Raw genomic sequence first — 549,980 nt, forward strand, 5'->3', positions numbered from 1 at the left:
CAGTGTTCTGCAAGGTGCCCGGACAGTGTTGTTTACCACGCTGAACCTGACCTCTTGGGATTTCCTGAGTGCAGAAGGGCTATGTTTGTTCTAGGCTCGGGGAATCGGAGTCAGGATGAGCAAACAAACATTTTCGATCCAGAGCAATACTGTGCTTTGTCTATTTGCATTCCTACCTCCTAGGATCTCAGAATTTCTGGGGTGGTAACCTCTGTGTGGTTTTCTGAGAGCTGCCTTGGGTTGGGCAGAGATGTCAGGTGAAGTGAGGTGGGGAGAGGCAGTATTTGTCTAGTGACAGGTCCAGGTTGCAGTCATTTTCCTTTATGTAAGGTGTCTCTCTAGATTCCCGTTGGGCTCTAAGAGAAAGGAAGGGAGCTGTTGTTTATAAAGCAGTACTGTAGTGCCAAGAACCCGGCTACATCTTTTTGTGGCTCTTTAAAAGACGGTTTTGGAAGATCCTCTGCCCGATGGTCCCCAAATCCTGGTGCCACTACCTATCAGTTTTATGACCATGGACAAGTTAATTCATCATTCTGTTTTCCGCTTTTTAAAAAAGATGTAAAGTGAAAAGAACGGTAAATATCTACCTCATGGGGTAGTTTTATGGATTAAATGTAACAATGCCTGCACTGTAGAGTATTCACTAAGCTTTCATTATTATTTTTGGCACAAATTATATTTAGTGCTCACAATGCCCCTTTGAAGGAACATATTTTACACACATAGGGCATTTTTGGCTGGCTGCTGGTAATGTAGGCAAGTCTCCATCTCTACCCCATATCCATGTCTCTCCATTCACAGAAGAGTTTTTGTTTTGCACTGTATTTGGGAGAGAGAAAATTACGTTTTTATCTAGTCAAGGGAGAGGCTGAGGTGTGTTAAGAAGAATGAAAGGGGATGGAATGGTGTCTGTTTTACATTGATTCCCTTAGATGATTTTGAGTTAGAATTTCCAGATGCTTTCCTCAAACATACCAGGGGATGAGGTGGGGTTAAAAAAATTTTTTTAATAGTTTTTAATGTCTCCATGGATAATGTATGCCTAATCTTTGTGCAGCTTTTGTTAGTTATTTATTTTTTAGAAACCTTTCTTTTTAACCTCATAACAATTCTATACAATGTTGAAAAAAATCAGGTTTATTTTGTTCCAATTCCATACACATTTCTGTTTTCCCCCGGCACATTTCTCTGGAAATTATTTCTGTGTCTGCTTTTGAAACATGAATTGATGGACCATTCTAAAAAAAAAATTCAACAAATGTCAACTCAAACATCAACATTAATATACCTAGTGAGAAGTGTGCCTTGCTCGGTTATTTCCACTCCTGTCCTCCCCCAGGCTTACAAGGAAACAACTTAGCCTTTACAAACAGCGTTCTCACATTTAGAGAGTCTTTTTTTCAATGAAAATAATTTTTAATTTTTTTTTTTTTTGTGACAGGGTCTCTCTCTGTTGCCCAGGCAGGAGTGCAGTGGTGCAATCACAGCTCACTGCAGCGTCAACCTCCTGGGCTCAAGCAGTCCTCTCAAGTAGCCTCCCAAGTAGCTGGGACCACAGGCATGAGCCACTAAGCCCCACTACTTGTTTTGGTATTTTTTGTAGAGATGGGGTCTCACTATGTTGCCCAGGCTGGTCTTGAACTCCTGGACTTAATTGATCCTCCCACCTCAGGATCCCAAAGTGCTGGGATTATAGGTGTAAGCCACAGGCCTAGCCTTTTTAATATCTTAAAAGGACATTGTTGTATCCAGGGTCTTTGATGAGGGGAGGGGGAGTCATGTCGTCATTATTGTTATTACTGTTTCTTCTTAATGTTACCTGACAGAAAGTTAAAATATAATACTGTGCAGTTCAGTATCTGACACTTTATAATTCTTCTTGAGCACTCTGTGGAGAGAGGGTCTTAGAGGCAGACAGATCAAACTTTTTTTCTTTTTAAGATGGAGTCTCACTCTTTTGCCTAGGCTGGAGTGCGTTGGCATGATCTTGGCTCACGTCAACCTCTGCCTCTCGGGTTCAAGCGATTCTCCTGCCTCAGCCTCCCAAGTAGCTAGGATTACAGGTGTGTGCCACCATGCCCAGCTAACTTTAGTATTTTTAGTAGAGATGGGGTTTTGCCATGTTGCCCAGGCTGGTCTCGAACTCCTAGACTCAAGTGATCCACATGCCTCGGCCTCCCAAAATTCTGGGATTACAGGTGTGAACCACCATACCTGGCCAGATTAAACTATTAAAAAGGGACTTCATAAATTTCTGGTGACAAGGTGTGGCAGACTCAATGAGGCAGATCTCTGTATCCCTCTGCAGAGAAATCCAAACCATCTGATTCCCCAGGAAGTAGTATCTTTGGGAGTGTCCACAAATAGCACCCTTGTTATATTAACCTATTGCTACATAGAAAATGACATCAAAATGTAGCAGCTTAAAACAATAAACTTTTATTATCTCACATAGTTTCTGTGAGCCAGGACTCTGGGGGTGACTTAGCTGAATGGTTCTGACTTAGGGTCTTTCAATAGATTTTGGTAAAGATGTTGGCTGTGCTATCATCACTTGAAGGCTTACCTACAAGCATAGAATTTGCTTCCAAGATGGTTCATTCACATGGCTGTTGGCAAAAGGCCTCACCACTTTCTATAGGGCTGCTGGAATGTCTTCAAGACAGGGCAGTTGAATTCTCACAAAGCAAGTGATCCAAGAGAGGGCAAGATGGAAGATGCAATGTCTTTTATGACCTAAGTTCAGAAGTGACACGCCATCATTTCCTACATAGCTTATTGGTTAGAGATTAGCTCTATTCAGTGTGGGCAGAAACTGCATAAGGGCTTGAATACCAAGAGATGGGAATCTTTGGGGCCATCTTGGAGGTTGGCTGTCACAGTCTGCCCTTTGGTCACCAATGATTCACGTATCTCCCAAATGCAAAATACACTCGCTTCTTCCCAAGGTCCCCAAAAGTCTCAACCCATTATATTATCAGCTCAAAGTCTGGAGTCCTGTCATCTGAATTGCGACCCAGTGTGGATGAAGCACTTAGGTGTAGTGTTTTAAGAGCAGCTCCTAGAGTATAGTTCATTTGAATGCCTATGTCTCCCACACCCCAGCATGCAATGGTGGGACAGGTTTAAGATAACTGGTACAGGCTGGGTGCAGTGGCTCATGCCTGTAATCCTAGCACTTTGGGAGGCCGAGGCAGGAGGATCATCTGAGATCAGGAGTTGGAGACCAGCCTGGCCAACATGGTGAAACCCCGTCTCTACTAAAAAAATACAAAAATTAGCCAGGCATGGTGGTGAATGCCTGTAATCCCAGCGACTCGGGAGGCTGAGGCAGGAGAATCGCTTGAACCCGGGAGGCAGAGGTTGCAGTGAGCTGAGATCACACCACTGCACTCCAGCCTGGGTGGCAGAGCAATACTCTGTCTAAAAAAAAATAAAAAAGATAAGTGGTACAGACAGTCCTGCTCAAAAAGGAGGAAAGACAGGAGGCCTGAGAAGTCACTGGCCCATAGAATCCTTAAATCCAGGTAGACACATGTTGGAAGCGGTTTGATTAGGGTTCAAACCTATTCCTTGTTCAGGAATGACTCCCCATGGCTTTTTATTTCACCCATTGAGCTCTTGATTCCACTCTCTGAGTCATCTTTCCTTTTCCATTAAAAGTAGTTCATGTTTGCAGCTGTGTAATTGTATCAATTTGCTTACTGCAAGTGGAATTTAGGAGGTCCAAAGGCTAATTTTCATTTTGTACTCTGTGTGTCCATGCTGGCAGTGCTTCTGCCAAATAATTGTTTTGAAATCTTTGTGAATCTTCTATAAATCGAATTGGGGCTCATACCGTTGGACAAAAATTATACCTACAGCTCTTTTCAAGATAAACCCTTCTTTACTCTGTAGAGTCCCTCAGTGAAGCTGCTGAAGCACAACACTATAAACTTCCTCCAAGCTCTATGGTTTGTTTGAATGATTCTGTGAATCACTGCTATAGATCCTTTTGAGGTCTGAACAAAGGATTTTACAGTCGCACTCTTACCTTCAACATTTGATGATGTTTTGCTGGGAATGTCCTGGAGTTTTTCTTTGCCTGGAAGCCATTTTTTCACAGTAGCATCATTTGCCATCTGGGGAAGCTGGGAATTTTCAAAACTTGCAAGTTCTGGATTTTTTTTTTAAGTTCTTCCTTTAGATGATCTCTTTCTTTTCACATTTTGCTATAATAAGCAAGAAAACATCAGTTAGCACCTTCAACAGTCTACCATGAAATATCCTTAGCTAGAACACTCAGCTGGTTAGGCACAATTTCTACTTTGCACATTACTGCAGGTGACAATGTTACTAAACTGCTGCCACTACATAACAAGGACCCTTTTCCTCCGGTTTCCAAAAACATGGTCCTTATTTCCCTTTAAGTTCTCACCTGCAAAGGCTCTGGTGTTTTGTTTTGTTTTTTTTTTTTTTTTTTTTGGAGACAGAGTCTCGCTCTTGTTGCCCAGGCTGGAGTGCAATGGCGTGATCTCGGCACACTGCAACCTCCGCCTCCAGGATTCTCGTGCCTCAGCCTCCCGAGTAGCTGGGATTACAGGCATGAGCCACCACACCCAGCTAATTTTGTATTTCTAGTAGGGATGGGGTCTCTCCATGTTGATCAGGCTGGTCTCGAACTCCCGACCTCAGGTGATGTGCCCACCTCGGCCTCCCAAAGTGCTGGGATTACAGGCATGAGCCACTGCATCTGGCAAAAAGTCTAGTCTTTCACTAACATTGCCCTCAAAGTCCTTCCAGCTTCTACCCTCTGCTCAGTTCTAAAACCATTCCAACATTTTAGGTTTTTGTTATGGAAAAACTATTCTTTTTAATAAAATTTGTGTTAGTTGTCTATTGCTACATAATGTAGGAAGGGAGGGGAAACTTCACCCTCAGAAGATTTGCTGAAAAATCACCTGAACAAAGGCAGATTAATAGAAGAAAAGACGTATAAATTTATTTAATATAAGTTTTACATTACACAAGAGTCTTCAGAATGAAGACCCAAAATTACAGGGGGAAACTGTCTATTTTTATACATAGGGTCAATGAAGTATGAACAGCCATGTAGAAATATGATTGAAGAAAAAAGGGTATGATCTAATGCTAATGTCAGGGGTGTTTGAACCAGGGCAACTCCATCTTGAATAGGCGCTAGGTAAAATGAGGCTGAGACCTACTGTGCTGCATTCCTAGATGGTTAGGCATTTTAAGTCATAGGGTGAGATAGAGGGTGAGCACAAGATACAGGTCATAAAGACCTTGCTGATAAAACAGATTGCAGTAAAGAAGCTGGCCAAAACCCACCAAAACAAGATGGCAATGAGAGTGACTTCTGGAGATCCTCACTGCTACACTCCCACCAGCACCATGACAGTTTGTAAATGCCATGGCGACGTCAGGAAGTTATCCTATGTGGTCTAAAAAGGGTAGGCGTGGATAATCCACCCAATGTTTAGCATATAATCAAGAAATAACCATAAAAGTGGGCAGCCGACAGCCCTCGGGGCTGCTGTCTATGGAGTAGCCATTCTTTTATTCCTTTACTTTCTTAATAAACTTGCTTTCACATTATGGACTCACCCTGAATTCCTTCTTGGGTGAGATCCAAGAACCCTCTCTTGGGGTCTAGATCGGGGCCCCTTTCTGATAACACTAACAGACTGAGTGGGGAGACAGCAGGGTCTGCCTGTCTAGATTCTTCTTGGCCTTTCTGTGCAACATTCCTTCCTTCTAGGTACAGGGCAGGACTTTCTCTGGAATGGGGGTCTTATGACCTACAATCAAGTAAAGTAAGTCAGATCGTTTCTTTATGGCCAGTTTTTACACAGAAATGTGGGGGAAAGTTAGAGTAATACTTTTAAGTTTTATGACTGGCTTTGGGGAAAAGAGGTTCTGGTGTCTACTACTCACCTTACAAAAGTAGCCGGGTGTGGTGGCACATGCCTGTAATCCCAGCTACTTGGGAGGCTGAGGCAGGAGAATGGCTTCAACCCGGGAGGCGGAGCTTGCGGTGAGCCGGAGATCGCGCCACAGCACTCCAGCCTGGGCAACAAGAACGAAGCTCCCTCTCAAAAAAAAAAAAAAAAAAAAGAGGAATTCTAATTTCTATGACTAGCCTCGGGGGAGAATGAGGGGCTAGAGACAGGAAAGTGGGAGAAGGTCAGAGAGAAACTTATGCTTCTGAAGCCTTCATTTTGGGGTATCATTTTCTGAGCCCAAACAATAACAAATTACCCCAAAACTTTGAGTCATCTTGGGGGCTGGTCATCACACTTGGCATTGCCGTTGTCTTCTCATCGTAGGTAGCAATGGCTCTAAGGCATCTCCAAGATGCTCAGCAGCTGGCAGATGCGGAGGACAGGGCGGTTTGCAGCTGCAGCTGTTTTCTGAGTGCATGTGAGACTTCCAGAAATAGTGTAGTCCTAAATAAACAGGTGTCAGCTGTTATGTGGCTGATAGCCCTTAAGTCTTTTAACATTTGAACTCTACACAAAATGAGGAAACCTAGGTTCAGAGAGGTGAAAAACTTAAGGTTTACACAGCCAGAAGCTAGCTGAGTTGGGATTCAAACTCAGATCTTTCAGATTGGATATTACCATATTCATCTGTGGTTTGAATGGTTAATATCCCCCCTAATTGCCTGATTCTAAATAACTTTACCTATCTTTTTTTCCAGGTGTGAAATCTATTTCTATCCCCTTCACCTGTGCCAAATATAAGAGCCGAGTTTAGTAAGAGGCATAACATAGTATATTTAATTTTAGAAAAACCTTTAGAGATTGAAAAGACAACAGGGTGGAATTTCAAAGTCCACTGCTTTAGGGAAGGTAATGCACCCCTTCAGCTGATCCCATTCTTACGTAATTAGACTGTCACTTCAGTGACTGATTTCATTTTCCCCAACAAGCCCCTGAGATCACCTGAATCTCATCTCATGCTGTTATCATATTAGCCAACATCTTATCCTATTAAAGTCAGTGCAGTGAAATATAGTATCTCCCAGCCCATCCCAGCCCTGCCAAAATATAAAGAATGAAGCCTTTATGGCTGAGTGGCTGAGCCTGACTTTTTTCCTCAGAAGCCTCCTAGAGAGGGATATACAAAATAATTCCGTGGCCCAATTCCATTCTGAATATTTTCATTTCATCCAGTGCTTAGAAGCAAATGCTTCATTTCTTGGTAACATTACAATGCTCTAAACACCCCAATCCCTTAAAAAATAAGCATGTGTAAAGATAATTTCAGAGAAGCCCTGATCAAGACATTTTCATTACACTCATGGAGTATCATACTTGCTAAATAGTTCCTGTAACTATAACAATAATAACATACCCATTTTTATATTCATCATTTTATTCACTGTAAGAATTCAAAAGATTTCATTGATTGTTGTTTCAGTTTTCTTCAGACACTTTCTATAGTCTCTGCTAGTGGAGTTTCCATTTTACCAGTGTGTAAACGAAAGGCCAAGAGAGTGATTTAAAAGAACATCCAGTCAATTGTGAGTTAATCTCTGACTTCCTGCCTGGTCCCCAAGCCAGCTCCCTAACCCCTGGGTGGTGCTCGTTCTTTTTGGCAAAATGATGTTTTCAAACTCCTCTTCTTGAAAATGCTTTCTTAGGGGTGGTCTTCGCTTTTACCCAAGTGGGCTTCGGGGAATGGAGGCAGACACTTAATCATCTGTGAGATCAGCCCTCTTTGGGAGTGAGAAAAATCCCTAAATTTGCCTTCTATTACTCCAGTGAGAAAAGCAGTCACCTCTGGACTGGAAGTAATTAAAGTCTTTGTATTTCAGCGGTTAGTGCACTGCCCTTGTAAATCAGGGATTATAAGGGAAAATCTCCCCAAGGCTTGTTCTCTCCATTTATTTATTTATTTTGGAACCCAGGTGCAGATAGGCCAGTTAATCATACAACTCAGATCATAACCTGTCTTTAGTTTATGCAAGTTATCTTATTTTATGTAATTTTAATTTAATTTAATTTTTCTTTTATCTACAGACTCCCACTCTCATTCCCTCAACTTCTTCCCACAGAAACTCACTCTAATGTGTTTGATAAATATCCTTGAGTATATATCTATCTTTAAAAAGTGTAATTATTTTGTTTATGCACGTTAGTCCTTACATAAACATGGCACTAAGGAATGCTTTCTGTTTCTGTCTTTTTTTTTTAATACAATGCTGAGATTGTTAAAATCTTGGATATCCACTCCTTGACAACATTTAGTATTATCTGACTTTATAATTTTTGTCAATGGGTATAAAGTGATAACATATTATTTTTGCATGTCTCAGATTACTTATAAAGATGAATGGCTCTTTATATTCTTGTTATATGAGCAGCGTGTTCATAGCTTTTGCTTATTTTTGATTGAGTTCTCTGACATTTCATTATTGTTTTCATAGAATTTTCTTGTTTCTTCTGGGTAATTAATCCTGGTCAGTTTTAGATATTGTAAATATCTTCTCCCAATCTATCACCTGTCCATTATCATTGTCTATAGTGGTGTCCTTTTTGAATAGAGATCTTATGTTCGACGTAGTCAAATCCATTCTGTTTTAAAAGTTTATCTCTACTCCAAGATTATACACATACACTCCAATATCTTCTTCCTTCATCTTTATGATTTTCCCTTTCACATGAAGTTCCATCTAGAAGTTACCTTAGTATAAGGTTTGAGATAGGGGTCTAACTTAACTTTTTTTTCCATAGAGTGAGGTATTTTTCTCAATATCTTGACTCAATTTATAATCTTATCTATGAATAAAGAAATTTGTATTGTGGGAGGTACCAGAATGATGTAGGTAAGAGTAGAGAGTGAGGAACAGGTAACAGGTGACTTATTTCCCCTAAGTATGCTCTCTAAAAATGGTACCTTTTCAAAAAAGTTTTAAGACAACATATAGCCATAGTAGTTATTTAGACAATGATGACAAGATATTAGAGAAGTGGAGTTGAGGATGGAAGAGGCCGCAGTTCAAGAAACACAGATAAACCAGAGGGCCCACAGACATAGTCAAAATAGGGAAGAGCCATCCTGAAAACGCTGAGGCAGCCTTTTCTGATGGGGAGGGATGAGGAGTGAGAATAGGTAGTTTCAGAGTGAGTCATTCCTTCAGTCATTTACTTATTCATTTAGTAAGTGTTGGTAGACCAGGCGCAGTGGCTCACGCCTGTAATCCCAGCACTTTGGGAGGCCAAGGCAGGTGGATCATGAGGTCAGGAGATTGAGACCATCCTGGCCAACATGGTGAAACCCCATCTCTACTAAAATACAAAAAAATTAGCCAGGCGTGGTGGCGCGCACCTGTAGTCCCAGCTACTGGGGAGGCTGAGGCAGGGGAATCACTTGAACCTGGGAGGTGGAGGTTTCAGTGAGCCGAGATCGTGCCCCTGCACTCCAGCCTGGTGACAGAGCAAGACTTTGTCTCAAAAACAAACAAACAAATAAATAAATAAATAAAATAAAAATAAGTGTTGGTTACTTTCCATGGGTCAGTCCCTCTCCTAGGCTCTGAAGATGCCCCTGCAAAACAGGGCCATGAGTGCTGCCAGTGCATTTATATTTCGAGCATATGTTAACATTCTTCTATTTCTGTTCACCATCCACACTATCATCAGAATCATTCTTTCGAAATGCAAATTTAATTAAGATATATTCATCTTCTGAATATCCATTAGATTTCTATTGCCTACTGCAAACTCAGCATGGTATGCAAGGTCCTCCTTGATTTGACCACCTGTTTACCTCTCCAACTTCATCTCTTGCTGCTCCCTCAACTCTACACCTTGGTTCCCCATAGACCAAGGGGGATGTTTCGTATGTGCGAAACATCTGGTGACCTCAAATTAGGCAATTCCCCCATTTTATTATGAAATGATCATATAAGAAAACTTGTATTGCCAACTTGAATGTATAAATGTTTGGGGATATAACTGAAAATTTCCAGTGTCTCCTTGTAATATTTCATGTATTAATTTAGTTAAATATATTTTAAATTAAATATTATATAAAATATTAATTTAGAAACGTTGATTCTTTTTGCGTCTCAAATTTCATGAGGAGTGAGAATAGGTAGTTTCAGAGTGAGTCATTCCTTCAGTCATTTATGAATAAGTTGATTCCAACTCTTCATAGGCAGTTCTGACAATGTCTTCTTCATCACTAGAGCTACATTTTGAGTCACAGAACTCAGTTTTTCAAGGCATACCATCTTCACAGCTTTCTACATTGTTTGTAACATAGGACTTTTTGAAATGAAATGATGCAGCCACTGGAATTTTTATCACAAATCATACATATACCTTTATATAACAGCAGGACATTTTTTAAAAGTCCCTTACAGGCCGGGCGAGTTGGCTTATGCCTGTAATCCCAGCACTTTGGGAGGCCAATGCGGGCGGATCACCTGAGTTCAGGGATTTAAGACCAGCTTGGCCGACATGGTGAAACCCCATCTCTACTAAAATACAAAAATTAGCCGGGCATGATGGCAGGTGCCTGTAATACCAGCTACTCGGGAGGCTGAGACGGAAGAATTGCTTGAATCCAGGAGACGGTGGTTGCAGTGAGTCAAGATTGCACCACTGCACTCCAGCCTGGGCGGGGCTGAGCGAGACTCCATCTCAAAACCAACCAACCAACCAAAAAAACAAACAACCAACCAACCAAACAAAGAAACCCATTCCTTATAGGTGAGAATATATATATTCTCCACAATGTAGCCATGTGCTATGTTGTTGCTTTTTAAAAGTGGTCTTTAAAAGGCTACTTTACAATGGCATGCACCACTAAGGATTTTGAGGACGTACCCCAGGCAAGGAATAATACTGAGTCTTTACGCCAATCTCTCTCTCTCTCTCTCTCTCTCCATCCTTAGGGCTCTGGGCTCAGTGTGCCTGCTTTCCTCTCTTTGCCTCTCTCCCTCTTAGCAAACTCTTCTCTCAGGCTGTGCAGGGCAGAGTGGTAAAGAGCACTGGATGGAGAGAGACTCTGTTGTGAGTGAGCTCCCTCTTTTAGTCCCAGCTATTCTGGGAAGCATTATTGGGAGCCCAGGAATGCGTGCACATGCACACGCATGCACATACACTCTCTCTCTTTCTCAACTAATTTCATCTTCTTGCCTAAATGGTAATTTATTTTATTTCAGATAAAGTAACCCAGAGATCACCTCATAAAATGAGAGACTTTGGAAGAAATCAAATATAAGATAGCCCTTTTCTGTAAAAGAATTTGGGGCCAGAATCTTTCATTGCATTTGGCATTAGGAATGATTCATTTCTATGGTTCCCTAAACCATGCCATGCTTCGCCATGCCTCCATGACTTTACACTTGCTATTCCCTCTCTTGTAATGGCCACCTCATCTCCTCTCCCAACCACTGCCTACCCCTGTGCCCAGCAGTGCCTCTGTTCTTCTGCTTCATAAATTGTAAAGCGGCCATGTATGTATCTTCACTACTGTGCAGTGAACTCCACAGGGGAATGGGCCATATCTGTTGACTGTGATGTCCTCAGCACTCATGATAGCATCTAGTGCTTTGTTTTATTTCTTGAAACTTGAAGTGGTGGGCTGAGAGTGAAACATGATTGAAAGGATCACTATATGACTTATTGTCCCAACTGGGATACCTTGAGAATGAAATGGAACACTACTGACAATCATGCCAGAACACTGGGTAGAGACCAGAACTGTCCTAGGTAAAGTGTGATGTACAGTCGTCTTACTAACCAAGGGATGCAGCCTTAGCCTTAGATTTCTAGTCTCCCAATGATCTTCTTAGACCAATAGTTTCACTTTCTTGGGTCCAACTTCTGGCTAGTCCCTTCCTTCTTTCCTGTTCCTCTTCCCTTCTTTTTTTTTCCTCTCTTCTTGCTCAGCAAGACTGTCCAATCTTGCCAAAGCACAACCTTACAATTCTCATCCTTACATCACAGGTAGTTTCAGGATAATAGGAGTCCATAAATCTCAATGCAGAGTGTACAGTGGGTAGGGTAGGGTGGGAAGTGTCTTGATTGTAGTTCTGAGGGATAAAAAATCGAGACCTTTTAATTTCCTTCCTTAGAAACAGTCCTAGTGACTCAGAGAAAATGCTCAGTAAAGAAAAACTATTAGAATAATCCAAACATGTTTACTGTGTCTTCATCCTGAAATCCATGTAGACCCTAAGACACATCTGAGACCTGACAAGATTCAGAGTTGAACTGAAAGGAATCACTACATCATGCAAGAAGAAAAAAAACTTGATCTGCAGTGAAAAATGCCCTTGTGAGTCAGTGGAAACTGCGTATCATGACAGCTAAAGAGTAAGGATTTCAGAACCTGACAAATCTGAATTTGAATCCTGGCTGCACCACCTACTTAGCTGGGTGACTCTGAGCACATTATTTAGCCTCTTTAACTTCAATTATCATACATGTAAAATGGGGAGGGGGTGGTCATATCAGACCCACTTCATAGGCTCATTGAGAGGATTAAATGAGATAATGCATTTAGCCCTGTGCCAAGCAATAATAAACATTCATTCAGTGCAAGCTATTACTTTATATGTACATTAGCAGAAGTTACAAGTACACCTGTTTTGTCTGGATGCAAATAGTTATACCAGGTTTTTTTTTTCTTTTTCTTTTTCTTTTTTTTTAGACAGGGTCTTCCTCTGTTACCCAGGCTAGACTTCAATGGTGCAAGCTCACTATAACCTCAAAATTCTGGACTCAAGTGATCTCCCTGCCTCAGCCTCCCTGAGTAGCTAGGACTATAGGCATGTGCCACCACACCTAGCTAACTTTAAAATTATTTTTATTATTTTGTAGAGACAGGGTCTCACTATGTTGCTGGGGCTGGTCTTGAACTCCTGGCCTCAAGCCATCCTCCCACCCTGACCTCCCAAAGCACTGGGATTATAGGTGTGAGCCACTGTGCCTGGCCATTATGCCAGGTTTAATGATCATAGCAGTGGGTTGAGAATGCAGAAATCTAAGTTCTTGCCATGCCTCTGCCACTAATGAGCTATGTGGCTCTGAAAAAGTCCTTTAACTTCACTGGCTCTTCAGTCTCCTCTGTGAAATGAGTGAGCTGAAGTAGATGATTCCTATTTCGGTTATCTATTGCTATGCCACACACCACTCCGAAACGTAGGTGCTGAAAACAATAATGATTCATTATTTCTCAGGATGGTATGGATTGTCTGGGCTCAGCTGGCTAGTTCTTCTGCTTTATATGGTATTGGCTGGGATCACTCGTGCAGCTGCTTTCAGGGGGTGCTCAGCTGGAGCTGCAACATCCAAGATGGTGTTGCCCACTTGTTTAGCAGCTATGTTTGTCAACCTCAATTCTACCCTAGGGAGAGGAACTCTTATCCTCTAGGGCTAGAATAATCCAAACATGTTTACGCTGTCTTCATCCTGAAATCCATATAGACCCTAAGGCACATTTGAGACCTGACAAGATTCAGAGTTGAACTGAAAGGAATCACTGCATCATGCAAGAAAGCAAAACTTGATCTGCAGTTCTCTCTCTACACAGTCCCTCCCGCTGGATAACCTGAACTTCCTTACGTGGTTCCAAGAGGATGAAAATGGAAGTTTGAAAGCTTCTTAAGGCCTAGCCCAGATGTCATTCAATATTACTTTCATTGTAGAATATTTATCAAAGCAAATCAGTGGTCAACTAAGATTCAAGAAGAAGGAGAAAGGCTCTACCTCCTGAAGATTTTCAGAGTTACATTATAAAAGAGCATGCAGGATGGGAAGGATGGTTCTGACCATTTTTCAAAGCAATTACCATAATCTGTGTGGTCCAGTCCATATTTAAACCTAAAGCTCTGAGACAATTCCCGTTCTTCTCAATTTGGTTTTTGAACTCTGTGAATTCCCCCACTGAGTGCCCAGTATGTTCCAGGTCTTGAACTCTCTTTGCTCTCAGTTTAGCTCTAATAGACATTCATTGTTTTTTCTACCTGGTGTCCCCTCAGTCTCCTTCTTGTACCCAAGCTCCCCAGTTTCCGTCAGGGAACTGATGCACACATAGCTGGTTAAAACCCAGCTTCCCTACTAACAGAACTCTCATCTGTCCAGATATTTAGATATTAACATTCTCACCCTTGGAGCATGAACTGTCATAGAGCTAAGACAATCATAAGAATCCCAACCTCTTTTGCCAGTAATAGGTTTTGAGGTATACATGTGACCAAGCCTTGGCTAATGAGGCATTAAGGGAAGTCTCATCGGGGCACTTCTGGAAAAGATTTCCTTTTCTAAACAGAAGAAAGAGACTTGCAAGAGGAAAGCCCTGTCCCTTCCTTCCTGCTTTAGGAACTTGTGAGGAACAAGCTATGGAAGCCATCTTATAATCATGAGAGTAAGAGACCACAGAGAAATACCTAGACCCCTGACATTGTTAAGCTTTGGATTTATCCAACTGCTATGTCACCCAGTGCTATGATTTGGATATGGTTTGTTTGGCCCTGCCATGTCTCATGTTGAAATTTGAAATTTGATTCCCAGTGTTGGAGGCTGGGCTTGGTAGGAGGTGATTGGATTACGGGGGTGGATCCTTCATGGAGGGCTTGGTGCCATTATCAAGGGAGTTAATTAATTCTCACTTTGTCTCCCCCTACCCCCTGCCCTGCCCCTCCGAGAACCGATTATGGAAAGGAGGCTGTCACCTCCTCCTCCTTCTCCTTTTCCTTCTCCTCCTTCTCCTTCTCTTTCTCTTTCTCCTTCTCCTTCTCCTTCTTTCTTTCTCTCTCTCTCTCCCCCCTCCCTCTTCCTGCTCTCGCTCTGTGACAGGCTCCCCTTCATCTTCCACCATAAGGGGAAGCAGCTTGAGGCTCTCACCAGATGCAGACGCTGGCACCATGCTTCTTGTACAGCCTGTGAACCATGAGCCAAATAAATCTTTTCTCTTTATAAATGATCCAGTCTCAGTTATTTCTTTATAACAGCATGATGAATTAAGACACCAACCCAGATCTGCTTACCTCTAGACTTCTTGTTATGTGAGATAATACACCCATATAAATAAGCAAGTCTGTTATCTGCTGTCAAAATTACCCCTCTTCTACTCCTCTGAATCTGTATGGTTCTAGAGACACTGACTCCATGAGTGATTCTAGGAAGAAACTTACAACCCAGAACTAAGCAATTAGCATCTGCATTTACCTGATCACAGTGGTTATTTCAAAGATGGGCCAGGACTCTGGCAGAACTCTGGCAGAGCCAGAGAGGAAATGTGATTTTTCTTGGGACTTCTGAGAAAGAGGATTTTTTTTCCTTTTTTTCCTGCTGGACCTAGAAGCAAAGAGGAATAGTGGCTGGAGCTCCTGGATTTCCCTACATCTTGCTGACTTGAAGAATCCACTCCAAGGAAGGTAGACACAAGAGAAAAAAAGAAAACCAATTCCCTTTTTCTAAAACAAAGTTTTCAAAAAAATTATAGATTCAAAAAACTGACTCATGATAGGATCACTGAGTCTTAAATCCAATTATGCCTGAAGCCCTAATTCTGCATTTTTCAGTTTACTTGACCCACCCTTCTTTTTGAATTGACTGTCCTGATAAGAATTTCTGTCACTTATAGAAAGTTAACAAGGATACCCAGGAATTGAACTCAGCTCTGTGCCAAGCAGACCTAATAGACATCTACAGAACTCTCCACCCCAAGTCAACAGAATATACATTTTTTTCAGCACCACACCACACCTATTCCAAAATTGACCACATAGTTGGAAGTAAAGCTCTTCTCAGCAAATGTAAAAGAACAGAAATTATAACAAACTGTCTCTCAGACCACAGTGCAATCAAACTAGAACTCAGGATTAGGAAACTCACTCAAAACCGCTCAACTACATGGAAACTGAACAACCTGCTCCTGAATGACTACTGGGTACATAAAGAAACGAAGGCAGAAATAAAGATGTTCTTTGAAACCAACGAGAACAAAGACACAACATACCAGAATCTCTGGGACACATTCAAAGCAGTGTGTAGAGGGAAATTTATAGCACTAAATGCCCACAAGACAAAGCAGGAAAGATCCAAAACTGACACCCTAACATCACAATTAAAAGAACTAGAAAAGCAAGAGCAAACACATTCGAAAGCTAGCAGAAGGCAAGAAATAACCAAAATCAGAGCAGAACTGAAGGAAATAGAGACACAAAAAACCCTTCAAAAAATTAATGAATCCAGGAGCTGGTTTTTTGAAACGATCAACAAAATGGATAGACTGCTAGCAAGACTAATAAAGAAGAAAAGAGAGAAGAATCAAATAGACGCAATAAAAAATGATAAAGGGGATATCACCACCGATCCCACAGAAATACAAACTACCATCTGAGAATACTACAAACACCTCTACGCAAATAAACTAGAAAATCTAGAAGAAATGGATAAATTCCTCAACACATACACCCCCCCAAGACTAAACCAGGAAGAAGTTGAATCTCTGAATTGACCAATAACAGGATCTGAAATTGTGGCAATAATCAATAGCTTACCCACCAAAAAGAGTCCAGGACCAGATGGATTCACAGCCGAATTCTACCAGAGGTACAAGGAGAAACTGGTACCATTCCTTCCGAAACTATTCCAACCAATAGAAAAAGAGGGAATCCTCCCTAACTCATTTCATGAGGCCAGAATCATCCTGATACCAAAGCCAGGCAGAGACACAACCAAAAAAGAGAATTTTAGACCAATATCCTTGATGAACATCGGTGCAAAAATCCTCAATAAAATACTGGCAAACCGAATCCAGCAGCACATCAAAAAGCTTATCCACCATGATCAAGTGGGCTTCATCCCTGGGATGCAAGGCTGCTTCAACACACGCAAATCAATAAATGTAATCCAGCATATAAACAGAACCAAAGACAAAAACCACATTATTATCTCAATGATGCAGAAAAGGCCTTTGACAAAATTCAACAACTCTTCATGCTAAAAACTCTCAATAAATTAGGTATTGATGGGATGTATCTCAAAATAGTAAGAGCTATCTATGACAAACCCACAGCCAATATCATACTGAATGGGCAAAACCTGGAAGCATTCCCTTTGAAAACTGGCACAAGACAGGGATGCCCTCTCTCACCACTCCTATTCAACATAGTGTTGGAAGTTCTGGCCAGGGCAATTAGGCAGGAGAAGGAAATAAAGGGTATTCAATTAGGAAAAGAGGAAGTCAAATTGTCCCTGTTTGCAGATGACATGATTGTATATCTAGAAAACCCCATTGTCTCAGCCCAAAATCTCCTTAAGCTGATAAGCAACTTCAGCAAAGTCCCAGGATACAAAATGAATGTACAAAAATCACAAGCATTCTTATACACCAATAACAGACAAACAGAGCCAAATCATGAGTAAACTCCCATTCACAATTGCTTCAAAGAGAATAAAATACCTAGGAATCCAACTTACAAGGGATGTGAAGGACCTCTTCAAGGAGAACTACAAACCACTGCTCAATGAAATAAAAGAGGACACAAACAAATAGAAGAACATTCCATGCTCATGAGTTGGAAGAATCAATATCGTGAAAATGGTCATACTGCCCAAGGTAATTTATAGATTCAATGCCATCCCCATCAACCTACCAATGACTTTCTTCACAGAATTGGAAAAAACTACTTTAAAGTTCATATGGAACCAAAAAGAGCCCGCATCGCCAAGTCAATCCTAAGCCAAAAGAACAAAGCTGGAGGCATCACGCTACCTGACTTCAAACTATACTACAAGGCTACAGTAACCAAAACAGCATGGTACTGGTATCAAAACAGAGATATAGATCAATGGAACAGAACAGAGCCCTCAGAAATAACACCACATATCTACAACTATCTGATCTTTGACAAACCTGACAAAAACAAGAAATGGGGAAAGGATTCCCTATTTAATAAATGGTGCTGAGAAAACTGGCTAGCCATAGGTAGAAAGCTAAAACTGGATCCCTTCCTTACACCTTATACAAAAATTAATTCAAGATGGATTAAAGACTTACATGTTAGACCTAAAACCATAAAAACCCTAGAAGAAAACCTAGGTATTACCATTCAGGACATAGGCATGGGCAAGGACTTCATGTCTAAAACACCAAAAGCAATGGCAACAAAAGCCAAAATTGACAAATGGGATCTAATTAAACTAAAGAGCTTCTGCACAGCAAAACAAACTACCATCAGAGTGAGCAGGCAACCTACAGAATGGGAGAAAATTTTTGCAACCTACTCATCTGACAAAGGGCTAATATCCAGAATCTACAATGAACTCAAACAAATTTACAAGAAAAAAAACCCCATCAAAAAGTGGGCAAAAGATATGAACAGACCCTTCTCAAAAGAAGACGTTTATGCAGCCAAAAGACACATGAAAATATGCTCATCATCACTGGCCATCAGCGAAATGCAAATCAAAACCACAACGAGATACCATCTCACACCAGTTAGACTGGCAATCATTAAAAAGTCAGGAAACAACAGGTGCTGGAGAGGATGTGGAGAAATAGGAACACTTTTACACTCTTGGTGGGACTGTAAACTAGTTCAACCATTGTGGAAGTCAGTGTGGCGATTCCCCGGGGATCTAGAACTAGAAATACCATTTGACCCAGCCATCCCATTACTGGGTATATACCCAAAGGACTATGAAACATGCTGCTATAAAGACACATGCACACGTATGTTTATTGTGGCACTATTCACAATAGCAAAGACTTGGAACCAACCCAAATGTCCAACAATGATAGACTGGATTAAGAAAATGTGGCACATATACACCATGGAATACTATGCAGCCATAAAAAAGGATGAGTTCATGTCCTTTGTAGGGACATGGATGAAATTGGAAATCATCATTCTCAGTAAAGTATTGCAAGGACAAAAAACCAAACACCGAATGTTCTCACTCATGGGTGGGAATTGAACAATGAGAACACGTGGACACAGGAAGGGGAACATTGCACTCCGGGTACTGTTGTGGAGTGGGGGCAGGGGGGAGGGACAGCATTAGGAGAGATACCTAATGCTAAATGATGAGTTAATGGGTGCAGCACACCAACATGGCACATGTATACATATGTAACAAACCTGCGCATTGTGCACATGTACCCTAAAACTTAAAGTATAATAAAATAAAATAAAATAAAATAAAATAAAAAGACTTTCTGTCACTTATAAAGAAAGAAATCCCAGCTAAGGAAGTGTGGATATTCATTATGAAACCATCCACCAAGCTGCCACTTTAATTTTATGATACTCTCTTGGACTTTTATTTGGAACCTCTGTTCCTCGTTCAAGTTCATCCATTCCTGTGGATATACTTGCCACCTGTAATTATATGGTCTAGCTATTAAGACTAAGGCCTTGTGACTAGGCCTGCTCCTGGGTTCAAATCCTGGCTTTGCACTGGTTGGATCTCTGTCCTTGCATAGGTCTTTTAAACCTCTGAGTTCTTTAGCTACGGCATGTTTAAAACTAGGCTATAATTGTTTCTGCCTCATAGGGTTATTGTGAAGATAAAATGACAGAATGTATACAAAGTGTTTCGCCAGCACAGTACCTGGCACATACTAGGCTCTCACAAATGTTTGCTATTATCAATAAAAACCTAACTTAGTATGGTAGGCACAGTAATGGACCCACAAAAATATCTATGTCCCAATCTTCAGAACCTGTGAATATGTCATGTTACATGGCAAAGGGCATTAATCGTTGCAGATGAAATTAAGGTTACTAATCAGCTGACCTTTTAATAGAAAGATTATCCTGGATTATCCACTGGGTCCAATGTTATCACAAGAGTTCTTAAAAATGGAAGAGAGAGACAGAGGAGGTAAGCAGAGTGATACAATATAAGAAGAACTCGATCTGCTATTTCTGGCTTTGAAAATGGAGGAAAGGGGACACACAGGTCAAGGAATGCAGGCAGCCTCTAGAAGATAGAAAAGGCAAGGAAGCAAATTCTCTCCTAGAGTCTTCAAAAAGGAATACAAGCTCTAAACCTTGACTTTGGCTTGGTGAGACCTGTTACTGAGCACCTTCCCATTTCACTCTGTGATTGCTACCATCAACTCTTCAGTGAATGAGATAGGCGTGACCCTACCCTCATGTAGCTTATGAGGTGTGTGTTCTGTAGCAACTAGGACTTTATGAATGCTTATGTGGTAATGAGGATAGATTTTACCAAGGAGAATTTGGACATGTAAATCATGACAGCTACACAGAAGAGATGTAAGACAGAAACCCATGAAGAGGGAAAGTATCAGTAGAATATGGGTTGCTAATTGGAGCAAGAGCTGAGACAGTAGATGCTTACAATTCCTCCTGCTGTGGACTGAATGTTTGTATCTCCCCAAAATTCATACATTAAAACCTTAACTCTCAATGTGATGATATTAGGAGGTGGAAACTTTGGGAGATAATTAGATCATGAAGGTGGAGTCTTCATGAAGAGGATTAGTGCCCTTATAAAAAGAGAGGCATGGTGGGGCGCAGTGGCTCACGCCTGTAATCCCAGCACTTTGGGCGGCCAAAGCGGGTGGATCACGAGGTCAGGAGATCGAGACCATCCTGGCTAACACGGTGAAACCCCGTCTGTACTAAAAATACAAAAAATTGGCCAGGCATGGTGGCACCCGCCTATAATCCCAGCTACTCGGGAGGCTGAGGCAGGAGAATCAGTTGAATGTGGGAGGTGGAGGTTGCAGTGAGCCGAGGTTGCACCACTGCACTCCAGCCTGGGCAACAGAGTGAGACTCCGTCTCAAAACAAAAACAAAAACAAAAACAATAAAAAGAGAGGCACAAGAGCTTGCTTTCTCTCTCTACTCTCTGCCATGTGTGGACACAGTGAGAAGACTGCCATCTGCAAACCACAAGAGTACCCTCAGCAGACATCAATCTGTTGGTGACTTGATTTTGGACTTCCCAGCCTCCAAAGTGGTGATAAATTAATTTCTGTTGTTTAAGCCACCCAGTTTATGGTAATTGTGCATAGCAGCCTGAACAGACTAAACCACCATCTACAATGAGAATCCTGAAATTGACTAACTTGTCATAGCAGGCTGAATAGACCAAACATCATCCTTAATTGAAATCTTAAAATAAGACTGGTCTGGCTCCTCCATATTGGGGGGCACTCAGGGAGGACAGAGACATCTGTTTTGGTAGTATGAAAGCCAAGCCTCCTGTGTGCCAAGCGAAGGGCCAATAGGGCTTTTCCTTTTGACATAGTGATGCCTTCAATCCTCACCACAACCTTTGAAGAGATGTTACTAGGCCCCTTTCATAGAGGAGGAAATGAACATATGTAGAAATTAAGTAACTTAAACATGTTTACACAATAAGTAAATGGTGAAATGGAATTTTTTAATTAAAGAATTAAATTTCTTTTTTAATTTTTTTTGCCCACAAAGAACTAAATCGTCCCTGTCTCCATGCAGTGTTGACTTAGTTGCTTCAATGTTCTTTTTACATTGTCTGCCTCACATTATAAATTCTTTAAGAGCCAAAATTGTTTGGGCTGATTTACTCAAAACAGTATGCCAGTAAGCTTAATGCTTAATGCCATATTTCATCAAAACTTAGATCCCATTCATTGGAATATGTACCATCAATCCATATAGCGCTAAGACGGAAAAAAAAGTTAGGGATTGTAAGATTTCGTGATTGGCAAATGTGGAAAAAATGCATCTTACAGTCCATAAAATAAAGTTAAAAAATTTTTTTGATGATGGTGTTGATGAAGTGTCAAATCCCAGTTTGCTGGTCTGTTTCCAGGCTTACCCGTGATTTAGATTTCTTATACTTCAGTCCAGACTTTTTTTTTTTTTCTTTTTAAGACAGAGTCTCATGCTGTCACCCAGGCTGGGAGTGCAGTGGCCCAATAATGTCTCACTGCAGCCTTCAGCTTATGAGCTTGAGTAATCTTCTCGCCTTAGAGATGGGTCACTATGTTGCCCAGGCTCACTATGAACTCCTGGCTTCAAGCAATCCTCCTGCTTTGGCTTCCCAAAGTGCTGGGATTTGAGGCATAAACCACCATGTCGGGCTCAGCCCAGACCATTTAAAAATGTCTTAATGCTTGGCACGGTGGCTCACAGATGTAATACCAGCACTTTGGGAGGCCAAGGCGGGTGGTCACCTGAGGTCAGGAGTTGAACAGCCTGGCCAACATGGCGAAACCCTGTCTCTACTAAAAATACAAAAATTTAGCTGGACGTGGTGGCGTGCGCCTGTAGTCTCAGCTACTTGGGAGGCTGAAGCAGAAGAATCGCTTGAACCCTGGGAGGTGGAAGTTGCAGTGAGCCGAGATTGCACCACTGCACTCCAGCCTGGGAAACACGAGACTCCGTCATGGCGGGGGAGAATGTTTTAATTAAGTTTTCTTTGAACAATTCCTTTGGAAGTTTTACATTGTTCAAAATGTCATACTATTCAGAAGTATCACCACAATACTGTTGATATTTTGAAATTGATTATGTGCTGGACACTGTGTTAACTGCATTAAATCTTCCTCTTGATTTCTCCTGACCATCTCATGAATAATTAGGTTTTTCTTATTGCCATTTACAGACAATACAATTGAGGCTCAGAAGTTTAGTTACTTCCAAGGCTACCCAGCCCAGCCAGCAAATGGTAGAGATAAATAAGACTTGAGTCTGCCTGGGACCTCAGTGCTTGTGGCCTTTGCTGTTTCAAGCAGAAGCAGGTAGATAAAAAGCTTCTGTTTTCCTTTAAAACAGTTTTCCTGACTCAGAGCAACTCTACCCTTTGAATATTGTAGTTAACATCTGTTTTTCTCAATCTTTCTGAGCTACTTACCCAGTTAAACTACAGTAAGTGTGTTTACCTCTCAGTACTTATTTGTCGTTATTCCCTTACAAATCAGTTTCCAGAATTTTAATCATTCTTGGCTCACCTCTCTGACAACCTAACCAGAGACCTGTGCTGGAATTGCATTCAGAAAAGTGCCCTGAAAACTTAAAATTAAAAAAAAACTTTTATAGTCCATCTGATCTACACAGGAAATTAGAAAACACCACATACTTAACTGGAAAAATAGTTGAAATAAAATGAAAAGTGAGATTTACTGTTGTTTAGATTTTGATTAAAAAATGTTTATCCCTTATCTAAGGCTTGGGGACACTGGAAATGAAAGGAGCTGAATGCTTGCTTTATAGAACTTTAATGATCTTCTCTTATTATGTTATATTACCGTTTTCTAAGCCTGTGGTCAAATACAATAGCTTTATTAAAGCTGTGATTCAGTTAGAAAGCGGAATGAATTTTTCTGCCACAGGAGCACTGGTGAGAGATGAGAGAAGAAGATAGTGCTGTTGAAGGGAGAAAACTCCTCGACAAAGAAAGGATGGACACCAGTGGCTCACCTTACTAGGGTGTGTTCTTCTTCACCCTTGGAGCTAAGCTTTCTTGAATTCATTCCCAAACAGCCAAGGGATATTTAGCTTCAAGTCTATTTGGAGAAAGAAAACAAAACAAAGCAAAAACCACGGCTGTGGCTGCAGTTTGGATGCAGGATAAAACTTGCTTACGTTCTGTCTCACGTGCTTACACAGTATCGATAATGACAAACGCTCACATTTGTCAAGCATTTACAATGGACCAGGTACTGCCGTAAGCACAGTCCATTTCTTATGTCATTGAACCCCCTGAACAATCTCATGCAAGAGATATTATTATCATCTGCATTTTACAGATGAGGAAACCGAGGCAGATAGTGTAACGTACAATAAATGGTGAAGCCAGGATTCGAATGGATAATTTGACTCCAAAGCCCACGCACTTGGCCATGCTACTATACTGCTAAACACCCACCTACTTTTGCCAGCAGGCCATGCACCCTGGCTGCCAGTTAGGGGTGGAGTTGGGGGTGGGGAAGCTTCTCAGAAAACCGCTAACTTCAATCCATCCTGAGAAAAGAGGGATTTGGAAGGAAATTGCTGTGGAGCCCCTTAACTGAAACAGTGTTGGCTCCGTTTGAAGGGAGAGAAATGAAGCAATTTCAAAGAGTCGGGGGAGGTTAGAGGTCAGGACTAAGCCGCCGTAGCTAAATGATGTAGAAATGCAAGCCTGTCATTGCTAAAGTGGCAAAATAGAATATCAGGACACATTCAAAACAACCTCACGTAATTATGGAAATTAACTGTTGCTATTTCTGAGACATTTTTTACCAGCCACGTGAAGGCCATATGACATCATGAACAATTACTGATGAAACAGAAGATGAGAAATTGAGACTTGGGGCAACCATATGACCTTGGCCAAGTTTCTTGACCTCTCTAAGCCTCAGTTCCTTCATTTGTAAAATGGAGATATTAATAATATTCTTGCGAGAATTAAATGATGATAATGTAGGCAAAGTGCTTGACACAATGTACAGTGTAAAGAACGTGCCCAATATATGTTAATTCTTCCTTTAGCTCAATTCCACCTGCTATAAAACTGGGTCCCATCTGTTCTGAGGGAAATACATTATTTACCCACGAAGAGGAGGCTTCGTATACCAATCATTCGACAAATACTCATTGTGCACTCTCCATGTCCCAGGAGGATGCTGGGTGCTAGAGATACAGTGGTGTGCTCTTTGGGCCTGGTTTCTGCCCACACAGTGTTTACAGGCTGGTAGGAGTTGGGCATTGAAAACAATAAGTAAGAAAGGAGCCACAGAGGATGCAATGGGAGTATGTGCTCTGGGGTATCGAAAATGACTTCCCGAGGAAGTGACTGGTTAGTTAACGCCTTCAGGATGTGTGCTAGATGACTGAGGGGAGAAGGAGGGTGTCAAATAAAAGCAAATGCTGACATGAAGCCTCCGAGTCAGTGTAGAATAAGGCAGGTCAAAGGACCCAAAACACAGATAGCCTGGTTTGGCTAGGGCTGAGAGAGAGAGAGAAAGGAATGATTGGTATTAGGTGAAGTCGGAGAAAAAGCCAGAGGTGGGATTATAGAGGTCTTACAGCTCTGGAAGCCAGCTCCTCAGATAAGGCCCAGGGCTTGGCAGCAGCCTCACAGCTCTGTTAAAAGTCTAGGCATTAGGCCCCAAAATGGTAGATCCTCTGTGTGTGTGCCTTTCTATTATTCTGCTTTGTCAGGCATTGGTCAGGAATACAAAGGCCACTCAATGTGTTCCGAGATTGAAGGCTTGTAACACAGGGAATTTGAGTTTAACAAAACTGGGTTTGCCGGGCATGCTCATGTCTGTAATTCCAGCACTTTAAGAGACCAAGATGGGAGGATCACTTGAGCCCAGGAGTTCGAGACCAGCCTGGGCAACATAGTAAGACCCTATCTCTACAAAAAAATTTAAGAATTAGCTGGGTGTGGTGGCACCCACCTATAGTCCTAGCTACATGGGAGGCTGAGGTGGAAGAATCACTTGAGCCCAGGAGGTCGAGGCTGCAATAAGCTGTGTTCACACCATTGTACTCCAGTCTGGGAGACAGAGTGAAACCCTGTCTCAAACAAACAAAACAAAACAAACAACAACAATTGGGGCTGAGGAAGGTAGCTAAAGGAGCAAAAGTCAAAAAAGCATCCCCTGACCATCTGGCCTGGCAGCCACAAAAAAGCAGATTCTCAACTTCCAGTTTAGGGCTATTAAGAATGGAACTTTTGCAAACGTGCAAAAGATACGGACACATTTGTGAAGATACGGACATATTTCTATTGGGTATAAACCTAGGAGTGGAATTGAATGTGCATCCGTTGCTGGTAGCTATTGCCTCATCTTAAGTGTTGTGTACAAAAGAAGCTTTCTTGCTTTCATCCCTCATAATATGACTTTTTTTTTTTTTTGAGACGGAGTCTTGCTCTGTTACCCAGGCTGGAGTGCAGTGGCGTGATCTGGGCTCACTGCAAGCTCTGCCTCCTGGGTTCAAGTGATTCTCCTGCCTCAGCCTCCTGAGTAGCTGGGATTACAGGCACGCTCCACCATGCCCAGCTAATTTTTGTATTTATTTATTTATTTTTTTTTGAGACGGAGTCTTGCTCTGTCGCCCAGGCTGGAGTGCAGTGGCGCAATCTCGGCTCACTGCAAGCTCCGCCTCCCGGGTTCACGCCATTCTCCTGCCTCAGCCTCTCCGAGTAGCTGGGACTACAGGCGCCCGCCACCACGCCCGGCTAATTTTTTGTATTTTTAGTAGAGACGGGGTTTCACCGTGGTCTCGATCTCCTGACCTCGTGATCCGCCCGCCTCGGCCTCCCAAAGTGCTGGGATTACAGGCGTGAGCCACCGCACCTGGCCAAGAAAATGACTTTTTTGACAGCAGATGAGGAAAGCCTAAAGCAGGCACATTTTCCGCAGACAGAAGAAAGAGTTCGTTGCTGGTAAATATTCTACTGCTTGTTTGCAACTGAGGAACTTTCCACTGGAAGTTCTTTCGGGAGGGTCAGTTCTCCCTTTGCTTTATTCAACACCGGGTTACCTGGGCAGATCCAAAGTTACTGGCTTCAGAAAACTCTATATGCACTGTCGGATCTTGCATCCATGGCAACGCATGCCTTACATACCATTTTATTTCAAACAATGGGACATTAAACATTTGATGTGAAGCAATGTCAGATTTCAAGTTGGAGGATGGGGAAGGGGGTAAGATTGTGTCTCTAAGCGGCAACTTGTCAGAGGCAATGCTTAATGCAATGCACCTAAGGAAAGTTGTTTATAGAAAGTCTCCTCATTCTGCGGTGTGCTTAAAAATGTTTCTCACTACCCTTTCCCTTGGCCTTCCCTGCTCTTGCACGTGGATTGCATATCAGCATGCAAACCATACACACATGTGCACTCACTCTCTGTCACACACACAAACAGCAATTCTAGGGATGAAGCGGGAGGGGGAAAGCCACCTGTCTTTAGAATGTAAGACCTTCTTTTTGGTGCCTTACTGGCAGGGGTAGGGTGGTAGGCACTCACTAAATATTTAGTTAATAAATAAATGAATGAATGCAGCCGCTAACTCCTTGATGGAGGAAGGGTGACATTGGGGATCGGGTTTCATTTTGAGCACCAGTTTCCTTATTATGACTCTTAATGACTTAATTCTATGATTATCTTTATGTCCTAATAAAAAGCTTTTAACAATTAGGGATTGTCTGTCTGAAGTTGTATTTTAAGTTAATTAGGTAGTGTATTTAACAGCTTCCACTGTCTGTTAATGGTACGATGACAGGTGCAGAGGGAGAGCCTGTTTACAGTGACAACTGCTGCCAGTCTCTTTGGTTTTGTTTGCTTTTTATTTTTTTATTTTTTAACTTTTTGTTTTCTTCCCCCCATCAACATCAATAAAGAAGGAATGACAGGTTGGTAGAACTGGCAGAACGAGAAATCAAGTTCAGCGCTGAAAAGCAAACAAATGGTTTTTTCCTTGTTTTTGTCTCCTTTCATGTTGAAGTCGCTGGTATTAGTTTCAGGTGTACAGCAGTTTTACTGGCTCAACAGACAGGAAGCCATGCTCTTCTCTCCATGGCGTTTTCTGAGGAGTAAAAGGTCTCCTATCCATTGCCGGGAATTTTACCTTTTGGGATAAGTTTTTGTTTTTCTAATAAACACACAGGCACCCACAAATGTGTGAATGCCTAATATTTAGAGAGTCAAGTCTGGCAGGTGGAAATGAGCCCTTCTGACACATCTCTATTTATTGCATTATTTCACCAACAAAGGCTCAAATGCTAACTGGCTTTGTGAATAATTTGTGGATGGAAATGTGATCATTTTTCTAAGTCAGCTGGTGGGCTCAGTTCATTGCACTCCCCACCTAAAAATAAATTCTCTGGCTGACTGTGAACATACTGATACTTGCTGCAAGTGAAGCAAACTTATGGGGACCATTAAAGTGCCAGGGCATTGGAAAATAACGGTGAAGCGAATGCTGATTTGCATTTATGTCATAAAATAACTTGTCACCTTCAATTTATCACAGTAATTGGTACCAGAGGAGAATGTGTGATGCTTATACTTGGTTCAAAGCTACCTTTTCTTACCTCCCAGTTCCTGTCTCTCCTTCTCCTCAAATAGTAGTGGGTGCACTTCTGAAAATAAGTGATCTTGGATCTTTTCCATATCATTAGAATTTGGGAAGTAAGGTGCATCGATGTGTTCAAAGAAATTAATAACAATGGCCAATATGTTTTGTATGTTTATTTTAAATCAGGCATCCTGGTGGGTAGTTTTATTAGAGCAGGTAAATTTCACAATAATCCAATGAAGTGTATGCTATTATTGTCCCCATATCACAGATGAAGAAACTGAATAACTGAAAAATGAAGTAACTTGCCCAAGGTCATACAACTAGTAGGTGGTAGAGCCAGGATTTGTGTTCAGGCAGTAAGACCCCAGAGCCCATGGTCTGAACCACTATGCTGAAGTAGTCCAAGCCTGGCTTAGACTATAATGCATATGCTAACATAAACATTAACAGTGGAACAAATACCTGGGAAAAGTACACAGCCCCAAGATCTTCAAACCTATGAGAAAAGCATAGTGAGAATAACACATCATTACCTTTTTCAAACTAAGACAGATCTGGCCAGGGATAAGTAAGTTATTCCAACTAGGTTTAGAAAAATATCCAGTGGTGTGTGGTTATTACCAATGGGGTGTGGTTATTACCAATGCCATGGAGGCATGGCTCTCTTGATTATAAATGGAATGCTTTGAATCTTCTGATTCTATTTCTTACAAAGCCAGCCAAAGCCACACATGATAGATGTTGGATCTTTAGTAAGGAAATTCTCCAGGTCTCTCTCTATTTAGCTATTATCAGAGCAGATATACACTTTAGTTCTATAAATTACAAGTTGACTTCTTCTACTTTGGCCAATTCTAAAGTATTCTGAGGGTAAGTCTCCCATGTTTCATAGAGCAGATGAATTTGTCTTCCTCTGACTCTCTGGCATGTGAACACCCTGAAAAGGGGGTACACTTTAAGACATTTTGCAGTATGTAAATTGCACTGTATTTGATGATAGGCAGATCAAGGTTTACATCTTCCCTCTATCACTGCCGTGGAACCTGGGCAACTTACTTTACTTCTCTGAACTTCAATTTCCTCTTTTGTCAAAAGAAGCTGATGATACCTCCCTGAAGAATAAGTAAGGTAAAGGCAAGTGTGCACATTTAGCTAACATTTGTAGGATACTTTATAGATTATGGCAATGAATACCCCAGCTCTCTTTCATTTGCCTTGTGATTTATAAGTACTCTGACTACATGCACTGTGCTAGGTATCTTTTTTTTTGAATTGTAGTAAAATATACATAATATAAAATTTACCATGTTAACCACTTTTAAGTGTACTGTTCAGTGGCATTAAGTACATTCACGTTATTGTACAACCTTCACCAACATCCATCTATAGAAATGTTTTATTATCGCAACTGAAACTCTACCCATTAAAAAATAACTCCCCACCCTTCTCTTCCCCAGTCCCCTCGCAACCACCATCTTCCTTTGTGTCTCTATGAATCTGACTACTCTATGTACCTCATATAAGTGGAATCTCACCATATTTGTCTTTTTGTGTCTGGCTTATTTCAGTTAGCACAAGGTCTTCAAGGTTGACCCACACTGTAGCATATGTCAGAAACTCATTTGTTTTTAAGACTGAATGATTTTAAGGTCGTATGTATTCACCACATTTGGTTTATCCATTCATCCATTGGTGGACAACTGGGTTATTTCCACCTTCTGGGTATTATGAATAATGCTGCTATGAGCACTAGTGTGCAAATATCTGTTTAATTCCCCGCTTTCAATTCTTTTGAGTGTATACCCAGAAATGGGATTGCTGGTCCTATGATAATTCTAGGTTTAATTTTTTGAGGCTGGATGTCCTTTGTGTATATTATTTGCAGTAGAAGGGGTGTTGAGAGGTACCCTTGGAGATTCTCAGGTGTTTCTGCAGGACTGTCCCACCATCAGTGCCCTAATGAGGTCAAGGACCTGCAAGGCAGCAGGTCTACAAGACTACACCACTTAATCATTTAGGCTTTCTGATGCCTGCCTTTCCTCCCCAGTTATAGGTGACAGATTGGCAGAGCAGGGAAAAGTAATCCCAGAGACATCAGTATGCAAGCCAGAACGGGGAGCGTTATGGTTTAAAACTGTTTCTCCACTGTTTTGCTATGGATACGTGTCTGAATGAGACACATCCCACTCCCAGCCCACCCCCTCCTCTCTCTGCTGGAAGAGCGAAGGCAGGCACATTGGGGTGTGTTAACCCTTCCAGAACCAGCACCAATGACTTCCTTAAAGTGTTCCATGTTTCAGCAGCCCTGCCTCAAGTTATCTGAGAAGATGCCGTTCATTGGATGACATCAATTGTTCCGTAACTGACAGACACTGAAGAGTCTCATTATCACCAATAACGGGAGCATCTCATTCATATCACACCTGTCAAGGCAGTCAGCTTGGGTCGTGTATGCATCCGGCAAAAGCCACTCAGGATCACACACAAGAAGAATCATGCACTCTGGTGCGGTATCTCCCCCATCCAGCCCAGTCTCCATAAGGAAGTCACAGGAGAAGAGCAGAAGTAACCGCTATTGGATAAATAAACCCATTCTTTTGATGTTGCTTTTAACTTGTTGGTGATCTTCGCAGAGAGGTGAGCTTTTCAGAGAGAAAAGTGTTTGACTTTGTGGATCATGAGCAAGTGGCAGGAGGTCCCGAGACAGCCCTCTGAGCTGTGGAATTGCAGTTGGCTCTTCAATGGTCACTTGGCAGAGTCATTTTCCTTAGTGTCCCAGACAGGGCTTTCTAGGAAAATCAATTCTGGCTGCATCATAAGGGGATCTGCTCAAAGGGTTAAGTCACTGGATATGGTGTGAATATCATGGGCTTCAGTAGCAGATAGACTGGGGTTTGGATCAGCACTAATTAACTACGTCACATGGGGCAAGTTACTTAACCACTCTGTGCCTGTTTCCCCATCAATGAAATAAAGAGGATTTTAAAAAATCTGTCTTCCTTTGGTCACTTATTAGCTATGTAGGCTGAGGTAGGTCAACTTTTAGTGAGCTTTAGTTTCCTTATCTGCAAAATGGGCAGGAACAATTCCTCTCTCTAAAGGTTGTTGTGAAGATGAGATAAAATGTAAATAGTACATGGTAGGTACTCAATAATTGTTAGATATTACTATTTCGAGGCTGGTGCGGTGGCTCATGCCTGTAATCCCAGCACTTTGGGAGGCCGAGGCTGGGGCAGATCACGAGGTCAGCAGTTTGAGACCAGCCTGGCCAATATAGTGAAACCCCGTCTATACTAAAAATACAAAAATTAGCTGGGCATAGTGGCATGCGCCTGTAGTCCCAGCTACTCGGGAGGGTGAGGCCGAAGAATTGCTTGAACCCAGGAGCCAGAGGTTGCAGTGACCTGAGATTGTGCCACTGCACTCCAGCCCAGGCGACACAGCAAGACGCCATCTCAAAAAAAAAAAAAAAAAGATATTACTATTTCGAGCTACCTTTTACCCTTTTGATGGTAGATGGGGTATAAATAATTAGAATATATGTACAGAAAATAAAGTTTAGACTTGAATAGGAAACGTCTGTGTTGAGTGTATCTGTGGACCTTTTCACTGTCATTTCTGCCAGGTTGTTTGAGCCTGAAACCACTTCTCACCTTGCCTTATAGAAGGCAGAAGTCTTTCGTGATCTGATTTGTTCTCTCAGCATAATGTTGTCGTTAAGCAAGATGCCCCTGGAAACAATGATCAGGGATGAAAATCATGGCACCTCAACTTCCAAGTCTTATGATTTTGAACACTTTCTAATTTTCTTTGTACTTCAGTTTTCTTTTTTTTGAGACAGAGTCTCGCTTTGTCATCCAGGCTGGAGTGCAGTGGTGCGATCTCGGCTCACTGCAAGCTCCGCCTCCCGGGTTCACGCCATTCTCCTGCCTCAGCCTCCTGAGTAGCTGGGACTACAGGTGCCCACTACCATGCCCAGCTAATTTTTTTGTATTTTTAGTAGAGACGGGGTTTCACCGTGTTAGCCAGGATGGTCTGGATCTCCCGACCTCGTGATCCACCCACCCCGGCCTCCCAAAGTGCTGGGATTCCAGGCGTGAGCCACCACGCCCAGCCTTCAGTTTTCTTATCCATAAAATGGAGACAAGAATTGCATCTGTCAAAGAGATTATGATTAAATTCATGCGATAGATAACATATGTAGTAAAGTGCCCAGAATGGTATGTGCACAAAGTAAAGTGTTAAATAAATCTTAGCCATTATTATTACCCAGAAGCTTTCCTGTGCAACTGCCACAGTCAGAGACAGAGAGGCAGCAGCATGCTGCAGCGGCTCATACTAGCTCAGGAGAGTTGATGTGTGCATTTGTTCCCAACTCTGCATTCAGTGACATCACATTTATAGCTTGAAACTGGCCACAGTGGGAATGTTTACACCATGGAAATTGGCAAACATTGCAGATCAACCCCTGTCCCCATTCCCTACACAAAGCCAATTGTTAAACATTCACCAAGATACTGCCAAGTGCAAGAGAACACACTGCACCACTGAGCCTGCTTTTCCACAGCTTCAGGGCTGGGTGAAAACAGGGATCCCAGTCAGGTCAAAGGCTACTACCCAGTTAAACAGATGGGAAGAGGCAGATACTCCTCTTCTCCTGACCATGCAGTCTTCACCCCTGTACAATGCATTAGGTGAAATATCTGTTGTCATGGGACAATCATTCCAGACATCATTTCCAACCCCCTACTACTTTTTGAATGCTTTCTTTAATCAGGAGTCTTTAACTGTAAGCAACAGAAACATACTCTGGCAAACATAAGCAAAATGGGAATTTAATGGCAAGAATGAAGGCATTTACAGATTTGAAAGGAAGTTTGAAGTACATAGCTTGGAATAGACAGGTCCCAGGCAGCTGCAGAACTTCTGATTGCAGGCACTCCCCAACTGTCTCTACAGCTGGAAAAAATAGTTAAGAAGCAGTCTTTTTTTTTTTTTTTTAAGACAAGAGTCTGACTCTGTCGCCCAGGCTGGAGTGCAGTGGCATGATCTTGGCTCACTGCAACCTCCGCCTCCTGGATTCAAGCGATTCTCTTGCCTTAGCCTCCCAAGTAGCTGGGACTACAGGCACGCACCACCACGCCTGGCTAATTTTTGTATTTTTTAGTAGAGATGGGGTTTCACCATATTGGCCAGGCTGGTCTCTAACTCCTAACTTTGTGATCCGCCTGCCTCAGCCTCCCAAAGTGCTGGGATTACAGGCGTGAGCCACTGTGCCTGGCCAAGAAGCAACTTCATAAAAGAGAGAAGCCAGGCCAGGCACGGTGGTTCACACCTGTAATCCTAGCACTTTGGGCAGATCACTTGAGCCCGGGAGTTCGAGACAAGTCTGAACAACATACAAAACCCTGTTTCTACTTAAAATAAAATACAAAAAATTAGCTGGGCATGGTGGCACCCATCTATATTCCTAGCTACTCACAAGGCTGAGGTAGGAGGATCACCTAAGCTTGGAAAGCTGAGGCTGCAGGGAACCAAGATCACGCCACTGCGCTCCAGCCTGGGTGATGGGAGTGAGACCCTGGCTTAAAAAAAAAAAGCAGTTGCCATATACCTGTAAGGATTTGCTACTGATTCTTTCCCAAATCAATTTCTTCACAAATTCCTCAAAAGCAAAGCCACAGAAACCTGCTGTTAAGGGAGATCATCCAGATAGTACCGAAAAAATAAAGCCATCATCTACAGAGTTGTTACAAACAACAATAAAAAGGAAGTACAAAAGAGGATAAAACCACCATTCTGAAATTTGTCACAATGCAGGACAGAAGGAAAAGGAAACCTAAACAAGAAAAGGCACACCAAGGCCCCACAGTGTTTCTGACAGGTTTACAAAAGACTCTCCTGGGTGCTCAGCTGGTACCCAAAGAAATGTACAGGGACCTGGGAGCAAACAAATCACCCTATGATGTCATCCCAAGAGTATAGATCCCTCGGGATTCTGTGGAGCTGTCTTCAAAGCCATCATCACATTAATCACCCTGGGCAGGAACGGGAGAAACTGGAGGTGAAAAGGGCAGATTAAGTTCTTAAGTCTTTCCCCAGAGAATGCCACGTGAAGATCACTCTGTGAAGTGTACGCCCATGAACTCAGTAAACCCTGGGATTATTCAAGCTAAAGGCAGGCAGCTCTTCCTTTGAGGTCATTGTTTTCTGCAGTCTGATGGGCTTTGGGTTGTTGTTCTTTGTTTGTTTTCACAGATCTATGCTGCCCTCACATTCTGTGAAACACCACGGACATGAGGGTTAGTTTCCACGATCATCTCCTTTGCAGAAATGGACCACGAAACGTTTCCCACTATGGGGACCAAGAAGGTAGAGTGAACATTTGTTGTGGTTAGGGTCACTCAGCATCTATTTCTTCAGGAACATCTGGTTTTCTTTGGAAAAGTACCCAGTTGTGGCTAATATCGTTGAGTCCTATATCTAGTTCTCCCATACATGGTTCTCTCATACATACTCATCAGGCCAAAGATGGGCATGTGATCTAAACTCAGGCCTTCCAAAGTGCTAGGATTACAGGTGTGAGCCACCATGCCCAGCAGGAAACTGCTTTTGATAGAATGGATCATGGGAGGGAGAGTCATTACATAATCTTCTCATGAACTATATAGCACAGACAACGTTGGTGCCTTTAAGTGGGATTATTAAGCACAGAATGTTTTTACTACCTGTATTAGTCCATTCTCACACTGCTGTAAAGAACTACCTGAGACGGGGCAATTTATAAAGAAAAGAGGTTTAACTGGCTCACAGTTCCACAGGCTGTACAGGAAGCATGGCTGAGAGGTCTTCAGAAACTAACAATCATGGCAGAAGGCGAAGGGGAAGCAGGCACATCTTACCATGGCAAAACAGGAGAGAGCGAAGGGTGAAGTGCTGCACACTTTTATTTTTATTTTTATTTTTATTTTGAGACAGTCTCGCTGTAGCCCAGGCTGGAGTGCAGTGGTGCGATCTCGGCTCACTGCAAGCTCCGCCCCCCGGGGTTCACGCCATTCTCCTGCCTCAGCCTCCCGAGTAGCTGGGACTACAGGGGCCCGCCACCTCGCCCGGCTAATTTTTTGTATTTTTGGTAGAGACGGGGTTTCACTGTGTTAGCCAGGATGGTCTCGATCTTCTGACCTCGTGATCCGCCGGCCTCGGCCTCCCAAAGTGCTGGGATTACAGGAGTGAGCCACCGCGCCCGGCCAGCTGCACACTTCTAAACAACCAGATCTTGTGAGAACTCTATCACTAGAGAGTACTAGGGGGATGGTGCTAAATCATTAGAAACCACCCCCATGACCCAATAATGTCCCACCAGGCCCTACCTCCAACACTGGGAATCACAACTCAACATGAATTTTGGGTGGGGACAAAAAATGCCAAACCACATCACCACATAACAACCTCTGAACTGGGTGGAAATGAGTAGAAAAGAAGCCGCTTAATCTGTGTTTCCACTTCTTTCTTGTGTCCTAGTGGTCAATGCCTAATAATTACTGAGTATTTACTATGTGTTGGGCATTGTTGTAAGTACTTTGCATGTGTTATTCATAAATAGGTAGGTCTTATTATTATTCCTATATTCAGATGAGGAAACTCAGGGTCAGAGACCTGCCTAAAGTCTCAGAGCCAGAAAATGGAGGAGCCAGGGTTTGAACCTAGAGAGTCCCCCTCTGTAATTCAGCCGTTACCACTATGAGATAGGGCCTCCCTAAGGGGTGAGGATTATGATATATCCATCTCTTGCCCTCTGTGCCTGGCACTTAATAGGTGCCTGCTTACCTCTGCAGCCTCCAACTATGCAATCCCCTTCTAGGGCCGTACTCTTCAATCACACCAGCCTTTCATTTCTGTACAGCAAGCTCCTTCTCTCAAGCTCTCAAACATGCAATTCCTTCTGATTGAAATGCTCTCCACTCCTTCTTTTCTCCTCTATGCTGGCTGACTTCTGCTCATTGCTCTGGTCTCTGTTTAAATGCCACATCCTTCAACCTCCAATGTGAGGTTGTCCCCTATTAACACTCTCATAGGGCCATGTATTTTCCTGTCATCCCATTTATTACAGTAATAATTTGCTTAATGTCTGCCTCCTCTACCAGACTCTACACTACAGAAGATCAGAAACCATATCACTCCAGTTAACTGACCTGTTCCTACCACCTAACACAGTGTCTGACCCACAGTTAGCAGCCAGGAAACATTAATGCAATGAGCAGATGCTCAGTGTCTATTTGCCAAGTAAATCGAGGCTTTAAAACAAGAGAACTGGCCGGGCGCGGTGGCTCACGCTTGTAATCCCAGCACTTTGGGAGGCCGAGGCGGGCGGATCACGAGGTCAGGAGATAGAGACCACGGTGAAACCCCGTCTCTACTAAAACATACAAAAAATTAGCCGGGCGTGGTGGTGGGCGCCTGTAGTCCCAGCTACTCGGAGAGGCTGAGGCAGGAGAATGGCGTGAACCCAGGAGGCGGAGCTTGCAGTGAGCCGAGATCGCGCCACTGCACTCCAACCTGGGTGACAGAGCGAGACTCCGTCTCAAAAAAAAAAAAAAAAAAAAAAAAAAGACAGGAAAACTAAAGATAGGGCTTAGGATGACACCTTTGTTGTTCCATGGCTTTGAACCTTTACATCTTATACCCAGGAAATACTATTCAAATTACATAAGGGGCAATCAGAACTTACTGTTGGTCTTAGTGCCGGGTTACTGGTTCAAGAACTCTCTGCTACTCCAGGTATTAACCTGTTAGTTGCAGGATCATGGATGGTAGTGGGGATTGTTCAGAAACATGGAAGAGTCACTCTGGGGCCGCAGAGTAGACATTTATCAACTGAGCTGGAAGTATTTCGATAGTCTAATAACCAACATAACTATACTCATACATGCAGCACATACCTGGGCCATGAGTAATCACTTGAAAACAGCCCAAGAGGGATTTCAAATGGAGCACCAACTTCTGAATTGCTAAGTCCAGAGTCATTACAATAATTTTCATGGCATAAGTCATGCATCCAGGATCATAGTATCAGAAAAGACAGACACTTTATGTGGAGTTGGGTCACAAATGTTATATTGCAGGGAGACTTTGGATGGGTCCCAATTACAAACAGGTGGAGGAGAAGGGAGCCACACAGCAATGTTTTCTGGGCATCTTTTATTAGCTCAATGCCTTGAGAAGTCAAAGATGCTTAACCTGTTTTTTCATTAGCATTTTTGATTTCGCTAATAGGTCACTAGAGATAGGCTCACTAAATAATGAAATTGAATGTGCTGCCTCTGGAAGTGCAAGGTTGAGATTCATGTGTGATGGCAAAGCCTTTCTTTTTTGAAAGTTTGGCAGAATGTGCTCTTCAGCGTCCAGGGGCCAAAGATTAAGTGGCGATGGCTGGACTTCGCATGGTTGGGAGCTGTAGCACAGGCAGGATGCTGACTGCAAATGAAAAGTAATTTTCCCTGGAGTAATTTGACCTTTCTTTAATCCTAAATGTAACCTGTAGGGGCACTAGCTCTTTCCCCTGCAATGTGGCATCATTTTGCTGGCTCTGATGCTGATTGAAGGTCAATGTGAGGGCTATCTATACCAGAGGCAAAGGCTGCTTCTTTGCCACTCTACCACATGTGATTCTTTTTAATGTTCCTTCCCCTTTTCCCTTATTCCCAATCTTTTCCTTTTGTCTTTCCTTTTAATCATTTTCCTGGCATATATCTCAAACTTCCTGGTGGCAAACAGAACAGAATTTGTTATTGACTCCCGGGTCACTTGTTTTATGGATTATTTCGGGTCAAATCCTATTAAAGTAAATGTCTCCATTGTGGGGAAATCTCTCTGAATAACCAAATAGGGCATCTAATCCTCAAGTAAGGGCCAGCTTATTGCAAGCAGGATTTGATACCAGGGTTTAGAAGGAGCTCAGGTGGACTTTGTTTCTAGCAATAAGGCAAACTACATGACCTAAAAACCTTCCCTCTGTAAAACACCTATAAATGTTTTATAAAATATAGCAAACATCTTTTAAAATGCATAGCTGAGCTCATAAAAATGTAAGGAAAATCCCCAGGGGTCTAAAACACAGAGAGAACCAAAAGCAGAGTGATAGGTGTGAACTGAAACTGGGGCTACCCTGGTTTTGTGTATGTGTGTGTCTGGTCTTTGTAATCAGATTGGGTTTAATGTGCCCCAGTGGGAGGGAAAGTTGGATCTTTCAAAGACCCTCCATAAAGCCAGGACTGTCAAAGGAAAACTTCGTCCTTCCAGCAAAGGAAGATGTGAGAGGAGATTGCTTGTCTTAGCTTGAACTGTGGCTGGGAAAAAAATGAAAGTCTCTGGGAGGATTCCTCTGGTTGTCATGTGTTTGTTATTTAAATTTACACTTTAAAATGATTAATATAAAAGTGAGCCAGTCTGGCTTTAACCCTGGGGTGTCTGATACAAGGAAATGAAAACATCTTGGGAAAGACATATGTTCAACCCAAACAAAATGAGAGTCTCACAGATAAAATCCTGCTTGAACATGAGTTTACAATCTCAAATTACAAAATAGAAAGCTTCTGTGTGTCAAGTCACCAGATTTAGGAAAACAAAACAAAAACAAAACATAACAGGACACCTAGTTAACTTTGAGTTTCAAATAAATAATAAATAATTTTTAATATAAGCATATTCCAAATATTACATGCATACTAAAATATGTACATACTAAAAAATTGTTCACTGGATATATGAAATTTAAAGTTGACTGGGTTTCGCATATTATGTGGCAGTCCTAAATGTGCAAAAGTCAGGAGATGCACAAAAGTCTGGGGTGTAGGATTAGAGCACCCCAGAACTTCAGATAGAGTACTCAGATTGTATACTTTTAAAAGATCAAATACAATAAAGAAAGTCTTGAATACATGAGAAAAGAAGAGAAAATATTTTTCAACTGTTTGGCAATTCTTGAAAAAGAACCAAATGGGACTTTTGAAAATATGAAAATAAAGTCATTGAATTTAAACAGACAAAACAAATTCTTAGGGATAGATTAAGCAGCAATTTAGACACTATCCGAGAGAAAGCTAATCGACTAAAAAACAGCTCTGAGTACCCAGAGAGCAACGTAGAAAGATGGAAAATATGTGAGAGAGGTTGGGCCTTGAAAGATAGCAAGATAGCTTAACATATGCCCAATACCAGTTTTCAAAGGAGAGAATAGAAAGAATAAGAAAGAGAAAATAATTTAAGAGATGATGACTGAGAATTTTTCTAGACTGGGAAATAAAAGGGAATTCTTAGATTTAAGAAAGAGCATGTTTCTATCAGAAAAAACAACAATAACAAAATCCCAGTGAAGTCCCAGCATGGTGTCTCATGCCTGTAATCCTAGCATTTTGGGAGGCTGAGGAGGGAGGATCGCTTGAGCCCAAGAGTTTGAGACCAGCTTGGGCAACAGAACAAGATGTTTTCTCCACAAAACAAACCACAAACAAATCCCCAACCATATATAAACACATGATAATGAAATTACAGGACACTAAAGACAAAGAAAAAAAACTTAAAAAAATTATTAAAGACTAATATTGGCTGGGCACGGTGGCTCACACCTGTAATCCCAGCACTTTGGGAGGCTGAGACGGGCAGATCACGAGGTCAGGAGATCGAGACCATCCTGGCCAACACGGTGAAACCCCATCTCTACTAAAAATACAAAAAAATTAGCCGGGGGTGGTGGTAGGTGCCTGTAGTCCCAGCTACTCGGGAGGCTGAGGCAGGAGAATGGCGTGAACCTGGGAGGTGGAGCTTGTAGTGAGCCGAGATTGCGCCACTGCACTCCAGCCTGGGCGACAGAGTGAGACTCCGTCTCAAAAAAAAAAAAAGACTAATATTAAAAAGAAGAGTAAAAAAGAAAAAGATGAGGAGGAAAAAGTACAGCTCACTCTTTGGCACTAGACAGACCTATCTTCAAGCCACAGCCCCATGTCTTCTGGACATGTGGGCAGTTTACTTAATCCCTTTGAACCTTAGTGTCCATATCTGTCACAGAAATATTTGGTGTATAACTACCATTGCTTATCCTAACAATCCTGCAAAATGCCTAACACAAAGCCTAGTTTGTTTGTATGTATTCAGCAAAAAGTAGGTATTGATGTTATTGACAGAACCAATTTCCCTGTGATATTAATTCCTACTGTACTCTCCCTATGCAGCCAATCTCAGGGTGATTACTGTTTAAATGGATGTCCTATTGCAGAAAGTACATAGTATTCCCGCTGGAAAAGTTTAAACCACTACCACAGGGCTCCCTCAACCCTCCAAGACAAGCTATAGAGATCATGCCTCACCACAGTCAGCAGAACATCTTTAGGTTGTTGAGAAAACCACTATAAAAATTCCTCTTTGTACCCTCCTTTTCTTCAAACCTTTCCTAAAATTCAGAGATAAACACAGGCCAACTCGTACGCCTTCCTTGACCTCCCTCCAGATGAGCATCTGAAGTCCTGTCAGATGGTTCCATAGCACTTTTCTCTATCATAGATTGCATTTTTTCACATTTAGCTCCTGCTAGATAATTTTCCACCTTTCGCTGTTAGACTTTAAGCTTCATGGAGGCAGGTTCTTACCTATCTTGCTTACCACTGAATCCACAGTGCCTAGTATATAGCCTGGGGCTTTTTAGGAGGAATCTAAAAAGCTTTTGAATCTACAGGTATGGAAAAGAAACTAGAAGTCAGGAATGGAATTCATTTGCGTAGTCGCTGTACATAAAAACATGGCATTTTTCTAGAGTTGAAAGGGACTCCAGAGACTATGTAGTCTTTCCATTGCTTTTCCAGTGAAGGAAATAAGGAGTTCATCAATTTGTCTTACGGTCCAGGGTTATTAAATATCAGGCTCAAATGCAGTTCCGCCAGTTCCCAAACAGTATTGCTTCACTTTTGTCATGTTGCCTCCCTGACCATGGCTGTGTAAGTGAAAGAAGCCAGGCACAAAAGGACAAATAGTGTATGATTCTACTTATATGAAATATAGAATAGGCCATGTTATAATATAGAGACAGAAAGTAGATTAGAGGTTATCGGAGGCTAGAGGAAGGGAGGAATGAGGAGTTATTGCTTAATGGTTACAGAGGTTTTTTGGCAGGGGGGTCAGGGGATTGATGAAAAAGTTTCAGAAATAGACAATGCTGTGGTTGCACAAAACTGTGAGTATACGTAATGACACTAAACAGTGCTCTTAAAAATGATCAAAATGGGGCTGGGAAGTGTGGCTTACTCCTGTAATCCCAGCACTTTGGGAGGCCGAGGTGGGCAGATCACTTGAGGCCAAGAGTTTGAGACCAGCCTGGCCAACATGGTGAAACCCAGTCTGTACAAAAAAACACAAAAATTAGCCAGGCATGGTGGTGCATGCCAGTAATCCTAGCTACTCAGGAGGCTGAGGCAGGAGAATCATTTGAACCTGGGAGGCAGAGGTTGCAGTGAGCCGAGATCGCGCCACTGTACTCCAGCCTTGGTGACAGAGTGAGACTCTATCTCAAAAAAAAAAAAAAAAAAAAAAAAAAAAAATGTTATGTATATTTTACCACAATGAAGAAAAAAAGAGGTCATGACTAATCATTCCCCAGTCACTTTGCCTTTCCAGGCCAGTTGTGAGGTGAGGACAAAGTCTTTACTGAACATTAAAAGGAATAAATCGCCATGAGGAAGGTGTAAAGAGGCAAAGACAAATGCATGGCATAGGGCTATCTAATTAAAAGTGATACCTCTCTATTTTTTAACCCACAATTTCTCAGCAAAGTAAAATCTGTGACTTGGTACTGGAAAAATGCCAGTTCTACATCATTTTTCTGCTTATGGTGTAAAATAACTGATAAAACCATAAAAGACACCATATGGCAGAGATGAAAGAGAAAAAAGGAGTTCTTTTTTGTTGTTGTTACTCAATTAGTTCTCTCTTATAAAAAAAAAAACAAAACTAAGGTGCCATTAGGAGAAAAATTTCCAAAGTGTCAAGAAGACAAATTCAAAATGGAAAGAAAGTTGGAAAGATAAATACAATGAGCATTCCTTTAGCTATATTTAGTGGAGTCCTGCAGAGAAAAAAATTCTAGTTAGGCAGCATGAAGACATAGTTTATTAATGCAGTTTCCCCCACAGCAGGACATAGAAAGAGAAACTGGTAAAACAGTCACATTAAAAAATTACGACTCCTACATCTGATCTTTATGAATACACAGAAGAGAAACTGTTCTCTTGAGTCGTCCTTGGGCCATATTGAGACAGAGATGCAAAAGATTATTATTATTACTTTTGCTTCAAAGCACTATTTGCTCATACATGGTTTGAACAGACTGAAAGTCACCTCCAATATTTAGGGAATTTTTCAAGTATTTATAGAGAGACGCTATGTAAGATTTTGAGCAGTTCTCCCAATGACATTTTGAAATAAAGCACTACAGTCTTTTGTTTTTAAAGAGTGTACAAAATTGAAGTCTGTTTGTATTGCCTTTGGGGAAATATTGTAGTAGTTAGTAATCTGGTTATAAATGGAATTTCCCTAGAATCTTAGAGCTGAAAGGGGGCTTACTGATGATCTAATCCAGTGTTTTGCATAGTGCAGCCTGTGCCCCACCAATGAGTTACGAAATCAATTTAGAGGGCCACAGTTAGCGTTAGGAAATAAAGGAGGAGGAAGAATAGAATAACATTGAATGAAAGAGAAAAAGTATGTTATACATACTGTTTTGTGAAATTTTTGTTTCAGTGGTATGAGCGTGTGTCTCTGTCTAACTGAGGTCACAATATAAAATATATGTGTCTTACTGTGAGTTCTGGTCCAAAATATTGGAAATTATCAGCCTAATCAAATATCTTCCCATTGCAGGCAAGATAACTGAAGCCAGAAGGGGAAATGACTTTCTCAAGTCAGACAGTGTATCAGAAGTAGCCCAGGTCTCCTGTCTCTCAGTATCCTTTCCATCAGACTCTACTGCCTAAAATATGCTTGAAGGCGGATGTCAACCCTTGTCCTTTGATTTCCATACTGCCTTGGCAGCTGACATTCTGTTCTCTTTTGGAGCATTTCCTATGCTCTGAATTCCCTTTTCTCCATCTCTAGCACTCCCACGGCCCTTCTACCACTTGGGATCAGCGATTTTGCGTGATGCAGGCTGGCGTGCGCAGGGGCAAAATATCAGCACTTAGGCTTGCATGATCCATGACTCATGGATAGCTCACGGTAGCCCAGAAGATTTGGAGTTGCACAGCTCACTTCTCCCTGGAGCTGATGGGCCACATGAGGAATAGAATTACAGCCTCCTTGTGAAAAAGAGGGAAGTACATATGACCACTCACTTAGAGGGCATGCTCAGAAACAAGACAGCTAGCTGACAGCTGTGGGCTCTGGGTAATTCCTGCCAGACTCAAGCACTCTAGCTGGTTTTACTGGGTCAAAACAGAAGCATGTAGATTGTGTTCTATAAGTGCAGAGATAGAACAGGATTATGAAAGAGGATCGTGTCTGGAACTTAAGGTGCTTCTGTTTTTGAGTTAGAGGAGAAATGTTCTACCTCACCAATAAACTCTTATATTGCATTTGCTGTGTGACAGGCACTATTCTGACAATATTATAAATATTTACTCATTTAATCCACATAATCAACCTCAAGGTCTTAGAGGACTCTCCTAGCTGCAATTGTAGGCAGAAGGTTGAGAAGCATTGAGCTGTGTTAAAATAATTTGTTTTTCTTTTTGATTCGAAGACAGGAGGGTGAGTACACTTAATAGAGTTTAGAACTATGTCACTGACAAAGCGAATTAATCAAAAGTCAAATCCAGGGAGGAAAGGTCAACTGCCTACTGTCTCTTGGCAGAAGGAATAGGGAAGAGGGTTGTTCTTGCAAAGATTGATCACTTCTTGAAGCTTTCCAGAAGTAGTGATGGATTTGCAATAAGCCATCTGCCTTTTTTTTTTAATTTTAATTTAAGCCACCCTCATATATTTGTAGTATAGCTGCCTTGGTGCCGAAGTCTGCTTGGGTCCTGAAATCACCCACTCAAACCCATGTGGGCCTGTGCCCTTGGCCTTATGAACCAGTGCCTTGCATAGTTCTAGAAGAGGGTCCTTAGTAAACAGTTTGTTGAATCAATTTACTATCACATGTTTAAAACTGATACTGACCTTGGAAACAGCCAGATTTGGCTTTGACGATGGAAATTACTGAACGTAAGAAGGGCAAAAGTTTTTTTTTTTTTTTTTTTTTTTTTAAAGAGGAATAAGAAGTGAGGTTTTTTGTTTTTGTTTTTGGAAGCACCTGTATGTGCTTGTATGCTTTATATGTTAACATTTAAATCCCACAATATTCTGATCGAATCTCCATTTCACAGATGAGGGAACTAAGTTAAATGACTTGCTGAAGGTAGGTAAGGAACAGAATTCAGAATATTGTCTGCCTGTAGAACCCATTACTCTTTCCAAATCATGCTGTGGTCTGAAAGTTTTTGTTGTTGTTGTTGTTGTTCATTTGAGAAATGATTTGTCCCTAGCAGCATTCACTGACCATGGCGAAACTTTAATTGATCTTTCCATGCCACAGCCTACCTATTATCTATCAGGAACAGCAACAGTTAAAACCCATTCTGTAATTAAGTCTTGGTTCCATTAACAACTCCACCATATAATTAAACTTATTTCTCGAACAAGCAGACACGGTTCACTAAAGAATCTGAGAAGAGCCATTTAAATTATGCTCAGTGTTTTGCTCTGGGTTAACCACGATCAAGTCTGGGCTTGGAACTGAAGTTTAGAAAGAATGTAGAGAATGCTGCTGGCCCAGAACTCACCAGTGCTGAATCTTCGTGGGATCCAGGATGTATTTCCTGTGCAATCTGTGAAACTTCTAACTTATTACTGCTCATTGTTTTCCTCCATGAATATATTGGGTAAAAGTGCAGGTTGCTGAATACTTGTCCTGTTCTTGGAACAGCCTCCATTAACTAAAGCAGCAAATTTAATAGTAAAATAATCACCAGAAATGGAAAATGTTTCTTTCCGAAAGCTGTAATTATGAGACATATCCCATTAACAATGTCTTGAAAAAAGATAAATTTCCCATTATCAGTACATTCTATGGCTGTACTGTGCAAACACTTGACTTACACCACAGATAGTTTATGGACTATTTTTTTTTAAGGCTGAGATAAGATTTGGCTTAGCAAAAGGCACTGAAAACATAAGGATGACATTAAATAGTTAAATTACACACTACGTTGTAATGCAGAGTAGAAGGGGAACCCCCAGGGATTTAATAGCTTCCTGAGTCTATAAAACCCTAGGTTTACAAACGCAAGTCAAATAAAAACTATTAAAGTTGCAACCAAAAGTTGATTTGAGTTAAAGGTCATTAAATAAAAAGAAGGTAACAGGCAAGAACACTTGGACCCAGATACCAAAGAAAATGTCAAAATAAAACACCAAGGGCTGTAAAATAAAAATCAACCTCTTCCTCTTGAGTTAAAAATCCAAAAATAATTTGTTTGAAGTCCTGGAAAGGGTCCAAATGTCATACACAAAGTACTGTACGCCTTCATGGTCTCACACTGGCTGCTCTGAGGGGACCATGCACTTAGCACCCAGAAAACAGTACAACCTCTTCAGAGAACTGGATGAGTCCAGATGTTGGAGATTATGATCTTCTGAATCCATTGGAATTTATGCCAGGAGATTTAAGAGAAGAATTAATTTATGACTTTCTCTACCCGCTCCCAATGTGGGCTCAGCTTATCATCTGTACACATTGCAATGCACTGTAATTACAAGGCTGAAAATAATTTGCAACATGTGATCACTGTAGTTAAGTTTAAAAAGAGGGTGTTTGTCATATTTTAGTCCCCACATCTGGTTCTATCATATTTGCCAAATGATTAATATAGGAATACATTACAGTGAAATCCTTTCATATCAAAGTTTTATTTGCCAGGAAATAGAACACCTTCCTCCCATCTCTCTCCCTATCTCCCCCCACATTCTAGGCTAAACTCAAATTTCCAGCACCAAGATTCACCTGAGTGAGGACAGGGAGTCTGCTCTTATCTTTGTTCAATTCTGTAAGTTCCGTAGTCACAACTGGAATGGATATGCATCCTTTGTTTTAAAAGCACATCCACAAGAAAGAAAGCCTAAATCTTATTCTGAAAGCAGATGGGGCATCAGAAACATCAAACAAGTTAAAACCACAGGAATTAAATTATAAATTTTAAACTCCCTTTTATTGAAATATAAGTTTGTTTAGTATATTTACACCACACTTTATGCACATATATACAGAGAAGGTAAATTCTGTAAAATAAAAAAGTTTTTCTTAATAAAAAATTAAAATCAAAATAAAGTGCATAAAACTGATTTTTTTTCCTTCTGGTGAACATCATCATTGTCAAAATTTTGGTCGGTTGCGAGAGGGAGGAAGAACTTCATTATTTGACTTAGTGCATACAGCTGACCCTGAATTTGTAGCCTTCAGGCCAAAATGACAAGAGGTCAGGAATGAGTCAGGCAAATTGTCAAGGTCTGCAGGGCTCCCCAGAGTCTGGAGGTCCTGCTCTCTGTCCTATCGGGAGCCGTCCCCCTGCTTGGAACAGTGATCTCACCATCGCGGCGCTGGAACAAAGGGAGAACACAGGAAGGGGGGCTCCACCAGCCAATGTCACAGCCCTGCTCCGGGGCCACCAGCGCTGTGTTTGGTAGAAAATTGCAGAATTAGCTCAACGGCTCAAACGCAAGTTTTCCTTTTTCGGAAAGGGAATGAGGGGGGCCCAAGAATGGGGTGCATCTCCCACAGGGACAGCCACTTGGGGGCCAAACCCCAGTAGCCAGTTTCTTCGGATCCAATCCCCGTGCTGGCACAGGAAAGAATCCTTTTATAAGCTGGGTGGAGAGAATGTTACACTTCTCGCCTCGGTGAGTTCGTCCTCCCAGAACTTTGAAAGGAAACAGCGTGGGACTGAAAGAAAGGGGCAGGTGGGTAAAGAGCTGAAGTTTTTAGACACCTTTGCGGGTGGGCGTTGGCCAGCTGGTCTCCGACAGTGGCAGAGGCGACGGCCCTTCCCTCCATCATCCATACCGCAGCCCCAGGTCTCTCTCTTTTCCTCCCGGTGACACTAAGTCCCAGATCGGCGGCCGTACTTGGCCTTACAGTGCAAAATGTGCTTGGCGAGGAAGTCGAGGCGGCGCTGTAGCAGCTGAGCGTGGGGGTCAGCGAGCGCGGCCAGCTCGGGGAAGCGAGGCTCGTGGCGCCGGTAGAGGCGCAGCAGCCGGGCCGCGGCGTCCTGTCCGCGGTGCAGCTCCAGGACGCGCCGCGCGGTCCGCTCGCGGAACACGCACACTGACTGCAACAGCGGCTCGTTATACTTGTCCCACATGCCTGCCACCCGGTAGCCGTGCACCAAGCCCGCCTCATTGTCCAGAAAGACCAGCGCCCCGCCCGGACCGCGGTGCAGGTTGCTGGTGGCACGCTGCATGACGCGCGGGTCCCACTGCAGGCTGAAGAGGTTGCTTACGAGCCGGTCGAAATTGGCCGTCAGGTAGTCGAAGAGGATTAAGTCGGTCCATTGTACTAGGTCCACCAGCTCCGCCTGGCTGAGGTTGGCCAACTCACCCCCGGCATCCCGGAGGGGGCGCAGACGACCGTCCTCCGAGCGCCAGGGCGCGGGCACCACCACGTCCGTGAGGTTGGGCAGCCAGCGTGTCAGGCTCACCACGCTGCCCTCGGTCCAGTGCGCAGCGCGCAGCTCCTCCTGCACCTGCGCCCACTGCGCGCCCCGAGCCTCCACCCGGGCCAGTGCCAGCGGCGGCACGTGGCGCTGAAGGCCCAGCAGGCGCGCCAGGTAGTAGGACAGGGCCTCGCCCTGAATCTGCTCCGGGTTGATGCCGTAGCGCACGCAGGCGCGGGTGCCGTCGGCAAAGCGGGCCAGTCGGTTGGAGCTGCGCCCGCAACCCCCGCGCTCCAGGGCCACCACCCGGGCGCCGCGAGCCGCCTCCAGCCACGCCGCCGCCTGGGCCTCCGAAAAGCCCCGGGGCACCTGCTCCTCCAGGCCGCGGCTCCAGAAGACGCCCCCGTGCACCGCGGCGCTCTCCTCCGGCCGGGGCTGCCTGGCTGGCACGTGCCACCTGCGCTCGCTCGGGGACTGCCGGGGCGGGCCGTCCGCGCCGGCCGCCAGGGTGAGTAGCGCCCGGAAAGTTTTCAGGGAGCTGCCGCGGGCGTCCCACGCCAGGGGCGGGGGCAGAGGGAAGCGAGGCGCGGGCGCGGGCGCGGGGCCGCCGCTCCAGGCCGGGCGCCGTGGGAGTCGGTCTTCGGGCGGCCGGGAGGCGGGCAGCTCGGTCCGCGGCGGCAGGAGCCCTCCCCACAGCGCCAGCAGCGAGCCCAGCGCCAGCAGCCAGAGCCCCGCGGTGGCGGCGGCGCCCCGCATCCTCCTGCCCATGCTCCCGCGGCGGTGCCGGTGCGCCGCCGCCGCTTCAAGCCGAGCCCAGGCACCCGGGTCCCGGCGGCGAGGCGGGCCCGGCAGTTTGTGGGCTCCGGGGCTTCGGGCGCTTCGGCCCCATCGCGGCCGCGGGGCGCTGCGGGGCTCTGTCCGGCGCTCCGCCTGGCGCTGGGAACTCGCGTCTCCGCCGCTTCCCAGCTGCTTTTGTATTTCGCTGTGAGACCCTCCGGTGGGCGCGATTCACAGGCGCCTGGACCACGTGGGAGCGAGGGGGACCCCCCCTCCCCCTCCTCCGCCTCCGCTCCCCGCCCCCTTCCTCTCCTCTTCCACTTAAAGCGGCGATGGCTCCTTCCGAGAGGGAGAGGCGGTCCCACACCCAGTCCGGGACTTAGGGGCCTGGAGGAAGCCGGACTGGCTGCGCCCGCGCCGGGGCGTAGGAGGGGGTGGCGCAGAGCGGGAGTCTGGGGCCTGGCGGGAGGGACGCGCCCTGGGCCCTCGCGGGGGTGTCGTGGTAGCGGGGTCCCTTCGCCTAGGCAGCGCGGGTCTCCTGCAAACTTCAGACAGATTTCCACCTCTCTCCGAGCTCCGCCAGGCTAGGATCAGGCAGGGTCCCTTCGCTTTCTCAGTTTCTGTCTGGGTGATTCACGCTGCTTTATGTAAATCCCTGGAAATGTCTCCGAGCCACAGAGGATGTGATTCTAGCGAAAAAGAGGAACCCTCTGTAGCCAACAACTTTGAACCGACACCCCCTTTTCCGAGCACGCACACCACCACCAATCAGTATTGGCCGCTCTGCCTTTCCCAAGGGACTCCCAGGGACCAAAGCCTCGCTGTACACGTGCCCCTCGAACACCTAGGCCATCTCCCATTCATTCGTGCATCCATTCAACACAGCGACTGCCCCTCGGTTCTGGTTCTGCTCACCAGAAGCAAAATCCACAGATCCGGGTCCCAGTGCTGCTGGAGTTTACATTCCAGTGGGACTCTCAGGTTGCTAAGAGAGATTATAGCCATCCAACCTCGTGTTGGGGAGAGGGGAGCCAGGGACGACTTTTCGAAAGAAATGATACCGCTTTGTCCATGAGGAAACTGAGGCACAGAGAAGGGATGGATGTTGCTCAGGATTGCACAATTAGCAGTGACGAAGCTAAAAGTCAAACTCAGGTCTCCTGGCCGCATGCACTTGATTTTCCCTCCATTAAGAAAGATCAGTATTTTTTTTTTAAATCAAGTCAGCATTCTCAAGTTTGAAATTCACTGTCATTTGACCACTTTGTTCCCCAAATGTGATTTTTCAGTTAAAAGGATTTTTCAAATGAAAAGGAAAAAAACCTCAATCCCATACTGCATTTGATTTACTGCTTTTATGATTTAAGGGAAAAAGAAATGGTGGTGGTGGCGGGGGAGGGAGGTGGTGAAGGAGCAAACAAAACAAAATGAACAACCTCTTCACCCCAACACATCTTCCAGCCACCTCTGGGTTACATTTACTAGGAAAACTCTTGGATGCCAGTCGGCCCTCCCTTACCTCTCTGTATTAGAATGAGTCCCAGATCCACACTGAGATTCCCAGGGTAGACACAAGATCAGGGGCATGGTGGAATCCACCTCTCAAAGGCCAGAGTTTGAAATCTGTTTCGTTACGTGGTGTGTATCTTTTGTCTCCTTTCATCTTCCCATCAGGTGCACATGGGGGTTTTCAACTGGACTACCTCATCAGCTGGCACTGATTATGTTTTATTCTCCAAAGAAAAAACGTTCTTTGGAGGGTGATATAGAGCGTTCTAGGGTGATAAAGCAGACACTCTTATGTTTATGGCTGAGCAGAGGCATCAAAAAACAACATTTGGAGTATTCCAGCACTGACCCAGGATAGTCAAGTGTTTTCACTGGTGTGGTTAAGTACATATTGGCTGAACTGTTGAATCTGTTCCCAACCACATGGTGGCTATATCATGCCATTTTATAACTCTTATCTGATAATGAGATTACTATGACTCCCATATGGTTACATCAAAATATATTAATCCATTCAAAGGTCTTATTTTTTTGCCCTATGTAAGCCCCTCCTCATCTTTCCCTAGCAGGCAGGGACTATATCTTATTAACTTTTTATTTCTTATACCACCTAACATAGTACATTACACTAAATAAGCACTCAATACATTTAATTTGTTTGTCTTTTGGTTTAACTTCTACTGGGATATATACGTATTGATTTGAAAGGCAGCCTCTTTCAGCGTGGGCAAACTATAAGCAAGATCGCCACCTAGTGGGCATAAGTAGAGTATCATCTAATTGGAGAAAAGTATACATTTTTAACTGGATGATTAATTATTGAAGTTAAACTCGGAAGACTATTAAATGTCTACTGTGTACCAAGCTATGTCCTAGAGGATATGGAGAAATCCAAAGTAGTTGGGGGTCTCTGTCTTTTTGGCTGCTAACAAAAGCTGTAAGTAACTACCATTGTAAACTTCCTGGGGAGTCTGTCTTGTCCATTGTTTTATGGCTGCCTGGGCACAATGCCTGGCACTTAGTGTGTGTTCAACAACAATTTGCTGAATACATCTTTAGAATGCTAATGAGATGAAGCTCTGCGAGTAGCATGTATTAAGTTTTTTTTATTAAACACCCTACTACTAAATAATGCAAAACAATTTTGTCCAATGGTTGTGAGTTATTGTTCAGCTGATTAAAGAATACAAAAGAACTTCCACTAATTTTAAAAAGAAAAAATATTGTTGAGGGTTTTGCATAATAGATGTGAGGGGAAGCACATGATTTTAATTCTGGGAGGGCTGGCTTCAAATCCAGAGACTAGAAATCCTGGAATCTCCTAACCATATTGCTGGTACTGATGAAAAAAACCCAGACTTAAATAAATTGACTAAGATCATACACCTCATAAGATGGACTAATTTTATCATTGAGCAGCCCTTTGCCTATAGCCATAGGACTGAATGCATCATGTACCAGAACAGGATGCATTAATTGAAACTTTAACAAATTAATTGAAGTGCAGAAATACAGAAAACCAAAGGAACAAACACTGCCTCTTCCTCAAAGTGGAATGCAGTTTTGGAATGGTATTTGATTATTTGAGACAGGGTTTAAAAACACGCCTCTGTTTAGCTGTTAGATGAAAATACTCCCATTCTCCTTTATTTTCTGGACTGAGGACACTCCCCTGCCACCTGTGGTCAAACCACTTTGGCTCTATGGGGTAGCATAGTCAATCACCATCTGTAACCTCAGTCACTTCTGCCCTCTGGCAGTTGCTTGGGGATGAGAAATCCATTTGCACCTTTATGACTTTCTTAATACTCCTTAGAATTTATCCCTGAGCCTGAACTTCCAATATCTTCAAACTTTTCCACAGTCCTGTTTGAAGAATGATCTGGTTCATGTAATGGTGCCTCCTGGGGGAAAGAGAGGAGGTGGATTTGAGGGTTGGAAGCAGGGGAGGAGGCTTGGAATTGGAATATTTTCCAAGTCTGGCATTAGCGCTTTCTGGCTTGTTCCTTGGGCTAGTTATTTACTTTCTATGAGTTTCAGTTTCAGAACCTGAGAAATAAGTCAATAAATCCTTCCTAACTCACAGGGTTGTCATGCAGCTCAAGTGAAATATTAATAATAAGCACGGCATCAGCGGCAGCAAACACTTATCGAGCTCTTATTATGGGCTTGGTGTGGAGCTAAACCCTGCGTGTGCTTTATCTCATGAAACCCTCCCAACAAGCATTATTATCCCCACTTTACAGATGGGGAAGTGGAAGCTTAGCCAGTCACTGGAATGAGGTCATGCAGCAAGGAAGTGGCAGGGCTGAGATTCCAAAATGATGGGGACCAAACCTTTTGTAAATGATAAACTGCTAGGGAAATGTCAGGTGCAGAAATTATTACATTAAATCAAAATAGATTCAACTCAGATGAAATTTTGGTTTCATATGGTCTCTGGGGTTTGTTCCCAAGTGAAATGGTTAAGAATGTGAACTGTCAAGCCAGATTGTCTCGTTAAAACCCAGTCCTGCCACTTACCAGGCATGTGACCTTGGGTAAGTTACCTAACCCCTTTGTGCTTCGGTGTATATATCCGTAAAATGCAGTAAGAACAGTATTACTAGTATTACTAACAAAAATGATAACAATATACAATATCTCATGATTACTAGTAATTAATAGGAACAAATCTTATAGATTATTGTGATGGTTAAATAAGTGCTTATATTTAAAGTGCTTAAAAGACCATCTAAGTGTTCACTGTAGAATAGCTGTTGTTGTTCTTTTTCCTATTTCCTTTCTATTTCACTGTGTCATTGCCCAGATGGGGATGTCTTCCTTCTCTTGTTGCTGTCCTCCACCAAGCCTCACTTGGTCTTGAGAGACCTAACACAGGTGGTGTTCCAGCTCAATGCACCTGCTTTATGCCTGAAATGGTATCTTTCCTGATAATTTTGCAACATTTCTTCCCCGTGGAGCTGGACCACCTGGCTTCTACCAAGGTTCCCAGTGTAACTCTTGTTAAAAGCCCAGAGCCTCCAGCCAGCCTCGGGCAGACAGCTTCTGACTTCCTCTCACTACTCTGCCTCGTTCAATCCTGACCCTTTTCTGGATCTCCTGAGTTATAAGCCCCTGGAAAAGACAGAAGCGTCCAAATGTACCCTTCTACGTGCTTCTGCAAAAAGGAAGAGAGGGGACACAAGATGTCAGAGATGAGTATAATATTCCATGAAAGTGGCATGACTCCTACATTGGCCACTACTGTTTGACCCTGGGGAGTTTTCTAACCCTCTGGGCTATAATTTTATTATGTATGTATCTCTGTTATGGACTGAATGTTTGTGTTCCTCCCCGCACCATAAATTCATATGTTGAGATCTTAACTCCCAATATGGTGGCATTAGGAGGTAGGGCCTTTGGGAGGTGATCAAATCGTGAGGGTAGAGCCCTCATAAATGAGATTAGTGTCCTTGTAAAAGAGACCCCAGTAAGCTCTCCAGCTCTGTTTTCATCATGTGAGGACCCAGAAAGAATACTGCTGCCTATGAGCCAGGAAGAGTAGCCTCACTAGACACCCAGTCTTCTGGCACCTTGATCCTGGACCTCCCAACATCTCTCTCTCTCTATATATATATATCTATATATCTCTATATATCTATATAGATCGCTCGATCTATCTATCTATCTATCTATCTATCTATCTATCTATCTATCTAAATTTTTTTTGAGGCAGAGTCTTGCTCTATCACCCAGGCTGGAGTACAGTGGCACAATCTCGGCTCACTACAACCTACACCGATTTTCTTGCCTCAGCCAATTTTCTTGCCTCAGCCTCTCGAGTAGCTGGGATTACAGGTGTGTGCCACCACCATTACGTCCAGCTATTTTTTTTTTTTTTTTTTGTATTTTTGGTAGAGATGGGGTTTCTCCATGTTGGCCAGGCTAGTCTCAAACTCCTGGCCTCAAGTGATCCACCCGCTTTGGCCTCTCAGAGTGCTGGGATTACAGGTGTGAGCCCCTGCACCCGGCCAAATGTTCGTTGTTTAAACTACCCCAGCCAATGGCTCTCTGTGATAGTAAGCCTGAACTAAGACATTCCCTCCTTCCCATCTTTTCTACCCCAGGGTACATTATATTTCTGCTTGAGGATCAGTTTCCTTTTCTTGGTATCTCTATTTGACTATGATCTGGGTCTTCCAAAAATTGCTTAACTGATCTCATTCTCACATTCTTGGCTGTCAAGGGTGGGTATATTGATGCCTGGTTCCAGATAAATCCTACTGGAGAGCTAGAAGGAGGTCAGGAAATAGAGTAGTCTTTGAATGCAATTAACCTATCTGCTTGAACAAGTCCCACTTTTAAGAACACATTGTGTTTCTGGAAAGAAAGTCATGGTTGACACGAACCTTGTAAATTGGGATGAGACACATTTTTACGATTCTCTTTATTCCACCTAGCTCTCTTTTGGACCCGCTTTGCAAAGGTTCCTGCAGACACTAGTGTTAAAGATTCGAATCTAAAGGTTGGAGCACTGGTGAATCAATTTAGTAAATTTTAGAGCAGTTGCCAACACATATTTCAGTACTGGTTACAGAGTATGATGGTAAGAATTCTGGACTGGGCATTTGGAGACATGAATTTCTCTACTATAATTTAGTTCAACAGACATTTATTGCCCAAATGGTAAAGGCCAAAGGACTGAGGAATAAGTGATTGGGCATCAGATCTTCCTTCACACCTGCATCAGGGAACGTTTGTTGTCTTCTTTTCATCCTCCACCTTCCCTTCCTCCTTTTTGGCAGGTCTGCACCTTCATCCTCTGTGCCTTTAACCTTTAAGGGATGCTGAATCCTGATTGGGCTAAACCAGTCATGGTGCTTTCAATTCCTTGCAGTGACTGGTTAAGGCTTAGGCATGTGAGACCATTCTGGCCAGTGAATGTTATGGGGGAAGCCCAGTGGAAGGTTTCTGGAAAAGATGTCTGTACCCTTACAGAGACACAAGAAAGATATGGCACCTTTTCTGCATGGTTCAGGCTGGATGGGAGGCCTGGAACTCAGGAAATCATGTTAATGCAAGGGGAACTACATTCACACAATCAGAAAGGCAGAGTAGAAAGATGGAAGGAACCTGGATCCTTGCTGATGTCACCAAGCCCCCAAGTTAATCAATTCGGAAATGTCCTTCCTCTAAACTTCCTGTGGTTTAAGCTACTCTGAGTTGGGGTTTCTGTTGTTTGCAGCCCAAAATCTCCTGAATGACACACCCTTTCACATCAGAGCTTACAAACTAAGGAAGGAGGCTGACTTATAAACAAACAGATCTCTTCCATCACAACTGGGCTACTGGGAAAGTAGTGTGATTTAATGTTTTGGAACATGTGCTCTGCAGCCAGGCTGAGTCTTGCACCTATGAGCTGTACCATCTTGGGAAAATCACTTAGCCTCTCTGGACCACTTAACTCATCTGTAGAATGGAGATGGTAACTGTACCTGCCTCATTATTGTATGGATGAGATGTACCTTAAGCACTTAGAAAGGACTCAATAAATATCAATCGCTGTAGCTATTATGGAAATAGAAAGCACACGCAGGAGCATAGGATAGGGAGTGACTGATTCTGCCAGGGAAGTCCAGGAAGGCTTCACCGAGGAGGTAGATGTTAAGATGAGTCTTGAAGGGGAAGTGGAGGATTACAGGTGGGGTGGCAGATTCAGCCAAGTAGAGGGAACAGTGTGTGAGCTCAACAGCCATGTGCCCACAGGCAGATTACCACATCTTTCAGGAGCTCAATTTCTTTGTCCTTGAAAGCCCTTGAGTGTGTTGAATTAGCTTAATCTTCTTTTGGCAAAAGAAGTAAATCTCAGGCCCCCTTCCTAGATTGAGAGGCACCTCATTAGAGACCCTCCATGGCCCCTTCATCAATAACCTATGACTGTTGGTCTCAACCCACCCTGAAAAAATTCACTCAACAAACACTCCCACTAAAATAGATGACTCTCGTTCTTCTTTGTTGATTTCTGTTCTTCGTTGCCGCCCAGAGATTTATCCAGTGCACAATTAGTGATTCTGTGCCTCCTCAGCTTTCCAAGGCCCCACATATCTCATCAGTCAGATAGATGCTGAAGCTTAATTAAGCTTGTAAAGCTTTCTGATTTCCTCAGATGAAAGGTAGTTCATAAGTACCAAGTTTTATTCTGGTGGCTCCTGCCAAGGGTTATTATAAATAGGACTTAGTGCGACGTGGCTAAGCTCTTAGGGTGATAATGTGTCAAGACCAATCGAGGCTGCCGAAAGCAGAGATATTATCATAATGGTTCCATCATAGGCGGTGGGTGTTAATGGAAGTAGCTGTGAAAAAAAGAAAGTACTTCAGCCAGCAAAGCCCAGATCGAGATGGCTGCAAGTGAAATATCGGCTGCTCATGGGATCTCCATCATAATCATTAACCATGTTAGCCTTGGAGCCATTCTTCTGCCATCCCTCCTAGACCAGGCTCACGCTCAAATAAAAAATGGATGCTTTAACTCCAAATGAAAATATATTCCTTTGCTGCTTTTTAAAATCCATTTACATTAAAATGATGGCCAGCAGGTAAGTAATTTATAACTGGGGGCTTACTGCAGTGCAGAAAAGTGGCTTCGGAATAGTGAGCCACCTAAGTGGGAGACCAAGAGACTTCCAGATCCAGGAAAAGCCATTGCTGCTGGACTGAAAAATGGCTGGCAAGAGTAGGAAAAGGCAAGGGATAACTTACAGACACTCACTGATGGGGAAGAGTGAGCGTAGAGGTAGTTTGATATTTCCACAATCAGGTGAGTGAAAAAACAGAAGTTCTTAGGTAATGCAGCCCTGGTTAAGAATGTGTTAGCTTCCAGGGCCCTAGCTTTGGTTGCCTAAAATCAGCTTTTTGCATTCCATAGGCAGACAATATCATTTGATGATGTTGGTGATGGCAGTGATGGTGATGATCATGATGATAATAATGATGTACCCTGTTGTCAGTTGAAGCCACCTGCTTTTTTGAGATTCAATTAGACTTAGCCTAAATTCTTATTTGTATTCCTGTTGTATGGTCTCGGTTGTAGGGAGGTTCAAAGACTTTCCCCTATTCCTGAGAGTCCCTGGAGCTTTATGCCTCAAACTTGTCTCTGTGTCCACTTCCTGCTTTCACAGTTGTGACTTTGGCTCCAACACACATCAGCATGGGTGTGAAGTTCAGTGCCTTAACCACCGCTCCGCCTGCATTTGGACCAAGATATCATGAGTTCATTGACTTTCCTGAAGATTTGGTGGGGCTCGCTGAGGAGAGGTTGCGGCACTGCGCAAGGTCTTCATCCATGCAGCTGTCTTCTCTTTCCTTTCTCTCTCCCTCCCGTGTGGGGAAACAGGTGAAACTTTTCCTCTTACATCATGTAAAACAGGGCTACTCCCATTCAGGATCCATTCAGGATCTCAGCTTCTAGTTCAGGTCAAGGTTTTTCTAGGGATCAAACTGGGGAGTCCCTGAAGGGATTTCTGGTAGACACAATTTAACGTTTTCAGCAAACTTTCTACACATCAGGCAGTGTGCTGAGAGTTTTCCATGCACTTAATCTTTAAGATCCCTCTACAGCACCCCAAGATCTCATTTTCCCATTTCATTCATGGGAAAAAGGAGCATCATTAGAGCAAGCCTCAGACCAGGAGACTTCTGCTATTGAGTAAAAGAGGAACCCCAACTCTTGTCTACCAAAAGACCAAGGTTATGTTAACTACAATGCCACTTGGCCTCCTGGGGCTGAGAAACACTGGTGAGTTAGCAAAGGGGACTCTTAAAGGGGAATTGTCTCTCTCCTTGGTACCTGCATGTCGTCTTTCTCAAGGTTGTTTGATATTGGTACTACCTGCATCCTCATCTCTGCTGAATGATTGAACCCAAGCCCATTTACTGGGAGGTACGTTGCAGTACAGAAAGCTCCACAGGGTTAATACCTTATTGAGTGGGATGTGATTGATCCAGAAAGAGGAGGGTTGGCCTGGCAATCCTGGAAATGGCACTGTCTCTGTCTGGGGAGCAGATCAGCCTGGACAAGAATGGCAATGCAAGAACACCTGCTGTCATTTCTCCTCCAGTTTTGCCCCTCCCATGAGCAAACTCTGAGATTGCCCCAGGGAAGATGCCTCTGTGGGGCTGGGTGTGTTTGTTACACACCACACATTGAGGCTTGATGCTGAATGTCTCATTCCCTTTCATTTCACCTGAAGAATAAAAGAAGAAAGAAACCTCAAAGGCCATTTCTTGCTGCTTGAGTTTAAAAAATGCCTACATTTTACAGTCTCGGCCTGAGGAATAGCAGGACAAAAGCTGAGGAGTAACAGTGGTTATTATCTAGCTCCTTGCAGTTTGGCTGAGCAGTTTCACATGCTGATCTCATTGGGTTTTCAAAACAACCTGCTAGGGAGAGGTAGTAAGGCAGGGGTTAGTTACTGTTCCTACTGACGAAGAAGAAAGCTGAGCTTCAGAGAGTTGCATGATGAGCCCTAGGTTCTCAGCTAGTTCCTGACACACCAAGAACATGAATGCACTTTACCTGAGTTTCACCTCAGAGGTTTTACAGGACACTCCCTCTTTGCCCAGTGCGACTCACATCTGCAGATCCTATTTCTATCTCATGTTTTCCACATAGTTACAGGTGCATGTTACCTGTATGTTACAATGGCTGCTAAAACTCCAGTAATGAGGACAGAAAAAAGAAACCAAGGATTGCTAAAATGCTAGAATATTTAGACACTCCTCTCCCATTCCACGGTGCTTTCTCTTTTTTGAGACAGAGTCTTGCTCTGTCACCCAGGCTGGAGTGCAGTGGTGTGATCTCAGCTTACTGCAACCTCCATTTCCTGGGTTTAAGTGATTGTCATGCCTCAGCTACCGAAGTAGCTGGGACTACAGGCATGCACCACCACACCCTGCTAATGTTTGTATTTTATTTTTGGTAGAAACAGGGTTTCACCATGTTGGCCAGGCTGGTCTTGAACTCCTGGCCTCAAGTGACCTGCCTGCGTTGGACTCTTCTCTCTCTGTTACTAGCACTTATGAAAGAAAGGAAGTGGGGAAGGAAAATGAGCAAGAATAGTTAAGGAAAAGAGAGAGAGATTATTTTTAAATACTTTTCTCTGCTTACCTGTTTCGATAAGCAGAAGAGCTAACCGAAGAAGTCAGAGAAAGAAAGTGCAGGTAATCACTGATTATTGACTTATTTGCTGAGTGAAATTTTTTGGGGGGAAAAAGATTATACAACAACTCTGAGATAGCTAACAGGAAATGGTAACAGGCAAAAAGCTTCCTCCTGTTTTTCTGCTCCTGTGCACAATACCCCCGCTCACTCAGGGCAAAATCAAGTCAGCAGATCAAAGCATGGTGTTAAACTTTGCTCTGTCTTCATCTCTCCCCATTCGGAGGGCCATTTAGTTAGGGGTGACAACAGGTCTGCATGGCTTTTTAGGATAAGTGAGAGTAGCTGGACTATAGAAGTCTTCCCACCTTGCTTTTCTCATTTGTAAAAATAGGATATTAATGCTTGCCTTGCAGAAGTATTACAAGAATTCAATGAGATTATAGGATTAGATAAAATAGAGAAAGTGAAAAGTTCTAAAGCAGTTTCTGGCATATAGTAGGTGCTCAATAAATATTAAAAATCACACATGAAGCTGCATAGAATGTCTGGGAGGACACACACTAACCTGTTAATGGCATTACTCCCCAAGAAGATGTTTGTGTGGGGGGGGCACTTTCACTTTTTTACTGCATATGTTTTTACTTTATACCTCATTGTGGGAATGATATGTAAGTATTAATGGGTGTGTGGATGCTCACGTTAAGAGTTATGATCAGATAGAGAGTACTAATGTGACATTTTTGTACATCTGTCTGTGTGATTGTAAAATCTGTTTTTTATGGCTTTCTTTTCAGACAGGATCTCGCTGTGTCACCCAGGCTGGAGTGCAGTGGAGCAATCATAGCTCACTGCAGCCTTGAACTCCTGGGCTCAAGGGATCCTCCAGCCTAACCCTCCCAAGTAGCTGCGACTACAGGCACATGCCACCATGCCCAGCTAAGTTTTTAATTTTTTTGTAGAGATGTGGTCTCAATTTGTTGCCTAGGCTGGTCTTGAACTCCTGGGCTCAAGCGATCTTCTCACCTTGGCCTCTCATGCCTGGGATTACAGGCATGAGCCACTGTGCCCAGGTTGATTGCAAAATTTATACCCACTACTAGTAACAGCATCAATGGAAGCATCAATGGCACCAGCGAACACCAGAATTGAGCAACCCTGGGTATGTAAACAGGAATGCCTTTGATCAAGGGTTGTGGGTATAAGATGTCTCAGCTACAGGCACCTTCCATTCAAGCTTTAATATTCCAGGAGGGAGGAATCTGATTAGTCTATTTTAGGACCAGGTTTCCAGCATCGGCTCATCCAGCCTTTAGTATGTAAGGGAACAGTTCTATGCTGGAATATGATTCTGCACATGTCCATCCCAACAATTTTGTGTTGTTTGATTTTTTAAAAAGTTATAATCTTGGATTTCTTTGAAAATAATAATGTGAAACCTCTAACAATGGATAAAGCAAGTAGAGCTATACTGTAAGACCTCGACAAAATGTGTTTTGTGCATCCTTTTACAAGGAACCAGCAGGATTCATCATTCATTCATTCATGTGCTTGGTGATACATCGCAGAGTGACACGTCTGCCCTAGGCCTGAATAAATGTTGATTATGATGGCAAACACACCCACACAACAATAACAACACTTGTTTTCTTGACTCCAATGGTCAGCAGATCCGGAATTTCCATAAATTAGTTTTAGTGCTGCCTCTGCAGTTAGGAAGGGAATTTGAGACCTTTATTAGGGTAAAGAAAAGTAATAGAGGGTCTTTTGATTTTTCTATCACTAGCTGTCATTTTACAGCTGTCATTTGGGAGGCAGAGAATATGAAGCATACAGAAGGCACACAAAGTATAATCTGCACGTGTGCATGTGTGTGTGCATGTGCGTGTGTGTGTGTGAAAGACAGAGAGAGAGACAAACATGTCATTGCCCTGGGGCAGACTGATTTAGGGCTCTTCTAAGGCGAGCTCAAATCCAGACTGCATTTTCTATGCGGACCATCCGTGTTTCCCAGCAAAGAGGCACCCAGCCAAGGCCCAAGAGGTTGAGGATAAAGTGAGAAGCAGAGAGCTTGGCCAGTTTAGCGGGGGAGGAGGATGTTCTGTGTTCTCTGTAATGCCTCCTGGCAACATGTGCGCCACAGAGGACTTGCTCAGCTAGCTCCCCTCCGGTCAGTCCGTAAGAGTCCTTTCTAGTGGCAATAAATCCTTCCCTCTGCCGCCCACCCATTCCTTGTGATTTGTGTTTTTTTTTCTTTGGAAGTGGAGTTGGGCAGTTGCTGGGGAAGAGATCAGAAATTACTTATTGGAAGGCAGAAGCCACATCTCTAACAACCAGGGATAGACTAATAACAGAAACCAGTTACCGAGTCTTGCTACCTGCCAGGCAGCTCACATAGCCTCACAAACCCTTTCAGGTGGGTTTTATAGCCCATTTACAGATGAGCAAACCAAGCTTCAGAGACTTGTAAATTGCTTAAGATGATACGACTCTTAAATGATAAGGCCAGATTCAAACCTGGGCCAGTGTGTCTTCAGGTCACCCGGTCCTGACCACCCATCTGTATTGGAAAGCTAGCTTGAAAGGACCCAAGACTGGCAGCTTTGGTACCCATCCCTGGCTGCTCTGGGACGGGTCACAGAACTTTAGTAGTCATAGTCTTGACTACAACAGATTGGAAATTATGATATAATATTTACTCCCAGAACCAGCACGGTATTAACATCATTTTAAGCCAAGCCTTTGAGTCAGCTCCTTTGTGTATGGTTTGGGAGAACAAGGCACCAGGAACTCTCAGGAGTTCACACCCAGCCATGGACCCTCTGAGGAGTACTCTTTCTAAGACACCATGGAAAGCTTTTTTTTCGCATTTGCAGCTTCAGATGCTGGTGTTCTACCCTCTAAAGTTGCTGAAACGGGACCATTAGGCGGGATAGTTTTATTGGAATTTAAAATATTGTGAATTTTCTGCTGCCTCTGGCTACAACTGGAGTAAAAGTGACATTGTGTCAGACAATAGCATGCACTCATTAAGTCAGTCGAGAATGTAACAACAGAAATATCACAGCAACGAAATTGGAGTTGTGTTCCAATTGTGTTCAGAGCCCTCCCCCAGCAGGGCAGTTGAGTTTAAACTTCCATTATTTTGAGTAAATGTGGCCCTAAGGAATCATGTAGGGATGGTTTTTTATGTGATCTCAGGGCAGCCCCTCTCTTGTAGTGTAGTAACTTTTATAAAGCTATACTGTGCTTTGTTGAACAAGAAAAGTAAAAAATATATTTATTCCTTGAAAAAAGTCTGGGAGGATACATATCTGACTGTTGACATACCTTACCTTAGGAAAAGGAAATTTGAAGAGAAAGGACTTTCTTCCTTTCCTTTTTCAAAAAATTTCTGATATTCCTGGACATCTAAATTCATTATACTCAGCATATATTTTTGAGCAGACTGAAATGATCAAGGGAATGCTCTCAAATGAATAATTCGTGCTTTATGGCATCAAATGATCAAAAGGCAGATAGGATGGGTGACTGTTAAGAAGTTGCCCCGATGGAGCTGGAATTAAGGTAGCAAGAGTGTGGGCTTGAGTGGCAGCAGTGGAGATGGAAAGGAAGGGAGGGGAGTTGAGTGCCATTAAAAACCAGGGGCCAGGGATATCACCTGCATTTGTTTAAGGCTTGCAAAGTGGCACTGTTTGCATGAGGATGGAGCCTAGATACTGGTGCCGAGCTATGGAGGGACCTGAAGGAGCTAGAATTCTAATTATCAGTGAATGGGTGGGTGGGTGGTGGATGGATGGACAAATGAATGAGTTCCTTCATTTAAGCGTCCTTTTTTTTTTTTTTTGAGACGGAGTCTCGCTCTGTCGCCCAGACTGGAGTGCAGTGGCGCCATCTCGGCTCACTGCAGGCTCCGCCTCCCGGGTTCACGTGATTCTTCTGCCTCAGCCTCCCCAGTAGCTGGGACTACAGGCGCCCGCCACCACGCCCGGCTAATTTTTTTGTATTTTTTAAGTAGAGACGGGGTTTCACTGTGTTAGCCAGGACGGTCTCGATCTCCTGACCTCGTGATCTGCCCGTCTCGGCCTCCCAAAGTTCTGGGATTACAGGCGTGAGCCACCACGCCTGGCCTTAAGCATCCTTTCTTTTAGGTTCAGGCTGAACTCCTTTAGAAGTCTAATTAGGTCCTCAGTTAGGGCAGTATTTCTCATGTTATTCCCTTGACCTGGGCTGTTCTTATCCCAGCCTGAGAGAATTAAGGCCTTTCTAAGTTCTAGGCCATTTCTGGATGCCTCATTGGGTCACCTAAGTCTTGTTTTTTTTTTTTTTTTTTTTTTTTTAACTATAAGAATCTCACTTCCAAATTGCTTAAACAATATAGGAGATAGATTTAAGGCACAAGTACCTAGAAGGTCTTCTGGGTTGGGTTGACTTAAGGGCTCACCAATGTCATCCAACGCTAGTTTCTTTCAAGCTTCCTGTTATGCTTTTCATACAGCAGCAGCCTGACTTCCTCATGGTGGCAAAATGGCTGCAGCAGTTCCAGCCTTTACTTCTACATTATCTAGAAGGAGATAGAGAAATATTTTTTGCCTCTAGAAGTTCCTTGAAAAAGCTCAGGTCCATTCTCACCCACTCAAATTGCATCTCATGCTCATACTTGACTGAGACCCTTTGACTGGAGAATGTTGATTGGCTTAGGTTATCTGGGCAAAGCATACTTATGGGGGCAGTGGTGGTGGGATCACCATATCTCACCCATATGGCAGATGCACAATGCGGGTGTGTGTGGAGGGGATATTAGGTAGCTGTCAGGCTCTAGTTTAGGACAATAAAGCAGACATGACTGGTGTTTGTAGGTGTATGGGGGAGTGGATAAAGTTGAAGTAGGAAAATATCCAAGAGGGGTGAAAGATTTCCCAAACTGAGAAGCAAGACAGTGAGTGGGCTCTAGGCTGGGGGCTGTAGAGGAGAATAATCATGAGAGTGCCTGAGAAAACTGGGCATGTAAAACCAAAGTCCTGGAGTGCTAGACAAGGGGCCTCCAGGATTTTATGTGGTTTTGTGGGAGTGAATCAGTGAAGGAGACACTTTGAAAGCCTTCCAGTCTTTCAAAGATCAGTCTTTCAAAGGCTGTCTTGGCATGACAAGGCAGGGAGCTGGGGAGTGGCACCCCATGGCAGCGTGGAGCAGCAGCAGCAGACACGTGGAGGGCCACAGATCCACAGGGGCTCTGGGGGCATTGAACAAGTTTGTTTATGTGTAGCACTTGGAGTGCATGACACAGAGGGCATTCTCAATCGTTGTTACAAGAAGTATTTTTAATTTTAGTTGCTAGGAAGTAGTGAGAAGCAGTAACAGCAAAAGAAACAGGAGGTCAAGTGATTCCGGAGGCATCGTGGTGTGAAAGTGGCGGTTTGACAAACCTCTTTTCTGGGCTCTATAAGCCCCAGAGAAGAGAAGTCTCAAGAGTGCAGTAACTGAACTTCCTTCCAATCTCGTGTATGGGAGTTTGAGCAGCTTCCATTTTATTAGAGAAATAAAGACCTATAGCTTTACTTGTGTTGCAAGAGCATGGAACAGCTCCTATCTATAGAAGTGTAAAGTTTCACACACACACGTATGTGACACACATCTCACTCTAGCCTTACAACACCCTACAAGTTAGTCATTAATACTGCCATTTGACAGAGAAGGCAGCTCAATACCTCCAGCTTGGAGGTATTAAGTCCGTGGCAAGGTCCAAAACTAGAATATGGTGGAGTTGGTCTTTGCATCCAACATCCATCTCCCACCTCCCTCTTGCTTTCTCACAGGCCCTAAATTTGACCAGTTATCCCACTCTCCCCCATGAAGCCATCTGCTTTAAGGAATATGTGCTCACCCTCACCTCCAAAGGAAAGGCTGCATTTTCTCCTGATCTAATTTTGACCATTAGAAATCTGCTGATGAGATTCTGAGAAAAGTGTTCTCACTTCTGAGGGAGTGCTATGGGAGGAGTTTCCTTCATCTTCCTCTGGTTTTTATTGCATCTGGATGGGACATTTGCAACTGCTGTACAGCCATTTGCCACCAAATCTGAGGGTGAGGCCAATACCCAAGATGGAAGTGCAGGGATGGAGAGAATCTGGGTCCTTTAGGATTGGACTGAGTCACTAAATAACCCATCCTAGAAGCCTACAGCAGCAGAAACTACGACTTGCTTTTCCAGTGGGCATTCTATTCTCCTTCAGTAACAGAAAATCTATATTGATAAGTGTAGTAATGTACCTAGATATAAAACCACATTTTCTAGATTTCCTTGTCAATGGAAGTTATGTGGCTTTTTGTCCTTTCTTTACTTTCCTGCTTCTTGGAATGTGGACATGATGGCTAGAATGATAGCAGCCATTATGTGACCATGAAGCTAACTTGAGGATACAAGTCGTATACTGAAGATGGATGGCAGTGCTGAGAGTGTGGGTCCTGCCATACCAGCTATTGAATGTTTTTCTCTGGGCTTCTTTTATGTGAGAGAAATATAGCATTTTCTCTATGTAAGCTAGCAATTTCTAACTTACATAAGCTACTGTTACTTAATGTTTTCTTTTATATGCAGCTTGGTTTAATCCCAACTGAGAAGCCTATATATTTCTGAATTTCCTGTGGGTGAGAACTAATTTTCTTAATGTATAAACTGTTTGGAATTGGAGTTGCTTTTATATGCAATCAATAACATCCTAATTGTTTTCTCATTGAAACCCATATTGTTCACATCTGTACTGTGTATTAACTACAACCAGGGATGTATTCTTTAGTTCTACATTATTCTTGATTGAAAGATCCTAATATTGGGATCCCTACCATTTTCTACATTTTTTTTTTGAGACAGGGTCTTGTTCTGTCATCCAGGCTGGACTGCAGTGACACGATCATGGCTCACTGCAGCCTCAACCTCCTAGGCTCAAGCAATTATCTTGCCTCAGCCTCCCAAGTAGCTGGGACTGCAGGTGCATGCCATTATGCCTGGCTAATTTTTAAATTTTTTTGCAGAGATGGTGTTTTGCCATGTTGCCCAGGCTGGTCTTGAAACCTTGGGCTCAAGTGATCTACCTGCTTCGGCCTCCCAAAGTCCTGGGACTACAGGTGCGAGTCACTGCACCCGACCCCATCTTCAGGCATTAAGAACATTCAGAAAGCCCAAACAAAAAACGAATGGTATGGCTTTGGTACAGCGTTGGTGGAAAATCCAGGTGGTTTCTTCGGCACTTACCCCAGACGATCCTAGTAATATCCTCCCACCTGCGCAGAGTCTGAATGTTGAATATCCTCCTGCATGCACCTTCAGTTTCCTACTGCCTACTCCAAAGATCCACACACCCCAACCATGTGGTCTGCCTCCCACACAAATCCTCAGGGAGGAGAGCTTTTAATATCTGGCAAAGCAACTATTGACTCAGGTTTTGTTTGTTTGCCATTAAGTTAGCATTTAATAAATGCAAGATTCTTGTCTTAATAGGCTGGTTACTATGTATTATCAAAATGGCAAATTAATTATTCAAAAGCTGTGTTTGAGATATACCAGAGATGTAACCGAGGAGGCCTCTTTGTTCCTAATTTGCAGTAAGTATTGCATTTCTGGCCAGTCAGTATTTATTTCAAGTATAATAATTATCTTGTTAAACCCAAATCTATTAAATTGAAATGAAAGTCAGGAATTAGTGCTGGAGGGTAGGGGAGGGTTTAGTCAGGCGATGTTGCGAGCATCCTAAACCACCAGCCTCATGACTCCCACCTCACTGTGAGGATGCCAAAGCCAGCCCCTAAAGCATAACTGCATTGATAATTGTTCATTATCCAGGGACAGAGCCACCTACTATCCTTGGCCCAAGTAACTCTCCCTTGGATATAAACTTTTAATGTAATGATGAGAAAGACAGCCACTGTTTATCAGTGCCTCTTATGGGACAATTGCTTTACATCCATTATTTCCAGTTCTCACAGCAATCTCAATTTACAGATGAAGAAATTGAGACTTGGAGGGGTTAAATAATCTGCTGAAGGTCACATATATATAGTCAGTCCCTTGGTGTTCACAGGGGATTGGTTCCAGGAATCCCCGTGGATACCAAAATCCACAGATGCTCAACTCTCTTATATAAAATGGTGTAGTATTTGTGTATAACCTACACACATCCTCCTGTATTCTTTAAATAATCTCTAGGTTGCTTATGTCTAGTGCAATGCAAATGCTATGAAAATAGTTGTTATACTGTATTTTAAAATTTATATTTTTAATTGCTGTCTTATTATTTTTTATCTTTCCTCCAATATTTCGGATCTGCATTTAGTTTTGAATCCATGGATACAGAACCCACAGATAGAGAGGGGTGACTGATATGTTAATTGCAGAGCTGAGAGTTTGACTCAGGTCATTTGGGTTCCAAAGCCATCCTCTCTGCAGCTGCAGAAACTCTGAGGTCTTGAACATGTATTTTTGTGTACTGCACAGGGGAGACTGTCCCTTGCCTTTCAGCTCAGAACCTGATTACCAGAGCAGTCTGTTTTGTTCTCTGCCCCTCCCCAATTAAGTTCCAGACTTGTTCCACTGTTACATGGGCATGTACACTTGCCTTCTTCCACTCTCGTGGCTCCACACTGCAGCCATCGGGCCATAATAACTTACCTTTGTGCATCCACTCTGTTTTCCATCCCCATGTGCAGGACTGCAGGGTTTGTCAACAAATTCTAATGAGAAGCAAAAAAATTCCCAAGGAGAAAAAAAAATTCCAATGTATCTGAATCAGTTTTCTGGATTCTTTGTTTGTGTCCAAGCCCCTTCAATGCAGGTCTTTGGCCTAGAGCTGAGAACCGGCAGCCAGAGGGTGGAGTAAACAAAAGACATGAACTGGGGACTGCCTGAAGACTTTATTGTAGCTCACAACTTAGGATATTGAGATGACTAGTTATACCCACAGAATGATATTGCAGAGTACCCAGGCCACATGGTTCAAACAAGCTGACACAGGGAGATTATGTTTGGGCTTCTACTTATGGGAGCCAGGTCATTCACTCATTCATTTCATCCATTCATTTATCCAACACATATTTGTCATTTGCCTGCTTTGTGTCAGGCACTGTTGTAAAGCATGAGGTCTCTGACTTTACATGAGATGTCCTGGAATCCCAAGGGTGGGGCAGAGGAAGAAGCACTGGCCAGAGTTAGAAGAACTGGATTTGAGTTAGCATGACCAACTTTTCTGGTTTGCCGGGGACTTTCCCAGTGTTAGCAGTGAATGTCGCGTATCCTGGAAAACCCCTCAGCAGCTGGGGAACAGTTGGTTGCCCAGGTTTGAGTGCCAGCTCTGCTATCTACTTGTCCATTAGTCAATCTATATTTTGTGAGTACCTATTAAGAGCCAGGCAGTGTGCCAGGCTGGGAAACAGCAGTAAGCAAAGAAGAGTCCCTGTGCCCAAGGGGTCCCCTTTCAGTAGGAGTAGACATCCCAAGCAGACACAGATAACTTAAGGTGTGTCTAAGAGCCATCAAGAAGATAAAATAGGTGCTGTGATGTAGAGTGACTGCATATGGGAGTGGCTGTTTTAGCTAGGCAGGTCAGAGAAGGCGGTAGCAGGGGGTGACAATAAACAGAGCCCTCAGTGAGAGAAAAAGGACAGCTATGTACAAATTTTGGGGGCAAGTTTTCCGAGCAGAAAGATCATCAAGGGCAAAAGCCCTGAGATGGAAACAAATCTGCCAGGTTTGAGGGTCAGAAGGAAGGTTAGTGTGAATAGAAAGAGAGGAGGAAAGAGATGGGGAGGGGAGGAGAAAGGGGTTGGAGAAGCAGGCAGGGGCAAGATGATGGAGGGCCTTGGGCTCTGCAGTAAGTGAGTAGGTGGGGCTGCTAGCTGGAGTATCTAGGTGGTAGCTTCTACACCAAGATATCTTAGGTTTCTTTCATGGTAGTGGCAGTATATTAAGAGGGCAAGCCCCAACATACAGGCACTTATCCACCTCTGTTGATGTCTTATTTGGTGATATTCCATTGGCAAAGCAGAGCTCATGGCCAAGCCCAGCATCAGTGGAAGGGAGCTAGCAAGGGTATGGGTACAGGAAGATGGGATTCATTGTGGACAATCAATGTAACAATCTGCTACAGGAGGCTATGAATGGGTATTTATTATTATCCTCAGTTATAGGTTTTGAGGCTGAGTAGTATTCCTGCACACACACACACACACACACACACACGCACACACATATATATCTCACAGTTTCTTTATCCAGTTGTTGATGGGCATTTGGGCTGGTTCCACATTTTTGCAATTGTGAATTGTGCTGCTATAAACATGCATGTCCAAGTATCTTTTTTGTATAATGACTTCTTTTCCTTTGGGTAGATACCCAGTCATGGGATTGCTGGATCAAAGAGTAGTTCTATTTTTAGTTCTTTAGGGAATCTCCACACTGTTTTCCACAGTGGTTGTACTAGTTTACATTCCCGTCGGCAGTGTTGCTGAAACCCTATCTCTACTAAAAATACAAAAATTAGCCCGGTGTGGTGGTGGGCACCTGTAGTCCCAGCTACTTGGGAGGCTGAGACGGGAGAATTGCTTAAACCGGAGAGGCGGAGGTTGCAGTGAGCCAGGACTGCACCATTGCCCTCCAGCCTGGGCAACAAGAGCAAAACTCCGTTTAAAAAAAAGAAATAAAAAAAAAAAGAAGTGTTCCCTTTTTGCTGCATCCACGCCAATATCTATTGTTGTTTAATTTTTTGATTATGGTCATTCTTGCAGGAGTAAGGTGGTATTGCATTGTGGTTTTGATTTGCATTTCCCTGATCATTAGTGATGCTGAGCACTTTTTCATATGTTTGTTGGCCATTTGCATATCTTCTTTTGAGAATTGTCCATTCATGTCCTTAGCCCAGTTTTTGATGGGATTGTTTTTTTTTCTTGCTAATTTGTTTGAGTTCCTCGTAGATTCCTCGTTAAATTCCTGTAGAGTCCTTTGTCAGATGTATAGATTGTGAAGATTTTCTCCCACTCTGTGGGTTGTCTGTTTACTCTGCTGACTGTTTCTTTTACTGTGCAAAAGCTCTTTAATTAAGCCCCACCTATTTATTTTTGTTTTTGTTGCATTTGCTTTTGGGTTCCTGGTCATGAAATCTTTGCCTAAGCCAATGTCTAAAAGGGTTTTTCTGGAATTTTTATGGTTTCGGATCTTAGATTTAAGACCTTGATCCATCTTGAATTGATTTTTGTGTAAGGTGAGATATGAAGATCCAGTTTCATTTTCCTACATGTGGCTTGCCAATTATCCCAGCACCACACTGAACAGACCAATAACAAGCAGTGAGGTTGAAATGGTGATAAAAAAATTACCAAAAACAGAGTCCAGGACCAGATGGATTCACAGCTGAATTTTACCAAACATTCAAAGAAGACTTGGTACCAATCCTATTGACACTATTCCACAAGATAAGGAGGGAATCCTCCCTAAATCATTCTATGAAGTCAGTATCACCCTAATACCCAAACCAGGAAAGGACATAACAGAAAAAGAAACTATAGACCAATATTCCTGATGAACATAGATGCAAAAATACTTAGCAAAATACCTGCTAACCGAATCCAACAGCATATCAAAAAGATAATCTATGATGATCAAATGGGTTTTATACCAGGGATGCAGGGATGGTTTAACATACACAAGTCAATGAATGCGATACACCACATAAACAGAATTAAAAACAAAAATCACATGATCATCTCAATAGATGCAGAAAAAGCACTTGACAAAATTCTGCATTCCTTTATGATTAAAACCCTCAGCAACATCGGCATACAAGGGACATACCTCAACCTAATAAAAGCCATCTGTGACAACCCCACAGCCACCATAATACTGAATGGGGAAAAGTTGAAAACATTCCCTCTGAAAAGTGGAACAAGACAGGGTGCCCGCTCTGACCACTTCTTTCCAACACAGTACTGAAAGTCCTAGCCAGAGCAATCAGACAAGAGAAAGAAATAAAGGGCATCCAAATCAGTAAAGAGGAAGTCAAACTGACACTGTTTGCTGATGGTATGATTGTATACTTAGAAAACCCTAAAGACTCCTCCAAAAAGCTCTTAGAACTGATAAATAAATTCACCAAAGCTTCAGGATACATACTTAATGTACACAAATCAGTTGCTCTGCTATACACCAACAGTGGCTAAGCTGAGAATCAAATAAAGAACTCAACCTCTTTTACAGTAGTTGCAAAAAAATAAATAAGTAAAATACTTAGGATTATACTTAACCAAGGAGGTGAAAGACCTCTACAAGGACAACTACAAAACACTGCTGAAAGAAATCATAGATGACACAAACAAATGGAAACATATTCCATGCTCATAGATGGGTAGAATCAATACTGTGAAAATGACCATACTGCTAAAAGCAATCTACAAATTCAATGCAATTTCTCTCAAAATACCACCATTATTCTTCACAGAACTAGAAAAAAAAAATCCTAAAATTCACATGGAAACAAAAAAGAGCCTGCATAGCCAAAGCAAGACTAAGTAAAAAGAACAAGTCTGGAGGCATCACGTTACCTGATTTCAAACCATGTTATAAGGCTATATCACCAAAACAGCATGGTACTGGTATAAAAATAGGCACATAGACCAATGGAACAGAATAGAGAACTCAGAAATAAACCCAAATACTTATAGCCAACTAATCTTCAACAAAGCAAACAAAAACATAGAGTAGGGAGAGGACACTCTCACTTTTTAAATGTATGGGGCCTAGAGTGAATGAATGCACATCACATTTGTAGGGATGACCCTTTTTGTCTTGTACCATTTAACAGATATGCATGCACCTTTGTGGGACAAATTGTTCTTTTTTTAAGTCATCTTTTTAGCATTCAATTACAAGAAGAAAATGGCCAAGCAGGCAGAAGAGTTCTGTATTATTTAATCCATCCATCTCCTTCTCTGGCTTCTGGCAAGGGAGGCTGCTGTACTACTTCTTTCCCACCAATCAGTAGACCGATGAAAATAGGAAGTTGAGTGCTCTCCCTGCCATTGCCATCAGAAATCTTGTAGCATCTGACAGACTGAGACACATTGCTTCTCTCTCAATGAAGCCTGCATTGTTGACAGTATCCAGGCAACATGATTGAGAGGGAAGCTGGACAGTCTGTCAACTTGGCCTTCACAGGGCTATTAGAGTGAAGCAAGAGATAAAATGTATTTTGTTTTCAACAAGGTTCCATGTCTGTCTTATATGATCAACTCCAAAACATACCATGAAATATGACTTCTTATTATCCCTACTTTTAGAGCACTTACAAACTGTTAGGCGAGGTGGAAGTAAAGAACTGGGTGTAACCAGCTGCAGCAGCTTATGCTTATAATCCCAGCACCTTGGGCGGCTGAGGCAAGAGAATTGCTTGCGTCCGGGAGTTCAAGACCAGCCTGGGCAACATAGTGAAATTCTGTCTCTGCAAAAAATAAAAAACTAGCTGGGCATGGTGGCTCATGCCTGGAGTGCCAGCTACTTGGGAAGCTGAGGTGGGAGGATCACATGAATCCTGGAGGTTGAGGTTGCAGTGAGCTGTGATCGCACCACTGCACTCAGCCTGGGTGACAGAACGAGACCCTGTCTAAAAAAAAAAAAAAAAAAAAAAAAAAAAGAACTGAGTGTTAATTTTTCCTGAGTATTATGATGCTACTCTTTCTGAGATCACTATTTGTGGTAGATAAGATAATGCCCTCACACCCCAGAGTTATGAATTCTGCTGCTATCGTGTACGCTTAATGCCTTCCATAGGCACTAGAAAGGCACTTTAACCATTGACCATTATTCAAGGATCCATTGAAAATTAGAGTGTATGTTTCCTATTGCTGATGCCCTGACCTAATCCCTGGAATCTGTGAATATGTTATGTTATATGGCAAAGTGAAGTGCAGGTTGCAGACGAAATTAAGGTTGTTAATCGGCTGACTTTAAAATAGAGAAAGCATCCTGGATTATCCAGATGGGATCAATGTAATCACAAGAGTCCTTAAATGTGGAAAAGGAAGGTAGAAAAGTCAGAGTGGCTGAGAAAGACTCAGCTGGCCATTGCTGGCTTTGGAGATGGAAGAGTGTCATAAGTCAAGGGATATGTGGAGCCTCTGGCAGCTGGAAATCAAAAGAAAAAGGATTTACCCCCAGAGCCTCCAGAAGGAATGCAGCCTTGCTGACACCTTGATGTTAGCCCAGTAAACCCATTTCAGACTTCTGACCTCTAGAAATATAACATAATCAATTTGTTTCATTTTAAGCCACCAAGTTTGTGGCAATCTGTTATGGCAGAAATAGGAAACATATACTCTACTTTTCAGTGGATCCTTGAATAATGGTCAATGGTTAAAGTGCCTTTCTAGTGCCTATGGAAGGCATTGGCGTACACGACAGCAGTAGAATTCGTAACTCTTGAGTGGGGATATTACCCCATGCTTCATGTTCTGTAGAAAACCATATTAAAGCTACATTGCTTGTCTAGCCTTATACCAGAGGGACTTATCTGATTGGTGAGGCTGAGTAACAATTACTGAGCATGCTCTGTTCATGCATTAATTTATTTACTCGAGATTTTGTGGCCTGGTGATTTGGGCAGGGTTCAGCTGAGATTGTTCATCTCCATTCTGTGTGGTGTTTGTTGGGTTCACTCACATATGTGTCGTCACTTGCCATGTTGATTGGTGTTGCCTGATCCTGGATGATGTAATTTACAGGCCTAGCAGTTGGCTGAAGTGTCAGCTGGGGCACTTTGGTTTTTATCCACAAGGCCATTCCACTGGTTTAGCTAGCTTGGGCTTCTTCACTTGGTAGGTGAATTTTGAGAAAGAGAATGCAGAGGTTGCTTGACTTAGACCTTGGCTCAGAAATTGCTTAACATCATTCTGCTTCTTTCCATTGGCCAAGGCAAGTGATGGGAACAGTAGCAACCCCACATTGCTGGGGGCATATATACAGGGATGGAAGGCATTTGTAGCTCTCTCTCTCTCTCAGTCTCTCTCTCTCTCTCTCTATATATATATATATATATATATTTTTTTTTTTTTTTTGCTGTTGTTATTGTTGTTGTTTTGAGATGGAGTCTTGCTCTGTCGCCCAGGAGGGAGCGCAGGGGTGCGATCTTGGCTTACTGCAACCTCTTCCCCCCGGGTTCAAGTGATTCTCCTGCCTCAGCCTCCTGAGTAGCTGGGACTACAGGCATGCACCACCATGCCTGGCTAATTTTTGTATTTTTAGTAGAGATGGGGTTTCATCATGTTGGTCAGGCTGGTCTCGAACTCCTGACCTCATGATGCACACCCCCCCACCCCGGGCTTCCCAAAGTGCTGGGATTACAGGCGTGAGCCACCGTGCCTGGCCAGCGATGGTTTTTTAAGTGTTATACTCTCTGTGGCTCCCTTTCTAGGTTAGATGGCCTGAAGCTGGTATATGTTCTGCCTTCTGTTCCTGCCCCTTTCATGTGGTGAGTCTGCCAAGGCAAGCTCTGCCCTCAGGAGGAAGGGCTTCCAGTTGTTTAGCTGCTGTGGCCGTGAAAAGGTGGCTAAGTATAACTCAGTATGGAATAGAAAACTCATTCAGGTCACAGGGACAGTTTCCATTCACCAGACCAGGTAGCCAGTATTACCACTATTATTAGGACCGCTGATTCCTTTGTATACTTCTCAATTGCTTCAGAACATGGAGGAGAGAAAGGCATGATTCAGTAACACCTCAAGAACTTAGCAATAACCATCTGAAGGATACAGAGAAATAACCAGTGACAAGAAGGGGAAAGTTCAGGAAGGACAAAACTGGGACGTTATTCTAAAAGTGAAGGTACACATTCTACCAATATAAATGATGAAAAAGGATGCACAAGGAAAATGGTCTTTGCCATCCTTATGGACTAATTGTAATATGTCCAATAATTAGGATGTTTAAAATATGTTGACAAAATTCTGGAAAGCATTGGCTGGTTTTGCACTTACATTCTGGTGAAGTTATTTTCTCCCTGTAATTGATATTTGGACAGTTGTCCTGAAACAGCAATTATATCACAGCATAACATAAACTGTGATATAATCATTTAGACATTTCAATTCTCTCTATGTCATCTTTTTGTAGACAACCCAAAGGAATATGTATTGCATGTACACATAAACAGACGTGTTTTCACTATTGTTGTGGATTCAATTGATAATGGAAACAAGAAATGAAGGGTCTCTGAAGATGAGTGAGATTTTTTCAGTTCAGTCCAGTTAGTGAAGTCCAGTTCAGTTCTGAACTTAATCCAGAAGTTATTTTTCCACAAAAATGACAGTGAAAAATCAGAGTTACATGGGAGCTCTCGTTTTGCAGCTACAGAAGCAACAGCAGCAGCATGGAGAGAAGGCATTGGTGTGTGGCCACACGCAGCTTTGGGGTTAGAGCAGGCAATAAGGAAGCAGTGCATTATAATGGGAGGAGCATGGGCTTTGGTTAAAGATAGACCCATGTTTTTGACTCCTGTCTTTGCAAATTACTCACTTTCTAACCTTTCCTGCTTTCATTTCTTCTGTAAAATGGGGCTGATTGCCCTCATCTCATGACTATTGTAAGGATTAAATAAGCTATATTTCAAATGTCTACTCCTGTGCCTTGCACATTGTATGCACACAAGAGTGATGACCATACAGAAATGAAATTTGCAGAATTGGTGAGGGGAATTGTGATTCAAGCCCTTGCATGGATCTGAGCAGTAGCTAGTAAGAACAGAAGTAGCTAGGGTGGTAGAGATAGATAGATAGATAGATAGATGATAGATAGATAGATAGATAGATGATAGATAGATAGATAGATAGATAGATAGATAGATAGATAGATAGATTGTTAGATTGTAGAAAGCTCCATGTTTTTAGGGATGCATTTTTAGCAAGTACATTGTAAGAGATAGTATTAGAACTAACTTTTCACTTTCAGATAATCCTCAAGAAATAATAGGTCTGGTTGGAAAAGCCACGGACTAGTGTGACAGGGCTAAGGGGATAAAAGAATAATGTAAGATGACAACAGAATAGGCAGAACTGGACCACACTTGGGCACAGAGAGCTCTCCAAGCTGATTTTGAGTTGTGTCATACCCATGGCAGAGGCAGTATTGGTCCCCATGGGCTACCCTCCAATCTTTCCTCTTGTCGACTTGGCAAGGCTGGGACCTCTTCTGAAAACCTCTGCTCTAACAGCTCCTAAAGTGTCTCAGTGTAACAGGTAAGGAAACTGACAAGAGCAGGGACAAGGGCACACTCTCCCTGTTGAGCCCCTCAGTTGGCCTAGCAACACCTGGGAGAGGCCGCTCCCTGGCTTAGCTCTTTCATTCATAAATTAGGATCCCTGGTGCCTCTCCCAGTTCTTCTTTCTGCAACCTGCTATACCATCAGGAGGAGGGAGGGACTCAAGCCATATTTCTACAACTCAATGCTCATATTTCTGGCTTGTTATCACAGTGATGTATCCTTAGGGAAAGTGAGTCACATCCTAGAAGTAGCTGGCATTCTTGGAGCCATCCCTGACTTTCTCTCTCCCAACAGGGTGGGAGAAGAGCACCTCTCCTTCCAAGGCATGGAGGCAAGAAAGGCTTCCCCTTCTCGATCCTCTGTTACGGCTACAGCTTTACACACTAGAGCTCAGGTGTGCAAAACCAGAAAGGAGCTTCTTTTATTTTAATAATGGATTGTCTTCTGCTCTGAAGCCCCCATAGGAGTAGAGGGAAAAACACAAATAAAAATAGACATGCCAATAAAAGAGAACCCAGTCTCTTCCAGTTCGAAATAGTTCCCTTTGGGCAAATATTCTGAAGCAGTTCCCTACCAAGTCTGTTTCTCTCTTTTCAAGAAGTTGCTTTCTACTCTTTTTCAAGATGGCACCTGAGGTGGAGGGAAGAAGAGCCTTAAATATCCTCACAGCAGAGAGGAGGGGTTCTGCACCTGTGTGTGGTCCTCTGGGCCACTGTTCTCTGGGCCCCAGCTTCTGGCCTTAATAGCCTTCCTTGCCTCAATGCGAAGCCTGGTGGACCTGGTGAATGTTCTCTCAGCCCATGGAATACAACCTCAGCCATCTCCAGCTGCTGACTCCAGCCACCTGAGATTTTGCTGGTGATATTGGTCCTTTGAGACATGGTCACAAGCTCCTTGAGGCCCCCAGACCTGGCCAGACCTCCCTGTGGCCTCTGCTACAGGGTTTCCCCATCTTGTGTCTCAGTGAGCACTTGCAGGCAGGCTTCTCAATTCTTAATGCTTCTTTACTTTTGCCATCCCTTTTATTGGTCCCTGAGAACTTTCCAGATCTTCTTTGTGCTCTGCTGAAGCCAAGAGAGAACTAGGGTGGGGTAGAATGAGGCTATCTCAGGCCCTGGTTATACAGGAACCCACTTCTTCCCATGCTGCCCCATAGTACCCAAACCCGATGTACACGGCACCCTTTGGAAATGCAGCCTTCTCCCACAGGCTGTGGCTCTCCCAGGCCGTACCTGGGGAAGCAGAGCACCAACCATGGCCTTGCTAGGTTTCTCCGAAGTTTCCTTAAGGTCCCAGCGCATGCGCACACCCAGCCCAGCCTGGGGTTTTGATTTAGTCGTGGGAGGGAATTCAGGACGCTGTGTCACACTTGCCCATCCTCTCTTCAGCCCTCTTCTCAGCTCCTCTCTCCACGGAATGCACCTTCTATCTTCCCCTTCTCTCCAGCAAGAACTGTCCTCATATCCTCCTTCTTCCTTGTTCTTTACCCTTTGCCTTCCCTTTCCCAGGTCCAAAATGACAAAAGGATTATAGGAGCAGAAACAAGATTTCCAACCAAGCAAAAATATGTAAAAGAAAGGGACAGGCACCTCAAGCTGTGTGTCCCAAGCCTTGGTGAAGGCCAACAGAACACGGAGTGGTTCACCTCCCATTGAGATGTTATGAAACTAGGAGGACCCTTAGGAATACTATAGGAGGAGGTTCAGAGAAGTTAAGTGGCTTGCTCAGGATTGGTGACTTGCTCAACTAATTACCCCTACTAATTAGTTGAATGGGGTCCAGTGTTCATTCCATTTCACCACACTCCCTCCATATTGTCAGTTAATATCAATGCGAAAACATCACAAATAAATACAAGGAGGGAACTGAGACAATAATAGCCAGAGGCACGCTGTTGTGGACGAGGAGGAATGTATTAGTCAGAGTTCTCCAGCTCTTCAGAAAAACAAAACCAACAGGATGGATGTGTGCTATATATGTAAACATATGGAGACAGAGAGAGGGGGAGAGATTTTAAGGAACTGGCTCACATGATTGTGGAAACTTGGTGAGTCCAAAATTAGATGGGAGACGTGAGGAGGCTGGCAGGTTGCAGACTCAGAGAAGAGATGCAGTTTGTGTTGAAAGACAGTCTGCTAGCAGAATTCCCTTTTGCTTTGGGGAGGAGAGGCCAGTTTTTGTTCTATTAAGGCCTTCCATTGTTTGGATGAGGCCCACCCACATTATGGAGGGTAATCTGCTTTACTCAAAATCTATCTCATCCAAAAAACATCTTTGCAGAAACATCCAGAATAATGTACCAAATATCTGGGCACTGTGGCCCAGACAAGTAGACACATAAAATTAGCCATCACAAGGGAATTGTGGGTCTCACTGTGAACTGGAAAGATGTTGCCGAAAAGGATCCACTGTCTCATCTCAGTGGGTGGAGTTTCCAGAGAGTTAGAGATTACATCTGGATTTTTGTTGCTGCTGTTGTTGTTTTTGAGACAGGGTCTTGCTCTGTCACCCATGCTAAAGTGCAATGGTGCAATCATGGCTCACTGCAGGCTTGACCTCCTGCGCTCAGGTGATCCTCCCATCTCAGTCTCCTGAGTAGCTGGGACTACAGTCGTGCACCACCACGCCTGACTAATTTCTGTATTTTTCATAGAGACAGGGGTTTCACCATGTTCACTAGGCTGGTCTCGAATTCCTGGGCTCAAGTGATCTGTCTGCCTTGGCCTGCCAAAGTGCTGGCATTACAGGTGTGAGCCAGCATGCCCCACCTAGATTTTGGTTTTAAGTGGGTGACCTGGTCCCTGGCCACCACATCAAGAAAGGAGGGAAGATAAATAATGTTGAGGAAGGGAACAGGGAAGAGATGTTTCCCCATCTGCTTTGCTTAGGTCATGTTTGTAAGTAACAAAAACCAGTTCAACATGGAGAAACCTTAAATACATATTACTAAGTGACAGAAGCCCATCTGTAAAGACTGCATACTATGTGATTCATGTTCTGGGAAAGGGGAAACTATGAAGACAGTGAAAAGATTAGTGGCTGCCAGGGGTCGAGGGGGAGGGAGGAGTGAAAAGGCAGAGTACAGAGGATTTTTAGGGCAGTGGAACGACTAGAGATGATACTATGTCATTATACCTATGTCCAAACCCATAGAACACATACCACCAAATGTAAATCCTAATGTAAACTATGAACTCTGGTGATAATGATGAGTTCATGTAGGCTTATCAATGGTAACAAATGGAAAACTCCGGTGGGGGATGTTGATAGTGCGGGAGGCTGTGCATTTGTGGAGGCAGAGGGAATTTCTATATCTTCTTCTCAATTTTGCTTTGAACCTTAAACTGCTCTAAAAAATTTAAGCCTTAATGAAAGAACAAACAAATCAGTTAAAGCTCACTTTTTCTCACAGGGGAGTTTATTATAAAGACACAGGAGTGTTTTTTTGGAAGCCAACAACAGGAACAAAATGGGGCTTGGAGAAGCACTAAGATCAGGGATCAGGGCACACAAAAGCCATACTCATTCTGGGTCTCTTGCCTCTGATCTCTGTTCCATTCTTCTTTTTTCCTGGAGCCTTGATTTCTCTGCTTCTCAATGTACATGGTGGCTGGAGCATGTCCATTGTACAGGTCTGGTTATCCCAAGTCATATTCTCTTTTTCTTGATTCCATTTCCAGTTCCTGGGAGCACTTTGTTCAATCTAACTTGAGTGAATTGGCCACATCTGGGCCAATCAATCATGGCAGAAGATTGAGACAATATTTTACAAAATAACTGCCAAAGGCTCACTGCTGTGATGAGGAGAGAGTTAAGAGTTTCTACCTGAACTGGGTGGGTATTGCCAAAAATGATCCACTCCTTTATCTCAGTGGGTGGGGATTCCATGGCATTGAAGTTCATATCCATGAGAACTGGCATGGGGCCGCCTACCTCTCTGGCCCTCTACCCATCCTCCCTTTGGTGGATGCCAGCCTCTGTAACATTTCTCAGTAGCTGCAAGTAGCAAAGAGAACCTGTGGGAAATGCTAGCCTTGTCTCCTGCCTTCCATTGAGGGCAGATTGGGGCTTGTAGCTGCTATCAGCTGCAAGGAACTGAGGGTCATGCCATTGCATTGCCTGAAACTGGAGATCATTCATAATTCAGTTCATGGTCCAAGAAACAAAAATAATATTTAATGAGCGAAATCTTCTTTGTCTAATTATGGTAAATGTCAAGGTTGAATCCAAGTGCTTTGCTTAAGGTCAAATTCTCAGTGCTATCAAAAAGCATTTAAACCAAAGCTGATGGGCTATTAAAGCCCAGGCTAGTTAAAATCAGGCACAGTTCTTTAGTGATTTATTTCCTCCTATTGGAAGCAGTAATGTTGAAGTTGGAACAGTCCACAGCAGCTTGTGCTTTGCTCTTCTCGGCTGCTCTCTATAGACAGGCGAGGGATTCCCTGATGAAATCAATGCTCCAAGTATCCTAAAGAGTTACTTCCAAGGACCAGGAATTTCATCTCCATTTGGTCAGTTATGTTAAGGTATTGACCTCTTTTTGATTTAATTGGTCTGAGGTGAGACCTGGGCATTGGTATTTTTTTGAAGGCTCCCAAGTGAAGTATTTCTAATATGTACTGGGATTGAGAACAACTGAGCTAAATGCTTGATTTAGTTAATTAAAATAACATGCTGAAAGCTGATGCCTTTGGGTCCTGAACTCTTCTCCAAATTGCTCCGCCCTTACTCATAGCTTTCATTCAAAGCAAATCTATATTCTTCCCTCCTGCCTCTTATTTTTGGAACCCAGAGCTGTCTCCTAGGAGGTGGCTTGCATTGTTATGCTCCAGAAAGGGCAAAGTAACAGTTCCATACTCCCTTTGCATTTGGTAGTGAAAAGGATGGAAACTATCCCCAAATATCTGCTAGCCCCGTATTAAATGGATTGGTGAAGACCAGTTTTAAAGGTTCAAGAAAGAGATGAGAATTCACACTATGGGACAGGTCACTTCAGAAAGTCTGAAAAGAATGGGACAGCAAAGCTTTCCTGAGCAATGAAGAAACCTTTCTCCCATTATTTATGCACACTGCTTCACTGTTCCTTCTTTCTTTCTTGTCATGCAATAGAAATAATGATCTTGGTACCAGACCCTGTGTTGCGCGAGGACAATTAATCACCCACCTAGTCATTTATTTCCTCATACTCTTGCCCACCAGGACCATTATCCTATAGGTAAACAGAGGTGCCAGTAAATCATGGACAGAACACAAGCCAGTGGGAGAATGGTTGATTAAGCGTCTCTATAACTTAATGTTATGTAGCACCTCTCATCCCAAAGGATCTCCAAGCACCAGATAGACTGATGTATGCACTGCTGTAGAGCCCCTCTATTTGTCACTTTCTACACCATTGCGTTAGGGGGCTGGAATGTTTATTGCCCTTTTAATGGAGTTACCCTAGAAACTGCAGTCATGGGTAAGACAAGAGGCAAAGAAAGGAACTTTTCACTTTCTGTCCTTTCAAGCAACAGAAATCAACTAGCATCAGAGAGTAACCTACCCATCCTCTTGGGCAAAATTCCTTTGGTTCATGAAATGCTGAAAATATTACACAATTCCATGTTTCTTCTTTTTCTAAAGATGGCAGCAACTGAGCAGGCATTGAGGTTGAGTGGTGAGTGTGGACAAGATCTAAAACGAGTATTTCCAGGGTAAAAATATTTAGGATCTGCTAGAATCATAGTCTTTGGAGAAATCACTGTTTAAAAATCTTCATGTTAACTCTGCCCCGTAAACTTTAGTAATAAATGGAGCTCTTTGAAAGAAAAAAGCAATTTCCACTTTTCCTCCCAGTGTTTACTTAAATTGTTTAATTATAATGCTATTTTCAAATTTATCCTTATGGCTCTGATATATATATAAAACCAAAAACAAGTTAAATTATATAATTCAGTACAAGTTAAATTCAAACAAAACTACAAAGCCAATTTAACAACATTAATTTAATTGGAAGGATGATGTTGTTTTGCTGAAACCAAATTACCTCTCAAATGAAAACATGATATTGACTGCTGCCTCATTAATTCTTTTAAATCTGGCATGTCTATGCTACAGGGTGCCATGTGATGACCCATTTTTCCACAATTTCTCTTTATTTGAACTACTGTGGCAACTGCCTTTGTAAAGTATACTATCAACTGATTTGTCCTTAATATGTGTTAACCCAACATTTCTTTGCAAAGCTTACATCTGTGCCACTGGAATAAACAAGGCCACTGGAATCCTGTGGTATGAGTTGATCACGAGTCATTAGAATGATGCAGAAGATAGTAAAACTCAATTTTAAGACTATGATCAAAACAAAAACCTCCAATTAAAAAGATCCTCTTAAAAAATTTTAAGACTCCCCTTGGGAGTGCCTGTGGGAGCCATGGACCTCACATTAAAACACACATACCCAAAGACATTAGGTTTAGGTCAGTAGTAGGTTTGAAGTTAGAATCAATGCAAAATTCTGGGCAAAAAAAAGAAGCCAAATAAAATTACATGATTACATGACAATGAAATTCATTACTCAACAGAATAATAGACTTGAGTACAGAATCTTGTTATAGGCATGTCTGAGACTGCTATATGTCCAACTGTGTCTGTTCTCTCCTTTTCTCTTTTAGTAAGAAAATTCTCCCCTACTCCATAGGTGCTTTCAGGCAACTTGGCTAATCAGCTAGAGGCCACATTTCCCAGTCTCCCTTGAAGCTTGTTGTGGCCATGTGATCAGCTTCTTGCGAATGGGAGCAGGAGTGTAAGTCTTTCACATCTACTCTCTTTTCCTCTTCTCTCTGCCTGGTACTTGGATGTGGCACTGCTGAACCAGCATCAGCCACGCAGCACCACCCTAGAAGGATCTAGAGGAAGAAAATAAAAGCAACCTGGGTCCCAGGATATCCTGACAGAGCAGAGCTGCCAACCTCCCCTCCTTACCGCTATTCTGTTGCGTAAGAGAGACATAAACCTTTTTGTTGGTTAAGCTACTATATTTTGAGGTCTCTTTGTTACAGCCTCTGAATCTCTACTTTAGCTGACAGGGGCAGTGGTAGTTTAAGATCCTGTTCCACTCATTCAACAAAATAGATTATGTGCTTATTATGTGGCAGGTGCCAGAGAAGAAGACATTTATTTGAGATTGCCCATTTAGTTAATGGTAGACTGGGGCAAAAATACAGGTCTTCTGACTTCCAGCCCAACACTCTTACAACTTCATGCTTCCTTCTCATCTAGCTGTGTGGCTAATGCTTCAACTATTGCAATTAATTAGGGGAGGACTGAGTGTTCCCAGAACTGAGTGTGACCTGGTAGGCTTTACTCTCACATGGCTTGTTAGACCCTTGTTTGTTTGGGGTTTTATTTCCTGAAAGGAAAAAATAATGATAGTCCAAGACAAATTAGAGGAGTTACTAATACAGAAGAAATGTTTATTCATCACTGCAGGACCAACCCTGTCCCCTGTGTATAGAGGGATGTACAGAGCAGCTTACAGTATTGGAGGGATGGGGCTTGCCAGCAATAACATTGGTAGGGAAAGGCAGAGGCTGGAGTGTATAGTCTAAGCCAATGTTTATGCCGGGGGAGAAAACAAACTGGAGTCAGGTTGGGTTGACCCGTCTCAATGTTCCAAAATAGAGTTTGTGGGACAAGAAAAGAAAGTAGCTGAAAACATGATTGGACATACAAGTAATAGATTTTCTTCCTCCACCCTCTAAAAGTAATTCTTTATTGGATCATCCTGTTTTATTTTCCTTAGGGTATTATAATGATCAGATATTTTCTTCTTTTTTTTTTTTTTGTTCACACTTTTATTGTCTATTTTACCTAAAACAAGATATTTCCATGGCTGTGTAACTTACCACTGATTCTCTAGTGACTAGAAGAATTAGACTCTTAAAAGTATTGTTAGGCCGGGAGTGGTTGCTCACGCCTGTAATCTCAGCACTTTGGGAGGCCGAGGCAGGCAGATCATGAGGTCAGGAGTTCCAGACCAGCCTGGCCAATATGGTGAAACCCCGTCTCTACTTAAAATACAAAAAATTAGCTGGATGTGGTGCCTGAAGTCTCAGCTACTGAAGAGGCTGAGGCAGGAGAATCGCTTGAACCCAGGAGGTGGAGGTTGCAGAGAGCCAAGATCACGCCACTGTACTCTGGTCTGGGTGACAGAGTGAGACTCTGTCTCAAAAAAAAAAAAAAAAAAAAAGTATTGTTGGGTGAATAAAAGAAGAAATGAACAAGCAAATGAATAGGAAATGTGACAACACAGAAAATGACCTACATAAATCAGGAAACGTAGCACAGTTCTGCTTCTTTGGTGACAATGTAAAGATCATATATTGTCAACATAGACAAAGAAATACTATGCTGTTACCTCTTAGAGGGGGAGCTATCACTCTACAATACTCCTTTGCCCCCTGACCCACTGCTGGCAGAATTTTCATTGTCTTATGCCTCTATGCTGGCCATAGCATGCTCCTTGCAAACCTTTACTACGGGGAGTGTACTTGACCAAGAGCCCCAGGCACTGCACTCTGAAGTCCATTACTGTGTCTGTGCTGAAGCCATGCTCCCAGTCAATGACCAGTACAGCAGGGCTACTGGGGCAGACCTTTTCTAGGCAACACAGGAATCCTCCCATGCCAGTTTTGGCTTGAAGTCTTCCTGAGAGTTTTACAGGACCCTCCTTGGACTGTGTGGCAATCTGGGATGCTTCCCTTCCTGCTCTTCCTACTCAGGGCCAGGATCCCATCTCAGTCTGATGGCTCTCCCAGCCTTTTCTGACTCCCTCCCATTTTCTCTCCTAGGTGTTTCCCTTATCAAATCCTTGCATATTTGATCTCATGTTGGAGTCTGACTCTCAGCCATCCCCAACCAACATGGGCTCTAAGAACTGTCCCTGTGGGGCCTGTGCTGGTTGGAAGGCTGGCTAATCCCAAGCACCATCCCATTTTGAATCCAGTGCCTGCCCTCACGCACACAGCCACTGTCTGGTTTGCCTTCCATACCTAGATTCAGTCCAAATTTAAAAACCCTAACAGAAAAGCAGAGATATAAAGCAAATGCTGTCTATTATCCTTTATTCTAGATAACTGGCACTGACAGGAGGAGAAAATAGCAGAAGGTTAGGAAGTTGAATAGGAAAAACAGACATAAAAATCTCTTTTGAGTTTAGAGCCTTCTCACCATGAGAGAAGATGTCGGCTCTGACACACAGCATGCAGCATGTTTCTTGAATTTTTGATAGCAAAAGAAGTGAGATTAGGGCATTTAAGGGGATGGTAGCAGCCCCTGGAATGGAGGCACTGAAACATACAGCTCTGTTGGCTTTGTGTAATTACAGAAGTGGGAGGTAATCGGACAGAGCATGTCAAAAACTAGATCTCACAGCATGCCTTGGAGAAAGACAATGCATGTAAACATTTGTTCCTGAGGAATGGGTTCCCACAGTCCAACCTGCTACATTCTCTCAACGTGGCACAGATATTTTTCTCCTCTTTTATTAAAGTAAGACAATTTTATCCATTTACAACATAACAACAGAGAATGTATTAGTTATGTATTACTTCATAACAAATGACCCCAAAATACAGTGCTTAAAACAGCAGCATAGTTTTCAAATCTCCCAGTTTCTGTGGATCAGGAATCTGGGGCAGCTTTACTGGCCCTCCGGTTCAAGGTCACTGATAGACTGTAATCAGGGTGTTATCTGGGCTGCTGTCATTTCACGACTTACTTGGGGAAGGTCCACATCCATGTGGTGGCTGGCAAGATCCATCTCCTTGAGGGCCGCTACACCGAGGGCCTCAAGTTTCTCGATGGCTTTGGCTAGAAGCTGCCCACAGTTGCTTGTAGGGTGAGTCTCTCCACAGGGCAGCTCTCAGTGGGTGGTGCTGGAGTTCATCAGAGTGGAAAACAGAGCGGGACAGGGGAGGATTTGAGCAAGGTAGAAGTCCATCTTTTGTAACCTGTCTTAGTCCGTTCAGGCTGCTGTAACAAATATCATAACTGCATGGCTTATAAACAACAGACATTTTTCCCTCGTGGTTCAGGAGTCTGGGAAGTCCAAGATCAAGAAACTGGAAGAGTTGATGTCTGGAGAGGTCCCATTTTCTAGATCATAGATAGCACTTCCATGCCATGTCCTCACATGGTAGAAAAGGGACAAGGAGTCTCGCTCTGACCTCTTTTATAAAGACAATATTCCCATTCATAAAGGTTTTTCCTTATAACCTAATTGCCTTCCAAGGGTCACACTTCCTAATGCCATCACATATAAATTTTGGGAGTGGGGATACCAACATTCAGACCAGAGAAGTCTAATCTTGGAATTCTTACCCCATCTCCTTCTCCATATTCTATTGGTTAGAAGCAAGTTACTAGGCACAGTCTGCACTCAAGGGGAGGAACTTACATGAGGGCATGAAAGACAAGAGAAAGGGATAATTGAGAGCCATTCCACAGGCTACATGTCACACAAAAATAAGCGCTACTCGAGGGCATAATGGAAGAATGACATGGAAGAATGAGAAGGTGAAAATGTATTTCGAAGAATATGATCCTTTAATAGGGCTGTCTTGGCTTTTGCAGAGAACACATGACTGGTTAACTCTTAAATTGTGCTAGACAAACCTCTCCACTGAAGTGCTAATCAACTTAAAATATCAAGGTACCCATGGAGCCAAAGCAGTTAGTTGCAAACAGAAAATTTCTTTAAGTTTTATGCTTTGTCTCAAACATTCACATGAATCGTGCATTCTAGGCCATAATATATGTGTTTGCTTAAATATAAAGGTATAAAAATTACTTCCCATGGAGAAAAATTAATTTTCTAAGGCAAGGCACCATGTGGATTTAGTTTGAACTGACTCAGATTTCATAGCACTAGTTTCCTATTGATGGGTCATCTCTGCTGAGTCATTCATGCCTATTTCCTCTGTGACATGGGGAAGCTAACTATTATCATCTGCTAACAGCGAAAAAAGGGAAGATCTTGCAACATCTATTTATTTTCCTTTTTAAAGGAATTTAGCCTCCCCACCTGCTAATCCTTGTGTGGTCCACACACCCGCCATGTTAAACAACCATTTGCTCTTCCCTGAGCAGAGCAGCTTTTTCTTGCCTTGGGTTATGTGAACATGTAATTCCCTGAGCCTGGGCTGCTCTGTCCTGCCACGTCTCCCTGTGTGATTCCTCTTTATCCTTTTGCCTGCAGCTTGGGGAGTCAGAGGAGGTCTCAGGGAAATAGCGATGCTTCAAGGGAGTTAAAGGCTATACCAGCCTCTTCCCAGAGCCACCTTTGCACACCTTCATTTGTGCACAAATAGATCTATTGTGACTATACAATGTTTCAACATCTCCTTTTCTAGATGTGAGCTCCTTAAGGAGAAAGACTGACTTTTCTTTTTTTTTTTTAATAAATTAAATGATTTATTTTAAGATTTATACAATACTAGTAGAATTCCAAATATTCTTTCTTAATTCCTTTTTTTTCCCCCAGAGATGAGGCCCTTAATCATAGAAGATGCAGGTTCTAAAATTTTTCTCATGCAGCCTGATTTCCCTTGTGTAATCTCTCTGCTTTAAGCAATATGTGTCTCTTCTAATTTGGAATCCATGTATTTATCACTTCAGACACTCATTATATATTTATTGGACACACTCACTATATGCAAGGAATTGTCCTATGTTCTGTGGATAACCCGAGAAAATATTCTCTGTTTTCAACATTGTGTATATAGTATTTTTTTAAAGTACTCCTTTAACTTCATTTCATCAAGACATTATTACCATCAACAAGTTATATTAAAATCTGGAAGTGTAATTATAGTAATATTTCTAAAGGTGAGCCAAATAATTCTTTCTCATACTTGTCTGAAAAATTTCATAATCTCTGAAAACTAAATTCAATAAGCTGTTTATGCATGATGTGATGACTGTCATACAAAATACAACATTTTTCTGCCATGTTGGTGTGCTGCACCCATTAACTCATCATTTATATTAGGTATATCTCCTGATGCTATCCCTCCCCTGTCCCCCGACACTATGACAGGCTCCGGTGTGTGATGTTCCCCACCCTGTGTCCAAGTGTTCTCATTGTTCAATTCCTACCTATGAGTGAGACCATGCGGTGTTTGGTTTTCTCTCCTTGCTATAGTTTGCTCAGAATGATGGTTTCCAGCTTCATCCATGTCCCTACAAAGGACATGAACTCATCATTTTTTATGGCTGCAGAGTATTCCATGGTGTATATGTGCCACATTTTCTTAATCCACCCTATCATTGATGGACATTTGGGTTGGATCCAAGTCTTTGCTATTGTGAATAGTGCCTTAGTAAACATACCTGTGCATGTGTCTTTATAGCAGCATGATTTATAATCCTTTGGGTATATACCCAGAAATGGGATGGCTGGGTCAAATGGTATTTCTAGTTCTGGATCCTTGAGGAATCACCACACTGACTTCGACTTCCACAATGGTTGAACTAGTTTACAGTCCCACCAACAGTGTAAAAGTGTTCCTATTTCTCCACATCCTCTCCAGCACCTGTTGTTTCCTGACTTTTTAATGATTGCCATTCTAACTGGTGTGAGATGGTATCTCACTGTGGTTTTAATTTGCATTTCTCTGATGACCAGTGATGATGAGCATTTTTTCATGTGTCTTTTGGCTGCATAAATGTCTTCTTTTGAGAAGTATCTGTTCATATCCTTCACCCACTTTTTGATGAGGTTGTTTGATTTTTTCCTGTAAATCTGTTTAAGTTATTTGTAGAATCTGGATATTAGCGCTTTGTCAGATGGGTAAACTGCAAAAATTTTCTCCCACTTTGTAGGTTGCCTGTTCACTCTGAGGGTAGTTTCTTTTGCTGCGCAGAAGCTCTTTAGTTTAATTAGATCCCATTTGTCAATTTTGGCTTTTGTTGCCATTGCTTTTGGTGTTTTAGTCATGAAGTCCTTGCCCATGCCTATGTCCTGAATGGTATTACCTAGGTTTTCTTCTAGGGTTTTTATGGCTTTAGGTCTAACATTTAAGTCTTTAATCCATCTTGAATTAATTTTTGTGTAAGATATAAGGAAGGGATCCAGTTTCAGCTTTCTACTTATGGCTAGCCAGTTTTCCCAGCACCATTTATTAATTGGGGAATTATTTCCCTATTGCTTGTTTTTGTCAGGTTTGTCAAAGATCAGATGGTTGTGGATGTGTGATATTATTTCTGAGGGTTCTGTTCTGTTGCATTGATCTATATCTCTGTTTTGGTACCAGTACCATGCTGTTTTGGTTACTGTAGCCTTGTAGTATAGTTTGAAGTCAGGTAGCATGATGCCTCCAGCTTTGTTCTTTTGGCTTAGGGCTGTCTTGGCAATGCAGATTCTTTTTTGGTTCCATATGAACTTTAAAGTAGTTTTTTCCAGTTCTGTGAAGAAAGTCATTGGTAGCTTGATGGGGATGGCATTGAATCTATAAATTACCTTGGGCAGTATGGCCATTTTCACCATACTGATTCTTCCTATCCATGAGCATGGAATGTTATTCCATTTGTTTGTATCCTCTTTTATTTCATTGAGCAGCGGTTTGTAGTTCTCCTTGAAGAGGTCCTTCACATCCCTTGTAAGTTGGACTCCTAGGTGTTTTATTCTCTTTGAAGCAATTGTGAATGGGAGTTCACTCATGATTTGGTTCTGTGTTTGTCTGTTATTGGTGTATAGGAATGCTTGTGATTTTTGCACATTCATTTTCTATCCTGAGACTTTGCTGAAGTTGCTTATCAGCTTAAGGAGATTTTGGGCTGAGATGATGGGGTTTTCTAAATATATAATCATGTCGTCTGCCAAAAGGAACAATTTGACTTCCTCTTTTCCTAATTGAATACCCTTTATTTCTTTCTCCTGCCTGATTGCCCTGGCCAGAACTTCCAACACTATGTTGAATAGGAGTGGTGAGAGAGGGAATCCCTGTCTTGTGCCAGTTTTCAAAGGGAATGCTTCCAGTTTTTGCCCATTCAGTATGATATTGGCTGTGGGTTTGTCACAAATAGCTCTTATTATTTTGAGATATGTCCCATCAATACCTAGTTTATTGAGAGTTTTTAGCATGAAGAGTTGTTGAATTTTGTCAAAGGACTTTTCTGCATCTATTGAGATAATCATGTGGTTTTTGTCTTTGGTTCTGTTTATATGATGGATTATGTTTATTGATTGGCATATGTTGAATCAGCCTTGCAACCCAGGGATGAAGCCCACTTGATCATAGTGGATAAGCTTTTTGATGTGCTCCTGGATTTGGTTTGCCAGTATTTTATTCAGGATTTTTGCATCGATGTTCATCAGGGATATTGGTCTAAAATTCTCTTTTTTTGTTGTGTCTCTGCCAGGCTTTGGTATCAGGATGATGCTGGCCTCATAAAATGAGTTAGGGAGGATTCCCTCTTTTTCTATTGATTGGAATAGTTTCAGAAGGAATGGTACCAGCTCCTCTTTGTACCACTGGTAGAATTCGGCTGTGAATCTGTCTGATCCTGGACTATTTTTGGTTGGTAGGCTATTAATTATTGCCTCAATTTCAGAGCCTGTTATTGATCTATTCAGGGATTCAACTTCTTCCTGGTTTAGTCTTGGGATGGTGTATGTGTCCAGGGATTTACCCATTTCTTGTAGATTTTCTAGTTTATTTGCGTAGAAGTGTTTAGAGCATTCTCTGATGGTAGTTTGTATTTCTGTGGGATCAGTGGTGCTATCCCCTTTATCATTTTTTATTGCGTCTATTTGATTCTTCTCTCTTTTCTTCTTTATTAGTCTTGCTAGTGGTCTATCAATTTTGTAGATCTTTTCAAAAAACCAGTTCCTGGATTCATTGATATTTTGAAGGGTTTTTTTGTGTCTCTGTCTCCTTCAGTTCTGCTCTGATCTTAGTTATTTCTTGCCTTCTGCTAGCTTTTGAATGTGTTTGCTCTTGCTTCTCTAGTTCTTTTAATTGTGATGTTAGGGTGTCAATTTTAGATCTTTCCTGTTTTCTCTTGTGGGCATTTAGTGATATAAATTTCCCGCTGCACACTGCTTTGAACGTGTCCCAGAGATTCTGGTATGTTGTGTCTTTGTTCTCATTGGTTTCAGATAACATCTTTATTTCTACCTTCATTTCATTATGTACGCAGTAGTCCTTCAGGAGCAGGTTGTTCAGTTTCCATGTAGTTGAGCAGTTTTGAGTGAACTTCTTAATCCTGAGTTCTAACTTGATTGCACTGTGGTCTGAGAGACAGTTTGTTATAATTTCTGTTCTTTTACATTCGCTGAGAAGTGCTTTACTTCCAACTATGTGGTCAATTTTGGAATAAGTGTGATGTGGTGCTGAGAAGAATGTATATTCTGTTGATTTGGGGTGGAGAGTTCTATAGACGTCTATTAGGTCTGCATGGTGCAGAGCTGAGTTCAATCCTGGATATCCTTGTTAACTTTCTGTCAACAAACCTGCACATTGTGCACATGTACCCTAGAACTGGTCCTTGGGTTTTTTCCCTGTAAAGTAAAAATGACATGAGTGCCGATCTCATGATGATCAACACAAGGCTGACTGTAGACGTACTCGGGATCTCTCGTCGACTTGTCCTCAATGACCATGCTGGAGCGTACCTTCACCCTCAGGAAAAGCGCCCACGTTGGGCACCAGATGAAGGGGTGGGTTGCCCCTCCACACCTGTGGGCGTTTCTCGTCAGGTGGAAGGAGAGACTTGGAAAAGAAAGAGACACAGAGACAAAGTATAGAGAAAGAAAAATGGGCCCAGGGGACCAGCGTTTAGCATACAGAGGACCCGCACCTGACTTTTCTTTTTTATACCACAACTGTGGTTATAAAGTTCCCACTATTTGGCATATAGTAGATGTTCAAAATATGACTGTCGATTAAATCAGTGGTTCTCAAACTTTATGGTCTTAGAACCTCTTTTTTTTTTTTTTTTTTTTTTTTGAGACAGGGTCTCACTGTGTCACCCAGGCTGGACTGCAGTGAGGTGATCTCGGCTCACTGCAACCTCCACACCCAGGCTCAAGCGATCCTTCCACCTCAGCCTCCCAAGCAGTTTGGACCACAGGTGCACACCACCATGCCCAGTTTTTTTTTTTTTTTTTTTTTTTTGTATTTTTGTTTAATACAGGTCTCCTGTGTTGCCCAGGCTGGTCTCAAACTCCTGACCTCAAGTGATCCACTCTCTTCAGCCTCCCAAAGTGCTAGGATTATAGGCGTCAGCCATTGCTCCTGGCAAGGACTTCTTTATACCATTAACATGTATGGACACCTCCAAAAAGGTTTTGTTTATGTGGGTTATATCTACTGATATTTACCATATGAGAAATTAAAACTAAATAAGAAAACATTTATTAAAATTTCAGTTGATTCATTTAAAAATAACAAATGCATTACATTAACTAAATAACATTTTTAATAAAAAACGTTTTGAAAACAGAAAACCAGTTAGTCAGAAGAATCGCATTGCTTTATATTTTTGCAAATTTCTTAAACGTCTGGCTTAAAAGGAGTCAGCTGGACTCTCATATCTGCTTCTGCAATTAATCTGTTGTGATATGTTGTTTTGGTTGAAGTTTATGAAGAAGATATGGGCTTGCACAGATACACAGTTGGAGAAGGAAAAAGCTTTTTAATGGGCATTTTAGATAATTGTGAATATTCTTATATTTTGTAATTTGAGGTAGGATCTTGCTCTGTTGCCCGGGCGGGAGTGCAGTGGTGTGATCGTGGCTCAATACAGCTTTGACCTCCCAGGCTCAAGCGATCCTCCCACCTCAGCTCCTCTAGTAGCTGGGACTAGAGGTATATGCCACCACGCTAGCTAATTATTTTTTGTTTGTAGAGACGGAGTCTCACTATGTTTCCCAGGCTGGACTCAAACTCCTGGACTCAAGTAATCCTCCTGTCTCAGCCTTCCAAAGTGCTGAGATTACAGGCGTGAGCCACCATGCCTGCCAAATTGCAGATATTATCCTTTGATACTACACAAAATTTGCTAAGTGGTAGTTTCTTAAAGGTTATTTTCAGTGTGGAATCTAAAACCATATTAGTGAACTCTTCATACCCTGTTATACTAAAATCCACTGGTCTGTCTTGAAATTTGAATGGATCTTTTACCCATACATGATTTTGTAACATCGTGGAAAATATTGGCTCATTGAGGTTATGTATATATTCCAGATATTCAAACATTTCACTATAAAATACCACAAAATCATACTTGTCAATATTACCACTGATTTCATTAGAAAAACTCTTAAATATTGAGAAACTATTAAGCTCATAACAGTAAATAAAATTTTTCCAAATTCTAATTTTCAGTTGAAAGCTTAAATTTTATCATTGGCGACACACACTGTCAGTTGCTTTTCTTGAAATGATGAGTCTTATTTATGTATTTATTTTGAGATGGAGTCTCACTCTGTCACCCAGGCTGGAGTAGAGTGGCACGATCTTGGCTCACTGCAACCTCTGCCTTCCAGGTTCAAATGATTCTCCTGCCTCAGCCTCCCAAGTAGTTGGGATTACAGGTGCATGCCACCACACCCAGCTAATTTTTTATATTTTTGGTAGAGACGGGGTTTTGCCATGTTGAGCAGGCTGGTCTCGAACTCCTGACCTCAAGTGATCTGCCTGCCTTGGCCTCCCAAAATGCTGGGATTACAGGTGTGAGCCACCACACCCAGCCTCGTTTCATTTATTTTTGATAAAAAGTCTGCCAAATTCTCAAATTTAAATAACTGAAATTTATTTGCTATCATTATGGGCTGAATTGTGTTCTCCCCTCAAATTCATATGTTGAAGCCCTAACCCCCAGCATATCAGAATGTGACTGTATTTGGAAACAGGGCCTTTAAAGAGGTGATTGAATTAAAATGAGGCTGTTAGGGTGGGCTCTAATCCAATCTGATTGGTATTTTTGTAAGAAAATGTGGACACACAGAGAGACACCAGGGGTGCACATACACAGAGGGGCTACCATGTGAAGACACAGCGAGAAGATGGCCATCTGCATTCCAAGCAGAAACCAAATCTGCCAATGCCTTGATCTTGAACTTCAAGGAAATTGAGAGGCTGCTGGCTGCACTGGTGAGCGAGAGTGAGGAGGCAGGTAGTGCAGTGGTCTGAGGCTCCTGGCAGCAGCTGCCATTGTGAGAAGAGAAGGGAGCTGGATGGGCTTCTTCAGCAACCATGTCCAACACACCCAGTAGGGCTGAGATTGAGAAATTTGACAGGTCAAAATTGAAGACAGAAATGCAAGAGAAAAATCCACTACTGACAGCAGTGGCTACCAACCTGGACTGATTAAAAAGGATCAAAGGACTGATGTTTTTGTAGATATTACTGTGAACAGATGACATGGGGACCAGGTAAGCACTCATCAACTTAGCATGTTATAACCCCCTCAGAATGTGTTCACAACCACAGAGAGAAAGGGCAGAAGACTGAATTCCATGTGAAGGTAAAGATCTGCCATTCAGCTACAAGTGGAGCTCAAGATAGAAATTAAGCTGTGTTACGAAAAATACAATTATATTTCTCACTCACATGAATTTCTGAGCTGAGATTTGCCCCTGCTACAGCCATTTTACAGAAGAGAAGACTGAGCCTTAGGGACAGCAAAGCACGTGCCCAAGGTTCAACAGTTTAGTGGCTTGGCTGGAATTCAAACAGAACCCAATTTCTAAACTCTCCAGAAGAGTCAGCTTGAGGCTGGGGATATTTGGTGTCTAAGGTGACATGACCATTCAGGGTAAACTCAGAGATGGAACTACATCTGTTGACTTCTCAGCCTGTGCTCTTTTCTAAGCCAATTGGATTCTGTTTTTGAAAGGAATATGGTGAATTTCTACAGTGAATTATGTTGTAAGTGAATTACCACTGGCTTCCCAAAAGGCCATGAGAAAAACCTTTCGATCAAGCATGGGTTATTTAAATCTTGGCTTTGCAAATTACTAACATAGAAATCTAGAGACAGTTATTTAATCTGCCTTTATCTCCCTTTTTTCTAAAAAATGGAGCTCCTAAAATTTGTCTTTTCCTTCCTTAAGTGTGTGCTGTGCATGTTGACTTCCTTCCAAGGACTACAGTATGAAAAGGGGGAAACAAAGAGTAACTTCACAGTGGAGAAACCTGGCAAATACTACCTCAGCCAAATGACCAAGGTCAACATCATCCATGAAAAGCTGATAAAGCAATGCTTGCCATGTTGTGCTGAGAATGGCCCTTGACCTCTGTGATCTCTTCCCCCCAAAACACATAACCCCAATGTCTTTCCCCCGAAAACACATAACCACCAAGACATATAATCCCAATGTCATTTGCCCCAAAACACAGAACCCCCAAAACATATGACCCCAATGTCTTTCCCCTGAAAAGACATAACCCCCCAAATATATAACCCCAATGTTGTTTGCCCCAAAACACAGAACCCCCAAAACACATAACCCCAATGTCTTTTCGCCCAAAACACATAACCCCAATGTCCGTTTGGTTTCTATAACAAAATACCATAAATTGAGTGGCTTATAAACAACAGAAATTTGTTTCTCACAGTTCTGAGGCTGGGAAGTCCAATCAAGACAAAGCAGATTTGGTGATCTGGTGAGGGTCTGCTTTCTGCTTTACAGGCAGCCATCTTCTCATTGCAGCCTTACAAAGTAAAAGGGGGGAGCAGCCTCTCTTCGGCCTTTTTTATTTATAAGGGCACTATTTCCCTTCACAAGGGCTGTGCCCCCATAACATAATAACCTGTTGGGGCTCAGAAAACAGTTCCCCAAAATGAAGTTCTCTGAAGTAGCCTCAGAAGCAAAAGTTTTTGTCTAACCTTCTCTTGCTCTCCTGTTTCTCAGTCCCATTCTCCCGCCAGGCTAGCTTTAGCCACAGAAAATAGAATCCCTCTTCCCCAGGACAGGTCATAGAAACCAGAACTCCTTTTCTTCAAAGTCAGCTATAAAACCTAAAAATATTAGTCTAATTTATCCCCTGCCTTTCTGGGTAAAAACTGGCCATAAAGCAATTATCTGATATACCTCGTTTAACTATAGGTCCAAAGAGGGCCCTGCCCATAGCCAGAAGGACCAAATGAATGCTCAGAGGCCAAGAAGAATCTAGAGAGGCAGGTCTTGCTGGGTTTCCTCCTCAGTCTATTAGCATTAGATAATACCTATTTTGTCCAGTGGTATTTTTACACAGCTGTCTATAGTTTGTTGAACCTAAGCATGAAAATGGACAATTTCCCCTGTATCTTTGGGTCTTTATTCTGAAGGCTCCTGTGAACACATGTTAAGTAAATGAGTATGTTTTTTTTTCCAGTTAATCTGCTTTTTGCAAGTTGATATTTTGTTTTTTTTTGGTGAAACTTCAGAGAGCCAAGGAGATTCTATACTCCCAAAGACCCTACCTCCTAATATTATACCATCACCTTTGGGTGAGGATTGCAACATATGGATTTTGGGGAGACACAAAAATTCAGACCATAGCTCCCAGTCTAACAATCATGACAAAAGTACTAGGCGCATTCCATTTGATGGCCTTTCTGCAAAATACCTGACCAGTTTTCCTCACAACTGCCAAGGTCATAGAAAACAAGAAAAGTCTGAGAAATTACTGCAGTAATTTCAAAAGAAACCTAAGAAAACATGATGACTAAAAGTAATGTGCTATCCTGGATTAGATCCTGGACCAAAAACAAAAGACACTAGAGAAAAACTAAGGAAACAGGAATAAGGTATTATGGACCTTAGTTGATAATGTATAAATAAGATATCACTAACTGTGACCAATGTGCCATACTAATATAAGATGTTAATAATGAAAACTGGGTGCAGAGCCTGTGAGAAGTCTCTGTACTATCTTCAGAATTTTACTGTAAATTTAACACGATTCTGAAACAAAATCATCTATTTTAACAAGGAGGAAAGAATGGATATTGGTATGTAAGTGAGAAAATAACTTTGGTGAGAAAGTATCCTTGACTACGCTATATTTTATTAAGAGGAAATTAATTCTCAAACTTAATTTTAATGATTTTTAGTAACAAAGCACTGGTGACATGCTTGTAGGTCAAGAAACTTGGGTTGAAAAGTGCTGAGGAAGATGGTGTCTATAAAATGCTTTTCAGCAGTTCAGCCTTCTTAATTCAGATAGTCAGATATTGCCTGAGGTTCTTTTCTGAATTCGGTCTCTATCTAGTCTTCAACTTCAGTTGTAGTCAGATTTTGTTAATCATTAGCATCACAGGAAGGCTTACAATTTTTATAAAAAGTATATATCTTGATTAATCCAACATATCTAAAATATTCTAATTTCAACATGCAATAACAAAAATATTGATGTGACTTTTTAAAAAATACTAAGCCTGTAATCCCAGCACTTTGGGAGGCTGAGGTGGGCGGATCACGAGGTCAGGAGATTGAGACCATCCTGGCTAACACGGTGAAACCCCGTCTCTACTAAAAATCCAAAAACATTAGCCAAGCGTGGTGGCGGGCGCCTGTAGTCCCAGCTGCTGCGGAGGCTGAGGCAGGAGAATGGCGTGAACCCAGGAGGCGGAGCTTGCAGTGAGCCGAGATCGTGCCACTGCAGTCCAGCCTGGGCGACAGAGCCAGACTCTGTCTCAAAAAAACTAAGACTTTGAGATCTGCGTGTGTTCTGCACTTACGTTGCATTTCGATTTGGTGAGCCACATTTCAAGTGCTCAGCAGGTACGTGTGCAATTCTATATTACCATTTAGTGTAAGAAAAGTACAATGACACACACATACACATGCAATCATAATCTCTGAATTTTTTAAAATAAAGAAACTTAGATGAACAAAAAATGAATTGCCTTGTTCTTATTGTTCTCCCTTCATTATGAATTCATTTGAGGACCATGCCAGTTCATGGACAGGTGCCTAGGAGTTAGGTACAGTTGGGGTGGGTCGAGTTGTCTAAGGGTACCTAGGACTGTCATACCCACACCTGAGTTGGCTCCTTGTTTCCTTCATTGAACAGATATTATTGAGAGCCTACACTGTGCCAGGCTTTGCTAGGTGCTGGGGATGCAATGGTGAAGGTGAAAAACAGATGGGTCCTTCGACTTCATGGAGATTCCAGCCTGTGCCAATGACAGGTTAATTACAAAAGGAGCTGAGTGCTCTGCAGTGGGTATTAAAGATGGGATGAGCAATGAGGGAGTGTATTTTCTGTAGAGATTTTATAAACAATAATACAAAGGATTAAAAGTTGTTTTGCTTTTTATGATCACCATGCATCTGCAATTCTAAACCATGTCAGTGATAAAATACTTGAAGGAGTCCATAATACATCATTGTAGCATAAAAATTATTTTGAGCTAAAGGCATTTGGTTCCTGAAATCTTCTATCTGATTAAAAGCAGAGCCTCCCAACAGCATTCAATTGTCATAAATTCCTTCCCTGGGGGAAACTTGGGAAGATTGATTCTTATTACCGGAGATGAGAAGTCAGCACCACACACAGATATTGTCACAAAACTATCATATCTCTCATCTCTTCCCCTGAGGGCCCATTTATCTTTCCAAAAAGCCATTTGTTTTCCCTTAAGTGCCCTTTCTCTTTCCTTTCCCTATTAAGATAGTATGTAAATGCCAAATTCTAACCACCTCCTTGGGTCACATTTCTTTGTAAACTCCAGTGTGTGATTAAGTTTGTTTTTTTCTCTTGCTAATCTATTGTCAGTTTATGTCTTTTTTCCACTGGGTTCAAATCCCAATCTCATCATTTAAGAAATTAATTTTAATATTTATGGATACACAGTAGGTGTATTTATTTATGGGGAACATGAGATATTCTGATACAGGCACACAATATATAATAATCACATCAGGGTAAATGGTGTATCCATCACCTCAAGCACTTCTGATTTCTTTGTGTTATGAACATTTCAATTGTCGTACCTCAGTTATTCAAAATGTACAACAAATTATTGCTGACTGTAGTTATCCTGTTGTGCTATTAACTGCTAGATCTTATTTATTGTATTGAACTGTATTTTTGTACCTGTTACCCATCACCATTCCTCCTCCTTCCCAACCTCTTATAACCATCATTTTATTTTCTCTCTCCATGAGTTCAATTGTTTTAATTTTTAGCTCCCACAAGTGAGTGAGAAAATGTGAAGTTTGTCTTTTTGTGCTTGGCTTATTTCACTTAACATAATTTTCTCCATGATATGGTTTGGCTCTGTGTCTCCACTCACATTTCATCTTGTAGCTCCCATAATTCCCACGTGTTGTGGGAGGGACCCAGTGGGAGACAATTTAACTATAGGGGTGGGTCTTTCCCATGCTGTTCTTGTGACAGTGAATGGGTCTCATGAGATCTGACGGTTTTAAAAATGGGAGTTTCTCTGCACAAATTTTCTCTTTGCCTGCTGCCATCTATGTAAGATGTGACTTGCTCCTCCTTGCCTTCTGCCATGATTTTGAGGCCTCCCCAGCCATGTGGAACTGTAAGTCCAAGAAACCTCTTTCTTTTGTAAATTGCCTAGTCTTGGGTATGTTTTTATCAGCAGCATGAAAACGGACTACTACTCTCTAGTTGCATCCATGCTGTTGCAAATGACAGGATCTCATCTTTTTTTATGATGGAATAGTACTCCACTGTGTATATGCACCCATTTTCTTTATCCATTCATCTGTTTATGGACACCGAGATTGATTCACTTGATTCCAAATCTTGGTTATTTTAAATAGTGTTGCATGAACCTGGCAGTGCAAATATCTTTTGATATGCTGATTTCCTTTCTTTGGAGTATATATCCAGCAGTGGAATTGTTAGTTATTTCTTTTCTCTTGCTGCTTTTAGGATCCTTTCTTTATCCTTGACCTTTGGGAATTTGATTACTAATGCCTTGAGGTAGTGTTATTTAGATTAAATCTGCTTGGTGTTCTATAACCTTCTTGTATTTGAATATGGACATCTTTCTTTAGGTTTGAGATGTTCTCTATTACTATCTTTTTGAATAAACTTTCTACTTCAGTCTCTCTCTCTCTCTGCCTCCTCTTTAAGGCAAGTAACTATTAGATTTGTCCTTTTGAGGTTATTTTCTAGATCCTGTAAACATGCTTTGTTCTTTTTTCTTTTGAATCTTCTATGTATTTTCAAATAGCCTGTCTTCAAGCTTACTAATCGTTTCTTCTGCTTGATCAATTCTGCTATTGAGAGATTCTAATGCATTTTTCGTTTGCCAGTTGAATTTTTCAGATCCAGAATTTCTGCTCGATTCTTTCTAATTATTTCAATCTCTCTGTAAAAGTTGTCTGATAGGATTCTGAATTCTTTCTCTGCTTTATCTTGGATTTCATTGAGTTTTCTCAAAACAGCTATTTTGAACTCTCTGTCTGAAAGGTCACATATTTCTGTCACTCTGGGATTGATCACTGGTGCCTTATTTAGTTGTGGTGAGGTTATGTTTTCCTGAATGATCTTGATGGCTGTGGATGTTCATCAATGTCTGGGCATTGAAGAGTTAGATATTTATTGTAGTCTTCACGGTCTGGGCTTGTTTGTACTTGTCCTTCTTGGGGGGCTTTCCAAGTATTCAAAGAGAACTGAGTGTTATGAACTAAGTCTTTGGTCACTGTAGCTCTATCTGTATTAGGAGGCACCCCAAGCCCAGTAATGCTGTGACTGTTGCAGACTTGTAGAGGTACCACCTTGGTGGTCTTGGGGGAAGATCCGGGAGAATTCCTTGGATTAACAGGCAAGACTCCTGGTTTCTTCCCTTACTTTCCCCCAAACTCTCTCTCTCTCTATGCTGAGCTGCCTGGAGTTAGGGGAGGGGTGATGCAAGCACTCTCACGGCTACCACTGCTGGGACTGTGCTGGGTCACACCTGAAGCCAGCACAGTACTGGGTCTTGCTCAAGTCCTGTGGCAACAATTTCCTGACTACTGCTGATGTTTATTCAAGGCCCAAGGGCTCTTTAGTCACTAGGTAATAAATCCTGCCAGGACTGGGCAATGCAGCAGATTCCCTTCTGGCTCAGGGTGGGTCTAGAAATTCCCTCCAGGAGGGGATACCTGGAATCAGGGACCTTAGGAGTCTGCTTGTTGCTTTATTTTACTGTGGCTGAGCTGGTACCCAAGTTGCAAGAAAAAGTCCTCTTTACTCTTCCCTCTCCTTTCCTCAGGCAGAAGGAGTCTTTCCCACAACAGCTGGGAATGTGCTGTGTCACACCTGAAGCCAGCAAGCCAGCATCATGCTAGGTCTTGTCCAAGGCCTGTGGTGACTGCTTCCTGGCTCCAGCTGTTGTTCATTCAAGGCCCAAGGGCTTTTTAGTCAGCAGGTGCTAAATTCTGCCAGGACTGGATTCTTTCCTTCAGGACAATGGGTTCTCCTCTGGCCCAGGGTGGGTCTAGAAATATCATCTGGGAACTAGGGCCTGGAATGGGGGCCTTAGGATTCTGCTTGGTGCTTTATTTGCTGTAGCTGAGCTGGTATTCTAGTCGCAAGACCAAGTCCCCTTTACTCTTGCCTTTGTTCCCAGAGCTGGGAGCTGCACTGCCTGGAGTGATGCAATCACTTCCTTGGCCACCCTAGTTGGTGTCTCATGGGGTCAAATGCACCCCAAATCCATGGTCCCAGCTCAACACAGCACCAGGACTTTCCAAGGAACTGCAGTCCTTGTGGCCTACACTGCTTTCAAGTTTATTTAGGGCACCAGAGTATTTTAGCCCGTTCTGGTGGGGATAGCTAGAACTCAGTTTCCAGCTGCTGGGATGGATGATGTAAAAACCAAGTACTGTGATTGCTCACCTGATTTTTTTATTCTAATGAAGGTGCTTTCTTGTGTGGATAGTTTTTCAATTTAGTATTCCTGTGGAGGGACAGGAGGGATGATTGCTGGAGGGTTCTATTCGGCCATCTTGTTCCACCTCCTATTGTCAGTTTAATTCACAGACTCCTAAGTACTGAACCTAAGAGCGTGGAGGAAAGGCTTTTCCTCCCCAGGATCCTCCTCACAGGAAGACTTTTAAGCACTCAGATTCCTGTGCCCCACTCCAACCCCTAAGAGGACCTCTGGAAAGCTGGGTTAGGCATTTGAATGTTTAAGGAGCTCCCCAGGTGAGTCTGAAGTTCATTCAAGTTTGGGAACTCTTGATCTAGACCAAGTAACAAATATAATTCTTGACCATGCTGATTGGGAAGGACTTTGAGTCCTTGATAGAAACAAATACAGTCACGTGTTGCTTAACGACAGCAAACATCATAGAATGTACTCTGAGAAACCTAGATGCTATAACTTACTATGCACCTAGGCTATATGGTGTGTAGGCTCCTAGGCTACAAATCTGTACGGCATCTTGCTGTACTGAATAATGTAGGTAATTATAACAACGGTAAATATTTGGGTGTCTAAATATATATAAAACATAGAAAAGGCACAGCAAAATTAAGGTTTTATATATAATTTTATGGGACCACTGTCATATATGCAGCCCATCGTTGACTGGAAGGTCATGATGCCACACATGATTGTATTTGGATTCATTGGTGACGTCTACCAAGGATGACAGGTGAAGGGGTGAATGAGGAAGGTGGGGGAAATTATTTGTCACAATTGCCACATATTTGCCATTCTTATAATTCTTTAAAGTTTTAACAGCTTCTAGTCATTTCCTTCAGTCCTCTTATTTTCCTTTTTGGAATCATAGTTTTGATAATTTTAGCAAATCCTCAAAAAACTTTACACCCTTCCTTTTGAATGACACAGTCTTCTTGGATTTCAAGTATAGTTGCCAAGAGTCGCTGTCTGCATTTGTCCATTGGGCTTTTCCTTTTGGTTTATCTGTTTTTCCATTCCTTCTCTTTTGAATTCTGGAAAAAGCTTGGGAGTGATTCATTAATCATACATTCTAACTTTAAAATAGATGAATCTCTGGCATTAGTAGTAAAAGAAGGCAGCTAAAGTGTGATACTATTATATTCCTTTTCTTTCTCATTCATTCAGCTATCATTTTTAAGCATCTTCTAGGGGTCAGTCCTCATGCTGTTCGGCATTAGGGAAACAAAGATAAGTAGAAGACAAAATCTGTGTCCTTGGGAAGTTCCAAGTCACACATGAGAGCTAGGTTCTGTGTCAAATGATTATAACATGTTAAATGCTGTAGGAGGAGGTGTTAGGGAGCACGAAGGAGGGAGAGCCCATTTCTGTCTGGAGGAAATGACTGAGGTTTCTGAGGTGCTAATCATGTCCCTTCTCCCTGTTAGCTCATTAATTTGTTAAACAACTACTGAGCACCTCCTGTGTGCCAGGCTGTGATCCAGGCATGTGGGGAGATATCAGTGAACAAAAAGAGAATTTGTTCTCCTTTTGGAGAACTTGTAACAGAGGAGCCCATGAGAAGTAGATCGAAGCATCAGATGGGGTTCAACATGCCAGATTTATTAGCTTGTTATTATTTAAGACACCAGAGTACTTTAGCCCTTGCTAGTGTGGATAGCTAGAACTCAGTTTCCAGCTGCTGGGATGGACGATGTAAAAACCAAGTACTGTGATTGGGATGGGAGGATATGGTTGGAATCTGCCTTGCTCTTCCTTTCGTCCGAAGTCTCCTTCCCTCCCATCATCTTCAGGGAAGGTAAAACCTGCCTCATTCTGCCCAGCTGGCATGTACATACTGTAGAAGACAGGCCCCACCTTACAGAAGGAAGAGTGGTCAGGTGAATCTGAAAAAGAGAGCTTTTTCTGAGATTGCAGTTCAGATAAGCTACTTCTTCTCACTAGGAGAAGAGTACAGAAGTTTGTGGTGGTGGCTGGGGGTGGTTTGGAATGGAGAGGACAGAATTTTTTCCTTTAGATCCTGGAGGAAGGTAGACAGAGGGGAAGGAAGCCTTCTTTGCTTCATATCAGAAAAAAGTTTCAGAAAGGCAAAGAGTTAGACAATGAGGATTTTTTTTTTTTTTTTTTTTTTTGGAGAAAGGGTCTGACCCTGTCACCCAGGCTGGAGAGCAGTGGTGTGATCTCAGCTCACTGCAGCCTCCACCTCCTGGGCTCAAGCAATCCTCCCATCTCAGCCTCCTGAGTAGCTGGGACTACAGGCACGTGCCACCATGCCCGGCTAATTTTTGTATTTTTTGTAGAGATGTGGGTTTTACCATGTTGCTCAGGCTGGTCTTGAACTCCTGAGCTCAAGCAATCTGCCCGCCTCTGCCTCCCAAAGTGCTGGGATTACAGCCATGAGCCATTCTGCCCGGCCTGAAGCATAGGTTCTGCAAATAATATTTTTACTCCCATTACTTAAATGAGGAAACTTCACGAGACATCTCTTGTGCCCTGCCTCATATCCTCTTGGGCCCATCATTTATTGCCGCCATTGCTGCAGCAACCAGCTTGCACAGGTGTAGCCTGATAACACCTCATATGGGCCACACTTGACTTCTCTTGCTTTCCATCTCAGGGGCTTCTCTAACGTGGAAAATCTTCGGGAACCCATCTGGCCCTTATGCATGTATAATCTGGGAGGGTATGCCTATGGGGAGAATGGAGCCCATCAAGAACTGTCCCCACCTCTCTCCTTGGGGCATTCAACATGACCCCCAGAAGGTACCTGCACAGTTGGGCCCAATTGTCCACAATAGTGGCCAACTCCAGCCTTTGTAATGGCTTTTTCTCTTTTCCTGTGTTACTTTTTTCAGTTCTTAATCCTTTCCCCAGACCATTTCCCAAACTACCTGCATGAAAGCTCTTGACCAGGCTTTGCTTTATAGAGGAATTTGGTCTAAGAAAGAAATTGCAGTTCAAAAAAGGGTAGTGATGATACCAAGCTACCACAGACAGTATGTTGCAGAGAAGGAATTCAAACCTGAACTTCAGTCAAAAACAGGTCCTTTCCGGCCCTGCTATATCTTTGTCCTCTGCACGCTATTGGTTGCTAAATATACTTGTATTCATGGGTTGTCTAGGAAAAAAGGCTAAAATAAACCAGGGATGAAAAAGAATAAGATATTTTGTAAAGTTTGAACACATGAAACGTACAACTAGTAATTGGTTTTTTGGAATCTTGAGAGTCATTGCCATCAATTATTAAATTTGGAAAGCTTTGCAAAATAGTGGTTTTGGAATGGTTTTCTAAACATTATTTGTTTTGGAATCTATTTAATGTGGTTTTCATAACTTATAAGTGGTTTTTAAGGCAGTGCAAGCCTGTTTAGTGTCAAAATGTGTTTTGAAACCAGATCACTTAGGCAAATATTTTGGTAACAATTTTATACTATTTTTTTAATCAAAACAATTTAAAACTCTTTAAAAACCTATTTATCTGAGTACCGAGATTTCTGGATGAGTTTTACTTTATTTAACTTCCAAACACTTACTCAAACTAGCTTGGATTCAAGACAGATTTCAAAGCTGTATGTTTTCAAAATGGCTTATCTAGATAACACAAAAATATATGGACCACTTTATTGCCTCAAAACATGGACTTCTCATCGTATAAATATGGGCCTAGGCAAATAACTTCACATTATTGCAAAATCAGCTACATATTTTTAAAATTAAAACATCTGTGCAATGTGCAAATGGATTGAAATATTTTCTTTATCAATAATATGGAAACTATTTAGCAAAACTTTCAGCCCAACCTCTTCTTTCCCTCCCGTAGGATTATGACTGTGTGGATTGTGGATCATTGGATACAACCATCGGTTTATGGATTAGCCTTGTACTTTCTCTTTTACTTATGTTACTGCTTGTAATTCTCACAGCAGTGCTGTGAGGTATATACTGTATTATCCCTTTAAAAAGAGAACTTCCAGGGTCGCACAAGGTTTTAAGTAATTTGCCTAAAGTCTTAAAAATTTCTAAAGCACAGGACAGGTTTAAGGACTCTATTTGGGTCCACATATCAAGCTCTTAACCATGGTACTTCTTACCTAGTGCTCAGTATTCATAACTTTAAACTTATGGACCCATTCTATCTTGTCTATATATCCCTTCACTCTATTCTATTTCATAGTTCTCAACCAAAGAACTGCTATGTACCTGCAATCAGCTGCTAGATATATTACAAGTAATCTACTGGCAATCACAAAATACTGATAAGAGCTAATGATTTACATTGAGAAACTAGAGTGGATTCTGGATTATCTATAAAATCATATCATTCCCACACATTTCGATTCATATATTCTTCTTGAGCGAATGATAAAGGGGAAAAGTGCAATTAGAGAACAAAAAATTACATCATCCAGAGGAAAGGCAGCATCTTTAGCATCCTCTAGGATGAGAATGGCCCTTAGCCAAGACCTGAATGTTCTTACACATGGTTACTCTAAATTCAGGCTGGAGCTAAGGGGGTTGTTATTTAGATGTCTGTCACTCATCAATGCCAGCTACCTGAGGATACCATTTGAAAGGGTGGGGTTAGCAGTTGGAGGAAAGGAAGTCACACTTCTGCATAATAAAAGAAAGGACTCACTTCTTTATGTAAGAGATAGCCTCATACATTGAGAATTATGGGAAAAATAAAATATTTCTGCTTATCAGATGACTGTACTGACTCTGAAATTGATGTTTGTCTTTGGAATTGTGAGTAGATGTGTTTGATTTTGATCGTTAGGAGGAACTGGACAATAGGGAGAATTATGAAGTTTATCTCTAACTTCCATTTGTACACCAATTTCAAAAGCATTTCAGGAAATATTCTGGGATATTTCATGGGCCTTACGGTGTCAGAGGACAGGGTTTAATCTTGCTGGAGCTATCCTCAGCCCCCACTCATGATACTGCCTGCTGTGGGGGGAATGATGGATCCTGGGACAAGACAGGTTTCTTTTGATTGGGGTAGGGTTGCTCCAAAGGTTGGTGGAGAACTTTCCAGAAGAGAGTAAGAGGAGATGCTTTCCCTGAGAATCACAGACCTGAAGACCAGAAAGGAAGACTGTGAATTGTGTGTGCTCACAAGGCACTCCATGAAAGCCTTATACACAGCACATTCAGAAAGTCATTTGTTTTCTCATGAATCCATTACATTTGCCCCGTGTAGATTAGCAAAAAAAAGTCCCTGCTCCCAAATTGGACCCTAATTAAAATAATTTGTCATGGACAGATACTGGTTAGGACTCATCTACTAGAATTAAACAATTTTGCCTCTGACTTGCTGTGAACCTGTTAAATTAAGTAAAGAATTAAGACAATTATGCAAATAATTTAGCCTTCAAATATAGTTTTCCTTGACAAATACATCTAATTAAGGCGAAGGATTTCTTTATTTGAATTTTCCCTGAACTACTTTTGGGTTATGTTAATTAAACCATTGCCTGTGGAAGGAAATGCTACTGAGAGGAGTGGGTGTTGGGATTTTCATGGGAAAAACTGTAATTTAATAAATAAAATGACTGCATTTCTACTTTCCAGGGGAAGGGCTAATTCAATATCTTACATTTTACTATATTTATGTTTAATTTAGTTTTAGAATTAGGTGGTTCTTCTGTGAAGGAAATCACCTTCATTAGCCTTGACGGACTTTTTGGCTTGGAATTTAAGGCCCCCTTGGCTGAATCAGGATGGGCAAGCATACATTGCTGTGGATAGAAAGTCTGAAGAATTAGAGCTGGGGGAGCTGATAGCCAAAGCAGAGAGAAAATCTCCCGAGAGAGAAGGACCAAAAGAGGAAGGAAACATTGAGGAATTCCCCATATCAGGGAATGACATATTTTAGGGATGAAATGCCAAATATTAATTTTTGGAAATGTATGATTGTGTGTGTGTGTGTGTGTGTGTGTGTGTATGTATTTGCTTTTGTAAAGGAAATGTAAATGATAAAAATACTGTTAACAGAATCCAGATTCTGGATTCAGAAACCATACTGCATTTATTTAGATTTTAGATCTAACACTTCCTGGCTCCATGACCTTGGGCGATCAAGTTCTTTAACTTCTTTGTCTTCAATTTCCCCAACTACAAAATGAGGACAATGTTGGTACCTACTTATGGAGTTGTTGAGGAGGCTAACTGAATTAACATCTGTAAAGGGTTAAGAGCAGTATTTGGCCTAGAATAAGCACTTTAGAAGCACTATAGTTACATTCCCATTATTAACTATTTTAGGGGAGTTTCTCTGAACCTTGCTTTGTCCTTGGCTATTTGATTTCTTTTGCAGCAAAGCTCATGAGAGCATTGCTTATCATCTGCCTTCAGTGCCTTTTCTCACACTCTCTCTTTAAACAGTATTTCTCAAGTTTTCTTTTTTTCGTTAGTGTCTCCTTAAGGAAACTTTTCGATATTTTTTAGCCGCCTCTCCCCAACCATGAAATTTTAATACTGCAGATGTTCTGTATCGCCATTTATGTACGATCCATACTAACTACCCCAGTGATCTCTTCTGATATCATGGCTCTAAGTTCAGTTATGTATTGACGGCTCCTGACTTTACATCCCCACCAAACATCTCTCTTAGACTCCACTCATATATTTGCTACTTACTTGATGTCTCCACTTGGATATCTAACAGATGCCCCCCCAACCCTAATGTTTTTGAGATTTAACTTTTGAAATTCCTCCCCAGACCTACTCCATCCACAGTTATCTCCTCCCGTTTTCTCACACCACACCACCCATTAGGAAATTCTGATGACAAAGTAAATCTGAAATCTGCCACCAGCTTGGTAGGAGCCACATCTTCTGATTACTGCAGCGGCCCTCTAACTGGGCTCCCTGGTCTGTTCTTGGCTCATGGTAGTCTATTCGCATTGCTGCAGCTTGAGTATTTCTGATAAAACACAAGTCAGATCATGTTACTCCTCTGCTCAAAACCCTCCAATGGCTCCCCATCCTACTCTAAGAAAACCCCAAAGTCCTGATTATGACCCTGGCAGCCCTACCTTTCTGACCCTCTGTCCTCCTCCTGTCCCTTTCATTCATGCTCCTTCAACCACACCGGCCTCCCTGCTGTTCCTCTACCTGTCAGAGTCTAACACACCAGGCACACTTCTGACTCATGGGCTTTGCAGTAGCTGTTGCCTGCCGCATGGAGAATGTTCTTCCTCTGTGTATCTTCATGGCTCTTTCTCTCACCTCCTTCAGGTCTTTGCTAAAATGCTACCTTCCTAATGAGGCTTTCTTGTCCACCTATTTAAAACTAACTCTCCTGCCCCCTGCACTGCTAGCTCTCTTACTGGTTCTATAGCACTTACATGGCACTTACATAGCACTTACACTTATACATTTTTAGTACGCTATTTTAATATACAATTTACTTATTTATTTTGTCTCCCCTTGATGAAATAAAATCCGTGTAGCTGGGATTACAGGTGCTTGCCACCACCCCTAGCTAATTTTTGTATTTTTAGTAGAGACAGGGTTTCACCATGTTTGCCAGGCTGCTCTTGAATGCCTGGCTTCAGGTGATCTGCCTGCCTTGGCCTCCCAGCATGTTTGGATTATAGGTGTGAGCCACCGCATGGGGCCTTCTGTGTATTGTGTTTGTTGATTTATTCCAAGTACCTAGAACGATGCCTGGCACACACTGGGCACTCAGTCAGTATTTGCCAGGTAGATTAGAGTCTCCCTGACTCCATGTTCTTCTGTGTAGCACATGCTTCCAGGAATGCTCTGTGCACATACAACCATATGAGATTAAAGTTTAAGCCGATTCTTACATTTGCTATGCTGTAATTCTGTTGCTTACAACCATCAGTAAAAGTCTGCTACATATAACTTTAAGGCACTTGGAAGGGCTGAAGGAGCGGGGTGGTGTTTAGTGTGTCAAAAGAGGGACAGAGAATAGACAAGAATCAAAGGAAGTGAGTGGAATGGAGAGATCATTCAACAGAAATGCAAAATCAGGGTAAGAGGTGACCAGAAGAAATGTGAGGCCCCAAAGAATCCTCAGTTATTTGGGTAATGGTATTGATTCTGATTGCCAATTCATTTACTATTCTATTTGAATGATAAATGAAAGGGCCACACCATGCCACTAAGGCTGGGAGACTTGGTGATACCAGACAACAGATATTTGATGAGAATTGAAGAATTGCCCTGATTCTTTAATTTCATTATACTAACATAGATATAACCAGGGCCAAGCTTTCGAATAACAGATCCTTAGGTTTCTATATTCTTCTTTTACTCTTCTTAAGGAGACTAGCTCAGTTCTAATGGCTGCGACCAAAGGGGTCCCAAAGATGGAAGAGAATGGGCTGCCAGCCTTGGATCATGGGGTTGGATAAAATTCTTCAGGATCCCACCCTGCTGAGTCTAGAGACAGACTCCACTTTTTCTTCCTCACTGAGGCAGTGACTGAAAATGCTGGAACTTAGACGACAACCACAGGGCTGGCCTTCTCAGTTGATTTTTACAAAAGCACAAGGATATTTCCTTCTGGCTGAAATGCCTGGAATTGCAGGTCTGGAACATGTATTAGTGGAGTAATGTCTGGAGAAAAAAGGATGGTAACATGGAAACACTGACTGCTATGGCAACAGTTGGAATAATAAACAACTTCTTTTTTCCTAGGAAAATCACAGAGTTTGGCCTTGTGGCAACATTTGGAGAGGAATTATGTAATATACAAGTTAGGTCTCGTGTTTGGCTTGGTTTTTTTCCTCCTAGGTTGAAGAGAATTTCTCAGTGCCTCGTTGGGCAAATTGAGGCGATTATACATTATTCAAAACCTTTCCAGGTATTTCCTTTAAACAAAATTCATTCAGAATGTGTGAATTAAAAAGTCAAAATCACCTCTCCCCCTTCTTATAGCTTACTCTTCTTGGGTAACCACTAAATATAAGAACCATCATAAAATTTCTATACATGACATACGAATGTGTTACTAATTGGTTTGGGTTTTTTCTGTTTCATGGTTATTGAGTGGGAAGGACTTGGTAGGGTGCAGTCAGTAATTGGTACAATTTACCCCAATGTTTGCTTTAAATATCCTCGAATAATTTCCCTTTTCAATCTCTTGAAGGCATCTTGTGTGGTCTCATAGCTTTACAATCACTGTCAGGTATTAAAAAGTCCAGTCCAGTACATATTAAGTCTTCGATCTCTCATCTAGTTCAAAATTTCTTTCCCTGCCACCCCTGCCACCACCTGTGACCCACCTTAGTCCTGAGCTGATGGGGAAGGAGGAGTAGTGGCGATATGATCTGTTCTTTCAAACTTTTCACACCCTGATGTCCTTTGTGGCTTTTGGCTCCCCCAGGATGGGGAAGAGGGAGTTAGAAGAAGAAAGTCAAGTCTTACTTGACTTGCAGTGCTGTGTGGCAGGTGCCTGAATGCTGGCTTTTCAGGATATACCATTTGATGCAATTATTATCCCCAAGACCTGGGCCCTACTCCCAAGGGTACACCCTGGGGTCTACTTGCCTCCTATCCCCACTCAATGTTCACAGAGTTCATTTGGCCCAGTCGTCCCTCAGATGTGGGCAAGAAGGCTGCCAGCCTTATATCCCACACTTTAGAGGACTCCACTTTTGTTTTCTTTTTCCCGGCATCTCTTTGACCAGGTGAGAACTCAGCAATCCACAAGGATGTTCCCAGCTGAGCTCACACAGCTCCTGTAGACCTCATTTTAGGTAATGGGACTCCTGAATCCTCTGTTTGGATGGCCTCAAAGCTCTTCTAAAGCCCTTGTGGCTTTCTTCCCCAGGTTCACCTGGGACTCATTGCAGATGTGTACACCCCTAGGCTCAAGGGGTTGCCAAGGGGTGGTGCTTGTTGGGTATATGGATGAACTTGTATGTATGTGTGGGAACAAGAACCTGGGGTGGGACAAGAAGGGAAGCTTGGCAGGGCCAGCTCTCATTATGCCTCTGTGTATAAGAGTCAACTCCAAGGATTTTTAGATGTTTCTTTTTGGATCTGGCTTTCCAGGTCATTTTGAAAACATATTTGTCACGGTAGAATGATAGAACATGTTTCATTGAGCTTTATTTATACTTTAAACTATTTAGACATAGAGTATGTGGGCCTCCATTTGTACTCCTGTTGTGGACCCTGGAAATATTAAGAGTGGCTATGACTCAACCCATAGGAAACCTTATGCCTCCTTGACATGCACAACCTTTCAAGTACAGATGGGCTCTGCCTCTGCCCTCTCTCTTCTCCCCAGCATCACAAGTTGCTTTAGCTAGCCTCCCACCTTTATACTTCTTTAGGTTAGAGGAAGGCACTTTTTTTTTTTTTTTTGAGGTGGAGTCTCACTCCATTGCCCAGGCTGGAGTGCAGTGGGGCGATCCCGGCTCTCTGCAACATCTGCCTCCCGGGTTCAAGCGATTCTCCTGCCTCAACCTCCCGAGTAGCTGGGATTACAGGCCTGTGCCACCATATCTGGCTAATTTTTGTATTTTTAGTAGAGACGGGGTTTCACCATGTTGGTCCGGCTGGTCTCGATCTCCTGACCTCGTGATCTGCCAACCTCGGCCTCCCAAAGTGCTGGGGTTACAGGCGTAAGCCACCGCGCCCGGCCAAGGAAGGCACTTCTATCTCCCCGCCCAGAACTCTCAAACTCTTGGGGCTACAGTTCAGATTCTCCCAGAGCTCCTTTGTTCCCCACTCAGGTAGTAGCGCCAGATGATGGGTTTGTGGATTGTTCCCAGGATGCATTAAGCTGAAGGGTGAAATGTAGCTGCCTCTCCTGGCAGACAAACTCAAAGTCCATGGGTAGTTCTCTGGAAGCATATCTCCCTCAGTTTGAAGGGAAAGGGAGAAAAAACACGATTATGCTCTCTACCCCTATGAATTTCCTTCAAAAAAAAAAAAAAAATCCTTTATTGGATCTCAACCTTTTCTTATATGACCTGGAGATGGACGAGGGGGCCTGGTAGTAGAGGTCCTCTGTGGGTGGATGAGACTAGAACTAGAATGCGTAGGTACTTGCCACTTACTGTTTTTAGCTTAGTGCATTAGCAGAATTTAAAGGCGATAGGAAAAGTCCCATCTAGTAATCTGTTACATGTACGTATATACTCATTTACATCTCTAAACTTGCCTTACTCATTTATATCTCTAAACTTGCCTTTTTCACTGGCATGACAGTTTCTACATTCTTCAACACCTGTATAATGTCTCATGTGGTATAGGTGGATGTATCAAAATTTATTTAACTATTCTCATATTGATAATTATTTAGGTGGATTCTTGATGTTATGAGTAATGCTTCAATGAATAATCCTTTAACGTCTATCCTTGTGCCCTTATGTAAATATTCCTAGAATTGTGATTGTTGAGGAAAAGGGTACATGCATTTCACGTTTTGATAAGAAGCACATTTTGTGTTTTAATGGATAGAGGCAAATGTTCAAAACATTACAGCAATTTACAATCCTATTAAAAGTATCCGGGAATGCTCTTTTCCCCAAACCCTTGCCTCTACTGAATAATTATCAAGATAATCTAATCTATTCTAATCTGATTGGTGAAAAATTACATCTCGTTGCTATTTTAATTTGCATTTCTCAGATTACTAATGAAGTTGAACATCTTTTTATACATTTACAAGTCCTGTGTAATTCTGTGAATTATGTTTATATCCTTTGATATATTTAGAACTCTTTGTTCTTTAGTCATAATAACTACTTGACTATAAAATACGTTGCAAATATTTTCTCACCATCTGTTATTCTCACGATGTTTTCATTATAAATAGACAGATTCTTAAAGATTATTCTGTCTTGAATTGACTTTAGATTCTTGACTTTAGGTTACTGTCTCTGAAAAATAGAGTAATGTATTAGTCAAAGTAGGCTAGCTGATACAACAAATTACCCCTACATGTCTAGAGTTTAACCCAGTAAAAATTTGTTTCTCACTTCTGTAACAGTCCACAATGGTGTTCATGGTCAGCTCTTTTCCAAGTTATGACTGATAGACTCAGGATCCTTCCATCTGGTGGCTCTGCCCTCCTCAAGATTCTTGAAGCCTTCTTCATTTAGCTGGCAGATGAGAAGAGAGAGACAGTAGAGTCTCTCTGCTGTTTCATGGACCAGACTTAGAAGTCGCATGCATCACTTCCCTCATATTCCTTTGGCTAGAACACGTGTGGCAAGGGAGGCTAGAGATGAGATCCTCTTAGGAGTCTGCAGGAAAAGGTAAACACACGGCAGGCCCTGCTACGATAAGAAGAGCAGCAGACAAACATCTGAGCAAATATGTTGTTTCTCCAAGCCTCATGTGTTACTGAAGGAAGCCTAGTGGCTATTAGGAAGAGTGCATAGGGTGATTCCTGCTGAAGAATTTTCGAAACAGAGAGGCTTATTAAAATACCAAGGATCATGATTCTGTTGGTATAAAGTCCTGACTACATCTGTTCCTTGTGTAACAAGATTTAAAGTCTTCTTAGAAGAGACAAGGGCTTCTTCTGAACATTTTTACAGAAGTAAAAGATAATCCCTCAATTCCAGAAGAATTCTTGAGTTTTTTCTGCCCTTCTCAGGCTCAGAAATTTTCAGAGTGGGGTAATTGAATGCTGAGGTGATGACCAGGCAGCCCTTGCAGGGTTTGGGGCTTAGGATAATGGAAATGGGCAGGTGAATGGCTGAGAACCCACAAGCCAAGCTGGAACTAGGGTGGAGTTGAAATCAGTAGGTGGCTGCATCGGGAAATGATTGTGGGGAGGTTGAAAGATAAGCCTTGGGAATGTAACTCTTGTAAGAGATTACTTTAGTAACAGATAGACTAGGGTAGCAGAAGGAAAAAGACAAGGACAGACTGGAGTTTGAATTTCCAATCCACATCCAAAATGAGAGAGAGAGAGAGAGAGAGGCAAAAGTCCAGGCTGGCGATAGAAAGAGCAATGAGAATTGCTCCCCAAAAGTGATGTGTGGGTTTCCAGACAAATTAAACATTTTATCTGGTTATCTTCAGCAGCCCTGACCCTAGGACAGCCCTTTGGCCATTGAGACTTTCTCTAAACCCAAGTCTCTGTGTCATCAGTAAGCAGTGCTTCATCATCTGGGTAGTCAACCATCTGCAGGGGTCGTACTGGGGCCTGCTGTGCTGTGTAGGGGCCCTGAAAGTATTTGGCTAGTTGGAGATGTGATCCACTGGCATTTGTAACTAGAATGATGGCAAGATGAGCAGTCTCTGTTTCCCCATTTGTGAAATTAGAGAACCCATCTGAATGACCTCAGAAGTTTTAGCCAATGTTTACATTCCACTACACAGGATATTAAGGCTAGCAGACATCATGACCTGTTCTTTTATTGAGGTAATTAGTCCCAGGGCCAAGCAAAAGGAGACAGCAACTTCTCCCCAGGCTCTTCACTCTCTAGTGGAGTCCCTTGGGTAAGTTGCTTTCTCTCCCTGGGAATATTTTTCCATATGAAAAATGGTGTGTAGTCAGTGGAGTGATTTCTCTTTCTGTATTAGGCCATTTTTACATTGCTATAAAGAAATACCAGATATTGGGTAATTTATGAAGAAAAGAGGTTTAATTGGCTTATGGTTCTGCAGGCTGTACAGGAAGCATGGTAGTATTTCCTTGGCTTCTGTGGAGGCCTCAGGAAACTTACAATCATGGTGGAAGGTGTAGGGGGAGCTGGCACTTCACATAGCCAGAGCAGGAGGAAGAGGAAGAGAAGCGGGAGGTGCTATACACTTTTAAACAACCAGATCTTGTGAGAACTCACTATTGTGAGAACAGTACCAAGACAGGATGGTGCTAAACCATTCATGAGAAATCCACCCCCACTATCCAATCACATCCCACCAGGCCCCACCTCCAACACTGGAGGTTACAATTCGACATGAGATTTGTGCTGCGACACAGATCCAAGCCATATCTCCTTCTGTCTCTGACTTTCTAGGAATCGAAATACAATATGTGAAAACCCGGGTTTGTAGAAGCACACGAGTTCTGCCGCAATGCAGTCAGGGTGGTCCTCCCATTACTGAGTGTGTGTAAATACTCAGTGGTCTTTATGCTGCCCACAGCTACTCAAAGACCTTCATGGCTTCGTCATCACTTACACTGAAGCCAAGAATGTCCAAGCAGAGTGCTTCCTGCTCTGTTCTGGTGGCTTCAATGCCTAGCACCCCTCCACACCCCAATTCTTGCCATATCTCTGCATTCTTCCTTGATGCCACTCCCTGTTTGCTTCTTTCTTTTGAACAAATCCATGTTGATGGTCCCCTGGCTTTAAATATTGGCTCTTAAATTGCACACCACCAAAGTTCATGGTTAACTCCTAACCAGTCCTTCTCGGAGTCCCAAGTGTCCCTATGGAGATGGATATTGGAGAGAAATTGTGCACCAAAGCATTTGTCCTTGTTTGTCTGTGTGACCAAAGTTTGGAGGGTAGCAGATGATGGTCAAGTGATCTTTCGCTCTGAGGCCCAAGAATTAGTTCTGTGAGAAGGTAATGTAAACAGTGGCCTTTTAATTAGCTGGGGATTTGGTACAGGCAGAACTCCCAGAACATAACAGTTTCTGGGGCTATCTTGGAGCATGAATTTGCCACAAGTATTGCTAAGATGTGAGGAGTCTGACAATCAAATATACACGAGTAGCAGCCAACAGGGTCTTGGAGTTATATAGGGGCTGGAGGAGGTCCTGGTCCCAGAATATTTACAGGTCCAAGATATGCCTATCATCATCAAAAGTCAGGCTGAACTGTTTGAGGCCTTATATAGGTCTGGGGGTGGTTATGATGCTTGAACAGAATGCCAAACCTATTTTTCCTTACCCCAGGAAGCTTCGTCTATAATAATTCAACAAGCAGGACGGGAGAGTGGTCATTGATAGGAATGTTACATTGGTTAATTAGCTTTTTCAGAATGACCAGCACAGTACCGAGCTGATATCACTCCCGACTTTAACCAGAGCTTTATTTCCACCACTTTATAAAATCACATCTGTCAGAGAAAAATGAATTTGCTGACCCAGAAGAAGAAGAGAAGAAGAAGAAGTAATTGTGTTTTTTTTCCTTTATTAAAAAAAAAAGATAATTGCAAAAACCACAATTACTTTTGCAGCAACCTTTAACCAGCCTCTGAATTTGAAGTGAAAGGACTCTGACTTGAACACTGCGTATGCGGTGGAGAGAGAAGCTCACGTGTAGCAGAGATAATTTTCTATCAGAGCTTACTCATTCAGGAATTCCACTCTAGGTCGTGGCAAATTGAGGAAGGGTCCATGTTTTGCTCACCTTTGTTTTTGGTGCCATGTTATGTGGCAGCATCAGAAATGAATGAGTGACTCTGGGGCTGTCCCTGTATATCCATAATGGAGGCTCCCGGGGCTGAGGAGCCCTCCTAGATGAGGGAAGCCCTGTAGGATCACCCCACAATCTGGCGCATACTATCCTATCTTGTTACTCTCTAAATCTCACTCTGTTTCTTACATTTTTCATTTGACATGGTCTTTAAGATCTATCTCTGTTCCCAGGAATAAATGATTATTTCTGACTGCTGCATAATATTTTATTATATTTTTATACCAAACACTCTGGAAACAGATATCTAGGTGGCCATCAAAAACTAACTCCAGTTCCTAGTTACTCTGTCACTCAAAGTGCATCCTCAAACTTGTCTTCCCTGGAAACTCAATCTGTTCTTACTCATTTTGTGCTTACTCAAATGGTTTCAAGCATTAACTCATTGCTTTCTTAACTAGTTTGTAAGTTCCCTGCAAGTAAATAATAATAGTACCTGCTTCCTAGGGCGGTTGTGGGTATAAATGAGACCACGTGTACAAAGTGCTTAGCACATTATCTGGTAAATAGAAAATTCTCAATAGATGGCATAAGCCCTTCAGAGCCTAGAACACATTAGAACTTTAATAAATAACAATTACAATAATGAATGTTTGATTACCTTTGTTGAGCTGAGGTCTATTTCCCTGTAAAGCTAGATCCCAGAGCACTTGAAACAGGAGGTATTCAGGAGATAGTAGCTATGATAGTCACCATTAATCCTCCCAAATTATTCCCCTTGTACAGATGATGAAACAGAAACTCAGAGAAGTTGCCCATCTTGCTTCTTATCATTCAGCATAGTTGTGGCAGAACTGGGGCTCAAACTCTGGGCTAATTCCAAAGCTTCTGTTTTTAATTACTTTGCTGTGTTGCTACCCCAGGGAAGTAGGTTGAGATTATGATGATTTCAGCCATAATGGTTTATATTTTCTGTCTGTGTGGATAATAAAGAATTTAATATTCAATTAACCTTTACTGAGCCCTAACGTGTACCAGGACCTGCTAGGATTCTTTGTAGGGTACATTTGTGCAATCTACTGAAAGATACCCCCTTTGGGTGAATGTGGCCATGGGCATATGGCGTGGTCAGTAGAAGCTGGGCTGGATTCCAGCCTCCACTTGTCCCCTAGCCTAGGAGCCTGTATGCAGCACACAAACTTCCCAGGTGTATTTGGTGCCCTGGGAACTTGCCATGTCATCGAATCTACTCTCTTCAACAGTCCCCTTGCCTCCTCACGTAACTAATTCTTGGGTTTCAGGGCCAAAGGTCACTTGACCATCATCTGCCACCCTCCAAAGTTTGGGCGCACAGAAAAAAAAGGACAGATCCTTTGGTGCAAAATTACTCTCCAATATCCATCTCCATGGAAACACCTGGGACTCTGACAACGGCTGGTTAGGAGTTAACCATGAGCTTTGGCTAGTGTGCAATTTAAGAGAGAATGGGAGACTCAGTGATATGGAGAGGAACCAAAATTTAAAGCCAGGGACCATCAATATGGATTTGTTCAAAAGGAAGAAGCAAACAGGGAGTGGCATCAAGTTAGATCTCAGAGATGTGGCAAGGACTGGGGTGTCCAAGTACAATGGCACTTCACAGATGAAGAGGCTGAGATTCAGAGTTGTGGCATTTCCACGGCTACACAGGTGTCAACGTGCATATGCAGTGTTCAAGTCAGAGTGCTTCCACTTCAAATTCAGAGGCTGGTTAAAGGTTGCTGCAAAAGTAATTGCGGTTTTTGCAATTATCTTTTTTTTAATAAAAGGAAAAACCACAATTATTTTCACACCAACCTAATATAAAGCAGAGTGGTTTACTAGGGTCATAGTAGAGGAAAGACTGACTTGGAATTCAGGAATCATTGGATAGAATCAGCCACATTTGACAACTACTGCTCTTAAGATCCTGTTGCTTGGTTGTAGCCACATCCCTGTTGAGTGATAACTGTGGTCTCCTGGCACTACAGGGGAGACAAAGTTCCAGGCAGGCTGAAACCCTCTGGTGAGAAAGTACCGGTGAGCTGGGGCTGTGGAATGTGAGCACTTGAAAGATATGATGAGGCTCTTGGAATAGCCAGGGTTTCGGGTTTCAGAGCATATGCCGTGATTTTCTCACTGGGGACTAGAAAGTATACCTGCACTTGCAGAGTAGCACATGCTCAGCTGAGAGCCTGGAGATCCTGCCAGTGGCTGAATGGGGTGGGACAGACAGTTGGGTGCTGTGGTTAAGATGCTGGGCTCTGGAGAAAGCATGGCACTTACAAGCAGACCTCTGAGATTAATATCACAGCAATATTTCCTACATGAGGAAATTTACATCACAAGGGAAGCTGACTCTGTTTCCCCATCTCCTCTCTTATTCTTTCATGGCTTTTCTAGCCCTTTGGAGATTGAGTTTATGATCTCCTTGGTAAGTCACAAAGTCAAATCAGGACCTCTGATTTTAGAATGTGATTCTAAAGCATTGGGATTTTTTTCCCCCAGTGAAAGAGATGTATATTTGGATGGACTATTCTTGATCTACTCTTTATAGATATTTCTTCCTTCCAATGCTGGAGACATTTTAACCTCAAACAACTGGGTGCTGGAAATATATTATAGCAATGTTTCCTACATGAGGGAGTTTATATCTCAAGGGAAGCTGACTAAGAAACAAGCATTTGTAATTCAGTATAATAAGAGCTAAAATAGGCACTCACACACTCTAGGGGAATCAGAGAAGACTTCCTGAAGGAAGCGATGTCTAACTTGATGAGTTAGACATCTCATCAAGTTAGGGATGAGATGACATCTCATAACTGAGGGATAAGTAAAAAGTGGAGTGGGAAGAGGGTTTCAGGAGAAAGAGACAGTCTGTGCAGAGGCCCAGAGCAGTCAAAAACGGCTTGTTTGAGGAACAGAAAGGCAAGAAGATAAAAGACCCTGCAGAGTTTTTAAGCCTCATTAATGCATTTGGGCTTTATACTGGGGACAATAGGAGTCCTGGAAGGCTTTTGAACAGAGGATTAAGCTGCCCTGCAGTCGAGAAGGAAAGATCACTGTAGCTCAGTGGAGAAGGGAATGGGGTGGGGACAGAGACAGCAGGCAAGGAGGCCAGTTAGAAGGCTGTTGTCATAGTCCAGATGTGAGATTATTTAAGGAAACTTAAAACCCAGTCTAGCTAGAAAAAGTCAAAAGCAATTGCAACAAAAGCAAAAACTGACAAATGGGAGCTAATTAAAGTAAAGAGATTCTGCACAGCAAAAGAAACTATCATCAGTGCAAACAGACAACCTACAGAACGAGAGAATATTTTTGCAATCTATCCATCTGACAAAGGTCTAATATACAGAATCTACAAGGAACTTAAATTTACGAGAAAAAAAAAAAACAAACAATCCCATTAAAAAGTGGGCAAAGGATACGAACAGACAAGTCTCAAAAAAAGACATCTATGCGGCCAACAAACATGAAAAAAAGCTGAACATCACTGATCATTAGAGATTAGAGAAATGCAAGTAAAAACTGCAGTAAGATACCATCTCATGCCAGTCAGAATGGCAATTATCAAAAAGTCAAGAAACAACAGATGCTGGCGAGGCTGTGGAGATATAGGAACACTTTTACACTGTTGGTGGGAATACAAATTAGTTCAACCATTGTGGAAGATAGTGTGGCAATTCCTCAAAGACCTAGGACCAGAAATGCCATTTGACTCAGCAATCCCATTAATGAGTATGTAACCAAAGGAATATAAATCATTCTATTGTAAAGACACATGCATGCGTATGTTCACTGCAGCACTATTCACAATAGCAAAGACATGGAATCAACCCAAATGCCCATGAGTGATAGACTGGATAAAGAAAATGTGATACATATTCACCATGGAATACTATGCAGCCATAAAAAGGAACGAGGCTATGTTCTTTGCAGGAACATGGATGGAGCTGGAAGCCATCATCTTCAGCAAACTTATACAGAAACAGAAAACCAAACACCACATGTTCCCACTTATAAGTGGGAGCTGAAGAATGAGAACACATGCACACAGGGAGGGGAACAACACACACTGGGGCCTGTTGAGGGAAGCAGGGGGAGGGAGAGTATCAGGATAAGTAGCTAATGCTGTGGTGCTTAATACTTAGATGGTGGGTTGATAGGTGGAGCAAACCACCATGGCACATGTTTATCTGTGTAACAAACCTGCACAGCCTGCATATGTGTCCTGGCACTTGAAATAAAATTAAATTAAAATTTTAAAAAACCTGAAAAATCCCATTACTGTACAACATGGCCTCGTTCCATTAGCACAGACAGTCAAACCTGGACTGCAATTCCGAAGAAAAACAACAACAACAACAAAACCCCAAAAATCGATCTAGCTGTGCCCATTGGGAAAGACACCTCTCGCCTTTCACCCTAGAGTAGCCGGGTTGAGGTCATCTACGTCTGAAATCTCTCAGACCACTGTGGTAGGTGAGAACCCAGCTCTCCTGGCCCCCAGACCACTGCTCGGCTCCAGAGCTTCCCCCTCCCTTGCGCTTTCCAGAATCAGTCCTTTCCCCCAACTGGTTAATTTTTGCTTCCAGCGCCCCAGTGGCCTCGGGACTGACCACCGCGTATTTCATCTGGTGCCCTTTCGTTTTCCTTCTGCCCCCTGTTTGATCTTCCCTTGACTTCCCATGACAGATGTGGAGATAAATTTGTTGGTTTCTTGGCTGGGAGCTGGGTCTTCTTTCTAGCTCTGGCCTGACATTTTCCTTAGCTCAGCAGGGCAGAGGCAGCAGCTTCACTCAGGCCTGAGATGGGGTAGACGAAGAGTGAAGAAGGTCTGGTTGTTGGGTAGTCTTATTGTAGACACGAGGAAAGAAAGAGGAACTGATTCTGATCTCCTCCATCAGTAGGGTGCCCTGTCTCAGTGGTTCTCAATCCCGGCTGCACATAGAATCAACTTCGGGCTCTTTAAAAAAAAATGTCAGCTTCCCACTCCCCAAAATTCTGACTTAATTGTCATGGGAAGATTCCAGGCCTCTGTAGTTTAAAAAGCAGCCCAGGTGTTTCTAATGTAGCCAGGATGGAGAACCACAGCTCTATTAATATGATTCAGAGATATGCTGACACTAAGTGGGGGCATCCAGGCAGGAGTCTCAGCTCTGGCAGTTTTTTTTTTTTTTTTTTTTGCTGGGTTTGAGCTTCATAGCTTCTTTGAGCTTCATCTATTTCTCCCTCTGTAAAATTCAGAAGTGACTTACTACCTCTTAAAATGGTTAGTTACTGCCTCATAAGATGGTTAATAGGCCAATCAAGTTACGCATTTGCATTGCTTGGTACATAATGCCCAACTATGAGCACTGATTGGTTATTTTTCTTATTATTTTGCCTTCACGTTAGGCATTGTTCTGTCCTTCTAGTTCTGTTTTTACCCCCAGCTACTGCAATGTGAATTAAATGATCAGATTTCTATCATTTGTCTGTGGGAGGACATGTACTAATGATGGGAAAAGGTGCAGGATTAAAACTCTTACAAAATGATTAAATAGCCTAAGTTTGTCTCCGGGGACTCCACTCTCATTTCCTCTTTCTGTGCCCTAAGGTTTATAGACGGGATTTGGGGCCAAAAGAAGCACTTCAGTACCAAGTGGGCAGCCCCAGGGAAGATGGAGAGAATTCCTCTGCTCTGGAAATTTTGTCTTTAATTTAAGTACTTTCAATGCCATTATGAAATAAGACTTTCTATGGCTCCCCTGCTGAAGCATGTTCCATTGATCCCTAGATGGTTACATTTCTCCTGGTGGCCTGTGCGGTCTTTTCCTATGAGTACTCTCAGAGTCACCTCCCGTTTCTCCTGTAGCTTCCTTTGGGTGTGACCAGGAGGGCTAGGATGTCTAGCATGGTGGGCCGATGGATGAGTCCTTCCAGTCACGATTAGTTCTGCAAAGAACTCTGCCCCTTACTCCTGATAGCACAAGTATGTCTTGCTGGACACGGCAGAAATGTCAACAGAGGATAGAAAGGTCAGTGCAAATGCATCACCATGCTAGGAAAAATATTAATATTAATATTAATAGCTCAACACATATTCTTCATAATGAAAAGAACAATGCATCTCTCTCAAAAGATTTGATACTAAAGAGATAGGCTGTGGTGCTCTGGGGCAGCTGAAATTGAGTTCCAGAGGGAGGCTCAGAGGGCCGAGTGATGGCTGTTGAGAGAAGACCAGACTTTCACAGCAATGGATTTCCAGCTCAGAGGATATTACATTGTCTTCCCATAAAGATCTGCTCTCCATTAAGACAGAAAACAAACAGTGGTTTCAAATACAAACCTTGAAAGGATTAAGCTGAAGAATCTAACAGCAATTCAATTTCTGAAAGTTGATGCTGTCTTAAAAAGAGGCCGTACAATAATCCTAAAGAATTTTTAAACATTGTAACAGTACCTAGAACTCCTTTGCATTGAATCACTTAATAATTCAGCAAACATTAGATGCCTAATGAGCATCTGTTTCTCCTGTTTCACCACTAATATATCACAAGGACAGATTTTCCAAATTGCAGACATCGATTTTTGATTGAACTGCTGCTCACGCAGGCAACTGACTCTGCGTAGCGTGATCCAGGGCAAGTAGCTGCATGGATTTAATTGTGTGTCCTGGTGAATTGAATGACTGACTCACTATATAAAGAAGTTTTATTGCAAAATTAAAAATGATCATAGCTTGGTATTAATTATTAGCAATTATAAAAATTATTGTGACTTCAACATTAACTTTTATTGTTTCCATTACATTTTATTTAACAATGGTTAATTCTTTCTCCTGAGCCAACCTCACAATACAGTGAGAGATAAAATATATCAAGTGTTTAGCATGGCGTCAGACATTTAGGAAGCAGACAAGAAACGATGGTCTTCATTTTATCACAGGAAAATTATACTTTTCCCAAAAGATAAAAGCATTTTGGAAAACTGTGGGGTTTCCAAAAGAGAAATAAAAATGGTTCCAGCCTGGGCTGGGTGCGGTGTCTCATGCTTGAAATCCCAGCACTTTGGGAGGCCGAGGCTGGCGGATCACAAGGTCAGGAGTTCGAGAACAGCCTGGCCAACATGGTGAAACCCCATCTCTACTAAAAATACAGAAAATTAGCTGGACATGGTGGCGCATGCCTGTAGCCCCAGCTACTCAGGAGGTTGAGGCAGAAGAATCGCTTGAACCCGGGAGGCGGAGGTTGCAGTGAACCGAGGTTGTGCCACTGTACTCCAGCCTGGGCGACAGAGTGAGACTCTGTCTCAAAAAAAAAAAAAAATGGTGCCAGCCTGATGGCTAGTCTGATTATCTAGGAATGACAGTGTTCATGAAGTTCAGGGTTGGATATTCATTGACATTGTTGTTTTTGCCCTTTCTTGAATTAATACAGTAGCTCCCCCTTATCCATGTGTATTAATCTGTTTTCATGCTCACGCTGTGGATAAAGATGTACCCATGACTGGGTAATTTATAAAGAAAAAGAGATTTAATGAACTCATGTTTCCACGTGGCTGGGGAGGCCTCACAATCATGGTAGAAAGCGAAAGGCACGTCTTACATGGAGGAGGCAAGAGAGAATGAAAACCATGCATAAGGGGAAACGCCTTATAAAATCATCAGATCTCATGAGACTTACTCACTACCATGAGAACAGTATGGGGGAAACCACCTCCATGATTCAACTATCTCCCACCAGGACCCCCCCAGAACACGTGGGAATTATGGGAGCCACAATTCAAGATGAGATTTGGGTGGGGACACGGCCAAACCATATCACCATGGCTTCTCTTGCTGCAGTTTCAGTTACCTGGTATAATACAATAAGATATTTTGGGAGAGTGACAGAAAGAGAGAGAGATAGAGATACCACACCCACATAACTTTTATTACATTATATTATTATAATTATTCTACTTTATTATTATTATTATTAATTTCTTACTGTGCCTAATTTATAAATTAAGCTTTATCATAGATTTGAATATATAGGAAAAAACAGTATATATAGTATGTGTGTACATATATATCTGTGTGTATATATGTGTGTGTGTATATATATATATATATACTTATGTCTTTAATCACTTATGTCTTTAGATGAACGCACACTTACATGTAGACATATAGCTTAGAAGGTATATAAGCTCTGGAAAACTTTGTAATTTTGAGTTGGTCTGGCGATATTTCCCAGGCCTTCTCCCTGTACCCAGTTATAGACATAAATTCCCTTCTCTCAGTTCATCTCATATATACGTGTATGTATATGTATATATATAGGCTTCAATACTTGCGGTTTCAGGCATCCACTGGAGGTCTTGGAACATATTCCCCAAGGATAAGAGGGGAATACTGTGGTAATATTAGCAGCAACTACTGTGGCAAGCCAGGTGTCCCTAAAGGCTGACCAGGCAGGCCTCCATAACAACTGTTTCAGCGCTGAGTGGTTAAGTTAAATATTAAAAGCCGAAAGACCTAGTGCCCCTACACGAAGGCTGGAATGTAGCAAAAGCCCGCCAGGGGTTTTGCCTAGGCCTTTCCTGGGCTTTGAAGCATGACAAGATAACAAAAGAGCTCTTAACAGGAGCCGTTTAGGATTAAACATGTCTTACTGGAGGTCTGAAGAAACTCCCCAGGCCTCCACAAAGAAGCTTATTAGGGGTCTAAAGGAACTCCCCAAACCTCCATGATTTAGCAGGAGACAAGATAAGGGTCATTACCCCAGCATCTGGACGTATTAGAATTAAGTAAATTCACTAAGGCTCCAGAGGAAGGTGTTCAGGATTCAGATCTTAGTTATAGATTAGAAGAATTTAATCACTTATGTCTTTAGATGAACTCACACTTACATGTAGACATATAGCTTAGAAGGTATATAAGCTCTGGAAAACTTTGTAATTTTGGGTTGGTCTGGCGATATTTCCCAGGCCTTCTCCCTGTACCCAGTTAGACATAAATTCCCTTTTCTCAGTTCATCTCATTTTGTTATTGGGCTGTGAGAATAAGCAGCCTGACCCTAGGAGCACTACTGCAACTATTATTATTATAATAAATATTAATACTAGTAGGCGCATTCATAATTATGGCTGGCATCAGTTGTTTCTGATTCCCCAGTATTTTGGCCTCTGCTTTCGGTAACAACTAGGCTTTCCTTTATATAATTATCCCTCCCCATTGGATCTGGTCTTGGTTAGGATGTCAGAGTGTACACCTTCCTTTAGCCAGTGGCTCAAAGATGGCACCCTGGTGGAGCTGATTGGTCCTGACAGTGGCACCCTAAAGAGTCCATCATTAGTTCCTGTGGCTGACATATCTGGGGCTCTTCTGCTTCCTGGTTCTTTCCAAACCTTGGCCATTCAATTTAGCTTTTGATTCTTTCAGTTGTCTCAGAATCATCTAATATATTTTCTTTTCTTTTAAGTTACACAGAGATGATTTGCTGTGCTTAGTAATCAAAGAGCCCTAAATAATACTTGAGAGGTCACACTGATCATAGTAGCTGTGGTTGTTGTTGTCATCCTTTTTGAAGTCACAGTAGTAATAACTACCACATACTTACTATCTATTATGTTCTGGGCATAGTCTAAGCATTATCTCATATCATCCGTCTAACAATCCTGTGAGGTAGCAGGTACACACCATTATCACCCCCTTTTGCAGATGAGAAAACTGTGGCTTAGAGAGATCAAGTAATTTGCCTGTAGCTGGTAAGTGATGGAGCCGGGATACAAATGCAGCATCTCCAGCTGTGGTCCTTATACCCTTGATCACACCATAGCTTCTCTGTTAAATGACTCGTTGGGACATGCCTGGCGACGTGCTCATCACTTTATATCAATTACCTTGTTTAATTTTCACAAAAATAATTAAGTCTCAGTATGGGTTCTGATGGCAGCCATACAGATGAGGAAACATGGGCTCTGATAGGTTAAATACTTTGTGAATATTGCTCAATCCTAACATTCCAAGCAAAGCCATCAAGCTGAGAAAGGTCTGAGCCTGTTGGGAGAAGAATGAAGATAAGAGCCTGGTCTGCCCAGATTTAACCTCACTCACTGTTAACGGAACAGAGAACGTTAAAAACATGTCGAGAATTAGGCTTCCTTTGGAGGATTCTCAGGAGGTTTCGACAGAGAGGAAAAACTTCCTTGTACTGAGATAACTTCGAAATCCTCATAACAAGGCCAATTTTTTCCTCTTCCTTTCTTCTTTGAGAATTCCAGGCCTGATTAGATCATGCTCTGGACTGGAGTCGGCCAAGGGCCATGGTTTAAATCACGTGCGCCTGATGACCTTACAAGAACATCTAAGAAGGATAAATCTATTTGTTTTACACTGAGATAATGGAAAATAAAGCTACCCCTGCTCCTCTCCAGGAGACCTTGCTTGCCAAGTTGGTTTTCATAACACACTTTTACAGTTGATTTATCTTCTCTGAAAAGTGAGACAAAAACTAAAAAATAAAGCAGCACTTAGCAGTGCTTTTGCCAAAAACGATGAAAGCCAAGAGCATCATCATAGACTCTGTTACCAGAATTGGCAGGTTGATGTGTTTCCAGACACAGGAACAAAGACCCCAAATTCCAATAAGTCTGGAGAAATTTTCAATGGCCATCTTTGTGGTGTTTTGTCAGGAAATAAATGATTGGAAGGCACTTCTGTGGCTGCTGCTTGGCTTCTATCATCAACATCACATCCCACCGCCATTTATGGCCCCCATCTCCAAACTCCCAGGTCAAGTGGAGTTGAAAATTTGGAATTTTTACCCAGGAGGTAGACTGGGGCCACTTTAATAATTGTCTGGTCGGGATGATTTTCTAGAGGATGCTGATGAGGGTGGCGCTGGGGAGGAACCAAGGGGATGGCAAAAGAGCAGGTGATTTCTGCTTTGCATTTAGTAGCAGTTACTTCTAGACTCAAACAACTTATTTGCAACTTTCAGAAGCACGGAAGGATGGGATTGTCATTGACTTAGTGTTTCTGTGCCTCACATTCCTTTCTGTAAAATTGGGGCAATCCAGTGCCTAACTCAGGCTAGATGGGAGAATTACATGAGATAATGCATGCACTGTGCCTAGCACAGGGTAAGTGACCAATAAATATTAGGCTTTTGTTATTATTACACTCCCAGTTGCCTTGCAGCTTGGGTCATTCTGGGTCCCCATCTATGGCCACTCTTCTGCCCTCAGGGACTTGTGGCCTTCTCAGATTATATCTAAAATCTTTCCTGGGCTAACATTCTATTACCCAAGCCCATTCCTCTCTGTTTATAGGTGAAGAGAGAAACTGAAGAGAGGTGAAGTCACAGTTCAAAGTCACAGTTAGCAAGTTTAATTCTGTTGCTGCTCTTACGTATTAGTTATCTATTGCTGCGTAACAAATTACCCTAAGATATGGCATCTTAAAACAACTAACATGTGTTATCTCACATGGTTTCTGAGGGTCAGGGATCTGGGGGCAGCTTAGGTGTATGGTTCTCTCATCAGGTTGCGGTGAAGGTGTCAGCTGGGGCTGTGGTTTCTGAAGACTTGACTGGGGCTGGATTTCATCATTTCCAAGATGACTCTGAAGGATAGCAGAAAATGCCACCCCAAAATATGCCATTTTAGCATAAGAATTATTTTGAGCTGAAGGCATAGGAGAAAAAGCAGATAGATACAAGAAGAGTTCTCTGCCCTCCCTCTACTTGCCAGAAACACGATGTAAGTTCGTAAAGGTGCCCTCTCTCTTCTCCCTACCAGGAAGGAGAGAAATTAGTGACTAGAGACAACACTAGACCCTTATAAGCCCAGAGTGGGCACCAGAGAAATCTTCATTAAAAACCTTACCAATGAGTCTTTCTCTTCCATTAGCCCCCATACGTATTTGCCTTTCCATAACTTGCCACCCCTAGAAGCTCAAAGTCCTTTTCCTTTGTCTTGCCACTTCTCTAAAACTGTATGGTTCTTTTGTTAAGATGCAATATAAGCCCAAGTTCTAGCCACCCCTTTGCGTTACTCACTGGGTGTTCCCATGTGTATGTGTCATGCACATGTTAATGCAATTCTGCTTGTTTTTCTCTTGTTTATCTGACTTTTATCAGTCTAATTTGCAGAGCCCAGCCAACCAATGACTCTAAGATGGGTAGAGGGAAAACAGTTTTTTCTCTCCAGCAGCTTACTCAGATGGTTGTTGTCAGGAAGCTTTCGTTCTTTGCCTGGGAGCCTGTCCTAGGGCTGCTCAGGACATGACTTCCCGCAGGGCATGTGATCCAGGAGAGAGTGCAGATGGAGGCAGCAGTGTCTTTCATAATCTAATCTCGGGAGGGATGTGCGGTCACTACTCCCATCTGTGATGGGTCACACATACCCACCCTGGTACAGTGTGGGAGGGGATCATGCAAGGTTCATGACAACCAGGAGGCCAAAATTATGAGACACCATCTTGCAGGCTGGCAACCACTCATTAAGTTAAAGACAAAGTCCTTAACAGAGAACTGCTTATCTTATCAGCCTCCACTCATAAAATACTCCTTTTGATCTCTGGGCTTCAGTTTACACTGGCCTTTTTTCAGTTGCCACACACACCACATTCCTGCCCAGCCTGCCTTTGCAAGTGTTGCTTCCCCCTATGCCTGGAACACTAATGTATCACTCCATCTATTAATATCCCATCAATTCTTCTTCATCCTTTAACACTCAGTTCTGGCAACACTTCCTCCAGGAAGCCTTCCCTGCTCCCTTAGCCTAGGCCTGGGCTTCTGGTCATATGCATTGTCTTGGCTGAAATTGAGTCATCAGTTATTGAATGGATGCCTCCCTTACAGGAGTCTGTGGTCTCACTTGCACTCTCTGGGTTACAGGCAGGGAGCACGGATCATAGAGTCATGCTTACATTCCAGGTTTCTTCACTCAGAATCCTGGATCCAGATTCTTAATAACCACTTTTTAATCCTCATTCCTAGAGGGAGAAAAATAGCTGTTATTGTGCCTTGTCCTTATACAAGGCTCCTTTCATTGGTTCTAAAAATAGAGTGGTGGATTTTCCCGACTGAGCATTGAGCCTATATTTTTGCCTCCAAGCCCCCTACATTGGCCACTAGAAAGCATTTTTTTTTTTACTGTATATTATTTTATTCCCTCATCAATTTGATTATTCTTTGTCAGCCAGCACAGAGTTTTAAAAATCACCAGCAATGCTCTTTGTCACAGGCATTCTTTGGAGACCCAGGTCTGCTTCTAGAATACATTGGGACAAAGAATTGGAGAAGATAATTCTTTATTTTTACCTGGCCTTGTGGTTTGGCATACTGAGAATTGCTTGGGACAGTGGGGATGTCTCAACTTTAGAATAAAATGGAATGCATGTCTGCAGAAGCAGTGAAGGGGGGTTGGCGGGGATCAGGAGGTGATTTGCAGGATGGCTCTCCCACCCTTAACAGGGAGGAACCAGGGGATGGGGAGGAGCCCTTAAAGTCAGCCATGCATTTGAGTCCAGTGGAAAGGAGGCTCCTAAAGGAAAGAATGAGAAACTGTTTACACAAGAGTCTCTGTGACTCTTGAGGGCACAAGGAGGCCCTTTTGAAGGTCTGGGTGACCCCAGTGATGCTGAGGGGAGAGGGACAATCTCCTCACTTCTGAATGGACCAGAGCAGCCTGCTGGCACTTAGAGCAGCTGTGAGAGCAGTGGTAGGTAGCACCCTTGCCGTGGACATTGGCATTCTTGTGATGGACCGGCATCCACGGCCGCTGGGAGGCAAGCATTGCCAACTCCCGGGGGCCTTCAGATGCAGGAAATATAGGTGAGTGAGGTGGGAGAAAAGAAAAATCCAATGGCTGCAACTGGATGCATTGTGTCTAATGGTGACTTGTTGGTTTGTGAGCACCTGAGAGACACTTCCAAGGGATGCTGGGATATAGGAGACTGAGATCTCATGGGGGCGTTGATGTTCCCTAGGATCCTATGGGAGAAAGACCAGTGAAGTGTAGGAATGGCTGTGATAGGTGACCAGTTGCTACCCACAGGTCAGAGAGACCTGAGAAACTCAGCTTTATGTAGAATAAACCCACTGATGTTAGAAGCTTAGTGGACTTTAGAGATCACAGAGCTTAACCCTTCACTTTACAGAGGAGTAAGCTGAGGCCCAGAGAGGAAGGTTGATTTTTCCCAGAGTTGATAGCTAAGATGGAGATCTGAGTTCTAGCCTTGCGTCTCTTGGTACCTCAGGGAGTTTGAGGGAAGTTACATATATCACTGATATTTTCTTGAGGCCACTGAGACTTGGAAGTGTGCACTGATGCTGATGCCAGCAAGTTGTCACCAGGTTGGGTGACTCTATGTGGTGTGACTGCAGGGACAGACAAAAGCCAGCCTGGGCTGGGTGTGGTGGCTCATGCCTGTAATCCCAGCACTTTGGGAAGCTGAGGCGGGCGGATCACTTGAGGTCAGGAACTTGAGATCAGCCTGGGCAAAATGGTGAAACACTGTCTCTACCAAAAATACAAAAATTAGCTGGGTGTGGTGTCATGCGCTTGTAGTCCCAGCTACTCAGGAGGCTGAGGCAGAAGAATCAATTCAGCCCTGGAGGTGGAGGTTGCAGTGAGCTGAGATCATGCCACTGTACTCCAGTGTGGGCGACAGGGCCAGACTCCATCTCAAAACAAAAATAAAAACAAACAAACGAAAAGCCAGCTTGTCCAAGATGTCTCCCTTGACAGACCCTGGACTCAGCAACGTCCTGTACTGAGGTCATTCCTTTGGGCTAGAGCTAGGTACTTAGCACAGATGCTTTTATTAGAGGAACTGTCTCTACACAAGGAGGACAATTCCTGAGGAGCTGGGCTCTGTCAGTGATCATGGGAGAGGGGCTGGAGAAGGGAGCTGGAGCCTGTAGCACTAGCAGAGACAGCAGCAACCATGTGTGATGGCAAGCCTGGATGCAGCCTGGAGGGGAGGCCCGGGGATGCCAAAAAGCATGAGCAGATGCTAAAATGGGGAAGGAGTGGAAGTGGAGGACAATGACAAAATGGGCTACTTCTCAATTTTACCTTGAGGCTCCCAGCCCATTTCCCATGCCTCCTCAAGGCAGCAGTCCCTGCATCATCCATGGGCTCAAAAATCTCCCTTCCCTGGGTAACGATGGTCAGGCGTGACTCATTTATGTTTTTGAGTCTTTCTTGCCTGCAAGTCAGGAGGTGGAGAGAAGAGAGGAGAGGGGAAACCAAGGAAAAGAAAGGGGAAAGAGAGAATGAGAGGGAAAAGGAGGAGAATAGAGGAGGAGAGAGACAAATATGTGAAAGAAAATGAGAAACAAACGTGTGCAGAAAGAGAGACGTACAGAGAGACACAATAAGAGAAAGGGCAGACATGAACAGTAAATTGCTTCCAGAGTGGAAGGAACCAAATACTCCTGCTTTCAAGGACTTCTGGGGCCACTGTTTAATAGCATCCAGCTGCCTGGCCACAGGTGGGCCTCTCACCTAACTCCCTTTAGAGTGCCTTGCCTCTGGAAACCGGCATGATTTATGGGTCTTCTGGGCTCATGGCTAGACAGCAACCCCCACCCCCCCACCCACCGCATACAGGTTGGCCTTCAGTTGCCCTCCTGCGTGCATGTGGTCCAGCAGGTGGATTTGAATTTCTGATGACTGCAGACACCTGTGTTTCCCTGAAGTGTTCACCATGGTGATGGAGAACAGACCCAGGCCATACCCAGGAGGAAGAGCCCAGTGGAGGAAATAGGAAAGGCAGACTTGTTGGAGACATGAAATATCACTGAAAGTGTGGGCCCTGTTCGATTTCATTAACTGTTTACATTTCCCTGGCTGCATTCCACTGATCACCTGACCAAAAACAGAACTGGAAGCACAAACCTGAAATGAGATCAGATTTTCCAATGAAATATGATAAGAAAAAAAGAGTCCAGAGCCAAATCACAGGTACATTGGCCCAGGTCACCAGAGGGACATTCATGAGGAGCCCGGTGTCAACACAGCCCTGGTCCAGTCTGACTTATGGTTGTGCTGAGGCCCTGGGAGGCCCAATGTGAAGGGGAAAGGGTAAAGCAGGTTTGCAGAGCCCAAGGGAAGCATGTGTGGGCTTGGATTTATGGGGGCCCCCCCTGCGGAGAGTAGCATACTTCCTCAGATAACGATGCTGTTGCAGCTCATGGAAACTCAAGATGCAAAGTTTAAGGCCCATGGTCAAGCCAGCAGGGCAGAGGGGAAAGAGAAGACTTTGTTACAAATCCTAAATCCCTTTAGATGCAACACAATTCACGCTGCTCACCTCTAAGCCGCTTAGCAAAGAGTACCTATTTAATTCCTAGGGAGCATGCCTGGAAAATTCTCCCTAGTCCATAGATGCCAGGTTTCAAGGGCTGCTGCTTCTGCTTAAAGGAAAAAGTGTTCCCTGCTAAAAATCTTCATGACTCTCCTTTACAGCCTATTGGAGCTTTTTCTCCTCTGTCAATTTTCCAGCCTATGACATCAGAGGAGGTAACTTCTGCTTCTTTAAGTCCTCGCTCCTCAAACTAGTACACAGACCAGCCTTTTTGGGATTGTTTGGGACCTTGTTAGGAATGCAAAACCTCCAGTCCCTGTCCCATTCCTGGTAGGTCAGAATAGTGCCTTCTCAGGGGAGCAGCATTGGGAGGTTGAATATGCAGGGGTTGCAGTAGTTAGATTGGCCTTGATAAGCTACAGCCTAGGCTGTTGTGGCCTGTGCAACACCTCCATCTGTGCTACTATGGCCATTCTGTTTATGTGCCCATCATGCCAGGCCTGGGTGGCTGATGACAAACACTGGCTAATTTCAACTGGATGAGCCATTTTGTCTACTGAGTTGTTCAATGCCTCTTCCATGGTGGAGGCTTTCTTGTTGACCACTGTCACTATACCCACTCCCATATGCCCATCCATGTGCCTGTACTACAGACTTTCTTGCCTCCAACTATTCAGTCCATTTCACTTCAGGCTTCTGATCAGCCAGCAAAGCCATTCACCCCAGCCCATGAGTCTACAAACATATTCTCACCTCAGACCACTTCTCCTTCCACACAAAGCAGATGACAAGCTACACTACTCAAAGCTCCACCCATTGGAAAGATCTTTTCTCAGCATTGTCTTTCAAAGCTACTCTTGAAAGTGGCTGCAATGTACTTACCACCCACCTTCAGCTTGCACTCAACTACCAAGATGTCTCACCTGTAAACCAAGCTTGGGGTTCCCTCCTTCAGGTAGTTGTGCTGGGAATTCCACTAACCATATGGCCACAGTGCAAGCTGAGAGAGGGGCACTGGACAGCCATGGAGGATGGCATGTGGGACTGGAGTTTCCACTCATGAAGCTTGATTTTTCCCTCTGATCCTGCTTGGGCTTGATTCTGGATGGACCATTTCCATCTTAAGATGGATTGCTATGGGCTTGTATAACTTTAGGACTTGGAGGGTCTGACAGAACTCAGCTCATGATGGAGAGTTTCATACCTGTGGTCACTTGATACCCCAGAGTCAAGTGTTCTATGTCCACTGGGGTCTAGGAACATTCCAGTATTCGCTCTTCAAAAAGCATAGAATTCTCTGCTGCAGATGGCATGACCTTGGTCCAGAACATCAGGGGCTTAAGTTGATTCTCCCACTGGGGCTTGTGTAAGATCCATAATACAGCTTTTCCCACCGTTGATATCTCCAACACAAAATCTTCTGCCAGGTCATATGTTCCATGTGGCCAAGCTAGTTGCATTACAGCCGGGACTGACCATAGATCCCTTTCTTGCTCCAGGCCCCACACAGTCAGCTACCTTTTAGGTCTCCTGGGTTGAAGTGGCATTGAGAGGTGTGAAATGTATTGTCTCCAGAACCCAACCCAAAGAAGGGTTCTGGAGGAAACCAATGTCAGACATTGTACTTCATTCTTTGTAATAGAGGATGAAAGATGCAGCAATTTATCCTTTACTTTGAACAGCATCTCTCAGCATTCCCCTAATCACTGGATCCCTAATAATTTTACCAATGTATCATGTTCATGCATCTACGTAGAGTTTATCTCCTACCATCTGAAGTGAGTTGTTTCACCAAGGCCTCCAGTGTGCTAGCCACCTTTTACTCTCCCTGCTCTGTTACTGATGTAATGGGTCAATGTGTTATCCTGCAAGATGTCCAGATACTCCAGATTGTTTCTGACTATATTGTGATGACTGCAGGAGAGTTAACATACACTTGGGACAGTACCGTGCATGCATATTATTGTCCATTGCACATGAACAAAATTGTTTCTGATTCTCTTCTCTGATTGTAATAGAAAATAACTCATTGGCTGCATATCACGCACCTGAGTTGACATAGCTCTTCTCTAGAAATGAGACCATGCATGATAAGGCAGCCATGATTGGATCTACTACTTGGTTGAACATGTGGTAATCTACAATTATTCTACATTTGGCAGGGACTAGACTGGTGAATTAAGCTGAGATAGGGATATATGAAAGAGATCATCATCGCTGCATCATTAAGATGTTTAGGGGTGACAACAATCTCCAACTATACCCTTTGAATGTGATATTGTCTTTGATTCACTATCTTAGGGAGAGGATGGCAGTTTCAGAGACTTTTCCCCTGGACCCTCATTGACTGGGGGCTGCCTAGGAAGAATGTGGCCTTGGCTCAAATGTGGGAGTTAGGTCATTTTGGATAGGCTTGAGAGGGTCCCCACATATCCTGAAACCGTAAGCAAACATCAGAATGCATGTATATTTTTCTAGAATCTATACCTTTTTATTGAATTCTCAAAGGATTCTTTAACATTCAAACAATAAAGTTACACTCATATGAAGCCTCACTTGATCCTCCCATTTTCTCCAGGCCCTTTTCATATTCTCTTTTGTTTAAAGGGTTGATGATGTACTTCGGTTCCAGCTACTCTGGCCTTCTTTGTGCTCTGCAAGAACACTAAGCCCATTCCCAGCTCAGGCCTTTTGCATTAGCTGTTCCCTCTGCCTGGAATGTCCTTCCTCAGAGGCTCCCCTGGAAGGCTTTCTTTTTTTTGTTAACTTCAGTTTTCAGTTTAAATGTCACCTTCTCATAGATGCCTGCCCTGATTCCACAAAATAGGCACCTTCTAGCATATTCTCCTGTTTCATTTCTAACACTATCATCATCTGGTTTTCTTTCTTTATTGCATATTTTTGTCTGGCAGTACATGAACTCCATGAAAATGGGAATCATTCATCTTGCTCACCATGTTATCCCCACTGCCTAGAATAGTGCCTGGCATAGAGCAGACACTCAAAATGGTTTCTGAAATAAGTCGATAAATGCTTGTTTTCTTTATCTGTCTGAAAATAGTTTCCTACGTGTTCCACCCTTATGTCATCTTTATAGCGCTATAAAATTTGTATGTAATTATAAACAATCCAAGCATATAAAAAAAGCTTAGGTAATAACAGATACCTATGTACTCATCTCAAAGATGAAACAGATGTTAACATTTTGCTTCAATTATTTCAAATTTTGCCTGTGCTTCTTTTAAATTTTCGCTAAAAATTTCATACCCCATATTTTGCTCTGCCCTTCCTTCTCAGTGGTAACTGCTATCTTAAAGAAAGAAATGTCATTTCTTTATATGTTTTAGTAGTTTAATGATATGTGCTTATATTTATAAATAATGTATGCTATTTTTTGTATGTTCCGAGATATTTTATAAATGCTTGCATGCTGTAGATATCTTTCGGTAATTTGGTCCTGGGTATTTTACACTGTTGTTGAGCCACAGGATTAAACAACTCTGGAGCCATTCTACCTGTGGGCTTATTGTTACATGAGATAATAAAATTCCTTGTTATTTAAGCCCCATGAGTTTGGTTTATTGTTATGTACAGGGAAGCTTCCTAACTGCGATAATCTAACTCTATTTAAACATTTCTCATTGTTGAGTCCTTAGGCTCAACAATATCTATATTAAATGTGGCTGGGCTGGCAGTTTTCATTTGGCTGCATGTTTACTGATATATAGACAGTTTTAGTTTCTCCTTTACCCCATGTTGCCCAATCCAGAAAACTTTTGTATTTGTATTTTATTTCCGTGTGTATGGTCTGATTGTTTATGATTTCCCCCAATTTATATATTTAACACTAATCCCCATTGTTACAATGTTTGGAGGTGCAGCCTTTGGGTGATGGTTAAGTCATGAGGGTGGAGCCCTCATGAATTGGATTGGTAGATGCGTAAGGGGCTGTCCTAGTACAATCGGGCTGCTATGAGAAAAATACAATAGACTGGAGAATTTATAGACAATAGAAATTTATTGCTCACAGTTCTGGAGGCTGAGAAGTCCAAGCCCATGTTGTCAGCAGACTCAGTGTCTGGTGAGGGCTCACTCTCTGCTTCTTAGATGATGCCTTCTTGCTGTGTCCTAACTTTGCAGAAAGAGCAAACAATCTCCCTCAGGCCTCTTTTATAAGAATACTAATCTCCTTCATGAAGGCTCTGCCCTCATGACCTAGTCACACCCTCAAGTTCCCACCTCTTAATACCACCACATTTGGGATTAGCTTTCAATATATGTTTAGGATACACAAACATTCAGACCATAGTGGTGACTGAAGAGATCAGGGCTCTTCCCTTCCACCATGTGAGGACTCAGCTGTGAACCACATCATCTATGAACCAGAAAGTGAGACCTCACCAGACAACAAATCTCCTGGGACTTTGACCTTGGAATTCCCAGCCTCGAGGACTGAGAGAAATACATTTCTGTTGTTTATAAGCCACCCAGTTTATGGTATTTTGTTCAGCAGCCTGAATGAACTAACACATTTAGTTGCTTAAAACAATAAATTGCATTATCTTGCCAAGTTTCTGAGTGTCAGGAATCTGGGAGCAGCTTAGCTGGTTGGTTCTGGCTAGGAGTCTCTCATGAGGTTGCAGCCAAGTTGCTGGCTGGGGCTGCAGTCATTTGAAGGACTAGGGGATATGTTCTCAAGCTCATTCATGTGACTACTGTCAAGAGGTTTCACTTCCTCTCCATGTAAGACTCTCCACAGGGTTGTTCCCAGATTCTCCCAGACAGAGTAATCTGAGAGAGAGAGAGAACAAAGGGGCTCCTCCAGCACACTACCATGCACCAGCCACCACCACATGGTCATTAAACTGGGAATCATCTTTGACTGCTGTCTCACTGCTATCCTCCACATATCATCAGTCACAGATCTCATCCTTCTAACCTCCTCAGTGCCTCTCAGTTCAAGCCACTTCTCTCCATCCTATTTTTAAAAACTCTAAGATGAGGTGCTCAAAGATAGATAGTTACAGTAGTTATAATATTAAAAAATCGTACACATTGATTGAGCTCCTATTATGTATAACAGCATGATTGTAGCCTTCTCACCAAAATTCGGAGGTAGCTATTGCCCTGTTTTCACAGATGAGGACACTGAAGCTCAGAGGGACTGATGGACTTGCCCAGGTTCATACATAGTAGAGCCTTGTTCCATACGGGCATCTTTTCACCACAGTGACTTTTTTGTGTGCCACTGTACTCCATTACCTTATCTTGGAATTATTCTATTTGTTGTTTTCTTCCCTACCCAAATGACTCAACTGTTTTTGAGTTAGCCACTTGGACTGTGGTCAACGTTTTTGCCAGTGGTCTTTGTAAAGCTTTGCAGTTGAGTTGCATAGCAGACAACTTTTTTAAAAATTGAAGTTTATAAATATACATATGGAAGTCAAGAACAGGTTTCCCCAAGTGATTCAGGAGCATATTAACTATGAAGGAGAAAAGCTTGCCGGCTTTCAGCAATTTGTGTGAACAATGACATAGAGCCAGAAGAATGTGGCCTGAGAAAGAACCACAGTTGTACCTACCCCCTTGCTGGCTCCCAGTGGAAGGGAGTGGAGCTGAGCCAGACCTGAGGCAGAATATGATTGCTCATTGTGTAGGTGAACAGCCGGGATTCATTAGGGCTGGAGACTTCCATGAAGGGGCCAGTTATAGCAGGCTCCAGTGGAAGGGCCCTTGGTCTTTTCCACAGTCCTGCCCTTCTCCATCTCTGGCCTTGGCTGACTTGAACTTGGTGTTTTGCACAGCTGATGGAAACCAAACTTAATTACCAGAAGTCTAGGATGCCTCTTATAGGTTTGCAGACCAGTTCCACCTCTGCCCTGTTTCCTCTGGCTTTCCCAGTGTGTGGTTGCTGCTTAGCTGCTGATCTGCAGAAGTGATAGCTGGGAGATAGAGGGAACTGTAAGAATTCACAAAGACAGTCTCCTCTGCTGTTTCTCCCTGTGGATTCACATGCAACCGGCCTCCCTGGTGGCACTGAAAAAGGTACAGGTATTGTTAGAGTGCCTCATCCTTTCATGTGAAGATTAGTGGGTATTATGACTTGTAATTAAACGGGTGGCCTGATATCTATTACAGCCAATTTTTTATTCCTGATGCTGACTATTAGTAGATAATTCTTAATTCCAGGTATCATGCCCTACCTCCCAGCATGCCACTTTGTCTTTTTCATACACAGCCTTTCTTGTGATTTATTCTCCTCTGAACCAAGCAGTGGTAGGAGGTGAGGGCAGAGGGGGAGATAAGCATCATAGAAACAGTTAACATTTACTGATATCTTAGTTTATTTTAGGCACTATTTTGAGCTCTTTACTCTAGCCCTATGGCGACAGGTACTATTCTTCAGACTTAACAGATGAGGAAACCAAGGCCATCATAGGTGAAATAACATGCCCAGGTGTACACAGGTAGTGAGTGGTCCATCTGCATTCAACATTAGTCAGTATGGTCAATATTTCTGACTTAAGCAAGTGCTCTTAAGTCAGAAATATTTTTTTAAAAGTGAGGAGGAGGTGAGAGGGCCCTCCAAATGTCCACTGTGCAGTTTATAGCCCAGACTCAATGATTGTATATATTCACAAAATCACTTTCCCCAAATCTGAGAAATATTTGGTCCATTTTTCAATTTTAACTGATGAAGATTAGTGATTCTAAAAAAGTTGGGAGTTTGCAAATGAGAAGGCTATGGCTCCCTCTTATTCAAAAACCTGCATGAAAAAATTTGCATATGATTTTGGAAGATTCAAAGTCCCTCAAAAAACCCCATCTCAACCAGGAGCTTCCAGATTAAGAACCCTTGATTTAAAACAATACTAAACTCTATCAATATGAAAAATGCAGTTGACCATAATGGGGACAGAGAAAGGTAAACTTGTGTAGGAAAATAGAAATTTGTGTAGGGCTGAATATCCTCGGTAAACTACTGACTTTTCTGTATCACAATAACAGTTCTCCTCTTTCTCTTCCAGCCCTGGGATTATTGTGCAGTTCAACAAGGTAATATCTGATTACTGCTTTGACTTCTCCAGAAAAATACATCCTTCACCTTTGCAGAGCATCTTTTTGAGAGTTTCTTTCCAGGTCCTCAGCTCTAGGAAATTTACAAACCCAAATTAGTGACAACAAACTAGCAAATCAACTCTTGAAGGGGATTCCAGAAACAGAATAAGGGCCTCTGTTTTCAGACCCCTGAACCTAGAGAAGTAAAGACCTGGTACCAGCGACTTCCTTAGTAAGTAGCCAAACAGGTTTTGTTGGGAAGGAAAAATAATCTTTCTTCGCTACCCATCTTAGATTCCTTGGCTGGGTCCCTGTAAATTAGAATGACAAAAAAAAAAAAAAAAAAAAAAAGAAAAAACAGATTAACAAGAGAAAAACAAACAAAAGTTTATTAACTTGTACATGGTGCTTACACACTGAAGTACCTAGTGAGGAGTAACTCAAAGGGATGGTTAGAATTTGGGTTTATATTGCATTTTTAAAGAGAACAATAAATTTGCAGAGAAGGGGCAAGACAAACAAAAAGGCCTTTGAGCTTCTAGGGGTAGCAAATTATGGGAAGATAAATAAATGGGGGTACTAATGGGAGATAAGACTAGTTAGTAAGTTTTGATAAGATTCCTCTGGGCTGATGAGGGTCTAGGGTTGTCTCCAATGATTAACTTCTGTCCGTCCTGGTAGAGGGGGGAGGTGAAGACACTACACTTTTATAAATTCAAGTTCTCCTTTTAGGAAAATGGGGGGAGAACAGAGACCTATTCTTGTGTCTACTTCTTCTTAACGGCTTTCAGCTCAAAATAATCCTTATGCCAAAGGGGCATATTTGGGGGTGGTATATACTGCTACCTTTCAGGTTCATCACCTAGAGCCCCATCCTGTCAGGGGGATGCAATTCATGTAGGGATGAGGCTGCTTGGTATTGACTCAGGGAGGTGTGTGTGGTGGGGGGTGGGAGGTGGGGAGAAGGAAGATGAAAAGAAAAAGGAAGTGGTGCTGTCAGCTGGAGTTGGAACAGACTCCTGAGAGGCTCTTATGCCTATAGTTATTTGGAAACTAAGTCATCTTCTTCCCACTCCCATCACCAAAGGACCAGGACTGGTTGGCCAGCAACAAGGTGAACCTCCCTTCTTCTAACCTCTGCCCTCTACCACTTAGGTATATGCTGCCCTCTGGTATTCTGAGCCTGTTTAAGGCTACTCTTGGTGCTTATTTTAAACTGATTTCACCTCGATATGGAAGTTGAGTGTAGGAACAAGACTCATACCATGGGATGTTCTTGGGGGCAGTCTCAGGACAGATAATAGAGATAATGGTTAATATTTATTGTGCACTTAGTATGTGGTAGGCTCTGTGCTATGGGCCTTACATGCATAAACTTATTAAATTCTTCCAGTGATCTACAAAGTAGGTTTGATTATTATTTCCATTTTACAGATGAGAAGACTGAGTTTCAGAGAGTTACTTAACTTGCTTAAGGTCACACAGCCAGAAAGTGGTGAATCAACTATTAGAACACAGGAACACAGGCCTGCTGAGTTCTTGCTTCCAGCCACTTCACTGCAATAGGCCCCCAGAAGCAGGGCTGGAGTTCAGAAATTCTTTCTAGTAGAGCACCTGTGTCAGGGCTCCTGACCTTCTGATCTGTCCTGAGCTTTACAGATTCTACCTTCCTCAGGTTTCTCCCCTTATCTTTTCCCTTCCACTTCCATTTCTTAATCCTTACTCCAGGCCTTCATCAATAGTCCAGGGTGACTTCTCTTCCTGAGACTTTGCTTTGAGCTCAGCACACCCTACTCGTAAACCACTAGGGCCCGCCAACATCTAGAGAACAAAATTAAAACTTTTATGGGGGTAACTGTCCCCATGATTCAATTATCTCCACCTGGTCCTTCCCATGACACGTGGGGTTTATGGGAAGCCAAGCCATATCAAATGGTGAAATACAATTCTGCATATGTAGCATTCTAAGAAGCTCTGTAGCCTAGTGGCTAAGACTACAGCCTGTGGGCCTAAGCTGCCCGGGTTCAAACTCTGGCTCTGCCCCTCACTAACTGTGTGGCCTTGGATGAGTTATTGAATCCTCAGTGGTTCCGTTTCTCTAATTGTAAAATACAGAGGCTAGGTTTACTGTGAGGAATAATTGAGCTAATACATGTAAGGTACATGACACCTGGCACGGAGAAGTTTATAAAAAAAGTCACCTATTATCTTATAAAACATCCTTCTTCCTCACTTCGAGATGTCACTTGCTATCTTGTACCTAAACTGAGCCCTCTCGGTGGAGGCAGTGAGGGTTCTTTGTTCTTCTCCATCCCTGCCTGGCCTGCGCGCAGGAGCTGTTTATGTTGCTGAATTCACCATCATGGGGATCACAGGAAGAGGAAAACTTTTTCCACTAGCTCAGGAGCTGTTTATGTTGCTGAATTCACCATGATGGGGATCATAGGGAGAGGAAAACTTTTCCCAGTAGCCTATAGTTGCAGAAGATAAGCTTTCCAAACTGTGATCACCTGGAGCAAACGGAGAGGAAAGGAGATAAACGAGGAGTGCTCGGTGCGGAGTGGGGGAAGGCTGCCTTCCTCCTCCCATCACCAACTCCTCCTTCTCCTCAGGCCAGGCTTTGCAGTCAGAGAGGGCAAAGCCAGCTCCCTTCTCAGCCTCTCGTGGGAAGATCTCCCGGCCTCACCTGAGCGCCCCGCAGCCCTGGGTACCTCTGCTCCCGCCCAGGGTCCTAAGGCCCTTCCTTCCCGCACTCAACACTGGGACCCCGCCTGTACCTGGGCTGGCCTCCCTGCCCCGCAGCTTCCTTTGCAGCCGCCGTACCCGGGTCTCTAGGCGTGGCCACACCTCCCGGGGCCCCGCAAGGGTTAAGGCAGCAGAGAGGAGAGGTTTGGGCTGACGTCGCTCTGGCTGAAGGTGGTTCCCCTCAGATGAGGATGGGAGAGCCTGGCGAGCTGAAACCCGAGCTCCCGCTCAGCTGGGGCTCGGGGAGGTCCCTGTAAAAGCCGCCTGCCCCTGGCCTCCCTCGGTCCCTCCTCTCCCTCCCCAGCAGACGCTCGGGCACCAGCGGCGGCAAGGATGGAGCTGGGTTGCTGGACGCAGTTGGGGCTCACTTTTCTTCAGCTCCTTCTCATCTCGTCCTTGCCAAGAGGTACTGTGAGTAGCGTCCTGTTCGGGACACCCTAGGAGGACACCCTAGGAGGGAGCATTTTCCTCCTGGGGACTGCCTGGGAGCAGGACTGGGAGTCTCAGGTGGTGGGGTGTGTGTGTTTGGGGTGAGGATTTTGGGGGAGGGCTTTTCCAGTGATAATCTTGGGGACTTGGCTGGTGGTGCTGGAGCTCCTGTGGCCCTCCCTGAGACTGTGACATGGTTTTGTCATCCCACATCGTGGGGCTGTACTGTCTCAGGAAAGCGGACCAGCTCCTATTTTATTTGCTCTTTGTATCATTTTAAAAGTACCAAATTGCCTTAGGGAATCAATTCTGAGTTACCCGCTCTGACTTGCAAAAGCGAAGTTTCTCTTGGAAAGGGCTCCCTCAGAGGTGAGCAGGAAAGAAAGAAGAGAGGGAAAGAGAGAAAGGGATAAAGAGCAGGGCTTGCTTGGTGTTCTTCTGGTGAATCTTGCTTCACGAACTCCTACAGCCATACCCCTTCCGAGTAGATCCAAGCACAGGAGATTGACTCACTCAGCATATATAGACACACTTCCTTTCTGATGAGAGTGAGAAAGAAGAAAAAGCCAAGGTTAAAAGTGCAGAGTGTTTCTGGGATGCACAGAGTTTGTTTTGAAAGAGCTCTGGCTTCTTTGGTTTTCATATGTCATTTTCTAAGCCACAATCCCCAGGTCAAATGGGCTTCTGGGGACACATGAGGCTGGGACGTGACATGGAGATCCAGCTAAGGGCAGAAGTGAGGACATGGCAGGCTTGTCTTATAACAGCCTGCTTGCTGGCAGGCAGGGAATTGGGAACGTCATAGGAACATCTGTCCTTCTATGGCCCAGGGGGTGAAGTTGAGACCTCATGAGGTAAGGGCAGGCTGAGATGTACAGAAATGACCAAATGCGGCAGCTCTGAATAGGGGCAGGTTATGTGTGAGCCTTCGCTGCTTCCCTTCTGTGCTGGTTACCTGTCACCCGAACTCTATCTGAGAGCTGGGTGCTCTGCCGCTGCAAGTAGCTGGCAAGTGCCTGAGAATGAAACAGGCCAGGTCGGTGGAGAGGATGCTAAATGCAATAACATGTGTAGAAGGGAAACTCAGCCATAAGCACATCCCTTCATGATCAATGAAAAGCTGAGATAAACAAACCCCCCTGCCCTTCATTTTGGTCAATACTTTACATCTACCTAGAGCCTGCCTGCCCAGGTGGGAGCGTCCTTAATGATTTACAATAAAGATGGTGAGTGTTTCATTTGAATTTTGCCTCCATGGTGTCTGGAGCAGCCCAAAGACAATAATAAATGAAGAAGGAGCCCTTCATAAGGGCTGACAATCCATAAACCTAAACACTTGCCTAGGGGTAAGTGGGTGACTTTGCATTAAGACGCCTCCCTACTTCATCTTCACCTTTGGGCATGGTGTCGGTGGACCAGCTTCAGAGGACCTGGTTCTTCTCAGAGTGCCAGGGCTCAGTGGATTCGATTCCTCAGGGTTACATCAGTGTTCCCCTGCTTCCTGTTTTATTACATGGCAGGTGAGGCACTTCAAAGCCATAAAAGTTTATTAAAAAAAGAAATCAAAAAACCTGAGCTGCCTCTTTTTCCTAGCCCAGAATCTGAAAAATCCATTTATTTCTGACCCGAGAACCTCTTTTACCTTTGACTGTGAAAAAGCTTCAGGGAGGATGCGCAGTTTGTTGGTAGCTAAACTGCTGCCTGAACCAGGGCGCAGCTTCATGTGTTTAGCAAGGATATTTTAGTTGTTGAACGTTTTACTCACATTTCGAGGGAAGACGGAGGAATAGCGTGGAGAAGGAAAATATTTCCTCAAGTAGTGAAGGCAGTCCACTCCCTGCTGGGATGCTGAATCTGGCCCAGTCAAGAAAAGCTTGGAAACGTATTTCCTCTAATTAACTTTTCTAAAAAGAGTATTTGCTGAATTGTAAACATCCACTGGGATGGTACCGGAGAGTGTTGTTGCTCACTGGCATGTGACACATGTTGGGAGGATGAGAATCCAAACATGAGGCCAAGTGATAACCCAACATAAACAGAATGAGGGGAGAAACCCAACTCCACTGACTTCACCAAATTGCAGTAGCTCTGCCAGTGTGATTCTGCCGAAGAGGAAAACCTCATTTAAAATATGGGACTCTTGGGAATGAAAACTTAATCTGGAGAACTTCACAAGTGTTGCTTCCAACAGACATTAACTTGTGGGGAATGAACATAAATGCAACCAGGGAAGATAATTTGAAGTGCAGATATTCAGTGGGCAGGAAAAGCCAGCTGAGAAAGGAAACATGGAAAGAAAGCAAGGGAGAAGGAGTGGCAAGAAAAATCAGATGTTAGATTACACTGGGATGTGTTGGCAAATTCCTAGGAGAAAGCTAGGAAAATTGGGCCTTCTTGGCAGGGGTGGATTTTTGCGGGGATCATGAAGAGGGTGTTCCCCTAATATATACTCTGAGAGCTCCTGGCATCCCCAACAGGAAAATAATTTAATGATGGGATCATGGAGTTTAGGAGCTGAGAGTGACTTTAGAGATTATTTTAGTATGAGTCCCTCAATTCTGAGGACGAAGAGATTAAACATCAAGCAAACACTTAGTGAACATTTATTAATGTGTCCAGTCTTCGAGCCAAAGGCTTTATGTGCATTAATTCTCAGACCACCCTGAAATGGCATCGCTATTATTATCCCTGTTTTACAGATGAGGTTCAGAGAGGTTCTATGGTACATAGAGGTTTAAGGATATACAGGTATGGTTTCCCCCAAAATTGAACATAGAATGACCATTTGATTTAGCAATTCAATTTCTGGGTGTATACACAAAAGAATTGAAAGCAGGGACTTGATTAGATATGTTTACATCAATGTTCATGGCAGCGTTATTCCCAATAGCCAAAAGGTGGAAACAACCCAAATGTCCATTGATAAACAAGATGCAGTATACACCTACGATGGAATATTATTCAGCCTTAAAAATAAAGGATATTCTGATACATGCTATAACACAGATGAACCTTAAGACCTTATGCTAAGTGAAAGAAGCCAGACACAAAACAACAAATGTTCTGTGATGCCACTTATATGAGGTACTTAGAATAGTCAAATTCATGTAGACAGAAAGTAGGATGGTAATTGCCAGGGCCCAGGAGAAGATGGAATGGGAGTTATTATTTGATGGGTACAGAGTTTCAATGTGGAATAGCAAAAAGTTCTGGAGATAGATGGTGGTGATGGTTGCACAATAGTATGAATGTATTTATGCCACTGAACCATGAACTTAAAAACGATTTGAGGCAGGCGTGGTGGCTCACGCCTATAATCCCAGCACTTTGGGAGGCCAGGGCAGGCATATCACGAGGTCAGGAGATCGAGACCATCCTGGCTAACACGGTGAAACCCTGTCTCTACTAAAAATACAAAAAAATTAGCTGGGCATGGTGGCAGGTGCCTGTAGTCCCAGCTACTCGGGAGGCTGAGGCAGGAGAATGGTGTGAACCTGGGAGATGGAGCTTGAAGGGAGCCGAGATCGCGCCACTGCACTCCAGCCTGGGACAGTGAGACTCTGTCTCCAAAAAAAAAAAAAAAAAAAAAAAAAAACCAACCAAACAAAAAACTATTTGAAAGGCAATTTTTTGTTATATATATTTTTCCACAGTAAATAAATAAACAACTACACTGGCAGATTAGTGGAGCCCAGGGTGAGCTCAGGCTGTCTAGTTTCTGAACCCAAGTTCCTCTGTTACCTGGTGGATGTATATTCACACATCCAGCATATGGACTGATTATGCTGATGGACATCTAACTTTGTTAAGGTTTCAGGATGCACATGAAGCAGGGGAAAGACAGCCCTGGCTAGCTCCTGTTTTAGTGGCATTGTTGCTGCTTCTTGGCTGATTGTGGCAAAGAGGGAGACTGTGCTGATAGACCACAAACTGGCAGCCTTTGGAGCCAAAAGGCCTGCAGAATTTATTTAGTAGGACGCAAGTGCTTCAGAGTGTTTTGAACCTGAATGTCTTGAGGTAGGCTGGATCCTCTCTAGGGTCTGACACTCCACCTCTCAACCCATATGTTTGATACCTGCTAATCTTTACTAGCATTTGAAGTTTTGACCTCCATTTCTGAGAGGGATGGGACAGGAAGGGGGAATGAGAAGGAGAAGGTGGAAGGCTGGATGGTGAATAGAGGGAAAAAAGGGAGTTAAGCTGCTGAGGACTAATTGGCCAACAGGATTTTTCAGAGCATCTGATACATCAGACTTTTGTCAGTGTCTAACATGTTTTAATCTGTATATTTCATGGAACATAATCTTACCTCTCTGTGTGACCTCCAACTCTTTAGTAAAATGTTTTACTTTCATGAATGCCCTTGAGCATAAGCTTTTGGTGGAAACTGAAGACAGGGCTCGGTGTTATATCTGGGTCAATAACCTGTGAACAAAGCACCTTAGACATGGGAGCCCAGAAGCAGAGGTGACCTACAGCGTGTAAGTCCCTCAGGAATATGCAGAAGTCTTGGGGAGGGCTTTAGAATGCCACTGGCATGGACAATGGATTTGACTTAATCTTATCCACATCTGGGCTATACTGGCTAGACAGAAATGGCCAAGATAATGGTGCCTGGGACCTAATGACAGGTCTTCAGTCTGAAAATTATTTCCATCTGCCCCACTGGGGTGGCCAATCCTGATGCAAAAGAAAACTTCTCTACCTGCCTCCCGTGAGACCAGCTCTAGAAGCTGCAGTTGATTTGGGGTGTAAGCAAATTGGGAAAAGTGCCATTTCCATGATAAATGAGGGAAGGTTGTGCCCCATTCCCCCCTCATGGAGGAGGAGCTGTCATCCTCACTTTGTGGATATTTGAAAGTCACAAGAGCCCAGCCTCCCTCCCCTCTTATTTTAAAGGGAGAGAAATGCAATGTTTACATTTTCCAGTTCCTGAATTCCAGGGCAGAGAATACAGAGGGCAGCTGGAAAACTGAAAGCTACCAGATCAGTGGCAGAAACTCTATTAGATTCCAAGCCTGGTCTATGTTTAAGGAATTCTGTTTGTCAGTCATCTCAACACCTGGGTGAGAGCTTTAGATTAAAATGAAGAGAAAGAAGTAAAAAATTCAGGACACACCAGATCTCATACCTGTAAACAGAACTGCTCAAGGAATGCAGAGAATTGGAGTTGGCTGGAGATATTAATCTCTGAATCAGTGTGACTGCTACCCCCTACTCAACTCTACCCCTTTTTCTTGGTTGCAGTTGTCTGTGAGACAGACTCAGAGCCCATGTGGGTTGAGAGTGGAATAAGTAGGGGTTGCACATCAAGGCATCTTTACCCTTGATGATAGAATCATCAACGGTGGAAACACCTTTGAAGAGGCTTCCATCCTAGCATACCTAAGGAAATGAGTCCCAAGTTTGGCTATCCAAATAATTTATTGAGTTTGTGGTAAACACTAGGCACTCCCGTCTATGCTTTATATATATTTACTTAATCCTCACCACAAACCTAGGAGGTAAGTACTATTGTTGTTTGCCCCACTTCATACACAAAGGGTTTCAGTACCTGCCCGGGTCATATAGCTGGATATCTGTGTTTTTGAATCCAGTCTGACTCCATAAGGCATGCCCTGAAATGTGACACAACACCACCACAGTAAGCAGTAGGTCCAACGGTGGCAGATCTGCTGGCTGTATTTTGGCCAAATGATAAAAAAATCATGGTGTTAGTAAGGGTGTCTGATTATCCCTGGAACATCCCAAGTGCCCAGATTGGCCTGTGTCAAGTCATGTGCTCACCTCTGTGGAGGCGGAGTGGATGCAGGAAAAAGACAGAGGCATCAGCAGCCCCAGTAGCACCACATGGAACCCAAGAGGAGCAGTTCCCTAGAGGAAACAGGGGTGCCAGGCAGACTGAAAGTCCAGCGAGTTTCTGGGACAGCTGTCCATGGTGTCATGTATCTTGCTCTCAGTAGACATGAGAGGTGAGAATTTCTTTGTCCCATGGTAAATTTTTATCATCCAAATCACATGTCTGTTTGCAGAGGAACAGAATTGCGAATGAGACCATTTATTTCCAGTGTGGCCCTGACATTGTGTGTGTCTGCCCCTTTATGGATGTGTTCTATGTAAACTCTTAAGCCGTGGGATGGGAGGAGCAGACCTGGAATGAACAAGGGGGAGCATTTTTCCCCCTTCTTTTTTGGCAAAACATAGCTGATGAATATTGCAGGGGATGGAGACTCAATCCCTTTCCTCTAATCCTAAGATGGGTTTTAACCAATTCATCTCAGCCTTGAATGAGGATCTACTATCTACCAGACACCAATGTCCTGGATCTTATGTCAGCTATTTAAGGAAGTGGCCCCCTTGGCTGAGCAGCTATGAAGACTACTATTTCTGTCACTCTTCTGTCTCTGGTGTTGGATAAATGCCCTTATTTCTGCAGTCTGGGCGTCTTTATCATCGCCTTCTCTGAGGTTCTGGCTGTCTCAGAGGGTTGAGTTAGTGGTTTGGCAGCAAGCATCCCTGTAAGTAGAAGTCTGGTCAGTTGACTTGATGATTGGAAAACCAGGCTGTTGCTGCCAGAACAGAGTGAGGAACACATTTAGCTAACTTTAGCTCGGGGGAGACACAATTGTCCTCACGCACTGACACAACAATTGTCCTCATGCACTGTATTTATGGTGGGTTAAAAAAATTCCAGCTAGCTTAATGAAAAACCACTGGATGGAGAGGGGATGTTGGGTTGTTTTGCTTGAAATCAAATGAATTGTTTGATGACTCCAAGAAACTAAAGCATCAATGTTTTTCAAATCCAGTTGCACTTCTATTTACTTTATAATTCCACTGGATGGTATAAGGGAAAAAGACAAAAAGAGGCTCCGTGGTCAAACAACTTGGGGTGATCAGGGAATTAACTGATCACCTCAAGTTGTTTGACCATGGAGGCTCTTTTTGTCTTTTCCTTTATACAATCCAGTGGAATTAGTGCTCCATGGAATACAGCTTGGAAAACTCTGATCTCTTGCCCATAAGGCATAAGACATGGAAGAATATCTCACCATTAAAGAGGAAGGGGTAAGAAGGGACTTTGAAAGTCTTAAGAAACATGGGCTTCCCTTTAGACTTTTGCATCCACCATGGGATCCCTCCTTAGAAGTTAACAAGAATGATGGAGAAATGTCCTAAGACAAGTTGCCCGGGCTTAGCTTCTACCTGGTATCATCTACTCCTATAATTTTCAACCTACCTTTGCTTACTTGGATACAAGCAGAAGTGAGGACATGGCTGGTGGTAAGGAATCCTTGTTACAACACTTTTTGGTCTGGCTTTTTGCCTCCCAGGGGGTTAACTGCCTGCTTCTCAATGGTGTTCAGCCTCCATTTTGGGCAAGCCTGATCCTCTGGCCAATGCACTGGTAGAACAGAATGGGTAAGTATCTCAAGCCCTCATGGAAATGAGATACAAACTGCAGTCAACAAAAACATTCACTAATGGACCCAGTGGATTCCTCTTTCTGTACAATAGAGACTCTGAAAAGTCACAGCAAGAGAAGATTCTCACATCGGTCTTTGTCACAAATAGCCTTTACACTCGGAATCACACATGCTCCCATGTCCATATTCATGTATTTATTCAGTAATCCTTATCAAGCCCCTATCAGGTGCCAGGCATGGTTATAGGTGTTGGGAATATCAAGATGAATAGGACAAAGTCCTTTTTCTGAAGGCACTTGCAATCTACTGAGAGAACTTATGGTTCAGCTTGGCATTTCCCAAAGTGGGTTTCAGGAAATGCTAATCCTGGGAGATACTCAGCAAAAGTAAACAGAATCCAGGATGTTATGATGAAATAAGTCTGGGGGATTTGGAGATTATAGACTCTGCAGAGTCCTGCAGTAAAGACAGCTATAATTCACTTTTTATAATGAAACATTTCACAAAGTTGTTTGACCACAGAGCCTCTTTTTGTCTTTTTACCTTATACCATCGAGTGGAATTAGTGCTTCATGGAATACAGTTTGGAAAACTCTGACCTCTTGCCCATAAGGCATAAAACATGGAAGAATATCTCACCATTACAGAGGAAAGGGTAAGAAGGGACTTTGAAAGTCTAAGAATCATGGGCTTCTCTTCAGACTTTTGCTGAGGTATGAGTAGGAAGTCTGATGTCCTCATCACTTAACATTTGCTGAGATGTTGAAAGGGCCATGAGATGATGGCACATCCATGTTCCTACGAGAAAGGTTCTTGCCAGCACTAATCAATTTGGGCTATGGAGAAAACTCATTTCTTGTATTCCAGGTGCTTGTAGTAATGTGAGTGGTCTTGGATCATTTGGCAAACTGAGGTGTGAATCTCATTTGTTAGTACGCCTGATGATGTGGCAGTCTGGGGGAGTGAGAAGAGCTGTGACTTGACTTCTCAGCTAGATGTATTATGTCAGATACAGTTATCATCAGTCTACAGAGAATATTTGAGCATGCTTCTAATCCCTGGGACATTGAGTCTAGGGTCTAATCGCTCCCCTCTCCCACCTCTTTTTTCCCCTCCCCCTCCTCTCACAGAGGCTTCTCTAATCCCTTGCGATTATTTGTTTGAGCTGCCCCCTGCATTGTCACTGTTTCTACCTGATTGATATTTTATTAGATCATCATCGACTACCAAACATTTGACTACAATGTAAAGTAAGAATTGTGGTCCAATTTGTGGTCAAAATTACTCTTGTGTTTGTCAGTTCTGGTAGAGCCCAGTCACTGTGACCCTGATTTGCACAACCTGAAAGTGGTCTGTCTGTTTACACTGGGGCTATATCACATAGAGTCAGCACACGGGTTTGAGCTGTTCATTGACCCCTTTTGTTGTTTGTGGGACCTACTTTATTCCTGCCTTTGCTAAATATTGTTCTTGTTGTCACGCACCATGGTTTTTCCCTTGGCCCTAGCATTGTGTGCCTCCTCTCTCTGCCCGGACTTGTTTCAGACAGGATGACTGCAGTGACAATGGATGAGGAATGAAATCAGCTGCTCCTTTAAAGGACATCTTGCCTAGGTGGATTTTGGGAAACCATAGTTTCATAGAAGAAGATCATAATCTTCTCAGCCCCCACTGAATATCTACCGAATTCATCTTTGATACAGATTTCTTGGAGTGGATGTAAGTTTATATGTGCATGCACACAGAATAATAAAAGTAGGCATATGAGGTGCATATTTGTGGGTGTATATGTATGTATGTGCACATGCATAGGGTATAAAATATTGTGGTTTGAAACACTGATCAGGGTTTGAATCCTGGCTCTGTCATTTATGGCTGGTTTTATTTAGCAAGTTACTTCCCCTCACTGATGTGGCCCTATCACCTTCCAGCCTGCAGACTGAGGATAATTGTGTCTATATCATAGGTTGACTGCAGGTATTAAATGAGATAATCCATTTAACATACTTAGCATAGTGCCCGGCAAAATGGGAATACTTGAGAAATTAAAGTTGTCATATACTTCTTCCCTTCCTTCTCATACTATTCTCACTAACACAAGTTTCACAAGAAATTGAGAAGAAATGATACTTGGTGTTTTCATCTATAGTTTGATGAAACTTACATGATCCTCTTGAGGCTCCCTTTTTCAGGCCAAAGTCCCATTCTATTCATCTGTGACTCTGTCAGAGAAAAAAAAAAAAAAAAAAAGAATCCCAAAAGACTTGGCATACATCTATCCTGTTGACACTTCCTCTCTCTCCTTGGTTTTAACATGCATCCACCTTCCAGCCTTAGGAGAAATGCCTTTCACATGCCATGGCTTCATTTCTCTGTGTTTGAAATAGGGCTGGTGGCAGGTTCTTGCAGGCACGTGAGGGATAATATCTTATACAACAGGTGGTTCTGGGCTAATGGTGTTCCACCCCAAACATTGAGGCCCCCTTAAAAGTCTGCAGATGAGACGTTGCTCATGACCATCCACCTGTTGTGATTCAAGCTTAGAGCCAGCCAGAAATCCTCAGGCAAAAAGAAATTTCCCTTGATCTTGTTCTAGCTTGCAGAGCTGGGGGAGGTAACTATAACAAGGACTAGCCTGCATGAAGTTGCTGTCAGCTCAGGGCTTCGGGACCCATTGGACATACCATTACAAATGCATCACCCTGGCTCAACATATTTCTACACTTGACATCTGTTGTTGGCCAGCTGCCTTTGGTAGACAGAAAATCTGGCTTCTGCTTCACATAGGGGAATCTGGATAGGAGGACAGTAACAGTTCACATAGGGGAATCTGGATAGCAGAACAGTAACAGTCTGGAAGCTTTTGGCAAAGAGGTAGACAGTGGCAGATCAAGACCCTTGATGTAGTCCTAATGCACTCTGACTCAGAAATAAGATTTTAAAGTGTGAAAGCCTGGGAACAGGTGGGATAGTTTGTAGAATTCTTGGGTCTTGGGAAAACGAGATTGGATTTTTAGGGTATAGCTTATATTTCATTGTTTTTCATGTAGTCATTCTAGTGCTTTGATTGATACAATATTTGCTGAATTGTGTTGCCAAGTTTTATTTATTTCTTTTTGAGACTGGATCTTGGTCTGTCACCCAGGCTGAAGTGCAGTGGCACAATCATGGTTCACTGCAGGCTTGACCTCCTGGGCTCACATGATCCTCCCACCTCAGCCTCCTAAGTAGCTGGGACCACAGTTGTGTACCACCATACCCAGCTAATTTTTTAATTTTTTGTAGAAACCAGGGGGCGTGGTACGGGGTGGGTTTGCTATGTTGCCCAGGCTGGTCTCAAACTCCTGACCTCAAGCCATTCCCCGCCTCGGCCTTCCAAAGCTCTAGGATTACAGGCATGAGCCATCACACCTGGCCGCCAAATATTTTTAGATGCATTATTCAATTATTTTTTTGGTAACGAGTGCTAATAAAAATAAGACCTATTCAGCTCATATTCCAGCATTTGAAATAACCCAGAAGCAGCTGTACTTCAAGGATTTCCAGCACCGCAGTTGTTGAGGATAATGGCAACTGGGGGCTCCTCCAAGCTCCTAGAGTTTAGGTTTTGTTCCCTTTGGGTATGGATGTAGAATTTCTGTTTTTAAAGTAAAGCAGCAGGGGGCAAGATAAATGGAAGAGGGATTAGAGAAAAGGGACTAGGAAACGTAAAAGCAAGTGGGTGGAGCCCAGAATGCCATGATATAAACCTGAACAGACTGCTTGAAAAGGCCATGTATGTGTGGGCCCCTGGAGGAGACATTACATCTCGCCTCCTTCGTTCCCTTGCCATCTGTGTCTTTTTCTATTCTGCAAAGAATAATGGTAATGTCTGACAAATATGCATTTTTTTCTTCAAAAACCCTTTATGCTCATTGTGTTTTTTCAACTGCAGTGACATCAACAATCTCATCCCTGTGCCTCCATCCTCTTGAGGCTTTGGAGAAATGCTGTGGCAAGGTGTCTTGTCCATGGTTGTCCAGCAGCATAAAGGAGGGGCAGATTCCATGGATGTGGGCCCAGAGTATAGCCCAGAAGATCAGAATCCCTTTCAAGGCCACTAAGAAGTCAGGATTATTATCTTTCATCTTTAGACAAGTGGGAAGGGAGAACCAATGCAAAATACAGCTTTACACGGACTGGAGGGAAGGTGCCTTTTTGGTAACACATTCTCCTGGAAATAGTAAAAGCAGCATCACAGGGCTGTGATTCTCAAAGGAATATGCTTATTTGAAAGGCAGAGACTTAGCTCCCACCTCCAGAGATTCTGAGGGAAGATGTCTGGACTGTGGTCCAGGAATAAGACTTTTAAACAAGCATCCCAGGTAGTTTCAATACAGGTGGTCTGGGGAGTGTGTCGTAAATGAGAACATGGGCTTCTGATGCACACAGACTGAGTCCCAGCTCTGCCACTTACTGTGTAACCTTGATTAAGGTACTTAATCTTTCTGTGCCTTGGTTTCTTCATATATAAAATGCAAGATAGTAATGCAATTGTGAGGACTAAATGAAAGAACACAGAGAAACACACAGAAAGCACTTGGCATGGTTTCTGGCTCAGAGCAAGCTCTCCATGTAAGTTTACTGCTGTTGTTGCCATTCAGAATGATGAATGACATACCTGAGAGCCAGATCAGCATGATGGTTAATGCTCTCTGACTCTGGAAAGAGCCTACTTGGATTTGAATCCTGTCTCCGCTACTTACTACTTGTGAGTATTTAACCCCTCTGGACCTCAGTTTTCTCATCTAGAAATAGAGGTGTTAATTGTCCCTATGCTATAGGGTTGTTGTAATGATTAAATGAGATGATATAGATGAACAGCCTAGAACTGTGTCTGGTATATAGAAAGTGCTGTGAAGGTGTTTGCTATTAGTATCTGAAACGGGTTATTCATCAACCATTTTCAGTGATTTCAGAGTATAACAGTATCTCCCCTAAACTTTCCTTTGGTGTCACTATTGGGAGCAGAGCTCTGTTCTGAATAGACTACTGATATGACTCAGAGCATGATTGTTGATCTTAAACACGGTAACACTAAGCGCTTACCGAGCATCCTGCTCGCCACTTTCCTTTTTTTTATTTATTTTTTTTTTTTAGACAGGGTCTCACTCTGTCACCCAGGCTGGAGTGCAGTGGTGTGATCACAACTCACTGCAGCCTCGACCTCCCAGGCTCATGCGATTCTTTCACCTCAGCCTCCTGAGTAGTTGGGACTACAGGCACATGGCACTATGCCCAGCTAATTTTTATATTTTTTAAACATGGGGTCTTGCTATGCTGTCCAGGCTGGTGTCAAACTCCTGGGCTCAAGAGATCCTCCAGCTTCAGCCTCCCAAAATGCTGGGGTTACATGCATGAACCACCATGCCCACCCTAACCATTTTCCTTTTATTCGGTTTTGTATACTCATCACAACCATGGAGAAGTACTATTATTACCCACATTTCACACACGAGAAAACTAAGAAGTTTAGTGACTCGCCCAAGGCCACCTAGGAACTGGTGGAGCTGGGATTCAAATTTGGGCAGCCTCATTTCTAGATGTTTCTACTCACCAATGCTGCTTTCTTCTTCAACTGTAAAGTCAGAGGCGTGAACTCTCAAGAACAAATGTATTGTGTTGGAAAGAGCAAGGCTTTGGCCCCAAAAAAGCTGAGTTCTGATCTTTCTTTCCCCCCTGAAAGCTGTGTTACCTGGGGCAATTTATTTGCCCTGTTTCCTTATCTGCTAAATGAAGAAAATAACCTACTTCAAAGGGTGGTTATGAGAATACAATGAGCTGGTATGTGTCAAGGGCTCATATATATCCTTAGTGGGTGCTGGGAGTAGAGGAGGATGAATGAAAAGCCACCGTGTGAGACACTGTGCTTAATAAAGGATGAGAAAGGAAAGAAAGCAACACATTCATTTTCGATCCTCTACCTCTCCCCAGGGTACATGATCAAAAATCAGATTTCTAGCAAATCCATTGAAAGTGTTATCACTTCTGGTACCCAAAGCGGGGGTGATGATGGCCTTGACTCTCTAGCTGTCAGTATGCTGTTAACAGGAGCAGCTGTGAGAAGGAAGGAGAAGACTGAGGTCACATAGGTTGAGATCCAGCCAAGCTAGACCGAGGGTCACTTGGTGATAGGTTGGCTCTCAAAAGCTCAGGGGGAGGGATAGAATCACCAAGGGCCCCAGCAAGCAATCTGTTGCCTCTGACTCACAGTCTCATCATTCCTGCCTGGCCTTGTCGGTGTCATCAGCCCCATGGAGCTAGTGGTCAGATCTTCCAGTGGTTAGGAATGTTGTGTGCTGCTTAGACATCAATACCAGAGATTCAGACAGCACAAGATGAGGGGGCAGTGAGTAGGGATGGGTGAGGAGCCCAAGCTGCCTAGTTGTATCTCTCTCTGATTCCTATATCCTTTTTTCTCCCTCTGGTCTCAGAAGGTTTATAGAATTCAGACCGTAAAAATAAAACCTCAGTAGACATTTTAATTAAATGTGGTTAGAAGGGAGAGCTATGGGGTTTTTGGTGGACTCAAAGGTAGGTTTTAACATCAAGGAAGAGGAGCAGGCACATGACAAAAGTGTCTTTCTTTGCCACCTTCTGGGGTGGTCTTGGCCACGGCCTTTAGTCTGACATCTGATGTTTCTATTCGGTCTGGAACAGCCTGACCCTTGTGTTTATACAGAATCCTCTGAGTCTTTTCAGGTTGACCTTAACAGCCATCATGGCAACATAGTTTCTTAAAATATAATGTTGAAGACGTTGCACTTGCAGACTATGCCTGAGGGGCACGTTTGCTGCTCCTGTCCTTCTGCATAGCTAAGCGCCTGCTGTTTGAGGGATGACATGCTTCTCCATTTGTCAGCAGTAGAAACAGACCAGTATTGGATAGTTGTAAAGCACATTTTGTCAGCCTGGTGAGGGGCTGTGCAAGATGATGATGATGATGATGACAGCTTTCTTTCACTCACTCATTCATTCATTTGTTCACCAAATACACGAAAGCTGAACCTGTGCCAGTTGGTCAGCATTGTTTTCATTAACTTGCTCATTGATGAAACAGGACCAAGAGGTTAAATGTCTTACGTTTGCCAAAGTGAATTCTGGAAGAAACAGGGCTGGACCAATATAACTGGACTTCCCACTTTAGATAGGAGATGCCAGGATTGCTGCCCATAACCATGGAAGTTGAGACAAGTATTTGGACGTATGATGCCAAAATACTTTGCAACGCTCTTAATATTTTTTTTTTACCGTGATTTTAAAGAGGGGATCAGGAGCACTTGCACACATAGAATAATTATGCAGCAATTTAAAATTTCGTGTAAAGACTATTCAATGCCAAGAGAAAACGTTCATGATACAATAAAAGAAACAATTTCTAAAATAAAACATGTTACCAATTTTGAGAGATAATAAGACTCTATGTTTATACATTTGTTAATACCTACATGTGGATATATATGCCCATTGAAAACATGACTTGAAGGATAGACATCAAAATGTTGACATTTTTTCTGAATACCTTTACTTTCCTTATTCAGACTTTCCTTCAGTTTCCAAACATTTCACAAGGAACTCTTTTTTGGGGGGAATAAAAAGTGTACTGTTTTCGGGGGTGGGGGCGAGGAAGGTTGTGCAGGGATGAATAGGCAGAGCACAGAGAATTCTTAGGGCAGCAAAGCCACTCTGTAGGATACTCTAGTGGTGGGTACATGTCATTATACATTTTTCCAAACCCATAGAATGTATAAGACCAAGAGTGAACCCTAATGTAAACTGTGGGCTCCAGTGATAATGGTGAGTCCATGTAGGTTCATCAGTTGTAACAAATGCACAGCTCTAGTGGGGATGTTGATAATGGGGAGGCTGTGCAATTGTGGGAGAGAGGGTATGTGGGGAATTTCTATACCTTCTTTTCAATTTTGCTGTGAACCTAAAATTGTTCTAAAAATGAAGTCGTAAGTGTTTTATAAAGAAAAAATATATTTTATCCAATGGAAGAACTAGTGATGAATGAATGTGTGTAGCACCCAGAACTCCCTAAGCTTGATTTTGCTGTGTGATCATGGGCATATGCTTGTTTTCTCAGTGCCTTGGTTTATCCCAGTGTGGAGTCTATGAGTTCTTTGTGTCTTTTTTGTGCTTATTCATTGGGAAGCACTGACAAGGTAAAATTTATTTGCAGCTTTCATAAGGCTTTGCCTTTAAATGTGAAAAGCAAAGTAAAGTTTGCTCAATTCCAGTAGCTGGCAAAACTACAAGTTGGCCCAGCTCTTTCCCCTTAAGTAGGAGGCTTGTTCACTGCCCCTCTCCCTACCCCTGGAATTCTGTGAACCCCTCTTTTCTCCCAGAATTAATTCTCTAAAAAAGATTCTTTGGTATTTCTCTTTGTTTCAATAAATAAGATCAACTCTTCCCTACTTCACCCTTTTCTTCACTGGTAAAGTGAAGGAGTTGGGTTAAATAATTTTAATTTAAAATAAAATTTATTAGCAACTTAACTAGATCATTTTTAAGATTAAATTGCATTAAGAATTTAAAAACACTTTAGCTAAAATAATGTTAAATTGCTTTAGCATACATATAAGAAAACATTCAATAATTTCTGCTGCTGTTGATATTGCTCTAAATCCTAGTTTCTGGAACTGGCCCTTAGCACCACATTGAAATTCCCTGAAATTTGTACAGCTGAAGCCAACTGGCCAATGCGGCCCTTCCACAAATGTAATTCTGATAAATGGGAAAAAAAAATGCAAGCAACAAGATGTTGCTGTTGTCTATTTATTTCATTTTAAAATGTCTTTAGCTGGTTAACTTGAAATATTTCTCAAAATATATTTCATGTATCTATTTCTTACACATTCATTTTTTGGGGTTACTTTTCTGTCTCTGCTCAAGCTGGGAGAGAAAGAGGGATAGTGGATTTATCAAGCCAGAGGGGAAGGAGCAAAGTTACAAAATCATCCAAACTATCACCTCCATATTGCTGGGAACTGGTTTTATTTTTGCAAATATAGTCATGTGCTATATAATGACATTTTGGTCAATGACAGACTGCATATATGATGGTGTTCTCATAATTAATAGAGGGCACTATTCATAATAGCAAACACATGGAGTCAACCTAAATGCCCATTAACGGTAGACTCGATAAAGAAAATGTGGTACATATACACTATGGAATACTACACAGCCATAAAAAATGATATCATGTCCTTCACAGCAACATGGATGGAGCTGGAGGCCATTATCCTAAGCCAACTAACACAAGAGCAGAAAACCAAGCACTCCATGTTCTCACTTTTAAGTAGGAGTTAAACACTGAGTACACATGGATACAAACAAGGGAACAATGGACACTGGGGCCTACTTGGAGGGCGGGAGGAGAATGAGCATAAAAAAATATCTCTTAGGTACTATGCTTATTACCTGGGTGATGAAATAATCTGTATACCAAACCCGCATGATACATAGTTTACCTACATTAAAAAACCTGTGCATGTACCCCTGAACCTGAAGTAAAAGTAAAAAAAAAAAAAAAAAAAAAAAAAAAAAAAAAAAAAAAAGATTATAATGGAGGTTCCTGCTTCCAAAATGGTATAGAAGCAAGCTAGCTTCACTCTCCTGACACAAAACCAAAAATAAATATGTAGCACTGAGATTTTCAGCAGGAAAGTCCCAGAACTCAAATATGGGGATGACTGAGTTTCAAGGGCCACAGAGAAGTGAAAAAACTCTGAGCAGATGGTAAGAGAATTGAACTTCCATATCCATAAAGTCCGTCTCTACAGTCTTCCCAACATGAAGCATATTGAAAATTTTCTTCTGACTCATGGTTTCTACACTGGAAAAACTGATATTGAGGTGGATAACCAGCTTCCCCACCATCTTAGGTTCTTTGACAAGAGATCCTTTCCTGCCTCAAAGTGCACAGGAACCGTTGTAAGTATCTGAAGGGAAAAATATCCCTGGCAACAGCCAGAGACAAGCCAGAGAAAGAAAGGACTACCATCCACAGCCCTGGAAACTCTGCTGTTTAAGGCAGCCAAAAGAAACACCAAATCAGAGTGGCGATTCAGTGGCACTATGCTGCAGGAGGTACATCCACAAGTTCCCTAGGCATGAACTCCTAGCCAGCCTTTCAAAACTATTGGGATATTCCTTTTGGGAATTCCCCAATTTGGAACAGGCAGTGTTCTGTTTGTTTACTAGAGCCAAGGCAAATCTGGGCTTAAGACACTATCTACTGCCCAAAAAGAAGTAGCAACTCAGCAGGAAAAAAAAAAAAAAGATTTCAGTAGGTAAATTACAAAGAATCTCTAAGCGAACATACCCAGTAAAAAATAAAACAAGCCATACAGACAAGACTAAAATAAATAATCCTTCAATGCAAAAACAAAGATGTGCATCCACAAAAAACAATGATGTGCATCCACAAAAAACAACAGCAAACAGGGAACCATGACTTCCCCAAATAGACAAAACAAGGGAGAGTGACTGACCCTAATGAGATGGCAATATGTGAGCTCTGACCAAGAATTTAAAATAGCAGTTTTAGAGAATCTCAGTGATTGCTAAGATAACACAGAATATTAATTCAGAAATTTATCAGAAAAATTTCACAAAGAGATTAAATAATAATAAAGAAACGAAACAGAAATCTTGGAACTGAGAAATACATCTGCTGAACTGAAAAATTTGAGGCTTTCAACAGCAGAATGGATCATACAGAGGAAAGAATCAGTGAGTTCGAAGTCAGGCTATTTGAGGCCGGGTGTGGTGGCTCATGCCTGTAATCCCAGTGCTTTGGGAGGCCAAGGTGGGCAGATCGCCTGAGGTCGGGAGTTCGAGACCAGCCTGACCAACATGGAGAAACCCCATCTCTACTAAAAATACAAAATTAGTCGGTCTTGGTGGTGCATGCCGATAATCCCAGCTACTTGGGAAGGCTGAGGCAGGAGAATCACTTGAACCTGGGAGGCGGAGGTTGCAGTGAGCCGAGATCGTGCCATTGCACTACAGCCTGGGCAACAAGAGCAAAACTCTGTCAAAAAAAAAAAAAAAGAAGTCAGGCTATTTGAAAATAGAGGAGAAAAAAGAAAGAAAAGGAACAAAGATGATTTGTACAATATAGAAAATTATCTCAAAAGAATAAATCTAAGAATTATTGGCATCTGAGAGAGAGTTGAACAAGAGCAAAGCGTAGAAAGCTTATTCAAAAAAAAAAAAAGAACAAAAAAACTTTCCAAACTTAAGATATAAATATCCACATGCAGGAATATCAGAGAACACCAAACAGGTTTGACCCAAATAAGACTACCCTAAGGCACATGCTAATCAAACTCTCAAAAGTCAAGGACAAAGAGAGTAAAAGCAGTAAGAGAAAAGAAGCAAATAACATATAAAAGGAGCCCCAATTTGTCTGACAACAGACTTCTGAATGGAAACCACTCAGGTCATGGGGGAGGAGAACAACATGTTCAAAGTGCTGAAAAAAAAACCAAACCCTGCCACCCAAGAATATGGCATCCAGCAAACCTACCCTTTGAATATGAAAGAGAGATAAGGTCTTTCTCAGATAAACAAAAGCTGGGAGAATTACCATCACCAGATCCATCTTACCAGAAATGCTAAGAGGAGTTAGTTAATCTGAAAGAAAAAAAAAAAAAAACACTAACATGCAAAAATAATTTTTTTTGAAGGTATAAAACCCACTGGTAAAATTAAATACACAGATAACCCCAGAATACTCTAATACTAAAATTGTGGTGGGTCATTCACTCATAACTCTAGTGTGAAGCCTAAAAGACAAATCTGTCAAAAGCAATAATAGTACAGAAACTTGTTAAGAAATAGGCACTGTAAAAATATGTAAATTGAGACAACAAAAAGTTAAAATGTAGGAGGGATGGAATTAAATTGTAGAATTTTTTAAAAGCTGTTTTCTTTCTTTGTTCCTGGCTTTTTTTTTTTTAGTGATCTAAGGTAAGTTGTCATCTGTTTAAAATAATTTGTTATATCTATAAGATATTTGTGTAAACCTCATGGTAACTCTATGAAAAAAAATCTGTAATAGATATACTAGAAATAAAAAGCAATGAATTCAAACATACTACCCGAGAATAACCCTTAACCACAAAGGAAGACAGTAAAAAAGAAACAAAAGAAGAGATGAGTTACATGACAAACAGAGAACAAGCCACAAAATGGCAATAGTAAGTCCTTATCAATAACAACTCTAAATTTACATGAGCTCAATTCTCCAAAATTAAAAGACATAGAATGACTGAATGGATAAGAAACAAGACTCAATTATATGTTGCCTACAAGAAACCCACCTCACTTATACAGATACAGACTGAATGTGAAGGGAAGGAAAAAGAAATTCTATGCAAGTAGAAACCAAAAAAGAGCAAGAGTAGTTATACTTCTATCTGATAAAATAGCATACATGTTAAATACTGTGAAAAGAGACAAAGAAGGTCACTATATAATATGAAGAAGTCAATCAGCAAGAGGATATAACAGTTATAAATATGTATGCACCTAACAATGTATGCACCCAACAATAGAGCACCCAAGTATATAAAGAAAACATTAATAGATCTAAAGGGAGAGATAGACTGCAATACAATAACAGTAGGGGACTTCAACACCCCACTCCCTGTAATGGACAGATCATTCAATCAAAAAATAAAGAAACATTGGAGTTAAACTGCACAGTAGACTAAATGGACCCAACTGACATTTACCCAGTAGATTTCACCCAGTTGCTACAGAATACACATTATTTTCATCAGAACATGGAACAGTCTCCAGAATAGACCATATCTTAGGCCATAAAGCAACTCTCAACAAATTCAAAACAGTTGAAATTATATCAGTTATCTTTTCTGACCATAGTGGATTAAAACTAGAAATAAATATCAAGAGGAACCTTGGAAAATATGCAAATACATGGAAATTAAACAATGTGCCTATGAATGACCAATGGGTCAATAAAGAAATTAAGAAAGAAATTTAAAAATTTCTTCAAACAAATGAAAATGGAAATACAACATACCAAAATCTATGGGGTACAGCAAAAGTAGTATTAAGAGGGAAGTTTGGAGCAATAAACCCCTACACCAAAAAAGTGGTAGGATTTCAAGTAACCTAACAATGCACCTCAGGGAACTAGAACAACAAAAAAATCCCAAAGTAAGTAGAAGGAAAGAAATATAAAGATTAGAGCAGAAATAAATTAAATTGAGGCTAAAAAAATTAAGAAGATCAATGAAACAAAAAGTTGTTTTGAAAAGATAAAATCAACAAACCTTTAGCTAAAATTAAAAAAAGAGGAATCCAATTAAATAAAATTAGAAATGGAAAAAGACATAACCAAGACCACAGAAACACAGAGAATTATTAGAGACTATTATGAACAACGATAATCCAACAAATTCGAAAACCTAGAAGAAATGGATAAATTCCTGGACACTTGCAATCTACCAAGATTGAACCAGGAAGAAATAGAAAACCCCAACAAACCAATAATGAGTAACAAGTTTGAAGCTGTAATAACAAGTCTCCCATCAAAGAAAAGCCCAGGACCTGATGGCTTCACTGCTGAATTCTACCAAACATTTAAAGAAAAATTAATACCAATTTTCCTTAAACTCTACCAAAAAAATTGAAGAGGGAATATTTCCAAACTCATTCTATGAGGCTAGCATTGCCCTATTAAAACCAGACAAGGATAGAACAACAGCAAACTAGAGGCAAATATCACTGATGAGCACAGATGCAAATATCTTCAACAAAATGCTAGCAAACTGAATTCAACAACACATTAGAAGGATCATTCACCATGATCAAGTGGGATTCATCCCAAGAATGCAAGGATGATTCAAATAATATGCAAATAGACATGATACATGCATCAAAAAAACCAAGAGCAAAAACCATATGATCATTTCAATAGATGCTGAAAAAACATTTGATAAAATTCAACATCCCTTCATGATAAAAACCCTGAAAAAACTAGGCATAGAAAGAACATAGTCCAAAATAATAAAGGCCATATGTGACAAACCAACAGCCAATATCATATTTAATGGGGAAAAAAATGGAAAGGTTTCCCTCTAAGATTGGGAACAAGGCAAGGATGCCCACTTTCACCACTTTTATTATTCATTATAATACTGGGGGTCTTGGCCAGAGCAATTAGACAAGAGAAAGAAATCAAGGACATCCCATTTGGAAAGGAAGAAGTCAAATTAGCCTTGCTTGCAGACCAAATAATCTTATATTTAAAAAAAATCTAAAGACTCTACAAACTGTTAGAACTGATAAATGAATTCAGTAAAGTCATAAAATACAAACCAACCTATAAGAATCAGTAGCATTTATATACACCAACATAATCTGAAAAACAAATCAAGAAAGCAACCCACTTACAATAGCTACAAAGAATATAAAATACCTAGGAGTCAATTTAACCAGAGCAGTGGAAGAGTTATACAAGGAAAACTACAAAACACTGATGAAAGAAATTAAAGAGGTCACAAAAAATGGAAAGATATTGCATGCTTATGGATTGGGAGAATTAATACCATTAAAATGACAATACTACTCAAAGCAATTTATAGATTCAGTGCAACCCTTAATCAAAATACCAATTACATTCTTCACAGAAATAGAAAAAACAATCCTAGAGTTGATATGGAATCACAAATGATTCTGAATAGTCAAAGCAATCCTGAGCAAGAAAAAAAAAAAAAAAAAGCTGGAGACATCACACTACATGACTTTAAAGTACATTACCAAACTGTAGTAACCAAACCAGCATGGTACTTACATAATAGTAGACACATAGACCAGTGAAACAGAATGGAGAACCCAAATACAACTTCACATTTCTTATAGCCACCTCATTTTTGACAAAGCTACCAAGAACATACAATGGGGGAAAGAACAGTCTCTTCAATAAATAGTGCCAGCAAAACAGGATATCTATATGCAGAAGTATGAAACTTGACCCTTATTTCTTATATACAAAATCAAATCAAAATGAGTTAAAAACTAAGTCCAACTTGAAACTATGAAGCTACTAAAAGAAAACATTGGGGAAATGCTCCAGGACATTGATCTGGGCAAAGATTTTTCGGGTAGAACCTCAAAAGGACAGCAATGAAAGCAAAAATTGACAACTGGGATTATTAATACATGAAGCTAAAAGGCTTCTGCACAGCAAAGGAAACAATCGAAAAGGTGAAGAGACAACCACAGAATGAAAGAAAATATTTGCAAGCTATCTATCTGACAAGGGATTAATAAGCAGAAGATAGAATGTGCTAAAACAACTCAATATAAAAAAAATCTGATTTAAAAATGGTCAAAACCATCAATGATAGACTGGACAAAGAAAATGTGGTACATATACACCATGGAATACTATGCAGCCATAACAAGGAACATGATCATGTCCTTTACAGGGACACGGATGAAGCCGGAAGCCATTATCCTCACCGAACTAACACAGGGACAGAAAACCAAACACTGCATGTTCTTACTTATAAGTGGGAGCTGAAAAATGAGAACACATGGACACAGGGTGGGGAATAACCCACACTGGGGCCTGTCAGAGGAAGGTGGGTTAAGGGAGAGCATTAGGAGAAAGCTAATGCATGCCAGGCTTAAGACCTGGGTGATGGGTTGATAGGTGCAGCAAACCATCATGGCACACGTTTACCTATGTAACAAACCGGCGTATCTTGCTCATGTACCCCAGAACTTAAATAAATAAATAAATTTAATTTAATTTAAAACTGGGCAAAAGATCTGAATAGACATTTCTCAAAAGTAGACATACAAATGGCCAACATGTATATGAAAAAAATGCAGAGAAATGCAGATGAAAACCACCATGAGATACCATCTCAACCCAGTTAAAATGGCTTTTATCAAAAAGACAGGCAATAACATGCTGGTGAAGATATAAAGAGGGACCCTGGTACAGTGTTGGTGGGAATGTATATTAGTGCAGCCATTATGGAAAACTGTATGGAGGTTTCAGCAAACTAAAAATAGAACTATCATGTGATCCAGCAATTCCACTACTGGGAATATATCCAAAAGGAAATATATCAAAGAGACATCTCCACTCTTATGTTTATTGCAGCATTATTCATTATAGACAAGATATGGAATCAACCTAAGTACCCATCGGTGGATGATTGGTGAAAGAAAATGTGGTACTTATTTATAAGGGAATATTATTTATTTATACAAAAAATGAAATCCTGTTATTTGCAGCTACATGGATAGAACTGGAGGTTATCATGTTAGGTGAAATAAGCAAGAACAGAACCATGAATATTGCGTGTTCTTACTCATATGTGGAAGCAGTGATCCTGACCCTGTGTAGTCCTAGGCTAATATGTATGTTTGTGTCTTAGTTTTCAAGAAATAAGTTTAAAAAGTAAAAAAAAAAAAAAATTAGGAAAAAAGTATATAGAATAAAAACATAAGGAAAATATTCTTCTACAACTGTACATGTGTTTGTGTTTTGAGCTGTTGTAAAAGACTCAAAAAGTGAACACTAAAAAGTTTATTGGCTGGGTGCAGTGGCTTACACCTGTAATCTCAAGACTTTGGGAGGCCAAAGCAGGTGAATTACTTGAGCCCAGGAGTTCAAAACCAGCCTGGGCCACATGATGAAACCCTGTCTCTACAAAAATAATACAAAAATTCGCCGGGCCTGGTGGCGCATACCTGCAGTTCCAGCTACTTGGGAGGCTGAGGTGGGAGGATCGCTTGAGTTTGGAAACGGAGGTTGCAGTGAGCCGAGATTGTGCCACTGTACTCCAGCCTGGGTGACAGAATGAGACTCTGCCTCAAAAAAAAAAAAAAAAAAAAAAAAAAATTAAAAGGTTACAGAAAACTAAGGTTAATTTATTACTGAAGCAAATATTTTTGATAAATTGAGTGTAGGCTAAGTGTATGGTGTTTATAAAGTCTACAGTACTGCACAGTGATGCCCTAGGCCTTCACATTCACTCACCACTCACTCACTGACTCACCCAGAGCAATTTCCAGTCCTGCAAGCTCTGTTCATGGTAAGTGCCTTATATAGCTGTTCCATTTTTTAAATATTTTATAACATATTTTTTCTGTTTAGATATGTTTAGATATACCAATACTTACCATTGTGTTACAGTTGCCTATAGTATTCAGTACAGTAACATGCTATACAGGTTTGTAGCCTGTGTGTAGGTGTGTAGTAGGCTATGCCACTTAGATTTGTGTAAATACACTCTGATGTTCACACAACGATGAAATTACTTAATGATACATTTCACAGAACGTATCCCTGTCATTAAGCGATGCATAGCTGTGATGGATTTCTTTCTGTAATTTTATTAAACCTTCCTAACCCTATGAGGTCTGTAGATTTGGTGCTAATGCCCCTTCATGACCACTCATTCATTCTTATAGCATGCTAAGTTTTCCCTGTTGTGGTTTATGATTATGTATATGTGGGGTCGTTTGACCAATGTCTTCTCTATTGAACTGTGAGCACTATCACACTAGTGATGATGTCTATTTTTTTTTCTATTGTATTCCAGCGCCCCATCTCTTGCCTAGGACGTAGTCAACACTCAATAAATACTTGTAGAATGAAAGAATGAGTTCATTGATTCACCCTTGCTCTTGGCATTGTGTTCAGTGGGGAAAACGAGGAACAGAGTGGTTCAAAGACTTGCTGTGGGCTAACCTTTCTTTCAAGAAGTCCCAGTATGTTAGTCCCCTACTGATACTGTAACAAATTACCACAACTTTAGGGCCTTCCAGTCGTGAAGGTCAGAAGTCTAAAATGAATCTTACAAGGCTGAAATCAAAGGGTTGGCAGGGCTGCATTCCTTCTGGATGCTCCACAGGAGAATCTGTTTATTTGCCTTTTCAGACTTCTAGAGGCTGCCTGCCTCCTTGGGTTGTGGTCCTAAAGTCCATCTTCAAAGTATATCACTCCAACCTCCATTTCTGTCAGCACACCTCCTTTCTGACTCTGACCCTGCTGCCTCCCTCTTACGGGGGTCTTTGTGATTACATTGGTTCCACCTGGATATTACAGCATATGCTTCTCATCTCAAAATTCTTAAATTAGTCACATCTGTAAAATTCCTTCTGCCAGGATTCCCTGGGGTCATCCCTTAGCCTGAGATGGATCTTACCTATAAAATCAATAATAATGAAGTAAAGAGGGCAAAGGTGGGCTTGCTCATTGGAGTAAAGAGAAATGGATCTTATCTACAAAGTAAACAGTAGTGGAGTAAAGAGGGCTGAGGTGGGCTTGCTCACTGGAGTAAAGAGAAATGCCATGAAGCTATTTTAGGGAATTCCTGGGTAAAAAGGAGGCCCCTGGTATGTGACAGGCCAGAGGTGAACGATCTGCTGCTTAGGGGGAAACAGGGAGTGGAACAAACCTTAAATGGCCTTCCGTGTTGATGTACAGAATCTTATAAAAGTTGCAAATTATTTATCCTGTTGGTGTCCTCCCTTGAGTTATTAGTATTCACAAAATTCTTAGAAAACCTAGAAGGATGTAGTGCTTGCCACAGGGTGAACAGAGGGAGGGGGTGAGGCATGAGCCACACCCCATGGTCATATTCGCTGTTCAGAGAGTGGAACAAACATACATCTGTACGGGGTGGGGGCTGGGGTCCAGAAATATGGACCCAAGGCAGGCCACCTGGACCCCCATGTCTAGATACCTCGCTGTGGGAGGAAAGGCACCCAGCTCTGGTATCAACAAGTTAGAGGCAAAGCTGGCTCTCCTGGCTCATGGCTCCAAGCTGAACCCACTGGATGGAAATATTTGACTACTGAAGGAAGGGTAGCTCTGGAGTTCAGGCCGAATTCATTCAACAGATATTTATTCAGTGCCCCTGTGTGCCAGCCAGCCCTGCCCTGGTAGTGGTGAACAAGTTTGATGTGGCTCCTGTTAGCTTATGGGCATGTAAGGGAGGCAGACAGTCAGCAGGTAAATGAGAACAGAAAACGATTCTAAACTGTGGTAAGGACCAGCAAACGAAACACATAGGATAGTGAGACAGAAATAACCACGGATGGGATGGAAGGGGTGTGCGTTTCAGAGGGGAAGGCCAGGGAGGACCTCTCTGAACAGGTATCATTTACGTGAAGGCCTGAGATGGAGGCCTTGGGAGAAGCAAATGGCCCAAGGTGGGCCAGAGCTTGGTGGTTTTGAGAAACGGAGAGAAGGTGGGAAACAGTGGCCAGAAAAAGGTGGACAGAGTCGGGTAAGCATAGGCCTCAAAGGCCTTGTGGGCTGTGGCAGACGATTTGAGGGTTACTGCAAAAGCAGTGGGAAGCAAGGTGACCATTTTAAGCAAGAAATTGATCTGACATACATAAAAAACAATATCCTTGAGAAATATGGGCATTCTCTATTGTTTTTCTTTTTTTGTTTGTAAGCTATTAGTTTCTGAATGTTTAGGACATACTGGGTGCTGTGCTAAGCTGTTGATATGCATTATTTTGTCTAGTATTTTCAACAGGCCTAAATTGGAGAAAATGTACTCATTTTACTGGATACTAAACTGAGGCTGAGAGTAACGTAGCTTTGCCAAGGCAAGTAGCAGAGGGAGATTCCAAACCCAGGTCTGTTGACTCCCATGTTTGAGCCTCTAACCAATTTGTTCTCTCTCATTCTCCCTCCCTGACTTTTCACAATTAAAAAATTATGGTAATGTATATATAGATGACATAAAATGTGCCCTTTTCTGGTATGACAAATACCAAAATCTGAATAATTTGAATAACGGGCTATACCACATGGATTTAAAAAACTACAGCATATTATTAATAATACACATTCCACCAGGAAAACTTGGCACAGGTAGGAGCATGTGATGTAAAAAAGAACTTGCACAGGATTCATAATCTCTGCTTCTTTCAAGCAAGCTTGGTTTTTGTCCTGTGCATATGACCTGTGTTTATTTCCATCCTGTGGCCTTTGGGTATGCTATTCTTTCTAACTGGATGGCTTCCCTTCATTCTCTCAGCCTTTAAAAATATGATTTTTTTCTATGTTAAAAAGAAGCTATATATATAAAAAAAGAAAGCTGTATTGAGTTATAATTTTTAGATATTTTACGTGCAGTGAGAAAGAAGAGAAGAAGTTGAATGTTATAATGTAGTACAGTAATAAATATCAGTAGAGTGACATGTTATAGTTGATCAATCACCATCTATTGAAAATTCAGAGTGGTCAACATGGTCTTAGGGTTTATGGACACACAAAAACATTTTACCTATAGGAAGATATAAATGTATAATGAAGGGAGAGCTAAGGGGTAATTAAAGCAGAGTGCAGATAATCAGAGGAGGAGCGGAAGGATAGAGAAGGCTAAGAAAATGTGCCATTTTAGCCATTTTAAGTGTCTAATTCTGTGGCATTAATTAGATTCCTATGATTGTGCAACCATCACCTCTATCTAGTTCACCACCCCAAACAGAAGCTCTGTAACCATTAAGCAACAACTCTCCATTCAGCTTTCCCCCAGCTCCTGGTAACCTTTAATCTACTTTCTGTCTCTACGAATTTGCCTATTGTAGATATTGCATTTAAGAAGAATCAGACAAGATTTGTCCGTTTGTGTTTGGCTTCTTTTGCTTGGCATGATTTCAAGGTTCATCTACATTGTAGCACATAGCAGCTCCTCATTCCTTTTCATGGCTGAATAATATTCCATTGTATGCACATACCTCATTTTTTATTTTTATATTATTTATTATTATTACTATATTTTGAGACAAGAGTCTTGGTCTGTTGCCCAGGCTGGTGTCCAATGACACAATCTTGGTTCACTGCAACCTCTGCCCCTGCGTTCAAGTGATTCTCGTGCCTCAGCCTCCTAAGTAGCTGGGATTACAGGTGTGCACCACTGCTCCCGCCTAATTTTTTGTATTTTTAGTTGAGATGAGGTTTCACCATGTTGGCTAGGCTGGTCTCGAACTCCTGGCCTCAAGTAATCTGCCTGCCTCAGCCTCCCAAAGTGTTGGGATTACAGGTGTGAGCCACTGCGTTCAGCCCATATACCTCATTTTGTTTATCCATTCGTCTCTTGATGGAAAATTGGGTTGTTTCCGCCTTTTGACTATTGTGAATGAACATTGGCATACGAGTATCTCTGAGTCTCTGTTTTCAATTTTTTAGATGTATACCTAGAAGTATAATTGCTGGGCAATTCTGTTTAGCTTTTAGAGGAACTGCCAAACTGTTTTCCATAGGGGCTGCACCATTTCACATTTCTATCAGCAATATACAAGGGTTCCAATTTCTCTACTTCTTTGCCAACACTTGTTTTCCATTTTTCCCTTCGTTTGGATCATAGCCACCCTAGTAAGTGGTAGCTCATTGTGATTTTGATTTGCATTTCCCAAATGACTTGTGATGTTAAACATCTTTTCGTGTGCTTGTTGGCCGTTTATATAGCTTCTTTGGAGAAACGTCTATTCAAGTCATTTGCTCATTTAAAAAACTAAAAAAACTATTTCGTCTTTTTTTTATGGTTGAGTTGTACGAGTTTTAGAAATATGTCCTGGATATCAAGCCTTTATCAGAAACATTTTCTGATATTTTCTCCCATTTTGTGGGTGGTCTTTTCACTTATTTGATAATGTCCTTTGCTGCACAAACATTTTTAATTTTGATGAAGTCTAATTCATTTTTATTTTGTTGCTCCTGCTTTTGGTGTCATATCTAAGAATCCATAGCCAAATCCAAGATCATGGATGGAGATTTACTCCTATGTTTCCTTCTGCTGTTCCTTGGTTTTAACCATTAAATTCTCATCCAGATTTTAGAAGTCATTCACTTTGTCAGTAAAACATCGGAGGCATGGGAAGCACAGCTAAGTAAGTCGTGGTGGTCACCCTGCAGGGGCTCAGACAGTAGTGGTGGAAAGAAATGTCAGTGGTGATTATGCTATGATGATGTAGCCACTCATTCCCAAACACCAGTGTAAGGATCTTCTCTGGTCCACTAATTTGTGGAAAAATGATTTAAAAAGTCAAATTTTCATAAAACTAAATTTATTCCATTTAAATAACTGTCCCTCATTGTGCAAGTGGCTGCCTTCTATGATATTAGCATGTTCTTATGACCTGAGGCTAAGATAGATGATGATGCTTTCTTTAAATGGCTCTACTTGGAAAATTGAGAGAGATCAACCCTGTGTCACACTTCCTAATTTGGGGAGAAAACTATGAAATTCAAGGGTTTAGAAGCCACTGCAGGTGCTAGAGTTCATTTATGTGGGCCTACGAAGAATGCTGGTGATCCCTGCCTGGAGTTTCTTGAGAAGGTTTTGTGGGGATCTTGTCCAGATTCACTTCGTCAAATATCCAATTCGTTTCAGCTGTAATTGTCATCTTCGTGCAAAATTTTTAGAAATAGAGAGTGGAGAAAAAGGAGAGGAAATCAAAACTAGAAGGTATGTTTCTTAGCCTGACTTCTTCCGGGCAGCCTCTGACTGATTCCTCTTATAGGTTTTGCCAGATGGCTTTTCTCTTTACTGAAGGTACATATGAAAAAAGAAAATGAGAAGGAAAAAATCCTGCCCAGAAAGGGATGTTTTTTTTTTTTCTTGTGAGAAAGAACACTCAGTTGCACTTGGCGCCTGAATGAAGTTGGGCTAATGAGTTCACCATTGTAAAACAGTGAAATTCTCCCAAACATACTAATTAAGGTACTTTTTGTCTTTACTGTTGGTTTTCGCTTTGAAGGTACTATGAAAATGGCACGCTGAAAAACTGAGGGGCCAAGTTTGGAAGAAATGACATAGTCTCTACTTGGCAATCGGCCTTGCACTTGAATGACCTGGTGTGGAGACTAGTCTCCGAATTTTCTGATGGCCCACATGCCTGGGCTGCAGTGCATAGTCATGCAGTTTAATGGCTCCCCATGGATCTGTGCAGTGCACAACCTATGTAGTCGTAAACAGTGGCCTGATGTATTCTAACAAAAATATAAATGAGCATAGACACCTAAGAGATGTGTGCTGGTTTATAAATTATATACAGGTTCTATTGTCAATCTACCTGAATTATATATTGAAACTTGATTTCTTTTTTTAAGCATAAAAATAGAAATGAATAGCAGTTATAACAAATTTCATCTATGCTCCCATGGGTGGTTTCAAATATTCCTTTCCCTACTTTGGAAACATAGGCCTGGGAAGAATTCACATGGGTCTTCTTTCTCATTGGGGCAGGGCAACGCATTTATAGGGCAAGGTTGCCTCTTAGCAGTAGAGTACGTAAGAGTCTTAACACTCCCTGGGCCGGGTGCGGTGGCTCACGCCTGGAATCCCAGCACTTTGGGAGGCCGAGGAGGGTGGATCATGAAGTCAGGAGATCGAGACCAAACTGGCTAACACGGTGAAACCCCGTCTCTACTAAAAATACAAAAAATTAGCCGGGCGTGGTGGCGGGCGCCTGTAGTCCCAGCTACTCGGGAGGCTGAGGCAGGAGAATGGCGTGAACCCGGGAGGCGGAGCTTGCAGTGAGCCGAGATCGCACCACTGCACTCCAGCCTGGGCGACAGAGCAAGACTCCGTCTCGAAAAAAAAAAAAAAAACAAGAGTCTTACCACTCCCTGCCAGGACCTAGCCTCACCTGCTGGTTTTCCATTTCAGAGTACACAGTCATTAATGAAGCCTGCCCTGGAGCAGAGTGGAATATCATGTGTCGAGAGTGCTGTGAATATGATCAGATTGAGTGCGTCTGCCCCGGAAAGAAGGAAGTCGTGGGTTATACCATCCCTTGCTGCAGGAATGAGGAGAATGAGTGTGACTCCTGCCTGATCCACCCAGGTGAGTGGAATGGGAGACTTCAGGTTGCCTTCATGTTGTTGGAGGTAATAAACAGGAACAGGCTGAACACCTGAATTCTAGCAGGCAGCCATCAGGAGGCTGTGGTGTCATGATTATGAAAAGTGACACAATTCAGCCCATTCTAACTAAAGGCACAGGAATAAAAGGAGTCAGTACTCTTTTCAGTGTTAAACTTGTAAAACTTTGAATTCACTCACTCATCCATTTAACAAGCTGACTGAGCAGCTTTATGTACCATGTCAGGTACTGGGAATACAATGATAAAACAAAAGACACACTTCCGGCATTCCCAGAGCTTATAGCCTGGGGGGATATGGAGAACAGGCAGCTACCATATAGTGTAGTAAGTGCTATGATAGAGAAGCATGGGGTACTATGGCAACATGGATGGGAATGGGGGCAGGTGGGAGGAAAGTCAGTGAAGAATTACTAGAGAAGTTGGTGAGCACGCTGATGGGAGAAGCAGACTAAACAAGGTGAGGGGGATGGGGAGGAGAAGTCAAGCCACAGAGGATAACATGTGCCAAGGTCCTGTGGCAAGAGGAAGCATGGGTTTTGGGAGATACAAGTAGTACAGTCCGGCAGGAGAAATGTGTATGTGATGAGAGACCTGGGTAGATGGAGAGAGGGAGGGAGAAGGAGAGGGAGAGTGAGAGGGAATTAATGAATGAGAAAAGATTAAGAAAGCAATCTGAAGGGAGGAACAAGAGCCAGATCCTGAAGTGCTTTGCAAACTGTGCTTCAAAGTTGAGGCTATGTACTGAAGATATTTTGGTAATATTGGAAATCTTTTAGTAAAGAAGGGAAAGCAGATTTTTCTCTTTAGCTGTAGTATGGGGAAAGGATTGGAGGACACGCATGACTAGAGGCAGGCTAGAAATATGGGGACCTTAATAAAGGTAGAAGCTCTATGGATGGTGAGAGGTAGAGGGATTTGGGATCTGAGAGTGGAATTGACCACACATTGGGATCTATTGGGTGGGATAGGAGAGGGAAGCGATGAACAGAGTCAAGTCTGATGCTCTGGCTTCTGAGCTGGACATTTGGGAAATGGTCCTGGTGATATGAATGTGTCTTTGGATGAAATGAGACCTTCTAGTGATTACTTCTTTGTGGTGATTATTGACCTTCCGATATCTCCCACTTGATATGTACAGTCAAAATGCTACATTTTAAAATCAATTGATATAGTTTCTTTCTGTGTTGTGTGATGTCACCTATTTGATACACAAATAGGTTTGTTGTTTTTATGTGTTTTCTATATTTGAAAACACAAGCAAATGTGTATATACATACATATTTTCCCCTTCTTACACAAAAGATAGCGTATTATAAGCATTGCTAACCATCTTGCTTTTTTCTCTTATTATTTTTTGAGGCAGGGTCTCACTCTGTTGCCCAGGCTGGAGTGCAGTGGCTCAATCATGGCTCACTGCAGCCTCTGCCTCCTAGGCTCAGATAATCCTCCCACCTCAGCCTCCTGAGTAGCTGGGACTACAGCACGTGCCACCATGCCTGAGTAATTTTTGTATTTTTTTGTAGAGATGGAGTTTCCCCATGTTGCCCAGACTTGTCTCGAACTCCTGTGCTCCAGTGATCTGCCTGCCTCAGCGTCCCTAAGTGCTGGGATTACAGGCATGAACCCTGGTGACTAGCCTTGCTTTTATCTCTTAACAATATATGCTGGAGGTCACTCTCCGTCAGTATGAAGCCATGTTCTTCATTTGTTTGTATGGTTGCATGTAACTGGATTGTGTGGATTACCATCGTTTATGAATATATTCCATCCTTTTGCTGTTAACAATACTACAGTGACTGCCCTTAGGCATACATCATTTAGTATTTTTGCGGTATATCTTCGAGGTAGATTCCTAGGAGAGGGATCGCTGGGTCAAAGGGGCATACTTATGTCACTTCCCAGCCTTGCTTTGCCATGTTTTCTCCATACTTTTGGCATTTTTCCCCGCAGTGTGTGAGAGTACTGTTTTCCCTAAGCCTTGCAACAGAATGTGTCATTTTGGATGTTTGCCGGTCTCATAGATGGGATCTCAGATGGCTTCAGTTTACATTTCTGTCATTATGATAGACAATGATCTCTCTGCTGGTGACAGTGGAGCAGGAGGATCAGGGCCCAGGGGCACCAATGGCAGGGATGTCAATGGTGACTTCTAGTAGCATCTGGTGGCACACCAGGGTCCTCATTGGGCCTGTGTGGCTTCCTGTAGTTCTAGGCTGTATAGCCCTGCATTTGGTCCCCTGGCCCTTCTAGCAACTTTGTGAACTCTCTAGTGTCTTTTTTTCCTTTTTAATTGTTACATAGTATTTGTACATGTTTATGGGGTACGTGTGATATCTTGTTACTTGCATAGAATGTGTAATGATCAAGTCAGAGTATTTAGGGTATCCATCACCCTGGGTATTTATTATTTCTATATTTAGTGTCTTTTTAGCATAGCCTTGTTCATCTTAATCACCAGGCTAGTGTCTGTGGCTTACATCTAAGCACTCTGATGTGACTATGCTAAGAAAGAGAGTTGGCCAGGGCTGTTGATATGGTTTGGCTCTGTGTCCGCCCCCCACCCCCCCAACCTCATCTTGAATTGTAGTACTCCCCACAGGTCGTGGAAGGGATCTGGTGGGAGGTAATTGAATCATGGGAGCAGGTCTTTCCCATGCTATTCTTGTGATAGAGAATAAGTTTCACGAGATCTGATGGTTTTATAAATGGGAGTTCCCCTGCACACATTCTCTTGCTTGCCACCATGGAAGACATGATTTTGCTTCTCATTTGCCTTCCACCATGATTATGAGGCCTCCCCAGCCATGTGGAACTGTGAGTCAGTTAAACCTCTTTCCTTTACAAATTAACCAGTCACAGGTATGTCTTTATTAGCAGTGTGAGAACAGACTAAGACAGCTGCTAGGGGCAGACTCAGTCCATTTGCCTCCTTAGCAGTGATGAGATAGGGAGTTAAAGAGGGGGAATTGGCATGTGAGTGAAGATAGTCTTTGGAAGGCACAGTGACCCTGCAGGGACCCATTTATGGGTCACATGACTACTGGAATTTGACAAATCATACAGTCATATCTCAATATCCACAAGGGACTGTTTCCACAACCCCTGCAGATACCAAAATCCACAAATGCTCAAGTCCCTCAGTTGGCCCTATGGAACTCCAGGACTCTGCATCCTGTGAATACTGTATTTTTTTAGCCATGGTTGGTTGAATCCATGCATGTCAAACCTGTGAATACAGAGGGCCAACTGTATTAGCCACTCATCTTCTCTGATAGAAGGGGACACTGGAAGAAGGGAAGCAAAATCAGGATGGTGTGGAAAGAGAGGACTATGAGTCTGTCTCCTATAGTAATCACGTATATACACTACAGCCCAAGGAAAACCTAATTTCAGCTGAAAGCAAAGAAGTATACTATCAGCTCAAAGAAACACTGTTTATCTCAAGAAATTCAGAAGCTTGGATTAGCCATTCCTTCCTTCCTTCATTCACTCAAATAATATTTATTGAACACTTACTCTGTGCAAGCCACTGTATGGTGCTGTGGATACAATGGTGGACAACATGCAGTCCTTGACTTAAGTCTATTATGGGAAAACACATAATAGGCTGTTAAAATTGAGCATGCTATATGCAGTGGCAGGGATAAGAGTTCATATTTTGTATTATAGATACTATGTGCAGGCACTTTACTTGTGTTAATTTAATTAAAAATTAAAACAGTCTGAAGAGGAGATACGATGTTTAATCCCAGGGTTAGGCCATTTTCACATTGCTATAAAGAAATACCTGAGACTGGATAATTTATAAGAAAAGAGGTTTAATTGGCTTACGGTTCTGCAGGCTGTACAGATAGGATGGTGGCATCTGTTTCTGGGGAGGCCTCAGGCAGCTTTTACTCATCAAGGAAGGTAAAGCATGAGTGAAAGTAGGAGCACAAGAGAAGGGGGAGGTGCCACACAGTTTTAAACAAGATCTCAAGAGAACTCATTCACTATCACAAGTACAGTACCAAGGGGATGGTGCTAAACCATTCATGAGAAATCCACTCCCATGGGCCGGGTGCGGTGGCTCACGCCTGTAATCCCAGCACTTTGGGAGGCCGAAGTGAGCAGATCATGAGGTCAAGAGATCGAGACCATCCGGGCCAACATGATGAAACCCTGTCTTTACTAAAAATACAGAAATTAGCTGGGCATGGTGGCACGCACCCGTAGTTCCAGCTACTCAGTAGGCTGAGGCAGGAGAATCACTTGAACCCGGGAGGCGGAGGTTGCAGTGAGCTGAGATTGCGCCACTGCACTCCAGACTGGGTGACAGAGCAAGACTCTGTATAAAAAAAAACACCACTCCCATGATCCAATCACCTCCCACCAGGCCCCACCTCCAACATTGGGGATTACATTTCAACATGAGCTTTGGGTGGGGACACAGATCCAAACCATATCACCCAGTTTGACAAATGAGGACACTGAGTCACAGAAAGCTTAAACAGTTTGCCCAAGGATACACAGCTGCACAATGGCAGAGGCAGAACTTAGTTCTCTATTTTGTTAAGTGGGATTGAATCATTTGTACTTTTTCTCACGACCCCCCTCTCCCTCAAGAGGCCATGTTTTTAAACTGGTTCTTGTTGGAGAATCACACAAACCCCTCTGGTGTGGCCTGCTGGTTGGGGGGAGCCCAACGCATTCCAGGGTGAGCCTATTGTTAGACAGGAGAGTCGTTTCCAATGGCATGCTTTCATTACGGAAGTAGATGACAGGAAGATATTTACTGTCTATTATGAAATTCAAAAGTAAGTTATAAAAACAATGTACCATAAGTAATATAAGTCTAATTTAAAACATGTATGTGTATATAGGCAGAGAAAGACTGTTAGCAATAGCTTGGGTGATGGGGTTTTAGATATTTTTTATTTAATTCTTTTGGCTGGTCTAAATTTTCTAAAAATTCCACAATAAACATGTAACATTTATACAAAAGACTCTATATTGATAGATTCTTCCTTTTCCTGCAGGCAATTTCATGTTACTTGAAAACACCAGCCACTACCTGGGATACTCGTTGAGACCACCCTTCTAAACTCCCCAGTCTGAATTCTGGTGCCTCTAGCAGTTTCCTTGAGATGAAAGATTCTTCCTCTGGGCTCTGACACCTTTCTAGGCCCAGATGCTCTTAGTTGAGACAGGGCCCTGAGAAGGTGCAGTTGCGCTCCCATGCAGCTGATCAGAACCCGCAATTGCTTTGGCCTAACACTCCTCTTCTTGGGAATGTTTCAGGTTGTACCATCTTTGAAAACTGCAAGAGCTGCCGAAATGGCTCATGGGGGGGTACCTTGGATGACTTCTATGTGAAGGGGTTCTACTGTGCAGAGTGCCGAGCAGGCTGGTACGGAGGAGACTGCATGCGTAAGTAGAACTTGACCTAGCTCCATCTCTAGTGCACAGTGTCTTAAAGTCTCAGCTTACAATGGACCAAAATTTATCTCCTTGGAATCTGAGTTTTGGAAAGCCTGCAGCCAGAGGGCTTTCTAGGTAAAACTATAAAAACAAAGATGGGTTTCCATCTGCAAGGTGTGGATTGTGAACATTTGTTTGAATTCTTGGCCACAGGAGGTTTATGTCTACTCTTCAATCTCCTCTTTCTAAGTGAGGCCAAGGCTTTCTGCTCTGTGCATTCCAGAAGCAATTGCATGGTAGCCTTGGTCGGCAAACAGTGAATAAGTCTTCAGAAATGTTGTCTGTAGTGCACTGTACATATGAATTTCTGTTGGTAAATTTCTTGAATCCTGAATTAAATTCCTGGAACCCACAGCAAATTGCTAGCATGCCTTTTGTCCGAGGAAAGAGATTCTTTCTGGGATCTGCTTGATCTAAAAGAATTACTTAGTTTTTATTAGAGTTCTGTGAGTTTCAATAGTTCTTTGAAAATGGAGTGGAAATCTAATCTCTCATTCAGTCCAAGATTCCCCTCTGCAGTGCCCTGATTGATGAATGTCCCTCTGAGAGTCTGTATCTCAAGCAATGTACAAATTGCTTTTATTTCACTAACTTATTCCATATGCTTCCAACTTGAATCAGAAGCAGTTAGAATGGTCTTACAGTCTAATTTTACTCCTATGAATGCTATTTCCAGTTTACAGAGATGGAGGATGGAGTGTGGTTGGTATCTTTGACTGATAAAATATGTACTGAAATACCATCAGTTTCAAGACTCTGTGGCTAAGGATGAGTATATTGTCTGCAGCTGAGAAGCTCAACTATACCAGGAGGAGAAGGGGCTTGTTGGCACTTCCGGGTGAACTGGGGAGTTCAGTTATCCATAATACAGATACTTTTAAAGTGTTGCTCTTGGTTGCTGATTTAAAACTTCGATGCCATTTTAGGCAGTTTCTAGTAAATTTAATTCAGTACCTGGCAGATTATGTTCCAGGTAGGTTAGCTGCAAGATTTAACCCTGGTCTTCTTTGGCAGCTGTTCTATGGAGACTGTATTGCATAATGAGCAGAATACAAGCTCTAGAATGAAACAAACCTGGGTTTAAATAATGTTTTTGTCTGTCACTGCCAGTATGACCTTGGACAAGTCATCTATCCTTGCTAATATCAGTGTCCTTTCATAGAAAAGGAGAATAATGCTACCTATCTCATAAGGTTGATTTGAGGATTAAGTGAGATAATGTGTGTGAAGCACTTAGTGCTCCGACAATAGTAAAAGCTCAATTAATGCAATAAATATATCACTGTTACCCTATATGCTCCTTAATTACTGAATTGTTAGGTGATTCAGAAATAAAACTACTCTTCTTCCTTTCATTTCTTTTCCTTTCTTCCGAGATGGGGTCCTACTGTGTTGCCCGGGCTGGCCTCAGATTCCTGTGCTCGAGCAATCCTCCTGATTCAACCTCTCAAGTAATGGGGACTACAGGCACATGCCACCATGCCTGACAAAACTACTTTGAATAATAGTTTGAGATAGTCGTAATTAGAGCTGTAGTGCACAGCTTTAGATTTCACATTGACCTTTGGATTATGGAGGATCACTCTGGGTTTTTCCCTGCTTTAGATCATACGGAAGAGTGCTCTTTCTCTGTGCACATGAAAGGGAAAGGGGGATTTGATGGGGTTGGAGTGGTAGGCAGGAGTGTGATCACGCCTTTGATATGGTTTGGCTGTGTCCCCACCCAAATCTCACCTTGAACTGTAATAATCCCCATGTGTCAAGGGTGGGGCAAGGTGGAGATAATTGAATCATAGGGGTACTTTCCTCCATACTGTTCTCATGGTAGTGAATAAGTCTCACGAGATCTGATGGTTTTATAAACAGGAGTTCCCCTGCATAAGCTCTCTTGCCTGCTGCCATGTAAGATGTGCCTTTGCTTCTCTCTTGCCTTCCACCATGATTGCGAGGCCTTCCCAGCATGTGGAATTGTGAGTCCATTAAACCTCTTCCCTTTACAAATTACCCAGTCTCAGGTATGTCTTTCTTAGCAGTGTGAGAACAGATTAATACAGCCTTGTAGGTAGGTAAGCTAGGTAAGGAATTTAGATGCTGTTCCAAGTGCAGTGGGGAACCAAGGAAGAGTGGTGAAGTAGAGGATGGACCACGTGCTCTGAGAACTAGCTAAGAGAACAGTTAATGACAGGGAGAGGGAGGGAAAGTTTCAGACAGGAAGTGAAGGTTGAGCTATGCCTTTGCTCATTAGTTGGCAGAACAGGAAGATATTTCAGGGAGAGGGATAGCATGGTCAGGGTGTGAAAATGCAAGGTGTGTTCAAGGAAGCATGTGACATGAGGTGTGATTAGAGCAAGGTGATGGTCTTGGGGTGGCAAGCCCTGACTGTGAAGGGCATAGTGTGCCAGGGCTCAGAGCTTAGACATGGTTCTGAGATGATGGATGGTTTAATCTGGGGAGTACCATTTGACAGATAACTCTTGTAGCATAACTCCGCTGGAGTGGAGGAAGACCATATCCAAAGGTAGCCATTAGGAGTGCGATTGAAGTGCTTCAGGGGATGAAGAAGGGAGACTAGAGTGAGAAGAGCTTAAAGGAAGAAGTGACAGGACTCGAGACTCACTGAAGGTTGGGGTAAGGAATCTCAAGAGTTTGCCTTTCAAATTCTTAGTTTGATCAACTGTCTAGAAGTTGATGCTGTTAAGTGAATAATAAAAGGGAAGAGGTTTGGTGGGGGAAAGAAGGTGAGTTCCACCTGAGTTAAGTTGGAATTTGGACATCTATAAGAGAGCCTGCAGACAGTAGGAAATAAGTGTCTGGAGATCAAGAGAATTTTGGAGACTTGAGATATGCATATGGCTGTTATAGATGGAAGCATGAGGTGAACAGAGCACCATGGGCAGAGGAAATAGCAATAGATGTAAAAGGAAAGGAAGAGAAAACCAGGAAGGAGATGGGAAAAGATAGAGAGATAGGAGGAGAACCAGGAAGGAGTAGGGTTCTGGAAGCTGGGGGCAGTGTTTCAAAGGCAGAAAGGTCACATAGGATGAAGGCAGTAAAGAGGATTTTGTATTTGATGGCGAGCATGCGATTGGTGACCTGAGCAATAGCAGTTTCATATAAAGATTTGGCGGGGCGCAGTGGCTCATGCCTGAAAGCCCAGCACTTTGGGAGGCCAAGGCAGGTGGATTACTTGAGCCCAGAAGTTCGAGACCAGCCCGAGCAACATGGTGAAACCCTGTCTCTACAAACAATACAAAAATTAGTCATGCCACTGCCACTCTAGCCTGGGCAGAGTGAGACAGTTTCCAAAAAAAAAAAAAAAAAAGGCAAGATTTGAAGTGTGAAAAATGGACATAAAGAATACAGACAACTTTTAAATAAGCTTAATCAAGCAAGGAAGGGGAGAATTAAGGTGATAGTTTATACGAGTAAATAAACAGCTGTGGAAAAATACCAATTTAGATGGGAAAGGCTGGGTGCAGTGGCTCATACCTGTAATCCCAGCACTTTGGGAGGATGAGGCAGTCAGGTTACTTGAGGACAAGAGTTCAAGGCCAGACTGATCAACAAAACAAGATTCTGTCTCTACACAATATTAAAAAAATTCAGCCAGGCATGGTGGTGCATGCCTGTAGTTCTAGCTACTCAAGAGACTGAGGAGGGAGAATCACTTCTGCAGCCAAGGATTTTGAAGCTGCAGTGAGCTATGATTGCACCACTGCATTCCAGCCTGAGCAACAGAGCAAGACCTCATCTCTGTCTCTCTCTCTCTCTCTCAAAAAAAAAAAAAAAAAAAAGATGGGAAAGGGTTAAACAGGTTTTAAGCTAATGTGAGTGAAGTGTCAGTAGGAGAGATTAAAGATATTAGAGTAAGACTAACTGAAGAAGTTAAGACCGTGTTATCCTGAAGGAGAAGAACTTCCTATGAGATCAAGAACAAAAGTGAGAGTTAAAGGAGAGGGAGTTTCCTTTTCTGTCCTAGGCTGAGACAGGAGGAAAAGAATTATTTATAGGTAGCCTATCTTGTTTGTTAGTAATTATACGGTAGGAACTGTGCTGAGCACTTTATGTGCCATGTCTTGTTTTATCTATACGATCATCCTATGAAAATACATACTCCCACTTTATCGATAATGAAACTGAGGCTCAGAGCTGTGAAGTAACTTGCCTGAGGCCATACACTTTGGGGTAAAGCCCAGGACGATTCCAGATCGCTTACTCTTGTTCTTAACCACAGTCCTGGTCTGCCTCCCGCTGGTGAGTTCCTGTTTTCTCTGGGAAGTAGGGAGTGAAATCTCTGCTGAGGATGAGTAGAAGTGAGGTTGGGGCTTGAAAGTACCAAAGGTTTGGGGCAGCCACTTGAGGAACAAGAAAAGACACCAGCTGGTGTTAAGCTTAAAGCATGTCCAAGCAAGACGGAGGACCCAGTTGAAGCCAGAGTTCTTAGGGAGGTGATGCAGTCAGTTAGGACGTTGGCTGATGCTCTCTGGAAGTGCAGTAGCAGAAGGGAGTAAAACCAGTTGTTTTGTTGATCCAAGAATAAGCTGAGACATGACTGACCAAGGATCCCAGTTGGGAAGGACATGAAACCAGAAAGAGCCTGGTAGAGGGAGAATAGGGACAGGAGGTCTGAAGTGGAAAAGCAGGCTTGGTGGTAATAAAGTAGTGGAACACATAGGTGGAAGGGGTATTATGGTCAGAGAGTAGAGTTTCTAACTTGAAGCTTTCAGGGATGGTGGTGATAAAGTGTTCAGTTTTTTTTTTTTTCTGGGTAACTAACAATCTCAAAGGACAAATATTTGCTCTTTCTCATGGGTCTGTGAGTTGGCAGGCGTTCCACTGATTTCAACTGGGCTGGCCTGGGTTGGTTGTGCTCCAGGCTGCAGGGCTCAGGCAGAAGGGACAGCAACCATCAGGGGATGCTTTTCTCAGGGTGGGTCGCAGAAGCACAAGAGGTCAAGCCAAAAACACAGGTGCACATAAGGCCTCTGCGCACATCACACTCACCCATATTCCACTGGCCAAAAGAAGTCACATGGCTAAGTTCCCAATGAGTGAAGTAGGGAAGTATATGCCATCCCAAAGGAAGAGGGGTGGATAAATATTTCTAAACAATACTCCAGTCACTCCATGTGAGTAAGGGGGTTTGTTCAGGGTGCAGGGGACAGGAGGGAAAGAATATTTGCACGCAAGAAGCCAATACAGCAAATGGTAACAAAACAAGGATAGCAGTCACCCAAATGTTATGAAACAGAAAATATTAATATTCAGAAATCCTGAGCATGTGTCTTTTTAAATAGCACCTACTGGTCAAATCTTGGGTTGCACCTTGGTGTAAGACGCTGTTTATGGAGCCTCATTGGTTGAGCTGGTAATCGTGTCCATTTGAGGGTCCAGGCTTTCTCAAGGACAGCAGAACTGGCTCAGAGCAACCAGTCTATCACCTAGGCTGTTGAGAGAGCTCACACCTTCATTCATTAATCTACCCATCCAGTCAAAAGATATTTCTTGAATGGATGCTTCTAGGTGCTGGATGTGCAATGATAAGCCAGACAGACATGGTCTCTGACATCTTAGAGCTTGCGCTTTAGAGAGGAGATTTTTTTTAAAGTTAAAAAAATAGAGTGTGGTCAATGCTTTGAGATTAAAAAAACAAACTAATGGTCAGATTCTATCCGATCTGTGTTGGTTCAGTTTTGCTTGTTCAATTACATTATGCTTGTTCTGAAAGCCTCATTCCACACAGTGTATGTTACCACTGCCATGAGCACTGATGGAGCATTTCTTATGGAGCACTGGGCTGGTCACCAGGAAACACAATGATTCTGCAATGAGTTTACAATCCATCTGTGAAAACAGTGCTTGACCATAAGAAGACATCAATATGATGTCATTAGGTTCTTATCACCCTCGCCTCATACTGGCACTAAATAAATGTCTAGGGAATTCATAGGAAGAAGTAATTCATTTCACTCTTTGTTGAATGCCTGCCTGGTGCTGAGCACTATGCCGCCCGCCTATGTTAAGGGTGGCTTGTGCATTGCTGGCTGGAGTCCCATGGCAGTGCAAGCATTTTCCCACTAGATGGCGCCCAAGCGATCCTTACAGACAACGTTATCCTGAAGGCACTTCCTTCCGCGTGTCTCTGAAGAGCCTGGGCATTTTTTTTTCCTGAGTACCGTACAGAGCCGTAGAAGGAGGGAGGAGTGGCGGGCAAGTGCCAGAAGGATCAGAGCTGTTTTATATGTGAGTTAGAGAGCATCTGGCACTGAACAGATGCAGTAGCACCTTTGTTTGCTCACTGTCCTTGACAATGTTTGTATTACTAACCTAATTAATGACAACCTTAAAATTCATTATGGAATTGATTCATGTATAACCATTGGCAGGTTGTATTATCCAGGAGGATGGGCAAACGGCCTGAGGCTATTGAGTCCGGGAGAGAACTCATTCACATCTTTCTGCCCAGGAAAGTTTGGTTTAGTAATCTCAGAATATCCAGACTAGGAGCTACTGGCACTTTATTGCCATTAAAAAAAAGAGCTGTTCTTTCTACCTTTCTCTACTTTTTAATGTAAAAACTTCAATTCTACAGAGAGTTGAAAGAATAGTATACATCCATATGCTCCTTTCCAGGATTCGCCACTTTTTATCATTCTCCAACATCTGACTCTCTCTCTCTCTTTTTCTGCACTATGAGACTCATGAATTTTAATTTTTTTCTGTTTCATAGTGTTATCATAATTTTTCTTTTGATGCTTAGATTGTCTCAGATTTGGCCCTTTAAGCTGGCTGCACCTCACTGCTCCTTGAGCACTTACTTGCATTCTGCCCCTGACCCTCAAATGTTTTAAGTTCACCTTGATTTTCTATGCCCAGGTCTTGAAACAAGCGATTTCTCCCTGCATCCTGGTTTCTCATAGTGGGAAATTGTATTTAGGAACTGCGATTTGGGTGCTGGCTATTAGAGGTGCTGATATCCAAAGTCGAAACCAAGGCTTCCTCTTAGGGTTTCTTAAACTCAAAAGTTGAGTTCTGAAGTGGAACCACTCTGCTGACTTCCACTGCTGACCACCGGACTGGTGCTGGTTTAGCTTGGCCCTAGGCTGAGTTCCTTGGCTATCAAAAAAGATGAGCAGCAGGAGGGCGCAAAAGCGACCCAGAATGCCACACTTCTAGCTGGCATGGCAGTGTTCCCAGCCTTTCAGTCCCTGAAGGATACTGGGCATCTAAGGAGGTTAGGAAAGCAACCCAGATGAGAGGATTTATGGGGAGAGATTATAGGTCCTTAATACATTTATCTTCTTAGTCATATTTTGGACAGAGGCAGAGAAACAGAGGAACTGGCCATAAGCCATGCCCAAAAATGTTTGTAGGGCGAGTTATCAGAGAGGAAGAGGATTTGTGCAGGCTGGTTCCTGAGCCATAAGCAGGAATGATTAAGAGCAATCTTAAGGGGAGTGGGGAGAAGGCTTACAAAGCTGTATGTTACTGACTTTCGGGGCTGCCCTCCAGGGGAGCTGCGGAATCGCCTAGGGTGGAGTCACTGAAAGCTGCCTCATCTCGCTCCAGCCTTTTGTGTCCTGATGCTCCCAGAAAAAGAACAATGCCCAGGTTGATTCAAACTGGGGATGGTATTAGGTGGCAGTTAGCAGCCTGGGCTTGGATTTTAATCTCTGTTCCTTTCCTGGCTTTGGGCAAAGTTACCCAATCTTTGTGAATCTCAGTTTCCTCATTTACAAAATTGGGATCCTCATAGTGGCCTTGAGAGTTTTTGTGAAGACTAAGTGAAGAACTGTCTATAAATCCCTTAATATGGAGTCTGGTATATAGTAAGAGCTCAATAAATGGTGGATGGAGTCTGGTATATAGTAAGTGCTCAATAAATGGTGGCTGCTATTCTTATAATCCAGAGCCATGAAATGAGCTCTATTTGTTACTTGTTGTTTTGGGTGGCAGGGGAAGAAATCAATATAGGGCCAGAGAAGGAAGATAATAAAAGAGAAGCCTTTAAGGTTAAAGAATACACACTGGACACAAGGAGGTAGTCTTCACCAGACAAAGTATTGTATGGCAAATAGTATTTTATATTTTACGTGCTGAAGCTCTTTGACCACAGAGAATTAATGTTGAAACCTTTGCAGAGGATTTTATGTTGTTAAAGAACTCATCAATCATAGCTCAGCTTCTGGTGAAGGTATAGAAGGATGTGAAAGACCTTCCCTCCTGCTCAAACAGTAAGAAATCACTAGATTAAACCAAAGAAAATAACAATTTTCATTAAAACCATAATATGTCTGTGAATATGAAATCTAAAAGAATTTAAACTCTAGAGGGGTGAATTCTTCCAGGATGAGCAAGAGATTCGGGATGCTTCATACTTGAAGGCAGCTGCTGAGGTTGGGGGCAGGGCAAGTGTAGGAAGGGGCCTACCAGAAAAGGAGGAGAGGAAGCCAGGAAAACTTTTGAATCTATGGGCTGACCAGTTGAACTTAAATCTAGAGGAGACCCCAAGGCAAAGACAATCCTCTCCACCAAGTATTTTATTAAATGGAATTTGGCTGTGCAAGCAGAGGCTAGAATGAGGCTACGAAGCAGGAGATCTTGGGATGTTGTCATCTTGCAGCTTCATAAGCTTGTGGTCTCAAAGTCTCACAGTCTCATGGGCTCACAGCTTCCCAGTCTTGTAGTCACGGGAGTGCAGGAAGCTGGGGGAAGGAGGAGATGAAAATCAAAGAGAGATTTCCTTAGGTTTATGGGGTTTGAATTTCAAGGCTCTTCTGGTGAGGTTATAGCTTCAGTCCTGCCCCAAATCAGCTTAACCCTTGATTGGGTCAAACTGATTCATCCCTGATCAGTTCTTCTACCAGCCTAATAGAGGAGAGGGCATTTCCAATCAAAGGAAACAATAGATCTTCTGTTGTGAACAAGCAAGAAAATAAGATCTACATTCAAGAGAACAACCAGTCGAAAGAAATACAGCATGGGTGATGAAATAGAAATTTTCAAATAAGAAACTTTTACGTAACTTTAAAATAAATGCACTAAAAGATTGACAGGAAAAGATGACTATAATGGATGAAGACATGAAAAATCCACAAAATCAATGAGCAAAAATCACAAACATTCCTATACACCAACTATAGACAAGCAGAGAGCCACGTCATGAATGAACTCCCATTCACAATTGCTACAAAGAGAACAAAACACCTAAGAATACAGATAACAAGGGACGTTAACTACCTCTTCAAGGAGAACTACAAACCACTGCTCAAGGAAATGAGAGAGGACATAAACACGTGGAAAAACATTCCATCCTCATGGATAGGAAGAATCAATATTGTGAAAATGGCCATACTGCCCAAAGTATTTATAGATTCAATGTTATTCCCATCAAACTACCATTGACATTCTTCACAGAATTAGAAAAAAATTACTTTAAATGCCATATGGAACCAAAAAAGAACTCATACAGCCAAACCAATCCTAAGCAAAAAGAACAAAGCTGGAGGCATAATACTACCTGACTTCAAACTATACTACAAGGCTACAGTAATCAAAATAGCATGGTACTGGTGCCAAAACAGACATATAGACTAACGGAACAGAACAGAGACCTCAGAAAAAACACCACACATCTACAATCATCTGATCGCCAACAAACCTGATAAAAACAAGCAATGAGGAAAGGATTCCCTGTTTAATAAATGGTGCTGGGAAAACTGGCTAGCCATATGCAGAAAACTCAAACTGGACCCCTTCCTTACACCTTATACAAAAATTAACTCAAGGTGGATTAAATACTTAAATGTAAAGCCCAAAACTATAAAAACCCTAGAAGAAAACATAGGCAACACCATTCAGGACATAGGCATGGGAAAAGACTTAATGACGAAAATGCCAAAAGCAATTGCAACAAAAGCTAAAATTGACAAATGGGACCTAATTAGACTAAAAAGCTTCTGCACAGCAAAAGAAACTATCATCAGAACAAACAAGCAACCTACAGAATGGGAGAAAATTTTTGTAATCTACCCATCTGACAAAAGTCTAATATCCAGAATCTACAAGGAACTTAAACAAATTTACAAGAAAAAAACAAACAACCCCATCACAAAGTGGGCAAAAGATATGAACAGACACTTCCCAAAAGAAGACATTTATGGCCGGGCAAGGTGGCTCATGCCTGTAATACCAGCACTTTGGGAGGCTGAGGCGGTGGATCACTTGAGATCAGGAGTTTGTCACCAGCCTGGCCAACATGGTGAAACCCTGTCTCTACTAAAAATACAGAAATTAGCTGGGTGTGGTGGCATGCATCTGTACTCCCAGCTACTTGGGAGGCTGAGGCAGGAAAATTGTTTGAACCCGGGAGGTGGAGGTTGCAGTGAGCTGAGGTCATGCCACTGCACTCCAGCCTGGGCAATGGAGCAAGAATCTGTCTCAAAACAAACAAACAAAACAAGAAGACATTTATGTGGCCAACAAACATACGAAAAAAAGCTTAACATCACTGATTATTAGAGAAATGCAAATTAAAAACACAATGAGATACTATCTCATGCCAGTCAGAATGGTGATTATTAAAAAGTCAAGAAATGATAGATGCTGGTGAGGCTGTGGAGAAATAGGATAGCTTTTAAACTGTTGGTGGGAATGTAAATTAGTTCAACCATTGAGGAAGACAGTGTGGTGATTCCTCAAGGATCTAGAACCAGAAATACTATTTGACCCAGCAGTTCCATTACTGGGTATATACCCAAAGGAATATGAATCTTTCTACTATACAGACATATGCACATGTATGTTTATTCCAGCACTATTTACAATAGCAAAGACATGGAACCAACCCAAATGCCCATCAGTGATAGACTGGATAAAGAAAATGTGGTATATAATATACCATGGAATACTATGTAGCCATAAAAGGAATGAGATCATGTCCTTTGCAGGGACCTGGATGAAGCTGGAAGCCATCATCCTCAGCAAACTAACACAGGAACAGAAAACCAAACACCGCATGTTCTCACTCATAAGTGGGAGCTGAACAATGAGAATACATGGACATAGGGAGGGAAACACACACCAGAGCCTGTCAGGGCCTGGGGAGTGAGGGGAGGGAGAATATCAGGACAAATATCTAATGCATGCAGGGCTTAAAACCTAGATGATGTGTAGATAGGTGCAGCAAACCACCATGGCACATGTATTCCTATGTAACAAACCTGCATGTTCTGCAAATGCATCCTGGAATTTAAAGTGAAATAATAAAAAAAAAGAAAAATTCAGGAGAGATTTGAAAAGTATTTTAAAGAACAAAATGGAAACCCTAGCACTGAAAAATACAATACAAAGAAAGCAACTGGAAATCCTAGAACTGAAAAAATGCATTATCTGAAATAAAACAAAAATTCATTGGAGGGGATTAATGGCCTATTGGTCAAAATAGAAGAAAAGATCAGGGAACTTAAAGACAGTTCAATAGAAATCAACCAAACTGAAGCCCAGGGAAAAGAGACTGAAAGTATTTAGCAATCTTAACTCTTTGTGCTACCCTAGCCAGACCCTGTCCATTGAGTTGTATTAGCAGGGCTATTTCCATGTGAGTGTTCTGTGATAACCCTGGCAACTTGGGGGAAGAAAGACTTTCTGCAGCAAAGTGGTAGATGCTATTCTTTCTGAACAACCATTTTTTCAACTGAATGGGCAGGCCATTTGACATGGGGTGGTGGGGAGGGGCTTTAAAAATGGTTTGTTTGGACAGAAATAAGTTCGAATTGGTTTTTTGGTCTAACCATTCATTCAGTTAGTAGTTATGGTAATTGAGCACTGACTTGATGGACACAGAGGTATAAACAGGACAGATCATATCCCTGCTGTCATGGAACTGCGTCATGGGGGAGAGAGACAATTCAATAAACAATCATAGAGTCAGGTGGACTGGGGTTATAGGTCAACTCACAGGCTGAGCTGAGGACTTGTCATTGTTCCTGATGAACACCTGAGCCCCTGATAAAAGCCAACACTCAGTACTTACTATGAACCAGGCATTGTTTGGAGTACCTTCCTGTACTGACTCATTTAATCCCCATTGCAACCCTTGTCACAGCCATGTGACAGATGAAGACACTCAGGCACAGAGGGATAAATAACTTTTCTACTGTCATACAACTTGTAAGTGGCAGAGCCAAGATGCAAATTCAGAAGCCACCTCCAGAGCCCCTTCTATGCTTTCCACGAAACCATCTCTTGATGTGAGAGGCCCTTGGGGTCTTCATCATCCAAGCCTTGGCTCTGCTATCACTCTCTGGGATGCTAAGCCTGATGGGTTTAGGGTTCTAGCCAGTGATGAGATGAGGCTCTCATGAGCCCTGGAGCAGTGGGTCAGAACCTGAGCTGTCCCCTGTGATTCCTGGACCAAAACAGTCAGTGCCTCAGATCCAGACAAGACTCGAGAAAAATAACAATATTTGTTGCCACTTATTGAGCATTTGTATGTACCAGGTGCTGTGCTAAGTGCTTTACATACAATATCTCATTTAATCCCTAAGACAAGTGAGAAAAACACATTGTTGTATGTGTTTTTTTCCAAATGAGAGATCTTGGCTCAGAAAATATAGTGGCCTTTTTTAGAGTCACACAACTAGTAAGTGTCCGAACTAAGATTCGGACCCCGGCTGGCATCCCAGACTGTGTCATCTTTGAAGGAGGAAAGAAAATGCAAATGCCTCTCTCTGAATTTTTTTAAGTCCTCCTTTTCTTTCTAAGAGGAAACAGTAAAGAAAAACAAAACCCAACCACTTCTTAGAAGTGTGTGTGTCTCAGGCCGGGCACGGTGGCTCACGCTTGTAATCCCAGCACTTTGGGAGGCCGAGGCGGGCGGATCACGAGGTCAGGAGATCGAGACCACGGTGAAACCCCGTCTCTACTAAAAATACAAAAAATTAGCCGGGCGTGGTGGCGGGCGCCTGTAGTCCCAGCTACTCGGAGAGGCTGAGGCAGGAGAATGGCGTGAACCCGGGAGGCGGAGCTTGCAGTGAGCCGAGATTGCGCCACTGCACTCCAGCCTGGGCGACAGAGCAAGACTCCGTCTCAAAAAAAAAAAAAAAAAAAAAGAAGTGTGTGTGTCTCTCCCACAATCCCCTCCCCTGCATCAAATGCTGAAGATAAGAAGACTTTTGTGAGGCTAAGGGTGTTCATTTTTGTTGAGAGCCTTTTCCAGCTGTCTTACTGGTCTAGAAATTAATAAAGATTTCCTTTCGGTTCTGTAGAAGCAGGGTCTATCCAGCTGCCCCTCCTGTTTGGGCACATAGCCATGGGGAAAGATTGGCGATGAGGCCAGGATTTGAGAGCTCAGGGCACAGTCCAGCTTCGCTGACAGATATCACTACACACACACACACACACACACACACACACACACACACCTATACCCCTCTTCTCCTGCAGTAAGACATTGTTAAGGAATCTGAGCACATCTTCCAGGCTCTTTGCCTGCTCTGGTCTTTCAGACTCAGGACCACCTGCTAGGTTGGCCAACGATACTTCCTTGGCAGGGACACTCAGCTGTGTTCACTGTTCTGCCCTGGACAGAGAGGTGTAGTCAGGCTGCTCCTGCACCCAGCCTCGCCAGCTCTCCAAGTAGAGGCAAGAGTGGAGAGGGAATTGAAGGCGTTCCTTGATGTGGGGAGGGAGTGCAGCTTCCTCCTCCTCTTGCTGTTTCCCTAATATTCCTTCTTCCAAACACATTTCCAAGAAGTGGCCCCTTTGTCTCTGTTTGTTTGGAAGTTGTTCCCCAACTTGGGGCCAACTCTGCCCTCCCCTTCAGAGTGAAAGGAACCTCATTAAGAAGAATGGAGATGTTGCATGTGTTTAGAATCCTGGCTGCTTCTGAAGGACAGCCCCTGAGCCTACAGGAACAGGTGGTTCAGCATTTCACATGGCAAGGGATCGGGCATCTGGGTGAGGATGGGGACTCAGTCCTCCAGAGACTGCAAGAGACCCTGGAGCTGGCCAAAGCCCAAATGGATGTTTCAAGGAAGCCTAAATGGGGATGAGCACCGCTTTCCCTTGGATTTGGGGAGGGGCCTGAGGCACAGCTGGCTGCTTCCAGCTTCCATATGGAGAGAAGAAACTGGGAGCAGGCTGGCAGGATTTGCTGCTGGTTCTAACTTGGGATCCCCAGCAGGAGGTTTGCTGACGGAGCTGGGATTTAACACCTTGCAGGCAGGGAAGCTGCCAGTCCCTGAGCGATGGGGGCTGTGCAGGAAGGCTTCTTTTGTTGTCTCTCACACCTCGCATATCACTTCCGTAGCCCAGCAGCAGATGGATAGATGGGGGCGATGAGGAGTGTGAGGTGTGCAGAGAAGGAACGTGCATTTCAAAAAGGGAGCAGGCAAAAATTCCATATATCTCTCTTAGGGGTGGAAAAATTCTGCCGTTTCAAAATGGAGTGGGAGAGGACTGGGTCAGAATGCCCTTAAGACAGTTTAACATATAAGCAAAGACTCAGCGTTGATACTAGACAGATCCAAGGTCAAATCTCTGCTCTGCCACTCGATACAAACAGCTAACATTTACTAATTTTCCTGCTAAGAGTTTGCCATACACGATTTAAGCTTCACAAAACCGTATACAGTAGCTGCCACTTTTATTCACATTTGATTCAAGTTGACTGAGGTTCTGACAGAGGAAGTAACTTGCCCAAGGCTGCACAGCTAGGGAAAATAAAGCTGAGTTTCAAACTAAGGGCAGTCAGATTCTGCAGTCTCTATTCTTAACCACTGCTTTACCATTAGGATAATGATTTACAGTCTTCCAACTTCCTGGCATCTGAGTTTAGGGAAATCACTTAACTTCTCCATCTTTAGTGTTCCACATCTAGAAAATGGGGAGATGAATGTTGTTCTCTTTGTTTTTTTATGAAGATTAAATGAGAAAATGCAAATAATAATATCAACATCCTTTTATTCAACAAATATGCATTGAGCACCTGTCATATGCCAGGTACCATTCTAGGTGTACAAGCTAGAAAAGATCCCAGCTGTATCAAAGGGAGTAAGCAAGATAATTTCAAATAGGCATGTGTATTATGAAGGAAACAAAACAGAGTAATAATATGGACCATAGAATTGGGAGGGCCTATTTTAGCTGGATAGCTGGATAGCAAAGAAGGCCTCTTTGAAGAAGCGGCAGTCGAGCTTATTATTTTTATTATTCTATTTTTTTAGATGAAGTCTTGCTCTGTCACCTAGGCTGGAGTGCAGTGGTGCAATCATATAAGCTTAATTCTTACAGGAAAGAGATGCAGAAGAAGATGAGCCTTCTAGGTTTAGGAAACAGCAAGTACAAGGGCCGGAGTTGGGCACAGAAAGTAGGCTGTGTCTAGGGCAGTGTGGACAAGCAGATGAGTGGTATGTGAGATTGGGAGGAGTGTGGGTTTAGGCAGCCAGCAAGGCAGAGCTGCAAATGTCATAGGAAGGTGTTTGTACAGTGGAGAACCTTTGGAGGGCTTGAATCAAGAAGATAATGTGATCTGATTCATTTATTTAAAAGGTGGCTTTGGATGCTAGGTGGACAATAGTATGTTGGGGGACAAGGGTGAATGGCGGGTGTATTTGTTTTCACACTGCTATGTAGAAATATCTGAGACTGGGTAATTCATAAAGGAAAGAGGTTTAATTGACTCACAGTTCCGTGTGGCTGGGGAGGTCTCAGGGAACTTGCAATCATGGCAGAAGGGGAAGCAAACACGTCCTTCTTCACATGGCAGCAGGAGGAAAACCCCTTATAAAACCCAAGCAAAGGTGGAAAACCCCTTATAAAACCATCAGGTCTTGTGAAAACTCACTCACTATCAAAAGAACAGCATGAGAGTAACCTTTCCCATGATTAAATTACATCCCACCAGGTCCCTCCTATGACATGTGGGGATTATGGGAACTACAAAGATGAGATTTGGGTGGGGACACAGCCAAACCGTATTACCAGGAGATCAAGGAGGAGATGAGATTACAGAGAGAGATGATGGAGGCTGGGGCTAGACAGGAGCCCCAAGTGGAAACTAGTGGATGATGCTTCCCATCATTGGCACAGGGCAGCAGCAATAAAGATCTTAGTGAAGAGATAGATTGAATGACCTAGCAGTAGTTTTCACAAAAGTAAGAAGCCTCAGACCTCATAGCTTTGTCTAAAGTGGAGTTTGGGCTCTTTTCCTAACACTAGAAATATTACTACTGTCATCTTGTCATGGTGCAGTATCCACTAGTAATATTTTTATTTTTAGTTATGAAATTTTATATTTTTGGGGAGTTATTGAATGTAACTATGCATCCAAGTTTAAGAAGGCAATCTGGATTTCTGTATAGAAATAGGGAAGGTAAACTTTTTATGTGAATAGCCGGATAGTAAGTATTTTCATTTTTATGGGGCCTACTGTCTCTTGCTATAATTACTTAACTCTACCATGACAGTCCAAAAACAGACAAAGGCAATACATAAATGAATGGGTGTCACTGTGTTCCAATAAAACCTTACTTACAAAAGGAGGCAGTGGGCTGTACTTGGCCCAAGGATCATAGTGTGCCACCCCCAGGTAAAGAATATCATTTATTTCATGATCCAAATAATTTTTCCATAGAACAACTTCAAAACATTTTCCCCAAACTTTTGGGTACAAGAATACAGTGCATTTTCTATACCTGTGCTTATCGTAACACTACAAAACATGATCTAATTTAAAGACTATTCAGTACAGTGGTTTTCAAATCTTAGGGATTCCTTGGAGGTAACTCAGCAGACTAGGTAAGGATCAGGGTGGAGGGTTTTGGGCCCCTGCTTCTGCTTTAACCAGGAGCCCCTTTTTGATACATTTAGTTTTATTGGTGATCTTGATAGGAGTTTATTTGAACAAAAGGGGTTGGGAGCAAGAAAAAAATGAGAAAATCATCAATCCAGTCCAACTGGTTGGAAATCATCTCTCCTTTCCACTGTCATGCATTAAAGAGGCGTTTATTACATGACTACTCGTAGAATAAATTAATGCCTTGATTTCCTGCCTGGATGGTGGTGGAAAGTGAGTAGAGCTGTGGGGAGGGTCTACTTTCTGAGCCTTTTAAGGTAGGGGCAGCAGGCTGGCATTTGTCAGGCCTGGAGAGGAAGGATGATAGGGTGGCTTGAACTTTACATTCAAACACAGTTAGGTTTGAGTCTTTGCTCTGTCACTTAGTGGCTAGACAAGATATTTATTTAACTCTCTGATCATCTATCTGTTTTCCCAGCTGGAAAATTGTGAGGACACCACTTCCCTTCCCAAGCTGTTGGGTGGATTAAATGAATTAATCTATGTAAATTGCCTGGCTCTTTGCCAGCTGCTTGAGAAATATTAATTTCCTTCTTCCTTTTCCTTATTCATCCTGTTCTCAGGGGTGTGGCATGTGCTCAAAGGCTCGTTGAGACCTTCTCCAGTCTCTTTCCTATTGACCTCCATTTTTATGTCCCAATCTTTTCTTCTTTTCTTAGGATGCGGCCAGGTTCTGCGAGCCCCAAAGGGTCAGATTTTGTTGGAAAGCTATCCCCTAAATGCTCACTGCGAATGGACCATTCATGCTAAACCTGGGTTTGTCATCCAACTAAGGTAAGGAGCTGGGGCCAGAACTCAGGAGTCTGAGGTTATAAGGATAGAGCGATGGGATGGAAGGCTCTTGGTCACTGGGATCCTCTGGAGCCTTTATATATTGGAGCCTTTCTCTTTACCACTCTGATTCTCTGGGGTAAGGCCTGGCTGAAACTACAGCCAACTAAATGCTTGTCATCACCGCCTTAGAACTGTGGGGCTCAGATGATTTTGACCCAAGGATAACACCAACAAAGCAAAATACTGAGCAATCTACCCATCCGCAAATCTTAAACAGTGTTTCCTACTTCCTCAGGACTGGGCTGGTTCCTATGGGAGGGATGTAAAGAAATAAAAGGCACACGCCTAACTTTCAAAGAATTATACTTTAGATTGGGGCTGATGCTTGTCACAGCTCCTTTAATTGGGGCTTTCAGAAAAAAGCAAACATCCCACAACAAATAAACTAATTCTCTCACCTGTGTGGAAGATGAGTCATTTCTTTTTATGGAGCTTTAGGGCCCTCGCAAATGTTGTTTATGCCACAGTCCAAAGTATAGACCCTGTTTTATTGTAACTATTGATAAATGCTACACGAGGGTCCTGTTTTGTGAGAACTGTTCATGACTGCATCATAGTGCTGGAACAGTTCATGGCATACTATAGTTGCATGATAAATACTTGTTGCATGAATAAATGCTGAAAGAACTGCTTTCTGACTCCAGTGTATCTTCTCTCTAATGAAAAACACCTCGTCCCTTCCTCACTCACCCCTAGAATGGCTAGGGTCATTGTCCACTTAGCTCTTCTCATTTTAACCCTGTAGTGACAGTGAACGGATTTAAAATCCCTGATCCTCTAGGGCACAGGCTTTCACTAAGTATTTTCTGGGTGGCTAAATGGACACAGAGGTTACCACATGCTACCTGGCTCCTTGAATGTCTCTCTGTCCTCCAGGAGGGGCAACATGGTACCCTGAATTAGAAAAATCCAGCAAAACAGGTCCCCTTCTCAATCTTCCTCTTCAAAACTAGCGCATAACAGCTTGTGTTTCTACTCCCTGAGGACCTGGGGTTGGGAATGAGTCTCATTAATTCCTAGAGGAAGCCTGGCTCAAGGAACAAGCAAGGAACCACACTGTTCTGCCCAGTAAGCTCAAGGCTGGGTCTGCAGGGATGGTAAAGGTAGGTGTTAAATGCTGCATGTTAATATTTCAGCAGCTCAGGGACCAAGACATATGGTCCCCTCTGGGCCTCTGAGGAGCTTCTCCAAAATCCAAGATGCAAAAGGATATTCTAAAATAGCAAAACAGTGGAGGATTGAGAAGCATATTAGCTGCCCAGGAAAGGGCCTTAGGGAGGCATGGAAATGTGTGGATTTCTTTTCCTCGAGTTAAGTCTGGAACACCTGGCCAGGGATAGTAATAATGATGGAAATACTTGGAAGCATAGGCACAATGTTCAGCCCCAAAGCCCAGCAGGTGTCCCCAATGCCCCTTTTCCATCACCTACCACCAGACCACCACAAAATCTATTTTCCTACTTGAAAAATAGTCCATCCACAGCTCTCTGTCACCACTGTCACCATTCTGCTTCAAGCCACACCCATCTCCCACTGAGATTCCATCATGCCATCCTAACTGGCTTCCTGGCTTCCACTCCTGCCAGCTCTGCTATCTCCTCTCTGCAGAGTGGCTGCAGGGAGCCTTTAAAATCTGAATCCAGCGTTATCCCCTTGTTGAAACCTTTCAGTGGCTTCCTATAGACTTGGAATAAAATCTAGATTCCTTACCACACAAGATCTAGCACAGGCTGCCCTCACTGGCCTCGGATCCTATCACTCTCCCCTTCATTCACCACCTGGCAGCATCCCTGGCTCTCTTTCAGTTCCTCGAACATGTCAACCTCATGATTGCTCCAGGGCCTTTGCACTTACAGATTCCCCTGCCTGGACCACTCTGCCCCATGACCTTCACATGGCTGGCTCTACTGCATCATTTAAACCTCTGCCCAGCTAGCACGTCGTCAGAGGGGGCTTCTTTGACCACATTGTGTCAGAAACTTAACACCTTAGTCACTTTTTATGCTCTTACCTGGTTAATTTGATTCATGGCACTCAGCACTCTAAAATTACCTTGTTTTTTAGTCTCCTTGCTTATTATCTATATTCTAACCCAGAATTAATCTCCATGAGGGCTGGCATATGCCTAGCTGGTAGTTGGGGCACCGCTATGCTGACAGCACCTAGTACAGTGTCTGGGACAGAGCTGGCCTCCGGAAATATGTGTTCAGTAAGTGAACAAATGGACAAATGAATGCATGAACGCAAATATAGTTGCAATGTCTCTTCAGCTTCAGAAAAAACTGTGGTTTCTGTCAGGTGGTAGCTTCTCCCTTACTCTGCAGACAAAGATATCAAGGCCAAGAGAAGGAGCTGATTCCTTAACACACACAGTGAGTGCATGGTGGCATCTGGATAAGAAATCAGTTGTCCTCTTAGATGTTAGAGCAGCTGTACAAAACGCGATTCACAGGACCTACACCCCAAAAGCCCTGTGATCAACCCTTTGTGAAGTAAACACTGATGAAACTCGGTTATTGGATTTCTTTGTTAGTAGTACCTTTTAGAACACTTAAAATCAGTATACTGATTGTCACTATATTCCAGTGTTCCCTAATGCTGGCATGTTGGGTTTTTACTGTACGTGGCAGAAATATCCCTACTCCCAACATTTTAGGCAGCAGTTATGAGCCTTTCTATTTCCATTTTTTCTCCAGAGTATGGAGGAGAAGATACAGATATACATTTTGTGAACTTGATACTCAGGTATTCCCTTGGGAATCCTGGAAAAATGATTTTGCCTCTCTTGCCCTGGGATGTGGCTGCTGCTTTTCTTGTCTCTTGGAATCGGGGGCTTAATGTCATCTTCTGTGTTTCCAATCTGGTGTATCTCAGTGTTTTCAAACCCAAGACCCTTTTGGATAAGCATGGATGTGTCAGGTTTCCTTAACCCCTGAAATTCTGACTTGGTGCTACTTTCTCTACTTTTTGGGTGAGAATTATCGTTGCCTAGAAGATAATTACCTTCTGATTCTTCCATCAAACAGAAGAGTGTGCAGAGGTTTTTTTGTTGTTGTTGTTGTTTACCCCTTTACTTAGTCTTGCAAAACAATATAAGCTTTTTTTCATTCTCCAACTATAAAATTACAATAAAGTATCCACTCAGTCATATATTTGGCAATATCTGTAGCATCTCTATAGGCCAGGCACTGCGCTGGACACTGTGAAAACTGTGGAACGAGGCAGGTGTTCCTCTCTGCCTTCAAGTAACTTGCAGGCCAGTGGAGAAGACAGGCCACACATAGACACACAAAAAGTCAAGGAGGTAAATATAAGAGGTTGAAATTTATGTCTACAGTACGAGAAAAGTAAGGGATCTTCTTTGGAAAGAGTGGTCAGGGAAGCCTCTTTGAGGAGAGAATATTTAAGCTTAGGCCTGAGGATAGGAAGGAATCAGCCACGCAGACTGGGAGGAAAAAGTGCCCTGGAAAAGAGACCCAACACATGCAAAGACTCTCTGCATGGATTATGGCACCTTGCTCCACCTGGGCAGGCACTTGCATGTGCACATACATGCAAACAGTGCACAAATACATACTCTTCCGCTAAGAGAAATTCGCCAACCTCCGAGGACCATTTTCCTATCAGATCAGGCCATTGACACCATCTGTTCCTCAGGCCTGTTCCTCATCTGGCCTTGAATGTGCCCAGCGGTCTCAGGACTGTCCAGGGCCCATCTGTCTCCCTCCGTCACCACAGGTTTGTCATGTTGAGTCTGGAGTTTGACTACATGTGCCAGTATGACTATGTTGAGGTTCGTGACGGAGACAACCGTGATGGCCAGATCATCAAGCGTGTCTGTGGCAACGAGCGGCCAGCTCCTATCCAGAGCACGGGATCCTCACTCCACGTCCTCTTCCATTCCGATGGCTCCAAGAATTTTGATGGCTTCCATGCCATTTTTGAGGAGATCACAGGTAAAGGCCAAGGAGACAAATGTGGCATTTTGTGGCTTGCTCCAGACAAATATCTCCTTTCCATGTCCCTTCCTTTCTTCCTCTCATCCTTATTAAAACCTAGCAGGCTGTGTTCTTAGAAACAGCCTACACACTGAGAAAAAAGAAATAGCAAGGTATATTTCAGAAAAGACCCAGAACCAGAATTAGGAATGATCTCCCTTATACAAATGAAGTGGCTAAAGCATGGAGAGGCTGAATGACTTGTCCGAGATCACACAGATATAGGGGCAGAACTAGGGATTTGTACCCAAGCTGTTCGGCTCTAGAGCTCACATAAGGTGACCTCTCATGGTTGAGAGCATTGGCTTTAGATCCGTGACGGATGAAGCTATGTGACCTTGGGTAAGTTCTTCTACCCCACTGGGCCTCTGTTTCCTAATGAGTGATAAGGGAGTAATAGTAGATCCTTCTCCATTAAGGAGGCTCTGAGAGACAGAACGAATGGAGAGCTTGGCATAGTCTGTCTGGTACATAGTAAGAATTCAACAGCTGCCCAACCCTAGGCATACCTTTACCCTCCACTTGCCACCTATAAAATAGGTATTAAAAGACTATAATGGTAAATGTCATTGACTTGATGAGTAACTTTAAGCCTGACTGTAACTCTTGCTGTGATCACATTAGGAAGTAGGATTTGACCAAACTGAACAAAATGCTTAATCCTAAGCAATCACCCCACTCTCATAGTTCTGAGATCAGATTTCATCAGGTTTTACAAAATAAACACAGGCTTGAAGTTTGATTTAAAAAAACTGAAAAAAGAACTTGTAATGGTATTGTGATCATTAAGACTTCCTTATTCATAGGGTATGACATGAAAGTCTCAGGAAAGAAGTTGGGTGGCTGAATAATCAGTGTTTCTTCAGTCCTGTCTGTTCAGCAAGGCCAGGAGACCTTGCTCCCCGGTCTACCCCTCTTTTAGGATGCTGCCTACAGGAACTCTCAGCAGGTGCTCTTTACAGTCTCTGTGCCTGCCCCCTGTGGAACTGTGCAGGGCCTGGGAGTTCTGATGCTGTGCTGCTGTGGTGTGATCAGCCTGTGGCTGAATCCTCTTCCCTTGGTGACACCCTGCAGGTATAGGCTGAGGAAGGTCCCACATGAGATGCATCTGTGGGGGCTTAGGACAGTCAGCAAGCCAGGTAGGGGCAGCAGTGGCTGGCCAGTCTGTGAATCTGGGACTGAGGGACGGTCAGGAGAATGTCTTTCTCCTCTGAAATGACCCCCTCAACCTCCCCTTTGGGAGAACTTTGGCAATACTGGCCTGTGTTTTATCAATGCCATCAAATAATACCGCTTCCCATTTTTCAAACATCCCTGTTTGTTCACTTGCCTTCAAGATATTTCCTCTGGCTAAAGTCACCTGTCTGCAACCTGCACATCAAAATCCATCCTTCACAGTCCCTACTACATTCTTCCTCCTCTGCTAAATCTTTTCTCTTGCTCCAACAAGCTATGACTATGCCCTTTTTTGAATGTCTTGTAGCATTGCCTCTTCTTTCTTCATAATACACTAACTATATTATGCTTCAAGCCATAGTCGTTTTATGTTTTTCTTCAAGTAGCTTTAATCTGGTAAATAGGATGTCCTGTTCATCTTTGTATTTCTCCCTTGCCATGTATTGAGCAAGTACTCAATACAGATTTGTTGAACTGAGCCAAAGAATATACTTCTACATTGGGATAAATGAATGCAGGATTGATGGATAATACACAGATGAGTGTTTCTCAAAATCTTTTCTGTAGAAAAATAGTCCCCAGGATGCCTTGTAAAATGCAGGCTTTGAGGTCAAATAAGCTTGAAATTCACAATGTATATTAGGAAACTCACAGTGTATATTGGGGCATTGAACTGAGAAGTTCTGCAGTAAAGAAATCTGGTTAATTAGCATTGAATGTCAGCAACATTTCCCTAACATATTTGAGCTCAGAACCATTAGTAAAACACATCAACATCTCAAGGGACTAATGATTACAGAATGTAAGTTTGGAAATTATTGAATATACCTTCAACAGTGTCATAATGATTGTCTTCCAGTTGCATTGCCCCAGTACCCAGGATGGTGAGCTTTTATTTGAAAAAAGATTGTCTTCAGCTACCCCAGGATGTCTCTGTCCACTGAAACCCCTATGGGAGAGATAAAAGCATGGCTCTGCTTTCATCAGTTTAATGTTCTTGTTTGCATTGCCTTGTGGTCTTCAGACTATAGGAGTGTTAAGCATACTTCTGGGGCCCTCAAAAACATCAAATAATATCACCAACATTTGATATTTAATGAGTATCTATTTTAGGCATTTTCAAATAATCATAACATGAATTCAGTAAAGGGAATAAAAAACATTGCAAGAAGATTTTAATAAGCAATTAAAAGACTTTGGTCAAGACTCTGGGCCTGAAGACATCGACTCAGTGCACAGTGGCACTGAGGGATGCCTTTTCTCTTACAGCATGCTCCTCATCCCCTTGTTTCCATGACGGCACCTGTGTCCTTGACAAGGCTGGATCTTATAAGTGTGCCTGCTTGGCAGGCTATACTGGGCAGCGCTGTGAAAATCGTGAGTATGCTTCCTAAGTGGGAGTTAAGGCGTCATATGGGGCTGGTATGGAAGGATTTTAAGAACTTGCAGGGCCTACTCTTTCTTGATGTCTAGGATGGTCTGTCCAAGATGGTGCACAGTGTGGACACTCCCAGTGAGTGGTTCTCCGAAGGGCAGAGCTGCTTCTGAGTCAGGTTGTCTGCAACTTCTTAGGTTTGTCCATTGGCATTTCCAACCCCCACTTGCTACAAATACCTCTTAGAAAGATACAATGGCCTCTAGTAATATTCAGAGCTCAAAAACACTGAAGAAAGGTCAACAAACTTTCCTGTGACTCAGTCTGTATCCCTGTCCATTCTAAGATCTGTATTTTAGATTTATACTCTGGGCACCATTCACAGGCTCCAATGTGACTTATTGCATAACTTGAAGCCCTGCAATGAGGGTGGTAGATATACATTTTGCTGAGCAAAATTATTAATAGCATCCTCTTTCGTGAGCAAACTGTCTTGAATTGGATGACAAACTATATGTCATGTTTTAACACATCATATATAAGGCCTTGGTTACCAGACCAAAAACAAGTGTCGCAGATGGAAGCCATCAGCATGGAATGAGATGTGCATAAGGACAAGAATTTGGGGGAGAGCAAAGGAGGACAGATAGTGTCCTAGGTATGTTTTCCCAAAGCAGATTGTGAGTTGAGAATGTGTATACTAGTGAAGTGTTAAGGACAGGCTCCCTGGAGAAGCTTATAGGGGAGTGTGGGAAGCTGGCCTGGGAAGGGAAAGAGGCCAAGTAGGGGTGCGATTTCAGGCAAAATACCAACCTCAGTGTTAACCTGTCATGAGATCTGGAATGTACATTACTCCTTAGAGTAATGTTCTAGCTTTAAGGCAAGGGATCTGGGCTTTCATATCCCCACAGCAATCAGTCACTGGGTACGGGCTGCTCTGGGAAACTGGAGGACATAAACTGTGGGCACACATGGCTTTCTATGCATGTGGGCAAAGTGGTTCCAGTAGCCCCTGAGCAGTTCCCTGAAAGAGAATCACAAGTACAGACCATTGGAAGTAAAATACCATACGATGGGGAGGGGAAAGGGGCCCACAGAAACACAGAAAATAGACCCGAGGGCAGAGCACCAACAGTATCTACTAACTAGTGTGCACAGGTACTCTGTGGTCATCTAACAGCCTGGTCTGGCAGTATTCTCTAAAGTTTGTGTATGTTTTGAATTAATTTTCACATATGTTTTCTTTTCTTTTTTTTGAGACAGAGTGTCGCTCTGTCGCCCAGGCTAGGGTGCAGTGGCATGATCTCGGCTCACTGCAAGCTCCGCCTCCTGGGTTCAGGCCATTCTCCTGCCTCAGCCTCCCAAGTAGCTGGGACTACAGGCACCCTCCTCCAGACCCTGCTAATTTTTTGTATTTTTAGTAGAGACGGGGTTTCACCGGTTAGCCAGGATGGTCTCCATCTCCTGACCTCATGATCCGCCTGCCTCAGCCTCCCAAAGTGCTGGGATTACAGGTGTGAGCCACCACACTGGCCCAATTTTCACTAACGTTTTCTTGCAAACAATGCAGATGGAAACCATGGTTTCAATAGTGGGTCCCTGTATGTGCCATTGATTTCTACTAAAAGCATCCTTGCCCTGGTTTGGCACAGCTGACTTCAGTGTGACTGCTAGAGACATAGAAAATGATGTTCTGCTTCGTGGTTCTTGCCTCATTTGAGCCTGCCATGTTGTGTGCAAGGCAGACAAGAGAAATGTTGCATTCTCTTGGCTTCAAGAATTTGTATGTAGAGTGATTCTAGATTCTTGACAATGGCAAATACTGAGCTTTACTCTTTGGATTCAGAGGAGGAAACAAAAAGAGGGAAGGCTTAATTTCTTGATGAACGAATTACACAATGCTTTGATAAAAAAAAAAAAAAGTAGAATTGGAAAGAAGTAAAACATCACCAGATAAAGCCAAAATGTCTTTAGGAAGCTGAGTCAAATTAGGAAAGAAAAATAAATTGGTCCAAAACTTATGATTAAAATATTCATGGGTAGCTTGTGAGTCAAAACAGATTTTTCAGCATTGTTATTCCACCAAGAAAATAAAAAACATAATGAAAAAAGAATGTAAAACATGTCACTATGAACTGATTCATAACTTAATTCACAAACTGTCTCAAATTACTTTAAAACATCAGCATAGATGGGCAGGAAAATTCTACCTTGCTGGTTTTCAAAATATTATTCAAAAGCCATAATTCCTTTAGTACCATGTAGTTATAGTGAGGTGAAGGTGTTACCGGTGGATATCTGATATGTCATTTACTGGCATCAATATGGGGGGACTAAATGTTTTTTGTTTGTCTGTTTTCTATAAGATCCAGGCTCATTTTTCCTTCTAGGAAATTTGGCACCAGTTTCAACTAACTCACTAGGGGACACATCACCAAAAGTGGCTATGGCAGTTTATGTTATGATTTCTGAGTAAACCTTAGCAATTTTTCCAGAGCAGTCTATAAGTTAGAAAAGCAAAAAAGAGCAAAAAGATTTATTTTCTTGTTTTCCTCATGAGGATACCAACAAATTCAAAACATCCTGGCAGGAGTTCTTTTGAAATTAGGAAGAAACCCAAGCATCTGGGGTTCCCCAAACTCTGAAGTGCCCAAATTAGACTAGGCTCTTTTTTTAAATAGCTTTAAAATCAATATTAATGACCAAAATCAACATTAATGAGAAATCTTTCATTTATGCAGTGCCAAATCTGATGAGGGCAAACCAGTTCATAGGTGCTGCTTTAATGATCTCTTCAAGTCTTCGTGGAAAGGTAGATGCTCAGTTTTGCAAATGAGTGATTTGAAGCAGAGAATGCAAGACACTGGGCTTTCATATCCCCACAGCAATCAGTCATTGGGTACGGGCTACCCTGGGGAACTGGAGGGCATCCCCATCAAATTCAAAACCAGAGGCCATAATTTCACATTTCCCACTTAGTTCACAATCTCTCAGACACAACACTTGCTGTATGTCTTGGTGAGACTCCAGATGCTTCACTGATGAACTCTGGTTACCATCACGTCCCATTAGCGTGTCCTCTTAAAGGACTTCCCATCCCAGGTAAAGCTCATCTGTTTCTCTTTTCCAAATAGAATTCCAATGTACAGACTCTTGATAGAAGCTATTCTCTTTATTTTCCTTATGTATGTGTATGTCTGTGAGTGGAGTGGAATAGAAGTAGATATTCTACTTAATTGCAGAAATATATGTCAAAAAAATCAAACAGTACAGAGGTGTATAGAATAAAAAGAGAACATTGTTTTTTCCTGGCCAATCCTGGTTCCCAGTGGAAGCATTGTAAGAACTTGGTGGATATTCTTCTATTCTTTTTTTTCTGTGATATGCAAACCTAAGTGGTCTATGTGTCATTATTTTAAACCAGTGGTTCTCAACCAGGGGTGATTTTGCTCTCCATCTCTACCCACAGGGGACATTTGGCAATGTTTGGAAACAGTGTTGGTTGTGATAATCGTAGGAGTGAGGTGGTGTGCTGCTGGCATCTAGTGGGTAGAGGCCAGGGATGCTGCTCAACATCCTACAACGCACAGGACAGGCCTCACAACAGTTATCTGGCTCAAAGATCAGTAGTGCCAAGGTTGAAAAACCTTGTTTTAAACACAAGTGGTTTAAGTATTCGTACAAATTTTCAATTTATTTTCAATCCCCATGTTATGGATACTTTTTCAAGATCAGTCCATGTTGGTATTCTGATTTGAAAAAATGATTGCTGAGTATTCATTGTATGGCTGAATGTATTAATACAATTATATATTCATCCAGATCCTTAAGATGGACTTGATATTGCTTTTAACATTTTGCTATTATGAAGAGCACTGCAATGGATATCCTTACATATATTTCTTTGTTCATACATAGAAATATTTTTGTAAGATAAATTCTTAGATGCTGAACTGTTCATTCAAAGGGTGCATGTATTTTGATTTTGAGAGCTACTGTGGTCACTAAAAGGTTTTGGCAATTTAGAAGATGAGCCATTCATTATCAACACCTGTCCTCAAAGTAAGACTTGGGACCTGCATTTCAGAAACTAGGATCCATCCTTGTCAAGCTGGAAATGAATTTATTTTCAAGGGAATTCCATTGGTCTGGGGAGAAATTTCTCCTTCAGATGTTCATGGGACAGGAGATAAAGAATGCAAAATAATCAGCTAGATTTGGCCTAGTACCAGGTGTCAAGAAGGTGTGAGAGCCCCCGCTGGGACAGTCTTCAAGGGCTGCTACCCCAGGCCTCACCTGCCCTAGATTGCTTCCGAAGGAGGAAAAACTTCCCCCGGTGCCTGGGTGACCTCCTCGGAAGCATAAGGGGAACAGCCCCCTCCTCCGCCTTGAGGCCAAGCTAGCCTCCTGCCAACACCATCAGCAACCTCCAGCCTCCCTGGGCCACCGTGTAGGAAACTGGGGCCCCTTCTTCCCTCTGAAGTTTCCTGTTTCTTTGTATGGAACACAACGACAAAATGGGTCCTCGAGTAAATGGTCAGAATCTTGTTTTGAAGAAGTGGAGAGCAAGGGATTCATCGTCCTGCTCTAATTTCCATGTTGCCTTTGTTCCCCCGGCCCAGTTGACGGGGCCGGGACTTCCCCCTGCATCCTAATGAAGGACGATGAAACGGGCTGACTCTTGGGGCACAATGCTCACACTGCGGGCTCTGACGCGCCTTGGAGCAAAACAAATTGGCCTCCACCAATTAAAGAAAAATGGTGAATCTGGATTCATTTGGGTTTTGGAGTCTCTGAAGGTTCCCACTGGCCTGTCCCAAGGCCTGGGAAGAAAAGAGCTCAGGCTGAGAGGCACACTTTATGCTTTAGCTTCAAAGGGGAGACCCGCGCTTCTCATCAGAATAAACAATTAGGAACTTTGGGGTGTTCATGAAAACATGAAGCCGAACCAGTGAGAATGTACTGAGACCCCTAGTGGGTAAACTATCATCTCTCCCATCACGGACAGATGCATATATTGCAGGCTAGGTGGAATTACTGCAAATTATTTTGAGATCTCTGAGGGTGAGGCATTTAAAAATGGAATTATTTACTGCCTTTTTCACAGTTCTAAGACCTCTCTTATCCTTAATACACAGAAGACAGGTGCATCTTTGTCTATCGTGAGATGATACGCCCCAAGGTGAAGAATCACTTTAGAATCTGTGGCCAGAAAAACCTTGGTTCGACACTGAGTCTTCAATTAACTAGTCAGGTGGTCTCGGGCAAGTCATTTAGCTCCTATGAGCCTCAGTTTCCCCATTTATAACCTCCAGAAAAATAATACCAAATTCCTCTTAGGGTGTTTGTAGGGAGGGGATGAGATGATGCACATAAGGCACTGAGTTGAGTAATAGGAGCCATCCCACTGTTTCTGATTCCACATTACGGCCATTTAAAAGTATGGTAGAAAGTAAGGGATTCCCTGGATAAGGGACTAGGGCAACAACACTAGTTTCTACAATCTAGACAATTATGACATAACTTTCTCAAAGTCCTAGGATTTAAGAAAACTCTCCCAAGACTTTCTGAGTTTCCTTTGCAAACCTCCCCAAGCCATTGCTGAACACTAAATATTGACACCACTGCACCAACATACAGGCAAGAAAGATCTGCTTTTAAAAGGACAAGTAGGTGGTGCCAGTGTCATTGTTGTAAAGAAATACTGGATCCCAGGAAAAGACACCCACATTAGGCATGTTGAATGCTGAGGCTTTGTAACCTGGACAGCCTTGGGAGGGGGCTGTTAGAAATGACAAATAGAGTAATGCTGGGGAGAAACTAGATTCGGACACTCCAGAGCAGGTTGCTCAAAGCATCATGTTATCTGGCCAGCCTCCGTTTTTCTCATGGGGTTTTATTAGTCACTCATTTAGTGTGAGCTCTGTCAGTCCCCTGCTGGTCATTTTGGAGACAAGACTTCAGAGTAACATTTTGGTATTTTGTTAAAGGGACAGGGAGAAGAAAAAAAAAGGAGTAATCAAGACTTCAGAGTAACATTTTGGTATTTTGTTAAAGGGGCAGGGAGAAAAACAAAGGAGCAGTCTGTCTTGAGAGGGTATGAAGGGCATAGGGCTAATTCCATGGAGAACAGTCCCAAGGAATCCATGGCTATTACCCACATGCGCTTGATAGCCCAGAGCCTTTGCAGACTGGAGAAGCCCAGGAAGACCATCAGCTAGCGGGCCACTGTTTCCTTACACATTACCTGGGTCTCTCATCTACTCGCTCTCCCTAATACGAAATGAATCTGTAATGTCCTCCTTGGTGTATTCAGACGGATGCCATCCCATTTGGATTTAGATCCAAAAAACAAAAGCTGTCACTGAACATAGAAGAAGCTGCCCTTTTATAGTTACCAAGGTGAGTGTGTGTGGGTGTGTATGTGTGGTTTTTTTTTTTAATTTTGGGGAAAAGTTTTCTTTTCAATTAGATCAATCCTTTTTAGATGAGCTTGGGTCTACCTAGCCCAAGTGACGTCTTAGTATAAACTCTCCTGGGCTCCATGGGCCTTGACCAAAACATTGCTATGTCTCATGCAGGGCAAGAGGCTTGGGGGTTGTGACATAAGGGGTGCATTTTGCTACTCAGGAATTATTTCAGCATGGACAGCATTCTAGCCAAATACCAAGGCTACAGCCAAATACCAAGGTGAAGCCATGTAAGCAATGCAGCAAGACTACCTCCAAGAGCTGGGAACAGAGCACCCATCAGTGTTAAAAGGGCCAGACCCACCACTGCTTTGCTAACGCTTTGCTTGTACCTGTCTGCTTCTTGCCAAGGCCCTTTTGGCTTTTGCTTTGGCAGATGAGGTCACTGAGACAGGACTTAACGTGGCAGGCAGATTGTATTTGGGTTCTGGATTAAGATGCAATTCATTAGAACTGGGATGGACTGTCTACCTACTAAGGGTTGAAAGAGGAGGGTGCTCATCATCACTGGCCATCAGAGAAATGCAAATCAAAACCACAATGAGTTACCATCTCACACCAGTTAGAATGGCAATCATTAAAAAGTCAAGAAACAACAGGTGCTGGAGAGGATGTGGAGAAATAGAAACACTTTTACACTGTTGGTGGGAGTGTAAACTAGTTCAACCATTGTGGAAGTCAGCGTGGTGATTCCTCAGGGATCTAGAACTAGAAATACCGTTTGACCCGGCCATCCCATTACTGGGTGTATACCCAAAGGATTATAAAACATGCTGCTATAAAGACACACACACGTATGTTTATTGCAGCACTATTCACAATAGCAAAGACTTGGAACCAACCCAAATGTCTAACAATGATAGACTGGATTAAGAAAATATGGCACATATACACCATGGAATACTATGCAGTCACAAAAAATGATGAGTTCATGTCCTTTGTAGGGACATGGATGAAGCTGGAAACCATCATTCTCAGCAAACTATCGCAAGGATGAAAAACCAAACACTGTATGTTCTCACTCAGGTGGGAATTGAACAGTGAGAACACTTGGACACAGGAAGGGAAACATCACACTCTGGGGCCTGTTGTGGGGTGGGGGAAGGGGGGAGGGATAGCATTAGGAGACATACCTAATGTAAATGACAAGTTAATGGGTGCAGCACACCAACATGGCACATGGATACATATGTAAAAAACCTGCATGTTGTGCACATGTACCCTAGAACTTAAGTATAGTAAAAAAAAATATTAAAAAAAAGAGGAGGATACAAACAGTGAGAGCATAGCACAATTAACTTCTGTTGGAAATAAGCATCCCTGACATTATGGGACCCAAGACAGACACCAGCCTGTTGGCAATGGTTATAGAACCCCAATTTTCCTTAAAGGCATCTGCCTTGTGGGACATTTATCACTTGTCCCTCCCCTTGCAGGGCATTAACTACATGTCCCTCCTCCTGTGTCAGAAAATGAAAGCTTCCTCTTTGCAAAACGCAAGGTATTCTTGTTGGTATCCATGTACTAAAGCAATAGTCATTATTCTCTCTATCGTTACTATAGGCCAGGCTCTGGGCTTTATGTGACGTGGCCCATTTATTTGTCTCAATGTTCCCATGTAGTAGATACTTTGATTACCTGCACTTTACAGATTCATCCAGCTAGACATTTTTGAGTGTCTATGAGGTACCAAGCACTGGGGAAATAAGGCACGGCTAGCCGGTATATGTTTTCCTCTCCTTTTGACAAAGCTATAAAACAATTTGAATCTTAGCCCTTTCCTAGTCCTTAGAAGAATGTTACATGCCATGCAGTTTCCACTATAGCTTCTTCTAGCAAGGCTTTGGTAATAGTGATGGTGATGATGAAAGTTATTACATGCTTCCAGTATGCCAGGAACTGGGTGGGATCTCCTGGGACTCAAATGTGTTTAGCATCTGAGGACTCTTCTGCAAGGTCATTCTCTTCATCCCCAAGGCTAAACAGAACAGAATTGCCCAGCTCAGGCCATTTCTTACAGTTTGAGCAGTTGGCTATGAATACCACTGGGGAACATTTCCCCCAGTAGTTTAGAGTTACCACCCACCCCCAAGGAGCTGAAGCAGAAATCTTCTGAGATTTGGGGAAGCCCCAAGAAAACTAATGTTACCAAGCAGATTCAGTAGAGGACGGTGAAGTTTCTAACACATACATAGGGTACCCATCTACACTGTCAAATGGGAATGTGTCAGGTTGATTTTGAAGAAGAAATAAAATGACTAGGACTTTTCAAAAAATTTTCCAAGTTGACCTGTCTCTTAGGCACAGGCAGTTTCAGCTGTCTAAATAAATAGGCCATCCAAACACCGGAAAAGTGGTATCCGAAAGACACAGTGTACCATGCCCAAAGACAACACTGATTAAGATCAAATAGCTAATTGTAAGCCTCAGCCTCTAAATTGCTGCCGGATGGAAAAATAACAGTGTGGGCAATCCAAGCATAATTTCACATAGAGAGAGAATGAGAATTTCTCATTCACACCCCCAGAGGGCTGGAAAACATCAGGGGGGAAGAATTCCATTGGCTGGAAAGGGATCAAAAGAGTTTTCAGTGGGGATTACATCACCAGTTGGTGTCTTTATTCCTGGTTGATGAAGACCTTCCTGGGAGTAAAAAATATTTGGTTTGGTCCAGAGACACAAAACTCAAATATAAGCTGAAGAGGAAAAAATGAGGAAGAGAAGAGAGGCCATGTGATGCTGTCTCTAAGAGTTGGCCTCGTGTTAAGTAGATTTCCAGGATGAACAATGCCCTGATGAGAAAGTTAATGCCTTTTCTAAACAGAACCAAAATTCTGTCACAGGTTGTTTCCTTGATTTTGGTGACAAGTGACAATGGATGGATGCCAAGAGTATGCTAAGAATTGAGACAAACATCTCTCCAACCCTGGCGCTTACTACCAGTTAGATGACAGTCATCAATTTTGCTGACTCTGGATCTGTTTCCTTTGCTGGAACTCTCAGATAATCTTATAGCTCCAAAACCCAGCTCATATTAAAGAAACAGAATAGTACCCTGGCTGACTTGGTTTTTAGCTCAGGTGGTATCTGGCAATCATAAATATTTCATTAACATAACATTTGCAAAAAAAGAAATACATGTTTTGTATGTATAGTTTTGTAAATCACCACAAACTCTTTCAGAAAGCAAGCAGGGTATAAATAATTAAAGTAAAATAAAATAATTTAGAAGCTGAACAAGAACAATAAAAAAAAGAGCATTAGATGGGATGGAGATTAAAAGAAAGTGAACACACATTCATCTGGAGATGCAACCATTGCTGATTTTATTCTAACATCTACTCTTTTCTTCCCCTTATCTAAGGATGGGTGCTGAGGAAATGTTCACTTCAGTTTTGTAAATTATAGAAATGTTAATTTTTCAAATATTGTATTTTTCTAAAAAGTAGATCATTCCCCCCTTCCTGAAAAGAAAAAGGTAGCTGGACTTGATCATGCATACCGTTTCTGTGCATGCTAACCCAACTGTCTTGTACTTTCATGCTCCTTCTGCCCTGTCTGAGGCTTTCTCTGGCTCTCAGGGTGCACAGGCTCCTATAGGTGGGCAAATGGGTGGTATTTGTTAACGTTCATCTCGTCATCCTTCAACAAATGATTAATGGCAATTGGTGGGTAATAACTCATATCCCTTCCTCCGTGAGTAGGATAATGATGAGACATGCTCCACACTGTCTCCCAGAATTTCTAAACATCATTCAGCCTCAGTAATCCCCTGTGGTAACCTCCTTGATAATGCAGTCTTATCTCCTTTCTCATTTATAATAATCCCCGTCTCATTTCCCTCACTCCACTGTTGGTTCTTCCTAAGATTGTCACCTAAATGAACTGCTTGCACTCAAAGCCTTGTCGCACAGGCGGCTTCTAGGAGAACCCAACCTGAGACACCTCATGAAGGTGTTTCCTTGAGGAGCTAACTTAATAGAGGTCTACAGCTTTGTATTAGTCATGGTTCTCTAAAGAAACAGAACTAATAGAATTTATATAAATATGTGTATATACACACACACACACACACACAGAGTAAGTATTGGCTCACACAATTATGGAGGCTGAGAAGTGCCATGATGTGCTGTCTACAAGCTGGAGACCAGGAAAGGCAGTGGTGTAATTTGAAGGCTGGAGATCCAATAGTGCAGACTTCAGTAAGCATCCGAAGGCCTAAGAACCAAGAGTGCTGAGGGCAGAGATGGATACCCCACTCAAGCATTCAGGCAGAGAGATAACCCAAATTATCCCTTCCTGCACCTTTTTATTCTATTCTAGCCCTCAACAGATTGGATGATGCCTGCCCACACTGGGAGAGAGCAATCCTTTTTACTCGTTCTACCAATTCAAACACCAATCTGTTCCAGAAACACCCTCACAGACACGCGCAGATATAATGCTTAACCAGATATCTGGCATTTCATGATCCAGTCTAGTTGACACATAAAATTAAGTACCACAGTCAGGTGGATCACCATCTGGTTGTTTCTCTAAACTATTAGATAAGCCTTTGATCAATGCTGACTAAAATATATTTTAGGGTTGCATTATCTGAAGGATACTCAAAATATGAATCATCTGTATTGCTGATTAAAAAAAAAGTTAGATCTAAGAATTGATACTCTGTACACACATGTGTGCACATGCACAAGCTCTTTTCTGTGCGTAAGAGCAAGCCTAGTCCTTTGTAGGGTCATGGGAGTGAGTGGAGACTGCAGTGTTATTTGTGGAGAGAGCCAACAGTACTTCCCAGAGGATTTGGTATCTTCTGAAGGGTTTTTTCAAACTTTTCCGTGCAGCATGTTGGAAAATGGCTGCTCCCATCATAAAGAAGTGTCTCTGGGTCTCTTCTAATTGTCTCATCTCTTGTAATTGTGCCCTGATCAACTGTCCACACTGCATTAACTGCACATATGTGCCCTGGTTAAATGGTGATCTCTGCATCAACAGTTCTATCTCGTACCACAGGGAGAACACAAATAAGATAAAACTGGGAGCTCCAATTCCAACAAATCTCCAGTGATTATTCTCAGCAGAAGCATTTAAATTAGAATTTGGTTCCATTTAACTCAGCATTTTACCTGTAGATTAAGAAATTCCTTTTCAGACAGCATGGCAGGCTAAGTGGTATGAACCCACTTCAATTAATTGCACCTGATGAAATCTTTGCTCCAATCCAGACTACAGTCAACTTCTGGAGTTGGCTAGTATTTGCTGAGACCCTGCACCTCATTCAAATTCATCTAAGGACCCATGATTACCTTTACTGTATTCATTGGTTCACAACTTATCCTCCAACATAATTATAGAAGCAAAGTTAAGAAAGGTACTAGTCAGTAAGAATTGGTGCAAGTGAAAAAAAATTATATATATATTTATTCTCCCTACTCTTGCTCTTTCTTTGTCTTTCTCCTTTTCTGGTCAGAATGAGTTGAGTTGGCCCAAAGAAGTAAGGCTGAATTTCCTGCAGTGACATCCCTTCAAGTACTAGTTGAACTATTAGCTCTCTTTTTTGATCAAAAAAGATTGTGTTGGGTAAAAATCTGACTTGGGGAATAAGTAAGTGGAAGGAAAGCCCTAAATCTTTTTTTGGTAAGTGTTTAAGTGAAGCTAGAGAGAGCCTTGAGAAGTATAAAGCACCTTAGTAGAATAGCTTGGACTGGCATCACTTCTATTTCAGGGTTTAAATAAAAAATGTATGTATTAAACATAAAGAAAAACATCTTCTAATGGCTTATTCAGCTGGGCACAGAGAAGGCACTCATTAAATGTGTGAAGAAAATGGTGTCATGAGTGTGCACTGAGGAAACACTCTTCCTGAATATAACTCCACATTGTCCTGATATAGTTATTCCCTGATATCACCATCATCGTGTTCACTTCCTATAGAATTTATGGACCTGGTCATCTCAGCTCTTTTATGTCAAGTATGACAATCAGATAGGTGAGTAAAGGATGTCACTTTACTTGCCTTGAATCCACTAAAATCCATCTCTCAGACCTGTAATTCAGGCTCATGAAAAAGGCAGTAGCTGTCACTCTTGGGGCCTCCTCTGTGCCCCAGACTTGTAAAAAGGTTATTTGCTTTACACAGACAGCACCAAATCATCAGAGGGAATCATCTCATGGCAGATTTTAGGTACACGCTGTTTAGTTGGGGAAACCCAATGTCTTAGACTACCTAATTCTTTCAGGTAAAACATCTTGGCTGGTGTGGGACTGGCCTGGAGCCCGAGGCGAGTGTATTTGTGGAGGTTGGAGGTCCTCTCATGAGGATCTGGCCTCTACTTGTTTGGCCAGTCATACTCCCCAAGATCTTTTCACTGCCTAGGAGTGCTGTACACAGGGCCTGATGCCCAGGGTTAAGACAGCTACCTCTTTGTGATATCATCACCTCCAGGAGTGAGACTGAGGGAAGGCATGAGGGACATTGACGTCCAGGACTTAGGAAACAGCAGAGTTGTCTCAGGTTAGTTTTTCCCCCCAAGCAGTCCCTGAGTCACGTGCTTGGGTCCAACTGATTTTTCAAAGGAAGCACTCCCAGGATCAACCAGTAACAGAGTTGGGGAAGCAAGATAAGAATAGAGATGGAATCAAGTTTTCAACTGAACTTCCAGACTCAACCTGATCTCATGGGCTCTGAGGAGTATAAATTACACCTCCAGGAACACTGTTTGGGCTTGTAAACTTCCATACCCATCAGTCATTGCCTACAGGCAACCCTGGGGTGGGCCTAGGGGGACAAAAATCTCCTAGGTATTTTTCAGCTCATATGAAGTACACATATGAAGTACAGGGTGGTGGCCATGCCCAAAGGCAGTCCTCTGAAGGTTGCAAGTGCCGGTTCTCAGCTGCAAAGCACTCACGTAGAAGTTGAGGAATGGGTGCCTCGAGCTGGCAAAAGAATCTGGGAGACTTAAGTGTTCACTGTAGAGCCATTCCAAAGCCATCACATATGCTTCTGTAAACTGACATGACAGGGAACCACCTCATACAGTTGCCTGGAGGAAAAAAGGAAACAAAAATAAGAAAGGTCTTTCTCTAAATATTTATCTGAAACAATATCCCAGAGAAATGCACCTTTGATTCCTATTTTTTGTTCATGCAATAGCACGTAAGGGCAAGCTAAACCTAGTGTGTTTCTGTCTCCAGGATGAGTCCTGAAAGTAGCATGGCAATGTGCTGTTTATTATTAATCACAGAATATTTCACTTAGTGAAGCAGGACCTTGATGCTCCTTCAGGCCAGAAATGCAAATATTTTAAATTCTCATTTGGCTTTGCACCAAAAAAAACCCCATCCCACTGAAGACAAATGAAACACTCATTAAAAACTCAAATAGGAAAGAATCATAAATCAGTTCAATGGGGAGACACAAAGGTTTCTAAAAAGAGAATGAATAGGAAAAAAAGATCGTTTTGAAATCTGACCCTGGGGAGGAGCTCTGATGAGGTGCAGATGGCCTATGTACCCACCAGGTAGATGTCTAAACTGGGAGGGCAAGTCTTAGAATTCACTTCAAAAGCATCACAGGGGAGAGAGTGTGGCTTTGGGAAGCACAGAAAATAAATGAGAGATAAGAGAAAATAATACCCAGTAGTTGTTAGATATAGGATGCAATTTGAAGGCTTGATTGTGCAGGATTAAAAGATACGAATGTACAGACATCGTGGTTGGCACCCAGAAGTGTGATCAACACCTTGGAATGAGGTATGGAAGGCCGTCGTGGGTAGACATTACCAGGAGCTCAGAAAATGGAGTGAAATATTGCATTATGTTTGAATAGGCCCAACAATGGGCTTTTATACTTCTCTGTGGGGTTTTCTTTAAGATATATTTGGGAAATTGGCATGTAAAGGCAGCTGGGTGCTTTGTGAACAAAGGCAAGTAAGGGAAAAGGAAACTGCTATTTCAGTTACTTCTCAGAACCAGCCCAACCAGGTAAGTGTTATCCTATTTTACAGATGAGAAGAGCAAGGCTTGGGGACATTATGTAATGTTTCCAAACCCTAGTTCATTAAGTGGAAGAATGAATATATTTAACCCTTTATCCCTTCCACCCACTAACAAATATTTATTGAACACCTACTATGCACTTGCTCTGGACACTGGGGAACCAAATGATTATCTGAACCTATATCTATCTGATCCTGAAGGCCATTCTTTTTCCATTAGAGTCTAGTGAATAAACTTATTTAAATAATTTCATAGAAAATTATATCACTGTATGATTATGCAAGATATTAAAGAGATTTGTATGGGGTGGTGAGACTATGGGAACACATAAAAATAGGCATGAAAGACTGAATAATGCTAGATTTAGAAACTTGGCAGGGAAGACCCAAGCCATTTTGCTTGATATGTACTTAACCCCAGAAACAACAAAAATAATAACAAAATTTTAGGGTCACATTTTCTGATTATAGAACTTTGGAAAAAATTATAAAGAAGCAAAATTTATTTTTAATGTTATAAGAGATAATAACTGTAATTATTTTAAAGTATGTTCTAGTTTCTCCCCCAACCCTTGGCTGCTTCATATTTATCTGGTTTTGAACTTTGTGAGTCTGTAGGTTGATGTCTTTCATCAGTATGGGAAAAATTTTAGCTATTATTTCTTTGCATATTATTTGTACTCCATTTTCTCTACCTTCTCTTTCTTGGATGCCAATTACATTTATTTTTTAAGCTTCTCACTCTATCCCCTATGTCCCTTATTTTTTCCCATACATTTTAAATCTTTTGTCTCTTTTTGCTTCATTCTGAGTTTTTTTAAGCCATCTTTTAGTTTACTAATACTCTTCAGTGGTATCTGATTTGCTATTAAACTTATCCACTGAGCTTGAAATTCCTGCCATTATACTTTTCAGTTCCATGTTTTTCCTTTGTTTATTTTTTTATTTTTATTTTTTTGTTTCCAGTCTTCTGCTCAATCTTGCTTTATTTCCTCGAACATATTCAGCATAGTTATTTTTGAGTAGTGTTAGATAACAACATTGTCTGTATTCTTTATAAATGTGTTTCTATTGTCTGTATTTCTCTTGATTTTCAGTCTTGCCTTCTGTCTTAGTCAGTTTGGGCTACTACAACAGAATACCATAGACTGGGTGACTTAAACAACAAACATTTGTTTCTCACAGTTCTGGAGGCTGGGAAGTCCAACATCAAGGCGTCAGAAGATTCGTTGTCTGGTGAGGGCTTGCTTCAGATGCTGACTTCTTGCTGTATCCTCATGTGGCAGAAGGAGGGTGGGAGAGCTCTCTGGGTTCTTTTTTATAGAGGCACTGATCTCATTCATGAGGGCTCCACCCTGGTGACCTAATCTACTCCCAAATGCCCCACATCCTAATACCATGATATTGGGGATTTGGATTTCAATATATGAATACTGGGGGGACACACACATTCAGTACATTGTACCTTCTATTGGATCCTAACTCAGAAGCATCACTTGGCTCTATCCTGATGACATTCCGTAAGCAATAACTTAAAACCAAATAATGGTTCTCATGGTTCTCCATTCTAAGATCTCATCAAGTTAAAGTTGTACCATTGATTTAATTATAGCTTTTCTGGGTTTGTGAGGAAGGAAATACTACATGAAAAGTACACATCACATGTGATTTGATTTCAGAAATGCCAGATTATAAAAGAATACACATCTAAGCATTATGGAAATATAGCTATATTCCTTGGGCAGAGGTGTTTGTATGTCCTGATTCAGTTTCTCTTTAAGTCTTCTTTTAAAGTCTGCTTAGTGAAAGAAACAAAGGATCCAAATTGTTCTAAATCTTTGTTACTTTCAAGAGCTCAAAAACTCTGTAAAGTTTCTGCTAGTTAAACCCACATTAAATATAGTAGAGCTATGAGCCATTAGAACCCTGCATTTGGAAAGTAACAGAGTGGGAGCCTAGTGGACCATGAAAGCACTTCCTTCCAAGGGCAGAAAAACCCAGCTGTCAGGCTTACCTGTCAAAGCCAACAATAGAAAGGATTTCTTATCTTCTGCTGAGGCAGATGTGGCTAGAGTATAGTTCATATTCTCTCAGTATTCCAAGACTGGTCTTAAATATCACTCAATCTTTCTTGGCCATGAGCTCTATCTAGCAATGGTCAAAATCGATGGGGAGCTCCACTTAAATTACAAAAATTATAGCCCTTTAATAGGCTAATTGGCTGCAGATTCACATGCCTGCTAGAACTAGGCAGCCCTTGGGGGCTGTGAAGAATAGGGCTCCCTTCTAAGCAAAGACACTTTTCAACTCCAGTTGATTATTGCTATATGGGAATACAGGCCCAGGGTTTCAGATCTGAATTATGTTAGAAACGAATAATATAGATTTTTAAATGAAATCTCCCAATTTTTATGCCTGCAACGAATTCCATTTTATAAAACTTTCAAGCATAACATATTATGTTTTTGAGACAATTTCGGTCTGTGGGCCCCAATGGGTGCTTACTAAGCTCAATTTTCAGAATGAATGAATCTATGCTATTAGAAGCTACCACCATCAGTGAAGCAACATGGACTGCTTTATCTGCCTTTTCCTCCCACATCATGGAGGCATTTCTGAAAATATAAGCACTGGAGTTTTCTGAGTCCACTTGAAGCATCAAGAAACCCATTACCCTTTTTATACCATCATAGTATTTTTAAACGGCTTACTCAGTGGGGTCCCTTTTTTATACTTATTAATAAAATGGGGGCTTTGGATTCATTTGCCAGAAAAAATGCTGATATTACATAGTCCAAAGGCATACGGAGTGTCACTGAGATCAACTTTCACATAGTCTATGGACGGTCTTAGAGTAGACAAACCAGTGATTTGGCTAATTGTTGCAGCCTTGCCAAGTTGCACATAGGAAAGTTATTTATTTTTAATTCTCTAATATTTTAGAGGTGTTATCTGAATGGAGATTTTTTTTTTTTTTTTTTTTTTGCCTGGAGGCAACCAAGTAAGTTTCTTGGAAAGCAATTGGGAGAGTTACAGGAAAGAAAGCATATCAAATGCATAATTGTGGGGGCCAAGATGGCTGATTAGAAGCAGCTCTGGTCTGTGGCTCCCACTGAGAAAAATGAAAACGGCAAGTGAATCCTGCACTTTCAGCTGAGGTATCCAGGTTTTCTCACTGAGACTGACTAGGTGGTTGTCATGACCCATGGAAAGCGAGGAAAAGCAGGGTGGAGTGATGGCCCAGCCAGGAGCTGCATGGAGTAAGGCAAACTCCCACCCCAGCCAAAGGAGGCGGTGAGTGATATGCTACCCTGCCAGGGAAACCACAATTTTGCCATGGATCTGTGCAACCCACAGATGAGGAGATCCCCTTGTGAGCCCATGCCACCAGGGCCTTTGGTCTCAAGCACAGAGCTGTGCAGTCTCTTGGAGGCTGCTTGGGTTGTGGCCAGTGGCAGCAGGCTGGAGACTGCCTAAGATGACCAAGTTCCCAGGGGGAGGGGAGGCAGCCATCACTGCGGTTTCACTTGGCCATTTTTCCCCACTGGTCCAGAAAGATTGGACAGTTTGGATGGAGAAGAATTTCTCACAGTGCAGCATGGTGGCTGTGGCAGATTGTGGCCAGACTGCTTCTTTAGGTGGGACCTGGATCCATCCCTCCTCACTGGGTGGCACCTCCCTGCAGGAATTCCAGCAACTCCAGCCAGAGGTTTATGGACAGAACCCCAATCTTCCTGGGACAGAGCCCCTGTGGGGAGGCAGTTATGATCTCCTGTTCAACAGACTTAGTCTTTCCTGCTTGCTGGCTCTGAGGTGACCAGTAGTCCAGACAAGTGGGATTTCCCCCAGTGCAGTGTACCTGCTCTGCCAAGAAGCAGCCAGATTGCTTCATTAAGCAGGTCCCTTATCCCACGCTTCCTGACTGGGTGGAACCTCCCAACAGGGGTGGCCAGACACCTCATACAGGAGAGTTCCAGCCGGCATCAGTTTGGTGCCCCTGTGGGACGGAGCTCCTGGAGGAAGGAGCAGGCAGCCATCTTTGCTTTGCTGCAGCCTCCACTGGTGATATCTCCAGGTGTGGAAGGGACCCAGGTGAATAGAGTCTGGCGTGGACCTCCAGCAAACTGCAGCAGCCCTGCAGAAGAGGGGCCTGGCTGTTAAAAGAAAAACAGAAAGCAACAACAACATCAACAAAAAAGACCCCACAAAAATCTCATCCAAAGGTCAGCAGCCTCAAAGATTGAAGGTAGATAAACCCATGAAGATGAGAAAAAATCAACGTAAAAGTGCTGAAAATTTAAAAAGCCAGAGTGTCTCTTCTCTTCCAAATGATTGCAATACCTCTCCAGCAACGGCACAGAACTGGGCTGAGGCTGAGATGGATGAATTGACAGAAGTAGGCTTCAAAAGGTGGGTAATAATGAACTTTGTTGAGCTAAAGGACTATGTTCTATCCCAATGCAAAGAAGCTAAGAATCATGATAAAACACTACAGGAGCTGTTAACCAGAATAGTCAGTTTAGAGAGGAACATAAATGACCTGATGGAGCTGAAAAACACAACCCAAGAACTTCACAATGCAACCACAAGTATCAATAGCTGAATAGACAAAATGGAGGAGAGAATCTCAGAACATGAAAACTATCCTGCTGAAATAAGACAGGCAGACAAGATTAGAGAAAAAAAAAATGAAAAGGAATGAACCAAACCTCTGAGAACTATGGGATTATGTAAAAAGACCAAACCTGTGACTGACTGGGGTACCTGAAAGAGACAGGGAGAATGGAACGCTGCTAGAAAACGTACTTCAGGATGTCATCTAGGAGAACTTCCCCAACCTAGAAAGACAGGCTAACATTCAAATTCAGGAAATCCAGAGAACCCCAGCAAGATATTCTGTAAGAAGATCAACTCCAAGACGTATAATCCTCAGATTTTCCAAGGTTGAAATGAAGGAAAAAGTGTTAAGGGCAGCCAGAGAGAAAGGCAAGGTCACCTACAAAGGGAATGCCATCAAACTAACAGTGGATATCTCAGGAGAAACCTACAAGCCAGAAGAGATTAGGGGCCAATATTTAACGTTCTTAAAGGAAAGAATTTCCAACCCAGAATTTCATATCTGGGCAAACTAAGCTTCATAAGTGAAGGAGAAATAAAATCCCTTTCAGACAAGCAAATGCTGAGGGAATTTGTCACCACAAGGCCTGCCTTGCAAGAGCTCCTGAAGGAAGCACTGAACAATGAAAGGAAAAACCGTCACCAGCCACTACAAAAACACACTGAAGTACACAGACCAAGGCACTATGAAACAACTACATTAACAAGTCTGCAAAATAACCAGTGAGCATCACGATGACAGGATCAAATTTACATATAACGATATTAACCTTAAATGTAAATAGGCTAAATGCCCCAGTTAAAAGACACAGAATGGCAAGCTGGATAAAGAGTGAAGACCCATTGGTGTGCTGTGTTGAAGAGACCCATCTCACAGGCAAAGACACACAAAGGCTCAAAATAAAGGGATGGAGGAAAGCCGGGTGCGGTGGCTCATGCCTGTAATCCCAGGACTTTGGGAGGCTGAGGCGGGCAGATCATGAGGTCAGGAGATTGAGACCATCCTGGCTAACACGGTGAAACCCTGTCTCCACTAAAAAATACAAAAAAGTTAGCTGGGTGTGGTGGCGGGTGCCTGTAGTTCCAGCTACTCGGGAGGCTGAGGCAGGAGAATGGTGTGAACCTGGGAGGTGGAGCTTGCAGTGAGCCGAGATCGTGCCAATGCACTCCACCCTGGGTGACAGAGTGAGACTCTATCTCAAAAAAAAAAAAAAAAAGGGGGGATGGAGGAAAAATTACCAAGCAAATAGAAAGCAGAAAAAAGCAGGGGCTGCAATGCTAGTTTCTGACAAAACAGACTTTAAACCAACAATATCAAAAAACATAAAGAAAGGCATTATATAATTGTAAAGGGTTCAATGAAGCAAGAAGAGCTTACTATCCTAAACATATGTGCACCCAATACAGGAGCACTCAGATTCATAAAACAAGTTCTTAGAGACCTAAAAAGAGACTTAGACTCCCATACAAAAACAGTGGGAGACTTTAACACCCCATTGTCAATATTAGATTGTCAAGACAGAAAATTAACAAAGATATTCAGGACTTGAACTCAGCTCTGGACCAAGTGGACCTGATACATATCTGCAGAACTCTCCACCCAAAAACAAAAGAATAAACATTCTTCTTGGTGCCACATAGCACTTACTCTGAAATTGATCATATAATTGGAAGTAAAACACTTCTCAGCAAATGCAAAAGGACTGAAATAATAACAAACCGTCTCCCAGGCCACAGCACAATTAAATTAGAATGCAAGATTAAGAAACTCACTCAACCACACAATTATATGGAAATTGAACAACCTGCTCCTGAATGACTCCTGGGTAAATAATGAAATTAAGGCAGAAATCAAGAAGTTCTTTGAAACCAATGAGAGCAAACAGACAACAAACCAGAATCACTGGGATGCAGCTAAAGCAATGTTACAAGGAAAATTTATAGCACTAAATGCCCACATCAAAAAGCTACACAGATCTCAAATTGGTATCCTAGCATCACAACTAAAATAACTAGAGAACTAAGAACAAACCAACTCCAAAGCTAGCAGAAGACAAGAAATAACCAAGAGCAGAGCAGAACTGAAGGAGATAGAGACACAAAAACTCTTTCCAAAAATCAACGAATCCAGGAGCTGGTTTTTTAAATAAAAATTAATAAAATAGATAGCTAGATTAATAAAGAAAAGAGAGACTAATTAAAGAATCAAATAGACACAATATAAAATAATAAAGGGGATATCACCACTAACCCCACAGAAATGCAAACAATTATCAGAGAATGCTATAAACACCTCTATGCAAATAAACTAGAAAATCTAGGATAAATGGATAAATTCCTGGACACACCCTCCCAGGACTGAACCAGGAAGAATTTGAATCCCTGAATAGACCAATAACTAGTTCTGAAATTGAGGTAGTAATTAATAGCCTGCCAATCAAAAGAAGCCCAGGACCAGATGGATTTATGGCTGAATTTTACCAGAGGTACAGAGAGGATCTGGTACCATTTCTTCTGAAACTATTCAAAACAATGGAAAAGGAGGGACTTCTCCCTAACTTATTTTATGAGGCCAGCATCATCCTGATAACAAAACCTGTCAGAGATTCAACAAAAAAAAAAAAAAAAAAAAACTTCAGGCCAACATCCCTGATAAACATCAATGCAAAAATCCTCAATAAAATACTGGCAAACCAAATCCAGCAGCACATCAAAAAGCTTATCCACCACGATCAAGTTGGCTTTATCCTCAGGATGCAAGGCTGATTCAACATGTGCAAATCAATAAACATAATTCATCACATAAACAGAACTAAAGATGAAAAAAACATGATTATCTAAATAGACACAGAAAAGCCTTTGATAAAATTCAACATCCCTTCATGTTAAAAACTCTCAATAAACTAGGTATTGAAAGAACATACCTCAAAATAATAGCCATTTATGACAAACCCACATCCAATATCATACTGAATGGGCAAAAGCTGGAAGCATTCCCATTGAAAACTGGCACAAGACAAGGATGCCCTCTCTCATCACTCCTATTCAACATAGTACTGGAAGTTTGGGCCAGGGCAATCAGGCAAGAGAAAGAAATAAAGTGTATTCAGACAGGAAGAGAGGAAGTCAAATTTTCTTTGTTTGTGGATGGCGTGACACTATATCTAGAAAACCCCATCGTCTCAGCCCAAAAACTTCTTAAGCTGATAAGCAACTTCAGCAAAGTCTCAGGACACAAAACCAATATACAAAAATCATAAGCATTCCTATACACCAACAACAGACAGGCAGAGAGTCAAATCATGAATGAACTCCCATTCACAACTGCCACAAAGAGAATAAAATACCTAGGAATACAGCTAACAAGGGAAGTGAAAGATCACTTCAGGGAGAACTACAAACCACTGCTCAAGGAAATCAGAGAGGACACAAACAAATGGAAAAATATTCCATGCTCATGGATAGGAAAAATCAATATTGTGAAAATGGCCATATTGCCCAAAGTAATTTATAGATTCAATGATATTCCCATCAAACTAGCATTGACATTCTTCACAGAATTAGAAAAAACTATTTTAAAATTCACAAGGAAACAAAAAACAGTCCATATAGTCAAGACAATCCTAAGCAAAAAGAATGAAGCTGGAGGCATCACACTAACCAACTTCAAACTATACAAGGCTACAGTAACCAAAACAGCATGGTACTGGTATAAAAACAGACACGTAGACCAATGGAACAGAACAGAGACCTCAGAAATAAGACTACACATCTACAACCATCTGATCTTCGACAAACCTGACAAAAACAAGCAATGAGGAAAGGATTCCCTGTTTAATACATGGTACTGGGAGAACTGACTAGGCATATGCAGAAAATTGAACCTGGACCCATTCCTTACACTTTATACAAAAATTAACTCAAGATGGAATAATGACTGAAATGTAAAATCCAAAACTATAAAAACTCTAGAAGAAAATCTAGGCAATACCATACAACATAGGCACAGGCAAAGATTTCATGATGAAAACATCAAAAGCAATTGAAACAAAAACAAAAATTGACAAATTGGATCCAATTAAACTACAGAGCTTCTGCACAGCAAAATAAACTATCATCAGAGTGAACACACAAACTACAGAATGGGAGAAAATTTTTGGAACCTATCCAACTGACAAAGGTCTAATATCCAGAGTCTACAAGGAAATTAAACAACTTTACAAGAAAAAAAATCCCATTAAAAAGGGGGCCAAGGACATGAACAGACACTTCTCAAAGGTACTGGTTTTGTACCAGTACCATGCTGTTTTGGTTACTATAACCTCATAGTATAATTTGAAGTCAGTTAGCATGATGCCTCCAGCTTTGCTCTTTTTGCTTAGGATTGTCTTGGCTATATGGGGTCTTTTTTGCTTCCTTATGAATTTTAAGGACATTTATGCAGCCAACAAACATTTGAAAAAAGCTCAACATCACTGATCATTAGAGAAATGTAAATAACCACAACAAGATACTATCTCATGCCAGTCTCAATGGCGAGTATTTAAAAGTCAAGAAACAACAGATGCTGCCAAGGCTGTGGATAAATAGGAACACTTTTACACTGCTGGTGGAATGTAAATTATTTCAAGGTGATTGAACTAATTCGGTGATTCCTCAAAGATCTAGAACCAGAAATACCATTTGACCCAGCAATCCCATTACTGGGTATATACCCAAAGGAATATAAATCTATTATAAAGATACATGCACATGTATGTTCATTGCATCACTGCTCACAATAGCAAAGACATGGAATCAACCCAAATGACCATCAATGATAGACTGGATAAAGAAAATGTGGTACATAATACACCATGGAATACTATGCAGCCATAAAAGGAACAAAATCGTATCCATTGCAGGGACATGGGTGAAGCTAGAAGCCATTATCCTCAGCAAATTAATGCAGGAACAGAAAACCAAACACTGGATGTTCTCACTCATAAGTGGGAGCTGAATGATGAGAACACATGGACACAGGGAGGGGAATAACACACACTGGGGCCTGTCGGGGGGTTGTGAGGGGGAGGGAGAGCATCAGGATAAATAGCTAATGCATGTGGGGCTTAACACCTAGGTGATGGATTGATAGGTGCAGCAAACCACCATGGCACACGTTTACCTATGTAAGAAACCTGAACATCCTGCACATGTATCTGGAACTTAGAATAAAATAAAAATAAAAAGAAGGAAGGAAAAAAAAAAACACAGTAGCATTGCACAGAGACTGTTTTATAGGGATGAGCCTGTCTGTGTCTTAGAATAAATGATTTTAAGGAAACCAGGGAGGCTACTAGAAGAGGAGACAGAAAAGGTGGCAAGGGTTGAAAACTACTGGATATTATGATCAATGCCTGTGTGACAGGATCAATTGTACCCCAAAGCTCAGCATAATGCAATATACTCAGGTAATAATTCTGCACATGTACACCCTGAATCTAAAATAAAAGTTGAAATTATTTATATTAAAAAAAGAAACTAAGGTCAGTTGTGGTGGCTTACACCTGTGATCCCAGCACTTTGGGAGGCCAAGGTGGGAGGACAGCTTGAGCTTAGGAGTTCAAGACCAACCTGGGCAACATGGTGAAACCCCATCTCTACTAAAAATACAAAAATTAGCTGGTGTGCGCCTGTGGTCCCAGCTACTCAGTAGCCTAATGTGAGAGAATCACTTGAGCCCAGGGGATGGAGGTTGCAGTGAGCTGAGATTGTGCCACTGCACTCCAGCCTGGGTGACAGAGTGAGACCATGTCTCAAAAAAAAAAAAAAAAAAAAAAAAAAAAAAAAAAAAAAAAAAAAAAACAGAAAGTAAAGAGAAAAGAAAGCAGGGAGGCTGATAGGCTGATAGAGTGATTGGTACCCAAATCAAGTAGTCGAAGTTTGAATTCTATGGGAGCTCAGCTTCCTTAGGCAAGTCATATTCAGTACAGTGTCATAATCTATTTGAGAGAAATATGTTACCTATCGGATAGAATATTTCCAGAATATATCTAAAAATCCTGTTTAGTGCTCAGAATAGCTGCTGATGCCATTTCTACTTTAATAGCCATTCAACAGGAGTCAAAGAATAGAAATACCTCTGTAATGAATATCAAATACTTAGATGGAAAGTTATATTTGGAGATCAAGGGAAATTTATTGTATCTCTACAATTATATTGTTCTCTAGTATTTTTAACTATAACTTTGAACACACTTATTTTCCTAGAGATTAAATACAAAATCTAAATTCACTTTATGTATGTACTCTTATTTCTAAGCAGCTCAACTTTCTGGGTACAATACAAATAGGAAACGGAATAGTTTTTAATTGCCCAAGCTTTAAAGAATGAAGGAGATAATACAACAATACTGAAAAACAATAATCCTTGTATACCGATAATAAAATTTAGGTGAGATATTTATTTTACTCAGGGCTGCCTAGTTCCTACAGTTTGAGAAAGAAATGGACAAGATGATATAAGAGCCAGATTTGGCATCAAATTTATTTATATATAGAATTAGATTTTTCAATTTAAGAATAAATTATGAAAACAAAGGAAATACATGTCTAATGTATGAATTTTCTAAGATTTATTTTAGTAATTCTTTTGAGCACCAGATCCTATATAATTGTATTTTTAGTTCAATGAAACGAAAGATTCTATTCTAAAATGGAATAATTCAGACTTTTAACAATTCTCCTTTTCTTTTACTTTCTTTTAGTCCTTGAAGAAAGAAACTGCTCAGACCCTGGGGGCCCAGTCAATGGGTACCAGAGAATAACAGGGGGCCCTGGGCTTATCAATGGACGCCATGCTAAAATTGGCACCGTTGTGTCTTTCTTTTGTAACAACTCCTATGTTCTTAGTGGCAATGAGAAAAGAACTTGCCAGCAGAATGGAGAGTGGTCAGGGAAACAGCCCATCTGCATAAAAGGTAACTTAAAATTGTTTCCGAAGTCTACAGACATTGATGAAGTTGCTAGACTTTTTGGTAGCTCCTTTGCATGTTTTTAAGCCCCTGGAAAAATGCCTTTCTCTCTTAAGTCCTTTCTGAAACCATATATAACTCTGAGGTTGGAAACCATCCTAAAAACATTTGCTTCTGTTTTTTTTTTTTTTTTTTTTTTTTGACCTCAAGAGGACCTGCTTTCCCTGATCACAACACCTTGAGGTGATCAAGAAGAGGAATGTAGTTATCAGAGCAGTTTAGGAAAGATGACAGGGCTGAGTTTAATATATGCAAATCCAAGTATAGAATTGAGGCAGTGTATAAGCATTTACATAGCTCCACTTATCTACTTTCTATGCAATATTAAGTTGATGCGAGAAATAAAAGAACAAAATAGACACATCATCCATGCCAGCCTATGGAGGGGGAGGATTGAAGATGTTAAGATGTTTAAAAACAAAGACAGAGAGTAAACCCTTGTACATTCAAGGGATAGTTATAGGAAGAGATGAGTGGTGTAAGTTCAGCAAAAGGAGAGATCAGCGTTCCTGAAATAGGGACAATTGCATGAATCCAGTAGGACTGAAGCCAGTCTGGAAAGCTGGGGAGGATTTGTAGATGTGAAGAGGAGTTGGGATGGTATTCCAGATGGAAGACAGCAGAAAAGAAAAGAGATGTAGGCAGAAGTGAAGTCATCGTGGTAAATTCAAAGTGAGGCAATCTAGGAATCAAGGGGTAAACTTAAATATGTAGGTTGGACAGAAAAGTGGAATATTGTATAGAGAAGTTTGAACCTTCCCCAATGGCAGTGGGGATGCATAGTTTCTCACTGAATTGATTCACTAGTTGCTTCAGGTTAACAGCCTCTCTATTTAGGGGCAGGCCACAATGATCTGGCTGTTTACTGGGAAGAAAACATGTCCTTGTCCTAGATTATCCAGATAATTGTCTTAATCCTCTACTTTGCCTTCTGGGTGTTTGTCAACAACCTGAATCATGGGAAAAGGAATGAAAGGGAATGGTTTGTGAAAGGAATAAATCACTTTAGACTTTAGCCAGAAGCGACCTTCATCCCCACCAGCACAAATTCTGATTTTTATTTCATTAAGTATGGGAAGGGTGTCACATATGTCCTTGGAGATTTTTGTCCAGTCTTCTCTTACAAATTAATACAACCAAAGTTCTCTAAGTTGCTAATTAGATGAATGTTGGCTGCCTGATTGGGAAAATGAGATGGGAAGGATTCCTTTTCATTCGTGAAGAAAGAGAGACTTCAACAAAATTAAACTGGGCTTTGAATTGCCCTCAAGTGATTGTTACGGGCCTTAACGGCAGAGAAAGAACACGGAGGAATCAGTTTTCAAAGACTTATCTATGGTTGACACTGCTGTCTGGTGTCAAAAGAGAACCTTCTAATTCCCCATGTGGGCTACGTTTTAGAACCTTCACTTTGACTTTTATTCCATTTTGATCAAGTTTGCTAATTACATTCACATGAACAGATGATCCTAATCTATGATGCCATTGTCCCGAATCACTCGGGTGGGGCAGCCTTTCAGAGGCATCTGCTCTTCTTGGATTCTTCAGAGGGTGCTGTCAATCAAGATGAAAGGCAGCAAGCTCTTTTGTAAAGTGAGATGTTCAAGCTTGGCTGACATGTCTTGCCTCTGGGAGCCTGGGGAATGGAAAAAAAAATGGGGGTCAGGTATGAATCTGAACTGAATGATGTGAACGGTGAATATGGAAAAGGATCGTGCAGCACTGTCTTTTTCATTTCTAGCCTGCCGAGAACCAAAGATTTCAGACCTGGTGAGAAGGAGAGTTCTTCCAATGCAAGTTCAGTCAAGGTGAGGTCGAAACACCTGCACTCTGCCCTGAAGGCCAATGAGTATTTCCCCTTCCATTCCCCTTCCCCACTTGTGTTTGGCCAAAGATAGTCAGTTTGAGGTTTCTTAGGGACATTTAGTGCTAACTGGTCATGAAATAATAGGGCTTGTTAGATGGAGGCTTATTAGCCAGCTGCCTTTAGCCAAGAGGTAGCAACTGTTGGAAGATGTACAAATTTCACTGGATCGTGGGAAAGTAGATGACCGGTGGAGAGCAAGACTTTCAGATGATCTTTGAGAAAACGGACTTGAATACTTGAGTCTTCCTGAAGTTACTATGTACTTGTTATGGCAGCTTCTAGGAAGATGACATTTCTGTTAAACACAGTCAGCTATAATTTAGGAAGATATGCTTGGAGGTAACCAGTGAGATGAGGCAGAATGGGGGAGCCCAGGAACTAGAGACAAATGACCAGCCATGCAGAGGGATGTGAGCCCTCTGGTATGCTCAGCCTTCCTCCTGGAAAGACAAAGGTGGGGTCCACCTGGTGGGGAGGGAGTAGCCCCTTTCTACTCATCTCTTCTACATTCTCTTCCTCACTCTCTCCACTCAGCTACACGGGCCTCCTTGATTTTCCTCTATCACTCCAACACAGTTCTGCTTTGGAAACTTTACACTGTGGCTCCTTCTGTCTGGAACCTGCTTCCATAAGATCTCAGGCTTATTGCCTCACTTCCTTCAGTTCTCTGCTCAGTTTTTGCCTAACAGAGAGAGATCTTCCCTAAATATCCTTTTAAAGATAGCAATCCTATCTTCACCCTGACTGTCTAGTAGACCCCTTTACCCAGAATTCTCTAGCCTGTACTCTGTTTCTGTTTTTATCTTAGCATCTCTCTCCACCTGTTGTCTTACATATTTTTTAAGGGTTTATTTGTTCAATTTCTGTCTCCCTCACCCTCCCCAAAATGTGAAGGTTACACGTCCAGGAACATTATCTGTTTTGTTCATGCTGAAAGTTCTAGTGCCTAAAACAGTACCTGCCACATAGTAGGCACCCAGTAAGTATTTATCGAATGAATGAATTGGATTGACAAACAAAGGTTCAAGACCTGAGTCTGCCTCTGTCTTTAGTGCTGGGTATTCTTGGGCAAGTTCCTAAACCCGCTGAGCCTTAGTTTTATCTTTTGAAAAGTAGGGATAATCATAGCAACCTGTCTCTGGGGATTGTTTTAAGGATTATATGCAACACTAATAGCTAACATTTATTGCATGTTTGCTCTGTGCCGGTTGTTCTTCTGAGTATTTTCATGCATTAGTTCATTTAATCCTCACTATAACCTCTGAGGTAGGTATTTATCACCATTTTATTACAGATTTTATTACCATTTATATTATAGAGGGGTAACTGAAGCTCAGAGAAGTTAAGTAACTTGTCCAACGTCACGTTGCTAGAGTGGCAAAGCCAGGATGTAAATTCAGTATCTGGCTTCCTGGTCTGCTCCCGTATGCACTATACTTTGAGTCTTATGTAAAGGCTGTAGCAAAGTACCTTGCACACATAATTCATTGGACAGTGATTTCTCACCTATTGTTAGAAATAGTAACAGCGAATTCCGGTGACTGAAATTGACTACAGCTAAGTTCCCTGGAATATTCATAAGTCAGAATATCCATCAGTCTTTCACCCCTCCTCAGGCTGTCTCCTTCCATTTTTGTCTTTTTCCTTTCAGGGGCAAGGCATTTCCTTGGAAACGGTGGCAGTGAAATTCAAATTCTGCCCTCTTTCCTGATCTGTGTGATTTCCCAGGGCTGGACTCTCCACTAAGTGGGATCAACCTGTTCTTCCCAAAGACACATGCTGTAGACGGGCCCCTGCACTATTCGAAAAGACTACTGGGCTTCCTATTTTTAAAGCAATATTAATGGGAGGTTAGGTGGCAAAGTGCCGGGTTTCTCAAGTAAATGAAAAAGCAAGGCTGAAACTTGGTTTTAAGTATCTGTTGGGAAGACAGGCAGCTGAAGTGAAGGGTATCCCTATCTCCAGCAGCCACCTCCTCATCCAGAAGCCCTCAACGACAGTGTAGACCTTCCATGGCCAAGGGAGGAGCTTGTTTGCAAGTTCAGGAGCTCCCTGAGCTACAGACCTCATTATAAACACGAGCTAAAGATTTATTGAATGAAATAAAGAGGACGGAATATTTGCTCTGAGCCAAGCACTGCATATGAAATAGATTTCTTACGATGATGTATTGGTACTGGGGGGACACTAGGGTGGAAATTGTGACTGGTAAGCACTGCCTTGGGTACCAAGTTTCTTTACTGCGTGCCTCTGCGTACTTCCACTTGCCTCTCTGCACTTCCTTTGTCCGTTCATTAAACAGGGATGAAAACATAGATTCCTAAAGGAATTGCAACTTTTCAGGTGACAGTCATTAGGTGCCAACATAAAATGAACACAACCTGCAGAATGTGTGCACATCTTCCCCAATAATCCCTGAGTGGTCTCTGGGGGCTCCAGCTTCAGGGCTCATTTAATATCCCCTTTTCCCATTTATACACAATGCTTCATATTTCTCCCGATCCATGTGCCCTGAGAGAAAGTTCTATTCTCTGAGGTGTACTAATTACACCTGCTAATTGCTAAATCAAGCTACTGTATCAACACAGTTTAGTTTGAGTCAATTCCTGATATTGCCCCATTATGATAATGTTTGGAGAAAAAGAAGTCTACATTTCTCTCATTCAAATGAACTCCCTTTTCTGTTTAATGTTGCAATTAATTTCTTTGTGTGTGCATGTATAATGTACCTTTGGATAGCAGCTATTATGCCAGGTATTATTCTCTTTGGTTAAAATCTTAAGCAGTTGGAATCATGCCAGTAATAGACATGGAGACATAAAATGATTGAAGTATACAAGAGAATTTGCTCAGTGGGAGAGGCAAAGTGTGTGTGTGTGTGTGTGTGTGACAGGGAGAGAGAGAGAAAAAAAAAAAACCAGAGAAACAGAGAGACAGAAAGAAAGAGAGACATAGAATGAGATAGCCATTTTTGGCTGGGCGGAGTAGCTCACACCTGTAATCCCAGCACTTTGGGAGGACAAGGCGAGTGGACTGCTTGAGCCCAGGAGTTCAAGATCTGCCTGGACAACATGATGAAAACCCACCTCTACTACAAATACAAAAATTAGCTGGGCGTGATGTTGCATGTCTGTAATCCCAGCTATTCAGGAGGCTGAGGCACAAGAATTGATTGAACCCAGGAGGTGGAGGTTGCAGTGAGCCAAGATCGCATCACTGCACTCCATCCTGGAGTGAGGGACAGAGGGAGACCCTGCCTCAAAAGACAGACAGACAGAGAGAGAGATAGAGAGAAACAGAGACAGAGATTTTTTCTGTTTCTGTAACCAAATATCTACATGGAACATGGCATGAATGCTAAAGAGGCCACAATGACTTTCTCTCACCCTGCTGTTTCTCTGGGCCCATGTTTCCTGACCAAGGGAGACACCATTACACCAGCTATACTCAGCAGCCTTCAGCAAGCAGAAACTGCAGAGCGCCCCTACCAAGAAGCCAGCCCTTCCCTTTGGAGATCTGCCCATGGGATACCAACATCTGCATACCCAGCTCCAGTATGAGTGCATCTCACCCTTCTACCGCCGCCTGGGCAGCAGCCGGAGGACATGTCTGAGGACTGGGAAGTGGAGTGGGCGGGCACCATCCTGCATCCCTAGTGAGTCAAGGCTCATTCTTGGGCTTGAGCGTGCTCCATCTTTCATGGCTGCCTGAGAAAAACCATTAACGCTACTTTTTGGGAAAGCATCTCCAGTGCTTTCTCTAGTTTGGTGATATCTGAAATTCCATATTTAGAGCTTTTTTTCCTTTGGCTTAACCTTACTACCCAGGAGAAATTGACTCACTAAATCTTAGAGGCACACGTTCTTGGGTGATTCTATCATATTTACTTGGAGAAAATGGTCATTAAGTCACCAAGTGGGGAAAGGGGTTAAAGGTGCCAGAGGGCCTCAAGTTATATAATCTTGGCTACCCTGTTTAAGCCCCAATTTTTACACTCATCACCCAGTGATACTAATTGGGTATTTGTCATTAAGCAATGAGGTATTAGATCAGGCACCGGTGGCTCATGCTTGTAATCTCAGCACTTTGGGAGGCCAAGGTGGGCGGGTCAGTTGAGGTCAGGAGCTCGAGACCAGCCTGGCCAACATGGTGAAACCCTGTCTCTACTGAAAATACAAAAAAAAAAAAAATGTAATGAGGTATTAATTACATCATAAGGTTATGATGATGAGTACTGAGATAATATGTGAAAGTGTCTGGATTAGGGGCCTGCATTTACTAAGCTGCCTTCCCCATCCTCTTTGTGAAAGGAGAACAATATGGTTTAGTTCATTGTGGTCATGACTATGAGGATAGTCATGATATTTTGAGTTTGTTTGCATGTACTGTCTCATTTAATCTCCTCAAGAGCTCTGTGAGACCATTATCATTGTTCTGTCCGTTTTACAGGCAAGAAGACAGAGGCTCTAAAAGATTAGACAACTTGCCCAAAGTTCTATTGATAGTAAGTGCCTGGGATCAGAACTCAGGTTTCATTTGACTGCAAACCCTAGACTTTATAGCCAGCCATGTCAGGGTGGGTTGATTAATATTTAAAGGGAGAAGAAAACTGGGTTACTTATCTTAGTGGTCATCATGCCCATAGAGTTCACCTTTCCAGATTCGTGCTCTCTGGTTAAGTGACACATTCTCCTTTGGACGGCAAAGTCTGAGTTTATCTTACTAAGCTGGTACTTTCTCCATAGTCTGTGGGAAAATTGAGAACATCACTGCTCCGAAGACCCAAGGGTTGCGCTGGCCGTGGCAGGCGGCCATCTATAGGAGGACCAGCGGGGTGCATGATGGCAGCCTACACAAGGGAGCGTGGTTCCTAGTCTGCAGCGGTGCCCTGGTGAATGAGCGCACCGTGGTGGTGGCTGCCCACTGTGTTACTGACCTGGGGAAGGTCACCATGATCAAGACAGCAGACCTGAAAGTTGTTTTGGGGAAATTCTACCGGGATGATGACCGGGATGAGAAGACCATCCAGAGCCTACGGGTAAGAGAGGGCTTGTACTTGGAAGCTGGGGCTCTGGCTCAAAAAACTCCAAGCACGGGAGAGCAGTGATTATGCCAAGCCCTGTCCCCTTAGCATGTCAGCAGCCAGTCCGGAGCCTTGCATTTAGCAATGTTCAATATTTCATATTGAGATACTAGACCGGGGTACCTAGAAAGACTGTGGAGTCTTTTTTCCACCTTGATTATTTTTTAAACAAGATAGAGGCAAAGTCATCTATCACTGTGGTCATCAAAAGTTAATCACCTAAGAGTAAAATGTACTTCTCCTAGTAGCATATGTTACCTGGTAACATATGTCATAAATTGTAACAAATTAAAAATTAGTGAAATTATTTGTTTAATGGCTGGCTCTGCCTGAAACTGTTAGCTCCATGAATGTTGTTATTTGTCATTGTACCCTCACAGTGTGGCACAGTGCCTGGCTCAAAGTAGATTATCAATAAATATTTTTTGAATAAAAAAAGGTTAATCACCTATTATATTTGGGCACTGTCCTAGGTAGACAGAGATGTTTTACCCTAGATATACTCCTAACAAATTTACAATATATGTCTGTCTTTCCCTGACTCCCTCACTCTCTTTTATTCCCCCACCTATCTGTCTATCCATCTCTCTATTCATCCATCCCTCCATCTATCCATCCCCTCATCCATCCATCCATCCATCCATCCCTCCATCCCTCCATCTATCCATCCATCCAGCCATTGATCCATCCATCTATCCATCCCTCCATCTATCCATCCATCCATCCATCCATCTCTCCATCTATCCACCTACCTGTCCATCTATTGTTGAGCCTCCACAATGTGCCTTTCACTGTAAGTAGACACAAAAGAATAGAGCACGTTTTATTTTCCCTGAAAAGTCCGCAGTTGAGTGGGAGAGACAGACCAATATATCATAAACAATGTGACACAAGAGAAGCCCCAAGGCAATATACTCAAAGGAGATTGAGGTAATAGAACATATACATAAGCATTTTACAAGATGTGTGTTCCCATCAAAAGGCATGACCAGCAAGGACTGGGAAAATCAGGGAAGACTTTGTGAAAAAATCTTGTGGAATATTCTGAGTATAGCTCTATTTACTGGCTTGAATGTAAATGAAATGTTTACAGTGGGCCAGAAGTTGAAAACTTAGCCTGTGAGGGTTTGTGCCTTGATGGTGCTGACACATATTTTTAATCATTTATTTATTTGCAAGCATTGTTTAACATCAAGATATTTCAGATAAAGATTTGGAATTCATTTTCTGGCAAAACAAGAATGCTGGTCCCATTTCAGCATGGAGTGGCTGACTGCAGTGACATGGCCACTGCCCAACTTAGATGGGCATGCAGCCTCAACTGTCCATTTCACTTATTTAATCCCACCTTCCAGGCCCTAGAAAGCACTTCAGTTTGCAATTCTGGAATTAGAGTAGTTGTTTTCCATGATTTCCTGAGTGAAGTATCTCCAAATAATTATAGCTGCCTCTTAGACATTTTCTCCCAAAAATTTAGCCCCAAGCCTTGCCTGTTCTTGTCCACTGTGGAGCCGGCTCCTCACCATCGCTGCCTGCCTGTTCCTTGCATTTGTAGATTTCTGCTATCATTCTGCATCCTAACTATGACCCCATCCTGCTTGATGCTGACATCGCCATCCTGAAGCTCCTAGACAAGGCCCGTATCAGCACCCGAGTCCAGCCCATCTGCCTCGCTGCCCGTCGGGATCTCAGCACTTCCTTCCAGGAGTCCCACATCACTGTGGCTGGCTGGAATGTCCTGGCAGACGTGAGGAGCCCTGGCTTCAAGAACGACACACTGCGCTCTGGGGTGGTCAGCGTGGTGGACTCGCTGCTGTGTGAGGAGCAGCATGAGGACCATGGCATCCCGGTGAGTGTTACTGATAACATGTTCTGTGCCAGCTGGGACCCCGCTGCCCCTTCTGATATCTGCACTGCAGAGACAGGAGGCATCGCGGCTGTGTCCTTCCCGGGACGAGCATCTCCTGAGCCACGCTGGCATCTGATGGGACTGGTCAGCTGGAGCTATGATAAAACATGCAGCCACAGGCTCTCCACTGCCTTCACCAAGGTGTTGCCTTTTAAAGACTGGATTGAAAGAAACATGAAATGAACCATGCTCATGCACTCCTTGAGAGGTGTTTCTGTATATCCATCTGTACATGTGTCATTGCGTGAAGCAGTGTGGGCCTGAAGTGTGATTTGGCCTGTGAACTTGGCTGTGCCAGGGCTTCTGACTTCAGGGACAAAATTCAGCGAAGGGTGAGTAGATCTCCATTGCTGGTAGGCTGATGCCACCTCCACTACTAGGACAGCCAATTGGAAGATGCCAGGGCTTGCAAGAAGTAAGTTTCTTCAAAGAAGACCGTATACAAAACCTGTCCACTCCACTGACCTGGTGGCCTTCCCCAACTTTCAGTTACACGAATGCCATCAACTTGACCAGGGAAGATCTGGGCTTCATGAGGCCCCTTTTGAGGCTCTCAAGTTCTAGAGAGCTGCCTGTGGGACAGCCCAGGGCAGCAGAGCTGGGATGTGGTGCATGCCTTTGTGTACATGGCTGCAGTACAGTCTGGCCCTTTTCCTTCCCCATCTCTTGTACACATTTTAATAAAATAAGGGTTGGCTTCTGAACTACAAAACAGATGTGCTATGCTCTTATTTCTGCATGCTGTTTCTCGGAGCTACATGTGTCAGGGCTGATGGCTTGGTGATAGCCCTTTAAAATAGTGCCAAGGGCCATCATTCCCAAATAGTGTGTTTGACAAAGCCAATACCATCTTTTTAATGCAAACTCTCAGAGCTCAGTGGGTCATGGGCCAGGGGAGGAGGGACATGGGTACCCTCTGATAAGGCACAAACAGAAACACCAGAGATTAGATGATTTTTGGGGTTGCCTCTGCTTCTTTCTTCTAGATCCAACACAAAGTCCTGCTTTGAACCTCCATAAATCTTCATGGAATGCTTTTATAGCATCTGAATTGGAGTCACATATTTACTCACACTAAGTTTAGATATGCCAAGAAACTGTAGCTTCACTATTGTCTATAACTTAAGTGATTTTTCTCTCAACCCTCACACTCACCTCCCACCGGATAGTGAAGGAAAGAACATGGATTCAGTCTAGTCAGACACCTTGAGTAATCTTGGCAGTGACCCTCTTTTTGGGGTGACTTTCTTTTTTATCCTTTCTCCCCTGCTCTCCTCGCCAGCTGTCTCTTCACTAGGCTGGTGCTTTGGAGGCTTACCTTCCCTCAAGCATTGGGATGAGAGTGGGGACCCCCGAGTTCCTGCTGGTTCTTGGGTGTGTGTAGTGGGTCTTTTTGTTGCTGACATTTAATGCTAGAGTCTGTAATTAGTGTAACTTGTGCTGTGTTCTCTATTTCATGGAGCCCAGCATTCCTTCCTGCAGACTCGTCCCCTCAGCTCTTGCTGGAACTGGTCTTCCTGGCATCTGGTGGTGACTCCTGTTTGACCCTTGTCTGGGTCACTCAGCCTCATGACCACAGTGACAACCTTCTCTGGAAACTGCCCAGCCAGACTCTCTGCAACCTCCTTTTCCTCCTTTGGGGGGTTGGGGGAACTTCTTGGTCTTTTCCATACCACGTGACAGCTGAGAGCCCAGGCTTGTTACCGAGCATTCTGGGAGACAATTGCCTTATGTAGACCCAAAAAGGAACTCCCCTGTTCCCTTAATCTATCTCAGAAAACTTAAGGACTTTAGCCCAAGACAGAGGTTGAGGATTTTATTTGTTTCCCAACCTGTCTCCGGCCCCATGTCTGGGTCTTGAGCCAGAAGAGAATTTCTTCTACTTTCTCTTTTTGTCAGCCTTTCCTGGGGCTTTCCATAAGTCACATCCTCCTCCTTTCATTCAACCCTCCATGCCCAACCTCCTGGGTTAATCAAAGAGCGATGTGTTAGTTATCGATGGTTGAGTACAAATTACCCATCACTTAGTGGCTTAAATGGTAAGTGTTTATTCTCTCACAGTGTCAGTGGGTCAGGAATTGGTGAGCAGCTTAACCTGAGGTTGTCATCAACCGAAGCCTTGACGGAGGCTGGAGGATTTGATTCTATAAATATTTATCAGGTCACTCAAAGGTTTTTCTTCGTTAAGCCTAGAAAGCTTGGATCTTAAAAGGTGTAATGGAACTTGGATCAAAGAGATAGATCTTAATTCAAATTCCTGTCTTTTAACTTCTTTTCTAAAGTGATTTTGGGCAAGTACTAAGCTTCTCTACCTCAGCTTCATTATCTGGTAAATTGGCATAATAAAATCTTGAGATTTTACTGTGATAGCTGTGACAATTAAGTGAGATGTCATGTAAGGCAATGAACATAATACATGGTATACCTGGCAGGGTCAGGGCTCTTCAGCTAGGCACAGCTCCACAACTGCCTTGGTAGGCACTCCACACATACATGCCCACACCCTCCGTCTCCTGACTGTGTCCTGACCCTCTGCCTGGAATATCATGTTCTCTACTTCTTTTTAATGCTCTCTTTACTACTTGTGTTATTTTCTCTTCTTGCCTTCCTACTCAGATTTGGTTCACATGTACATCATCTTAGCTATGACTCTGGCCCCCTCAGAAGCTGAATCTGGCCTGAAATTTTGGTAATGACATCCCAGGCTGCTTGGTTAATAGCTCCATTGCCATTTGCCACTACCCCTAGATCTTCCTACCCTAGCACTGCTCTTGTGGGCTATGAACACTCGATCACACTCACCTAAGACTTTGAGGCAGGCAAAGAGGATCACACACAAGCTTGTCCCTTGGCCATATCTGGCTGCTATCGGAATGTTGTCCATCTCTTTTTGTAACATAGCCCTTGCCTCCTAGCATAGAACTCCAAAGCTAGAAATCTTGAGCATATGTAAGTCAGGGGCTTTTCAGAGAATCAGAACTTTTAACAGTCCTATAGAATAAGGGATTACAATAACCACACAAAATTGTGGCCACTGATGGAGAAGTCTGTGCAAGACTGTTGCCTTTGTTTCTGGTGTTGGACCTAAAATCAATCAGGCCAGTGGTCAGGAAGGAAAGCTGGATGTGAAGTCAGCAAAGCAAGGACAAATGGAAAACTGTGTTGGTCTCTTGCTGCCTCCAGCCTCCATGATGTGAGTGACCTGTAGTAGAAGCAGGTGCCCTTTGCTCATAGCTGCACACTCACCCATTCCGAACTCAAGGAAGCCAGAGGAGGATTTCCAGCAGGCATTGGAGGAGCTGTGGGCCTGGGTGCTTTCTCAGCCCAACAAGGTGAGCTGACAGATAGTGACATTGCGTATGAGCTGCCACAGTGTCTGATGTGCTTAAACAATTCTCAAAGCATGAAAGTAGGCATTGCTTCACTCTCCTTTCCAAATCTCATGTCAATTTCTCTTGTGTTCACTCTAACCTGGAACCATACAGGGAAGGGAATTCTGCAACCTAGTTTCAGTTTCCCTAAGTTGACACGGAACAAAGCAGTCACAAGTTATGGAATACTAATGCTGGAAAAGTCGCTGTCAACTGAGGACACCTTCAGGGAGTGCCAGAGAAGGCTCCTGCTTCATCCAGAGTACTTTGGTTCTGATTTCTTTTGTGATGATTGCTTTGTTTTTTTAGGTATCCATGTAGCCCCTGACATCTGACATTATACCAGCTGGGCTTTGGTGCCCAGGAGTTGATCTGGCACTCCCAATGAGACTGTGATGCTCTCTTGTTGAAGATACTTTCACAGAATGCCAATATCTGTCAGAATTATTCTGTGACTTTGATGGATAAAGACCCAAACAAGACCACTTCATATCTTCTGTAATAACAGACAAAAGCAAGGTGACTGTGCAAACTACAAAGGTGCCAAATATCGCCTTCTCCTAGTTAATATGAGTGACTGCTGTTTCTTCATCAATTACAGTGGTAGGCTCTTTATAGTCTTTTTTCCTTTTAGATAAGATTTATTACATGGCCAATTATAGAATTACTCCCACTTCCTGACAGCATCCAATCCAGAACAAAGCCCCACTTTGAAACCTAAGATCACTTAACAGGAACTCAAATCCTGTAAGTCCTTTCTAACACACTCTTGATGAGACACCCCTTGGTTCACCATGACGTGCATCCTACCTCATTGCAAGGAGCAAAAAATCCCACTTGTTCAATTACAGGTATGTTTCTAGTGGTCTTTGGCTGGAATAGTGTCATTGACTATATGTATAATATATATGTATATATAATATATACGTATATTACAATGGCTTGACTTGTGACTTTTTGACTTTATGATAGTATGAAAGCAATATGCATTCAGCACAATCGTACTTCAAGTGCCAATACAACCATTGTTTTTCACTTTCAGAACCATGTTCAATAAAGTACATGAGATACCTATTTAATAGTTTATTATGAAATAGGCTGTTAGATTATTTTGTCCAACTGTAGGCTAATGTAAGTGTTCTGAGCATATTTAAGGTAGGCTAGGCTAAGCTATGATGTTAAGTAGGTTAAGTATGTTTAATGCATTATTGACTTATGATGTTTTCAAATTATGATGAGTTTATTGGGATGGAACCCCACTGTAAGCTGAGGAGCATCTCTGTATGTATATAAGCATCTTTCCTAATCATACAGATTTTACTTAAATTTTACATATCACATAAATTTTATCATATGGTACACAAACTTTAAGTAAAATCTATATGATTTAAACAAGACTTACTTTCCTTGGGAGTGATCAGGTTTATACACTAAATGGGACTTTTCATGAGTAACTAGGTAGTCAACTCACTCTGTATTTTCTTACGTAAACTCCAACAGGAATTGAGAGGAAGGGGCAATTCAAGTAGGACAGTTAACTTTTCATTCACAGGCAGTTAGAACTTTAATCAAGTCATTGGCATGATGGACAGGAAGGAAGGAAGATATTATAAGTAAGGAGAGAGTTTGGAAAATACATAAGATTAAACACGGGGTTAGAGATGGGATTTCTCCATGTTGGTCAGGCTGGTCGTGAACTCCCGACCTTAGGTGATCTACCCACCTCGGCCTCCCAAAGTGCTGGGATTACAGGTGTGAGCCACTGCTCCCGGCCTGTATTTTAGTAGAGACGGGGTTTCACTGCGTTGGCCAGGCTGGTCTCAAACTCCTGAGCTCAGGTAATCTGCCTGCCTTGGCCTCCCAAAGTGCTAGGATTATAGGCGTGAGCCACCGTGCCTGGCCTGAATTTGGGTTTTTGTGTTGTCCTAACCTGGACATGAATGAAGACCTTGAGTCTCATTGCATTGACACAACTGCATGTTGTTCTAACAGAGAATTATCTTAAATGATATCAGATGAGTTAAAAGAAGAAAGCTGACAGCCAATGGATGAGCCAAAGAAGTAAGACACATATCTTTACTCCTGCCTTATTTTTTCTCCTTCTTTAGTATCCTGTGAAAATTTTGAGTGAAATACTTTGGATCCCTAGGGCTTGGGGAAGTTTATCTTTTCAGGGCTGTTGGAAAGATAGGGCTGTTGGAAAGAGCATTTTGGAGTCGCTTGGTAGCAATTTGTGGTCTCTCCTTGCTTTTCTTGGCAGCAGGACTTGCTTTCCCTGGCAGAGCTCTGCCCGGATGTGCTGTTGAGGCCCAGCATTTTAAGAAGACTGTCTCAATGGCTGAGATTTTTAGGGCTCACTTCACGTTTGTATTCCAATTCACTAAGTGTTTATCCAGAGGCTTGGACGAGGTTTGATGGAGAGTTTTGTCAACAAAGAAAAAAAAGTCAGTAGATAAAATTAGCGAATAGCTTTCTCAGGTGAGGAATACATTCAAGACTGAATTCTTGGAGAAAAACAAACGACTGTTATGTTCCTGAACTTATGGTTTCTAGGAAAAAGTAATTCCACACAAGAGAGAAGGAAGGAATGATCTTTCTTAGTGCTTAAATATGTGCAATTCAGGAAAAGTTGTTTATTTTCCATTGAAAGGCGAACAGGGTGTTACAAATGAGCTGTGTCCAGGTGCTAATAAAATGAAACCTCAGAGTGAACTGGGATAACTTCCAATTCACTGCAGTTATGCAAAGACATAATTTAGTCCTTTAGTCTTTAATTTAAAAAAACAACAACTCTGAATCTGTAATCTCAATCTAAAACTAAATTACCTGGTTGCTATCTCTGTCTTTCTCTTATTAAGGAAAATTACTTTATAAGAAAAATACTTTTGGGATGTGATACACATTTCAGAATGACCAAGGAATTTCACAAAGAAGCGAACAGAGAAAATAGAACAAGAATAACATCGCTGGATTTTCTGAGGTCATCAGATTCTGGCTTGGGTCCTTGATTCAGTCCTTTATCCAAATCACTTAGCATTTAATCACAGTGAGCTGCTGTTCAGCAAAGAAATCCCCCCAAAGATAAAAAAAAAAAATTCTCTCCATTCTTTTGTTCCTCATGAGGCTGTCACTACTGAATATTGTAATGTCCCAGCAGAACAAAGGGAAGGGGAAGATGGAGGCATTACTGGCAATCATTGCCAAGGTTAGGAGAAACCAGGGGTAGAAATTAAAATAGCAGTAATCACTCTCAAAGAGTATTTCCACTTCATACAGGATCAAGCAGCTAAAAAAAGAGACAGTTGCTCTAATTCAAAATGTTATGGTTTTTATGGTGGGCATAAAGAATTTGCACTACCCCTGATATTTAGCCTCAAGTCATCTTGTAGTAGAAATGCTGACGGAGGGAATGATATACTGAGAACTCACAATTCATCTTTTTCCATTGTCTCCTTTCTTCATCTATACTAAACAAATGGGACGAATTCACACTTTTTCCATTAGAATTCATCAGGCAGTAAGCGTAGCTATCCACTGTTTCAGCCTTCTCGAGCCCTCTACCTAATGAGACGATTTCTGCCTGCAGAATGGGTTATATTTAGACCAAGCTCTCAGTCTGAATTGAGATTTCTATGAAGTAATATCTTTTTTCTCATCAGCTAAGTGAGTGAGGTAAAAATAGAACTCCCTGACTTCTCTTTTGCTAATGTGTGTTAACAAGAAGAGTGAATGAACTCAGCTTGTATCTTACAGCTCCAAACACCCTTAAGATGGATGATTCCCTTGAGTCTCTATTCAGTGACCACCACCAGACTGACAGGGCTACAGGCTGGCTTATCTGTAGCTGTACTGTGTTGTTGAAACCAAAGCATTACCACTGATTTTTTGGGTGATGAGAGTGCCAGCAGCTAGGAAGCTGACATCATAAAGATGATAACAGCTCAGTGTGCCAGGAACTGCGCTAAGTGCTTTATGTGACATAGCCTCCTTCAGTTCTCATATGAGCCCAGTGGATGGGGTCCCTACTATACCCACTGATGCTCAGAGGGTTAAGTAACTTACTCAAGGTCACTCAAAATGGAAAGAAAGAATGATGAACTCAATTTGAATCTCACTGCTCCAAACATGGTCAAGATGGATGGTTCCCAGGTCGGTCTAATTTGGAAGACTGTTATAACTTCTGTGGCCACATTAGCATTTTTAGTTCAAAGTCCTGGTGGTGCCACTGTGAACATTCTCCTCCTGCTACTTATTGCTCTAAACCCACTTATCTTTCTGAAATCTTTTCATTTTCAATTTAGTTTCAGGATTCTCCAGTTTCTCTCTTTCATGCTCTTGGCTTCAGAACCAACACTGTCAGAGAATAGTATCTTTCCTCTGAAACTGGAACACTATATAATAATTTTCATTCATGTTTTTCATTCATCCTAAAATAGCTCATATTTTTTAAAACTAGCAAACTCATATTAGTTGTCATATGAAGGAGCCCTTACTGTGTCCTCTGTTTTACTTAATTAAAAAAAAATTAAGGTGTCTAGTCTTATAGTTAATGATTGGGTCAAAGTGTTACAGACAGATCCAGACACACAGCTTATAATTCCTTGGTTATTTAGGGAGGCAGAGGACATTGTATTCACACAGTGTATTCATACTACATGCCAGGACCTGTGATATCTGCTTTATATATATAATTTTTGAAGCTACAAGAATTATTTCCATTTTACAGAGGAGGGAGTTTAGGCTCAATGAGATTAGGTGACCCACTCAATGTCACTTGTGTAGAAACTGGGATTTGAATACAGGCCTGCTCAGCTCCAAAGCCTAGATTTACTTTACCAAGAACAGCTGTGTGGAAAGTCTGTGAGGACAAATCTGTTCCCAGAGTGGTTCTGACTTTGCAAAGAACCACGAACATGAATACCCCACCCAACGAGCTGACGGTGGATAGTTTTCTCATTACTAAGTTTTGGAGAGCATCAATAATCTTAAAAAGCAAAGCAGATGAAACAGTAATTGCACTTGGGGGGAAAAGTCAAATTCATATTTCTCAGACATTACTAAATGACAGCGACTTTTGAGTGGATAACCCTTGGGTCACTTGGCTGTTATTTCTCTCTCTAGGTCACTTTCTTCTGATAAACTTTGAACATTGAAACATTTCTCCTTTGTTGTCATCATGAGGGGGAATGGTTTTATTCAGCAGCCTTTCATGGGAAAGCAATGTAGGACTGTTTTTTTTCTTTTCTATATTAGGAGTTCCCTCCCACCCAACCTCCCTTATGTGGAGCTGCAATGACCAATCTGAAGCATTCTGCAGGAGAACCAAGACGGGATGAATCCCTTAAAAGAGCCCAATATAAGGGAATCTTTGTCTCTTCTTTGGTCCAACTAAGCTCCTACAATAATCGCCAAAGAATGTTAAAAATTGTAGCATTTAGGACTGAAAAATTTGAGGCCATATTGTGACTTCTTCCATAGTATAAATATACCTTCTTCTGATTTCTAGTAAATAGTCTGACCAAGTCTATTTATCTGCTGGAAAACCCCACAGTAGCGAGGTCTCACATGTTATGGGGGCTACCTGTTCCAATAATTAAAACTTCCTCACTCCAAGTTGCATAGAAGAGAGGTTAAAAAGCACGGTTCTGCAGGAAGACTGCTTAAACTCAAACCCTGGCTTCATCCATTAGCCCTGTACAGCCATTCTTCACCCTTCTCCATCCTCTGTTTCTCAGGGAGGTTGGACTGCAAGGACTGCATGTGAATTGTTTCAGTGGACTCTCCTGCCCTCCAGCTTCCGTCTGGCTTTGGCCAGTATAGAGCCCTGGAAGGAAAAGAAGGACCGGAGGAAAGTGGGCATTGGGGTATTTATTCCCAGACCCCCTTCTAGCAGGCTGCTATGGCCACAGTCTCAGCTCCTGTCGAGTGGCTTTCTGCATGCAGAACTCTCCTCTGGGTCCTGGTACTCTCCCTTTGGCTTAGGATGGGCAATTGTCCCCTACTGTTAGTAGCCCAGGGAGTCTGCCCTATCCCTTAGAGTTTTCCTACCCCCTCCCACACCCTTCTAAATGACTCCTTTATTAAACTTATCACACTTTACTTAATTTAAATATGCCATCTTTTTTTTTTTTTTTTTTTTTTTAAGCTGGGACTCCAACAAATACAACCACTGACTGTATAACCTTGGGCAAATTCCTTAATTCTTCTTGGTCTCAGTTTTCTCCTCTGTAAAATGGTGGTTTAATAATATTTTCTGCAGAAGGTCATCTTAAGAATCAAAGTACAATATATAAGGTGCAGTACATTATGCATATAGGAATTACTAAGGAAATGCTAAGCTCATACAACTACCACAAAGTTCTAGCTCACACACTACCTTAACTCAACTATAGTAACTCACTTCTGGGAACTTGGGTTAAGTTTTCAGTCAAGAATCAATAAGGCAAAAAAGAAAAAAACCCTTATGATCAAAATTCATTTTTAAAAATCCCTTACATCACCTATCAGAATATGGTACAGTGGATTTTCTTGTATCCAGTCCTGCGGAGTAGTTCTTATTGACATTGAAGTTTGAGAACCCATCAGCTAGACTTAAGAAAGGTAGATCTATATGTAAATGTCAGTCTTCTGCTTTCGCCGTGACTATGGAGTCCCTAGAGGAGACTGAGAGATGCCAGCAAATTCCAAAGTATTCCTGCAGCTTGTGGGGTTGGCCTTGTTCTGTTCTTCTTCCAAGGTTCTGTCAACTTATTGACAGCTAAGAGACTTGTAGTTTGCTGTGAAGATTAAAAGGAGACCCTGGGGTCACACGGTAGGTAGGGAGGCTAGGTTTCAAGACAGCTCAGCTGTAAATTACACTGGGTGAATGCTGCTGTTCCCATGTGTCCAGGATGGTTCTCTATTGAGCATGAAAAAGATGTAAGCATTTCCCACACATATTCTATTTAATCATCACAACAACCCTGATGGTGATCATTATTATCTTCTCCAGTTTGGGGATGAGGAAGCTAAGATCCTGTGCCGAGAATAAGGTAACACAGAGTCTAATACTTGGCGGGGATAGTGTTTAAAGCAGGACTGTCTGACCCAGAGCTGAGTTTTTATTCAGCATGGTCACATGCTGTATGGTAGCTAAACCCTAATGCTCTGTGTGTGCACAACATAGGAAGAAAACTCTATGTTTTTGTAGCTGCTCACATTGGTTATCTAGAATAACATGCAAGTGTTTGTTTGCCTGGAAAGTTTTTTATTCCCTGTATTTAAAGGCAAGAGGATCAGCCCTGTATTCTAGCAATTTCTTTCTGAAGGCTAAATGTACCATGCTCCAACTACTTCTTGGGGCCCTATTTCTAGACCCTTCTCTACGTTGTTGAACCACTTCTAGTCAAGCACTTCCCAACTCTGGCTGCACAGTGGACTCAATCACCTGGGGAAGTCCTTTAAAAATGCCCAAGTCAGCTCTCGCCTAACCCCCAAGATGGATGGACCAGAAATCGCTGAAAGGTGGCCTGAGTATTACTATTTTCTAAAAGGCTCTCTCAGAACATTTTAATGGGCGGCTAGTGTTGAAAATAACTGCTCCAGTTTGTTAAAAAATAATTGGTGTGAATATTGGCAAAAGCCCTCTGGCACGAAGAAAGAGAACCAGTTTCTTCTAGCTAATGTTCGTTAGCCAGAATTATCTGTGGCATAGTCCATGTGACTTAATAGACCTGGTCTTCCAGGGCAGCTGAATGCAAATGTTTCTCAAGTGTGGAAGGGGATGTCAGGGCTTACAGAGAAAGTGGGAAACTGGAATGACGACTCCATCTAATTCGGCCATGCTGGATGATTCACCTGGATTCTCTCATGTCCTGAGCATTGAAAACATAATGAAGAGTTTTTAAATTGAATGTTTAAAAGAGTGAAAACAACTCCATCCCTTTTTCTGTTTCCTTTTACCTTGTATTTATGTACCACCAGGTGCCTTGCTCTTGGCAGTGAGCGTGATTGAATGGCACAGCTCAGCCCCTGAAGCCTGTGTGCACAGACTGAGGGATTGTGATGGAGTAGTTCATTCATGCTCATGTTAAGGGGGGTGCTAATAGCAGAGTAGTGCTCCTGCGATGATTAATATCTAGGTCCGGGAGAGATTGCGATGGCTTCTTTTCCAGTTGCCACCTCAGCAAAAAGAGAAATAAAAAACCCTAACTTGTAAAGTTAGACGATTAGACTGTAAAGTTTGTATATGTGACAACTTCAGATACAAAGTCACACACTTACCCTTGACGGGGCTTAAGAGGAGAGAGTGTCAAACAATACTAAAGTGAAAGAAGGTAGCTCTTCATCTACAAATTATTTTTAAACACATTTACCAGGTTAAACAATAACTAATTTTTTGGAAGAGGAGAGTACCCAAAGTGAAATGCCCTAAGATGAAGAGATGCTTATGGCATTTTTTTTTTAAATAAAGAAAATGCAAAGTTAGAGTGGTTCCGAAGGAACCTAGGATGAGTAAGGTACAGACATGATTATTCTAATGGTGCAGACAGGATTGAGAGAGAAGAGGGGAGGGGAGAGATGGAGAAAGGCATGGATGGAGGATGACGTTTGGATTCAGATTTTGGAAAGGAGAGTAAAGGAAGGAGGTGAGCAGAGATTTATTTTTAAAATTCTATTAATGTGTTTCCCCCTCTTTTTCTTGTTATTTTTCTCATCTGTCTATTCATACTTGGATATTTCGTCCAATAAACTATCTTCTAAGGACTCTGAGAATGCACTGAACATTTTTGGAGGGTTTACTGGGTGCCAGACGCCACTTTAGGAGTTTTACATATCTTCTCCATTTCATTTAGTTCTCTTAGCACAGAGAAGTGGGAGAAGATAGTCCCATTTTACAGGTGGGATGAAGAAAGAGATGGAAGAATTTGCCCCAGGTTACTCAGCTATTAGGTGGTGAAGAACTCAAGCCTTCGGATATCAGCGCCTGGCATTTAACTACCAGTCGCTCTTGCTGGGACTCCGGCTCCTGTGCCACCATCCCTGGGACCTGCTCAGAGAGTTTGCACGCGGCCGGTCGCGTTCCATCGTCTAACAAGGTCCAGCACAGCCCAAATCCGAAGATCGTCTACCCCGGGGAAAAAGAGTCTGTTTAATTCTCCTGTGGCCCTCCAAGTGAGTTCTTTTGGGTTCCATTGCCCAGACGAGGAAAGTGAGGCTTTGCCTGCTCTGCGCTCACAGGGTCGGCAAGTAGTGGTACCCTAGGTTCCTGCTGTATTCCAGAGATAATCAAAGCTGCACAGGTCTCGTCATTTTTATGCAAAGGCGTCCGGAAGGCTCGAACTCTCCCTTGCACCATCCCATCTGTCTCTGTGCGCCGCCCCCGGGACACGGAAACAGGCGGCGAGCAGCGCCGAGTGGGTGGAGAACCGTCCCCCGCCACTCACCCCTGGGCCAACTCTCCGCGCCTTCTCAGCCGGCACCCACGAGGCCGACCTCTCTCGGCCTTAAAAAAAAAAAAAAAAAAAAAAAATTCCCGGCCTCCCCTGCACCCCGCCTGCCGCCCCCAGGGAGCTGCATTAATATTAATCTCGCTGAATAATTGAAGGCCAGAGATTTATTCGAGCTTCGGCGGGGGAGGGCGCGCAGCTGGGCCGCGTTAAGGCTGCACCACCCGCGTGTTTCAGCCGCTCGACTCCGCGGGACCTGGGACCCCCAGACGTGGGAGGATGGGGTGGGTGTGCCCGCCTGTGAGTTTGGGGGTGAGTGTGAGCTGAAGCAGGTGTTCCGGGGAGTGAGGAGGGAGCGCCAGGGGCTGCTCCAGGGAGGCGGAGACGGAGGGGCATCCCGGGTCTCCGCGCCGTCGCCTGCGCTTCACCTCGCACGGGGTGACCTGGGGCCACGCGGGCTTCAGGGGAAACAATAGCTACTCCTTAGATCCTGGGCTCCTGCCACCGGCTGCCCAGGCTTTCCCGGACTAGCGGCGGGGCCTCTTTTCTTATTTGGCTAATTTATGGCGAGAGGCTGGGGGGAGGGATGGCAGAGGAGGGACCGCGACTGGAGATGGGGGCGGGGGGCGGCGGTTAAAGGAGTTGCCCGAGGCGGCGGCGCGGGTGATGTCAGCTCTCGACGAAAATAGAGAGGGATCGCCTGCAAATCCCCAGCTCCGGCGGGGCTAAACCTTGCAATCCCTCCCCGGCCGGCGCCGAGCCAGGGCGCAGCGGCCTCCGCCGCCTCCCCCGGCGCGCACACACCCGCACACGCGCACGCACGCTCACCGTCCTCTGCCACCACTCTCTGCTCCCGCCACTCGCCGCGCCCGCGAGCCCCGCAGCAAAGCACAGGTGGCAGCGGCTGCAGGGGCGCATCGCAGGCGTGCGCCCTCCTGCAGCCCTGGGCGCATCGCTCTCTCGGGGAAGCCACCCTCGGAGCCCCTGGAGCTCCCCGCCAAGCGCCATCCCCGCGGGCGGAGGGGAGCGCGGGTCGCGCGCCGTGGAGAGCCGGGACGCGGATTAGCGCCGGCAGGAGCTTCCTGCGCCCGTTGAGGCGTTAAAGGGCTTACCCCGGAGGCGGGTGGAAGGGCGGGCAGAGGTTCCTCTTAAATACCGTTCCCGGCAGCACTTCGCGCTCATCCCGGCGGCCGCTCTCTCCCCTGCCCACAGCTGCCGGATAGTGCTGAAGAGGAGGGGGCGTTCCCCAGACCATGGCATCCACGGAAGGGTGAGGGGATTTTTATCTGTACTCGCGGGAAAGCGGGGTCGCGCGTGGGGTGGTGGCGCCCCTATCCGGGATGCGGACAGAGAGGCGTCGGCGGCGGGCCTCGGAGGTGGTGGCGGAGCCGTGGCTTGGCTGGGGCTGCGATAGTGGGGAGGGGATTGATTTTCTTTCTTGGAGATTGCTGCTTAATCCTTTGAAAATGCGAGAGGCTGAGGGTTGTTTTATTTTGATTAAAACGGTAAGGTGCGCTGGGGGCGTGAGAGTGTGAGGAAGAAATCCTCTTGAGGTTACTTTTGGGATTTCAAAACAATAGGGGATTGAGCACAGTGTGAGCAGACACCGGGGTAGCAGCGCCTGGAGCGCGGCGCCCCAGGCCCGAGGCGGGCTTGCAGGTGGTGCCGGCCCGGAATGAATGAGCCAAGACCGGGCCCTGGGGCGGGGCAAGGACCAGCGCGCGCGGCCTTGAACGCCAGGTTTGCAGAGTCGCCATGGAGTTGCTGGGCCCGCTTCGATCGCTCCTTGTCCCTGGAAGGCGGAATCTCCCTGGCTAGCTCTAAAGAAGGGTGGAAGAGATTTGGGTGCTTCCCGGGAGGCGGGAAAACGTATGGTTTGGGACAAGGGCAGGAGTCGCCAGACTCCAGCGGGCAGGGATAGCATTGGCTTCCCTATTCAGCCCGAGGGTCTGGAGTCGTGTCCTGCCTCCCGAGATTGCAGTTGGCATGGAGAAAGCTCCCTCGCAGTGATAACTAAAGACAACCGTCTTTAGCAAGAGACAGAAGGGGCTGCAGAGGGCAAAAGGATTCTTTGAATACTCACACATCAAAGGAAAGGTCCACAAACAGAGTCCTTGGACCAGTATCTCCCAGAAAACTTTTTGGGCTTCGTAGAACCTGAGTGGCAATGAAAAGACTGGGCAGCTCAGACCTTTGGTTAATTCCCAAAATTGCAGTTACTCACTTGCAAGCGATCACAAGATCCATGTTATGTGAAAAGCAAATCAGGGGCTTCTCTGGGCTCAAGTGGTGGTGTTGGCATTTTCCTGTTTCTCCTAAGAAATTTTGCCAACTCCGCAGGCTTGTTTTAGGGGAATGGATCTCTAAGCAGGCTGAAGAGCTAGTATCCAAAGCCAGATCTCTAGACTGCAATCTCCAATAGAAGGAAAATATTTCTAAAACTGTCTCTCTGTGTCCAGGAGAAGGAATTCATTCCTTTTCTGTCCCCCAGAGTCCTTCCAAAGGCATCTGGCATCTTGTCATAGCATGAAATTTTGTCTCTCCCTTTGCCCTATTTTGCAGTTTGGACTTTTTTTATTATTATTTCTCCAAAAAGATGTTTCAGCAAGACACCTGTGTACAAGGAGGGTGGTACCTTGTGCTAAAACAGATCTCTAGAAATAGATACTAGGAGCCCATATGGATCAAGATCAGTGCCTTCCCATGTTTAATTAAAAAGGCTTTTATATTAGAAAAGATATGAAAGAATTTCTGGTTGCCTTCATGGACCTTCTAGACTTATCCTTGCTTGTAAAGGCTAGGGTGGAAAACATCTATGAAAAAGATGGATGATATTAGTCTTCCAAATCCTGCATCCAGCTCACTCCCTATTTTTATGGCCAGATAGAGAAGGTGAGGTTACGACAACAGCCCCAAACTAAGTATGTTTATTTTACCTTTGTCCTAAATGAAAGCTGTCAAATGATGTGACATTCGATGTAGAGCCAAAGTGATTTTCAGCATTTTAGAAAGATTCCCATCCAATTAATCCCATCTTTCTGCACTGTTTGTGGTTAAGAAATGATTCACCAGAGGAACTTATATTTAAGAGATGAAAGAATTGAAAAAAGTTGAACGGCTGGGAAACAAATATAGGATCTATGACCCATTATTATTTAACAGCAGTAACTGATGAGCAGGTGACATTCTCAGAAGCCCTGGTCTTCCCTTTCTTCTTCTCTTCTTTTCTTCCAGGAGCATTTACTGAGCACTTGTTGAGTGGAACTCACACGTGAGGAACTCCGAGTTGGGGGGGTACAGAAATAATCTGGGACTGCCTTTTAGAAGTCTAGCTCCATCCAGTCAAGGATTTTTATTAGTAAATTGTTCATGTGGACTCATGAGATCTCTTGCAACTTCTAACATCTTTGGTTAATGTGCCTTGTAAAGAAACATTTACTAAGACTCCTCAGGCTGTCTCCTTTGTTAGCTTTTGCCCTTCAACGATATTGAAATTGTTTCCTTGAAACATACATTACTGAGAAGGAAGCAAAAATAGCAATATAGTTATATACTTTCAATTTATATGTTTTCAGTTCAACTCCGTTTGATCCAGAATGTTTGGGGAATAGGATAATATGGGAAACTGACCATTCTGGTTCACATTTATTTGGTGATGTAATTATCAGCAGCAGAACATGTTAATTACCAATTTCTAAAGAATTATTAGAAGCAATAATGACATCTTATGTGTGTTTAATACTTCACTTTCAAAGCTCATTCGTGTACCTCATCACATTTGATTCTTCCAGTAACTCTGTGAAGTAGGCAGTCCAACAAAAATAGACTTTAAGGGTAAAATTATATATAGGGAATACCATCTTTCCAGAAAGATTACAAGACTTGGCAAAGCTTTGGGGTTATCATCTGAAAAGGATGTGTGCTGGGCATGACTGGTGCAGATTACTGGCTTTCTCTCAAACTTTTGGCGTACCTATCCTGCAAATTGCCTTTTAGGATATTCTCTTTGTAACCTGTGCATTGGTCTTTGCCTGTACAGAGCATATGCCACCACAGTCTGGTTTTTTGAGGGCTTTGATTATTTGGAATTGAGATTATTATCATCCAGTTTCCATAAAAATCAATAGTGGACTCTTTGGTAGTTCCCAGGCTCTGAGAGGTATTTTCCTGCAAAGCAAGGTCTAATTTAATAGTTGAGCATTCTTTTTTTCTGAGTTCCCTGTCATGGCTAGAATTACAGAGATGGCTTTTAGGTCCCTGACCCAAATTGGAAAGAGATTATAAGTAGTTGGTGGCAGCCAGGCTAGTGTCTATTATTGACTGGGTCACAGTGGAGTGCCCAGATGCTGAAGAGGCAGGCATTTTATAAATATCTTCTTGGAGGTAGGGGGTGGCTAGGTCACTCTGTATGTCAGAGATCCAAGGCAATCTGTCTTCTGATCAGCTCCCAGGAGCCAAGGGGTCAGGGCGAAAGCCAGCCATGAGGGCTTGGGCTTCAGTTTGACTTAAAGAGCAAGGGAAACAGAAAACTGCTGACAGTGGAAAAACCCTGGCAAGGGAGACCCCTTGAATTTATTATTTCAAGCAAATAAAAGCAAACCATAACCATTGTCCCCTCGCTTCTCCCCTTGGGAATGAATTTGAGGTCAGCAGGAGGAAAAGCCTACAGAGCGGACTTATTGGAAAGTGAGTAAAGGATATGGGGCTTATGGTCTACAGGGGTTTGCAGGTTGCATGCCTCAGGCTTGGCTGGAATTTTCATTTCTCATTTTCAATAATATAGAAATCAACCTCCTTGGGGAAAATAGATATTAGTAGAGCTATGAGAAAACCATTTCATGTTTACTAAGACAGTTGCTGTGAGTAATTGAAAGCTTAATTCTCAGGAAATAATTTCTAAATCCAGATGAAACTTGTGAGGCAGAAACTCCATGTTATTAAAAACCAAAAGACAAATCTGTTCATCAGTATCAATGGCCACTTCTTTTCCTCTTCCATGCAACACAATTAGGTGTTTTGTGTCTCCTTTGGCTTTGGCTTTAAAGGACGTGTCAGCAAGGAAAAGTCCTTAAGCGATGATGCTTCAGCTGCAAAAAACGAGCAATATATTTAACAGCTAAGTGTGAGATTTCTGGGTCAGTGTGCCATAAATCCTACAGTTCCAGAATTGCAAAGCTTTTTCATGATTTGAAGCTCAACACAGAGTGATTTCAATGTAAATCCTCCCCTCCCTGCCCTCCTCCATGGCTGTGTCACACAATGCCCTGATGTCTGGTTTCCCCCCTTTTAAAGGCAAACTGAATTGTTTCTCATATTGAATTTTTCTCCCATTGGACTGGCTTGCCTCTTGGCATGAGCTGAATCTATTCTTCTTTTCAGTCGCCTGCTACAATTATTTTAATCTACTAAAACACTGATAGTATTAAATCTTCTAGGAATCGTAGGCAGAAGCATTATTCTGAAGATAAAATTTTAGTTTTGCTTGCATTTACAGAACTTGTCTTCGCAGTCTGAAGAAACATCTAACAAACACCAGACATGCCTTGTTTGCAGCTTTTGGTTTCATGCCCTTAACAGCTTGTTGGGGGCCAGGCAGGATGCTTCATAGAAAGGGTTTTAGAATCCAGATTATGGCAAATCTCTTTATTTACCACGATCACGAGCTTGCTGTCTCCTCCCTCTGCCCGCCCCTCACCCCACAACTCTCCAAGTGCCAACTCCTTGGAATGAATTAATTCAAGGAATGTTTAAAAATATCTCTTTGCTCCATCTTCATGTGCTCCATCATTGACTGGGGGCAGATGGGCCACATATTTTGTCGGTAGAATAGAAAAGGACTAGCATCTCATTATAAATCTGTCTGGTTGGCTTTAAATGATGTCAGAAAAGACAATGGGCCGACAGTATTAAAGGAGAATGAAAGGAAGGTCTTTAAAATTTTAAAAAGAAGACCTCATTTTCTTAGTGCTTTGGTTTTTCTTTTAAAGAGTTGTTTCTCAATGATGTTGATATTTATTTATTTTTCATTCATGTGTTTAATGACTCACTTAGATAAACAGATGTGACCACTGTTTGCTGAACTGCTGTTTGGTATTTTTGGCAATCTCAACCGTTGCTTTAGAGTATGGACTCACTGAGCAAGAACTGTCCTTTGAAAATGGAATGAAGGGAATGAACTCAATTTGGCGGCTAGACTTGATCTGTGTCAATCCTGGTCTCTAGGATAGACGACGGCAATGTTAAAGACCTTGAATGAAGTGTTTGGGGTCAAGGAGGGAGATGCTCTCCCCATGCCCCCCTCTATATTAGAGGCTTCACTTAAATCGCTGAGAGTACTTTCTTCTCTTACGTTTGGTCAGGAGGGCCATCTGTCACTTGCTGTTTGTAATCTGGCACAGGACTTTCTGTCATGTGGTTCTGTCATCCCAAGTTCCCAGCCACTGTGCTGTCAGGATCACAGAGCTGGTGACGAAGTTGGAAGTGAATCTGAGACCTGTCTGCCTCCCGCTTTGCCTTTTTCCCAGCACTGGACATGAGGTTGTGTGTGGCCCATGGGTATATTCTTTTAGGCTCACAGAGGATTTTGAACATGTTTTAATTGTTCACCTATACTTAGTTTTACCTTAAAAGAAAAAATCCTGATTCTGGCTTCTCTTAAAAATTGGGAGAGCTGATGACAAAGAACCTTCCCTTTTATCTTGGTACCATTTATTGAGTGATTATATCCCAGTTGGCTTTAAACACTTTAATGTGTATCAATTTATTTAATCCCCACAACAATATGATGCAGCAGGAGTGACTCTTAGCCTCATTTTACAGGTATAGAAACTGAGGCACGGAAAGAGTAGGCGAATTGCCCAAGATTTTACGGCCAGTGAGTGGCAAAGCTAGGCCTTCAACCCAAGCATCCTGGCTCTGGGATCCATGCCTGTAGTTACTAGGCCATACCTCTTAGTCCAGCAGGGCAGGGGTTAACTGGGGCTGAGGAATGGCCATCTCTTGAGATAGGGCATATGCCTTTCAGGTTGGGCACAGTCTTTTCTGGGACTACTTTTCTCATGTTACCTGCCTGACCCCTTACCTCTCCAAGGAAGTTATTGAGAGATTGAAAGCACGCATACCATTCTCTTGGTATATACCACTGCCTAGTGGCTTTGGATTTGAAGAATTATTCAAAATCTCATTTCTATGTAAAAAAAAAAAGATCATTCAAGCTACCTTTCCCTCCACCCCCCAAGCACTTCTTGTTGTTTTCTTTAACTTTGGTCTGGGTTGTACTTAATGGAGAGGTCTTTTGTAATTATTGGTTTGGTAGTCAGGAAGCCAATAGCATTGTCTGGTCTACAGGCAGTGTTTTGAAAGAGCCCAGGGCATGACCACATGGGTCCCAACCTTTGGGATATTGAATTGAGCCTTGGGTATGTGCTTTGTAGTGGCAAATGTAGCTGAGCTTATAGCAGCCCCTGGAATTTATGTTTTCTTTTGCAGCCTTCAGATGTGGCTGTTTAGGGTTGCGACTTAACTTACACTCTTTCCTGAAACAGCTACTGGTCTTGTCCCTCTAGGAGTGGGGCTGATGTTTATTTCACAGCAGATGCAAACAGTGATGGACTAAGGATGCCTTTTGAATTGAGGAAGAAATCTTCCAGAAGCGTATTTCTGTGTGTTTTAAAGAATGGGACAGTTTGCTCATCACCCAACAGATGGCAGTAAATGTCAGCACTTTGTCCACACTTGTGGTCTGACTCCCTTTGGAAGCCCTTCAATCCTTAGGGAATCCCAATTCCCATGGCATTTCATTCTCTTTTGATTATAAAAGCTTTCTCCACCAAGTATAGAATTTGGTAAGAGTGAGGCAATTGACATATATCTACAGTGTTCCATATCACCATAAACAAATATAAACAGGATCAGCCAAGCTTATGTGGCTATATATATATGACTTCATTTCATCCTTGAAAATCCCCTAGGGAATATTATCTCATTTTAGAGATGAAAAAACTGAAACTTAGAGTTTTGATTTTATGCTATTACTGAGTTTTTTGTTCTGTTTTTTGTCATCGAATTTACTGTGTTTTGTATTATCCATATTTTGCAATTAATCTACATTTCCTTAAAATTTCATGGATCCTTCCTTTGCTTTTTATTTTTTATTTTTATTTTTTGCTCCAGTGAGTGTCTTCAATAATTTCCTTCAAAGAAAGCAAGATAGCCTAGTGTCTCTGAAGAAAAAATAATGGAAGAATCTTAAATTCTTAAAGAATCTTAAAGAATTTAAGAGGCAATGCCTTAAGAAGGACAGCAATTATTACAGAAAGAATTGTACAAGAACTGTCCTTTGAAAATGGAATGAAGGGAATGAACTCAGTTTGGTGGCTAGACTTGATCTGTGTCAATCCTGGTCTCTAGGATAGACGACGGCAATGTTAAAGACCTTGAATGAAGTGTTTGGGGTCAAGGAGGAAGATGCTGTCCCCATGCCCCCCTCTATATTAGAGGCTTCACTTAAATCGCTGAGAGTACTTTCTTCTCTTACGTTTGGTCAGGAGGGCCATCTGTCACTTGCTGTTTGTAATCTGACACAGGACTTTCTGTCATGTGGTTCTGTCATCCCAAGTTCCCAGCCACTGTGCTGTCAGGATCACAGAGTCATATATATATAGCCACATAAGCTTGGCTGATCCTGTTTATATCTGTTTATGGTGATATGGAACACTGTAGATATATGTCAATTGCCTCACTCTTACCAAATTCTATACTTGGTGGAGAAAGCTTTTATAATCAAAAGAGAATGAAATGCCACGGGAATTGGGATTCCCTAAGGATTGAAGGGCTTCCAAAGGGAGTCAGACCACAAGTGTGGACAAAGTGCTGACATTTACTGCCATCTGTTGGGTGATGAGCAAACTGTCCCACTCTTTAAAACATTCCTCAGCCCCAGTTAACCCCTGCCCTGCTGGACTAAGAGGTATGGCCTAGTAACTACAGGCATGGATCCCAGAGCCAGGATGCTTGGGTTGAAGGCCTAGCTTTGCCACTCACTGGCTGTAAAGACGGAAAGATGGTTATCTGAAAGTCCTGCTTTAGAGAGAGAAATGAGTTACAGTGGAGATGTGATATTCAAAAGAAAATGTCACCATAAAAAAAGTGAGAATAAGTTTAGTTAATTGAAAATGATTGTCAGACCTATTTGTAGATGTCAAACAAGATAATTTCAAATGGAAGAAGTAGTAGTACATGAAGGGAGATAGGTAAAAGAAAACAGAGAAAAGAAGAAAATCATTCTTCTCTCTTAGATATCATGGAAAGCTAACTGCTGTAGATTCTGTTTAATCCCAATCTTTACTTAAAAGGACAGTTGGGCTGGGCATAGTGGTGTGCACCTGTAGTCCTAGCTATTCAGGAGGCTGAGGTGAGAGGATCTCTTGAGCATGGGAGTTGGGGGCTGCAGTGAGCTAGCTATAACAATGCCTGTGAATAACCACTGCACTCCAACCTGGGCAACATAGCAAGACCCTGTCTCTAAAAAAATTAATTAAGAAAGAACAGTTGGAATCTGATAGATTTCTTAGGAAAGTGGATGGACATCAACATGAACAAAATCCAATTAGACAAATTTGTTCAAGAGTGAAATGGATGGTTATCAACCAACAACACACATCTCAGACATTCTAAAGTGGCTGATGGTACCTGGGGGATTGGTTCAGCTATCATTTTTTCTATTTATATGCAACATATGGTCTAGAAAAAGTGTGAAGAATAAATATTGGGCTAATTTCTAAGAATAGATTAGAGAGTAATGGAATTATAGACTGAATCTATTTTCCCAGTATTTTTCTGGAACTCAATCCCATCAATCAGCAGATATTTATAAAATCATCATAGAATCTTAGCATTTGAAGGATCATTGATTTTTAGATCATAATTAATTGCTAACATTTCAAATGTAGAACTCATTATCTATTAGTCTGAGAGCACTGAACTTTAGAATCTTTTCACAGGTATTGATACACTGGGGTTGAGGTGTCATTGGTTCGTCCTGGGAAGCAGATTCTGAGATGGAGACTTGTGTGCATGGAGTTTATTGGGAGGAGCTTTCAGCATAAATCCTCACGAAGGAATGAGGGAAGCCAGGGTGGGCAGAGGGAGAGGTTGAAACAGTAGCACCAAAGCCTGCCAACCCACAAGGAGCTCTGGAACAGGGATGGCCCTTCAGAATGATCCTGAATTGAGGAAAGAGATTTGGCCTTTCTACCCCTGCATTAACCAGCCATTGAATGGGGCTGTGCTGGAACAGGGGACATGGACCTCGGTACAGGGCAAGGCTTGGGGTTGGGGGGAATATAGTTAAGAGCTGTCACTTATCAACATGCCCAGCAGCTGGGCAAATGAATCATTCAGTCCTAAATGTGGGGGGAAAGGGATCTGGGTAGCATGTCACAGCATCCACCACTGTTTCCAAATTCAAATGTTTGAAGGATAATAAAATAATGAGTCTGGTTGCTTGTGATCAGAGTATCCAGGCATCCACAAAGCTATCGTCTGTAGTAAAATGCTATACCTTGCTGGTCAAGTGATACAAAATTTCAGGTAGTCAGGAGGAATAACATTAAGTGATCTATTGTTCAGCATGGTGACTGTAGTTGACAGCAATTGACTGTGTACTTGAAAATTGGGAGAACAGTAGATTTTAAGTGTTCTCACCACCAAAAAATGTAGGTATGTAAGGTAATGGATACATTAATTAGCTTGATTTATTTTATTCCACGGTGTATGTGTATATCAAAGCATCATGTTGTATAGCACAAATACATACTATTTTTATTTGTTAGAAATAAATAAGGAAATAAATAAAGCTATATCTTAAAAAATAAAAACCTCAAATATTACAAAATGGCATAAAGTAAAAAAGTAAAAGACTATCTCCGGCCCCAATCCTGTTCTCCAGAAATAGTCATTTTTTTTGTCTGCCCTTTAAGACAGGGAAAGTGGATTCTGATGGTCAGGCTGGGGAGAATTCAAGGTCATCATCTTCCTCAGGTTTATTTATTTATTTATTTATCTTTGAGACAGAGCCTTGCTCTGTCACCTAGGCTGGAGTGCAGTGGCATGATCTCAGCTCACTGCAGCTTCCACCTCTTGGGTTCCAGTGATTCTCTTGCCTCAGCCTCCTGAGTAGCTGGGTTTACAGGTACGCGCCACGATGCCTGGCTGATTTTTGTATTTTTAGTAGAGATAGGATTTCACCATGTTGGCCAGGCTGGTCTTGAACTCCTGACCTCAGATAATCCGCCTGCCTAGGCCTCCCAAAGTGCTGAGATTATAGGCATGAACCACCGTGCCTAGCCATCTTCCTCAGCTTTAGCTGTGTCTCACATAGTCACCAAGTACATATGACAGAAGCCCTTCTCTTCATTCCAGTCCTTCCAAGGCTGCCATGTCCAATGGAAAGATGGTTATCTGAAAGTCCTGCTTTAGAGAGAGAAATGAGTTACATTAATCTAATTTCTATCTAGAGTGGTGAGTATAATGGAAGGGGTCAGAAGGAATAATAAATATATTGAGAACAAGAGTGTAGCTATTATTGATATTTTCAGTGTTGACAGCAGCCATTTTCACACTACTTCAAGTGTTATTTCCCATGGAGTCCTTACCTGGGGAAAAGTGAACAATGAATTAGATAAATCCTTTCTGGAATATCCACTGCATTGCTCTGTTGATTCAAGAAGTCAGGTAGTCTGTCAACTTCAAGCCAAAGGTACGTATATGTTGATATTTCTCTGTTCTATTCCACTGGCAAATATTAAGATATGTTCAGAGGTGAAAGAACACTTTTGTACACACAACCCAAGGCCTTGCAAATTATATCTTCGTGAGTGTTTTCCCTTATTTTCTTGCATCAGTTGACTCTGCTTTCTGAGACCAAGACACTGATTATCATTGTGTTTGTGTTTTTATCAGCACAACAAATTAATTCCAGTGACTGAATTGTAGAGCAACACAAGGTAGAGCAAGCCAACCAAATCTCATTGGAAATTGCCTTTCTTTTCTTTCCTTACCTGTTTTTAATAGTTACAAGTCTGTTATTTACCATGGCAGATCGATATTATGCATATTTCCAGTTTGTGGGTAAAGATGTCACTGATTACATTCAACCTATATTTAGGAAATACATGTTTGCACATAGAATGTAACAGCCAAATAAAAGGATATGAATGATTCACTATTCGCTGTCAAAGAAATTATTTTTAACAAAAACTTTTAACCTTTTGTCCTCTGGACCAGTGGCTCCTTCCCCATAACATAAAAACATGGCTTTATTAACAATAAAAACAAAACACTTAAATATACCCGACGTACCTGAAACTGGGAACAAAAAGAGGTTTAATTGGACTTACAGTTCCACATGGCTGAGTAGGCCTCCGATTCATGGTGAGAGGTGAAAGGCATTTCTTACATGGTGGCAGCAAGAGAAAAATGAGGTAGAAGCAAAAGTGGAAACCCCTGATAAACCCATCAGATCTTGTAAGACTTATTCACGACCACGAGAATAGCATGGGAAAGACTGGCCCCATGATTCAATTACCTCCCTCTGGGTCCCTCCCACAACACATGGGAATTCTGGGAGATACAATTCAAGTTGAGATTTGGGTAGGGACACAGCCAAACCATATCAAGGGGGATGAGACACTGAGACTAGTTAGAAGATGGCAGCAATAATTTAGGTGGGAGATTATGACCTAAATTAAGGTATAGAAATGAACATAGGTTACCAGATTCCAAGGATATTTAGAAGGACTTGGTGACCAAGTGCAAGTAGGTGTGAGCAGGTGGAAAGGCTTAAAGCCATCTCTCAGCCTTCTAGATTAAGCAAATGGGGGCGAGGTAAGTGCAGAAAAAGGAATTCAGGAGAGAAATTAAATTTGAAGAAGACAATGAATTTGGTTCAGCACATTGGCTTAGCATTTGTGGTGAGTGGGATGTCAGTAGAGATGTTCACTGGGCAGTTAGAGTCATGAGAGGCCGGGGCCTTTATGGAGTGCTATTTGTATTATAGATGTAAGGGAGCTCACCCGCACAGAGCATGAAGCTGGAGAAAAGAATTGGGCTGAGAGAAGAATCCTGGGAAGCTCTAGTATCCGAAGATGGGCAGATGGAGGTGATTCACGAGGTGCAGGGTGCTGAGAAGTAAGGAGGGGAGTCAAGAGTGAGCAGGTGACTTGAAGTGGCCGACAGTGCTGCATGCTATGGAGAGGTCAAATCGTGGAAGGACTGAAAAGTAGTCATTGGATTAGTCAATTTCAAGGCCATCATTGGCCTTTGCCAGAGCTGGGTCAGCAAAGTGATGGCAGCTGCTGCCATGTTCGTGTGGGTTGAGAATGGGTGGAGAGAAAATGAATGCAAATTATTTTTTTCCATAAATGGTAGCCAAGAGGTAGATGGTACTAGGAAAGCAGATAAGGCGAGAGCAGGATTATATGTTGGGTTGTTTTAATTTTAGGCCGGGTGTGCTATAAGCCTGTTCATCTGCTAAGGGAAAGGCTTGATTAATGAGGGGGAGGTCTTGAATTATCTGTGGAAGATACTGATGAAGGAAAGAGTTAGAACCTGAGGCTAATTCATTGCTCACTTTGGGGGTTCCTGCAGGAAGAGCAGGGTGCCTCTGGGAGACCGATCCCAGAGTACAGGGGAGCACAACTCAGAAGGGACAGGGAGGAAATGGCTGCCTGCCTAGATGGTCAATTCCACATGATCAACCCTGGTCATCTGTAGAGTGACAGATGGGGCAGCCAGCTTGTCATTACTTCTATAGCCTCATTAGTCAGCAAGCTAGAGTTGGATGTATTTTAGTAGTGCTTGCTGTTTGTTTGTTTTTTTAAGATTTACCTTTTAAATCCTTTCTAAGTCTCCCTAGTTGGAATTCTTCTCTTTCTTCCCTTAACCCTTCACCATTTATGCTCTTGCATAGTTTGTGAAAATTTTATCGGACCCAGTTTTAATCCCAATCTCCTCTTGGGCTCTGCATTCCCTTTGAATCACTTCCTGGGTATTTGTATAGCACATGTATCCTGATAACTCCCAACTGTATGTTTCTATTTCAGGCCTTTTTTCCAGGTTCTGGATTCATATATTGTACAACCTAACGGATGTCTCCATTTGTGCAATGCATAGATGTCTGGAAATTATCATAGTACAATGGAACTCTTGATTTTTTTTTCCCTACAAACTCATCTGTACCCACTCCCAACTTTCCCCATCTCAGTGAATTCTATCTGTTTAGAGATTCAAGGCCAGAAATGTTGGTATTATCCCTGCCTTTTTTTTCTTCCTTCAGCCTCAACCTACAAGCTTACTAATTTCTACCTCAGTTTCTCAGATATCCCACGGTCTTGCCCACATTTGCATTCTCTTTTCCAGAACCACTTTCTACCCTCCACCTACCACCATTCCACAGATGACTGGCACCCTCTGATCCTGGAGCATGCTTTGGTCCTCAGCTTGAATGATATTTCCCAGAGAGGCCTCCTCTTCCCATTCCACCTAAAATAGGTCTCTCTTTCCTAGCCCTACCTCATTCCCCTTGTTTACTTCCTTCACTGCATCAATTACAACTTTTACATATTTTATTTAACTGTCTGTTTGTATCTACAAAGTAAGCACTTTGAAGACTAGTTCATCATCACGTCCTCCTAGATCCTAATGCAGTGCACTCAGTAAGCATTTGTTGGCTGGATTCTCATCCTTGTCAGCCTGGAGAAGGAAGGAAGGCTTCTCAGAAGAGGTGATGTTTGAGTTGTGCCTCTTCCAGGGAGTCTGTCCTTATTACACTTTGTTCAGACCTCTCTCATAGCAACTCATCATAACAGAGTGTGCTAAGTGTTTTCTTGTCTGTCTGTTCACTATCCTGGTATCTCTCTGAGGATCAGGATTACATTAATTTCTTTGTACCTCATCTTATTATCATTATCACGATGAATGTTAGTATAATTGAATTGTCTACCTCGCAAAAGAGATATGCAAGGGCATAGAGATGACAGAAGGGAACAGGTGTGGGAGGCAACAGATCCAAGGTTGAGAAAACATTTCCTTTTGCTTGTTGGGTCATGGTCATCTTGGTAAGGTTCTGGTGGTCAACTGAACATCCCAATTCCTGCCTACCAGTCAATAATTACCCTTTGCTAAGGTTAATAGGGTTCGAGGAGGTTACAAGAATAATCAGATGGGCAGCAGCTCATCTTATGAAGCCAAAAATGTATTTGTCACAGTCAGTCATGTCCCCATGCTGCTGTCTAGGAAAATTACAAACTCCTGTATCTGTAGTTCTTTTAAAATGCAATGAAATTTCATCAGAAAAGAGTCTTTGAGCCCATCCTCTATCTTTCCCAAGATGCCCTCCTCTCAGAATCGTGTCTGTCTATTCCTTTTCCTTGTTCTTTGTAAAGAAAAACAAGGAGAAGCTAGAATGAATTTGATATTCAGATACAAAGAAGGGATTTCTTAAGTCAAAGCAGATTTTTCAATTGCATTAGTTAAAAAAAAAAAAAAATCCAGGGCTTGAAAACTGATTTAGAAAAAGAAAAGTTGCCAGAAGCAGACAACATTGTTGTTAAATTGATCTTTTAACTATTAAAGAGACACTTAGTATATTTAATCAGTCTCAATAGAGTTCTCTTACTCTGGTTTTGTATGGGTCTAGAAATAATACCTTGTAGTTGGTATGTGTGTTTTCCAGTAACCTAAATAAAAATGTTAGCTATTCTTATATTTCCTGAAATGGAGTTCTTTTCTGGAGTTTTCTGGTGACCGGACATGTTGGGGGATATTTATTTACCGCATCCTGGCGGGATAAGAGAAGAAAAACCATGGCTGACATCTTCTTTCTTGACTCTGTGAGTCCTCACAGTGCGAGTCCTGTGATTGGATGAAAGATCAGTTTATAAAATCCCCTTCCTGAGCCTTATGGGAAAGTCTTCAGCTGAAGCTATCCTCATCATCCTTATGGAAAATGCTAGAATCCTCCTAGATTCAGAGCCAGGGCACTCAAACTGCTGTTTTTGAAGTGAAAGTAGAGTCAAAGCCAAGATGCTGGGTTTTCTCGTCTGCTCTGACAGGGAAGCCATTGTTACTTGCGAGAACCAAGCATATACAGATTTCATTTTTACTTTATTTGCTTTCTCTCTCCCTCTGAAGACTCTCAGTGGGGTTCAAGGCAAGTAAACTCTAGATCTCAACACGAAATTCACACGTGATTGTCCAGTGGTCAGACAGACCGGGAGCAATTTGCCCAGCAGGGAGCACTGTGGAGCCACACCTCTGAGCCATGGTGATTTTCCTGCTGCTGCAAGAGCGAGAGGGCAAATTACCTCTTTCCCAGGCCCTGCACCAGCTGTTGTCTTGGTTTCCAAGAAGGGAAGCCCAACCACTTTGTTTACATTCCAAGTGATCTGGAGTAACAACCGGGGACCAGCTCTCTGAAGCCCAAGGCTACACCTGGGACAACCGGCTGAGGTTGAAAGTGAGTTGACAGCAGTTGCCATTCACCAGCAGGTCCTGGGTCCTCATCCTCATCCTTGTCTTTGTCCTCTTGGCTTCCCCTGGGAGTCATCAGCGGGGTTCGAACAAGATTTGCTGGTTCCGGAGCTTGGGTATGTTCAGCCTGTTTTTTTCTGGGTTATTGAAAAATGTTTTAAGGTGAATGGGGCAACCCTGGGTTAGAAGGGAGGCCTTAAAAGCAGGAAGCCTAGACACTCAAGGGATTGAAATACCATTTGGAAAGGGTTGGAAAGGCCCCAAAATCAACAACACAAGAATGGAGGCATGAAAACAGGTATTTGTCTTTTCAAAATGACTTATCAGCCACCCCCAAAGTCTAGCTTTCAACCCAATGGGAAGCAAGCAACAAAATTAAAATAGGCATGAAAACGTTGTGTTTTTGGTAAAGGGCACACTGCCTTAGGAGGCACCCGTGGAGGAGCAGAGACTGATCCACGTGTCCATATGTTTGCTTAGAGAGGACTTCCCTCTTTGCCTTTGAGCTAAGCTGCCGAGGCAAGCCAGCAAGAGGAAGATGTTCCCTTGCTTCCCGGGAGCAGGAATATCAGGATTCTGTGCAGCTGAGGTGGCCGTGATCACGGAGCAGGGACTGATCCACGCGTCCATATGTTTGCTGAAAGGGAACTTTCCCGGCCGGGCGCGATGGCTCACGCCTGTAATCCCAGCACTTTGGGAGGCCAAAGTGGGCGGATCATGAGGTCAGGAGTTCCAGACCAGCCTGGCCAACAGTGAAACCCCATCTCTACTAAAAATACAAAAATTAGCCGGGCATGGTGGCGAGCACCTGTAGTCCTAGGTACTTGGGAGGCTGAGGCAAGAGAATCGCTTGAACCTGGGAGGCGGAGGTTGCAGTGAGCTGAAATTGTGCCACTGCACTCCAGCCTGGGCCACAGAGTGAGACTCTGTCTCAAAAAAAAAAAAAAAAAAAAAAAAAGACTTTCCCCCTTTGCCTTTGAGCTAAGCTGCTGAGCCAAGCCAGCAAGATGAAGATGTTCCCTTGTTTTTAGGGAACAGGAAAATCAGGATTCTGTCCAGCTGTGGCTCTAGTGTCTGGTTAGGGGGCATTAAATTAACCCTTGAGTTTCTCATGTCATAAGATCACAGGATATTTGTTGAATAAATAAAAAGCATGCAGCCAAAGAGCTCACTGGATGAGTTCTTTACCTCAAGAGTTTCTGGTTTCTCCTTCAAGACAATCTTAGATTATTTGGGTATAAACATAGGAACCCTGGGAAGCAGGACTTGCTTTATGGATATGCGACTTAGGCAGTCCACGATTTAATGCTCTGCTCTTATCATCTTGAAATGCTTAATTTGAACAAGGGGTCTCAAGATTTCATTTTGCCCAAATTACGTGCAGACCCACACATTATGTAGCCAGTCCTACAGGGCAGCCACACGTGTGCAGGCTTGTATGAAATCCTCTTACCAGTGACAGTGAACATGGTAAAGATGACAGATGACCTTGAGACAATCTGCCTTCTGGCAGTGCACTAGAATATTCTCATAAGGAGATACTTTCATAAAACAGCTTCTGAGCCAGTGTTGCACAGCAGTTAAAAAGACGTGTTTTATACTCAGAAAGATCTAGGCAAAAATTCCTGTTCCACCACTCACTAGCTGTGTGACTTTGGGTAAGTTAATTAGCCTCTCTGAGACTCAGATTCTTTATCTGTTAAATAAGGACAATATCACCCACCTGATACGATTTTGGAATGGATGAAGGCAGGATGTGTGTGAAGTGTTCGGCATAGTGCCTGGGACCTGGAAGATACCTATAATGTTGATTGTCATTGTTCTTCTTGGAATAGCATTACTGTGTTACTTTTAGTCTGTTGAGCTTAGATGGGGTTATCCATCAGTCTCTTGATTTTGCAAATTAGGCTGCTAACACTTGGTGCATACCCAAAGGTATGTTTGCTAATTCTTTTCCACAGAGCCACAGGTGATAAGATTAGGAAGTAGGGCCTGGGCTTCTTTGATCATTTGAGTGCTGTGTTTGCACTAGCGAAGGGTTGTTTGAAGATTTTTCTCTTATGTGCTTTTAATCCATAACTGATTTTACGCCCAACACTTCTAACTCCAAATGCGTGGTGTCTTTCCCAACACCAGGCAAGTGTCCTACAAGTCAATTCAGTTCTGATGCTATCCACCTGGACTATGGCTATCCTATAGATTGAGGGCTCAGTCCCACGAGGTTGCCTCCACTTCAGGTGTCAGTCACAAGTCCCAGGTTGTCTCTGGTACTTCTGAGTGACAGGCTGTAATTTCAGGGGGTTTCCACAGCACCCTCCTCGAGTTCAATAATTCCCCAATAACACACCCAGTACTGTGCCTCTCCAAGCCTCCAGGCCATTTGGCTCTGGCCACTCCCACTGACTAGGTCAGACCTACAGGTTTGCTTACCTGGGGTTCCATCCCATCCTTGACTGGTGGGATGGTGGCCTTGCAGCTGACTAGGAGAAACTGAAGGTGGTGCAATGGAGTGAAATCTCTAGGAAACAGAAGGGGTCAGCCTACTTGGCCTGTTTTGGCTGGGTCATTCAGTTGTTTTTCTAAAGGTCAAAGTTCTTGCTCTTTTGACTAAAGTTAGGGATTTTTTTTTTCATCAGGAGAGTTAAATGAGCTATTTGCACTTCCATATTTTTGAAAAGTGGCCTTTTACCCCAGCAGGTTCAGGCTGCCAAATCGGTGTGTCCCCCCATCTATGGACACCAACATCACAGCCACCCAGAGCAATGGGGCAGATCCCTGTGGCGACTGAGCAGCAGGTTGAGGCTTTGGAGACCTGTTTTGATGTGTCTTTGATCCTTCCACACGTGGCTGAAGGCACGTGGGAGACAGAGTGTGGACCTCAGGCCTTTGCTGCAACATCATTAGAAAACCAGGACTCCCCTGCTGCCCGTAGCTGGCGGGTAGGTAGGAGGAGTTTACTTAAAAAAAAGGTTAGACCCTAGGGTTGGGGCTGGGGTTTGTTCAAGGGCTGGGGCAAAAGAAGGTGATAGAAAGGAGGGAGTTTGAAAATTGTCAAGGGAGGAAGGAAGGGCTCAGTTGAACATATCAGTCTTTTTTCCTTTAGGAGGGGACTAGAGAATGCTCCATCATGGTTACAGAAGGGCCGTGGGACCTTCTTTAGCCATTGTGACCAGCAGAAAGCCACAGGGAAGTGGAGGAAATGGGGGAAAGAAGCCCGGAGTGATAAAAGAGAGTCTCTATTCTCTCCCATTCTTTAAAACCAGAGCATTTTGAACAAACCACCATTAAGACACTTGCTTTATTGATTTTTATAAATTTTTATTTGGCTATTTTGGGGATGAGGGCAGACAAAAATCACTGAAGGAAATGTTCAAAGCTGGGAGGAAAAGTGGTTGGTGACTTTTTTCCCACATTTGTAAAACATCCTTTCACATTTTGTCTGAATGCCTCTTGCCGGTTGCCAAATCCTAATTTGATTAAAGGTTTAACAATGAGCACCAGTTTAGAATTGTTTTGCCATCTCTGCTCAGGACAATAGGCAGTGGAAAGAAGTGAAGAGGGGGGTGTCAGATGCCACACAATGGGGGATGTGGGTGCTATGGGTCACCTGCAGCCATCTAGCTTTAAAATGACCGGGGAAGAGCCTCCTGCATTCTCTGTGGGGAGATGTCAGGAGCTGGGCTGGCCTGTGTCTTCCAAGTGGCAGCTTTAGAAATCAGGAGAGTCTCCTGGGACCAGCTCAAGCTGCAATAAAATGCGGTGCCATTCATGCATTAAACAGATCCTTACAGAGAGGCTGCTTCTCTGCTAGGCGTTAAGGATAGCCCTCTGGGAGACAGATACAGCCACATCTGGCAGCTGCATGGAGCCCAGCAGCCCGAGACCCTGGGTGATGATGCATCTTGGGCTTCTGCCACCTGCTAGCACCACACTCTGACCCAAACCTTCACACGGGACACCTGGCACCAAGAAGAAGGACACCTGGCACCAAGAAGAAGGATAGAGAGATTTGAATCTAGGGACAGGTACTTACTGGATTAATGACTTGGCCCCTCAGAGCTTCAGGTTCCTCATAGACTCCCACCATAAAGTAGGTATGATAGCACCTATCTTGGAGGGTTGTAATGATAGTCATCTGTCATTTGACCAGTGCTGGAACATATAGGTATATAGGTGCTTGGAAAAAGGTGGCTACTTTGAAATATACTATGATTTAAGCACCAGTGTGCTTAATACCCCCCTGAAACACCTAAAGTTGAGACTTCAAGATGTATAAAACCTTCCAAATAGATTCATGCCACATTTATCCACCCTCCCCCTCCAAGCGTACACATGCACAGCTGAATCTTCCAGAAAGGGAGGTCCTAAGGGTGCCAAGCTTGAACAGATACTGGGAGGGGGACTCGGGGCATCCCCTCCAGACAGTTTTCCCAAGACCCTCCACTGCCATTGGGAAAAAGGGTGTGGGAACCCCAGGAGTCTTAATTTAGGCAGCCAAAGGGTGGGCCTTGGGAGCTCCAGCTCTCTCAAATTTCTGGTCTGGCAAGATGGAGTATGAATAAGAAACTCAGTAAGCATTTAACTGCTGATTGACTCTGGGAATTCCCAATAGTATTCGCAATAGAGAAGGCAGGTCCCCTTCCGCCAAGTGTCAGGAGCCGGCTTCCTCCGCCTACTCCTGGTGACTTCCACCGCCCTATACACATGGGGGCGCTGCAGCCCTACTTTTGCTGGGTGCCCTACCCGTCCGAGTCCTGAAAGACCCTGATTTTCCTCTGTATCTGGGTGAGTTCACATTCTCTGTGTCTTCCTATGTAGAAATTAGCGAAAGCTCAGCAATGTACTTAGAAAATAAAACCAAAAATGTGCACCTTAAACCAGGAAACAAAAACTTACGCAAGCAATACATTTTTTAAATTGTACAAACACTTAAAAGTATGTGTAAGCAAAAAGAATTGCAAATACCCTGTGAGAATAATATTCAAAACACACACACACACGTGCACACACACATGGAATGGGACTATAAGAGTGATTTTTATTTATTTATCAAGATAAGGTATCATTCTGCAAACTATTTTGTTATTAGCTTTTTCACTTAAAAATAGCCCTGCTTATAAGCAGGCTCTGTGGCGCAATGGATAGCGCATTGGACTTCTAGCCTAAATCAAGAGATTCAAAAATAGCCCTGCTAAATATTTGCAACCTTTCCTACACTTTTTTTTCCCCCCAAAGTGACTTTGGATATCCAGAGTTATCAAATCTAGGGTTTGAAGTCCTTAGGTATGAGGGTTGAAAGTGAAAAGCAAGTTGTTTTAATGAAAATTCCTAACTGAAGCGAGGGGAGACTTAAGATGCTTAAATTTTGGTCACACCTGAGCGGTATTTGTCTGCATGGCAGTTAGAAGGCAGATAACTTGTCCTAAAACTGAAACAGCAGTTAACAACCTTTAAATTCCCTGAGGAGATCCCTTCTTTCCCCAACCAAACCTGTTCCCATTTCCTTCTAGACTGGTTGACGGTCAGGTGGGCTGATTTGTTCTCCCTGCTACAGAGGTAGAATTCAGCACCGTACCTAGGTAGGAAGGGTTTTGGAGGGTGTATGGGAAGGTACACACAGGGTAGAGATGATAGCACAGGCTTTGTGGTCAGACTGGCAAGGGTTCAAATCCCAGCTCTGTGACTTCTTGCCCAGCTGGGTAGCCTCAGGCAAATTACTTAATCGCCCAGAGCGTCATTTGTAAAACAGGGTCATAAAACTCTCGCAGAATTGTGACTGGCAGATGATAAGCACCCAATGCTCTTTTAGGGGTTCACAAAGTTTTTCTACAAAGAGCCAGATAGTGCATATTTTAGGCTTTATGAGCCACACAGTCTGTATCATAATGAGTCAACTCTGCCATTGTATCACAAAAGCAGCCACGGACAATATGTAAATAAATGAGCAAGGCCGTGTTCCAATAAAAGTTTATTTACAAAAATAGATGGCAAACTGGATTTGACCTGTGGACCATAGTTGACTGACCCAGCTGGTGATCATCCCCATCCAGTAGAAATATAGCAGAGGCCACAGACAGAATATTAGATTTTCTTGTAGCCCCACTAAAAAAGGAAAGAGAAACAGGTGAAATTAGTTTTAAGAATAGATTTTATGCCCAGGTGCAGTGGCTCACACCTGTAATCTCAGCACTATGGGAGGCCGAGGCGGGTGGATCACTTGAGGTCAGGAGTTCCAGACCAGCCTGGCCAACACGGCGAAACCCTTTCTCTACTAAAAATACAAAAAATAGCCGGGTCTGGGGGCTCATGCCTGTAATCCCAGCTACTTTGGAGACTGAGGCAGGGGAATCGCTTGAACCAGGGAGGCGGAAGTTGCAGTGAGCCAAGATCGTGCCATTGCACTCCAGCCTGGGTGATAAGAGTGAAACTCCATCTCAATAAAATAAAATAAAATAAAGAATAGATTTTACTTACCTCAATATATCCAAAGTATGATTGCTTCAACATGTAACTAATATGAAAAATTCCTCAATGAGACGGTACATTTTATTTTTTGGTAACATTTTCAAACTCTGCTATGTATTTTAAACTTATGACACATCTCATTTTGTACTGGTCACATTTCGAGTGGTCAGTACAACGTAACCTCAATATTGCTTCTCAAACTGCAGGCCAAAACCAATTTAGTGGGTCGAGAAAGCAACTTACTAAAAAAAAAAATCAAATTTTAAAAATGAAATGGAGGTGAATAGAAACCATCAGAGTACACTGCATGTAGGAAGGACATGGGCCGTTTCTTGCACTTTGGTGTGTGAATGCCTGTGTGTGCACGTGCCTGTGTGTGGGTGTGTGCTGAGACATGAGAAAAAGAAGACATCTATTTTTTACTGTGGATTGCACACAAACATGTTTGAAACTCATTAGTGTACGTGCTAAAGTCAAGTGAGTTTTTTGTTTGTGTTTTTGTCTTTTAGAGCAGGCTAACTGGGGTGTTTAGCTAATGCTTCACACAGGCTGTGCTGTTGACCGAATAAACATCTAAAACCAGCTAAACCAGTTGCTAAATGTCATAGTGACCATTTAAAAATACAAATCAAAGTTTTAAACTTTAAACTTTATTATCTCTATTCTTAGCTGTAAAGCATGCTCATTTTACAGATAGCAAACAGAAATCTGGAAAGGTGAAATACTTTAGTCCAGACCCCAAAACCTTGGCTGGGCCCAGTGTCTCATGCCTGTAATCCAACACTCTGGGAGGCTGAGGTGGGAGGATCACTTGAACCCAGGAGTTTGAGACCAGCCTGGACAATATAGCAAGACCCAGTGTCTACAAAAATATTTAAGAATAAAAAAGAGGCTGGGCACAGTAGCTCACGCCTGTAATCTCAGCACTTTGGGAGGCTGAGGTGGGTGGATCACCTGAGTTCAGAAGTTCAAGACCAGCCTGGACAACATGGTGAAACCCTATTTGTACTAAAAATATAAAAATTAGCCAGACATGGTGGCTTATGCCTGTAATCCCAGGTACTCGGGAGGCTGAGGCAGGAGAATCGCTTGAACCCGGGAGGCAGAGGTTGCAGGGAGCCACGATCATGCCATTGCACTCCAGCCAGGGCGACAAGAGTGAAACTCCGTCTCAAAAAAAAAAAAAAAAAAAAAAAGTAAAAAAATAATAATAGTTAAAAACAAAAACAAAAGACCAAAAACTTGAGAAGTAGTTTTGGAACGAGAATGAGGAACTCCGTGAACTCAGCCTTGAGCTCCTTCCTCAGCTGCTGGGCTCTCTACCTGGGCACTTGAATGGGAAACTGGGCCAATTCACCCAGTGATTTAAGCATTGAGTCATTTTTTTTTGCTTGGAATGTTTGAATATATGAAATAAAAGTTAAAGAGGTATTGCTTTAAAGCACTTCATTCTCTTATTGATTTTTTATTGACTCTACCACAAATATTTTTTTCCCTCAGTTTTTGGTCATCTACATATTTAGGTTTTTAAAAAATTAAATTAGATTTTGTACTCAGGGGTACATGTGCATGTTTGTTACGTGGGTATATTGCATACTGGTGGGGACTGGACTTCTAGTGTACCATTACCCAAATAGTGAACATAGCATCAAATAGGTAATTTTTCAACCCTCACTCCCACCCCCTTTTGGAGTCTCCAGTGTTTATTATTTCATCTCTATGTCCACATGTACCCCGTGTTTAGCTCCCACTTATAAGTGACAACATGTGATATTTGGTTTTCTGTTTCTGAGTTAGTTCATTTAGGGTAATTCCACCTGCTCATGCTTTCTGAGCATCCGAAGGTGTATTGTGCTGGGAAACAAAGGTGAAAGAGGCACAGGCTCTACATGCTCGCAATCTGGGGTAGGGTGTTATCTTTCCATAAAAACATGTCTGAGTGGGGCATGGTGGCTCATGCTGTAATCCCAGCACTTCGGGAGGCTGAGGTGGGAGGATCACTTGAGTCCAAGAGTTTAAGACTAGCCTGGGCAACATAGGGAGACTTTGTCTCTATAAAAAATACAAAAAATTAGACAGGCATGGAGGCACACGCCTGTAGTCCCAGCTACTTGGAGATTGAGGCAGGAGGATGGCTTGAGCCTGGGGGGTCAAGGCTGCAGTGAGCTGTGATCACACCACCGTACTCCAGCCTGGGCAACAGAGTGAGAACCTGTGTCAAAACAAAACAAAACAAAAACAAACATCTCTGAGATTATTTAGAATGCTATGAAAAAGAGTTTGTTTCATCTGGTGTATAGTTCCATAAAAGACGAAAATGCAAAACTGATGAAACTCACTTTTCCCCCCTGCTCTTTAGCAATGTGATGAAAGACATTTTAAATAAATTTATGACTCTTTAGGTCTTTCTCTTTTCAGTAAAAATTATTTAAGGCCCATTTTCTGGAAATAAATTCTGGGTAAACCCCACTCCCCTAATGGGATCCCATTTCTTCCTTTCCCCGAGGGTTAATACGTAGAATGAACACAGTCTCTGGATTCAGGCAGACTTGGGTATAAATTCTGCCTCTACCACTTCAAGACCATGAGGCTTAGGCCATGTTCGCTAAGACTCAGCTTCGCCATCCATAAAATGAGTATGATAATGCTGACCTCACAAGGTTGTAGTAATGATTCGTTGCAAGAATATATGTTAATTAAGAAAAAAGTTCAAGTGTGAAAAATGCTTTTATATATGAATTTTGGTATGAATAAGTTTTCATCACATAGCTAATTGAGTCTAGAAATGATTTTGTTTGTTTCTGTTTTTTTTGTCACTTCCTCCTCCTTCCAGAAGGGTGCAGTGGGAAGCTGAGAAAGACATTTTGGTTCCCTTATTTTAAGGTCCTGATGCTTAATGGCTTACCGACTGCATTTTTAAGATATTGTTTCCCTACCCATTCATATCTCTGTCTTATACATGTATGGTTTCTGTCAGGAATTCAACATTCACAAAAAAATGGCCCAGACATTATTTTTAAGAAGAACAAGAAGCAAATAGGCCTTGCAGTTGTTACCATGGCAACCAAATACTCTCCTGTCATTTATTCAGAAGTGAATTATTAATGAGCCTTGTCTGGGACATAGTCAGAAAACACACCCATTATTCTCCAGGGGAAGGTAATATGGCTTTTGTAGCAAGCAAGGTCACAGTGTGGAAAAGTAGGGGATGTTCTTGCCTCCTCATCCAGTGTGGGGAAGACCCAAATGAGCCAGCCATTCACATGGGAGCCTCCTCAGTGGCCAGAGACCCCACGTTCCTGGCATTTTGGGATTGTGTAAAAAGCTGGGCCCCTCTCTGAGTCACTTTTCTAGAAGCAGCATCTTGAGCTGGCATTTCTTCCCCCACCTACCCCAGAATGATTTGACCCATTTCTTCTTAGGTAATTCTCTCCCACACATTAAGGCAGCCATCTTCAGTGATTGACTGACCAGGATCAAGTACATATACCAATTCCACAGGAGAGTAGGGGTGAGGAGAGGTGCCAGAAAATGGGAAAGTCAGAAGGTCTATTTTTGCAGGTTACTGGGTGTGGTGGATGCCTGTAATCTCAGCACTTTGGGAGGCTGAGGCAAGAGGATTGCTTGAGTCTAGAAGGTCAAGACCAGCCTGGGCAACATAGCAAGACTCCATCTCTACAACAAATAAAAAAGGGGGAAAAAAAGATGTAAATTTTTGCCTCTTGTTTTTTTTTTTTTTTTTTAAATGAAAAAGCACTGCAGGTTAGTCACCAAGCTTCTGAGACAAGGTAATTTTAAGGGATGTATTGAAGCTTTCTAAGTCCCAGTTTCCACGTTTGTACAATGGGTTTAATAGTAGGACCACATTATTTAGGGGTGGTTGTGAGGATAAATGCATAGGAACAATATGAAGAAGTTCCTGGCACACATTAAGCCCCTTAGTATGTTAGCTATTGCTTTTAAAATGGTTTATCCCTAAACCATATATCGATATTTCTTGAAGGTTGAATCACCTGGAATTTGTTATGATTTCAAAATACAACCTTTTAAACTGATGGTTTTTTGAATTTTCAAAAATAAAAATTGATATTCTTTTGATTTCTTTTAAAAGAAAATGCTTGAAATCGCCATCTGAGTAGTAACATATCGATGCCTTTTCATCAGCACCTTTCTTCAGTTGATTGTTGATTTACACTGACATCCCTGAATTTCATTACAACAGTGACTGAGGGTGTCAACGTCTACAGGTATCTGGAAACCATATTTATTTTAAGAGACATCTTTTTTTTTATGGCACAATAAAAGAGTGAGGAATGAGAGAAGACAAGATAGGCCTAAGAATTTAGATATTCCATGGAAAAAAAAAAAAAAACCTGAGAGTGTGAAAGAAATATAGAAGGGAACATGGTTAAGGTTCAGAGAAAAGAAAACTATCATTATTTTTTTTTATTTTATTATTATTTTTTTTTTTTTTTTGAGATGGAGTCTTGCTCTGTCGCCCAGGCTGGAGTGCAGTGGCGCGATCTCGGCTCACTGCAAGCTCTGCCTCCCGGGTTCACGCCATTCTCCTGCCTCAGCCTCCCAAGTAGCTGGGACTACAGGCACCCGCACCACGCCTGGCTAATTTTTTGTATTTTAGTAGAGACGGGGTTTCACTGTGTTAGCCAAGATGGTCTAGATCTCCTGACCTCGTGATCCATCCGCCTGGGCCTCCTAAAGTGCTGGGATTAAGGGCTTGAGCTACCACGCCCAGCCAACTGTCACTATTTTTAAAGCTTTGCTGTGTTCCTTGCTCCTGCCTTTGTCTAAATTCTTCCAACTTTGATGAGACAAATTCCACACAAAGTTTCACCCAGAGAACCTGCAGGCTCAAGAAAAAAATACTATTATAATATGATGATATAAGATTGGTAAGAAGATGCTAAGGAGAATCCAAGCAATCAGAGAAACATAAAACCAAGCTCCATGTCTTTGATATAGCACATCTTGGGCAAGATCAAGTTAGAAGAGCAGATGGTCGGCCTGGCTCATTGTGGAATTGGTATTCTGAGATAACTTACAGGTCCCAAACCATGTCGCTTTAAGGTGTCCTGAAAAAGAACATTTGACTGCTACTCAGACCCCTCTGCAGGTTCTTCGGCCTAGGGAGAATGGGAGGCAAAACACTAGAAAACCTGTAGGCTTTAGAAATAGACAGACTAGCTGTGTGACCTTGGGGAAATTGCCTAACCTCTCTGAGCCTCAGTTTGCTTACCTGATAAAAGGGACATAATATTTCCCTTTCAGGGTTGTGATGAGGATGAAATGGAAAAACCATCTGATATGGGCTTGTCATAGGTTATCAACAGCTGTTACCTCTCTTCTATGTACTTGAAAAGCCATCTGTTACCCTAATTCATAAAAAGGAGGGGAGGGCAGGGATGGTTTGAGCTTGGACATTTTCTGGACTTTCTCAATGACAATTTAGAATGCAGTGAGGAGAAAGCTTTTATTTTTGAATATTTCTATTTCACTGTCTCGCTGTGTCACTCTGGGGCCTCTAGAAATTGTATTCTCCAGATATAGTATTATGTTGTCAGCATGTGCATACATTTTTATCACTTCTTTAGTTTATCTTTGTATAAACCACATATATCTGGGAAATTTAACCAACTGCCTTTCTACAAGTGGTGCCATATTTAGGCAGATGGTTACTTTTTGGCTCCACAATTGTGTAGGGAAGCCATCCTGCACTGAGACTCTGAGACCATGGGCTTCCCAGCCTTGGCATCTTACTTACTGTCACCTCTCTAGGCTTTAGAGGGGTAGATTATTGGGTTTCTAAAATCCTTCTAAATTCCCCAAATTCTAAGGTTCAAAGTCTTTGTGTAACTGTCCAATAGAACAAGCATATAAGTGGCCAAACTTCTGTGATGATACTCCTTTCCCCTAAAGCCAGTGAATCTTCTGAACATTCAGAAATTTGGATACTGGTGAATATGCCACAGGGCAAATGCATAGGTAACTTCAACAAGCAAATAATCTTCAATGATGAATCAATATCTTCTAATACACTGAGCCTAAAGCTGAAACTGAGATTCATTAAGGATTCTTAAATCTAACAGGTACGTGTCATTTTGAATTATGGCCATATGCTTGGCAGATGGCCTCTGAGTGGGTCTTCCTTATTCAAGGAGTAGGGTCACATTCATTATTTGTACATTACTTTTTTAAAGATTCATGGGATTAAAGGATGAAATCAGAACTCAGACAATCCAGGAGCAACCTGCGTGGATGAGAATAGTCACCTTCCATATTCCACATGGGATCTGTACTTTCAGTTAAAATATTTATAGAATTATGGTATCATTAAAAAAGTCATTCCCAGATCTCACTGACTTTGTTGATGAATCACCCACTCACCGGTTTAACTTACATGTGACAAGACAGCTTCTATTACTATTTTGTTTCTTGTTCTTGGATTCCACGAGATATCTATAGTTAGCAATATGATACTCTCCTCTTTTATTTGCACTAGGGTGAATGTATTTCTCTTTCAAGCAACCAAAAAAGTCCTGGCTGGAACAGCGGAGGCGATGGCAGGCCATTGCTAAACTTTGCTGTGTTGTGGCAGTACAGTTTCTGTCCCTTTTATCTTGTTAACTGTCAGTACTCCAAACAAGTGAACATTTGTTTGGAGTACTGACAGTTGCCATCCCTTCAGCATGAAGAAACCCCATGGAAGGGATCTAGAGGGAGATGTCACACCACAGATGTACTGAGTGAGATGGTATCATGGTGACCATTCCTCAAAATATCAGCACTGCCCTCCAGAATCCACCCAGACGACATTGATCAAGTATCTACTGTAAGCCAGACACTTGGAGAGGTGCTGGGAATATAGAGATGAGAAAGACAGGGTATTTGCTCTTGGGTGGTTTATTCCATAATGATAGCAACGACTCATATAGAAACTGCTCTATGCCAGGCATTGTTTTAAATGCTTCATGTATGTTAGCTTGTGTCATCTTCAGAACAACCCCATGAGGTAGGTATTATTCTTACCATCCCTGTTTTGTAGACAGGGAAACTGAAACACAGAGAATCTGGGTAACTTGCCCTGGTTGCATAGCTAGTGAGGAGCAGAACCAGGATCCACACCTAAGCAGTCAGCTCCAGAGTTGGGTTCCCCACCTGCACATTCTGCTTGTACTCTCCTTTTCTCTGATAATCCCATAACATCTTTATCTCCTTAAGCCATATAGCATTTTCTTAGGCTTATTTCTTTCATAATAACCATTATAAAAATAACAACAAAAAATACTTTCAACCAAAAAAGGCAGAAAAAAGGCAACACAACATAACAAAATTAATTTACCCAGGTCCCATTACTGTCGTCATTTTAGTTTATGTCTTTTAAATTTGTGTCACACTAACATAGTGTGTTCAGGCATGCTTTTTTCTTTTAGGATGATGCCAGAGTTTTCCCACTATATTCTTTTGTGACAGAACTTTTAATACACTACCAGTTTGAGTGTTTTCCAGTCACGGCTACACTATACAATTGACTTAACTGACCCCTTACTCTTGGACATGCCTAACATTCCTCTGTCATAACACTGTTGTGAACATCTTTGCATATATATTTTTTTCTATATGTCTGATAATTTTCTTAGATGGTGTAGACTTTTAACTTTTGTAGCGTGCAGGTAGGAAAAGCAGGATCAGTTTTCAGATTCAGGTTCAAAAGAAGCATTTAAGCTTTTTTCACTCCCGGAGAGCTGGAAACAATAATACCTTAAAGGTCTAAAGCATGATCTAGATCATTCACCTACCCTTTAGGAGGATTTTTTTTTTTTTTTTTTGAGACTGAGTCTCGCTCTGTTGCCCAAGCTGGAGTGCAGTGGTGTGATCTGAGCTCACTGCAACCGCTGCCTCCTGGGTTCAAGTGATTCTCCTGCCTCAGCCTCCCGTGTAGCTGGGACTACAGGCACCTGCCACCACGCCCAGCTAATTTTTGTATTTTTAGTAGAGACAGGGTTTCACCATGTTAGCCAGGCTGGGCTTGAACTCCTGAGCTCAAGTGATCCACCCACCTCGGCCTCCCAAAGTGCTGGGATTACAGGCGTGAGCCACCGCATCTGGCCTTAGGAGGAATGTTAAAACTTATGATTTGTCCTTTTGGAAATATCATGTATCTTCTTCCTATGAAGTGGATTCATGATGTTCCATTGTAAGTTAGCTAAACAAAGATTTCACTGGTCTAGTTGCCCCTGTGACCCATCTTGAAGAAGCACTCTATGGAATGATGGGCAATCAAACACAAGAGGATCAGGAAGAAACAAAATAGGTTTAACAGAATCTCTGTAATAGTGAAAACATTGAGAGGTTGACAAGGACCACAGGGAAAGGACAGTATGAAATAAATTGCAAGTAAAGGTCCAACAAGTAGTGGGTGATTCAGTGAAAAGACAGCAATGCAGAATGGTTACCACAGGCCTTGTAGGAACATGGAGCTGAGTTTGATTCCATTTCTTAGTTGCTGTGTCATCTTGCACAAGTTGTTCCATTTTTCTGAGCCTCAGTATCTCCATCTGTAAAAGGGGCATGTTATCATACCTGCTTCATAAGGTTGTTGTGGGAATCTAACCAATCATGTAAGTACAGATATAGTTACTGTTTGTTGGCTTTGTGCAGGGTACTGTGTTTTTACAATTTCATCATCATTTGCTTCATTGTCACTTCACTCAGTGGAAGGGGACTATGTGATAAGAGATCAGTACTCACTGTTGCAGAACATGAAATCATCATAGTTGTGTTTCTGGGAAAGACAATAAATTAAAGGGTGCAATATGACACTTACGGGAAATACATACTCTTCTTTGTTTTCCTGAAGTACAAAGTAGGATCAGGTTGGAATTTCCCGCCTGTCTTCTGAGGCAAACAAGAGCAGTTTGGGGGCCTCGCTGAGGTGGCTGGTGTCCTCTGAACCAGCAGGGTAGGCATGAGTGGACAGGCTGCGGCTTGCACTTTAATGTCCCTCTGATGTTTTTATAACTGACAGCTATTGATCATTCTACATGAAGATTATTTTGGCTGTTCTTGGTGGGACTCAAACTCAAACAGAAAGAAGGGGTGATCTTTATGGGTCAGGTAACTGGGATGTCTAGGGATTCAGCAGGCTTTGGATACAGCAGACCGAGGGCTGAAAGGCTATTTAGACTTTGCTCCTCTCCCCATCTTTTGGTTGGGTTTTCTTCTGGGTTACCGTCCTTTCAGGCAATGATGGGTTTTGGCAGCTCAAGGCTTACAGCGTCCTCAGAGCAAATGATTTCAGCAATGGAAAGTGCCTCTTTTCTGATACTTCCAGGAAGAGGCCCAGAGAAGAGTCTCATTGGCTGGGCTTCAGCCACACCCATTCTTGGGCTGCCCACTGTAGGAAAGGATTGCTCTGATTGGCCAGTCTGGATCACCGTGTGATGATGATCACATGATGGGATGACATGGAAAAGGTGGCTGCCCAAAGAGCTGCCCGAATGATGAAAATAAGAGAAAAGAAACAAAGGGATGAAAGGAGGAAAATATATGTAGCTACTGAAAACTCTTAAAAAAATCTCATAATTGAGTAACTTATACCTGAGCTCTGTAATACTTCACTCCAGCTTAGTTTGTCAAGGTGTTTTCTTTTCTTTTCCTTCTCTTTTCTTCTACCTCCATCCCCACATACGTGTAATTTTGTCAAATGTCGTGTTCTATTGCCTGAAACTTTAGCAGTTGCTGTGAATCCCGTTTCTTTAAGCGCCGGGTGTTATTAGGGGCCTAACAGCCATCCAGTGCGGCTCAGCTTCTCCCTACAGATTCTAAAAATACCCAGAGGCACTCAAAACAAACAGCGAAGCACTGAGGCACTGCCCTTGCAGACACCCACACACTTGCCTCTTTAAATTGCCTTAGCGCTGTCACTATAGGGAGAGCCAGCAACTCACGCAGCCCTTTTATTTATTTATTTTGTTTTTATTTCTATACCTCTTTACACAGAAGAGATGAGGGGTTCCTGATGGAACGGAATTGACTGGAAGATAGGGAAAGAGGGAGACAAACAGCAAAAGTGTTTGCACTGTCTTTTTGCAGCTCGCTGTAGACCTGGATTAAGATGTATCAAGAGATCAGACCAATCCAGGGAATAGCACAGATTAGCTGGGATTTAAAATAAAACTCTTTAACAAGAGATCATCTAGAATAACTCTCACATATGCATCCACGAAGAGGCCCAAGGACCAGATTCGGAGAAGGTTAGTGCTCACAATGACCAGGGCTACAACCTGGCTTAGTTTTCAAAAGCGAAGAAAATGCCAAGGCCTTTTCCATGGAATCTTTAGGTGGAGTCGAACCACCCAGAGCATCAGGGTGTTCTTATGTCAAGGAGGTGTTTCATTTAATAGGACTGCGGAGCCGAGGGTGTTGGCATTGCATGCTGTGCATCTACAGTTTGGGAACTTGCTTAATGTTGGTTGTCTTATCAAACCAGTGAGCTCCTGGGTTTTTCAAAAGCAGGCTGAGGGATTAAATGTTAAAATCAGATGGATTATGAAAATATGGGAATCATGGGAATCATAACAGGTATGACCTTTTATAGATTGCCTAGAACAATCAGGTGTCTGCTTAACATAATGAACCTGATCCAGTATCAGCATGCAAGTGAAGTCTTTGCAATTGGTGCTTAAATGGAATTTATTAGATATTGTTAGTGATAATCATGGAAAGGAGAATTTAAAAAGGCCATAGCTTCTAACCAACTCTGGGGTTGTCTGGATGACATTTGTTTTGGCTGTTGGGATTTGCCACGTGAGTAACTGATTGCCCAGAAGTTGTTCTCGGATCAAGCTTTCAGTTAGCCGGTTTATGGAAGGATCCTGGGATTTAAATTAAAAAGTTAAGCCTTAAGGGTAAGCATAAGTAAGTTTTTGGGGCAGAATGTGCTTAGCATTGTTTCCATCCATAAGTGAGTGGAGGAAGCCTGCGTGCCCCAGACATATGCTTTTCACTGGGAAAGGCGATCAAATGTCTCTCTTCCTCTCTCCCTACACTGATTCTCATGGAGAGTCCTTGGCATGTTCTCAAGCCTGAAGCAAAGGCTTCTAAGCTCCCAAATTGCTAGGTGATCTCTCCCAAGGAATATGTCCAAGGCACAGGTACCATGCTCTTTGTAGGTGGGAGTTTGCTTACCCAGGATTTTATGTCTGGCTTAAAAAAAATCCGTATTGCCTATTGAAATTGCATTGTCTAAATGTGGCAAAGGATTTGCAATAGTTTTGTGAATCAGGGCAGTCTAAAAATTTTATTAGTAATAGCAGCAGCAGCAACAACAAAGGCTGGCATTTACATAGATTCCCTGTGTGCTGGGCACTGCCCTCTGTGTCACAATTTTTTTTTTTTTTTGAGACGGAGTTTTGCTTTTGTTGCCCAGGCTGGAGTGCAATGGCACGATCTCGTCTCACTGCAACCTCCACCTCCCAGCTTCAAGCGATTCTCCTGCCTCAGCCTCCTGAGTAGCTGGGATTACAGTCATGGCACCACCACGCCTGGCTAATTTTGTATTTTTAGTAGAGACGGGGTTTCTCCATGTTGGCCAGGCTGGGCTCAAACTCCTGACCTCAGGTGATCCGTCCGCCATGGCCTCCCAAAGTGCTGGGATTATAGGCATGAGTCACCGCACCTGGCCATGTGTCACAAATTTTAATGCATTTAATTCACAGACAATGGAGCTTCAGACTTACCCCTCCATCTTCTCCTTTCCCTTCCATGAGCTACATTTAGCCACACTGGTTATGCATCCTTTCCAATCTGGCCAGGTATTGCCAACTTTAACTGCATCCTTATAGACAACTATTCATAGAGCTTAATTGAAGAGAACCACACAGGTTATATATTAGTCTGGAGACACTCTTGCCTGTCACACTCTTGTTGCTTTTGTGAGCAGTACGTTCGAGGCACAAGACTTATCAATCCAATTGAGAGCTTCAGTTACAGGCAGACTTGTTTTTTCACCCTGTCCTTCTTGTCTCCAATGCATTGGAAAGGTTCTTAATCTTATACTAAGTGGTTCTTAGTTTTCATGAAAAAGGGCAGTGGATTTTTAGTTATTCCTAAAGACACAAATTGCTGATGTGAATAAGGGTGAGCGCTTTCAGAGATGAAGATTTAACAAATCAGTGCAGGTTTGTGACAATTTTAAACTGCTTCAGACCAGCTAGCATCAATATTTTTCTTGGTATTTCTTCTGTTTTTGGTGAATGATGTCTACTATGCAGCCACAAGCTAATATTGCTGTCTTCCCAGGAGGCAGGGCCCTGGTGTCTTGGGTATCATCACCCAAACAACCTTTCAGAATAATCAGTCCCTAAAGTAATGCTTTGCAAAGGCATCAAGCCACTGTGATTTGAGCCTGGGCTTTGGGATCTGGGGGTTCTGCCTTTTTCTAAATTTGCATATTGCTTTTCCCTTTCAGAATTTGGAGTTAGTAACTGTGGAAGGGCTTTTGAGATGGGAGGCAGTGGTGGTGCTAATTATGTTTCCAAGTGTAAAACCAGTCAGCTGGGAGCTTGTGTGGTTCTGTATGGCTTTATTCTTCTGGCTGAAACTACTAAAGGAACCTCCGAGTTCCTGCACAATGCTGCTTCCATTTGCCATGTGCAAGTATTTTTATTTAACAATGGCCAGTTAGTGACATAGATTGTGAATCTGTATCTCTTAAAGAAAAGCCCACACTGGGATAAAGAAAAATAATGCTTGCAATTTTCTAGATAAGTTAGAACATGTCGGTATGTAAAATGAGAAAACAAAACAAAAACGATTCTTTTTGTTTAGGGTCTGAATTATCTGGATTTGACAAATATGACAGGCAAAATCAACTGAATAATCAGCATGAATATGCCTATTCAGGCCTATCTTTGCAGCTTACTTTTTAGGGGTTTTTGGGAGTTCCTTTCTTGGTACCTACTTGATGATTTTTTTTCATCTTGCGAGTCTTCCTTGGAAATAGAATGAATGAAGAGAGCACAGACCTCAGCCATCAGGCATGTGTGGGCTTAAGTTCTGACACAGCCACATAGCTCTCTGGTGCTGGACAAGTTCCTTAGCCTTTCTGAGCCTCAGTTATCTCACGAAAATGGAGTTAATCATCATCCCCCTTTGGTAACGAACAGATGGAATGATGGGTGTAGAGCATCTGTTACACAGTGCATGCTCTGTGGCATTCATCTGGCTGACCTGCAGCCCACTCTCTGAGTTGAGAACAAACCAGGGATAATTTGACAGAGATAGCCAGTCCAATGTTGGTTGAAACAAGAACGTTTGAAAAGGAAAAAGATGCCTACAGTCTCTTGAGACACGTGGTTTCCATTCTCTATCCCAACTTTACTGCTGACTTGCTGTGCATCCTTGGGAAGTTGCTTAACCCCTCTGACCTTCAATTTCCTGATCTGTGAGATGGGAATAATATTAATGGCTCCTTCCTCCTAAGGGTATATGAGCGCTAAATGAGTTAATGGGGATAGAGTGTTTTATGTCAGTGCCCCGCACATTGGAAGAGGGGACATACACCTATTTTTGCTTAATCATTCTGCCTGTCAGCCATTCTGATCTTCATGAAGACACTTGGCCTGCCCATTCCTCAGTGGTTATAGTACCAGCTGCATTTCTGGAAGCTCACTCCTGGCTACAAAGTGACCTTCAACCTCCAAGTGATCCAGGCTTTTCCTAGCAGCTGCCATCAATGTGCAGGGGTTGAGGAAATTTGTCGAATAGCGACATTGAGAATATGAGTCAAAGAGAGGGAGAGATGATAGATTCATATCTTGAAGCATGTGGAAGTAATCTGGTTTTTCTTTTTGTTTTTGCTTTTTTTTCTGAAGCAGATCCAAGTGTCTAAATGTAACCATTGCCGGCTTTTAAAAAAATTATTATTCACGGCCGGGCGCGGTGGCTCACGCTTGTAATCCCAGCACTTTGGGAGGCCGAGGCGGGCGGATCACGAGGTCAGGAGATCGAGACCACGGTGAAACCCCGTCTCTACTAAAAAATACAAAAATTAGCCGGGAGTGGTGGCGGGCGCCTGTAGTCCCAGCTACTCGGAGAGGCTGAGGCAGGAGAATGGCGTGAACCCGGGAGGCGGAGCTTGCAGTGAGCCGAGATTGCGCCACTGCACTCCAGCCTGGGCGACAGAGCAAGACTCCGTCTCAAAAAAAAAAAAAAAAAAAAAAAAAAAAAAAAAATTATTATTCACAACTGAAAACAGATTTAATGTTAAATCAAGATGAGTAATTATTCACATACATAAGTGGAAACAGGATAATTTGGTTACAATTATAAAGATAAACATGTTGGTTTATAACCTGAGAATGGCAGTGGCTTTGATCCTTTTTTCATTTATATTATTTGTCTTTTGAAAATTTTTAAAAATTTCAAACAATTTTAGACTTATAGAAGAACTGGAAAAATAATACATAGAGATCCCACATTTTCCTCACTCAGCTTCCTTTAATGGTATCGTATTACATAACCATAGAGCATTGATCGAAACTAAGAAATTAACTTTGCAACAATTGCTAGAATTTACTTGTATTTCATGTTTTTCCAATAATGTTCTCTCTCTGTTCTAGAAGCCAATCCAGGGTCCTGCACTGCATTTAGTTGTCATGTCTCTGTAGCTTCCTCCCATCTGAGGTAGTTCCTCAGTCTATCCATGACTTTTCATGATCTTGACACTTTCAAAGAGGACTGATCAGGTTTTTTTTTTTTTTTTTTTTAATAGAATACCTCTCAATTTGGGATTGTCTAATATTTTCTCCATTTCTAGCTTTTAATTGGCTGCACTAAACATACTTTACTGTTCAGGCCAAGGATCCAGTGACAAATAGGGGTTTTTAGGCCTAATAAATTGTCTAGATATTTCTGAGACTAGCCTGGCTGCTTATTACTGATACTGGAGGTTAGGAGTATGGACTTTGGAGCCAGACAGCCTGGATTGAGCTTCTGGCTCTGTGACTTACCTGCTGTGTGACTTTGCAAATGTTACTTGACTTCTCTGTGCCTTGATGTCCTAGTCTACCAACTGGGGATAATAATGAAATCAATTTCTTAGGGTCACGGTGAAGATCAAGTGGAAGTATGAAGTGTGTAGAACAGTTTTTCACAGGTGGTGATCACTCAGTCTGTCTTATCTTTTACCATTGCTCCCCCTCCTCTGTAGCCCTCCCCATCCCAGTCCAGGCCCAGTGACCTGCTGATGCCACTGCCCAGGTCTGCAAGTACTTGTGTGGCTCTGACCAGAGTGATGACTTTGCAGCAAGGCCCTGGGGTTTTTAGACATGGTTCTCATGGCCCAACTGAAATAGCCACCTCAACTGGAGGGCCCAAAGCCTGGATGCTAGTACCACATGGGGGTTCCATCTCCAGGGCCTCCTGCTGTGCTCAGCTCACTAGTCACCCACATCCTGCAACTTGCACCTGCAGTCGTGAGATCTACTCAGAAATTGCCCCAGGCCCCCTTCTTCTACTCTGCTTTACTGACCACTTTGTTCTGGGGGTTTTCGTCTGCTCACCTGTGTCTCCTCTCTTTCCCTTGTTCCTCTGAATTCACGTGAAGCAGGGAACCATGATGATGACACATTCAGCTTCTCTGGAAGGACTGACTGGGTTTGCTTCTCAGCCATAATTCAACTTCAGTCTGTGCTTCAATGTCTTGGTATCTAAAAGAGGCTGATCATAGTAATAATAAGTATCGTTAAATGTAATGAGGTTTCATTCTCTGCAGGGCACTACTTTATTATTTTTATTTTTTATTTTTTTGTTATACAATTTTTATCTGAAAAATCCATGTCACACAGTCATACAATAAGTCCTCACTTAATGTTCAATATAGGTTCTTGAAAACTGCGGTTTTTTAAAAAATGAAACAATGTTGCTATATGCCATTCAAATACCTTTTGTTTGTATCAATTAAACTATGGTAAAATTTGTTTTCTTAAGCAATATGTGGCTTCACTTACAGTTACAGCTTCCAAGAACCTGTCAGCATTAAGAACTGACTATACACACATACAATTTGTATAGGTATGTGTATGTGTATCACCTTACACATTTATATATATAGATATATCTTAATGACCCAGTCCCAGCAGGCTCCCTACTAAGTATAAGACAAAATTATAAGATAATAGTTATTAAAAAATAAGATAATACGTGGCTTAATATTTGCTTAGCAATGTTCTAAGCTCATTAATGACACAGGGCATTTAGAAAATCTAGAAGGTGAGTAGATACTTTTAACCAGTGGTGTCCAACCAACCCTTTGAATGAGAGGACTTTTTTGCTTATCTGTGGTACAAATATCATGAAAACTATATGCAAACGCTCTTTCTTTTTAGCTCATCAGCTATCATTAGTGTTAGTGTATTTTATGTGCAGTCCAAGACAATGTTCCTACTTCCAATATGGCCGGGGAAGCCAAAAGGTTGGACACTCGTTCTTTAAATTGGGGGTTTGGCTACTGTTTCATCTATCTTCAAATTGTAGGTCTCTGTTCTTTGCTCCAGACAGGTGACCAGATCCAGGGAGTCCAGGTCTCTGTAGTTCTCCAACAGCACATCACTATTTAAATTCTGCCGGGCAGGGTCCAGGCATTTCCACTCTTCTGGAGAGAATTCTGTGGCCACATCCCTGAATGTTAAGAGTTCCATTTCTCGGCTTCAGGGGTGTCCTGGAGTCTTAGCTATCAATCATTCAGTGCCAGCAGGTCACAGAGCGAGGGAGGCTGTGGCAGAATCACCTAGGCCTCCCAGAGCAGAGGACACAGGGCAGTGAAGCCCTAACCTGCAGGGCACTACTTTAAATGTCACCTCTATTATTTTATTTAATCTTCATCACAAATGTATGACATATCTGCTATCATGATCCCACTTCACAGATGAGGAAGCTGAGAAACACAGAGTTTAAGTAACTTGCTCCGGATCACACAGCTAAGACATGGAGGAGTCAGCATTCAAACTCAAACTGGCTTTGGAGCCGACATTCTTAGGTACTACATGTGAGGGTTAAATAAGGTAATCTGCGTGGAGTACTTAGCAAAGTGCCTGGCTCAGAGTTAATACTTTGAACTTGAGCTATATTAATCCCAAGATCTGATTTCTGTTTCCTCTGCCTCCCGGTTTATATGACTCTGGGATGCTGTGTTAATCATTGACCCAGTGCTCTGTATCATGGCAATGGCTCTTTGCCCAGTTCTCAGACAAGTATGCCCCTTGCCCATGCTGCATTAGCCCTACCACTCCTGCCCAGCAGATAGGGCACCCACAGCCCCTCACCTTGTTGCAGCACAGCCTGCAGCCCCCTCCCTGTTTCACATCTACTCATTTTCTGGGGTCTTTCCTGCATTCCCACTTAGTTTCACCTTGTACCTCAACTTTTGTTTCTGCTTCTCTCACCCTTGTTTCTACCTTCTGCTCTCACCCACAGCCTGGCCTCAGCCCCTCCCTCGACCAGCTGCTCCCCAGCCCTTTGCTTGGTTCCTGGGACTTGTTGTTTGGCACAGTCTAGGGGCAGAAGATTGTGACTAGCATCCCTACTGGGTTTGTCCCTCTCATGAAGGGGCCCAACCCGGCTATGGAAACAGCAGCACTTAGTCATGGGTCTTGAGGTCTGAAAGAAGGTGTTGAAAGGAGAAAGGAGCTGAAAGGACAACTGCTCCTGCAGAAGGGACAGTGAGCAGAAACAGGGGTGGCCACCATCTCACACGCCCTTGCCTCTTCCTGTGACTGGGCCCCTCCTGCTCCTCCAGGCGCTATCAAGTCACCATCTCCGAGAGAAGGTGCTCCAGTGCCCCACATATGGCTCAGGCCCTGCTCTGGTGGGTCTCAGTGCTTCTGAAATGTGGATCCCTGGGTTGTACGTAGGCCTGAATCTCTGATCATGCTGTGAGCAGTGGGCAGAAGCCAGATGCCCCAGCCAGGCTGCCTGGGCTTGCATCCCAAACTACCATGTGCTAAACAAGTTCGAGCAAGTTACCCAAATCCTCTGTGCCTCAGTTTCCCCATCTGTAAAATGAAGATCCCTAAAAATATCAACCTCACAAACTTATTTTAAGGATTAAATGAATTAATCTAAATGAAGGGCTTAGAATGGTTCCTGGTGAAAAATAGTTATTGATTATAATTCTAACAGTTATTGATTATAATTACAAGAATTATTGATTTTAATCATTGGTTGTAGATTCTTACTTTGAGTTATTGATTATAATTTATTATTGTTTATAAGTGCTATCAATTATAATTATAACCTACTGTAATTGCCTTGATGATAATTATTGCTATGATAATAAGTTATTGATTATAATTCCTACTATGAGAATTTCTTGAGGCCGCCCAAAGCATCATACTCATATTTGTGGCTGGTCCTATGCTAGGTCCTTGCTGGTTATTGAGAATAAGTTTGCAATAATCACCTGTGAAGTTGAGGATAAATATCTCAAATAAATTGTATGGAGTGTGTACTTGGGAGATACTAAAAGAATAAGAAAAATTAATAATCTAGCTTTGGGAGTTGTCATGTGGCTAAATGCCCAGTCCCCAGAGCCACCAAAGCAGGAGAGAGGGGGCCAATACACATGGTGACACCATAAGAGAGCATAGCAGGATGAAGCCATCAGCTGGGTGGCATGATTTGTTGATGAAGGCTCTGTAAGTGAGGAGGGTCTGGGTCCAGCTGAAAAATGAGTGAAAGATGCATCTGATCCTAAGAGACAAGAGAGGCCAAGGGGCAGCCTTGTAGTTTCTCTTTACCAGGCGTACTTCCTTCCCTTGCCCTCTCCATCCCTTCTCTGCTTTCTCTCCAAGTCACCTCTTGGTTTACTCCCTTCTGTCCTACATTGCACCCCTTTTGGTAGTTGCAGACAGTGGTGAATGCACCATGACTGATGGGGGAGCCAGCTGCTGGGCCAGACCCCAAGGCTTCTTCATGCATTGTCTAGGAGTATTAGTGGCTCCAGAACTCTCAGGCTACTATCACTTTGTTTTGCATTTGCTTTTCCAATTGAAACAATTTTAGACCTGTAGCCTGGTTGAGTGAATTTCAAGATCAGGTAGAATAGTGCTTCTTATTGAAACTCTCATGTGTTTAAGAATCACCTAGGATTCTGTTAGAAATGTGGTTTCTCATTCTGCAGGTCTGGGTGGGGCCTGGGGTTCTGCATTTGTACGGGGCTCCTAGGTGAAGTAGATGGTTGCTTGGGTGCACTCTGAGTAGCAAGAAGTCAGCCTGTTAATTCAGCTAATTGCACTTCTGACTGTTCAGCAAAGAAGCAAAACTATGAGAGTCTCTCAAGTATCGTTGCAGATGTTGCCTACTCCTAAAACATTAAATGAGGTCACAGAGTCTCCCTTTGCAAAGATCTCAAGGCATCATGGGTGTGTTCCCACCCCTGGTGGTACTAAGGGAAATGAAGTCACAGGTTCAGGTTTCAATGCTCAGGCGACCCATCAGCTTCACTTTGCTCCACTGTTATAGACTGCTCAGTAGCCTTTGGTCACCAAAGTCATTGCAGTTGACAGATGGTGGCAGGGGGATGAAGAGTGAGAACAATCAGTAAAACCTGAGAGAGGAGGTTCTGAAGGTCCAGCTGGACCATGGTGGATACTTGCCTATGTCACTAGAAAGGGAGGGAATGTGGATTGGAGCCGAGTTGGTGCCGTATCAAAGTCATGAGGGGAGCTCATAAACAAGAGGCAAATGAAACAATAGGAAGCAAGGAAATGGGGCTCGCGTTCGGAGTTTCAACAGTGGGTGAGACAAAGTGGGTTGCTCTAGGATGAATGAGGCAAAGGGTTCTCACTGAGGGTAGCCACCTGGCCTACAGGTGCTGGACCAAAGTGAACACCGATGAGTCAACTCCACCCATCGTCCCTGCAAGAAAACAGCTCAAAACTCACCCCATGAATGAGAGAGGAAGATGCCACCCTTTGGGACTGTCTGTACCCTGGCAGAAATGGAATGATTTATCCAAATAAGCAAGGCAAGTTTTCATATATTTCATGTATTCTTGCATCTGTCTTAGGCATCTTTTCTTTCCCTGGGCCACTCAGCATGTGCAGCTCATGCTTTTCTTGGCCTGGGAGGTCATGGAAATTCTACCTGGCTGCTGCAATGCTGGGGAGGGATACTCAGCAATGGGGATTTCACTTCCTGCCCATCCAGTTCTTCTTCCAGACACTGCCTCCAGTGAGACAGCCTCTCACATAAGATGGAAAGAGTTCTCACCTCTTCCTGCACCTGCTCTCATTCCCCCCACTGAGCCCTCCTCTCCGCTCTTAGCTCTGGGTGGGAGCTGCTCTCTACCTCTCATGAAACCAGAGTACACCTTGTAACACTCACTCTGTTCTTTCGGCTTCTCCTCCAACCCATATGTACCCTCTGTCAGGCTGCTGAGTATTTGCTAAGACCCCACTCTTCTTTTCTCTTGGTGAGGCACAGTTACCCAAAGTCACCACTGTCCTTGTTCACTTGAGAGCTGAAGTAACTTAGGTAGTTATTTTAGAAGAGAGAATTTGACTCCTTCTTTGAGGAGGCTTAGCCTGGCACTGACAATGTGCCACCACTAAAGGTACCTAGGAAGAGGTGGAGGAATATTCTGTGGCCACTCCTGCCTCATCATTTTCCCTAAAGAGAGTGAGCTCTGGAATCACATAAACCTAGCCCCAGTTCTTACAGGATCACATGCTTGACCTTCAGCAAAGCCAAGCCTGTTTCCTCAACTGAAAAATGGGGCAAGTAACACTGTATTTCCACATCAAGGTGTTGTGCAAGTTAAATTGGATGCTCTGTATAAAGCCCTTGCCTGGCTGGTGGTTTAAGTGCATCATAAGGATTAACAATTATTGTTACTGACACTTGTGCTACAGCCTATTGGAGGGTCACGTATACTTTTCCCTCCATGCCTTTGCCCACGCTGTTCTGCCTGAATCATCCTCCCTCTTCACCCCCACCCAATTTTGTGAGTCTGGTAAGTTTTACTTTACCTTATCCCAAATTCTTGATTTCTGACAACCAGATATTTTATTCCTACATGGACTGTTTCTTACTTGACTGGCTAGGGATCCTTATATTATGATTTTTGTTAGCATTAGTTATATATTTGAGTTACTGCCATGCTATCCTGCCCCAGCTTCTGCCTGAATACATACACCTTGTCATTGATGATGATGATCAGTTCTTAGAGGACAAGGTCAGATTTGTGTCACTCGCAAGGCAGAGCATAGGAGGCAGTCAATAAAAATTCAGAATAAATGTATTGAATCTTGAAGTAGAAATTTCAAGTTCTTTTTAGGGATGTATATGTGGCTGTGTCATTCTCTGGTAGGTGTGAAGATCTCATGTTTGGGACAATGCTTTGGTAAGCATCAACAAAATGTCAGACCATTTAGCTTCTTTATCCCCAAGGCCTCATAGCTTTTTATTTCCAACCTCCAGCATGAGTTTCCATTCATTCTTTACATATTTTGTTTAGCTTCAGTTTGGGAGTGGGAGAGAGCCTCAAGGCATCTGGTAGGGAACCTGGAGCTTGGTAAGCTGATTCTGGCATGAGGATGGAAACCTACAACACAATCAGACCTCATGAGTGATGCTGAAATATAACTTGTCATTTTTATACTGAAAGAGTGTTCAGTCTCTCACCTTCCCTCACCTCGAGTTACATGACAAAAGGCCCTCTTTATTACTTTTGTCTCTAGAGCCCCCAGTCTCTGGGAAGGTGGTGGGGGAAGAAAGTCCATTCTGGGATGCATTATATTTGCTGGCCACACACTATCCACTCCAGAGCAGGACTTGATGTTTTAAGACCAGGGAGAAGCCTCAGGAAGGGAAAGCAAGCAGCACATATAGTATGCGCTCTCCCAGACTTGTGCTTTTCTATAATGTTAAAATCTTCTCTCTAGGCAGTGATTTGAAGTGGAGCTTAATTAAAATCAGGCAAGAAGTGTAGAAATGGATCATTAAAAATAGAAAGGTACAGGAATGGCACTGTCCATCCCCACCCCTGTCATAATGTCAGTGGCAGGGTTCTACACTTCGTGTTGCTTCTCCAAGTGGTGCTAGACAAGACCTCTGTCCTCATCTGCTTTCCTACACAAAATGGCATATCCCAGGGCAAGCTGGCATGCTTTGGGGGCCAAAGACACATCAGGGACATCACGACTGGGCCTGAATCTACCCCAGCTCATAGCTTATGTGTATGCACCATTGTTCTCTGTATTTCAGTGTGAGGCAACTAAGCAAGTCTGCAGAGCTAGGAAAAATAAAACAGGACAAGAATAAACATCTCTGACTTAAAATATACATGACAACTCTTGCTGCTCCTTAGAGCAGTTGTTTAGTAGAGTGGGAAAAGCAAGGCTACGTGAGCTTGATCGATTACTCAACTGGACCTTACTTTCTTTGTGTGTAGAATGGATATCAAAATGCCTACCATATAGATTTGATAATAATCAATAATAATGTCAGCCATAATTGATTGAGCATGACTGCAGGCCAAACATTTTTTGAAAGTCTTTAGGAGGTAGGGACTATGATTATCCCCATTTTGCAGACCAGGAAAGAGAAGCTCAGAGAGGTTTAGTGACTTTTCCAAAATCACACAGTAAGGAAGTGGTAAAGCAGGACTCAAACCTGCAGCTGACAAGCTGTAAATTCTGTGTTGTCAGTAGCTCAACCATACCTGAGAAAAGATCCAGAGAAATCATACAGCTTTACTCAAAGTGTGAAATGAATGTTCTGATGAATTGAATGATGATCTTAGGGGGTACATGAGATGATTGGGGGTGCATTGATGAGGGATTAAGTCATGTCCTATCATGGGGTGAGAAAATTATTCATTTTTTAATTCTCTTTCAATTTTTCTGAGTATGACAAGGATTAAACTTTGATTAGGTGGTATCATGCCTTCAACACTGTCTAATACTTTTTAACCTCCATTTTTAACAAAGAGAGAGCAGATAGCAGAGGCTTGGCAGACAGTAATAACTAGCTAGAATTCAATAAAAAATGGTTTTATGTCATATTCATTTTCACTTCCACCTTCTATTAATGGCAGGTGATACTGGATTTTTATTGATAGTAGTGATGTAAAATTTTGCCTTAGAATACACTTATTGGAGTACAAAGAATCACTCAGTGTTCAACACTATTACAGAAATAATACTAGAGGTGGTGTTCAGTTAGGGCAAAAATAGCAGAGGCTGAACATGAATGATTCAAGCATGAGAAATGCTGTGATAGCCTGTGAGCAGTTTTCAGCTGATGGTAGCACGTGGATCATAATAAATGTCAAGGACAGAGTGAAGGAAAAATGTAACTCTCTCTTCTGATCTCTTAATAGGAGAAAAGAAATGAGCTGTTTATGAACTAGATGAAACAGTCTTTCCTCTGAAATTCTGGGTATGAATTTAGCCTGTTCTGAAGGCTGATGGGTAAAGCAGGGGTTCGGGAAAATGGAGTTTGCTTTGGTCTTCATTGAACAATAGAAGCTGAGTGCTGGGGATGGAACTTAGGCTCAGGGTCAGATCCTGTGGTAGACACATGAGGGTCCAGATGCAGAAGGCATTTCCCCCAAGGTCACCCTGGCTGAGAGCAACTGCAGTGTGAATAATGATTTCATCCATTTCTGGGTCAAGTTCCTCATCTTGAGTCTCTTTTTCCCACAACAGCCACCAGGCATGAACTGGCCCATGGTAAAACCCAGATAGCTCAGGGTCAAATCTACCAGTCTGTAGGTGCTCACCAATGCCTCGGCACTGCACAAAGCACCATGCATTACAAAGAAACTCCACAAAGAGAAGGAAGTAAATAACTGTCTCCAAACTCAAGGAGCTGACAGGGTTATGCTATATGATTTTTACCCTTAGTTGAGTACCATTTTGGAGGTAAGTAGCAAGTCTACTATAATAGAGTCGGTTAGGAAGGTCCTCCTAGGAGTGAGAAGCCCTGTATTAGTCAGCTTTGGCCAGGTTCTGCTTCAGTAACAACCACTCCCATGTTTCAGTGACTTCCAACGATAAAATTTGTTTTTTTTGTCTGTTACACGTCGGTTGCAGGCCAACTGCATGCATTTACCATACCTTCTTCATCTAGGATCCAGGCTGAAGAAGCAGCCAGGGCCACGCCTCTCTTAGACCAGAGGAGAAAAGAGCAATAGCAGAACCACGGGGAAGTTCCTAATGCTTCTACTTGGAAGTGGCATGTGTTACTTCTGTTCTGTGTTGGTTTGGGTTCCTAGGAGCAGATTTTAGGATGCGGCTTCAAACTCATACAGATTATTAGGGAGATATAGGAAACACCAGTCGGGGAGTGGAGAAATGAGATAAGGAAGGCAGTCAGGAGAACATGTGTTATCAAGCTAGCTACAACTGTGGGCAACTCCAGTTCAGTCCCATGGAGAAATTCTGGAAAACAGGGCAAATCGTATGCCTTAGAATTACCCTCCTGAGGAACAAGGGAGCTGGTATATTTGTACAACCAAACCTTCCAGACATGGGCTGAAGGCTACTCCTGAGGAGTTTTAATTTCCCAGTGCTTCCAGCCTGCATGTACACACACAGAGTAGCCTTCTAGCTTCCAAGAAAGCACTCAGACAAAGAGATAGATGCTAGCAGTTGCAAGTTGGCTGGAGTGCATTAGAGGGACAGGGAGGAGGGACATGGGTGGGGCACTGAGAGCATCTGAGACATGCTTACATTTCTTTGTCCAAAGGAATTCACGTGGCAAAGGACGTCTTCAGGGATAGAGAAGTGTAATCCTCCCACAGAGGGGCAACAAATACTTGAGAACCAAAACAGGGCCTGAGCTCTGATTAATAAGAGTAATAAACTCTAATTGACACAGTAAATGTAATAGATGGTTAACTGAGAGCTACCATCCAGACCAGGGTGTTTTGACCTCAGCACTATTGACATTTGGGGCTGGCTAATTCTTTGCCGTGGAGGACTGTTATATGCATTATAGCATGTTTAGCAGTATTCCTGGCCTCTACCCACTTGGGGCCTGTAGCCTCCCTCCCCTCACCTCATAATTGTGACAACCAAACATGTCTCCAGGTGTTGCCAAGTGTTCCTGGGGGGCAAAATCACCCCTGTAGAGAGCCACTGATGTAGACCATATATGCATTGCTAATTCCCAAGGAACTGAAGTAAGCTGTGGATGCTTGGAGGGAGGTGCGCAGAGCCTGATGGGAGAGACAGACAAACAGACAGACATATAAACTGTAATGGTCAGTCCACCCTGGGTAACAACAATTTGAATTATGTAAAGAAAACAGAAATAGTTCAGGAGTGGTAAATATCACTTTTGTCGCAGGCCGGGGATGGTCAGGAAAGGCTTTGCAGAGACGGAGACAGCAGAGCAGGGTTTTAAAGGATGAAGAGGAGTTTTTCAGATGAGTGATCCCACATGTAGAAGTTAATGTTTCTGCTTGGAAATGGCATGTGTTACTTTGGTTCTGTGTTTGTTTGGGTTCCTAGGAGCAGATTTTAGGACAAGAATTCAAACTCACTGTTTATGATCTTTGATGATTGTGGAGACTTGGGAATGCTACACTGAGACTGATGTCGGAAATGCTGACCTCAGAGCCAAGCTGATGGCAGGGCTGTGGTTACACCAGCTTGACCATGTCATTCATCATGTGTAAGGAGCAATGTCAAGGGCTTTGGAGGCACTTAGAGGAGTTGCCCAAATGGCACGGATACAACCCAGCCCCAGAGGGACCAGAAGCATCTTTGCTCTATTATTGTAGTCAAGGGAGAAAGCCAGCTTATTCCTCAGCCTCCTCAGTATCATTTCCTGACCCATCCACTTTGATGTTTGTCCCATATGTTTTGCAAACAAAACTGGATGTGGATTTGTCACTTAACATCTCTCTGCCTCAGTTTCTCGACCTGTTAAACAGAGATCATAAGGTTTTCTCTCTTGCCAGTTTCAATCTTACTCCAAACTGACAATGAGGTTATACAGCATTGGCTGTGCATTCAGATGAACCTGCCCTGCTCTGCCATCCACCAGGTGTGGAATTCTTTTTCTCCATTTTCTCATCTGTAAAATGGGCTTAATACCCACCTCACAGGGTTGTCCTGAGGACTGAATTGTGTGATGTCTATAAGCCCTCAGCCCTGCACCTGGCACACACAGTAAGAGAGTAAATGACAATTGTTACCATAAATATTAAGAAATAGGTTGAGTGCATAATGATAGCTAACTTGTATTGAGTGCAGGTGATGTTCCAGGCACCATCATGGGGGTGTGTATGTATTAACCTATGACTACAATAGGTTTCCTGATTATCTCCATTTTACATATGAAGAAACTAAGGCTCAGGGAAATCTGATCACTTACCTAATATGTGCAATTAGTGAGTGGTATTCAAACTTCAGCAGATGGTTAAGCAAGTAATTGCTTTGCTAGATGTTTAGTGCTTGGCGTTTTACCATAGCTCTTTGAAAAGAAAATCAAGTCTTTAGGTAGATAGTTGCATTCACCAAATGATTAGAGCCAGTGTAGCTACTATTGGGTAAATGAACTTTTCTTACTATTGACTGAGGCCCCTTAGTACACTTACAGAATATTAATGAGAAGGTAGGTGAGAAGAAATGTATTTTTAATCACAGTATCTGAGCTGGCTTCTCAGTGTGAGTCTGCATGGGTAGATGATGAATCACCCCAAACTGACCCTTTCCAGAAATGCCTTGTGAGGGCAGCACAAAGGAAAACTTTCCATTGCTTAACTCTCCCCACAGCCCCCACCCTCAGCTATTGAAATAAAATGCCAAGAGGCTGCTTGCCAGCCTCCTGGACACCACCTCCAGAACAGCAGGGAGTGTCTTCTCTCCCTTTGTGGCAGGGACACATATGGTGTTCTTAGTGTCAGAGCGAGCAGACTGTGTTCCAAGAGCTGCTTTTCAATCCAGCCTCTGTGCATGGGATGGCAGCAATGGAAAACAATGCAGGGTCCCTGGGTCTGAGGGTCATCCTGCTTCTGCCCGTGCCCCTGCCACCTGCTAAGCTCTTATCTTTGGTGGAACAGGAAATACCACTCAGTGCAGGCATAGACCTAGCCTGCCTTGTGCACCTGCATGTCTTGGTCCTTTGTAGATGCTTGAATGAGAACCAATCAGTGAGGAAAACGTATGATGCCCCTCCTGTTCAAAACACCTATTGAGTACCAAGTGCTACACCCAGATATCATTTTTTTCCTTCTTTCTTTGGCTCAGGTCCTAGCTCCAGACCTTGTTAGCCACGTGTCCGGGAGCAAGTTATTTTCTCTCTCTTTGCCTCATCAAGAAGATGGAGATAATAATAATTCCGTGCAGAGAGTTGCTGGAAGAACTCAGTATAAAGCAGCTGGCTGACAGAAAGTGCTCTAAGTGCTAGTTCCTCTGTCATTTTGAGACCAAGCCAGATGTGTTAGAGATGTCCCTGGGGGAACTTGCATCCTGGAATTCCACAGCCTGGAGGGATCTGAAGGCATTCTCTGGTCCTGTATCCCAAATGAGATTTGAAATCCTCTGATGAGCTCCCTATTTTGTAAGTTATAAAACCTTTGGCAACCGAAAAGAGGCATCTGTAGCAACTTGAGCTGTGTCCCAAGCTCCAGGCCGTCCACCCTTCCTTCCCCACTGCCAGGCAACAGCCTGCTGTCTGCCTCCTACTCAGATATCCACGGTCTGGAGCAACCCCAAAATTGTCGTCTGGGGCAGAATGTTAATGCTGCTCAGGCTGCGGCCGACTAATTGATTAACTGGTTATTTTCTCTACACAACACCCAAAAGATAGTTTTGCTTTCGGAACCTCACCTGCAACCACCCCTGGCTTCTCCACTTCCCATCCTTTATGACATTCATGCTGCACATCTCCCCTTCTCTAGAGAGAAAGTAAGCCTCTCCAGTGAGAAGCAGGGTGTGCAATAGTAACATGCATTGGCTCAGGAGTCCAACTCTAAGGGTCTGCCACTGACCTGCTTTGTGAACTTCAGCAAGTTGCACAACCTCTCTGCGTCTTCTTCTTGTCCCCAATAGGAATAATAGTAGTGCTACCTCATCAGGTTTTTGAAAGATTCAAACAAGCCAAATGTGAAGCACTTAGAATGTGGCTGGCACATAGTAAGTCTTCAGTGAAGATTAGCTAGTATCATTGTCCTAAAGTGATCAATGTCACCAAAAGGGGGAGTAGATGCTGCAACTAGAAGTTGGATGTAGTCAGGCTGCTAAGACATGAGACCTGAAAATCCAGTTTGCTGTGGATTTGCCATGGATTCCCATGGCAACTCTCAAAAGCAAAGTTGCTCAAAGGCCATTTAAGGCTCATAAAGTCAATGGTTGTTTTGCCTAAGAAATTTTTGTGGAATGAACAAATACAACATAGTAAGGATAATCATAATAGTTACCATGTGTTGCATGCCACATTCCAGGCACTTTCACATGTATTGACGGAATTAATTTTCACTACAGTCCTGTGAATAGTTATTATTATTATCATCTGTTGTATGAATGAAGTATTTGAGGTTCACAGGTGTTAGGTAATCTGTCCAAGGCCACACAGCTCATGAGTGTTGAAAGTAGGATTGGAATCTCAGGTGGAGCTCTGAAAGATGTCCACTGCAGGCCACGGGACTCTTTATTTTAACATATTTATCTATGGCTGCTGTTAGGAACCAACTGAAGAATAGTCCTTTCTCAGATGTTACATCTCCTGTGAAAATTTCAGATTGGGATTGAAATGGCCCAGAGAGGGGCCAGAGACAGCTATGAAAGAGCCACAGATATGGTGAGGAGTGTGTCTAGACGATCCAGACACCTGTGGGGATTGTGCAGAGTAGAGCTCTGCATCAGGCCACCTGCAAAACATCTTGGGCATCTGCTGTCTGGGGTAGATGGTAGTTTGGATTGTCCCCTGGCCCGATCTCCACCATCGCCTATCCCAGTTGAGAACTGAAGCTCCATTCTCTGTGCTAACCTCTGGTCAGATTAATAATTCTATATAGCAGCCTGGATCCTACCAATATGATGACAAAAATCTTTATTTATTTATTTTTGAGACAGGGTCTCACTGTGTCTGTCACCCAGGCTGGAGTGCAGTGGTGTGACCATGGCTCACTGCAGCCTCAACCTCCCAGGCTCAAGTGATCCTCCACTTCAGCCCCTGGAGTAGCTGAGACTGCAGGCAGGCATCACCATGCCCAGCTAATTTTTGTATTTTTGTAGAAGACTTGGTTTTGCCACGTTGTCCAGGGTGGTCTTGAACTCCTGGGCTCAAGGAGTCCTCCTGCCTCAGCCTCCCAAAGTGCTGAGATTACAGGCATGAGCCAGCGTACCCAGCCGACAAAAGCCTTTATTCCTTTCTACCATAAGACTAAATCCAACTCTGTAGCTTAGGCTCAGAGTCCTCTGTGTTCTCACCCATTTGTCCCCTCTTCTTAACCTAAAGGATTGCCGTGATATGGGAGATTTTGATCCTGACGAGGGGTGGGGGAAGCAAAAAGGAGGAACGAGTAACAAAGGCCTTCTCCAGAAGTGAGGCGAGGCCAGCCTGGACATAGAGGGCCTTGTATGCTATGTTAGGGAGCTTGATCTTCATATAGAAGACTATTGCTTCAGAGTATGTTCCTTGGATCAATAAATCCATACATCTATATAGTTGTTCGTAAGAAAAATAAAACAAACAAAAAGTAAACATGTTCTGGGTAACTTTGGGTATGGCTTGGTTAAGCAAAGTTGAATGTTTCTTCACTGCAGAAATTCAGAGCCTTTAATAAACTAATGTACATTCTTAGCCTCCAAAAGAGGGCAGCTCTGTCAAATCTGATTTGACCCCCATCACCTCAAAATGCAGGAGCAGGCGAGGCATGGTGGCTCATGCCTATAATCTCAGCATTTTGCGAGGCTGAGGCAGGTGAATCACTTGAGGTCAGGAGTTTGAGACCACCCTGGCCAACATGGTGAAACCCCATCTCTACTAAAAATACAAAAATTAGTTGGGCATGCTGGTGGGCTCCTGTAGTCCCAGCTACTCAGGAGGCTGAGACAGGAAAATCGCTTGAGCCCAGGAGGTGGAGGTTGCAGTGGGCCGAGATTGTACCACTGTACTCCAGCGTGGGCAACAGAATGAGACTCTTCCTAAAATAAATAAATAAATAAATAAATAAATAAATAAATAAATAAATAAAATAAATGCAGGAACATTTTAGGTGATTAGTGTTCTGAGAAGCACATCTGAGAAATGGTGCTATGATTTATGGAAGCCATGGAAGGTGACATGGAGATTAGAGTCCAAACCTACCTCAAAACAACAGGTTGACCTTTGATTTTACATTTAATTAGAAAACAAAGAGCCGTCCTTCCACAAAATCCAGGAGTAAATTAAGCTATGGAACATTTAGAATTTAAGCATCAAGAAAAGATCAGAAGCTGGGACTTCTCTGGGCCTTAAAATGAGCTAGTTTCTTCTACATTGGGATTTAGAAGTTAAAGACTAATGACTTTACTCGGTCAGGGTTAAATGTCAAAGAGCAAGTCTTCTAGGGAAGAAATGGTTAATGGTCACTGGGGTTGGAAGGGTGGTGTTAGAGAAGTGAAGGTAGGTACCCAGGGAAGGTCATCTGGTGTCAGAGCTACTGACAGGCTTAGGGGCTTACCTGCAGGCTCCTGAGATAACCAAGTAGAAATTCACAAAACATGGGAAGGAAACAGCCATGGTTCTTGCCTAAGGAGACAAAAGGGACATCAAAGGCCAAAGATGACACTGATGATGTCTTTAACTCCAATAATTACACAACGTCCAAACAAACAGTGACCTTGGGCTCTCGAACCAAATGACAAGAGTCAGTAGGACAGTTTGTGACGTCTTTGTCATCAGAACACTGGGTAGGTAAACTTTAAAGCCCCTGACAGCTTTTCCTCTGTGGTATAGCAGGACACTATGATGGAAGACAGAGCTCACTCCAGCACTACGTGACCAGCACGTTCCTGGAGCCGAGAGAATGGTCAGGTCAGAAATCTTGGATGGGATAAGGGTGGATTGTGAGGGGTGATGAGAAGAGAGGAATCAGTTTGCATTCCTGGAGAGGGAGGAGAAATGAAAAGGCAGAAAAATAGGTTATTATAAGACACCCATGAGAGCCTATTTTGGTATTTGGCAAAGACACTTGCTTTTCCTAGGGGCTGAAATAATGTGAGTTCGCTCCTGTGAGATCTTCCTTAGGAACACTGAGGCTCAGAGAAAGGAGTAAGAGTTGGGAAATATAATCTGATTTTCAGGAAAAACAATTGGTTTCTGGAACGTCTTAGGATGCTGAATAAAATGCACAGGTCTCGGCATGCCAGTGCCTGGCAGTGAGACAAGTACTTGGTAGGTTGAATGAATTAATGAATTAATGGAAGAACCAGAGTTATTTTTATCTTTCCACATCAAATTATTCCCCTTTAAATGACTGCTTAAATAATATATTAATTACACGATACTGACGATGACTTTACTCTCATGATTACACAACATCCAAACAAACAGTGACCTTGGGCTCCCGAGCCAAATGACAGCAGTCAATGGGACAGTTTTTGATGTCTTTGAGGTCAAAACACTGGCTAGGAAAACTTTAAAGCAGCTGACAGCTTTTTCTCTGCAGTATAGCAGGTGAGTGGTGACTTGGAAAAGCTGTATTTTTTTTTAAATCAAAATCATCATCCATGATTGCATCTTGAAGAATTGAAGAACCCAAAAGTGTGTGATGCAGTCCTTAATGAATATGTCCTCTACATTCAGCCTCATGTTCTTTCTACAGGTTCTAATGTTAGTGTCTTCAGCCATCACTGTGAAGAAATTGACACAAACGAAAATTCATGAATTCCAGCTCTGCCATTTCTGTGTTGTGTGATAGCTGTATTTCCACTTGCAAGTGCAAGTGGCTTTAATTAAGATTTTATTGTCAAGCAGTTTACCCTGCTGTCGAAGTCTTGGTTCCAAAGATCTAAAGCAAAAGTGTCAGCGATGTTGCACTGCTGCCTGTATTTGGTGGGAAAATTAGCAGGTCTGGCTTTCGTGGTGAAAAAGGTATTTTTTAATAGTACTAAATGCATGAGATATTTGGTCCCATGTTATACTCTGGGTCCTTGTTAAGTATTTCTCTTTCCTTTTGCAACATAGAGTGTGGGTGTGACAATGACCACAGCCTCCAGCTTGCTATTTACTTATTCCTTCAAATTTCTCTTTCTTTTTTTCCATTATTGGAAAAAATGGCTAGTACTTATTTATTCTCTCAACACATTATTCAGTGTTCACTAGGTTCTGGGTGCAGCTTTAGGGTTTACTAGAAGTGGGACAATATTCAGTACTCTATTCTTTCACATGTTAGTTTCTCTTTTCAGAAGTCCAAGATGATGATAAAAACAAATAAAGAAGTCAAATGAAACATAAATTGCAAATAGCAGTTACTCAGGAAACCAGAAAACATCGAGAAAGTCTGGAAAAATTAGATTCGAGCAAGGGCTTTCTGTATTTCCTTGGCAGTGTGGATGATACAAAGTTGTGAAGAACCTGGTAATTTTCCTTGCTACAATAATATAAATTACTTATTCTGTTCACATTTTGTCCTGTTTCTCCTGTTTAAAATGAATTCCTTGAAGTTCACTTATTTATAGTTTCAGCTTTTAAAAAGGTGATTAATATTATGATCATAAAAGTTCTACATGCTCATTGCAGAGAAGTATTAAAGCATATAAATGTATGCATAAGGGAAAAAATCACCTGCAATTTCTTCAACTAGAGATAATCACTGTTGAAATGCTGTATTCCTCTTCTAGTCATAACATACATCAATACTATTTGAGATCATGTCACGTACTTTATATCTGTTTTCTAGGCTTCCCTCCCTGCTTTTTTTTTTTTTTTTTAGATGGAGTCTTACTCTGTTGCCAGGCTGGAGTGCAGTGGCACAATCTGGGCTCACTGTAACCTTTGCCTCTCGGGTTCAAGTGATTCTCCTGCCTTAGGCTCCCAAGTAGCCGGGACTACAGCTGCCTGCTACCACACCCAGCTAATTTTTGTATTTTTGGTAGAGACGGGGTTTTACCATGTTGGCCAGGATGGTCTCAATCTCTTGACCTGGTGATCTGCACACCTTGGCCTCCCAAAGTGCTGGGATTACAGGCATGAGCCACGGCACCCTGCCTTTTCCGCCTTTTTTAAAGAAAAAGAACTTAAACCATTTTAATATACTGTAAAATGATTATTCTAAGTTCTTTTCTAGCCTTGGTTGTTGCCCTAATGGTCACTTTTATATTGTGTGGAGAATATATAGGATCTGATTATGCACAGCTTTATGTACATGCAGTAGGTTGCCATATGAGAATATGGGTAAGGAATTCTATCTTTTAATAGCTCTGTTATACTTCACTATTGCTGTGGTGTCATTTGCAACTATTTTGCAGGAATTGGACTTGATTGTTTCCAGTTTTCTGATTTTATAAATGGTGTTGCAAATGACCATCTTTGTAATGCATTTATTTTACTTAGAGATTGTTCCATGCACCATATTCCCAAAATGAAGTTACCAGGTTCGTGAACATAAACAGATTTATAATGCTTTTTACCCATTTCGAGAAAGATTAAGCCTGATTAATACTGCTCCCATGTTGTCTGAATGTACTTGTTTGCACAAAGCCCCACTCCTGTCTAATTTAAGTCATTGATTTAGATTTTCTGCCTTTAATAGAGATCTAAAATTAATTGATTTGAATTTGCTTTTAAAAACTGTTACTTTTTTTTTTTTTTTTTTGATATGGAGTCTCGCTCAGTTGCCCAGGCTGGAGTGCAGTGGCACGATCTTGGCTCACTACAACCTCCGCCTGCTGGGTTCAAGCAATTCTCCTGCCTCAGCCTCCCGAGTAGCTGGGATTGCAGGCATGTGCCACCATGCCGAGCTAATTTTTTTTTTTTTTGTAGTTTTAATAGAGACGGGGTTTCACCATGTTAGCCAGGATGGTCTCGATCTCCTGACCTCGTGATCCGCCCGCCTCGACCTCCCAACGTGCTGGGATTACAGGCGTGAGCCACCACGCCTGGCCTAAAAGATCTTACTTTTTTATAATAAGAGATACAATGCTTGCCATAAAAATGAGCAAATTAAATGAGTAAAAATTTAATTATTGCCTGAAATAACAATACTTAAATAATGTGTTATCAGAAAATTAGTTTTACATTTTTATGTAATAAAATTCACATAAAGACTTTATATTTGAAAGAATAAGGATTACTTTTATTCTCATTTTCCCCATTTTTCTTAATATTCTCTCTAAATTGTCAGAGATTTTACATTTGTCAATGCCATTCACCTACTTAGTCTGTTTCAAGACAAGCCTAAACAACAAGAGCAAAGGAATATTCTAGACCCTCAGAAATAATTTCAAATGTCTGAGAAGGATCCTTGAATTTTGCTGCCCCAGAGAAAAGATACATTATATTCTTGACCAAAAGTAGGTGTCTTGGAATGTACCCCATTTTTGCCCACATTGCAACCAAGGGCCTTCTGCCCAGGGTTCCAGGGGAGTGCTGGGAGTTGCCTTGAGTCTTAGCCACCTGACCAAGTGCACTGCCATAACGCATGGCCAGAGGTGCCCAGGAACATTAGCAGATTTTTGACTAAGCCTTTCTACTATCTCAGGACACCAATGAGGTCAAGGATCTTATTACCAGAAATTTTATAGAACTAACAAACACCTGCCCATAACTTCACTGTTCAATATCAATTAGGGATATTGTATGGGTCGATTATAAGTTTGTGAGGATGAATTTGGAAAAAAACATCATGGCGTCCCCCACTCTAGGTGTATTTGATGGTATTCAATTCATTCAGGAACTCTCAAATTGTAGCTAAGTACAAAGCTGTAGAATCTTTAGAATCATTACTGCTAGACATCCTACAACCTGCTCAGAAGGCCACACCAACTTTCGTGGGCAGTTGGCCATGCACCGTGTATTTCACATAATTATTTTGTTTGTAACTAAAGAGAAACAGCTCTGTAGTGGACAATGTTGTTATCCATCTGCTGTGCCTTACATATGAGAAAACCAAGGCTCAGAGTTACCTAACTTGTTTGAGGAGACCATCAGCTAAGATTTATTTTTTTTGAGATGAGATGGAGTCTTGCTCTGTTGCCAGGCTGGAGTGCAGTGGTATGATCTTGGCTCACTGCAACCTCTGCCTCCTACGTTCAAGTGATTTTCCTGCCTCAGCCTCCCGAGTAGCTGGGATTACAGGCACATGGCACTATGCCCAGCTAATTTTTGTATTTTTAGTAGAGGTGGGGTTTCACCATATTGACCAGTCTGGTCTCAAACTCCTGACCTCATGTGATCTGCCTACCTCGGCCTCCCAAAGTGCTGGGATTACAGGTGTGAGCTACCACACCCAACCAGCCAAGATGTTAAGACTGGATCTATAACTGGCCTCACTCCCTCTACAGCTGGTGCATTGACCACTTCCTGCTGTTTTGTGCAGACATGCAGCAAAACAAGGCAGTCAACAGGCATGACCCATGGATGCTTTTTTTCCCAGTGAGCTCCAGTACACTTACAAGTGCTAATCATCTGAAATGGTGTGAATTATGGAAAAACACAGAAAAAAAGCCATAGAGGATTATTGGAGTGAAGATGCAGGAGGAGGGTGTGAAGGGTTGGAAGGAGGGAAATCAGGTCTCTCTGATGCTGAGATTCTGAAAGTGAGCTCACCATGGTTGGTCTCATTCACAGACTCTCTTACCTTTGGCCTTTTTTCATCCTGAGAGTAAACTCTATAATGCTTTAAGTCTCTCTACCAACAAGGTGGAAGAGTTTGAACTCACATTGGCCAAAGGGGCCTTCCACAAGGGAAAAATTCTTTGAAACCTTGTGTTTCATCCTTGGAAACCAAGCAAATTTTTACATCATGCTGTATTGTTTTTTGTATTTCTTTGTAAACGTTATGGTTTAAACTACCGTGTTTCTCTGATTATAAATGTAGTCATTTATAGGAGTTTCCATTTATTTTATAACAGCATTGGGATAAGGGAAACTACATTCATTATGAGACACATTCCATTTTCAGAAAACTTAAAATATGGGAAAATGTATAATTAGAGCGGAGGAAATTCAGGAAGATTTTGCTGCTCGTGGAAGATGTGTCATGTTTCTGTTGGGGCTAGGCCAGGCTTCTGGTATCTATTTGTGTCCACGTGAGAGTAGGCACATATTTCAGTATGTGGTGCAAAGTCTCAGATGTGTTCTTGGGTGACAGGGTTGGGGGCGGTTGGGGGTGAAAAGTGTGAAGAATTGCCCATGGCTGGCTCCTTCTGCCTCCCTGACATCTGTTGGGATAGGGTTTCTCGACCTTGGCCCTATTGGCATTTGGGGCAAAATAATTCTTTGTTTTGGGGGATGATTTGCAGCATCCCTGGCTTCTAATTACTAATAGCACCTCTTCCTCTAGTAGTGGCAACCAAAAATGTGTCCAGACATTACAGAATTGCCCCTGGCTGAGAACCACTGTGTTAGGGCAAAAAAGCAACGTTGGAAGAGGTGGGCCAACACAGATCCTTTGATTTCAGGATTTTTGATTTATTTATTTATTTTTAAGAAACACAGTCTTGCTTTGTCACATAGTCTGGGGTACAGTAGTGTAATCAAAGCCCACTGCAGCCTGGAACTCCTAAGCTCAAGTAATTCCTCCTCCTCAGACTTCCTGGTAGTGGGGACTCCAGGTGTGCACCATCATGCCTGGCTAATTTTTTAAAAAAATTTTTTTTGTAGAGACGGGGTCTTGTTATATTGACCAGGCTGGTCTCAAACCCCTGGTCCCAACCAATCCTCTCTCCTCAGCCTTCAAAAGCCCTGGGATTACAGACAGGAGCCACTGCACCCAGCTAAGATTTTCTTTTTATATCTGAAGGCCTCTTGTCCCAGTATGCCACTAATAGGATACCTTTGTCATTTGGTAATAGATTTGTGTTTTGGCCTTCTGTCTGTATAGTGATCAGACCCAAGGGTTTCTAGGGACTCTTCTAGGCATGAAACTGTTCTCAGTAGTTGCCAGGATTATAGGATTTTTAACCAGTGGTACCATTCTAACTGTGCTGTCTGTTGAAATCCTCCCTCCTTAAAGTTTAAATGTATATTAATATTGCACTAAGTCCTATGATCATACTCTTTATTCACTTAACATCCTTTCAAAGGAGGCGTTGGCTTGTAATCGAAATAGGAGTAAGGAGTCACTGGGAGCCAGTGGGGCAAAAGCACAATAATAATAAATGCCTAAATACTATTTAACATGCAGTTAATTAAATATCAACATGGTCTGTTGACGGTAGAAAGGTGAAAAGACTTTCTTCTTTTCTGAAGGTCTAGCTCATGTCCACCCTTGCTATTAGGGATATTTGCCAAGGATCATTGAAAGAAACTTTTGATCATCTCAGGTGGGAATTAATCATTTGTCTTCGAGCTCTCTATTAGAGACTCGCATATTTTAATGCAACTAAAATTTATTGAAAACCCTATTGTGCTCTTAATGGGTGATTTAGCAGTGAGGAAACAAGTTCTAGTTCTGTGCTCAAGAAGGGTACAGTCTAGTGGGGGATGATGCACATCCATCAATCACACAGATCAATAGGAGAGTTAGACTTGTTCAGCTAGGTCAGGAAAGCTTCCTGGAGGAAGCAACATTTGATTCAAGATTGGAAGGATGAGCAGGAGTCTGCTAGGTGAAGAAGAGAAGTGGAGGCATTGCTTCTGTGCATTCGTATGAACAGTTAGGGGAGTGGAAACCTTAAGAGCAAAGAGACAAGAAAAGGAGCACGTCATCCCAACCCCATCTGTCTCTATCAGAAGGTTTCTAAACAGCCACATTCACTCCATTCTAAGTCACCCTTAGTTGTAAATTGCACTCACAATGTAATAATAGTTTTTCAAGTAAAAAGAGACATACTATAGTAGATAAATGTTGATATTGACTATAATATGCATCCCAATTTCAGAAATGTTAAATCTTAAAAAAAAAAAAAAAGCCTATCTTAGAAGCAAGGACGTAAGATATCAAAATTCAAAGTCGGTCTTGAAATGATTATTGCTGTTATTGTCATTGTTTTTATATTGAGGTCTCTGGTGGTCACTGCTGGGACAGTTTTCATTGTCCATCTCTGCTGCCCAGGCACATGCTTCCCCACCACATTGATAGGATCTCTTGCTTCCTGCTCAAATCTCCCCTCTTTCCTCCCCAGTTCCTTGATTCCCAATCCCTTGAGTTCCCATTGATTTCTTGCATGGTGCAGTTTAGCCATGCATGAACTCACTGCCAACCATCTCAACCTAACCCTCTGAAATGTATCCAATAAGGTGTATTACAAAACAAGGGCAGCTCTCTCGGTGCAGTGAGCATGCCCTGAGACAGCTTGCAATTCTAGACAGGGGTGAGAATATCAGGAGGAGAAATTGTGCCACTCCTTTGCAGAAGGGAACTGGGGCCTTACTGCTTTCTCGGGAGGCAGCATCGGATTGGCTTCTAGAAAGATGGGCTTGGCCCTGGGATGGTGAAAATGCTCTCTGTCTGTGACCTCTGGGGCTCAGCCAAGGCAGGGATGGATAAAGAGCTAACCTGCCCCGCCTGCCAGCCAAAAATAGTGCTAACTGCGTCACAGAGCTTTTGGTAATTAAACCTTCCTTCTGCAGAAAGCTGTGGCTTGGACTGGAAAGGGACCATGGATGTGTTAAGGTAATTCACTCCCAACACTGACATTCTTCACTCAGCATCAGAAGCAGGCTGGAAAACTAAGTGGAACTAGATGAAGGTTGAGTTTCATAACCAGGGCATGGTATGTAAGTAGTGAGAAGACGGAAATGTGCCAACAAAGTTTCTTATAGATTAAGTAGTTCTTTGTTTTTACTCTGAGTCATATGGACTTTTTTTCCTTTTTGGTCAGTCAGCTTAGTTTAGCAACTTTTTGTTTCTGATCATAAAAATGACTTCATTTTTGCTGTAGAAATTTGGAAACATAAAGGAAAGAAGCAATAAGGAAGTAAAAACCCATCCATCATCTTATCATTCACAGATAGCCACTAGGAACCTTTTGTGCCCACTTTTTTCTTGATGCAATGTACAATTTTTATAAAATTATGATCAGGGCCAGATGCGGTGACTCACACCTGTAATCCCACCAATTTGGGAGAATAAGGCGGGCGGATCATGATGTCAGGAGTTCGAGACCAGCCTGGCCAATATGGTGAAACCCCGTCTCTACTAAAAATACAAAAATTAGCAGGGCATGGTGGCACACACCTTAGTTCCAGCTACTCAGGAGATTGAGGCAGGAGAATCACTTGAGCCTGGGAGGAGAAGGTTGCACTGAGCCGAGATTGTGCCACTGCACTCGGGCCTGGGCAACAGAGCGAGACTCTGTCTCAAAAAATAAATAAATAAATAAAAGTAAAAAATAAAATAATAATCAGAGTATATATACAGTTTTCCATCTTACCTTTTAAATGTACACACAATATACTCCCAATCGTATTGTATCTGATGGGGTCATTCAATATTACTTGAAAACCAGACTGTTTTTAGCTTATAAACCTCCTTAGGGCCTGGGCTGAGTTGGGTGAAGTGTCTGGGAGAACACACGTCCATGTCAGTAGGAAAAGGCTCTGGTCTGGAGTGTTCTTTAGACAGGATCCATGGTCCCAGGAGAAACTGACATGCTGTCTGGGAAAGCAGAGATGTTCTGGTCATTTTGGGAGGCAGAGAAGGAGTGGGAAGTTCGCTGGGGAGAGCATCACGCAGAGAGAAGAGCATGGGCTTGTAAGTAAAGCGTTCCTGGCTTGGATTCTGTTTCTGGCACTAATCAGTTGCCTGATCATGGTTAGCCTACCTAATCCTCTAAACCTCAATTTTCTCACTTATAAAGTGGGACTAATGGTATTATGTATTTCTCTGGGTTATTGGAGGATAGTACCTGACTCAGAGTAAGTACTCAATGAATGTTAGCCATCATTAGTATATTATTTTTATTAATCTCTCCAACAAGGACTGGGTCAGCTGATTCCATTGGATGAGGATAGTGGGTAGATGGGTTCACTCTTTAAGATAACCTTTAAAAGGAAGTCAAAATGTTGGTGGCTTTTAGTATTAATATGTTCTCTCAGAGAGAAGGAGTATTTAAAGTTTAGGGGAGTCAAAAGAATGAAATCTTAAGGCTCCTTCCATTTCATTTTCCAGACCATGAATTGAGGACACTTCAGTGCCTGGTAGGAGATCTGGGTTCAGACCAACGAGCAGCTCCAGTCTCAGCCCAGGCATCTTCCTAATCAGGCTTGATGGGGCAGCTGCAGCTATAAGTATTTGAATAAGTCATCAAAGGGTTTGTTGCATCAGCCAAGCTTTTTAGAGTTCCAAATTTAAAAGCTGAGATAAAACCTTATCTTGGTGTGTCTTTACGGAAGGATCCCCAGGTACCTGGGGTTAAGGTCTGGCTCAAGTCAGGACCTAGGAAGCAGCATATGTTGACTGGAGAGACCTGGGTTTGAATCCCAGCTGTGCACGTTATTAGTTATATGACCTTGGGCAAGATTCACAACCTTAGCCCTTCTTTACCTTCTCACCCTAATCTGGGGTAAACATTTGTACCCTTTGGGGTTGTTGCAAGGATTAAAAGAGGCAAACTCTATGACAATGCCTAGCTCCATGCTGGACTTAATATAAATGCTCAATAAATGTTGACACCATCTTCTATTCCCCATATCCTACAAGATAAAACAAGACAGAATAAGAAAGTGCTTAGGTTTCTTCATCTGTAAAAAAGTAATTGGAAAAAGAAAATTAAAGGCAGAAGCTCACTCAGCCCCTAGGGTCTGGGAGATGTCTTCTTGTTGTTTAAGTTTTAGTCTGTACTTTCTAAAAACCAGTAGTGGGCCTCTGGCATTTCCTGGCACATCTTAGCAGATAGGTATTGAATATATACCATGCGCCACAGTTCTGTGCCCTTTGTATGGGTGATCTCATGCAGTGGTTTCATTTCATGGAGGAGAAAAACTGAGGCTCAGAGACATGAAGAAACTCACCCAAAGTTTCTTAGCTGTTAAGTGGTGGAGCTGGGATTGGTATCCAGGTCTCTCTGTCTCTGAGCCCATGTTCGTAACTACCCCAAACTTAGGTCTCTAACCATATAGGACTTCTAGTCCTTGCTGGAAAAGATAAGTACAAAACAGACGAGAATGGCCTTTTCAACTACTAAACTGTAAGCCCCCTGAGCCCAAAGACTGTGTGTTCCCCTCTCAATCCCCTCCCAGGCATGCAGCTAATAGGAAACCCTGGAGACACCTACTGGGAATCTAAGAATCTGGGTTAGGATTCCTTTAAAGTGCAGATGTTCTGTGAGAAGTAAGCACCTGATTTCTTATATACCTGAGTTCACTAGACACTTACCTTTGATATGGGAGAGAGTAGGACTTTCTCAGATACCTGGGTGGCTAGCTGCAACAAAAGGCACTGAAAATCTGGAGGGGAAGAGCTCTTCTCTCTCTTTATTTTCTCACAAAGGGAAGGGAGTAAAAGGCAGAGGAAGTGGGGCTGAGATGAGGAAGACAGTATCACAGTGTTCATAAGATGTACACGTCAGAATTCCTGGCTTGCACGCCCTGGGCATTGGCTGGACAAGGTTTGGTGGTCTGTAGGGCACAGAAAAAAATCTATGCCTCCGAGGATTCATAGAAAATTACCACTTCCTCTGTCATTATCTTTTATTTATTATTCTCTGTGATGTGTTGGTCTTTGATTCCCTTTGTACTTTTGATTCTTTTGTGACTCTCCCTTTCGATTTGGCCCTGGTTTTTACCTTGATCTCATCTGTATTGTCCACACCTCAATGCAGGCCTCCTCCCTCCCTACCTGGGCTCCTGCAGTACCCCCCATCTACATCCCTGCCTCCAGTCTTGTTCATTGCTGCTGCCAGATTCACCTCCCTCTATGTCCACGTGTTTTTGAACCTTGCCATTCCCATCCTGCTCTGAGCTTTTGCTCTCTATTTCCTCTGCGTGATGTATCCTCTCCCATTTCCTCTTCCAACCAAAAGAAAGTCTACCTATAGTCTTCCAAACTCAGCACACATCCTTCTCCTTTGGGAACCTGTTCCCAATGATTCCATCAATTTCTCTGTCTTCTTCTTCTATTTTTTTTTTTTTTTTTAAAGACCGGGTCTCGGTCTGTTGCCCAGGCTGGAGTGCAGTGGTGCAATCTCAGCTCACTGCAGCCTTCACCTCCTGGGTTCAAGCAATTCTCCCACCTCAGCCTCCCGAGTAGCTGGGATTACAGGGGTGAGCCACCATGGCTAGCTAGTTTTTGCATTTTTAGTAGAGATGGGGTTTCACCATGTTGGCCAGGCTGGTCTCTAACTCCTGACATCAGGTGATCTATCCGCCTCAGCCTCCCAAAGTGCTGGGATTACAGGCATGAGCCACCGCACCTGGCTTCTGTCTTCTTACTTCTAGTAGCGCTGATGTGTGCCTACATCAGTTGGTCATGTGCTTCCTCCCCTCTGCTTAGGGCATTGTCTACCTCTTGGACATGACTTCTCAGTTGTTTGCTTTCCTCCCATCTATGTCAGGAGTTCTTTAAATTTAATACTTCTGCTTCATTTATTGAGTATCTGCTACATGCAAGCACCCTATTGAGGGTTGAGAAACAAACAGGAGTTATTAGGTTTATTCATCAATAAATAATTGAGGTGAGACGCTTAGAAATGTGTGTCCATTGGCCTGCTCCAATTCTAGACAGTTTTTTCACCAACCCCAGGGGAAGCCAAGCCAAGCATGCCTCTGGTTCTTGCATTCCACATGTCTCTTATTAAAAACAGATGGCCCAGGACTGCTTCGGCCATTGCACCAGTTGACAGGCCTGTTCCTGGGGAGGCTCTGCTCATGAATTCTAGAATCCTTTAGCTGCGTTAGTAACAATTCCTCCTGCAGAGCAATGAGAGGATAGTGTCTGTGGACTGGTCACTTTCCATGAACAAGAAAGGCCTGAATTCAACCCAGGTGCCTCCCCAGACTTGTCACATGGAGCTTGGCCTCAGGCAAGGTCAAAATGGGAAGCTAGCTTCAGAGAAAGAGGTCCCTTCTGCCACTTCTGCATTCCTGAAGCTTCTTTGTCCTCATTTTTCTTAGGAACAAATGCATTCATTTAACAAACATTTGTGGCTGAGTGTGGTGGCTCACACCTGTAAACTCAGCTCTTTTGGAGGCCAAGGCAGGAGGATCGCTTGAGGCCAGGAGTTCGAGACCAGCCTGGGCAACATGGCAAGACTCCATCTGTATTTTAAAAAATTGCTGAGCACAATGATCTCTGTTTTCCCAGTGCCTGCCTGGCTCAGGGCCTGGCACTGAGGTAAATATAATTGCTGTTCTAAATAAGCTCATCTCTAGGAAATGAAATGAATGCAAACTATTGAAAGCAAGGAAGGCAAATATGGGCACACATATGTCCACTTCTTAATTTTGTGTCCACGGCAGATATTGCTAATTAATCATAGAACTCATTCACCTTGAATCTGGATTTAAGTGAAGATTCAGCCTTGGAATCCTTCTCAAAACATTGCTCCAGCAGCCACTATCGGTGATTTGGACTTTGCCCATGGGATGAAATCTGCTTGTGATCCTTTTGTTTTGTCTTTAAAGTGGTCCAAATGCCACTGGAATTGGGGAGCAGGGGCTCAAAACAGCAAGTATATTGAGTTACCAAGTCTGTCCAGAGCAGACTAGGAGCCTCCATTCATGGGAGTGTCCAAAAGTAACAGCGCTATTGCGGAAGTCCTGTACCATTGCTCCTTTGCGCTTCTCGCTCTCACGGCTCCTTTCTGTCTGACCTTTGTGGACTCCTCTTCCTCCTCATACCCCTCAGAAGTGGCTGTTTTGCAAAGTTAAACTTTTATCCCTCCCACACTCTTTTTTCTTGTCTGTTTTCTCAGTTGGAGAGCTAATTTCTTCCCTCAGCTTTTACTAGCTTTTTAAAGTAGTTAACTCTCAAATCTGTATCTTCAGAGATGTCTTTTTCCAAAGTCTAAACTCCTCCCTTTGGCACTGAAGCACTTCCACCATCTGACCCTATTTATCTTTCCAGTCCCTTTTCCAGTCCCAGCTCCTTGCCTACAGAACTACTGCTGTGAGCACGAGGTCTTCTTCCATCCTGTGTCCAAGATGTGGGGTACCCATGGGGAGTCCTGCTCCCATGCCTTGGCACGTGCCCCTGCCCTGCCCCCCTTCTCTGTTTTGTCTGTCATATCCATCCTATGAGTCTCCGCTTCACTGTCATTTCACTGAGAAAGCCCTTTCTGACTTCTTTATGATTTCAGAGGATAATAAGTTCCATGAGCAGAGGATCTTACTAGCTTACACTTTGAGTCACTCAACAAACAGTTATTGACTGCCTCCTCTAAGTCCCCAGCGTATATGACGTGAACCTGCCCTCAAAGAGCCTGGAGTCTGTTTACGTTTCTGTCATTAGTTACCCTTGTTTATAGGTCATGTCTCTGCCATTAGATCGAATGCCTTGTGGTCAAGAGCTGAGTCCCAGTCACTGTATCCCCTCAATCCCGTGGGTATGCCAGATGCTCAGCACATCCCGAGTTGAGTGAAAGGCAGCTTCTTTCCCTGTCTGGTTTGCTGGTGGCTCTTTTGAGTATGTGATTTGTGGGGAGGCTCATAAAGGGTTGCAGAGCTGGCAGGGGAAGGAGCAGCCCATGAAGACTAAGGGAGGGTGAAGTCCTTGCTCTGTGCTTGACCCCAGAACAGCAGGAGGTGGGATGGAAATGGATGCCTCAAATGGAAAGCAGCCATGGCTGAGATGCATTAAGAACATGGGTCTAGGGGAGGGATAGCATTAGGAGAAATGCCTAATGTAGGTGATGGATTGGTGGGTGCAGCAAACCACCATGGCACATGCATACCTATGTAACAGACCTGCATGTTCTGCACATGGATCCCAGAACGTAAAGTATAAAGAAAAAAAAAAGAACATGGGTCTGGGTTTTAATTGTTGCAGCTCTTATGCTTAATGATTGTGAGACCTTGAGCAAGTTACTTAATTTCTCTGTGATTTGGTGTTCTCACCTGCAAAATCGGTCTTAAAACAATGTCAACTTTATAGATAGGTTGTGAGGTTTAACTAAGAAAATGAGTTAAATGAATATAAAACATTTAAAATAATTTTTGGTACATTCATTGGCTATTACTTAGATTTTCCTGGCAGTGGGATTTACTGGTGATTTTCATATTCATCATTGTATCTTTCTGTAGACAAAATGTCTATTATTTAGCTCCTCTGGAAAATATATTGTAAAACTATTTCTTTACCTTTTTTTAAGAGACAGGGAAAGAGTCTGGTTGGTGAAAGGGTTGTAGTTAACTCTGGTAACCTCTGCCCCGTGTGCTGTGTTGGTATTTCATGGTGTGATTGGTGTGGAGAGGTAACCTTCAGCTCCCTCTCTTCTGCCTGTCCCCGTCACTGGTCCCTGTCTAGTCCCAACAGTCAGATGCTCACAGTGGAGGTGCCAACCTTTCTGAATGGTGCAATTATTGGTGCCCAGTGAGCCTTGCACAGGGAACAGGGAGTGAAATCACCCAGCAGTTCCTCTGCGAAGAGGATGTGATCCTTAGACAGTGCAATCACAGGCAAGTGACCTCAGTTTCCTCAGAACGCAGCAGAAAGTTCTGAAAGCTGGAAGACCATTTGCAGAGCCTAGGAGAGAAAGGAGGGAAGACAAGGCTGGGTCTGCAAAAGCAGGAGCAAGGTCTGCACATTTTATGAAGTGTTTTACGGTGGAGCTGTAATTGGAACCCTGGTATTTAGCAAGAGTTATGAGGTGTGATGGTCTTAGCACTACGAGTCCTTTGGCGGCATATGTGATACTGGCATGAAACAGGCCAAGCATCATGGACTGGGTTGCTTGGGTTCAGCATGCTGCTTAAATCAGCTTGTTTATTGTTTTTAAAAGGACTATTTTTTTTTACTCTTGGGTCATTCAAAACTCCACTTAGAGACAAAGCAAAAATATTTCTCAGTTATGTGCTCACTGTTTGAATCAGAGCTGCTAAGCCTAATTGGATGGTCCAATTCTCTTACTACCTTCTGGAGATTAAAAGCTCCTCTAGCTCACTTCCAAATCAGAGTGGATGGAATTTGATCCAATCCAGGTGCTCAGGGCTCCAGAAGCCCTTCCTGTTACAGAGAGGGTGAGTGAGCAGGCCGAAGATTGTGCTCTTTATTGCTCGAAGATAATTTCCTAGTCCTTGAAGCTGAGAAAGCAGGAAGGGTCTCCCATTCTTTTCGAAATTCAGAACAAGCACATTGTCTGAAGAAGGAGGTTGGCCTTCTTTTTGTCTTTCACCATGTGAGGGATGGCAGCCAGGACTCAGCCTTTTGGAATCACAGAGCCATGTCAGAAGCAACAACTGGTTGGAGTAGAACAAAGGATCTTAACTAGAGGCTGTGGGTAAAGGTCTTCTGGGGTCTGAAATTGTAAGGAAAGTTTGTCTGTATGTGCATTTTCAGGGGGAGAGTTCCATAACCCCATCAAGCATGCACTCACAGATTTTGACCTGTGCACTGTGTAGTGAGAGCTTGCTACTATTCATAGCATATACCAAGCTTGCTCCTGCCTCAGGCCTTTGCACTTGCTGTTCCTTCTCAGAATACTTTTCCCCAAGATCCACATAGTCACTGTAACTTTCTTCAAGTCGCTGGTTAAATGTCACCTCCTGACCACCTTATATTAAATATCCCGCTCACCAGTACATTGCTTCATTGTTCTTTACAGCGCTTATTCCATTTGACATTGTTTGGTATTACCTCCCTCTTTCAGTATGTAAGCCTCTGTGGTATTCACTGCTGTATCTGTATCATATAGAACAATGCCAAGCCCAGAGAAGATGCTCAGCAAATATCTGTTGAATGGGTAAATGCATGAACAAATTAATAACTTTGATTATATTTAGGTCTCAGATGTAAAAAAAAAAAAAAAGTTTTAATGATGGGAAAAAAAAGGATCTGAGTTCTCAGTGGGGTCACTTCTCAGCCATGTGTCTTGGGTTCCAGACATTTCATCTGCTATGAAATGATCACCTGGCATTGTAATAGATGTTTAGGCAGAAGTTTTCAAGGGATTTCACAATGCTTGTACATCATTATTAATTTCTGTTTTTTGAATACACCAGATTTGTATGTGTGTGTGTGTGTGCCTGTGTGTGTCTGTGTAAAAATGTGTGTGTGTGCCTGTGTGTGTGTGTCTGTGCACATCCTGGTGCACAGATACTATTATTATTATTATTATTATGGTGCACAGATAATAGGTTATCTCCATTTGAAAATGGGGATGCTAATACTACTGCTACTGATGTGCTAGGGGAGGTCCCCAAATTCCCAGGGGACCTCCATCCTGGTTGGTGTCCGGGCTCTTGAAACCAGAGCGAGAAGGAATTCAAGGACTAGTCAGGAAAATAGCGAAAGTATGGAGAGTTATTGCAAGTGAAAAGTATGCACTCAAGAAAGGGGAGTGTGTGTGTACTCAAGAAAGTCATGCCCAGCGGGGTTTGCAGCTTCTAACTTTATGAGTTTCTTTAACCAAGGAGCGGAATATTCATGAAGGTTCCTGGAAAAAGGTGAAGATTTCTCAGAACTGTGGTGCCACCCATTTTTACACCAAATATGGTTGTTTTGGAACTGTCATGGTGCTGGTGGGTGTGTGATTTGGTATGTTAATGAGCGTATAATGAGGTCCTAGGTGAAACCTAGGTCAAATCCAGTGCTATGTTGGGTCCAGTCGGTCTTAGCCAGCTTGGCCCACATCCTGTTTTTCAGGGTCTTTTATCAGCTAGCCTATGCTGCTAATTCAACAGTTTCCTTTTTGCTAGTTTTGTGAAACTGCCTCTATTCTCCTGCAACCACCCTGAGTTATTCCTGTCTCACTGCTGACACACAAGTGTGGTTTTTGTGACTTGTCTGAAGCCTCACGATGTATCAGAGCAGGACAGTGATAGAAGTCCCACTTGCAAACTCCAGTTCCACTCTAGAACCATTAGTGTTCCATTCTGGAAAAGATGTCCTAGGAGTTGAATATAGGTGGTCAAGACCAACTTGGGGCTAGTATTTTCTGATACATGAACTTGAGTGTGAATGGGATATAATTGCCTTTGCTACTGAATGTGTAGGGTTAAGGTTCAGAAAAGAGATGCTGCATTCTTCTCTAATCTTATAAAATTTCATTTTATTTTTTAATTTTATTTTTTTGAGACAAGGTCTCACTCTGTCATGCCCAGGCTGGAGTGCAGGGGAGTGATCACTGCTCACTGCAGCCTCAACCTCCAGGGCTCAAGCGATCCTTCCACCTCGGCTTCCCAAAGTGCTGGGATTACAGGCATGAGCCACCATACCCAGCCATTTTTCTCTAATCTTACACGAGGCAGCAAAAGGTACCACACTAGAGATTATTATGCTGTGGCTCCTTTTGAACCAAGGCAAAAAAAACCCAAAAACCAAAAAACAACAACAACAACAACAAAACCCCACTCATTTGAGAGGTACATTACGTCTGAGAGAAATAAACTCTGGTCTCTTCTAGACAAACTGCTTTGATTTTCAAGCATAAACCTCAGAATCATTTTGGGCAGAAAGTTACCTTTTGTCAGTATCTGCATCGGGTAAGCTTGGGGGTAAATCTTCACACAGAGCTTAGTACTTCCTCGATAACTTCCCTTATAAATGACAGCTTCTTAGACGCATCTTTTAAAAGTTAATATTTTTCTCATTAAAACAAATGCTGTCTTCTTCCAAACATCTTAGATGGCTGATTCACCATTTCTGAAAAGTAGTTTTAATTGTACAGCGTGATACATTTATATGCATTATTTTAAAAGTAAAAGCCTAGCAAAAACCCTACAAAAATATATAAGAATCTCCCTTTACACACCTGTCTGCAAAACCCTCATCCATTCCCAGAGGTAATCCTTGCCTATCATGTTTTAACTTTTCTTTCCACAATTTCTTTCCAAACCTTATAAATGTACACATGCATATGCAATTTTCAACATCTTAGATACATCTTAGATATTTTTCCATATCAGTTCATATAGCGATGCATCATTCTTTTTAACAGGTACATACACTTTCATTGCATCAAAATATATCAGAATTTATTAAGCACTCCTCTATTGATGACATTTAGGTTATTACTCAGTTTTTTACTTTTATAAACAATTCTGCAAAGAATCGACATCTTTGTGAACATACATCCACATTTCTCAAGATAGATGTTAAGAAAAATGTTTTGGGATGTGAAAAGGTATTGCATATCTTAAATTTTGATAGAAACTACCAAACTTACCTCCAACACCCAATACCAGTTTGGACTCCCATGTTAAATTTAACTGTCCTTGGCAATCACAGATGTTGTCAACTTTTTAAAGATGTTTTGTCGATTTGATGGCAAAAATTGGTATTATTACTCTGCCCTGATTGCTAAGGTAGTTGAGAGTGTTTTTTGCATGCTGCTTGTGATGTTCTATACCTTATTAGGGTTTTTAAAAAATATTTTTAAATTATACTTTAGGAAGGGGAACATCACACACCTTATTAGGTTTTTAACAGGGTTTTAAACATTTTCGTGAATACGACTGTTTCAGAAATGCTTCTCCAGGGTTGCTATGCAGCTGGTAGTTAAAATATGCCTTCATTTATCAGTATTGGTAGGTAGTAAATACTTAAATACTTGTTGATAAGGTGCCCCAACCCAAGTTCACTTTCCTCGATCTTAAGTCTCGTTACCCCCACTTCTCCCCTCTACCTCTCTGGCCTGGTACCTCCCTAGGAGGCAACAATTAAGAGGTTAATATGTAGCACTTCGGGGCGAACCTGAACCTTCCAGAGACTGCTCTAATGCAGTTCCAGCCTCTATTCAGATAGTTTGGCATATTGATATACCATTTAAAAAATATTTTGACAATTCCCTTCCCTGCTGTCAACAAAATGTACTCAATCTGTGTTTTATGTAAGTTCCTGGCATCTGGGAGATTCACAGTAACATACTGCTGGTTTGCCCCTTGAACTGGTCACTACTTGGTTTGTCAATTTCCCAGGATTATGCTTACATAATTTCCTTTTGACCTTAGCCTCCACACCATAATCCCAGAGGGCACACTGGGGGAATAAGATGACCCTTATGTAACTTGTTACATAAGAGTCAGGAGAAGCTGGGTCTCACTTCAGTGTCTGCACAGTTTTCTAAGAAATTTCATTTAGACAGTTTTCTGTTGTCTCTTTCAATCAATGACTTCTTTAAAAAAGCATTCCCTTTACTTCTGAGATGCCAAAGGGGAGGGGGGAACCAGGCCAATACTGATTGCTTCTTTGTAGCTGGCACTTAACGGAAGTCATTCCATCTAATTTATGCTACAATCTTTTTCCTTTGTATGGACAAGGAAACTGAAGCTCTCAGGGCCTAAAGTGAGTTGCTGAGGCTCATACAGCTAGAAAAGGGTAGAAGTAGGCTTTAAAGCCAGACACAGGTTCTTCCTACAGAATATGTGTGTGATTCAGAATTGTGCAGGACAGCTCTGTTTCATGTCCTATTCTTTTGAAGTGATAAACATCGTCCACTGACTATACTAAAGCAGATAGGGAGCTCAGATCATTCCATGGACTTCAAGTCACTTAGAGGCCAGACTGCGGACAGCTCTTTTATCTCTGTGCCAGGGATGCCCTGTCCTGGCTCCAGCTGTGCCCAGATGGACTAGAGGCCTTTGTGGCCCATATTTTGGACTCCTTCCTATCACCCTTTGCCCTTTACCTCTGGCTTGGCACTGAGTTGGGGCAGACACCAAAGGAACAGGTCTCGTGTAACATCTTTTCCTGACATGAGCTGGGTCCCGTTCCTTCTTCTCTCTGCTCAGAGAAGTGACACGTGAGCAGAGAGCTCATGTCAGTGTGTCTGCATGGCTGGTATTACAAAGCCTCAAGGAGAAAAGCTTAACAAGAAAGCCTGAGGAAATGGGGTTTTGGTCACTTACATTTTAGGGTCATTGAGGGATGAAACCAAGAGGGCTTTGTCATTAAATATATTTTTGATAATTCCCTCTTATTTTTAATCCTAACATTGAAAAAGCAATAAATGCACATAGGAAAATGTTTAAACAGTGCTAAGGAGAATGCAGTGATCTGTGAGTCACCCTCTAATTTGAGATACCCATTTTCTCAGTTCTCGCTAGAGGCTACTACTCTCAGCAGTATTCTGTGATCTTTCCAGAAATATTACTTGTAATCTCTGTATATACAATTATACATGTGTATATTTGTGCTTATCAGTCTTCTGTCTATCCAGTATCCGTCCCTCCATCCATCCATCTGCCCATCCAACTTATGCTCAACTCTCATGGTTGAAAATCATTAAAAAATGCTTGAATCCATTCTCTCATTTGATGTGGTATGTTGAGACCAGTGGACCCCTGACAGAGGGTCCTGTGAGTCACCAGGATCCCTATCTGAGACCCAGTCCTCATGATAAGGTCCTCCAGCTGGTAAACGTGTAACATTGAGCCACACACTAACCAAACATCTCCCTGAGAGATTTTGTTTCCATACCCTGCACTGCATGTTTCCTTCTGGAGTCTGTCCCCTTCAAAGTAGGATATAAGAAGATGCCCTGTGGAATGGATAGTTCCAGTTAGGTTTGATTTTATGAAATCTCTTCTTCAGCAAAATCTGTCCTGACTTACTCCTTGACACAGAAGGGCCCCGACCCACAGTCTTGTTCACCACACTGAGATTCCCTGATTACATGTTTCTTGCTGAATGACTAAATATCCCAGCAGAGGGAGGTCAAGTTTCTCCCCAGCAAAAATTTTTCTCAGTTAAATGGCAAGAATGATGAGCTGACAAATGGCTATGACATCACTCTTTGTCATAACTTGCCCCAAATTACTACATGAGAAGCCAGCACTCTACCAGGTCTTGCCATGGGACAGTCATAAGTAGAAAACAAGATGATCCCCCAAAGAATTGCCCTTTAGAGAGCAATTCAAAGACAGGAAAATCACCCATTGGTTGTGTCCCTGCTTCTAGCCAGATCTTCTAGAGAGCTCTAGATACTGACCCCTTCATCTTGAAAAGCTCAGTGGAGACCTGGGTCCTAGTCTCTGCCACTTACTAGTTATGTGATCTTGATCAGGTGTATCTTAGTGGGTAAAGTAATTATGTCTATTTCAAAGGACTGTTTTGTTTTAGTTGCAAGTGATGGAAGCCTAACTTAGTCTGACTTAAGTGAACTAGAGAATATATCAGCTTGTTAACCAAAGAGTCTAGAGATAACTTTAGGCATATCCGGGTCTAGGAGCTAAAGTATTATTAGGACTCATTCTCGTTCCATATCTCCTTGTCCTCAAACAAAGGCAGGTCATTTCCTTATAAGCTACCAGCAGCTCTGGACACACCCTAGCAGCTAAGAAACCTCAGCAAAGAAGAGCTCCTCCTTTCCACTTTTTCTAGCTAAAGTCTTAGGACTATATTTCACTGGACCAACTTGGTCCACATGATCACCCACAAATCTATGTGGTTATGAGGATGGAGTATCCTGATTCACCAGTCCTGAGATTGGCATGGGTCAGTTCCATCCAAACCATAGGGACGGGAGTAAGAAGGAGAATTACCCTGAGAAGTCGAGAGGATAGAACCAAAAGAGTAGCAAGCAGACACTAGGGAGGCAAAAAACAACAGATTTGCTATGTAGGGTCTAAAAGAAGGGGGTCAACAAGTGTTTTCTGTAAAGGGTCAGATAAATATTTTATTTATTTATTTATTAGGGTTTCTGTTGCAATTACTCAACTCTGCTCTTGGAGTGCAAAAGTAACCATAGACAACAGGTCAGCCTGGGCGACAGAGCGAGACTCCGTCTCAAAAACAAACAAACAAACAAAAAAAAAATAGGCTTCGCTGTGTTCTAATAAAACCTTGTTTATAAAAATAGGCTGTTGACTGGATTTGGCCCACGGCTGTAGTTTGCCAACTCCTGGTCTATGCAGATACTACAATCTTCTTGTCCCACATATTCTAGAGACCTCAACAAATAAGATCTGGCACATGCAAAGCACTTAACAAATGCTAGTTATTATTATATTGTTATTATTTATGCCATACTAGGGATAACAATAATGATAATATTGATGGTAATTGTAATACTAATTAGATAATGAGATATGATGAATTATGAGTCATAAGTCAGCAGTGTATTCCAGGACTGTTTCTACACTGTTGGTGGAGCTTCCCCTCCACATACTCATAGAGCTGGAACGCAGGGCAGAGGCATCCAACTCAAACATCTCATTTTATAGATAAGTCTTAGGCTCAGATAAGAGGCAGCACATGCACAAGTTCACACAGCAAGCTGGGGCAGTTTTGAAGTTTGCAGCTGTTTCTTATGCAACCTTGAGGGACTCAACCCTATAGGTAGAGTCTATGGTACACCTACTGGTACACCCATGGTACACCTATGTTATACCATGGTACATCTAGTACATTTGAACATGCAGGTATAGTTAGATAGATATTCCTTGAGTTTTGGATCCATACTGGGTAGTGTGGTGATAGTGTTGGTAATATTCCTGAGCTGGTGGAAAGACCTGATTTGGGACTAGCATGTGTTATATGACTCATGAGAACTCCCTGCTGCTGAGATGACTCAGATGTCTGTTTTACGCAAAGATTACCAAACACCTCTCGCCACATTTGAAAACAATGAATAGTTACTCACTGCCTTTCTGACTTCCCTCTTTGTCACTATTTCTATTCACTTAGCATGCTGGCAGCCATTTAAATAGCTAGTCTTCTGTTTGGCTGGATGTTGGTAGGAGGAGTCTTCTTTAATCCTGCATCAACATGGATACAGAGAGGCCTGTGGGCAGTTTTCTCTATACTCAGTGTAGACCCATTCATAAAATTCTTCATGATTCTGGCAAAACCCTCCCTGGATTTTGGTTAACCAGCAGCTCTGCAGTAGTTTAGGAGGTGGATAGTTTACAACCACAACTCTTTAGCTCTTTTTTTCCCCAAATTTATTTCCAACTTTCATCACTCAGGGTCATTTACATAAATCAATGCAAATAAATATTTTTCTTGAGTTAAAAAATGTTATAGAATCTGCTGGTCCCAAGTACTACAGAGACCTCAGTACACTGAATGGAAAATTGGGGAGTTGGTTTACTGTTCTTCTAGGCCAAGGGTCAGAAAACTTTTTTCTGTAAAGGGCCAAAGAGTAAATATTTTAGGCTTTATGGGCCATATGGAAAGCCATGAGTTGCTGACCCCTTCCGTGAGTGCTTGTAAGTTATAAATATAAAATTGGAGGATGGAGTATTTGGATTGGCTGCCTAGTTACTTGAGCAGAGTCCTACAAACTAAAGTCTTGGAGTTGGGCCAATGTAGGTTTAGTATGTGATTCTGATGCTTACCAGGTCATTTTAGGCACATCGGTGGCCTTAGTTCCTTGTCTATAAAATGAGGATAATAATAGCATTCTATCTGTTTGTTCCTTCCTCCTACTTGCTTATAGAATTGTTGTTGTGAGGATCAAACAAAGGAAACCACTTATCTCAGAGCTAGTATGTTCCATAAATGTTGAGAGTATAATCAGTACTGTTATTAATATCAAAGCCCATTGGGTGAAAGAAAGTATTCAAGAGCATACAATTAATGAGTTGACTGGGTCACTTTCAAAGGGGTCTAGATAGAGATCATCAAGGAACCCTTTTTCCTTCTCTTTTTAATTTTAATTTTAATTTTAGTTGTGGGGTACATGTGCCGGATGTGCAGGTTTGTTACATAGGTAAACCTGTGCCATAGCGGTTTGTTGCACTTATCAACCCATCACCTAAGTATTAAGCCCAGCATGCACTAGCTGTTTTTCCTAATGCTCTACCCCCACCCACTCCACCCCCTGAGAGGCCCAGTGTGTGTTGTTCCCCTCCCTGTGTCCATGTGTTCTCATTGTTCAGCTCCTGCTTATAAGTGAAAACATGTGGTGTTTGGTTTTCTGTTCCTGCATTAGTTTGATGAGGATAATGGCTTCCAGCTCAATTCATGTCCCTCTGAGGGACATGATCTTATTCCTTTTTATGGCTGCATAGTATTCCATGGTGTATTTGTACCATATAAGAAACGTTTTTTCAGCATCTTCTGTGGGAGGATGTCTGAAGAGACTGGATCAGATTTTTAAAAACATTTTTTAATTTAATTTTTTAAAAGTTTTATTTGCTTAATTTTTTTGAGACTGGGTTATGAGACTGCCTAATTTTTGTTTTTGGTAGAGACAGGGTTTCACCATGTTGCTCAGGTTGGTCTTGAACTCCTGGCCTCAAGTGATCCACCCGCCTTGGCCTCCCAAAGTGCTGGGATTATAGATATGAGCCTCTGACCCAGGTGAGACTGGATCAGATTTTGCTTGGCATTGTCGTGAGGACAGTGGTAGTAACTCATGATAGACTGTCTTCCTTTCTCCAAAAAATGAAGCCTTACATTATTCAAAGGAAAATCTCAAATTAAAAATCCTTTCCTGAGCATTTCCTTCAGCTATAGAGTTCAGCTAAATGGCATGCCCAGGGTCCGGATCATCAACACAGTCTGAGGTGATGAGTGATTACAGGCCAGAGAAGTACTGGGACCTCTGCCAGTTTGTTCCCAGTGACTTCATCACAGCTGCCCTTGGTTGTGGAACTACGGTTGCTATGGCTGAAGTTTGAAAGAACTTGGCCTGAAGCTGCCTATATGGCCAATATCTTGGGGGAAATATAGCTTTTAATAGATAGGTTTTATGGGTATTTGTGAAGAATTAGCAGCTATGAGGTTGAGGCTGGGTATGTTGATGAGACTGGAGAAGGAGAAGTTTGCTTGAGAGTGGCAAAATAAAACAATATACAACAATACACACACTTCCCCCACATCAATGCACACACTCTTAACTGCTTTGGACAATTGAGGGCTATGTGTATGATGCTGTAAATAAAGAAATATTGAAGAATGTTATTCTCATCTTAAAGTATCAGGTTCTTGCAGCTGCCATATTGTAATGAAAAGGGGTTGGGGGTTGCTGGATGTTGGTAGGAGGAGTCTTCTTTAATCCCCAAAAGGGGTTGGGTTTGGATGAAGACAGACCAAGGTGTGATTCCCAGCTGTCTACTCCTAGCTACCTGACAATGGGAAAGTTACTTAACTTTGCTTTCTCATCTGTAAAATGACTAACAGTCACTTCTCATATTGTACAAAACGTCTGTCTTAAGGGATGTTGCCAAACAAAACAAGACAAAACTGCTCTCCAGCCAGACTCTACAAGCTGTGAGTCCAACTCACCAAATCTTCACATCCTGCCCCCCAAAGTAGACTGGTAAAGAAAAGGCTGAAGTCATGTCTCAGCATTTGAGCACATACTGAGTCATTGCTCTAGAGAGTTCTACTCTTGGGGCTACTGATAATAAGGGGCCATGCAGAGAAGATAGTGAAGCCCTCCTCCACCCGCTGTAACCTGCTAGTCAGTCATCAATGATTCTTAAAGCACTGCCTCTGCCTGCTCTCAGGAAGGTGAGATGACACATCACTTGCTTTTGTTTTCACACCTGTCCTCTGGGAACCTTTGCTCAAAGTTGTAAATTATGTGACATCTTTAGTAGCAACAACGTGATTTGCTCTGTTAAATCACTCCCTACCTACTTGTAGCCTGGTGAATAAATTTTCATTCCTTTTTTGAAGATTTTACTTAAGCATATGAAGAAAGCTCCCATCTGTACAATGATGGAACCAAAAGGTACAGGGGCTGCTAACTTAGCGAGAGCCAGGCAGGTATGCACATGAAATCAGGAAACAGTTTACTTTCCTCTTAACACTCTTTTCAGAAAGACAACAATGGAAGCCTGATGATAAATAGTAATTGACACTTCGCATTGGTGTCAAGGAGACAATAAGGGATGGTGGGGACTGTGGCAGACTGGAAAATCCATGCCTATCTAAGGGACGATCACTTCTTAGTTCTATCTGATTGTTGCCACTCAGGGATCTAGGTTTCATAATTATAAGTGGACAAAACCCTTTAGTAACTTTCAATAATAATACTGAAACAAAGTGCATTGAAGTTTACTTAAGAAAAACTTACATGAGCAGTGGCTCGCACCTGTAATCCCAGCACTTTGGGAGGCCAAGGCAGGTAGATTACTTGAGGCCAGGAGTTCAAGATCAGCCTGGTCAACATGGCAAAACCCCATCTCTACTAAAAATACACACACACACAAAAACTAGCTGGCATGGTAGTGCATGCCTGTCATCCCAGCTACTCGGGAGACTGAGGCACGAGAATTGCTTGAACCTGGGAGGCAGGTGTTGTAGTGAGCTGAGATCGTGCCTCTGCACTCCAGCTTGGGCAACAGAGCAAGACACTGTCTCAAGGGAAAAAAAAAAAAGAGAAAGCAAAACTTAAATGATTAACAACATATGACTATAAATTAAAGGGTTTCAGAATAAATTTCCAACCCTTTGTCATTAACATTGTTAAAGTTACTGCTTATTTAGCTTAGCAGTAAACAAAAGGAATCCTTACCTTAAGATGAATAAATTCTGTGACATCTGTTAATTTTGGTATAACAATATAGGTAAAAGTTATGGTCTCTTTTTGTTTCTGTTTATGGTTTTTGCTTTTTTTTTTTTTTTTTTTTTTCCTGAGGCCGAGTCTCATTCTGTCACCCAGGCTGGAGTGCAGTGGTGCCATCTCAGCTCACTGCTGCCTCCGCCTCCCAGGTTCAAATAATTCTCCTGCCTCAGCCTCCCCAGTAGCTGGGATTACAGGCGTGCACCACCACACCTGGCTGATTTTTGTATTTTTTTTTAGTAGAGATGGGGTTTCACCATTTTGGCAAGGCTGGTCTCAAACTCCTGACCTCAGATGATCCACCCACCTTGGCCTCCCAAAGTGCTAGGATTACAGGCGTGAGCCACTGTGCCCCCTCACTGCACCCTGCCAAAGGTTATGTTTTTTGAGTAGCTGCGAAAGAGACCTGTTCGGAGAGTGAATACTTGATCAGCTGTGTGCGGATGGGGAATGAGACCACTCCAGGGAGCCAACCTGAGGAACAGTTGGCAGTTGTTTGAAGATCCATCAGGTTTAGTTCAGTGGGCTAAGGAAGTTAAGAGTGAGAACGGAAGTAAAAGAGAAAGAGGAGAGACATTCTGAAGAGTATGGGGAGGAAGAACAAAGTTGCTTATAGTAAAATTGTATTGCATGTTCTCTGGGTAGAGTGTGCTGCAGACTTCTTCCCTTTCTCCCCATAAAATACAATAACAATTTCTCCCCTAATGAATTGTGGAGTCGAATCTGCTCTCAGATAAAGGACAATGGGCTGAGTGTGTGCTCAGGGCAGATGGGGAGAGGGAGGATGGAGGAAGAAAGCATGGTTGTCCATGGCAAAAAAACCCCTGCCATTTCTGTGTTAACTCAAAGCCCTAGAATATATTTGAGTCCAGAGATCCTATCTGGACTTATCTGTAAGTCTTATTTGACCCCTCTCTCTTAATTTTGTCATATACGTAATTCAATCTACCAGTTTTTGCTGAACACCTATTAGGTGCCTGGCATTGTGCATGTCATTATATAGAGGATTCAGATAAAAACAGGACATGTTCCTTGCTTCGATGTCATAATTTAAGAGTCAACCTGATAAATCACTCAGGGAGAAACTATCCTTAGCATAAATTTGAGACTTTATGAGTTGAGCAGGAAAAAGCCTTTCTTCCAAGGCACTTGGGATGAAGGCTTTTCACCTCAGTTGCTAAGGAATTAAGTGGTGTTGATGACCCGGTAGCCAGCATACCACATTATTACCACTTCCAGGGCTGTTGAGGAGATGTGGTGCTGCTGGAATGACTTCAGGAAGTGCATAAAAATTCAAGTCATGATCACTTGTGGTAATTAGAAGCCCTAGTTGCTTTTGGCAAGGTCACTAAACATTAGTTGGAGTTTCTGGTGGACTTCAGGTTTCCTGATCCTTTCCTTGTGCTCTGTTTAGGCTTCTGTTTGAAGCCATCTCCACGGGAGATGCTTCAGCTGAGAAGGTCCTGCCACTCGCTGTCAGAGGCACCTCCCAGTCCCTGTAGACTTGGGTCCCCTTAGTACCTCCAAATCACTAGTCTCTCAAAAATTCTTATTAAACACCTAACATGGACAGGGCCCAGGGATAGATGTATGGCCCTTCCTTCACAGAGTCTAAGGCCTAGTGGGAGAGGCAAAACATATGAATGTGATGAATTGTGCAACATTAAGATCTTAGAGGCATGAAAAGTAGATTGGGGGCTCAGGAAAAGATTATTCAAAGAGACAACATCAAAGAGTCACTTAAGATTTCAGGTTCGAATGTGCGAAGTAATATATTCCCCAAACACCACGAACTGCATCTGTGTATGGAAAAGGTGGGAAGGGAATGGATCATGCATGAGGATGTATTGCACCTGTGGACTGGGCCACATCAGCACAAAGCCCTGTGAACCAGTCTGTCTCCACAAGCTACCAGAGTGAGAAATATACATTCTTCTCTTAAGAAGAAATTCTCCTGGTAAGAACATTACCCTTCGGGGTGACTGGATGGCTCAGTTTATCACTTGTAAATTTAGCAGATCAAACTAGTTGAGAAGCAATTGGGCAGTCAGTAAGCTGACTGGACTGCTGGGATCAACAGGGACTGGATGTTTAGTTCACTTTCGACAGCCACAAATTTAGCAGCTCATTAGAAGGAACCAAAGTAAAGAACTGCACAAGTCCTCTGGGAGGCCTTGAAATGCTTCCATGGGCGATGGAAGCCATTTAGAGGCATGGTATTGCTGAGCCTTTTAAACACGTGATTGGCTAAAGAGAGAAAGATGTTACTTTGGTCTGCATTTCTCTAGGGCAGGAGGAAGTGAGGAAAGCAGGAGCAGAACACTTCAGCCTACATCTCAGGAAGGGAGGTTGAGAAGTGGTGTCTGGCTGAGCATGCTGCTTCTCCGAGCAGATTTCCAGAAACAGCAGAGGCGTGGGTGTGGATAGGAAACTCTCTGTGTCTGTCACCTTCTGCTGAGGCATTTTGTAATCAACAAATGAGATAGTGCAGAAAACACTTAGCATAAGGTCTGGTACTACATTAGTTTCCCATTGTTGCAGTAACAAATAATCACAAATCAAGAGGCTTAAAACAAGACAACTTATGATCATAGGGTTCTGGAGACCAGAAGTCTGAGTTGGGTCTCACTGGGCTAAAATCAAGGTGTCAGCAGGGCTGCATTCCTTTCTGGAGGCTCGGAGGAGGAGGCTGTTTCCTTGCTTTTGCCAGTTTCTAGAAGCTTCTCACATGCTTTGGCTCGTGGCCCTTTCCTTTATTTTTAAAGCCAGCAACATTGGGCTGTGTCTTTGTCATGCTGCCATCCTCCATTTCTTTCTTTCCGGCCTCCCTTTTTCACGCATAAGAACCCCTGTGATTCCACTGGTCCCACCTGGAGATAGGCGCATCTCCCTATCTTGAGGTCAGCTGATTAGCAACCTTCTTTGCGCCTGCAGCCTTAGAGCCCCTTTGCCATGTAATCTGACACATCCACAGGTTCTGGGGATTAGGACATGGACATTTGTTGGGGCATTACTCTGCCTATCACTGGTACAGAATAAAAAGTCAATAAATGGTTCTATTCATTACCAGCACTCCCTACTACCTTCTTTCTCTACTGTGAAGTTACCTATGCCCTTCAGTCTTTCAAAGGCAGTGGTGAAGCCTCAGCTCTGGTAGAATCTGATGTGCTGGAGGGTGAAAGCAAGAAAGGCAGTCTTTGATGGGCTTAGGGGAGTGGGGAAGTGGCCAGCCCTTACCTGGAAGGTTGTGTGCAGGTCTAGGAGGCACATGCAAATAAGTAGCTTGAGGTGCTTTAACCAGGATAGTGATAAACATGGAGAAGAGAAAACCCTGAGCAGAAACTTCATATGCCTCAAAGGTTGGTAGATAGAGAAGGGATTCAGCTTCATTTTCGGTAAGTGTCGTGATTAAGTGTGTGCACCTTGCTCAGGCCGAGCTGGGTTGCCATCCCAGCTCATCTACTCACCAACTGCCTGACTTGGAGCAAATGTGCTCCTCTCTCTGATCTCCAGTTTTTCATCTATAAAGAAGGACTAATAATAGTAGCTATCTTGTGAGAGTGTTGTGAGGAGTCAATGAAACAATGCATGTAAAGCATCCAGTACATTGTCTGATGGTAACTGTTATTATTAAGTAGCTCCACAGGGTAGAAAAATAACCTGTGGGTAAAAGCTACAGGGAAACAGATACAGGCTCACCATAAAGGAAGGGCTTCTTGATAGTCAAAGCTATCCAACGGTGGGCTTGTTAGAGTAGAAGTGATAAGCTGCCCTCTACTGCAACTTTTCAGGCATTGACCAGACATTGGTATGTGGATTAGCTGCAACGGTGTCATCTGGGTGCTTTTGCAAAAGCCCAGAGGTCTAGGTCCCATCCAGGTGTGATGAATTGGAATATTCAGGCATGGGGCTTGGAGATCTGTTTTGTGCTTTGTTTTGTTTGTTTTCGTTTAATATACTGTTTTTTAAAGAGTGGTTTTAGTTTTACAGCAAAATTGAGTGGAAAGTACAGAGAGTTTCCATATACCCCTGCTCACATTCAGGTGCAGACTCCCCCACTGTCAACATCCCCACCAGAGTGGTACATTTATCACAACCGATGAACTTACATTGATACCTCATTATCCTGCAGGGTGCTTAGTTGACATTAGGGTTGGCTCTTGGTGTTGTACATTCATGGGTTTGGACAAATGTAGGATGATGTGTATTTACCATTATAGTAACATACAAAGTATTTTCATTGCCTTAAAAACTCCTCCGTGCTTCACCTATTCATCACCATGCCCCTCCATAGTTTTGCCTTTTCCGGAATGTCATATAGTTGGAATCATACAGTATGTAGCCTTTTCAAATTGGCTTCTCCCACTTAATAATATGCACTTATTTTTCCTCCATGTCTTTTTTTGGATAGATAGTTCATTTCTTTTCAGTGCTGAATAATATTGCGTTGTCTGCATGTACCATGGTTTATCCATTTGCCCACTGAAGGATGTCTCGGTTGCTTCCAATTTTTGGGAATTATAAATGAAGCAGCTATAAATATCCCTGTGCAGTATTTTGTGTGGACATAAGTTTTGGAGATCTGTATTTTTAACAAGTGATCCAGAGACAGAGTTGGGGCCACTAGACCAGATAATCATTTGTTCAGAGGCTGAGAGGGGAGAGGAAGCCTTTCTAGTCCAGAAATTCTAGGGTTCCATGACCGTTGTATGTAGCTCTTGGATCAGGCTCTGGTTTGGACTAGGTGTTAACTTTCTTCTCTCTGGAATCCTCCCCATCCCCTGACAGCAAAATCACTCTTTTGGCCAAATGTTCAGTGTCAATGTCTATTGCTAGCATGAAATTGCCTAATATAAAAAGCAAGTTTTCTCAGGCTGGAGGGAGAGTGGGCTGACCAGTTTTTCCAAGTCCAGGACTGACAGGGATCAAATCCTAGCTCTACCATCCATTACTTTTGTGACACTGGGCAAGTAACTTAACCATTCAATGACTTCGTTTTTCCTTCAGTAAAAGTTGCTGATAATAGTACCTATCTCCTGAGGTTGTTGTGAGAATTAAATAAGTTCATACATAAGAAGACTTAGAAAAATACCTGGTATGAAGTTAGTTTTGAGTAAATGTTAGCTGCTGTCATCATTATTGTCACCATCATTATTCTTGTTATTACCAGTTACCAGACATTAGGGTCCCTCTGATGGGGGAGTCCTTCCTGGTGAAGAACCAGAGTTGAAGTGAACCCTTGAGGTTATTTCACAGCAGCAAGTGCTGGCTGAGTCAGCAGGAATAGGATGGTTCCTGTGTGCCCTGGTTGCCTGAAGGGAGGAGTCAGTTGAGTGGATGCCATTTTCTCATGATGGTACATCTGGGGCCATGGCACAAGCAGCATGGATTGTCCAAGACAGACAACAAAGCCATAGCTTCCCAGAGCTCACTTTGCCTTTTCTCTCATTTAGCAACACCTCCTCTCTCTATCTTCCCTCTCCATGTGCTAGAATGCAAGTCTCATAAGCAGCTACCTAGTGCCTTGGTGTAGATGGTAGTTCTAACATGTCCATTGCTCGCAAATACCCCTAGAAAGAGTATACCCATAAAACACTGGATTCAAAGGCAAAGGACAGCACAGGTTTAACTTTGCTGCAGAACCACAGCACAGGTTTAACTCTGCTACTTCTAAGCTTCATGAGCTTGGGCAAGTTTCAGAATCTTCTGGAGCTTCTGTCTTTTCATTTCTAAGATAGAATAATCCTTCCCTCTCAGGGATGTCATTAACTCTTGATAAATGCAAAAATGCTTTTTAAGTGACACAAATGTTATTATTAGCTTATTTGTTAGAAAGTTAAACTGATGAAATGTTGGTTATTGTTTACGATTGAAAGATGAACACAAGGAGAGGAGCCTGCTTGGGTTCCTGTTATGGAAGACAAGAAAGGAAATGTATGAGAGTTCTTTGCTCTTATGGGCATGGAAGAGTAGAAGGAAGATGAAGGCCACAAACTTCTTCTTTGGCCAGTGAGGTCACTCTGTCATAACCTGGACTACCTTAGGGCCCCGCTGTTTTGCTTCATCTGAAGGAGATGTTTACATGTTCCCAAAGTATAAGGTGTTCTTTGGGCAAAATTAGTACCTGTTCTTTTTCTGGGAAATCCACCAGGAGGGGAATCAGCCATTTAGGGCCAAAGATAGATATACTATATGGATTTACTTCTAACACCATAATTTAATTTGCCTATTTTTCAACTTTAACTCAAGTATAGCACTCAGACAAAAAAAGCACATGAACGGTGTGATTAATTTCCACAAACTGAACACTCATGTGAAATGAGCATCTGGATTAAAAAGGAAAAAAAAGGAGAATAAAATTGCTAGCATTCAAGATACGCTATGGAGGCCTCAGAATTTCAAACATGGTTGACTTCAAGACTGATCCTGGCAATGGTATGCAGTCGGCAAAGTTTACGTCATTTATGTTTTGACATCTTTTGTTTGGCTTCCGGATATGGTTCTGTCCAGGACCTATATTAAGGGGTTCCTCCAGACAATTCTATTTTGGGGGATGGATTGAGAATCTCCTTTACACTAAGGTGTCAGTGAATGAGTTGCTTTTTCCGTGAGTTTCTGGCTTAAATCTGGGTCTTTGGGTGGAATCCAAAGAGATAGTTCTCTCAAGGAGGAAATTTGGGTCTCTGGGAGGCAGAAGTGGGTGACTTTGAAGGTCTCCAGGGAACCTTTGAGGAAGCTCTTAAACATCATCTCACAGAAGAATTGTGTGGTGTTTTGAATGCCTGCCATGGTAAATCTTGCAATTTGCAAGGCCGTGGTAGTGACTTGCCTTCTTGCTTGGGATTGATGCTACATTGCCTGGTTGGCTGCTCAGTCTAGAAGGAAGAAAAAAGAGACAGACTGCACTGAAGGAAAGCAATTGTAAAGTGTGATAAAAAGACCCAGTCCCGGCTAAGGTACACAGCACCTCACCCAGTTTCTGCCTAGTGCCTGAAGGCGCTGCAGCTAATTAAACCACCTCTTAGTCAACATCCCAGTCACTCCCGTCTGGGAGATGGATTGGAAGGGCTCAGTTTGAGAAACTTCAGAGGGTAGAAGAATCTCCCAGGCCTGAGGGCCAAATCTTGAGCTCTTTTAACCTCAAGATCAGGGTTCCAGTGACTCTTGGAAGGGGAATGAGTACTCATGCTTTCTGGCAGAAGGGCCACATTTTGGAGGATCCAATTTAGAGATGTTGATACTTGGTAATTGGGTCCTAAGATATCCTTCACGGACAAGTGCGTCTTCCCAGGTCCTCATCAGTTTCCCCAAAGGCCTTGTTGGGTGAACCTAGAGTGGTTCCTCATTCCATCTTCCCTCAAGAGTGCTGGGAGCACTGAGGCCACCATCCTTGGTCAGGGCAGCTGGATCACAACCACCAGCAGAAAAGAACCTGCTGCTACACACTGGTTTTCCCAATGCAGGTGTTCCCTCGTTGTTGTTTTTTTTTGTTTGTTTTGTTTTTTGAGATAGAATTTCACCCTTGTTGCCCAGGCTGGAGTGCAATGGCGTGATCTCGGCTCACTGCAACCTCCACCTCCTGGGTTCAAGAGATTCTCCTGCCTCAGCCTCCTGAGTAGCTGGGATTACAGGCACCTGCTACCACGCCCAGCTAATTTTTTGTATTTTTAGTAGAGACAGGGTTTCACTATGTTGGTCAGGCTGGTCTGAAACTCCTGACCTCAGGCAATCTACCCGCCTCAGCCTCCCAAAGTGCTGGAATTACAGGCATGAACCACTGCACCCGGCCTGCCTGCTTTTTACAGGATGGGACTTCCCCATTGAAACCATTTCTGATCTTCCTTCTCTCATTTCTCTCTTCTTCTCAGATTTGTTAGCCTTCTGGACCACTACCTCTTATAATGGAGTGTCACAAAGAACCTGTGACAAGAACATATTTTAACCTAATCATCCATTCATTCATTCCTTCAGGCAACATAAACTAATTGAGCATCTACTATGTGCCAGGAAGATGCTAGTCATGGTGGAGACAGAGACAAATAAGACACAGTTTGTCCTCAAAGAGTTTATGTTCTAGTGGGGAAAACAAACAAGTAAACTGTGAAAAATGCCTTGAGAGCACAGGTGACATGGTAAACTGCATCTACAAAGCAAACCTGGGAGTCATCAAAGGCTTCCTGAGGGAAGTCATTCCTGAGTTATTTAGAAGGAATAAAAGTCAGTCTAAGAAGGCTGGGTTGGAGGGTGGGTGGAGGATGCTTTAGCTAGCAGATATGGTTTGCTTCAAGGCAAACTGGCTTATTCGTCTGGAAAGGGCCAAGTTGCCCCTGGCTCAAAACCCAGAGTGCATGCCACGTGACTCTTCCTCAGCTTGTTGATGTTGTGTGAAGTTATCAAATGTATTTTCATGTTGTTCCATGAACCAGAGGTGGGTAGCCATTACTTCAGAATTGACAGCCCTTTGGGGACTGGGCTGGCCAGTGTGTTCCTGGGCCATGGCATAATCTTTATTTTTAGAAGAGTTTTCCAATTTGAGATGATCAAACACCCCACCCCAGTCTCTCACTGGGCCCTGGAGGCTCATTGTTACTTGGTGTCTTATTTCTGTTTGGGGTGGTGAGTCTATCTGGAAATTAGCAAATTTGTTGGGTCAAAGCTGGCTAAGTTTCTGCTTGGGGAAGGATTTCACGGGAGTCCAGAGGCCATATCCTTAAGGTTGTACTCCTGATGTCCTTTGAGAGGTTATCCAGTCATTCCATCATAGGGAGGCCGATGGCAGTGGGACCTTCCCAGGCCCCCACCCACTCTGGACCCTCTGGGACTTTCTGTTTGTAAAAATCACCAGTACCAATGTATTGGCAAGGAGATTTACTAAAACTCAACAGTGAGTAAACTCTCTTACTGGTCATTTTGCATCATATGAGGGATTTCAGACAAAGAAAGGATATTAAAATTGAGTATCTACTATATATCAGATACTAGATCAGTGCTTTCATAGATATTATCTCATTGGAGCTCTGTAATGACCTAGTGAGTTGCATGGTTTGTCCAAACGACTAAATGTCTTGTCTCAGCCACTGCCAGAAAAGAGACATTTTAACCAAGAATCAATGGCCATGTAATTATGTGATTGCATTCCACCAACTTGTCTTCTGACAGTTACTCATCAGAGCTGGTGTTTTAACATCTGTTTCTGAGCCAAACAAATACAACTTTTATTGATCCCTTGAAAACTTTGTCTTCTGCTACTTCGTCTTTTCAGCTTGTGTGTAGACACCTGAAGGCTCCGCTGGCTGTATACCTGCCATTCATGGCATTAGCTGGCTTGGGCCACTGCATTTAAGAAGCGATAGGGAAAAAAAGACTCTTCTCCTTCGATTTCTCATCTTGTCTTTTCTGAGTGCCACCCCACCAGTTCCACAGAAGTTGACTGTGCCTGATGTAGGTGGTCTCTCAATAACTTAGTGGTAAGGTTAGCACTTTGCTGGTCCCAATGCCAGTTTACCTGTTTGACTGTGTTCCCAAGGCATTGACCTGCCCATGTTAGAAATTTAGACCTGAGAATGGGTGAAGGATGGATGAGGAATTAAAAGATGCTCACGTCTGAATTGTGTACTGAATTTCATCCCAACCCAGCTTTATTGGCCCTAGAAAAACATGCTTCTGTAACAGACAGGAAAGGTTGAAAGGCACACAAAAACATCAAGAAATGGTTGTTGTTATGGTTGCTGTTGGTTTGTCTCTCATCTCTGCCTTTCCCTGTGAGGGTTGTGGTATAGCTACTGAGCTGTCTCATGGTGAATGAAATGATTTGTCTTCATGGTCAGCTCTAAGCTTCTTCCATCATGGGTACCTAGAATGGAATCCACATCTCTAGAACTGAATGCTATTACTATCCCTTTTCCTACCTGGAGAATTAGAGAATCACAGAATTTTAAATGTTAAAGAATTTCCAATTCAACCCTCTTATTTTATAGATTAAGAGAATGGGACCTAAAAACTAAAAATGGGCCAAAATTGATACTTAAACCTTATTGATATCTTACATTAAGGATGTGTTTTTACCATTTCATAGCAGTTTACCCTACTGTCTGTTGATCACAGAAGGTAACGTTATATCCATTTTATCCTCATACTTTTCCCCTGATATACCCATTTAGCAGCAGTCCTGGAATTAGAACACAGACTTCCTGACTTCCAGTCCTATCCTGGCCCAATACCGTCATGATTCAGGATAGCTATAAACTGTATTCTTTAACCAATCCCTCGAATGGACTGGGAGAAGCTGTAGAAAAGAGCTTTTTGAAGTCTGGAGTGCCTCACCAGCAGGACCAGAAAGTAATTCTGTGATTTAGCAAATGAACACTGTGAAGACACAATGAATAGGAGAAGGGACTGAAGGAGACTTTGGAGGCTGTCACCCTTTAAGTTTCATTTGCAGGATCTGTGACAACATGGTATCTGTCAGAGAGAGACTGACATCTTGGTTGGTAAACATCTTTGACACAGTTAAGGCAGGTCTTACAAGATCTAGGAAGGGTGGAGGGATTTGCAGGCTGTTGGAAATGCCAGAAAGTCTTAGAGTTTCAGGCCCTTTTACAGCAGGGGTGGCATTCTTCAAGGAGCTGGGGGAAACCCTGGATGTGGGACAATCAAAGCTGAAATCTCTGCCTCTTGGTTCTTGGTGCTCGAGCTGATGCAACAGGTATTTCCAGCATTCTTATCCAAATACAACAACTGTCTTAGGGGAGAGGCCCCGCAGCGAGCACTGTTCTTGTTCTTGATTCTAGGGTGACCTAGTGTCTTCCAGTAGGGCAATCTCTGGACATCTTTGTCTCTCCAGTACCTCTACAGATCTTGAAGCCTGGGGCCAGAGAGGGGAGGTTAGATGTCAGCAGTGGAAGGACAGGTGGGTGAAGCCCATTGCAAACCTCACATCCTCCAGGAGAAACACACCAGTTGCTTTTAGGCTCCCTGGGGAGTGTTCTGTTGCCACCTCATCAAATCAGTGAAGGTGGAAAAAAGAGTTTGGTGCCAGCTAAGGCGACACTGAAGTGTGCAGCAGGAAATCTGAATCCAACACCACATCTAATGAGTCTATTATTAGAGGCTATTGGCAAAGCAAGGAAAATCGAATGCTAATGAAAAGCAGGTTCTGAGAATAGTTTAAAACTTAGCGTTAGCCCCATTACATGTTCCCTTCTGAGTCACAGAGGATGATTTGCACGATAAGCTGAACTTGCCTTGAAACAGGACTCACGTGGATTTGCATGAGAAAGAACTGGGCAGCGATTGCAAAATTAACAGCTGTTTAAATAATTCAATGGAGAGGCTAAGGCTGAAGGAAATTATGGGCTCATTGTTAAAAGTTTTTAATGATCCCAACAGCTGTCCCATCACATGGCCTTACTTTGTTAGGCAGTGGAGGCCATTTGAGAGATCGGCCTGAGTTGGCACACTGGAACTTCCAACATCAAGGCATTGCATTGTTAATATTCCTCGATTCTGGAGGCACTCAAGCAGAAACACAGATGGTGGGCAGTGTCAGAGAGCATTAGCCTCGAGGGATTTGGTGGACCCAAATCCAACCTGGGTTTTATTGCTTTGTTCTGTGTGCACAGCCACAGGACATAGGAAGGGAATATTAGTAAAGGGGTAAGTGTGCACACTGGACATGACTTACTGTGTATCCGGTGGACTTCCCAGACCAGGTTTGGCACTTTCTGCTCATTGACATGGGAGCAAACCTGCTGGCTGTTGTGACCTTGGGCTTTCCACCTGTATCCAACTCACTTCTTCCTGGTAACCATATCTCTTAGGGGGAGCTGGAATAGTCATTTAAACCCTCATAATATTCATGATGGTGACAGGGCCCAGCATTACTTATTACATATTCATTTGAATCCACGTAAAAATCAACATGTGGACCCCAGAGTGTGCATCTGGGTGGGAGCTTTAGGATCTAGGTAGTAAGACAGATTTCCAAATTGTGTATGTTCCATTTATTTGCTAAGCTCTAAACAAATTGCATGAAATACTTGAGGAGACCCCTCATTTCTTCTAGGTTTCTATTCAAATGTCCCTTCATCACAGACGCCTTCCCTGGACACTTGATACAAAATCACGCTGCCTCCCCACAAAATGCTATCCTTCTCCTTCACCCTTGATACGGTTTGGCTGTGTTCCCACCCAAATCTCATCTTGAATTGTAGCTCCCATAATCCCCATGTGTCGTGGAAGGGACCCTGGGGGAGATAACTGGATCATGGGCGCAGTTACCCTCATGCTGTTTTTGTGATAGTGAGTGAGTTCTCACAATATCTGGTGGTTTTATAAGGGGCTTTTCCCCCTTTTGCTTGGCACTTCTCCTTGCTGCCACCATGTGAAGAAGGGCACATTTTCTTCCCCTTCCACCATGATCGTAAGTTTCCTGAGGCTTCCCAAGCTATGCTGAACTGTGAGTCAAACCTCTTTCCATTGTAAATTTCACAGTCTCAGGTATGTCTTTATTAGCAGAATGAGAACGGACTAATAACAACCCCCCTCTGAGCACTTCTCACTACTTAAAATGTATTTATCCACGTATTTGTTCTCTCACTAAAGTACACACTCCATGACATCAAGGGCTCTGTCTTTTTGTTTATTGCAACATCTTTAACATCAACAACAGTATGGTGCCTATAATATGGACCCACTAGAAATTTGGGAAATAAATGCAAGAATGGTCAGAATCTGACTGAAGTGGCATGCTGCCAGTCTGTCTGCAGAAGGGCCTTATTCCCAGGGGCAAGCAAGGGGCCCTTTTAGAGCTGCTTTTCAATTCTCAATTTCTCTTGGCAAACATTGACTAAGCACTCAGGACTAGGTGTTAAAGATCACAATCTTGCCCTCCTGGGGCTCATAGACTGGTGGAGAATGTAGGCATTTAAATTAAATCCATCCTTCAAGAGCTGACTCAGGTCTCAGCCCCTTCTGGGACCCCTTCTTGAACATCCCTCCTTCTTCCCTGAACCTGGGTTAGGTATTGTTCTTATGATTTCCCATAAACTCCTTTGCAAGCTTGCTCATGGCCTGTACAGAAAGCAGACAATTACAGTACGATGTGCTTTATGTTTCCTCTCTGAGTAAAGGCTCTTTAAGAGTAAAGATTGTACTATACCCATTACTGAGTATAGTGTCTGATACATAGAGAACACTCAATAAATATAAGTTATCCCTGTTATTGTCATTGTTACCAGGTGTGTTTGCAATCAGCATTTATATAGCTGTTTGTGTGAACACATTTTTTAAAACTTATATCTTATTCTAAAGGTATATAGGCTTAGAAGCAGCTGTATATTATATAATATTCTATCATGCTATATTACGTGATAGTTCCCATGTCAGTCTCTGTTTGTGTTCTGGGAGATGTAGTGATTAGTTAGACTAATTAGAATAGTTGGAATTTTTAGATTAGTCAGAATTTTTACAAAGAGTTCTTGGGGGACTCTGTGTTTCCAGCTGCGAGCTGAGTCCCTGAATTACCTTAAAAATTATTTTCTATATGCAAACATCAAGAACTCTTACAAGTCTTCCATATCTGTTTAATTCCAAGAGGGCAACTCACGAGAATTCTCTCAATAAGTATTTGTGGGTTTATAGTATTTTGACATAGCCACTTTGATGTGGCTGTTTTGATTTAGGGCTTCAGAGACATTTTGTTATGGCCTAAAAAACAAACCATTAAAGAGGCAGCAATTTTGTACAACAAAGAAATGTGTGGCACAGGCATCCAACCATGTTGCCGGGTTGGGTGTGTATGCTAACCTACTGTTTGTGTGTTTTCACTTTGACATGGCTGTTTTGATGCCTGACGCTTCCATTACATCATATGGATCTTGCCAGAATAGTTGCTTTAAATACTTCCTAGTTTTACTTGAATACCAACCATGTGCCTGATTCTCATTTCAATGGCAGGAGGGATTCAAATGAAGCAGAAGGCAAGGAGATTAATGATCTTAAGGGGACTGGAGAGTTTTGCCAAGAGCTGGCTAAGGAAATACATTCACCATTGCAGAGCACATACTACCTCCATTCTTTGTTTGACATTTCCTGGTTTAGAGGCTTCAGATTACTTGCTGGAGACATGTTTAAAAATGGAAAAAGATCCCACTGCAAACACAGAAATATGGTCTATCCATGTTAAAAAGATCATTTTGATCATTTCCCCCTGCTGTGTTGTAAAATGAATTTTCTGTCTGTTTCACTTGGCGATGGGAGGAAGTGGTATTTGTTGCTCACTGATCAGAAAGGCCCTCACCCACCTGCTGTGAGCAGTCATACCCTATTTTCTTTTTGGTCTGAGGGATTGTTAGTGCACACATATGTCAGGAGACCAGAAGTTACCTCAGAAATTAACTAGATGAGTAGAAAATTAGGCCATTAAGGGGAGACTAAGAAGCCTATATTTTGACTAACATTCTCATCTGATCATGCAACGTTATTCCTAATTTTAAAACATTTGGGTAGAAAGTATATTAAGCAGCCTGTTATGAAAAAGCAAGTAGTTGTATTTGGGTTCCAGGTCTTAACTCTGAGACTGGAAGCTAAGTTCTTGGTGTCTTGCTAGAATAGCAGGGCAAGTGGGTAAGCCCCCTGAACAAAATGTCATCCTTGTCATGAAGTTGATGGGTGTTATATGTCTCTTCTTTGTGTACACTGGAGAAAGGTACTATGCTAGCATATTTTTGTTTAATTTTTATGAAGTAGGCATCAGGCTTTTCTTTCTACACCCCGCACAGCTAGCAAGAGTTGGAGTCAGGATTTGAAGTCAAGGCCCTCTGACTCCAAAACCCACACTATTCCCATTATAACCAGTTATTCCAAAACACTGGTCTGCAGCTTGGTGTTGGTTCCAAGGGAAGTTTTCTCCAGTCTATGACAAGACTATCTGGATAACGCAACACCTCCCTGTCTTGAAAGCACTGTCATCTGTTCAGAGACACCTCTCTTTCTAGGTATGAAAGGCTTATTTTTTTTTTTTCTTTTATCAAATGATGGTGATTGTAAATAGCAGCTAAAAAAATGTTCTAAGATATCAAAGTGAAAAATTGGCCTCTCTATGGCAATCCCCAAGCTTACATCTGGGATCTTATTGGCCTGGGAAGTGACAAAGCTGAGGAAGGAGAAGTATGCCCATTACCCCAGCAAGGGCTCCTTTGGGCAGACTCCCAGGATGGCTTAGGCTTACCTGGGGTTTACCCAGAAAAGGGCTTGGCTGCAACCATAGCTGGAGGTGATCAAAATACTTCTTAAAGCCATACTTCTTGGACTCTAAGTGGTATTAGCTCTTGCCAGTTTAGCAGTCCTGATAATGTAGGTGACCTTTTAAAAGCCACAATAGGTTGAATTATTATTATTTTTTTTTACTAGATAAACTATCTTTTCCAAAAAAGAAATAAAGCTTGGATGATCAGTGTTTGTGACGTTTACATGTCAGGATGGGGAAGGCTTGAGCTTGGAGACATTTTAATGTTGATGTAACTCAAGTATGACTCTCCTGAAAAAGTCACCTTTTTGCTGTTGTTACAAGAACAAAATAGCTCAGATTTTGGAGCCAGACCTATCTGGATTTGGATCTCTATTTTAGCCTTTGCAACCTTGGTCAAGACTCAAGTAAAGGCTCTGTAACATGGTAACTTCCTTCCCCAAGTTACCATGGGGGGCAACTCTTTGGAAGACCCTACCATTGCATGCGGTGTTCCTTTCCTTTACTGGGAGGATCCACATCAGTTCTCAGTGTGTCCTACTGTCCTGCTTATAGGTGACCCTGAGTCACACTTACTTTTATTTTCCTGCAGATGGTTCCAGATTCCAACTGTGCCTGGAGAGGTTCCTACTAGTTGAGCCCCTGAAACTGTATAGGGGAGGTGCCAGTCTCTCTAATCTCTGCCTTCACTTCTGTTCCAGTGCCAACAATATGCCCAAGCAGGTGGAAGTGCGAATGCACGACAGTCACCTCAGCTCGGAGGAACCCAAGCACCGGCACCTGGGCTTGCGCCTGTGTGACAAGCTGGGGAAGAATCTGCTGCTCACCCTGACGGTGTTTGGTAGGTACCTGCACCACTCCACCCCCAGCCCCCTCTTCTCTGGGACTCTCCTGGCTCTGTGGGGCAGCTGGTCTCAGCAGCCAGCCCTTCCACCAGAAAGGAAGCCACATGGTTTGCCTAGGGCCCTGTCTGCTCAGGCTTCAGTGATATAATTTTCCTCCTTACCTCGTCTAGCCATTCGTTCTCCTTTAGATTCTAGTAGTTCTTAAATTTTTTGCAAGTAAATATCTTGTGAGAGTGTTGGCATGTGGATTCCTGTACTCATGGAGACTTTGCTTTGGGCCACCTGAAATGAGGTCCTACAATCTACATGTTAGCAAACCTAGGCAGTTCCAAAGCAGTGGTCCATGGACCACATTTAGAGAACCACCTGCATCAAGATAAGCACAAGTATTGCACAAAACCCCACTAAAATGGTTCCCAAGGTCTGAGCTTCTCCAGACACATCATTAATTTAGGAAATTTGGGCACATTAGCTAATGAGGTCAGTGTGGAAGATGTTTGCCCCAATGCCTTGATCTGCTTCAGCTCCATCTTGCAAGTCCTCCTCCTCCTCTGCTTCAGGCCTCACGAGGTGATGGTTGTTCTCGGGCTATTGATACAATCTTGGTCTTAAGATTCCTATGAGGGTTTATTGAAAATGGGGCAATATACAGTTTCTTGTAATGACAACCACACCATTTCCTTTCTCAATCCCTCCCTTGTTCTGCAGCTCTCACTTAGGTTTCACAGAGAAGCAATGAACAACTTGTCCTTCCCACCCACCCACCCGCACACACCTACCTGAACCCCTCCATTCCATGGCCTTTCCTTTGAGACAGATGCCTTGGTTGCCAGTGGCCCAGGATCAGGACTGGGAGCTCGCCACAGCTAAGTTCACTTAATAAGAAACCACAGGCATGGTTAGGTTTTCCAAAGGTTACCCGCCATGTAACCACATCTAATTCATCACAGGACTTGAAGAAGTTAGAGAGTATGATTTTTACCTGCAGAAGAAAAAAAATCAGGCTTGGAGCCAAGTTACTCCTTCCTCATCTGTGGAATTAACACCGTAGCCTGCATTCCTGGAACTCCATCCCTCCCTTATGGCCAGTGGTACTGTGACCCAACTTGTGGTTTCTGCAAGGGTCATTCATGTTGGCCACCCATTTGCAGAGATACAAAATTTTTCTTCTGGGATCTTTGAATCTGTAAAGTGAAAGATCCCTGCCAGCATCTCTGCCTAAATTGTTTCCTCCAAAATTGTATATTTTAGAGTCCGTTCTTGAGCTCCCATAAGATCAGCAATCTAAAAACTATGTAAAAGGACATAGAAGTCAAGGACAAGCCTTGAGAGTGAGCCATGAGGAAACTATTGGAAGCCAAAGAAAATAGATGGGAAGAAAAAAATAGAATTCACGCTAGCTTGATCAATTAAATGTTCTTTTTATCTTGCCTCCAGTTACAATGAGAAGACACACATTAAATGTCATGCCATGTGGCCAAGCTTGGGCTGGGCAAGGAGGCAATATCTGTCCTTGTGGGTTCTTTCTTTCTTTCTTTCTTTCTTTCTTTCTTTCTTTCTTTCTTTCTTTCTTTCTTTCTTTTTCTTTCTTTCTTTCTTCTTTTCTTTTTTGTTTTTTTTGAGGTGGAGTCTCACTCTTGTTGCCCAGACTGGAGTGCAATGGCACCATCTCAGGTCACTGCAACCTCCGCCTCCTGGGTTCAAGCGATTCTCCTGCCTCAGTCTCCCAAGTAGCTGGGATTACAGGTTTCCGCCACCACACCGAGCTAAATTTTTGTATTTTTAGTAGAGATGGGGTTTCACTATTTTGGCCAGGCTGGTCTCGAACTCCTGACCTCAGGTGATCCACTCGCCTCAGCCTCCCAAGGTGCTGGGATTATAGGTATAAGCCACTGTGTCCAGCCCCTTATAGTTTATTTCTATAGACAATTTCTGGCTCCAAGTAGACAAATCGCCTCAAAGAAGCTGGAGTCAAGTTGCCAGTGTGCACTTTCATAAAGCCTTGAGTTCTCCTTGACTCTTTGGGTGCTGACTTTTTAAGAATAGTTGGAGGTATAGAAAGTTCTCTTGCTAGTCATCAAAATCAGCTTCACTTATCTAATGTTGTTTTTGTTACACGTTGTTCATCATCTAATATTGCAGAAGCATGAGAAAGGTCAATGTTGCGGAAATAAGTGTCTAGAGTAAGTCATTTGATGAGGGCAAAAAAATAAATTCAGATTGTTTTCCCCTGCCTTTTAGGTGTCATCCTGGGAGCAGTGTGTGGAGGGCTCCTTCGCTTGGCATCTCCCATCCACCCTGATGTGGTTATGTTAATAGCCTTCCCAGGGGATATACTCATGAGGATGCTAAAAATGCTCATTCTCCCTCTAATCATCTCCAGCTTAATCACAGGTAAGGCCACCTCACTAGTGCCTGGCTAACATGGGTCATACTCCTGCCCCGGTTTTTGGATTGACTGTAGAATCTCAATTTGGTTGAGTGAATGTGATCGTCTATGTCATTTCATTTCAGAGCTTTGGTTTTCCTGTCTCTGAAATGAAGATAAGCAACCCTAAAGAAATAAAAGCTTGCCATCGATTAGTCAGTCCATTTGTCTTTCTCTCCAGCAAAAAAAAAAAAAGAAAAGGAAACACAGCCACATGTTACAAGTGATGATACCTCTAGTGGTTTTAATTATTATTTTTTTTTTGAGATGGAGTCTCCATTTATTGCCCAGGCTGGAGTGCAGTGGTGCAATCTCGGCTCACTGCAACCTGTGCCTCCTGGGTTCAAGTGATTCTCCTGCCTCAGCCTCCTGAGTAGCTAGGACTACAGGCATGTGCCATCATGCCTGGCTAATTTTTGTATTTTTAGTAGAGACAGGGTTTCACCATATTGGCCAAGCTGGTCTTGAACTCCTGACCTCATGATCCACCCACCTCGGCCTCCCAAAGTGCTGAGATTACAGGCGTGAGCCACCGCACCTGGCCTTAATTTTTAATGTCTACTTTTCTCCTCTTTCTAAATTATATTTTGTTCAGATACTGATAAAGGTAATAGATGGAAAAAGAAACTATCTACTATTTTAATTAGGAATTGAGAGAGGTTGGCATTAAAAATAAATGAAATGCTAGGTATGAAAGCCCTCTGAGTTTTTCAGAACAAAGGTACTCCTAATATGTGGCATAATGTTCACTTATTTTTGACTACCACCAAGTTGGCCAATGTGTGATCTGTTAACAGGTGTAGATCCTGAGTCCCAGCATCAATTATTTTTGACTAAAATAATTAACTACTTTATTTGAAAGAATTTGTTCTTCCTCTGTGGGCTTATACTGGTATTTTCCTCCTTATCAAATAATATTGCTCAAACAGGATATAAATTGGTGCCCTTTGGAGACTAAGCTCTGAGTTAAGGACAGGAAGCTGAGCTTTGGTCCATATCTGGGTACCAGCCAGCAAAGTCATCTGGAGAAGTTGTTCCCCTGGACTGGCCACCTCATGAAAGAAGTGAGTGAGGCTCTGGTCACTCCAAGAGATTCAGGGGCTCAGCTGGGTTGAGGCTTCAGCTGGTTGGCCAGTGACCCCAGTACCCGAAATGCTGGAACTCAGGATCAGGCACTTAGGGGCTAAGTGGGATCTTATCATTCAGCACTAGATTGAGTGAAAGGGTGCATTTACCATCAATGCTCCTCTATAAACCAGAGAAAATGCTCTCTACACCTGTTAACAGATCATACATTGGCCAACTTGGTGGGGAAACCTAGCTCCCATCGGCTAGAATTAGACTAGATTGTAAAGGGAAGTAGGTCATACATAGGTCAGCTTAATTTAGAGCAGCTCACGTCACTAACTTCCTCCCCTATAGCAAAAAGGACTGACCCCCAAAAAGGGGTTCAATCTCTCTTTCTGGTAAAAGCAGGAACTGAAACCAGGAAGTGAACACATTCAAGAAACAACTGGAAAAAAACCCAGTGGGGCTGGAGTTTTTGTGAATTTGCTTGGAATTTCCTCTAACCTCCCTAGGTATAGATGAAGTGCCCACCATTTGCAGGGTGCTTCACGGGGTGTTCCCTAATCCCTGCATGAGGCTGGCAATGTGGATCTTCACGCTTCACCTCGGAGAAATGAGAGGACTGGGCAAAATCGTTATTCTCAGACTCTCCATGTCAGTTACCAGTAATATATTCAAAAGACATTTTGAGTGTGGCACAGAGCTACTAGCTTTTTAGTCTTCCAAGTGAGGACATTAAAACGTAAATAAATAAACAAGTTAAAAACTAGCATGTACCAGCACCATCACTTCATAAAAGAAAGGAGATGTTAAGACCAAAAGAAAAAAAAAAGTGGAGAGAACATAATCTCAGAATTAAAAATGGGATATCGTCAACTTTATTTTAACTTATTATTGCAGACTGACAAAAAATTTGTCACAGACCATTTGTAAACTCTAAACAGGAGGATCTCCAACTCTCCCAGTTCTGTAAAATCTTGAAAACCTCCCTGGATAATAGAATGATAAACTATGGGATTGACCAAATATTCAGTACAGTTGGCCCTGCATATCTGTGAGTCCCTCATGTGCAGATTGAAAATATTTGAGAAAAAAAACTAATAAAAATACAAAATAATGCAAGTTAAAAGTATAGTATAACAGTTGCATACATAGCATTTATATTGTATTAGGTATTGTAAATAATTTAGAGGTGGTTTAAAGTAGACAGGAGGATGTGCATAGGTTATATACAAATACTACACCATTTTACTGAAGAAACTTGAGCACTCTCAGATTTTGGTATCTGTTGGGAGTCCCAGAACCAACCCTCTCATGGATATTGAGGGAAGACTACAGTAGGAGATTTAATCAACCATTAACACATTTGAGTAATATGAAGCCAACGTCATAGAAATGTAGACACAGGTCATTAGCACAAACATAATAGAATTAATCCTTCTGCATTTCTTTTCAATCCAGGGTTGTCAGGCCTGGATGCTAAGGCTAGTGGCCGCTTGGGCACGAGAGCCATGGTGTATTATATGTCCACGACCATCATTGCCGCAGTACTGGGAGTCATTCTGGTCTTGGCTATCCATCCAGGGAATCCCAAGCTCAAGAAGCAGCTGGGGCCTGGGAAGAAGAACGATGAAGTGTCCAGCCTGGATGCCTTCCTAGACCTTATTCGAAATCTCTTCCCTGAAAACCTTGTCCAAGCCTGCTTTCAACAGGTAACCCAGAGTTCAGATGTTCTCTCTTCTCCAGTCCTCTAAGTTATCAAGGCGATAACTTAAGAGTATTTTAACAGACCAGCTCTGGGTAGAAATTTTCTTAATATGTAATTATCTCTGTCTAGGCCCAGGGATTCTATGAGGTGGTTTAGGGCAGGATCTTGGGATTGGAGTCTCCTGGTTTTAATTTTTTTAAACCTCCCTTTTTTTCCAGCTCACTTAATATATTTTTGCTCTGGAATTGTCCTCCTTTCTCTCTCTCTCTCTCTCTCTCTCTCTCCTTATATCTATCTCTTCCTTTCCTTTTTGTGCATGAGGCTGGGAAATGTGTCTTTGAGTTGTCCATGGGCACATTTTTGTTAGCCTTGCCTACAACCTTCTAGAATACACAGTGGTTCTCAAACTTGGCAGTAAAGCTAAACCACCAATGGCACTTTTTAAAAAAATACAAATACCCTACACAATCAGAATCTCCAAGAGATGAATCTGGAGCTTGGCTAGTTTTTTAAATTGTGGAAGTAATACATGCAGATTATGAAAATTTTAGGAAGTATAGAAGTACACAAAGTAAAAGTTAGAAGCTTCTGCTTCCCCTTCTCTAGAGCTACTTATGTTGAGAATGTTGTTTCCTCCTCTATATTTCTCTTTTGCCACATATGCAAGTGTGCATAATCTTTAAAAGAATTCAACCCCGGCCGGGCATGGTGGCTCATGCCTATAATCCCAGCACTTTGGGAGGCTGAGGCAGGGGGATCATTTGAGGTTAGGAGTTCAAAACCAGCCTGGCCAACATGGTGAAACCCCATCTCTACTAAAAATGCAAAAATTAGCTGGGTGTGGTGGCACATGCCTGTAATCCCAGCTACTCGGGAGGCTGAGGCAAGAGAATTGCCTGAGCCCAGGAGGCAGAGGTTGCAGTGAGCAGAGCCTCTGCACTCCAGCCTGGGAGACAGAGTGACATACTGTCTCAAAAACAAAAAACAAAAAAACAAAACAAAAAAAAGAATTTAACCCAACAGTACTCCATTGTTCATAACACGTTACATCTGACTTTTTCATTGAGCAATGTTGAACAATGAAAAACATTGAACAGTGTTTTAAAGTCATTTATTCTTTTTTTCATGATTGCATAATATTTTTAAAGGATAAGTTCCTAGAAGTAAAAATGTCCTTGTCAGGACAAGGAGTTTTGTATTTTGAGTTTGCTGGCTGTTACAAAATGGCACTACAAAAGTGTGTAGCAGTGGGCACAGATTCCTTAGCAATGTATACTCTTGCTTGCTGCATACATTCCTATACATTTTTTTAAACTTGAGATTTTTTTAAAACAGGTGATTCTGTTGAGTGGAACCACTGAGTTAGCTGAGTAGGCCCCATTCACTACCCTGTTTTCTAGCCCCAAGGCCAGCATAGGCTAGAACACATCCCACACACCCCGGTTCCCATTGACCCAGGTAGAAACTAAGCTAAAACCAAGCAGTCTAAGCTAAACTTCAGCCATTTCCAAGCACAGAAGAATGAGCTTAGGAAACAGTTTGCTTAGAAGAAAAGTATGTATTCCTAGCTGTCTCCAAAATGTAGTTCTTAACCATTGCTGAGCCCAGATTACTCTGGGTTGGGATATGTTCCCTGGTTTCAGATACCATTTTAGTGGCACATGCAGCATGGACCTATATTAAAGGAAACCATTCCAGGCCAGGGAAGTTGGATGCAGAAATAAATAGAAATAAGCTGGAGAAGAAGGTGCTTAGTGGGCTCCATCTGTATAGCGTGTTTGCCCCTCAGCCAGCCTGCTCAGAAACATGAACTGACTTGCTTTAGAGTGAGAGACACAACTGGGTGCTGTCCATTCTTAACATTTTGGAAAGAGCGTTCTGGGATCGCAGCTGCAGGAGGCTGAGCTGGTAGTAGAATGGGGGAGAGTGGAGCATGGGAGGGCCTGGGAAGGACAGATTTGGACTCAGTTCTGGTCATGCCATGCTCTGTGAAAAAAGGAAGGCAGGATCAAGAAGCAGGCAGGCTCCTGAAGCTATTGCCCTGGTCTTGGAGTGAACTTTGGTGGAGCTGGCCACACTCACACTCGGTGAGCGCTGTGGTGGATGGGCAGTCTTTGAATGCAGCTGCCCGTGGCAAGGGGTGCTGTCTGCCACTCTGGAATGGAGACCTGAGCCATTCCTTGCCCCACCCCAGCCCTGACCCCAACTTTCCATTGCCAAAATTCATATGAGGACTGAGCCTTGGTCCCCCAGTAGGCTCAGGATCAAGGTCCTTTTGGATTAGGACAACCTGAGGAAGAATGGTGTGGAATCCACCTCAGGGAGAGTATGGTTACAGATTCCTTAAGCCTGGGAGGAATTCACTGAAGAGGATTTGAGGACAGGAAACTCTTTTAAAGGGACATGGCATTTCCAGAGAGAAAGGGTGTGTGAGAGACATCTTCTGTGTCCATGAGTGCAGCTAGAAGTGATTTAAAATAACCTGTCTTGAGTGGAGGAGGCTCCTTGACCAAAGTTAGAAACGGAGATGTAAAGAGGACGATGAGCTCCCTGCACAGAGACTGCCTCCTCCCAGGTGACAGGGCCTGGTTTGCCCAAGTCAGGTCCCTGTGTCTTTGTGAGCAGAGAGGTCTCCTGCTTGCTTTTTGGGGCTTACTCTGAACCAAAGTGACATTTCCAAGACAGTAACTGGCTGTAAGATATGGCCTTACAACACTAAATCCAGCCCAGTAATAGAGACCACATGGGTTCTTTTCCTCCAGAAAATTCCATGATCTGTGTATGTTCACTCGGCCAATACTTGTGAGCAGGACGGGCTGCCAGGCTCTCTGCTTTGCACAAGGATGCCACGGGGGAGGAGACAGATGAGGACCCTGCCCCTAGGAGCTCACTTACATTAAAGGGGAGGGAGGTAGACCAAAACAAACATCAGGGAAACACCGAAGAGACTTAAACATTAAGACAGGTGTTCTCTGAGGGCTAGAGGCAGGATGATAGGCTGGTGGTAACTAAGGGAGATGTTTCAGCTGAGAGGATAGGGATCAGAATCAGTTAGGCCTACAAAGAGCTGGGGAAAGAGGCTTCTCAGTAGAGGCACAGATATGCAGAGGCTGAAAAGTACTTATAATGTTCAGAGAAGAAAAAGGAGGCTGTGTGAGGCCAGTGTGGGGGATCTAGTGAGTGGAGGAAGGTAAACTCAGCTCAGGCATGACTTGGTGGGCCAGGGGAAGCTAAGGATATAGATAGGGTTATAGGTAGCCACACTTACCTATAGACTGTATGTAGACAAGAAGAAAGGTGAGTAGGCCAGTTTATGGTTTTGCAGGTTTTACGGTGAGACATGATGGGGGCTTAGGGACAGGGAGACTGGAATTAGCACCTGCTATGCTTTGGATGTCTGTCCCTTCCAAAATTCATGCTGAAATTTAGTTGCCATTATAACAATATTGATAAGTGGACCCTTTGGGAGGTGATTAGGCCATGAGGTCTCTGCTGTCATGGATGGGATTAATGCTGCTATAAAAGAATGAGTTTGGCTCCTTTGTGCCTGTCTTTGCCTTTCTACCTTCCTCCATATAATGATGCAGCAAGAAGGCTCTTGCCAGATGCTGATACCTTCATTGTGTACTTCCCAGTCTCCAGAATGGTGAAAAAATAAATTTCTGTTTATCATAAATTATCCAGTCTTAGGTATTCTGTCATAGCAGCACAAAACAGACTAAAACAGCACTTACATGGAGTTGTGCAACCGAACAGCTTCTGTGAATCAGGAACTCAGGCAGAGAACTAGGCCTGCGTTCAGTGTTCCTATCTCCTCAGCTTCAACTTACATCACTGGCATGTGCTATTTGAAATCTGGATTTCTGGAGTCAAACATAACTCGTCTCGAATCCTGCTTCAGCAACTAACTAGAAAGCTGCCTTTGAGTCGAAGGGCTACTGTTGACCTAAGACGTAATGGATGTAAAATAGGTAGCAGCTGGCCTCCTAGCTGATCCTGACAGCCACCATTCATTTAGATCCATGAGTATTTCTCTTTTAAACCAAACTTAGGCTTCTTTAGCATCCTTAGGATAGGTCAACAGTTGGCTTTGGTCCCCTTTTCTTTCCTGGGAGCGTGACTCTGCTGTTCATGGAGGCTTCTCTTGTGATCCTCTTCACACCAATGTCACCCAGATGAAGGGGCCACATTGAGGAGAGAAGTGGGCTGCCTGTTCTCCCCTCACACAGCGGGCTCCAGACTTCCTCTCTCCCTGCAGGAGTACATGTGGCCAGGCTAGAACAGAGAGCACCCTGCCTCACCTCAGAGAACACTGATCTCCCTTCCCATCCATTTTGAATAACTGGCAGTTCAGCATTGCTTCCTACGGGGCCCAGCACAGTAGGATCAGGTCCCTATAGCTTAACATACAGCACAGGCTGTGGAAATAACTCAATGGAGGTGAGGTCATCTGAGTTGAAGTCCCAGTTCTTCCCATAACTCCATGACGTCCAACAAGTCACTTGACTTTCCCGTACATCTTCTTCCCTATCTATTCAGGGTTCAGCCATCTGTTACCTACTACATGCCAGCACTGACAATCTAGGATTCTGCATTGAGTTCTATTTTAATGCCCCTTGGAGGTGGTGTTTTTTAAGCTCAGATGTGGATTTTTATAGCACTCTCCATGTAGGGTGCCTGGCACCTTTAAAAATAGGATCTTTGCCATGGATGTCGAGGAATAGCGGGAGAGGTTCCTTGTGAGTCATCTGACAGAGACGCTTGGGGAACATTGAGCAAGGCTTGGCATCACTGCCCAGAAGGAGCGGCTGTCTTCCCACCTTGAATTTGGATCTGAGATATGAGCAAATGCTCCTGCCATGGTGGCTGCTGGCAGCTGGCACTCTTGGTGCCCAGATGGAGATTTCCAGCTGAGCCTGGCTCTAGAAGGAGCCCAAACTGAGGCAGCCTGTGATGCCCCTGTCCAGTGGGGACCGGGTAGGGGGGAAAACAGGTGGATCATGAGTTGCTGATCTGACCCCTGCCAAAGCTTCCTATTCTTAACCAGACCCAGGGCCCATCACAACTGGAAGGACCATCACAACTGGAAGGACCATCTAACTGGGTCTCACAATTAGGAAGAGCATCCAAGTTAGACATTTCATACTGTTTTTGAGCTACAACCATAGGAGTGAAAGAAGACATTTATCCCCCAAGTTTAAGCCTGTGTCCTATTATTGACTACAGTACTTATAGTACATTTGCAAACTATTTTCATGCATTCTATATTTATGAAATCGTGTCATTTGCAGCAACATGGGTAAGACTGGAGGTCGTTATCTTAGGTGAAATAAGCCAGGCACAAAAAGACAAATATTGCATTTCTCATTTATATGTGGAGCTAAAATATTTGAACACATGGGAAAATAGTGGAAAAATAGATAACAGAGGCTAGGAAGGGTGAGTGGGGGGAAGGGAAAGGATGAAGAGAAGTAGCTTAAAGGACACAAACATACAGAAAGATAGAAGGAATTCATGCAATGTTTGATAGCAGAGTTGGATGACTGTACTTAAAAAATGCATTGTACTCAGATGATAGACACCTTAAATGCCCTGATTTGATCATCACACATTGTATACATGTAAAAAATGTGTCATGTACCCCATAAATTTGCACAAATAAAAAATTCTGTAATTATCTGTGATTAGGACAATTGTATCTCACTGTGTATAATAAAACACCACTTTGTAAATATAGACATATAAAATATTCCCCAGTTTTCATAACCTTGCTTTGGCATTTCTTAATTATTGTTAACCTGTTGGGAACCTTAAAATATATGAGTAGCCAGTCTTTTCTTTTTTCACCTTATAGGCCAAACCTCAACTCTATGCCTTTTTTCCTTCACTCTGTTAGATTCAAACAGTGACGAAGAAAGTCCTGGTTGCACCACCGCCAGACGAGGAGGCCAACGCAACCAGCGCTGTTGTCTCTCTGTTGAACGAGACTGTGACTGAGGTGCCAGAGGAGACTAAGATGGTTATCAAGAAGGGCCTGGAGTTCAAGGATGGAATGAACGTCTTAGGTAGGCCAGCTGGTGGTCCGGGATTCTGCTTCCCTGGCAATGGCTGGGCTATCCTGCACTCCCTTTTCAGAAAACTCATGACTCGGCTGTCCTCTAGGTGGAGCAGGAGGCTGTCTCTGGGGAGCAATTTGAGGGTCACTGGGACAGAGATCTGAGAGATTTAAGGAAGAGAGAGAAGGGCAGAGGAGACCATGAGGGGACAGAGCAGCAAGAAGCTGGGTATGGGGAAAAAAGGAGGGAGCTCACCGTCATTGGGCACATTCCCTGACTCTCTGTGTGGTGTTAGAAAGTCACTTTCTCTGACTCTCTGTGTTATTAAGTGACACATCCATTGCTTTTATTTCTTAAGCATTTTTTAAAAGCTGCCCCCATGTACTGGTGCTGTGCTAGGTGCGGAGGCTGGACCACCGCAGCCCTCAGTCTGCAAACAAATGCGACGCTACCAGGACTGTAAAGTGTTGGAGTAGGTACCAAAGGAGCTTTACAGATTATCTTGTTTTACTTTCTGGGATCCCAGTGAGCCCTTTCTCCTAGCCCGGTGCCTTCTTAGCATGCCATCCTAGAGGTTTTTGGGCTCTGCAGTTGGGCAGACCTGGGTTTGGATCCAGTATGGGCCACTTACTGGTTATCTGACCCTGGGCAAGTTACTCCATTTCTCTGAGTCTCATTTGTAAAATGGAAATGGGATCGGCATCCATTTTGTAGATTACTGTGAGGATGAAATGTGATTGTGCATATAGGGCACAGTAGCACATGCCATGTGCTCTCTCCATATGAGCTCTGATCATTATTCAAAGTGGGTGGAGAGCTGAGGAGTTCAGTAAGAAAATACCTCCATGAGGGACAGAGGTTTATTACCATGTGAGAGGCTCTAGTCTGCCCAGTTTGCTCCCCTCCCACTCAGTGGGTCCACTCCCTTCCATAACCTCCATCCACCATTAGAATGGTGTCCTAGACAGGAAATAGGGGCATTTGGCCAAAACCTGGGAGAAATGGTGAATCTGGATGGATGAAGTATGTTTATTTATCCGAGCACAATTTCTAAAGGTTTGGATGACAGCTGCTTAGAGATGAATGAGCTCAGTAGTCGTTTCACGTTGTCATCTAAAATATCACATGGCCTTGTCTCCTTAGTTGGGTTGTCAGGTAAAATACAGAATGCCCGGATAAATTTGAATTTTAGGTAAAAAGCAAATAGTTTTCTAGTGTATGTCAAAAATATTGCATGGGACATAATAATACTAAAAAAAAAAAAGTATTCATTGCTTACCTGAAATTCAAAAAGTAATTGAGTGTCATGTTTGTTTGTTCCAAATTTGGTAAGCCTATTCCTTAGCCATCCAGAATGGTAGAGAGAAAGAGGAGAGAGAGGGAGCAGAATTGCACAGTCACTGAGAAGCAGAAGCGGATCTTTTTTGTTTGGCCTGGCAGGAAGCAGGTTGGGTGAGTGAGAGTGAGGGAAGAGATGAGCTGACTAGGTTGCTGGGCAATGGAAGATCAATAAACATTGTTTAACAACCAGTGGGAGGTGAGAGGTGGAAGGAGCGAGAAGTAGGAAGGAGAGTTCCTCTGGGGAGATTTTGCAAATATCCCCAGCACCCACCACCGAGCAGCTCTTCTTCCTCACTGTCCAGCTATCTACGTCCCTTTCAGGACCTTCCTAACTCCCCCATGGTCTTTTCTGGTGGGTCATAACTTAAAACACCCAACCCCTTTTGTCAAAGTGTTCCTCAGTCTTCTCCATACTCTGGAGGAGCTTGAGGCCATGAACAATGGGGCCAGGGCTTTGGCGTGAATCATTCAAAGACTTTCCTGGTTGTTTCCAGAGTCTTGGTGGATTCTGGGAAGCCACAGGACCTTTGGCTCTGCTGGGGAGTTTCAACACAACTCACTACTCTGTAACACCAGCGGCCAAGTCCAAGAGGGTTTTGTTCAGATGGAACACCCCCGTTCCAGTGAGCAATTTCAATTAGGCAATGTTTACAGAGAAAAATTGCAAGCTGAATATGGTTTCCATCCAAGTGCAGATCAAGGCTCTGGAAAGCCAAGGGAAGTTAGACTGTTGAGAAACTTCCCATTTACAAATCATGGCTGAAATAAGGTTCTTTCCACGGTCTTCTGAGGGTGGAGATAGTGGCTTTTTTATTTGTTTGTTTTGCTGTCTTTCTGTTTTTTGGCTTTGGAAAGTCCCGAGGATTAAGCACTTGCAATAAGTGAAGATACAACCCCAGCTCTTGACTCCCACTTCTTTAAGGAACCATTTCTCTCCTAAAAAACCTCTAGAAACAATTCTGGGCTCCACCCTCTCCCAACTGCTTAAATCAACTCCAACTCTTCCTTTAAAAACCTATCTGTCATAGATATGGCCAGTTTCTGCTGACAATGAATGGAGCTTTTTTTATTCCGGTTCTTTGGGACCTTGATACCTCGGGCATTTTCTCTTAATTTCAAATGAAATTAACCAAGTAATATGAGCTATTCTCAGCCAGAATATTCAGATTGATTCTCTCTCACCTCCCACGTAGCAGACTCCTCTCCATGGGCTTGAGAGAAGGACTTGGGAATGGCCTGAAATTGATTTTGTACATTACTGCAGAACTAGTTCCCTCTGTCCTGGATCTAATCTTCCCTAAGCCTTTGTCTTTCCAGACCAATAACTCACTTGTGAAGTCATTTGTCAAGCTTTCTAGCTGAGAGCAAAAAGAGGAGATACTAAATGTGAAGCATTAGCAACCCCAAGTGCAAGAGATGGATTCTTTTTGCTGAAGATAGAAAGGATCCAGCAAAGGGTAGTTAGACAATCTGGGTTGTTATGTGCTTGGTGTAAAGAGGTTAGTGAGTTAGATGACTAGGGAAAGAGTAAAGTCAAAGGTTCAGAGAGAAGGAATTTTGTTCTCATAGAATCAAATTATAATGCTAAAATTTACTGAGTATGGGTTAAGACTTTAGGCATAACTGGACACCATAGGAAACTGGATATAATAGGGAGGGACTGGAAATTAGGACTGACAAATTGAGCAGGTTAGGTGTGGAGAAGAGGAGGAAAGAGAAGACGGCTCATACTTCAGAGTCAGAGAACAAGTCAGGTGGGCAAGCAAAGTCCTGTAGCCAAGGACATAGCAACACTGATTTAATGAACATGTAAGTAGTAAGAATTGAGACCTCAAGACTGGCAATACTAGATCAGGGGTCAGAGGTCAGGAAGCACATGGGGATTGGCAATTAGAAATCCAGATAGCCCCCAGGCAGTACTGGAAACACCTGTAAGCCACACAATGTGCCCCAGTCCCTGGATGCATTGGGGTGAGACTGCAGGCCTGAGAGTGAGATACCGAGGGAGAGAACGGAAGGGACCAACAGGAGTGGTAGGAAGAGCAAAGCCAGGCCTAGCCTTGGAGGAACTAAAGTGTAGGGCAGATTCCCAGGACCTCAGGCGCAGGGGATGAGGTAAAACCAACACAGAAGTAAGACTCACGGTTGGGTATTGGAGTTGGTCCAAGACCTAGTGCAATGTGATGCTGACATGAAGAGGGCAGAGACGAAGCTCCTTAAATCTTTCCTGGGGTTAGGATTGACCCCAAAGGCTGATGTGAAGCTGGACTTAGATACAAGTCAAGAATGTCAAGTAAAGGAAGAAGAGAGTGGAGGGTCTAGGAACTAGCAAAATCTGACAGTGAATCTATATTCTGTCTTTATGATCCTGAAAAAATAAACAAAATTTAAAAAAGCATTCTAACCATTTCAGTCATGAAAAGAATTATGACAAATTCATAAATAACATTACATTTAAAAAAAGATAAAATGGAATTTCGGATTTCTTATTGTTTTCCCTTTGATTTTTCAGTATTTTTTTCTCTCTGTCATTTTATGTGTGTAGTAATAAAAAATAATTTTACATTTAGGATTTTGTAAGAGTGAAACATACCAGCCATGCATTGATTTGGGATAATACCGTAACAAGCTAGATGTAACACTAGCAAAGAATTTATTGGCTAATTGGTCTCTGCTATTCCAATATTGGCTCCAAAGTTTGCATGATAATCCCCAAGTTCCAAAAGGCTTTTCCTCGTTGATCTGTGTAATAAAGGAATCTGCCTACACATGATTTCATAAGTGAGGGGAGGGAGAAGAGAGCACCTTTTAGTTTGGAATGAAAATGAATACATTTTCTTCAAGGACCTAACACTGCTTACAGTTTAACTTGCTCGTGTGGAAAATGTTCAGGAAATCCATAATTATCCAGGGGAAAGTTACATTCAGTATCAAATATAATGCTTTGTTCTTTTAATGTCTAATTCATAGGGTAACCAGCAGTGAGAACATGGCTCCATACACTGGGAATGGTAAAGAATGAGGGAGAAAAAATACATTCTTTGTAATTTGTCCTTTTGTGTAATGTGATTCACCCAACAGGTCTGATAGGGTTTTTCATTGCTTTTGGCATCGCTATGGGGAAGATGGGAGATCAGGCCAAGCTGATGGTGGATTTCTTCAACATTTTGAATGAGATTGTAATGAAGTTAGTGATCATGATCATGTGGTAAGTGGCCTTGTTCTTACTTCTTCTTAGCAGTGGGTTGAGAAAGCCTTGGGGTCCCCAGAGGATACTGGAGCTCTCCCTGCAGGAAGAAGTTGGCATGGGCTGATCAAATGTCTTTCCAGAAAGACCTTGAGAAAGGGATGAAAATATCTTTTTTGGAGCTTCCCCTAGAACAAGCGTAGACAAATTATGCCCCTTGGGCCAAATCTAACCTACTCTCTGTTTTGTATGGCCAGCGAGTTGAGAATGGGTTGTATATTTTTACGTAACTGTCTTAGTTGGGTTGCTATAACAAAGTACCAAAGACTGAGTGACTTGGAAACAACAGAAATTTCTTTCTTATGGTTCTGGAGGCTGGAAGTTCAAGAGCAGGGTGCCAGTATGGTTGGGTCTGATAAGGGGCCTTTTCCAGTTTGCAGACCAACTTCTCATTGTATCCACAGTTAGAAAGATATTTACTTATTTTTATTTGAATTTTATTCTATTATAATTTTTTTGAGACAGGGTCCCACTCTATCACCCAGACTGGAGTGCAGTGGTGTGATCATGGCTCACCACAGCCTCAGCCTCCCTCACTGTAGCTCAAGTGATCCTCCCACCTCAGCCCCTCAAGTAGCTGGAACTACAGGTGCACACTACCATGCCCAGCTAATTTTTGAAAATTTTTTATAGAGACGAGGATTTCACTGTATTACCCAGGCTGATCTCAAACCTCTGGGCTCAAGTGATCTTCCCACCTAGGCCTCCCAAAGTGCTGGGATTATAGGCATGAGCCACCTCGCTCAGCATGAAAAGAGATTCAGAAAGCTCTCTGGGGTCTCTTTTACACAGTCTTTGTCTTTCCATCTATTATAACAAAATACCTTAGACTGGGTAATTTATAAACAATAGGAATTTATTGCTCGCCCTTCTGGAGGCTGACAAGTCCAAGATCAAGGTACTAGCAGATTTGGTATCTGTGGAGGGCCTATTCCTTGTAGTTGGCACCTTTGTGTGTGCTCTCACATGGTAGAAGGGGAAAACAGGTTCCCTCGAGCATCTTTTATTAAGAGCACTGATTCCACTGAAGAGGGCAGAGCCCTCATCACCTAATCACCTCCCAGATGGTTCACCTCCTAACACCACTGCCCTGGGAATTAAGTTTCAACATATGAATTTGGGGGACATATGAATTCAACTTATGAATTGCAGTTTTTGCCATTACTTTCAATGGGAAAAACCACAATTACTTTTGCACCAACCTAATAATTAACTTGCCTAAGACGATCATAGCTAGGGAGAGGAAGAGCTGTAGTTCATATGGGTATCAAAACCCTTGATGCATAAGCAGGTAGGTTTTTTGGTTTGGATCGTCTAAGCAATATTGTTTCCCCTTTATTTCACATGTGTTTATAGTCAGTGACTCTGAAATCTAGGGGAGCCTAGGAGAGCATGAGTACCTACTCTCTCATTGTGGAAGCTCTGTCATCTTCAATCATCGGAACCTTTTGGTGTCCCATATCCATCAGACAGAAAGTTTTTTACTTGCGTTTGTTTCAGGTCTCTAGGGTGGTCCTGTATGTCTGTCTAGAAAAAAATAAAACCACTCTTAGACCAAGTAATACCTGTGTTCTGTTTTCCACAGGAATTCTGGGTTACCTATTCCCCATCTCTGCATGTTCCAGGCCTACCCACCTTCTTTGCCAAACCTCTTCTGATCCTTTTCTACTTTTCTGTAGGTGTCTTTCATGGAAATTCCAGCTGCTTTTTCTCTTCCTCCTTTTCTTGTCTCCCACCCCACCTCACAAGGGCAAAAATCTGTTCTTATTTTTTATCTCTACAGAACCAAACATGGTGCTGTGCCTGTAGTCAATTGTTACTAAAACTTTAGGAATGAGTTGGATAGCTGAAAACTCCAAGATATCAGATCAAGCAGATACTCCTCACTATTTCATGAACCATATTTAACAGACCTGGCTTGTTCAGATCATTGTTTTATGGTGCTTTTAAAACATAGAAAGGATGCTAGTGAAATAACATCATGTTCTCTTTTATGATTGTACTGAACCTTCAGCTTCTCAGGCAATTCTAGATTTCTGGATATTTCTTTTGTATGAAGATTTGGGAATATGGTAGCGTTGTAAAACATATATATATATATATATAGAGAGAGAGAGAGAGAGAGAGACAGAGAGAGAGAGAGACAAAGTCTCGCCCTGTTGCCAGGCTGGAGTGTAATGGCACGATCTCAGCTCACTGCAACGTCTGCCTCCCAGGTTCAAGTGATTTTCCTGCCTCAACCTTCCAAGTAGCTGGGATTACAGGTATGTGCCACCATGCCCAGATAATTTTTTTGTATCTTTAGTAGAGGTGGGATTTCACCATGTTGGCCAGGCTGGTCTTGAATTCCTGACCTTATGATCTGCCCGCCTTGGCCTCCCAAAGTGCTGGGATTACAGGCATGAACCACCACATCCAAATGTAAAACACATTTTTTAAGTCCTTCAGATTCATCTGAGTCTGTTGAGATTTTAGTACATAATACACAATGCAGAATAAGTCTCTTGCTTAAACATTAGAATTTTCCATTGTTTCCTAGAATTTCTAGCAGATTACGCATCCTTATGCCAGATATGCAGCCCGTATTCCTGTAATATGATGCCAATAATATGGGCAATGTGTGTGTCCTTCCTATGTCCATACCAATGTGATTTCCACTAAACCCTTGCAGGAAAGGGAATCTTCTAGGACATCAGATGAGTCAGTGGGATGAAGTGTAGCCTCCCTTCTCCCCAGAGATGGAGGGTGGTGGTATGAATTAAGAAGTTTCCCATTCATTGAAACCAGAACTCCTAAATACTTATTATCATCTTGGGAGGTAAAAAGTGGTTGTGAGGCAGGAATAAGACCTTAGAATGATTTCTGACAGCTGTTTGGTTACCTCATCTAGGCTCATAGTCAGGACAATGTCACATGACATGAGATGCCAATTCTACACATTTCTTTAATTCTTTCACTGCCTCATCAGCATCAGTATTTGCTAATGATGTGTGTAAAAAGGTTCTGGATAAAACAGTTAACTACTCTTTAACTGACCCCTCAAAGCTTAAAAAATCAGAATTCTTTTATATTCTTTTCTATGTAGCAGTTATAATAGTAATAATAGCAGCATATAACATTGAAAAGATTATAATAATTCTTTTTATTATTAAATTATAAATTAGAATTACTAACTTCTTACTGTATGCTCAGTACTATTTCAGTTACAGTACATGTACTAACCCATTTATTACTGAGGAAACAATTATTATTAAATAACTTAAATTTACCAAATTCCTGCTAAATACTTAATATTATTCCAATTGTTTTACATGCATTAGCTCATTTATTCTTCACAATAGTACTGAACAAAAATAGGTGCTTTTGTGAACCCATTTACCAAATGAGAAAACTAAGCACAGAGGTTGACTTGCCCAGTGTGATGGAGCTGTACAGAAGTGATACCTACATCAATTTCTTTTTGACTTCAGACTGGATTGAATCCAGGATTCTCCTATTGCAAGTTGTGTGACTTTAGGCAAGTTAGACACACTCTAAGCCCCGATATTCTGATCTGTAAAATGGGATGATTCTAGAATCCAGGCCATAGGTTGCTGTGAGAATTAAGGCTGTGACCAACAGTCATGAAGCACCTTCTTTGTGCTGGGAACTGTCTAAGCACTTTACATGGATTAGTATTATAGTAATAGCTGTTTGCTGTTACCAATATTATCATCAATTCAATCCATATCCTTTGTATCTCTGTGTTCATGAATTTTTTAAGAAACCTGAAAACCCCTTAATTTTTGTATGATTTTCATATCCTCATTTTCTTAGGAAGTTATTTAAAACATTTTTTTCAAAATTTGAAAAACTTAAACAGAAAGTAAAATGTTTCATAATCTTACCCCTATAAAAACATAAAGTGAGAAGTAAAATCTCTGCCTACTCTTCCAATTCCTTCTTCCAATAAACCACCATCCATCCACACTGTTAAATAAAAAACTATTCAATGACACTTGTTAAAACACAGTAAGGCAGATTTTATTCAGGATTGTTGCAATGAGCACAGGGACCACAGCAATGGGATTTTGGAGTGGGAGAGAGAGATCGGGCTCACTTGCAAGTACAACATGGGTAAGTGGGAATTTATAGCCATGGAGCAAGGTGGGGGCAGTGGATGGTCTGGGGTAAGGAGTATTTTGGCTAAACCAACCCCACAGGATTCTAGCTGAAGGCCACAGGGTGACCAAACATCGTCCAGGGGAGGATGAAGAACCCGATCAGATTTGAGGTTGATCAGATTTTGAGGATGGAGGTTCTTGCTAACCTGACTTAGATGAGTTTTTTGCTAAACCGGATTTTATAAGGAAGGTTTAGCAAAGAGCCTAGAAGAGGCCAGAAGAAGGTTCAGACGCCTAACTAGAGTTTGGTCAAACAAAGAATCTTTGTCAATCCATCCATTTTTTTTTCATTCAATAAATATTCTATTCTGTGCAGGCAATGATTTTAGGTACTGGTGAGATAATGGTGAATAAGACAGAGAAAGGTTCCGGCCCTTGTGGAGCTTACATTCTAGGAAAAGGAGAGAGGGAAAGCCAAAAGGGAGCAAATGGTAGCAAATTGTCTTTGTAGCACTTATTACTAATTCAGATAGTAATAAGTGCCATGAAATAGCAAGAGATAGTGATGGGGGTAGAAGTGATGGGCCACGTGGTGCTGTCTGGGAAGGTGACCTTTAACGAAGACCTGCAGAGTGAGCCAAGCAACCTGGTGAAGAACTGAGGGGAGAATATTCCAAGGGGAAGAAGTGGCAGGGAAAGCCTTTTGAGGGTCAGAACAAAGGTCTAGAGAGGCTGCAGTGTGGTTGGTGAAAGGGGGCAAAAGGAGGTCAAGTTGGAGAGGTGGGCAGGAGGCAGATCCTCCAGGGTCCTGCAGGCCACCTTGATGGGTTGGAATTTCATTTGCTTGCAAAAGGAAGTCTCTGGAGAAATGATAAACCTGGAGGCTATACAAACTGCTTGTCACTCTGTCTTGATGAAAAGTTCTAATCCACAAATGGTAACTTTTAACAAAAATCACTCTTTGGGTAGCTGGAACACCTATCTCTAAATGGATTGGGAAAGATGAAGATTTGTAATACTTTCTGAGTACAGACAACACCTTTCAGCAACTCTTGGAATGTGTGTTTAGCTCTATTGACAAGCTATTGGAAACGTGTGGGACAGAACCAGAGGTGCTTCACAGCAGGGCTGAGAAAGTCCCTCAGCTTACCTCCACTCCAAGTGTCTGTCCCATCATCTGTCCCAGGCCTGAAAGTCCCAAATGAATTATTCCAGTGGGTTAAGACCTCAAAGATCCTGAAGTAGTTGGAGCTAAGGTAAATGGTTTCGAAAGGTCACCAAGTAATATCTGCATTTCATCAGTTGCAGTTAAGATTTCTGTTTCTTGAAATACTGGGTTTCAAACAGATCAGAATTACCTGGGGAGCTTCTTTAAAATATAAACGCCCCAAGGCCAGCTCCAGGACATTCTGACTCCATAGGTATGTGGTAAGCCCAGGGAATCCAGGTAAGCCCAGGTAAGCCTAGGTACGCCCAGGGTAAGCCAGGGAGTTGTTAACAGGAAGCTGGTGGTTTCTGACACCCGGACACCGACTGAATTCTAGGTACTTGCCGGCTGTAGATGAGTGTGTTTGTGGAGTCCTGCGAGGGGCATCTTAGGCTGGCAAGGGCTTAGAGACAAAGTAGGTGGAGGCTAGAATGGATATAGTAGTAAGAAAAAGACTCCACAGGCCAGTCCTGGATGAATCTGTGGCCCTGAAAACAGAGAACAGGAACAGCCTAAGAGCAGCATGGGAGCCATTCCCTCTCCCCAGCTCTCCAGCCATGTCCTTCTCACGTGGAAACTGGACCAACAATCACTGGGCATTATTTGGCTTCAGAACTCTCCGTGGAGCCCTCAGCCTCTTTATGCACTTTGATTTGTGGTTTTGGTTGCTGGCTTCATCTCAGAAGCTTTGAGTGATGGCCTTGGGTGCTGGGCATTTGCCCATCCTTTTCCATGGAATGTTATTTTCAATTAGGTAATTCATTGATATGGAAACCCAGGAACCCAGAAGCCCCAGTTTCGGAGTGAAGGCCTAAGTTGTTTGCTTTAAAAATGGGTGCAGTTGGTCGGCCACACCTGTAATCCTAGTGCTCTGGGAGGCTGAGGTGGGAGGTTTGCTTGAGGCTAGGAATTTGAGACCAGCTGAGCAAAATAGTGAGAACTCCTACAAAAATAAAAATAAACAAAAATTAGCTGAGAATGGTGGCAAACACTTGTAGTCTTAGCTACTCAGGAGGCTGAGGTGAGAGGATTGCTTGAGCCCAGGAGGTCAAGGTTACAGCAAGCAATGATGGTGCCACTGAGCTCCAGCCTGGCTAACAGAGCAGGACTCTGTCTCAAAATATAAAAATAAAATAAAAAATAAATAAAATAAAAATAGGCACAAGAAAGTAATGGCCCTAAAAGACTTCATAGAACAAACGTTCTTACTTTCTTCTACTTAATGCTCATCCTGTTCCCGGGGATGAAGGTGTTTGGATTAGCAAGGGCTTCTTCTTGCCATATTTATAAACCCTAACACTTCACTTTCTGGCCTTCGATTAACACTCTCCATTTACAATGTGAGCTCATGCTATTCTCAACTGGCTAAGTGCCCCAGAGGTAAACTGTTACCTCTCTTTAGTCCATCTGTCTGTGGCCCAAATGCATTCTCCAGGAGACTCTATAGCTAGTCTTTTTTTGGCAAAGAGCCTTGAAAGCATTTTCTCTCCATTCTACAAATTGTTCGTCCCAGGAGAGAAGGAAAATTGAATGGCACCCAAAACAGCTTATATTTGTGTTTTTCTGGACATCTTTAAAGGGTGCTTGGTGCTTGGGAACACATTGATCCCTTGTTTTATGAAGATAAATGCTTTTTGGCTTTATAGGAAGGTTCATTCTGCTTATTTACAGTCTCAGTGAATGAAGTGCTGGTCCCTGAGACTACCTTGATAATTTATAAGATGCTGTGACTATGGACACACCAGCAGAATATAAAATGGTGCGAGAGCTGAGGGTTTAATGACATGAGCACAGCTTTGTCGCAGACTCCCTAATGTCTAGGGAAGCAGTACTCAGACTTGACCAGCCTGCACCCCACGGAAAGGAAAAGTGGGAGCTTCAGGCTAGATTATCATATGGGAAGAGAGCAGCTCTGCTAATGTTAGTTTAACTAATTTGGGTCAGTTACAAATCAGTTCCTTCAGGATTAGGTTCCTCTTGAGAGAATATGTTGCTATAAAATCATCTTGCAATTGGGTATCCCATGAGATGTTCTAGAAAGCATCACCAACTCAGGCTTATTAAGCATGAGTGATGAGAAGACATGGGGTACATGTGTGAAAACAGAACCTACAAGGAATGCCTTTGTCAGGACTCAGAGAATTAATGGTACTGACAGAGATGTGAGAGAGGTTTTTAGCAGCACACATATATGCATGCTCAAAAATTTGATCCCCACAGCATCTCCATGAGGTTGGAGTTAGCCGCTCTGAGCCTTGACATACATATCTGTAAAATGGGAATAAGCCACTAACCATGGTCACATATTAATAGCTAATAAGTGGTGAGACGAGCTCCATGTCTTATGTAGTATTCATATATATGTGTCTCATCTACTCTTCACATTTTTTTCTTTAATCCGGGAAAGTGTTTGCTCCAGGTACAATTGCAAGTCTGTATAGATCTTACAATTACAGCAACCTTTCCTGACTCCCTGACCCCTGCTGGAAGCCTTATCTAGGGACTTCATTCTCCCCGTGGTCTTTCTCTCAAGTATGTTCATAATTTTTAATAAGGTAGCAACCTTCCCACAAATATTTTCATGTCAGCCAGAAACTGTCACAGGCTGAACAAATTCATGCCCTAGCAACACCATTCTGGATAATAAAGGATTTTACCAAATATGGGAAGAATATATTCAGGTTGAGAGAGAAAATAGCTTTCCCACGAGTGAGGACCAAAGTAGTTTCCAAACTCTCTATAAAGTAATAATAAGATAGAGCTATAACATCAGTTTATATAGGATAAATTGGTATATGGCAAATTGCTTATCTACAAAGAGCTGTGATTATTCACTAAAGAGAAGGGGCTTGTCTTCGTTGGGAAAATCCCCCAGTTGGGAGTTTCACAGACCTGAGATTGTTCTCTTATTTTCTGGTTTCCTGGTCTTGGGCTGATTATTTAGCTTTTCTTAACCTCAGTTTCTTTATTTGCCACGTAGCAATAATGACACCAAGATTTTTGGGTTGTGGTAAGCATTAAGTGAGGGAATAAGTGTGGAGCTCTCACTGTAGTGCTTCAAACGAAATGAAAGTAGCCAGCATTATTGTTAGAGTAAGTATGGAAAAAATACTTTCAGACTCAGAAGTCATAAAACCACTTTTCTCTAAATGTACATTTTGGCTCAGATGATTTCCTTGTTCGCTCTCTCTCTCTCTCTCATTTTAATATATTGCCTATCTTCCAAGGTAAAAACAATGCAAATTTACAAATTCCAGTTTATAGTTTTCTAAAAAGCTCAAATTCCCAAATTTCTAGGGAGGAACTGAGGAACACAAATCAAACAAGATTCCCAGAGACACACCTGGGTCTCTCAACTTTGAACTTGATGACAAAGCTAAAAGATGGCAATGCATGTCTCTCCTTTATTCCTAGAACTCACCTTAGCGACAAAATTTGCCTTTGGACTTTTCATCAGAGCAGGTGCCACCAGATCCACAAAACAGATTTTGGTTAAGGGAGTTGGTCCAAAGTAAAAAATAACATCTGTGGAATCTCATGAACTTTTCTCAGCAAAAGTCTTTTTTTGTACAGAAGAGCCAAGTGTTTTCCTCAGGGTGCAGTACAGAGGAGGCCCAGGTTCTGAATCCCTAATGATCTCTTCAATGCTGTTTTTCCCTTTTGTGTTTTTCAGGTACTCTCCCCTGGGTATCGCCTGCCTGATCTGTGGGAAGATCATTGCAATCAAGGACTTAGAAGTGGTTGCTAGGCAACTGGGGATGTACATGGTAACAGTGATCATAGGCCTCATCATCCACGGGGGCATCTTTCTCCCCTTGATTTACTTTGTAGTGACCAGGAAAAACCCCTTCTCCTTTTTTGCTGGCATTTTCCAAGCTTGGATCACTGCCCTGGGCACCGCTTCCAGGTAGAGAACAAAAGAAATCACCTTTCTCTTTGCTCACTCTTTTGCCCTCTTTGCCATTTCTCGTTTCTCAAAACCCTCCCATCACAAAGTTCAATAAGAACACTTGGCACACATTACTAAGATCTTTTGGAAAAGGCGAATGCTTTGAATTTTTGTCTCCTTCTAGGAACTTCTGAGCCTTCTGGTGAACATTTTTGCTGATTTGCAACTATATTGGAAACATGATCTCACATTAAATTTTTCAGATAAATGCATGCTATTTGTTTGCATGCCTAATTTGCCACTTATATCATTAGTTTAGTTTTAAATGTTTTCTAAAGGAAGTGTAACAGGATATTTTTCAATAAACATTTCACCTGTGATTTGGAAAATGCTATCAGAAAATATTACTCTTTGAAGATTTTGGTAAATAAAATTTCAAAAGTAGGAGAAGCAGCTTTTACAAAGTAAATGGTATGTTAGGTGAGACTTTTTCTAACAAACAAAATTCAGCCAAGTCTTTGACCTCGACACGAACCTCTAATGGATTATTTTTCCCCAGAGTTAACTTGGCATTGATGAAGAATCAGTTCCCCCTTTATTACTTAGTTCCAGTGCCTAGAAAGCCAAAGAGGACCCCAGAGATATGTAGAGAAAAATCATTTTTTGGACTATCATCTTGGACTGAATCTAACAAAAACAACCCAAAAAATGAACAAGAAGAAATACGTAAGAAACGTCTTACAATTGGGTTGGGCGCAGTGGCTCATGCTTGTAATCCCAGCACTTTGGGAGGCCTCGGCAGGCGGATCACTTGAAGTCAGGAGTTCGAGGCCAGCCTGGCTAACATGGTGAAACCCCGTCTCTACTAAAAATACAAAAATTAGCCAGGTGCGGTGGGGGGCGCCTGTAGTCCCAGCTATTCGGTAGTCTGTGGCAGGAGAATTGCTTGAACCTAGGAGGCAGAGGTTGCAGTGAGCTGAGATTACATCATTGCACTCTAGCCTGGATGACAAAGTGAGGCTCCATCTGAAGAAAAAAAAGAAAGAAAGAAAGAAAGAAATGCCTTACAATTGAGAGTTTTTAAGACTAGTGTTTTACTTTCAGCTTGCAATCATTGTTTTATTTCTGCACATATGTCCTTGGGTCACAAAACTAAGACTGAATCATAAAACAGGTGGCAGGAAGGCAAGCAAATTCTGAAACCCATAGCTCATCATTCAGGTCCTTGTTGCAGAACCTGTGCCCATGCACTGCTAGGGAGGTGCCACTCCATGACACAGCAGGGCCTGTTGCTCCACGGCTACTGAGCAGGCAGTCAGGTTTCCCTTAAGCGACCTAACAGACCAATAATGCCAACCACCTGGGAAGCCAAATTAAATTTCCATCTTGCAAATCAATGAGGATTCAGTCTTAGTAGAAAATGGGGTTTCAGACAAAGCTGGAATATATACAATCTTAAGGATCTAGATTCTTCACCCAGTTTCCGAAGATGAAGGAAAACACTTCAAAATTTCCTTCTTGGTTTTATAAATTTCCCATGACTAAGTATCTCTATCCATACAGATCTCCACTTGAAGAAAAAGAGAAAAAAAAAAAAAAACCAACCTGGTTTAATTTTATTTTTGTTTTCTGGTTATAAGCCTGGTATCTCATACTTTATCTCATACCAGGCTCATAACCAGAAAACAAAAATAAAATAAAATTTCTGCAGGCTCATTATGAAAAAGTTCAGGCAGTGAATACAATTTTGAAGAAGAAAATGAGCTTTGCCAATTATTCTATCATCCGGTGATAACTGGTCGTAACTTTTTAATTAGTCTTTAGTTACATATCTTTCAAGTTCTTACTATGTTTATATATATATTGTTTTACAAATAGCTATTTTTTTATTGGTCAACATATCATAAAGTTATATCTATTGCAATAGACTTTACTACCATTTTTTAAACCGCATAATAATGCACTGTATGTACTACAATGCAAACCCCACCCCGTCCTAGCCACAGTGATGTACATTTAAGGCATGTCTATTAAACAGGGCTGTGACAAACATCCTTACAAATACATCCCTGCAAGGTTGTATGATGATTCCCTCAGGATAAGTGGAATTTCAGAGTCAAATGGTATGCACATTGATGGTTTTGAAGCACGTTACCAGATTGCTATTCAGAAAAATTTATTATCTTATGTTCCCATTAACTGGGGTTTGAGGGTGTGCCCATCCCCGCTTACTTACCAGCTCTGGATATTACCAGTCACTTTAATGCTTTCCAGTCCTATTAGGTGAAAAGTAATCTCATGCGATATGCATATCTTTCCTTCTCCTTCCCTTCCCCTTTCCCCTGCCTTGTGAATCATTCATGAACTTGGTCATTTTCCTGTTGAGGTATTCGTCCCTTCCTGATTGATTTTTAAGCTTTCTTTTTGTATAAGAATATTAGCTCATGTGTTACAAGTTGCAAATAATCCTCCTCTTCACTTGACATTTGTCTTAAAAATTTACTGTGCTTTTGCCTCTAGAAGTTTTAAATTTGTACTTAGTCGAAGCTATCAATACTTTTCTTTAGAATTTAGAATTTAGATTTTGCTTAGGAATAGCTTCTCCAAGTTAATACGATATGACTGTTTATTTTCTTCCAATACCTTTATGGTTTAGATCTTTCAACTATTTCAAAAATATTAGTATTATTTTCTTTTGAATGACTAGACCATCATTTCAGTAACTTTATAAGACAAGGTGAATCTTAAGGGGATTTGCAATGGCCCAAATTTGTATTTAAATCAGAGACAAATGCTCAGATTATCCAACCAAGGCTGCTAATATTAGACCAATTTCTTCCCCTAACCCTGTATTTCATTTGAAAAAAAAAATGTGATTTTAATCTTTAGTTAAAATGTGGTTTTTGCCTGGATGTGGAATTTCTTTTTTTAAAAGGCCATGTGGCATGAGTCATGTACCGAGAATTAACTGAAGGTTTCTTTGCCATCATGGTCACAGAGAAGAAAAAAAAATGTAAAACCCAGGGACAGCCCACAAAATATCCTTCCTGCCTCTTCCGCCCTTGTACAGAATAAAGATGTTGAGGGTAGTTGAACGGCTTTTCTCGATGGTTCCAGAGGCTGGTGTCAGGGAGGAAAAAGGGAGGGGGGTGGCCTGAGACTGACCTGTCTTCAGCCCTCCAACTTCAGTGCAGGCTGTTAAAACTAATATGTAAAAAACAAAAGAAGCATTTCAAATATCGGACAGTTATTATTAGCAATATTTGAAGGCCGTCATATGGCCATTGAGGCAGGAGCCAAAAAAGCAATGTCAGAATGTCAGCCCGTCCACACAGGAAAGCTTGAAATTAAAATTCTCAAGTCCTAGTTTGATTGGGTGAGTGGGTGTTTTAAGACATAAAGCCTGTCCAGTAGAGAAACAGAGGATATTTTTATACTTACCAATCATTTTTCCCAATCTACTTAATTGTCCAAAGACCATTTGGTGACGTTTTGGAAAAATGAATGCAATAATAAATATAAATGTATTCCAGCAATCCCAGAAGTGTCCTTAGATTTGAGAATCCTTGCAATCGAGAATCCTGGCCACCAACCACAACTGAGCAGTCATCTCAGACCAGTCCTGGTGTCCTGGCAACCCTTCGAAAGGGCCCAGGAAAGGGTGGGGTAAGAGGAAGAAAGGGACACTGACTTCTCATTAAGACAGCCAGCCAGGTCTGATGGCATCCTCTGCATGCAAATGAGGCCAGGCTCCAACTTTGCCCTGGGTTTGCAAGATTTTAGTTATGAGATGGCCCCCAACAAACAATTCTTCTTCCTACCCCAGACCAAGAAGGAGGCATGAGACAGACCCCTGACTTGAAATCACAAAGAATGTTCTGGTAAGAGAAATCTGGCTCTCCTGAGGTTGTTTTAGGAGCTTGTGGGCCAGTGGTTTGATAAGATGCACATCTGGGCATCCCTAGTTTTAGGGCTTCTGATTCGTTGGTTCTGGATAGGCCCTGGAATCTCCATTTCACTTAGCTTCTCTGGAGCAGATGGTCTTCTCCCACTCTCTGAGAAACCAAGACCTCTACAGGGATCTATGTCCAGATTGGTCACTAATTCTGGCCAGTAGAAGGAGGAAACTTTGACAAAAGCTGTAAGTGCAAGAGAGAAAACACCTCCAAATGTTGTCTGCATTGCAGATTTTCTAATCCACTTTGCTAAAGTTTAAATAGAAAAAAATCAAGAGGATGGACCATGAAGCACTTCCATGGCAGTCTGAGTGTTCTGCATTGCTTTCTACATTACTTAAACTTTGCAGCAAATCCACTCACCCTCCCATGCACTTCTATCCACATGGAAATAATATTCTGGCCTTTAGCAACCCTTATTGGTTATTGGTCTCCAATTTTGAAGACGTACGAACGAACATGTCAGGAATTCTGGCCTTTCAGGCTGGGTCATGTGGTCACGAATCCACATCCCAGGCCTGGGAGGAGTGGGGGTGAAGTCACTTCATATTTAGTCTCCGATTTGCTATTGAGCACATGCTTTCCTGCTCCATGTCATTGAGGTGACTGTAGAATTGGCTGATGAGCATATATCAGGGTGTTGGACTATCTGTGAGGTTCCCCAGTGAATTGCTTGAAGCTCAGGTTCATGCTGAAGGGTGCTGGACATGTTTGTTGTTATGGAAATTAGCAAGCCCAGCTCAGGGCAATTTCCCAGGGCTAAATGCAATCCATTCAGTCATTTTATCGGAAACTGCATTTCTAGCATGAAATTATGGGTTATTCAAAAATTCCTCATCCCATTTTGCTGTTGATAGCTGATTCTTTTCTGACATAGCTGTTTTTTTTTTTTTTTTGTAACCCAATTAAAGTGGGCAATCAGATGCACTTCAATATTGAATACAAGATGGAAACAGTGGCCAAAAGAAAAAATCTTCAAGCTCTGAGTATATCTCCAAAACCAGAACCAACGAAAATATTTTGCTGCCTATTAGTGTCTTAATAAGATTGAATTTGAGCCTCCAACTCACCAGTTTTTAATCTGGCTTTTTTGCATGTCACATTGCTTGATTGACACAAAACAAGAAAAACTAAGGATGCAGTGGCATTCCAGTTTATGTATCGTCCTGCTTCTCTAAAGTGGACATAACCCTGTCTCTCTCTTTCTCTTTGTTGTCAGTGCTGGAACTTTGCCTGTCACCTTCCGTTGCCTGGAAGAAAATCTGGGGATTGATAAGCGTGTGACTAGATTCGTCCTTCCTGTTGGAGCAACCATTAACATGGATGGTACAGCCCTTTACGAAGCGGTGGCCGCCATCTTTATAGCCCAAATGAATGGTGTTGTCCTGGATGGAGGACAAATTGTGACTGTAAGGTGAGGAGGGTGGGATAAAACACAAAACAACCTGTTTCCCCTCCACACTAACTCCATGTGACAGAGGCCACTTGAATTTCATTTCTGCTGGTGGAAGACAATGAAGGTAATAAAAAAAGAAGATTTATTGGCAGCCTTCAAAAGAAAAAGATTGTGACAAGAAAGAAGACTCTTATTAATACCTCCTGTTTGTATTGCACATGTCAACTTGCTTTAGAAATTGGATATTATTTGATTTTTAGCAATCCTGTGCTGTAGGCAGGGTAATTTCTTTGCCCATTTAATAGACAAAGAAACTCAGGCACCCAGAGGCATGGTAGTTTGTCCATGGCTGCAGCATGGCTGTAAGTGAGGCCAACATCAGTAATGATTTGGCAGGACTGTAACTGAGGCCATCAGCTGACTCTGGATCCAATTTTTGTTTCACTAAAATATGCTCCCTTCAATATTCCATCACCAGAGGGTAATGGCAGAAATTACAAAATACTGGAAGAGATTCCTCAATATGACATATAAGATTTTATTACAAATAAATAGCACATAGTTTTGTTTTTACTAAAGCTATTTTTATTTAAATGTATTCATCATTTTAACAATTCAGAAAGAACATTTTCCTAAGAGATCGTTAAAAATGCATTGCCTCACCATAAACTTAAAGATCACGCCTACTAGCCAAGCCAACACTTCAGTTTCTTGCTTATAGGTTAAGTCATTGAAAATATCAGCCTTCAACCCATTCAATGTTATATTGACATTACAGCATGAAATAAAGCTTTTTGCAATCATCATTTTAATATTATCACTCCCAACCCATCTAAATGCTTCAATTAAGCCAGAAGCCAATTTCTACCTTAACTTATGTCATATCCCTACTCTCAGTCTCAATTTCCTCATCTATAAATAAGGAAGGTATTCATAATTTGGGGCTAAAAGTTGGTAGTTCATGGATGGACTCCCAACCCAGAGTGTTGCTTTGTTTGCCTTGAAATATATTGTAAAAGATTAGAATTTCATCCTCTTATAAGACAGCTGCGCTTCAGTTTCCCACAGTCTCCCCTGCTCCCTATTACTTATGCCTGGCCTGCTGCACCTGTCACCGCAGCTTAGCCCTTTAAGACAATGGAGTTGGTCAATCTTGGACTCAAAAATTTATGTTTTATTTCCCCTCTCAGATTCTATGTGATCAGAAAACATAGGGAGTAAGTGGGTAACATTCTGTGTGACAGATATACTTGTAGTAGAAAGAGAATTCCAGATATTAGAACAGCCAAGGCCTGGGTGATTCACTTTAGGAAATGAATGAGGTAGACACTGGAATACACTTTCATCCTCCATGATGATAATCACTCCACTCTTTAGTTCCTCTGAGGTGGCAGACTCTTTCCATACATTGCTTTGAACATGCCCAGCAGTCCTGAAGAGAAGGAATAGTCATTATTCCCGTTTTACAGAGGAGGCATGTGAGGCTCAAAGAAATTATCTGACAAAACTAGGTCTCATGGCTATGGGTGCCAGAGGCACAAGTCAAATTTCTATTCCACAGTTTACCTCTTCCAACCACAGGTCATTTCTTCTTTCTGACTATGACTCAAAAAAAGACATTAGAATAGTGTTTTTATTGACTTTTTCCATTGGACACTAGAAGGGGCAATCGTTTTTGGGTTCAAGCTAAGGCATTAGCCTCTTTCTCCCACTTCAAACCCCAGGGAGCACTGTCAATCTCTATATTAGAAACTTTGGTAATAATCTGGTGTCTGCTTGGTTCATGTTATTCAACAGCCGATTCTCTGGTAGGCCTTTAGTGGGCTAGGGCCATTTTAGGAGATCTCTCCTAAGAGGCCGTGTCCATTTGGGTCTGATGCCTCTACATGCTCAGGCTTTTTAAAAGTCCAAGCTCAGGGACCACCCAGTGTCTGTAGCAGTGCTGGCAATTTCCTCTAATGATGTCCTCTATGTGTTCTAGGGGCTGATATTGCCATGGAATGGCCACTTCAGAGCCTGTGCTTGATCTGTCTAGCTCTGAGGTATTCAACCAGCTCAAGGACATTTTTGTTAAAACACAGCTTTCTCCTCTCTCCTTCTAACCATTCCAGAAGATTTAGTGAATATCCCATATGCATCTAAGTTCACTTTAGCAACTCAGTCAGCAAATAGAGAAAAGAAAAAATTCACCATGTTTAATACACACACACACACACACACACACACACAATATGAAAACATGAAGTAACAGTCACGTTTATTTAATCAGCTAGAATGTATCATCTGAAATGTCTCCCAGTGGTTCTCTTGCTAAATTATCTCACCTTATACATAGATAAGGAAACAGAGGCTCAGAGAATAGATCACACACAGCCATCTAGAGGAACAACTACAATTTAAGTTTCCAAATGCTGGCGTATGCTTCCATTTATTTAACTTGTGATCCTAGAAACAGCCCTAAAAAGTAGATATTGGGTTCTATATTTACCGATGGAGAAAATGATGATGCACAGTAAGTTGAGGTAACTGGGCCAGGATCATGCTGTTTGTAACAGGCAGAAATGGGATTTGAACCCAGGCCACCTTACTCTGGGGTTTGTGTTTTTAACCATTACACACACTGCCTCCACTATACTATACTGTTGGGTTGCAAAATAATAATTTATATATATATGAAATAAAATCTTCACAACCACCCTATGAATTATATACTATAAGGGAGCCTCAGTTTCCTCATCTGCATAATGCAAACAATAACAAATTCTAGGGTGGCTGAGAACCTGATGCCTAGCTTATAGTCTCTTATGAGTATGAGCCAGGCAACAGTCAATAAATGTTAGCTTCTATTGTTATTATTGATGTCTAACAAAATACACAATACTCCTAGAATATTAAAGAAAAACGTGGCTGTGACATCATGAGTACCATGATGTTACTGACAATGGAAAATATACTTCAGGTCAGAAGATCAAGCCTTTCAAAATTATGTCCTAACAGATATCACGAGACTACTAACCTCCTTTGCTTTAAAACTCAAAGACGAAGAGGGCTTCTTAAGAAAGTCTTTTGCCAAGCAAAGGTAATTTCTGGTCTCTCAACTCTTGGTCTTGATGGTAACCATATTTTCCATTAAGTTCCCACTATTAGATGGGAACTTACAGATGGGAGAATGGACCAGTGAGTGATTGAATTTGTGCTTAAATTCTATAAATTTATCTACACAGGGTTTGTTTTATATTAACTGATACTACTGAGCATTTTCACTGGACAAAAGATGAGTTTGACCATATACATTTAAATCTCTGGCCCCTGGGTGTGTTCAGTCAAATCCTCCTGAACTGTAGACACCACAAGGGCTACCTCTGGGGCACCCACCCACCACGGGTGTATCTACTTCATGCCTGCAGTTTGTTTGGAGGAAAATAGCCAAATCTATCTTCAGTCTGCGCTTCCAAGTAAAATTTTCATTTCTCTCCTTTCACTGCATGTAGGAAAATAGTGACTAGAAATTCTTAGCATTTTTATTAATTCATAGAATTTTCAGTGTAGGGAGGGATCAAGGCCATCAAGGACAAACATGGCATTGAAATCAAGCAGACCAGTGTTCAAATCCCAGCAGACCATGTTCAAGCTGTGTGACCTAAGTTTCTCCACCCATCCTACCTGTGTTTTCCTCATGGTGAAAGCAGGTGTTACCATATATGTCCCTTGCAGGGTTACTGTGAGGTTCTGCTCTGATATTGTGTGTCTAGTATCTTAACAGCTTCCAGGAACCCTAGAGAAGTGAGCCAGGGGAGTGGACGGCCAGGCAAAGCAGAAAGCAATGAGGGATGCAGGGAAAATCACTGCCCAAGGAGCTCTTGCAGGGCTTAGAATTCCACACACAGAGACTGTGCCCACTGGAGGGTGAGGGTATTATTAGGAACGAGAGGGGAAAGCAACTTCCAAGAAGAACTATTTTTCTAAGACTTTGTCTCACACAACCAAAAGATAACCAGATAATGGTAATGTTAGCCACAGTGCAAAGGGATGTGCAAGAGTGACTCAGAGCAACTGATGCTGTGAATAAAACAGTCAAGGTCAAGACTGTTGGAACTTGGGGAGTTCCCCTTCCCTGGTGTTCTGTCTGTTTGGGAAACAGTTGAGAATTCCCATCTTCCAGCTCTCAGGGCTTTAGGGAAGTTTTCATTGCAAAGCAGCTGGGTCCTGTCCAGATTTCTTGATAAGAAAAACAATTCACATTCACTGGGTGGGGGGGGGGGGGGGGAGTTGCAATGTGCCCAGCCTTTGCAAGTGCATTTTAATTTATTAGCTCCTGAAAGCGTCTGACCACCCCATGAGAGAGACACCATTCCTATCTCCTTTTTATAGATGAGGAAGTCAAGGCACAGAGAGGTTAAGTTGCCTGTAGTCATGTGGTTAAGTGGCAGAGCTGGAATTTGAACTCAGGTTGTTCAACTGCAGAACTTTCACGGCTGAGCACTCCACACTGTACCTCCTGTGACCCAGATGGACAAGGAAATTGGAGTGCTCTGAGCCTTGACACCATGAAGGGGGAGGGGAAGGGTATGGTTGGGGGGTCTGTAGATCACACCCAGGGCAAGTGTGTATGCAAGGATGGGCCTAAACCTGGGAAGGATGGCAATATGGGAAAAACAGCTCAAACCACAGGCTCTCCAGGGGCCTTAACCTTCCAAACGTAAGATTAGGTATATTCAGCGATAAGACCCCAGGATTCTGTGCTTGGTCAACTGATGGCCTGGATTTAGTTGAAACAATTTGAGAGGCTGCCTCTCAGCTCATAAAATTTCTAGGATTTTGTAACTACAAAGAAAGCAGTCCCCCTTACCTTTTGGCACCCACAAAAACAACTTGGGAATCCATATTTCCAAAGTACTCTTGGATATTTTGATATGACATTTTGATATGACAGCTTTGTACAAATGGCATCCAGAAAAGAGGAAAAAGAGTCACTGCCCTTTGCCGGACCACAGAGACTCCCTGGTGTCAGGACAGGGCACTTGAACTCCAGATTAACCCTCTCCCAGAGACAAACTTCAAAATGGTGCTGGGTGTGGCCCTGGCATTGCTTGGAAAGAACTGATGAGATGCTTCAGAAGGAAAGCGTCCCTTTCTTTCATTATCATTTCTTGGCATCCCCTTTCTGAATAATGTATTTTCCAGCCCATGGTGAGGCATCCAGGCGCCTGACGCTTAGTGTCATTTGGAATCTGTTGATTTGTTTCCCTGATGTCCAACTCAGTTGGGTCTGGATATTTGCTATTCTGAGTTCTCATGTTAACCTTGGCAATGGCCTTCTTAGACCCTTGCCACATAGTCCAAAAGCCTCTGGTGCTCACAGAGACATAAAAGCGTAAGCAGAAATGAATGCAGTTGTGTTCCCATGGGAGGATTAAGGGTGATTTGTTTTTATCTTTAATATTTCCTTGTGTGCTTTTAGAGCCACGCTTACCTTATTTGAGCCCTGTGATATATTAGACTAACTGGATAGCATGATGGGAATAAGGCTCCAATCCATGAATTTATAAGCTCACATCATAGTTGAGCAGAACCCAAATAGGCCTTAATCCTTAATTCCTGGATCTTAGTACTTTAGATTTCTCTATTCCTTGGTGGAGAGTATGGGGTGGGGGTTGGGGGGGTGAATTTTATGGCTGCAGGAAAATTAGAGCTTAAAATTGCCAGGGTTGGTTTTGCTAAGATTCTTTCCATTTCCATGACCTGGACTTCTCTGTTCTCATAGCCTCACAGCCACCCTGGCAAGCGTCGGCGCGGCCAGTATCCCCAGTGCCGGGCTGGTCACCATGCTCCTCATTCTGACAGCTGTGGGCCTGCCAACAGAGGACATCAGCCTGCTGGTGGCTGTGGACTGGCTGCTGTAAGTGTCTGTGGATGGGGTTCTGCTGGGACTGTGAGTACTGCCTCCCAGGGATGGACAGGTGGCAAGGTTGCAACCAAGATCTTAGCTAATCCCCATGGCAACTCCCTCACTCTTCCTTCCTCCTTCCCGCTCACATCTACTGAGTACCTATTTGAGAACCAAAGAAGAAAAAGATGAAATATTTGAAGGCGTCACAGTCTAGTGGAGGAATCAGATAGATTATGACACAAGGTTAAAAGTACAGTAATAAGGAACCAGCTACTGATGCGTTCAAAGAATCTCAGAACATTATATTGAATGAATAGAGCCAGGCACAAAGGAGTATGTACTGTATGATTCCATTTATATGAAGCTCTAAGAAAAGACGATGTACCACATATCAATAGAAAGAGATCAGTTGGGGCTGGGTGCGGTGGCTAATGCCTGTAATCCCAGCACTTTTGGAGGCCGAGGCAGGTGGATCATCTGAGGTCAGGAGTTCAAGACCAGCCTGGCCAACATGGTGAAACCCCATCTCTACTAAAAATACAAAAAAATTTAGCTGGGCGTGGTAGCATGCGCCTATAATCCCAACTACTCAAGAGGCGGAGGCAGCAGAATTGCTTGAACTCGGGAGGCGGAGGTTGCAGTGAGCCGAGACTGTGCCACTGCTAGAGGACAGAGTGAGACTCTGCCTAAAAAAAAAAAAAAAAGAAAAAAGAAAGAGATCAGTGGTTTCTTAGGGCCAGGTATAGGGGGATAGAGATTAACTGGGAAGGAACACAAGGAAACCTTTGGGAGTGACAGAAATGTTCCATATGCGTAGGTGTGCACAGGTGTCTACATTTGTCAAAACTCTTCAAACCACGCACTTAAAATGGGTACGTTTTGTTGTATGTAAATTACACTTCAATAAAGTGATTAAAACATAGCACACACATAAAACCACAGTGATAGAGAGAGGCCTTCATCCCAGTCAAGAATGGAAGGACAGAGCGGAGAATATCAAGAAACATGAAAATGGTTACTGAATTTGAGTGTTCACTAGGTGCCAGCTACTAGACTGAGCACTTTACATCTTCCTTTTTAACAACCTTGAAAGTTACATGTTATTATTCCCACTTTATAGATGAGGACACTGAGGTTTATAGAGGTAAAGAGACTTAGAAATGGACAGATATTCGACCCTGGGTCAGCCTGCCTCTGGAGCCTGACAAATTCTTGTTTATGGTCACATTCAAGCTTCTAAAGGCAGTGGTAGCTGAGCTGAATCAATAGGTAAAAGTTTCTCAGGTGTATGTAGGGAGATGGGGAGACAGGACATTCCAGTCACGGCCAGCCTGCACAAAGGCACTGAGGCTACCAGCAGTGTGAGGATGTACAAGTGGTCTGGTACTCTTGGAGGCAGGGGGTGGTGAAAGGTGAGCAAGACGGACATCCTCAAAGGCCATGCAGAGAAACTTGAACTTGACCATGTATGGTAGTTCAGCTACCTTTCCCAGTGAAGGACATTTTCCTCATGTAGAAAACTCACTGCCCGTTCACAAAGGTGGGAAAGTCTAACCAGATGGTCTTCGATAAGGGGGTTGTAATGGATCCCCTCTAAGTGCCCACTTGGGCTTGGATGTTCTGTGAGATGTAATCTGATGCCTCCTGTCCAGCACTGGAGTTAAATGATAGGGCCTCTGGCAATGCCAGTCTTCAATGTCAGAGGCACAGAGTGACAAGTGCTGGCCCAGAGTCCCAAGGCCAAAGTGCCCACATTTATTTTTCAAACTGCCTGACTTGCTAGTAGCAAATTTTCTGACATTTATTGGCATTGATTTTAAGAGCCAGAAACCACATTTTTCTTTTTTTTCAGAAGGAGTCTTGCTCTGTTGCCCAGGATGGAGTGCAGTGGTGCGATCTTGGCTCACTGCAACCTCTGCCTCCTGGGTTCAAGCATTTCTCCTGCCTCAACCTCCTAAGTAGCTGGGACTACAGGCATGTGCCACCACACCCGGCTAATTTTTGTATTTTTAGTAGAGACAGGGTTTCACTATGTTGGCCAGGCTGGTCTCAAACTCCTGACCTCAAGTGATCAGCCCACCTCAGCCTCCCACAGTGCTGAGATTACACGGGTGAGCCACTGTGCCCAGCCTCAGAAACCACATTTTGTGGACTTGAGTTTGTTGCTCCTTCTCACTCCCACGCTTCCAAAGAGAGGAAAATGCAAGTGGCTGAAGGGAGGGACAGCTGGGAAGTCTAAAAAGAAGCCTGACTTTTCCATAAGATGTGCCTGCTGTTGGTGCAGACAACAGGGCTTAGGTTAGAAATAAGAAGTGCCCAGCACTTTGGGAGGCCGAAGCAGGCAGATCACCTGAGGTCGAGAGTTCAAGACCAGCCTCAACAACATGGAGAAACCCCACCTCTACCAAAAATGCAAAAAAATTAGCCAGGTGTGGTGGCGTATGCCTGTAATCCCAGCTACTTGGGAGGCTGAGGCAGGAGAATCACTTGAACCTGGGAGGCGGAGATTGCAGTGAGCTGAGATTGTGCCATTGCACTCCAGCCTGGGCAACAAGAGTGAAACTCCATCTAAAAAAAAAAACAAAAAAAAACCGGAAGTAAGAAGTGCCTCCCTGAACAGAATCAGTTCAACTTGGGAGGGCTGCAAGGAAGGCCATGGATTTTGCTGACTGGCTCCTTGTTCATCAGAAAATGCTCAGGAAATACCTTTAGCGGAAGGTGACAAGCAAACAAAATAGCCTCATCTCTGTCTCTGCCAGTCTCTCAGGAGGTGGTAGTGGCGTCCCTACCTGCTAGCTTCGTTGTTCTCTGTGTCCTATATTGGCCCCAAGGGGCAGCCTTTCTCATGACATCTGTTCAGACGAGGCAGCTGAGAGTCAATGGTGGTGTATGGGTGGGAAGGATTGTGAGAGAAGGGGATGAAGGATACAAAGGAATGGGGTAGTCCATGGATGGAAGGGGGACAAAGGGGAAATAAAGACATTGGCAGTGGTCTAGAGACAGAGCAAATAGTAGCAGCTCAGTAAATGTGAGCTACTCTTAACCACATAGTTGCTGTGTGATAATTAGGGTCCTTCCACATGAAAAGAAAGACGAAGGAAGTCATGTAAGTTCTGCTGGCTTTCACTATGGCTTGTTGCTTACTTAAACCCTTGACTCTTTGCCTCTCAAGTCTTTTCAATGCTTGTTGTCATTGAGGGTCCCTCGCCTGCTGCAACAATATTGCCTCATTTTTTTCTTGGGCTTATTTCCAAGGCTTTAAACCACCATGAGAAATTCATCTTTTTAAAAAATATTATTATAGAGGTTGCCCCCCATTATAATACAAATGCCTTTGAGTGGAAAAAAGTGCACTAATATGATCAGGAGTGAGGAAAAGGGGCTGATATTTGGTGGGTACTGCAATGTCTTTACATCTGCCTCCATTTAATCCTTAAGGTGCCCTATGCTGTATTTCCAGATGAGAAAACTGGGAATCAGAAGGGTTGAGTCTTTTGCCTGATGCACAGCAGAGCTTGTATGGCCAGGTCAGGACACTTCACCCAACTCCACACAGCCTCCTAATTTGTACTAAGCGTTCTAATAGTCGGGAGGAGGAGCAGAGAGGCCCAGAGTTAGAAAGGTTGGAGAAGACACACTTATTAGGGCCACCCATTGGGCTATGGTTTGAATATTTATCCAGTCCAAAACTCATGTTGATGTTTAATTGCCATTGTAACAATATTAAGAGGTGGGACCTTTAAAAGGTGATTATGTCGTGAAGGCTCCACCCTCATGAGTGGGGTTGGTGCATTATAAAAGGGTGAGTTCAGCCCCTTCTTGCCCTCTCTTTGTCTTTCTGCCTTCTGCTGTGTCATGATGCAGAAAGAAGGCCCTTACCAGATACCAGTTTCTTGATCTTGGATTTCCCAACCTCCAGAATTCTGAGGAAGTAAATTTCTGTTCTTTATAAATTACCCAGTCTCAAGTATTTTGCTATAGCAGCACAGACTAAGACACACCTGATTCTGCATGCTAACCAGAGAAATATTTTTGACCTATTTTTTTCTTCTCTCAGCATGAAAATAAAACAAATAGACTCAATGAGGACAAATGGGGTACAATCAACGTCTTGGCCACCCTTAGAATTCAAGTCCTCCAGCCCCAGTGGGTCTGCCATTGTGGGTCCTGGTCCTTCTTGGCAGTCATTTGTTTTCAAGCCTGTTGGATGCGAGTCACTTCATGAAACATTCAAAACCCTACCTATTTCTGACCTAAATGTTAGCAAATGAAATAGGAGGGCTGGGTCCTCCCAGATCACCCCATGCAGGTGCTCACATGCTTACACTTGCAAAGGAAAGCAGAGCGTCCTAACTCCAGGGCTGAAGTGTGTCAGCAGGAGGGAGTTGGCTGAATTTTTTTTTTTTTAAAAAGGATGATACATTTGGATTAACTATATTGATGAAATCACATAAGAGAAAACCCTATCCTAGGCTGCAGCTGGGAAGAAAGGAGCAAATGAAGAGCTGTTATCCAGTTCTGGGGCTCTGATCTCAAATGGAGGGAGGAGTGTGATCAAGGGAAAGAGAGTCTAAGAGGCAGGAGCCCTTGGTCTGAGCTCTGCACTTACTATCTATAGGACCTTGGGCAAGTGACTTGCTGAGCCTCAGCTACATCATGTGGAAAATGGGGCAATAACGTATCAGGTTGGAAGTAAGAGTCTAGGTTCAATGCCTTTGAGTACCCTTCTAGTTTTAAGACCTAGAGTAGAATTCTGCTGGGGATGAATGTTTGTATACAAATAAGCACGAGCATTCCTTTTAAGAGGAAAAGAAAAAGGAAGGGTAGAGGATCCTGGGAAAATGTGTGTAGCCGTTTGTAGCTAGGTCAGATCTGCTTTGAGTTAGTAATGGTGGCACATTCTTTCTCAACAGCAAGAGGAGTTCTGGAAACTAGCTCTTGGTTGTGAGCTCTGTGACTGTTGGGTGCTCATTAGTGTGTAAGTGGTGGTGGGGGCTAAGATGAGATGGGGTGCAACTGGCCATTCCCTAGATAAGTAGTCTGTGGAGGAAAAGCAGAGAAAAAGAAAAGGGGAAAACTTTTTTCCTCTTTAGCCAAGGTTTGTAAGCTTTCATAACTCTAGCAATTTTTCAATTTAAAACCAAACAAAGCCTACAGTGACATTTAGTGTGTCACAGTGTTTGCCAACTGCTGGAGACCAGCCAGCCTCGTTACTGCCCTCTAAGGCCTGGATGGTTTTCAACAGGCAGGCTTAGCTGCTCTGTAAATGTCATGGTGAAAACCAAGATTCTGGAGCCCCGAAAAATGCCGAGTCCCAGAGCACTGGATGGGTGGGACTGTTTAAAACCAGAACCTTCCCCTGGGTCTAGGAAGCCCTTTGTGTCAGGAGCCCTTGGCAGATATTTATAAGAGAACTTGCTGACACCCCAGTGTCTCTGAAGGACGCAGCGTGGAGTGGTAAATGGGGAGCCAATACCAGGAAGAGGTAATAAATAACTCTGTCTGGCTACAGGTGGCAAAAGGAAAATCAAAATAAAGTGAAATCCAAGTGGACCTATGGCCCAGTTCTCACATAAGACTCTGCTGGTGAGATCTTTTCTGGGCTCACATGTGCTAATTGGGGAATATAGTTGAGATGGCACTTGGAAGACCTCAAAGAGCCTCCACCCTCCAGGAGGGCTCTGAAACTCCTCCCATTAGCATTCCTCTCTGGAGAGAATAGAGCATTCATTCTCAAACTCGAGCATGCACCAAAATCTCCCAGAGATTTATCTGAGGTGGGGCTAGAGAATTGACATTTCTAACAAGTTCCCAGGTGATTCTGATGGTGCAATCTCCAGGGACTCTCCCTTCTAGAAGCAATGAACTAGAGACGGGAGGAAAACAGGAGTTTCTGATTGTGGGTATGTGAGCACCTCTACTTTTTTTTTGAGTTAGCTCTTGACAGTTGATGCATCCTTTCAGAAAAATAGGTTGAAAAGATACAGGATACAAATAGCTAATACTTAGTGAGTGCTCCTTAAGTGTTAGACATTGTTCTAAGCACTTGACATGGGCTCGTTTGAAAGTCACAGCAGATTATGAAGCAGCTAATAGTATTATCACTGTTTTACAGTTGAGAAAACAGGTTCAGAGAGAAGTCACTTATCCCAATTTAGTGGATATTAACTGGCTGAATTGGGGTTCACACCCAGATGATCTAGATATCCTTGGGTGTTCCAAGCATGCTCATCTGAGTTCTGCTGTTTTAAAAATTTAAGACACGCACATGCACGCGCGCGCGCACACACACACACACACACACACACACAAACTTAACTGACTTACCCTCCACTCGTGGCTGGTGCAAAACAAAACTAATTCCTACATTAACCGTTTCTTTGAAGATTTTAGGGGCTTATGTCTATCTTAGTCTTTTGCTTTGATTTCCCACTTCCACTGAATTCTCTTTTTTACATCTTATTTCCAGTCGTCATCAACCTCACCATGGAATGTGGCCCCTTTTCCACGAAGTCCTTTCCTCTCTCACCAAAGTGTCTCTGACTTGAGGCAGCATAATTGCAGATCAAGGTGGGATGGGGCAAGGCTATAGTTCTGCGCAGCAAAATCATTTTTGAATATATCACAGAATAAATGCGTGTTCATAGAAAAGGGAAGGACAAAGTTCAAAAGAGTAATAAAATGAAAAAGAAGTCATCTCCCCTTCATCTTCTGTTGAATCTCGTGTTATTTCACTGTTAATAATTTCAGGTAGCACAGAAATAAAATAAAAATGTAATGTTAGGCATCTCCTTTTCTAAAAAATCTTTTAGTATTCCCCACCCCTGGGAATTTCCCCTTGGGCCTCCTTGTTCTCCATCTTTGAATATTTCCCCAGCTCTCTGGACACCCCTCTCCTTTTCATCTGTAAAGTAATCTGAGCTCTCTGTGCCTCTCTCCTCATCCTGCTAGATCATGGCCTGCATCCTGACTTTTTACCACCAAAATATCCAACCAGATGTTTTACTAAACAAAAACCAATTGTGTCTCTTGCGCTAATCTGCTTTCAAGTCTTAAACTCACAATCCATCCTGGTCCTGCCCCTTCCACATACCAGCCTCCCCATTCTCCCCTGCCCAGCCTGTGCCATAAGTAAATGAAACATAGTCTCAGGCCTTGAAGAGCTTATAGTCTAGTAGTGGGGTCAGGAAATCCCAGTGGAGCCTGCTAGGTGCAAAAAGAAATGGATAAGATGTAGGGAGGAATAATAGAGAGAATGCTCTGATCCCCTTTTCACTTGGACTAAAAATGGTAATATAATGAGAAGCTTCTTCGGGGTCATATAAGCCTTATATATAAAAGATCCTTGGTGGAGGACCTCTTGGTTGACAGGCACTCAATACATGTTAGCAGTTATTATCTTCTCAACATGCTTGCAGGTGAGTATCCCTCTCCATATGTTACGAATGAGAAAGCTGAGCAGGACAGGCTAAGAAATCTTTTCTGCTTGAGCTGGGAGTGTCATCCAGGCTGGTATCTGGACTTCATGCTCTTAGCCAATGCTTACGTGGATCTCCTTTTCTTCCCTAACCCCATGTGACTTTAGCCCTTGAATGCCCAGAGCTGTGCCAGCCTTCCTCAAGTTTGGGGCCTCAAGTGACCCTTCTTCCACACCCTGCCCCTAAAGACAGTCCCTTGGCACCATGCATCCTGAGAGGCAGGTGCTATGTTTTGTTTCTGTCAATATTGAAACATATGAAATTGCCAATATTTGACCTTTTTGTATGGAAATAAATGGCAATTTCATATGGTTCAATCCAATGCAAGACACCAGATGAATTGTGGGTGACTCAGCTCCCTCAGCCCTGTTCTTCTCTGTAAACCAGGAGTTCCAGACGATTTCACATTTCCCTGTTGCAGGATTTAGACTGAGAGATGCAGATGAGAGAGAGTACCTTGGTACTTGTTTTTCTTCCAGTGAACCAGACCCAGTGACTCAGTGTGAAATAACTCAGTCAAGCCCCTCTCTCATTTTTGATTCCTGGTGATCTCTAAAGCGTAGCCGTGTCATCTGTAGAAAACCCATGAAATGCAAGATCTGCTTTCATCTTCATCCCCTTCTTTCAGTCCTGACACTCAGCGTCCAGACCCAAAGATGGCGTCACACACTCTAAAAGTTGTTTTTTACCAAGCCTTAAAGCTCCTGAGGGCAACACAAAAGACAGCGTTTCCTGAGTGGTGAGGGATGATTGTGAGAGAAAATGAAGCTCTGCCTGTGGAGAAACTTTCCACACATGAACCACAAACTCCCATGTCCTGCTTTGGGCCCGAGGTAAACTTCCCCAGAGTTGGTCAGACATTCCCCTGGCAGCCTCAAGGGTGTTCTGCCTTGCAGCATTTTCAGAAAGGAAGACCCATGCAGAGCAGCCATGACCTACCTCCTGGCTAGGCATCCTGGGAATCTTCCCAGAATGCCTTGTAGCAGAGAAACCTGGCATGAGAGGGCTCTGTATTCTAGTTTAATCCAAATTGACAGCTTTCTTTTTAACAGATCCCCTTTAATGTTCTGCCTTCTTACTTAGAAACCTATCTTCATAACCTTACCTTTTACTCCTTCCCTTCTGTATTGGTGGAATACCGTCCCTCCACCAAAGGAAATGGCCTTTATCTCCACTCTGGACTTCCATCCTCTCTGATCTCTCTAGGAACCTAACTTCATCAATTATTCCCTCTTCTCTGTATCTTCAGTTACTTCTTCTCCACCAACCTCTTCTCATTTTGATTTAAACATGTTCAAATATTCTACTTCTTAAAACAAAACAAAAATTTTATCTCCTTTCCATTTCCATCTGCCATTTCCTCTCCTTCCTTTCTCAATCAATCATCTTGAATAAGCTGATTATACATAATGTCTCCATTTCTTCACCTCACATTCCATTTTTTACCTATAGTGAGCTGGCTTCTATCACTACCTCTGTATTGAAACTGCCCTTGCCAGGCCAATAGTGACCTCTTTGTTGTTAAAACCAAAAGAATCTTTTTTTTTTTTTTTTAGGTGGAGTCTCGCTCTGTTGCCCAGGCTGGAGTGCAGTGGCACTATCGTGGCTCACTGCAACCTTCGTCTCTCGGGCCCAAGCGATTCTCCCACCTCAGCCTCCAGAGCAGCTGGGATTACAGGTGCACAACACCATACCTGGCTAATTTTTTGCATTTTTAGTAGAGATGGGGTTTCACCATGCTGGCCAGGCTGGTCTCAAACACGTGACCTCATGATCCACCCGCCTCAGCCTCCCAAAGAAACTTCTTACCCTCATCTCACCTGATCCCTAGATAATAATTAGGGTTGTTTGCCACACTCTTATTTTGAAGCATACTTCCATTTACTTACAAAATGCCAAACTCTTCTAGTTTCCTTTCACTTTTGCAGGCTCTTATCTTGCCCATTCATTAAATGTTGGTTGACCTTAGTGTTCCAGCCTAGACTGTCTGCTTTTTGCACTCTGCATTCTCTCCAAGGGTTAATTAAGCACCTCTGTGGCATCCTCAGCCGTCTCTATGGGATGAGTCCTATTATCACCTGCATCACAGATGCGTCTCCTGACCATCAGTCCATATTACCAGCCATCTGTGGGGCATCTGCTCATAACTCAGTCACATGCTTCACCCTCAACATGTCCAAACCGAAGCCAGTATCTTTCCCACTCCAACTGACCATGCTCCCTACATATGGTTACATTGTCTACTGGCTGCCCAAACCAGAAACCTGAGAGGAATCTTTGACTCTTTTTTATTACCTGTAACCAATCAGTCTTCAAGTCCTGTAATTCTGTCTCCTGAGTCTTGCTCAAATCCGTCTTTCTCCAAACCCACCATATCCTCACTAACTGGATTTCACTCTTTCAGGCTTATGTTTTTTTAGTTCGTTCTTCACAATGTAACAAACATGATCTTTTCTTTCAATGGTTCTTCATTACACTTGGGATAAAGACTAACTCCTGAATTTGGCTGATAAGGCCATACATGATTTGGTTAATTCTTACTTTCTGCATCTCTCACTATACTTGTTAGTCATCCTGAATTCATCTAAGTGTTCCTACCTCTTAGATTTCATGCATATTACTTCTTTCCTCTCTCTATCTCATTTTTTTGGACTTATCCTTAGGGCCCAACTCAAGGCACTTCTACTTAAAGCTTTTCTTATGACCCAAGTGTGATAGTGTTCCACCTACATGACCCCGTAGCACTCTGTACTCATTTCTTTTTATTATTATTATTATTATTATTATTATTATACTTTAAGTTTTAGGGTACATGTGCACAATGTGCAGGTTTGTTACATATGTATCTGTGTGCCAGGTTGGTGTGCTGCACCCATTAACTCGTCATTTAGCATTAGGTATATCTCCTAATGCTGTCCCTCCCCCCTCCCCCCACCCCACAACAGTCCCCGGAGTGTGATGTTCCCCTTCCTGTGTCCACGTGTTCTCATTGTTCAATTCCCATCTATGAGTGAGAATATGTGGTGTTTGGTTTTTTGTCCTTGCGATAGTTTACTGAGAATGATGGTTTCCAGTTTCATCCATGTCCCTACAAAGGACATGAACTCATCATTTTTTATGGCTGCATAGTATTCCATGGTGTATATGTGCCACATTTTCTTAATCCGGTCTATCATTGTTGGACATCTGGGTTGGTTCCAAGTCTTTGCTATTGTGAATAGTGCCGCAATAAACATACGTGTGCATGTGTCTTTATAGCAGCATGATTTATAGTCCTTTGGATATATACCCAGTAATGGGATTGCTGGGTCAAATGGTATTTCTAGTTCTAGATCCCTGAGGAATCGCCACACTGACTTCCACAATGGTTGAACTAGTTTACCATCCCACCAACAGTGTAAAAGTGTTCCTATTTCTCCACATCCTCTCCAGCACCTGTTGTTTTCTGACTTTTTAATGATCGCCATTCTAATTGGTGTGAGGTGGTATCTCATTGTGGTCTTGATTTGCATTTCTCTGATGGCCAGTGATGATGAGCATTTTTTCATGTGTTTTTTGGCTGCATAAATGTCTTCTTTTGAGAAGTGTCTGTTCATGTCCTTTGCCCACTTTTTGATGGGGTTGTTTGTTTTTTTTCTTGTAAATTTGTTTGAGTTCATTGTAGATTCTGGATATTAGCCCTTTGTCAGATGAGTAGGTTGTGAAAATTTTCTCCCATTTTGTAGGTTGCCTGTTCATTCTGATGGTATTTTCTTTTGCTGTGCAGAAGCTCTTTAGTTTAATTAGATCCCATTTGTCAATTTTGGCTCTTGTTGTCATTGCTTTTGGTGTTTTAGCCATGAAGTCCTTGCCCATGCCTATGTCCTGAATGGTATTGCCTAGGTTTTCTTCTAGGGTTTTTATGGTTTTAGATCTAACATTTAACTCTTTCATCCATCTTGAATTAATTTTTGTATAAGGTGTAAGGAAGGGATCCAGTTTCAGCTTTCTACATATGGCTACCAGTTTTCCCAGCACCATTTATTAAATAGGGAATCCTTTTCCCATTGCTTGTTTTTGTCAGGTTTGTCAAAGATCAGATAGTTGTAGATATTCAGCATTATTTCTGAGGGCTCTGTTCTGTTCCATTGATCTATGTCTCTGTTTTGGTACCAGTACCATGCAGTTTTGGTTACTGTAGCCTTGTAGTATAGTTTGAAGTCAGGTAGCATGATGCCTCCAGCTTTGTTCTTTTGGCTTAGGATTGACTTGGTGATGCAGGCTCTTTTTTGGTTCCATATGAACCACAGTTTTTTCCAATTCTGTGAAGAAAGTCATTGGTAGCTTGATGGGGATGGCATTGAATCTATAAATTACCTTGGGCAGTATGGCCATTTTCACGATATTGATTCTTCCAACCCATGAGCATGGAATGTTCTTCCATTTGTTTGTATCCTCTTTTATTTCATTGAGCAGTGGTTTGTAGTTCTCCTTGAAGAGGTCCTTCACATCCCTTGTAAGTTGGATTCCTAGGTATTTTATTCTCTTTGAAGCAATTGTGAATGGGAGTTCACTCATGATTTGGCTCTCTGTTTGTCTGTTATTGGTGTACAAGAATGCTTGTGATTTTTGTACATTGATTTTGTATCCGGAGACTTTGCTGAAGTTGCTTATCAGCTTAAGGAGATTTTGGGCTGAGATGATGGGGTTTTCTAGATATACAATCATGTCATCTACAAACAGGGACAATTTGATTTCCTCTTTTCATAATTGAATACCCTTTATTTCCTTCTCCTGCCTGATTGCCCTGGCCAGAACTTCCAACACTGTGCTGAATAGGAGTGGTGAGAGAGGGCATCCCTGTCTTGTGCCAGTTTTCAAAGGGAATGCTTCCAGTTTTTGCCCATTCAGTATAATATTGGCTGTGGGTTTGTCATAGATAGCTCTTATTATTTTGAGATATGTCCCATCAATACCTAATTTATTGAGAGTTTTTAGCATGAAGGGTTTTTGAATTTTGTCAAAGGCCTTTTCTGCATCTGTTGAGATAATCATGTGGTTTTTGTCTTTGGTTCTGTTTATATGCTGGATTACATTTATTGATTTGCGTATGTTGAACCAGCCTTGCATCCCAGGGATGAAGTCCACTTGATCATGGTGGATAAGCTTTTTGATGTGCTGCTGGATTCAGTGTGCCAGTATTTTATTGAGGAATTTTGCATCAATGTTCATCAAGGATATTGGTCTGAAATTCTCTTTTTTGGTTGTGTCTCTGCCAGGCTTTGGTATCAGGATGATGCTGGCCTCATAAAATGTGTTAGGGAGGATTCCTTCTTTTTCTATTGATTGGAATAGTTTCAGAAGGAATGGTACCAGTTCCTCCTTGTACCTCTGGTAGAATTCGGCTGTGAATCCATCAGGTCCTGGACTCTTTTTGGTTGGTAAGCTATTGATGATTGCCACAATTTCAGAGCCTGTTATTGGTCTATTCAGAGATTCAACTTCTTCCTGGTTTAGTCTTGGGAGGGTGTATTTGTCGAGGAATTTATCCATTTCTTCTAGATTTTCTAGTTTATTTGTGTAGAGGTGTTTGTAGTATTCTCTGATGGTAGATTGTATTTATGTGGGATCAGTGGTGATATCCCCTTTATCATTTTTTATTGCATCTATTTGATTCTTCTCTCTTTTCTTCTTTATTAGTCTTATTAGTGGTCTATCAATTTTGTTGATCTTTTCAAAAAACCAGCTCCTGGATTCATTAATTTTTTGAAGGGGTTTTTGTGTCTCTGTTTCCTTCAGTTCTGCTCTGATTTTAGTTATTTCTTGCCTTCTGCTAGCTTTTGAATGTGTTTGCTCTTGCTTTTCTAGTTCTTTTAATTGTGATGTTAGGGTGTCAATTTTGGATCTTTCCTGCTTTGTCTTGTGGGCATTTAGTGCTATAAATTTCACTCTACACACTGCTTTGAATGTGTCCCAGAGATTCTGGTATGTTGTGTCTTTGTTCTCGTTGGTTTCAAAGAACATCTTTATTTCTGCCTTCATTTCGTTATGTACCCAGTAGTCATTCAGGAGCAGGTTGTTCAGTTTCCATGTAGTTGAGCAGTTTTGAGTGAGTTTCTTAATCCTGAGTTCTAGTTTGATTGCACTGTGGTCTGAGAGACAGTTTGTTATAGTTTCTGTTCTTTTACATTTGCTGAGGAGAGCTTTACTTCCAACTATGTGGTCAATTTTGGAATAGGTGTGGTGTGGTGCTGAAAAAAATGTATACTCTGTTGATTTGGGGTGGAGAGTTCTGTAGATGTCTATTAGGTCCACTTTGTGCAGAGCTGAGTTCAATTCCTGGGTATCCTTGTTAACTTTCTGTCTCATTGATCTGTCTAATGTTGACAGTGGGGTGTTAAAATCTCCCATTATTATTGTGTGGGAGTCTAAGTCTCTTTGTGGGTCACTCAGGACTCGCTTTATGAATCTGGGTGCTCCTGTATTGGGTGCATATATATGTAGGATAGTTAGCTCTTCTTGTTGAATTGATCCCTTTACCATTATGTAATGGCCTTCTTTGTCTCTTTTGATCTTTGTTGGTTTAAAGACTATTTTATCAGAGACTAGGATTGCAACCCCTGCCTTTTTTTGTTTTCCATTTGCTTGGTAGATTTTCCTCCATCCCTTTATTTTGAGTCTGCATGTGTCTCTGCACATGAGATGGGTTTCCTGAATACAGCACACTGATGGGTCTTGACTCCTTATCCAATTTGCTAGTCTGTGTCTTTTAATTGGAGCCTTTAGTCCATTTACATTTAAAGTTAATATCGTTATTTGTGAATTTGATCCTGTCGTTATGATGTTAGCTGGTTATTTTGCTCGTTAGTTGATGCAGTTTCTTCCTAGCCTCGATGGTCTTTACAATTTGGCATGTTTTTGCAGTGGCTGGTACCAGTTGTTCCTTTCCATGTTTAGTGCATCCTTCAGGAGCTCTTTTAGGGCAGGCCTGGTGGTGACAAAATCTCTCAGCATTTGCTTGTCTGTAAAGTATTTTATTTCTCCTTCACTTATGAAGCTTAGTTTGGCTGGATATGAAATTCTGGGTTGAAAATTCTTTTCTTTAAGAATGTTGAGTATCGGCCCCCACTCTCTTCTGGCTTGTAGAGTTTCTGCCGAGAGATCTGCTGTTAGTCTGATGGGCTTCCCTTTGTGGGTAACCCGACCTTTCTCTCTGGCTGCCCTTAACATTTTTTCCTTCATTTCAACTTTGGTGAGTCTGACAATTATATGTCTTGGAGTTGCTCTTCTTGAGGAGTATCTTTGTGGCATTCTCTGTATTTCCTGTATCTGAATGTTCGCCTGCCTTGCTATATTGGGGACGTTCTCCTGGATAATATCTTGCAGAGTGTTTTCCAACTTGGTTCCATTCTCCCCGTCACTTTCAGGTACACCAGTCAGACATAGGTTTGGTCTTTTCACATAGTCTCATATTTCTTGGAGTCTTTGTTTGTTTCTTTTTATTCTTTTTTCTCTAAACTTCCCTTCTCACTTCATTTCATTCATTTCATCTTCCATCGCTGATACCCTTTCTTCCAGTTGATCACAACGGCTACTGAGGCTTCTGCATTCTTCACATAGTTCTCAAAACTTGGCTTTCAGCTCCATCAGCTCCTTCAAGCACTTCTCTGCATTGGCTATTTTAGTTATACATTCATCTAATTTTTTTTCAAAGTTTTTAACTTCTTTGCCATTCGTTTGAATTTCCTCCTGTAGCTCGGAGTAGTTTGATCGTCTGAAGCCTTCTTCTCTCAACTCGTCATAGTCATTCTCCGTCCAGCTTTGTTCCATTGCTGGTGAGGAACTGCATTCCTTTGGAGGAGGAGAGGCACTCTGCTTTTTAGAGTTTCCAGTTTTTCTGCTCTTTTTTCTCCCCATCTTTGTAGATTTTCTACTTTTGGTCTTTGATGATGGTGATGTACAGATGGGTTTTTGGTGTGGGTGTCCTTTCTGTTAGTTTTCCTTCTAACAGACAGGACCCTCAGCTGCAGGTCTGTTGGAGTTTGCTAGAGGTCCACTCCAGACCCTGTTTGGCTGGGTGTCAGCAGCGGTGGCTGCAGAACAGCGGATTTTCGTGAACCACAAATTCAGCTGTCTGATCGTTCCTCTGGAAGTTTTGTCTCAGAGGAGTACCCGGCTGAGTGACATGTCAGTCTGTCCCTACTGGGGGGTGCCTCCCAGTTAGGCTGCTCGGGGGTCAGGGACCCACTTTAGGAGGCAGTCTGCCTGTTCTCAGATCTCCAGCTGCCTGCTGGGAGAACCACTACTCTCTTCAAAGCTGTCAGACAGGGACATTTAAGTCTGCAGAGGTTACTGCTGACTTTTTGTTTGTCTGTGCCCTGCCCCCAGAGGTGAAGCCTACAGAGGCAGGCAGGCCGCCTTGAGCTGTGGTGGGCTCCACCCAGTTCGAGCTTCCTGGCTGCTTTGTTTACCTAAGCAAGCCTGGGCAATGGCGGGCACCCCTCCCCCAGCCTCGCTGCTGCCTTGCAGTTTGGTCTCAGACTGCTGTGCTAGCAATCAGCGAGACTCCGTGGGCGTAGGACCCTCCGAGCCAGGTGCGGGACACAATCTCCTGGTGTGCCGTTTTCCAAGCCCTTTGGAAAAGCGCAGTATTAGGGTGGGAGTGATCCGATTTTCCAGGTGCCGTCTGTCACTCCTTTCTTTGACTAGGAAAGGGAACTCCCTGACCCCTTGCACTTCCCGAGTGAGGTAATGCCTCGCCCTGCTTAGGCTCGCGCACAGTGCGCTGCACCAACTGTCCTGCACCCACTGTTTGACACTCCCTAGTGAGATGAACCCGGTACCTCAGATGGAAATGCAGAAATCACCTGTCTTCTGTGTCGCTCACGCTGGGAGCTGTGGACCGGAGCTGTTCCTATTCGGCCGTCTTGGCTCTGGAGTCTTTTTGAACATTTATCTCACTCTAGTGGAGGAGGTAGACAAATAAACAGTAGGTGGGTTCTTGGGGAAAAGGGAGTTTGAGAAGGATTTTTGCTGCCTAAGCAATTGGCATAGTGCCCTTACACACTCTGAGATGCTTATTAACATCTGTTGAATAAATAAATTCACTAACAAAGAATTCAAAGTGTTAGAGCTGATGTTTTCTTCTTTCTACTTAGCTATTAACAGGTGTAAGAAAAGGAACATTTTCTTGCTCATGTATGCCTGTAACCTACAATGAGTACTTAAAGCATGTCTAATATTTCTCTTATTCCATTTAATACAACCTCCTGTGAGGTTGGGATTAGCCTCATTCCCTTGCTCAGGTGAAAAGTGATTTGATCAAGTGGGAATCAGAAGACCTGGGTTAGTGTTCTCACCCAAGGTCCAGGGCCATTTGCATCTTGATTTTGCATCAAAAGAATAAAAGCATCAATCTGTTTTTATTGTTTTTTAAAAATTCATTTTTAAATATTCATTCATTCATTTTTGAGACAGAGTCTTGCTCTATGGCCAGGCTGGAGTGCAGCAGCACAATCTTGACTCACTGCAGCCTCTGCCTACCAGGCTCAAACGATTCTCCTATCTCAGCCTCCCGAGTAGCTGGGATTAGAGACGTGCACCACCACACCTGGCTAATTTTTCTATTTTTAGTAGACACTGGGTTTAGTAGAGACCGGGGTGGTCTCACACTCCTGACCTCAAGTAATCCACCCACCTCAGCCTCCCAAAGTGCTGGGATTGCAGGCATGAGCCACTGCATCCGGCCAGTCTGCTTTTATTCTATACAACTCTGTCTTCCATCCATTCCTGTCCTGATGGCTATTTCATTGGCCAGAGTTCTTTTTCAAATTCAAGGAGATTTGATGGCATGGAAGAGATGTGGTGATAAAAAGAAAAAATGTGGGGAAAACTTACTCAGAAATCCTATTGCAAAAACTTGGCTGCTTCAGTGGCTGCTTCTGGAGAGCAAGGATTTGGTGTCAAGGGTTGAAGAAGCAGTCGTTTGTAAACTTATATCAACCACTTGAGTGGAAATGGATTTGTTAAACTGGAAAAGTCATTAACGCTTTAGCATAATATTTTGTGCTTTTGTTCAAAACATGGTATGTGAGTGGAGTTATCCCCAAACACAGTAGCACCCAGCACATAATGAGTGTCAACTATGGGCTAGGAACTGAATTTGTCTTCCCCAAATTCTACAAAGTATTAATAGTTATTTTGGCTACATGAGAAAAATTATGATTGAGCAAGTGTCTTAGTCCATTCAGACTGCTATAACAAAATACTATAGACCAGGTAGGTGGCTTATAAACAACAAAAATTTATTTCTTACAGTTCTGTGGAGGCTTGGAAGTCCAAGATCAAGGCACTGGCAGATTCTGTGTCTGGTGAGGGCCTGCTTCCTCATAGACAGCTATGTTTTCACACTGCCTCACATGGCAGAAGGGCCAAGGAGTCTCTGTTGGGCCTCTTTTCTGAGGTCACTGATCCCATTCATGAAGGCTCCACCCATGTGACCTAATCACCTCCCAATGGTCCCATCTCCAAATACCATCACCTTGGAGATGATTAGGTTTCATCATATGAATTTTGGGGGGATGCAAACATTCAGATCACAGCAGTAAGTCATCCAGATCACACAGTTAGTAAGTGGCTGAGCTAGATTAAAAATCAAGGCTGTGTGGTTCCATGGTGCTTCTCAACATGTGGCAGATGGTGGATTCCTGAATGGTACTGTCTGTGTTCACATTTGCTGTATGACTTTACTAGGATATGAGACTTTGGGAAGCCACTAAGCTCTCCAGGCCTTAGTTCTGTCATCTAGTAAATATGAATAATAGTACCTCTTCAGAGTGATAGTGAGGGTTAATAAGGTAGTATCTATAAAGTATGTTCTTTTTTTTTTTTTTTTTTTGAGGCAGAGTCTCGCTCTTGCCCAGACTGGAGTGTAGTGGCACCATCTCGGCTTACTGCAACCTCTGCCTCCCCAGTTCAAGCGATTCTCCTGTCTCAGCCTCCTGAGTATCTGGGATTATAGGTGCACACCACCATGCCTGGCTAATTTTGTATTTTTAGTACTGTATTGTTAACCAGGCTGTTCTCAAATGACTGACCTCAGGTGATCCGCCCGTCTCAGCCTCCCAAAGTGCTGCGATTGCAGGCATGAGCCACCATGCCCAGCCTATAAACTATATTCTTACACATAGTAAGTGTGATATAAATTTAACTGTCATCATCATTATCACTACCACCACCACCATTACCTTTGGTCTCTTTCTTTGCCAATAATGCAAATTATTCTGGGCTATGAGATCAATGGGTACTCAGAGTATTGCTCTGGAAGACCTCAGCATTCTTTGGAATTTTGCAATTGCTCAAAGGTATTGTATATGTAAACTAAAAAGTATCTGAGTCAGGTCTCAATCAATTTAGAAGTTTATTTTTCCAAGGTTAAAGACATGCCCAGAAGAAAAAAACACAGAATCACAGAAACAGTCCGTAGCCTGTACTTTTCTCCAAAGATGATTTTGAGGGCTTCCATATTTAAAGGGGAAATACAGACTGGAGGAAAAAGAGGGAGAGTCTGGTCACTTTACTGAATCCACATGTTGCCAGGGAAAGGAAGCTGGTAGGGCAATAGACAATTATGTATTTATCTTGTCCTCAGTAAATCGGCACTTTACATAAGATAAGGTGAACATAGAGTAGCTACCTGTGGAGATATTTAACTATTAGCTATCTGCTTAGGAACAGAAGGAAAGGCAGTTTCTTGCATGATTCAACTTTCAGCTTTTTTTTTTTTTCCATTTGACATGGTAAACTGGGGGCTGGAGTTTTTACTTTCCTTTCACAGATATATGACTCAGGATACATTCCAGGAGGGATTGAAAGTATAGTGGAGTAGCTCCAAAGTAGACCACAACTGTATAACGGACAAATAGGTCAGCTAGTTAGTTGGGAGCGTTGCCATAGGAATTGTTGTGCTATTAAATAGGGTTAATGTTTTCAGGGGGAGATAGTAGCTTAACTAGCCATATTTGGATGAGCTACCTAGAAGTTGCCACAAATATATTTGAATTGACTTGATACAATTTATAATAATATTAAAATCATACATCATAGAATAAATAATTTTTTTGAGTTCTTATGAAATGTCCGGAAGCATGTAAGCACTTTGTTATCTTATTTAATCTTCACAACAACCTTATGTACTGGAGATTTTTATTATTTTCATTTTATAAATGAGGCAACTAAGGCTCTCAAATGTCAAGTATGATCAGGGTTGTCAAACAGCCAAGGGACAAATTGGCATTTGATTCCGAATCAGGCTGCCTCTAAAGTTCATGCTTTTTCTTAACTACTGTCATGTATTCCTTCCTAAACCCATGTACTGGGGCTTCTTAGTAATTATTCCAAGTGCCCGATTTTGTGGATGACCTCAAGACCCAGTCTTCATTCAGATGTAGACCCGATCACACTGAGGCAGATTCTCCAAAGCAGAAGAGGCACAAGAGCATTCTCAGATGGAGAGATGCCCACGAGAGTTAAACTCCAGCTCTGATCACATTTTTTTCCACATTTTCTTCTTAGTTGAAATTAGAAAGACCACCAGCTTATACCTTGCAAACAACTGGCCTTGCAAAGAAGCCAGGCCCGACTTTTCCTAGTGCAGCTTCCTTATTATTCTCTAATAAGAAATATATTTGATAATAGCAACTAGAATTTATTTAGAGTCTTTGTTCCAAGAAAAAATTAAAGTTTCTGCTTTGCCTGGAGCTAATATTATTTGAATTGAAAGCTAGAATGTCCTGAACTAAGACTGTCTCAGCAGCATCTTTGTGTAAACTCCTTCATTTTAATTTTTTTAACTTTTTTTGTGGTTTTCCAGCATCCTTCCTTTTAAGACTTTGGATATCTGGTAAACATGGCCAAAAGTATTCTTCACATGGATTTGGCTTGAACTTATGGATGAGAGGAGAAAACTTACTCTTAAGAATTTAATTAGCTTTCCTGGCACTGAATTTCTAAGAGAGTTATCAACCATTCTTTTCTCAAGTCAAAACTTGCAACTCAAGACGGGAAGGATTTTCTTAACATTTCCTGATTCCAGAAACATTCTGGAAGGTTTATTTTTTTAGGTTAGTAGAGCAAGATAAAGTATTTTGTTTTTTTCAGGACAAGTAGTCATAACACATATTGGTCAATGAGAAAATTATGGCTGGATTTCTTATCTAACAGCTGTGTCTGTTTGTGAGGGAAGCGGGTGCAGGGAGAAAGGAAGGGTTATTAGTTCCCATTCTTACAAAAATAATGACTTTTCTACTATGAGAAAGTTCACAGATGGTTAGTTTTTCAGTAAAACAAATAAGTAAGATAAGCAGAGATAGTGTAGAGTCTTCAAAAACAGAACAGTTTAAATCAGGAGGGGTTGCTGGACTCAGCTAGGTGTGTCTAGAGCCTGTGTACTAGTTCTGATTTGGACACATTATTTTTCTTTAATCTTTTCTTTCCTCCTCCTCCTTTCCCTTTGCTACTGGTTATTGGTGTTTACCATTTGCCAGACATTTTACTAAGCACTTGACATACATTATCTCACTGAATTTTCACACAGCCGATGTGAGAAGTATAAGCATCATCTCCAACTGACAAACAAGGAAGTCAAGGCTCATGAAGGTTAAGTAACTTGCCCCAAATCAGGCAGAGGGAAAAGGTAGAGCCAGTACTCAACCCTACATCTCTCTGACTCCAGACCTTCACCTCTCAACTACCACATAATACTGCTTCCTCACCGAACCTTTTCTGTTCTTTGTCCCCAGGGACAGGATGAGAACTTCGGTCAATGTTGTGGGTGACTCTTTTGGAGCTGGGATAGTCTATCACCTCTCCAAGTCTGAGCTGGATACCATTGACTCCCAGCATCGAGTGCATGAAGATATTGAAATGACCAAGACTCAATCCATTTATGATGACATGAAGAACCACAGGGAAAGCAACTCTAATCAATGTGTCTATGCTGCACACAACTCTGTCATAGTAGATGAATGCAAGGTACATTTCCCATTCATGGATATCGAGACTTGTATATAGTAGTGCATGCTTGATTTCTTTAAAAAAAAAAAAAAAAACATAAAGCCTGCATGTATTATTGTCACATTTATTTTCCTAAAGAATCATGTAACCCAAGCTTCTGTGAGTCCCAGATCATCTAATTCTGTGTCTAACATGTCAGGAAATCAACAAGTCTGACAGAGAATCAATCAGTTGCTTATTTCATCCATGTGATGTGAAACAACCATTCAGATTCCCCTATGTACCCCACTTAACCAATTTGACCGGTTATCTTGAATATTTTGCCCAAGAATTTGCAGTTACTAGGCCAAGGCGGGCGGATCATGAGGTCAGGAGATCAAGACCATCCTGGCTAACATGGTGAAACCCCATCTCTACTAAAAATACAAAAAATTAGCCAGGTATGGTGGTGGGTGCCCTCCTGCTACTCAGGAGGCTGAGGCAGGAGAATCGCTTGAACCCGGGAGGCAGAGCTTGCATTGAGCCGAGATTGCGCCACTGCACTCCAGCCTGGGCGACAGAACAAGACTCCGTCTCAAAAAAAAAAAAAAAAAGAGAAAAGGAATTTGTGGTTACTAGAGCTTTTCTGACTTTCAAATATTTTATTCCTCAAATTAAACATGAAGAGAAATCCCCAGCATCATCTGATGTACCTAGCACAAGTATTCCTCCTTGCTATATATCACATATTGGTCGAAAATGTGCCAACAAAACTTTACACAACTATCTTTTTCTTAATTATTTTTGTGGGAAAGGTGAATTTTGACCTGAGAGTACCTTGCTCCAAAAGTGGGCAAACAATTTCAAGTAAAGAACACTTATCCTTCAGGACAATTATCCAGAAATGTCTTTTTAAAAACACTACATCTCAGACACTGCCTGGCCGCACCATCTTTCTGCAGCATGGATGTTCTGGGCTCTCCTCCAAGCTGTTGGGTGCTAATTCTTCAAGATTTATGGGCTCTGTCTAGCCTTCATTGTAACTAATTTGACATTGTCAAAGTCAGAGTGTCATGACCAGAGTAAAGCAAACTTGGAGAAACCCTGGCAGGTGAGCAGAATCAACTCTGGGGGTTGGTTTCAAAAATGATTCCACACAGCAGCTGAGGACAAGCTGAACCCAGCCAGAGATCTCTAGTACCTTTTTGACTTCTGTTGACAAGGTCACATTTAATCACTAATTTCTTCCTATATTACTTCTGGGTCATTACAAATACATACTGTGGCTCTTGCTGGGCAACTAAGGGTGTCACAGAAACAATTCTCTTTACTGGATTGTAACATAGGTCCAGAATTCTAGTGGACTAGCACAGGCTTTTTCTTGTCCTCTGTATGTAAGATACATACATGGGTCAACAAGGACTCTGAAACAAATTAGGGAGGGAAACCACCCATCAAGAGGCAATTGCACAAGTTTATTAATTGACTCAGTGAAAATGATTCAAATTATTAGAAATTCAGATGTACCTAAAGGACATGATGCATTCTCATGGAAAGCTGGTGTTTCCCACATCTGAGTGAATGTGCTGGATTATTCCCCATCAAAATGTTAGTTTGAATCAACAAGGGTCAATAATCTTGTGAATGGCTTTATGTTCTATTATATTTAAGTACTTATTGTGTGCCTTGTAAGATTCAGTTGAGTGCGCCTGTCTCATTCCTGTGAGATCCTATGTTTTGATTATTCATCAAGTATTTATTGAATGCCTATTATCTATAAAGCCATAAATTAGGCACTGAAGGACCACAAAAAGAATGTACAGTGTTGTAATGGTGATAAGACTTGAACTCAAATTATTGCCATATGAGGAAAAATTATGTAAAACAAAAAAAATCACAATTTTTAAAAAGTTTCATAATGATATTTGAGAAGAATCCTACTGGTTAATTGCGTATGGCCCTTTTGGAATTTCTCAAGAGGCTTCTTAATATTTTGTAGGACACTTTTTGAAAAAGAAGGTGTGTGGGCATGGAGATGTCTTTAGATTTCAGACTTCCTGGATTTGTTTTTGAAGGACATCAAGCACATGAGGATAAATTTGCTTCATTTTTTTTTTTTTTTTGAGACGGAGTTTCGCTCTTGTTGCCCAGGCTGGAGTGCAATGGCACGCTCTCGGCTCACCGCAACCTCCGCCTCCCAGGTTCAAGCAATTCTCCTGCCTCAGCCTCTCGAGTAGCTGGGATTACAGGCATGTGCCACCATGCCCAGCTAATTTTTTGTATTTTTAGTAGAGACGGGGTTTCTCCATGTTGGTCAGGCTGGTCAGTAACTCCTTACCTCAGGTGATCCACCTGCCTCGGCCTCCCAAGGTGCTGGGATTACAGGTGTGAGCCACCACGCCCGGCCAATTTGCTTCATTTTTTAAAGCAAACTATTTCAAGCCCTATAAGGAAATGTGAATTATCCATATCAGTAGGAAGTAAGCTCATTAGGAGTAAGGCTTTGTCCCCAGTTATACTACTGTGACCCAGCCCTAAAATAGTGTCTGGCATGTTGTAGGGGACTCAACAAATATTTGTTGAATGTATCCTTTTAGCATCTTTAGTCCTTGCTCTATTTTAGGTAACCTTTTTGCTGGACAGTTCCATAGAGATAGTGGCTCAGTCTCTATGTAAGTGGTCAGCCAGCCAACCACCTGCAAACTCATTGGTTAATTAGCATTTAGGTGACCAGTGGTCAAGCTGAGCAGGTCTTGAAGATGATGAAAATAGCTCTATTGGTTTATCAACTATTTCAGCTGTTTACATTTTTAATGAAATGGTTGGATTCAGCTTAGTGAAGGCTATTTGATCCTCAGCCTTTGCTGGGTAAAGCAAGTTGATTCTTCTCACTCTAAATCAGTTAACTGTGTTGACGCTGATGTGGGAAGGAGGCAGCCAGAGCCATGGAGATAAATTTACACCCTTTCTGAGGATATCTGGGTCACATTTATTTATTCCTTTGAACTTCCTTATGGTTAATTCTGTCTCGCTATTTCCCACTTTTTAAAAACTGAGATGGGAGATGTCAGCGCTTGCTGCCAATGCCATCCTCTTTTTCTTTTGTATTACCCAAGTGGTTGGAGCAGAGAGAAGTGGGACAGGTTGGGGAATGGAGTCCTAGCTTTCTTTAGCCCAGCCAAGAAAGGAAATGCCAAAAAAAATCTGCTGTCCCAGATACTTTTGAAACATAGGCCCCAGTATTTACAAACAAGAAAAACAAAACAAAAACACTTCCCCCCAAGTGCTGTCTGGTCTTCCAAAGGCACCACACTGTGATTGATAATTTTGTACCACTATTGATGTGGTTCATCACCGAGAGCCAAATAGGCACATTCAAGGTTATAGTGAACAGGCAACTTTCTCCAGGCAGACAGTCTGTCCCTGGCAGTCTTTCTTGACAGTTCACTGAAAGGGAAACAAATTTGCTGCAGCTCTGGTCAAAACTTTAACCATTTCAAGCATTGTTATGTCTCGTTGGTGTGTGTATTCAAACTCTTGCCTGGTAATAGTGGTTTGAAGTTGCACAATAGTTTTCAAGTTTAATCAGAATTAACTGCATGTGGAGCGGTCATTGCTAATTGCATGGTCTGTTTTTCTGAAAAAAATCGGGGGCTAATGGAGATTGGATGAATGGTTTTTATTTTCCTTTGCTTGATTCGTTGAAGGGCACTTGGTTTTCTGTTCCTAGCATGTTGTATGTGGTCATGATGCATGCATTTCACTTCCACTTGGGTAAGAAGAAAGTCAGATTTCTTTCAAACATTGCTGCATTTGTCATGTCTCCATATTCTAATGCTTTCATAAATCCAGTCTCTCCATTATGTGGAATATCAGTCGTGGGTTTAAGTTTGCACATGACGCTGAGGACAGACAGACAGAAGGTAAGCTAGGAAAACTACTTAGAAGTGGAGGGGAAAACCTCCTATTCTGCAAAAAGGTTCAGTTCACTTTGAGCCAGGGAAGCATAATATAGATGGTCTAGTAATTATATCTGATTATTAAATGTCTGCATTGAAGTAATTTAGATAAACATTGTCACCAATCTCAGACTTTTAATTCTCCCTACTTTTCTTTTTAATCTTTAAAGCTGGGATAGCTTATTTGGCACAGCTGAAATGTCATAATTTCTGATTTAAAAATTAGACACGTATGCCATCTACCTGGTGTCATTGCAACTGAACCTTTCACATGCATGAGTAGAACTAGATACCTAGTTCTGGATTTCTTCCTCTGTGGTTGTATGGAGTAGCACGTGGGCACTGTTACTGTGTGATGGATCTCTGGGTAGTTAGACACCCCACAACACTAAAAACATAGTAGAAGTTATTCCCCAAATTGCAAAGCATCTTTAATACCTTGATACTCCCAAGCCAAATGTGGATTTTTAAAATTCTCAGATCACTGTTGAAACCCAAGACAGGTTCAAATTCAATTTGGAAAGAACTCCATTTAAAACTAATATTTCAGTCATGTAGTATAATCTTGGATTTGGTGCTTCTCCACATAACCTACAGGGCTTTTTTCTGGTTCGTGGCCTGTAAGCTGGATGTTGATGATAATTATTTTCAGGTAACTCTGGCAGCCAATGGAAAGTCAGCCGACTGCAGTGTTGAGGAAGAACCTTGGAAACGTGAGAAATAAGGATATGAGTCTCAGCAAATTCTTGAATAAACTCCCCAGCGTATCCTATGGTAAATGATGATATAAACAAGCTTTCTTTAAAAAGGAAAAAAAAAATGCATATATTTCTATGTTTACTTAATCTGTTAGCCGAGGCTTAGAGGAGCTCTTGTGAGTCAGTGATGACAGGCACGGTGCTGTGTCTTTGCCAAATAATGCTTTATAACCGTCTAATTTTCTCACTTGTATTATTATTTGAATGGATGCTGCTGGAGGAATCAGTTTGAATTGAAGACACGTTCTTGCCAGCTTCCCTTTTCTCCCAAGATGCAGAAATGTGGATGCTCTTTTCCCAGGGGACATGAGTAAAGCAGTGTGGTACACTCCAGGGACTTGGGAAAATGAGCAAACACACAGTGTGTTATTCCTTAAAGTGTTCTCCATGTCTCGCCTTGTTATGCACAAGAGATTCTATTAAAAGCCTCTAGAAGTAACTCCCCTTAAAACGTCTAGTAAAGTTTGCACATGGGTTGATTAAAAGCAAATACCTGTCTTAGGGAATTCTGACAATTTATCTTCCATATGCTCTTTAAGTAAAATGTTTCAAAGAGAGTTTTAGAGGGAGCCATGCTCTTAAAGGCAGTTGATTAAAGAACCTGTTACGTCTCCGCCTTACCCTGTGTAATCTGTGAGAACAATGGTTGAAATTTCAAAGTATGTTTCATTATTCTTTCTAAATTTGATAATTGATTAGGAAGTATTTTATATATAACCACTGTACATATTGACAAAAGTAAGAGAGCACAGTCAACATAAAGTTTAACCGGAGTTAAATATTCAGATTTATTTATGTTTGGTTTGCCTTCACCTGGTGTAGTAAAATCAAGTGAGATTATTTGGTATGTGTTTTGCTTTGTTTAACCCAAAAGATTATTTTTTGTTTCCTAAAGAAAAAGATATTTTTAATCTGTCAATTATTTCAGTCATCATCTCATCATCCTAGAACGCCTGGTCGTTTTACTGTCCTCACACATGGAAGACACTTGTGTTGGCTGTGCCTCTTTTAATATCATCTCTTGATGAAACAAAAATACTGGTATTTATCCAATATGTTGAAAGCATTTTGTTATCTTCTATTAAAGCACATAAAACCAGTTATAGGACACAGTTGGAAGCAGAGCCAGTTTTCCTTCTCAATCTTCTCAGTAGAAAGGAACAGAAAACAAACATCTGTGCAAAACCCTATAAAAGTGACATTCCTATGGCAGAGTCCAGGCAGCCTTGAACCATGACATGGCAACAAAGGATGGCTCTGTACCACTTCACAGATGGAATCTTGTTTAAGGCTGTGACGTTTTAAGGAATAAATAATATAATTGGTGTAGCACAGTGCCTTGCATGCAGTAGTCAGCCAACAAATCCTTAATGATTGGTAATGCAAGCTAAATTTTTTAATGTCTCTACTATCCTTTTTTATTTGATAATGCACAGTATTTTCCTAAGGTTGCTGGGTTTGGGAGTAAGCTTGGGACTTGAATCATTGAGAAATAAAGCACATTTGACTCTAAGAAGTATGTAGAACCTTGTTTATAGGTGAGAGTAGGCTGTATTATATGAAACCAGCGGAGGGATGCTGAGACAGTCATGGTTTATAGAACCCAAATTCTCTGAGATGAGGGTGCTCATGGACCTCAAATAGCCTTTCTTATCTGCTCCTTGTGACTTCTCTCTTTTAAATCAGATACCTTTGAAACATACAAGAGACATGAGATTCCAGTTGTTTTTGTCTCCTAAACCCTCGTTATTTTTGGATAAGGATCACTACTGAACAATATTAGGCAACTTTTCAGTTTTGCTTTTCAAATGACATTGGTCTTTACTTCCAGTAGATGGGCAGTTAACAGGGTGGTCAAGGGATATGATTAAGTGTAGTAGTAGAAAATGCATTCTTTTTTTTTTTTTTTTTAGATGGAGTCTTGCTCTGTTGCCCAGGCTGGAGTACAGTGGCGCGATCTCAGCTCACTGCACTGCAACCTCCACCTCTTTAGTTCAAGCAATTCTCCTGTCTCAGCCTCCCGAGTAGCTGGGACTACAGGCGCATGTCACCACGCCTGGCTAATTTTTTGTATTTTTAGTAGAGATGGGTTTCATTGTGTTAGCCAGGATGGTCTCGATCTCCTGACCTCATGATCCACCCGCCACAGCCTCCCAAAGCGCTGGGATTACAGGCGTGAGCCACTGCGCCTGGCCAGAAAATGCATTCTTTACAGCAAATGTTATAGGTTAAGGAGACAGTTCCTGGGTTTAGCTGTGAAACTGTTTAGGATTTTCTTTAAGTGCTGTTCCCAAGAGCTTTTTTATGGTAAGTTGGAGGCTATAGGCAAAGCGTCTAGGAGCTTGTTGTTTTTTGTTATGGAAGGCCAACTTTGGGATCTGTATACATGGGCATGTTTCTCAAAGGAGTGGTCACAAGATTGTCTTCTCAGAACTCTGCCTGAAACCTTTCTGGTGTGTTTTGTCTTCAACTTTTTCCTAGCTATCCTATTAGCCTGTAAATATGTCAGCAGACAATGTGTTTGGAAGAAACAAGGTGTACAGCTTCACAAAGCAAGTTTTTCTGGTTTGAGACTTACTGTGTGCAGGAAATCTCATGAGAATATACTTAGAAATTCACACTTATCTGGAAATTCAATAAGTCATATTAAAAATATACAATTTCTTGAACTCAGGACTAGCCTGAAAATCCAAAATGCATGTAGAGTTGACATATGTCTATGTCCTCTGTTTTTTTTAAGCCTCATTTATTTCTCCCATGCCATGCCCATTTGGGATTTTCTTTGCCCAGCATATGTGCCATAAACAGAACAAATGGATCCAGGGTATACCTCTAATAACCTTTATCTAAATAGAATACATTTAACCTGTCAATTACATGTATAGATTTATCCTAATTGGTTCAACGTAAATATGAATGCTTGTAATAGTCTGTTACTATTTGATAATGCATAAATGTTGTATTTATATACAGTTACAGCAGGCCAGAAACATACATACACTGCATCCTGTAAGGTCTGTAAATCAGGGCTTTGGCAATGCCATTTTGCTATAGACTCATTCACGTTTTTTAGGAATCAGAATCATTTCAGGAGAAAACCAACTAAGTAGACTTTAATTCTTCTCTTTCTCATTCTTGCCCTTTGAGAAACCCAAGTGGAATCATCACTTAATTACTTACTCAAATTCAATGAATCAAATCCAATCAGTGAGAAGAATAGCTTATCTTTCAAGGTAATACTTTACCTTAGATCTTTGAGGGCATGCTTCCCATACAAAGAGCATCAGAAAATCAGGGCAATCATCTAGATCTCAGAGATCTTCAACATAGGACTCTACGTCAGGAGAGCTGAACCACATAGCTATCAGTTTCAGTTTTTACTTCCTATTGAGTGTGTAGAAACACAGCCTATGGTTTTGCTGTCTGCAGAAGTTACCATACCCTGTAAAAGACAAATATTTCTTTCTCCTCTCGAACCACTAGTCAGCCTGGATATTCATGAAAGCTGAAAGAAGGGGTGCCAAAATGCCTAGCTCCTGGATTTAGACTCATGGAACATGAGAAAGGCTTAGGGAAAATTCAAGTGATGGGGAGATTCCTGCTAGGTGATGCCAGGAATCCCAATGACCTATTGATTAGAGGGTCTCTGGTCATTTCCACTTGTGCGTGGAGAAATATGTCATTTGCATATGTATCTAGTCAAGAAGCTCTTTTGGAGCAAAGTGGTTGGAAAACTCATTTACTGGGTCCACCAAAGGAAACCCCATTCTGCCATGTTTTTGCAAATACTGCACGTCCCTTTGCTCTCAATAGCAAAAGTTATGTTATAGTTTTTTACTTTTGTCAGAATCAAGGCTTCGGCCACCTGTGCAATATTTTCCCATGGAATGCAGCAATAAATCCAAGTAGGTATATCCGTGCTCAGAGAGAATTCTCCGTAGTTCTGGCTCCTGAAAAACAAGTCTCATCAGCTCTCATCTAGTTTGATGACTAAAAGTGCACAGCAGTTACACCCCAGTGGAAGTGATTTTTCTCACCTAGCTGCTCTCTAACTCTTAGAGCTATCTAGCTGTCTGAACTGCTGGTTTGTTTTACTTATTCTCCAACTGAACTCATTCCAAACCAAGAAAAAGGACCAAATGAAGTTTTCAGTTATTATCATACTTGCTCCTTGAATAAGAATGCTAGAGTCTGGAGGCAGAAGAAGACTAAGTTAAAGCAAACAGCCTGAAGGAATTCTGGAGTGAGAGTTTTGTAAGTCTAGTTGTCAAAGAAGATAAATGGTCTCAGTATCCGTAGTAATTTCTGGTTAAGCCTAGAGGGATCACTGAGTGCCAATCCAAGCAGGTGGCACTAGAGGCGGATTGTTCTCTTAGCATAGAGTGAGTTTCCAGCTGCTCATGACACATTTTCTTATGATTTTCCGTAAAAGAAAACCAAATTTTCTACTCTTCCTCTTCCTTTCCTATCATTCCACTTATTGCTGCTGCTTTGCTAACAGACAGCTTAGTAAGCCATCACACAAGTTAGCGTGAGGCTTGGTTTTAAAATAGATAACAGAGAATCTTGATTAAATAGTATCCAACTTTGTAGCGTGTAACACAGCTAATTCGGGCAATGACATAGAGATGATAAGAAGCAACATGGTTTGGTAGAGGGAACATTTGATTTAGACTCTGCCCATTTTTAGCTGTATGACTTACGTAAGTCATTTTGTGTCCAAGCCTCATTTTCTCCCAAATGAAAAGTGAAGGAGTGGGATTAAATGATTTAAATCGCCTTCCAGCCCTGTGAACCCAATGTATTATGATCTCTGCTTTGTTTCCTTCTTAAGAGGCTTCCTACTATAAAATGTGACCTATTTACATTTTAAGTTGAAGTAGCCCACAATAATGAATAATCAATTTGGATTTTTCTCATCTCCTTTGGGAGAAATTAAATTCAAGCCTCTATTCATTTGACATTTTACAACAAGCTTGGAAGGTGGCCATGTTCACTCACAGTTTGATGTTTTGAGACACCAATAAACATTTTTTAACAAAAGTTCCCTTTACTTAAACTCACCTTCCTAATAGAAGTAGTGATTTGGCTCACGGAAAAATGTTTCCAGAGTCAACATGAGAGGACTGGATGAACCTACAGCCTCACTCAAGCTGTTGCATCCTTCCTGCTGTAGCAACAGAGCCCACTCTGAATACCCAAAACACACAATTTTCTCCAACAATTCTAATTGCCAACCCAGTATGGGAATTTGAGAGCCTTTGGTGAATAACCTTGATCACTCTTATGAAATTTGGTGCAACTCTTGCACAATCATGGCAACTGTTTGTAAATATCTTCTCTTCTCCGCCAGTATGTAGACATGCACACCCATTCACAAGTAAGCCCGCAAATTCATTTTCACACTTTCCTCTTGTTTTCTTTTTATCATGGGCATCACATTGCAGGAAGAGATGCTCTAACTTACAAGAATGGAATTTTCTGGCTATCATTACCCTCTTCAAGGCCTGATTAGTTTCTAGGGTGGATGGGATACAATGCATGGTCTACAAGGTGCATGTCACCAGCCATGATCTTTAAACAACCTCTTGCACTTTCTGGCACTGCTGCAATGGCCCATGGCTGACACCTCTGCTCTTTGTCCAAACTTCTGCTAAATAGAGTAGTGTTGGTATTTGTTGTGTTGTGAACTCCTTTATTGCCAGAGACTTCAGCTCTTCAGGTTTGCAGGGGCAAGATGTAAAGCTAGGACTGAAAGGACTGGCTTTTGTTTGTTGGCCAGCTTTTTCCATTAGTGCAAAAAATCTGATGTAAGGGCAGCAAGATAAACACAATTTCTTCATTGACCCAGATAAGAACCTGTAGAAAAGTGAGAGATGCCCCTAAGTTCCTATTTCATTTATCCTAAATAATATCCTGAATAACCACTGATCAGTTTTTTTCTATGTCCAGCCTTGCTTCACTTTCCAACCTCCAGGCCAAATATTCATTTTGATATTTTACAAAATCCTTCTGGTTTTTACACAGGGCCCTTTTGTGCTGAGAATAAAACCTGCTATTGGAACAGACCTCACTGCTTTGTAGAGTCAGCAGTTGATCTAGAGAATGGGTAGCAACAGGTCCTCAGTTTCTCTGGAGACACCCCCAATCCTTGGGTGAGTGTTGAAACCTGACAACTGACTGTTAGCCTTGTCATCATCCTCACTGGAGATGGAGATGTTGCAGTCGGAGCCTCACTCCTTCTGGGGCACTGTTTCTTCTCATGGCAACCATTTTGCCTGCCTGGAAACAGCTTGTTGCCTTTGCTAGGGGGCAAATACACACACTAGCCAAGGAAGTTGGTCCAGCACATCTCTGAGGTTTCTCCCCCATGGACCCATGGAGCAAATTCCCTGAGATATATGATCAGAAAGTTGGCTGTCTGGTGGTTTAATACTCCATAAGAGTTACTTCCCTTATAGAAAGTCATCCTTTGGCATCTAGATTTTTCCACAAATCACCTTAACTCCCTTCCTTTCTCTTTCTCCTGGAAAACCTCAACATTGCATCTCCATGTTGCACAACACAGATCAGATTATCTGGTCACTCTAGAGATTTGTATATAAAAAAACTACTTTTTTGAGGATTTTGTATATTGTTTTTCTATTTGTTTTCTACAGCTTGAGGAAAGAGCTGGCAAACTGTGAATCTAACAATCTTGTTGCCAGTAGATATATTTTGGCTTCCTGGTAAGAGTCTGTATTACCAGGGACAATATATTGCCCTCTGATCAGTATTGCACCCTAAATCCACAAATTCCTCCAACCCAGTCTTACATTTTTTTAAACAAATCCCCTAGTTTGTTTGCTATTATTTATAAAGAGCATTAGAAAATGTATTTATAGACCTGGATATTATATGTTTAATATTAATTTAGCCTTTAATAATGTTATAGGTTTGTAACTATTCTTCAGAAATTATAAAGAACTCAGTGTAGACTGAATTAATCTATTTAGTATCTGTAATTTTGCAGACATATTTTCTTACAGTATTTTCTATGTAACCACACATGTAGAATTATAACTAATTAGAGCACAAGAAGTTTCTTCAGCAATTTAGAGCTACCAATTGTTTCTTGACTGTATAGTCACATTTGACAAATTTAAGAACCCAGTCTTTAGTGATGCAATAAACAAAATGAACCATTAAGAATGAGGAATTGCTTAAATTCCTTAGCTGGTGAGGATATGCATCTAAATAATTCATCTTTTTAACTCAAGGAATGGTGCTGATTTTTAAAATTTTTGACACCAGGCCTTGTTTTTCCAGCTGAGCATTCTAATTTTGCTTTTCTCTAAGACTATCAAAGACAAGGTATTAATAGTAGGATTATTTCTAGGTCAGAATGTTTCATACCTTCCTAAAGGTTTACGTGAAAATTGGCTTAGGAAAATTTTGAGTAGCAGAGACTGAGGATGAGTGCTAGAGATGAAATCAGGACAGATTTGTTGCAGTTAATTCTTGCCAAGCAAATTAGTGGTAAATGTCACATTGTTATGTAAATTGAGCACATATTTTTAAAGAAAGTTTAAAAAAAATTTTAGAACCAACTATGAGGCAATACTGTATCACTGGGGGCTGGAAGTGGGGGCTTAGAATCATACTGAAATTGTTTAGAAGCAGCCCAGGTAGTTTCTGTCCTCAGGTGAATAACGGACTATATAACTTCCCCGAAAGGTAAAACAATAGCCACTGCAAAGACGAGGTGTCTTCCTTCCACCAAATACTTTCTGAGATGGTGGTAGGACTAGAATTTTTACTGTGGTTTAAAAAGTAGTCAGTTACATAGAAAGTGTATTGGTATGTATTTGAACCTGCTCTTCATTAAACAAACAGATTAGATGCACCCTCAACTGGCAATAATCGTATCTATTTTCAAGTACAGCTAGCTGTCAAAGCATGAAGCTCTTGTGTATACACACTGACACTTGGTTCACGCATGAAGAACAGTGCCTATGCACTTTGTGTAGCTATAATGTAGGGATCTAGGTGTAATTTCAGTGAAATGGTGTATAGATGTATTGTAATTTAAATGTATATGTTATTTTTGGCTATTCATCTAAATGCAGTAGACATGTTGATCGGTGTTTTGCAAACATTTCTTTTCCTTCTTGGATAACTAGTCGTGAATCATTTCTCTTCTTTCTCAATGTGGTTTGGGAATATATATGAGTGAAGAATTTATCTATGAATCCTTTGTACTGATGATTGTTTGAAAGTCTGTGTGTGTCCAGCACCTTTGTAAATACACAATTCAGAGCAGGGATGGGCTGGGTGTGTGTCCTGGTTCTTAGTGAAAGATCATCTCATGTCTGTTTAATACACGGTGAGTGCAACTGTGAAACTTTTGATTACCTAGACTTAGGTAGGTTTAGAATGAGAACATCCATCTACAGTCCTCCTTTGCTTGGTGGATTGGGCTCAGAGAGACAAAAAGTTAGTCTGCCCCTGTGCATATTAGCATCACGTCTTTAGAGAAAGGTCAGCCTCTCTGGTTGCCAAATACTCATCATGATGCTCATGACTTAAAGGTTCTGAGGAGCCTTGTCTCCCTTGGATTTTTGAGTCAGGGTACAGGAAAAAACATTGCTGACTAACTAACTGCAAATGGACATGCAGGTGAAACCCTACGAAAGCACAGTTCTGGCTATAAACTTCACAGTTCTCTGTAAAAAACATAGAGCACTAGAAGCACAGGAATAGTGAGTGTACAGCTTATGCGGTTGTAGAGGGGCAACTGATGAACACAGGTCCCACATATATGAGGGAGTATGAACTTCTCTACCTAATATTTTCTGTGTGTATGGTTTGAATGATTGAAGATGGGATTAACTAATGCAAATATACAGTTGCCTCCTAAAACACACATTCTGTATAATTATCACTAAATACAATGCTGTGAGGTCTATAGTTCCTGTAACCCCTTTCTTCTCCCCAAGGACAGAGAAGAACTAGCCATGTGCTATAGGGAACCCTGAGTGCCCTACTCTTTTCCCAAGAAGAGTAAAGCCTACCATATAATCAGGGGGCATGAAGCACATTAATTTGCAGTGGCTGCTTCATATGAGGAGATATGGTGGACAGGCTAATTTTTCCTTGAAAACATGGCTTCTTCAACTCCTTTCAAATTTAGGATGGAATACTTCCTGAAATAAAACTGGGCTTTATGCAGGATTCTCTTTGAAAATTCTTGTATGTCCAGAACACAAGATAAAAATAATTGTATTCCTCACATTCACAATCCCCATTGGTCTGAAGTCATGTAGCACAGAGCATCTATAGCACATAGTGTTTAAAGACTAATGAATGCAAAAAGATAAAATCTTCAACTAATTTTTGAATTGTTTCTCATATATAGTACTAGAAAATACCTTGTTGATGAAGCACATTTTGGGTAGTTGAGGTCTTTTGTTTTCGCCTTTAGCTTTCTAAGCTTTCTTACAATGTGGACTGATTACTGTAACATTTCATGTGTAAAATAACTGGATATTCTTTATATACTGGAAATAACCTGGGAATCCAATATTTCACTAAGTGTTTTAACTTTTGTGTATATATCTCTCATCAATAAATGTGGATTTCAATTTATTTTGGTTGTTGCCTCTTCTTTAATTCCCATTTTAGACTAATTGTTGGTTACATAGTAGTGTTCTTTTTGTAGAAACATGAATTGATGGCTACAATGTTAAAATGAGTATTTTCTAGGAAGCCTAAATATCTATTGGAATTACATCTTGCAATCTAAAGTTAGTAAGTTGAACAAAATGGTATATAGTCAATGAATCAGCCGGTATGGGGTAGCCCTGAAATCTCAGGGCCTTAAAACCAAAGTGTATTTCTTATTCATGTGACATGTCCATTACCAGTTGGCTGGGAGACTCTGCTCTGTGCTGTCCTCACTCAGGATGTATGAGGGAGGCTCCAACTCCATGCTTTTGCAGCTGCCAGTGCAGGAAGAGGAACATGGCAAATCTTACGTGGACTCTTACACCTTCCCCTGAACGTATGTACCTCACTTCTGTTCATATTTCAAGGGCCAAACCAATTCACATAGCTCCATCTAACTATGAAAGGAAGTGCAACCTCACCAGATTCACAGGAAGAAAGCTGGAACTAGTTGGTGAATAGCTCTAATGACTATCAGGCCATGGAAATCCCTTAAATCATTCATAAAGGATAGTATACAAACATATCATTTCTCAACAAGTTCAACATAGCAAGTTTTTCCTCCAGTATTGGAAAAATAATGACCATGGAAGTAAGGGGCAAGCCTTAAGTGGTGATGCTGTAGAAATAAAATGCATGCTCTTCAACAGTAGGATCACACTCAGCATGGTGAGATTCTGATGCACTGAAAGATATATGTCCAGGAACAGAGACCCACAGAAAGAGTGGCAGACTCTTGTGTCACACTGTAGGGCACCCACTGTTAGATGGCCTGGATTAGTTGAATTGTTTTCTCTTATTCTATTTTAGGGGAAAATGAGGCAAATATTTGATTTTAAGTAAGTAAAATACATAGATGTGATACACCACGATTTTTTTCACCACTGTTGGTAATTTATTAAAATATTGAAAATGGATACTTCATTTGAAAAGACATGTTTTATTCTTCCCTTGGAGCCAGGTCTACATCCCCTCCACATTCAAAATGTTATTAAAATCTTAATTACAGAAAATATGCTCATTAGTAAATCTCTGAGCTGCCATTTTATTTTAAGATAGCAGATAGCCACAAATCAGAGTTAAGGTAAACTTCTTAATGCTTTAGTATGTATACTCTTAGGTCCAAATCAGCCACTTCTGCCAAAGGCAACACAGCCAAGGAGAGACTTGACTTTGCTTGCTCAGGGAATGTGATTTCCCTGCTCTTCTGGATCAGAGGTGTTTAATCCATCTTTTGTGAGGGCCCGCTAAGTGTTGCTTTTAATTACCAGCATGAAAAGGAAAAATAAAAAAGAATTTACAGGGGTAAGTAGGGAAAGAGTAATTGTGGACTGAGAGTTATGACCCAGGAATTCTGGTCTCCACTCAGTCACTGAAGGGTCATACGAATGTGGCCAAATGTCTTTGCAATTTGGAAGTCATCTTGGCATACATAAAATGAGGGGTTTCAAGTAGATCACTTCTAAGCTTTTGGACTGTGAAATTTGAATTATCTTACCCAGGTAAGTCATCATGACTACAGATTTACTTTTATTTTCTAATCTTACTATCTTAATGTAACATCTCATACCTACAAAAGAATCTCTGTAACCCGTTTCTTGGTCTTATGCCACATGAGGTACTAGCCCACAAGCCCACTACTCAGTGCGAGAGCTATAGAGTGTTGCCAACAGCCTTCCTTCACCCCGTGCTCCTCCCTTACCTTGTTCTCGTGCTTTACTCCCCAGAGGAAGCTGCTACTTGCAATTTTGTGTCTATCCTTCCCCTGTTGATTTTTTTTAAATAGTTCTACCCCCTACATAAGTGTACCCAAACCAGCTTTGCTTATTTTTGAGCTTTTCTAAAAAGAGTGCAATACCGCATGTAGTCTTTTTGAACTGTTCTTTTTCTATTTAACGTTGTGTTTCTCAGCGCATCCATGTTGTTTCAAGTAACTGTGGTTTGTTCATTACACGGTTGTGTAATAATATGATAGCATGTGAAATATGTCATGCTTTGTTTATTCATTTTTTTGGACAGTGGACATGTGCTCTTTTCTGGGTGTTTTTCTATGTCGAGCAGGGCTGCTACGAACATTGTCATCTATGTCTCCTGTGTGTATGACCCAGGAGGCTTTAGTGCATGTGGTCCTAATTTTTAAGAAGTATATGTATGTGACTGAAAAGTTCCTGTTCAAATCTTTTACCCATTTGTCCATAGCCCCATCAGTGAGTCCACTTGTTAACCATTTGGCACCCCTAATAATCCAGGCACTGCTAGTATTCCCCAAGTGATCCACACACTGCTAATAATCCCTTAGTGATCCATGCACTGCTAGTAATCCCCTGGTGATTCATGCACCGCTAGTAATCCCCTCGTGATCCATGCACTGCTAGTAATCCCCTCGTGATCCATGCACCGCTAGTAATCCCCTAGTGATCCATGCACTGCTAGTAATCCCCTGGTGATCCATGCACTGCTAGTAATCCCCTGGTGACCCATGCACTGCTAGTAATCCCCTGGTGATCCATGCACTGCTAGTAATCTCCTGGTGATCCATGCACTGCTAGTAATCCCCTAATAATCCATGCACTGCTAGCAATCCCCAGGTGATCCAGGCACTGCTAGTAATCTCCTTTGATCCATGCACTGCTAGTAATCCCCTAGTGATCCACGCACTGCTAGACCCCTAGTGATCCATGCACCACTAGTAATCCCCTGGTGATCCATGCACTACTAGTAATCCCCTAGTGATCCATGCATTGCTAGTAATCTCCTAGTGATCCATACATTGCTGGCTGTGTTGTCGGTCCATCTTCCCAACGTGGATACTGAGACAAGCAAAACCAGACCATTTTTAGGAGGGGAGTGTAAGATGCAAGGCTGAGACCTTCTTTCCTCAGGCTCAAATGATGAGGCCTTTGAGCACAGATCTAATGGGAGCAAAACAGGGCCCACTTCATCTTTGATATCTTCTTTGACCGATAATGTGTGAGGCTCAGCAGGCTCTACCTGACATCAGCGGGCTGTTTGCTTTGATGTGAATTGCCAGTTAACAGAGGAAGTTACAGGAAGTCACAAAAATCTTTCCACCTACCACAAGAACTGCCAGGAGCCCCTTGAGCCACATCCCCAACTAAGTTCTGGCTGTGAGAACCCTGTAGGCTGAGTGCTTTATCAACTACAGAAATCAATGCCTTGCAGTTGAGGAAGGCTTGCGGTGTGAGATCAGTGTGGCAGCGTGGTGTTTTCTGGGGAGGGCCCCCTTCTGGGTTTCTCCTTATATCCTCACATGGCAGAAAGAGGGCAGAGGAACTACCTGAGGTCATTTTTATAAGGGCTCTAATCCCATTCGTGAGGAATCTATCCTCATGATCTAATCACTTCCCAAAGGCCCCACCTCTTAATATTATCATCTTGAGGGTTTGGATTTCAACTTATACATTTTGGGGTAAAAACAAACATTCAGTCCATTGCAACCCCCTGCCCTGTGATGTAGGATTGTAGAACCACAAAGGGCAATACCTGTAAAGAGGGTGAACTATGTGGCCTGCTACCTAAGGCACTGGCCCTAGTGTGGGCATCTCCTTCCAGGCACGATGATGTAAACAGGATGCTAGTGTTCTGTACGTCAAAGAAGCACAGGTGACAGAGGGTTCAGGCACCTCCAGGAGAGCTTTCATGAGAAGCTTTCCCCACTTGTCACCTTTCAACCCAGACAGGAAGGTGTGGGTGGAGATGCCCACACGTTTGACATGGGTTGAGCAAGGAGAGAAGACTGTGGAGTCCCTGGCAACAACACAAATGTTTTTAGCTCAATAATTCTTTGTCCTGGTAGTTTTTAAAGTTCAATTAATTCATTCTTCCACTGAGGCAGTGAGAGGCCATATTTAATTTCCATGTTGTCCTAAGAAAAATTGAGCCACAGAGTCAGGCTCCAATTCCGGAGTGTAGACTGGGTCCACACAGCTTGTCCAAAAAGAATATAAAAAGAATAAAGCCATCCAATGCAAATACTGTTTTTACTCTCAAATGTTTAAACGCAGTGATGTTAAACTCTGAAGAATTCCATAAAGCAGATAAATAAAACATTATTTCACGGTTCTCCCTTTCCTTTTTACAAGCTGAATGAATATGTAAAACCTCCACATCTTTTTATGTCTGTTATTTGGGGTAATCAGATTTTAGCCTTCCAAATATTGTCTGGAAAAATCTAGTGGCTTCCAGTTAAGGAAAAAAAGACAAATTTAGAATTGCAGTCATCTGTTCCTCACTCCTTTTGTTGAGTGACCTGACTCCCCTGGAATTCTCCAACAGCTTCTGTCACTTCTCAGATGTTTTCCAGGCCTGAATAACACACTGCTCACAAAGGGAGGAGCCACAGAATTTCCCAACTGCCTTCCTCTGAGTGAACAGTTCCGTTGGAACACCATCTTCCTTCTCCACCTGATCCCAAACTTTCCTTTCATCTTGGTGATGAGGACAGAGATCATTCCAGATTGTAAAGCCAGACTGTTAGCCCGTGCTTTTTTGCAGATGAGGAAGCAGATACCCTAGTTTGAATGAACTAGAGGTAACTCAGTTACAAACCAAGGTTAAGTCCTGGCTCCATCCCTTTCCTAGCTATGGATGATTGGATTGTTAACTTAGCCTCAATTGCTTCATCAGTAGAATGGGGCTAATCATCCCTATGAGATAGAGATTTTCATATGAGAACATTCATAAAGTAGTTAGTGCAGTGCTTGGCACATAATAAGGGCTCAGTCAGTGATAGTTACCACCATCATCTTCATCATCATCCTCATCATTGCTATTTTCATCCTTAGCGTTACCAATCACCACCTCTTTGTGACCAAGCTGGAAGAAGTCATGCCTCCTCTCTCCCAATTTGGCCTTTTTCCCAAACATATCACATGGACATCAGCATGTAACCCATAGTTCAGCTGCCCTCCCCCAAATCTGAGCTTTGTTAGTAGACCATGAGCTTTCCTGACCTAGCCTGGGATAACCCCACCTTTAGTCTAGAGGAGCTTCATGGTCATTACGAGTTTGCATTATCTGATGTTCCAAATGTCTTCAGTAACTTGCCAAGTCTCTGAGACTTAGCAGTGAGAGAAGGCACTGCATTTCTTCAGGGAAATGAAGTGAGTTTCAGCCTGGCCCAAGTGACCTCTCACTGAGATGGGAGCCTGAGCTGGCCCTTCCAATGGGAAACAGGACATCCAGAAATGAAGCAATTCTTTTCCTCACTGGAGGAGTCCCTCAGGGAGTCCCCAGCTCACAGCCTTGGGTGGACTAGTTGAGACAAATGTCATGAGAAAGGCCATTTCTGTGGAATGTACCCACCCAGCAGGACGCTCCAGAATGCCCTTAGCTGATCAATTCCCAGCAGCTCTCCTTCCCATCATCCCTTTATTCTTTGCCTTGTGTTCTTTCAAAAATGTTCTTGCTCTTCCAAGAGCAGATCTCAGGAAGAACTTCTGGGAGCTTTTAGGTTGATGGAGCTTCTCTGTGGCTATGCTAGAATCACCTCAAAATTGTGCCCTCTATAGTTTTCAGCAGCTCGGGGCATCACCACAACCTTAAGACTCTGCTATTTACTATTAATAGTAAATCATTAATTAATAATAATATTAGTAATAATACAATTATTAATTGTGTTAGGTGGGGATCCCAGTGACAAAATTCAAATTCACAAGATTTTCTTGAGGGAGTATTTCTCAGGAGGGCCTGTAAGGGCACGAGGGGAGCAGGACAGGGAAGGGAAAGAGCTGAGCAGAAAGATAGTCTCAGGAAAAGTCTAACTTTGAGTTGTCTCCTTGAGGAAACGAGGCTTATCTTTGAGCACTCATATCAGTCAGTCATTGGCCGTGGGCTACTTACCAGAAGGAGGCATAACCTCCAGGGTGAGGCAGCTCCCATCTGCAGAAACCCTTTTGCTGGAGAGGGGCCAGCTGCAAGTTGTTAGCTGTCAACACAGCAGTCAGGCTATGAGTGCACCAATCCAAGAAGGGGGTCTGGGCAGAGCACCAACAGCATCTCCTAAATATCCCATTCCCCACATGCCTGCTACGTGGCAGACTTTTATGTAGGTTCTTTAGTCTTCAAAACAACTCTGTGAAGTAGTTGCTAACACTCTCCCCATTTTGAAGATAAGGAAATTGAGATTCAGAGAAGGAAACATGCACATCTAAGAAGAAGCTGACCTGAAAGTCTTTCTAGTTTCAATGCTTCCTACTATATTCCCTCTGTTTTCTCAAATAACCCAGAGACTATACTGTCACATTATCTGTTTCTTATGGTGGTTGAACCTCTGTGCTGGGTGCAACTTCCCTTGATATCTAATTTTGAAGTCCTAATTATGCTTTGGGCTTTAGGGCATTCAAAGAAGATTGGTCGTGCTTGTTATCCCATAGGGTCCTGCATTATCTACTTGCCTACCTCCTGGAATCATGAAACTACGTATGGTAAAGAGGAGATCTCAGAAAATAACTGGAGCCCATAGATGTACCCATACTGGTTGGCCCCAGTCAGTTAGAACATATTCTCTTCCCTAAAGACTTTGCTAAGTCGATAGGCCAAGGAGTGTCATATTGAGGGTCAGCTCTGATCAACTAGGAGTGAGGAAGATTCTTAGACACTATCTGGGCAGATTAGGAAAGAATCCAAATTGATTATAAATGACTGCAAAGGAAGAAGGAATGGGGAGTGACTGATATTTGTCTTATATCTGCCATCCTTGCAGGTATCAGTCAGGATGGGCTGAGTTGTGCTGCAGTGACAAACAATATCAAAATCTTAATGGTCTCAACAAGATAAGTGTATTATTGACCCTCATCACAGTCCCACTATAGGTCAACAGAAGTTTCTGCTCTCTGTAGTTACTCAGGGACCTTAGATGACAACCAACTACTGTTTTTAAACAGGCTTTTGTTGACATGCCAATGGAGAAAAAGAGCTCTAGGAAAGTCCTTACCTGAGCAGTTAAATGTCACTTCAGCTTACAACCCACTAGCTTGGTCAAATCTAGCCACATAATCCCACCCAGCTTCAAGGGATAATGAAATGCAATTCCACCACATTCTCAGAATGGGGATTGGGAATGTTGGGGGCTGGAGAGTAGACAGAGAGATCCAGAAACATTTGGTGAACAGCACAAATATGATACCACAGTCTACTTCTCTGGTCACCTAGTATTTGGTAACTCTGTTTCCCACGTGCAAAATTCTTCAAAGAGACCACATAAAGGTTTCATCCAGTCATGACATCAAGGTCAAAGTCCAAGAACTTGGCAAGATGCATGGAAGTTTTCACACACGGTTCAGATGTGGCTTCCATTGACTCAAAAATTTATGAACAGAAAATACATGTTTTCTGTAGCTCCATTCCCTCCTTTTCCCTGGCACAAAAACTCCAATGGTGGAACAGGAACAGTTCAGTTACCATAAATACTCCTGTCTGGAAAGGTGACCCCTGGAAGACTTACAAGTCACTGAGCCATAGCATTTCAGAAATCCTGATGGGCAGACATTACAGAGCCCTTACACTATAATAAATAATTCTTTTGTTTGTTTGTTTGAGACCAAGTCTCACTGTCACCCAGGCTGGAGTGCAATCTCAGATCACTACAACTTCCACCTCCTGGGTTCAAGTGAGTCTCATGCCTCAGCCTTGCGAATAGTTGAGACTACAGGTGTGCACCACCACGCCCAGCTAATTTTTTGTATTTTTAGTAGAGACAGGGTTTTGTCTGCCTGGTTGGTCTCAAACTCCTGGCCTCGAGTGATCCCTTCACCTGCTTTGGCCTCCCAAAGTGCTGGGATTACAAGAGTGAGCCACTGCACCTAGCCAATAAGGAAAATGTTTTTATTAGATTCTGGTCTTGGCCCCTGGGGGGGCTTCCCCAGTCCATCTCCCTGTCTTCCCCCATGGCCCTTAATATTACCTTCTAGGAAGTCCTTCTTTTTGCATTATACTTTGTTGATGCATCTAAAGAGAACACTAGGAAATAATCTCCTCTTCAGCAACATCCTCTGCTTTATGCTCACAGAAAGTTAAGGTTCATTTTCAGTCTTCAACAGTTACAGAGTTTTCTAATTAAGCTCCACAGATTTTGGCGTCACAACTCTTAACATCTGTGCTGGCCTTTATCTTTTTGACTCTAATTAGCCATATATGCCAACAGCCATAACCACAGCCCTTTTAAAAACATGTTCTTTTTTCTTAATTGTTGGTACCTTAAGTCAATCAGGCTTAAGGCAGAGAGACGCATTCTTAGATTTTTCCCTTAGCCATTTTTTTAAATGAAAGAATATCCTGGATGCCACATTAGTTCATGCAGAGGCTTTAACAATGGATGTAATGACCAAGCACTTGAGTTGATTTTGCCTCTGAAGTTGAGTTGGCTTTTATTGCATAAAGCATCTCTCTATTTCATCTTGTATTGTTGGGGATTAAGAAGCAATTGTCTCTTCTAGCTCTACAACTATTTATATTTCTTAAGTCGCTCTTTCCCTCTGGCAGGTAATAGAGACATTTTTAGATCACAGTTGTGCCATTAGTCAGGGTCTCTGAGTGATTATGACGAAAGAAACTGTCTGTGGCCTGTGAGGAGCATATAGCAAGAATGAGCAATAAACTTTTATTGTTTTAGGCCACTGAGAGTTTGCAGTTGTTTGTACTGCAAACAACGGCCTGATAACATTAAGCAAATCTATCTCTTGCTCTGGTGTTTCAGCTTAGATGTGTCTTCTCTGGTGTAACCTCAGTTGGGAACAAAATAAAACACTTCTTATATGCTAGTAACAAATTGTGCCTATGAAAATGATGTTTAACTGTCCTGAAGAGAGAAGACTTTGATCATTAAAGAAGACTTTCCAAAGACAGGATGAATGAAATGACAGAATAGGTAATGTCAATCTCTGAAGATATAATGTTATGATAGTTTCCCTAAGAGTGAGGCTAGAGAGTTTCAGAATAACAAAATGTTATTTTTTTTGCATCTATTTCAAATTAAAAGTGAGGTTTTTAAATAGCTATGTTATTGGAAATTAAGCAATGGACTGGTTGATTAGAAATAACCAAAAACTAATGTTACATGTTTATTTCCACCCCCATGGGATGGATCTCTAGTTATCCCCTGAAGAGATGGAAATCTCTGTTGTCCAGCTGGGTTCTTGCAATGGGGAAATGCCTAGTGGAGGATGTGCTTTTTCAACAGTTATTGAACATGTATTAGGTGCCAGGCATTGGTCTATGTGTATTTTTTACATATATTTACATAACTTTATATATATTTCTACAAGTGAAGAAACTGAGGTCTAAGTATATCAAGTACAATGCCCTCAGGCATGATGTCCAGTAAGTAAGCAAGGATCAGGGCAGAAAGGCTGGCCTGCCTCTATTTTTCTTAGATATGTAGAGGTTAGGAGGCAGATTAGTTTTGCCAGGATGCAGCCACTACAGCTGCCATTCAGCAGCTATGCCACTCAGCAGCTATGCTACTGGACACAGCCATTGTGTCACTACCTCTGTGAATCTCTCTTCATCTCTCACTTGTCTGTGTGTGATTTGCTCAAGATTCAAAGTCCTGGACAGGAGAATCCTTTGTGTTCCTCAACCCCATCTCTGCCCACTTGGTGCCTCCAAGGCATAAGCATCTCCAAGGTTCTGCTGGAGCAACTGGCTCTCTACTCAGAAGATCTCACTCTGCCCACACTTAGGTGACATCTTCCTACACCTGCTAGATCATGAATTCCTCTGCCATTTACTGTTTTCCAAAATCTCTTGATATCTTTTTCGGCTAAGGTCCCTTCTTCCAATCTCTTTGTGAGTCTATATTCTTTTGATGCATTTGTGATCATTTTTGTAAGTGTTAGGAAGGAGAACACATAATGAGTATACTCGATCTGTTGACTTTAACTAGAATTCTGTAATGGAATATTCATTCTCAAATGGAAGCAACCCTTCACGCTGCTTGCCAGCAAGCAGCTCCAGGCCGATGTTTAACTGCCTCCAGTACACCCCTCTCATTAGAAGAAACTCATATACACCCTGGCTAGGTCCACATTGGTACCTTGGTGCCATTCTACTAGCTATTTAGCAGCTGGCTTGAGGAATATATTCTCAGCTCTAGTTCAGGCTATGACTTAGGAAAAGTAAGCAGACATTTTATCTCCATTCAAATACCCTGGAAGAGCCCCTGGAATACAATCAGTGAGTTAATTCCTCTTTTTTTTTTTTTTTTTTTGATCACATACGAGGTCTGTTACTATTATTATTTGTGCATTTATTCAACATACATGACTGAGCATCCATGTGCCAGGTGATCTTCTAGATGCAGAGGACATTACAAGGAAAGTGAAAATTACAGACTCAGCTACTGATTTTTTAAAGCCTTGCATAATGATAGTAATGGTGAAATAGGAGGAAAGGGACCAGGTTTTCTTACCCTTGAATCACACAAGCTGGTGTGTGTATGTGCATACCTTCCCAAGAGATATTCCTTTCTCTCTTTTTTTTTTTTTTTTTTTTTGAGACAGTCCTGCTCTGTTGCCCAGGCTGGAGTTAAGTGGTGCAATCTCGCTCACTGCAAGCTCTGCATTCCAGCTTCAAGCAATTCTCGTGCCTCAGCCTCCCAAGTGGCTGGAATTACAGTTGTGCACCACCATGCCTAGCTAATTTTTGTATTTTTAGTGGAGATGGTGTTTCGCCATGTTTGCCAGGCTGGTCTCGAACTCCTCGCCTCAAGTGATCCACCTTCCTCGGCCTCCCAAATTGTTGGGTTTACAGGTGTGAGCTGCCGTGTCCAGCCCTTCTTTTAATTCTTGTCCCTCATCTTTCTTCCTTTAACCCCATCTATCTCTGGTGTCCCCACAACCTTGCCTTTCTCCTTATAACCACAACCCCTTCCCACAGAAATACAGATAGCCTCCAACTTAATGATGGTTTGACTTAATTTTTTTTGACTTTATGATGGGTTTATGCCAGTATTAAATGCATTCTTGACTTCTTATGATGTGTTATAGGAATATGGCCCCATTGTAAGTCCAGGAGCCTCTGTAACCAGCTCATGCCTGTCTCAGTTTTTTTGGTCCCCTCAGCTTTCCCAGCCTTCCACGTTGGATGCCAACTGCTTTTCTCCTCCTTCAAGTGATAGTTGCTCCACAGGGAGAAGGGATAACTTGAGTCCACAAGGGTGAGAGCTTGTCTCTGGGAACTCGAGGGGGTGAAGGGGGGAGTGGTGGGCAGCATCAAAAAGATACTACCACCCTGGGTTGTACTGGGTTTCCCCTGAGTTACCTAAAATCAAGCATATCTCACCACCTCCAGGTTTAATTTCTTTCAGAAACTCTCTGTTCTAACCTGTATGACATATACCATTTTCTCCTACTCATTTTGACACTCTTACTAGCAGAATTAAATACTCTGGACTTATTATGCTAAAAGAGCATTCTCCCACCTTGCCTCTGAGATAGTTTATCAGACACCTCATTGTTATTTGACAATAAAGAATATCTTGTCCAAGTTGTACTTCCCTAAACCCCGGAGGCGGAGGGGAAGTCTCAGTTCATTCAGTCACAATGATAAGACTTAGAATGTAATCCCTTGGTGTGGTTTGTCAACAAGATTAGATGATATTTTTTGGAAAACAAAACATTTCCAGCATAAAATTTCTGGGAATAAAGAATTTTCTAGAAAACGGATGTCTTATTGTCTTCCTTTCTATAGAAATGAAGTAGACAATTACTTTTGTATTTTTAATGTTGAATTCTTTTTAAGGAACAATAAAAGGCAGAAAATAAGCCAGTCTCTTCTTCGAGTAGTCCTAGATTCTTTTAGGAAATTTCTTTAGTCAAGAGCTTCTTTATAAATGAAAACTGAGAACGAAAGTTTGGCATATTATTGAACTTTTCCTCAAACACCAAATGAACAAGTAATCTGTGCCATACTTAGAATCAACTAATAGACATAAAGTGATTTACAGTCCCCAATAATTTTGACACTTGTTTAATAGCTCACCAATGTTGATGTCAGCCTTCTTTACGAACTGAAATGAAAACTATTCCTGTTAAAAGAGTCAGTCTGTTCAGGCAGAAGCAGTGTGGCACAGGAGTTAAGAGAGCATGTTCTAGGTCTGGGCTGTTTACATTGGCAGACTGCTCTGCCAGTTACTAGCAGAGTGACTATGCTTCCTCTGCCTTAGTTTCCCCTTCTGTAGATGCAACATAATACGGTACTTCATCTCACAAGGTTGTGCAGAGTATCATTTCTGTTTTCTCATTTTAGCATGTCTGTACCAGGCACTGTTTTAAGATCTTTCAGATATTATCTTCTTTAGTTCTGAAAGCTCTGTAAGCTGTATTCTACGATTACCTGTTAAACCACAGACAGGTTAAATAACTTAATTTAATTAACACAATGCAACATGCTTAAGACAGCGCCCAAGTAGATAGCAAATGCTCAATTTCAGCCATTATAGATCAATACTCTATCTATCCCGCTGTCATAGCGGGTTCTTGGCTACGATTATCTGTCCTTCAGACAAGGATCTGTAGCGCAGCAATGGCGCAATGCCTGGCATATAGTAGATATTCAGTAAATGACGTTTAAATTGCAACTAATGAACGTTTCCTTCTCTAAACGATTTATAAATCCTTTTCAAAACACAAAATGTAGTTTAAAAAGAAAACGTGGACCATCTGTTGTTCCCCAACCCTTTGTCCCAACTCAGGCAACCCAGTTCCACTCCCATTCCCACTCCCCACTAAGCCTCGAGTGCAAGGATGTCCACTTTCACCCTCTTCTTTCTGGTTTTACCCTTGAGGATTCGAGAACTGAAGTCAGGCGGAAGGACTCAATTTCTACGGAGACAAAGGGGATGTTGTAAAGCATCCACTAGGGGACGCATTATCAACAGGCCAGAGAAGGCCAACAAGATGGTTGAAAACGAAGTTTCTGCCAAGGACGTGAACCTTGATGGGAAAATTTCCATTACTCTCATCCTTGGCTTGACAGATGAACACATTGCACTTTTCTCAGTCAGCTTTTACACAAAGGTCTAAATTTTGTCCAAGGGGGAAGTGATCTAAAACAGGGAGTTGGAGGTCCCTTGCCTATTGAGAGAGGTCCCAGCTTGCCACTGCCCTGAGGGGGAGTACATACAGCGCGGCCAATGACTCTGCTGCCCGGACCAGACTTTGTACTTCTGAGTTGCTGTGCCTCCAAGCCCAGTGAAAGGGATTCAGAGAGTGGAAGAGAAGTAAAGTGTGGCCAAGACAACTTGCCCTGGAAATGCAGCCAGCAAAACCCACTGAAGTTTGGAAGAGAGATGCTGTCCTTATTGAGACGCTTTTGAGGTTACTTTATACGTATTATGATTTAAATATCTGCTATATGCATAGACAGTCCTTATTAAATAGCTACTTTCTTTCAGAACAATTGTTTGAAATCTTACTCTTCTTTGCATCCCTCTGACAATGTTTACCCCTCTGACAGCTTTTCTTCACATTTCTCTCTTCATTCTTAATGAGATTTAAAGAATCCTAGAAGAGGCGAAAATAAAAAGTAAAGCTCTCGCTGAACTCTAGTAACCCAAGCTGAAATTTGAAGCCCTTAGCCTTTATAATTGAAAACCTGTCTCTCCACTTCTGCATGGGTGAGTTCCCAAGGTCTAGGATCTTCAGAATCTCCAGAGCTATGCCCTTGGAATTTCAATCTCATTTCTTCTCTCTCCCTATCTAGGGGTCACCTTGAAGGCTGGCTCTGTCAGAGCCTTTGTGTTACAGATGTTGGCAATAATAAACCTGCATATTCCACCCTTCCCCAGAAAACAGGAGCGGGAATCTCTTTTTCTTTTTGATACTATTTGGAAATCTTAGGGTGGGAGAGGGAAGGCTTTTCAGACCCCAATGCTTAAAAGGGTTTGGGAGAGGTTCAGAAATTTTTGGAACACCTCTGACTTCTCGCAAATCATGGTTCATATTCTATCTAGACCCCTACTATGTATTCACACAAAAGTGTTGAAGATAGCAGAAATGAGAGAAGGAAACCTATATACGTCTACTATATTCCATCATTTTACAGATATTATCTCATTTAACCCCCCAGCATTCTTTCTGGTAGAGATTATTATTCCTGCTTTACAGATGAGGAAATCGAGGCACAGAACTGTTCAATAATTCGTATAAGGTTATACATAAGTAAATGGCAGAGGTTGAATTTGAACTAAGAGTCTTATTTTAAAAATCACCTTTTAAAAGCTAAACCTTAGCCTCCTTTTCTGAGGTTCATTACTCCTCTTTTGAGAGAGAGGAAGGAGGAAGTGGTTTAGACAAGACTTCTGGAAAACAGTAGTCACCACGTAATGAGATTAACAGTCTGGAAGCCTAATGGGGCAGGATTGAGGAGGCGGGTTATGGGCGGCCCTGACAGGCAAACTACTGGTGTTCAAGACCAGGTGTCAACACAGGCAAGAAATGGGGCTTGAGACCAGGATGCCCAGCCAGACTTTCTTCTCCACTGAGCCTTTGCCCAGGGCATCACAGCAAAAATCACATTTACACATGACTGATTCTTCCCTTTCCAATAAGCACAGCATCTATGAAGTTGTTTATGGTTTCCTAAATTAATTCCATTGCCAATATGGTCTAAATGGTGAGCATACTCATCCCCAAATCTTTTCAGTGGTTTCTGAAAGCCTCCTTTGGCTCCACCAGGCACAGAGAGCTCTGGAATACTGACCTGGTTTGCCACATTTGGAGATGATGTCTTAACTTCAGCAAATTCAGTTTACCAAACTTCTGACAATAGACAATTCAGGCATGCTAAGCCAGAGACTTTGGAGAGAGCTGAGCTCTATTCCTGGTTCTACCACTTTCTACTTACCTGGTTTGGGGGACCATAATGAATTTCTCTGTACCTTCACACCTCATCATATAGTAGAAGAGACAGGTTCATGGGCAGATTAATGAAATTGCAGAGTAAGAACTACAATGACATATGGGCAAGGTAAGAGTTATACCCACAGAGGGGAAAATGAGCTCATCCTGGGTAGGGGTGGGGCAAGACAACTTCCTGGAGGTGACGATCAAAGTCATGGGTGGATGCCCAACTTTGGTTAACCTACAGCCACAACCTGGATGGCCAAGATTTAATCAACGAATGCCAGTTATTTGCTTCCTGGACTCCCTGCTTGTTAGTCTGGCTTTGAAAGCAAAAACCTTCCGACTAAAATTGAAGGGCTTTCTTCATGGGGAGCTTCAGATTCTGAAATAATCTGTCTCCAGTCACTGTAAGTTAATAGCAATTCACACTTAAAAGATGGTTAGAGTTCAGAACATTGGAGGAAATGGTGAAGGAAGAAGTTAAGTACCTACTGTGCATATGTGGGTGATGGCAGGTAGGAATTAATATTTTTGAGGACCTAATATGCCCCAGGTACTGACATGTACTTATTAAATTTAATCCTCATAGCCACCCTATGAAGATTTTACTGTCTCTTTACTGACTCAAAATATTTAGGATGTGTGAACAGGGTTTCATAGTTAAGTAAGTGGTAGAATCAGTATTAAAACCCAAAATTTGTCTGATCCCAAAGCTCATGCTGTTTTTACCATACCAAGCAATCTCCCAAACACATTTACACATGACTTTGCTCCTTCCTTTTCCAATAAGCATGGGGTTTATAAAGTTGTTTATGGTTTTCTAAGTTAATGCTATTGCCAATATGGCTCAAATGGTGAGTGTATTTTAAGCATAAACATGAGCGGTGCCCTTGAGCACAAGAATCTTTCAACATGTCTATCATAGACCTTGATCGCACTAATGGCCCTGATAATTGGCTTTTTTGTAACCATGCTTTTTGCAATGTGACTTTGCAGCTTCTCCCATTAGGAGATAGAATCTATTTCCCTTCTTTTAAAATATGGGCTGTTGTCCTAACTTAGAATTGTCATAAATAGAATATGGTGGAATGACAGAGCACCAGTTCTGAGCCCAGGCCTCAAGAGGACCTGTGAGCATGTGCTCTTACTTGGAACCCTGTCAGGCCTGGACCAGCCAGCTGCAGGCACATGAGAGTCAGATGGAAAAAGATCGCAATCATCCCAGATGAAGTTGTCCGAAATCAGACAGCTTCTAGCTGACCTGTTTGTTAATCACACACACAAATGCATGAGTCCCGTCATGCTCAAGTGAGCCCTGCCAAGATCAGCAGAAGCACTCAGTTAACTGGTGGATGCGTAAGAAATAAAGACATGCTTGTTATTTTAAGCGACTAATTTTGGAACAGTTTTTAATGCATCAGTAGTTAATGAATACAACAAAAAATAATTTTCTTTTTAATTAGAGGTCAATAAAAGCAAAACATTGATTGTTTTAATTATTAGTCAGTACTCCAACTTTAATTGTTCTCTAGACCTGCTGTACAGCTGTCATCTTGGGATCTCTCTTTATGATCATTTTAAGAACTCCCTCTACTTTGTTTTCTGAAACTCATGTCCTCTCCTCTCTTGGTAACTCCCTTGTTTTGATGGAGTACATCCTTTGGGAGTTGCCTGTGAATGGGTGAGCAGGTTTGGAGACTATGATTACCTAAAATCTCTTTATTCCATCCTTATACTTAATTTGCAGTTTAACTAAGTTAGAATTCTAGCTTGGAAATAATTCTTTCCGTATTTTGAGGCACTGTTTCATGGTCTTCCATCTTTCAGTGTGGCCGTTGAGAAATCTGATTCTATTCTGATTGTTGATCCTCCATATATTTTTCCTTTCTAGATGTTCATAGGATCATTTCTTTGCCCCAGGTGTCATGAATTTTTAAGATAATATGCATTAGGGTGGATCTGTTTTTATTCATTTTACTAAGTACTCACCTTGTCCTTAGTCAAGATATTCACGTTTTAAAGTTCCAGGAAATTTTCTTGATTTTTTCTTGGATGATTTCTTCCTATTTGTTTTCTCTCCCTGTGACTTTGATTACAGCATTTGCATATTAAATTTCCTGGACTGGGTGCCAGTCTTCACAATGTATTCCCCCTCTGTTTCCATTTATTTGCTTTTGCTGTATTTCTGAGGGTATTTCTTTAACTTTATCTTGCAAACCTTCTGTGAGGTTTATTTTTAAATTTGTGCTCTCAAGTTTACGTTTTTAAGGCTTCTTTTTTAGGTGTTCTCTATATGTTCCTTTTTATCCTGGCATTGTGTTCTTGCTTTATAGATATACCATCTCCTCTTATTTTACTGAGAGTATTGGTGACCTTTATTAGAAAAAGTTTCCTTCTCTAAGCAGTTTCTTTTCTATCAAGGTACTTTTTCCTGTTTTTTTGTGTCCCTGACTTTAATATTAGATGCTTTCTCCACATGTCTGGTGCTCCTTGGTAACAGCTCATGTGTGAGAGTAAGCTACAGAAAGCTGACTGAGCTTTCTGGGTGCCTGGTGGGGCTTGAGATGCCATGTTCATTGCAGATTGCTTTTTTTGGGCCATTTCCTTGGGGAACTACCATGTTAATATTTTTAGAATTTTCTCTCAGGCTCATAAGATTCCCCAGCAACACTGAGCTTCTGCCTGGAGAACATATGCCCAGCTCCCAGCATTCCGAGAGCCAAGCTGGGAGAGGAGGATAGGGAATCTCAACACTCTTTAAGCATGGTTTCACTTTTTCAGCATGGCCTTTCTTTTATTTTTTTGTCTCTCTTCTTTTCTTATCTTTCTTTTCTTTTTCAGGGCCTCACTCTTCACCCGGGCTGCTGCGCAGTGGAGCAATCTCAACTCATTGCAGCCTTGACCTCCCAGGCTCAAACATGATCCTTCCAACTCAGCCTCCCGAGTAGCTGGGACCGCAGGTACACACCACCATGCCTGGCTAATTTTTATATTTTTTATAGAGACAGGGGTTTGCCATGTTGCCCAGGCTGTTCTCTAAGCTCCTGAGCTCAAGCAATCCGCCCTCCTCAACCTCCCAAAGTGCTAGGATTACAGGCATGCATCACCATGCCCGGCCCTCAGTGTGGTATTTCTAATGTCAACTGTGTACGTGCTGTTGGACTTCGGCCAGAGACTCTCTATTTCCCTGTCTCCAGAAAATAAACTTCTGGTCTTTTGCTGAGACTGGGAAAGGATGGTGTTCAGTTACACAGAGTAAGGAAGGGGACCTGGAGTTCTAACTGCTTCTTACACAGACTTTAAGCTTATCCTCCTAATCTCAGCCTCATCTTCCCATTCATTTCCAGAATAGCTATTCAGCCTTTCGATGGTTCTGTCACATAAATCTGGTTGTTTCTCAGTTTTCCACACTGCAGGCTTAGGAGTCAGCTTTTCCAGATTTGTTCATTCAGTTACCAATCAGCTATCAGTTTTCAGCTTCGAATTTTTGTTGCTCTTGTCTCTTCTTCCAATCTCTTTAACTCCATTGGTTGATTCCGTCTGGAAATATCTCTTTATTTTCTTTTTAGAGGCTTACATGAGGGAATGAAGGTATGTACACTCTCCTCTCTTTAACTGGAAGTCCAGGAGTAGTTCTTGGCTTTAAAAGAACTAACACTTCACTGTATCTTATTTAGTTTGAAACATGTGAACCACACATCACTCATAGAAAACCAAATTTTCTCCAAAAGAAGACTTTCAAGTTGATGGAAACCCATTTTGTTTTTGCTTTTTTAAAAAATAAAATGAGTGTGAGGCTTCAGCCACCTCAGATGCCTTTGACTTTGTTCCTCTAAATTACCCAGACAGTGCCAGATAAGCATAGTTCTGTCCCTCTCAGCCTCCCATTCTTTTAAATTAGAGACTTCTGAGTCTGTTTCCTTTAGTCTTTTAATGTTAGCCTTTTAATATTTTCCAATAAGTGCTTTCAACTCAGCAATATACATATCATGCTTTCCTCATTATTATTGATCCATCAATAAATATACAAAAACCAGAGGAAGGGTGTGCTCTGAAAAGTCAAAGTAACAATAACAGTGGTCATTGTACAGTACAAGAATGAACAATGGGCTATTCTTTGAAAACTCAAAACAAATGATTTACACAAAGACATACCTATAAAATAAAGGTGAATGGACCGTGTTATTCTTGTTCTTAAGTACATTTTGCTTTTCCAGATAAGTCAAATGTTTCCTCTCTCCTACTCCTCTGATATAACAGTATTGAATGAATGTTGGCTACAAAATCAATTCTTGGTGTTGTTATGAATCTCAATATAAAACTTTTTGAAAGGTTCTGCTAGAAAAGCCAATTCTACCAGGCTTGAAATATGGATTCGAAGATGTCTTTTGTCTCATTCGATTTTTCACTCAGGCTAATTTTAAGGGCAGTCCTCAGGAGATATGAAAGATTTACAATTGCAGGAAAAATTACATCTTTAGCTCTTAGGTTGCTTTGCAAAATAACTAAATGTTGGCCTTTTACTTTTATAAACAAGACCCAGTTTAATGACTTAGCCCAGGTCACCTGAAAATCATTGGTAAAAATGACATGTAGTCAAGCTGTGCTTCCAGAGTTACGCCCTTGAGATCAAGGGAGTGAGAATACTGAGAATACATCTTATTCCATAAGCTTCAGGCAATGTTGCAAGGGTTTGTAAAGACTTGGCCAGCTCTCCATTGACAATGGCCAAGGAATAGAAGCTCTAGACCTCCCTTACTTCCATTGTGAAAACAGAGGTATATCCAAGTGAGGGACTACAACAGTAATAAAGGGAAAAAGTATTTAATTCCAAAATAAAATTGAAAATAATCTCCTGTCTCAGCCTCTTTTTGGGAATATCTAGAAGGGGTGGAAAACCATCTCTGGCTATGAGACTTGTATCACTACCCTTTTCTCCCTGGGGGGGACACGTAGAGGCTAGTGTAACCATTTTGAACCTTGTCCCGGAGTGGCTTGTTGCATTTCAGTTAAAGAGCTTGAGTGAGCCTGTCTGGGCCTCTGGCAGACCCAGGAAATCTCTCGGAAAACAAGGGGCACTTGAACACTAGTGGCAGTAACAACACATAGTGGCCTAATGTCCAGTTTCTTTCAAGTTGAAAAGAAAATAAAAAGAAATCCAGACCACTGAAGATGGATCTGGCCAATGATGTTCACAGAAGAGAAAGGAAGTTTTTCAAGATTATGGGGTGAAGTGGAGGGAAAGAGGGAGGGGAGAGGGTAGACAGGGAGGAGCAGAGGCTGGGAATAGTGCAGAAAGTTGGCATCTCTCCTTTAAAGATATTCTTCAGATCAACTCTGTCTAAGCCCAGCCCTGATTTAGTCGGGAGCTTTTCTTCTTTCTGCTTTGTGGTCTGAGAAGCATTGCCTGTTAAGCACATAAGTTTAGGTAACAAACGACTTTTAGTAGGAGCCTCAGAAAGGACATACCACTTAATAGGAGCCGTTGCTTTATAGATGCAATGGCTTCTACGACAAGCAGCCTTTGGAAGTTCTGGGACCAATTGGACACCCTGACTGATGAATAAATGCCACAAAGGACTTGCCAAGTGGGAGAAAATATGAGGTTAGAGGATAAAGCCGGTACTCTCTTGTTTGGTCATAAATTTGCCTATCTGGTGATAAGATTCCAATGATGGGAATCCCTTTAACCTTTTGAGGGACTCCGCAGGCACTTAACTCATCCTAAATAGCAACTGCATCAAGAACAGACACTGGTGTGTTTAAGTTTACAAATACAGCCATAAAAATTTCAAACAGGATCTACATGGCATCATCCTTCCCCCTTGCCAATCTCTTTCATTTCCATTGGCTTCTTCTCTTATTGTAAGACATCAAAAGGCACTTCCATATTGTTTTTGGAAATCACTAATAGGGCCAGCCTCTATGAAACAGGGCCCCAGGGATAACAGGTCATGCAAACTTAATGTGACTTTGCAAAGCCTTTCACAGGAGAGAACAGGTGGCCATTAAACCATAAAAGAGGCTGAAGCTCCTCAGCTTCCAGCTCTGATTCCAGGACAGGACGGAAAACCTTTGGACAGTGTCAAAAAAGAAAAAAACAGTGCTGCCTTCCTTGATCTTCCATGAGATTTGGTGAGTGGGTCTGAGTGGAAACTCAGGGTCTCTGAGATGAAGACTTAGAAGAGTCTTCTTACCATTCTCAGTTCTTCCTGATACATTGTAGGGACCCAGACAGTGCTGGTTTAGAAACTGAAGAATTATAGCACAAAAGGTGAAGATCGAAGAAGTACAGATGTTTATTATGAATCAGTTTAAACCCTTTTGTGCCTCTGACAAAGTAACTTTAAAAAATTATACTGATCAAAGGACTGATCCAGGGTTTAATATTTCAAAAACATAGATAAATAGTTTACTACAGATAAATAGCTTCACCCTTTGGGTGTCTCCCAGAAGCATCTGAAAAATTTGTAGGGGATCTGTTGAAGGAGATGTGTAACTAGTACACCCCAACCCCCAACCTCACTGGAAAGCAATGCTCAGGGATTAGGCTATGGAAGGGCAAAATGGACCCATTCAAATTTCCTCCCAGGGACCAGGCCCTATTAGCCCTGGGAAATGTCCTTAGCCGGTGGGGGAAAGGTTGGCGATCAGGAATATGTATGTGTAGTTTTTGTTAGAAGCCATCCATAGCACACCCGAGGGATGAAAGGCCTCCACATGGGAACTGGAACGATCAAATTCTTGCTGATTATTAATTGGGCCCTAATTGCAGAAAGCAATGCTGTTTTTACAAATTGGACCTGACTTTAAAGAACAAAACACAAAAAACAAAAAGAGTAGAAAATTTTATGCTAAAAAAGATTCGCAATGAAACAATCAGTAGCACATTGCATCTGTTAAGTGTCCCAGCTCCCTGTAATGGTTATGTTTCCAACGGTTGTTTCTTTCCAAGATAATGGTGTAAGTGTTACACCCCAATCTTCATGTCCACGTTCTGCAGGTTCCTTGTCTCATCAGCTGTTATAAACTGGTCTGGAGTTTCTGACGACTCCTTGTTCACCAAATGCACCATTTCCTGAGACTTGCTGGCCTCTCCGTTGAGTCCACTTGGCTTTCTGTCCTCCACAGCTCCATTGCCACTGTTGATCACTAGCTTTTTCTTCTGCCCACACCTAATAATTTAAAAAATGTGCCATATGAGAAAGATTGCAGTGACTCGGGCATCAGATCATCATCCTTATTGAGCACTATCATGATGATCACTATGGTTTATGATGGCTTTAGTGTGTGCCAAGCACTGTGCTAGGTGTCTTCTCTACTTTAACAACTAACAACCAGCACTCCTCAAAGTGAGGTCCCTGGACCAGCAGCAAAAGCATCATCTTGGAACCTGTTAGAAATACAAGTTCTCAGCCCCACCCCAAACCTGCTGAATCGGAAAACTCTAGGGTTGGAGCCCAGGATCTGTGGTTCACAACCCCTCAGGGGGCTTCTCTGCACAGTTAAGTTTGCAAATCAGCAACTACAACTCCAGGAAGCTGGTGTTATTATTATTTTCTCTCTATTCCCAGGGAAGAAACCTTGGAGATCAGAAAATTCAGTAACTTCCCCCAAGTAACTCAGCAAGTAAGAAAAGAGGATTCAAACCCTGGTCTGTCTGACTCTCAAGTTCAATTCTCTTTCTATCATACTTCATAATGGAAATGTTTGCCTCTTTTAAGCATTTTAGCAGTTTCTGCAGATTTAGATACACCATGAACATGATGATTGTAAATCATTCTGATTTGCGTATTCAAGAAAGTCCCATAACTTCCTGTCCCAGTCAACACTTTGTCAGCCTTGTCAGCATTATTACTGAATGTACCGAGAAGAATAAAACAACATTTTTCTAGAGGTATAAGGCCATAGTGATGTTTTCCTAACATTGGCTAACTCATACAACCCTGATATAGGAAGTTTAATAACAAAAGACAAATTATTCTCGTTAATTTAAGGTTTCTCAAACATTACTTAAGACTCAAACGCAAAAGAAAGTTGCTATGGAAGAGCACGACCTTGATCTTTTTCCTGGTTACTGTCCATTGCTTCACCCCACCCAGCCTGATGCAATGCTTCCTCTTTCCTGTAACACATCACTGCTACACATATACGAGTCAGACTATGCTTAGAGGAAGGAAAGTTGCACAGCTTCACAACTACAAGCAAGATGGGGATTCAGGGAAGCAGATTACTTCCTGAATATCAGACATTTTACATGTAATTTTCTGTAATTCTTACAACACTCTTTCAAAGCAGCTATTGTTCCCATAATACAGCAGTGGAAACTGAGGCCAAAGAGGTTTAATAACTTGCTCGAGGTCACACAGAGAGTAAGAATGACAGAGCCAGTATTCAAATCCAGGCCTTTATGACCAAAGCCTGGGTTCTGCCTGGCTCTGTCAATGCTGCCAGCCCTCTGGAGATGTGGAAACAGTATGAAGTCAGAATTGTTCACTTTGCCTCTGGATATTTGGAGTAATAGTGACAAAGCCTCTATTATTCATGATCATGGACCATTCCCTGTAGGACTGCCAAGGCTATAAACTTTAAGCTCCTGTTTGGGGAAATAGAAATTATACCTCCTCAACAGGAGGTAGATCCTGTCTCCTCTAGCATGAGGCTTGATGAGGGGTTGGGGGAAGGATGCTTGAACCATGAAACAGATTCATGGGGACCAGGAATACAGATGGAGTCCAGCAGGATGCATGGTCAAGAAAAGGGTCTTGGAGGCCAGGTGCAGTGCTTCACGCCTGTAATCCCAGCACTTTGGGAGGCCAAGGCGGGTGGATCACTTGAGCCCAGGAGATTGTGACCAGCCTGGACAACATGGTAAAACCCAGTCTCTATTCACAATACAAAAATAAGCCGGCTGTGGTTGCATTTGCCTGTAGTCTTAGTTACTTTGGGGGCTGAGGTGGGAGAACTACTTGAGCCCAGGAAGTTGAGGCTACAATGAGCTGTGTTTGTGCCACTGCACTCTAGCCTGGGTGACAGAGTGAGACCCTGTTTCAAAAAGGAAAAAGAGACCAGGCACAATGGCTCACACCTGTAATCCCTGCACTTGGGAGGAGGATCACTTGAGGTCAGGAGTTCGAGACCAGCTGGCCAACATGGTGAAACCCCATCTCTACCAAAAATACAAAAATTAGCCAGCCATGGGGGCATGATGGTGCGTGGCTGAATCCCAACTACTCAGGAGACTGAGGCAGGAGAATTGCTTGAACCTGGGAGGTGGAGGTTGCAGTAAGCTGAGATCGCACCACTGCACTCCAGCCTGGGTGACACAGTAAGACTCCGTCTCAAAAAAAAAAGAAAGAAAAAGAAAAAAAGAAAGAAGAAAAGGGGCTTGGAAGGCCTGGTTTTGAGAACTTACTGCTGTGTGACCTGGGGCAACTCACTTAACCTCTCTGAGCCTCAGTTTTGCATCAATAATACCAGGTTATTAAGAGTAGCAATATCACAGGATTGTGAAAAGCCCTTGAAATAGAGACTATCACTAAATAAATGAGTCTATTGTTGTTATTATTCTTGCTCTTATGAGGGGTAAGGAAATAATTGTTATTCTTGCCCTTATGTGGGGTAAGGAAACTAAGGTTTGGGATAACACTTAGAACAGTATCTGGAGCACAGTAAGCTTTCAAGTACTATCTGTAATTGTTAATATAACAAAAGCCATATGAAATGAATTTTGCTTGTTTCTCCTGGCTGCCTCCACCTACCTCGTTATTATTTACTATGAAGAGGATTTAAAAGGCTTAAGGTAGAATGCTGCTTGTGTTACTTCCAATTCCCTGGTCCCTGTGTTCTCTGGAGGAAGGTTGTCTAGTTAAAGTAATTCCCATTTGCCTAACCAATGGGTAGTTGAGGGATGGAATGAAATATTATGGGAAAGTGATTTATGGGCATAAAAAATATGTCTGTGCATGGGAGTAGGTGGGGATTAATGTTGTTAATCTAAACGAAGCTGATCTTGACAGTGGATAACATCTGACCTATAGAACACAGGAATATTGTGCTTGGTTTTTGGCTGGCCCGCATTTCTCTTTGGATTTATGTGTTTCTATCTGTCTGAGTACTTTCAGGAGGGTAGGATGATTCTCAGAAATAACTCATTCCAATAGTCAGTGCTCTAGGCATCTAATAAGTACTTTTAAGAGACAAATTCTAATTTTTAAGTTCTTCTTAGTTATAAGAATTTAAGAAGGATCACTAAACCTTAAGGGGCTTCAGAGACCATCTAGCCCAGCTTCTTCATTATGTAAACTGGACACCAAGTCCAAGAAGTATTGTCCAAAGTTTCACAGCTAGTTATGGCACTGCACTGCAAGAATCACAGCTTGGATTTTCTGGTTTTTTTGTTTTTTTGTTTGTTTGTTTTGTTTTGTTTTACAAAGTCTCACTTCGTCAACCAGGCTGGGGTGCAATGGCACCATCTCAGCTCACTGCAACTTCCGCCTTCTGGGTTCAAGAAATTCTCCTGCCACAGTCACCCGAGTAGCTGGGATTACAGGCACCCGCCACCACACTTGGCTAATTTTAGTAGAGATAGGGTTTCTCCATGTTGGCCACGCTGGTCTCAAACTCCTGACCTCAAGTGATCTGCCTGCCTCGGCCTCCCAAAGTGCTGGGATTACAGGTGTGAGCCACCGTGCCGAGCCACAGCTTGGATTTTCTGACTTTGAAGATCAGAGATCCTCATGGATCTGTGTCTTACCTTTATCTCCTCTTCCCTTAAATCTCAGGCATTAGCTGAGCACACAGCAATCACACAGTGTGGAAGGAGGCAGAATGAGACCTCACCAGGAAAGGGAGGGCAGGCTGGCTGGGGTTTAGAAGCCGGGTAACATACTTTTATGGCATGGCAGAATTTATCTCAAAAGATTTAGGTGGGTAACTTGGCAACTGATCTCATGACTCTTCTACCTGACAATCCTTAATGATATTTAGGGATTTATTTTGCACTGTTTTAGAGCTGTGCCATCCAATATAGTAGCCACCAGCCACATGTGGCTATTTGAATTTAAACTAATTACAATGAAATGAAATTGAAAATTCACTTCCTCAGTTGAACTAGCCAAAGTTCAAGTGCTCAGTAGCCACAAGTGGCTAGTAGTTATATATTGGACAGTGGAGATATAGAACATTTCCATCATCACAGAAAGTTCTATTGCCTGGCACTGTTCTAGACAGCAGAACGAGGTTGGGTGAGCTCAGATTACAGGAGCTAGACTGTAGCATAAGAGAAGGAAAATATTTCTAAATTATGGTGATGCATAGAGAAGACCTACTTATTGGAGTGTGGGTGACCGCCTGCTGGGGTTTATAGAAAAGACAATTATTCCCATTAAAGGGAAGGCTGGTGAACAGCTTTTATGTACAAGCAACATAGTAAAGTCCTCATGTTTTTTTCTCCTCTTCAGACAAATCAGATAGGTTTTTGTTTGTTCATTTGTTTGCTTGTTTGTTTGAGACAGGGTCTCACTCTGTTGCCCAGGCTGTAGTGGCACTATCATGGCTCACTGCTGCCTCCACCTCCCGGGGCTCAAGCGATTCTTCTACCTCAACCTCCCAAGCAGCTGAGACCACAGGCATGCGCCACTATGCCTGGCTAATTTTTGTATTTTTTGTAGAGACGGGGTTTTGCCATGTTGCCCAGGCTGGTCTTGAACTCCTAGGCTCAAGTAATCCACTGCCTTGGCCTCCCAGAGTGAACCACTGCACCTGGCGTGAGCCACTGCAACTGGCGTGAGCCACTGCACCTGGCCGAGATCGATTCTTTAAAGGAAAATCTTCTCTGGAGCCTCACACAGTATCTATCAACCCAACTGACTCCTAAATATGTGCTCTCACGAAGACGGAATAAAATATGATTTCCCTTGGAGAGCTGTAACTCAAGGAGTCAGGTGACATGAGGAACAGCAAAGAAAGCTGTTGTGGATGATGGCAGGGGTGGAAAAAGCTAAAGAAGTAATAGAACCCCCAAGCCAGCATCTTTAAGACAACGTGACTCACAGATCACTTCATCATGCAAGCCCATCATCCATCCTTGTATGTCAACTTCAGGGACTAATGATTTTCCACTTTTGTCTTTTAACCATAATTTATATAACAGTGTCTGGCACAGGGAATGTTCTCGATAAATATTGGCCAATTCAAATTCAAGAGGCCAATACCTCCACTAAACCTCAAGATTCTTTTAGAAAAGGGGTGGTACTCTTTTTGTTTTTTACCTTCTCTTTCTCCTTGCCAGGGCTGGTAGTCACAGGAGCCACTCAAAAGATGTTTGCTGAATAAATGAACACCCATTGGAGGCCCCATTTTCAACCAAACTTTCTCTGATGAAAATTGGATTCTGTATCTCTTTCTCTTAAATGTGACACTCAAAGCAGAAAAGCCCCAGCCTTTGAAGGGGATTAGAAATGGGTTGACAGCTTTAGAATCACAGAGCCCATTAAGGGGCCTGTGCAGCTGTTAACCACCCTTTAGCTGCGTGGCAAATCTGTTTTCAATTATCAAATCAGGACATAGTAATTTATGGCGTCCAAGCAGCTACTTTCCTGGTGAGATACTCGCTGTGCCGGACCCTGTGTGTCCCTGTTTGCCGGTTGCCAGGGTGACTGTTGGTCTTGGGAGGAGGGAGAGGGCAGCAATGAGGCCCCTTCTCTGCTGTCTGCTGCTGGCAAGACACAGACGACGGGGGAGATACCCAGCCCCAATGTATGGACTCCAGCTGTTCTTAGGGACAGCTGAGATGCTTCTCCGAGGTCTCCCTAAATGTCGACAGCATCCATGTCAGCGTTTCTATGGTGACATGTGCAAAGCTTATGGACTGTGTATGTGAGCAAAAGTGGTGCATTCTAGGGCTTGGCAATAAAGGGCTGATTGCACACAATAGGAAATTCATATTTAATTGAGCAAAAGTAATCCAAGGGAAAACAAGGAAGCTGAAGGGAAGTATAAAGACTCTTTGTAAAGGCTCCCCCAAGTCACATTATTTAAATTCAACTAAAAAAAAAAAATCTTTCCATTCAATCATAGGCGGCCTTTTAGATTTTTTCTCTCAGTTTTGTTCCTTACACAATCAGCTAGCATAACTGCTTTTTAAAACTATGCCCTCAATGGTATAGATAGCAACATAGCTATTTGACTGTAATATGGCACTTTTATTAACTTGTACCAGCGTAATTATTGTAACGCATCATTTGATTTTCTCAGATAATTAGAGAATGTATGGGCTGCCCATGGTGTTGGAATTAGCTGTTGGTTGCTTTCCAAAAACCAGTAAGGAGTCCATAATTCTCTCTAGGTCTTCTCCCAGACTGAGGGGCATTTTTCTGCCCTGCGAGGTGATCTGGGGACACAATAAAGGTGGCCCTGCTTGGAAATAAGTTTCTTTTACCTTATGAGAAACCATCTAAAGGGACATTTACAAAAGGTTTAATATTCCTATGAATTACGTCCTGGAGAAAAATAATGTATCTTTAAAGTGTCTTGGGTAAGAAATTTAGATTTATACTTCTAAAAATTTAGATTTATACCCCTGTTAAAGTTCATTTCCTCTGTTGCTAGAATTACTATTGTGTATATATAATGTGTGTGTATATATATATATATAGTATATATAAAATGTAAATAACATCTAAGCCTATAGGTCTTGGTTCAGGTAGGGAGAGAGTGGCCTTCAAGAACATAAAAACAGCCCATGTGTCAGTTCTAGGGAGGTGACTGTCTTCATTTAGTTGTTTTCCTAAGGAAAGTTCTTCTCTGCTTCATAGACCTCTTAACAGCAAGAAGACCTACGAAACAGTGCTCTTGTTGTACTATAACCTGAATCTCTTCAATTACAGTTCCCAGAAAATAGAAAATGATATCATTACAAAAAAGAAACAACAAACAAAAGCACAAGGCCAATAGTTCCTTCTAGTTAAAGTTCTTAAAGGTTCCCTGGGCCTCAGAGAGGCTACAGGGGATGATGAATCACTGAATCTTTATACAATATTTGTGCATTGTGAATGTATTTAATAAATATTTAACAAATCAATGAATGAGTATATACTTTTGTGTGCCTTCCTGGTGAGATACTTCATAACTTTCATCAGATAGAGTCTTCATGAGGTTTAACCCTAAAAAACATGTAAAATCACAAAGGATTCAACCACTACTTAAAAGTGATGAGCCAAACAATCACAGGTGTCTCCTGTCTCTAAAAACCGGGGCAGAGAAAGATGTCTTAAGCTGCACCATGCACGTGAATCCCTGGAATCTTGTTAGGATGCAGACTATACAATAGGAGGTCTGGGGTTGGGTCTGAGATTGTGCATTTCCAACAAACTCCCATGGTGCCCAGACTGCTGGTTCCAGGGACTACGCTCTGAGCAGCAAGGATATAAAGCCTGAGTTTAAATGATGCCCTTTCCAAGTTGAAAGCCCCCAGGACAGCCCCTTACCTTCTTCGACTGTTGACTGCAATGCAAACTGCAAGAATCAAAGCCAAGGCCAAGAGGGATGCCAAGATGATCAGCCATTCTGGTGTGAGTAAATTAAATGACATGCGTGAGCTTCAGAGACACACTTTGTAAAACCAAAAATGCACTTTATAATTGACCTAGTTCAAACAAGCACCACAGTCAGCACTGCAGTGGGGTCTGGCCAATAGGTCCAGCCAATAGGCAGGTAATTCTGGAAGAGCAATTTGCTATAAGTATTTGTCCAACAGCCTTCTTGCTTTTATCTTTTATCATCAGTCAGGATTTTCAAGTCCCTTCAGGAGAACTATGTTTCTAAAAAAGGACAAGATGACTTGTTGAATCTTGTAGACGCCTTTGGTATAATATTATTAAACACATAAAAGGAAATGTAGGCTTCTTTTGAAAGGAACAGTTTTTCCTGTATAAAAGCATCCACCTATCCACCTTACATTGTATTAAAAAACAAAAATGGAGGCAATAAAGGATTGGTTAAATAAATTAGGGTACATCTATTGCATTACGCACTACAATATAAGGAGGAAATATTCAGTGACATGGAAGCCATGGTTAACCAGTAGGCAATGTTTGCTAAACACCATGTAAGGTGTAATCACATTTTGGTATATATTTTACATTTTAAAATGACAGGAAAGGCCGGGCGCAGCAGCTCACGCCTGTAATCCCAGCACTTTGGGAGGCTGAGGTGGGCGAATCGTGAGGTCAGGAGTTTGAGACCAGCCTGACCAACATGGTGAAACCCCATCTCTAAAACTACAAAAATTAGCTGGGCGTGGTGGCATGCTGTAAACTCAGCTACTGAGGAAGCTGAGGCAGGAGAATCGCTTGAATTCAGGAAGCGGAGGTTGCAGTGAGCCAAGGTCACGCCACTGCACTGCAGCCTGGGTGACAAAGCGAAACTCCATCTCAAAAAAAAAAAAAAAAAGATGTATATTAAAATGGTAACCGTGGTATTTCTGGATGGTGAGATTGATAATAATTGATTTATATTTCCATTATTTTCTTTAGTTGTATTTTTTCAAATGTCTTCGATAATTACATATCACTTGTGGATTAATATTCTACACATTTTGAAATCAGGCTCTTGTAGGACTAAAATATGACTTGACAACTCTACAAAATTCAGTTGCAAAGTGGGTTGTATATGTATGCAATGAACCAGGGCTTGAGAAAGAAGAGACATGGAAAGTCTCATTATCTGTTTTCTTCTTGGAAATTTTGGTTTATCTCTGATCTCCTGCTCAGCACTACCTTTGCCTCACGTTTTCCTGGTTTAGATGAGTTTGGAGAGGTAGGTACAGTCAGAAGTGGGGGGAGACTGACAGGAGGGCCCCATTTCTGTTCTTCCTCTCTATTCCTGCCCACCGTGGCCCTGGTTTCCAGCCCTGAGATGTCCCACCTGCACTGTCACTGGAGCTGGGAAGCATCTTGCTGCCTGATGACAGCTAAGGCTTCCCCCATGCTCTCCCTTGGGACAGCCCACCCCTCTCTCTGTCTGGTCTGTCTTCAGGTGTGCTTAGGCAAGCTGGGGCAAAGGAGAACGGTGCATGCCACGTTCTTCTCTTTCCCCAAGGGAGGCTCAGTTTGGAGACCTCTGAAGAGGAGAGAATTAAAAGGGTAATTTACAACCTTAGGAGAACCCTTCCCTTTAGTAATTCTCTATGACAAAACAATTTTGATTCCAAGTCAAATAAAGAATTTGCAACAAATGCCTTGTCTTGATGCTCAGGAGAACCAAGTGTCCCAGCCTTCTCACTGCACATGTCGTACTTTCTGAAAAGTTTATTCCGTCCACATCAGCAGGCGGTCCCTCAACCAAAAAAAATCAGTTGGGGAACCAAAAGAAAGTTTTCACTCCATCTAACATAAATGCCTCTTTTAACTCCTCCCTGTCTGTAATTGTAAGAGGAAAATTACATGCTTCACCTTGGACCCCAGAAATAAGTGGAAATTGGATTGGGATAGAAAGGACCTGGGTATGACATGGGGTCCTCTTGGTGATCATTCATTTAGGAAGGAAGCTTTAGTAACTAACATGGCACTTCTCTGGGACAGGCCAGGGATAGATCTGAGTATGAGCTCAGCTAGTTTGTAGAACCCAGGAAGAAAAGACTATTCCATCTTTTCCTACCAAGAGGCTGTAGTACTCTCATTCATCCTTTAACTTGTAAAGAGGAGCAATTGGATCCATATGTTGGGCATTGCAGAGAATGTGCTTTCAAACGGGTCTCCTCTTCCTTGCTGGGACATTCTGAGAAAGCTGCTTTCAGCGTGTTTTTCTGCCTCAAAGTTTGAAACTCACCTGGAATTTGGGGTGTCCTTATAGGACCAGAGGTTGTGTTTGCTCCACCTTCTTGACTCCCATGTGAGTGTCCTAAGGGGAAAAACAATATCTCTCAACCAAAGTTTGAAATGTATAACCATGAGTTCCTTGTGGAGCTGCATAAAGGGCAGCTCTCCACATTCTGAATCACTGAGAAGCCATTTATGGATTCAAGCTGCAGATGTTTATAAAGCATTACACAAAAGATATTCCCCCCCACCTCGTTTGATTAGGGCTAAGGCTTAGTAATGTTATTTTGTATCAAGGAACATGAGAATTCTCAGCAGCAGTGTTGCACAGTGTTCAGGACTTTGGGGTCTAGAACTGGACAATCCTGGATTCGAGTCTCACCGCTGTCCCTTGCTAACCAGCCATGTGTGCTGGGTCAATCTACCTTCTCCAAGTCTTCCTTTTCACACTCGTAAGGTGGGGATAATAGAATGCCGTTCATCATAATTTTGCAGAGATTTAAAGAAGTACACGGTATTGGTAGTTGTGTGTGGTTGTTATTTTCTATTTTTAATTTAGGACCTTGCTACTCAAAGTGTGGCTCTCAGACCATCAGGACAGGCATACCTGTGGAGATCGCTAGACATGCAGAATCTTACGCCTCATCTCAAAGCTACCACATCAGAATCTTCATTTTAACAAGACCCCCAGGGGACTCACATGCTCCAGAAAGCCCAAAGGGAACCTGAAAATCTCATCCAGTAGCATCATAGGAGCCAACATAAACACTATAAAACAAGGAGTTTGCTCACGCCTGTAATCCCAGTACTTTGGGAGGCCGAAGCGGGCGGATCACGAGGTCAAGGGATTGAGATCAACCTGGCCAACATGGTGAAATCCCGTCTCTACTAAAAACATAAAAATTAGCCAGGCATGGTGGCATGTGCCTGTAGTCCCAACTACTCGGGAGGCTGAGGCAGGAGAACTGCTTGAACCCGGGAAGCAGAGGTTGCAGTGAGCTGAGATTGTGCCACTGCATTCCAGCTTGGTGACAGAGCGAGACTCCATCTCAAAATAAATAAATAAATAAATAAATAAATAAATAAATAAATAAGGAGTTTGGCGGCAGTGGCCCTTTCTGACAATGAAAAATCATCCTATTAGATTCCCTACTAATATATTACTGAAACACACCTTGTTAGAAGAATCAACATTTTCTACTGCTAAAAAGCAAAATAAGGAAATAAACAAAATGCGTTAAACTGGGAGGAAGTATCACAAGACAGACAATCCTCAAGTTAGAACTGGAGGCCTATCGAAATGAGGGAGACACAATGGTTCTAAAAGAAACTTCTAAGAAGCCAGGCACGGTGGCTCACACCTGTAATCCCAGCACTTTGGGAGGCTGAGACAGGAGGATCTCTTGAGCCCAGGAGTTTGAGACCAGCCTGGGAAATATAGGGAGATCCTGTCCCTATTAAAAATAAAAATAATAAATAAATAAACAATTTTTTTTAAAAAAGAAACTTCTAAGACATCTTGTGAAGAGACTCATCAAATGAAAGCTTCATGGATTTTTAAAAATTCTTCCTCCATTGCTTCAAAACAAAATTTGAAAGTGTTCCACCAAAATGAACTTCTTTTTTTTCCTACCAAATGGAAGCCCACTGTAGAATCCTGAAGGCTGATCAATGGATGAAAACGGTGGGGTCTTAAATGAGAGCTTTCCTCATGGAGCCAAACTTTAGGCTGTGCACACTGAAATCTTGATTACAATGGTTATATGAGGACAGGATGCCTCTTGTTTATGCAATTTGATGGTTTTGTTAAAACTTAAAAGGGAGCAAAACAAGTTCCTACCAGACATCTAGGTGTTTCAACATCCCCCATCCTATGTTGACAGTGGCCTTTGACTTTACAAACCTCCAAAACAGTCCAAGGCCCTTTCCCTACATGCCTTCCAGTGTCCTTGGTGGTTGGCAGGTTTTCACCTGCCCAAGTCATGGGACACTGGCCACCTAAACCGAAGATCTTTGGCAGTGAAAACTCCCCAGGAGGTACAGTCGCTCTCACTGTTTTTTTTTTTTTTTTCTGACTCACAGAAGCCTTTGATATTTAAAAAAGAGGCCATTAATGGATCATAATCTCTTTATTTTGATTTTCAAAAAAAAAAAAGAAGAAGTGCTCCCAGCAAGAAAAGATCTGGGTGTGCGTGCAACAAGATGAAACCTCCTGTTTGAACAATAGACACCTGCTCAGAAGCCAAACAAAAGAGACTGGCTCCTGTCCACCTGATTCTCACTTCAAGCAAAAGCCACAGAGGATGGATGTGAGACAGCAGGTCTTGCCTTGTGCCCTAGATGTCTACAAATCCAGCCAGGGTAGGACTGGCCACAATAGCAAGTTCCACAAAGAGGAGCACTTGATATTCCTGTTGGGAGATGACATGTAATCTGAGACATGTGCACAGAGATCGTTTGATTGGCTTCAATGGTGAGAAAAGCAGTCTAGCACAGTCTAAGCTTCCAAACTTTAATGTGCATGTAAACCACCTGGGTGGGAGAGTATAGTTAAAATGCAGATCCTGATTCAGTAGGTCTGGGTTGGCCAGGGATTCTGCATTTCCAACAAGTTCCTAGGTGATGTCCGCACTGATGGTTAAAGAATCACACTTAGAGAGTGGCTGGGGTCTCTTGGTTTTAGAGATCATGCCCCTTAATAACTCCCTACTTTTTCAGAGTACTTTCACACTTCTAGTACCCTGTCTTCCTCACAAGAACTCTAGGAAGCAACTGAGGCAGATGATTTGATCTCCTTTTTACTAACAAGGAAATTGAGTCTGGGAAAGGTTAAGTGCCCTGCCTAAGGTCCCCAGTGAACCTGTGACTTCGGTCTCTATTTCAGAAGCATTTCTAATGAATCCCTACCTCCTAGTGCTCCTCCATAGAGAGTTACTGTGGAAGCCACCACGTAAATATCCATCTTCATATTTGTTTTCAGTGTATAAACATTTAAACCTGATGGTGAGCCTCACTCAAACTTGGGCATAAAAAGGGAAGACAATAATTGATATGGCTTAAATCATTTACATGGGGTCACCTGGATTTATGATGTTCAGGGAGACCACGGTAAGGCAGCACTGGCAGAACCTCCCAGTAGCCCAGCAGTAGAAGTAGTTAGCAAACCTACCGCATGTCAGACTTCTGCAGGCTGGGGTAAGGTTTGTAGGGGTGTGATCTGAATCACAACAAACAGGAGTCTATTTAAGAATTCATGCCTGGCAGTAATTATGGTCATTATGGAATGCCTTCTCCAGACTGTGCTATGAGAAGTAATATAAGACCCTCCAAGCTTGAAAGGTGGCTCCATCACTCCTTGGTCCTGTCAACTCTGCCAAGTTACTTACCTTCTCTGAGCCTTAGTTTCCTCATCTGTAACATGGGGATAATAATAGTACTTACCTATGTCACAGAGTTAATACTAGATAAACTCCATGAATTTGCTGATATCAACCTGTTCTTTTTGTTTTTTTTTGAGACAGAGTCTTGCTCTGTCGCCCAGGCTGGAGTGCAGTGGCGCAATCTTGGCTCACTGCAACCTCTGTCTGCCAGGTCCAAGCAATTCTCCTGCCTCAGCCTCCTGAGTAGCTGGGATTACAGGTGCGCATGACCACGCCCGGCTAATTTTTGTATTTTTAGTAGAGACAGGGCTTCACCATGTCGGTTAGGCTGGTCTCGAACTCCAGACCTCGTGATCCGCCTACCTCGGCCTCCCAAAGTGCTGGGATTACAGGAGCCACCGCGACTGGCTGATATGGATCTGCTCGTGACCTATAATAATGGCAGTTCCATTTGGCCCAACCTAACACATGTAAAGTGTTCAGAAAGATGCTGCTGGCACACAGTAAATTCCCAACAGATACCAGTATGATATCATGTGCCAGGATTATGTTAAATGCTTTACATGTATTCTATCATTTAGTCTTTGAAACAATGTCCTGTGACAATTGTTATTATTCCAAGTTTATTAGTTGAGAAATTTTGTCTCAGACCCTTTAAAGCATCTTGCTCAGTTAATATGCGGGGGCCTGGAATCGAACTCAGGCCATTTTTGCTGCAAAGCTCATGCTCTTAATCACTCTGGTGTAGTGCAATGTTAAATTGGGACACTGCCTGAATTCTTCCTGAGGGTTTCAGATGCAAGGCTTTCCTCCGGAGCAGTAGTTCTCGAAGTGCAATCCCTGTCCCAGCAGTGTCAGCATTACCAGGGACTGATTAGAAATGCAAATGCTTGGGCTCCACCCGGACCTACTGAATCAGGAACCTTAAGGGTGGGGTCCAGCGTTGTGATTTAATAAGCCCTCCCTGCAATTGTGATGTATGCTAAGAAGGTTTGAGAACCACTTCTCTGGAGACACTGACTCATACTTCGTTGGTAGTCGTCATCAGGCTCAACGATTATAACAGTAAATGACTAAAGCAGTTTTGAACTCACCAGCTGATTCAGATCCATGAGTGGTATGGGACCCGCCACTGGGGTGGAATGCGTCTTGGTCTCCTGTAATGAGCAATCAGGAAGGTCAGTACTGCATGTTTTCACTTACACTCCCATCTGCATTTCCTTACATTTGCATTCTTATATAGCCTATCACAAAGTTTAGTCTTTTTAAGGTATTCCAAAAAGTGATGGCAAAACAGCTTTGAATGGGTCCACAATATTAATTACTGTTCATTGCTTAATTCACTGATAAATGAGCTAGAGCTTTAATCAGAATTAAGGAAACTGGGGCAGCAAAGGCTAAGAAGGATGACCACAGGAAGTTTTGTAGAAACTTTGTTTTGGTAGAAATCCAAGAACTGTGGTAAGGAACACGCTAACAAAAATACTGTGATATCTTTGCAGGTATGAGGTTGAGACTAGACATTGTACATTTTAAATAAGGACAATATGAATTGGGTCATGAGAAATGTAATCACTGCAAATGGGCGTACTCTGGCTTAGGGCATGAAACAGAGATTTCTTGGCAGCAGGAAATTAGTATGCAATAAGGAATCTTGGGACTGAATGATGTAAAGATTCAAAGAGAAAGGTCAACTGCTTATTTTAAAAAAAAATTGAAAATAAGTAAAAAAGGAAATGGTGAGATGATAGCTAACATGAATAATGTGTATTGGAATATGGGTATTATAGTAAGTTTAAAATAATTTTTTTAAAGTTAAATCTGTAGTTTCAACATGACTAGTTAATATAATCCTAACTTCTCAAACATCCATCACCAGAAAGCTTTAGATTAAGACAATCTCATGAATTGCTAAAATCTAAATCCATAGGTCAAATCTTGAATGCAGCATATTAAAACTCCCTCCCCCACCCCCATTTTTCAAAAGTATACTGGAATCTTTTTTTTTTTAATCACAGGACAATGCTTACATAAAATGGCTACAGTTATCCATTATGAAGGCACCTCATAAGGAATCTATAGTAACCTGATCATCACCATTTCCTTCATTAGAGAAGGTAGAAGGGGGTGACACTTAGTCACCTGTGTAAGTATATTGAAGAGACAGATTGCTTTGTTCCTTGGCTGATGGTTAAACAAATGAAAACAACATTTGCTGAAATGCCACACCAATACTCCCACTACCAAAATCACCATCACCATCACCAACCCATCACCATCATTATCACCATCACCATCACCATCACCACCACCACCACTGCCACTATGATTCTAAATGCTTTAGTTCTTTTATGGGGGACGGAGCCTCATTATGTCGCCCAGGCTGGAGTGCAGCGGCACGATCTCGGCTCACTGCAACCTCCAATTCCTCGGTTCAAGTGATTCTCATGCCTTAGTCTCCTGAGTAGGTGAGACTACAGGCACCTGCCGCCATGCCTGGCTAATTTTTTGTATTTTTAGTAGAGACGGGGTTTCACCATGTTGGCCAGGCTGATCTCAGACTCCTGACCTCAAGTGATCCGCTCACTTCAACAAATGCTTCAGTTCTTAATAGTAAGCGTAAAGACTGAGAAAAATGCATAGACATAAATGAGATTTATGTGGGTGAGTGTTTTTGAAGAAAATCAAGGATGAGAATTGGGTGACTTAATTGTCTAATCCATGGAGAATTATGGAAAATCTGTCCGTACCATTGTGGAAATCTGTCCGTACCACTGTGGAAATCAGAAGGAATCAGTGTCTGTGAATATCAGTTTTGTAAACAGCATTTGATTTACTAACATTAAGCTATAAGCATTCTAGGGTACTGTGACTATTAAAATTGCCATTTAAAATTTAAATTCATGGCTGGGCGTGGTGGCTCACGTCTGTAATCCCAGCACTTTGGGAGGCTGAGGCTGGTGGATCACTTGAGGTCAGGAGTTCGAGACCAGCCTGGCCATCATGGTGAAACCCCATTTCTACTAAAAATAAAAACATTAGCCGGGCTTGGTGGCACACATCTGTAATCCCAGCTACTCAGGAGGCTGAGGAAAGAGAATCGCTTGAACCCGGGAGGCAGAGGTTGCAGTGAGCCGAGATGGCGCCACTGTACTACAGCATGGGTGACAGGGCAAGACTCTTTAAAAAAAAAAAAAAAAATTAAATTCACTGGGTTGCACAACAGGCTTTCTTTTGCCAAGAGAAATGAGACAGCACTATAAGATTTTCTGAAGAATACTGACAATGGTACTTGGAATTTTTAATAAATGAGAGCAGAACAATGCTGAATAAAGAACTAAGGAGTATAAGGGGCTTTGTCTTGCCAATATTGCTGAAGTTAGCATTTTCTTAAACTGTTTTTCTTGAAGCTCTGGGGTAGGCCACCCAGAGAAATGAGGCCAAGCATGTGGCATTCTGAATTTTCTGTCCCTGCATCACAACCGTCATCTGTTTTACATATTGGATACTCATGGAGGCTGAGGCAGGAGAATTGCTTGAACTCAGAAGGCAGAGGTGGAGGTGAACCAAGATCGCACCATTGGACTCCAGCCTGGGCAACAAGAGTGAAACTCCGTCTCAAAAAAAAAGATTATATATATATATGCATACATATAAATTCTTCTTTTTCTTTTTTGGGAGGAGGAGAGAAGATCTCCGCTCCAAAATTGTGTATCTAAAGTCTCTAATCTTGAATATGCCTTAGTGATTGTGTTACAAAGCAATTGAAAAACTAGTACTAGGAAGATAGAATCTGTTTTTTATTTCTTCACTACAGTGGGCATTTTCCAGTTCCCCTTTCTTCACTGTTAATTTCTTAATACAAATGGAGAAGCAAAGAAAAGCAGAAGCAGAGATGACTACTTATTTGAGAAAGAAAAAGACTTATTCTAGGTCCGTGTCAAACTTCATTGAATAAATTATCTTCAGTCCTCTCTTCACTATTACAATAAGAGAAGTGGTCCCTATTCATTAATACTAGATTAAATCATGAACATTTTAAGTGTGCATCAGAACTAGAAGAGGTTTATCCATCACCAAAAGTAAAACTGATCAATCTATCACCAAAACAAGATAATAATTTCAGAGCAAAGATACTAGTATATAGAAATTATTCACCTGTAGGATAAAACCTTACAAAATAAGTAGCGTATATTAGTCGAATTAAATGGAATTGCTAAAATTCGACTATTTTGACCTGCAAAAATATCAGTTTCATGTGGTTCAACTTCATATATCACAAGATAAGACAAAGAAAGCAATTCCATCATAACAGCCAAGTTGTACACACAACACACACACACATACATGCAAACACAAATGGAAAAAACACTGGCAAAAGGAAGCATTCTTTTATCTAAAATATGCCCAAGTTTATTTGCACTAGAATTGATAACCGATAACGAAAGACATTTCCATATCACAAACTAGTCCAATCCCAGACTACACAGAAAGTGTCCTCTGTAATATGAAACGATATATTGTTTCTCTACACAGAGGAAGCAAACTAGATAATAAATGCCAAATTACCTGATAAGGAATGATTGACATTAGAGTTGGAATCTCCAACAGTAACTTCAGTAACTCCAAAGGACCCAGTCTTAGCTGAGGTCACTGGGATGAAGGTCCTGCTTTCCTTCGTGTGTGGGTAATGAGAGGTATAACCTTCCAGTAAAGTAGTTGAGCCTTCAAAATGATTTGGGTCTCTTCTTCCACCTGTGACATCATTCCTATCTGTGTGGAGGTGGAATCAGTGATGAACCCGTATTTGTAAGATCACCACCCACCATGTGCTTGTCTCCAGAACACACAATTGCTGCAAAAGCTTTCCACTTGTTATCCATTAATAGGGAGCAATAGAGTGAAGTTTGTCATACTATTGAACAGAATAAATATTTTGCAATAGACACCACTTGGACATCACTCAACAGAAGAGATTTTGGTGATCTTAATACCCAGAAGTGGCATTTGTTGCAACATCTGCTTGGGTTATTAGGTAAGGCTATGTCACTACAACTGTGATCTTGAAGTCAGCTGAGGTACTAGATAATCTTGAGTTCTTTCTCAATTGGATTCATCTTTGATGTAGTGGAGGAAACATACCATTGGATTGAAAGATAAAATTTTGCTGCCTGCAATTAGAATAGGAAATGCATGGTTTCAAAGGCCTGAGGCTACTAATTTAATTATTCTTTTCTTTTCCAGAAGGGACTGCTTTTTAGTCATCAGCACCATGGAGGTCCAGAGGACAAAAGACAAAACAATATTATTGTGAGGAATATAAAGTGATATAATCAGACATTTATGCCAATTATAAATCATACTGCAAAAGTACCGAAATCATAGCAAACAGTCTATCGGACCACAGCGCAATCAAATTTGAAATCAAGACTAAGAAACTCACTCAAAACCATACAATTACATGGAAATTGAATAACCTGTTCCTGAATGACTTTTGGGTAAATAATGAAATTAATGCAGAAATCAAGAAGTTCTTTGAAACTAATAAGAACAAAGATACAACGTATCAGAATCTCTGGGACACAGCTAAGACAGTAGTAAGAGGGAAATTTATAGCACTAAATTTAAATGCCCACATAAAAAAGTTAGAAAGATCTCAAGTTAACAAAAATAAATAAAATAAATCATATATAAGCAATCCATTATTGTTAAAACAAATCACTAACTCTAGAGTGAAAGAAACCCAACTTTTAAGATTAAGAAATGTAGTTTGCACTTAATGTACAAAGAGGTATATAAAAGAGGAAAATCAGAGAACCACCACCAGACGCACCTTTTGATTAAAAGTAACAGTGTAACGGCAGCTAATGGATGCACCTCCACCAAAGACACTGCAAAAGTACCCATAATTGATTGATTCTTATCAATAGCTGAAGCCAACTAGGTTTTATAATCCTTACTGCTTGATGTCAGAGTAGAAGTTGTTGGATGGTCTTTATCTTCTTCCAAGCCTTCATGTGATGTAGAGAAGCTCTGAGAATTACTCTGCTCTGTTTCAATGAGGAATGAATCCAGTGTTAATTTGAAGCTACGGTACAAATCCTGTATCTGCTAACAGGGAAGATCTAGCTAGAGTAGAGTCAGATGGATAGGTGCATAGGAAGACCAAGGTTTGTGCACACCATTCTCCTCTGATTGATAGAAATATACAGAAGAATTCTATTTTGCCCCTAGTTGGTTCTGAAGACCCTTTATTTCTCAGTATAATCATCAAAGGTAAAGTGGCAAACACAAGACACAAGAGCCAAAACTTTGCCTATCCTGGATTGTCCAGGCGCAATTGTAGCATTGCTCCCAGTCACTCCAGAAAACCAGAGAATACAGAGACATGGAAAAAAGAATATTTGAATCCCAATGCTCCTATCAGTAATCAAAAGCACCTAACTCTGTGTCAAGAAATGTGACTGTAGGGAAAATGAACACTACGATAGCCTGTAGTCTACCTGTAACCACAAAAGAAAAAGAAGCCTATCTAGAATAGCCTACTCAAGTAACACAGATCAAATTTATACAAGGAAATACTTAGCTACCTTGTAAAGATCATTAAATTAAAGTTACCATTTTACTCTATTATTAAGTTTTTTTTTAATTTCACCTGTGTATGAGGATTCTCATCACTGCACCAAGGAAACGCTTGCCTGGGCAAACACAGGGCCCTCAGTGACATATATCAATTTGAGGTTGACCCATTGCCCATATCTAAAATCACCTGGACTGTTTCAAGTTTATTTCTTTTGTGTTCTTTTAAGAAAGGTACTGACCTCTGAGTTGCAGGTGCAAAAACTTCATAAAGCACACCCATAAGCCATGCCCACCACCAAATAAATATTACAACCAGGAGAAAGACAGTCACCAAATCCCAAACCCAGTGTCAGAACAAAAGCCAACAGTGACATAAAATGGCAATATAAGTCCTTCTTTGGCAAGCGCCATTCATAGGCTTATTTGCATCTCCTTTGATGCTTAACGCTGTGCTATTTACATTGCTGACAATCAATACATGCTGGCTGATTTTTTTCCTTTGCCTAAAGGGCTCATGTGAAGGACTCTGCCCATTATGTGTGGCAAGCAGTAAAATAGGACCTTCTTAATTCTAGATTTCTTTTGTATTCTTCAAAGAAATTATGAATGACTTTAGGCTGATCTCTAGGACATCCCTGCACATATAGTAGAAATTAAGGCTAGTAGAAGTTGAACATTTCTTAGTGATAGAAAGAGATACTAGCAATTTGTTGTTGTTGTTGTTGTTCCAGGGATCCTGCCACCTTTGTTGATTGTCAATAACATGCCTTGCCTCTCCTCTGAGAACTGATGTGATCTCTAGGATTATCTGGCCCCAAAAATGTCTTTTTACAACCATGCAAGCAATCCTACCCCTCTTCTGCACTGGCTGGAGGAAAGATGGACATTGAAAGGAAATGGTCAGTTAAAACATAGAGAAATCACTATCCTGGAAGTGGGCTTGTGTTTCACTGACATAACTACTTAGAGAATGAAAATGGAGTTGAATAGAATCCTACTTTTTCTTAAAACACAAAGTCATTGAATCTGGAAGGCACAAAGAAATGAAGGGAAAATCAGGTTGAGAGACCTCCACAAGAAATACAGACAATGAAGACAGTTTCACACTCTGGGCTGAGGTAAGCCACATAGCACCATTCCACCACCAAAGCTCTGCACCTTGGCCAGTAGGGAGTAAGAGATGAAGCAGGAATACAAGTCAATAAAGCTGCTGAGCATTGTTATTCTTACGCGTTGTCATTGAAAGAGGTCCTGTCCTGTCCAAGTCTTCCACCAAACCTGTGTTTGGATTTGCAGTAGGCTGAAGCGTTGTACTATGACTGGAGTCCATATCTGAAGGAATCAATATTAGTGTTATTGCTTGATTTCCCAAACCACTACCTGAAGGTGGCTTATGGTCTACAACTGATTTTTTTAAATATTCACATCTGGCCAGGAGGAAAGAAAGCACATACTGACTATATCTCCCGAACTGAGATAGAGTATTGTTTCATCAAAGAGCACCACAACAAGTAACTGGCTTTCCTTGAAGGGCCGAGTTATATGAAAGCTATGATGCGTGTTTGTTTTTGCTGAGTCTGGAAGGACTCTACATGAGCGCACGATGGAACACCCAAATCTTGCAGAGAGACAGAAATATTGCCTTTTTTATAGAAACATGCAATCTGACACATGGAGAAAAGACAAAGTGTGCTGGCTCAGGCACCATTTTATCCCTCCCCCTTACCAACCAAAGGGGCTTTTAAAAATAGCCCTCTTCCCCCCTTTAGCCTTTTTTTCTTCACAAAGTGAATATGCAAATAAACACAAAATCGTCATCCAATACCACCTAGGTGGAGTTACAGAAAGTGTACAGGGGCAAGAAATAAGAAGCAGTGGATGTCATTGAATTATTCTTCCCAAAAACCCAAGTATAAGCGGTCTTTAAAATTTAATGTGTACAATGTTGAGTAGTGCAGAAATTTCACTGAAATACTTGTAAATGTTGTTTTTAATAGTTATCACAGAGCTACTCTGCTGAAATAAGAAGTCTTGAGTGAAACAGAGGCCAAACAATTCATAAACCGCATCGATATTTCTGGCTGTCAATTCAGTCAAAGTCTATCCACATCACTGCCTCTGGGGGAGATTTAATCAGTTCCAGAGAAGCACCAGAATACTGGGTACCCAGGTCTGCACTGCAGCCTTTCAACACTAAATATTCAAGATTCAACACTAAATATTTAACACTAAAATATTCAAGATCTTTGTAGGACAAAAATGTGGTGACTCTATTATACCAGATTTCAAACAAGAGCAAGTGCTAACCTGAATCAAAACCACAAATGGACATTCTCCCAGAAAAAGTCCCACTTGATGATGGGCTCTAGACTCTTGTTCATCTTCCCTCTTATAAGTAGAGTCCTTCAAGAGTCATCATACCATTGTGTAGTTGAAGCCAATTGTATTGTCCTTGACATGTTCATTAATTTAATGGAATCTCTTTCTCTTCATCAGTACATAGAATTAACATTGATTTTGAAGATCTTTGCCTGGCTTGGTTTTCCCCCATGGGTGTCCTCAGAGCTCCAGCTGCCATGTGCAAACCCATGTGTGCTGGGTCTGCCTGTGGTACTTCAGTCACTCAACATAATGGCCCCTGCCTAGCCGTTCAAACACATCTACCCTTGTGAAAAATGGATCCAATTACTTGACGTATTCATTCCTTGGCTTTTCTTCCTTCACGTTTCTCCTTACAGAAGTCTCCTTCTTAGGAAAACTGCCCCCCCAACCCCCACCACCCACTTCCTTTCTCTGACTATCCAGGGTCTTTTTTATTTTTCATAAACCAGGGCCAATTCACCTTTCTGTGACGCTGTGGTGGGCGGGGAGGGGTTCTCAGAATTTCTTTAGCGTTTATTGTTGGCAACATTCATTTCACATCTATTATTTACTGCCTCACACAGATATATTTTGACAATAAATGTTTTCTTTTGCCAACTCTCGTGCTAAATTCTTTACTTTCAGCTCGGGACTTCATATTCAGGTGAATACGCATATCACTCCTACCAAGAAAACTAATTTTTTAAAAACCTCAAGTCCTTCAGGAAAGTAGTTTGGTCTAAAACCAAGGGCATATTTCTAGAAAAATAGTCAGCAGTCACTCAGTGGATTTCAAAAAACATAATATATAAAAATCTCAGAGGCTATTACCCATCCTTCTTCCTGCTTGATGACCTCGTCCCATGGAGTGTGAGATTGGGTCGAAGAAATCAGGCCAGGAACTGTCCTCTGGGCTTGGTGTTGTCCTTCCTTGCATTGGATGGCTGGTATGAGCTGAGGCTGCTGTGACCATGCAGTTCAAGCAATTGTCAAAGTGTTAATGGACACTTGGTCAGGGATACACTGATTTTATTTTTAAAAAAGACTTTATTCTCTAGACAAGACAATGAAACCATCTTCCTTGTATAGAGGGCAAGGAAGTTGTATAAATGCAGAATGTTTCAGCAGCTTTGGGTTCACTCATGCTCATTTTCTTCTTAGCAATCAGCATGTGAACTGGAGGACACAAAAGCATTAACAACTCCTGCAGTGCCGAGAGGATGAGTTACAGACATCAAAGGAAGATGAAGGAGAAGTACTTCTTGACCCATGCCATGCTGCTACAGTCCCCTAAAGGCAGAAGTATAAAAGCCCAAGTGCATTATGTTATTCTGAGACAACCATATTCCAGCCGAATGCACATTAAGCTGGAAGTGATCTCAGGAAAGGAATCAGGTAACAGCTTTCCATGTGATCAATATGAAAGTCAATGCCATTTATCTCAAAAGCATGAATGGAATCCGTTAGAAGCATTACCTTCTAACAATGGGATTTATGGCATAAATGACATATAAGAAAGCAGCACATGCTTTGCTTCATTCTGAGCCAATGAAGAAGTATAGGTAGAAAAGATTACAATAGCATCCTCTTAGCAACAACCACACCACATAGACAATCACAGAATCCACTGCTCTGCCAGGAATTCATTTAGAACTTGCCATGCCCCAGAAGGACATGATGCATTATCTTCTATATTGCAAATAGAAATATGGGAATATTTCTCACTGATACCAAGTGAGAATATGGAATTCACATTCTTTATAAGGCAGGACATATTTTAATACTTATGTCACACAGACAAAAGAATCCTGCATGGGAGCCTGCAGAGCCAAGTTATCTCGTATCACTTAGAGATGATGATAAGACTTCATTCCAATTTCCACAATCTCACAATTCAAGAATAGAGAAGGTGCCTTTTTTACACTCAAAAACAAATTACCGAACAGGCATGGCCAAAAGGCCAGATGACATCAGACAGGTGTCACTTTTCACATAATGTCTGGCTCTATTTCTTCAAACACTGGAGTTCTGACTAAATGCTTTCTCACAGCCAGACTTTGCAGAATCATATTGTAAAGTCTGGACCCACACTATAGAGTAGATTCCTTTATACAACAGACGGGGATATTTTATCAGGGCCTCCGCTACAATCCCACTAGATGATGCCCAAAACTCGATGGGAAAGAGACATGTTCAAGGGCATGTTCTCCGTGTTTCCTGTTCTTATTCCTAACTGGCTTGTATCCATTCCTCTTCAGGTGACTTGTTATGAATCTTTAAGGTTTGGCTCTGTGTGAACTGCAGCATGATTTATTAAGTAACCTAACATCTTGTGACAATTCCTCCAGTGTCCTTTTTTTCAATGTCCTCAATGTCTACCGTTTAACCCAAAAGGAAGTTTCCATCCGAATTTACTTGTTAAACCATCCATTACCAGCTGTCCCTGTTGTCAAATGGGAGTCTTCTCTGGGTGTTTGGCGATATCCCTCATGCCATCTGTTGCCAAACCACTGTTCCTTCTGGGTAGCTGTTTCTTCCGTTGTACTACTAGGAGTTGCCTGGACTGTGAGAAGAATATCAGTTGGGAGACATAATTGTCTATTTTCCTCGCCAATAGCTGTCAACATATCTTTCTACTTTAAGGGCAGATACACACATGGGGAGAGAAGGTAGAAAAGAAAGGCACCAAGGAAACAGGCCACTGATATTCTAAAAGGGATATTGGAAATCAAATGATCCAAATGTTTAATTTTTTAACTGGGAAAATTGTGGTCCAAAGAGGTTTTGATTTGTTCAAAATCATAGGACTAAGCAGACCACAGCTGATGAATTCTCATAGTTCTATGAGTTATTATTATTTTTATTTTACTGTAGTGAATGGCTTCACATACCCTGTCTGAGAAAACCATTCAAAGAATAACCTCTTTGCTCCAGTCATTTTGATGAAAGGAAAATACTGTATAAAAACTAATGACAAGATCGGCGCATTAGGAGACCTTCTCAAATGGTGGTCATGTAACCCATAATCGCACACACTGGAAATGCACCAGCAGTGGATTTGCCCAGCAGGAAACATGTTGGGATGGCTTGGATGCTATTCCACTAACATATTATGTGGTAATGTCCACATGGCACCTAAAATTGCTAAAATCACTTTTTAACAAAATTAATTCAGTTGACGAAAACTATCCAAGCCAGTTTGAGGCATTATATAAATAATAGTGTGTGACAGGCTTAAAATTTCAACCATCATTTTAGAAAGGACAAAATCAAGAGAATAAAATTCCATCAAGGCGTCTTCAGGAAAAGTCAGAAAGCCACCAACACTTTTGTCTATAGCAGTTTGTAGCAATTTTTTTTTTTTTTTAGCTTACCAAGAAAATGAGAGCCTATAAACTTGCCAAGCCAGAGTACTTTTTTGCAACTTGTAAAAATGGTTGTATTTCCTTATCTTAGTAATGACATTTAAAAAATAAAACCGTCCTCATTTTACCCTTCCATTGGCCAAGCCATTATTGGGTTAACTGGTTATCCAGGAGGAGTGGGAAAAAAGGCAAAATCTTAAGTTTTACAAAACTCCCACTGACTAAATCACTAATTCCCAATAAATAATGAAGTTAGAAAAACCACTGAATGTAATTACAAAAAAAGGGAAAATTGACCCAAACATAGACTGCCATGTTACTCAAAGTTTAAATAAAAGAAATAAGGAAGTGTATGTGTGTGACTGCATAGAACACTATACTCCTTCTATCACTAATTTTATAAACATAATGATTTTTTTAAGTACCCATAACCATTTATTGTTTTCAGCCTAAATAGGAATGGGTTAGCAAAACATGTGATTTCTATTGTAAAAGATGAAGGTTGACTTTCTTCTAGAAGTTGTGATTTAATTTGATAAAGCCCAGAGGTCACCAATCAGATCCCTTTGAGTTTCGCAAATATTCATAAGATAATTGTTACAGTTGTTGCTGTCTTCTCTTTGTCAAGTTACATTCTGTCTGAATTTTCACCAACCCTCTAGTCCTAATGCCCCGCAAGCACCACCTTTTGACAATAGGCTCATTATTTCCAAGTCTCTAAAGTAGCTTTCTTGTCTTTAAGTACAAACTGTCCAAAATAATTTCTAAGATATGTTAGGGCTCTAAGGAGGTGGAACAAAATCCTATTCCAAAGAGATTTATGCTTCCTCTGTATTTCCTTTTCTTGTCAGACTTCTTTGTTAACTTAGCCCCTAAGCCTTATATATACATCACATCTACTGGGGTTTGTAATGGGATGTAAGGTCTGCTGGATATATTCAGTACAATGTCTAACCTCTATCCTAGCTGATACCTGAAACTTTTCTTTTGTTGTCGAAGACACCCCTCAAGCCATAGATTCCCAAAGCCCTTTGGTTTTTAAGTGGCTATTGCTCACATTTCCCCATTAGGTGTGTCTAGGGCTGAGAAAATGACAGTTGAATCATCATTTTAAAAATGCTAAAAAGCTGTTTTCCAAAATAAATACTTTTATTCCAAATAAGATAGACATATCTCAATGGGATAGATAAAAGAAGGAAAGCACATACTTCTTATGTTTGGGGAGTGAGGGGGTCCCCTATTCTCACAGTCCACTGCTGCAACTTGAGATTGTTTTAGAAAACCTGAGAAGTTTTCATAACAGCAGAAATAACAGTAAGAGCATCAAAGCCTTCCCCAAGTTACCTTGGGCTTAAAAACAGAAAAAGAAGCAGTGGTAGAATTCAAATGTAGACCATAAGAGCTATCAACTTTGCTCTAAAGAGTACAAGGGATGTCTTTCTATTAGAACAGTCAGGGACAGAATGCAAAAAAGAAACTGTATTCATCAAAGATCTTCATAGAAAATAAGGATTCCAAAGATCAATTCACTTGACAAGCGTTCTTTCCAGATTCCACTACTAAGCACCAAAAGAACACACTCTTTGCCACACATTTCAATGAACACACACAAGTTACCCAAATGGAACCTCTAGGAACCTTTAACACAAAAATTGTATCTAGATCTACTTCTTAAAACATTTTGGCCTTTGGGCAACCTGACAAGTTATCATTTTCCTTCCAATTTTTAAAATTTGTGTGCGGGTTTGGCAGCTTTTCAGCTCTAAGAATAAAAGAAATTACTGAGTGGAAATAGAAGATGCGGCCAATTTCTAAACAAAATCTTCCCTATTGCTGGAATGTCTTCACTAACTCATCTAACCCAGAATTGCCGACCGCCATCTTGCTTACTTGTGCTTGTAGAATGTGGGGTCTCTTCTTCCTCACGATGCTCATGGTGAATGAGGGGAGAGTGTGCTTCTGGGTTCCAGCTTCCTTCATAAGCAGCGGTGCCATTTCTGTCTACATCTGCTGTGATGATGGTTAAATACACTGTGACTGGTTATCAACCAATCTTTAATGATTCTGTTCTTCCATTAAAGTGCATGCTATTTAACAATTCTATGCCAAAGTATTACCTCCGAGCATCCACTCTCAAAAATTTTGAGTGACTTTACCTAACTGGTCTCAAGAGAAAATCAATGGGCTTGGAATTTCTTCACGCTCCCTTATTATTCCACTATGATCAGTTTGTCAAAGGCAGCACCACAAACCATTCATACATATTCATTTTTATAATGAAGCAACATAAAAAATCCTGTGCCCACATGGTATAATTGATAAATGACTCCTAAATGGAATTAAGTATCCTCATAAAAGTCCACTAAGAATTTCTTGATCAGATATTAACTAAATTTCCCACTGTGTCTCGAGGATTGACCTTTGCAGCATCATGGGCTTTGAGGGGAAAAAAATCTTTCATTAAATATACACAACCCATTACCAGTCATCCTTGTGGTTGTCTGAAGTAGCACTTCCGGATTTGAATGGCTTGGGTTCCTCTGGGTCCAATCCTGGTTCTGTTTTGTATGGTCAAAAACCCGTGGTGTGGTTGAAACTGTGATAACGATGATTGAAGCAATTAGAAAAATGTTATTTCTTGAGCCTTCGCCACTTGTCCCGCACATAGTCTTGCTTCTGTAGACTATGCAATGAATCATCTATAGCAGGTTGTATAGATGGCTGCATGGAAATGGAGGGAAAGCGGAGGGTGACTTCAGCTTAATTCAGCCATATTGGTAAGCATCTCAGTGTCCTTTGCATTCTGTCATAGAATACCTTGGGGTTCAGAACATGAGATCTTCCATATAAAACAGTCAAAGAAGCTGCAGCAGTAGGAAGGACAGCTTTGAAAACACCAGCCCTCCACCGAGGATAACCAAAGGCGCCATTTTGCCCATCCATGCAGTCTGTAGTATCCCTCTGCACTTGAAAGCCCAGGAACTTAGTCACTGTGTGCTATTTGTAGATTCTCCGGGTGAAGAGGCAGATAACTGAAAGTTATACCACGATAATCACTTTATGTTGTTAGTAATTTCAGTGGGGAAAGAAATGCCTGAGCAGCCAGAGCTTTCCTATAGATGATTCTGAAAAAGAATACCTAGAATAGCCATATGTTTTAGCGATACGTTTCTGAATATTTATCAAACACTATGGTATTCTCATCAAATACAAAATATGTCATGAGCAAGCCATTCATAGCCAATGAAAGAAAATAAGACACCACAGGTAACCAGCCACCATCATAGCAGCACACTGGAAAGAAAGAGGCGTACATCCACCAGCACCCTGATATTGTCACCCAATCTGTTAGGGCTGGAATAGGAGATGCACCTAACAGAAGGATCATGACAAAATCTGAATCAATGTGTTTTGTGAAAAGGTTATTTGCAAATCCATCCTAATTGTTTCAAACTTTATTTTGATACCCAAATAACACAAAACTGTTTTCAGAACTATAATACTGTCAGCTCTATTTTACAAGTTATGAAAAATCAAGTTTAGAATCATTAACCACATTCTCAATAAGCATGAAAAAGTGCTTATTATCAAGCAGTTATCACACCCCTCCAGAAGAAAGAGGGCATCATGTTGAATTATGTCCATAGGTGCTAAGCAGAAAAGAAAAAAAAAGAAAAGCAGAAATTGGAAAAATATGCCATAGAGATTTAAAAAATTAAAAAAAAAAAACAAAAACACCATGGGAAGTTTTTCCCTGAAGCCTGACCATACAATTCATTTGCAGGTAGATCTGTTTGGGTTACTACCCAAGGGAATTTAATTTCTTCAGTATCAAGACCATGTCTTTACTAATGCGCCCAATCTGCAAAGCTGGGCCACATCCTGAACACAGGAGACAGTGTAATGTAAAACTCCAGTGTTTCATGGATACATATGTAACAAACCTGCACATTGTGCACATGTACCCTAAAACCTAAAGTATAATAATAATAAAAAAAAAACTCCAGTGTTTTCCATTATTTGGTTTTTGTTCTGAAGTTACCAAAAGGAATTTTCTTATTCCATAGATTAAGCTCTGGAGGGGTGTCGGGTATAAAAAAAAAAAAAAATCACTTAAAAGTTTAGATAGAAAATTCTAGTTCCTTTCGAGTATTTGTTATATCAATGTTATATACTCAGATGCCTTCAAGGCCTAACCTATTTTTTTCTGGACCCTTTCTTCTCTGTCCATTTGAGGATGAAATTCTCAGGTTTTAATGGAATGGATAGAACTTCAGTGAATTGGGGGAGCTCACACAGCACCCCAAAAGCCTTTTTTCTAAGGAAAAGCAGAACTGTGGTGGAATCAGGTTCCGGATTCTCAGCTCTGTTCAGCAAAATCTTAAGTCATTACAGGTATGTGTGGAAAACTCAGAAATCTGGCAGAATATTAGACCAATCTCTGCATGTTTTAAAGTTTTTAAGGATATCTTTAAAGCTCAATTTCCATCTCTTTGTTCTCAAAAAGCTTTATAATTGTCAAAAATTTGGATACTATTATGTACCAATAATGGTTTTATTATTTGCTTTTAATAAGTGGCAATGTCTTGCTAAAGCTAACCTGACATTTGCCCTTCCCTTCAAGGTCTTTCTTCTATATTGGTGTGCAGCTCATTTGTTAAAACTCTGGATTTGTTCCTTTGACCTCAGCTGGGTTTTGATTAACTAAGATAATTCTTGAGTTCTAGCTCCCATCATTTAAGCCTTTAGGGCCTTCAATTTAGGAACATCTACAACGTTTTTTTTTCTTTTTTTTGAGACAGAGTCTGGCTCTGCCACCCAGGCTAGAGTGCTGGAGTGCAGTGGTGCGATCTCCTCCTGGGTTCACGCCATTCTCCTGCCTCAGCCTCCCGAGTAGCTGGGACTACAGGCACCTGCCACTATGCCCGGCTAATTTTTTGTATTTTTTAGTAGAGATGGGGTTTCACTGTGTTAGCCAGGATGGTCTCGATTTCCTGACCTCGTGATCTGCCCGCCTCGACCTCCCAGAGTGCTGGGATTACAGGCGTGAGCCACCGCACCCGGCCTACAACTTTTAATTAATACCCTCCTAATCACATTCTTCAAGTCTATTGCTCCAACAGACCATGAGCTCCTGAAAGGCAAAGGCTCTGGCTCTTTTCATCTTTGTGTTTCCAGCACCTAGCACAGTAAGTACACAATGTACATTTTTTGTACTGTTTTAATGTCATTCTCTGATAAAGCCTGATCATTCAAAGACAATCTGTAGCAGTAGACCTCATAGATAAATAAAACAGGAAGAACATGAGACAAGAGAAATTTCGTGAGATATTTTCCCCACTTCTCAAAACATTCTATTTCTTCTTCCATAATCTCATCAAGATATAACTAACGTATGATCACAGGTTCACCCATTTTTCACATTAACTACTTCTCAAGAGAGATACAATTTGGTATCACTCAGATTAATCAATAAGCCTTGCATAAATGGCTGTACTGTAATTGATTATTCTTACTGGTGCTGGAGGTAAAATCTTCATCATCATCAATGCCTGATCCAGAAAAACTGAGGTGTCTCTCTCTTTCATCTTCATTTTCTTCATTTGGCTCCCAGCCTGCTGAGATGGTATTTGAAGATGTACCTGTTGTGGTGACTTGCATTAGTGGCTGAGCTGTACGCCAGGCAACCCACTTGCAAAGGAAGAAAATCAGGCACAGAAGACATAATGGATTTCCCAGGATTTTTAAAAGAAAGTGAGGGAGTTGATTGCATACCCCAAATTCTTATGTTCTGATCTCCGAAGCTAATACATAAATCTCAAAACAAGTGGCTATGATCTTTAAAACTGAATATTCTCTTTAAGAAAGCTGAAAGAATAAGTGTGGACATAATCTCACCATATAAGTTTTTAAAGGCCAATGAAAACTCCCCCACACTTTCAGATATGTTTATTATTAACTCATTAACCATATGCCATTAAAGCCAAGCCATCAAGAACAGAATGGAAAGGTTTCACACGTGCCTCCTTTTTTTTTTTTTTTTCTTGTCAAGACACCTTCAGAAAAATATTGGAATCTACACCTACGTCAGTCATTTCATTGTGTTCACAATTTGCTAATTCATTTTTTATCTTCTCTAGTATCAGTTCAGATCAGTGTACCTCCAAACAGAGATGGAAGCTACACTGCAGTTCCCAACACTACTTCAGCATAGAGCAAAAACGTGAAGCCAATTAACAGAGAAATCATTTTTGGCATTATTAGGCAATCAAAGGGGTTAACTAAAGCGAACTGTGGTTGAGAAATTGAGAAATTCTTTTTCTTTTTGAATAAAAAAAGGAGATGAAAAACTTCCACTTCTTCTCAGTGGTTGCTGTAGAAGATGTCTCTTTACTAAAAAGGGATTTTCTACATTTTAAATGAGATTCAGGCTATCTTAGGGAATGAGCATTTGTCTTTTCATATGATTAGTGTCTACCCCAAGAATAGTTCCACTGATGAAGATTTTCTATATTTTTTCAGATCTAGCTATGCTATTTCCTCATGAAAGTCCAAGACTTTTTATGACTGTGGTAATTTTAGAATATACATGAATGATCTTTCAGAGTCACAATTTTGCCATATCGTTAAAAAAACTTATTCCCGTTTCGTAGTCTCTGTATTAGCCTTCTCCTGGGCTATACTAATCCATAGATTAGAAAGAAGAAATCTGCTTGTTGGTGCCATACAAGCAGACAAACAGATACCAGAGATAATGATCCTTCTAAAGTCATAACAAAAATTTGTGAGAATAGAAGGAACGTTAGGCTTTAATAACATCCCAGAGGTCAATCAAAATTATTCAAGGCTGTCAGGAAAACATACGCTATGAGATAATAATAACTCATTACCAGCCATTTGTGTTGTTGTGTGAAGATGATTCTTTGACTCTGATGGTAGAAACAACCATGAAAACCAATCCCAGGTTTCTTGCCTCTTGGTTGCTCTCTCAGTTGCTGTAGCACTAGCGCTCATCAAAGCTGTTGTAATCATGATTGAATTGATTGTTGAAAGATTAATTAACAGTTCCTAAGAAATAGCATTGAATATGCTTGTACTCTTTTACTACTCAAGAGAATCATCTATATTTGATATAGATGGTGAAAAGAAAGGGAAAAAGCAAAAAAGTTCCAATTTTTTCAGAGACTCAAACTGAAGTTTATAGAATGTCAGAGGGGGAAGGATCTTAAATATCATCTGGTTCATGCTCCTGATCTTAAAGATTTAAAAATTGTGCTGGACAGAGCTTCTGACTGGTCTGAAGTCAGAAGCCTAATTAGCAAGAGTGAGGGCTCCAGGAACCCATGAGAGCCGTCTTTGAATTTTGAAAGTCTATATAATGTAAAAGAGGGATTAAATTTTTTGTCTTTGGATCCATGAGGCCAAATTAGGATCTGTGGTAAAAATTTCAGGGACGTTAATGTTCTTCCAAATGTTGGATTTAAAAAACCAATAATCTGAACTATCCAACAATTAGCTTCTTCATAAAGTATTGTTTCCCATAGTCAGGAAGATCACTTGGCAGGAAAGTTGTGTAAGAGATTAAATGATTAGAAGTGTTGATTGAACCAGACCATTTAACATCCTTTCCAAATCTGAGAGTTTATGATTCTAAAACCCAGCTCTTCAGAGTCCTAGCTCCTTAATCATCTATACAATCTTGGGCAACCCATATCATTCTCCAAGAATTTAGGATATGATATTTCTGCCAGCAATAGATACATAATCTTAACAATCCAACCCACAGGGAAAATGACATAGAAGTAGAAGATTGAAAAATATGCCTCTCCACTTTTCTCCATTTAGATTCCAAATCCTCTCAGAACCTTGCCCAAGGTAATTTCTTATGTCAAACGATATTTTGCAAAGCAGAACAGGACATTTTGAGTCTCATTCTTTGAAAATAGGATAATCAATCAGGAAAGACAGACAGAGATGAAGTGACCTCAGTGATCTCGCTAATAAGACCAGAAGCAAGTGTCTTGATTTAAAAATCTCCAAAGACTGCCATTTCTGTAACCAATAATGCCCAAAAATATGCATTGGAAGAATGTGAGCTAACAGTAGACAAAAAACTGAGAAAAAGTTCAAGCAGAGAGGCTGAAACCATCATCTCCAAACACAATAGTAAGGTGAGTTAGATTTTTTTTTCAGCTATCAAGAAAGCCCAAAAATGACCCAAGATGGAACACTGCCAAAAAGACCTTTTCCTTCACATTATTTGTCCTATGAAGATAAATATTGTCAACATTTTAAAATAGCATTTTCTTTATTCTGCAGTCTCTCTATCCCCTCTCCCCACCCCGCATGATCTTAGACATTGTGATATGGCAACCATAACATAACATGAGCACTATTTTCCTCACGATTATTTATAGAAGTAAAGAATATAATTTATCCAATGTCATATAAGGCAAACAAATGTAAAGAATAATTTTTCCATGTTTATTACTCCCCTCTGCAGAAAGAATGCCTAGTTATTTTGAAATATGGCCATTACCTCCATCAATGAAAGTTAGTAAATGGAGGTGTCCTTGTAATCTCCCATTTTTACATGCTTTGAATCATTTTCCCCCAAAGCTCCTTTATCAATACACTTTGCAGGGATATACAGCTAAAAGCCACAAACCCAGGGAGCTTGTTAGAGGCCTAGATTCTGATATGGAGCAACAGGTCATTTCCTACATTTTACAGTTGAGATTTTAAGTGTCCAAAGAAGGGTTCAGGGCCTACACTTTGATGAGAGAAATCTGCATTTCCTTCTCCTATCATTGGCTGTGAGAATCAGATCAGCAGAAAGGAGAAGCCTGCACTTTCCGGCAGACTTCTTTCTAAAGGACATTTTCTCATTGATTCACACAGTCAATTCATTCATTTGTAGTTTTTCATAATTTCATTCATTCATTCAAAACTATTGATTCATAGTTTTTCCTTCCTCTGATGGAAAAATCATTCCGATTCTATATACACATTGCCAAAAAGAAAACATACAAGACATTTAAGAATATCAATCATATCCCCAGATCCACAGGCTTTGCTGATATATGAAGTGGTACGAGACCCTATTCTCACTAAGAATGATGAAGAAGATTTGATGTGATAATGGACGTCTTCTCCCCTAACACTAAAAGATCTGACATCCAGGAGAGCTGATAAGCAAAAGACGAAGCAGTTTAGTTGTCGTTGCTGTTGTTGTGAGATCCTGAGTCTTAGGCTGTGAATTACCAAACCAGGACCATATCCAGTTATTTTTCTCCTGAGCTGTTGCGTGGCTGTTTGAGTGCACAGTTGAAGTAACTGGATCAATTATGAAAATATCACTTAGTGATATTCCCTCTATAAATCTTTACTTTCAGTTCTGCCTATATATGATGTCTGTATCTATTATTGAATGATAATCAGAAAAGAAAATCTAGGCCTGGTTTTATCTTTCCAGACTCCTAACATCTCCCACAATCTTAGGACAACATCAGAAATGCAAATTCCGCATGGGTATAAATTTCATGCTACTGATTCTTCAAACTGAACCCCCTGAATTCATGATCAAAGCAAAATCAAGCAGCAACTTAATAACCTGTGAAGGAAAGAGATTTTCTATTTACTTGATTGGGCGACTGAGCCATGAACTGGAGGTTTTCGAAGCAGAATTTCAAATGACTGCTTTCATTCATTTATCTTTGGATTATCTTTGGGTTGCTGGTGTGTATTTTTCACATCTGTCTAGCATTGTACCCAAGTAGCTTGTGATGACAACTGGCATTTCAAAGCTACACCCACACGCATCACCCTCAGGTCAAACTTCATACTTCAGCAGGAACTTTGCAAAGAAAATGTGTTCAAAGTGTTGAAATCAGATAAAGCTTCCTCAGGTATCCATCTATCATTTCTGGCACTTTTTATTCTAACTGAATATGTGTTTCGACAAAACCCAGAATTGGCAAAGTTAGAGAAATTCCGGACTTTTCTCAAATTAGAAAAAATATCATCAGTAACATTTTACAATTTAAAATCTCTCATTCGACTCTCAAGTTTGACTTGAGTCCAGCATGTTTCCTTATTGAAACGGAATGGCAAAAACCATCAGGATAAATATCTAATTTAAGCCAGCTGAGATTTTAAAAAACCACTTTAAATTATATATCCCTTTGAAAATCTACATTATGACCTCCTTCCTCAAAAAAGTGATGCTACATATACACACTCAAAATTTTGCATATTATTTCAGATAGTTCTAGAATGCCTTATGGTCTACCATTGAACCTACTGAAGGTCCATGAACCCTTGGTTAAAAACTTTGACTCTATCTATATCAAATGCCAACAGCTGGCACAGTATGTTCTGTCCTCTAAATCAAGCTTGTCCAACCCGTAGCCTGTGGGCCGCATGTGATCCAGGATGGCTTTGAATGTGGCCCAACAAAAATTCATAAACTTTCTTAAAACATTATGAGATTTTTTTTTTTGTTATCCCATCAGCTATGGTTAGTGTTAGTGTATTTTTTGTGTGGCCCAGGACAATTCTTCTTCTTCCAATGTGGCCCAGGGAAGCCAAAAGACTGGACACCCCTGCTGTAAAGGACATATTAGTTCAGAACAGAGAGTAGAGAAATAGGGGCCAATTTTACCCATGAAGCCTGCAGACAAACCTGAGCATCCCCGGGAAAATCCACAGACACCACATTCTCACCTCAGAAACTTTATTAAAGATGCATAATTCCCACTACCCTCACCCAATAGTACACCAGGAAAAAATAGTACCAGAGGAAACAAACCTACAAGAACAAGATAGAAATAGGCGTGATTTTTGTCTTCCTGAAAGGAGTGGTATGAGGGGGTTAAATGGAAAAAGCTACTGCCTAGCCAGCAGAATTTCTAATTTTCCCCACACAAATAGGCCCTATCAGATCTGAAAATAAAAAAAAAAGAAAGAAATTATTCCTTTGACACCCAGAAGACAAGGAAATACAGTGTTCCAAGGCAGCAGTCTGCTTCCTGAATTAGTTTAGGTTTCTTGATCCCAGGGAGTTCCAGGTCACCAACAGGCCTGATGACACTCAAGATACACAGCCTGGGTAGCTGGAAGCCTAAAGCTACCCAGATGGTTATTCTTACTAGCTGTCCCTGTTGCCACCCACTACAGGCCCTTCAGGAAGGAATGAGCCAGCCGAGCCAAAGACAGCTTCTTCTATGCTCTCAGCCAGCACTCCTCTTGACCCCTGCCCTCCTACAATGCATGAGGGAGGCTTTGCAATCACTCCCTCTCACTCTGTCCCAGCTGTCAGTCCAACAGTGATAAAGTTTGCAAATCTCCTCACTGGACTTTAGAAATACGATTCTACTCAGGAACCTTTCAGTGCTGACTTTTCCTGGCATGCCATCATGCAACGTTCAAGTTTCCACCAGGTTGTTTGCTTTGGTACCTTTCTTTGCATGAAGTGATCCACTTGGAGCTGCTACTGGTCCCCTTGGGTCCTATAGTACTTCAGCGACTCTCAGGTTAGCCCTGGACTCATCTGGTAGACTCATTAGTCTCTTTCTTTTTTAGTTGCTGAAGGAAACTTAATTAATTTATCTGGGAGGAGAAAGGCACAATTCATTTCTCAGCTCAAATCCTGAACTATGTTTTAGTTAAGTCTCATAAACACTCCTTTTCCCTGATTTCTAAATGAATAATATGTAGTCTCCATGAAGGTAAGTCCAACTCTGAATTCCTAGCATCCTAGAGCAGTGTCTGGCATACAGAAGACCTCAAATATTGATTGAATGAATAAATATCTCAGTAATCCTTGCCTCTCTCCAATATCACTTCCTAACCACGTTTATCCTTGGATCCCAAGCATTCTAATAGGCCTGGTACGTAGTAGGTTCTCAAAATACGTTTGCTGACTAACTTAGGAAGGGAAGATACAGTTCTGAAGAGATATTCTATAGGGGTTAATAAAATGTGCTAATTGCCTTTTTTAAAACACTCATGAAATACTGTTTTATATAGGCTATTAGTGGCTTGAATGTTAACTACGTGTAGTCCCCACAAGTTAGGTTTATCAGGATTTTCTTCTTTGGTGGGAAGTGGTACTTTAGGGTAGACCTATTCTCCTTCCTGCTGAGACCACTAATTATTGTGTTTGCCAACATCTGACAAAATTGCATGCCATAATGATAAGCACCTTCGACATGGTTACTTTAAAAAGACAGGGAAACTGAGAAGCAGTGAGTGGCTAGCAGCACTGCCTGCTTTGTTTGCAGAAGCCTCTCTCAAGAAGGGTTGCCCACGGGACTACAAACAGTAAGCCAATGCAAACTCAACAGGGCCAATAACCCAAGAAAGCATGGGCAGCTTGAAAAATCTGCTTTTTTTTTTATTTTTTTATATTTGAGAAGGAGTCTCGCTCTTTTGCCCAGGCCGGAGTGCAGTGGCGCTATCTTGGCTCACTGCAAGCTCCGCCTCCTGGGTTGACGCCATTCTCCTGCCTCAGCCTCCCAAGTAGCTGGGACTACAGGCGCCCGCCACCACGCCCGGCTAATTTTTTGTATTTTTAGTAGAGACGGGGTTTCACCATGTTAGCCAGGATGGTCTCGATCTCCTGACCTCGTGATCCGCCCGCCTCGGCCTCCCAAAGTGCTGGGATTACAGGCGTGAGCCACCGCGCCCGGCCGAAAAATCTGCTTTTTAAAAAGCTTCAAAGAATGTGCAGGGAGTGATGGGAACCCCAAGCCTATTTGTATCATGCCCTCAGCCAGAGACTGACAGAAATTTAAAACACTATTGTGCAAGTGACCTTAAATGAAATCATCGTGCTGTGGGGGTTTCCCTGGCTTCTGGGTGACAACAAATAGAGAAGGGCCCTGTCTTGAATATTCACAAGCCAGCGCATTTCTGCCACGCTCTTTGGAGGCCCAAGTTTCACCCCTCAGGAGCTATAGCCAGGAAAAGAGAAAACCCACACCATACTAGGAAAACCGCTCCAGAGGCAGATGCCCTATTTGAGTTTGATTAATTCTCCACTGGAGGAACATGGCCCATCTGGGAGCCCGTTTCAAAACAAACCGGAGAAGAAAAGCAAAGAGGGAAACAGGAGACGAGAGATGTAAACACTTTCCAGTGGAGCTGAAGCGCAAGGGGCAAACTCCAAAGGAATGGAACGCAATGTTTACATACTTCCACTCTTGCAGCCCTAAGTAATGAATTACCCCCACACACCAAGTAAGTATTGAGAACATTCCCCAACAGCCTGGATTATGAAGCTCTTAAGCTGATTTAATTTCACCAGAAAACTACTCCAGATATGCTTCCTTGGACCAAAAACAAAGGAATTGTTGAGTAAATCACGGTTGGTGAAAATCACTGAATATTACACTATCAATAGTATGAGTGTAAATCAAGTTAAAACATAAAAAGCCACAGTTGACCCATGTATGCCTACTGTTCCATTATTGGAACGCTAAGCATGTGGGAGTTATTTATATCCTACTGCTCAAGGTCATCACCAAGGTCTGATTGCAAATTCAAAAAATTGCAACCTCAGGCATAAGTGGATTTTTTAAAAGGTGCTAGTGCAGTGGTATGCAAACTCTATGATCCCAACTTTATGAAAACAATCTTATCCATAGGTGGATAAGAACAAGAAGGAAACATGAAAAAATGAAAACAGTTTTCATATCGGGCTTGAATTGTCACTGTATACCTGGGGACAAGAGAATAAGAAGGGCTCTCCCCAAAATAAAACTTCCAATATGGCACTTCTTATGCCAAGGTAAGTAAAACAGTTATAGATGAGGGAAAAAAGGTAGGCAGTAGTAGTCAATGCATGCAGTTTACTGACAACCACAAGAGCCCACCTCCCTGAATGGCATCACCAACTTCTAGCTGTATAGAGATGAGAAAATCAGAACGTGAGTGTGCAATACTCAGGAAGGTCAGAGACATTTTGCCAAGGAATTGCTATTGGGAAGCTCAGTGATTTATTCTCCTTACTGGTAGCAGGGGTTCTGTCTGTGCTGTCAGTGATCCAGGGACCGTCTTCGTCTGGGATGGGGTGTACAGTAGAAAAGGTGTAAAAGATGTAACTTCCTGAAGTGCTGCTCCTTTCACTGGAGGACCCGCTGCTCACGTCATCATCAGTAGGGTTGCTGGGGTAGATGTCTTCAGGATTCGTTCTATATTCTCCTTTCTGGACATAGCGGGTGCCATCACGGTTAACAATAGCTGGGAGAGAGAAAAGGTACTTACAGAACTTCACAGCTCATATTTTGAGCATGTGGATTAGCGTTTAACATAGTGACTTCAAAGCTATTTTCCTTTGTAATGAAAAACACCTATCCGGTGGCGGGAGAGAGTAGCAGATGCACTAAGAAAGTGCACCCTCCCAGCCCCCACACAACCTGGGGATGAGGCAGGAAACAAGGAAGTACTGGGGAGTCCCATCCCCATGTTTGAATCCCAGCTTCATAGAGCTCTGGACAAGGCAACTCTGAGCTTCAGTTTCCTCATTTGTAAAATGGGGATTATGTGATACATTGTAAGTAAAGTGCTCAGCACAGTATTCAAAATACAGTGGATGCTCAATGAATAATCATCCTCCCACTTGTTTCCCTACTCTCCCTTCTGAAGTACATATAAAATGTGTTGCTATTAATTCCATATATTCCTCCGAAAAGGATTTGAAGTAGCAGACTAATAGCCTCAGCAGGGAAGATACATCTGCAAATTGATGAAGATTTTGATTTTCTTTTTTAAGGGGCAAGTTTTGTCCGCTTGTGCAAACACCCACTTCTGGCTAGGAAATCAGCAGTTCTAAATACAGACAGAGCCTTTGCAGTTCTCTGTGAAATTCAACCTGGAAATTAACAAGCACAGATATACATGAAGATCAACATCTGTGGTTTCAACAAATGACTGGGATGAACTGGAGAAGAAAAAGCCTGAATGCATTCATTCATTATTCCTCCCTAGAAGTATTTGCTGCTCTCAAGTCTGGGCCACTCACTATGTAAGTGTGCATTTAGATGAAATTATTTTCTGCTGTATTGCATTGATGGGACTAAAGGTTCTTTTTTGGCCACCTATTTAGCTTGCTCAAATGAAACTTTTTTTTTTTCAAGATGGAGTCTCACTCTGTTGCCCAGCCTGGGGTGCAGTGGTGCAATCTCGGCATGCAGCAGCCTCCGCCTCCTGGGTTCAAGCAACTCTCCTGCCTCAGCCTCCCAAGTAGCTGGGACTACAGGTGCATGCCACCACACCCAGCTAATTTTTGTGTTTTTAGTTGACATGCGGTTTCACCGTGTTGGCCAGGCTGGTCTTGAACTCCTGACCTCGGGTGATCTGCCTGCCTCAGCCTCCCAAAGTGCTGGGATTACAGGAGTGAGCCACTATGGCAAGCCTCAAGTGGAACTATTAATAATACATAAATGAGAAGAAAATCAAGGTCTCAATCACCCTGCAGGTGAGGATTTGACAAGGAAATATTGTTGACCACACTCTTACAGGTCTGGACTTCAAAAGAGAACTGTGGGCATCAAAGAAACAGGGCATTTATTAAACATCTACTACGGGCTGGGCATACATTAGACATAGTGTCTTTTACAAATTTCCTGAATATTCTCATAGGTTGTTCCATTATATGAATGAGAAAACTGAGGATCAGTCACTCGTCTAAAATCTCACACATGGTGAGGAACTAGGAATTCAAAGCAGGCCTGACTGAGACAGCACATCTCATGTCATAGCCATCATGGTGTGAAGCCTCCCCCTTCCTATTGCAAGGCACAGGTCAGGGACAATTCCTTACATAACAATGTGGGGCTGGGTTTGTATGGTGTATGAAGATTCTCATCCCTCTGCCACTGCCAACATCATGCCTGTGCACACTGTCAGTGTCCAGCTGTGAGGAAGCAGAAATCAGACCTCCTCAGCACTGTACTGTTTCCCGTTAAATGAGGCTCAGAGGCAGTAAGATCAGGGTTAGCAGGTTAGCCTATTTGAAAGTTCTGGTTGAGATTTTCTGATTTCTAAAGTGCTGGAATAGACCAGGCATGGTGGCTCATGCCTGTAATCCTGGCACTTTGGGAGGCTGAGGAAGGAGGATTGCTTGAGCCCAGGAGTTCAAGACCAGGCTGGACAACATAGTGAGACCCCCATGTCTATTTTTAAAAAGTGCCCAAATATATGCATCTGTAGATAATCAAATATCAGGATGATTTAAGATGGATGTGGTATAAATAATGTCAAAACGCATATCAGGAAGTTTATATCCTTCATGAGTATCTTTCAATACTTCAGTTATATCAAACAGAAGATTGCTAATTGGGGCCAAAATGCCCCTACACCTGACACTTATTAATCCCTCTATAAGAGAGAACGTGACTCAGACCCAGAGCTTTCAGCAGCTACAAATTAAGAACATTATTTAATTTTTCTTACATTTAAGTTTATTATTAAGGTTGCCTTCTGTTTATGATGTGATGTTGGTTTTCCATGTGCAATTTCTTTTTAAAAATAAATGTATTTTAATTAGAAAACAATGGATCAATTAAATAAAAAATATCAAGTAAATGAGAGCATTGTACGTATAGAGATGCCAAAAAAAAATGTGAAAGTAGTTTTCAAATGACTGAAGTTTGAGGAACGATGCATGAGTGTAAACCAGAGAGCAGTTTCAAGTCATTGTAGAAAAAAGGGAAGGGACACTGAATGAAAGCCAACTGTCCTTACCTAGGGAAATGACTCTTTTTTTTTTTTTTTGGAAATGGAGTCTCACTCTGTTGTCCAGGCTGGAGAGCAGTGGCACGGTCGCAGCTCATTACAACCTCTGCCTCCTGGGTTCAAGCAATTCTCCTGCCTCAGCCTCCCGAGTAGCTGGGATTACAGGCACCTGCCACTACGCCCAGCTAATATTTTGTATTTTTAGTAGAGATAAGGTTTCGCCATATTGATCAGGTTGGTCTCAAACTTCTGACCTCAAGTGATCCACCCACCTCAGCCTCCCAAAGTGCTGGGATTACAGGAGTGAGCCACCACACCCGGCCTAATATTCTATTCAAATATACCACAGAGAACACACCTGAGCCCTTTCCCCAAAATAGGAAAATTTAATTAAGGTTAGAAGAGAGACATACTTATGGTAATTGGTCCATCAAAGGCATTGGGCAGGTCTGTGACTGATGTGCAATCTTCTTCAGGTGGAGCTATGAGGTAGAAAAAAAAAAGGATGAGAACCCTTTAAAAATATGAGGAAAATCTATCCTCATTTTTATTAGTCAGTTAGGATGGAGTTTTATTATAACTTGTCTCAGATAACTTTCTTTTTCCAAAACTCCTAAGTTGGCTAGGAATTTCTCTGCCTTTCGTGATGCATTCTCCATTTTTACTTGATTTCATAAATTTCTGGAACTTATGAAGTTTCCAGAAATTTTCCCACCCCAGTGAATTCATTCATTAATAAATATACATTCTATATCAGGCACTGTGGAAGCCTGGGGGTACAATTTTAAATAAGATAGACATGGCTCCTTCTCTAATGCAAACACATTAGGGAGGATTTTTTAAATTTGTGATTATAAAAGTAATGTAGGAACGTTGTAAAAAAATTTAAAAGTATGAACTATCATGAGAAAATCATTTATAATCTGGGAAGTCCACAGAAATGATGAGAAAACATGGCAGACACACAATCAAATGTTTATCAACATGAACAGCATGACAATCTGAAGGTTCAAATAACATAATCACAACAAAGAATTTACTCAGCTGAAATATTAAAAACCAAATGAATCTCTAGTCTTTCATTAATGTAATAATGTATTTATTAATTTAGCCGATCTTTTTAAGTGCTTACTCTGTATAGACTGCTTCTCAGCATGTTGCTTCTGAGGTTGACCATCTTTGGCCTAGGTGCCCAGAATATTTTTCAAGGTTACTGTTTTGGCATATCTCATCATGGGCATTTCTGGGTTTTTTTCTCTTGTTCTCCATTTGTCCTCTACTCTTTCATCCCTTGCTTTAGGAATAAAGATTTCTGCCTGAATCTTGGGCCTGACTGATCATCCACAGATGTTACTGGTAGCCCTCTGAGCAGCACTATCTCAAGCCCCCTGACAACAGGCCCTGAAACTTCCACCCTCCATTCCGTTCCTTGTGTCTTAAAAGCAGACTGGAGAGTAGCTGAAGCAACCTTCCATTCATGCCAAAGTGCTTTATTCTGTGACTAAACCTTGTATTGAGCTCTAAAACCTCAGAGAGCTTTAAACTGGTTTTGCCTTTTTTTTTTTTTTTTTTTTTTTTTTGAGACGGAGTCTCGCTCTGTCGCCCAGGCTGGAGTGCAGTGGCGCAATCTCGGCTCACTGCAAGCTCCGCCTCCCGGGTTCACGCCATTCTCCTGCCTCAGCCTCTCTGAGTAGCTGGGACTACAGGCGCCCGCCACCACGCCCGGCTAATTTTTTGTATTTTTAGTAGAGACGGGGTTTCACCGTGGTCTCGATCTCCTGACCTCGTGATCCACCCGCCTCGGCCTCCCAAAGTGCTGGGATTACAAGCGTGAGCCACCGCGCCCGGCCGGTTTTGCCTTTATAGAAAGGTTAAGTCCATTTGTGCATTACAGCTTTTATACTGTGTGCGTGTGCATACTTAAATGTAAAATGGAAATTTATTTGTTAGGTTAGTTTCTCCCAGAATTGCTCCTGGCAAAGAGGAAGAAGGAGATGGATGGATGGAGATGGATGGATAGATGGATGGAGAGAGGGAGGGAGGAAGACAGGCAGGCAGACAGACTGCTATCACAAGAAGGGCTGTTATCACAAGTATTTTAAGTGTCCTGCTATAATTTTTGTGTACTTATAAAAGTGGATAGAAACACAAGTTGAACAAAACAGATTTTGTTTGCTTCCTAGTACCCGGGAGCATCTTTTCCCACAGATAAAGAGGATAACCTTAACCTGCCCATTTCTTTGGGCAGTTAGTGAAACTAACTGGCAGTTTTATACGTTCAATTGGAAAAAAACAGAAAGTTTTAGGAAAAGCCATTCTTGCAAAGCCTGTTCTAAAAGATTTCTCAGATTTCTTTAAAAAGAAATATCACCTCCTTGGCGAGGCCATTCCTTACCATCCAATCTAAACTGCTTCATCACTCCCCCACACCTGTCACCATCACATAGCATCTTGCTCTCATTTCTTCTTCATGTTTACTACTATATAAACTTACCTTATTCATCTTATTGATGGCTGTTCATGGCACTTCTCTCAATTCCTGCCTTCTGCTACCTGCCTCCCTCCCTAGAAATATATAAGCTCCACAGATGAGTAATAAATTTATCTGTCTTGGCCAGAACATTTATGTGTGATGGGGACAGAGAAACATGCAATAAAAATGTGTTGAATGGATGAAAAAAGAAAAAAGTACTGATATAATTTCCCAAGGGTCTGTTCTTCCAGTAAACACACCTAAGATGTTAGCCCCCTAAATGGGTCTCCAAATATGTACAGGTCAAGCATTTAGATTATCCTTAAATGGTAATGCCATAAGAAATAATTAAAGGAAGTTACAGATATAACTCTTCATTTATTATTTTTAAGCACCTACTCAACACTTACATGCCAGACTGGATTAAGAAAATGTGGCACATATACACCATGGAATACTATGCAGCCATAAAAAAGGATGAGTTCATATCCTTTGTAGGGACATGGATGAAACTGGAAAACATCATTCTCAGTAAACTATCGCAAGGACAAAAAACCAAACACCGCATGTTCTCACTCATAGGTGGGAATTGCACAATGAGAACTCATGGACACAGGAAGGGGAACATCACACTCCGGGGACTGTTGTGGGGTTGGGGGAGCGGGGAGGGACAGCATTAGGAGATATACCTAATGCTAAATGACGAGTTAATGGGTGCAGGAAATCAACGTGGCACATGGATACATATGTAACAAACCTGCACATTGTGCACATGTACCCTAAAACCTAAAGTATAATTAAAAAAAAAAAAAAGGAGAAAAGAAGATGAGCATGTTTCTGTCCCTGCTTCCGATAAATTCACAAGGTCATGGGGGACTGTAATAATATTAATTTAGCTTTTTACAGTTTTCAAAAATATTTTCCAAAATTATTACACTTGAAAATAAGGGCATATAGCCAACCTGGGAGATTTAGGGGAGTATCTATCTTGTTTCTCTTGGAAATATCAGCAGAAACTGACCCAACCTATGAGATGCTTCTGATATTTGTATATTGTGCATACCTGGAACCAGGCTTCTTGATGCCAGGGATGAAACAATCTCCCCCGACTTCAAATATAACTGCAAGTAACAGTACACTGAGAATTTCCAGGCAGCAAGTTGTAATAGAATGGAGCATGACGTCAAAAACCCTAAGACAGTTTTGTAAATTATCAGAGCATGTGTTCACATGGACCCCCTTCATGCTCCAATTCACCTTAACTTTTATAAAGAACATCAAATCTGGCAAATATGCTTAGTGGATGGTGACCCAAATGTGCAATTAACAGACTCATGCTCTCATGTCGGATTCCAAGGCCTTATTAGATAGCCTTTCTTTCCATTTAATGAGCTCTGTACTGCTTGGAAAGCTAGACCTGGTGAGGTGTTCCTGAATCTGAGGACTTGTTAGAAATTCTCTGAGGTGAGCATTCTCATAAACCTTGGCTTCGCCACACCAAAATAACCAAGAGAAACATTAATTATTCGGTCTAGCCACTAACCTCTGGTTGCCAGATAGAAAGGCACCCTCTTCAATGCTTGATACATTTTAGGTATCTCATAAATATTCTCAAATAGTTGTTGAATAAAGGAGGAAATGGATAAACAAATACATGTAGAATCTTTCCTTTAATTCTACCTTCAAAAGAAAATGAGGCACTTGACTGAAAGCAAGCTTAATAAATGAATCAATTCAAGTCAGTTCTGTGTTCACATAGAAGTCACCAGGCTCACGTTGGGCCTCAATCCCTGAGAATGAGGGAAAAAAAATCACAAAGGCCTTTTCAAGTTCTGCCTTATTTTCATTTGTTAGCCACAGGCCATGTTTTCTAAAAATACTGCTAAAACTTAAGCTTATGGAAGCTATCTACTAAGATTAAGCTGACTTTTGTCCCTAGAGCCGTTTTATGGGGGGATCCCAGCACTGGGACATGACCACCTGCTAGCAGCTTTCAGGCCAAATTAGATTCAGGGATCCTTGCAATGAAATCCTTTGCATAAGGCAGTTTATCAAAATCTTTAGCTCACTTAATACCCCTATCATCTGACTCTAATCCAAGACATTTAGAATTTATTTATCCTTAAACACATTTATCCTCTTCTCCAGTTTCTTTATTTTTTTGTCTCATTGCTTCAACAAGATTGTTAACTGCTGTAAGACAAGAAATGTAGCCTCCAGTTCTTTCTTACCCCATCTGTGCCTAGTGCAGTACTGAGCACATGGAGGTGATCAATAAATATTCCCTTTAAACTTAAATAAAAACTTACAAAAGTAGCCATCGATATTGAGTCAATTTGGAAAATAGACAAAAGGAAAAATATTACTTCTAGCTTTATTATTTAATTCATCCATTTTACTAAGGAACACACCCCCTGTACTTCTCAAACTTTTCAACTGAACTAACCCTCCAAAGAGAAGAAAATTAATCAATGCTCTTGCTCCCAACTCCAGGGATGGGCCCAACCTCATGAACAAAATTAAGGATAGAAGCAAGTCTCAGTCGCAGCCTGCCTAGATGGCTTCGATGCCAGGCAATAAAACAATGTGAGCTTCTACCTATTTGAGTTGAGGTTCCTTTTGGCAAGTGAAACCAACTTGTAAAACAGGTAAGACAATGTGGGTATGAAACTACATAATTTATTGCATACATTCACTCAGCAAGACTCAATGGGAGATGCAATAAGCAGTGCCCAGAGACTCTGGAGTGTATAGCCTCATGCCAGCCCTTTCCCACTGAGCCAACCTCTTCATCTAAAGCACAAGCTTTTCCCAATGTCTCCCTCTGACCTGTTGCACTGAGATAGAGCTAGCTAAACCACATGTTGCTCTATGTCTATTTCTTGCTTTTTTATATGTGGTTTTCTCATTATAAAATCATTAGAATGACATGCTAGACATGGGTATGGGAACGGAGTATGTATGAGTTGTGTACTATTTAGTGTTAACTGGACTCCCTTCCCTTTGGTCAAACTCCATTTGTGTTCTGCACTCATATAACAGGGAGGAGTAAACATTCTACAGTTTTCTGTTCCTGTTTTGTGTGTCTCTCGATAGGTTTAGTGACCTGTAAATTTTTGTCAAAATCTACTGGCTTCACACACTCCATTTTAACCAGCCAGCCCTGATACTTTGTCCTAAACTCTAGATTTCTTCTCTGAATTTCCACTCTGATCCCTACTGTTCACACAACAAAGGCTGGGTGGTGTAGACTAAAGCCGCTGATGGAATCTCACAATTAATTTTAATTTTTGTTTTTTTTTAGTAGTAGGTAGAAGAAAGATCTCATAGTTAAGTTGATGTCCTTTTTATAGCTTAAAAATCCATGCAGCTTTTTATATTTTACTACCATATACATATATATGGTATATATATATATTTATATTTGATATATATGGTATATATATCTGTGATATCTTGATTTTATATATATATATACACACATATATACGTGTGTGTATATATCTGTGTTTGTCTCGGGCTGATAATGTCTTAAGTCCCTTTCCAGGTAATTTAACATCCCCTTCCCATCTTTAGAGAAAACTGATACTCCAGCAAGATGTACCAAGTTTACCTAAAGGCTTCATCTTTCCCTTCACCCAACTTCAAACCTTCCATGGGAACAGAAGGCCCAGTTTAAGAGATAAGACTTTTGATAGGTGGCATCCAGATATTTGACATTTATAATTTTGATCCTTCTCAAAAAATTCTGAAAATTCATGATGCATAGAATTCTTTAATTTTGCCAGGACTTGAATAAGGCTCATAAGCCTGAGTTTCTAGGTTAATGGTTGGGAGAAAGTCACAAAGACATAGAGAAAGGGGCCTGTGTCCTAGCATCTACATCTTAACTTAGGTTTCTTCTTCTCTGGTTCTTTCAACTGTTGGGTAAGGGATATTTAAGAGGTCAAAGGCATACCATATACTCTCCAAGGCTTTTTTCCAGCCCTCTCATATAATAAATACCTCTCAGCTAAGACATTTGACTTACACCCCAAAGCTATCATTAGATTCATGTCACTCCCTTATTCAAAACCTGTAATGACTTCCCATTACACTGAAAATGAATTACCCCCTGTTAGCTGGCCCTTGCTTAGCTCTCTGACTTTATTCCTTGGCATTCTCCCCTCTGAGCACTGATATTCTCAGAACAGTCCAGGAGGCACTTTCCCTGACCACCTTCTCAGAAAATAAAAGCATCCCTAGCACTCATTAGCCTCGTATTTTGCTTTCTTTTTTATAGCGCTTGTATCACTTTCTGACTTCATATAGGGCAAGCTTGTCCAACCGGCGGCTCACAGGCTGCGTGTGGTCCAGGATGACTTTGAATGTGGTCCAACACAAATCCGTAAACTTTCTTAAAACATTATGAGATTTTTTTCTGCGATTTTTGTTTGCTTGTTTTTTAGCTTATCAGCTACTGTTAGTTTTAGTGTAATTTATGTGGGGCCCAAGACAATTCTTCTCCCAATGTGGCCTAGGGAAGCCAAAAGATTGGACACTCCTGAAGGGTATTTAATATTTATTTGTTTATTGTTTGCCTCCCCAATTTAGCATGTAAGCTCCATGGAGACAGGAATGTTGACTCTGCTGTACAGATATTGAGAGAGCATTTGTTATGTAAATGGAGGCTACATGAATCCCCACTTAGGCTGAGCTCCAAAGACCAGGCTCCCAAAACCTTTCATGCCAACAGACACCCCCCCCGAGAACCAACCTGAAGCATTGAAGCAATATGTGTCATACTGGGAGGTGTTGGACGTGAGGATGTACACCCCTGTGTTGTTTGCTGCACAGATGGAGTTGGGGTGGATCCGGGGAATCACCACATGCCCTTCTATGAACCCGTACCTGTAAGAGAAAAACAAGAGGATATTGACCTAAATGGCTAAGACGGGAATTTCATAATATCCCATTGAATGACATTTAACGCCGTGCAACTCTTCATTCAGTTCACCCCTAGGGATATTGGAGGTTTCAACAACCGAGTTATGTGAAATCCAAAAATAACAGCATAGAGAGGGAAAGAGATCAACAAGACTGATAGAAACAAAGTGATTTTATTTAGAGACCTATAAAGAGCTTTTTTAAAAAAAAATCATGAAAGCGATAATTAGTTTCAATTAAAATTTGTGTTCAGCAGTGTTGAGTCTATTTGAACAAACAGAAGGAAGCCTGAGTCACAGAAGAGAGAAGTTTTGATGCAAGATTCATGCTGGCTCTGGATTACCTTCATGTTTTCTAGAAAATACACAAAATGGCCGGCTTCCATAGATAGGAAGGGGTGCTTCTTTCAGTGCACACATTCCAGACCTGCCTCACGTCCCATTCCCCCACTTCTTTCTCAGCCACAACTTTTCCTGTGAGTCCCCTTACTCCATACTCCATTGCCCTAAACATGAAGCCTTGTTTATATGCCAAGTACACAGCATAGCACACTGACTCCTGAGCATTGCAGGCATAATTCTATTGCCACTGGGAATAAATTAACCATCATTACAATGGGAGTCATAGCAATTAAGTAAGCAGATAGCAACGGCTCATGTAGCTCAGGAACTTTCCAGAAGAGCACAGCCAGAGAAACGCATAGCCCCTCTCTCCCCACCAAGGTATCTCTGGGAGTGTGTTACATCTGGAGGCCCTTTCAGACACAACATACACAGCCCAGCCTCTTCTAGCAGCATCCTGCTGGCTAAAAACTTGCTTATTTTTTAATTGTGCTAAAAACACAGTTTTTTCTGAATATAAAATGCCTCAAAAAATGAGACGTGGGCTGAGAAAATGCCACGTTCAAGGGAAGCTGTGGTGCAGCAGGAGGGCAGAGAGGAGGAAGCTAAATCCAGCAGGTTTTTCAAAATGCAATTCTGGCTAAAATGCACGTCGATGCTTTTCATCTTTCCTGCCAGGGGCAACAGCATGGAGTGCATCACCCTGCAAGACCCATGGAAATGTCTGTGAGTCTGAAGTTTCCAAGCACACAGAACTCCTATCTATGTGGCAATTGTAGCTCGCATGACTAATTTCTCATCTGAACAGACAAACTGGTTTCCCCAAAGCCTCCTTAGCTTGGCAGGGGGTGTGGGCACAATTAAATGGTAATAAGTTTTCATATATCTAAGAGGTGCTACCAATCAGGGTGGGGCAGACAAAAGAGAGTAGCTGCTAAGGTTTTATCCTAACCCATGAGACTCTGCCATCTGTCCTGTGGCAGAAAGCTGATTCATAGCTACCTGAGTGAAATTATGGAAATCAGTTTTGCAACACTTAATAAAAGTTGTGGGTGAAATGATAGATTTCTTTGGCACAGTTTTTCTTTTTCTAAATAATACTTCTTGGTGAACCTACCTGCCAACTCACCCCCATCACATCATGTCATCAAGTATGGATAACACCAACATTCTAGAATCTATTGCATTCTCTTCGTAAGCTATTATTACTGAGTTTTTGCCACCTCATGTTGCCTGCCAGTTTTATGTGTCATGCTAACTGTAAATTTTGGATATTAAAGTTTATATGTGTGTATGTGGCATGAGTAAGTTACTGTTCACAGGAGGGAAAGAATATTCAGCAAATCCAGGCAGCATACATTCCTCCACTTTTAAGCCCCTGAGGAGGGCTTAGTCATTAAAATCCTGTCCTGGGCTGAGGCCAAGCAGAACCAGAATCCCAACTCCTCCATAGGCAGGCTGTGTGTGGAACTTCTCTAAGCCTCAGTTGCTTCATCCATAAAATGAGGTGATAATATTGACCAATAGTGCAGTTTGAGGATTAAGTGAGGGGTTTGGCCAGGTGGGCAGTAGGGCTCCCAGCATCTAAGTGCTTGATGATTGGCCAGTGGCAGTTATAAGAACTCCCCTGGTCCTCAGCACATGGGAGCATTTCTATATTTTGCAAGTATGCCTTGTTTGTATTTCACAATCAAAGTTCAGCTTACTAAATTCACTTTCTTAGGCCAGTGGCCTAGTCAGGGCCATAATTAAACAATTAGCCTTGGAAATAGAATAATGGATTTGCTAAACGGCCTTTTTTCATTGCATCCTACAGTGCAAGGTCAGTAGCCACCAGAGCTTTCTCCCTCTCTCTGCTCCTTTCATATTCCCCCAGACCTAGCTCTGAACACATACAGATATCTGTGTACATCTGCTCTTTATTTTAGAGCAGTGCTGCTCAATAGAACTTTCTACAATGATGGAAATATTCTCTAACCTGGGTCGTCCAGTACAGTAGCCACTGGCCATTGGTGGCTAACCGAGCACTTAAAATGTAGTTAGTGCTAGTGAAGAACTGAAGTTTTAGTTTTAGTATTTTAATTAGTTTAAGTGTAAGTCACCACATGTGGTTAGTGGCTACCGTATCAGACAGTGCAATTTTAGGCAAAAGACTTTCCTTTTATCTTTCAGCAAGAGTCTCAGCCATCACTCATAATGCGGGTGCATGACTGTAACCAGTGTTGGAGGATAGAAGAACTTAACTTACACTTCATGGTTTCTGTAGAGTTCTGCAGCTTGACTTTTCAAAAGCAGTCTGTGTGCATGTGAGTGTGTGTTGCAGAGAAAGGGGAATCATATTACCTAAAGACACTGAAAAGCACAGCTACAGGCTGGGGTAGAAACTTCAGAGCAGTTGTAGAGGTTACTCGGTCCTCTTCTAGTGAAAACAAATTGAACCAGAACAATTCACCGTGATTGCCACCGTGGCTTGCTCTTCTTGTGCACCGCTTACCACAAGGCCATTGGAAATTCAAAAAATAAAGTCCTTGCTTGTTGTGATTATCTTGCTTGGAGCCATAGTTTGAGGAAGGCTCTAGGGAGCTCTAGAATAACAGGGCTCCCAATAATAATATATATATATCTTAATATAATATAGCTTAATAATTCTCATGCCTTTTTATTTACTTTTTCAAACCAGAGAAACATAGAAGGGAAACCAGAAAAATTTTTTTAAAGAGAGAGTAAGAGAGAGTAGTTTGAAAAGTCTGCTTTGAGCCAAGTCCGCAGGGCCAAGACTCTAACAGCCACATATTTATTTCAGACACTGTTATTTGGTTTATGTTTTCTTGTGGTTCTGACAATGATGCTGCAGCTTCTTCAAGGCCAGGAGAGCTCTGTGGAAGCAGGTTAGACAAGAGGATTCCAGCCAAGAGGACCCCTAATGGCTTCCTCTGGGCTCCCGCTCTATGATTCACAAAGGTGTCTTTAGCTTACTTTAAACTCCAGTTGTCATACAGGTTCCAGACTGACTTGGCCAAATTAATAGGTGGGGTTGACTCCTTGGGCAATAATCCATTCGGCTGTGAGAAAGGAGCTTTCCAGTTCTAAGCCCAGCTCCCTGGTCCCAGGCTGCCAGCTTTCCCCAGTGGTTGGGTGCTGGTCTCCTACCTGCAGGTCTCAAATCCGATGCTCAGAGCTTTCTCCATCTGGGCCATTGTGGGCAAGGTGCTATTGAAAGCCTTGCAGAGGTCAGCGGCCTCCGTCCGAGAGATGCTGTAGCGACCATTTTTCTCCACGTGGAATACACCCGCAAAGCGGCAGGTTATATTCAAATCTATGGGAAGAAACAGAAATGTTAGATTCTTTTGCATAAATAATTTGGAGACAGTAATAAGTTCAGTTTAGGACAGAATCCTTAAAAAGCCAAATAAGGCCAGGTGCGGTGGCTCACACCTATAATCCCAGCACACTGGGAGGCCGAGGCGGGTGGATCACCTGAGATCAGGAGCTCGAGACCAGCCTGGTCAACATGGCGAAACCCCGTCTCTACTAAAAATACAAAAATTAGCCAGGTGTGGTGGCACGTGCCTGTAGTCCCAGCTACTTGGGAGGCTGAGGCAGGAGAATCGCTTGAACCCAGGAGGCAGAGGTTACAGTGAGCCAAGATCATGCCACTACAATCCAGCCTGGGTGACAGAGCGAGACTCCATCTCAAAAAAAAAAAAAAAAAAAAAAAAAGAACAAACAAACAAAAAGCCAAATAAACTTCTCTACTAGCCAGAGCCTTCAAAATTCACTTCAGCATTCCAAAGCACCATGATATTAAGCTCAAATCTGAGATAAGACACGGTAAAATAACATCACTCTTACATTCTCTCCATTGACTGCTCTGCAACAAAGGTTTTAAAAAGCAAATGATTTAATTTTGATTATTGGTGTCATACAAACTTACGGAAAACTTACAAAACACAGGAAAGGAATGAAGGAAAGTAAGTCCACCACTACAAAAACTACAGCAAACACTTTTCTGTGTCTTCTTCCAGTTTGCTTACTGAATACACACATTCACACGTGCACACACGCACACAAATACTTTATGCATATATACATAAAGTATGTATCTATATACACATACACACAAACACACAAATATGCATACTCACACATATGCTTGCATAATTGAAATGGTACTGAATATACAGTTCTATATTTGAGAGTCATTTTTCCACTTAATCTTATGTTATGAGCATTTTTCCACAATCAAGTGATCTCTCCCTGGCTTACAACCTCCAAGAGTTTATGTTCACACCCAGTATAAATGTTCTTATTACGGCTAAAACCAACATAATCTGGCTCCTGGCTCCCTCTCTAACCTCAAAGTAGCTTGCTTTGCTCTAAGCACAAAGCTTCTCTTCAATTCTCTCAGACACTCTGAGCTCCTTCCCATCCTAGAACATTTGTATCTACCTTCTTCTCTGTCTGGAATGTTCCATTCTAAAATGGTCACATAGGTGGTTCATTTTTTTGTCATTCAGAATTTTAACTCCACATCACCTCACTTTAGAGTGCTTCCCTAAACACGCTTACCTAACCCCCAGTCTCTCCCTCAACTCATTTGGCTTTTGTGTCTTCACAATGGCATGGTCGTCTATTGGTGTGTGTGGTTATTCTCTTTTTCTCCTTCCTGGAATGAAAGCTCTGAGAAAGCAAGGGCCTTTTACTTGCTTGCAGCTGTTATCTGTAATCCCTATAACAGTACCCAATAGAAAGTAGATGCTCAACAAGTATTTGTTATATAAACAAATGACTCATTGAAATTTCCTCAGAAACACACTTTTAATATATTGGCAGACCAAAAGCCTGTCGTTTGCTCTCAGAGTTAATGGCATTGAAAATGAAGCCTAACTGCTATCAATTGGGTAAAGAATTATTCAATACAAGGACTTTAGTGAGTTTTGTAGACATTAATCTGAAATTCCAATAGAGAGCCAGAAATCATCCTCTTCTACTTGATCCTGTGTAACAATCTCAAAAGACTTCAAAGGTTGTAACTGAAAACTCCTGGGAGTATATGACCCCCGGTTTACACTTGAGGAAACTGCATGCAAAGGGTTAAGTCATTGAAACTATCCTGGTGAAGCTTGATTCCTCCTGAACACATCCTTAGGCCTCAATGACAGTCCTTCTCTAAGGAGACATGCTGACATCATCTTGGGACAATGCCCCAGGTGCCCGGCCAGGCACCACTCCTTGTTGTTAGTTAAGAACCAGGTCTGGAATCAGACAGAACTGGCATTAACCAGCTCCATCTCTTCATTGCACAGCTCTGGAGGTGGGTAGGAAGATTCCACTTATTTACCAACAAGAAAGTTGAGGCTCAGGGAAGTGAGTTGCCCAAGGAAGCAAATGAGTACTTCTATCTAGAGCCTATAGTCTCCTTCCTGAATCCCAGTTGCTCTGTTCTGTATTTCTGAGCTGACAGCAAGAAGACACGGGACATATTACAGCAATGTCTCTGGGTACCCATTACCTTTGAGATTCTGTGTTGCATCATCTTCAGAACTCTGAAAGATGAGTTTTATGTATGTATGTATTATTTATGGGTGAAGCTCAGAAAAATTAAATGACTCCCCAAAGTCACCCAGCTCTTAAGTGGCAGAGCAGGAAATCTATCTCAGACCTGTTTACCACCCAAACCCATACTTTGAAACACTTTACTATGTGCCCAAGGATCCTTTTCTATCATTAGGGCAACTGAAGAAAGGAGAGAGGCACACGTAAACAACTGTTAAATAATGACAAAGATAGAGTCATTATTATTGAATTGTATGGGCAACCACTGCTTTCTCTTTCCTGAGCAGGAAGCAGATCTCAACCACTAGGAAACAATGTCTAACAAATGCAAAATGAGATAAGAAAACTGTTAAAATTCTGTATTATCCTCCTTGATTCTGAAAATAGTAAAAGAAGAAACAAGAAATGGAACTTGAAAAGACATAAGCCAATGTCTATTATTTTTATTTTCTTTTGTTTGTATCTTTAGCACATGGGGGGAAAATAACAACTAGGTGAAATGGAGAAAATGTGTTTTTGCAGTTCACTCTTTTTCAAGCCTAATGGTGTTCCCTTAAGCCACTCATGCAGCACTTGGCTGATGGGGCAATGAGAGGATAGAGAAGGAAATGCATAAGGCCCTTTTGCAATACTATTTGTTTTTACTGACCTTTTCAACTTTGGCCTCAGTTGGCCAGTCTTACAAAAGCAAATTGTCAATCTACATCACAGACCTTCCGGGGCATCTCCTTGTCCAGCACACAAAAGAAAAACAAAGCATTCTTATCAGCTTCTTGACGATAAGGCTGATAGGGGAGCCTCTGATTCCAGGCGAGGCAAACTCCTGTCTGCCCCTGGCCCAGGTGGCTGCTGTCACTCTCAGGTTAAAAATCAACTCTGAGGCATGGACAATAATTGGAGCTCAATGGTAGTTTCTTTCTTATTACAGTCAATTCTACCTTGCCACCTGGCAGACAGAATATGCAAATGTAAGAGGAACCAATTGAGGCTGAGAGTTTTCAGTAAAATCCCTTGAGTTTCATGAGTTTCAGTAAAATCCCTTGTGTTTCAGAAGCCAACATAACTTCACTGACAATACATGCATGCATTGTGTGAGTGTGTCTATATGACGGCTCTTCCAAAAGTTCGTGAAAAATATGTGCTATGAGAAAACTATACATAGATTTCAAATTTTTTTTTTTGCACCAAAATAAACTCTCACTAACTTGATATATCTGAACAGGATCTAGTTTGAGGCACTAACAAGGATAAGACATGTTTGAAAAGATCCTCTCTCAGAGCAACATGAATTCTGCTAAAATTGAAGCAAGAACACACACCAAAATTTTTGGTGAGGCTTAGGTGGAAGAATGGCAAAATCACTGATGCTTTATGAAAAGTTCATCAGGACAATGCCCCAAAGAAACCAGCAGCTTACAAACAGATAACTTGTTTGAAGAAGGGACAAGATGATGTTGAAGATGAAGGCTGCAGTGATATGCCATCCACATCAGTTTGGGAGAAAAAAAATTAATCTTATTTGTGACTTAAATGAAGAGGACCAATGATTAACAGCAGAAACAATGGCCAGCATCATAGACATCTCAACTGGTTCAGCTTACACAAGTCTGACTGAAAAATTAAAGTTGAGCAAACTTTCCACTCAGTGGTTGCCAAAACCATTGTGCCCAGATCAGCTGCAGCCAAGAGCTGAGCTTTCAATGGAAATTTTAAATAAGTGGGATCAAGATCCTGAAGCATTTCTTTGAGAATTATAACAGGAGATGAAACATGGCCTTATGGGTGTGATCCTGAAGACAAAGCACAATCAAAGAAATAGTTACCAAGAGGTAGAAGTGGTCCAGTCAAAGCAAAAGTGGACCAGTCAAAGCAGGTGGACCAGTCTAGAGCCAAGGTCATGGCAGCAGTTGTCTGAGATGCTCAAGGCATTTTGTTTGTTAACTTTCTGGAAGGTCAAAGAACGATAACATCTGCTAATTATGAGAGTGTTTTCAGAAAGGTAGCCCAAGCTTTTGAAGAAAAAATGTATCGAAAAGCTTCACCAGAGAGTCTTCCTCCACCATGACAATGCTCCTGCTCATTACTCTCATCAAACAAAGGCAATTTTTTTGAGAATTTCTATGGAGAAGCCATTAGGCATCCACCTTACAGTCCAAATTTGACTCCATCTGACTTTTTTTTTTTGTTACTTAATCTTTAAAAATCTTTAAAGGGGACCCATTTTTCTTTAGTTAGCAATGTAAGAAAGACTGCATTGACGAGATTAAATTCCCAGGACCCTCAGTTCTTTAGGGATGGACTAAATGGCTGCTATCATAGCTTATAACAGTATCTTGAATGTGATGGTGCTTATGTTGAGAAGTAAAGTTTACATCTTTAAACTTTTATCTTTTAATCTCATTTTTCCATGAACATTTTGAATTCTCCTCATACTTACATGTGTGTATGCAAGTGAGTGTGTGGTTGTATGTGCATGTGATCAGCCAAGACAGGATGAAACAGACAAACTCAACCTTTAGCCTTCCTAGATGTGAAGGCTTAAGCAGGTCCTGACACATTGTAGGTATCTGCAGAGGGCTACTGATTGGATGAAGAAATCCTATGCAAAGTAAAAATTCCACAGCTTACATTTACCTTGATCTCATGAGAAAGTCCAACTCCTAACCCTGACGCTATTTAACCACTTAGGAGCTGCAAGAATGGAGTTAAATACTTCATTTCTGGTCAACTATCCTGTGAGTGTTCACAATCCTTCTACTCTAGGTCACTCTTGACTGAAAAGGAGCCAACATTTTCAAGGCTGTGTGTCATTCAAACGCTGATAATTTATGAAAATATTTCAACAGATTTCCTTGATACTAATGCCAACCCAAATTTTTACCCTGGAGGATATTAATAATGCCAACAGCAAGAGCAGTGGCTAATATTTATTATGCATTCGTTATGTATATGCCAGGCTCTCTTTTAGGCACTTTAGAATTATTAACTCATTTTATCCTTAAAACATCCCTATGAGGTGGGTAATATTAGTATTCTCATTTTCCAGATGGAGAAACTAACACACAGAGAGGGGAAGAAATAAAGAAACCTGCCCAAACTCACAATGAAGTAGAATTAAGGTAAGGTTGAGACGTGAATAGCCATGGACCACAGAACATTGCTTGACAGAGTGCCAATGTCTCTGGCAATGGTGCTAGCCATGCTGCAAACCACTATAGAGAGGCAAGACTCCTCAGATGTCTGTGTGTATCTCCTGAGAAACAGACACCTCTGTGATTCAGGATCCACTTTGACTCAAGAAGCTAATACTAAATGGCTGATTGCATCTCTCAAACAAGCCTTTCCGGCTGGAAATAAATCAAGAATGTTTTCCATTGAGCCCTCTGGTCTCCAATAAATCTCCTGTATCATGTAATGAATAAAATGTCCCAAGTGCCTCCCTCTGAGCGATAAATGAGCTCAACTGAAAACACTGACTGTTTGAGGCCAGTTTTGGATTCGGAGAGGAGACTTCCTGTGGTAGAAATGCCACCAGGCCTTTAGCACGCTCATTACTATAGGTCTGTGGGCGGCACAGAGGGGTCATGGAGACCAGTGTCCCAGTGTCTAGGAATCTTATCTCCCTACCCACATGGGAAGAGGTCTGCTAGGGAGCGGTCAGGAAGGTGAGAAAAAGGAGCTCTGAAAGAAGGTTTTTTTGTCCTAGAAAGCTGGTCTCTAGTGCCGAACTGTTATGAAGGTCAGTAGTTCAACCTAGTTAGGACCTCCTCGAACCTGGTTCAATTCCTGACCCTGCCACTCACTTTAGGTGACACAGGTTGTTAGTTACTTAACCTCTCTGACTCTCCACCTCTTCCTTGATGGGGTGACAATGCTAACCTGTCAGGGTTTATGGAACTATTAAATGAAATAAGGTAAGTCAAACACTTGATATGGTGTTTGACACTCAATAATCAGAGCCAATGAGCATTGCACACTTATTAGGTGCCTTATGTACTTCAGCTAATTTAATTCTCATAAAAATGCTATGAGGTAGGCACTATTGCTAAACCCATTTTAGAGATGAGGAAACTGAGGCACAAAGTGGTGAAGTCCTTTGCCCAATGTCATCCAAGTGGGAAAGTCAGTGTTCTAACCTCTATGCTATGTTGCCTCCTATCCAGGCTCCTGGTTACAGGTACTATGCATTCTCTCCTGGATAAACCATCACTGACCCCAAATGCCATTAATCTCATCTATACTGTCCCCTAAGCCTCAGATCAAGGAAAATGGATCTCTAATAAAATTGTCCCAGCACATTTCAAAGCTTTGCCTAGATTGTAGGGCCTGCGAGGAATAATAGCTCCTTGGTCCACCCCAGTTATTTCTGAAGTTGTAGAAAATCACTACATGTACTGGGAAGAGAGCACTGTGTAATTTTCACCCAAGTTGCCATCATCTACGTCTTCCCAAACTTTCCTGAGAGGTGAGTGGGCTGGTTCATGCAGTAGCTAGTATTGGAGCTGGGCTGCAAGGGATTTTCAATATGGAATCCAGGAGTTGGTCAATACATCCATGGACCTGTGAGATTATATGCAAGATTGTGTGTATGGATGTGTGTGTGTGTGTGTGTGTGTGTGTGTGTTTAGGTAGGGCAACATCTCTGGTTTTCATTGGTTCTCAAAGTCTGTGACACAACCAGGTAAAGAATTACAAGAAATTATTATCTCCAAGGTCTCTAGTAACCAGAAATTCCAGCATTCTGAAATTTTGGAACTTCCCTGTGGGCTTCGTGACAACAGAACTGGTGTCTCCCTTCTTCACAATTATATCCCCAGTACCTAGTACAGCCGCCCACGGTAGGCAAATGTTGAATGAAATAATGAATTAATAAATGCTCTCTTTCTGCCCCCAACCCCCAACAGGCTGCAGTCTTATAGGGTGCAAAAAGATCACCTATCAGTTTCCTTTCCCACATCATATCTGAAGAATCACCAGCTGGCGTTTGCTGAGAATTCCTTATTGGACACTTAAAATGTCTTTAACCCAGAACTTTGCTTCTGTGAACATTTGCTGTTTTCCCTGAAAGCAAATGTTTCAGAGACCAACTTTTAGTTTTGTAACTGGCTTTGTCTGTCTGAATGTGCAAGCCATCATCTCAGTTACAGGACAGTATGTTCACATATTACCACAGGGCCATTTCTGAGGCCAGATCTCCTAGGGAACATGGTAAACACAGTACATTCCATATGAAGACCACCTGAAGACAACCTACAATCGTACTATGCCCAAAGAGAGGGCACTGTCAGTTCTCCAGACCAGACGTCTCCAGATTCTGCAAAATGAGTTAATTTGTTTTCTAACTTGAGCCACCCAGGTGTGCCAGATCCCTATTTGTCATCTCCTCAGGAGGGATGAGGCAGAATTAGATTTTCAGTTCCAGATTAAGCTATATGTAAGGAGAAGTTGCTTTATCATGAAGATGAGAATAAAGCCAATTCCTGCTACTCAATGGTGTTCTAATTCCTGCAGCTCCTGGTCCACGATAACCACAGTGAGCACTCACTGAGTGCCTAGTCTGGGTTCAAAGTATTCAGCACTTTACACCTAATATTTCACTTAATTTTCCTAACAATCCTATGTGGCAGGCATTTTTATTATCCCCATTTTACACAAGAGGTAAGTGATCCATTGAGAAGACGTAAGTAACTTGTGCTAGTCACTGGGGGACCTGGGTTTCAGACTGGGCAATCTGGCTGATCGTTTTCCAGTGTTAAATACCAACTTACGTGCAGGTCAGACACTGAAATGACAGGAAGCCCACTTACCCTTCATGTGATTTTTTTAATAAAGTGCGGAGAGGTGATCATGAAAAGAGAGCCCTAGAGAGAAGAATTTGAGCTTATTGAATATTATTTTAAGATCAGAAGTCCCTTGATTCTGGACCACAAGATAGGGGCCTTTACCAAGGCTTGGTAAGGCTTCAGTGGAATAAACTTCACTAATGGAATTTTCACTCTCTCTCCAGAGAGGAGATTCTGAAGTCTTGACCTTGACTGGCTTTCCCCAACAGTGGGCTAACTGCTTCTCTCTGATTCTGCCTGTTGGTCTTCCCATCATACTCTTGGGAATTTAGAAAGCCCAAACCTAGTCATAGCCCTCAGGCCTCCTGCCCTTTACAGCCTGAATGCTCTCCCTACAATTAGGCAGGGCTCTTAGGAGAGGACTCCAGGACTTGGGGTTGGCCCAGGGTTGGGTCACCAAGGACACAGGCTGTCCTTGTGACATTTTGAGATGTCTGCGACCAAACCCAAAAATCTAGACCAACCAAGCTAAGGCTCCAGGTTGATGTAGCTGGAACATGGCTCTTTGGGTGGACTGCACCCAAAGTGATCGAGCTCCTGGGAGTCGGCCACACACAAACCACTTGGGCAGCCAGAAGCCCTGGTAAGCTCTCCAAAATTTTTAGTTTTACAGTGTTGATCATTAAAAAGCCAGGATTCTATTTCTGTCCTCTCATTTGCTGAGCTCATGTCCAAAACAGATTGCACAACTAATAAATCTTACTGAGCTGATTCTGATCAGAAGTAGGAAGGGAAAAGGACAAGGTTTTGTTGTTTTAAAGCATTATTGTTAATTGGATTATCTACTTTTAAAGCCAGGAGGCACAATGGGAAGCTTCTAACCAATTTCTCTTGTGACACAGGAGAAAATAAAATCAAGAATAGCCGAGCATGGTACTCCAGCAAGTTAAAAAACAAAACAAAACAAAACAAAACAAAAAAACAAAAACACGCACACACACAAAAAAACTCAGGGGTTCATAATTGCAGATTCCTGACTCCTACACCAGTGCTCTTGCTACTGATCTATCTTTCATAAGAGGTCTGAGCAAGCTGTTCTCAAAAAAGCCACAACTCACTGTCTTAATGGGACATGAAGAAGTCATTTTCTTCTTCATTTGTTCGAAGGCTTCAAAGCCCAGAAGTTTTCATCTGGGAGTCTTTCTAGCTATTGTGCCCTCTGCTGCCCCCCAGGCCTGCCAGTCTAGAAGGCCGGCAGCCTTCCCTCTGCCGCCACATCACTCGCCCCCATCTCCTGACGCCCATGTGATGGGCTCCTGGTGAAAGGCTGTATTGTTTAGCATCCACTTCTGAATGAGGCCAGAATCACACTTGGTGGCCGAATCGCCTTTGGCTGCCCAGTGCAGACCATGAGTATTGAGTGACTCAGTCTCTCCCGGAATTGCCCTGGAGGCGGATGAGGGTTTAATGAGCAGAGAAAACAGTCATGAACAATCATACCCAGAGAATTTCCTCCAGAATGTGCCCTGGGTTGCTTTCAACTGAGCTATTCATCACTTGGCACTTAGAAAGGCAAGGCACCCCAACGTCTTGGCACCTGGCTAGACCCCCGATTTCTCTGCCTTTTTTCCATGGAGCCTGGAGACTGTCGTGGCAGCCAATGCTGAACCAACATGGAGGGGCCTGTCACATTGGAGAAGAATCCCAAGGGTTCTCCTAGCTATTACCCTGGCCCTTCAGCCAAGGCCACCAAATGATCAACCCAGTGCACAGTCTAGAAAGCTCTTGGGTTGTTTTGAGAGTTTGGAGAACAGTCCTGTCCCTGTCTCCTAATGGGATGATGGGGACTTGGAGGTGAGGGTATGGAGAACTGTTTAACCCCCCACTCCTGGTCCTGGATCCAACAGAGTCTTTCTGGCAAAAGAAAGTATGTGTCCCAGAACTGTTGCTTCACTGCACCAGAATTCTGTAACACCAAGTAGTCTTTGACGAGTGAGTCTTCAGGGAGAGAAACCACAGTACCCACCCCTGTGTGTTGCCATGGTGATCAGGAAATCCTCTGGCCTCACGATCTTTGTTTTCTGCTTTTTCGGATCTTATTGATTTAGCAGATTGACTAGCACAAACCCAGGATGTGGTAAATGAAATGAAAAAAGCATCTCAGGGCCCAGATAGGGTTTTTCCTCTTGCAAGTAGAAAATAAGGTTGGGCCACTTGGTTTTGTCATTGGATTTTTTTTTTCTGGGTAGTTACAATGACTGACACATCACCTAATCAATATACAGTTTCTGCTAATGTCTATAGCTGGCATTTTGTGGAACTGCTTAGCTTTAGTTTGAGGGAAGACTTTCATAACCGTTGAGGTAAGATGAGAAACTGTTACTCACAGGTAATATCTGTATTTCAGGGGTGATTAATGGGTTGCTGACATGCTGAGGTGAGCCAGGGGCCCCCATCTGGGAGTGGGATGCACTGGTTCTAGCCTAAACTCTGTTAATTATAAGCTAATTATGTGACCTTGAATAACTCCCTGTAGCTCCCCCAGGCACACCTTGCCTTCCTACCACCCAAGATGAAATAAAAAGTTATGAAACTTTTGGAGCTTGGGAGAAAAAAGTGAGAGGGTTGATGTGCATACCTGGGACTGTATTAAAATCTCATAAACCTTCTCAAAAACCTCATATGAATTAAGACACATTGGGGCTCCACCCTCAGCAGAACAGAATGGATTAAAGTACATCAGGCTTTGCTATTCTTGCCACGTAGCAGTTTCCTTCACCAATTATAAAGCACTTTCACATCCAAAAGCAGCCTGTGAGGCCCAGAGGGTAGGTACTACAGACCCATTTAAAAGATGAAGAAACTAATGGACATAAGTTTCACAGACTCAGTCTTACCGAGAGTTTGATAAACCCGGATCTCAACTCAGATTTTCCAGTTCTGCTAATTTTCTCCATTCCCCTGTGGTGCTGTCTTTTCAACTTGGGTTGTCAACAAGCAAATGGGACCAGTGGCAGCATTCAGAGAGAAGATTGATGGTTTTCAGACGTTTCTTTCTCTCCCTGCCATGATGTCTTAGGCACAACCACAGTAGTTCAAGTGGTTAAAAATCGAGCTGAGCTAATGGGGGCTAGAATGAGGGTGGAAGCGCAGACCCAGAGACTCAATCTACCAGCTGCTCATTCTCATCCAGCACCCACCCTACCCCATCAATGGTCCTGGCACCCGCCACAAAGCCCTAGGAGCCTCAGTGGAAAAGTCTGAAAAATACTGTGGTAGGGGCCAATCAAAGTGATGATGGCCACCACTTAGTAAGTCCTGCAATAAACCAGGGGCTCCAAAGCATTTGGAAACCTAGGAGGGTAAATCACCCCATGCAAGGGACATACAAACAGATGCTCAGAGCAATTAGCACAGCTCAAAGGCTGCAGCCCAAATGAAATACATTGTGCAAAAATGCTATCCATGAGCCAGGCTTAGTATTATCATTTTTGTATTTTTTCCCCTCATTAGTAAGAATACAAATATCTTGCAACTTAAGGTTTTTCGTAAAGATTTTCCCTTGCTCACTCTGCAGAGGAGATAGCAAAGTTCGAGTTTCCAATCCTACTCTAAGGAGACTGGGGCTGGGTAAATAGTGGACTTGGCCAGATTTATACAATCAAAAACTGCAGTAAGACTTGTCCTTGAAGATACAGCCATCCAGATGGAGAGAAGCAAAAGGTCACCACCAATTCCACCAGAGCCCAACTTCAACACACAGCCCAGGGCATCTCCAAATTTGATTTTCTTTCCTCTTGCCTCTTTTAACATCTCCTTAAGTGAAAAAGAAAAGATTCTGCAATGTATGGAGCTGCTAATTTGTGTCAGATTGTAGTCTATGTGCCTTAACAGATGCTATACCTTGAGAAGTCAAAAAATCACCCCCATTTCACAGATGCAACAAGTGAGGCTCAGAGTATAGTCCACTCAGCATCCTGCTATGAATGTAGCAAGAGCCAGGAGTCAAACCCCAGAATAACACCTGGTCTCTGACATGAGTTAGCTAAGACTCAGTTTACCAAAGCTGTGCCTCTCTGGTTGGGATATGTGGATTCTCACCCTGGGGCATGAAATGTACTTGAATGGTGGGGTAAATGATGTGGCTGTAACACTAAGGCTCTGGCAGCTTCTACTGCTGAGCCCCCAGCTGGGCTTTCCAGTGATATTAACACTAATAGAGCACCTACTGTGTGCCAGGCTCTGTGCTTGGTACTTCACATGAACTATCTCGTTTCAATCCCACAATAGTCACATGAGATAAGTACTATTGCGATCATTGAAACTTTATACACATAAGAAAACTGAGGCTGAGAGAGGTGCAAGTTTGCACCAGCAGGGGGTGAGGCAGACAAATCTCTTCTTTCTCAGGGGCCACATGCAAATGTCTCTCTCCTTGCTGAACCTTGACTTTAGGAGGGTACAGACAAGAAGCAGAGTCATGCCTCTTCTCAGATAGTTTTAACATCTTGGGTTAGAATTTGCTAATACCATGCAAATTTAGCTGGGGGGTGGGAGCTGATTACTACTTTCTCCTCCCAGGAAGTAGCCATGAGAACAAAGAAGACAGGGAGAATTTCATAGAGAAATTGGTCTTGCACTGGGATTTAAGAGGCCTGAGCCTCAACAGGGCTGACCCTGTAGTGACCACAGCAAGAGGTAAAGCTTGATGAATGGACTGGATTTCTGCCTGACTAGTATAGTCCTCTAATTCTCCTATGAGGGACATCTGTTCTTCCCAGGACAGATGCCATCTGGTTCGCGTACTCCATAGATTGATGCTTTTTTACCCCTTTCCCCCTACCACCACTATAATTCACAGGGTGCACAATGCCAGTCACACTCCAATGGGCACTAAGTGCCTTGTAATCCTAGTGGCCTCTTCCCTGTTACTCAAAGAAGCTTATCCGAATGCAAGCAAGTGAGTGTGCATGTTTTTCTAGGAACAACCATGAGTTTGCTTCAGTTTAGAAAAAAAAAAAAGGTAAATCATTCATAACCCTTGGCACTTGGTGGCCAATAGCTCTTACTTACAATTTACCTTACAACCAACACTGACTTACAGGTGGGTTAAAACAGAACAAGATTCATGCCTTTAGGTTATCTTGCCTTCTTCAAATATATTAGCAATGAAGTGATGCAGCTGCAAAAATATTTATTTGCAACAACAAAGCATTACAAGTGACAAAGTAGAGCTCTAGATTTCCACTGATTTCAAAGTCAGAGGACTCAGAAATCACCAGGTCACATGTTGATGACTCAATCTCTGTCTTTCCTTGTGTTCCTCTTTTTCTATCAGATGCTAAAGCGAACATGGGTGTATGCGTCTGTGTCTGTGTGTGCATGTATGTGTGTGTTTCTGTCTGTGTGCACAAGAGCATGCATACAAGAAGCGGGGTCTCCTTCGCAGTCCAAGAACCCTACTGCTATTCACTCTTCAGATGTTTTGGGGAGTCACACTAACTTTCCCAAGCAGAAGCCCTACAGAGGGAGAAGCTGGATTGTGGGGATATTTTTAAAATGCGGGCCAAAAGATTTCCAGGATTACTACAGTTCCAACTGCCCTGTGAACTAATTGCTTGTAATTCACACCTCTTCCTGAGCTTTCAATCTGTGAAATCTCATCTGGAGCAACAGATGCCAGTCTCAAATGCCAAGCTCCAGAGAACTCATTTCTGACAAGCTTTTAAATCCAACTCAAGCCACAGGGTTTGGACCAAAATCTTTACCATTCCATGCTCAGCTGAAGCAGGCCAAACATAACTTCCTTCTTTTAAGGAGCATGATCCCTGCAAAGATCCAGAGGCTTGGAAATGAAGGACATTACAAATGACCCTTGTGTGCAATTGCCAAAGAAAATAAGGTCTTGGTTTTCCCTTAAATAAATGACCCTCATACATGACAGGAGACCATACCTCGCAAAAGCCCATTCTTTCACCATAGACATTGGTGACCTAGACCTAGACCTAGAACCATCAGGGTGGGAACAACTGGGTCTCTTTCTACGAAATCTGTGCCTCTCAAAGCACCATTAGTTCCCATAAAGCATGGTGCAAGGTGTCAATTCACAGCACCTTCCCTATGATATGGATGATATGAGACAGATATAATCTTGGGGGCTGGAGAGTCAGACACAATCTGTGCCCTCAAAGAGCTTACCTCTAGAGTGAGGATATAGTGTACAGGTAAATGATTAATACATGAATATGGTAATTTCAGATACTGATAGTGTTACACAGAAAATAAAAAAGGATATTATAATAGAGAATGACAGGGCTCTTTTGACAGGTGGTCTGTATGTCTAAGGCTCACTCTTTTATGAACTCATGGACATACTTTACTTATTTATTAGGGGGCTTTTTGTAGGCTTAGATACCTGGCAAAAGGAAATACACTCCTCCTCCCCCCAGCACACAGATTAAATAAGATTTGGAATTCATCTTTGCCTTCCACAGTCCATAAGGAGATGTCCTTAGAATTCAGACTCAGTAGGGTAGACAAGGGAAACTTGGAAGGCAAAGGCTACAACAACTGAATGACCTGGCTTAAGGGATAAGAGTTCCATTTGGGTCACAAGCTGCATAGAATTGGGGTAAGTGAAGCTACATCCATCCCTTCTGAGTCTTGACCAAAAAAAAATTCAAGACAAAATCCAACCAGAGATTTACAGAGCCGCCCAGCAGAGTGCAACTGTGATGTGTCCACTCCCAAGCCCTCTGAACGCTTACAAGGCTCTCCTGACCCCCTGACATCTATGCCATCCATTATTTCACAGTTGCTGGTAACTGGTGATTGCAGGGATTTGCCCTCATTGTATTGTGAGATTGTAGTAACCATACTCCAAGTATGGCTTGGATCAGAAAGATCCAAGAAAGACTTGGTCCAAGTCCTGGCTTGAGCTCTTGCGGGATGTTATGCATGCTATGTTTTCTTAACCTTTAAGCCTCAGTTTCTTCATCAGTAAAGGAAAAGTAATGCCTTCCTTATGGGGTGCTTTTTGAGTATTAAATGAAGAAATATACCTAAATCATTTAGCAAAGGACCTGACTTTCTGCAAAGAGCCTGGTACTTAACAGATATTAGCCAATCATCACAAAGATTAAAGTGTATTAAAGGCAGCTTAAAAGTAAAGTGCCTCTTACTCTAACTTAATTCTTTATTAACTGGTCAACCACTTTCAGTATCCTTGGTTACAACCACTCAAGACCTCCAGGCTTCCTGATAATTAGGAGCCAGAAGCCTAATTATCCAGTACATGGGTGCTTACTCTATATTATGTGTGTTCTCTCTTGATAGAGAGGATAGATTGGAGATAGATGAGAGAGAGAGAGAGAGACTTTATAAAACACCATTCTAAGGAGGATCCTGCCTCAAGTGCCCTAACCCATATAACCAAAGTGGGTTCCACTGGGACCATGCCTTATTCATCTTTGTGTCCCCAGTGTCTGCCATTTAGTATGGTGCACAATAAATGTTAACTCGGTTTAGTGGGAAGAACATTAGGTTGAAGGTCTAGTGACCTGGAGTTGTAATATCAGGCTTCTTACTGATAAGCTGTGAGTACTTAGAGAGGTCACTTTACCTTCAGAGACCTCGTTTACTTTATCAGACAAGGACAGAGTTGGATTTGAAAATCTCTAAGTCCCAGCCAACCCAGCCCTCTGCCTCTAGGAGAAGGCTACGTATCTTTCTCACTTACCCTACAAACACTCAAGGAATCCATGTGACTCTCTCCTGCCTGTAGAGAAATGGCATTTCACTCTGGTGTCAAGGTGGTTATGGTATAATGAATGCGTCAGACAGGGTGGACTGGCCAGTAAAAAGAAACGACTGGCAAAACACAAAAGAAAGTGTTACCAGCATCCTGCTCTCAAATTACACCAAATAAACGCCTTTCAGCACGCAGATATGAGAACCTGCCCCATCGAAGCTGGAGGGAAAGAGTGGTTTCAATTAAGAGAAATGCAGCAGCTACTGATTCCCTTAGAGAGAAGGCTCCTAAATTGCTACACATTGTCCCAGTGATCCCTGCAATAAATTTCAGCATCTTGGGCCAATTTGAACCATTCTTCCATTCTAAGACAATTCTCGCCTGAGGAGCTGCTGAGTGGCCCCCAACTAAACAATGAATGGGAAGCTGGGAGGCATCCCCCACCTGGCACCTTGATCTTTGGTGGCCTTGGAGGCCCCATTGCCACTGGGGAGAGTGAGGAGAGGGAAATTTCCATCACCTCCTTTCCTGAAGATGCCTCCCAAGAGTTCTCAATTGTTTTGAGCTCCTTAATTCTCAAGGAGCCAGAAAAATCCAGTTTCTTAGGAAAAGGAGACACCTTGAACTTTCAAGGCTCCATTCTAGGGACAGAAGAACAGGATTAATCCCATGAAGCTGAATGGGAACTTGCAGTGAAGCGTTAAAAGGGAGAAGGAGCTCTGAATTGAATTCCAGGCCCACCATATAAGAGCTGAGACATCTCAGGTGGGTTACATCCATTTTATGAGCCTCAGTTTCTCTGCCTGTAAACTGGCTCTGATGAAATTCAGCCATTCATTTATTCAGTTGTCATTTGCTGCCTCTCTCAAAGAGAAGTTGATGGGAGTTAGAGAATAAATATACAAAAAAGCACCAGTAGAGAGTCTGGATAGTAACAGATGCTTAATAAATATCCGTTTTCTTCCCTTCTCCTACAGGAAGATGAAACCTTGGATGACTGGCCCCAGTCTTCCCTGCTGCAAAGGGGTCTCATAGGTTCTAATTTATGATGTGTTTGCACCATGAAAAAAATCATTTGCACTTTGATAATCTGCTCTTTCATCTCAAGCAACAGTCCAAAATCACACTCTAATGAAATTGAAAGCAGATGAGAAACCGACACACATGTAAATACTCCTATTAAAAGGTGCAAAAGACTTACTCACTTCTGAGGTGTGGCTGGGAATGGCCAGATCTTCTTTTCTTTAGAGGACAGCAAAACTAAGCAGCTAAAGGCAATTAAAGGTATTTTTGGAGATGAGAGAATTGATTAAAAACCATGGACACACTTTATGCACTCAGAAGCTGGTCCCTGATTGGCAACCAAGAAACTCCAAGCTTGCGCTTCTGGGAAGAAGGGGACTCTGGGAAACTCCAAACTCAGAATGAAAAGGAAGCTACTCTGTTAAACTGCCTCTGGAAAGAGCCCTTCTGTTCTCTGGCCTCAGAGAACAGCACTGTAAAGAAACAATTGCATTGAGAGAGGGAGGAAAACACCATTTCTTCCTCCAGCCCCACCACCCACTGCCGGGACAGAAGGCAGGAAGAGGCTGATCCTGCTGAGACAAGCAGCCTTGGAGACTGACTGTAATTGTGCAAGTAAAGACAGGACCTGGAGTGCGTTTCCCAGTTCACTTTCACCAGCTACAGCAATAATCCTGCTTCCCGGAATGTTCTATGCTGCTTCATTTGCTCAGCAACAGTTGTTCCAGGAAGCCCGTATGCACACAGTGTCAGCTTGCTGGTGTGCCCGCCCTGCCAAATTCAATGAGAGTTTATTGGCTAATGTTTTGCCCAGAAATGGGATGAAAATCTTCCAGAGGCGGCTGGAATCATTTTCAAGTGCAGCCGGAACACAGTTGGGGCAGAATGGTGAATGGAGAGGCCCCAAGTGCAATCATCACAATGATCTTAATTATGACTGTTGAATGCTTACTCCATGCCAGTCGTTCTATCAAGGGTTTCAAGTCTGTGATCGCGCCAGCCCTTACACAACTCTAAGCCATAGGTATATTACAACTCTATTTTAGAGAGAGAAAATTGAGGCTCAGAAAAGTTAAGTAAACTGCTTAAGGCCACATAACTGGTGACTGGCAGAACTGGAACCCAGCTCTATCTCTGCAATTCATACGGCTTTCTAAGCACCCAGCACACCAGAAGCAAATCCCCCCCTAATGCGTCCTTGACAGCCCAGAGACTCAGTTATGTGGGCTGGAGTAAACCTTCTCAATTCCGGCCTTTGGAAGAAGATAGGAAAGCTGGTTCTGAGAGACCCTGGTCCCTGCTGGCCTATTTGAAAAGGATCTTATTTCTGAATGTCTCCCAGGGCTCTGGGAAGCTACTTTTGGAGAAGAAACCAGATGAGTTTTCCAGAGTTTTTAACAATGCAAACAATGCAGAATACAAAAGTGGCTGTTGACGTTAGCCTTCCAAACAATACAAAGAACAGGAAGCTCTAATAGATAATTGGGGTCCTTTCCTATATCATCAGAAACTATGTGGAAGGAAGCCTGGGGATGATCTGATGAGGCTTGTTTCAGAGGTGAGAGAGCTGCCCCAAACATGTCCCAGAGGGGAGCCACACCGAGCACCCACCTCAGCCCCAGCAAGAAGTAGCCTGGAGTATCCATGTCTTGCTTCCCCAGCCCTTGCCCCAACTGCCCTGTCTCTAGAGGAAAAATGTTTCCTCCTTATCCCTCACACTCATCCTGAGTGGGCAGATGTTGCATGTGTTCAGCTTCCCTTGGGGTGATGCCCTTGCAGGAAACTGTGGAAGAGATGATTTCTTAGATGATGCCAGCCAAGGAAGCAGGTGCAGGGACTGGGGTGGCTCACAGCTATGAGGAGGAAGGAGGGAGTGAGCGAAGATGTGGCCTGTGTACTGACTCTCCTCTGCTTTTCAAGCACTTGGCTCTTATTCCAATAGAAACAGATAGGTTAAAAGATGATAGACATAGATAGATGATAGATATAGATAAAGATAGAGATAATTAAGAGATAGAGATAGATATATGGCAGATAGATGATAGATATAAATAGATAAAGATAGAGATAATTAATAGAGATAGATATATGACAGATAGATGATAGATGGAACATAGACAGATAGATAGAAGATAGATAGATAGACATATAGATGGATAGATGATAGACAAGGTTTTTTAAGAAGTTGAATTTGGAACTCACAGGCTGCATCCACCATGGTAAGCCACAATCCTACCAAAATCACCCCAATACTGAAGTGGATATGGGGCCTTCAAAAAGGAGAATCCCAATTCAGTGTCTCCATGTGCTGGGCACTGTGCTAGGAAAAGATCGAGGCATTGAATAAAGCAGACAAGGTCACTGTCTCGATAGAGGTTATGGACCGATAGAGTAGGCAGGCTATTTTTTTTCTTAATTTTTAATAAAGACAGGGTCTGGCTCCATCACCCAGGCTGGGGTGCAGTAGCACAATCCTAGCTCACTGTAACCTCAAACTCCTGGGCCCAAGCACTCCTCCCACCTCAGCCTCCTGAGCAGCTGGGACTACAGGTGCGTGCCACCATGCACAGCCAACTAAAAATATATTTTTGTAGAGACAGGGTCTCACTATGTTGCCCAGCAACCTCTGCAAACCTCTGCTGTCAAAATAAGTCTTTTGCCTCAGGCTCCCAAAGTGCTGGATTACAGGCATGAGCCACTGACAGACATTAAACAAGTTGACAACACAGCATGATAAATGTAACAGACACATGAGGTGTAGTAGGAGCCACGCTCAGTGAAAAGGGAAGCCTTTCCTCTCAAGGCCTCTGCTGTCCCCAAAGGAGATCTGTCTCTCTGAGGAAATGTCTTTGCAGCTGAGAACTGAAGGATGGATTAGGAACCAGCCGGCCAATCTAATGCTCAACAAGGCTCGTGATCAGGAAATTCGCCCTCAAAAGAAAGGATACACCATTTTGGTTTAGAATCAAATGGTTTAGAATCCATTTCCTTCAGATCGTTCATCATTAGATACTGAAAAGAACTGGCCCCCTTCCTGCCTAAGACACAATCACATCCTTCAGGTCCATTTTTAAATCCTTTAACTATATTTAGGTGATAAAAAAGGAATGGGAAACAAAATCCTGAAGGCTTCCCCCCATGATGTTGGATTCATGAGCTAACTGTGTGGAGGCAGGGGACTGGCTCAGAAAACCCTCCTGTTCATTTTTGGGTTCATTAAAAGGTTGAGATGCTAGATCCTTAAGCTTTGGACTCAAACTATTAGGAAGGACTTTTTCCTGCCTATGAAAGAGCAATTTTTAATATAAAATCCAATAGTCAATTCCAGACCCCTTGAAAGTAAATCAGGCATATTGGGAGCAAATGATGTCCATGGTGACATGGACATCAGCTCTGGGGTAGAAACTAGGATTCAAATCCTGAATTTGCACTAATTAGCTGTGACCTTGACCTTTCATAACCTTGCAGAAGTCATTAAACTTTCATCTCACACAGGAGGACAATAATGCCAACCACGATGTTAATATGGGGCTGCTTTAGATAATGGAACTGAAAACACTTCACACACATTAATACACTCTAAGAGTGCAGTAGAAAAGGGAAGATGACCATTTCCCTTGAGGGTCATCATCGCATAATTTAGAGAAAGAAATACTCATTCAAGTTCGTAGTAATTCTCTTTTAATGGATCACTCTAGAGCAGTGGTCCTCATGCATGGTGTAGCTCCAACAGTGCTGAGATGGGTTGCAAGTAATGAGTTTCTAATAATAAAGTACTCAAGTGTGCAAAAGACTGGCTATTTCTTGTAAATTATAACAGATTTAAGATTATTCCCTGATATAATTCTCTTTTGTGGAAGAGAGGAAAGGATAAAGTTATAGGTATTATCATTGAGTATAAGCCACAGACCATCTAAACCTCAAACTGCAGTGTGTCCCCCACGTGAGCTCTACCCATGAGGCATGTCTTCTCAGAAAAAGGTTGAGGGTGTGGCACAGAAGCACGAAAACTTAGCTTTGCCTTCTTTCCTTAGCCCAAATAGTCTCAAACCACAACTCTAGCAGGTAGATGGACTCCCTTACTCATTGTAGCCCACATCGTTACCAATGCAAAAAAAATTATTCTGTTCAACCTGAAGTGCAATTTTATTCAGAAACCCTGAACTTGTGCTTCAGGAGAGGTGAGACCTCAAATCCCAGCTCCAGTGGGTGGATCATGATTGGTCTAAGTTAAGCACTGTGGTCCAAGCTCTTCTTGCCAGTGATTGGTTAGGTGTGGGCATGTGACCCCATTCATCCAATGAGAAATAAGGAGAGGTCAATTAAGGACTTCCCAAAAAGCCATTCCTCCAATTTTAGAAGAGATGGTTGTGAACATGCACTCTTTCTTCTGCTGCTAAATATTGATTTTTTTTTTTCATAGGATGCCTGGAACTGTGGGATTTAGTTTAGGAACATGAGGGGTGCTAAATTGCAGGAAGACACTGGGAGTGGCAGAATTGAAAGTTAGAAAAATAAGCCTGAGTCTTGATAATATCATTGACTTCCTGGAATCATTCCAGACTTCTTGCCCTGGGAGGTAATATTTTATGAGAGTTGATTGTTCTGTTACTTACAGAAATATTCAACTGGTATGTACAGATAGGGGTATACCAAAATATACACAACAGATAACAGTCACACACGAGACACATGATGGTTTGATGCATAGATGGGTTGTAGCTTAAGTTCAATCACGATAGCTATAACTCCATCCCTGTCTCTCCTGCCCAATAAAGCCAATCTGAGTAAAAGTGAGTGAGAAAGATATTATCATCGTCATTGGGAGAATAAACTTTATTCTCATTTACAAGACATAGTTGTTTACAACCAAGCATTTGAATTAGCTAGTGCCCATACTCTACTAATTTTTGAATATTTTTATTATGACATTTACTGGCATGTGAAGGCATCTTAAATGACGTTTTTTTTTTTTTGTTTTTGTTTTGTCAGCACAACCATCTCGCTGTTCTGAAAGAGTCTACTCTTGTCTCCAAGAAGTCACCAGAAGCAAGGAGCTAAAGGAGTGAGGCCCTAGGAGCCAAATGGTTGTACATCCATATCCCAGATTTGGTCCTATTCCTCCTGCCTGACCCCAAAGGAGGCACCTGTGTGACCTTGGAAGATACCCTGTAAACCATCCCCTAAATGTACACTAATAAAACCCTAGGCCCAAGCTTCAGCCACGAGATCAAGGAACTTTCAATGAAATGGATAAGATTTGACTCTAAACCAATGCTTGACACTCAAGATCCCTAAGTAAATTATGAATTTTCCCCAGTAGCATAAAATAACTTCTATACCATATGACACTTTTTGCTTCTCCAGAATTTTTGTTTCCCTTCTCCCCAAATGTGTGCTTCTAAAATCCTGAGTCAGCTTGGAGGTTCTCATGATTTTCTTCCCACCACTATTACAGGGCAGACATGATAAACCACTTGCTTTCAGAATTTTGAGGAGCAAAATTTTTTTTCTTGCTTTCTTACTCAGAAGACCCAATGGTGAGACGGTGAGAGGGCTGGTGCAGCTCTGAAAAGTCCGACAAGGAGGGTCCTCAAGGAATTGTGGGAATCCTGGAGACATAGTTACTGCTATTCATCCAACAGGTCTTGGGAGGCTTTCCCTGGTGCTTTAAATCAGATGAGATCTCTCTATTATGCTCTCACAAGATCCAGTGCTTCTCCTTCATAGCACTTACCAGAAGTGTAATTAAACAAAGGCATCATTAGTTGTTTACTGTCTGTCTTCCAGATAGACTGTAAGTTCCAGAAGAGAAGAGACTATACCTCTCTTGTCTACAGTGGTATCCCCAGTGCCTAGCAGAGCACAGATATTGGTGTTCAACTAGTATGCGTTGAGTGAACAATTGAATAATTTGAAAACCATTGATTGTTAACTCACAAAATTGATCACAGTCTGGGCAAGGCAAAGGTCAGGTTGCTCTGGGCCTTATGGTTTCCAAATGCTCATTAAGTCAAAAAGGATCAAAAAATACCAATACGGGTGTGCAAGACAGTGCACAGCGAACCAGCTCCAAGCACAGTGAGGGCCCCAGTGCAATGTAAACACCTACGCCATTTCCCACTGTGCCACTCAAAAATCCATTACCTTATTACCTTCTTCTCGTTTTGTACTCCAAGTCTTCTTGTCCTGATCAGATCATTGTCTTCCTGTTTAGTTAGTGTCCTCTCCTTTATCATCTCAAAGGATAAAATGAAAGGAAACCGGACAAGTCAGAAGACCACGGTTTTGCCACTAATTAGTTTTGTGACCTTGGAAAGTCACTTGCAGCCCTTGAGACTTCCTTATCTTTCCAATCAAACAAGTTGGCTACATAATTCCTAACACCCTTTCCCATTCTGGCATGCCCTGTCATCGCCCATGATAACTTCCTTTCTCTCTTTCTCCTCTTCTTCCTCTTTGAACACATGTTTTGGTGTTGCTGCATGGGCCCAGCTCAGCTTATACCTTCTAAGCTGTCCCATCAGCCCTAGCAAAGCATCTGATGATTATCCCATTCTCACTTCTAGCCCTTTATTGAGTTATCCCAGCAAGGGCACTGAGAGCTGGCACTGAGAGTAAGGGCAGGCTGAATGCATTTGCAAGCCTTAGGAAGTGGCACAACCAAGAAGCCTGAGCCAATACTGAGCCCACCTAGATAAGGAGGGAATGGCAGCTTGGAGGAGACTGCTGAGCATTCCGAGGAATACAGTTTCAATGATTGGGGTCAACCAGCAACAGGAGACATAGATAGAGGCAAAAGTTATCCTAGGTAATAATAGGACCTTGTAGTTTTATATCACGTGCTTCTGCCTACTAGCACAAAACACTTTCACACCAGCAGGCAAAGGTGGAGAGGTCTAGGGGGGGCAGAGGGATTATTATCCCCAAATGGTTCACACAGTATATTGAACCATTAGACAGATAAAGCCAATAGCCCAAGGTCAAACAATTAGTCTTTCACAGGGTGGGAATTAGAGCAGAGTGTCCTAATCTTACCCACGGGCTATTTCTGGTAGACTTTTGATGGAGCCTTTTGTTTATACCTTGGTTCTATCTTATCTTACCTGCCCAGGTAGCTAGCCTACTTTTTCCCTTGGGGATGAGTAGTGGGAAACTTGAGTGGCCCAGAGTGAGCTAGCTGGCCAGCCTGAGCTCAAAATCCAACCTTCTTGACTTGGATGCTCTAAGCCGGACTCAGTGAGGCCAGCTCATGGAATGCGGCTGCTGTTTGCGTTTGAGAGGCACAGAAGAGCTTCCAGTGGCAGCTGAGAATGCAGAGGCTCCAGGGCTGATAAATGTTGTAATTAACATGCACATACCACCCTTTCATCTTCAAAGGCTTTCCTCGCATTAGCTAGTTATTCCTCCTGTCGCCACCATGGGTGAGGCATCACTTTTGTCTTCTCAGTTTGCAGATGAAGAAACCAATGGGGAGAAGGGACCCTTTGCCAGGAAGTCTGGCCCTTGTTCAAACAAAGGAGATATCTGGCTCCCAGCATCTAACTTCATGTGGGTAAATGGGAAGACAGAATGGGAATGAATCCTAACAAAAGGCTCAAGTGACTAAACTCTGCCCTCTGGGCAAGAGACTGCTTTTCTACTGTTCTAGAAGGAGGTAGAGTCTATAGTATGGCTAGCTGGCCAGATTCTAGAATGGCTAAACTCCCAGAGGATTATACACACAACTCTCAGAAACATTAACAAAGAAAGCCTGCTGCTCTACTACAGTGATGTCCATGTGATGCATGGGGGTCAAATCCTTCATACTGTGCCCATAGCAGACATCAGGATCACAGCACTCTCCATACCTGAGCCAAGATTTGACTTCTTAGTACAGCATTTTAGGAAGCCTCTAGGAGTCAATGGGAAATGTTCCTTGAGCTAAAATCTATTTGCTATTGCCACAGTAGGTCTTGTTTGGGATTCACTTAAATTGCCACTCTCTAATCCAGGCAAAGTTGCCAAAGTTATTTCTCATTGTTGGAGCCGGCCTGCTTCTGAACTCTATCTAGCACTGTCTGAAAGGGTGATTCATGAGAACTTATGAGTTTCTGGGGCAGAAAAATTGGATCTTCTGCCAGTGGACAGTGCCACTGTTACTTGATTGCCTGGAATCTGTCCAACCTCATCTCTCACTGTTCTTAACATGAATTGTCTTATCCAAGCAGGCTGACCCCTCCCCTGGCCCCAATCAAGCCATTCTTATTCCCCCACTTTAAATACCTGGCTCATGTTTTGCCTTTCCCTGGGTTTCTCTTCTCTCCCCTCTCTCTGTCCATCTTCTTTTCCACATTCAACTCATCCTCAAATTCCTCGAAGCCTTCACATACAATCGAGATGTCTGTTTTTCCTATCTTCTGACACTTGATTATGCTCTCTTGCATAATTCTTTCACCTGTTTAACTTTACTTCCACCAAATGGTAAGCTCCCTGAGGACAGAAACTAGATCTTCCACTTTCCTCATTTCTGTCCACAGTGCCAATACATTTTAAGGAAATTTTAAGTGGTCAGTTTGTCACCATCTTATAACTGGGGAGACAGAGGCAACCAATAAGGGAAGGACCTTGCCCACAGTCACCCTGTGACTAAGAGGGAGAACCTCTCCTGGCTATGAGTGGATTCTCACTTCTCCTAGAATACCGTGTCTGTATGATTAGCTAGAGACACAGATGACTGAACCATATCAGCAAAAACTGAGGGCATTGCACAGGATGTGACATCTGAGCACATCTGGGATTTTATTTCAGCTAATGGTCAGTGGATTCCAGATGGGTATAAAGTGAGCACAACCAAAAGGAGCTGTAATCTGACGAAGGACATTCAGTGACTGATAGAATGCCAGAAACTAGCCTTATATTATAGCCTCTGACACACTTTGACAAAATCCTAAGTCTTGCAGTCTCTATGATTTCCATTTTTTCTTTCTTTTTCCTGAGCAAGAGTTTCTCTGGTTTTATGATGAAAAGAAATTTTTACTGGGGGTCTGGAGGACTCTCAGTAGAAGTAGAAATTCACCATCTCACAGGCCTGCCTTGCTCAGTGCCTTGATTTGGGGGAAGATTATATATAATCTTTTGTTTTGTCTTGCTTGTTTTCCCCTAGATTCTCAGGCTACCCTAGTTGCATAGGATATTAGTGCTCACCCTGTAAGTACTGCTTTGTCTGAATATTGTGGTTAATTTTGTACCAACAAGTTGCAGGGGTTGCTTGAGGAAAGCTGGCAAGTCCAGGGTGCTCACAAAGCTCTAAGAGTGAAGGGAACAATTTTTCTCTTCTTCAGAGGTTGGCTTTTCTGGCCATGTGAAGCAATGTTTTTTAAAGTACAATATAAAGAGTACAGTGTTCATATCCTGCAGTTAATCCCAAACTGACTTCCTGCAGTTTCAGTTGTGTGACTGGGACATGTTGCTAACTTCTCTGGCCAGAGCTGCTTCATCTGCTCACCTTCCACATGGTCTAGAGGATTCTATGAAGTACTATGGGCAAAGCACTTTCTCCCTACGACACTCTTGCCCATTGGAGTTAGAGTGTAATTGAGTCCATATGTTTATTTCTGGCATGGATTAATAATTCACTTTTGACCTTTAATACAAATCAGGCATCAATTTTTTTGACACTGCATTATGGTGGTTTTGTGTTATTCTTTCCATTAGGTTTTATGAGGCTTAGGTGTTAGTAAGCCCACAGAGTGATGAATTTATAGAACATGAGGTCTGGAAAGGACTTCACAGATCAACTAGAATCCAACCCTCTCATTTTACACATGGAAAAATAGAAGTAAATAGGGGTGAAATACTTTGCTTAGCAGCACATAGTGAATCAGTAATAGAGAGAAGCTAAAATATAATAATCATTTCTATTCTTGGGATACGTTCTGTGAACTAAACATTTAGCTTTAGAAATTATGTGCTAAGTATTGTTCCAGACATTTAACAAGTGCAACTGCCCAAGCTCACGCTGTTGTTAAGTGGCAAGAGGGGAATCAACTGGTGTATGGGTCCTCCTGTCGTGTTCCATTGCCTTTATACCTTCTAAATGACTCTCCTCAAAGCCAGACCTCCTCATCCTCATTACACCACACCAAGCATCTGATTATATGGAGGTGATTTTTAGTCTGGGAGGTTTGCAAACCATTGACTGAAAGAAACAACTGCCCTTTTATTCCTCTAGCATGGTGACCAAAATGCCAACAATTTTTTTCTGAGTATTGTTGAGAACATGATTTTAAGGTTTGGGGTCTTTTTATACATGAGGCCAGATTTGGAAGTAAAGGTGTAGACAAAGAGGCAGCCAGACCTATAGGAAATCCAGATCCCCGTTCTACTGGACAAAATACAATTAGCTCTAAACGTCCCCTGCCTTGTGTAACATTTCAAACCTCAAGAAAGATCTCTTTAGACTGAAGAGCGTGCAGAGAACAGAAATTTCAAAGGGGGAGGCAGGTTGAGGATCGCTACAAGTAGCAATAGAGAAAAATGAAAGAAGATTTGTATAGACCAGAAAGAAAAAAAATGAAGAAAAAGAATTAGACAGAACCTATAAAAATCACAAAAGATAAGTAACAGAGATGGCTTTGCTAGCCAAGTCTAGAAACATTATTAATTCAGTAAGCCATCCAAGTGTTTATTGAGCACCCACTATAATTGAAGAACTGTGCTGACCGCTCAGGACTATCATGAATATGAAAACGTATAGAGGGTTTGGGCTTTTCCCTAAGGAGCTTTTATACTCACTGGCAAAAGAGAAGAGATAGCCATTATATGGCATCCCTTAAGCTTTCTCTTTTTAAATGGAGATATGTTTGTGAGGTTTTTATGACTTTTCAGGGGGAAAAATAGGAGAAAGCAAGTCACTTAAGGGAGTCTACAGGAATGTACCTGACCTCTAATGATGTCGTAAAGACAGCTGGTCTCACCACAGAGGATCCACTGCAAAAACAAACTCCTTGACAGGAGATTTCTTCCCCAAACTTTCATCCCCTCTGTGTGAGCGGCACTCTTGTGGGTTACCTGAATTCCCCTCCCCCTCTTGCAGGCAGATGTGGGCCCAGCAACTCACTGGTGGCTGCGGAGCTGACGTCAGCTGGTTTCCTGCAAGATGGTGCTTAGTTAGCTCTGTTAGATTCTGGTTTTCTGACTGGATACACTCAGCAGAGGCAACATCTGTGATTGGCATATAGTAGCTACTCATTTAAGGTGTGCAAAGGCGGGGGCTAGGGGCTTGGGCAGAAATGCCCTTCTAAGCCAAAGGCAGGAGACCAGGTGTTGGCTGCATGGAATTGTTCATTTCTCCCTGGCAAACTTTTTTTTTTTTTTTGAGACCGAGTTTCACTCTTGTTGCCCAGGCTGGAGTGCAATGGCACAATCTTGGCTCACTGCAACTTCTGCCTCCCATGTTCAAGCGATGCTCCTGCCTCAGCCTCCCAAGTACTTGAGATTACAGGCATGCGCCACCATGCCTGGCTAATTTTTTTGTATTTTTAGTAGAGACGGGGTTTCTCCATGTTGGTCAGGCTGGTCTCGAACTCCCGACCTCTGGTGATCCGCCTGCCTCGGCCTCCCAAAGTGCTGGGATTACAGGTGTGAGCCACCGTGCCCGGCCCTCTCCCTGTCATCTTAATGTGCATAATGGTGAACACTTGCAAAGAGGCTTTACTGTGTGTGGGTCCTCCTAGAAGTCACCGCAGACCTGTTTAAGTGTAAAGAGATGCACTAAAATTGAAAAAAAAAAAAGTTGGGGGAAGAGGGCTGGAATATGGGATGAGTTCTCGTTCCCAGGAAAAGGCCTGCATCCCTTCCTGTGGACTGAGCCAGATGTTCAAGGGGGCCTTGCCTCCTCTTTTCCTGGGTGGCTTTTTTCTCAATGAGGGGTACCCAGAGGAAACTCTCTTGCTCCGTGATGGGATGGTCACATGCTGGGCCAAATAGAAGCCTGGTCATCTGGTTTAGGCTAGGGCTGGAGAGAAGGGCTATAGTACACTTCCAGCTTTTGCCAAATTCCTTGTGCCCTGGATATGTACAGCCCTACTCTTGACAGCCTCTTTTCTCAGAGTTTCCCTCCCTCCCTCATCCATTCTAGCCGGTAGAGAGAAGACCCTGGAACCAAGGGCCCATAGGCTAAGGGCAAATATTTTGCTGCTATTTGATTGGCTCATTTCCCAGTCAAAGTTCTAGCTGACAGAGAAACGCTAATCAGCCACCTTCACCTTTCATCCAGGTGACAAATAATGAAGTGATAATGAACAAGCAACTCAATTCACATCCCTTTCAGCCCTACCCTACCCTAATGAACAAACAACTCAATTCACATCCCTCTCAGCCCTACCCTATCCTCAACTTTCCATCACATAGAAGAGAGCAGAGCTTCTATTCAGAGATCGGAATGAATGAGTCAACTCAGAATATGCATTGGAAGAAGTTTCCATTACAACTTCCTCCTCCTTCATTTTTGCAATTCTAGCCCCTTCCTCTGACATCATGTTTAAAAGCTCAGTGGATGTTATGACCTCACCCACAACTAGATTCCCAAATGAAGTTTTTGAAAACAACTACAATACTTCCAGGTACAATCGTCCGGATTTCTAGGGTGCCTCGATATCTTAATATACCAAGAGAAGCACTCTAATGTAGTGACAAAGAGCATGAACTCTGTAGCCAGACGTGAGTTTGAATCCCAGAGCCATCACTTATCAGCTGCATGGCCTTGGGCAAGCTACTTAAATTCTCTGTGCCTCAGTTTCCTCCTATGTAAAAGACAGATAATAACAGCACCACCTTCATGAGGTCAGTGTTTGGATTAAACAAGGCAGTATATAGGAAACAATTAGAATGGCGCTGGTACATGGTCAACACTCTGTAAGTGTTTGCTGTTATTACTAATAGTGGTGAGGGTTCTCAGAAACATAGAACTTGTGCAAAGATGCAAGCAGAAAAAGCATAAGAGCTCTCAAAAACAAATGAACTTTCAGGCACTGCAAAGGAGACTTGCAATGCCACAATAGCAGATGCTCAAAATGACTGGTCTATGTGAATAATCTCTTCCCTCAACCCCAGAGTTTTGCAATTAACCTTTACTTTTAAAAGCTGAAGACCTGAAAGTTTCTGGGACCTGAGTTTTGCAAATCACCTCTTTGGTGACTCAGTACCTCCCCACCCACCTGAGATCTGTCTGCCCACACTTGCACTTAGCAGGGACACTTGCCTCAGGAGGACACACCCAGGCAGCCAGTGCACCTCAAACTCGGGGAGATCTGGCTCTGTGAGTTTCCATCGTTCCCCACTCCCACAAGACCCACCCCCTCATTCTGTGTTTGTCTCCCTGTCTCTCAGGTCTAGCTGGGCAGACAATCTTCGGGAAGACAAAACCTGCCCCAGTTATGGGTAATTTCTGACATCACGAGCTCTGTGGAGAGGAGACACGGTTTGCCATTGCCAAAGTGGCTCCCCGTCGGATGTCAGGATTCCCTACGGATTTGCCCCTGAAGAAGCTATGGTAGTATCTGGTCAGACAACAGCTTGATAATTGCCCAAAGAGACTGACAGAGAAGGCAAGAATCTCCCGTGTAGTACTTCTACTTCTCTCCTCTGCCACCACCTTCCAGAAGCAGGCGTGGGGGCTGGAGGAGTGTGGGCCTCTCACCCAAGGATCTCAACCTCGTATCAGTATCTCTAAAATAACTAGAACTCCAAGGTGGCTGATGCTGGGGAGTGTTTTTGTTCTGAGGCTTAAATTTGGGGTTGGTGTCCTCATCTCACTGGCTCCCACTCCCTTCTCAGCCCAACTATCTAGTAACCCTGTCTTTAGCCAGATGTCCCCAGCGGTCACAGCAGGCAGCCACCAAAGCCACAAACAAACAGATGGGTGAGCTCACTGTTTGGGGTAGACCAAACATGAGGCCTGTGGTGGGCGGTCAGCCAGCCAAGGGCCCTCCTCAGCCCTGTCCCGAGCAACACAGCCATCACCACGTTGTCACTTACACGTAAATGTATTTGCACCTTAGCCCATACTGACAGCATGCTTCCATATATATAGATATCATGACTTTTATATTCTAGACATTCATTGCAGTTCAACAGTTATGGGTCAATACTACTGGGACCTGGGCCCACAAAAATGAATGTGACATGATCCCTGTTATCAGGGGACTCCCCCAGTGCTGCAGAAGACAGACAGGAGAAGATACATTGGAATTTGTTTTGTTGTGGTTATTTTCCCCTTTAAGGGGCATGAAAGTCTTTAGCATTCTTTGGCATCACCAATTCCCACCACACACATAGATCCATCAGGCATGTACTTATAGGCACACCTGCAATGTGTATATGTCCACATCCAGCAAACAAGAATCAAACATGTGGCTTATCTTGGTACATCACCCAGTGGGGCAATCGAGCAACGGAGAGGGGAGGAATATGAAATACTTATCTCCAAAGTACACATGTCCTGAATCAAACATTAATTTAATTGACACCATCCTAGTTAAGGAGTTGTAAAGATGTGAATTTCTTTATGCAAAAAGCATTTTTAAAAAGTGTTTGACTTTCAATTACATTAAGTCATGTATTTATTTATGGAAAAATATATAAACATTTAGTCAAAATATACACTATACGTCAATTGGTAGAGTGTTTGCATATTTGATATCCTGACTCTCCCGGAAAATCTGGAACGCACAATGACGGTATCCATGCCAGGCCAGACTCCAGAACCACAAACTTTCGAAAGCACCCCTTCCAGTTCACTCTGGCAAGTTGGGCTTGCCTCCCAAACCCAGTTGGGCACCTGTGGGGGGTACACTTAAAAAAAATTTAACCTGCTAAGTGAGTGAAAAGTGGGATTCAAATTTAAGGTAGAAGGTATCAACCCACCCTGCCATTCTAAAGAACACCTGCAACCTTCCCATTAAAACAGGGACACAAAGGAAATTGCATCATCGGCTTCTTGCTGTGCAAACCACGAAATGTCTCTCTGAGGGAGAAAAAGATGCCCTTTGAAAATTACATGGTGCCTGGTAGCAACTGCCACCTGCTTCAGCTCATTCTTTCACAAGACTACTTCCCTTTCAGGCTCTTGGGTGGAGCGAGCTAAAGTGAAGGTGCTGGGGAAACACAATTGCAGTTACTCTTATCCCCAGCCCCAGCCCCAGACAGGAGGCAGTGCTGGGGAGGCCCAGGTGATCTCCAACCACCTCCTATCCATCAGGGGACCCCAGCCTTGAAGCATCTGACACTGCAGGTGGATCTGAAACCTCACTTGGGTGGCCACGTGTCACCTAGAGCCACACAATGGGTTTCAGTTCAAGATCCATGTCAGCCTCCTGCCCGGGGTCACAAAACCTACTAATGAGCATGTGAGGAGTGGGTCTCTGGGTCAGTGCATGTGAAATGCTTGCCGGGTCAGAATGAGAGCTCCTGTAATGCTGCTTTCCTAATATTCAGGCAGAGGGCATTGCCCTAACTTGTCTCATAGACAAGCAACCACCTCTCCCTTTATTCCAAGCCTGTAAATGTGAACGTGTCTGGGAGGGCGGCTGGACTCTGATAAGCGAAGTGACTTATTTTAGTTACAAATAACTTGGTTGGCATCTCAGATATCTGTAGCCAAACCTGGAGAGAGACAGGCCAGGCAGGGCAGCCAAGAGTCCAGAGCCTGCCGGGGGTGGAGAGAGAAGCCACCCATGCGAGACTTCACTTATGCTGGCCACGGGGGACAGGGAGTGTGGGAGAGCCACGCACACTTTCCAAAGTCCTCCAGACACATAATGAATTGAAGGAGCATAAGTATTGGAGTCTAACATGGGAGGATGTTAGACAATGGGGAAATCCCAACTCCACCACTGGATCCTGGGGCAAGTCGTGCCATCTCCACAAGTCTCGATCTCTTTATCTAGAAAATGGAGTTAAGAGAGTGCTAGGTGTATAGGGCTGTTGGGAGACTTAGATAACATATCCTGTGCTACCCCCTGGCTTCACGTCTAGCATAGAGTCAGTGCTCACTGAGCGGTATTTCCTAGGGACTCAGGTCTTAGGACCCTGCTTTACATAGGACCATATGGTACCATAGCAGAGCATCAGGCTTTTAAAACTTCGCTCCTCCCAACCATCTAGTGATGTTCCAGGAGGTGCTACAAGCCCCAGGACAATACAGAGAATCATTCTCGAACACCAACATTGCTATATGGTCAAAAATATGTATCATTATTATTGTATTAAATTCAAATTGGGTATATTGTAGAGTAATATATAAAATTGTAATGAGTCTGTAAGGTAGTATTTAAGGCGTGAAACAAATGTTGTTACCAGTAGACCACGCCCTCCCCGCCCACTGCAGGGGGTGGGGTTCAGGCTCCCGCAGTCCTCATGATAGAGATATATGAGAGACGAAATGTACGAAAAATGCCCTGCCCTAATATCTTAACAAGTCACAGAGAGGGGAAGTCACTAGTCCCTCTCTTTCAGGTTTTCTAAATGATCCTTAGAGTTCTCATCTCTGAGTCTATGATAATGAGTCAGGAAATAGTTCCTGAATGAATGGAAGGGAATCTGTCATGAACTAAGAATTTCATGCTGTCCAGCATCCCCTCCTTTGTGGGGAAATTTGGGAAAAAACAAATGGAACATTTTCCTACTGGCTGCCAGCCTCCCACACATGGACTTGTCACCATACCTTTGCAGGAAGTAGATGTCCAATGTGTAAATGGGGAATACCTGAATTTGTTGATGCTAGCCCCAACAGAGATGAAGGTTTGCTCTTTGCTTCTTCACATGGGAAAACACAGCTAAAGTTCTAACTCCCAGCAAGGGGTGGAGTCTCTAATGCTCAATTCGAGAGAAGGAAGCAGAAAGGTGTGTGCCAGCCCCAAGCCCCAGGGCTCTCAGATGCTCTCCTCTTTCTCGACAGCAGGCATGCAATTCCCAAGCAAAGATCCCCTCACCCACAAAGACAAGGAGATGCATGTGCATGAAGGACTCATCCCCCCTGGCCTCCACCAAGGGCCACTTTCTTCCTCCTGCATAAGACCTCTAATTCAAGATATCTGTTCCCCAACTCAGAGTTTCTGGGTCCAATGTCACTTAACTACATTTGGCCATTTCTCCACTTTTTGCTTTCCCATACAAAGACTGGACCCACTTCTCCTCCCCAAAGCCTTGTTCCTTTCCAAAGTTTCCTCATCGTTGTCCAGAGTCCACCACTTCCCAGAATGGGGCAACAAGAGCTCCTCTCCTTCCCCCTTCCTCCTTCTCCCCGCCGCCACCCGCCCCATGCCCAGCCCCAAGCCCTCTGACAAAGTCATGTCTCCTTTCCAAGTCTCGGTTCCTGCCAGACAACTTTACAAGCACATGAAAGCAAGGGCCGGGGCAGTTACTGCTACTGGCACTTCATTGTACTTCCTCTAAATGATGCTGTGCAAAGGGGCCGTAGAAACTCGGGGCAGGAGGGAGCCTGTGGGTCTCTGGGACAACCTCAAGGGTTAGGACAGTGCCAAATATTTGGAGGTGGGGCCCTTTAGAAGGAATCAGGGAGACAGGTTGGAAAGAGTCAGGAGTCAGAATGCCCAAAGACAAAGCAGAAGATGGCACTGGTAGGTAACATACAAATAAACTTCCCTAGAGGCTATAGGGAAACCACCAGGACCCTCTTGTCTGAGGCCAGGCCCAGGCTCTCCCTGATGTCCAGCTTGACTCTTCTCTCCCATCCTGAATGTTTCCACTTTTCAAGGGCTTATTTGAGCTCCAGTCCCTTTTGGAACTTTCCCTAAGGCCTAGAATCCACCAAAATCCTTCCCTCCCGGAAATCCTTCCCGAGTTTGTCCATCTTAGACAGCCTAACATATTCTAAGCCCAGGCTTTGGAGCGCAGTGGAGCTGGGTTTCCATCCAGCACTGCTCCTGGCTATGTGAATGCCAGCAAGTCTCTTAACCTCTCTAAGCATCAGTTTTCCACCTGTCAAACAGGCCTGATAACAGGAAACTTCTTACTAGGCCATTGTGAGGGTAGAATGAGATAACACATGGAAAGGATTTAACATAATGCCTGGCACAGTGAAAATATACAGTAAATGGTAGCTAGTGCTGTATTGATTTTTTTTTTTTTTTTTAACAGAGTCACGCTTTGTCACCCAGGCTGGAGTGCAATGGCATAATCTTGGCTCACTGCAACCTTCGCCTCCTGGGTTCAAGCAATTCTCCTGCCTCAGCGTCCCAAGCAGCTGGGACTACAGGTGTGCACCACCACACCCTGTTAATTTTTGTATTTTTTGTAAAGATGGGGTTTCACCATGTTGGCCAAGGCTGGTCTCAAACTCCTGACGTCGGGTAATTTGCTGCCTCAGCCTCCCAAAGTCCCAGGATTACAGGCGCGGGCCACCGTGACAGGCTGTGTTATTGCTGTCATGATTATTATTATTTCAGCTTCAGTAGTATAAATCCTAGATCCCCAAATCCCCACCTAGCACTGACCTCTCACTCACACAGAAAGGGAGATGCATATGCACAGAGAATTCATCCTGCCTAGCCTCTACCTAGGGTCATTTTCTTCCTACTGCAGAAAGTAGGAAGATAGAGAAAGCAGAAAGTAATTCAAGATACTTTATACTGGGTACTCAATCTAAAGTACCCGGGTGGGACTGTGTGTTTCACTTTCTCAGTACCCCCATGGAACTGGGTTAATAAATATTTGCTGAGTAGAATTTACTGCATGCAGGCTGAGCTGTCTTAATGACCCAGCTGGCACTTCTTAAAAGAAAAATTAATTTTGGCCAGTGATAAGCAAATCGGCCATGTAATTATCTGTACATATATAGACAAAGAAAGAGAATGCTTGGAGTTGAGCCATGCTAGAATATACCTTACACGCAGCCCCTCCCCTCCATAGCCACCACCAAGGCACTGACCCTGTTTGGATGAGATATTGGAGCCCTAGCTCCAGGGTCCCTGATGTTGCCCTGGTATCAAGGCTCCTCTCTCTGCTCTGAGGCTGCCAGGCAGGGAATATGAGCCACCTTACTGTTGAGATTTCCCCAGACTGGTTGGCAGAAGCAGGAGGTGACAAGGACCAAGCAGCTGGTCCAGTGGTTGCCTCTCATATTCACGCTCCCTGTCCCAGGCTGGAATCTCATGGAGACCCAAGACCTCACCGCAGAGCTGGTTCAAGTTTCCACAGCGCTAAGGTGGCAGTGACACTGTGGACTGTAAGCTTTGGAACAAGGCTCAGTGCGGAGTTGGGAGAACCCAGGACCCCTTTCTGGAAAACCCATTGCCAGCTAGCTAGTCTCGCACTTGGAATTGTGATCCTGTCTGTGACCACCTTGATAACAGCCACTCGCCCTGTTCCAGCCCCAGTCTCTGCCCCGCCCAGCTCTGCCCTGCCTAGACACAGCCCGGTGGGGCTTGGCGAGCCCTTGGGCACAGGAGCCTGTTAGTCCAGACACCGACTATGCGCATCCAGGAGAACGGTTACTGTCTGCCATGTGCTCCAGCTCTAGCGACCTCGCCCAAAACTGCGCGCCGGCAGCCTGCCCAACAAACTCTTCTCTTTCTCTTTTTCTTTCAACCAAACGGTGCTTCCACAGACACATTCTCCAACGGTTTAGCGCAAATCCCAGCCCTGCTTTCCGGAGCCCAATGCCCTTCGCAGACAGCTCTCTTGACTCCAGTCCCCCAGGGCCGACTCAGCCGGAGGGGCTGCCGCCGGGTCCGCACTGAGCACCCCGCACCCATCTTGCTGCCCAGGCTGCGGCGGGCACTCACCGATCTGCGCCAGGCTCAGCGGCACGAGGCAGAGTCCCCAGGCTGCGTGCCACCAAAACTTGTCCATGGTGTCCGGAGCGAACCGAGGGAGCGGGCGAAAGGAGTTGGAGGATCACTGGGCGCGGGGCAGGGGCCGGCGGAGGACGGGACGAGGATGGCGGACTGAACCTGGCAGAGGCTGGGGTCCGCTGGGCAATGAGGCTGCCTCGGAAGTTGGCTGCAGTTTTTATTCGAGGCTCAGTGACCTAAGACGGAGGGAGGGAGCGAGCGAAGGACACACCCAAGCGAGGGGGGCTGTGACTAAGCAGCCGGCAGAGGTTTAAAGAAGTAGCAGCCCTCCTGGGCGGGCCCCTCTGCCCCCGCCCCGTGCTCTGCTGAGGTTGTAAATAATCGGGGCTGCCAGGGACGTGGGTCGGGCAACCTGGAGTGTCGCGGGGTGCTTGTGCCTCCGAGCCCCACTGGCCCCTGCGCCCCGAGACGCACTGGTTTCTTCTCCCGCTGGCCCCGCGGCGTCAGGACGGAGGATGACCGAACCATAAAACCTTGCACCATTGGGTTCAGCCCTTGGCCTCTGCTTTCCCGCTAGATTTCTGTTTTCCGGCTGGAAAGATCTCTGGGTTTCACAGGTAGTTGGATATCGTGGGAGAGGAGCTGGAGACAGGGCGAGGTCTTGCCCTGGGTGGCGCAGTGCCCTCCGTGCCCACAGTGGGGAGTGAAGAGTGAGGAGTTGGTGAATCTTCCAAGTGGGAAGAGGGAGACCTCATTCTTTTCCCCCTCAAAAACAAGTCCACATGGCTTGAATGAGTTTTTGCTTCTTGGCAGAACAGCTCAGGGAAAGCTACTGATGGCCGGTCATAGGGCTGGCATGTGGCTCTGCTAACCCATGTGTTCAAGCCAGTGGGGGTGGGCACCTCTCTCCACACACATGCTCATTCATCCTCCTAAATATCCTTCCATCCGCCCATCCATCTATCCACCCATCTTTCCTTATGTCCTTCTGGGGCTCTCACATCCATCCATCCTCCTGTCCATCCACTAACCACTTAGGTCCATCTATCATCCCACTCATTCATTCATCCAACCACACACCTTTTAATTTATTCATACATCCAACCACCTATTCTTCTATTCATCTTCCCATACAACTTCTCATCCATCATTCCACACTTCCTTTTTCACATCTCCTCAAAAAACCACGACCATCCACCATCCTCTTCTCCACCCATCCACTCACATATCTGTTTGTTGATATATCCACTCATTTCCCATCTGTCCATGATCAACATATCCACCTATCATTTTATTCATTCTCTCATCCACCCATATATTCATCTATTATTTTTTGCCCCCATTATCCTCCTTTCTGTGTAAACATTAATTCATTTTCTCCCATCTTTTCTACCCAAGGAGGAAGAGATTGTAATATTCTTCAAGGGAAGCCTTTTGAGGTTGAAATACCATACTTTGAATGATAACTCTATATCTCTCTATAATATACTATGGTTTAATGTTTGGAAATCAAACGCAGTGTTTATTTTTCATGTGAACTACTATAAGTAAATCTGCATGGACTTCTTGCCTGGTGAGTTACACAGAAAATGAAAGTAATTATCAGTGGTTGTGGCAAGACTGAAGGAACCGTGCCAGAACTTCTGAGGGAAGGTAAGATTTTGTTATTTATTTCAAGAAATTGAAAAGTTGAGAGAAATGCACCCAACCATCCACCTATGCATTCATTCATCAAACATGTAATGAGTGTTGTGGGGTATCAAGGTAAATAAGACCTGGCGCTATCTTCAGGGACCTCACCCTCTGGTAGGGAATCAAACTCACAAGCAGGCCATTACCATGCAAGGTGAAATGTGCTGCAAATTGTGTGTGTTCAGGGTGCTACCATTCCTAGAGAAGGGAGTCACACTCTCTCCTGGAGAACACCAGGCAGTCTTCACAGGGGAAGTGATATTTGAGGCAGGCCTCAAAGGAGGAGGAGAAGGAATTCTTCAGATGAAACTACAGGGACAAGTCATCCACAGGCAGTACTGTGTAGTGACGAACAGCATGGATTCAGGAGCCAGAACACCTAGATCCAAACCCTATTTTGGCTGCTTCTTAGTCGTGTGACCTTGACTAAGGCAATTAGCTCAATTTGCTCAAGTATAAAATGGGCTTAATAATAGTATCTGTTATTACTATTACAATTCTATTACTTCATAGAATTGGTGAGGATGAAATGACTCAAAAGCCCTGCACGTATTAAGCACTAAATTTATGTCTATATATGCATGCAGTAAGCACTTTAAATAAGTGTTTGCTATCATTACTAAAAGCAAAATTGTGTTTGAGCACAGAAAAGTGAAAGAACATGGCTTGTCCAGAGAATGGAGACCAATGTGAGCTGATCTGAACACAGAACAGATGAAGGGGCTGGGGGAAGATAGCAGACGTGAGGTTACAAGTGTGGGGACTACAGGCTGTAAGCTATGCCAGGGAGTTTGAACTTGACCCTGCAGGAAATAAGGAGGCAATATACTTAGTTAAAATTATTATCATTGTTATGTTAAAATATGCATAACATAAAATTTACCATTTCACCCATTAAAAAGTGTTTATATCAGTGGCGTGTAGTACTTTAACAATATTGTGCAACCACTACCATTGTCTAGTTCAGTATAAATTTTTCAGTTCTGGAGATCCTGTTTGACTAAAGACTACTCCTCTTGCATTTTCAGGAAGAGTGTTTGGGACTGAAAAATCCTTGTCTGGATCTAGTCCTCAGCCACTCAGAAGCTGGCATGCCATGACTCAAAGAGCTGCCTGTCTGGAACGAAGACAGTGCCCCAGAACTCCCACCTGAAGAGCAGGTGCTTGGAAAATGCTGCCAGTCCGCAGGAAAAAGTTGTTACTGCTGCTGTCTGTGACCAAGAGGACACTTTATTTCTTGAAACAACTGGGGGAAAACTGGCTCCCAGATAAGGCTTTAGTCCCTATCCATGTGAGGAAACCAGCCCTGGTAGGTTCCATGCACAAGAATACAGGACAAGGAGCAGCTTTGTTCACCTCATGCAACCTCCAGGAATTTCAGCTTCCTTTTCTTGGAGGAAGAAAGTGAAGTGACGTGGGGAGTCACTAGGAATGATGTCTGTCTTACTGTGTATCATGGAACCTGGAGTGGGGAGTCACTAGGAATGATGTCTGTCTTACTGTGTTTCATGGAACCTGGAGGTTCCTTAGAGACCCCTCAGAAGCAGACCTAGTGGTCAGAGTAAAAGCTGGAGTAAGCTGTGCCTCTCCCTCCCCAGGCCCCATCCCAACCACAGAAGTTCCACCTGCATCAGTTTTATATACCAGACTATTGCATGAAGTTACATTTTGACAGATGATTATTCTTAGAAAATATATAAAAACAAGAAACTAGGCCATATCAAGTCCTCATCCCTTCTCCATTAGTGCAGTAAACAATTCCACCAAGGAAAATACAGGTGTGAAAGTGCTTTGCAAACTGTAGAAGGGCATGCAAATTCTAGGGGCTGTAATTAGGATTATTCTCCCCAGAAGCGGGGATTATTTTGTTTGCCTGCTTCCTGATAGTTTGGTGAGGGACTGAGGTCATTTGCCCCCATACCACAAATGACTCATTTCAAATAACAGACCTGGTCACTTACTGAGTCAAGGTCCACCTTTGGGAATTCCTGGATCACCTCTTTGAGCTCCCCTGTCATCCACTTTCCATTCCAAACACACCCTGCCCACACCACTGGTCACACAAACCCTTCCCAAACTCTTAGATGCTTGATATCTATTGTGTGTTGCACAACCTTTCTTTCTAAGCCAAACCATGGGATGTGGGAAACTGGAAAGGAAACTTGAATTGATTTGAGTTGACATGAGATCACACTATTTGGAAAGAATCCAGAATTCAGTCAGCAGCCTTGGACCGAGAAAGCCCAGGTCTGAGCATTGGCTTTCCCCCTTATCAGAGGATGACAACCTCTGTGAGTTTCGGTAATCCCAGCCACAAAACAAGGGTAATCAGACCTTCCCCATAGTTTATTACGAGTAGTCAGTGAAAGAAGACATCAAGACCATTTCCTGGTGTGCCTGCCTCATGGTGGGACTCAATGACCTCTAAGCTACTTGAGAACAGGGACATGTCCTTCTGGGGCACCAGCACATACTCAGCTCTCAGTCCCTAACATGTACACTGTGCTCCATAAATAAGCGTTCCATAAATGCATGAGGGACTATTATTTTTTTCCCTCCCATCAAAGTGCATAGGGGTGTTTCAGGAATCACATGAACTTGTGGGTAGAAACACATAGACAACTTGACAGTTTCTAAATAAATGCAAGCAATGACATCCTATTTGGGGTGACTGGTTCAGGGAGACTTGAGTGCAGCCAGAGCATTACTCACTCTGGCAGACTAGGGTTCTTTGCTGAAATATTGGGGCCTGATGGCTTCTGACTTGTAGTAATAAATCCTGTTCCTCTCAAGCAAAGAAAAGCCAAATCTAAACCAAATGTGAGCAGGAGTGTGAAATGCAAAGCTGGGAGATCTTGGGCTGAATCATGGAATTCGAGGATTACAAATGCAGCAGGTCACAGACTCTTTTAAAGGGAAAATATTTAATTATTTCACGGGACTGCTTCCCAGAAGAGGAATGATCTGGCACAGTAAAGAAAAAGTGACATTCCAGTTAAACCTTAACTCTTAAAAAAGTTCATCCTTAGTTCATATTCACAGTGTGAATTCTTCACATATAAATGAGCAGTGGTGAAAAAAGCTCTTGCAAAATAATTATTAGTAAAGTCTAAATAAACCAGTAGCTGGGAAGCAATCTTCATGAAAAATAAATGACCTCAAGCTAACCAAGTGTGATTATAGAGCTGAGCCTTTAGGATTAATAAGGCTTTCAAATTATGGCAAATAAAGAAATTGGTGTGGCTGCTGCACCCTGGAAGTGCCAAGGGGACAGATGCATCTGGATGTTTTAGACAGATCCATGTTAGCTGCAAAATGGGTATTACACAGACCTTTGGAGGTTAAAATAGTATGCAGATAGGACAAATCCTAGACTTGGATGATAATAAATTTAGAAATGTGAATTTCTGAGGATGAAATTTGAATTAATGGTATGTGGCTTTATGTAGCAAGCTAACTGGAAGGAAGACGAGCAAAACAGTCTATATTTTATGCACTATTATTTAAGGGAATGTAATTATATTTATTTTTAATTATATTTATTTTATGTTCATGTAGTAACTAAAATTCATATTTACTCCTCTTCTCCCCACTTCATACAAAGTGGTTAAACATCTATTGGAAGACTTTAGGAACCAATATATCCATGGTTGGTATGTAAATGGTAACTAAGAGCCTTGTAATTATCTAAAAATTGCTTGTTCTCTGCACTCATTCACTATGTGACTACTATGTACTGAGAACAATTTATACATTCTCGATTCTGTCATAATTAATGGTATTTTATCATCATTGACTGCCACTATTGCCATCATCACCACTACCACAACCACCATGACTACCTTGAAGACTAACACAACCTCCAACATCACCACTGCCACTATCATCACCACCATCATCACCACCACCACTACCATTATCCACCATCACCACTAGAGTTATTACCAACATCACTACAACCAACATTATCTTCAACATCACAGCTAATAGCCAGTACTTTCTACATGTCAAGCCTAATGTCATTTAATTGTTACAACAATCCTATGAAAAGTTAATTTCTATTTTACAGATAAGGAAACAAAGTCTTAGAAAGGTTACAAAACTTGTCCAAAGTCACATTTTTATTTCACTTAGCAAATCTTTCTCGGCTTTAAGAGATATGGGGATAGAAAAGTTTAATCCCTTTCTGATTCTTGATGTAGCAAAAATGCCAAATTAATGGAGTCCTAATTCATTAGTCTTTACTAAATTTTATTCTGAATCATGGAAGTCAGTTTCTTTTAAGAAGGAAGATTTCCTTTGGAAGCTTTTGTTGGAGTGGAGGAGGCAAAAAGAGTATTGCTAAGGTAGAGGATGGAGAATGTTGACTCTCACAGCCCTCTGAAAAATTAGAATCCTAGAATAAGACAACTTTAAATGTGTAGATTCGGACTTTGGTTATTCAATGGAAAATTTCAGATTTGCACAGGACTATGCCTTGATTCCTTATAGTATCATTGTGAGATGGTTGTATATTCTGACTAGAAATAACACCATTTTCTCTTTACAGCACCTGAGAGTTTATTCGATGACGATAATACTCACAAGACCCTTTTTGGATTTGTGGCCCAACTCACAAGTTATAGTTCCTTCTCTGAATATTTCATCCAGATTGTGAAAAGCAGCTTCTGGCAGCCACAGATGTACTATGTGATCCCTACTTTCCATGCCCAGGAATGATTCTACCCTGCAGTAGACACCTAAAGCAATCCCGATCGATCAGAGTCTTTGTTCCTGACATTTGGGATTAGAGCATGGCTGAAGGTTTAAGACACAAGCTTGGAAGCTGTGGGGCAGCAATACACCTCCATGAGGACAGAGAAGCAGGGGAAATAAGAATAAAGCAGAAGCTCACAGAAACGCAGGAAATACTTCTAGAGTTCTAACACTTTTCGGGTTTCTTGTTCTAGTCCATTCTTGACACACTTGTGCCTTACAGAAGCCAATGGCAAGAATGCAGTCAGATCCTTCCAATAAATTCCTTTTATTCTGTTTACATTAGCATAAGCTGGTTTCCGTTGCAACCAAAAAGACTTGATGAATATAGGAGAGCATCACACCATTTTACAAAAGAGTAAACAGCGGCTCAAGTGGATGGCGGATGCCCCTACCATTGGGTCTTGAATTCAGGACTTGACTCTAAACCTCAGGTCTTCTGATTCTGAGGTCTGTGATCTTTTCACCAGTTGGCCTCACCTGCAATCCCTCCCCACATCATCCCATTCTACCCAAAGAATACAGTTCTCTCTCCTTCATTGTGATAGAAACTAGACATCTCTGATACTTTGCCTACAGTTGTATGGCAATCCAAATGAGTGGCAGGTCTTCTGAGTCCCATCCTCCGAGATCTTCTCCAGAGAGCCCCTGTCTGCCTGAACATGCCTCACAGTCTATTTTCAAAGGCAAAGCCTTTCATCTGGCAGATGGTAACAGCTGCTTCTCTTTAAAACACCCAAAGGGTAGAAATTCTGGGCTCTAATGTACAGGCATAAGGCTCCTGCCAAGTCCTGACTGGGCTTAGCATCAAATCCTGTAGAAAAGGAATAGGTACAGAACACGGATGTGAGGCCAGGCCAAAACGCATTTTATTGCTGGCTACTGTTTCCCAGCCACAGAAGAATGCTGCTGTAGAAGGCATGGCGTGGGTGAGAAAGAGACTTGTTGAACTGAACTTTAATGGGAGAGGATGTGGGGAGGGCCGGCTAGGGAGAGAGAAAGGAAGAGACGTCTTGAGAGAGCATATGAAGGTGAAAGAAGGCAAAAAGACACAGATGTGACTCCATGATGAAGCAATGGAAAATAAAAGTCTTCTAATCATCCAATGGTAATTTAATGGACACCTTCTGTATGCACTACATGGATTCACCACAGAGGTCAAGCCACAGATGAGTAGGACCTGCCCTCTCTTTTCAGAGACTATGATCTAGATCAGAGTTGGCAGATCAGTTGCCTTCATTAGTTTAAGAACGATTTTGTAGGCACCTCTATATTCCAGGCACTACTCTAAATTCCAAGAATACAACAGCACAAAAAGACAGACTGGTATTTTATTATCATTGAGGAAGTGGGTGGAGGGTGCAGGCAATTTTAATAAGGTAGACTGGGAAGGTCTGGGTGAAAAGGTAACATTTCAGGCAAATTTACAGGAAAAAAAAAAGTGCATAGCAAATGTAAAGGCTTTGAGATGGGAGTATTCTTAGTGTGTTTGAGGAACCAAAAAGGTTAATGTGGATGGAGCAGAGTGAATGAGAAAGCAAATAGTAGGAAATGAGATTGAAGAGGAAGGTAAGGCCAGCTCTTGTGCACCCTTGCAGGCCCCAGTAAGAAGTTTGGATTTTATGCCGAGTGGAATGGAATGACTTTAGTGGGTTTCCCCTAATTTTCACCTCTAATCAATTAATAATGACTGCTTAGTTCACTGTGATGAGAAAGATTCTGAGGCTTTACAGTTCAATGGATAAAAGTCCATTGATGGATTAATAATATACATCATGTCTGTAGCATGAGGCAGTGGTAACACTGATGATTAATATTTGACATCTCTGATCATGATGGAAGATTAAATTGTATTTGTCAAAGTACTCTGAGTTGTGCTGCAGTAACAACATAAGCAAAGTCTCATTGGTTTCACACAATCACCCAGGTGACTTCTTGCCATGCTAAGTTGGCTGTGGGTTCAGGAAACTCTCTAAAACAACTGCCTTCCATGCAGTTGCTCACTGATCTTGTGCTACCTCTGTCTCATAACACAATTGCTGCAGCAGGGAAAAAGAATAGTAGAAGGCCTCATGCCAGTGATTAAATGCTTTGTCTCAGAAATAATAGATGTCACTTCTTTTCCCAGCCCATTAGCTAGAGCTAGTCACATGATCCCACCTAAGTGCAAGGTGACTGGGGAAGGGTAATCCTTCCATTTGCCTAAGGGTAGAGAAGAACCTAATGTGAGTAAGCAGTAAAAATCTAGCATATAAATCGACCTTAGAGCAAGTCCAGTAATACTCTAAGGAAGCTTGTAATGCACTGGATAAGGAGTAGTAAATAATATCGAAATTCAGAGGCCAGGCACGGTGGCTCATGCCTGTAATCTCAGCACTTTGGCAGGCCGAGGCAGGCAGATCATGAGGTCAGGAGATCAAGACCATCCTGGCTAACACAGTGAAACCCCATCTCTACTAAAAATACAAAAAAAAATTAGCTGGGCTTGGTGGCAGGTGCCTGTAGTCCCAGCTACTCAGGAGGCTGAGGTAGGAGAATGGCGTAAATCCCGGAGGTGGAGCTTGCAGTGAGCAGAGATAGCACCACTGCACTCCAGCCTGGGCAACAGTGCAAGACTCTGTCTCAAAAAAAAAAAAAAAAAAGAGAAAAAAAGAAATTCAGAGTGGTGATACTGACAAGTGCAGCTCAAAAAGTCTCTATAGAGAAGAAGGGTACCCAGGCCAGATCTTGATGGATGAGCAGCATCCTGTTACTCAATCCTAACCATCTGATGCCCAATAAATGCCCCGCTTTCCCTGGCTCAATCCCATCCACTATTCTGCAAGTCACTTTAACTGACTCTTTAGACTTATTATTTTGGATGTAAGATGATATGGTGTTGAAGAGCGTTATTTATTTGCTGTGGAATTTTGGGCACTGTACTCAACCTCTTTGAGCTTAAGATCCCCATTTAATGCTTGATATAATTATCATGAAAATTAAAGTATATAATGTAATCATGCATCTATTCAACTTATCAAAGAGTTTAGAATATGGCAGGGTCTAAAAAAGAGTCATTGCTATTATTGACTCACCCTTCCTTAAAATTATATTTTCCCTTGTCTTTATAGATACGGCTATAGCCTATCTTTCATTCTACCTTTCAGATGAGTTTATCTTTCTGTGTTTTTGGTCCAATTTCAGCTACGGGGTAAAATGGCTTAAACACATACACATTTATCCTGTGGTTACCTAATACTTGTAAGGGTTTCTGGGTAGATAGGATGGTGAAGAGGGATAAACGATTCAGGCTGATAGAGACTCTCCAATTTTCCTTTTTTTTTTCTTTTTTTTTTTGAGACAGAGTCTGGCTCTGTCGCCCAGGCTGGAGTGCCGTGGCGCAATCTCGGCTCACTGCAAGCTCTGCCTCCCGGGTTCATGCCATTCTCCTGCCTCAGCCTCCTGAGTAGCTGGGACTACAGGCGCCCACCACTACGCCGGGCTAATTTTTTGTATTTTTAGTAGAGATGGGGTTTCACCGTGTTAGCCAGGATGGTCTTGATCTCCTGACCTTGTGATCTGCCCGCCTCGGCCTCCCAAAGTGCTGGGATTAGAGGCGTGAGCCACCGTGCCCGGCCAGACTCTGCAATTTGCAATACATGACTTCCGAGTTTGCTGAGGTCATTTCCATTCAGTTGGTGGAAGGAAAAAGAGTATGGAGGATAATTGTTTGTGAGGTTTTTATGGGCTAGACCTGGTAGTGGGACCCTCATTTCCATCCACATTCCACTGGCCAGAACCCAGTCGCATTGCCTCACCTAACTGCAAGGAAAGCTGGAAAGGTTATGTGGTCCAGTTGTGAGTCCAGAGGAAAGAGAAGAACGTGGAGTTCAGAAAGCTGTTGTCTTTGCTACACTTCTCTCTCCATCCCTCGCTCTTCCTCTGAGTCTTTTCTCCTGTTTCTTCTCCTAATGTGGGGTTGTGCATGTTGATGTCTTGGTCTGTACTCATTTCTTCACTTATTTCCTAGGTCCACTGCACCTGCCACGCCACAAACAATGATAAAAACGGAGACACCTGGGTGAGCCTCACTCACTGAGCATGCCTCCACCTTCGAAGAGCTCCTGTTCACTGTACTCTGAAATAGACTGTGCAAAACATTAAAACTGACCAAATCAATAAGGTCTTGTTTTCAACATCTCTATGTTTATCTATGAATAGGACAAGGACTGACATGAGGTGGGACCTTTGGTGATTTTTTTCTCAAATAAGTGAAAGTTTAATGGAAAGATACATATGGCACAAATGGAAGATAAAATTCTCTTCTTTAAAAAAACAACAAAAAACCTCTCTTTTTTTTTCTTTTTGAGTTGGAGTTTCGCTCTTGTTGCCCAGGCTGGAGTGCAATGGCATGATCTCGGCTCACCGCAACCTCCACCTCCTGGGTTCAAGCAATTTTCCCGCCTCAGCCTCCCGAGTAGCTGAGATTACAGACATGCACCACCATGCCTGGCTAATTTTTTGTATTTTTAGTAGAGACAGGGTTTCTCCATTTTGATCAGGCTGGTCTCAAACTCCCAACCTCAGGAGATCCGCTTGCCTCAGCTTCCCAAAGTGCTGGGATTACAGGCGTGAGCAACCGTGTCCGGCCAAAAACAACCTTTAATTATGGAAAATTTCAATCATAAATACATATAGGTAAAGAGAAAATTATAATGAATTTCCACACAGCCATTACCCAGCTTCTACAATTACACACTCATAGCCCATGTTATCTGTCTGTACCTCCTACCTCCTCCCCAACTGCTGGATTATTTTGAAACAAATTCCAAACATCATATACACTTATCTGTAAATATTCAGTATGTATCTCTAAAAGATAAGGGCTTTTAAACCCTTATCTAACCACAATACTATTATTACATTATTGGTAATTTTAAACTCTTTCTACTAGTAGTTTTGTACATGTATTATAAAAATATGTATATTACTTTTGAATCGAGCAATATTATTCTAAAAACATTAAGATTCAGTAAACATCACACACACACACACACACACACACACAAACACACGTTGAGTGGCTCTGAGATCACCTCTATGGAAACACCCATGTCCTGAGGACAGTTTTCAACACATGCTAGGTGGACTCGATCTGTCTGCATTAGAAGTGAAAAGGAAGCCTCCCATGCTCACACTAGTCCTGTGGGAAATGGGGGCTGGGGATCTGGCCCAATCTTACATCCAGCCCACCGCACAAGCGTAGTGAGTGGTCCCATCAGGGGACCTCTGAATGACACTGACAATGACGAGAAAGCAGGAGGCAAGGCACCCTATGGTGTCCTTCAGAGAAGGCCCTTCTGGCCCCTCGTCTGCCAGCCAGCTGATGCCCCAAAGTCTGCCATCTGAGCATTAAAAGTCTGATCAGTCCCTTTGCCTTTGGGTCAATGAGTTTAGATGATCTTTCCTCCCCAGGATGTTTGACCCAGGGTCGTAGATGTGGGTGAAGGCGTGAGAACTCTGAGCACTCAGAAAAAAAAACAAGGGAAAACCCAGTAACACCCAGCTGGCTTTAGCCCCAGTTATGCCTAAGTCTGACTTTCTCAGAAGTAACCAATGTCCTCTGTCCCAATCCAGATGGAGCTATACCAATGGTGGTTGCTGGTACTGTCCAAGTCATTGCTTGCCCTTGTTCACGGATGGAAAACTTCCTCCATTCTCATCTAGTGTTGTGGGTCAGGGGACATCCAGCATGGGGGAGTCATGGCTCCACAGACAAATCAACCAACAACAATATTTCCATTGCTTCGCCCCACGGAGAAGCCGCTCCTCATCCAGTGAACAGTGCCTGCTCCCCAGATCATTGCATTCAGCAGGTACCTCCTGCTTTCTCCAGCATGCAGAGGAATGATGGCGATTCTACCAATTTCCCAGATATTTTTAACCTTTCTCAACCTCCCCATTCTTTTTGTCTTCTTTTAATTTCTGTTTTTCTCCCACTTTTTCTCCCCTTCTCTTTTTCCCTGTCCTCCTCACTTTCTCATTTTGCATCCTCTCCTTATTTTCCCTTCATTCCTATCTCTTGCCCTGGTTCCCCTCCCACCAGTCACATATGTGACTGTTTTGGGGAGTTTTTTGGTTTAATTTCACTCTTTCTTCCCCACCTTGGTCTTGCTGCTGCCTGCCACCTCCTCAGCCTGGGTTTGTCCCTTTTTCTTTCCCCACCCACAGAGTGTCAGCTCCTGGTGGTCTGATTCAGACCTTTTATATTAGGTTGGTGCAAAAGTAATTGCAGTTTTTGTTTCTGTTCTCATCACACGCAATCTGGAATCTCACTTGCAGAGCAGAGCAGATGTTCAGGAGGCAGCCCTCAGGTCACCTCTCCCTTCCCTCTGGTAAGCAGTGGCAGGCTTCTCTGGTCCCCAGTTGGAGAGGAAGGCAGAATGGCAGGGAGCTGTCCCATGGGATGGACTCAGAGGGCACAGGAAATGCTTTGCTGTCTGGAGCAGAGCCTGGGTCTATGCCTATATAGTGGATGGTTTCAGAAAGCCCCATCTCCAAGGGGAGAGAAGTAGAGAATAATTGAAGTGCCTCTTATGTCATCAGAGAGGCACTAGGAGAAGGGCTTTCTCAGAACATCTCACTTACTGCTGCGCTGCAGGAATGGCTATTGCCACTTAAAGAACCTGAGGATCAGAGAGGTTAAGCCATCACACTCACACAGCCAGGAGGCAGATGGAACCTGGTCTCACACCAAAGCCCTGTTCATTGCATTGCAATGAGGGCCTCTGTAGATGGAGGAAACCAACTAATCAATCATACTACCTTTTTCCGTCTTAACCCTCTAAGAAAGTCACTTACCATCCAACGCCTTAGCATTTGTTTCTCTCTTCCTGCCCTTTACTCATTTACATCTTATTTCCTCTAGAAAAGTTTTTGCTGTATTGTCTTTCCCTCTGCCCTTTCCTGCCCCATGTGCTTCTCTCTCATGTCTCAGTGGTGTCACCAGCATCTTCGGCAGGCTCCTGGATACCTCAGGATACAAGCTGTCTGGAGACAGAGACAGAGTTTGCCTTTTCTGTGGGATGATTATAGGAAACTGCACTTATGACTTCAGTGTCTGCTGAAAGTTTAAAGAGACTCAGGAGAGAAGAATCTAACCTGGCTGCAGGCTTCTTGAAGGTCAGGCTAATATCTGCAGGTTAGATGAGGCTGAGCCACATTTCAGCAGGGACAAAGCTCTCTGCAAGTGTGCCCAGTGACCCTGCTCCCCACCAATGAACTAGCCAGTGTACACACATACACGTGATTCTGCCTGCAGTACCCCCTGTGGATATGTTCTGCTTTTCTTGACAAAATAGGGCCTCTGCAATGTTGGAAAAAACTTTAGCAAAAAGAAAAATATTCACCTAGATCTCACTTATTATTAAACATTGTTATTTTTATTTGTGCTTATTTCCTTTCGGTGTTGGATCACAGGTGGGCCTGCTTTTTTCATACTGTTGTCTCCTTAGCCTTACATTCTATAGTGCTCATTATTTTTTCAGCTTTATACTTCTTTATTATTTACTGGACAAATTCAAAACTTTATTTTTAAATTTTACTTGAAGTTCCGGGATACATATAGAGAAAGTGCAGGTTAGTTATGTAGGTACCCATGTGCCATGGTGGTTTGCTGCATCTATCAACCTGTCATATAATTTTAAGCCCTACATGCCTTAGATATTTGTCCTGATGCTCCTCCTCCCCTCACCCCTCAGCACCCAACAGGCCTCGATGCGTGTTGTTCCCCTCCCTGTGTCCAGGTGTTCTCATTGTTCAACTCCCACTTATGAGTGAGAACATGTGGTGTTTGGTTTTCTGTTCTTGTATTAGTTTGCTGAGGATGATGGCTTTCAGCTTCATCCATGTCCCTGCGAAGGACATGATCTCATTCCTTTTTATGGCTTCATAGTATTCCATGGTGTATATGTACCCCATTTTCTTTATCCAGTCTATCATTAATGGGCGTTTGGGTTGGTTCCATGCCTTTGCTATTGTAAATAGTGCTGCAATAAATATACATGTGCATGTGTCTTTATAGTAGAATATAATGCTCATATTTTAATGTAAATTCTGGAATTATTATTTTAAAATTACGTCTAGCATTCTATTGAATAGATGTAGCATAATTTATTAATATAGTTCCATGCTGGTGTGCGTTCAAGTCACTTCCTTGGATCACAGCGATATAAAACATTCTAATGGAGAATTTTACACATGTAGCTTTTTGCTTCTGTGGCATTATTCCTTCAGAAAACTGATCGGAAATGGGAATGGTTATAAATGGTTTGATTGCAATATGGAGTTAGTATCTAGAGTGGAATTGCAGTGACCAGGTTAAAACCCAGGTTTGGCACTTCTAGCTGTGTGACCTTAGACAAACTATTTAATCTTTCTAAGCCTCAATTTTCTCAAACGTAAAACAAGGCTAATATAATACTTAATTCACAGGGTCATAGTGAGGACTTAATAAAATAATAAAATAAAATAGCACATATCCAGCATACTTTAGTTGGTACTGATACTACTGCTGCTATGACTAACACACACTATATTTCTATTATTTTACCTTCAGCTGGCTCAACACCAGTGGCTGAAACCCAGAATGTTTCCTAGAGCCAAACGCAGCCTGATTTGCAATAATCCAACAGGTCAAATGATTTTAGAGCCACTTGCGCCACTCACTCATCCCGTCCATCCTAGCTCAGAAACTCTATTCTGAACTCAGATCTTATATCATCCCTTCTAAGGCTTTTTAAAGGCCTTTGTAGAATCCCAGTTTTTTTAAATTTTGGAAACCACATCCCAGCTCTCACCAGGAACATGAAAATATCCTTCACATCCTGAAGAAAATATAGTTACATCAGAGCAACAGACTACATAAAAGCAGTGTACTAGTAGATGGGATGTGAGGTTTTATCCTCACATCATTCATACCTCTATTTTTAGTTTTATTAAAACTTGCCAATTTTGATTTCATGGTTTGAGTTAGACTCTAGGGGTCCAACGAATAATGCCTTCCACATCCCTTCCTGAGTTCCGAACCAAATAAGAAAAATATTTGGTTCTGAACTCAGGAAGAGATATGGAAGGAATTATACAGGAATCAGATAGACGGAGATCGGAATCTGAGCTTCATGACCAGGAAAAGCTGAAGAAAAGATTATAGCTTAAATATGTAGCCACAAGGGATTCCCTAATCCTGTCCCCTGAAATGAACTTGCAGCACCCCTCATAAAATTTCTAGCTCTCCTCACTTGCCACAGAGTGGATAGCAGCCCGGAATGGACCCTCACTGCAGGTGGCATATCTGAGAGGGAAAGGGAGGTGCCAGGTGGAAAATGTCCAGTTTATCTCCAAACTCACTATCAACAAAGAGAATTTCCTCCTCCTTTTGTGAGGAGAAGGGAGCAAAGGATGGTCAGAGAGACCAGGAGTGTTTGCAGCTGAAGTTCCTCAACATGGGAATATCAGGCCAGTGTACAACAGGTTTCTTTTGGGACCCAATATTTGATCTCATGCTGACCTGCTAGATATGATGACAACAGATTCATTCTCACCATTTGGACCTTTGGCGGTTTCTGACAGCCATGGTTAGATGTACTCTCTCTTTCCCTCTCTCCTGGCTTTCCTCATAACACCTCCGGAACGGTGTTGACCTACTACCCAACATGGGGATGCAGGGATGTGACATTTACGTGCTTGAATCATGTTTTCACACCACTTTCTTGTCAATTTATAATTTCATCCACCAT

The 549,980-nt window shown here is 42.3% G+C and overlaps 4 protein-coding genes and 1 long non-coding RNA gene across 21 annotated transcripts; 3 read left to right on the plus strand and 2 right to left on the minus strand.

The window, feature by feature from the left end:
- Window positions 1–46,270: 46,270 nt before the first annotated feature.
- On the minus strand, window positions 46,271–48,775 carry FJX1 (four-jointed box kinase 1). Its single transcript, XM_055281921.2, has one exon. It carries the CDS (start codon window positions 48,503–48,505, stop codon window positions 47,186–47,188), a length of 1,320 nt encoding a protein of 439 aa, XP_055137896.1. The 5' UTR covers window positions 48,506–48,775; the 3' UTR covers window positions 46,271–47,185.
- Window positions 47,899–240,926, plus strand: PAMR1 (peptidase domain containing associated with muscle regeneration 1). 7 transcript variants are annotated; one of them, XM_055281918.2, is made up of 13 exons: window positions 48,227–48,245; window positions 59,960–60,324; window positions 175,338–175,514; window positions 180,835–180,963; window positions 198,532–198,646; window positions 202,445–202,662; window positions 205,150–205,257; window positions 220,911–220,961; window positions 231,089–231,301; window positions 233,097–233,163; window positions 236,645–236,877; window positions 237,968–238,260; window positions 239,861–240,926. In XM_055281918.2, the coding sequence occupies exons 3-13, from the start codon at window positions 175,385–175,387 to the stop codon at window positions 240,395–240,397; spliced, it is 2,094 nt and encodes a 697-aa protein (XP_055137893.1). In that variant the 5' UTR covers window positions 48,227–48,245; window positions 59,960–60,324; window positions 175,338–175,384; the 3' UTR covers window positions 240,398–240,926. The 7 variants fall into 7 exon arrangements, with proteins under 7 accessions (XP_063497051.1, XP_055137893.1, XP_055137891.1 ...); XM_063640981.1 differs by lacking the exon at window positions 59,960–60,324 and having other exon boundaries at window positions 47,899–48,245; XM_055281916.2 differs by lacking the exons at window positions 48,227–48,245; window positions 59,960–60,324 and adding an exon at window positions 142,956–144,146.
- Window positions 240,927–253,015: 12,089 nt separating this feature from the next.
- On the plus strand, window positions 253,016–421,919 carry SLC1A2 (solute carrier family 1 member 2). 4 transcript variants are annotated; one of them, XM_055281935.2, is made up of 11 exons: window positions 253,016–253,325; window positions 349,694–349,833; window positions 352,079–352,231; window positions 354,795–355,045; window positions 360,938–361,106; window positions 365,520–365,646; window positions 374,669–374,902; window positions 380,060–380,254; window positions 386,001–386,135; window positions 407,383–407,614; window positions 412,187–421,919. In XM_055281935.2, exons 2-11 carry the CDS (start codon window positions 349,704–349,706, stop codon window positions 412,256–412,258), a joined length of 1,698 nt encoding a protein of 565 aa, XP_055137910.1. In that variant the 5' UTR covers window positions 253,016–253,325; window positions 349,694–349,703; the 3' UTR covers window positions 412,259–421,919. The 4 variants fall into 4 exon arrangements, with proteins under 4 accessions (XP_055137910.1, XP_055137908.1, XP_055137906.1 ...); XM_055281933.2 differs by having other exon boundaries at window positions 253,016–253,297; XM_055281931.1 differs by lacking the exon at window positions 253,016–253,325 and adding an exon at window positions 253,674–254,283.
- An 18,854-nt stretch (window positions 421,920–440,773) lies between these two features.
- Window positions 440,774–534,626, minus strand: CD44 (CD44 molecule (IN blood group)). 8 transcript variants are annotated; one of them, XM_055281923.2, is made up of 18 exons: window positions 533,749–534,045; window positions 497,000–497,165; window positions 493,339–493,472; window positions 486,523–486,591; window positions 483,383–483,613; window positions 476,260–476,388; window positions 474,886–475,011; window positions 471,852–471,965; window positions 471,260–471,376; window positions 468,439–468,567; window positions 466,836–466,967; window positions 464,874–464,975; window positions 463,022–463,111; window positions 461,631–461,834; window positions 458,156–458,218; window positions 453,692–453,763; window positions 451,351–451,429; window positions 440,774–444,036 (listed from the first exon to the last, which is right to left on the minus strand). In XM_055281923.2, exons 1-18 carry the CDS (start codon window positions 533,813–533,815, stop codon window positions 443,832–443,834), a joined length of 2,229 nt encoding a protein of 742 aa, XP_055137898.1. In that variant the 5' UTR covers window positions 533,816–534,045; the 3' UTR covers window positions 440,774–443,831. The 8 variants fall into 8 exon arrangements, with proteins under 8 accessions (XP_055137898.1, XP_063497049.1, XP_055137900.1 ...); XM_063640979.1 differs by having other exon boundaries at window positions 471,260–471,379; XM_055281925.2 differs by lacking the exon at window positions 476,260–476,388 and having other exon boundaries at window positions 533,749–534,041.
- A 529-nt stretch (window positions 534,627–535,155) lies between these two features.
- On the plus strand, window positions 535,156–540,489 carry LOC129484070 (uncharacterized). Its single transcript, XR_008658350.2, has 3 exons — window positions 535,156–535,410; window positions 536,478–536,758; window positions 539,999–540,489. It is a non-coding gene; the product is annotated as an uncharacterized lncRNA (long non-coding RNA).
- The last annotated feature ends 9,491 nt before the right edge of the window (window positions 540,490–549,980 follow it).

Source organism: Symphalangus syndactylus, chromosome 6 (assembly GCF_028878055.3).
Source record: "Symphalangus syndactylus isolate Jambi chromosome 6, NHGRI_mSymSyn1-v2.1_pri, whole genome shotgun sequence".
NCBI classification, from domain to species: Eukaryota; Metazoa; Chordata; class Mammalia; order Primates; family Hylobatidae; genus Symphalangus; species Symphalangus syndactylus.

What these genes read in the sequence shown, in the direction of transcription:
- CD44 (XM_063640979.1), bottom strand. Translation starts at nt 533,815, where the DNA reads ATGGACAAGTTTTGGTGGCACGCAGCCTGGGGACTCTGCCTCGTGCCG. An exon ending in TGATGGACCAATTACCATAA is followed by an intron (nt 483,614 to 486,522) that starts GTATGTCTCTCT and finishes TCTCTCTCCCAG; the next exon opens with CTATTGTTAACCGTGATGGC. An exon ending in CACAACAACACAAATGGCTG is followed by an intron (nt 475,012 to 476,259) that starts GTAATGAGTTAT and finishes TCACCACAACAG; the next exon opens with GTACATCTTCAAATACCATC.
- PAMR1 (XM_055281916.2), top strand. Translation starts at nt 144,074, where the DNA reads ATGGAGCTGGGTTGCTGGACGCAGTTGGGGCTCACTTTTCTTCAGCTC. An exon ending in GGGTTTGTCATCCAACTAAG is followed by an intron (nt 198,647 to 202,444) that starts GTAAGGAGCTGG and finishes CCGTCACCACAG; the next exon opens with GTTTGTCATGTTGAGTCTGG. An exon ending in CCAATGCAAGTTCAGTCAAG is followed by an intron (nt 233,164 to 236,644) that starts GTGAGGTCGAAA and finishes TTCCTGACCAAG; the next exon opens with GGAGACACCATTACACCAGC.
- FJX1 (XM_055281921.2), bottom strand. Translation starts at nt 48,505, where the DNA reads ATGGGCAGGAGGATGCGGGGCGCCGCCGCCACCGCGGGGCTCTGGCTG.
- SLC1A2 (XM_055281931.1), top strand. An exon ending in GGACAAATTGTGACTGTAAG is followed by an intron (nt 380,255 to 386,000) that starts GTGAGGAGGGTG and finishes CTGTTCTCATAG; the next exon opens with CCTCACAGCCACCCTGGCAA. An exon ending in TCATAGTAGATGAATGCAAG is followed by an intron (nt 407,615 to 412,186) that starts GTACATTTCCCA and finishes AATTATTTTCAG; the next exon opens with GTAACTCTGGCAGCCAATGG.